The sequence below is a fragment of the Ranitomeya variabilis genome, chromosome 3 (assembly GCF_051348905.1).
Source record: "Ranitomeya variabilis isolate aRanVar5 chromosome 3, aRanVar5.hap1, whole genome shotgun sequence".
Classification (NCBI taxonomy): domain Eukaryota; kingdom Metazoa; phylum Chordata; class Amphibia; order Anura; family Dendrobatidae; genus Ranitomeya; species Ranitomeya variabilis.
In genome coordinates, this window is record NC_135234.1 from 160,774,994 (window position 1) to 161,320,388 (window position 545,395).

Consider the following 545,395-nt stretch of genomic DNA (forward strand, 5'->3'; position numbering starts at 1 on the left):
TAGCTGCTGGTTAAGCTTGCTGCGCATGCGCAAGTTCCATACATAATGCATTGACAGGGATGGTACAAACGTAGCAGAATTTAAGGGGTAGTTACCAGTAAAGTGAACGCATATAAAGCAAAGTAGATACAATTTGCGTATGCAAAGGCAAGGACAATACATGCCGCATAGAAATGCGACGAATAGCTGAATTAACCATAATGCCCTCCAAACGCTGCATTCATTATTAAAAACTGAATAAGGTATAAACGCATGCGTGATGCACAGAAGCGGAGCTATTTATTATAATCAGCAGATAAATCAGAGAGCGCATGCGCCAATACATAAAGGTTTCCATACCACTTATCCAAAGACTTGGCCAAGCCAATATCTATAGGTTTAGTGGAAGTAATAATAGATAGCCAAGTCCCAATACCTGCCTATAATTATTCACTAGTGTGTTGTACACAAAAATATATATATATACACATGAATGAACCCAGGAGAGACAAAGAGTCTTATTCTAAACTTATATATAAATAGGCGCGTACTCTCTATAGCTAATCATATTAAAGCCCCCACAAAAGGCACCGAATTGATGGAGTCCTTCATCTAAAGAACGGTACAGATCATTCCAGGCTACATTTAGATCAAGACAATTATTCAAATTGTGATAAGTTGTTAATGAAAACAGATGTACCAAAAGGCAGCCCCTTACATCATGGATGTAAAAAAAAAATAATATTTTTTTTGTATATATATTTGGGACCCAGGTGAAGTTAAAAAAGCGTAGAGGTACATTAATTAGTTTGAAAAGATCTATCAACATGCATAGACATCAAAGATATTTCAACTGTATGTGTGCGAGCTAGTGCCAATGTAAAACCCAAAGAATGTGAAAACATCACAAACACTTAAAGGCATAGTTCATGTAGACACCCAAAAGGATGTAGACAAAATAAACCAAAGGTATCTGGGCTAAAATGTCCAACACATATGAGGAGTAGTCATCTACAGACTAACAGTAACAGTTAGTCAAAAATAACCACAAAAAATGGGATCGGGCTCATCAAAGTTGTTTATAAAGCCCAGTAAAAAGGATTTCTTCATTGAGGCCCTTCGGAGATGTACTCTGTAAATTGAAGATCAATTTTGTTTCACAACAGAGAAGACAGTTGGTGATATCACCACCCCTAATATTCAAGTGCACACCCTCAAGTCCCATAACCCTGAGTTTGGAAGTTTTGCAGCGATGATAGTCCAGGTAGTGTGCAGCCACAGAAGATAGAGTCTTGTTTTCCTCCCGATCCTTTGATGCCGTTGAAACATTTGAGAGATGCTGTTGCATCCTCCTCCTTAGTTCCTGTGTGGTCTGCCCCACGTAAATCTTTGGACAGTCACAGAAGATTGCGTACACCAGATTCCGGGATCTACAATTGAAGTATTTCTTTGGTCGAATCTGGAAGGGTAGAGTAGAAATAGAATAACCATACTGAGAAATTATGAACTGACAGATGTTGCAACTGCCACAGGGATAGGATCCAAAGGTCCTAGTTCCTCGATTCAATTTCATGGCTGGATGTTGGTAATGGCTATGCAGAGGTCATCCCTGAGATTTTTTGCCCTTCTAGCTACTATACATGGAGAATTAGAGACCAAAGGAGTAATCTTCTTGATGCTTAGCAAGATATCCCAATTTCTACTCAAAAGTTCTCGCACATCTGCCCACTGATTGTTATAAGTGGTAATGATGCGAGGGGTCGGGTAGACTCACGTACCTTTTTCTCAAAAAGATTTTTCCGATCTTGTTGGAGTGCATGCCGAAATGCTCTAGAGATGATTCCTTGTGGATATCCTCTTTTTTTGAAACGATTGGAGAGGTCCCTTGCTTGATGCAAGAATTCGCCATCCGTACTGTAAGCGGTTTATATCTTGTGGGAATAAAAGGACTAGAAATAGGAAAAACCCAATGTGGCTAAACAAAGAAGTAAGACAGGCTATTAACAGTAAAAAGAAAGCATTTGCACTACTAAAGCAGGATGGCACCATTGAAGCTATAAAAAACTATAGGGAGAAAAATACTTTATCTAAAAAACTAATTAAAGCTGCCAAAAAGGAAACAGAGAAGCACATTGCTAAGGAGAGTAAAACTAATCCCAAACTGTTCTTCAACTATATCAATAGTAAAAGAATAAAAACTGAAAATGTAGGCCCCTTAAAAAATAGTGAGGAAAGAATGGTTGTAGATGACGAGGAAAAGGCTAACATATTAAACACCTTCTTCTCCACGGTATTCACAGTGGAAAATGAAATGCTAGGTGAAATCCCAAGAAACAATGAAAACCCTATATTAAGGGTCACCAATCTAACCCAAGAAGAGGTGCGAAACCGGCTAAATAAGATTAAAATAGATAAATCTCCGGGTCCGGATGGCAAACACCCACGAGTACTAAGAGAACTAAGTAATGTAATAGATAAACCATTATTTCTTATTTTTAGGGACTCTATAGCGACGGGGTCTGTTCCACAGGACTGGCGCATAGCAAATGTGGTGCCAATATTCAAAAAGGGCTCTAAAAGTGAACCTGGAAATTATAGGCCAGTAAGTCTAACCTCTACTGTTGGTAAAATTTTTGAAGGGTTTCTGAAGGATGTTATTCTGGATTATCTCAATGAGAATAACTGTTTAACTCCATATCAGCATGGGTTTATGAGAAATCGCTCCTGTCAAACCAATCTAATCAGTTTTTATGAAGAGGTAAGCTATAGGCTGGACCACGGTGAGTCATTGGACGTGGTATATCTCGATTTTTCCAAAGCGTTTGATACCGTTCCACACAAGAGGTTGGTACACAAAATGAGAATGCTTGGTCTGGGGGAAAATGTGTGTAAATGGGTTAGTAACTGGCTTAGTGATAGAAAGCAGAGGGTGGTTATAAATGGTATAGTCTCTATCTGGGTCGCTGTGACCAGTGGGGTACCGCAGGGGTCGGTATTGGGACCTGTTCTCTTCAACATATTCATTAATGATCTGGTAGAAGGTTTACACAGTAAAATATTGATATTTGCAGATGATACAAAACTATGTAAAGCAGTTAATACAAGAGAAGATAGTATTCTGCTACAGATGGATCTGGATAAGTTGGAAACTTGGGCTGAAACGTGGCAGATGAGGTTTAACAATGATAAATGTAAGGTTATACACATGGGAAGAAGGAATCAATATCACCATTACACACTGAACGGGAAACCACTGGGTAAATCTGACAGGGAGAAGGACTTGGGGATCCTAGTTAATGATAAACTTACCTGGAGCAGCCAGTGCCAGGCAGCAGCTGCCAAGGCAAACAGGATCATGGGGTGCATTAAAAGAGGTCTGGATACACATGATGAGAGCATTATACTGCCTCTGTACAAATCCCTAGTTAGACCGCACATGGAGTACTGTGTCCAGTTTTGGGCACCGGTGCTCAGGAAGGATATAATGGAACTAGAGCTATTCTACAGTCGATTACTAAGCTACTCTTCCTTTCTTTTCATGTTCTCATTTTAAATATCTTTTCTTGAGCCCCACCTAATTGGGCTCCCCCCTCTATTTTTTCTTCTTTCTATCTCCCCCCTGGGTGAGCTGTTCACCTTCCACCAGCTTGGTTTGATAGGTCTGTACCATGATTTACCAGTTACTTTTATAATGATACCATCTGCGTGCATGTCTCGCTTTAGGGGACATGGGCGAACTGATTTTAGGTATGCTTTACTTTATTTACGGTAATGAAAGTCCTCGCCTGTTGCGGGGGCAAGGAGTCATTGCTTATATGTTAAAGATACCGTAGTCATTCTTGAGGGTTTACTCCCTCTAATTTTTTTTTTTTTTCTCTCTTTTTTGTAAGATTTATGCAAGGTTTGTGAATGAGTGTTTTTTTGTGTTACTCTTCTTGAATTGTATATTATAAGAAAAAGTACTTTGATCATTGACGTAGTTTTCAACTACTGTTTTTCTTGTAAAATTCTCTTCTCTTTAATAAAAATATATTTAACCATAATGGAACTAGAGAGAGTACAAAGGAGGGCAACAAAATTAATAAAGGGGATGGGAGAACTACAATACCCAGATAGATTAGCGAAATTAGGATTATTTAGTTTAGAAAAAAGACGACTGAGGGGCGATCTAATAACCATGTATAAGTATATAAGGGGACAATACAAATATCTAGCTGAGGATCTGTTTATACCAAGGAAGGTGACGGGCACAAGGGGGCATTCTTTGCGTCTGGAGGAGAGAAGGTTTTTCCACCAACATAGAAGAGGATTCTTTACTGTTAGGGCAGTGAGAATCTGGAATTGCTTGCCTGAGGAGGTGGTGATGGCGAACTCAGTCGAGGGGTTCAAGAGAGGCCTGGATGTCTTCCTGGAGCAGAACAATATTGTATCATACAATTATTAGGTTCTGTAGAAGGACGTAGATCTGGGGATTTATTATGATGGAATATAGGCTGAACTGGATGGACAAATGTCTTTTTTCGGCCTTACTAACTATGTTACTATGTTACTATGTTACTATGTTACTGCAGTTTCTCCTTAAACGAAGGAATTGGCCCTTTGGGATTCCCTTTCTGAGATGGTAAGGATGGAAGCTCGTGAAATGAAGAAGGCTGTTAGTAGCCGTAGTCTTCCGGTACAGCCCACATGTAATTCTTGAATCCATAACAGAGAGTCTCAGATCCAGAAAATCGATAGAAGTTGCTGAAATTACATATGTAAGCTTGATGTTAAGACTATTCACATTAAGATCATTAATGAATTGGTTACAATCCTCCAAAGGACGAGTCTATATCAGCAGAATGTCATCACGTTGCCAAGTGTGTACCATAGAATGATACAATTGATGTTGGTATACTATTGTCTCCTCCCACCACCCAAGAAAAAGGTTGGCATAGGAAGAAAAAATATTTTAGCCCAGAATGGATCTCTCTAGCAGGGAAACGGCATGGAGTAACAGGGCATTGGGTTTGTTTGATAATGATTCTAATACCATCGTTGGTAGTGCTAGCAAGGACGCAGATTTCCATAACCTTTCCTCAAAGATTTTGGGATTACACAAGTCTTTGATGAAAACATGGTGGAACATTAGAAGTTTAGAGGAATACAAGAAAGCAAATCTTGTGCCTCGGGGATTACACATTCAGATTTTCCCGGCTTGGGAAGCTACCCCAGACTTCCAAAAAACCTGGGAGGCAGGTCTAGCAAAATGCTCCACTATTTTAATAGTAATAAGAAAATACACCGCACTCACGGATGGAATATATTGCAAATAAGTCATACAACAATTTATTAGTGTACATACACAAAGACAGCAGTGCAAATTTATGCAATAGAAAGCGTATACACAAATGACGTTTCTCAGGAAATCAGGAAATCTTACGTCAACTTTCCGACCAGGAGACATACATGATCATCCAGAGGGACCTGTTGTGAATTTGGATTCTGGGCTCCCCCGGTGGCTACTGGTGGAATTGAACTGGTGTTTTCATCTTCTCTGTTCACCTGTTCCCATCAAGATGTGGGAGTCGCTATATAACCTTGCTGCTCTGTTAGTTGCTTGCCGGTCAACAATGTTATCAGAAGCCTCTCTGTGCTTGTTCCTGCTCCTAGACAACTACTAGATAAGTTGGACTCTTGTCCATGTTTGTTTTTGCATTTTTGTTCCAGTTCACAGCTGTAGTTTCGTTACTGTGTCTGGAAAGCTCTTGTGAACAGGAATTGCCACTCTGGTGTTATGAGTTAATGCCAGAGTTTTAAAGTAATTTCTGGATGGTGTTTTGATAGGGTTTTCAGCTGACCATGAAAGTGTCCTTTCTGTCTTCTGCTATGTAGTAAGTGGACCTCAAATTTGCTAAACCTATTTTCATACTACGTTTGTTATTTCATCTTAATTCACCGCCAATACATGTGGGGGGCCTCTGTCTCCTTTCGGGGTATTTCTCTAGAGGTGAGCTAGGACTGATATTTTCCTCTGCTAGCATTATTTAGTCCTCCGGCTGGTGCTGGGCATCTAGAATCAACGTAGGCATGCTACCCGGCCACTGCTAGTTGTGCGTTAGGTTTAGTTCATGGTCAGCTCAGTTCCCATCTTCCAAGAGCTAGTTCCTATATATGCTTATGCTATGTTCTCTTGCCATTGAGATCATGACAGTTTGACCGGCCCACTAAAGGGTTAAAATCCTTGGCTGAGAAAGGAGAGAAATAAGTAGTCTGCTGAAATTTTTATTTTTTTTTTTTTTTTTCTCTCTCCTTCTAATCTTTGAATGGCTCTGTGTCCACCTGTTTGTAATGGATCTTCAGAGTGTAACTGCAGGTTTGAATAATCTCGCTACGAAGGTACAAAATTTGCAAGATTTTGTTTGTCATGCACCTGTATCTGAGCCGAGAATTCCTTTGCCGGAATTTTTCTCGGGGAATAGATCTGGGTTTCAGAATTTTCGAAATAATTGCAAATTATTTTTGTCCCTGAAATCTCGCTCTGCCGGAGACCCTGCACAGCAGGTCAGGATTGTGATTTCCTTGCTCCGGGGCGACCCTCAAGACTGGGCTTTTTCATTGACACCAGGGGATCCTGCGTTGCTCAATGTGGATGCATTTTTTCTGGCCTTGGGGTTGCTTTATGACGAACCTCATTTGGAGCTTCAGGCAGAAAAAACTTTGATGTCCCTATCTCAGGGGCAAGATGAAGCGGAAATTTACTGCCAAAGATTCCGTAAATGGTCTGTGCTTACTCAGTGGAATGAGTGCGCCCTGGCGGCGACTTTCAGAGAGGGTCTCTCTGATGCCATTAAGGATGTTATGGTGGGGTTCCCTGTGCCTGCGGGTCTGAATGAGTCCATGACAATGGCTATTCAGATCGATAGGCGTTTGCGGGAGCGCAAACCAGTGCACCATCTGGCGGTGTCCACTGAGAAGTCGCCAGAGAGTATGCAGTGTGATAGAATTCTGTCCCGAAGCGAGCGGCAGAATTTTAGACGGAAAAATGGGTTGTGTTTCTATTGTGGTGATTCTACTCATGTTATATCAGCATGCTCTAAGCGCACTAAAAAGCTTGATAAATCTGTTTCCATTTGCACCTTACCATCTAAGTTTATTCTATCTGTGACCCTGATTTGCTCTTTGTCATCTATTACCACGGACGCCTATGTCGACTCTGGCGCCGCTTTGAGTCTTATGGATTGGTCCTTTGCCAAACGCTGTGGGTATGATTTAGAGCCTTTGGAGACTCTTATTCCTCTGAAGGGGATTGACTCCACCCCATTGGCTAATAATAAACCACAATACTGGACACAAGTAACTATGCGTATTAATCCGGATCACCAGGAGATTATTCGCTTTCTGGTGCTGTATAATCTACATGATGATTTGGTGCTAGGATTGCCTTGGCTGCAATCTCACAACCCAGTCCTCGACTGGAGAGCTATGTCTGTGTTGAGCTGGGGATGTAAGGGGGCTCATGGGGATGTACCTGTGGTTTCCATTTCATCATCTATTCCCTCTGAAATTCCTGAGTTCCTGTCTGACTATCGTGACGTCTTTGAAGAATCCAAGCTTGGTTCATTACCTCCGCACCGAGAGTGCGATTGTGCCATAGATTTAATCCCGGGTAGTAAATACCCAAAGGGTCGTTTATTTAATCTGTCTGTGCCTGAACATGCTGCTATGCGAGAATATATAAAGGAGTCCTTGGAAAAGGGACATATTCGTCCATCGTCATCTCCCTTAGGAGCCGGTTTTTTCTTTGTGTCAAAAAAAGACGGCTCTTTGAGACCATGTATCGATTATCGGCTTTTGAATAAAATCACTGTAAAATATCAATACCCATTGCCGTTGCTGACTGATTTGTTTGCTCGCATAAAGGGGGCCAAGTGGTTCTCTAAGATTGACCTTCGTGGGGCGTATAATTTGGTGCGAATCAGGCAGGGGGATGAGTGGAAAACCGCATTTAATACGCCCGAGGGCCACTTTGAGTATTTAGTGATGTCTTTTGGTCTTTCAAATGCTCCGTCAGTTTTCCAGTCCTTTATGCATGATATTTTTCGCGATTATTTGGATAAATTTATGATTGTGTATCTGGATGATATTCTGATTTTTTCGGATGACTGGGACTCTCATGTCCAGCAAGTCAGGAGGGTTTTCCAGGTTTTGCGGTCTAATTCTTTGTGTGTGAAGGGTTCTAAGTGTGTTTTTGGGGTACAGAGGATTTCCTTTTTGGGATATATTTTTTCTCCCTCTTCCATCGAAATGGATCCTGTCAAGGTTCAAGCTATTTGTGATTGGACGCAGCCCTCTTCTCTTAAGAGTCTTCAGAAATTTTTGGGCTTTGCTAACTTTTATCGTCGATTTATTGCTGGTTTTTCGGATATTGCTAAGCCATTGACCGATTTGACTAAGAAGGGTGCTGATGTTGCTGATTGGTCCCCTGATGCTGTGGAGGCCTTTCGGGAGCTTAAGCGCCGTTTTTCCTCTGCCCCTGTGTTGCGTCAGCCTGATGTTGCTCTACCTTTTCAGGTTGAGGTCGACGCTTCTGAGATCGGAGCTGGGGCAGTGTTGTCGCAGAAAAGTTCTGACTGCTCCGTGATGAGGCCTTGTGCCTTCTTTTCCCGTAAATTTTCGCCCGCTGAGCGGAATTATGATGTTGGGAATCGGGAGCTTTTGGCCATGAAGTGGGCTTTTGAGGAGTGGCGCCATTGGCTTGAGGGGGCCAGACATCAGGTGGTGGTATTGACTGACCACAAAAACTTGATTTATCTTGAGACCGCCAGGCGCCTGAATCCTAGACAGGCGCGCTGGTCATTATTTTTCTCTCGGTTTAATTTTGTGGTGTCATACCTACCGGGTTCTAAGAATGTTAAGGCGGATGCCCTTTCTAGGAGTTTTGAGCCTGACTCGCCTGGTAACTCTGAGCCCACAGGTATCCTTAAGGATGGAGTGGTATTGTCAGCCGTTTCTCCAGACCTGCGGCGGGCCTTGCAGGAGTTTCAGGCAGATAGACCGGATCGTTGCCCACCTGATAAACTGTTTGTTCCTGATGATTGGACCAGTAGAGTCATCTCTGAGGTTCATTCTTCTGCGTTGGCAGGTCATCCTGGCATTTTTGGTACCAGGGATTTGGTGGCAAGGTCCTTCTGGTGGCCTTCCCTGTCACGAGATGTGCGAGGCTTTGTGTAGTCTTGTGACGTTTGTGCTCGGGCCAAGCCTTGTTGCTCTCGGGCTAGTGGATTATTGTTGCCCTTGCCTATTCCTAAGAGGCCTTGGACGCACATCTCGATGGATTTTATTTCAGATCTGCCTGTTTCTCAGAAGATGTCTGTCATCTGGGTGGTGTGTGACCGTTTCTCTAAGATGGTCCATTTGGTTCCTCTGCCCAAGTTGCCTTCTTCTTCCGAGTTGGTTCCTCTGTTTTTTCAAAATGTTGTTCGTTTGCATGGTATTCCTGAGAATATCATTTCTGACGGAGGGACCCAATTCGTGTCTAGATTTTGGCGGGCATTCTGTGCTAGGATGGGCATAGATTTATCTTTTTCGTCCGCTTTCCATCCTCAGACGAATGGCCAGACCGAGCGGACTAATCAGACCCTGGAGACATATCTGAGGTGTTTTGTGTCTGCTGACCAGGATGATTGGGTTGCTTTTTTGCCATTGGCAGAGTTCGCTCTCAATAATCGGGCCAGCTCTGCCACTTTGGTGTCCCCGTTTTTCTGTAATTCGGGGTTTCATCCTCGATTTTCCTCTGGTCAGGTGGAATCTTCGGATTGTCCTGGAGTGGATGCTGTGGTGGAGAGATTGCATCAGATCTGGGGGCAGGTGGTGGACAATTTGAGGTTGTCCCAGGAGAAGACTCAGCTTTTTGCCAACCGCCACCGTCGTGTTGGTCCTCGGCTTTGTGTTGGGGATTTGGTGTGGTTGTCTTCTCTTTTGTCCCTATGAGGGTCTCTTCTCCTAAGTTTAAGCCTCGGTTCATCGGCCCGTATAAGATATTGGAGATTCTTAACCCTGTTTCCTTCCGTTTGGACCTCCCTGCATCCTTTTCTATTCATAACGTTTTTCATCGGTCATTATTGCGCAGGTATGAGGTACCGGTTGTGCCTTCCGTTGAGCCTCCTGCTCCGGTGTTGGTTGAGGGTGAGTTGGAGTACGTTGTGGAGAAAATCTTAGACTCTCGTGTTTCCAGACGGAGACTCCAGTATCTGGTCAAGTGGAAGGGATACGGCCAGGAGGATAATTCTTGGGTGAATGCATCTGATGTTCATGCCTCTGATCTGGTTCGTGCCTTTCATAGGGCCCATCCTGATCGCCCTGGTGGTTCTGGTGAGGGTTCGGTGCCCCCTCCTTGAGGGGGGGGTACTGTTGTGAATTTGGATTCTGGGCTCCCCCGGTGGCTACTGGTGGAATTGAACTGGTGTTTTCATCTTCTCTGTTCACCTGTTCCCATCAAGATGTGGGAGTCGCTATATAACCTTGCTGCTCTGTTAGTTGCTTGCCGGTCAACAATGTTATCAGAAGCCTCTCTGTGCTTGTTCCTGCTCCTAGACAACTACTAGATAAGTTGGACTCTTGTCCATGTTTGTTTTTGCGTTTTTGTTCCAGTTCACAGCTGTAGTTTCGTTACTGTGTCTGGAAAGCTCTTGTGAACAGGAATTGCCACTCTGGTGTTATGAGTTAATGCCAGAGTTTTAAAGTAATTTCTGGATGGTGTTTTGATAGGGTTTTCAGCTGACCATGAAAGTGTCCTTTCTGTCTTCTGCTATGTAGTAAGTGGACCTCAAATTTGCTAAACCTATTTTCATACTACGTTTGTTATTTCATCTTAATTCACCGCCAATACATGTGGGGGGCCTCTGTCTCCTTTCGGGGTATTTCTCTAGAGGTGAGCTAGGACTGATATTTTCCTCTGCTAGCATTATTTAGTCCTCCGGCTGGTGCTGGGCATCTAGAATCAACGTAGGCATGCTACCCGGCCACTGCTAGTTGTGCGTTAGGTTTAGTTCATGGTCAGCTCAGTTCCCATCTTCCAAGAGCTAGTTCCTATATATGCTTATGCTATGTTCTCTTGCCATTGAGATCATGACAGGGACCCAACCACGGGGATCAGAGTCAAAATAGACAAAATAATAGCACATTATCTTGAAAGGAATATTATTGACAAAAAAACTGCCACATTTCTTACAAATCCTCATCCCATAATACCTGTATTTTATGTACTACCTAAAATACATAAATCCCTGGTGAACCCACCTGGTAGATCAATCGTGGCTTCCACTGACTCAATTTTGTCCCCTCTATCTATTTTTCTTGAGAAAATATTAACACCACTCATCAAAACAACAAAGTCGTTCATTTTAGATACGGGTCACTTCATACGGGTTATTAAAGGCTTGAGGAGCATACCCCCCACCAGCTGGTTAGTCACCTTCGACGTTAACAGTCTATATACTTCAATCTCACATACCAGGGGCATGGAAGCCACTAGGTCGCTTCTGAGCTCGTCCAATCTGTCTGAAGGTTCCATACAGCTTTGTATGGATTTGCTTAGACTCGTTCTATACGAAAACTTCTTTCTTTATGAGGATAGCTTTTATATTCAGAAACAGGGGACCGCCATGGGTTCTCACGTAGCGCCCGCGTATGCAAATGCTTACATGAATGAGTTTGAGACTAAACACATCTTTAAAAATACTCTATTCCTACAGCATGCCAAATGTTACCATCGCTATATCGACGATATATTCTGCATTTGGTCTGGGTCCTTGGATTCCCTTAAATCATTTCACGAATACCTCAATTCTATCATACCAGAACTCGGCTTCACCATTCATTACAGCTTGAAAGAAATACCTTTTTTAGATACATTAGTGGTCAAGGACGACACTGGATTTCTTTCCCTCGATCTATATGGAAAACCTACTGACCGTAACAATTTACTCCACTATTCCAGTTGTCATCCCAAAGCCACAAGAAATAGTTTACCGCGGTCCCAATTTACCAGAGTGTCACGGATTGTCACGGACCCGGCGATACGGGATGTTAGACTGGACGCTATGAGCAACAAATTCAGGGAAAGACATTACCCTACCAGATTGCTGGAGAGAGAAAAGACACGGGCCACTACTCCACTTTCCCCTGCCCCGCCATCCCGGAAAATTGACAGGTTGCCATTTGTCCATACGTACCATCCATACATGCCTAAGGTCTATTCCATTATCAGGAAGCACTGGCCCCTCCTCTCCAAAGCGTATCCCAAGATTGAATCATTCAGTATACCTGCGCTAATCTGTACCCGGAGGCCCACCAACATCAAGGACACAGTTGTTAGGGCCGATATAGGTAGCTCACGTCCAAACACTACTCAGAGATTTCTTAGCACGCAGCGTCTAGGCACATTTCCCTGTCTCTGCTGTGCAGCCTGTTCCAATGTCATCAAGGCGGAGAGTATTACTCACCCTAGAACGGGCAAGAGCTACCCCAGTCGCGGTTACTTCACATGTGATTCAAATTTTGTGGTTTATGTGGTGAAGTGCCCCTGTGGTCTCCTATACGTGGGAGAGACCACACAACGTATCCGCAATCGCATAGCAAGCCACAAATCCACGATTAGATGCAATGGAAACTGGCTTCCACTACCAGATCACTTCACTAAATTCAGGCATACCGTAGCACAGTTACGCTTCCAAGTCATTGAACAGGTACGTCGCCCTAGGAGAGGGGGCGATCATGTTAGGCTTTTAAAGCAAAGAGAATCCTACTGGATTTATACACTGGACACCCTAGAACCCAGGGGTCTGAATAGAGAGATAGAATGGCTGCCTTAAAATTCCGGATTTTCTAACAATTTGTTCTTTTTTCCTGATTTTTCTTAGACACGCTGACCTGGATACCCTGCTGGTGAGTCTATTTTGCGACCTAGCTCTGACTCTTGCCATTTTTTATTTTATTTTACTTTATTTTACTATTTCTTTTTTATTTTTTACAATTTTTTTATTTTTTGATTTTCATTCTTATTTTTATTTATATTTATTTTTATTTTTTTCAATTATTCATTGATTCAGCCTTTGAATAAATTGGTCTGCATATTTATATTATTTTTTCAGTTATTCCTTTTTCCACATCACTCTGCATGGGTCCAGGCTGCAATTTTTATCCTTTTCTTTATTTTTATTAGTTTTCATTCTTTTTATTTTTTATTTTATTATTTTTTATTTTTTATTTTTTATTTGTTCAGTTCCATCCTATATTTTATTATTTATTATTCATTTTTTATTTTCCATTTTCTAATTTTATCAATTCACTGCGTCCCATTTTTTATTTTTTATTATTTAATATTTTTTATTTTCATTTTTTCATTTATATTTATCTTTTTTTTTTCCATTTGAATACTACCCTTTTGTCTCCTGAATTATACTACCATTTAGTCCTCTCACTACATTTTGCATTTATTCCTATGCTTCCTTACTCATACTACAGAGTTTGTTGGCCATTTACAGTGGACTTACACATGGGCACATGCAGCCCCTTGATATCGCAGCTCTAGCCGCTACTGCGCAGGCGCCATATGTACAGCTAACACACAGCGCTTCATAGCGTCCTTAGTAACACTCGCACAAGCGCAGTGTATCTGCAAGAATGTGCTACGTCACTTCCGGTTTCCCCTGGACTACTTCCGGTCGGCGCCACTGCTTACAAGTTCCTATATATACTCGATCATTACCTTGCCCTAGTACAGCACAGCAGGGCGCGGGAGCGCCGCTCTTCACCTCTCCTGCTACAGGTAATGCTTCTCTATTGCGCAGCGGTGGTCCCTCTATGTTATCACCTATATTCCGGATCTCTTATGACATATTTATGTCCACAGGCCCCACTATCTAGCGACAGCTAGTCTTCAATTGGATGCTTCCTACATCTGTACTAGGTACCTATTACATACTATTTTGGCCTGCCTCCATTTTCAGCATTTTCCTAATTATCACACTATCCCCCACAGCATATTTGCCCAGTGCAATATTCTATCCTGGCTGAGATACTTACAAATTCTCCTTACTACATATCATTACAAGGTAAATCTGACCTCCCTTTACTCACTCTAATGTTATTTTATGGTGGTTCTGGTGTATTCTGGTGGTTATACAGTACTATTGGCTATATTTCACCCTTCCTCATTGGGACGTGTCTATATCTTTACTGTTTTTTTCCTTGGGGCTACCCCCCCTTTTGGGCTCGGTGCCCTTTTGTGTGCATTTTTTTGTTTTTTATTTTTATTTTTTTGTTTTTGACATGATTTTTTTGTTATGATTTATATGTTTATATTTCCCCATTTTTCCACAGCGTTATATGAGTAAGAACCCGGTTGGGTTCGAAACGTCATTTGTGTATACGCTTTCTATTGCATAAATTTGCACTGCTGTCTTTGTGTATGTACACTAATAAATTGTTGTATGACTTATTTGCAATATATTCCATCCGTGAGTGCGGTGTATTTTCTTATTACTATTACTTGGGACTTTTTGTCCGTTACACCAGCACCTTCTATTGATATAGCATGAGTGCAGACTAATCCCTTCCTGACATAATTATTTCTTAGTCTTTGCACCTGCTTTCCCCATGTCTGTGAATACATTTGCCTACGACACGGCCACTAGTTCCAGTATTCTTGCACAGGTTACTGGTTCAAGTGATTTCCTTAAAACTCCAGCACAGGAGTTGAGGACAAGGGATTATGAACGGGAGAGAAAACGCTTAGTCTCTCACGATTTGCATTGTACCACATTGGCGGAGTATCACCGCCAAAACAAAATATTGAGAGGCCTTAGGAGCAATTTGCGCCCGACCTTATTTGCTGATAATGAGGAATTCTGTGATAAATATAGGAAAATATTAAACAAATGCTCCCTTGACATTATTGTACTTACGGTGGAATATTTGCAAAAGAGTATTGTTGAGACAAAGTCTAAGATTGATGCTATTGAAACACAACTTAGCACAACTCTTTCATCTATTGAATGGACTGCTCTTAAAACCAAAACGGACAAAAGTTTGGCCGAACACGAGAAATTGTTACAGGAACGAAAACGGCAGAAATTTTACAGAGACAACGAGGACTACGCCAACAATAGAGTGTACAGATGGAACGAATCATCCACCTGGCGCCAACCCTCTTCTCAAAGAAGGTTCGGTTCCTTCAGTTCGAGCGGGGATTTCTCAACTGGAGCAGGACGGCCACGTTTTTTACCGAAAAACCGCAGGGGAGGAGCATATCAAGCAGGCCAACGAGAAGATCTAGGAGAACGCATGACAACACGCTCCCAGGTAGGCCGCCAAGCCTGGTGATCAATATATCCAGCCACCTGCTTGCCCCTGCGGAACTTTCTGTATTGGAAAAAGGCTTATCCTTTTGTCCAACCCCTGGCTGGAATGCATTTCAATTGGAGAGAGATTTGCAAATGTTTTATCGCTTACTAAGACTTAAAACCCATTTTGGTCTATCACCCAAAGTAGTAGAACAAAGGGCTCTCCATACTGGTGATTCAGTTCACTCTGAACTCTCTATCTCATCTCTCGATCTCCGCACTCCTAGCCATTTCCAACCACCGCGTACCCATCATGCAATAGAAACATTCATTGATCTGGTGGATCGAGAAGTAAAACAGCTCTCACATGATCACAAATTGGGTTTCTTTCTGACTCACTAATCTATCACAAAGCGAAAGAATAGCACTCAGGTCTCTTCGAGACAATAAACAGATTACCATTAAACCAGCCGACAAAGGCGGAGCAGTGGTAGTGATGGATAGATCATCCTACACTCAGGAAATCTTACATCAACTTTCCGACCAGGAGACATACATGATCATCCAGAGGGACCCAACCACGGGGATCAGAGTCAAAATAGACAAAATAATAGCACATTATCTTGAAAGGAATATTATTGACAAAAAAACTGCCACATTTCTTACAAATCCTCATCCCATAATACCTGTATTTTATGTACTACCTAAAACACATAAATCCCTGGTGAACCCACCTGGTAGACCAATCGTGGCTTCCACTGACTCAATTTTGTCCCCTCTATCTATTTTTCTTGAGAAAATATTAACACCACTCATCAAAACAACAAAGTCGTTCATTTTAGATACGGGTCACTTCATACGGGTTATTAAAGGCTTGAGGAGCATACCCCCCACCAGCTGGTTAGTCACCTTTGACGTTAACAGTCTATATACTTCAATCTCACATACCAGGGGCATGGAAACCACTAGGTCGCTTCTGAGCTCGTCCAATCTGTCTGAAGGTTCCATACAGCTTTGTATGGATTTGCTTAGACTCGTTCTATACGAAAACTTCTTTCTTTATGAGGATAGCTTTTATATTCAGAAACAGGGGACCGCCATGGGTTCTCACGTAGCGCCCGCGTATGCAAATGCTTACATGAATGAGTTTGAGACTAAACACATCTTTAAAAATACTCTATTCCTACAGCATGCCAAATGTTACCATCGCTATATCGACGATATATTCTGCATTTGGTCTGGGTCCTTGGATTCCCTTAAATCATTTCACAAATACCTCAATTCTATCATACCAGAACTCGGCTTCACCATTCAATACAGCTTGAAAGAAATACCTTTTTTAGATACATTAGTGGTCAAGGACGACACTGGATTTCTTTCCCTCGATCTATATGGAAAACGTACTGACCGTAACAATTTACTCCACTATTCCAGTTGTCATCCCAAAGCCACAAGAAATAGTTTACCGCGGTCCCAATTTACCAGAGTGTCACGGATTGTCACGGACCCGGCGATACGGGATGTTAGACTGGACGCTATGAGCAACAAATTCAGGGAAAGACATTACCCTACCAGATTGCTGGAGAGAGAAAAGACACGGGCCACTACTCCACTTTCCCCTGCCCCGCCATCCCGGAAAATTGACAGGTTGCCATATGTCCATACGTACCATCCATACATGCCTAAGGTCTATTCCATTATCAGGAAGCACTGGCCCCTCCTCTCCAAAGCATATCCCAAGATTGAATCATTCAGTATACCTGCGCTAATCTGTACCCGGAGGCCCACCAACATCAAGGACACAGTTGTTAGGGCCGATATAGGTAGCTCACGTCCAAACACTACTCAGAGATTTCTTAGCACGCAGCGTCTAGGCACATTTCCCTGTCTCTGCTGTGCAGCCTGTTCCAATGTCATCAAGGCGGAGAGTATTACTCACCCTAGAACGGGCAAGAGCTACCCCAGTCGCGGTTACTTCACATGTGATTCAAATTTTGTGGTTTATGTGGTGAAGTGCCCCTGTGGTCTCCTATACGTGGGAGAGACCACACAACGTATCCGCGATAGCATAGCAAGCCACAAATCCACGATTAGATGCAATAGAAACTGGCTTCCACTACCAGATCACTTCACTAAATTCAGGCATACCGTAGCACAGTTACGCTTCCAAGTCATTGAACAGGTACGTCGCCCTAGGAGAGGGGGCGATCATGTTAGGCTTTTAAAGCAAAGAGAATCCTACTGGATTTATACACTGGACACCCTAGAACCCAGGGGTCTGAATAGAGAGATAGAATGGCTGCCTTAAAATTCCGGATTTTCTAACAATTTGTTATTTTTTCCTGATTTTTCTTAGACACGCTGACCTGGATACCCTGCTGGTGAGTCTATTTTGCGACCTAGCTCTGACTCTTGCCATTTTTTATTTTATTTTACTTTATTTTACTATTTCTTTTTTATTTTTTACAATTTTTTTATTTTTTGATTTTCATTCTTATTTTTATTTATATTTATTTTTATTTTTTTCAATTATTCATTGATTCAGCCTTTGAATAAATTGGTCTGCATATTTATATTATTTTTTCAGTTATTCCTTTTTCCACATCACTCTGCATGGGTCCAGGCTGCAATTTTTATCCTTTTCTTTATTTTTATTAGTTTTCATTCTTTTTATTTTTTATTTTATTATTTTTTATTTTTTATTTGTTCAGTTCCATCCTATATTTTATTATTTATTATTCATTTTTTATTTTCCATTTTCTAATTTTATCAATTCACTGCGTCCCATTTTTTATTTTTTTTATTTAATATTTTTTATTTTCATTTTTTCATTTATATTTATCTTTATTTTTTCCATTTGAATACTACCCTTTTGTCTCCTGAATTATACTACCATTTAGTCCTCTCACTACATTTTGCATTTATTCCTATGCTTCCTTACTCATACTACAGAGTTTGTTGGCCATTTACAGTGGACTTACACATGGGCACATGCAGCCCCTTGATATCGCAGCTCTAGCCGCTACTGCGCAGGCGCCATATGTACAGCTAACACACAGCGCTTCATAGCGTCCTTAGTAACACTCGCACAAGCGCAGTGTATCTGCAAGAATGCGCTACGTCACTTCCGGTTTCCCCTGGACTACTTCCGGTCGGCGCCACCGCTTACAAGTTCCTATATATACTCGATCATTACCTTGCCCTAGTACAGCACAGCAGGGCGCGGGAGCGCCGCTCTTCACCTCTCTAGCTACAGGTAATGCTTCTCTATTGCGCAGCGGTGGTCCCTCTATGTTATCACCTATATTCCGGATCTCTTATGACATATTTATGTCCACAGGCCCCACTATCTAGCGACAGCTAGTCTTCAATTGGATGCTTCCTACATCTGTACTAGGTACCTATTACATACTATTTTGGCCTGCCTCCATTTTCAGCATTTTCCTAATTATCACACTATCCCCCACAGCATATTTGCCCAGTGCAATATTCTATCCCGGCTGAGATACTTACAAATTCTCCTTACTACATATCATTACAAGGTAAATCTGACCTCCCTTTACTCACTCTAATGTTATTTTATGGTGGTTCTGGTGTATTCTGGTGGTTATGCAGTACTATTGGCTATATTTCACCCCTCCTCATTGGGACGTGTCTATATCTTTACTGGTTTTTTCCTTGGGGCTACCCCCCCTTTTGGGCTCGGTGCCCTTTTGTGTGCATTTTTTTGTTTTTTATTTTTATTTTTTTGTTTTTGACATGATTTTTTTGTTATGATTTATATGTTTATATTTCCCCATTTTTCCACAGCGTTATATGAGTAAGAACCCGGTTGGGTTCGAAACGTCATTTGTGTATACGCTTTCTATTGCATAAATTTGCACTGCTGTCTTTGTGTATGTACACTAATAAATTGTTGTATGACTTATTTGCAATATATTCCATCCGTGAGTGCGGTGTATTTTCTTATTACTATTACTTGGGACTTTTTGTCCGTTACACCAGCACCTTCTATTGATATAGCATGAGTGCAGACTAATCCCTTCCTGACACTATTTTAATAGACATGCTTATAGAACATGACCAGATCCCACTAAATAAGATCAAGAATGAAATAAAAGCTTGTGAAAACAAGCTGGTGGATTTTGATAGAGATACCTTGGTGAACCCCTTCCAATTAAAATTGAAAAATCTGATTGACACTTTTGAGAAGGAGATCATCTCCCGCAAAAGAAATAAATTCCATAGAGATAAATCAGACTACAACAATGGAAGAGCGTATAGATGGGTACATCGGGGCAACAAGAGACCTCTCCTGGATGACTTAAGTAGGACGGTTGAGAGTCAAACCGGCCAAGAAATGTCTTTTAGTGATTTTTTATCTTCAGACCCCAGCTACGCAGAAGGCGCCATCGGAGGGGGCGCAGAAAAACAAGGACACAACAGAAGGAAGGGCAGAGGATACAAGAATTGGTCGCCCACGTACAGGAGGGAAACCAGGTTCAACAAGAGGAGATGAACAGTAGTACACGGGATAGTATTCAATCAGGTAATTTACAGATTGTTAACTTATCCTCATATGTTCTATCGGAATCAGAAACCAGGGTCTTATCAAGAGGACTTTCATTCTCTTCCATGAACTCTCTGAACAAGTTTGTATTGGTTAAAGATCTGTATCTTTTCTGCCGCCAGATTCAATAATTACATGTGGGCTGTACCGGAAGACTACGGCTACTAACAGCCTTCTTCATTTCACGAGCTTCCATCCTTACCATCTCAGAAAGGGAATCCCAAAGGGCCAATTCCTTCATTTAAGGAGGAACTGCAGCAAGGATGGTGAATTCTTGCATCAAGCAAGGGACCTCTCCAATCGTTTAAAAAAAAGAGGATATCCACAAAGAATCATCTCTGGAGCATTTCGGCATGCACTCCAACAAGATCGGAAAAATCTTTTTGAGAAAAAGTATGTGAGTCTACCCGACCCCTCGCACTCATTACCACTTATAACAATCAGTGGGCAGATGTGCGAGAACTTTTGAGTAGAAATTGGGATATCTTGCTAAGCGACAGGAAGATTACTCCTTTGGTCTCTAATTCTCCATGTTTAGTAGCTAGAAGGGCAAAAAATCTCAGGGATGACCTCTGCCATAGCCATTACCAATGTCCAGCCATGAAATTGAATCGAGGGACTAGGACCTTTGGATCTTATCCCTGTGGCAGTTGCAACATCTGTCAGTTCATGATTTCTCAGGATGGTTATCCAGATTCGACCAAAGAAATACTTCAATTGTAGATCCCAGAACCTGGTGTACGCAATCTTCTGTGACTGTCCAAAGATTTATGTGGGGCAGACCACACAGGAACTAAGGAGGAGGATACAACAGCATCTCTCAAATATTTCAACGGCATCAATGGATCGGGAGAAAAACAAGACTCTATCTTCTGTGGCTGCACACTTCCTGGACTATCATCGCTGCAAAACTTCCAACTTCAGGGTTATGGGACTTGAGGGCATGCACTTGAATATTAGGGGTGGTGATATCACCAACTGTCTTCTCCGTTGTGAAACAAAATGGATCTTCAATTTACAGAGTACATCTCCGAAGGGCCTCAATGAAGAAATCCTTTTTACTGGGTTTTATAAACAACTTTGATGAGCCCGATCCCATTTTTTGTGGTTATTTTTGACTAACTGTTACTGTTAGTCTGTAGATAACTACTCCTCATATGTGTCTGACATTTTAGCCCAGATACCTTTGGTTTATTTTGTCTACATCCTTTTGGGTGTCTACATGAACTATGCCTTTAAGTGTTTGTGATGTTTTCACATTCTTTGGGTTTTACATTGGCACTAGCTCGCACACATACAATTGAAATATCTTTGATGTCTATGCATGTTGATAGATCTTTTCATACTAATTAATGTACCTCTACGCTTTTTTAACTTCGTCTGGGTCCCAAATATATATAAAAAAAGTAATTTTTTTTTACATCCATGATGTAAGGGGCTGCCTTTTGGTACATCTGTTTTCATTAACAACTTATCACAATTTGAATAATTGTCTTGATCTAAATGTAGCCTGGAATGATCTGTACCGTTCTTTAGATGAAGGACTCCATCAATTCGGTGCCTTTTGTGGGGACTTTAATATGATTAGCTATAGAGAGTATGGCCTATTTATATATATGTTTAGAATATGACTCTTTGTCTCTCCTGTGTTCATTCATGTGTGTGTGTGTATATATATATATATATATATATATATATATATATATATATATATATATATATATATATATATATATGTATTTTTTTTTTTTTTTTTTTTGTGTACAACACACTAATGAATAATTATAGGCAGGTATTGGGACTTGGTTATCTATTATTACTTCCACTAAACCTAGAGATATTGGCTTGGCCAAGTCTTTGGATAAGTGGTATGGAATCCTTTATGTATTGGCGCATGCGCTCTCTGATTTATCTGCTGATTATAATAAATAGCTCTGCTTCTGTGCACCACGCATGCGTTTATACCTTATTCAGTTCTTAATAATGCATGCGGCGTTTGGAGGGCATTATGGTTAATTCTCCTATTCGTCGCATTTCTATGCGGCATGTCTTGTCATATGCCTTTGCATATGCAAATTGTATATTGGTACATTCCCGGTATCTACTTTGCTTTATATGCGTTCACTTTACTGGTAACTTCCCCTTAAATTCTGCTACGTTTCTACCATCCCTGTCTATGCATTATGTACGGAACTTGCGCAAGCGCACCAAGATTAACCTGCAGCTACCTTAGTATTTCTCTCAGCAATTCCTTCTGGAGATAATATTCCTCATCTGGAGACAGAGGGTAAATTCGGCCTCTAGGGGGGTGTAGATATGGAAATCAAGTCAATAGGGCAGTCATACGGCCTATGGGGCGACAAAGTCTTTGCTTCCTTTTTGTCAAATACATCGGCATAGGACCAATAGGCAGACGGAAAACCGTACAGCGATGCTAGAGAAGACGGGGCCTTAGCCGGACGTACTAGAGCCAGACATTTCTCATGACAGGAATGATCCCAACGGAGCACCTCTCCAGTTCTCCAGTCCAACACAGACAGGTTTGTGCTGTCATAGCCATGGTAGGCCTAAGAGAAAGGTGTGGGAAAGAACATAGAATGGGTTTCCATTTTATTTTGTAAAATTCTGACAACATATCTCTGAATTTCCAAGAAATAAATTTTGTATTTTTTTCTGACAAAGAAAAATGATAAAAACAAAACAAAACAGTGCTTTCAGACCTCAAATAATACAAAGAAAACAAGTTCATAATCATTTAGAAACAACAATACTAATGTTTTAACTCAGGAAGAGTTCAGAAATCTATATTTTGTGGAATAACCATGATTTTTAATCACAGCTTTCATGCGTCTTGGCATGCTTTCCACCAGTCTCTCACACTGCTTCTGGCGCAAAAATGTAAGCAGTTCTTCTTTGTTTCATGGCTTGAGACTATCCATCATCCTCTTGATTACATTCCAGAGGTTTTCAGTGGGGTTCAGGTCTAGAGATTGGGCTGCCCATGACAGGGTTTTGATGTGGTGGTCTCTTAATTTTTGCCAGAGCTGTATATGGATGAGTTTTTTACTTTATGAGAACTTTAGCTACCTTGCAGTTGAAAATAAATCTATAGCTTTAAAGATCAAAAAGTTAGAGGGACATTTCATTGGCACATGCCAACAAGATAACAAAACAAATTCTTTTATGTAAACAATTTTAAAAAAGGTCAAAAAAGACCTTGAAGTCTGATATGTTTTGTGGTGTATGACAACACACTTACTCATAGGACTTAGGGGCAGACACCATGAAAAGTGGCATCAATTGACCCACAGTAGAAATTTGCTAATAGCACAGCAGCAGTCATCCATTGGGCCATGCATGAGGTATCACTGTCTGAGCCAGCATTTACAGCTTTGAAGTTTCAGTGATAACCTAGTGGTTAAAGAGAACCTGTCAGCAGATTTTGCCACCATAAGATGCGGCCACTGCCGTTTCAGTGGCCCTTGAGGAAGCAGCTTTTGTTCTCATGTCTGCAAGTCTTGTTTCTGTCTGCTGAGACGTTTCAGTGGCCCTTGAGGAAGCAACTCTTATTCTCTTGTCTGCAGGTCTTGCTTCTCTCTGCTGAGACGTTTCAGTGGTCCTTGAGGAAGCAGCTTTTTCTCATGTCTGCAAACCTTGCTTCTTTCTGTATGATGTCACAATAGGTTGCCATGGCAAAAATAATGTCATAATAAGTTGACATGGTGACAATGATGCCATAATGGTTGCCATGCTGACAATGATGTCATAATAGGTTGCCATGGCGATAGTGATGTCATAATGGTTGCCATGGCAACAATGATGTCATAATTGTTGCCATGGTTACAATGATATCATAATGGGTTGCCATGGGGACAATGACATCATAATAGGTTGCCATGGCAATGATAATGTTATAATAATTGCCATGGTGACTATGATTGTACAGGATCATCAGTCACTATACAGGGGTGTAGCGGATATATGCAGAGGTTTATATGGCGGGTCACAGTGCAGTCAGTATAATGTAGATATGTGTAGTCTTTCCTTATCATAGGACAGAAAATCAATCTGGGTAGGCATAAATGACCGATTATATTTTTATTCTTTTAAAGCACCACTGCAGCGGGTTTTTTTACTGCACCGCGGGAGTGGTGCTTTTGTGTAATTCTCCTGGCCCCTGTCTCATACTCACCTGTCGCCCCTTCATCCTTTTCCAGTGTTGCTCCTATCAGTCTCCGGTGAATTGTGACCGGCCATCAGCTCCAGTGTTTCATGGAGCGGCGCAGAGGTCACTTTCCAATACCTCTCTATGAGAGCCTCGTTCTAGCTCTCATAGACTTGTTTTAAGCTCTTGTCTTGTAATTTCTGACTTGTGGCCGGTCAGAAGTTACGGGCACAAGATGGCACCAAGTATAAGAACGTGGGCAGGGGGCTTACATTTAAAGCACCACTCCAGCAGTACAAACAAAACAAAACACTGGAGTGGTGCTTTAAGTAGAAAATAAGGTTTGTTTTGTTTACTAGCTACAGCGCCACTTCTGTCAATGGGTCATGTTGGGTGTTACAACTCAGTACCAATCAAGTCAATAAAGCTGCAATACTACAACACATGTAATGCCGGCTGTAGTAGTTACATTTTGGGTTACACATTAGGTTGGTAGTATTACTCTACTATGGATCCTATAGACAGAGCCATGATCTGCATATTCAGGTTTTTTCTTTTTCTGTATGTTTCCAGGAAGAAGAGTAAAGATGGCCATGAGGAAGCGGAAGAGAGAACTGATCGCCCAGTATGAAGAGGAGTGGTAAGTAGATGAGGTTACTTCACTGCAGTCATCACAATCCATACACTTACAGCGGCAAATCCATAGCGACCATTACACATCACCATTACACATATTTATACCATTTACAGCACAAAACTAATGTCAGATCCCCATGAGGAGAACATCCATCAGGATGTAAGTGAATTATGTGTAGCCATAGTACGACCATGTGCATGAGGCCTAATACTATGTTATCTACCTCTTCTACCACAGTTCACTGTCTGCCACCCAGGAAGTGGCCAAGAGGAGGAAGACAGAAGATGACATCCCCCAGCCAGAAGAGCGGGCAGCTTTCGCCGCACTCCTTGGTAAGACTCATTGAACATTACAAGGTTTAAAGATATAAAGTATTAGATTATATGGCATGTATTGTTATATTAATCTATTTTATGTGTATAATGGTAGAGAAACGTGTAGGGAAGTGTTCTCCCTCAGCCTCCTATAATTATACCCATAATGAAACAGAAGACAGGACCGGTCACTATGTGGAGAGCAGTGTCGTGGCTTTGATTTCACCTCAATAGTGATGATGGCATATCTTTAGAACAATTCTTCAGTATCTGATCATTGTGTGTCGGGGGCCAAAATCTCCAGCAATCTGATATTCATGAGCTATTGTGAGGATAATGAAATGCTCTACAACCCTGATAATTTAAGATTAATAGTATTAAAAAGGGTTTCATTACAAAGTTCATAGTGAAATAATTCTATTTTCTCGTTTTTGTAGAAGAAGAATACATCAGATCTTTTCTAGCCAGGGACAGCTGTCTTAAGATTTCGGACAAGGTATTGTAGTGAAGGATAAGAAATCACCCAGATTTGAGAAGATCCATCATAGGGAAATAAAGGGCTTATTCTTATGTAATAGTGGCCATTTATTACCAAACATAGGAATATAGAGATATATACAGTATGTTCTGTATTATATATGCCCTCTAACTCTGCTTCTCATCCCTCTAGTATCTCCTCGCCATGGTCGTCACTTACTTCAGGAGAGCAAGACTGCGATCTTCAGAATATGGAACCTTCTTCTTTCCAGCTCTGTGAGTCTCTTTTATTATTACATATTTATTTCTATAAATAACTTTATTTTATTTTATTTTAAAACCAAAAGATCTTTTCTACCACTCGGGTAAAAACATGATAATTGTATTTGTTGTTATTTGTCTGTATTTTCTTCTGAAGTGGATTCTAATTTAATTGGTTTCATTTCTCTTCCCTCCAGGTTTTTAGCCAACCAGTTTGAAGAAGACGTGCCATATCAAAAGGAGATCTACCGCTGGGCCCTCGGATGGACATGGAGCATGAAGAAGGACCAACTGCTACAAATCCGTAATGATCTTCTCACCAGGATGGGATTTCGGGCTTGGGTGGATCGAGCCACCTGTGATCTGGTTAGCAATATAAACAATAATAATGTAAAGCTGATCTGTAAACAGGTATCACAATACAAACAGTATGCATAAATAATTCCCTTAGACCTGATGGTGCTGTTGTACTTATTTTGAAGAAAAAAAGAAAAAAACATTTCAAAATGGTCATGTAATCCTGATATTTTATGAATGCAGCCGTAGCTGGACTCATGAAATGCTTGTTTTAATATCAAGCAAGAAAACTTCAAAAAGAACCAGTATCATCAGGTCTAAAATATATGCAAATTGGATTATGGTTAATGGTGATATATTCCCTTAAAACTATCACTTATTTCATTCTAGATCATGGCACAAGACCCTGACCACTGGCATGGAAGAGAGACAGGAATATCCATCACAGCTGGACAATCCGTTGGTTCAGGAGGAACAATGCTCTACCCTGCTCTCTCTGCAACATCATTCCATGCAAGAAGGAGGACGGTGTGAATATGTAATGCCTGGAAACACCACTGCTGGACCCACAAGAAGAAGAACATGGCTGGAAGAGGAACATAGCTGCTGGACCTGCAAAAAGAAGAACATCTAGACGACGTGACGGATGAAGAACTTCAGAAAAGAGAGAAGTATTCTTAATAGTCACACACAGAAAATGCACATCCCACTGTACACAGACAGCATACACACAGACAGCGTCGGACTGGAGCACCACTGGCCCACCAGAGAAAATCATTCTTGGAGCCCACTATGTAGCTACATAGAAATAAATACAAGACCACCAATTGTGTGGTAAAACACGCTTATATCAGGGTATAATATAAAGTAGTACATGTCTTAATTATGTAGCAGGGGTTGGGGTAGCCTTCCTCATAGAATATAAAGTAGCCCCCTCATAGGGTACAATGTATCCCCCTCATAGTATATAAAGTAGCCCCCTCATATACTATAATGTAGGCCCCTCACAGAATATAATGCAGCCCTCATATAGAATATAATGTTGCCCCTCATAGCAAATAATGCAGCCCCCCATAAAATATAATGTAGCCCCCCATAGAATATAATGCAACCAGCTTCAGATAATAATGCAGCCCCCCATAGGGTATAATGTAGCCCCCTTAGAGTATAGTGCAACCCCCTCTTAAGGTATAATGCAGCCCCCCCTATAGAATATAAAGTAGCCCCCTCATAGGGTATAATGCAGCCCCCTTCAAATAGTATAATGCAGCCCCCCACAGAGTATAATGTAGCCCCCTCAGATTATAATGCAGCCCCCTAATAAGGTATAATGCAGTCCCCCAGAATATAATGTAGCCCCCTCATAGGGTATTATGCTGTCCCCCCTCATAGGGTATCATGCTGCCCCCCTCATAAGGTATCATGCTGCCCCCCATAGGGTATCATGCTTACTCCCCTCATAGGGTATCATGCTGCCCCATCATAGGGTATCATGCTGCCCCATCATAGAGTATCACGCTGCCCCATCACAGGGTATCATGCTGCCCCCTCTCATAGGGTATCATGCTGCCCCCTCTCATAGTGTATCATGCTGATCCCCTCTCATAAGGTATCATGCAGCTCCCCCTTAGGATATCATGCAGCTCCCCCCATAGGGTATCATGCAGCTCCCCCGTAGGGTATCATGCAGCTCCCCCCATAGGGTATCATGCAGCTCCCCATAAGGTATCATGCATCTCCCCATAGGGTATCATGCAGCTCCCCCCATAAGGTATCATGCAGCTCCCCCATAGGATATCATGCAGCTCACCCCCATAGGGTATTATGCAGCTCACCCCCATAGGGCATCATGCAGCTCCCCCATAGGGCATCATGCAGCTCACCCCCCATAGGTCATCATGCAGCTCACTCCCCCATAGGGTATTATGCAGATCCCCTATAGGGTATCATGCAGCTTCCCCAATGGGGCATCATGCAGCTCACACCCCCATAGGGTATCATGCAGCTCCCCCCATAGGGTATCAGGCAGCTCACCCCCCATAGGTTATCATGCAGCTTCCTCCATACAACCAAGACTCACCGATATGTTAAAAAAACAATACTCACCTCTCCTCCTCGCTCCCACGCTGATTCGGTGGTGGCTCTGCTCCAATGTCAGGAGCTGCGCTGCAGTCGGCCTCGCACACAGGATGTACACAATGAAGTGACATCATAATGCACCCGCTGTGTGTCAGAGGTGAGGGGAATGATGGGAGAGGGAGTGTCATCTGACGCTCTCTCCTCCATTAACGCACACTAGGGGGCGGCGCTGGTGCCGGCACCCCCTGGCTTACGGCCCCATAGCGGCCATCTGGGCTGGGGGCCCTGAGGAAGTGGGGGCCCTGGTCTGCAGGCCCTGATAGCGGGCAGTGTTAGCCACAGCTTGCAGCAAACACTGCCCGCTATTAAAGTGAAATGAAGTCACTCCTCTCCACGCCCATGGGGTGTGGGGAAGCGTGAATATTCATTTCATTTTAGCAGCGGGAACAGGCTTAGACTTCCTGTCACCCATTGCTGCTCTGCTTGCACCGGGGGCCCCATATCAGCTGCGTGGCGTGCTGCTGTTATCAACACCCCACTCTCTGGGGGCCCCTGGATCAGCAGGGGCCCTAGGAAGCTGCTGGCCCTTTATGCCAGCAGGTGCCAGGGCCTGGGCCCACTGGAGAATCCTCCAGTTCTCTGGTGGCCCAGTCCGACCCTGCACACAGACACACAGACACACACAGATACCCCATATGCTGTACACATAGACACACTGTATACTTTACATAGAAGGTTTAAGCATAATAACACGTGGATTCTTTACTGTAAGAGCAGTGAGATTATGGAATTCTCTGCCGTACGATGTTGTAATGAGTGATTCATTACTTGAATTTAAGAGGGGGTTCGATGCCTTTCTTGAAAAGTATAATGTTACAGGTTATATATACTAGATTCCTTGATAGGGCGTTGATCCAGGGAACTAGTCTGATTGCCGTATGTGGAGTCGGGAAGGAATTTTTTTCCCCAATGTGGAGCTTAATCGTTGCCACATGGGGCTTTTTTTGCCTTCCTCTGGATCAACATGTTAGGGCATGTTAGGTTAGGCTATGGGTTGAACTAGATGGACTTAAAGTCTTCCTTCAACCTTAATAACTATGTAACTATGTAAATTTGTAAACCTCCCTTAGTATGCCCGGAGGAAGGGCAGTACAGCAGCCATGGTTTCCCTACAGGTTTCCACCACTGGGGTTTTTTCCTGTCCTGAGTGTTGCTGTACGCTCTTTGTGAGTGATGGGAGGTAACCAGCACATATAAGCATATAATAAACTTCACATTATTTAAACTTTCCATGATGTGTCTGAGTCTTTATTTTATACTTTTATGCGTGGACAGGACCGCCATCCGATCATTACTACCCCTACTGTTGTGAGGGACTCGGTGAGAAGAAGTAAAGAGGGGGTCCTGACTCAGTCTGGACCCCCCTCTTGTGCTTCTGCTGGCTGGGCCCCTGGGTATAATAAAGTAGTGAGTGCCGACACGCCGCCATCGGCGGTGCACATCTTGGCACAGGTAAGCTTCTTGAGCTGCATGAAACAGGTGTGCAGCTCCAAGGGAGTCCCTACGCCTTTTCTGTGACATGCTGATGATGGAGTGTAAGTGATTATGTCATCACGCAAGCACCGACAGTTATGGGCACCCCTCTCCATGACACCAGAAGCGGAGCTGCGCCTGCAGGGGAGCATATGTGAGGTAAGTATGAAAAACTTTTTGTGTGGGGAAACTGACTATTTATAGTTAATAGGGGTGCAGTGGTGGATTACAAATATATTTGGAATGGTGGGTTGCATAATTACTAATTATATATTAATGGGGGTGCACATCTGTATTCAGCTGTATAGTGTAGAAGTTGGGGAATGTAGTCTGGAAGCGGTGCTCTAGGTAATTGTGTGTTATTTTATAAAAAGTCATATACGGCACTCATAAGACAATGAGAGAGGTGTACAAGTAGGGTATCTGGCCCAATCGTACTATCATCAAAACACTTGGCACTCAAATGGAATAGTGCTGAAAATTAAAGTTCCTTTTATCTTGCATACATAATTGGTTGAACGTTTTCAGTCTGCACTCAGACCTTCATCAGAGCTAGAGGGGATGTACAGAAAAGAAAATGTGATTGTAATATAAGCAACTGAATTATAATAAGGTAAAAGAATAATGCAAACAAATCATAATAAACAATACTTTTATTATCGTAAGTATTAAGTCCTGCAGTAATACTTTTGTATACTAATTGCCCCAGTAACCCTGGAGAGTGAATAGCGTAATGTCCTGTGGGAGAACTGGGGAGAGGGTCCATTTGGTTATTCCAACCAGTAATGCCAACAACACGCAGGACATCCCTGTATCCGTTACAGCAAGAGGTAAGGTAAAACGGATACAGGAATGTCCTGCGTGTTGGTGGTAATACTGAGTTTTTCTATACATGTCCTCCTGTCCATACCTTTGACTGCACATCAGATGCTATATTAACCTTATCCCCTCACTCTCCCAGGTATAATGTGACCACCCAGGGTCACCACTATCACATTGGATGTCCACACTTAAGAATTTAGAATCCCTGCACCCTTCTATGCACTACTGGCTGGAATAACCGACAGGACTCTCTCCCCAGTTCTCCCACAGGACATTCCTGTAACCTTTTTACCTTACTTTTTGCTGTAACCACAAGCTCAGCCTTCCTTTATTGCCTTTGTTTTGACTTCCCAGTTAAATGTTTATTATCTTGTATTTTTTTGATTTATCACAGAATTATAATGTATTCTCTTTCCAGTAATACTGCAGGACTTACCGTATATACTTGAGTATAAGCCAACCCGAGTATAAGCCGAGACAGCTACTTTTGCCACGGAAAACTGGGTAGGGTTATTGACTCGAGTATAAGCCGGGTATACATTGTCCCCTCATCCCTGTCCTGATATGCATAGCTCCCTCTTCCCTGTCCTGGTATGAATGCCTCACTCACTGGCTTTCCCTCTCTGGCGGAGAAAATTGCGCGTGATCCCACACCAGTTTTTTCTGTGAAATAACCCTTTAACCCCTTCATGATCGTGGGATTTTTCGTTTTTCCGTGTTCGTTTTTCACTCCCCTCCTTCCCAGAGCCATAACTTTTTTATTTTTCCTTCAATTTGGCCATGTGAGGGCTTATTTTTTGCGGGACGAGTTGTACTTTTGAACAACATCATTAGTTTTACCATGTCGTGTACTAGAAAACGGGAAAAAAATTCCAAGTGCGGTGAAATTGCAAAAAAAGTGCAATCCCACACTTGTTTTTTGCTTGGCTTTTTTGCTAGGTTCACTAAATGCTAAAACTGACATGACATTATGATTCTCCAGGTCATTACGAGTTCATAGACACCTAACATGACTAGGTTATTTTTTACCTAAGTGGTGAAAAAAAATTCCAAACTTTGCTAAAAAAAAAAAAAAAGAATTTCCGATACTCGTAGTGTCTCCATTTTTCATGATCTGGGGTCGGTTGAGGGCTTATTTTTTGCGTGCTGGGCTGGCGTTTTTAATTATTCCAATTCAGTGCAGATACATTCTTTTGATCGCCTGTTATTGCATTTTAATGCAATGTCGCGGCGAACAAAAAAAACGTAATTCTGGCGTTTTGATTTTTTTTCTCGTTAAGCCGTTTAGCGATCAGGTTAATGCTTTTTTTATTGATAGATCGGGCGATCTACACAAATATGTGTAGATTTGATTTTTTTTTATTGATTTATTTTGATTGGGGCGAAAGGGGGGTGATTTTAACTTTTATATATTTTTTATTTTTTTCACATTTTTTTAAACTTTTTTTTACTTTTGCCATGCTTCAATAGCCTCCATGGGAGGCTAGAAGCAGGCACAGCACGATCGCCTCTGCTACATAGCAGCGATCTGCTGTTCGCTGCTATGTAGTAGAAAATCAGGTGTGCTGTGAGCGCCGACCACAGGGTGGCGCTCACAGCTACTGGCGATCAGTGACCATAGAGGTCTCAAGGACCTCTATGGTTACCATTCTGAAGCATCGCCGACCTCCGATCATGTGACGGGGGTCGGCGATGCCGTCATTTCCGGCCGCCCGGCCGGATGCGGTAGTTAAATGCTGCTGTCTGCGTTTGACAGCGGCATTTAACTAGTTAATAGCGGCGGGTGAATCGCGATTTCACCCGCCGCTATTGCGGGCACATGTCAACTGTTCAAAACAGCTGACATCTCCCGGCTTTGATGCGGGCTCACCGCGGAACCCTGCATCAAAGCAGGGGAGCTGACATCGGACGTACTATCCCGTCCGATGTCAGTAAGGGGTTAATTTAACACCTACAGCTTCCAAATTTTACACACAAACACTACTAACATTATTAGTGAGGAATATATAAAAAACTAACGGATATGAAATGGTTTAATGTATGTAAACCATGTCTCATATCCTGACGGGTTCGGTAAAGATTTTGCAAAAGCCAACGATTGAATTATCGGCTTTTCTGCTATCTGGCTCTGTATGATATTACAATATATATATATATATATATATATATATATATATATATATATATATATATATATATATATATATATACACACCTATACTATGTGTAGACATTTATTTTATCTATTCTATTTTAACCTGTCAGCCTGTTAGTGTGATTTTACATTACACCATACTGAATTGCCGGCTTTTCTAAAGGACACCGGTGCGTATATCTCGCAAGTCACACTGATGGTCCATGTGGTGTGCGAGTTTTTCTCGCACCCATAGACTATCATTGGCGATTCTTGGCCGATATACAGTGCAAATTGCAGCATGCTGCGATTTCACTCGCAAGTATAATACCATCGAGAAAAAAACGGATGATGTGAGCTGCCCCATAGATTAACATTGGTCCGAGTGCTATGCGATTTTTTATTGCATAGCACTGGTCCATATTATGCTCTAGTGTGTCTCCAGCCTTAGAGAGGTATTCACACAGGTCAGGGACCCATCTGACTGAGACCACCTTGACGATGGTTGATGGGCACATAATATTTGGCCAAATTTTATGTTAAGCGTCTCATATTTGTTCCTAATCCTCCAAAGCCGTATTGCTATTCAAATTTCACATATTCCAAATTGACAGCTTTAGCATGATAGAGTGCAACCTTTTTTTGTATATTGCTCTGGAGTCTAAGTCCAGAAATCACCCTACTGAGCATGCTCATGATGTGGTGACGTCTCACTGGTGGTCAGTCGTCAGCTGCTCTGGTGATGTGGCAGCTCGGGATTGGTCGACGGGCAAGGTCCTGTCCGACTGGACTTGAGCTTTACGTATAAAAGGCTCTCAGAGGAGCACGCCGGTGCGCTAGTATCAACCAATTTACATGTGTGTATGAGACATTGCTACAGTGTGGTCTATGTCAGCATGTGCTCAGGATCGGCAGTAAGCCGTTAGAATTCTGACACCTCTGGAGAGGAGTTTGAGTGAATTTAGGGCTGGCGTTTAATCATTAGAATTCTGGCACCTCTGGAGAGGAATTGGCTGAGTGTTTTTGCTGGCTGTATGACCACTGTTTGCTATTTACCCCATGTGCGGGTTTCGATCTCCTGTGAGGTTAACAGGGATCGTATCTGGCATCATTTCTATTTCATTACTGTGTGCGAATGACACAGCTCTATAGCACAGCATCTATTCCGTTACTGTGTGCGAGTGACACAGCTCTATTGCAGAGCATCTACTCCATTTGTGTGTGTGAGTGACACAACTTCGTGTGTAGTTCACTGAGTGATGTTCATCTCAGTGCGTGCTAGCAATTGCTCGCTGTGTGTTCCATCATTGTTCATACTAGCTGCAGTTTAACATCTCTGCACGGTGTACCCCGGGTTGCGATTGCACTTCTCTATTACATTTATTTAGTGCAATCCGCCAACCCTAACAGCTTGCAAAGTTGTCCTAGCCTTTTCTTTTGTAAAAGGATAACGTCTGCTAGACATTGGAACATCGTGCTCATGGATTCCATAGTCCTTTTCAGTGATTTCCGCTCGATTCATCATTTGCGATTTATTGAACTCACTTTTGTTTTTTGTCTTGTTACAGTGGGGAAAAAAAGTATTTAGTCAGCCACCAATTGTGCAAGTTCTCCCACTTAAAAAGATGAGAGAGGCCTGTAATTGACATCATAGGTAGACCACAACTATGAGAGTCAAAATTCAGAAAACAAATACAAAAAATCACTTTGTCTGATTTGGCAAGATTTATTTTGCAAATTATGGTGGAAAATAAGTATTTGGTCACCTAAAAACATGCAAGATTTCTGGCTCTCACAGACCTGTAATATCTTCTTTAAGAGCCTCCTCTGTCCTCTACTCATTACCTGTAATAATGGCACCTGTGTCAACTTGTTATCAGTATAAAAGACACCTGTCCACAACCTCAAACAGTCACACTCCAAACTCCACTGTGGTGACGACCAAAGAGCTGTCGAAGGACACCAGAAACAAAATTGTAGCTCTGCACCAGTCTGGGAAGACTGAATCTGCAATAGGCAAGCAGCTTGGTGTGATGAAATCAACTGTGGGAGAAATAATAAGAAAATGGAAGACATACAAGACCACTGATAATCTCCCTCGATCTGGGGCTCCATGCAAGATCTCACCCCATGGGCTCAAAATGATCACAAGAACAGTGAGCAAAAATTCCAGAACCATATGGGGTGACCTAGTGAATGACCTGCATAGAGATGGGACCACCACAACATAGGCTACCATCAGTAACACACTACGCCCCATGTGAGATCTTAGCTGGACCAAAATTCCAATCTTCGGCGGCCCACGGCTTCAAAAACGTGGCTGCCAGGAAAGCAATGCACTCACCGCCAAGACCAGGCCCGCAGCATTGCACCGCTGAGACACCCCCTACTCCCACTCAGGGCACACAGCTTTGCCTCACTTCTGCCGCTGCAGACTTCCTGAGGAAGGGACCTTGTGATCCTGCTTACAAGATAGGAGATCGTTATTACAGGACAGGAGACAGTTATTACAGGACGGGGGATGTTATTACAGAACAGGAGACTTATTACAGGATGAGGGATGTTATTACAGGACAGGAGACTTATTACAGGACGAGGGATGTTATTACTGGATAGGAGGCTGTTGTTAAAGGAAAGGAGATGTTATTACAAGATAGGGGACTTATTACGTGACAGTGGAATTTATTACAGGTCAGGCCTGCAGTCGCTATCTGACCCTCACTGTGATTTATTGCTGCAGACTGAACTTCTGTACAGATGGGTGCAAATTGCCTCTTCAGAGAAAAAGATGACTTAAACTCTATAGCGCCACCTGTTGGAAGTAGCGATCCTACAATTCACAATCAACCCTTTAACGAGTCGTGCAATATGACTTAGGATAAAAGCCAGTATCTCAATTCGCAGACACGGTGTTTTGGGCTGTTGGCCCTCGTCAGTGCGAAGCATGAGAACTAATTTGGCTAGGTGAGAGGCTCTGGACTGAGGTCTAAAGGGTAAGGTTTCTCCTTGTGGAGAGTGACATATCATCTCTGGCTTGTCAAGGTAAGGAGGTTTATTCGGCATGCAATGCTCCTCTGAAAATTTAATACATGTACAGATGGTTGAAAGTTCAGGTTGCTGCAATAAATCAGCCTAAGCCACAGACAGCGAGACTGCAGATAAACATCGTCCTGTTACCTCCTCATTCTTCTGCTTCTTCCTGCTTTTCCTGGGGCTCATGATTATCTCCATTCTGCTCCCTGCTCCTCTCAGGCTAGATAGTGAGATAAGTTTAGCAGACACTGACTGCACACAGTGTGGCCGTGTGTGCAGTGCTGGGATGCGGCTTCCAGCAGTTGTACACATTTTTTAAATGTACAGTGCCGGCACAAGACTTCTTACCCAGCAAACAGACAGCGGCCTGAAACTGCTGTGGGTACCGGTCCAGGGGGCATCTGCCACCCTGCCCCCTGGCCCAGTCTGCCCCTGCATACACCTATCTTGTTGTTCGCATTACTCAGTCTTTCTTCTTCCTGAGACACGTGCATGGCCATCGAACAGCCATTACCCAAAGCCTGCTATGGAATATTTTGTACTTAGAGGCTACTCAGCCTCATACAAATCAAGCCATTATGTGGTATCATGGGCCTCAATGGAAGAGTTGAAAAAAAAGGATTTATCTGGGCATACAATACCTCCAAGGTGCTAAGTTTAGGGTCGGACTGACCTGGCGGGGTATCGGTGATATCCACTGTGCCCCATTCTGTGAGAGACCTCTTCAGCCCCTGACAGCTCCTACATGTCACGCTAGTACACGTGTAAGTCCGGCGGATGACACAGGATATAAACAAGAAGGGATGGGAAAGGAAGACCCTAAAGGTAGGGAGCAAGGGATGGGACACCTCTAGACACTAACCTGTGCCTGCCCCTAAGTTTCCCTAATGCCCTGTGTGGGTCCTTCCCCCGCCTCCGTTACATGCCTGGTCCCTAGCTGTCACCTTTATGTACCCTGGCCAGTGCACTCACCGACAAGGACACTAGTCTCACCACTGCAGATGGTAACACACATGGGAAGAGATGAACAGGGAACAGACAAAAAGAAAACTACTCAGTTTAGGCTCTGCTGCTAAGCTCCACAGGCAGCAGAATAAACATCACCAGGATACCAGAACTCCCACAGCAGCAACACCACCCTCACAGGTCAGCTCCACATATTAAGCTGGTCTGCATAGAATAAAAACTCTATAACCAACGATAAGCTGATGAGTCATGTGACTATTTAAAGGGTGGTAGGAGTGATTACAAACCAACATCAGGTGACTAGCCTAAAAGACAACTTCCAGCAAGACAGTGACATTATCTCTTGCTGGACCAAAAGGACAAAATAACATTTAAATTTCAGCAGACCCAGAGCTGCCATGAATCCCTTAATGATTCGTGAATCGTGACACTAGAGTCAGCTCAGCATCTTTCTCCGGTGTGTGGCATTGGCTGCAGGAAGTGCTGTGAGGGCGGAGCCAGTGCTGCTTCACTCTCCATCTCCTCTTCTCATGCTGTCCCGGATCCATACATTCCTCAACCAACAATCTGCAAAAACCCAATTCCATGCACTCATCATCTCCCGCCTTGACTACTGTAACCTCCTGCTTTGTGGTCTCCCTTCTAACACTCTCCTACCCCTCCAATCTATTCTAAACTCTGCTGCTTGACTAATTCACTTATCCCCCTGCTATTCCCCAGCCTCTCCCCTTTGTTAATCCCTCACTGTCAACCCATTACCTAGAGACTCCAATTCAAAACCCTAACCATGGCATGCAAAGCCATCCACAACTTGTCTCCTCCATACATCTGTGACCTAGTCTCCCGGGTACTTACCTGCATGCAACCTCCGATCCTCACAAGATCTCGTTCTCTACTCCCCTCTTATCTCCTCTTCCCACAATTGCATTCAAGATTTCTCCCACGCATCCCCCTACTCTGGAACTCTTATCTCAATATATCAGACTCTTGCCTACCGTGGAAAGTTTCAATAGGAACCTTAAGACCTACCTCTTCTGACAAGCCTACTGACTACAGTAACCATCGTTCCACCAAACCACTGCGTGACCAGCACTACCATCACCTCTCGGGCAGGATCTGCTCTCTACCTGTATCAGTCGGGACTTTCAGGATGTTCCCTTCAGATGAAGGAAATAACTGCGCCTCCGAAATGCGTGAGGGATAGTACTGCCCTTCCCGGAACCCGTACATGAGCAACACAGTGACGTGACACGCCGACTGCTCTCACACACGGCTTATACCATATTGAGCGAGTCACCGGCTGGGACTCCCTGAAATCAGGTTTGCTGCAGTTAACTCCTGGATTTTTTACCGACTGCTGAAGACTTTTTAATACAGACCAGAACCTGGAATTCGACGTATTTAATATACTAACATCTTGGCTGTATTGATAAGTGGCAACCAAGGACTGGTCCATGCATACCTAACTAAATATTTTGGTATTTACCACCAATAACTATATGAAGACAATTGGTTACTGGTACATATGATTCCTTCTGCCAAATTAGGCAAAACAAACAGATGCAGAAACATCATAGCATTGTCCTTTAATTAGGTTTTTACAAAATCAAAGAAAACATAAAAGACTATATACAGCACTGGGAAAAATTAAGAGACCACCACATCAAAACCCTGTCACGGGCAGCCTAATCTCCAGACCTGAACCCCATTGAAAACCTCTGGAATGTAATCAAGAGGATGATGGATAGTCTCAAGCCATGAAACAAAGAAGAACTGCTTACATTTTTGCGCCAGAAGCAGTGTGAGAGACTGGTGGAAAGCATGCCAAGACGCATGAAAGTTGTGATTAAAAATCATGGCTATTCCACAAAATATTGATTTCTGAAACTGTTCCTGAGTTAAACCATTAGTATTGTTGTTTCTAAATGATTATGAACTTGTTTTCTTTGCATTATGTGAGGTCTGAAAGCCCTGCTTTTTTTTTTTTTTTAATTTGACCATTTTTCTTTTTCAGAAAACAAATTCAAAATTTATTGCTTAGAAATTCAGAGACATGTTGTCAGACGTTTATAGAATAAATGAACATTTTACATTTTACTCAAAAATATACCTATAAAAAGAAAAATCAGACAAACTGAACATTTTGCAGTGGTCTTTTAATTTTTGCCAGAGCTGTATGATGTAGCGCAGAGACAACTTGGTAAAAGGTGTTGATATCTTTAGGCCTAACCCTCCCTCTGTCATTACACAAATACATATCATATCCTTTGTCAAATAAACATTCAAGTTTATACAGCTTGGTGTTGGAAAATATGTATAAAAATTATGACATGGTCAAAATAGTCAATTACTAGTCTTATGTTTGAATCATTTCCATAAATGGTTATTGATAAGGTGTTGAGGAAGTGGAATAACTTTGGATAATGTGCTATGAACATTTGACACAAAAAAGAGAATTTGACAATTAGGAATCTCACAAAATTATTATTAAAAAGGCAGATAAAGGGATTACTAGGGTCATAATTGATAAAGCACAGTATGTAAGTGAAGCATGGTCCCAGTTGTCTGACATACACTCACTGGCCACTTTATTAGGTACACCTGTCCAACTTCTTGTTAACACTTAATTTCTAATCAGCCAATCACATGGCGGCAACTCAGTGCATTTAGGCATGTAGACATGGTCAAGACAATCTCCTGCAGTTCAAACCGAGCATCAGTATGGGGAAGAAAGGTGATTTGAGTGCCTTTGAACGTGGCATGGTTGTTGGTGCCAGAAGGGCTGGTCTGAGTATTTCAGAAACTGCTGATCTACTGGGATTTTCACGCACAACCATCTCTAGGGTTTACAGAGAATGGTCCGAAAAAGAAAAAAAATCCAGTGAGCGGCAGTTCTGTGGGCGGAAATGCCTTTTTGATGCCAGAGGTCAGAGGAGAATGGGCAGACTGGTTCGAGCTGATAGAAAGGCAACAGTGACTCAAATCGCCACCCGTTACAACCAAGGTAGGCCTAAGAGCATCTCTGAACGCACAGTGCGTCGAACTTTGAGGCAGATGGGCTACAGCAGCAGAAGACCACACCGGGTACCACTCCTTTCAGCTAAGAACAGGAAACTGAGGCTACAATTTGTACAAGCTCATCGAAATTGGACAGTAGAAGATTGGAAAAACGTTGCTTGGTCTGATGAGTCTCGATTTCTGCTGCGACATTCGGATGGTAGGGTCAGAATTTGGCGTAAACAACATGAAAGCATGGATCCATCCTGCCTTGTATGGAGCATCTTTGGGATGTGCAGCCGACAAATCTGCGGCAACTGTGTGATGCCATCATGTCAATATGGACCAAAATCTCTGAGGAATGCTTCCAGCACCTTGTTGAATCTATGCCACGAAGAATTGAGGCAGTTCTGAAGGCAAAAGGGGGTCCAACCCGTTACTAGCATGGTGTACCTAATAAAGTGGCCGGTGAGTGTATATAAGAAATTAAGTGGTGATCCTACTGTTAGTTTCAAATTTGAAGTTGACAATTTATTGGAAAAACATTACAGTATACAGGCTATTTAAGGGCTATTTGACCAAGAAGGAGAGTGATGAGGTGCTACGCCAGATGACCTGGCCTCCACAGTCACCAGACCTGAACCCAATTGAGATGGTTTAGGGTGAGCTGGACCGCAGAGTGAATGCAAAAGGGCCAACAAGTCCTAAGCATCTCTGGGAACTCCTTCAAGATTGTTGGAAGACCATTCCCGGTGACTACCTCGTGAAGCAAAGGAGTCATCAAAGCAAAAGGTGGCTACTTTGAAGATCCTAGAATATAAGACATAATTTCAGTTGTTTCACACTTTTTTGTTAAGTATATAATTCCACATGTGTTAATTCATAGTTTTGATGCCTTCAGTGTGAATGTACAATTTTCATAGTCATGAAAAGACAGAAAAATGTTTAAATGATAAGGTGTGTCCAAACTTTTGATCTGTACTGTGTATATATACAGTGTATATATATATATATATATATATATACAGTAGAAGTACACATATTTTGGATAACTACATCCGGAATGTCCCGACCCAACCTATGAAACTGTCCCACTAATTAACCTCTTTAGTGAATATCATAAAAAAAAATAAAAACAAGGCAGAAAACAATGCTTTTTCATCATACTGCCAAACAAAAAGTGGAATAAAGTGTGGTAAAAAAGCAAATATAAACGTCATCTTGTCCCGCAAAAAAACTGTCATACAGCTCCATCAGCAGAAAAATAGAACGTTATAGCTCTCAGAATAAAGGGATGCAAAAATAATAATTGTTTCTATAAAACAGTTTTAATTGTGTAAAAGTGCCAAAACATGAAAACTTTATAAATGTGGTATCACTGTATTCATACTGACCCGAAAATATAACTGCCTTATTAATTTTACCACACTTGCAACGACATAAAAAACAATTCCTGAATCGCTGGCTTTTGTTCATTCTACCACACAAAAATCGGAATAGAAAGCGATCAAAAAAGGCCATGTGTGTGTGTGAAAATAGTACAATAAAAATGTCAACTCATCCCACAAAAAACAAGCACTCACGAGACTCTGTGGGCCGAAATATGGAAAAATTATGTCTCTCAAAATGTGGTGATGCCAAAGCTAGTTTTTGCAATAAAAAGCGTCTTTTAGTGTGTGACAGCAGCAAAACACAAAAACCCAATATAAATCTGGTATCGCTGTAATCGCACCGACCTGAAGAATAAAGTCACCTAATCACTTATACTGCATGAGGAACAGCATAAAAAATAAATAAAGCCAATTCCTCACCTGCTGTTTTGTTCACTCTGCCTTCCAAAGATTGCAGTAAGGCTCGGCGCACATTTATCCTGTTCTCTGCACTGAGCGCTTACACTGGGGTTTCTGTGTTTCAGAAATACGTGATTCATATGGAACACCCATTGGAAAATTCCCAATAATGAGGCAGATGGAAGCACTATTTCTCTTAAGTATCGGTAAACGTGACCGCCGGCAGCAGCAGGAAGGCTGCGGCTGACACTGCCTGCTACTGAAGAGCAATGAATACTCACGGCTCTCTGCAATGAACAGTCCCGGTGAGTATTCTGGCAGCTGTGGTCTGCTTGTGAGCAGTGCATGACGTCCCTGCCATGTGCTGCTTACAAGCTTTAAGCAGCTGCTGGCAACGGAGCTGGACACTGCGAGGGAGCAAAGGAAAGTATGTGTAATGTTTTGTTTTTTTTTAATCTTTCCTGATGGGACCATGCATACCAGGATGGGGATGGGGATGGGGCCAATCATACCAGAATAAGGATGGGTCCATGCATACCAGGACTGTAATGGGGCCAATCATACCAGAATAAGGATGGGACCATGAATACCAGGACCGGGATGGAGCCAATCATACAAGGATAAGGATGGGACCATGCATACCAGGACCGGGATGGGGTGAATCATACCAGGATAAGGATGGGACCATGCATACCAGGACCGGGATGGGGCAAATCATACCAGGATAAGGATGGGACCATGCATACCAGGACCGGGGTGGAGCCTGTCATACCAGGATGAGGATTGGACCATGCATACCAGGATAAGGATGGGACCATGCATACCAGGATCGGGACGGGGACAATCATACCAGAATAAGGATGGGGCCATGCGTACCAGGACTGGGATGGAGCCAATCATACCAGGATAACAATGGGGCCATGCATACCAGGACCGAGATGGGGACCCTGCATACCAGTATAGGGATGACGGCAATCATTCCTGCCAGGATAAGGATGAAGTGGACCATTCCTACCAGGATAGGGATGAGGAGGCCATGCATACCAGGCTCAGGCTAGGGATGAGGAGGCATGCATACCAGGATGGGGATGAGGGCCATGCATATCAGGATAGAGATAAGGGGCCACGTGTATCAGGATGGGGATGAGGGGACCATATTTACCAGGATAGGGGATATTAAGTACAGAATTGACCACATTTTGTGCTTCAGTTTTTATTTTTTCATAATTTCCTCCTCAAACCTAGGTGCGTCTCATGGTCCGATGCGTCTTATAGTCCAAAAAATGCGGTATTCGGTTTTACTCAAATTAGTTGATGCAATAATGAATACACCAGACATAAAAACAACTACATATAGTATTTTGCATGACCTCAATGATTTTTAAAGACAACACCAAGTCTTTTAGCCATGGATTGAACAAGTTGGTGTCGTATTGCAACATCTATCTTTCCCCATTTTTCAAAAACAACCTCTTTTTTTTATAGCCTGGATGCTGGGTGAAGAGTGATTCTCAACTTGTCTCCTCAGAATTCCCTACAGGTGTTCGATTGGGTTCAGATCAGGAGACATACTTAGCCATTGAATACTTTCATCCTGTTCTTCTTCAGAAATGCAACTTTTGCCTTAGATATGTGTTTGGAAACATTATCAAGATGGAAAAGTGAACATCTAGCAATGGCATAGAGTGATGGTAGCATCTTCTCTTTCAATACAGAACAGTACATCTGTGATACCATCAATGAAATGTTGTGAAGTCTTCCATTTTTGAAGCCACCAGTTCAAAAAGAATTTATCTTGGTCTGATCTCTCCAGAGTATTGAGTCCCAGCAGTCTTCATATTTTTCTGCATGAGCCATGATAAATTGTAGGCAAGCTTTCTCATGAATGGACTTTAACCCCTTCCCGACCTTTGACGTATACGCTGCGTCATGAAAGTCTGTGCCAATCCGACCTATGACGCAGCGTATGCGTCATGGAATGATCGCGTCCCTGCAGATCGGGTGAAAGGGTTAACTCCGATTTTACCCGATCTGCAGAGACAGGGGGAGTGGTGCTTCAGCCCAGGGGGGGTGGCTTCACCCCCCCGTGGCTACGATCGCTCTGATTGGCTGTTGAAAGTGAAACTGCCAATCAGAGCGATTTGTAATATTTCACCTAAAAAACTGGTGAAATATTACAATCCAGCCATGGCCGATGCTGCAATATCATCGGCCATGGCTGGAAATACTCAAGTGACCCCCCCCCACACCCACCGATCGCCCCCCCAGTCCTCCGTTATGGGGTCCGGTCCCCTCCGTCCGCCTGCCGGCTCCCCCGTCCTCCTGTCCGCTCCCTCCTTGTTTGTATTCACCCCCCCTGTGCTCCGATTACCCCCCCGTGCTCCGATCCACCCCCCCCCCACCCCTTCATATTTACCGATCCTCCCGGTGTCCGTACGTCTCCTCGCTGGGCGCCGCCATCTTCCAAAATGGCGGGCGCATGCTCAGTGCGCCCGCCGAATCTGCCAGCCGGCAGATTCCTTACAGGTACATTTTGATCGCTGTGGTAGGTTCTATCACAGCGATCAAAATAAAAAAAATAATAAATAACCCCCCCCCTTTATCACCCCCATAGGGACAATAATAAAATAAAGAATTTTTTTTTTTTTTTTCGTTTTCCACTAGGGTTAGGGTTAGAACTAGGGTTAGAACTAGGGGTAGGGTTAGGGTTAGGGGTAGGGTTAGGGTTACGGGTAGGGTTAGGGTTAGGGTTATGGCATGTGCACACAGTGCGGATTTGGCTGCGGATCCGCAGCGGATTGCCGCGGATCCGCAGCGGATTGGCCGCGGATCCGCAGCGGATTGGCCGCGGATCCGCAGCGGATTGGCCACGGATCCGCAGCGGATTAGCCGCTGCGAATTCGCTGCTGCGAATTCGTAGCAGTTTTCCATCAGGTTTACAGTACCATGTACACCTATGGAAAACCAAATCCACTGTGCCCATGGTGCGGAAAATTCCGTGCAGAAACGCTGCGTTGTATTTTCCGCAGCATGTCAATTCTTTGTGCGGATTCCGCAGCGTTTTACACCTGTTCCTCAATAGGAATCCGCAGGTGAAATCCGCACAAAAAAACACTGGAAATCTGCTGGAAATCTGCAGGTAAAACGCAGTGCCTTTTACCTGCAGATTTTTCAAAAATCGTGCGGAAAAATCTCACACGAATCCGCAACGTGGGCACATAGCCTTAGGGTTAGGGTTGGAATTAGAGTTAGGGTTGGAAATAGGGCTAGGGTTGGAAATAGGGTTAAGATTAGGCTTGTGGTTAGGGTTACGGATAGGGTTAGGGGTGTGTTGGGGTTACAGTTGTGGTTGGGGTTGGGATTAGGGTTAGGGTTGGAATTAGGGTTACGGGTGTGTTGCGGTTAGGGTTGTAGTTAGGGGTGTGTTGGGGATAGGGTTGTGATTAGGGTTATGGCTACAGTTGGGATTAGGATTAGGGGTGTGTTGGGGTTAGTGTTGAAGTTAGAATTGAGGGGTTTCCACTGTTTAGGCACATCAGGGGTCTCCAAACGCAACATGGCGCCACCATTGATTCCAGCCAATCTTGCGTTCAAAAAGTCAAATGGTGCTCCCTCCCTTCCAAGCCCCAACGTGCGCCCAAACAGTGGTTTACCCCCACATTTGGGGTACCAGCGTACTCAGGACAAACTGGGCAACAACTGTTGGGGTCCAATTTCTCCTGTTACCCTTGCAAAAATAAAAAATTACTTGCTAAAACATAATTTTTGAGGAAAGAACAATTATTTTTTATTTTCACGGCTCTGCGTTATAAACTTCTGTGAAGCACTTGGGGGTTGAAAGTGCTCACCACACAACTAGATAAGTTCCTTGGGGGGTCTAGTTTCCAAAATGGGGTCACTTGTGGGGTGTTTCTACTGTTTAGGCATATCAGGGGCTCTGCAAATGCAACGTGACGCCCGCAGACCATTCCATCAAAGTCTGCATTTCAAATGCCACTACTTCCCTTCCGAGCCCCGGCATATGCCCAAACAGTGGTCTACCCCCACATATGGGGTATCAGCGTACTCACAACAAACTGGGCAACAAATATTGGGGTCCAATTTCTCCTGTTACCCTTGTGAAAATAAAAAATTGCTTGCTAAAACATCTTTTTTGAGGAAAGAAAAATGATTTTTTTATTTTCACGGCTCTGCGTTGTAAACTTCTGTGAAGCACTTGGGGGTTGAACGTGCTCACCACACATCTAGATAAGTTCCTTGGGGGGTCTAGTTTCCAAAATGGGGTCAATTGTGGGGGGTTTCTACTGTTTAGGCATATCAGGGGCTCTGCACACGTAACATGATGCCCGCAGACCATTCTATCAAAGTCTGCATTCCAAAACGTCACTACTTCCATTCTGAGCCCCGGCATATGCCCAAACAGTGGTTTACCCCCACATATGGGGTATCAGCGTACTCAGGAGAAACTGGACAACTTTTGGGGTCCAATTTCTCCTGTTACTCTTGCAAAAATAAAAAATTCTGGGCTAAAAAATATTTTTGAGGAAAGGAAACACATTTATTATTTTTACGGCTCTGCGTTATAAACTTCTGTGAAGCACTTGGGGGTTCAAAGTGCTCACCACACATCTAGATAAGTTCCCTTGGGGGTCTAGTTTCCAAAGTGGAGTCACTTGTGGGGAGTTCCTACTGTTTAGGCACATCAGGGGCTCTGCAAACGCAACCTGACGCCCGCAGAGCATTCCATCAAAGTCTGCATTTCAAAACGTCACTACTTCCCTTCCGAACCCCGACGTGTGCCAAAACAGTGGTTTACCCCCACATATGGGGTATCAGCATACTCAGGAGAAACTGGACAACAACTTTTGGGGTCCAATTTCTCCTGTTACCCTTGGGAAAATAAAAAATTGTGGGCTAAAAAATCATTTTTGAGAAAAGAAAAATTATTTTTTATTTTCATGGCTCTGCGTTATAAACTTCTGTGAAGCACTTGGGGGTTCAAAGTGCTCACCACACATCTAGATTAGTTCCTTGGGAGGTCTAGTTTCCAAAATGGGGTCACTTGTGGGGGAGCTCCAATGTTTAGGCACACAGGGGCTCTCCAAACGCAACATGGTGTCCGCTAAAGATTGGAGCTAATTTTTCATTCAAAAAGTCAAATGGCGCTCCTTCCCTTCCGAGCCCTGCCGTGCGCCCAAACAGTGGTTTACCCCCACATATGAGGTATCAGCGTACTCAGGACAAATTGTACAACAACGTCCATGGTCCAGTTTCTCCTTTTACCCTTGGGAAAATAAAAAAATTGTTGCTAAAAGATCATTTTTGTGACTAAAAAGTTAAATGTTCATTTTTTACTTCCATGTTGCTTCTGCTGCTGTGAAACACCTGAAGGGTTAATAAACTTCTTGAATGTGGTTTTGAGCACCTTGAGGGGTGCAGTTTTTAGAATGGTGTCACTTTTGGGTATTTTCAGCCATATAGAACCCTCAAACTGACTTCAAATGTGAGGTGGTCCCTAAAAAAAATGGTTTTGTAAATTTTGTTGTAAAAATGAGAAATCACTGGTCAAATTTTAACCCTTATAACTTCATAGCAAAAAAAAAATTTGTTTCCAAAATTGTGCTGATGTAAAGTAGACATGTGGGAAATGTTATTTATTAACTATTTTGTGTCACATAACTCTCTGGTTTAACAGAATAAAAATTCAAAATGTGAAAATTGCGAAATTTTCAAAATTTTCGCCAAATTTCCGTTTTTTTCACAAATAAACTCAGAAATTATCGACCTAAATTTACCACTAACATGAAGCCCAATATGTCACGAAAAAACAATCTCAGAATCGCTAGGATCCGTTGAAGCGTTCCGGAGTTATTACCTCATAAAGGGACACTGGTCAGAATTGCAAAAAACGGCAAGGTCATTAAGGCCAAAATAGGCTGGGTCATGAAGGGGTTAAGACAGGGGCGGACCTACCGCCGGTTCAACCGGTGCAGCCGCACCGGGGCCCGGAGGTGGAGGGGGGCCCTTGCAGACAGGGACATACAGGGGCCCGGCTTTGTGCTGCTGCAGTAGATCGGTGCACGGGTGCAGGCCCCGCACTGTATTAGCAGTGTACAAGTGCCGGCCGGCATCTTCCTATTGCAGACACAGCAGGAGCCTGTGTGTCTGCTGATCTGACGTCACCTGCGCGCCGGAGAGGAGAGATGAAGTTAGTAGAAAGCCATGGGGTCCCGGGCAGGAGGTATGTGACGGGCTTCATCTCACTCCTGCTTTCTTATCTGCTTTCTGTAGAGGATCTCTCTGTACTGTGAGATTTATTGCACCACCTTAAGTTTACATACAGATAAGGTCTCGGCTCCAGCGTCACCCGATCTGCATGTAAGCTGAAGCTGCAGCAATAAGGCTAGGTTCACATTGCGTTAGGGCAATCCGTTAAGCGCATAGCGCTAGCGAATTGCGCTAACGAAATGCTTCTCTAGGGTCCGCGTTCGGCGTCCCCGCTAGCGCAGATCCCCGATCTGCACTAGCGAGGAACGGACCTCGGGCGCGCCGCGGACGCTGCAAGCAGCGTCCGAGGTCCGTCACTCAAATGACGCGACATCGCTAGCGCCCGCCCAATGTGGGCGTGCGCTAGCGATGCGCTCACCATTACAGGCTATGGCGGCGTTAACGGACTACGTTAACACCGCGTTATGCCGCGGTGTAACGTAGTCCGTTAAACGCGGTCACATAACGCAATGTGACCCTAGCCTTAGTCACAGTGATCCTCACCCTGCACTGTGTGACCCTGAGCCCGGCTCCAGGACATCCCACATTATATATCAGATATATATTTGTACTATGTGCACATATATAGTGTTATGTGCACTGAGCACTGACCAGGCTGCAGGAACTCACATTATAATATAGTATATTATAATGGTCAGTGCTCAGTGTATATAACACTATATATGTGCACATAGTACAGTGCACAGTATATACAGTATGGAGCCTCATGTGCAGTCATTATACAGTATGGAGCATCATGTGCGGTCATTATACAGTATGGAGCATCATGTGCGGTCATTATACAGTATGGAGCCTCATGTGCAGTCATTATACAGTATGGAGCATCATGTGCGGTCATTATACAGTATGGAGCATCATGTGCGGTCATTATACAGTATGGAGCATCATGTGCGGTCATTATACAGTATGGAGCATCATGTGCGGTCAATATACAGTATGGAGCATCATGTGCGGTCATTATACAGTATGGAGCATCATGTGCGGTCATTATACAGTATGGCGCATCATGTGCAGTCATTATACAGTATGGAGCCTCATGTGCGGTCAATATACAGTATGGAGCATCATGTGCGGCCATTATACAGTATGCAGCATCATGTGCGGTCATTATACAGTATGGAGCATTATGTGCGGTCATTATACAGTATGGAGCATTATGTGCGGTCATTATACAGTATGGAGCCTCATGTGCGGTCATTATACAGAATGGAGCATCATGTGTGGCCATTATACAGTATGGAGCATCATGTGCGGTCATTATACAGTATGGAGCATTATGTGCGGTCATTATACAGTATGGAGCATCATGTGCGGTCATTATACAGTATGGAGCATCATGTGCGGTCATTATACAGTATGGAGCATCATGTGCGGTCATTATACAGTATGGAGCATCATGAGGGGTCATTATACAGTATGGAGCATCATGTGCGGTCAGTATACAGCATGGAGCATCATGTGCGGTCATTATACAGTATGGAGCATCATGTGCGGTCATTATACAGTATGGAGCATCATGTGCGGTCAATATACAATATGGAGCATCATGTGCGGCCATTATACAGTATGGAGCATCATGTGCGGTCATTATACAGTATGGAGCATCATGTGCGGTCATTATACAGTATGGAGCATCATGTGCGGTCATTATACAGTATGGAGCATCATGTGCGGCCATTATACAGTATGGAGCATCATGTGCGGTCATTATACAGTATGGAGCATTATCTGCGGTCATTATACAGTATTGACCATCATGTGTGGCCATTATACAGTATGGAGCACTGTGTGGCCATATTTTTTTATTTATAATTATTCTTTATGAAAGTGTGATCAGCAGTGCTAAATGGGTGTGGTTGGGACGTGGATATGGGTGTGACTAGTTATGAATGGGTGTGGCCAGAGGCGTGGCCTAAAATTTGCCGCGGCGCACGTTGCGCGCCACAAGCTTGGTCCCTCTTTCCCATCTTCAAAAGTTGGGAGGTATGATGCTGGGCAGGGAGGGGGGCCCAGACACATTTCTTGCACAGGGGCCCAAAGCTGTCAGTGTCCGCCACTGGGTTAAGAGAGGCTTCCTTAGTTCGTAGTCATCACTCATGCATGCTATTCCTCTGCAGTATATGCCCTATTATGCCCAGGGCTGCCATCAGGGCATGACAGCCATTACTGCTGTATGGGGCCCGGTCAGCAGCAGTACACAGAGGGGCCCGCAGATCCGGGGCCCCACTGTTGTGCTTCTACTGATCGGGCCCCATCATGCACTAAAATCCATCATGCACTAAAATACTGTGCACTGCGGCGCACACGTCGGCGCTGGGGCCCGGGAGCCGTCTTGGAGCTGTGCACGGCCGTCTTACCTAATCGGCTGCACAACTCCTGCTCGGCTGTAGCTAGAATGTATGGTCTCCCTGCAGGTCCTGACTGCAGCCCATCCATTCTAGCCAGTAGCGTAGGGGGGGGGGCAGAGGGGGCCATCGCCCCGGGCCCTGTCACATGAAGGGGCCCACGGGGAGCCAGGGCAGGGCCACTTCTGTGAGGAGGCAGATTCAGAACACCGCATAGGAGCAGAGCAGTATAACGTCTGCTCCCGTCTGACAAGCTGCACGCTGGTACTAGTGATGGGTAGCTCCTGAATGAGCCGGCTCAAAGAGCCGGCTCTTTATAGTGAACCATATGAGTCGGCTCCTGGCAAGGAGCCATATAAATTTTAAACGGCTCCTTGCCAGTTCCACAGACAGTCACTGATCCTATTTAGCCACAACCCCAAAGCGGAGACTGACAATGCATCCTCCTGCCCGTTGCGGCCACCTGCTTCATGCATGCAGTACTCACAGCCTAGCCTCCCCCATTGCCCTCAAGCCTGCCTGCCCATTCACATTAAAGTTCACAAAAACAAACTGTACTCTATGTGACAGACTGTTGGAATTAGTGTATGTGTCAATTCTTAAAGTTGCTATCACATCTTGAGACCATCAATTCCGCCCAGTGTGAACATGGCCTAAAATGTGTCACTGTAAGGCTACGTGCAAAGTCGTATTCTGTTGCTGATTTGCAGGTTGATTTTGTGTTTGTTACTTTTTACAGCAAATAATATAAAATCTGGTTATTCTGGAAATTATACTCTTTTATGTCATAAATGGCCATGTGTGAAGATTTTTGCTAAAATGATGGATTAAAACATTCCAGAATTTGGCTGTAAATTAAAATGCAAAGGTAAAAAATGAAGAGCCATTTTGGGAGCCAAAAGAACCGGTTCTTTTTGGTGAGCCGATCCAAAAGAGTCGGCTCACCCAAAAATCGCATTTTACCCATCACTAGCTGGTACTAGCACAGTGACGGCTGCAGAGTCTCCCTCCTGCAGTGAATGGTTTCGCCCGTCTGACCTGATCATGAAGCTTTTCCTGGCTGGCAGTTTTCTTCACTCTGTGCACGCTGGGATTGGCTCAGGCACGCTGGGTCCTAGTGCCCACACCCTGCATTTCACTGACACTTCCTGGTCCTGCAGTGCAAACTTTATCAGTAAGTGCTGGGGATGGGACATTTTAGGTTTATTAAATTCAGGTATGTCACTATGAGACCCTTGGGGTATTGTGGGGGCTGAAAGTGGGTGAGGGGGGACAGGGTACTGGGGGGTGAATGTGAGCCCATGGGGGTATTGTGGGGGAGGGGAGACAGGGCACTGGGGGGTGAATGTGAGACCATGGGGGTGTTGTGGGGGCTGAAGGTGGGTGAGGTGGGACAGGGCACTGAGTGGTGGATGTGAGACGATGGGGGTATTGTGGGGGAGGGGAGACAGGGCACTGGGGGGTGAATGTGAGCCCATGGGGGTATTGTGGGGGAGGGGAGACAGGGCACTGGGGGGTGAATGTGAGACCATGGGGGTGTTGTGGGGGCTGAAGGTGGGTGAGGTGGGACAGGGCACTGAGTGGTGGATGTGAGACGATGGGGGTATTGTGGGGGAGGGAGACAGGTCACTGGGGGCTGAATATTATAATGTTATGTTATGATAGTATATGTACGGGGAGGCTGGAGATGGGGGGTAGGGGGCCTTTGATATGTACCACCTGGGTATTTTATGAGTGTTAGTATAAGGAGCCCGCATACAGTAACCAAGCGCTGCATCACATTTACAGCACCACTTCCAGGTGCTAAAAAATCCTCGTCCCCTGCCCCCTGTCTGATACTCACCTTCTGGCGTCTTCATCTGTTTTAGGCTACGTTCACATTTGCGTTGTGCACCGCAGCGTCGGCGACGCAACGCACAACGCAAATGTGAACGCATGCACAACGCAGCGTATTGTGACGCATGCGTCCACTTTTGCATGGTTTTGAGCGCAGAAAAAACTGTAACTTGCTGCATCCTCTGCGCCCTGACGCATGCACCACAGCAACGCATGCGTCAAAAAACGCAAGTGCAACGCATGTCCATGCGCCCCCATGTTAAATATAGGGGCGCATGACGCATGCGGGGACGCTGCAGCGCCGAACGCCAATGTGAACGTAGCCTAAGTCTCTGCTTGGCTCCGTCTCCTGCAGTTTGTGGCCTGTCCGAGGCTCCAGTGTTTCATGGAGCAGCGCAGAGGTCACTAATCAGTGTAAGTCTGTGGGAGCCTCGTTCTCACTCTCAGGCTATGTGCACACAGTGCGGATTGGCCGCTGCGGATCTGCAGCAGTTTTCCATCTGGTTTACAGTACCATTTAAACCTATGGAAAGTCAAATCCACAGTGCACATGGTGCGGAAACGCTGCATTGTATTTTCCGTAGCATGTCAATTCTATTTGCAGATTCCGCAGCATTTTACACCTGCTCCTGTATAGGATTCCGCAGGTGGTAAAACGCAGGTGAAATCTGCACAAAAAACACAGTAAATCCGCAGTAAATCCGCAACAAAGTGCACATAGCCTCATAGTCTTACATTGAGCGCTTGTGACATAGCTTCTAACTTCTGGCCTGTCAGAAGCTGCGCTCACAAGTTTGAGCAGCGGCACTGCAGCAGTACCCCAAAATACTGAATACGCCGGAGGATGAGTAAATGTCCATCGTACTGTGTATACGGGAGCTGCGGGTCCATCATACTGTGTATAAGGTAGCTGTGCACACATCATACTGTGTAAAAGGGAGCTGTGGGTCCATCATACTGTGTGTACGGGAGCTGTAAGTCCATCATACTGTGTATACGGGAGCTGCAGGCCCATCATACTGTGTATACAGGAGCTGCGGGCCCATCATACTGTGTATACGGGAGCTGTGAATCCATCATACTGTGAATACGGGAGCTGCGGGCCCATCATACTGTGTATAAGGAAGCTGTGGGCACATCATACTGTGTATAAGGGAGCTGGGGGTCCATCATACTGTGTATACGGGAGCTGCGGGCCCATCATACTGTGTATAAGGAAGCTGTGGCCCCATCATACTGTGTATACGGGAGCTGTGAATCCATCATACTGTGAATACGGGAGCTGCGGGCCCATCATACTGTGTATAAGGAAGCTGTGGGCACATCATACTGTGTATAAGGGAGCTGGGGGTCCATCATACTGTGTATACGGGAGCTGCGGGCCCATCATACTCTGTATAAAGGAGCTGGGGGTCCATCATACTGTGTATACGGGAGCTGCGGGCCCATCATACTCTGTATAAAGGAGCTGGGGTCCATCATACTGTGTATACGGGAGCTGCGGGCCCATCATACTGTGTATAAGGGAGCTGTGGGCCCATCTTACTGTGTATATGGGAGCTGCGGGTCCATGATACTGTGTATACGGGAGCTGCGGGTCCATCATACTGTGTATAAGGGAGCTGCGGGCCCATCATACTATGTATACGGGAGCTGCGGGCCCATCATACTGTGTATACGGGAGCTGTGAGTCCATCATACTATGTATAAGGGAGCTATGGGCCCATCACACTGTGTATAAGGGAGCTGCGGGCCCATCATACTGTATATATGGGAGCTGCGGGCCCATCATACTATATATAAGGGAGCTGCGGGCCCATCATACTGTATACGGGAGCTGCGGGCCCATCATACTGTGTATAAGGGAGCTGCGGGCCCATCATACTGTGTATAAGGAAGCTGTGGGCCCATCATACTGTGTATAAGGAAGCTGTGGGCCCATCATACTGTGTGTAAGGGAGCTGCGGGCCAATCATACTGTGTATAAGGGAGCTGCAGGCCCATCATACTGTGTATAAGGAAGCTGTGGGCCCATCATACTGTGTACAGGGGAACTGTGAGGGACATCATACTGTTTGACGGGAGCTGCCGGCCCATCATACTGGGTATAGGAAACTGTGAAGGCATATTGTGCATATGGGAGCTGTTGGCCCATTACACTGTATATAGGGGAGCTCTGGGGGGCATTATACTTTCTATAGTGGAGTTCTGTCAGCATTATACTGTATAGGGGAGCATTGGGCTCATTATCTATAGGGGAGCAGTGGGACATCATACTGTGTAGAGGGGAGCAGTGGGAACATCATACTGTGTAGAGGGGAGCAGTGGGAACATCATATGGTGTATTGGGGAGTTATAGAATTATCATACTGTGTATAGGGGAGCTGTGGGGGCCTTAGACTGTGTATAGGGGAGCTTTGAGCTCACCATACTGTGTATAATGGAGCAGTACATGAGGGAACTTAGGGGACATTATTAAATGTTAAGTGGGCACCTAAGCATCATTGTTATAGGGGCACTCAGAGTATTGTGACCATCAAAGTTGCATATGGTCACAATATGGCGGTAAAGTCAATGTTCGTTTTTGTATATAGATTTATTTTCAATCACAGTATGATCATATTCTGAGGTTCCCCTATATTCACAACTAGAGTGCGCAACCGTAGCTGTAATCAGGGTTAGCTGGTTAGGGGCCCACTCAGATGTTTCGCCCCCCCCCCCCCCTAAGTTGAAACCCTAGCTACACCTCTGATTCTAGCAGCCTCAGTAGTGAATGTGCTAGAATGTATGGGCTCCTGTCAGGTCCTCTCAGCAGCCCATACATTCTAGCTGCTGCTTCACTGCTGGAAACACTAGACGCCCCGGAACGACTGAGGTAAGTATAAAAAACATTTTTATTTTTGTTTTTTTAAATGGGTGAGGTGGGTGAGAGTGAGACTGCAGATGATGAAGTGTGGTTGAGGGGGCACTGCGCATGATGAAATGATAGGGGGCTGCAGATGATGAAGTGTGTTTGAAGGGGTACTGCACATGATGAAATGATAGGGGGCTGCAAATGATAAAGTAAGGGGGACTGCAGATAAAGTGAAGGGGGATAGGGGACTAAAGGATGAAGTAAGGTGGACTGCAAATGATGAAGTGGGGGTGATGGGGACTGCACATCAAGTGAGTGTGAGGGACGGTGGGGAGCAATTGAATTGTAGGTGGGGGTGGGGAGAGCCAATGGTGTATTGAAGGTAGGGAGAGCAAATAATGATTTTTGAGGGTGGGGAAGAGCAGTTGATAATGAATAGAGGGTGGGAGAGAGAGAAGTCATGACAATGAATTGAGGCAGAAGGGGCATGTAACTATAATGAATCGGAGTTAGGGTTAGAGCGAGAGGTGCATAGTGGGATCGTTGAGGATAAAGTGACTGGTAATAAATTGGGGGAAAGAGTACAGGTGCTAATTAATTTATATATTAAATGGGGAAAGTGGCTATGTATAGCTAGAAGGGGCTCAGTGGCGTATTATAATTTATATTTGGAATGGTGGGTTGCATAATAACCAATTACAGTATATATTAATGGTGGGTGAATGTCTGTATTCAGATGTGTAGTGTAGAAGAAAGGAAAAAAGTGGGGAATGTGCTCTGGAAGTGGTGCTCTAGATAACTGTTATTTTATGCAGAGACGAGTCCTGGCTGAAAGAAGTGATGACGGTCTGCGCTGGATTAAAAAGAAACGCAAAGATGAAGGACTTCAGCTAGAGACATCACTGGTGAGTCAGTATGTTACCTGTACACTGACACCATACACTATATACTGTATACAGAGCTCCTGTGTATCATGTCACTAGTGATCCCTGTATTACCTATACACCGTATACTGTATACAGAGCTCCTGTGTATAATGTCACTGGTGATCACTATATTATCTGTACACTAAACACTATATACAGAGCTCCTGTGTATAATGTCACTGGTGATCCCTGTATTACCTGTACACTGACACTATATATAGAGCTCCTGTGTATAATGGCATCGGTGACCACTGTATTACCTGTACACAGACACTGCATACTAAGTACAGATCTCCTATGTATAATAGCACTTATGGTGATAGTATTTTTTTTTTTATTAATGATCAGTATTGTACTATTCAGTCACAATGTGGTGGTAATATGTTGTGCGGCCATGGTGTGGCGGTATTTGTTCCTTGTATGTGCTATTATTTGGTCACTATGTGGTGGTAATATGTGGTCTGGTCATGGTGTGGTGGCATTTGTTCCTTGTACGTGCTATTATTCGGTCACCGTGTGGTGGTAATATGTGGTCTGGTCATGTTGTGTTGGTATTTGTTCCTTGTATGTAGTTGGTCACCATGTGGTGGTAATATGTGGTCTGTACATGCTGCTGTGGTATTTGTCCCTTGTATGCGATATTGTTCGGTCACTGTGGTGGTAATATGTGGTCTGCACATGGTGTGGCAGTATTTATTCCTTGTAGATAGTATTATAGGTCACTATGTGGTGATAATGTGGTGTCTGGTCATGGTGCTGTGTTATTTGTCCCTTGTATGTGGAATTATTGGTCATTTGAAAAATTGAAAAATAAATAAAAATATACCTTAATTGTATTGCATATTTTAACAAATGTTTAATAAGTTACAGTAGAGTAGGGCCCGGCCAAAAGAGTCTACCTTGTCATCGTGGCAGATTAAAAAAACCTTTTGGCCAAAACAAAATCTGCTGGCTATGTGTGTGATCTGGTGATGGGAACTGTTAATGTGTGATTGGTGAGAAGTGTAGTTTTTCCAAGAGTCAGCGGTGGTGCTGTAGACAGTTCGAGGTTTGGAGGCGGGGCTGGGGTGGAGCCTGGGCGGAGTCTTAAGGGGGCCCCGAAAATGTTGCCAGTATGGGGCCCCGAAATTTCTAGTGGCAGCCCTGATTATGCCACAGGAAACACTCACCCAGGTATGGCTTTCTACTTCTTTAGATATCTGCAGTAAACTTTCATTGCTGATTTTCTTCAAACCTTCTCACTAGAAGACCTCCATGGTCAGCCTGGACATCTCTGTGAGATGATTGCTGTTTCATATTTCAAAATTTTCAAAAATTACTGATAAGTAAAGCTTTGATGATCTCATAGTTTTCAACTTTCTTGTGTAAAGACATTATTTTCTTTCTCAGGTCTTGTGACATTTCTCTTCCATGTGGTGTCCTTGCTGACAGAATGAAATGAGAGGGGTTTTCTTTGTTAAGCAACACCTTTTATAGTCAACTGTCTGTTGCACACTTGTTCAAACAACAATTAGACTTTCCTGTGGTTGATTTCTTGCTAATTAGAATTCTGAAGTCTAAACTTTAAGGCTAAGTTCACACGTTGCAGAATTTCCGTGGAAATTTCCGCGGCAATTCAGCGCCTCCTGCCGCAGGTATATCGCATGCAGAATTAGCATGCATATACCCGCAGAAAACTAGCGTTTTGCAAGCATAATTAGCTTGCAGAATGCTAGAGTTTTCCAAGCGATCTGTAGCATCGCTTGGAAAACTGACTGACAGGTTGGTCACACTTGTCAAACATAGTGTTTGACAAGTGTGACCAACTTTTTACTATAGATGCAGCCTATGCAGCATCTATAGTAAAAGGTAGAATGTTTAAAAATAATTAAAAAAATAAAAAACATGGTTATACTCACCCGCAGACCTCAGCGGCGTCCGTTCCTATAGCTGGAGTGCAGTGAAGGGCCTGCGATGACGTCACTGTTTTGTGATTGGTCGCGTGAGTCACATGAGCGGTCATGCGACCAATCACAAGACCGTGACGTCATCACAGGTCCTGAACCACATCATCTATAGGAACGGAAGAGAGATCATGCACCGGAGAGGCGGGAACACTCCGGAGGCCATCAGACGGTGAGTATAGGACTATTTTTTATTTTAATTCTTTATTTTTTACCAATTATATGGTGCCCAGTCCGTGGAGGAGAGTCTCCTCTCCTCCACCCTGGGTACCAACCGCACATGATCTGCTTGCTTCCCGCATGGTGTGCACAGCCCCGTGCGGGAAGTAAGCAGATCAATGCACTCCTATGGGTGCAGAATCGCCGCGATTCCGCAATTTTAATGAACATGCTGCGTTTTTTTCTGGAATGCGATTCCGCTCAGGAAAAAATTGCAGCATCTGCACAAAAAATGCGGAATGCATTCTATTACATAGGATGCTTAATGTAAGCGTTTTTTTCGCGGTTTTATAGCGTTTTTATAGCGAAAAACCGCGAAAAAAACACAAAATATGCTACGTGTGCACACAGCCTAACTTTGCTATTAAGACTTTCTTTGGGGTGTACCCTTTTTTGCAATATTGTCTTGAATGAATTGGTTAGGAAAATGACTTTTTGGGTGTGTGAAGTAAATCTTGTATGCAATCAATAGCCTACATTTGTGGGAGTACGTTGTAATATGGTATCCTATAGAAAATGTTAATTATGAAAGGAAATCTGTTGGGGGTGTACTCATTTTTGCTGAACTCTTTATCATTAGTGCAACCTGTACAGCTGCACAGGGGCCTGATAGATCAGGGAGCTCTTTTCCACTTCCAAAGCAGCTTATAAGCAGGTGCATGATGATAAACTACACAGGTCTGCAAAAAAATTTTTAAGAGCTGTTTTGGTTATTCCACGTAATCTTTATGTATTTAAGTGCGCTGAATCCGAAAATGACCTCCGTTTTGTTATAGGACATCAAGTTTCCTGACAATTTAAGTAACTCTGTTAAATAAGACAATACCTCAAAATAAATGAAAATAGACTCCTAAAATTAATTTTTTATTACAAATGTTTCATGAAAATCATTTTTTAACTGCAATGAGCTCACTAACATACACTAAAATTGATTCTTCTTCCCTGTGAGGCTTCTCTTGGTACATTTACTCTTGTGAGTAGCATCTGGAATGTCTCTGAAGTGTCCAACAGTAGTCTGCCATCATTGTGATGCTCCATCTTCCCTGGTATTTTCTTTCCATCTCTTTAATGTCCTGTGGAATCGTTCACCTTGCTCTTCACTCACAGCTCCCAAATTTTCAGGAAAGTTGTCAAGGTGGGAATGGAGGAAATGCACTTTCAAACTCATCAGGCAACCTAAAGCTTGAAATGCTTTCAGCATTCGTCTGACGATTTTTTTGTAGTCAGGGTCTTTGTTATTGCCTAAAAATTTCTCTACGACCTCTTTAAATGCAAACCACCCTTCTTTTTGAGGGTGCGTCATGGTATTGATAAACTCTTGATCAGCTATAAGGCTTCTAATGTCTGGTCCGACGAACACACCTTCCTTCAATTTTGCCTCCGAGAAGCCTGGAAACTTGGTGACCAAGTATTTGAAGCATTCTCCATCTTTTGGAAGTGATTTTACGAATTGCTTCATCAATCAAAAATTGAGAAAAATATACTAAATTTGAAGAGAATTTTGCATTTTGTGGCAAATCCTGACATCCAGGATTTCTTTCAATATTTTTTTCGTTTTCAGCACACCAAAATACATGGAAATTAGATGAAAATAATCAAACAGCTTTTTAGTCGCAGACCTGTGCTATGGGACTGCAAAGGGCCCTTATACTATTTTTGCACAGAGGCCTTTTTCCGGCTCTGTCTGCTCCTGTCAAAAAGGATGCAGTGGGGCTCTTTAGTAATGTTCATCAGCTGTGGCCTGCTGATGGCGCTGTATAATCCATTCACATCCATTTACAGACAGGTACAAATGCAATTAAGGGAGGCTGGGACCCATGAGCAATATATCATCAGACCCCTGACAGTAAATCAAAATGTTATTTTTTTAATGAACTCATACGTATCGTAAGTCAATATAGTGATAAGGAAGCATCCCAAAATACATCAAACTACAATACTCTGTACTGTAACAGCAATAGGCATGAAAATACTGGAAAATTGTTTTTATTCATTGAAACCATGTTTACAGGTCAATTACATTTTAATTCAAATATTTTATTTAAATCAAACTTGAATTGCAGCCAATGTCAAAATTGTCCTGTTAATAGATCCTGTCTTAGAGGACTAAAATTATCAAAATATAGAATGAATGTACAATTCTCTGCCTGAGATTGATATGGCTGTCTAAGCTGCAACTCAAAGAATTAAAGGAGTACTACTTCAAACATAGACATATTGTGCTACCAAGACGGATACATTGTGCATTGATCTGTAAGAAGCAAATGCATTCTATTAAAATGATGAGATCTTCTAGTTCTATATACAATAAATATACTGTACAGTGAAATTCTTTGACACCTCTTCCTAACAAAATAATATTTTTCATTATGAAATGTCTCTCAATGTTGACTTTAAAGTCATTGGAATCTATCAGTATTCATTTAATTTTTGCAAAGGTGACTATTTATATGAAGGGATTTTACAAAAGAGCCATTTATGATAAAACTGGAAAAAATATTCTCAGTAAAATGTATGAGACAATATAACAAGCTCATCTCTGACAGACGTCTGAGTGGAACAAAATGGTCATGTTGCAACCAAAGAAGTTTTCCACGTTTGAGAATGTAAACTGATCTCTGATTTGTTGATATGAGCATCAATGACTTTTTTTTCTTTATTTCTGATACTTCATGGCTATTATTTGCTGGTGCTTTTAATTTCATCATATTCCCGGTATTGCCAGTGCCAGTAATGTGACCTCGTGTATGCAATTTGCAAATTAGCGGTCACATGCAAACTAGATGCGCTCAGTTTCTTTTCATAGAAGTGAATTGATAGAGGCCAGACATGTCTAGTCGGCATGTGAGTGCAGGTATACAAAACAGCAGACATTTATCCAAAGCGTGGGCAACCCCTCTAAGGAATAGTTGGTATGGTCACAACATTTGATGCATAAGCAGAACTCAAAGTATCCTGTGGCATATAGCAAATATGGTCTTGGTGAAATATGTTCTAAACTGTTATATTTCCAATCATAAATACAAGTCGAAATGGCTGCTATAGATTTGAAACTAAACAGACCTGAACTTGGATATGGCAAAAGTTGGCTATATATATATATATATATATATATATATATATATATATATATATATATATATATATATATATATATATATATATATAATTTATGACATTTCCAGGGCTAAAAGGCTAAAACATATATTTGGATGACACTAACATAAAAAAATATAAAAGTATTAAGGTTACTATCCATTTAAGTATCCTTCCAAGTACAGAATGCTGCATATCACAGTCATGGATCTATAAAATTGGCACTACTTTAGGGTTCATGCAGGGTATTCAGTCTACAAATCATGGTACCTAACTCCCATTTTACCATACTACAGGCATGGGAACCTATTCCTTCTAAATCTGAGGCCAGAATAAAATAAGAACAGAGACCTATTCTTGTGTTACTTCTTGGGGTTCTTGTTGTACTTCTTCTTGTTTTATCTGCTGCTTCTCTGCCAGTCCTATTAAGGTTGAGTTCTGTCTTACCCCACCCAATTTTGTGTACACTTTTCAAAGGGAGAAAGTTGCCAACGGTAGGGTGGGGACACCCAGAGCTCAAGAATATGAAGGACTAAATAGAAGGAGCTCATAATTGATAGGACTAGCAAAGGTGCACCAGATAAAACAATGTTTCATTAAAACTACCACAAGAAGTCGAGTGACTCAGCATTAGAATCAGAGTGCCTTCCCCTACTTTATGCTGTTCTTAGATGGGGCAGCATAAACCTGGTGACAGACTCTATTTAAAAAGCATTACAGTGAAAGCAGGCAAGAGATCCTATCAATTATAGCCTGCTCATAATTTGTGCTTGGATGTCTCATTAGAGCTAAGAGCTCTGGTTGGTATTCTTGAGTCTGGACATGGTGGATCTCAGCATGAGAGTTCCTTCTACTGAGGTTCCAGGATTGTCCATCATCTTTTGCCACAAACACTTTTCTTCACCCTGAGCATCCATCCAGGGAACATCATTTCCATAACTTGTACCTGTGTAATACAAAATATGATAATTTAGTATCTCAGCAATATAAAGGACACCAGCCCAGATGTGCTTTATTTCAGATACATTTAATGCATTCTAGAAAAGATGTGCTCACCTCAGGACATTAGCAGTTTTAGAGAACAAGAAAATTGTGGACCTTTAATGGTCTCAGTACCATTGGGTACTTCTAAAATTGTACGCAATCTACAAATAAAATTGGGTACCATTTGTCAGCATATTTAAAGAGGTTGTCCACTACTTTTTTATTGATGACCTATGCTTAGGATAGGTTATCAATGTCTGATCGGCCAGGGTCCGACACTCAGCACCCCATCGATCATCTGCTATCAGGGTCGGCAGCGATCATTGGCCATAAGTACTCTATTGTGGAGCTGACTGTCTTCTGATAGTGGCTGCCACAGGGTACTACACATCCGCTTCCTATTGACTTGAATAGGAGGTGGATGTGTACTAAGGAGCCTCGGCCACTACCAGAAGACGGCCCGCTCCGCAAGCGAGTACTTCCAGCTGCCTGTCACAGATACCGATAACATCTGAGGTGTTGGGTGTCGGACTCCAGCCAATCAGACATTGATAACCTATCCAATAGATCATCAATCAAAAGGTAGTGGACAACCTCTAAGTGAAAGTTAAGCTGATCTTAGATGATCAGATGTCTCACCAACACTGCCTGCTTTAGAACCAATATTAAATTTTGGATAAGAAAAGATAATGTAAATCAAGTATTTCAAAATCAAAGGCTATATTATTTTACCTTACATAATGCATTAATAAATTAAAGCTATGTGGTCCAGTAGTTGGGAATAACAGATATCTCATCAATGAGAACACTATTTGATTACATACAGAAAGTTCTGAAAGTACAATTGCTTTGACTATTATTATTATTATTATTATTATATGTGCCTAATTGATCATTTCTTCCATTGCAAAAAGTGGAATTTTTTCTGATTTATGCAAACTTACTGACTTATACCACAATAATTTCACAATAAGGGCTCGTGCAGACAACCCTATCGGTCAGAGTGCAATCCGACAAAACACTGGCTCTTCAGCGGACTAATTATTATTATTATTTATATAGCACCATTGATTCCATGGTGCTGTACATGAGAAGGGGTTACATACAAATTACAGATATCACTTACAGTAAACAAACTAACAATCACAGACTGATACAGAGGGGGGAGGACCCTGCCCTTGTGGGCTTACATTCTACAGAATGGTGGGGAAGGAGACAGTAGGTTGGGGGTTGCAGCAGCTCCAGTGTTGGTGAGGCGGTAGCTCCGGTAGTGGTGAGGAGGCAGCAGGATCAGTGCAGGCTGTAAGCTTTCCTGAAGAGGTGGGTTTTCAGGTTCTGTCTGAAGGATCTGAATGTGGTTGATAGTCGGACGTGTTGGGGCAAAGAATTCCAGAGGATGGGGGATATCCGGGAGAAGCCTTGGAGGCGGTTGAGTGAGGAGCGAATAAGTGTGGAGGAGAGAAGGAGGTCTTGGGAGGACTGGAGATTACGTGAAGGAAGATATCTGAAGATTAGTTCAGAGACGTATGGAGGAGACAGGTTATAGATGGCATTGTAGGTCAGTATTATTAATTTGAACTGGATACGCTGAGTGAATGGGAGCCAGTGAAGAGATTTGCAGAGGGGAGAAGTGGAGGAGTAGCGAGGAGAGAGATGAATTAGTCGGGCAGCAGAGATAAGGATGGACTGGAAAGGTGCAAGGGTGTTAGCAGGAAGGCCACAGAAGAGGATGTTGCAGTAATTGAGGTGGGAGATGATGAGGACATGCACAAGCATTTAAGTAGATTGAGGGTTGAGGAAAGGACAGATTCTGGAGATATTTTTGAGCTGAAGGCGCTAGGAGATGGAAAGAGCTTGGATGTGCGGTTTGAAGGACAGGGCAGAATCAAGGGTTACTCCAAGTCAGCTGACTTTGGGTACGGGAAAAGCATGATGTCGTTACTTGTGATAGATAGGTCAGGTAAGGAAGATCTATAAGATGGAGGAAAGATGATGAGTTCAGATTTGTCCACATTGAGGATATGGCTGATAGAGACTTGGGGATTCTGGACAGCAGAGAGGTGACATCTGGGCCAGAGAGGTAGATCTGAGTGTCATCAGTATAAAGGTGGTACTGGAATCCATGGGAATTTATGAGTTGTCCCAGGCCAAGTGTATAGATTTAAAAGAGTAAGATTCCTAGAACAGAGCCTTGGGGGACTCCAACAGACAGCGGGTGGGATGAGGAGGTAGTGTGGAAGTGGGAGAAGCTGAATGTGTAGTTGGAAAGTATGAGGAGATCCAGGATAGGGTGAGGTCGTTGATGCCAAAGGAGAAGAGGATCTGTAGTAGGAGGCAGTGGTCAACTGTCGAAAGCAGAGGACAGGTCTAGGAGGAGGAGTATAGAGTATTGTCCATTAGCTTTGGCTGTTAGTAGGTCATGAGTAATTTAGGTCAGGGCCGTCTCAGTTGAGTGATGGGGGTGGAAACCAGATTGTAGATTGTCAAAGAGCAAGTTAGATGAGAGGTGGGAGGAAAGTTCAGCGCGGATGTGCTGCTCCAGGAGTTTGGAAGTGAATGGGTGCAGCGATATTGGGCGATAGCTGGACATAGCAGTTGGATTAAGGGTTAGCTTTTTAAGGATAGGCATGAGTGTGGCATGTTTGAAAGCAGAAAGGAAGGTACTAGAAGTAAGTGATAGGTTGAAGAGGTGGGTTAGGGATGGGATAAGAGTGGGGGTAAGGTTGTGGAGGAGGTGGGATGGGATGGGGTCGAGCGCACAGGTGGGGAGGTGCGATTTGGAGAGGAAACAATTAAGCTCCCCTTCAGTGATGTTGGATAGGCAGGTTATGGGAATTGGGCATTGTCTGGTATACAAAGGGGTTGTGGTGGTTGAACAATGAAGACTTGCCTTGTTTGGTCGATCTTATTTTTAAAGTGTGTGGCAGTGTCCTCAGCAAAGATGAGGGAGGTTGGAGGGGCAGTGGTGGGCGGAGGAGGGAGTTAAAAGTTTTGAATAACTGTTTGGGGTTGTAGGATAGGGAAGATACGAGGGTTGTGAAGTAGGCCTGTTTAGCAGAGGTCAGGACAGACATGAAAGCAAGTATTGCCTGTTTGAATGCAGTGAAGTCGTCTTGCGAATTTGTTTTCTTCCAACGCCGCTCTGCAAACCTAGACACTTGCCGGAGCTTTTTAGTGGTGTTATTGTGCCAGGGTTGTCTGTTGATATGTCGCACTCTGCCATGAACGAGAGGGGCGACCGCATCAATAGCTGATGCGAGAGTGACATTGTACAAAGAAGTAGCACTGTCTGTATCGTGGAGTGAGGATATAAATGCCAGTGGTAGGATAGAGTCAGTCTAATGTAAGGCTGTGGGGCCGCGCACATGTTCTATTTTTTCCTCAGAGTCTGTCCTTGGAATAAAATCTCTGCACGCCCGAGTTTGATCCGATATTTGCATTGCACTTGGCCATGCAAGTCCAAAAGTCCATGGAAACGATGCTACTGCACTCGGAAGACATGTGAGTGTTGTCTGATTTCCATGGACTGACAGGAGAGGATGGAGAAATTACCTTCCAGCAGGATGACAATTGCAATGAAAGATGGTCCTGCAAAGTAGTGACTCAGGGGGGATAAATACAAATGCATGTCACAATTTTCAGATTTACATTTTTAAAATTATTAGAAAACCTTGTATCATTTCCTTTACGCTTCATAAATACTTTCTACATTGTGTTGGCATACACATAAAATTATTCTATTTCATAAAAACATTTAAGTTTGTGGGTGTAAAGTCAAAAAACATGGAAAAGTTCACGGGGTATGAATACTTTTTCAAGACACTGTAACTGATGAACTTTATGTATCAGTAAACTCCTTTTAATCTATTACAGTAAATGATAGCTACGGCACACATCACTTTAGGTGGAAGTAACAATGAGTTTGTCTTGTTACGCTGTCGTTTGTATTTCTCATTATATTCAGTCAGTGCACAGCACTATATGTTATTGAGCAGTAATTTTATTTTCTGAGATCATCTTTACATTTATAATGATGATGAAAGATAAAGAGCAGAAAAGAGAGCTTTGAGCAGAAAATCTATGTACAAACCTTCCAACACATTAAAAAGTACTGTAATAAACTTTTTAGTTATTTTTAGGCCCTTTAATTGCCTGCAAATCAAATGGGGTCCAGGTCCTGACACACCCACCAGTTGCTCAAAAGACCCCTGAGAAGTGCACAGTTCAGAAGGCCGGAGAATGAGGGTATAGGAATTTTTGTGTTTTTGTGCGTTTTTCGCAATACAAACGCTATAAAAATGCATAAAAAGTGCATACATATGCATCCTATCATTTAGAATGCATTCCACATTTTTTGTGCACATGATGCGTTTTTTTCAGCCAAAAAAACGCATTGCGGGAAAAGAAGCATCATGTTCATTATTTTTGCGGATTTTATGCGGATTTCCCATTATATTATGGCATTTGGAGTGTCCGGAAAAAAACGCTAAAAATCCGCATAAAATCCACAAAAAAAACGTGAAAAATCCGTGCAAAAAATACGCATGCAGAATTCCTGCAGAAAACCTCAGGTTTATCTCAGGAAAATTCTGCATGCATTCCAGACGTGTGCACATACACTGAAAGTTAAAAACGGAGTATGAATTATTTAGAAAGCCTACAACTTTTAATTGAATCTATACTCCTCCCCCATTGATCCTTAGTCAATTAAAGGGCCTAATATACAGTATACATATATATATGTATATATATATATATATATATATATATATATATATATATATATATATATACACTCACCGGCCACTTTATTAGGTACACCATGCTAGTAACGGGTTGGACCCCCTTTTGCCTTCAGAACTGCCTCAATTCTTCGTGGCATAGATTCAACAAGGTGCTGGAAGCATTCCTCAGAGATTTTGGTCCATATTGACATGATGGCATCACACAGTTGCCGCAGATTTGTCGGCTGCACATCCCAAAGATGCTCCATACAAGGCAGGATGGATCCATGCTTTCATGTTGTTTACGCCAAATTCTGACCCTACCATCCGAATGTCGCAGCAGAAATCGAGACTCATCAGACCAAGCAACGTTTTTCCAATCTTCTACTGTCCAATTTCGATGAGCTTGTACAAATTGTAGCCTCAGTTTCCTGTTCTTAGCTGAAAGGAGTGGTACCCGGTGTGGTCTTCTGCTGCTGTAGCCCATCTGCCTCAAAGTTCGACGCACTGTGCGTTCAGAGATGCTCTTAGGCCTACCTTGGTTGTAACGGGTGGCGATTTGAGTCACTGTTGCCTTTCTATCAGCTCGAACCAGTCTGCCCATTCTCCTCTGACCTCTGGCATCAACAAGGCATTTCCGCCCACAGAACTGCCGCTCACTGGATTTTTTTTCTTTTTCGGACCTTTCTCTGTAAACCCTAGAGATGGTTGTGCGTGAAAATCCCAGTAGATCAGCAGTTTCTGAAATACTCAGACCAGCCCTTCTGGCACCAACAACCATGCCACGTTCAAAGGCACTCAAATCACCTTTCTTCCCCATACTGATGCTCGGTTTGAACTGCAGGAGATTGTCTTGACCATGTCTACATGCCTAAATGCACTGAGTTGCCGCCATGTGATTGGCTGATTAGAAATTAAGTGTTAACAAGAAGTTGGACAGGTGTACCTAATAAAGTGGCCGGTGAGTGTATATATATATAATCAGTTAAAAGTTACCCTTTCAATTATTTGACTTCTAACTTTATAAGGAAATAGTTTGTACACATAAATGGCAAGCCATTTTTTGCTCTAAATTCTTATCATGAATAATACTAAAAAAAATCATAGTCACTTAAACCTCTGCCGCTCCAGCGCCATGTTCAGTCTTGTCTTGTTGGCTACAGCAGTTTCATGACTACAGCATGTGATCACTACATCCAATCACTGAGCTCAGTGGTGTCATGTTTCCGTCAAGATCCCAGCCGAGCACAGTAATAAAATTAAAAAAGTTTAAGTTGGAAACCCCCTTTAAGACCTTATCTATATATATAATTGTCTAAGGGTTTTTCCGTCTGTCTGTCTGTCTTTCTGTCTGTCTGTCCTGGAAATCCCGCGTCTCTGATTGGTCGAGGCCGCCAGGCCTCGACCAATCAGTGACGGGCACAGCATGGCGACGATGATGTCATAAAGGTTGCCTCGACCAATCAGCGACGGGCACAGTCTGCCGCGAATTCGCCTCGACCAATCAGCGACGGGCATTGTCCTCCACTGCTGTCAAGTGCTGCCATTGTGTTGTCTAAGGGTCTAATTGTCTGTCTGTCTCGGAAATCCTGCCTTGCTGATTGGTCGAGGCCAGCCGGCCTCGACCAATCAGCGACGGGCACAGTCTGCCGCGAATTCTGGAGTTATCATTGTCCTCCACTGCTGTCAAGTGCCGCCATTGTGTAGGGTGTGTGCCTGCGTCTCCCTGTATGTGCGGCATCTCCCTGTGTTTCTATCTTAGAATGGGTTGTAAACGAAAATACGCCAATGAGGATGACAGAAAAGCAGCAGCAGCAGCAAGAAAACGACAACATCGGGAACAGGAGACACCACAACAAACTGCCGCCAGACAAGCCCAGGATGTGGAATCTCACAGACAACGTCGCCAACAGGAGACACCACAACAAACTGCTGCTAGACAAGCCCAGGATGTGGAATCTCACAGACAACGTCGCCAACAGGAGACACCACAACAAACTGCTGCTAGACAAGCCCAGGATGTGGAATCTCACAGACATCGTCGCCAACCGGAGACACCACAACAAACTGTTGTACGACAGGAACAACATGATCGCCAAATTCATAAAAAACGAATGCTCTACCAACTAAGGCACGACCAGGACAATATTCAACAACTTGCACATTACGTAACAGACAATGAAAGTACAATTCATGAACACTACTGTGGGAATATGAATGCAGTTTGCTCTAAATGCGACTCTCTGAATTTCATTGATGAAAAACCATCTGACAATCAGTTTACTCAATGCTGCCAAAAAGGAAAAGTTATGCTACCGAGACCTCACTACTCAGATCTGTTTGAGCAGTTAATGAAAGGAATGCGTCATCACAAGTCCTGCGCGGAAAGGACCTGCCGTGACGTCACGGTCATGTGACCGCAACATGGTCATGTGACCGCGACGTCATCACAGGTCCTGCGCGACAAGGACCTGCCGTGACGTCACGGTCATGTGACCGCAACGTCGTCACGTGACCGCGACGTCATCACACCCTGGGACCGGAAGCTGCCGCCTGCGACAAAGCTACAACGCGCCTGCGGAAGGTGAGTATATGTTTATTTTTTATTTTTTTAACCTGTGTCATACATGGCTGGGCAATATACTACGTGGCTCTGTGCTGTATACTACGTCACTGGGCAATATACTACGTCACTGGGCAATATACTACGTAACTGGCCAATATACTACGTCACTGGGCAATATACTACGTGGCTGGGCAATATACTACGTGGGCTGTGCAATATACTACGTGGCTCTGTGCTGTATACTACGTCACTGGGCAATATACTACATCACTGGGCAATATACTATGTAACTGGCCAATATACTACGTAACTGGGCAATATACTATGTGGCTCTGTGCTGTATACTACGTGGCTGGGCAATATACTACGTGGCTGGGCAATATACTACGTGGGCTGGGCAATATACTACGTGGACATACATATTCTAGAATACCCGATGCGTTAGAATCGGGCCACCATCTAGTAACAAATAATATTCTATCATCCCTGAACTTTTGCTTCTTAGTTCTTCTTAATAAACAGATTAACATTTGATTACAATAAAAGCTGCTGTTGCTTGGTTAATCTACATGAATCGGCTGTTATGTGGTGACAATGGACACCTCTGTGGAATGACAACACTATCGAAATATAGCATTATACTGGATCTTTACTTGTCTTTAGCTCTTTCCTATAATGTTTCCAGTGTTATTTAAAGTGGTTGTCCAGGTTCTTCATGAATGTCTGCAGTCACTGCATGTGACTGCAGACTTGTGAATCTTCACTTCATGCGCAGCACTCGATGTGAGGATTCTCCGGGGCCGGAGGTGAGACCAAGTGATATATTTACACTTTCGGCCACATTCCAACTAGACGTGTGCAGTCACACTCAGATAAGTGAATTGAGCAAGGCCTCACATGTCTAGTCGGAATATGGCCTTGTAGTATGCGTATCAAATACTTGTGGTCACATGATTGCTCAGTCTCGCCGCTGGCACTGGAGAATCAGACTTTTGTGATAAACTAGGACAAACCCTTTAATAAAAAGATATTATGCAAAAAATTTATTTGACCAAAATAAAAACTATTCAGATTGATTGAGAAATATACTAAGAAAGATAGCTGGAATCTATTAGTTTGGACACTTCTGCTATGCCTTTTCCATAAAAGTAAAACATCTTACACTACAACTACAGTAGTTCAGTGGTGAGACAGATTAGCCGGTAGACTAAAACGTAATTTAAAGCATTAAGTAATCCAATAAAAAGAACTATCTAAGCAGCATAAAGAACTGCAGCTTACCCTCTATTTTCCATCTACCATAGCTTTATTCAGAGGTAGCTGTTTGCTATTCCTATGTGTCACCCTTTGTATCCTACAATTGCTCATTAATTATTCATTTTCCATTCTCTATTGTAGTAAAGAGAGGAGAAATATCTGACAGAGGAGAGCTACCACTGAGAGAGTAGTTAACTTACATTATTGCAACTTATCTATTCTAGTCAAAATCCCTATGGGTTTCTTCATTTGTTGCCATCATTCAACAAACGGTTGAAAGTTTATGATCAAATTATTTACCGGTTTTCATAATGTAACAATGTTTGCACCTCTCTGTGTATTTGCTCCAGCTGCACATTTTGTAGTTCTTGTCTTAGCTTGTTATTTTTATTGGATTTACTTAAAGGGAATCTTTTACCAGCTTTGCCACGCTATATGACAGCAGTATTATGTAGGGCACAGACTTTGTTTGCAGTGATGTATCATTTATTTTACCAGGTGCTGCAGTTCTGATTAAACACTGTTTATCTGTTGTAGATCTAGCAGTGCTCTGAATGCTGAGCTCTGTATAACCCCGCCCACACCACTGATTGGCAGATGTCTTCCTACGTACAGTGAAAGTAGTCAATCAGTGTACAGGGTGGGGTTATGCACATCTCATGAATATGAAGAGTATATGGCAGCAGGTTTACTAGTCCTCTAGTGATAATCTCCTGTTTATAATGTTATCATTACAGCAAGCAGCCCAGTAAGTGACAGAATCAGGGTCTCTGCTTCTACATTATGCTAATCTCAGATTAGGTGAGATATTTTCTTTAATAAAATTTATGTCTTAGTAAATATAATGCAACACAAAGTGAAATATATTTGAGCCAATTAGGGAAATTCAATCCAACTTCATTCATTGAAAATGTGTCAGTTGATAACTCTCATACAACTTCAAAGCTTTGTGGGAAACCACTAGAGAGTGTCCATTGCCTTTTACATGGGACTATTTATACATTTTTAATTAACCAAGATTTTTCATTACTGCGTTATTTAGCTGGATCAATGATTGAATAGAGAGGCATAAAGGAATGCTAAAGGCACTATGATGTATTTCAAGCTCTTTTCCAAAGAAACACCATGTACAGAGAAGATCAGCATAGATGTAACTACTGTAAAGTACTCCAGGGCACGTCACTAGTGGGGGCAAGGCTGCGTCTTGGTGAGTGACAGCAGTCTGAACATACATGCTCAGATCAGACTTCACTCTCCTCTCCGCTTGGATGCTGCTTTGAAGTGTCGTTCTTTCAGCTGACAAGCACTGAGATGTGCTGATTGTTATTAGAAAGTATATTACAGTGCTTGTCAGCTGAAGGCACGGCACTTTAATACATAGGCACCACACATGACTGAGCTCACATCAGGCTTCACTCTCCTCTCCCTGAATGCTGCTTTGAAGTGCCAGGTCTTCAGCTGACAAGCCCTGCAATATGATTTTTCTACTATGCAAAAAAAAATTCTTAGTTTCATCTGTGTTTGGATCAGATTTCCACCAGTTTGGTCAGTGTCTGTCAGTTTTTACCATCAAAGTTTGGTCAGAGTTTCGTCAGTTTTTCTCGAATGACCAAAAAAAAAAACTGATGAAGGGTTCATGAGTTTCTCCTATCAAACAATCAGTGAAAAAAGGACAGCACACGGATGGCATTTGAGTGTTGTCCAATTTTTTCATGGACATTTAGGGTATGTGCACACGTCAGGATTAGGGTTGAGCGAAACGGATCGTTAATTTTCATAAGTCGCCGACTTTTGGCAAAGTCGGCATCTCATGAAACCCGACCCGATCCCTGTGTGGGGTCGGCCATGCGGTACGCGATCTTGGCGCCAAAGTCGCGTTTCGTATGACGCGTTTAGCGCCATTTTTTCAGCCAATGAAGGAGTGTGGGCAGAGTGATGACATAGAGGTTAGGGGCGTGCACGGCTATCATCATTTTATCGCTTGTGCGCAGTAGGGATTTGCAATGTGTAACACGAGATTTTCTGTGCTGGGACAGAGGGGAATAAAGGAGAGAGAGAGAGAGAGAGAGAGAAAAAAAAAAAATCCCCATTGACGTGCATAGGGTTTCGTGTTCCGGCCGATCCTCGACTTTTCGCAGTAATCGGCCGATTTCGCCCGACTCGACTTTTCAAAAAGTCGGGTTTCGCAAAACATGGCTCGACCCTAAAAAGGTCAAGGTCGCTCAACCCTAGTCAGGATTTCTTGCAGAAATTTCCTGAAGAAAACCGGAAATTTTGTACAAGAAATCCGCTTTTTTTTTGCGTTTTTTTCCTGTTTTTTTCGCGGTTTTTTTTAGCATTTTGCAAGCGAAATTAGCTTGCAGAATGCTAAAGTTTTCCAAGCGATCTGTAGCATCGCTTGGAAAACTGAATGACAGGTTGGTCACACTTGTCAAACACAGTGTTTGACAAGTGTGACCAACTTTTTACTATAGATGCTGCTTATGCAGCATCAATAGTAAAAATATATCATGTTAAAAATAATAAAAAAATTAAAAAATGGTTATACTCACCTTCTGCAGACAGCCGATCTCCTCAGCGGCGTCCGTTCCTATAGATGGTGTGTGCAGGACCTTCGATGACGTCGCGGTCACGTGACCGCGACGTCATCGCGGTCATGTGACCTCGACGTCATCGCAGGTCCTTCACACACACCAGCTATAGGAACGGAAGCGGCAGCATGCGCCGCTGAGAGACGGGAAGACTCCGGGGGACATCGACGGTGAGTATATGACTATTTTTTATTTTAATTATTTTTTTTACCAATTATATGGTGCCCAGTCCGTGGAGGAGAGTCTCCTCTCCTCTCCTCCACCCTGGGTACCAACCACACATGATCCGCTTACTTCCCGCATGGTGTGCACAGCCCCGTGCGGGAAGTAAGCAGATCAATGCACTCCTAGGTGTGCGGAATCCCCGCATTTCCGCAAATTTAATGAACATGTTGCTTTTTTTTCCGTGATGCGATTTTTTCGCGGAAAAAAATGCAACATTTGCACAAGAAATGTGGAATACACTTAAAATAATGGGAGGCATATGTAAGCTTTTTTTTCGCGTTTTTATCATGTTTTTATAGTGAAAAAACACGAACAAAATGCGAAAAATACTGAACGTGTGCACATGGCCTTATACTTGCATTGGCGAGTTTGATCCAACACTGAGATCAATATTGTACAAGTCTCCATGCTTTTATGTGGACCACTTGGTCGACGGAAAAAAAATCTGACATGTAAATTACCCTATAGACTATCACAGGTACAAGTTCTATCTGTGAAAAACTAGGATCGCACTCACACGAGAACAACTGACGTCTGAAGGAGCCCATAGAGAGCACTAGAACTAGTGAGTTAGTACTTACCACTGCCACAGCCTAGACAAACTCCACCCAAAAATATGTTGCTTGATAAGGATTCCTTATCCCACACTGAAAGCTCCAGGCAGACATTCTGTAGATCACTGGGCTGAAGGCTGGTGAAGGAGAAGGTATGGTTCCATTGAGGGTTCACAGACTTTTTAATTATGGGAGTTTTGTGCTTAGTGGATTTGTTGTTATCTGGTAGCAGATATCTGAGGAAATAAACTTAGCTCCTTATATTTCTATCACAAAATCAAAATACACATCACAACAAACGGGAAGTAACATATTGAATTCATTTTAACCCATAAGACTCATAGAGATGTGGACATTTAGTGGTATAATATGGTTTTTGGCCAATTTCACACATTTGTGTACCATGATGCACAGAATAGCAGAAGATCTCTTGAACTGAACTCAACAGCCTTGTACATGAATATAAGGCTGTTACGTTTGGATCAGGAGACCCCCGGCCAGTCCATACATCGTGGTCCATACAACGCTTGGATTGTGAAACACACATGTACCGTATAGCTATAATAACAACAAGACACTAGTTATGCTATTCATACACTCTGTGACCTTCCACTGTAGGGAGAGGAAGAGCAGGACTTGATTCAATACATAGCCTCATTCACACTTTAGTATTTATCGCGCATGTGCCATCTGATTTTTAATGGATAGTACAATGGCATATTGCATTATTTGGCTCTGTTCACACAAAATAATAGAAATATAGTCATATCTGTGTTTGGTCTGACTTGTAGACTGAACTCAACCTTTTCAATGATGGTGTCCATAATGTCACCGGATAGCATATGGATGCCATCCATATTGCATGTGTGTGCTGTCCATTTGAAACACAACTGTGTAAATTCAGTCAAAGAAATGCCTGAAATTTTAGAAGGGGGTTGGTAATGTTACAGCAGAGAGTTGTAGGTTTTACCACACTGAAAAACATGTGTAAAATCCATAAGTAAATATATTTATTAATGGGATTTGATGTATCTTTGAAAAGAAAACGGTTTGAGACGACGTACTACATTTGTGGCCATTGTTGGGTGCATACGGTCAGGAGGTATGCACCGAATGTTAGGCACAGTCAAAATGGATTCCGATGTATCCGACCACCATAGGGATCTGTTGCAAAGAAACGCATACCACTTGGTATGTGTTTGTTTGCAATGTCCTCCTGTATAGGGAAGCACATTTTGCTGCACTTTCCTATACAGGTAAAAAACATTATGCAAGCACAAACTGGCCAAATGGAGACTCGAAAGAACACATTTTTGGTCTCCATGTGGGGAATGAGGGCCTACAGTGGGGACTGAGTGTAAACCTCCTTCGATCAGCAAGAGCATTCAAGATGAAACGTGGATGGGTCTTTCAGCATGATAATGATCTCAAGAACACCACCAGGGCAACGAAGGAGTGGCTTTGTAAGAAGCATATGAAGGTCCTGTAGTGGCCTAGCCAGTCTCCAGATCTCAACCCCATAGAAAACCTTTGGAGGGAGTTGAAAGACTGTGTTGCCCAGTGACAGGCCCAAAATATCACTGCTCTAGAGGATATCTGCATGGAGGAATGGGCCAACATACCACCAACAGTGTGTGCCAACCTTGTGAAGACTTACAGAAAATGTTTGACCTCTGTCATTGCCAACAAAGGATATATAACAAAATATTGAGATGAACTTTTGGAAATGACCAAATACTTATTTTCCACCATAATTTGCAAAATAAATCTTGCCAAATCAGACAAGGTGATTTTCTGGATTTGTTTTCTCATTTTGACTCTCATAGTTGTGGTCTACCTATGATGTCAATTACAGGCCTCTCTCATCTTTTTAAGTGGGAGAACTTGCACAATTGGTGGCTGACTAAATACTTTTTTCCCCCACTGTATGTGAATGTTAGAGTATACATTGGGAAAAGATCCTGATGTATACTGTAGCTGTAGTCCACAGACTAAATGTGTAGTGCACCTAGGCTAAGAAGATTTTCCAAAAAACTTTGTTTTTTTTCATATGTGGATTTTACAGCCACAGTTGTCAATATGACTTCATAATAGAATAACAACACTGATAAATAACATTAAACAATAACAATTTGCAAGTAAAAAATAATATGAATACAAGCCATCTAAATCATGTTGATGGGAGTATATTAAAACTACATTATCTGTTATAAGACCGTGACCAAAGGAGTAGAGAAGTGGTGTGCAAGTTGTGACTTTCTAGGTTTTATGATACTAAAACTTTCAGCAAGTTGCTCACAGTAGTCAGAGCCACAGGTTGCATACTTTGGACATATCCATCTGGACAGAAATCTTACCCTTTAACAAATGTGTCTGAAGTTCCCCCTGATTTCACAGCAGTTAAATTTTTGGCCTCCTTAACAAGTACTTCAAGTATTCCCCCTGTCGGCATAGGAACTTTCTTTGACCGTCTGAAACTTTTCTTTCCTGTTAAGTTGGAAAATTATAATTTAGAAAGATATTTAGATTGTAGTTTATGAGCCAAAAATGTAAAGAGCTGATAATTCCTATAAGAAGCTGCCTTTGCATAAATAAGCATGGTTTTGGGTTTCTTGACTGCATATTGTTTAGCAGGATCATTACCAATAGTAGTCCAGTTTAATCATACTGGTCTATTAAATTTGGCTGATTAAAAAAGGAAAATTATGTCATCTCATCCATTAAGGAGTCGGGAGCACAGGAAACCAGCAGTGCTGCATGAAGACCAATCGATAGTAGAAAAGAGAAAATCCAGCTTCGGAAATCCCATATAAAATGGTGAAAATGTATTGAAATAATTTTAAAAAGAATAGAGCAACAGTAAAATAGTCACAGCCAGTCGGGGAAGGTACTGGGCAGGCTCTTTTCAGACATAATGGTCGTAATTCTCTTTTCTACTATCGATTAAATTTGGCTCACACATGTAAAACACAATATTTCAAAACCAGTTTTGTTTATGCAAGAACTGCATCAAAACTGCACTGTGTGGCCTTATACTGAGGGTCAGGCCACCTAGTCAGGTTTTGTTCAGGTAAATTTCAAACCAAAATCAAGTGTCGATCACAAAGAGAAATAAAGCATAAAAAGAGAGTATTGTTCCTGTTTTATTTAAATCCACTTCTGGTTCGATTCTTCGAAAACCGCATAAGAGTATGTGCACACTGCATCTTATAGATGATGGTGTAATGGCATTGTTCTTGAGACTGAAGACGCTTCAGGGATATGCCGACGGTGTTTTTCCTGAATTGTAATCTTTGTCATCTTTTTTGTTGTTTTTGCTACAGCTTTGCTGTTAGCGGATTTTTCTAAATTTTTTCAGTCTTATAATCTCTTGAATTTAATTATTTTTTCAGCATAAGGGGCTTAGACTTGCAAAGAAAATTCCTTTACATGTATCCTATATAATAGTTTTCTAGACTTTACCCGTTGATAGTGGTTCCAATGGAAGAGTCAAGTTCTTTTCGGGAGGAATATAATGTAAGCCAATTATAATTTCTCCTTTATATTGCAGAGTAACTTCTGATGTCGAATCCATCTTAAAAAAAGAAAAAAATATACTTTGCACTTATCATTTACATTTTTAAAATAGAAATAAGATATGTATAAACACAACAATGTTTTCTGTTGTTGAGAACACCAAAAGAAAGCATAATACTGATGTAAGTCAAGCTTAAAATCATAGTATATAACTTTTAAACTAAGAGTTGTTAAAAGTACAATTGGAGCCCAAAAATCCTTTCGACACATGGATGAAGGCCAATCCTTTTAAAGACCCTAGAAAGTTGAATGCCCTGTTTAAGATTCCACATTATGACCCACTAGCTTCAAGTTAGGTCACTGTCTACAGTTGTAAAACAATATATGAAAGATTGCCTCCATGTGCATCCACATCCAATTTGATCATTGACAAGCAATAAGAATTGTCAGTATATTCAATGTATAAATTCATTTATTGATGCTTCTTCGTACTGCATTTTTCAAGATGTAGAGCAATACCACTTCCTAACTACCCTCTCCCAATCAGTAGAGGAGTTGAGTTGATATGTATTTTTTTACTTCTATAAGACTCTAGAGGTAAATTGTAAAGGACTGGTATGTCTTACACCTGAACGCAGTTTTGACATCCTTGCTGATCAGCAATGGGAAAGCCCCAAAACTTTCCAAATGACTTTATGTTATGTTTATAATGGTTTAGGGATAGTGCTCCACATCCATCTCACCAATCAGGCACTTTGGAGCCCCAATGTCTGTTTGTCTCATTAAAAATACAACTCTGGTTTGGAAATTTTAGAGAAGGTTATGCATGTTTAGTAATTCCCTATTATATAAGTCAAGGGACCTACAAAACAGAAGTGCATTCACTTATAGCTCAAAGAAACATTGGCAAACAATACATAAAGAAACATGGTGAAGCAGAAAAATTATTTGCTTTCAGGAGCACCTATAAAACATAGGTATTAACTGCAATATATTTATATAAAGCAAGATGTAAATAGGAGCAAATTATTCCAGCCCATCTGGCAATACCTGTCAGGAGATTTCATATATCTCCTATATTATTTCACATTCAATGCAAATATTCCACAGATTGACTTCTCTATAATTAAACCTAGAGCAGGTGGTGGCATGTCTGCCGCCTTATCTAAAGAGTTCTATTTTTAATATGTAGAAAAATATGAATATGAAGTTAGTTTTGCAACTGGAAGGATCAATCATTAATTGTGAAGAAAAACATTTTGAGCAAAATAAGGACTTGGCAAAAAAAAAACCTTATGTTTTCTGTTATCCATAAAGCCAATTGCCTTATTAAGACGTCCGTCGTGTTTCTTACATATAAAAAAGAACTGAATGCCATCATTTTGCTGCATCATATTTGTAATAGTATTTGGTCAGAGTGTCTTTTTCTCATATGCAAAAACTGAAAAAAACGTGGAGGCTTCTCAATCTTCTCGTAGCAGTCAGTGAAAAACAGAACTAGGATGCAACTATGATGCCATCAGAGTACTGTCCAAATGTTTCTCACACTCATAAATCTGAATGTGTTGATCAAAGACAGACGTCTGGGGATTTGTTTTTTTTTGGGTCGATGTTACAGAAAGACAAGTATGTGAGCAACCCCATTGACTATGATGGGTACATGTCAATGTACATGCATGAAACACACCACTAGACCACGTGAGAAATCTTCTGATTAGTAGGTCCAGCTTTGTGTTGATGTTGTGGCGTGGGGCCAACTCAGCAGAAAAGGAATCCATGATTAAGGCAGGCCGTAGGATCAAAGCTACATACACACTTACACCCACACTAACGGCATAACAGCATAGACTATATACCTATTGTAAAATGAAATACATCAATTGTAAAATGAAATACATCACTCACCTTGGGTTGCAAAGTAAAACATTCATCTTCTTGATTTTCAAAATTCCATGTATCAAGGGGAATATTCACTTCTCCCAAGAAACTGTTACGCCCAAACCGGTCATTATGCCAGACCGACAGTTGTAAAGTTCTGGTTTCTAACTGAGTATGACTGATTACATACTGAAATGGAGAAGAAAAGAAAAAAAATTGTTGTGGGGAGAAGAAATGTGATATGATATTTTCTCATATTTTCACATTTGCCAAACAACTTACATGAAAGAAAAACATAATATTACATCCATGTAAGATAAAATGACTTTAATGCATCAGTGGTAGTCCACCATCCAGAATAAATCAATTTAGATTTTTGCAAAGTTTAGCAATTTTGATACATTAATATTAAAATGAATATCCAAAAATGAGAAACTGAATTGAGTGAAGAGTCTGCTGTCTCTAACACTCCCAAATGGATAAATTAACATTTTGATCACTTATACCATGTTTCACACTGTCCAGGCATTGATACAATTAGGGAAATAAGTATAGTTGGATGCAGAAGTAAAAGTTACATATGGTTCCTGCTATTTCTGGGTCCCTCGGTCACTGGGTCCCTGCTAATTCTGGACCTCCATGTTCCACTGTGTGGAGCATTTATTTTCTACTAGACAATACTTTTAACCCTGCCTTTGTATGAGTGTGGAGAGGGAAGAAACACCCTCCTAAAGACCTAATAGTGCTGATTTATGTTACTGTACAGGGTGGGCCATTTATATGGATACACCTAAATAAAATGGGAATGGTTGGTGATATCAACTTCCTGTTTGTGGCACATTAGTATATAGGAGGGGGAAACTTTTCAAGATGGGTGGTGTCCATGGCGGCCATTTTGAAGTCGGCCATTTTGGATCCAACTTTATTTTTTTCAATGGGAAGAGGGTCATGTGACACATCAAACTTATTGAGAATTTCACAAAAAAAACAGTGGTGTGCTTGGTTGTAACGTAACTTTAATCTTTCATGAGTTATTTACAAGTTTATGACCACTTATAAAATATGTTCAAAGTGCTACCCATTGTGTTGGATTGTCAATGCAACCCTCTTCTCCCACTCTTGACACATTGATAACACCACAGAAGAAATGCTACCACAGGCTTCCAGTATCCATTGTTTCAGATGCTGCACATCTCAAATCTTCACAGAATAGACAATTGCCTTCAGATGACCCCAAAGATAAGTCTAAGGGGGTCAGATCGGGAGACCTTGGTGGCCATTCAACTGGCCCACGATGACCAATCCACTTTCCAGGAAACTGTTCATGTAGGAGTGTCCGGACCTGAGACCCATAATTGATGGTATGGTGTGGTATACGGGGTACAAAGATAGAGGGGCCATTCTTCATCAATGGAAACCTCAATGCCACTGGATATCTGAAATTGCTACATGATGATGTGTTGCCCTCTTTATGCACTGAAGATGGCACGTTCCCTGAGCTTTTCCAGCAAGATGGTGCACCACCACGTTATGGGTGTCAGGTCCGAGCATTCCTATAAGAAATCTTACCCCTTTAAACTAGCATTTCTTCTGCAGTGTTGCTATCAGTGTGTCAAGAGTGGGAGAAGAGGGTTGCATTGACAATCCAACACAATGGGCAGCACTTTGAACACATTTTATGTGATTATAAACTTGTAAATAACTCATGAAAGAATAAAGTTACGTTAAAACCTAGCACACCATTGTTTTCCTTGTGAAATTCTCAATAAGTTTGATGTCACATGACCCTCTTCTCATTGGAAAAAATAAAGTTGGATCCAAAATGACCAACTTCAAAATGGCCACCATGGTCACCACCCATCTTGAAACGTTTCCCCCTCCCATATACTAATGTGTCACAAACAGGAAGATGATATCACCAACCATTCCCATTTTATTTAGGTGTATCCATATAAATGGCCAACCCTGTATATTGCTGCATTTTCCATATCTTGATGTTTGCTGCAGTTGTTTAATGTGTGATTAATTCCTCTCTATGCACTTGTGTTGGGAAAGTGACAGTAACAGTGTAGATGTAGGGCTCAGAAGAGCTAACACTTAGCCATTTCTGCAGATGAGAAGAGTTTTTTATATTAAGGGTGCTGCCACATTGTGTTTATGGGATATCATCAGTGCATACGTCTGAACCCCCGGCAAGACAGGGTTCGCATGTACAGTAAGTTGCAACAGGGCCATAGATTGTAATGATGCCAAATTACTGGAATGGGGTTCTGGATTTATAAAAGAAATGGGCCAGGATAGAGATATTATGACAGGATGGGTCTGGGATGTGGGATATTATAACAGGAAGGGGGACAGGATGGAGAACATTATACCAGGAAGGAGACCAGGATGTTGGATACTATTATTGAAAGGGGCCCAGAATTGGGCACATTCTTCCTGGAAGGGGCACAGAATGTTGGACAACTGCAAGCGGTCCAAAATGGGGGATATTTTTACCGAAAGAGCACAGGATAGAAGACATACAGTCTATAGAGGATGTTTATAATTTACAAACTGACTTGGACAAACTCAATGTTTGAGCATCCACATGGAATTAAGAGAGACACTTGCAGAAAAGGATCTTGGTTTAATTGAAGATTACAGACTAAATAGCAGCTTGCAATGTCAGTCTGTAGCTTCTAAGTAAAAAAGAAAATTGTCATGTATTAAAAAAAAATTAACTCGTGGGACAGGTACGTAATACCAACACATAAACCACTTGTGGGATCCACCTCAGGAGCGGACCTTGTTGTGAATTTGGATTCTGGGCTCCCCCGGTGGCTACTGGTGGAATTGAACTGGTGTCTTCATCTTCTCTGTTCACCTGTTCCCATCAAGATGTGGGAGTCGCTATATAACCTTGCTTCTCTGTTAGTTGCTTGCCGGTCAACAATGTTATCAGAAGCCTCTCTGTGCTTGTTCCTGCTCCTAGACAACTACTAGATAAGTTGGGCTCTTGTCCATGTTTGTTTTTGCATTTTTGTTCCAGTTCACAGCTGTAGTTTCGTTACTGTGTCTGGAAAGCTCTTGTGAACAGGAATTGCCACTCTGGTGTTATGAGTTAAGGCCAGAGTCTTAAAGTAATTTCTGGATGGTGTTTTGATAGGGTTTTCAGCTGACCATGAAAGTGTCCTTTCTGTCTTCTGCTATGTAGTAAGTGGACCTCAAATTTGCTAAACCTATTTTCATACTACGTTTGTTATTTCATCTTAACTCACCGCCAATACATGTGGGGGGCCTCTGTCTCCTTTCGGGGTATTTCTCTAGAGGTGAGCTAGGACTAATATTTTCCTCTGCTAGCATTATTTAGTCCTCCGGCTGGTGCTGGGCATCTAGAATCAACGTAGGCATGCTACCCGGCCACTGCTAGTTGTGCGTTAGGTTTAGTTCATGGTCAGCTCAGTTCCCATCTTCCAAGAGCTAGTTCCTATATATGCTGATGCTATGTTCTCTTGCCATTGAGATCATGACAGTTTGACCGGCCCACTAAAGGGTTAAAATCCTTGGCTGAGAAAGGAGAGAAATAAGAAGTCTGCTGAAATTTTTTTTTTTTTTTTTCTCTCCTAATCTTTGAATGGCTCTGTGTCCACCTGTTTGTAATGGATCTTCAGAGTGTAACTGCAGGTTTGAATAATCTCGCCACGAAGGTACAAAATTTGCAAGACTTTGTTTGTCATGCACCTGTATCTGAGCCGAGAATTCCTTTGCCGGAATTTTTCTCGGGGAATAGATCTGGGTTTCAGAATTTTCGAAATAATTGCAAATTATTTTTGTCCTTGAAATTTCGCTCTGCCGGAGACCCTGCACAGCAGGTCAGGATTGTGATTTCCTTGCTCCGGGGCGACCCTCAAGACTGGGCTTTTTCATTGACACCAGGGGATCCTGCGTTGCTCAATGTGGATGCGTTTTTTCTGGCCTTGGGGTTGCTTTATGACGAACCTCATTTAGAGCTTCAGGCAGAAAAAACTTTGATGTCCCTATCTCAGGGGCAAGATGAAGCGGAAATTTACTGCCAAAGATTCCGTAAATGGTCTGTGCTTACTCAGTGGAATGAGTGCGCCCTGGCGGCGACTTTCAGAGAGGGTCTCTCTGATGCCATTAAGGATGTTATGGTGGGGTTCCCTGTGCCTGCGGGTCTGAATGAGTCCATGACAATGGCTATTCAGATTGATAGGCGTTTGCGGGAGCGCAAACCAGTGCACCATCTGGCGGTGTCCACTGAGAAGTCGCCAGAGAGTATGCAGTGTGATAGAATTCTGTCCCGAAGCGAGCGGCAGAATTTTAGACGGAAAAATGGGTTGTGTTTCTATTGTGGTGATTCTACTCATGTTATATCAGCATGCTCTAAGCGCACTAAAAAGCTTGATAAATCTGTTTCCATTTGCACCTTACCGTCTAAGTTTATTCTATCTGTAACCCTGATTTGCTCTTTGTCATCTATTACCACGGACGCCTATGTCGACTCTGGCGCCGCTTTGAGTCTTATGGATTGGTCCTTTGCCAAACGCTGTGGGTATGATTTAGAGCCTTTGGAGACTTCTATTCCTCTGAAGGGGATTGACTCCACCCCATTGGCTAATAATAAACCACAATACTGGACACAAGTAACTATGTGTATTAATCCGGATCACCAGGAGATTATTCGCTTTCTGGTGCTGTATAATCTACATGATGATTTGGTGCTAGGATTGCCTTGGCTGCAATCTCACAACCCAGTCCTCGACTGGAGAGCTATGTCTGTGTTGAGCTGGGGATGTAAGGGGGCTCATGGGGATGTACCTATGGTTTCCATTTCATCATCTATTCCCTCTGAAATTCCTGAGTTCCTGTCTGACTATCGTGACGTCTTTGAAGAATCCAAGCTTGGTTCGTTACCTCCGCACCGAGAGTGCGATTGTGCCATAGATTTAATCCCGGGTAGTAAATACCCAAAGGGTCGTTTATTTAATCTGTCTGTGCCTGAACATGCTGCTATGCGAGAATATATAAAGGAGTCCTTGGAAAAGGGACATATTCGTCCATCGTCATCTCCCTTAGGAGCCGGTTTTTTCTTTGTGTCAAAAAAAGACGGCTCTTTGAGACCATGTATTGATTATCGGCTTTTGAATAAAATCACTGTTAAATACCAATACCCATTGCCGTTGCTGACTGATTTGTTTGCTCGCATAAAGGGGGCCAAGTGGTTCTCTAAGATTGACCTTCGTGGGGCGTATAATTTGGTGCGAATCAGGCAGGGGGATGAGTGGAAAACCGCATTTAATACGCCCGAGGGCCACTTTGAGTATTTAGTGATGCCTTTTGGTCTTTCAAATGCTCCGTCAGTTTTCCAGTCCTTTATGCATGATATTTTTCGCGATTATTTGGATAAATTTATGATTGTGTATCTGGATGATATTCTGATTTTTTCGAATGACTGGGACTCTCATGTCCAACAAGTCAGGAGGGTTTTTCAGGTTTTGCGGTCTAATTCTTTGTGTGTGAAGGGTTCTAAGTGTGTTTTTGGGGTACAGAGGATTTCCTTTTTGGGATATATTTTTTCTCCCTCTTCCATTGAAATGGATCCTGTCAAGGTTCAAGCTATTTGTGATTGGACGCAGCCCTCTTCTCTTAAGAGTCTTCAGAAATTTTTGGGCTTTGCTAACTTTTATCGTCGATTTATTGCTGGTTTTTCGGATATTGCTAAGCCATTGACCGATTTGACTAAGAAGGGTGCTGATGTTGCTGATTGGTCCCCTGATGCTGTGGAGGCCTTTCGGGAGCTTAAGCGCCGTTTTTCCTCTGCCCCTGTGTTGCGTCAGCCTGATGTTGCTCTACCTTTTCAGGTTGAGGTCGACGCTTCTGAGATCGGAGCTGGGGCAGTGTTGTCGCAGAAAAGTTCTGACTGCTCCGTGATGAGGCCTTGTGCCTTCTTTTCCCGTAAATTTTCGCCCGCTGAGCGGAATTATGATGTTGGGAATCGGGAGCTTTTGGCCATGAAGTGGGCTTTTGAGGAGTGGCGCCATTGGCTGGAGGGGGCCAGACATCAGGTGGTGGTATTGACTGACCACAAAAATTTGATTTATCTGGAGACCGCCAGGCGCCTGAATCCTAGACAGGCGCGCTGGTCATTATTTTTCTCTCGGTTTAATTTTGTGGTGTCATACCTACCGGGTTCTAAGAATGTTAAGGCGGATGCCCTTTCTAGGAGTTTTGAGCCTGACTCGCCTGGTAACTCTGAGCCCACAGGTATCCTTAAGGATGGAGTGGTATTGTCAGCCGTTTCTCCAGACCTGCGGCGGGCCTTGCAGGAGTTTCAGGCGGATAGACCGGATCGTTGCCCACCTGATAAACTGTTTGTTCCTGATGATTGGACCAGTAGAGTCATCTCTGAGGTTCATTCTTCTGCGTTGGCAGGTCATCCTGGCATTTTTGGTACCAGGGATTTGGTGGCAAGGTCCTTCTGGTGGCCTTCCCTGTCACGAGATGTACGAGGCTTTGTGCAGTCTTGTGACGTTTGTGCTCGGGCCAAGCCTTGTTGTTCTCGGGCTAGTGGATTATTGTTGCCCTTGCCTATTCCTAAGAGGCCTTGGACGCACATCTCGATGGATTTTATTTCAGATCTGCCTGTTTCTCAGAAGATGTCTGTCATCTGGGTGGTGTGTGACCGTTTCTCTAAGATGGTCCATTTGGTTCCTCTGCCCAAGTTGCCTTCTTCTTCCGAGTTGGTTCCTCTGTTTTTTCAAAATGTTGTTCGTTTGCATGGTATTCCTGAGAATATCATTTCTGACAGAGGGACCCAATTCGTGTCTAGATTTTGGCGGGCATTCTGTGCTAGGATGGGCATAGATTTATCTTTTTCGTCCGCTTTCCATCCTCAGACGAATGGCCAGACCGAGCGGACTAATCAGACCCTGGAGACATATCTGAGGTGTTTTGTGTCTGCTGACCAGGATGATTGGGTTGTTTTTTTGCCATTGGCGGAGTTCGCTCTCAATAATCGGGCCAGCTCTGCCACTTTGGTGTCCCCGTTTTTCTGTAATTCGGGGTTTCATCCTCGATTTTCCTCTGGTCAGGTGGAATCTTCGGATTGTCCTGGAGTGGATGCTGTGGTGGAGAGATTGCATCAGATCTGGGGGCAGGTGGTGGACAATTTGAGGTTGTCCCAGGAGAAGACTCAGCTTTTTGCCAACCGCCACCGTCGTGTTGGTCCTCGGCTTTGTGTTGGGGATTTGGTGTGGTTGTCTTCTCGTTTTGTCCCTATGAGGGTCTCTTCTCCTAAGTTTAAGCCTCGGTTCATCGGCCCGTATAAGATATTGGAGATCCTTAACCCTGTTTCCTTCCGTTTGGACCTCCCTGCATCCTTTTCTATTCATAACGTTTTTCATCGGTCATTATTGCGCAGGTATGAGGTACCGGTTGTGCCTTCCGTTGAGCCTCCTGCTCCGGTGTTGGTTGAGGGTGAGTTGGAGTACGTTGTGGAGAAAATCTTAGACTCCCGTGTTTCCAGACGGAGACTCCAGTATCTGGTCAAGTGGAAGGGATACGGCCAGGAGGATAATTCTTGGGTGAATGCATCTGATGTTCATGCCTCTGATCTGGTTCGTGCCTTTCATAGGGCCCATCCTGATCGCCCTGGTGGTTCTGGTGAGGGTTCGGTGCCCCCTCCTTGAGGGGGGGGTACTGTTGTGAATTTGGATTCTGGGCTCCCCCGGTGGCTACTGGTGGAATTGAACTGGTGTCTTCATCTTCTCTGTTCACCTGTTCCCATCAAGATGTGGGAGTCGCTATATAACCTTGCTTCTCTGTTAGTTGCTTGCCGGTCAACAATGTTATCAGAAGCCTCTCTGTGCTTGTTCCTGCTCCTAGACAACTACTAGATAAGTTGGGCTCTTGTCCATGTTTGTTTTTGCATTTTTGTTCCAGTTCACAGCTGTAGTTTCGTTACTGTGTCTGGAAAGCTCTTGTGAACAGGAATTGCCACTCTGGTGTTATGAGTTAAGGCCAGAGTCTTAAAGTAATTTCTGGATGGTGTTTTGATAGGGTTTTCAGCTGACCATGAAAGTGTCCTTTCTGTCTTCTGCTATGTAGTAAGTGGAACTCAAATTTGCTAAACCTATTTTCATACTACGTTTGTTATTTCATCTTAACTCACCGCCAATACATGTGGGGGGCCTCTGTCTCCTTTCGGGGTATTTCTCTAGAGGTGAGCTAGGACTAATATTTTCCTCTGCTAGCATTATTTAGTCCTCCGGCTGGTGCTGGGCATCTAGAATCAACGTAGGCATGCTACCCGGCCACTGCTAGTTGTGCGTTAGGTTTAGTTCATGGTCAGCTCAGTTCCCATCTTCCAAGAGCTAGTTCCTATATATGCTGATGCTATGTTCTCTTGCCATTGAGATCATGACAGGACCTACCGCCGGTTCAACCGGTACAGCTGCACCGTGGCCTGGAGGTGGAGGGGGGTCCTTGCAGGCAGGGGCATACTGCCAGGGGCCCGGCTTTCTGCTGCTGCAGTAGATCGGAGCCGGCACAAGTGCCGGCCGCCATCCCCTTATTGCAGACACTGCAGGCTGTATCTGCTGATCTGACGTAATCTGCATGACTGTTTCACTCTGCAGGAGAGGAGAGATGAAGTCAGCAGAGAGCCAGGGGGCCGGGGCAGGAGGTTTGGGAGGACTGGGCTTCATCTGATTCCGGCTGTGTTTGCTTTCTGCTCTATCTGCACTGTGAGATTAATTGCACCATCTTAAACGTACATACAGATAAGTTCACGCTGTCAGTGGGGTAATCGGCTCAAGCATCACCCGATCTGTATGTAAGCTCAAGCTGCAGCAATAACTCAGAGTGATCCTCAACTGCACTGTCTGACCCTGAGCCCGGCTCCAGGACGTCCTGCATTATATATCAGATATACATTATAATGTGAGGTCCTGCAGCCTGGTCAGTGCTCAGTGCATGTAACACTATATATGTGCACATAGTACAGTACAGTGGTAGCGAACCTATGGCAGGCGTGCCAGAAGGGGGAAAAGCAGAGCCCTCCCAGGGGCACGTGCGACATCTCCTCAAAACTAGCGCTGCCACCACTGTCAGCCCATTTGTAATCTCCCAGACCCTCATCACTAGTGCTGGCACCGCGGCCACTCTCCTCTGCTCCTAACTCTCCCATCACACCGCGCACCATTCCATCAGTCTGCGCACTTGCTGAGGATGGGAATGGCGTGCGGGTTGAGGAGAGTTGCGGCGGCACTATTGCCGAGATGGCGCACGTGCCCACAGGTAGGACTGATATATGAAGAGATCAGATCAGTGTTGGAACGGGCAGAGGTAAGTAGCTTTTTTTTTAATGTGAGGCCATTATACAGTATGGAGTAGTATATGGGGCCATTATACTGTATGCATCATCATGTGGTACTATTATACTGTATGCAGCATCACGTGGGACCATTATATTGTATGTAGCATCATATGTGGCCATTATACTGTATGCATCATCATGTTGGGCCATTATATGATATGAAGCATTGTGTGGCCGTTAAACAGTATGGAGCATCATATGTGGCCATTAGGGTTGAGCGACTTTTATTTTTATAGGATCGGGTCGGGTTTCACGAAACCCGACTTTCTCAAAAGTCGGGTCGAGTGAAATCGGCCGATTCTATAAAAAAGTCGGGGTCGGCCGAAACACGAAACCCAATGCAGTGCAATGGGATACTATGGTTCCCAGGGTCTGAAGGAGAGGAAACTCTCCTTCAGGCCCTGGGATCCATATTAATGTGTAAAATAAAGAATCAAAATAAAAAATATTGATATACTCACCCTCGGACGCGCCCTGGTACTAACTGGCAGCCTTCCTTCCTAAGAATGAGCGCGTGAATAACCTGTGGTGACGTCGCGGCTTGTGATTGGTCGCGTGAGCGGTCACATGGGCGGTCGCGACCAATCACAAGCCGCAACGTCATCTAAGGTCCTTCACGAGCTCATTCTTGGGAAGGAAGGCTGCCGGAAAGAAGCAGGGCGCGTCCGAGGGTGAGTATATACCTAATAGGAATATACTCACCCTCGGACGCGCCCTGCTTCTTTCCGGCAGTCTTCCTTCCTAAGAATGAGCTCGTGAAGGACCTTAGATGACGTTGCGGCTTGTGATTGGTCGCGACCGCCCATGTGACCGCTCACGCGACCAATCACAAGCCGCGACGTCACCGCAGGTCATTCACGCGCTCATTCTTAGGAAGGAATGCTGCCGGTTAGTACCAGGGCGTGTCCGAGGGTGAGTATATCAATATTTTTTATTTTGATTCTTTATTTTACACTTAAATATGGATTCCGATAAAGATTCCCGATATCGCAAACATATCGGAACTCGGTATCGGAATTCCGATACCAGATTCAGAAGATCGCCGACCTCATGGCCGACCCCACACAGGGGTCGGGTCAGGTTTCATGAAACCCGACTTTGCCAAAAGTCGGCGACTTCTGAAAATGGCTGACCCGTTTCGCTCAACCCTAGTGGCCATTATATAGTATGCAGCATCATGTGGGGCCATTATACAATATGGAGCACTATGTGTGGCCAGTATACTGTATGGAGCACTATGTGGGGCCAGTATACTGTATGGATCACTATGTGGGGCCATTATACAGAGTATGGAGCATCATATGTTATCATATGGAGCAGAACCGCTGGAAGCAGAGCCGAGAGCAGGAAGGCGAGGAGCCACAGGTTGCAGCAAGCAGAGCAGGGACGTGCAGGGCCGCAGGTTGCAGTGAGCAGAGTAGTAAGGCGCAGAGCCAAAGGTTGCGGCAAGCAGAGCTGAGAGGCGCAGAGCCACAGGCTGTGGCGAGCAGTGCAGAGAAGCGCAGAGCCACAGGTTGTGGTGAGCAGGGCAGGGAGGTGCAGAACCACATGTTGTGGCAAGCAGAGCAGAGAGGCGCAGAGCCACAGAGGTTGAGCAGAGCAGGAAGGAGTGAACACAAAGGTACGCATGGCAGAGTGGTAAAGGCAAACAGGCAAGGAACAACAGGAAGGGACATAGACCAGAGTACAGACAGGGACAGACACGGATACAAGAACTGGACACAGATATAGGCCTGGGTATTGCAGTGCCCAGAAAGGCAGAGACAGGACAGGACCTGGCAAATCAGTAGCAAATGCTAACTGAGGAAAATAGTTTGCTCAGGCATCCTCCAGTGGGTGGGGATGCCTTAAATATCAGAGGCCTCTAGGCATTTGGCCGGGGACACCTTAGGGAGCTGCACACAGTCTCAATAAGAATCTGGAATTGCCAGCACCGCCTCCTATGCACACAGCCAGGAAGCATGCATAGAGCAGACAGAGGAGATGAAGAACACAGCATGGAGCCGGCAGCAGACAGAACTCACAGCATGTCCCGGAGTGAGTAAAGGCCCCGTCTCACATAGCGAGATCGCTAGCGAGATCGCTGCTGAGTCACTAGTTTTGTGACGCAACAGCGACCTCAGTAGCGATCTCGCTATGTGTGACACGTACCAGCGATCAGGCCCCTGCTGTGAGATCGCTGGTCGTGTCGGAATGGCCTGGACCTTTTTTTGGTCGTTGAGGTCCCGCTGACATCGCTGAATCGGTGTGTGTGACACCGATCCAGCGATGTCTTCACTGGTAACCAGGGTAAACATCGGGTTACTAAGCGCAGGGCCGCGCTTAGTAACCCGATGTTTACCCTGGTTACCAAAAAAAACAAACAGCCGTCTGCTTCCTGCTCTGACTGAGATCCGGCCGTACAGTGAGAGCACAGCACAGCAGTGACGTCACCGCTGCGCTCTGCTCTCACTGTACGGCGGCTCAGTCAGAGCAGGAAGCAGACGGCAAGGGACCTGACGGACATCAGATGGTGAGTATGTAGTGTTTGTTTTTTTTGGTAACCAGGGTAAACATCGGGTTACTAACCACGGCCCTGCGCTTAGTAACCCGATGTTTACCCTGGTTACCCGGGTGCTGCAGGGGGACTTCGGCATCGTTGAAGACAGTTTCAACGATGCCAAAGTCGTTCCCCTGATCGTTGGTCACTGGAGAGAGCTGTCTGTGTGACAGCTCCCCAGCGACCACACAACGACTTACCAACGATCACGGCCAGGTCGTATCGCTGGTCGTGATCGTTGGTAAATCGCTATGTGAGACGGGGCCTTAAGTTGATGTATCAGGCAGGTGGGAGATGGGAGGCCATGCAGTGATGCCGGCAGGCTTGCTACAACCCCAAAGTAAGTGCTCAGTGTAGAGTGACGGATAAATGTGATCCCAAGCATTATGTAAAATGTTCCCAATAAAAGCTTCAACTCAATTCACAAAAAAGCAAGTCCACACTCAGGTTCATAATCTGTTAATGGAAATATAGGGGGCTTCCAAGTTACTGGTAGTACAAAGGCTCTGGAAAAGCACTATGGCTCCTCACCCCCCAAAAAGAAATCCAGCAAATTCTGCACTCCCAAATCCAAATGTCCCCTCTCTTCTGAGCTCCATATTCCCCCCCACATTTAACGTCCACGTTTGGCATTTCTGTAGCGATTACTACCTGCTTAATTTACAGGTGCATTCGGATCACCCCCAGGCACAGGGCAATGGGGTACTCGGCACCGGGTCCCTCGGTCTCAGTTCTGGGGATGTCACGGTGGCCCGACCCGGTCCGTGGCCCTGCTAAGGGGCGCCCAATTAGAGGTGATAGTTTGTCTGGTGTTCGTGATGCCACCTGTGGTATTCGGTCAGGGTGACCGACGCTGCTGGGGGTCCGCTGGGGTGATGGAATGGCAGCCAGATGGTATACCTTCCCACTGGTGAAGTATGTCCCCAGGGCTTCCCAAAGTGTGCGGATGGTGATAGTGGACATTGTAAGGCGCGATGAATAACGAGAACTCAAAAGTAGTTCTTGACTACAAGTAGGGTGTTGGTGTACTCAAGAGAAATTGCATAACAAACTGAGAGGTCCATTATTTCCTATTAGCCATTATAAAATTATCAGTTTGGGGCTAAAACAACATTTTAGCAGTAAAAATGTAATTATTCTTTTTTCACCGCTCAATGGTATACATTTCTGTGAGGCACATGTGGTATCAACATGCTCACTGCACCCCTAGATGAATTCATGGCTCTTACCCATATTCCCCAAGTGGGCAATCAGGTAACCGGCCCCAACGCATGTTTTACATGGGCTTCCTCGGTGGGCTATCAGCAATGAATCATCACTTTTCTTTTTGTTTCATGCATCCTTGAGCTTACTCAAAACTTATTTAGGAACAGAATGGATTTCTTCCACTGAGATACTACAACCCTTAGGAGTAGCTCCATTTGAGAGATATGATGCATTTAACAAAATTGTGATACTATGTTAAGGCACTGGCACTTTACTTTTTATGACTTTTCTTGGATAATATCCCTTACCCCTTACACTTAATAGTGGGAAAATAGGTCTTGCATCATCTCAGCTTTTTTACTTGACCTTGCCTATTTATATTTATATATGTGTTTGTATACCTGTCCTTTGATATCTTGAATAAAATGTATGATATTTTTAGTGGACTTTTGCGACATGTTTTTCTGTAATTGAGCTTGATATGACGAGTGTCCATAACACATGTAGCCGGTAACTTTACGGTATAGGGCCTTTATTAACATTCATTTCTGTACCATGAATTCTGTTCAACAGATATTGTTTCTAACAAATTGCATGGTACATTTTCTCCTGTTACCAGAGGCGCATCTAGGGTTTTGGTTCAGGGGGGGGGGCGAAGCTTCTGACTGGGCCCCTAACCAGCTAAACTTGAATACAACTGGGTGATGCACCCTAATAGTGGAGAACCTCAGCAGATGACCGCGCTGTGACTGAAGATAATCTCTATATAAAGACCAACATGGATATTACCGCCATATGGTCAGTGGTAGATACCAGCCCTACAGAACATATAAGAGATCACAGCACAGTTACAGATAGTGACTTACCGCTGACGTCCTTTCTGACGGAATCATTCACTTTTCTCGTCTTTTCCATCTGGCCCAGACCGACATGACAACATCTTCCAGCCACGACTCGGCTGCAGAGAATACAACAAAACACATTTCACTTCTCATATTCCAGCCATCACCATCTATTCCCAACCTGCACAAACTCCTCATCCTGCTGATATCCCAATACTGAGCCGCTGCTGCCATATGTGACCCTATTACTGCCCCTGATACCCCAATACTGAGCCGCTGCTGCCGTATGTGTCCCTATTACTGCCCCTGATACCCCAATACTGAGCCACTGCTGTCGTATGTGTCCCTATTACTGCACCTGATACCCCAATACTGAGCCGCTGCTGCCGTATGTGTCCCTATTACTGCACCTGATACCCCAATACTGAGCCGCTGCTGCCGTATGTGTCCCTATTGCTGCACCTGATACCCCAATACTGAGTTGCTGCTGCTGTATGTGTCCCTACTACTGCACCTGATACCCCAATACTGAGCGGCTGCTGCCGTATGAGTCCCTATTACTGCACCTGATACCCCAATACTGAGCCGCTGCTGCCGTATGTGTCCCTATTACGGCCCCTGATACCCCAATACTGAGCCGCTGCTGCCATATGAGTCCCTATTACTGCACCTGATACCCCAATACTGAGCCGCTGCTGTCGTATGTCCCTATTACTGCACCTGATATCCCAATACTGAGCCGCTGCTGCGGTATGTTCCTATTACTGCACCTGATATCCCAATACTGAGCCTCTGCTGCCGTATGTGACCCTATTACTGCACCTGCTGTGTGGTTCTCTGTGCCTTCTAAATTCTAAAGCACCCCTCTATAATATAGTAATGCCGGGTGCAAGTGCCCTAGAAAACAGTGCCCATATTTTGCCCCCTAGAAAGTAATAATGCCCTGTGTTCCCCTTTGAAAGTCACAGTAACCTGAGTTCCCCTCTAACAATAAGTGCCCACTTTACATTTAATAATGTCCCGAGTCTCCCCCCTGTACAGCTCCCCAATACATAGTATGATGCTCTCATACACAATATAATGCCCCTTCACTGTATAGTACCACACACACAGTATACTGACCCCTTAGTAGACTCCAAACTGTTTGATGGCTCCAACACAGTATGATGGCCCCCTCACTGTAATCCCCACATTGTACGATGGCCCCCTCACTGTAATCTCCACACTGTACGATGGCCCCCTAGATAGCCTCCATATAGTATAGTGAACCAGATAGTTCTAAATGTAGTATAATGCACTCCCCATAAGGCTCCATATAGTATTATGCACTCCCCATAGGCCTACTATATATTGTATAATGCACCCCCATAGGCAAACTCTATACTGTATAATGCATCCCCCATAGGCAGACTCTATAGCACAAGGAAGCACCCATAGGCAGATCCTGTAATATAAGACAGTACTCCCATAGGCATATCCTGTAGTATAATACAGTATCCCTATAGGCAAACCCTGTAATATAAGGCAGCACCCCTATAGGCAGACCCTGTAATATAAGACAGTACACCCATAGGCAGATCCTGTAGTATAAGACAGTATCCCTATAGGCAGACCCTGTAATATAAGGCAGCATCCCTATAGGCAGATCCTGTAGTATAAGGCAGCACCCCTATAGGCAGACCCTGTAATATAAGACAGAACCCCCATAGGCAGATCCTGTAGTATAAGACAGTACCCCTATAGGCAGACCCTGTAATATAAGGCAGCACCCCTATAGGCAGACCCTGTAATATAAGGCAGCATCCCTATAGGCAGACCCTGTAGTATAAGGCAGCACTCCTATAGGCAGATCCTGTAATATAAGGCAGCACCCCTGTAGGCAGACCCTGTAATATAAGACAGTACCCCTATAGGCAGATCCTGCAATATAAGACAGTACCCCTATATGCAGATCCTGTAGTATAAGGCAGTACCCCTATAGGCAGATCCTGTAGTATAAGGCAGCCCTATAGGCAGATCCTGTAGTATAAGGCAGCACACATATAGGCAGATCCTGTAGTATAAGGCGGCCCCCCTATAGGCAAATACTGTAGTATAAGGCAGCCCCCCTATAGGCAGATCCTGTAATATAAGGCAGGCCCCCTATATGCAGATCCTGTAGTATAAGGCAGCCCCCCTATAGGCACATCCTGTAATATAAGTCAGCCTCCCTATAGGCAGATCCTGTAGTATAAGTCAGCCTCCCTATAGGCAGATCCTGTAGTATAAGGCAGCCCCCCTATAGGCAGATCCTGTAGTATAAGGCAGTACCCCTATAGGCAGACCCTGTAATATAAGGCAGCACCTGTAGTATAAGATAGCACCTGTAAAAAATAAATAAATAAATACTCACCTCTCTTCCTCTGCAGCTCTGGGCGCCTGCTCATCTCCTGACAGCGGGAGACGGCTAGTGACATCATCGCGTCCCCTGTCAGTGTCTGCGTCTGTGAGGTCAGACGCTGAGAGTGGGATGATGGGAGAAGAAGTGTAGTGCTCCTCCCATCAATGCGATCAGCTGTATCAGCTAAATGCCGGTACAGCTGATCTTCCGATGACAGCAGGGGGCCCACTGCTGGCACCGGGAGCCCCCCTCCTGCTCAGGGGCTCCATAGCGGCTGGGTGGCCGAGCAGGGAGATCGATTCTCCCTGCTCTGCCGCAGAATGTAACTGTATCTTCGCGCTGCTCTCGCCGATACAGTTACAGTAGCGTAGCTCCGGGTGGGCCCCCTCTGAGCTCCGGGCCCACCGCACCCTCTGCCCCCCCGGTAGCTACGCTACTGCCTGTTACCCTTGTGAAAATGCAAAATTTGTGGCTAAACGAATTTTTGTGGGAAACATTTGACTTTTTATTATCACAGCTCTACCTTATAATCTTCTGTGAAGCACCTGGGGGTTCAAATTGCTCACCACACATCTACATACATTCCTTAAGGGGTCTAGTTTCCAATCTGGTGCCACTTGTGGGGTATTTCCACTGTTTAAGCACATTAGGGGCTCTCAAAGTGTGACATGGCGTCCGCTCTTGATTCCAGCGATTTTTTGCGTTCAAAAAGTGTCAAAGGGGCTCCTTCCCTTCTGATCCCTGTCATGAATCTAAACAGTAGTTTTCCTCCACATATGGGGTATCGGTGTAATCAGGAGAGATTGCACAACTAAATTTGGGGTCCAAGTTCTCCTGTTACCCTTGTGAAAATAAAAAATTGGGGGCTAAAGTAAAATTTTTATGAAAAACAAAATGTTAATTTTTTCCTTCCAATTTCTATGAAGCACCTGAAGGGTTAAGAAACTTCTTGAATGTGGTTTTGAGGACTTTGAGGGGTGCAGTTTTTAGAATGTTGTCACTTTTGAGTATCTTCTTTCATATAGGCCCCCAAAGTCACTTAAATGTGATGTGGTCCGTAAAAAAATGGTTTTATAAATTTTGTTGGAAAAATTAGAAATTGGTGATCAACTTTTAATGTTTCTAACGTCCTAACAAAAAAAATGATGTTTAAAAAATGATACAGATGTAAAGTAGACATGTGGTAAATGATATTTATTACCTATTTTGTGTGACATAACTCTCTGGTTAAAGGGCATAAGAATTAAAAATTATAAACTTTTCTCATATGAAAGATAAATATCTTTGTACCGTGTTAGCCAGTAGATAGAAAAATATTTAGAATTGACTAACGACTAACTGAGAAGATGGTAACAAATTGCAAGCTTTCGAGATTACTTAGGTCTCTTCATCAAGCATCGACTAATACAAAATCTTTTATAATATGGGGCAGGGCAGATATGTGATTTTTTTCCATAGACTGAATTGGTCTGTGGAAAAATAATCTGCAGTATGCTGTGACTTGAGTGACTCCAAAATTCGGATCACATGCACCCACTTAAGTCTATGGTTGCTATGGTATGCTTTACATTGGACTGCACTAAGCTGTCACCTGAGTCCAGTCGAGGAGAATAATTCTCTCACATGACAGAATTATCACCATGGCTGCCATCAGGGCATTACTCCCCTGACTGGCATATGTGGCCCGGCTGAGCTCTGCTCACCGGGCCCCAGTGGCAGGATTGTGCCAGTGCAGTAACTGAAGCTGCTTCCGAGATGCAGATTCAGTTACACTCTTTTGCCGTGTGACATGGTACAGGATGGAGACACATGGTGCAGGATCATGGGGCAGGACGGAGACAGATGGGGCACGATGGAGACACATGGTGCAGGATGAAGACATAAGGCAGGATAGAGACAGATGGTGCAGGATCATGGGATAGGATGGAGACAGATGGGGCAGGAACATGGGGCAGGATGGAGACAGATGGTGCAGGATCATGGGGCAGGATGGAGACAGATGGGGCAGGAGGAAGACAGATGGGGCAGGATCATGGGGCAGGATGGAGACAGATGGGGCAGGATAGACACACGGTGCAGTATCATGGGCAGGATGGAGACACATGGTGCAGGATCATGGGACAGGATGGAGACAGATAGGGAGGGATGGGGCAGGAATATGGGACAGGATGGAGACACATGGAGCAGGATCATGGGCAGGATAGATACGATGGAGACAGATGGGGTAGGATCAATGGACGGATGAGACAGGATCATGGCACAGGTGGGGCAGGATCATGGGACAGATGGGGCAGGAACATGGGGCAGTATAAAGACAGATGGGGCAGGATGGGTAGATCATATGGGGCAGGATGGGAAGATCATATGGGGCTGGATGGGACATCACATGGGGAGAATGGATACTCATGAGGGCAGGATGGGAGAACATATGGATGGAGCCAGGAATGAGACACAAGGGGGCCAGAGTGTGGAGATTACTACCCTAGGGGCTAATTAAGGGATATTAATACTGCAGTCATGTATTTTATTTTTGTAGGATACCTTGTTTCAATGGGGGGGGGGTGCAGAGCGACACTATGCCGCCTTTTTTTCTTCATCTGGTGTAGTGTAGAAATTGGCAAAAAAGTAATGTGCTCTGCAAGCAGTTTTCTAGATAACTGTTATTTCCTGCAGAGATGAGCCCTGACTGGAAGAAGTGATGGCGGTCTGTGCTGGATGAAGATGAAAAGTGAAGATGAAGGACTTCAGCTAGAGATGTCACTGGTGAGTCAGTGTGTTACCAGTACACTGACACTATACACTGTATACTTTATACAGAGGTCATGCGTACAATCTCACCAGTGATCACTATATTACCTTTACACTGACACTGTATACAGAGCTCCTGTGTAGAATATCACTGGTAACCACTGTATTTACTGTACACTGACACAGAGCTCCTGTGTACAATGTCACCAATGATCACTGTATTACTTTTACACTGACACTATATACAGAGCTCCTGTGTACAATGTCACCAGTGATCACTATATTACCTGTACATTGACACTGTATACAGAGCTCCTGTGTATAATGTCACTGATTATTATATTACCTGTACATGGACACTCCATACTAAGTACAGATATATAGTTATATAGTTACATAGTTATTAAGGTTGAAGGAAGACTTTAAGTCCATCTAGTTCAACCCATAGCCTAACCTAACATGCCCTAACATGTTGATCCAGAGGAAGGCAAAAAAAAACACGTGGCAAAGAGTAAGCTCCACCTTGGGGAAAAAAAATCCTTCCCGACTCCACATACGGCAATCAGACTAGTTCCCTGGATCAACACCCTATCAAGGAATCTAGTGTATATACCCTGTAACATTATACTTTTCCAGAAAGGTATCCAGTCCCCTCTTAAATTTAAGTAATGAGTCACTCATTACAATATCATACGGCAGAGAGTTCCATAGTCTCACTGCTCTTACAGTAAAGAATCCGGGTCTGTTATTATGCTTAAACCTTCTTTCCTCCAGACGTAGAGGATGCCCCCTTGTCCCTGTCACCAGTCTATGATTAAAAAGATCATCAGAAAGGTCTTTGTACTGTCCCCTCATATATTTATACATTAACATAAGATCACCCCTTAGCCTTCGTTTTTCCAAACTAAATAGCCCCAAGTGTAATAACCTATCTTGGTATTGCAGACCCCCCCAGTCCTCTAATAACCTTGGTCGCTCTTCTCTGCACCCGCTCCTGTTCAGCTATGTCTTTCTAATACACCGGAGACCAGAACTGTGCACAGTATTCTAAATGTGGTCGAACTAGTGACTTGTATAGAGGTAAAATTATGTTCTCCTCATAAGCATCTATGCCTCTTTTAATGCATCCCATTATTTTATTTGCCTTTGTAGCAGCTGCCTGACACTGGCCACTGAATATGTGTTTGTCATCCACCCATACACCCAGGTCTTTTTCATTGACGGCTTTGCCCAGAGTTTTAGAATTAAGCACATAGTTATACATCTTATTATATCTTATATACTGTGTATATTGGCACTTATGGTGATATTAGAATTGTGTTTTTTTATTAAAGCTCAGTATTGTAGTATTCGGTCACTATGTGGTGGTAATATGTGGTCTGGCCATGGTGTGGCTGTATTTGTTCCTTTTAAGTGGTATTATAGGTCACTATGTGGTGGTAATATGTTGTCTGGTCATGGTGCGGTGGTATTTGTCCCTTGTATGTGATATTATTGGTAATTTGAAACATTGAAAAGTAAATAAAAATATACCTTAATTGTATTGGATATTTTAACAAATGATTAATAAGTTAGAGTAAGGTAGACCTTGGCCAATGGTGGCAGACTAAGCAATGTTTTGGCCAAAACAAAAGCTCCTGGCTGTCTATGTGATCTGGTGATGGGAACTGTTAATGTGTGATTGGTGAGGACGTGGTGCAGAAATTGAGTTTTTCCAAGAGAGGGTGGTGGGACTATAGACAGTTTGAGGGGTGGAGGCGAGGCTGGGGTGGAGCATGGGCAGAGTCTCTAGAGGGCCCCGCAAATTTTGCCAGTATGGGGCCGTGAAATTCCTAGTGGCAGCCCTGGGTGCACATAGATTTTCTTTAATTTTTCTTGAAAGCACAACTCCTGTTTTCACAAGATGATATACCTTCCTTTTCGCTTTGTAAGATGCACTTTATTTTCCCCAAATTTAGGGGGAAATGGGGGTGCGTCTTATAAAGCGGATATACTGCTTACCTTTACAGGCTGGGATGAGGGGGTGTCCGCCGCCGCTGCCATGGTTGTCCGCCGCCGCTGCCGCAGTTGTCCGCTGCTGCTGCCCAGGGTGATGCTGGAGTCTCCGGTGCTGCGGGGGGTCTCTGGTGACATTTTGTGAAAGGCCAGAGCCCCCCGGCAGTTCGTCCATGCTTTCCTGTGCAATGGACTCTGGGAAAATGGTCGCCGGAATCTTGGGAGATGAGATTTCAGCGCTGAAATCTCATCTCTCGAGATCTTGGTCCCAAGATCTCCATCTGCGCATGCCCCGCCTCCCGGCAGCCATTTTCCCTAAGTCCACCGCACAGGAAAGCATCGACGACCTGCCAGGGGGCTCTGGCCTTTTAAAAAATGTCAGCAGAGCCCCCACGGCACCGGAGACACCCCACGCAGCCCTGGAGACACCCCTACAGCACGAGACACACCCTTGCAGCATCGGAGACACCCCTGCAGCACAGGAGCCCCCTGCAGCACAGGAGTTCCCCTGCAGCACAGGACACCTGGACACCCCCTCATCCCAGCCTGTAGCAACACTCCACTCCTGCCTCCTTCAGCAGTGACCCTGATCCACCGCAGCCACAACCCCTGGTAAGCAATAAGACACATGGATTATAAGAAGCTCCACTAATTTATAAAAAAAAAGTTTTTTTCCTATTTTTCTCCTCAAAATTTGGGGTGCGTCTTATAATCTGGAGCATCTTACAAAGTGAAAAATACGGTACTGCAGAGAACAAAGATTTTTAAGCAAGCTAAAAATGATTTTGCCCGACCAGTGAGCATTTTCATTTGGTGATTGGAAACCTGTTTATACAGGTCAGTTAGTTATCGAGAAACATTTCCTCATTTCTGATAAATGGCCAGTGTAAAGGCACACTAATCCACGAAAGTGTGCAACTTGCGAGACAAGGGCTATTGCTGGGTATGCTGTAAGGGAGTGACCTTGAGAAATGACAAACACAGATTGTGCTTAAATATATTGCACAAGACACAGAGATCGTGCCATAGTAAGGGTATGTGCACACATTCAGGTTTTTTTGCGTTTTTTCGCGATAAAACGCTATAAAAACGCATTAAAAACGCATACATTATGCATCCTATCATTTAGAATGCATTCTGCATGTTTTGTGCACATGGTGCGTTTTTCTCCGCAAAAAAAAGCATCGCGGTAAAAAAAGCAGCATGTTCATTAATTTTGCGGATTTTGCGCGTTTTTCCCGCAATTCTATGCATTTGGGAAAAACGCACAAAAAACGCATCAAAAACGCATGAAAAAACGCATGCGGATTTCTGGCAGAAATGTCCGGTTTTTGTCAGGAAAATTTCTGCAAGAAATCCTGACGTGTGCACATAGCCTAAAGGATGTCATGCTGTGATGGTCTTCAGTAAGGAAGAGGGGCCTTAAAATGTCTGGGACCCTAACTATCCCTGTCCCGTGGGTACTCTTAAACAGTGTCGGACTGGGGTGACAAGGGCCTACCAGTAACATTGACTTTGAGGGGCCCATTTTTCACCTGCATGCAAATATTATACTACCTTTGTTCATAAATTTACCTATATCTCTATATAATAAAAAACTGAGTAGTTTGGTTAATGAATGATGAGATGCTGCTTTTTCCTGTACAGAGTGAATCAAGTGAATTATGCCTAGCACTATCGATACAGTGGGGTTGGGGGCCCAGATCTACACAGAGGCCCATCGGGGGATTCTCCGGTTACCCTGTGGGCCAGTCCGAGCCTGCCCTTAAAGGTAGAGAGGCCAGAGTCCCCGACCTTACTATGCTCCTGTAAAAACACTAATCTGTCCCCTCTACCACAACATGAGGTATGGGACAGAAAAGAAAAGTAAACTAGACTCAAAGACAAAACAGGGAGAAAAGAAAACCTCATCATGCAAAAGTACTAACCAACAATAGGGAGGAGTATAGGAACAGAAAGGAATAAACTAAAAATAGAAACTACTTAGCTTTAGCACACAGCACAGAAAGATGAATCTCCAATAACAACAAGGACTCCTATTCCGCACAACGTCTCCTAAGAGCAAGGAAGCAGAGCTTTCACAGGCAAGACAGAGAGGGTCTGGCCAGGTTTTATAGGAAGAGTTAATGACCAGATCAGAAGAAGCTGAAATGGAGCTGCATGTTTCTGACTAGCATACAAAGGGTTGTTAACCTCTTCAGCACCAAAGGAAGCCAAATTCTTTTAATATGGGATCTGACTAGACAGGCTAAATGGAACATCTGCGATTCATAACTCGCAGTGATCTTCTGCCCTCAGATCTCCCAGGTTAGCATGACACACTTGTGACAAAGTTTTAGCTCATTGCGATATACCAAAGTCAACATAAACCCAGTAGTAGAACATGAAGTCCTAGACTCTCTGCCCTATCACGTTTCATCTTGTAGGCTGCAGGCCACTTTAGTCTTACAGGACACCGAGACTGTATATTATGTCAGCGTCCTGCCAAGTGTTGCCTGTCTTTTATGTTTACCATGTATTTTCGAATAAGAGTTTGCTGCTGCACGTGTTGGGGGTTCAGGGTTAGGAGAATATAAGTTGTTTTTTTTCTGGGGAATAAAGATGGCATTTTTAATTATGGCACTCAGGTGGGGTAGCATTATTGGAGGCAGTACTTAACAAAATATATATTGTGATCTATTTCATGTTATCGTTTTTCAAGCTTGATGGCTGAAACATTGCATGCGTGATTAAACAGGTCACATTATTTCTGTTAAAGTGCTGCAATGAATGTGAGAGATCCAAGGGTCAAGTCTCTTGGGGACATGCCCCTTTACTACTTTAATTTTGGCTTTTAGTGCTGCTTGCTGTCTTAATCCAGGTGACATTATTAATGTTTAGGTGGTACTTAGGGAGCCTTACTGTATACATTTAGTAATTCTTGAAGCTCTGATATCAAGAGGCTTCTCTTAAATTTGTGCATGAAAAGTTCAGCATCAATCTTCTATAGATAAGCTGTATTTATTTGGATGACTTGTAAAAATCAATGTTGTCTGTCACACAGTAATGACTTTACTCCTTGGAGAGACATCACTTTAATGAACATGAACTGAGTTTTGGCAGTCATGAAATTGAAGCTGCTTGCCTTATAAAGTAATAAATACCAAGATATGCTGCAGTTGACTAGATCCTTCACAAGTAACCTGAAATTGTAAATGGATTTCAATGTTCCAGTGTTTCTTTCTAGTATCCAGTCTTGGAATCCATGGATGGAGCAACTATTACAAGCAGAATAATTATAGGGAAAAGTGCCTTATCTTCAAAGTCATAAAATAAGTAATAGATTATCTGCATCCTGAAGGTATTTAAAGGAGATTGTCACCCAAAAAGTGACCTCTAGCAATATCACTGAACATATTAGAACTGTAACGACTGAGTCCATGAGTTTAGACCCCTCCTAAAATAATTTCTTTAATTTTAGGGCAATAAAAAGCATTAAGAAATTTCCGTTGCACAAGAAAATCTATTTCAAGTTAATGAAACTATACCTTCAATGTTATGTCCAAAATTTTTAGTAAATACAAATTCTGAGCCATAAATCAATCGCTCTGTAGAGTACCAAATGCCTATTTGTTCTGAAAATGGGAAAAAAATGTTCTGAAAATTGATGGTGGTCAAGGGCTGTACCCAAGATCACCAGCAGGTAATTTTTTACACAATTTACACAACTCTTCAATAGCAGTGAAAACCTGAGTTTTAGAAGCTATCGGCTTGAAAACAATGATGTTCATTAGACTATAAGGAGTGAATACTGAATAAATGAGAATGGGAAATCTCGATATTATAAGTACTTGATTAACATGTTTGTAGGTGTCATTTAGATGTATTGGTTCTGTTAGTATAGTGTGGTGCCCCAGGGTCCTGGTTGTCACAGTGGTATTGCTTTCCTCCAGGGGAGAGTGATGCTACGTTTGGAGCCAAGAAAGGATAACTGCATCCAGGTATCACAAACATGCAACACATTCACACTCCAGGCCACCAGGGGGAGCTTCTGCTCCTATTTATTAGGTCACTCCCAACATATATATAACTGGTAGTCTGTAGGGAAAGTTAGTCAGTTCCAGACAGGAGTTGGTTGCTGGCTGAGCTCAGCTCAGTGAGTTCCAGACATCAGTCTGAGGATGACAGAGGGTCCATGGAGCTGTGCATGCCCTCAGAGCTGCAGCTCCCAGAAAGAGACATTTTGAAGGCAGAATTGTATTGCAGCGAGCGTGAAGGAAGTCGAAGCAAAGGAGACGATACCAGAAGGGGAACAGTCCCGAACAGGCTGGCTCCTTCTGAGACGCAGAACCCCGGTAGCTGGAACACCGAGGGAGTAAGGACCTCTACGCCTTATTTCATAGACCGGCAGGACAGCTAATTGCAAGTTACCTGTCCGCACCTACACCCAGGAGGCACGTGACACCTCATAGAGCCGGGTTATCTAAGAAACCCTATAAACAGGCTCAAGTCACCAGTCATACGGGTTTTGTCCTATCCTATATGGGGGACAGAGAGAGCGAAACATCACCTCTGTGAGACCCTTATGTGAAGCCATAGGCAGTAAGGGACTACACCACTGCAGCGCAAGGGAAGGCTATTGATTTCCACCTGGACAAGGGAACTCTGGACTTGCCTCCAAACCGGCCGGACTCTGTCTACCCTGTGGTCTGGTGCTCTGGACTGTGGATGCTGAAGTCTTTGGTAAAGGTAAAGAGACTGCAACCTTGTGTCCTCGTTCTTCACTGCACCTCTCAACATTCTACCATCTACATACTGGGAAGCCCTGGGGATATACTTCACCTGTGGGAAGGTATACCATCTAGCTGCCATAACACCACCCCAGCGACCCCCTTAAAGCAGCGTCGGTCACCCTCACCGAATACCACAGGTGGCGTCACGAACATAAACTCTATCCCTTTAAAGACCTTTCCCTTTTATACGGACGTCCCAGGGCCACGGACCGGGTCAGCCACCGTGACATTCCCCCTGTGAACCGCAGGACCCGGTACCGAGTACCCCACAGCCCTGACGGGGTGCTCCAAACTTGGCGTCATGAACAGGATGGACTAAACCCCGTAAATCGGGTCATGTGCTCCTAGAGACTGTGCCAGAACTGTGTCTGAACTGTACTTTATTGTGAGACTGACTGTGTATTGCAAAAAGACCGCCCAAACCGCCGCCATTACAGCGCCACGAGGAGCGCTGGAGAAGAAGGGCGTGCCATCGTGGGTGGGAACTTACTAAGAAGTGCAAAAAATAATCGCCGCCCAGTCCAAGTATCTCTGTACCCTGAGGACATGTCTGTCAGCAGCCGAGATCTGCCTTCTGATCCTAAATGGTGAGGGGAGGCCAAGAAGAAGAAACCGCCCACGAAGGAGAGAGCGGAAAAGAGACCTGGACACAGAGAGCCACGTGGAGGACGCCATGGCCAGCAGCCCTGAACCAGAGCGTGGGGTGGAAGCAGAGGACTCCCCTAGCAAACTGGAAGGAAGCCGCGGCAAGCCATCACCAGTCGTCCATGGACTCCTGCAGACTAGAGTAGAGGAGTTAATCAACCAGCTCCTGCGGATGCAGCTGGACAGGGAAACCACGTGCCAGGCGGTGCCAGCAGGGAAACTGCAGGGGCCGTGTCCCGTCCAACAGCCCCCGACATCAGCGGAGGAGCCCGACACCGGAGATGCTGCGGAAGGTAGGAGCGACAACCCTGCCCCGATAGCCGAAGACCTCTTAGTGGGCCCCGTAGCTGCACCACCCTGTTATGGGTCTGCCCGACTCCAGTTCCTAGGGGAATGGGTCCAGGTCACGGGATGGAACACTTTATGAAGGCCCCGATCCAGTCCACCGCCTTGCCAGGTGAAACTTATGCGGAGAAAACTGTGTACCGCTGGGTAAATACTGGACCAGACCTTATGGGGTTCCCCGGGACAACCAAGAAGGAGGGAGAGACTCTGGAAGTCCTAAGCTGGGACGAATACCAGCAGCAACTCGGTCGCAAATGGGAGGCTAAGGAGGAGGAATACCAGGCCCTGCGCAAAGCCTTTGACGAGAGGGAGTTATGTGGCAAGGCCCAGACCCGCAAGGACTTGGACATGGTAAGGACATGGTAAGTCCCTGCGGGTCTGGGCCTTGGCGCATAACTCCCTCTGGTCAAAGGCTTTGCGCAGGGCCTGGTATTCCTCCTCCTTAGCCTCCCATTTGCGACCGAGTTGCTGCTGGTATTCGTCCCAGCTTAGGACTTCCAGAGTCTCTCTCTCCTTCTTGGTTGTCCTGGGGAACCCCATAAGGTCTGGTCCAGTATTTACCCAGCGGAACACGGTTTTCTCCGCATAAGTTTCACCTGACAAGGCGGTGGACTGGCCCCGCTGAAGCAGGGTACCGTGGTAGCTTTCAGGCTGAAAGGAGGCTGGGGTTTTATAAAGGAGCCCTGTCTCTACTCGGAGATATTTGTTAACAGGAGAGATGTGGAGTCTGACCTATGGGAAGGACACCCAGACAGGGATCTTTACCCTGGTGACTGCGTAACTTACACTAGGCACCTAGGTGATAAAGAGTGGTACGCTCTAAATGTGCACAAATGCAGAGACACTGCCCCGAAGCTGGTTAAGCTGAAGACGCTGGCAGCGCCACCTAGCACCAAAATAGCTACCACCACCACCACTCCCACTGTAACCCCTGCGTGCACCACCACCAAAATGACTGTGTGCAACATCACCACCACATAGGCTGCAGTGGCTGCTTCACCAGCTATCACGTGCACCCAGGCCACACAAACTGAACGGGTAACTACGTGTAGTTGCACTCAGACCCGCATAGTGGGAACTGATAAAATCTACATCATCCCTGGAATCAGACTAGAGCCAAATATGCATGAGCATAGCGTCCAGGTGCAACAAAAGGAACCCTAAAGCCTGAAGCACAAAATGACTGTAAATAGTTAGCACTTTAACATTTTGCATTCTTTTTGAAGTTTGTTGAACGCGACCAGGGTTATTTCTTAAAGGGGTCCCCTGTTTAAGGGATCCCATGTTTTGCACAAGTTGCCTTATTTAAAGACACTGGAGTCATGGACAGTGAATGGCTCAAAAACTTTTCATTGTAAATAGTTTGCACCTTCTTAAAGGTGCTTCCTACTGGTTTTACAAAAGAAGCTTTTAAAGACAAGAGACTGCTTCTAACATTGTTATGAGAACTGCTTTGTGTTCCAGAGACCTGAAGAAAATAACCCATCTGGCGCGGCTAGATTCCAGGTCTGGATACACGCCTTGTAGCCCGCCCAAGATCAACGTCGAGGGTTAATGACGGGTCCCTCGTATCGTTGCTGCTGCTCTAAAGAATTGATTGACTTGAATATTAATGTGATTGATACATTTGCACTACCTCAAAAAGACAAGGACTTGAATATTGTTTGAATCCTTAAAGGGAATATTTACTTGTTGCACTTTGCCAGTTAGACTTGTATGTTGCAAGATAGACGGTTAATATATTAAAGAGTTAATATAGTTAATAGTAATGAAAGCTGAGATTTAAATTTAGTCGAATGGTGTATTATATATAGCCGATAGTGTGTAGCTGATATCCTGATGCACTTTTGAATAAAATCGAGAAAATAAAGTAACCCGTGGGGGTTGGATGAATATTTTGCTCTTAACAGATAGTATACCCGTGAGGGTCATGGTATTTCATAATTATTTCATAGATATACTGTTTTATAAAATTTTCCTATTCGAGAAAGTAGGCATACATGTAAATAGTTAATGCAATGTTCAAGTGTCCTCACCTCCGATAAAGGGAAGCACCAGTTTTATATTAACTTGTTTTATAGCATTTTAAAAATTGTTGTATTTTTGCTAACTTGTAATTGCTGTTTTTCTTTTCCCAGTCCGGGAGTACTGGATTTAACGGGGGGGGGGGGGGGGGTGGAGTGTGGCGCCCCAGGGTCTTTGCTGTCACAGTGCTATTGCTTTCCTCCAGGGGAGGGTGATGCTACATTTGGAGGCAAGAAAGGATAACTGCATCCAGGTATCACAAGCATGTAACACATTCACACTCCAGGCCACCAGGGGGAGCTATTTATTAGGTCACTCCCAACATATATATAACTGGTAGTCTGTAGGGAAAGTTAGTCAGTTCCAGACAGGAGTTGGTTGCTGGCTGAGCTCAGCTCAGTGAGTACCAGACATCAGTCTGAGGAGGACAGAGGGTCCACGGAGCTGTGCATGCCCTCAGAGCTGCAGCTCCCAGAAAGAGACATTTTGAAGGCAGAATTATATTGCAGCAAGCGTGAAGGAAGTCGAAGCAAGGGAGACAATACCAGAAGGGGACCAGCCCCGAACAGGCTGCCTCCTTCTAAGACGCAGAACCCCGGTAGCAGGAACACGGAGGGAGTAAGGACCTCTATGCCTTATTTCAGAGACCAGCAGGACAGCTAATTGCAAGTTACCTGTCCGCATCTACACCCAGGAGGCACGGTGACACACCATAGAGCAGGGTTATCTAAGAGACCCTATAAACAGGCTCAAGTCGCCAGTCATACGGGTTTTGTCCTATCCTATATGGGGGACAGAGAGAGCAAAACATCACCTCTGTGAGACCCTTATGTGAAGCCATAGGCAGTAAGGGACTACACCACTGCAGCGCAAGGGAAGGCTATTGATTTCTACCTGGACAAGGGAACTCTGGACTTGCCTCCAAACCGGCCAGGCTCTCTCTACCTTGTGGTCTGGTGCTCTGGACTGTGGATGCTTAAGTCTTCAGTAAAAGTAAAGAGACTGCAACCTTGTGTCCGCGTTCTTCACTGCACTTCTCACCATTCTACTATCTACATACTGGGAAGCCCTGGGGATATACTTCACCTGTGGAAAGGTATACTATTTAGCTGCCATAACACCACCCCAGCGGACCCCCTTAAAGCAGCGTCGGTCACCCTGACCGAATACCACAGGTGGCATCACGAACATAAACTATATCCCTTTAAAGACCTTTCCCTTTTATACTGACGTCCCAGGGCTACGGACCGGGTCAGCCACTGTGACATTTCCCCTGTGAACCGCAGGACCCGGTACCGAGTACCCCACAGCCCTGACGGGGCGCTCCAAACTAGGTGTCACGAACAGGATGGACTAAACCCCGTAAATCGGGTCATGTGCTCCTAGAGACTGTGCCAGAACTGTGTCTGAACTGTACTTTATTGTGAGACTGACTGTGTATTGCAAAAAGACCGCCCAAACCGCCGCCATTACAGCGCCACGAGGAGCGCTGGAGAAGAAGGGCGTGCCATCGTGGGTGGGAACTTACTAAGAAGTGCAAAAAATAATCGCCGCCCAGTCCAAGTATCTCTGTACCCTGAGGACATGTCTGTCAGCAGCCGAGATCTGCCTTCTGATCCTAAATGGTGAGAGGAGGCCAAGAAGAAGAAACCGCCCACGAAGGAGAGAGCGGAAAAGAGACCTGGACACAGAGAGCCACGTGGAGGACGTAATGTACTCCTAGAGACTGTGCCAGAACTGTGTCTAAACCGTACTTTATTGTGAGACTGTGTATTGCAAAAAGACCACCAAAACCGCCGCCATTACAGCGCCACGAGGAGCGCTGGAGAAGAAGGGCGTGCCATTGTGGGTGGGAACTTACATAAACTCTATCCCTTTAAAGTCCTTTCCCTTTTATACGGCCATCCCAGGGCCACGGACCGGGTCAGCCACCGTGACATTCCCCCTGTGAACCGCAGGACCCAGTACCGAGTATCCCACAGCCCTGACGGGGCGCTCCAATAACAAATAAGAATTACATAAGATATGTGGTGAAACGCTACCTGAGTGGGTTGGGGAACACTCGCTTGGCACGGAATTTAAGCGCTCAGGCATGGTTTCTCCACATAAACAGTCTTATTCGGTTTACTAAACATCATAAACCACATGACATACAGTCTATTTCATTACATCCATAAACTTATCATGACCACCAGTCTGTTCATGCAGCAGATAAACTTCTCTGCCATATATTACAATCCCCTTGTCCGGGGTTACCTTTCAGGAGCTCCGGCTCCAGACACTGACTCCTGCCAGTGCTGGTTCACAGGGGAAAGCTGCCTCACTGGGATCACCGTCCTTGTGACCAAGGCACCTCGGATAGTCCAGACCCACAGTAGGAACTGTAGTTTCCCCAACACAGAAACCGTCTCAGGCTCTGTAGATGCAGCCTCTCCATGCGCTTCCAGGAAGTCCAATCACAGGCACTTCCAACACACAGGCCATCAGTCCATGGTCTCACCAGTTGCTTGCAGTACTCCAGTCCATCCCAGGGCAATCCAACACCCTGACCATTCCAGGACTCACACTCTCACCAGGTGCTTGCAGGACTCCAGTCCATCCCAGGACAATCCAACATCCTGAGCAATTAGGTTCACGGTCTCTCAGATGCTTCCAGAAAGTCTCCACTCACAGGAGCTTCCAACACAAACCACCAGGTCCACAGTCTGTCAGGCGCTTCCATGAAGTCTCCACTCACAGGAGCTTCCAACACAGACCACCAGGTCCACGTTCTCTCAGGTGCTTCCTGGAAGACTCCACTCACAGGAGCTTCCAACACCGACGGTCCAGGACCTTGCACATGGACCAAACAGATTCATACACTCTGACCATGTGACCAGACCTCAGTCACATTATATGGTTGTAACCACTCCCCTAGATAGGAGTGTGTGTGGTTAGCCAGACCCACACAGCTCACCAGCTAACCCTATAAGCCTGCCCTTATAGGTAAACACAAACTCTTGTGGAACTATAAGTCCCAGCATAACCATATAATTTTGGGCTTACAGCGCAGAGCACCTCTGCGACACATACCGGCCATTTACAATCCGGCCGGACTTTGTTTCATCACCATAATTATACCTCCAAGCGCATCCTGAAGCACACTCACAGCGCCCCCTGGTTGTAACATGTAACACACAGTGGTTAGAGAATCACTCCAATCTGCACAACATGAGCTTTACTGTACTACAATATATACTTCAGAGCAATATCTAACAATATTACAAAATGTAACAATACTTACATTCCAATCCCCTATCCTTCCGATAAATTCTTATTCATATTAATAGTGTATAAAAATAAAGACAGATGCAATAGATAACGCATATATCTCATATATTCAAAGACCTTCCAACCTGAATAGTTACTCAGCTGGGTTCACCCTAAATCCTCCAATATACAGTACGTAATATTCTTCGTTATTGTAGTGCCACCAGTATCTATGCAGCATTGTGCAGGCAGTGCTTTTTGATTTACAATTAGCATACACTTGCTCAAAAACAAATACATATACTATCCCTCAAGGCCATAATTAGGTGCCACTGACATATCTCCATTATTCCACCAGACATTTCACCGTGATTTACATTAATAATAGTAAATAACACAGTGTTTAGTCTATAACTGTATACTGTGATCCAGAGCTATCACTGATATGCAAGGTACAAAATACTGGGGTTTAGGATGAAGGTGATACAGTGGGGAAAATAAGGATTTGATACACTACTGATTTTGCAAGTTTTTCTACCTACAAAGATTAGAGAGGTTTGTAATTTTTATTGTTGGTACACTTCAACTGTGAGAGACAGAATTTAAAAATAAAAACCAGAAAATCACATTGTATGATTTTTAACCCCTTTGAGACGAAGCCTGTTTTCACCTTAATGACCAGGCCAATTTTTACAATTCTGACCACTGTCACTTTATGAGGTTATAACTCTGGAACGCTTCAACGGATCCCGGTGATTCTGAGACTGGTTTCTGATGACATATTGTTCTTTATGATAGCGGTAAAATTTATTCGATATGACTTGCATTTATTTGTGAAACAAAATGGAAATTTTCAAACTTTTAATTTTTATGCCCTTTACATCAGGACAATTTTGGAAACATATTTTTTTCTGTAAGGAAGTTATAAGGGTTAAAAGTTGACCATCGATTTATTTTTGCAACAAAATTTGCAAAACCATTTTTTTAGGGACCACCTCACACTTGAAGTGACTTTGAGGGGCCTATATGACAGAAAATACCCCGAAATGATACCATTCTCAAAACTGCACCCCTCAAGGTACTCAAAACTACATTCAATGAGTTTATTAACCCTTCAAGTGCTAAACAGGAATTTTTGGAATGTGGAACGAAAAAATAAATATTTAATTTTCTTTCACAAAAATTTTCCTTTCAACCTAATTTTTTTACTTTTGCAAGGGTAACAGGAGAAAATGGACCATACATTTTGTTGTGCAATTTATCCTGAGCATGCCAATACCCCATATGTAGGGGAAATCTACTATTTAGGCACACAGCAGGGCTCGGAATGGAAGGAGTGCTATTTAACTTTTTGAATGTAAAATATGCTGGAATAAATAGCTGATGACATGTCGCGTTTGGAGAGCCCCTGACAGGGCCGTTTCTTCAACAGGGCGGGCAGGGCGGCCACACGGGGCGCCGTGGGGCCGGGGGGCGCAGGAGAGGCCTCGGGCCCCGGTGGTCCCCTGCCCGCTGCTGCTGCTGTTTAAGGGCTGTCAGGGGCGCGGATGCCGCGCTCAGTGCTGAGCGCGGGCGCGCCCTGCCCGAACTCAGCTGCAAATCTGACAGCTGAGCGGTCAGATCATCGCCTCGCGTCGCCGCGCCCCCCCCCCCCGCACCGCACATAATGGTTGCGGCCACCTCGGCGCCGCCACTCACCCATACCTCCCAACCGTCCCGATTTCAGCGGGACAGTCCCGCTTTGGCACCGGGGTCCCGCTGTCCCGCTTCGGGCATTTAAAATCCCGAATTTGCGGCCGCCGGTGAAGCCCCGCCCACTTCCGGGACGTAGAGAGAGCCTGTTTTTTTTTTTTTTATATAAAAGCTGCCTCCTGACCGCCCGCGCAACACCCCCCCCCCTCCCGCCCCCTGTGCGGCGCTGCCACGCTGAAGGAGAGAGCCTGCAGCAATCAAGAAGAAAGGTCAGCGATTCACTACCTCTGGCTGTGTGTGCACGGCCACGGAGCTCCGGCTTCTGCTCTTAGCTGCTATCCCGGCAGAGAAGGAGAGACGGGGGAGGTGCCGGGATAGTGCAGAGCTGTGAGCAGGAGACTGAAGACTTCAGCAGAGAGCTGCACATGGACATCAGCCGCCCCTGCATCACAGAGGAGATTGTGTGTGTGTGATGTGTGTGATGGCTGCGTGTGTGTGTGTGTGATGGCTGGGTGTGTGTGTGTGATGGCTGTGTGTGTGTGATGGCTGCGTGTGTGTGTGTGTGATGGCTGCGTGTGTGTGATGGCTGCGTGTGTGTGTGTGATGGCTGTGTGTGTGTGATGGCTGCGTGTGTGTGTGTGTGATGGCTGCGTGTGTGTGTGTGTGATGGCTGCGTGTGTGTGTGTGTGATGGCTGCGTGTGTGTGTGTGATGGCTGCGTGTGTGTGTGTGATGGCTGCGTGTGTGTGTGTGATGGCTGCGTGTGTGTGTGATGGCTGCATGTGTGATGGCTGCGCGTGTGTGTGTGTGTGTGATGGCTGCGTGTGTGTGTGTGATGGCTGTGTGTGTGATGGCTGCGTGTGTGTGTGATGGCTGCGTGTGTGTGTGTGATGGCTGCGTGTGTGTGATGGCTGCGTGTGTGTGATGGCTGCGTGTGTGTGATGGCTGCGTGTGTGTGATGGCTGCGTGTGTGTGTGATGGCTGTGTGTGTGTGATGGCTGCGTGTGTGTGATGGCTGCGTGTGTGTGATGGCTGCGTGTGTGTGATGGCTGTGTGTGTGTGATGGCTGTGTGTGTGTGATGGCTGTGTGTGTGATGGCTGTGTGTGTGTGATGGCTGCGTGTGTGTGATGGCTGCGTGTGTGTGTGATGGCTGCGTGTGTGTGTGTGTGTGATGGCTGCGTGTGTGATGTCTGCGTGTGTGTGTGATGGCTGCATGTGTGTGATGGCTGCGTGTGTGTGTGTGTGTGATGGCTGCGTGTGTGTGTGTGATGGCTGCGTGTGTGTGTGTGTGATGGCTGCGTGTGTGTGTGTGTGATGGCTGCGTGTGTGTGTGATGGCTGCGTGTGTGATGCATTTGTGTCAAAGCTGCATGTGTTTGTGAGCTGCGTGCGTGTGAGCTGCGTGCCTGTGTGTGAGCTGCGTGCCTGTATGTCATTATACAGTATGGAGCATCATGTGCGGTCATTATACAGTATGGAGCATCATGTGCGGTCATTATACAGTATGGAGCATCATGTGTGGCCATTATACAGTATGGAGCATCATGTGCGGCCATTATACAGTATGGAGCATCATGTGTGGCCATTATACAGTATGGAGCATCATGTGCGGCCATTATACAGTATGGAGCATCATGTGCGGTCATTATACAGTCTGGAGCATCATGTGCGGTCATTATACAGTCTGGAGCATCATGTGCGGTCATTATACAGTCTGGAGCATCATGTGCGGTCATTATACAGTCTGGAGCATCATGTGCGGTCATTATACAGTCTGGAGCATCATGTGCGGTCATTATACAGTATGGAGCATCATTTGCGGTCATACAGTATGGAGCATCATGTGCGGTCATTATACAGTATGGAGCATCATGTGCGGTCATTATACAGTATGGAGCATCATGTGGGGTCATTATACAGTATGGAGCATCATGTGCGGTCATTATACAGTCTGGAGCATCATGTGCGGTCATTATACAGTATGGAGCATCATTTGCGGTCATACAGTATGGAGCATCATGTGTGTTCATTATACAGTATGGAGCATCATGTGCGGCCATTATACAGTATGGAGCATCATGTGGGGTCATTATACAGTATGGAGCATCATGTGCGGTCATTATACAGTATGGAGCATCATGTGCGGTCATACAGTATGGAGCATCATGTGTGTTCATTATACAGTATGGAGCATCATGTGTGGCCATTATACAGTATGGAGCGTCATGTGTGTTCATTATACAGTATGGAGCATCATGTGTGGCCATTATACAGTATGGGGCACTGTGTGGCCATATTTTTTTGTTTATAATTATTGTATATGAAACAGTGTGATCGGCAGTGCTAAATGGGTGTGGTTGGGATGTGGATATGGGTGTGACTAATTATGAATGGGTGTGGTCAGAGGCGTGGCCTAAAATTTGCCGCGGCGCGCAAAGCGCGCCGCAAACTTTGTCCCTCTTTCCCATCTTCAAAAGTTGGGAGGTATGACTCACCTCCGCTCCGCGCTGGATGAACAGCGAGAATGAACAGCCAGGATGAGGCAGCTCGGCCACTCCCACACTGATAGCAGGGGCGCCGCGCTCTCGGCTGAGCACGGGCGCTCCCTGAGACAGTGATCAAAGAGCTAAGCACACACACTATCACTGTCAGACTAGGCTGCCTGGCTGTTGCCAATTTCAATGCTGGACAGGACAGGCTGCAGTCTAGTCTGACAGTGGTAGCAGTATAGCAAAAATGCCCACCCCCTGCCTATGGATTAGTCCTTCCCTTCCCAGCAGCCCCATTTAGCAGTCTGAGCGCGCTCAGACTCAGAGGGCAGAGGGCACTGACACACTGAACAGGTGAGGGGGTCTGAGGGATGGGATGGGTTGGGCTAGCCTTTTTTTTTGGATGGGGACCCCCACACCTGCCCCCCCCCCAACCACCCTTGGGGCATGCTGATTTGGCATGCCCCACAGCATGAAACCCGGGAGGGGGCCCAGCTGACTTACCTCATCTTTGGCAGTCTGGTGGCATCCTCACCCAGGCGAGAAGTGTTGGAAAGAGTTATGGCAGTAACTGTATACCTGGCAACCAATAATTTAGCTTTTCGAGGATCGTCAAATACATTGTTTACACCAAATAATGGACATTTCCTTGGGCTTATAGAGCTTCTTGGAAAATTTGAACCAGTAATGAGAGATCATTTAAAACGAATTACTTCCCAGGAAATCCATACACATTACTGTGGAAATTTAATTCAAAATGAAATTATCTGCTTGATGGCCTCTCAGGTGAAGAAATGTATTCTAGAAAAAGCCAAAAGATCTAAGTATTTTTCAATAATGTTGGACTGCACACAAGATGCAGGTCACACTGAACAGTTGTCATACACCTTAAGATTTGTTGATATAGATGATGATCACGTAGCAATAAAGGAACATTTTATTGGCTATCGTCCTGCTACTGATACATCTGGGGAAAGTCTCGCCAATCTCCTTTTAGAAGAGATTAGTAAATGTGACCTGGAATTAGAAAATGAACTGGCAGAAAAGCTGAATTATTCGGAAGCTATTAATGCTTTTGCAGCGGCTAAATCTAGAAGAGTCAGTTTCTCATAAATCTGCAACCTACAATTTTTAGGATCTGTTTCCAAAATAATTAATAGATATTATTTACCTACAACTTTGTTCTCACCGTTAATAATTAGCATACTTGTCCCTTTTCCCCAAGTTCTATATAAGTTAAAGGCAAATTATAATTTATTAAAAAAAGGGAAGATACAAGCCTGCTCTCTATTTATTACTCAAGCCCACAAAAATAATGTTTATTATTTTCGGTGCCGGGGGGGGGGGGGGGGGGGAGAAATTTCCTACTCTCGCCCTGTGTCATTTTTGGGCTAGAAACTGCCCTGGCCCCTGATGTGCCTAAAAAGTGGAAACCCCCAACAAGCGACACCATTTTGAAAACTAGACCCCTTATGGAACTTATCTAGATTTGTATTGAGCACTTTGAACCCACAGGTACTTGACAAAAGTTTATCGCATAGAGCCGTGGAAATATAAAAAAACACATTTTTTCCCAAATAAATCTTTTGTAGCTCCATATTTTGCATTTTTATAAGGGTAACAAGAGAAATTGCTCCATACAATTTGTTGCGCAATTTCTCCTGAGTACACCGATACCTCATATGTGGGGGAATACTACTATTTGGGTGCACAGCAGGGCTTGGAAGGGAAGAAGCGCCATTTGACTTTTTGAATGCAAAATTTGATGGAATAATTAGCATACGCCATGTTACATTTGAACAGCCCCTGATGTGCCTAAGCAGTGGAAACCCCACACAAGTGACACCATTTTGGAAACTAGACCCCTTTGGGACCTTATCTAGATGTGTATTGAGTAAATAGATCAATGGCTGCACTCAACTGTACTAAAGCAAAAGGAAATGTGCGATACATGAAATGTGAATAGCTTAATGGCTTGTGAAATCTATGAAAAAACACATGAGATGCTTAGCACAAGATTTGGCCAAAAAATGTGAGCCCATCCACCAAACATCAAGGTAATCTCAGATCGGATGGGTACCTGACCTGACTGCCTAGTGTGAACACTTACCTGGTGGATGGGCTCACATTTTTTGGCCAAATCTTGTGCTAAGCATCTCATGTATTTTTTCATAGATTTCACAAGCCATTAAGCTATTCACATTTCATGTATCGCACATTTCCTTGCTTTAGTACAGTTGAGTGCACCCATTGATCTATTTGCTATGTAAGACTTTTTTGGTTATGCACCAGTTCAGACTAGATTGCTGTTCAGTCAGTTTACTTATATTTACTATGTGTATTGAGCACCATGAACTCCCAGGTGCTTCACAGAAGTTTATAAAGTTAAGCTGTGAAAATAAAAAAAAAAATCAAAATTTTCCCACAAATCTTTTTTAGCTACAAATTTTGTATTTCCACAAGGGCAAAAGGAGAAAGTGGACCCCAAAGTTTGTTATGCAATTTTTCCTCAGTTCACCGATATCCCATATGTGGTCAAAAACTACTCTTGAGACACTGCAAAGCTCAGAAGGGAAGTAGCACCATAGTACAGTGCAGATTTTGCTGCACTTGTTTGAGGGTACCATGTCACAATGGCAGATCCCCTGGGTGCCAGAACCACAGAACCCCCCATAAGAGACCTTATTTTGGAAATTATAACCCTTAGGAAATTTATCTACAGATGCAGTGATGATTTTGACTCCATCAATGTTTTCCAGAAAGGAGCAGTGGATGTTGCTGAGTGAAAATTGCAAACTGCTGTTGTAGTGACAAGTACATTATGCCCAGCCTGTGCTTCTGGAGACACGCAGCTCTAAATTAGGTGGGCTCTCATCACTACAGAAATGCCAAACATGTGGGTGCTACATGTTTTTAGGCACACTGGGGCTCAGAAGGGACTGTGGCATTTGAATTTGGGAGCTGAGAATTTGCTGAATTTCTTTTGGCTGGTGAGGAGCCATTTCGCTTTTCCAGATCCTTTGTACTACCAGTAACATGGAAGCCCCCTATAATTCCATTAACAGATGACAGATCTGAGTGGGGACTTGCTTTTTTGTGGATTGAGTTGAAGCTTTTATTGGGAACATTTTACATAACGTTTGGGATCACAGTTATCCGGCGCTCTACACTGACCACTTACTTTAGGGTTTCCATCTAAATCTCTGAGTAACGTGATTCAGATGAAACCCCCAATGGATCCGTTCACTATAGTGAGGCAGCAGAGTTACTCTGGACTCTGTCTGGCCTCTGTTCCACAGTGTTCTTTTTTTTCAAAAGTGCACAAAACTGTAGCTGACAGCACTTTTATGCAGTCCTAAAAAGATGTACACCACCGGATCACCAGGATGGCGTCCACAGTGCCTCCATCTGCCTCATTATAGGGAATCTTCCGCCAGAGGTTCTGTCTGAATCACATATTTCGGAAATTTACACGGACACCCTGGTGTAAGTGCAGAGGGCAGGATAAAAGTGTGCCAAGCCTTACTGTGATCTTTGGGAGGCAGATTGAAAAAATCAACAGCATGTGAAGAATTGGTTTTATTTATTTTTTATGCCGTTCCTCGTGCGGTATTAGTGATTAGGTGACTTTATTCTTCGGGTTGGTGCGATTACAGCGATACCAGATTTATATCGGGTTTTTATGTTTGACAACTGTCACACACTAAAAGACATCGCCATATTTTGAGAACCATACTTTTTTCATATTTCGGCCGACAGAATCATGTGAGTGCTTGTTTTTTGCAGAATTAGCTGACGTTTCTATTGGTACCATTTTCAGGCATTCCGATTTTTGGGAGACAGAATAAACAAAAACCAGCAATTCAGGAATTGTTTTTGTTTTGTTGTTTTTTTATACTGTTCCACATGTGGTAAAATTGGTAAATCAACTTCATTCTTCGAGTCAGTACGATTACAGTGATACCTCATTTATATATTTTTTTATGTTTTGGCGCTTTTACACCATAAAATATATTTTATAAAAAAAATAATTATTTTTGCATCACTTTATTCTGAGAACTGTAACTTTTTTATGCTGATGGAGCTGTATTGCAGCTTGTTTTTTCGTGGGACAAGATGACGTTTTCAGTGGTTCCATTTTTATTTAGATAAGTCTGTTTTATCGCGTTTTGGAACTCTGCAGTTACTAAGTTAGCAGAGTGTTGACTTTTTATGCGCTATGTACTTCAGCACTCTGCAATCCCACTATGTAACTATAAGTGGTCTTCGTATCCGAGTTGGGGTTCCTAAATGCTTTCACTTTTCTAAAATTTTACTCATAGTTGATTGAGGAATATTTAGGAGGGTCTTTTTCCAATGATGGCAACTTAATACAATATCACATTTGAATACAGTAAGCGCTATAGAATGAGCTATTATTTCACAAATGTTAGTAATGGCAGACTGCAAGACGTCATGGTTGATTTTATACACCTTTGACAATAGGACTGAATGAAAATCCTGAATTCCATCATTAAGAATTGCATACCAATAATTTAGTCCTTATGCTGTATTCACACAACTGTGTTTTCCTGTCTGAATATGGATCACAATGCACGGACTTGCTGCAGGTGTCCAGACCTGAACTTCACAGCTTCACATTTGCCATGGATGCTTTATAGTGTATCATCAATGAGAATCCGTATAGCACCAATAATTGCAGCCTTAGTAATCCTTGATATTTTTAAGGTCATGTAATTTGTAGTAAATTGAATGAGATACTTTTTCCTTGGCTGTTTTCCTTCTCATGAAAGTGCTATTTACTTTAATAAGTACAATACATGGACGAGCACCTGAGGAATGAAAACATCTTACAATATGAACTTATTGACCCACTGCAATGAAGATTCTAAAAGCCTTTTATACAGGAGGTATCAAAAGACATATTTTCTTCCTTCATACCAAGTCTACTATATACTGTAATTGTCTAAGGGTCACTTCCGTATTTCTGTCTGTCCTTCTGTCTGTCTGTCTTTCTGTCTGTCACGTATATTCATTAGTCGCGGCCTCTGTCTGTCATTGAAATCCAAGTAGCTGATTGGTCGTGTCCGTTTTGCCACGACCAATCAGCGACGGGCACAGTCTGGCGGCAAAATGGCCGCTCCTTCCTCCCCGCAGTCAGTGCCAGCTCCATAATCCCCTCCAGTCAGCGCTCACACAGGGTTAATGGCAGCGGTAATGGACCGCGTTATGCCGCAGGTAACGCACTCCGTTACCGCTGCTATTAACCCTGTGTGACCAACTTTTTACTATTGATGCTGCCTATGCGGCATCAATAGTTAAAAGATCTAATGTTAAAAAAATAATTTAAAAAAAAATCGTTATATACTCACCGTCCGTCGGCCCCTCGGATCCAGAACCGGCCTTTCCCGCTCCTCGCGACGCTCTGGTGACTGCTCCATGCATTGCGGTCTCTTGAGATGATGACATAGCGGTCTCGCGAGACCGCTATGTCATCATCTCACGAGACCGCAATGCACTCTTGGGACCGGAGCGCGCGAGGAGCGTCGGTAACCGCTTCGCTTGGATCCGGGGGCCAACGGAGGGTGAGTATAGAACTATTTTTTATTTTAATTCTTTTTTTTAACAGGGATATGATGCCCACATTGCTATATACTGCGTGAGCTTTGCAATATAATACGTGGGCTGTGCAATATAATACGTGGGCTGTGCAATATACTGCGTGGGCTGTGCAATATACTGCGTGGGCTGTGCAATATAATACGTGGGCTGTGCAATATACTACGTGGGCTGTGCAATATAATATGTGGGCTGTGCAATATACTACGTGGGCTGTGCAATATACTACGTGGGCTGTGTTATACACTACGTGGCCTGTGTTATACACTACGTGGCCTGTGTTATACCCTACGTGGCCTGTGTTATACACTACGTGGGCTGTGTTATATACTGCGTGTGTGGGCTGTTATATACTACGTGAGCTGTGTTATATGCTACGTGGGCTGTTAGAAACTATGTGGCTGTGTTACAGTATATGCTATGTGGGCTGTTATACACTCCGTGGGCTGTGCTATATACTACATGGCTGTGCTATATACTCTGTGGGCTGTGTTATACACTAAGTGGCTGTGCTATATACTCCGTGGGCTGTGCTATATATTCCGTGGGCTGTGCTATATACTCCATGGGCTGTGCTATATACTCCATGGTCTGTGCTATATACTACGTGGCTGTGCTATATACTACGTGGCTGTGCTATATACTATGTGGCTGTGCAATATACTACGTGCCTGTGCAATATACCATGTGGCTGTGCTATTTACTACGTGGGCTGTTATATACTACATGGCCGGCCGCGAACAATCAGCGACAGGCGAATTGGTGCGGGATTTGAACCACGCTTCGCTAATTGGTCGCGGCCAGCCAAATCCTGTTTATTCAATGTATTATTCTAAAATCTTCATAAATAAACTACATACATATTCTAGAATACCCGATGCGTTAGAATCGGGCTACCATCTAGTATGATATAAATGTATTAAGCACATATAATCAACCGGTCATCCATCTGCTACATTAGGGTACGGACATGACTTTTTTTCTAAACACTTGATATAAAAGCGTCTACTGGCATTTGTTCTGATTTGCAGACAGTTGTGAAAATGACTTGTAGGGATAGTACAATTGGTAGGTGGGATAACTATCTGCCTGGAGAGCCACCGAGGACGAGAGGTGCAGTTAAGATTTGCCTTTGAGCTTCTTTTTGCAATCTATTTAACACTATTTCTGCTGCTCTAGTTGACAGGGTTCAATGATCACTACTCTTTAGTGCAGTGGATTCCAACCTTAGAGCCACCATCAGCTCTGATAGTTGGTTGCCAGCCACTTTCAGAATCCCCTTTGTAGTGACACCCACCTCCTGATTACCACATCCCCCCACAGTGGTGACACCCAGAACCCCCATTTTCAATATAATGACAACTAAAGCTTCCCCATAAATATCACACCAAGGCAGTATATTTACATCTAGGGCTTCCTACATTACCCACGTTTGGTTTTCTCGCATCAAGTACACCCACTACACTATCACATTCAGCTGAAAGCACCTCCTTTGACCAGCAGTATCATCCTATCTCTAGACTACTATACTTAATTTATCACTAACCCCCCCAAACCAGTATATTCTCATCTAGATCTGCTCTTCTGTGCTGGGATACTCACAAAAGTCACAATCTGGAGACCTGTTCTACATAAGTATTTGCTAGACCAGGTGCTAATGTACCAACCTGCAGACAGCCATGAGCCACTCGTCATAGGCCCGCGAGCCTCATGTGCCTCCTTGACACAGGTTAGTGTTAGAGGAATAATGTGTGTGTAATGTGGCGTGGGGTGGAAACCGTGAGCGAGATATTTGTCTCTTATACCCTGGTATGTTACATGAAGGTGAGAGTCCTGGCTAGGTGTGTGTATTTCGTTTAAAGGGGCAATTCGCCCTTGCAGGCCACATGATGCTGGTGACTTTGGCTGGTCAGGAGTCTCAGGACCAGTTATTTTAGCGTTCCATGAGGGAGACCATCAGTCCAAAATAAACAGTCTTTTACTAAACAGCCACTTGGTGGGAACAATGTACAATAGATGGTGGGTGCAGAACTTCACAGCTTCACAAACGTTTCCTGTACAACATGAAGCATTTCTCACACACAGTCTCTTCTTCCAATTTTACTCCGCATCAACTAATGCCATTTCTTTCTCCACACCCCAGCATGCTACAACAGTTCAGTTAGTGAGAGTCCTATGCTCAACCCATGGTTATGCGCCCTCTCTCTCTCTTAAAGGAACTAGTTTGCCACTATGGCCGGTACTTAGCTTCTGATGACTTGGAACCAAGGGCCCAGGAAAGTCTCTTTGTCTCACGCTCCCTGATTCGTCCTGGACCGTCAACTCTCTGACTTATAACCTCGGGCCATACTGCTAGGTGCTCCGTCCAAGGACCCATCTCCGGTTGATCACTCTCTCCTTCTGTCAGTTTTCCTTCCTCTATACTCAGAATCATGACATTCACTGTCTCTGTCTCCTCTCACTTCAGGGTAACCACATCATGCGGCTCTGCCCACTGTCCAGACCTTAGGTCTGCTTTTGCTGCACACTGGGCCCTATCTGGCATCTTGACAGAAAATTGTCTCTGTTCCTTCATGTTAGCCTCTCCCACTCTGGGCTGGTCCCAATCATTAACTCTAACTCTCCCTACTGTTGGGCAGAATACAAAACCAAATATAATAACACACATTATATGCCATAACAGTACTCAAGTGTTCAAGAGGAAATGTGGGCTGCATCTTTCCTTACATGTGTGTCACCAGAAAATTACTGGTTTTCCGACAATTAAAATTCTGGAATGTTATATCTTGAAATTCCTGACTTGAACAGTAGAAGATCTTTTCGCACCCCTAGTTACTTGCCATCAGAATGACATGGAAAAGTGACACCTATAGATTATTTCTGGGAGGTAAAATATATTTTTAAATAGGCAGGGAAATGTTTTACCTCACGAAATGCAGTGCGTGTGATCTCATGCTGTCCTGTCTGTGTACTCTCTTTTGCTTCCTCCCCTGCTGAGGAGCTGTGATCCAAACATGTTCCAGTAAATTAAATGGTCAGCACAGCCCAAAGGTGGAGGTGCATGAAAATAGGTGCCCAGACCTTAAGACGTAGTATAGAGAAATATTCAGCACACTCCAAAGAAGTCTGGTGCAAGGAGGGGTATTTAATGCATACAGTATTCACAGTCACAGTGTGACTGTGTGACTGTGAATACTGTATGTATTAAACACCCCTCCTTGCATCAGACTTCTTTGGAGTGTGCTGAATATTTCTCTATACCAAACATGTTCCAGACACAGCCATTACACAGTACACAGCAGGAGAACATTTATAAGATTTTCTCAGCACAGGAACATTTTATTAAACACATCCAATGGTGGAAATTATTATTATTCTTAGATCTATTCATTAAAATGTTTTTTTTTTTAGGAAAACCCCTTTTATAGTTGATTAAAGTGTTTTTTTTAACTATTACATATTCTACCGACAGTTACTTTTACTCTTGCAATCACCCTATTACCTACAATATAAAGTGTATTTTCCTCCTAGCTGCAGATTTTGTGAACAATAAGAACACTTTTTATGTAGTATATGTAATGCGCATATGAGAAAAATGAGATTTATTTGTACTACACAACACTAAATATCCAATGCTTCTTCTTCTGTACCCTGCTTAAGCTCCGCAGCACGCTTCATTTCTCTAGCTTTTACTCAAATGTATCTGATAGTTGCTAGGTTACATCAAAAGAAGCAAATATATCTGATGCACTCATAAAAAGGAACATAGAAATAAGAAAAAACACATGACCGAAGCTAAAGCAAGAGAAAATAGGATAAAATGATGTTGCCAGAATACTGAAAATGTTTACCTGCTGCACTTTGTTCTTTAATGTTTTATTTTTGAGGTTCAGGCAAGGAGAGCAATCAGAACCCATTATACGTGAGTGACAGGAATAAATATGAAGAGAGACTTTGCTAAAGTAATGCAAGAGCACTTCTGCTTCACGAAACTGATGTTCAGCAAATCAACCTCTAATGACAATGGAGCAAGCAGCAAATGCAAAACCAGAAAGTAAGGAAGGTATACAATCACTTTACAGCGCCCTTTCATAATATTTAATACATACATTAAAACATAAACACTGTTTTCCTTTTTTAAACAGTTTGATGCGCATTGCTGGATCAATTAAGGGACCAAATCTTTGCCCCATCACCTATATATACTCCCTTTATTCACAATTTCTATGGACCTCATTTATGAAAACTAGTATAGAAAAAGCTGAACATAGTCCCTGTGTTTGCATGGGTTTCCTCCGGGTACTCCAGTTTCCTCCCACACTCCAAAAGACATACTGATAGGGATTCTAGATTGTGAGCCTCAATGGGGACAGTGCCTATAATGTATGTAAAGCGCTGTGGAATAAATGGCGCTATATAAAGTAGTAAAATAAATAAATGAATAAATAAATAAAATAGACCACTTATATCATTTTCCACCTTACACAGAAAAAAAGCTGTGATCTGATTGATTGATTGATTGATTGATTGACTTGATAATGGCAAAACCTCTCTATATCTCTTTACAATAATGGTCTATTGTGCGGTTGATGTAGGGTTGATGTAGGCAATGTGTTTTATCTACTCATATCCATTGCAAAGTTGAAATTCCTCCTGGGATCCTTTTAAATCAATGTTATACACGTAAAAATGGGTAGTTTTATTTTCACTGCCACCACCCAGCTTCTAGTCCAGCTCTCTGTGGCAGCCAGCCTTCACTTCGGCACCAGGTGCCCATGATGTCAGGCTGAGGATGATTGGGTGCAGAACCGGGCAGCACAAATTGAACTGAATCATCTCTATATACAAGTACAAACGGAGGATATACATATCCCAAAGTGTAATTATATCATTAAAGAGGTTAGAATTCTTTTGCTAAGGGCCTAAAAACTAACAGGCAGGTAGTTGCTGACTACCTGCTCTACCCAGCACCAGCTCAGAGTGGTCACTGACCGCTACTGCCGGCGATTCAGCTGCTCCACGTCAACAGAGCAGCTCTTCTTCTTCCAGGCTGCTCTGTCGACTGTGCATGACTTCTAACGTCATGCTGATTGATAGCCAGTTTCTCGCAGTTAGGCAGCGGGAAGCCAGCTGTCAATCAACATGACATCGACAGTCACATGCCTTGAACAAAGTAGAGAGAAAGAGAAGACACTTCTCTGTCAATGTGATGTCAGTGAAAGCCACTGAATCGCCAGCAGGAGCGGTCTATGAACGTTCTGTGCTTGCAGAGATTGGTTCCATGCACAACAGGCAGGTAGTAAGCAACTACCAGCATGTTAGTTTATAGGCACATTGCCAAAAAAAGTCCCTAATTATCTCTTTGAGTATCAATCAGGTATAAAAGCTGTGCTTTACAATACCTTCATAGTGTAATAAACAAACATACATGACATAGTAAAAAGTGAGAAATACAAAACAAATGTGGAATAATGCAATATCTAATGTATAAATATCAGTGCACATAAGGAAATACAATTAACAATCTGGAAGGTAGGAGGGAGGCTCAATCCATGCACCATAGGAGATTCAAGACAACATTTACATAAAGATTTGTATTACCGTATATGTAACCTACAAAGTAGGATAAGCTGAAAGAGAGGCACAGCAGTTACATGACCTCTTGATCAGAACATAACCACTGGTGGTCAGCATTATTTACTACAAGAGACCGCCCAAAGTGTGATCCTCACTATATTCCTTATTGTGCATCTTACCTTGAGCACTTCATTGAACTCAGGATTACTTGTGTTGGTTTTTACTTTTGTCTTTCGTTTGCTCTGACGAGATTTGTCAGGAAGAAGATATGCCTTTACATACCTAGAAACGTGAAATTAAATGTACAGTATTAGCTAAGCGATGACATACAAGTAAGGATAAGTACACCTTCTGGACACTGAACTGAGTTTTGTTATTGCTGCGTCTACCGTTAGGACAGTGATCCAAAATATTGGGAATATTTAGGGAAGCCAATAACAACTGAGTTGAAAAAAACAACTTGTACTTGTTCTTAGGGTATTAAGAGCAGCCTGAGCTCCATGTGGAATCTAATTGGAGAATTTACCCCACTTGGGAAATTAACACCAGGTTATATTATTGGGTGACTTTTTTGAAGTTTGATACATTTTTTCCACTAACTTTTAAATTGTTTTTTTATCTTATTCTTTATTCTGCTGCACTAGTGGTCTCCTGATTTATGTCATATTATGTCACTGGGAATAATACTTGAAACCACAGTGCTACATCCTATAGACTAACATTCAACTCATTGTTTTCTGTGCTGAATAATTAACTATGCAGTAGGTAATAGCATTTATAATACTTTTTCAGGGGCACACGGGTCTGTACAAAACACCATTTTTATATTTGAAATAATGCCTGTAATACAGAGATAAAGATATTCTTACGGGTCCGTTTTGTTCTTCTTCTCATCGGCCACTGCTAGGTTTTTACAACTCTTCACCAGAACATTCAAAGCGCCTGTTTTATAGCTGTAATTAAGATTCAGTATTATTTCCCCTGTGACTTTCATATTATCATAGTCCCAAATTTCACTATAGGCACTTGTCATGCTATTGAGACTTGCCTGAAATAAAATACAGAAAAATAAATTATAAAATAGTTATTTACCTGATGCATTGTAGCGTGCAAGAGAAAATATATTACTCCTAGGTATTATGGACATAGTATAAAAGCAAAAACATATTTAAAACTGTTCTTGCATTTACGAGTAAGCCAGTGTCATTGGTTATTCTAGAAAGTTGGCAGTAGGTATAGGGTATACATATTATAGAAGAAGCTGCTCTGGGGCTCATTAGGGGACAGCTTAGTCCAGCGCTATCCCCCTACTCATGTATAACATCCCAATGCCAGCAATGACCAAACCAATGAAAGGAAGGTCCACAAGATGGTAATTTAGCTATTCTGACAAGTAGGGAGAATATTAGCAGCAAAATGTTTGGATACAATGCAATGAACCAGTACTACCAGGTTAACGTACGCCCTGTGTAAATGTCAAGGCTATAGTTTCTACAGTAGGTAGTACCAGGGGCGTAACTACCATGGTCACAGCGGTCACCGCTGCGACCGGGCCTGGCGGGTCAGGGGCCCGGCAGGTCAGAGGCACCCAACACCATGTTGCAGTACAGGAGATTCCTCCCGCATGGCAACATTCAGAGGCGTATCAAGGGGAAGGGGGGCGCAGTCAGGCCACCTAATGTAGCGTTCCGCAGTGTCTCCCCTGGTGGCTGCATTCTGCCACCCAGGACTGGGAGTCGGCTGTTCTCTGCAGCACGAAGAAGCTGCAGTGTGCCGACTCCCAATGTTCAAATGTACTCACATCTTACAGACACGTGTACAATTGAAGCACTGCCTGCCGGGTCAGAGCGCCGCCAGCAGTATGATCATTTCATGTGATCACGCTGCTTACGTCACTCCCCTCAGATCGGTGGTAAGTGCTCCACTTAGTGGAGCTGAAGACACCAAAGATAGGAGGGTGGTATTTACTGCTCGCAGGGGTATTTAATTCCCTGGGGGGTGTTTACTGTTTATATTTATATGTTTTTACTGTGTGTGGGGCTATTTAGTTTGTGTGTGTTGTAGTTACTAGATGTGGGTGGTGTTTACTGGAAGGGGGTGCATTTACTGTGTGTGTGTTGTATTTAGCGTGTGTGTGTATGAGGGGGGTATTTACTGTGTGTTGGAGTATTTACTGTGCGTGCGTGTATTTACTGTGTGTGGGGGGTATTTACTGTGTTTGTGGAGGGTATTTACTGTGTGTGGGGAGGATATTTACTGTGTATGTGGGGAGGGTATTTACTGTGTATGTGGGGAGGGTATATAATGTGTGTGGGGAGGGTATTTACTGTGTGGGGAAGGTATTTAATGTGTGTGTGGGGGTATTTACTGTGTGTGTGGTGGGGGTATTTACAGTGTGTGTATGAGGGGGGTATTTACTGTATGTTAGGGGGTATATACTGTGTGTGTGTGAAGGGGTATTTACTGTGTGTGGATATTTACTGTGTGTGAGGGGGTATTTACTGTAATGAGAAGAAGGATATTTACTGTGATGGGGGTATTTAGTAAAGCGGGGCTGGGTGAGATTTTGTGTAACGGGGTATGATTTGAGGACACAATTTTGGGGAGCAAAGGAAGGGACAGGTGCAGACAAAATATGGGGAGTGGGAGAAATTTGAACACATAATATGAGGAGGAAAGTATGAGATGGGGCATGTATGGGGGGTGGGTGCAGACACAGTATGGTGAGTGGTGGCATGAGTGTGGATACAGTATGAGGAGTGAGGGAAAAATGTATGAGGACACAGTATGGGAAGTGAGGGTGATGGGTTGGGTGCAGAGACAGTATGGGAAGTCAGAGGGATGTGTGAGGAGGCAGTACGGCAAGTGAGAAGGTAAATGTATGAGGAGGGAGCAGGAAACGTGCAAGGAGACAGTATGGTGGGAAAAAGTGAGAGTGGGCACAGAATAGAGACTGAGTAGTGTTGGGGGTGTAGCATTGGGGAACAGTGTAAGGGCATAGCCAGGAGGCAACAATATACCAAGAAGGGGGAGTGAGATAAGGGGGCACAGTACAGAGACTAGGCCCTATAGGGGTGACTCAGTGTGAGAGAACAGCATGAAGTATGGAAAGGAGGGGGCAGTGTGGAGAGCATGTACCATAAGAGGGACAGTGTGTGGCCATATTTTGTGCAGGGAATATAGTGAGGGGCAATTATTTATTCAGGGGCTCAGGATAAGGCAGATATTTTTATTCAGAAGCATTATAATGACATTGCTATCTTGAAGGGTATCGTGTGGGGATATGCTACACAAGACCGGAGAAGATGGAAGTCTGCAGAGACAGCTGTGGATGAGAAAACTCATGGAGTCTGGACAAGATGATGAAGAAATGAAAGGGAATGACTCCAGAGACGACGTTATCTATAAGGTACCTGGATGTAAATGTTTTTGTTATAGTGACTAATTCTCATATTTTTATTTATGTTAGGGATATTAAAGGGGTTGTCCAACTTTGTGATGAGTCTGCAGTCATTCTATGTGACTGCAGATTTCTGAATTCTCACAGTGCACACACTGCACATTCTCTCGTGCTGGTGATTTGCATACATGTGGTCACGTGCTGACAAGACATGGGTGGCCTCACTCAATGAAAATGAATTGAGCGAGGCCGGGCATGTCTAGTGGCCAGAAGTATCCAAGTCACTTACTTGTGCAAAGGAGAATCCTAAATGTGTGCAGTGCCTGCGCTGTGGGAATTCAGAAGCCTGCAGCCACCTATAGTGACTGTAGACTTTCATCTCAAACCTGGACGCACCCTTTAATTATAAAAAGAAGCCCTGCAGCCAATCCTAACAGCCTGAAATATACTCACTGTCAGGATTCAGCTCTGCAGGTTCCAGTGGTCATCACTTGGCTGCTTCACTTATATGTGATTTCCATACTGTTAGGTAACCATGAGCTTCTCTTCCTGCTTCTCTCAGTTTTTTACTGAACATTGAATTAGGGAGAGCAGCTCGTCGGCACGTGACTAAGTGTGCAAATCGCATATGTGCTTGGGGAGGTGGGGGCGCTAAACTGAATTCTTGTCCCGGGTACCAGTAAACCTAGATACACCTCGGCAACAGTTAACAGCTGCCGGCCAATCACAGGCCAGCAGCTGACCTCAGCGAGCATGTCGCCGAAGTATGACGTCACTGTACTGTTATACACTGGAACGACGCTGCACGCCTCAGCCGAATTGTGGGTGAGGACATCGCTGAAGCTCGGCCAGGTAAGGAAAAACTTTTTTTTTGTAAACCCACGGTATGGGGCACATTATACCGGTATGGGGGTGCATTATACTACTATGGGGGGTGAGGGGGAAAGGGGATCCATTATACTGCTATGAGGCTGCTGCATTTTATACTCCTTTGGGGCTGCTGCATTATACTATATATAACTATGGGGTGCATAACACTTTATAGGAGGACTATGAGGTGCATTTTACTACAATGAAGTACTATGGGCTGCATTATACTTTATCGAGGACTATGGGCTGTGCATTATACTTTATGGATGACTATGGAGGTGCACTTGATTATACTACGTGGATGACTATGAACTGTGCAGTATATTATATAGAGGACTATGGGGGTGCATTATATTCTAAAGAGGACTATGGGGGTGCATTATACTTCTTATATGGACCCCATGACTTCTATATAAGCCCCTGATGAGTATAATGGTTTATTTTCTTTTATACATTACAGAATAACTGCAGAATGGGGGACAAATATATACCAAGATGGGGCACCGGATAATTACGCCACTGAGGTCAGACTATACAACATTGCAATAAAGCTATAGTGTGCAAAATGAATAGGGAAAATGTGAATTTGGGTAGAAAATATTTTGGCATGGTGGGGGGCCCCATTTGAAAGTTTGCACCGGGGCCCATAATTTTGTAGTTACGCTACTGGGTAGTACAGTATGTCCCTGGGCTTGTGGGAAGAATTTTGTCTTTTGTTACATCAACTGAACTGACTTAGTATGTTACCTTTTTACTTAATCCACATCCCTTCTATGTTGACAGTATAGTATAACATACAGGATTCTTCCTAAATGCGTTTCATGGTCCAGGGACATGGCGCTTCATCAGCTCATCACCCTTCCCTGCAATGTGATTGTGGGGTGCCGATGGGCTGCCATGGCACGGGTAAGGGGTTCGCTGAAGGCCTCAATAGCTGCCTGTCAGGGAACCAGTGACTAACCTGTCCAGGTCCGGACACGAGTCCCGCACAGCGCAGAATCGGATGGGTAAATAGCTCCTGTAGACACAGAACAGCATGGTCACAGGTCTGCAGGACCTGCTTCACGTGATCGCACGAGGAGGGGTCGGGACGGGGCCAGCCGTCGGAGCTTCCGTGGCGATCAGCAGAGCACCAGGGGTACTACCAGGGGGCTACTGGCTGGAAAGCCGACAAGCTTTTAAACAGAAGAATAACCGGGTACAAGCGGGTGTCAGGAAACCGAGTGGATATAACCGGAGCTGAAGGAAACAACCAAAAGGGAAGTCAGAAACCAAGTCAGGGTCAGAGAACCAGATAATCCACAGACAGAACCTAATTGACAGGCAAGTACAAAGTGGGGGACAGGCCAGGTCAAAACGGGATGCAAACTCATAAGGCAGGCACAAGGCACAAACACACAAGCGTACAGGGGTCACTTAACTCAGCCGAGGGCAGAAGTATAACTGACAAGGATGCAAGCCTCCAATGGCTATAAAAAGACCTCCCCTATCCAAAGGGATGCCACCAGCATTAACCCACGAGGCCCCTGCTCAAATCCTACCATAGGATCATGACAATGTTGATACTACTGTAAGCTCATCCACAGGCTTAAATTCATAGGAAACTATAATTTTAGCTTTATACTGTAGTATAGCAGTGTATAGAACAAGTTTTCACAAAATTCAAGTTCAAGTTCCTTAAAGGGACTAAAAAACAAAGCAAAACAAATGATTTCAAAAACATGAAAATTAGAATCAGCGTCTTTTTCCTCCTTTAAAGAGAAAGAAAAAGCTATACATATTTAATATTGCCATGACTGCAAAAGTCTATGAAAATAGAAAATGAATTAAGCCATATGGTAAAAGGTGTAAATAAAGAAAAAATTAAGTGCCAGAATTGTGATTTTTTTGGTCTTCATAATTCCACCAAAAAATGCAAGAACAAGCAATCAAAAGATTTGATGCACCCCAAAATCGTACCAATAAAAATGTCAGCTTGCTATGCAATAAACTGCCTTTTACACATCTCCATTGTCGAAAAAATGAAAACACTATGGTGACATGGACCAAATTTTTTTCTTATTGACCTGTAGAAACATGTATCTACTTCATTTTTACTGCACAATGCACTACATAAAAACAAAGCTAAAAAAAACAATAGCGCCTATTTTATCATAACAACTAACTTGAGTTACGGCTCTTGGGAGAAGGTGAAGAAAAAAACAAATGCACAAAACAGAAAAATCACCCGGTCATGAAGGGGTTTATAGGATCAGACCAATGACAGTAAGTGATGGCCTCAGGTCACCACCAGCTCCTTTCCGCACAAGACATTGAGCATGTCCAGAAAACTAGTATAGACGTCAATACATTTTCCAGTCTATTGTATTAAAACGTTTATGTGGATACTGTAGAACAAAACTATGAATGTTGTTAAAGCAAAGTAGCTACACAGGCAAGATGTCTGCCTCCATAATAATGTCAAAAAAATCAGAAAAATACATGTCAGTAGCTGCTTTAATCAGTGTAAATATAGGTAATATGTTATTTTTAATTATTGGAACTTTAAAAAAAAAGACATGGAAATCTCATTGTGATAGCAAACTGCATAAAATGTTATTATAGGAATCATTATATCGTGAGGGTTATGGCTCTCCTGTCTTGTCATACCCTTATTGTACGTGTAATCTTACTTGTGTCAGAGAGATTTCCATTTACATTAATGGCCGTGAGAGTGTCATAATCAATAATGATTGAGTGTCGAACTAAAGAAGGTGAGAGTGATGGAAAGAGGTGAGAGTGAAGGAAATGAAGAACGCACAACCTGCTGTGTGATCCTTCCTATTTGTACAGTATAGTAGTAGGGGGGAACTGAAGTTCTGCACTCATGTGAAATCTTGAAACCTATCCATTAAGTCCCAAGTGCCTGACAATGGGCCAGGGGTGACAGTCTCTGAATTATTTTATATTGATTTTACCTTTTTTTCCTTTAACAAAGTCTTCACAGGAGCTGAGCAGCTTAATGAACCGTTTCAAAAGAGATTTAAAAAGAAATGTAAACCTAATCTCAGCTTCTGAGGGAGAGTGCCAGAAAGTCATTAAATACAATGGGATTGTAGAGACCTCTACAGTGAAGTCATGCAATTTTGCACAGGACTTTTTGGCTCATCATTTTATTCAGCACTTTCTTTGTTACAACATAAAAGTAAAGATAAAGTCTTGTAGAACAATTTGGATGTGCCACCCACTCTGCAGTTCCTGCTGCTATGTAACAACTGAAACAAACAAAAAGCACAAATAAAACTTTTTATTTTCAATACAATTATAATTTTTTCGCTCCTTTCATTTGGTGTTGGTGCTGTGTGGCAGCCATTGCTGCTGTGGTGCTGTGCCCTGGAGCCGGGGGGCTTTGCCTTGCAGCATGGGTGCTCCCCCCGCTGGCGTTCCCTCGCTACAGCAGCAGTCCGTGCATGGCACCACACCTTTTAGGTCAGGGATGTACTGAGAGATTCACCGTGATATGGCAGTGGGCTTCTCACAATCTGATCAGAATTTTACACTAAGAACCTCATGTTAATTTTTGTAAATTTGTGCTTAGTCACTCACAATAGATCTGTATATGATTTTCGGATATTCGATCCATGTCTTTTTTTCTAGAGTTAAAACATGTTTTAAATATCTAAAATTTGATTCTGTTATATGCAGATTTCATCCTAAAGGGCTATGGTATATTTAATAGTGTAATATAAAGGCAATCTGTCATCAGGTTTTTGTTATGTAATCTGAGAGCAGCATGATATAGGGACATAGACCCTGATTCCAATTATGTGTCACTTACTGAGCTGCTTTTTTAAAAAAAAAAAAATAAAATAAAATCAGTGTTTTCCCTGCTGCAGATCTAGCAGTTCTCTGAATGCTGAGCACTGTATAACCCAGCCCACATCACCGATTGGCTACTTTCTATGTATTTTTCTTCTATGATGGTGGTTTTATTCTTATAATACAAGCAAACGTTTAATGTACTTGGTTTCATTCCTGAGCTTTGCAGGATCTGCCATACCACACTAGTACTATCCAGGGAACCATAAACAAGACTATATATTAATACTGACTTCCATTATCGAACATGAAAGTGTGTCACAATGGGTTTAGTGCCTGTCAGCCTAATATGCTATTGATTCCAAAGAGTGTCAGTGCCTGAGACAAGAAGTAACACTAGATAACACTTACTAAACCCTAATTGTAGGTGGCTGAAGCCAATAATCTTTTTCAGGAAGCATTACATTCGGCATAAATAATATAAAGTGCATATATTTGTGCTATTCCTGAGACACAGCTAAAGACAGTCACCTAAATATCCAGATGGTTTTTTTAAGTATGGAAACACAGATAACGGGTGATGAGAGTTACAATTTTCAGCTTTCAAAAATAAATATTTACATTAGGAAATCCTCCACAATTGCTGAAACATTTCTGACCAACAGAATCAATTTCCATCAGTTCGGAGATGGTCACTGATTAGCTGGACTTGTGGATGTGGGGATCTGTATATGGACATTTTTAAAGGGGTACTGAGCCACCTCTTTTTAGTATTAAGCCCCTCATATTGTTTGTAACATGTCAACTACATCGAACATCATCGTCAGACATCAGCTCTCTATGCCTGCTGGTGGCACCAACAGAGGGATCACTTGCTGTGATACTGGGCAGCGTTTGTTTAGCCCCACGACACAATTTAGATTGCTGTTGGCAGAACGATGGTTTGGCTTATCAATTGGCCAGGAACTATCTTGTTCAAGTCTCTCTTACAAAGGAGCGCCCAGGTGGCCGATCGCTCCCCTTTTATCTAAGAGAGAACCACTTTCAAGCATTGCTGGCTGTGACTTCTCTTCTCTTGAAGATCTAAATCTTTGGCAGTATGTGTATGGAGGTGGAGCAAGCTAGCGGTCCCTCTTGTGTGTCTGGGCTGGAACTGTCGGGGCTGTCACCATTATTCCGCGGGGGGGGAAAGAGATTTCTGACTGGAGCAGTCCACAGGACACCTGACGGGTGGGGGCAGATCCGACTTAAATAGCGGTGTGTGTGGGAAGACGGGGCTTTTGGCGGGGAACTAAAGGGTTGACTCCCTTTAAACTGACCCACGCCAGCTATCCATGCCTTCATACCTGGTTAGCAAGTCCATCCTGACTGGCGACACACAGCTCAGAGAGACCTCCGCACCGTACAGTGACTGGTACAGAGTCCATAGCATTGTTCCGCTGACCACCGCGGAAGCACCGCCCAGCCATATCCCTGCGGTGCCCACTGAGAACCGGCCTGCTCCTGAGGCTGTGACCGCTGGACTGTGTACCTCTTCTGCGACCTTGTCTACTGAACTGTTTGCTTTGTGCGCTGTGCTGCGAACCTACACCTCCACAACATCTCGTGCCCGTACCAGGAGACCACGTGCCGAAGGACCTGGAGGATTCATCACTGCGAGGAGACAGTGCATCGCCTTTCTGCGGGACCGGATCGGAGACATCTCGTGCCGGCTGCTGGCCACCGAGGGATCTTCAAGTCACCTTCCACCAAGGCCCAGAGAATGATAAGTTAAACTACTGTTACCTTTATTATTGTACCCCCCTGCTTAACCTACTACTGTTTTATATAAAAACACCTGTTAACCCTTGCTCTGCCTCCTGTGTGTCACTGCATCCTACGCACCTGCTAGTTTCCTACATATGAAATCAGACATGCCGGATCCCAGTCTCCCCAGACAGTCATCTGTCCTGGGCCCCATACACATTAGACTAGCAGCCGAACCCATCAACATCATTGGATTTAGTGTAATGTGTATTGCGGCCTTTAATCCTGCCAATGAGAGCGCCCAGCCCCCTATATAAATTCTCACCCTCCAGCCACCTTTGCCAGCTTTGGTATTCTTATACTACCTGTCCCTGGAGGTCTGATATTAGATTAATATTCTGTATTTTAACCCCCTTATGTGTTTGACAATCCCTGTGATTACCCCTAGATACACTTCTGGATTGACCCTTTGACTGCCTGACTTTTCTCTGTGCCTGTTGTTTTTGGACTGTTCTCCTGGAATCTGACACTGAAACATCTTACTTTAATTTTGGTTTCAGGTTTTGTTCTTGTTGGTTTCTCTGTCTCTGGTACTGAACCAGCTGGTTTAGATCTTCCCTGAACTTAAACCAGCCAGTAGCTACTGTACTTCATGAATGCAACCAGGGATTTCTGCAGCGTAGGCCAGATTTTTATATAAGAGTTCAAGGGTAGAAACCTAGATTCGCCTGGATCCTGCCAAGCAACATGGTTTGTGTAACGTTGATAAAATGGATTAAGTTGACTGATCTCTCACAGTTTCCATTCAAATGATGCCAAGTGTCCAATGCGGGAGAAGTTCCCTGTTCAACCACATAAATGAGAGCCCAAAGCAAGGATCACCTCTATGACATCAATATGCCCTAACATTCACTTAGGAAGTGTGCATATTATTATTATTATTATTATTTATTGTTGTTATTATTATTAGTACTATTGTTATAACAGATAACACAAATGCAAACTAAAAATTAGGTAATGCATCCTATGATTTTATATGGCTCCCAGTTCTGGATTTTTAGGAGCTTGCAGGGAAAAAACAAATGGGTGCTTAGACTTTCCGGGCATCTTCTTCAAGAATTTCAAAGTTGTGACTTCTATTGAACAGGATTTTATGCCTACCTCTAGTAGTAAAACTTGGACAACATATAAGAATTAATAGTAAGAAGTCTAACAGACAGTCCTGCTATGCCTGTATATGCAACATGTCTTGTGATTGAAGGCATGGGATATAGAATATTTTAGGGATATTTCCACAATATCATTATTTTTCACAAACCACAGTAAATGCATACTTATTGTTAATAGTATACAGCTTAAACTCAACATAATGTTACTTTCTTGGAACGTTTTCTCTTTTTTCATATCTATCCCTCTGAGCATCCAGATTCACATAGCTGGATGGGTGGTCCCAGTCTTATGCTGATAAAATTACATTTCCCAGCAACACTTGCTTGTCCTCATTACTATAGACCCCCTCACTTTCCTTTTCTCTTTTTAGTCCCATTCTGAGTTATCATCAATGTAATCTAAGTGTAGAATTCATCTTGTGCTCTGTGCACCTCATGCCCCTGTACAGTACCCTGCCTGAACAATTATATCTTCTGTCATCTACATTTGTATAGCTGCCTGTGTGATCTCACATCAGTTTTAGTTGGTTTCTCTGAGACATTAATTCCCCTGCATTCCTCCACAATGGAGCTTGCAATAACTAGGCAGTGTAGGGCAGAGCTGTGTTTGTTACCTGCTACTGACAGACCAGTGATGTGAAACTGCAAATGCTGCTGTGTTGATGCATATGGAAGATTATATTTTGCCATATGCATGAAAAACATTTGCAGCTTCACATCATTGATCTGTCATTAGTAGTGTTGAGCATTCCGATACCGCAAGTATCGGGTATCGGCCGATACTTGCGGGTATCGGAATTCCGATACCGAGATCCGATACTTTTGTGGTATCGGGTATCGGTATCGAAACAACATTAATGTAAAAATGTGTAAAAGAGAGAATTAAAATAAAAAATATTGCTATACTCACCTCTCCGACGCAGCCTGCACCTTACCGAGGGAAGCGGCAGCGTTATTTGTTTAAAATTCGCGCTTTTCTTTCCTTTACGTGAAGTCCCGGCTTGTGATTGGTTGCGTCGCAGTCACATGGGCGACGCAACCAATCACAGCAAGCCGTGACGTAATTTCAGGTCCTTAAGGATTTTAAAATTACGTCCCGGCTTTGTGATTGGTTGCGTCGCAGTCACATGGGCGACGCAACCAATCACAAGCCGTGACGTCACGGGAGGCTAAACACGCGCGCATTTTATTAAAATGCGCGCTTGTCCAGCCTCCCGTGACGTCCCGGCTTGTGATTGGTTGCATCGCGGTCAACCAATCACAAGCCGGGAGGCTGGACACGCGCGTGGAGCGCCCCCACACCGCCGCAGGGCCGAGGGGTACCCGGAGCCGGGCCTCTGGTTCTCAGTCTCGGGGTTGTCACGGTGGCTAGACCCGGTCCGTGGCCCTGTCCGTCAGTGGGGGACGTCCGGTGAAATAGGTGGTAATAATGGTAGCGATGTAACGGTGCGGTTGTGGGGTGTAAGTCGCGGTAAATAACGAGGACACCAGTTTGCAGTCTCTTTACCTCTTTACTGGAGATCTCTGAGTCCTCAGTCCAGAATACGGTTCACCAGGCTGCGCAAGTCCGGCCGGTCCAATGGCACCTCCAGAGCCCTCCTCTCAGGTGGAAATCTGTGCCTTCCTTCTAGCGCTATGTGTTGTAGTCCTTCCCTGCTGTGCTCACGGAAAGTGACCCCACAACGGTTGTGTCTGTTTCTTAAGTTCCCTCACAACTCGATTTGATGTTCCTCTGTAATCCACCCCTTCCCTGTATTCAGGTTGGAATGGCACCCGTTTGTCAGGTAGGCCTGGAGTTCTTCCGGGACCCTAGAGACGCCCCTCTCCCGCAATTGCCCCCCAAGACTTCATAGGTGATATGTGGTAGACAGCCAGCCTGAGACCGACTGCCCTGCCGCTGTTTGGAGTATGGCTTGAAGCTGTATTCTAATCCACTCCCTCGGCGTTCCGGCCACCGGTATTGCGCCTCAGCAAGGTGCTGCCTCTTTCAGCACAACCCCTGCTGGTATTCTCCTTCTGCTTGATCTCGTTTCTCACTCAGCACAATCTGTCTCGCTTCTAGTCCTTTCCTGAGTCCCGCCGCTTCCAGGAGCCTGCGCGGACCCGTTACGTTCTTCCAATGCCAAGCCTCTGCCAGGATCCCACCCCTGGCAGAGACCCTACAGTCTCTCCCTTCACAACACCCCCTGCCACAGGGTGTTGCTCCGTTCAATCCCGTCAGCGTTCTCTCTAACTTTCTGCCTGACCCCCAGTTTACCCACTATGGTGGGGAGTGGCCTAATGAATAGCACCCTTAGCTCCCCCCGGAGGCCCAGCTGTGAAACATATTGGTGTCTGTGATACCTGATTGGAGGAACTCCTTCGGTGCCATCGAACGTACCATGGCTCCCCTTAGCGGCGAAGCCACAGTACTGCAACGACCAGAACTCTGGGGCGCTGCACTCCCCCCTGGTTAAACACAGTACTCCGGGACTGGGAAGAAAAACAACAATACAGATTAGTAAACAGACATACAATTTTGTTGAGTGCAAAACAATAAGTATACTTGAACAGGCTTCCCTTTATGGGAGGTGAGGACACTTTTAACGTTACAAACATAGTCAACATTATGAATTACAGGCTATGCATAACTCCTGTTACCCAACCGGGTATTCTACTTAGTGCAAATTCTGGAACAATAACTTAACATTGCCTTTAGGAAACATACACTCTTAGTTTACCAAAGGCCTTCCTATAATCACATTACAGGGTAAGGTAACTTCACATTCTCCTACTTTGAACCTGCAGGACCGCCTGTCCCTATGGCACCAGACCTACTGCCTCTCCTTTCTTTTACAGGACCGCCCTGTTCATCCAGGGCCTACTGCCTTTCTCTACTATACATGGTATAGACATAACATTCCTTTCGTTTAAAGAACTCTGAGCCAGCTCTACTCGGCTCCTTTAAGGACTCACTCTCTAACCCCTACGGGTTCACTCTCTGTCCTTAGTAACAAAGTAACTTTCAATGGGGACGCGGGGTTTACCTTCTATCCTCACCTTCATTATTACTTTGCTCACTTTCAACTATGCAGACCTCTATCTCTACCCCTACGGGCTCTCTGCATCTTTTCTTTCTGCAAAACATTATTTAGATTTCACATTTCAACAAATTCAACACATATAACTTAGCATGTAAAACAGTCACATTTCTTTTCAAGGCATCATTATGGCATTACTGTTCTGCAACAGTATCTCTCTCAAGTTCAGTTTCTCACATCCCCTTTAAGAGGAGACCAAGTCTTTCTAAGGTAGCTCGTCTTCTCAGCCTACCGGCCCATGCAAAGGTTCCGGTATGGTATCTTCGCAAAGTGTCTTTAACTAGAACCGGTAGGAAAGATATCTTCACAAAGTGTCTTTGACTCAAACAAATAGGGCAAATATCTTCGCAAAGTGTCTTTGGCTAAAACCAGTAGGGAGCACCTTTAAGAAGGTGCAAACTATTTACAAGGGAAGTTCGAATCATGCACAGTCCATGATTTCTGCAGTTTGTATAACTTTGTGCAAAAACTTCAAGAAAAGGAAAACAAACAAAGAGGATCCCGGGTCAACAGAGGGATCCATTAACCCTGGGCGGGTTTAGCAGCAACTTAAAGGAATAAAAGACAAACAGTAACTATTTACATTTTCATGGTATCGAGGTTTATTCTTCTTCTGGTGGCTTGGGTTCCTGAACCCCGACCACTGTAGCACGGACACCAGCGGCAAGCTCCGCAGGGACCACCTGGTCGCCTGCTGTCTGAATTTGAAGCCTAACTCTGTCGGCAAGTTCAGGAGCTGCTACAAAGCGTACAGTAGAAACAGTAACAAGGTCTGGCAGCCCTGGATTGACCACAGTTGGGGCCACAGGTGCCATTCTCTCAGACTCGTATCGCTGAACTTTCCGGGCACGCCATCCTTGTGTGTTCCAGTGACGGGTATACGTCACCTGATCCCCCTCCCGGAGTGGTTCACCTTCTCGATCACAGCAGGGAGTCTCCACATCGTAGCCGGCAACGAAGATGCCAGTAGGTAGACCTGACTCCCAAATGGAACCCCACCCCTTCTTTGGGTGGAATGCCGCCACCGTCCCTCGCCTGACAGCATCCGTCCCATCATAGATCATTTTTTTGCTCTGCAGTTCCCGTCTTTCAACTTCGGTGCGCTGTCCCCAATGCTGGAGCACGCATTGTTTGTATTGGTCCCAGGTAAGTATCGCAATAGTGAGACCTTCCATTGGAATCCCATCCTGCTCGACCCAGGGAACATCCCATCGGAACATCACCCCTCCTGGGTCCATTTCTATGGGCTCTCCCCACCTGGTTGGCAATGGTGGTAACAACTTCCCCAACGCGCCGGGGGTGAGAACCGCCCGGTCGATTGTAAACGCGGGGTTACTGTTGTGGGGAGGATCGGTCGGGAGAGCAGAACCGTCCAGGGGAGTAGGGGCGCCGCCCATACCTGCGCCTGATGTGGTTCCACCGGCGTTGCTCCGGTCCGTTAACGAGGACGCTAGAGTCTGCTGCAGCCCGGACCGGGGCTCCTCCAATGGGATGCTCGGATTCGGCTCCGCTGGCCGTGGTTCCTCCTCCTCTAACTCCGAGGTCGGGATTGGTGGACGCAACTCCGCTGTTGGGTCCGCAGGCTTCCGGTCCATCTCCGTTGAAGAAGGGCAGGCCGGAACTGCTTCTTCCTCGCTCAGGCACTCGCCGTTCATCATCGCTGCCTGATAGTCGGTGGCAGTGCATGCACCTAACTCCGCCATTTCTCTGAGGTTGGGCTTCTCCGTCACCAGCCTCTCGCCGTTGCATATCAAGGGGTGTTTCTCTTCTGCTTTGGGGCAGGTCATTCCTCTGCAGCCAGAAGTGCAGGGGGCGGTAGCCATTTCTCGCGCCACACTGGGAGTCTCCGCCCATAACACGCCCTCCTTCCCCTTGGGTGTAGCAATGGCGGCGCCTTTTGGCGGGAACTTTTGGCGGCTAATGGCGCAGCACAGTCTTACAATAAAGTACAGTCCAAGCACAGTAAATCACAGTCTCTAGGCACACATGACCTGATTCTTCAGGCTTAAGTAGATCCTGTTCGTGACGCCAAGTTGGAGCGCCCCCACACCGCCGCAGGGCCGAGGGGTACCCGGAGCCGGGCCTCTGGTTCTCAGTCTCGGGGTTGTCACGGTGGCTAGACCCGGTCCGTGGCCCTGTCCGTCAGTGGGGGACGTCCGGTGAAATAGGTGGTAATAATGGTAGCGATGTAACGGTGCGGTTGTGGGGTGTAAGTCGCGGTAAATAACGAGGACACCAGTTTGCAGTCTCTTTACCTCTTTACTGGAGATCTCTGAGTCCTCAGTCCAGAATACGGTTCACCAGGCTGCGCAAGTCCGGCCGGTCCAATGGCACCTCCAGAGCCCTCCTCTCAGGTGGAAATCTGTGCCTTCCTTCTAGCGCTATGTGTTGTAGTCCTTCCCTGCTGTGCTCACGGAAAGTGACCCCACAACGGTTGTGTCTGTTTCTTAAGTTCCCTCACAACTCGATTTGATGTTCCTCTGTAATCCACCCCTTCCCTGTATTCAGGTTGGAATGGCACCCGTTTGTCAGGTAGGCCTGGAGTTCTTCCGGGACCCTAGAGACGCCCCTCTCCCGCAATTGCCCCCCAAGACTTCATAGGTGATATGTGGTAGACAGCCAGCCTGAGACCGACTGCCCTGCCGCTGTTTGGAGTATGGCTTGAAGCTGTATTCTAATCCACTCCCTCGGCGTTCCGGCCACCGGTATTGCGCCTCAGCAAGGTGCTGCCTCTTTCAGCACAACCCCTGCTGGTATTCTCCTTCTGCTTGATCTCGTTTCTCACTCAGCACAATCTGTCTCGCTTCTAGTCCTTTCCTGAGTCCCGCCGCTTCCAGGAGCCTGCGCGGACCCGTTACGTTCTTCCAATGCCAAGCCTCTGCCAGGATCCCACCCCTGGCAGAGACCCTACAGTCTCTCCCTTCACAACACCCCCTGCCACAGGGTGTTGCTCCGTTCAATCCCGTCAGCGTTCTCTCTAACTTTCTGCCTGACCCCCAGTTTACCCACTATGGTGGGGAGTGGCCTAATGAATAGCACCCTTAGCTCCCCCCGGAGGCCCAGCTGTGAAACATATTGGTGTCTGTGATACCTGATTGGAGGAACTCCTTCGGTGCCATCGAACGTACCATGGCTCCCCTTAGCGGCGAAGCCACAGTACTGCAACGACCAGAACTCTGGGGCGCTGCACGCGCATTTTAAAATTTTAAAATGCGCGCGTGTCCAGCCTCCCGGCTTGTGATTGGTTGACCGCGACGCAACCAATCACAAGCCGGGACGTCACGGGAGGCTGGACAAGCGCGCATTTTAAAATGTGCGCGTGTCCAGCCTCCCGGCTTGTGATTGGTTGACCGCGATGCAACCAATCACAAGCCGGGACGTCACGGGAGGCTGGACAAGCGCGCATTTTAAAATGCACGCGTGTCCAGCCTCCCGGCTTGTGATTGGTTGACCGCGATGCAACCAATCACAAGCCGGGACGTCACGGGAGGCTGGACAAGCGCGCATTTTAAAATGCGCGCGTGTCCAGCCTCCCGTGACGTCACGGCTTGTGATTGGTTGCGTCGCCCATGTGACTGCGACGCAACCAATCACAAAGCCGGGACGTAATTTTAAAATCCTTAAGGGCCTGAAATTACGTCACGGCTTGCTGTGATTGGTTGCGTCGCCCATGTGACTGCGACGCAACCAATCACAAAGCCGGGACGTAATTTTAAAATCCTTAAGGACCTGAAATTACGTCACGGCTTGCTGTGATTGGTTGCGTCGCCCATGTGACTGCGACGCAACCAATCACAAAGCCGGGACTTCACGTAAGGAAAGAAAAGCGCGAATTTTAAGCAAACAACGCTGCCGGTTCCCTCGGAGAGGTGAGTATAGCAATATTTTTTATTTTAATTCTTTCTTTTACACATTAATATGGTTCCCAGGGCCTGAAGGAGAGTTTCCTCTCCTTCAGACCCTGGGAACCATCAGGAATACCGTCCGATACTTGAGTCCCATTGACTTGTATTGGTATCGGGTATCGGTATCGGATTGGATCCGATACTTTGCCGGTATCGGCCGATACTTTCCGATACCGATACAAGTATCGGACGGTATCGCTCAACACTAGTCATTAGCAGTCAACAAACACAGCTCAACTTCTCTTACCCCTCCATACAGAGCCTCATCCTGCTGGATATCACTCATTTTATTCCCTCTATATACAGTCCCATCCCATAGTATATCACTTCTCTCAGCCTCTTTACACACAGCCCATGTCTTCTTAGTTATCAGCACACACACATACCACTGCTTCCTAGTATGAGCTCTGCACCTTAATAAAGGAAGCTCCACTCCTTCACATGACATCATCCCTCATTGAAACATACATGATCCAGAACAGAGCTGTGCTGACAGGAAGTCAGCTGAGAGATACTGCACTGTGCATGCTGACCAGGAGCACTGACACTGCTTCAGGACAGTACTAATGGCAACTAGGGGATAAATAGGGCATAATTTGGGGGTTGAAATATGTAAAGCTGGATCGGTTTAAAGTGGAATTATATTTTCACAAATTAATAAATATATAATTACATCATTATATTTCTACATGGTCATTGTGGGAATAATGCTTTAATTAGCCTTAATTGTTTAGTGGAAGAATGAATAGAATGAATAAAATGGGGTAAAATAAGGTTATTTTTTAAGAAAATATTCCACTTAGTTGGGTAATAATAGGATGGGTGAACACTTTAAGCCAGGGAGTATATTAGTAGGATTAATAAACTGCAAAAACTTTGAATCAAATATTAATATAAAGTAGGTTTTATGGGTAAGATAAGTTTCTTTTCTTTATAACTTTGTAACAGCAAAATGTAAATATTACAACTGACCAATAATAATCAAGTAGCACTTGGTAGAAATACGAGCTAGTTGTTGTGTTATGAAGTTGTCTATGTAAATGTTAAAATACTCATTGATTTCCTGTTCCAATGCTTCCTAGGTCTTTTGTTGGCCTATATTTCCTGGTCTCTCTCAAAACGCAGGAAATGGCTTCTCAACTCATCACTAGCCACAGCCGTTGCCCACCTCAGTAATTTGCTGTAGTGGTCACATGTCCTTGTGTTCTGACATCATCAATGCAGCAGAAACTAAGTTAGCTTTTAATCAATTATCCAACCTATGTATACCGTACATCTATTTATGACCAACTGAGACAATTTGATTGTGTCATCAATATACTGTATAATTCAATAAAAAAAAGTAGGATTTTATCATGCACATTATCTATTTAAAGGGTCCCATATATACTTTAGACTGTTGTTGACCGAACCCACCAATGATGATGGGTCTTTCCAACAGTCTGATGTGCGTGGGAGTCACAGACAATTAATTTACATGGGAGGTAAAGATCCGGCATGTCTGATTTAGGAATACCACTACTTTCATTGTATCCAAGACAAATCTAGAAGCAGCTCTATCATAGAGAGCAACACAGGATCATTCGACCAACTGAGAAGGCCTGTGTATGGAAGAAATGGCAGAGAAAGCTGGCAACCGTACCATCATTTAGTTCAACAGGTTAGGCACCAATTGTATCAGCTAGTCCTTGTTTGTTTAGACCGACTCATCTTACACACCTCATTTAATTTCTCAGGATCTCTTCAGGGCAGTACCATCATTTAGCCAACAGTATACTTCATTGATTGATAGTTCTGGTAGAGCAACCGTCTTCCTGCAGATGTGAATGTGCCACTGTGACACATTCAGATCCGACATTGTGCTTGTTCTAAAGTCTGTTATCTCTGAGTTTTAAAATAGAGAAAGCAGTGCCTTTAAAGCCCCACTCCAGTGGGGTTTTTTCAGCTGTGGAGTGGCACTTTAAATGTACAGTGGGGAAAATAAGTACTTAATACACTGCTGCTTTTGCAAATTTTCCCACCTAGAAAGAATGGAGAGGGTTGTAATTTTTATCGTAGGTATACTTCAACTGTGAGAGACTGAATATAAAAATAAAAAATAGAAAATCACATTGTATGATTTTTACATAATTAAATTTCATTTTATTGTATGAAATAAGTATTTGATCACATATCAACCAGCAAGAATTCTGGCTCTCACAGACCTGTTAAAGAAAGTCGACAATGACCAAATGGATGATCCAGAGAAGGCATAGGAGAAGGTCATGTGTTCAGATGAGACCAAAATAGAACTTTTTGGTATCAACTCTACTCGCCAGTGAGTACAACCTCAAGAACACTGTACCAACCGTGAAGCATGGTGGCCTGAAACACATAGCCAGGGCAACTAAGGAAGGGCTCCATAAGAAGCATTTCATAGTCCTCGAGTGGCCTATCCAGACTCCAGAACTGAACCCAATAGAAAATCTTTGTAGGGAGCAGAAACTCAAGACTGTCTAGTGACAGCCCCAAAACCTTAAAGATCTGGAGCAGATCTGTATGGATTTGTGGGACAAAAACCCTGCTGCAGTGTGTGCAAACTTGGTTAAGAACTACAGGAAAGGTTTGACCTCTGTAATTGCAAACAGAGGTTACTGTACCAAATAATAAGTTCTATTTTTCTACTGTATCAAATACTTATTTCATGTAAAATGCCAATAAAATGCCAATTGACTATGTAAAAATCATTCAGTGTGATTTTCTGTTTTTTATTTTAGATTTTGTCTCTCACAGTTGAAGTGTACCTATGATAAAAATTACAGACCTCTCCATTCTTTAAACAAAGAAAAACTTGAAAAATCAGCAGTGTATCAACTACTTTTCTAAATTATAAGCCCCCTACCCTTGTTCTTATCCTCATCTTTGGGCGGCTTCACCTTCTACCGATGTCGCTCCGGCACCATCTTCTGCCCGTAACTTCTGACTGTCAAAAAGTCATAAGTTATATCACATGAGTTCAATGAAAGTCTATAAGAGCCAGAATGAGGCTCTCAGAGAGATGTATTGAAAAGTGACCTGCGGCACGCTCCATGAAACACTGAAGCTGCCAGCAGGTCACTTTTTGCCAGAGACCAACTGAAACAACTCTGGAAAAGGATGAAGGCGGCGGCAGCTGAGTATGAGACAGGGGTCATGGGAATTACATTTAAAGCACCACTCCAGCGGTGCAATAAAAATAAAGGCTGGAGTGGTGCTTTAAACAAGTGCAGGGCTCAGCGCTCATAGGTAAAGTGAACAATGATTAGGAGAACTGTTCTGTCAAAGCAGCTAATGGGTGGTGGTTACCACAGGCTTATGGTTTTGCAGGACTAAAAACAGAAGCTCCAGATCAAGAAATGACATGTGTAAGATTGCTCTTACTGAGTGTATTGGGGGACACTCGCTTGGCACGGGATTAATGTAGTCAGGCACGATTTTTTAACACAAAAATAGTCCATGCGGTTTATTAAAGTGTCATAAACCGGGTTATGCACAGTTCATTATGTACATCTCATGAAACACAACAGGCACCAACTGGTGATATTAACTTGCAGCTTTAAACACTTCATTTACGGCTTTGACTCACTGACACTAAACATGCTGGACCTCTCACTTCGCCCAGTTACCATGGGTGTCCGTACGCTGAACAGTTCACCAACGTCCCAAGTCACATACAGCACATATGACTCTGGGTCGCGGTCTCTAATTACGCCGAACCTCACTCCATTCAGTTGCCGTGGAAGACCACACAGTTCATAGAACACCACAAGCACCAACAGTCTGTATAGGTACCTGACGGGAGCTCCTGCTCCACCTGCTGACTCCTTGTCAGTCCACTCCTCCGGGTAAGCTGCCTCACAGGGATCACCAACTTGCCTGGCCAGCACACAATAGTCAGTCCAGACCCACCGAAGGACTGTAGCTTCCCCACACAGTAGCTGTCACTGGCTCTGCAGATCCCGGTCCTCACCTCATGCTGTTCAGGGATCCGGTCCTACTCCCAGGACCTCCCAACACCCAGGTTACACAGGATCACACAGGTGGCCAGTCCGGGTACTATTCAGGACGTCCATCCCCAGCTGAGACCGTCCAATACCCAGGCCACCAGCAGCAAAGTCCCACCGTGTGCTATTCAGGATTCCTACTCCCAGAAAATCCAACACACTGGTATGTGCTCTTCAGGATTCCTACTCCCAGGAAATCCAACACATACTTCCAGGACCTTCAGCACTCAGGTCCAAACACTGGTACCATAGAGGAACATGTGACCCACACCCTGGTCACATTATATACCCTTAACCACTCCCACAGGTGAGAGTGTGGATGTGTGGCTAGTTTGTCCCACCCATCTCACACAACTAGCCTAGTAAGTCTCCCTTGACTATTATACAACACTACACATACTCTTGAGGGACTACAGGTCCCAGAACAACCACATTACATCAGACTTACCACGCAGACTCCCTCTGCGACACATATCGGCCATTCACAACAATGCCAGTCATTGTTTCACCACCATTATTACAACAGATATGCCTCCATGCATATCCCAAGGAGAACACACAGCGCCCCCTAGCTGCCACAGGGGTCACTGCACCACATACCCCCCCTCTGTTCAAACTTGTGGGGTTGAACACCTGTCATACACCTGGGGTCTCTAGACAGATCACACACGTTACCTTGCCCTACCAGTCGAGAGAACCGTCTCAGTTGGTTTTGAGCATCACACATAACCACACCCATGTTGGGTTTACTCCGCCCCCAGCGTTCAACACGTAGGCCTTGAGCTTTGGTCTTTAAGTCACAGTCTGTCTTTGTCACCAAACCTTTAGACACTACACTTTCCAAGTGCGCCCCATTACCCAGCCTTTCTCTCCATGGCCGCCACCCACAGTTGGTGAGTCCCACTTACAGTCGAGGCTAGCAACTGATCTGAGTCTGACCCTCCATCACTATGTCTACTACTGTTCATGTCCCTTAGCTTTGTACATGGAGTAGAACTGCTACTTTCAGATATTCAACCACTTTGTCTCTCTGAACGTCCTTGGCGGTCAGCCATTCCATTATTTGGAGGGTCCCTTTTGTTCCCTTTTCCTTGGGAAGAAGGCGGCCGCCACCTTATGTTCTGCAGCTGTTTATTGACCTGCCGTCTGTACAGTCTTAGCTGCTCTATTTCTTTCAGGTATGCCACGCGATACCCCAGGCGCATCCGGATATTCCCTAGACTCTCTTTGGACCCGACAACAAGGAATGGAACAATCCCATCTTCACCCACCTGGGCCTCGTCATCAGCCGGAATCCTCAGTCTCTTCACACCGGATATACAGTATTCACCATCTCCTGCATCACTTTCCCAAATCTCCCAATGACTTTCGCCACCAGAGCTTTGGGCACTTGGACTGTGTCTTCCACCAAGCCCAGACGACTTTGAGCTTTCCTGGCTTGCTCTAAACGTCGAGTGGCCTCATTATTCCTTAACAGGATCATTTGTTTCGTGCGGAGGCACTGTAGGTGCATATCCCTCAGGACAGCCACCCGATTCACTGTGACTTCCTTAGTCGACAGTATCACCAACTGTTTCGTCTCTAGTGCCCAGTGCACACTACACGCTTCTACTGCCTTTTTAAAGGCCTCATGCACACCTTCACTGGTACATGCATCTTGCGCCTCTTCGGGTAAATCTATCACGCACTTGAAGAGCGGAGTCTCCCTCTCTTCAGGAACAGATGGCTCCTGCTTTGCCATGAACCTTTCCATCAAGGCACCTGTCACAACCGGGTGACTATCTTGTTCCGCTTTTAGCGCCAACTCTTTCTCTGGTAGAGGGCCTCTTAATGCTTCTCTGAGCACTTCCATATCTTCCCTTAGGGTCTTATACACACTTTGCCACATGAACAGGTGATCTCTGAGCTCAGAGACTTCCTTCTCCAGCTCATCCACCCTGTGCTCAGCCACTTGTCTCAGGACTAGGGTTGAGCGACTTTTATTTTTATAGGATCGGGTCGGGTTTCACGAAACCCGACTTTCTCAAAAGTCGGGTCGAGTGAAATCGGCCGATCCTATAAAAAAGTCGGGGTCGGGGTCGGCCGAAACACGAAACCCAATGCAGTGCAATGGGATACTATGGTTCCCAGGGTCTGAAGGAGAGGAAACTCTCCTTCAGGCCCTGGGATCCATATTAATGTGTAAAATAAAGAATTAAAATAAAAAAATATTGATATACTCACCTCTCCGACGCAGCCTGGACCTTACCGCTGGTAACCGGCAGCCTTCTTTGCTTAAAATGAGCGCGCTCAGGGCCTTCCATGACGTCACGGCTTGTGATTGGTCGTGGCCGCCCATGTGACCGCCACGCGACCAATCACAAGCCGTGACGTAATTCTCAGGTCCTAAATTCCTAGAATTAGGAATTTAGGACCTGAGAATTACGTCACGGCTTGTGATTGGTCGCGTGGCGGTCACATGGGCGGCCGCGACCAATCAGAAGCCGTGATGTCATGGAAGGCCCTGAACGCGCTCATTTTAAGCAAAGAAGGCTGCCGGTTACCAGCGGCGATGTCCAGGGGCCTCCGGAGAGGTGAGTATATCAATATTTTTTATTTTAATTCTTTATTATACACTTAAATGTGGATTCCGATACCGATTTCCGATATCGCAAACATATCGGAACTCGGTATCGGAATTCCGATACCAGATTCAGAAGATCGCCGACCTCATGGCCGACCCCACACAGTGGTCGGGTCGGGTTTCATGAAACCCGACTTTGCCAAAAGTCGGCGACTTCTGGAAATGGCCGACCCGTTTCGCTTAACCCTACTCAGGACCCTTTCTCGTTCGACATGTTCTTTCACTGTCTCTTTAATCAGCTCTATTTCGTGATCCTGTTCTTTTTTGGCTAGCACGTGTCACACCATCACTTCTTTAAATATACTTTCAGATGGACACACTTGCTCACCCACACTCTGCTGCATTAGAGTTTTACCTATTTCTTCATTAACAGGTTCAACCCTCTCTTGGGCTTCAGTAGTGACAACCTTAGCCTCGTCCCGATTCACAGGGACTTCAGAGTACTTCACACACTCCAGGTCCTCAGCATCTTCCGTCAAGTCTTCACAAGGTGCAACTGGTTCAGCCCCTTTTCCTTTTTTACGTCTCCGGCGATGGGAGGAAGACTTGCCATTTGTACCTGAGTTAGCCTTACTGCACTCTTTCCCACTGGCGTCATCATCTGAATGGGAGTCACCACCATAGTCTGTCTCACACCTCACAACATGGTGAACCCTCAAGTCACTCTTTAACCGGGTGTCAGCTTTACAGGCTTTATTAACCGTGTCACTTAAAGTCATCTTGGGGTACCCATCAGGTGACATGTCCGTAAGTTGGGCAGACACACCTTCCCCACTGGTCAACCCGTCGTCTGACCCATCAACTTTGGGAGATATAAATGCTTTAAGGTATGCAACCCCACCAGCTGAGAGCCCCCCATTCTCCTGTTGTAAAGAAGCTCCCCTCTCCCATAAGTCTGTGAACAACCTAGAGTCCCGGCCAACTACCACCGGGCAGGGTAAGTTTGAGACTATGGCGACATCATGTATTGCACTATCCCTGGCCATCTTGAGGACCAATCTGGCCACTGGATAGCCGTTAGTATGCCCATGGATGCAGGTGACCCCGACCTTCCTACCGGGCATTTCAAAACCCTCAGGTGCAACTCTCACTAGAGTCACTGGGGCCCCAGAATCGACCAGTCCATGCATTTCCATCTCATGCACCCGCAGGGCACACCCCCATAAACTTTCACCAGGTGGATAGTTCACACAACATACCGGACACACATAACTTACACGCCCTGGGTGCCCATTTGTCTGCGGTACCTCTTTTCGGGCTACCACCCCTTTTTGGGACTCCGCCCCTTTTGGGCAACCATTCCCATTTGGGTGACCACCCCTTTTAGGGACACCACCCCTTCCCTGGGTACACCCCGTGGACTCCCCCAAGGCACTCAGGCCCCAGTTCGCACAGTACACCACTATGTCTCTGGGCTTGTACTGGCCCTTTAAGAGTCTGCACAATCTGAGGAAGAGAAAAAAAAAATTTCTTTTTCTTTTTATATGTCACTTCACCAGCTCCTGCTGGTACCGCCACAGCTCCCGCTGCAGTCACATACAACCGGCACCTCCGGCTGCCAACCACAAGCCACTGCCACTGCAGCTCCACCTGCTGTGGAACCTCTTGCTGCAACTGTAGCTACGCTCCACAAGGCTATGCACGGCTCCACCGCAAACTTCGCGGACCCGCCGATCCACAGCAAGCCGCTTGTCACCTTCGTGGACCCGCCGATCCACAGCAAGACGCTTGTCAGCTTCGTGGCCCCGCCGAGCCACAGCAATTAACTCCACATGTGCGTCCTGGATCGTTGCCCGCATTCTCCACCATATGTAAGATTGCTCTTACTGAGTGTATTGGGGGACACTCGCTTGGCACGGGATTAATGTAGTCAGGCACGATTTTTGAACACAAAAATAGTCCATGCGGTTTATTAAAGTGTCATAAACCGGGTTATGCACAGTTCATTATGTACATCTCATGAAACACAACAGGCACCAACTGGTGATATTAACTTGCAGCTTTAAACACTTCATTTACGGCTTTGACTCACGGACACTAAACATGCTGGACCTCTCACTTCGCCCAGTTACCATGGGTGTCCGTACGCTGAACAGTTCACCAACGTCCCAAGTCACATACAGCACATATGACTCTCGGTCGCGGTCTCTAATCACGCCAAACCTCACTCCGTTCAGTTGCTGTGGGAGACCACACAGTTCATAGAACACCACAAGCACCAACAGTCTGTATAGGTACCTGACGGGAGCTCCTGCTCCACCTGCTGACTCCTTGTCAGTCCACTCCTCCGGGTAAGCTGCCTCACAGGGATCACCAACTTGCCTGGCCGGCACACATTAGTCAGTCCAGACCCACCGAAGGACTGTAGCTTCCCCACACAGTAGCTGTCACTGGCTCTGCAGATCCCGGTCCTCACCTCGTGCGGTTCAGGGATCCGGTCCTACTCCCAGACCTCCCAACACCCAGGTTACACAGGATCACACAGGTGGCCAGTCCGGGTACTATTCAGGACGTCCATCCCCAGCTGAGACCGTCCAATACCCAGGCCACCAGCAGCAAAGTCCCACCGTGTGCTATTCAGGATTCCTACTCCCAGGAAATCCAACACACTGGTATGTGCTCTTCAGGATTCCTACTCCCAGGAAATCCAACACATACTTCCAGGACCTTCACCACTCAGGTCCAAACACTGGTACCATAGAGGAACATGTGACCCACACCCTGGTCACATTATATACCCTTAACCACTCCCACAGGTGGGAGTGTGGATGTGTGGCTAGTTTGTCCCACCCATCTCACACAACTAGCCTAGTAAGTCTCCCTTGACTATTATACAACACTACACATACTCTTGAGAGACTACAGGTCCCAGAACAACCACATTACATCAGACTTACCACGCAGACTCCCTCTGCGACACATATCGGCCATTCACAACAATGCCAGTCATTGTTTCACCACCATTATCACAACAGATATGCCTCTATGCATATCCCAAGGAGCACACACAGCGCCCCCTAGCTGCCACAGGGGTCACTGCACCACACATGGAAGACGAGGTAAGCCAAGGGGGACTAGTGGGCAACAATGTCTAATTTCTCTATAGAATGTAAAATGTTGGGAAGAGGTGGCTGGGATTTCATTAATTAACTCGTCAACCTGGATTGTAACTACTGCTCATACTGGCTGTGGTGGTTGGTCTCCATGGTAATGAGCTGTAAACAATGTAAGACACCCTTATCAAAGCAGAAGAAAGACAATAGAAAAAAATACAGGAACGATTTATATCTTTGTACTGTGTTAGCCAGTAGATAGAATAATATTTGGAATTGAGAGTCCTCAGTGGTTGATACCTCCAAGCCATCAGATACAATCGTATATGTTCCAACCCCATGGATATGGATGAACACCTTGGTAGCCTCAGAAAGACCTTTTTGAATCAGGGCTACCATCCAAAAACAATTGAAAACCAGATCACAAGAGCCACCAGAATATCAAGGAATCACCTGTAATATTACAAAGCTAAAGAAGAAAATAACTGGGTACCTCTAGTAGTCACCTACACTCCAAATCTGAAGGTGCTAAGTGGAGCTGCAAGGAAATTACAACCTTTACTGCAAAAAGATGCCCGATTACAATCCATTTTTCCAGACCCCCACTACTGTGTTTTAGGCAGCCCCCAAATCTAAGAAGTATCATTATCAGAAGTTTCCAGTCCTCTCCAACAGCTGCAGGATCCTTTCCTTGAAACCAGAAAAAATGTAAAACCTTTCCACTTATAATGATCACAGACAAGATAAAGATCCCCAATTCACATCAGGACTACAAGATCCCAGGTACTTTCAGCTGCGTCACTTCTTATGTGGTGTACCTAATTATTTGTACTAAATGTCCACCTGGGGGTCTGTCTGTAGGGGAGACAGGGCAAAAACTGAGAACAAGAATACATTCTCACCGCCACACAATAAGAGAAAAAAGAATGGATCTACCTGTGGCCAAACATTTTTGCATGCCTGATCATAGCACCATGCACCTGAAATTACTTCAAAAACCGCCACAAACAACGATCAAAAAACCCCAAAGACAATTTAATTAATCATAAATGTAACAATATTTTATTATACAGGATCAGGATGGGAGACAAAAGGAAAAAACAGGGCAGATGTTATTCCACACATGTAGGGAAACGCTGGGGTACATGCTGTGGAGCTGGCTCTATATGAATACCTGAAATTACTTGTATTGAAAGGTAATTTCAAATCTCAGAGAGACAGGAGAATCTGGGAGTATAAACTTATGACGACCTTTGATACACTTAGTGCAGGAATAGAGTGTTATAATATCCTTTGATAAGTCATAGCATATTACATAATACGTTTAGTCCAGGTAGAAATCACGATTTCTTATTTTAAATCAGTATGTCATCGTTTTTCCTATCGCTTTATCACAAAGGGTTTTAATCCAGTGCGTACATACCTATAAATCTTATATGAAAACTAATTAATATGGATAGATAGGTAGAGAAATGTAAGGAAAGAAAAAGAGGAAGAGGGAGAAGTGGAGGGAAGCTTCAAATTTAAGAGTGGATAGTGTTATTGGCAGTTATTTTCCTATAATTTCATGAGACAGACGAAGAGAATATTAGCATCCAATTATAGCTTGTTGAGTTTTGGTGTAAGAGACCAGACCATCACTTATTCTATGTTTCAGACTGTTGGCCTATGCTGCTGTCTAATTATATCAATTTTATAACATAAGAATAAAACTAACATGGTCAATCACATATAACCAAGCATATCCAAACGTTGTACAACAAAGTAGAAAAACATGTAAAAGATTAAAGAAAAGCAGAGAGATAAGCATAGAGTTAGAACTCACAGTATCTGCATCAGCATCAGGGATATTTAAATGGGTCCATTTCCTGTCTGAACCTGGCTGGGCATTCTTATAGAAAGAACAAAAGTAGAAAGAGCAGAAATGTTAAAGAATTAGAAACACGCACAAAGAGAAATGCTAAGAAAATAGTGAAATCAATATAAAGTTATACTGAATAAATGATTTAATTAAAAAGAAGTAGAGACTGGTACTGACTGTGGGTGTAATTAGTCAGTAAATTAATGCAGTAATTTCTTATTATTATTAGCCAAATATTTCACCGAATATTAAGTATGATAGCAGTTGGAGAGACTAGCCTAAGAAAGTAAATTCTATTAACAGTTTGTAAATGTTAAAGACAGTCATGTATAGGAAAAGAGCCCAACGATCTGACAAACACTACATTGAAACCTATAATGATCAGATTGATTTTCTATAAGGCCATGTGCACACTATGTGGATTTAGTGCGGATCCGCAGCGGATTTTTCCGCTCAGAAACGCTGTAGATCCGCACTGTGATTTACAGTACAATGTAAATCAATGGGAAAAAAAAAAAGCTGTGCAGATGGTGCCGAAAAATCCGTGCAGAAACACTGCGGATTTAAAAGAAGTGCATGTCACTTCTTTTGTGCGGATCTGCAGCGTTTCTGCACCCTTCCAATATAGAAATCCGCAGTGGTAAAAATCGGAGAAAATTCGCACAAAATCCACATAATTTCCGCATAAAAACCGCACAAAATCAGCATAAAATCCGCTGCAAATCTGCATCTGCGGATTCTGCCAGGAGATTCTGCACCTCATTCTGCAACGTGTGCACACAGCCTAAGGGCTCATACCAAATACAATGAAAAGAAACATTCCGATTTCAGTCCAAAAAGGTGGGACGAGTGTCATGAAAGTGTCATGCGAGTTTCATGTGAGTATAATCCAATTTTTAACACCTAGCTGTAATGATACTGCCTGGTGTCACAGAGAGGCAGCCTAAGGGGGCACTAGAGGGAGCGCAGGCAAAGGGAGAAATGAGGCTCGAAGTGTACACAGGACCTGAACTAGGCAGATCACGTGATCACTGCAGGGACGATGGGGGCAGAGGTACAGCGCGAGAATGGAGGGTCTACCAAAAAACGCAGGACACAGAGTATTAAGACAGAGACGTAGTCAAAGGACAAGCGAGGGTCGGGAGCCAGGTAGGAGTGAGGTACCAAGGGGCAAAACAGCTGATTAGTCAGAGACAAGCCAAGGGGTCAGAAAGCCAAGACAGACAGAGAAGTACCAAGCAGAAAACAGGGGCAGTAGTCAGGGGGCAAGCCGGGTCATACAGAGCAAGGCACACACGCACAGAGGCACAATGATTGCAGACGAATAACCTGGGTCAGCTATCTCAAACTGAGTAGACGGAAGTATAACCGACTCAGAACCCAGGAACTACCAGCATTAAATAGCCGCCCCAGAACAAAAGAGAGGCGGACTAATTTGACACAGACCTGACCAGGAAGGAGCCAGAGCCAGCCCAGGCAGAGTCATGACACTAGCATTTAATTTATACCTGTTTACATGCAAATGCGATCAGATTGCAATGCGAATTTTAACATGAGCTTTTACATAGTGGAATTATCTATGTAATTTACACATAGTTTTCCAAGGAAATAGTCTTCAAGATTATATATATATATATATATATATATATATATATATATATATAAAAAAGATATATATATATATATATATATATATATATATATATATATATATATTAGCTATTGAACCCATTCTACGCCCGGGTGGCAAGCATTTATATTGGTATATGGTCTCCATCCCGGTATGTGCTGCTCCCATCTTGCTCTCCCATCCTGTCATGTGCTGCTCCATCCTGCGCCCCCATCCTGTCATGTGGTGCTCCCATCCTGCGCCCCCATCCTGTCATGTGCTGCTCCATCCTGCGTCCCCATCCTGTAATGTTCTCCCATCCTGCACCCCAATCCTGTCATGTGCTGTTCCATCCTGCGCCCCCATCCTGTCATGTGCTGTTCAATCCTGCGCCCCAATCCTGTCATGTGCTGTTCCATCCTGCGCCTCCATCCTATCATGTGCTGCTCCATCCTGCGTCTCCATCCTGTCATGTGCTCCCATCCTGCGCCCCATCCTGTGATATGCTGCTCCATCCTACACCCCCATCTTGTCATGTGTGTGCGCCCCCATTCTGTCATGTGCTGCTCCCATCCTGTGCCCCCATCCAGTCATATGCTCCCATCCTGCGCCCCATCTAGTCATGTGCTCCCATCCTGCACCCCCATCTTGTCATGTGTGCGCCCCCATTCTGTCATGTGCTGCTGCCATCGTGCGCAATCATTCTGTCATGTGCTGCTCCCATCCTGCGCCCCCATTCTGTCATGTGGTGCTCCCATCCTGCGCCCCCATTCTGTCATGTGCTGCTCCCATCCTGTGCCCCCATTCTGTTGTAATGTGCTGCACCCATTCTGCCTGTTCCTGTTTCCATTCTGCCATATGTTGCTCTCATCTTTCTCTCTCCGGCTCTACTGTCTGAGTACGGCTGTGCTGAGTGTGGGCGGCTGTGCTGAGTGCGGGCGGCTGTGCTGAGTGCGGGCGGCTGTGCTGAGTGTGGGTGGCTGTGCGTGGCTGTGTTGAGTGCGGGCGGCTGTGCGTGGCGGTGCTGAGTGCAGGCGGCTGTGTTGAGTGCGGGCGGCTGTGCGTGGCTGTGCTGAGTGCCGGCGGCTGTGCTGAGTGTTGGCGGCTGTGCTGAGTGCCGGTGGCTGTGCGTGGCTGTGCTGAGTGCCGGCGGCTGTGCTGAGTGCCGGCGGCTGTGCTGAGTGCCGGCGGCTGTGCTGAGTGCGGGCGGCTGTGCGTGGCTGTGCTGAGTGCGGGCGGCTGTGCGTGGCTGTGCTGAGTGCAGGCGGCTGTGTTGAGTGCGGGCGGCTGTGCGTGGCTGTGCTGAGTGCCGGCGGCTGTGCTGAGTGTTGGCGGCTGTGCTGAGTGCCGGTGGCTGTGCGTGGCTGTGCTGAGTCCTGTGCCCCCATCCAGTCATATGCTCCCATCCTGCGCCCCATCCAGTCATGTGCTCCCATCCTGCACCCCCATCTTGTCATGTGTGCGCCCCCATTCTGTCATGTGCTGCTGCCATCGTGCGCAATCATTCTGTCATGTGCTGCTCCCATCCTGCGCCCCCATTCTGTCATGTGGTGCTCCCATCCTGTGCCCCCATTCTGTCATGTGCTGCTCCCATCCTGTGCCCCCATTCTGTTGTAATGTGCTGCACCCATTCTACCTGTTCCTGTTTCCATTCTGCCATATGTTGCTCTCATCTTTCTCTCTCCGGCTCTACTGTCTGAGTACGGCTGTGCTGAGTGCGGGCGGCTGTGCTGAGTGCGGGCGGCTGTGCTGAGTGCGGGCGGCTGTGCTGAGTGTGGGTGGCTGTGCGTGGCTGTGTTGAGTGCGGGCGGCTGTGCGTGGCGGTGCTGAGTGCAGGCGGCTGTGTTGAGTGCGGGCGGCTGTGCGTGGCTGTGCTGAGTGCCGGCGGCTGTGCTGAGTGTTGGCGGCTGTGCTGAGTGCCGGTGGCTGTGCGTGGCTGTGCTGAGTGCCGGCGGCTGTGCTGAGTGCCGGCGGCTGTGCTGAGTGCCGGCGGCTGTGCTGAGTGCGGGCGGCTGTGCGTGGCTGTGCTGAGTGCGGGCGGCTGTGCGTGGCTGTGCTGAGTGCAGGCGGCTGTGTTGAGTGCGGGCGGCTGTGCGTGGCTGTGCTGAGTGCCGGCGGCTGTGCTGAGTGTTGGCGGCTGTGCTGAGTGCCGGCGGCTGTGCGTGGCTGTGCTGAGTGCCGGCGGCTGTGCTGAGTGCGGGCGGCTGTGCGTGGCTGTGCTGAGTGCGGGCGGCTGTGCTGAGTGCGGGCGGCTGTGCTGAGTGCGGGCGGCTGTGCGTGGCGGTGGTGAGTGCGGGCAGCTGTGGGTGGCGGTGCTGAGTGCGGGCGGCTGTTCGTGGCAGTGCTGAGTGCGGGCGGCTGTGCGTGGCGGTGCTGAGTGCGGGCGGCTGTGCGTGGCTGTGCTGAGTGCCGGCGGCTGTGCTGAGTGCCGGCGGCTGTGCTGAGTGCCGGCGGCTGTGCTGAGTGTGGGCGGCTGTGCGTGGCTGTGCTGAGTGCGGGCGGCTGTGCTGAGTGCGGGCGGCTGTGCTGAGTGCGGGCAGCTGTGCGTGGCGGTGGTGAGTGCGGGCAGCTGTGGGTGGCGGTGCTGACTGCGGGCGGCTGTTCGTGGCGGTGCTGACTGCGGGCGGCTGTGCGTGGCGGTGCTGAGTGCGGGCGGCTGTGCGTGGCGGTGCTGAGTGTGGGCGGCTGTGCGTGGCGGTGCTGAGTGCAGGCGGCTGTGCGTGGTGGTGCTGAGTGCGGGCGGCTGTGCTGAGTGCGGGCGGCTGTGCGTGGCGGTGCTGAGTGCGGGCGGCTGTGCGTGGCGGTGCTGAATGCGGGCGGCTGTGCGTGGCGGTGCTGAGTGCGGGCGGCTGTGCGTGGCTGTGCTGAGTGCGGGCGGCTGTGCTGAGTGCGGGCGGCTGTGCTGAGTGCGGGCAGCTGTGCTGAGTGCCGGCGGCTGTGCGTGGCTGTGCTGAGTGCGGGCGGCTGTGCTGAGTGCGGGCGGCTGTGCTGAGTGCGGGTGGCTGTGCTGAGTGCGGGTGGCTGTGCTGAGTGCCGGCGGCTGTGCATGGCTGTGCTGAGTGCGGGTGGCTGTGCTGAGTGCGGGCGGTTGTGCGTGGCGGTGGTGAGTACGGCCGGCTGTGCGTGGCAGTGGTGAGTGCGGGCGGCTGTGCGTGGCGGTGCTGAGTGCGGGCGGCTGTGCTGAGTGCCGGCGGCTGTGCTGAGTGCCGGCGGCTGTGCTGAGTGCGGGCGGCTGTGCGTGGCGGTGCTGAATGCGGGCGGCTGTGCGTGGCGGTGCTGAGTGCGGGCGGCTGTGCGTGGCTGTGCTGAGTGCGGGCGGCTGTGCTGAGTGCGGGCGGCTGTGCTGAGTGCGGGCAGCTGTGCTGAGTGCCGGCGGCTGTGCGTGGCTGTGCTGAGTGCGGGCGGCTGTGCTGAGTGCGGGCGGCTGTGCTGAGTGCGGGTGGCTGTGCTGAGTGCGGGTGGCTGTGCTGAGTGCCGGCGGCTGTGCATGGCTGTGCTGAGTGCGGGTGGCTGTGCTGAGTGCGGGCGGTTGTGCGTGGCGGTGGTGAGTACGGCCGGCTGTGCGTGGCAGTGGTGAGTGCGGGCGGCTGTGCGGGGCGGTGCTGAGTGCGGGCGGCTGTGCTGAGTGCCGGCGGCTGTGCTGAGTGCCGGCAGCTGTGCGTGGCGGTGGTGAGTGCGGGCAGCTGTGCGTGGCGGTGGTGAGTGTGGGCGGCTGTGCGTGGTGGTGGTGAGTGCGGGCGGCTGTTCGTGGCGGTGCTGAGTGCGGGCGGCTGTGCGTGGCGGTGCTGAGTGCGGGCGGCTGTGCGTGGCAGTGCTGAGTGCGGGCGGCTGTGCGTGGCGGTGCTGAGTGCGGGCGGCTATGCGTGGTGGTGCTGAGTGCGGGCGGCTGTGCTGAGTGCGGGCTGCTGTGCTGAGTGCGGGCTGCTGTGCTGAGTGCGGGCTGCTGTGCTGAGTGCGGGCGGCTGTGCTGAGTGCCGGCGGCTGTGCGTGGCTGTGCTGAGTGCGGGCGGCTGTGCTGAGTGCGGGCGGCTATGCGTGGCGGTGCTGAATGCGGGCGGCTGTGCATGGCGGTGCTGAGTGCGGGCGGCTGTGCGTGGCTGTGCTGAGTGCGGGCGGCTGTGCTGAGTGCCGGCGGCTGTGCTGAGTGCCGGCGGCTGTGCGTGGCTGTGCTGAGTGCGGGCGGCTGTGCTGAGTGCGGGCGGCTGTGCTGAGTGCGGGTGGCTGTGCTGAGTGCGGGCGGCTGTGCTGAGTGCGGGCGGTTGTGCGTGGCGGTGGTGAGTACGGCCGGCTGTGCGTGGCAATGGTGAGTGCGGGCGGCTGTGCGTGGCGGTGCTGAGTGCAGGCGGCTGTGCTGAGTGCCGGCGGCTGTGCTGAGTGCCGGCGGCTGTGCGTGGCGGTGGTGAGTGCGGGCGGCTGTGCGTGGCGGTGGTGAGTGCGGGCGGCTGTGCGTGGTGGTGGTGAGTGCGGGCGGCTGTTCGTGGCGGTGCTGAGTGCGGGCGGCTGTGCGTGGCGGTGCTGAGTGCGGGCGGCTGTGCGTGGCGGTGCTGAGTGCGGGCGGCTGTGCATGGCGGTGCTGAGTGCGGGCGGCTATGCGTGGTGGTGCTGAGTGCGGGCGGCCGTGCGTGGCTGTGCTGAGTGCGGGCGGCTGTGCTGAGTGCGGGCTGCTGTGCTGAGTGCGGGCGGCTGTGCTGAGTGCCGGCGGCTGTGCGTGGCTGTGCTGAGTGCGGGCGGCTGTGCTGAGTGCGGGCGGCTATGCGTGGCGGTGCTGAGTGCGGGCGGCTGTGCGTGGCGGTGGTGAGTGCGGGCGGCTGTGCGTGGTGGTGGTGAGTGCGGGCGGCTGTGCGTGGCGGTGGTGAGTGCGGGCGGCTGTGCGGGGTGGTGCTGAGAGTGCAGGCGGCTGTGCTGGGCGCCGAGTGCTGGGGGCTTGAGCAGGCGGGGACACCGGCGCGCTGTGAGGGTCAAGTGCCGGAGTCGCCGCTAGCTCAGGCCTCCGGCACTTGCTATATTTACCTGTCCCCCGTTCCACTGCTGCGCGCCTCTCTGTCTTCCGGGGTCCTCTGCCTGTGACTGTTCAGTCAGAGGGCGGCGCGCATTAAGCGCGTCATCGCGCCATCTGACCTGAACATCGCAGGCAGAGGAGGTGAGGACGGAGTAGCGTGCATCGGTGGAACGGAGGACAGGTAAATATTGCATACTCACCCTCCTGGCTCGTCCCTGCTTCTCCATTGGAGATCGCGGTGTGCGTTCAGTGCTTACGCATACCGCGATCTCCTGGGAGCGTCGCTCTGTGGGGTCCAGACTGCGCCGGCGCTTGTGCTTGCGCGGTCTATAAAGGCTTCGGACAGAGTGACGCTCCCAGTGTTATATTATAGATATATATATCAAGCCTTGGCTTGAGAAAGGATTGTATCCGAAACGTCGCCATGCCATTTGGGCAATAAACATCACTTTTTTTTTCTGGAAGTCTGCTGTGCTGTTTCCCCTTTTTTTTTCTACTATTGCAAGGAGCCATCTGAGATTAATGGCTGGGGATGCATGCACTTTGTTAAGGTACTGTGTTTGGTGCTGTTCCAATTTTTTAACCTATATATATTATATATATATATAGAGAGAGAGAGAGAGAGAGAGAGAGAGAGAGAGAGAGAGAGAGAAAGTGAGAGATTAGACAGACAGATAGATAGATAAAAAAAGATATATATATATATATATATATATATATATATATATATATATATATATATGCAGCGCCCCAGAGTCCTGGTCGTTGCAGTACTGATGCTCCGCCGCTAAGGGGGGCTATGGTACGTCTGATGGCACTGAAGGAGTTCACCTGACCAGGTATCACAGACACCAATACACTTCACAGTCTGGCCTCCAGGGGGAGCTAAGGGTGCTATGTATTAGGCCACTCCTCACAATCTGGTAAAACTGGGGGTTAGAGAGGAAGTTAGACAGAAGCTGACTGGGAATCGAACAGGCAACACCCTGTGGCAGAGGGTGTTGCGGGGAGAGACTCAGGGGGGTCCCTGTCAGGGGTGGGATCCTGACAGGGGCCTAGCGAACAGAGAGAACGTTACGGGACCGCACCTGCACTTGATCGCGGCGGTACCCTAAGAAAGGACAAGAAGCGAGGTATATTGTGCTGAGTTAGAAACGAGATCAACGCAACAAGGAGAAATACCAGTAGGAGTCGTGTTGTAAGACGAGTCAACATCCTACTGAGGCACGTAGCCGGTGGCCGGAACGCCGAGGAAGTACTAGGCTCCAAGCAATACTTCAAACCTATGGCAGGACAGTCAGCTATAGGCGGGCTGTCTCACACAAATCACCTACGAAGACACAGGGGGCAACAACAGGAGAAGGGCGACACTAGGGTCCAGGAAGAGCTCCGAGCCTACCCGTCATACGGGTGCGTCCTAGCCATATCATCTGGGGGACGAAAGAGAACATCATAATCGAGTTGTGAGGGAACTTCAGAAACAGACACAACAGTTGTGGGGACTATCCCGTAAGCACAGCAGGGGAGGACCACAACACACAAGCGCTAGAAGGTAGGCACAGATTTCCACCTGCAAAGGGAGCTCTGGAGGTGCCATCGGACCGGCCGGACTTACGCAGCCCGGTTAGCCGTATTCCGGACTGAGGATCCTGGAACCTTCAGTAAAGAGGTAAAGAGACTGCAACCTGGTGTCCTCGTTATTTACTGTGACCGGCACTGCACCGCACTACCACCACCATCCACACCTATTATTGGGCGCCCCTCAGCAGGGTCACGGACCGGGTCTAGCCACCGTGACAACCCCAGACCAGAGACTCAGAGGCCCGGTACCGGGTACCCCTCGGCCCTGCGGCAGTGGGGGCGCTACATATATATATATATATATATATATATATATATAAATATGTCAGTGAGATATAAAATCAGTCATTTGTGTGTAGTTTACAGTACATAGTTTTTGTTTAGTAAATAAGTTCCTTTAGGGAAAAAAGGTGTGGGATCACCCGACATTTTATTAACCAGCAGAGGGAAACTGGACAGCTGGGGGCAGATTTTTAAGCCTGGGAAGGGGTAATACCCATGGGGCTTCCCAGGCTATTAATATCTCACAGCTGCATACTTAGCCTTTCCTGGTTATCAAAATGGGGGACTCCCCCAAAAAAAATTACATAGGGTCCCCCTATAATTAATATCCAGCAAAGGCTAGGCAGATAGCTACCTACGGGCTGATATTTATAGGGGCCATGGGCCACCCAAGAAAAGGTGCATCAATAAGATGCACCAATTCTGGCACTTAGCCTTGCTCTTCCCACTTGCCCTGGTGCGGTGGCAATTTGGGTGATAGTTGGGGGGTTGATGTCAACTATGTATTGTCAGGTGACATCAAGCCCAAAGGCTAGTAAATATCAAGCACAGTGTGGGAAGACTAAGTGCAACACGAGGGGAAGAGGAGAAGGAAGCCCAAATGCTAGGGAAAGGGGGAGTAGAGACCCCTAGGCAGATCTAATAGCACTCTGCCTCCCCTACTGCCCCTATATTTGTTTCATACCAATTGCCGAGCCGGAACCTAAGCCCTGTATATTCCTAGAGCTAGGTCCTGAATAGGGAAGTGGGAAGGATGAGCACTGCTCAGTCCCCATTGTACATAAAAGAGAAGGAGGAAGACACAAAAGGGGAAGCAACTTAGCTTGAGCAGACACAGAGAGGTAATGCCAAACGTCCTCTAACAGCACCAGAGAGGAAGTAAGCTGACTGGTATAGCTCCAGGCCTTCACAAGGGAAAATGTGAATATCACCGGCGACTCCCTTAAGAAGACTGAGTGTCTATAAACACCCAGGTCCAGGTGTGTCAATTAGAGCCAGAGGAAGGTTGCCACTGGATCCACAAGTCAGAAGGATTAAGAAGGTTTTTGCAATGCCAAACACAGAGACCTTCTGCAGTCAAATGCAGAGCGACCATCTGTAGCATCTGACTCACCCGTGACAGTAAAAGAGAAGCATTTATAAGATGCCCCCATTACTAACCCCATAGTGATATTGTATTAAAAAACACACACCAAGAATAAAGTTATTTAATTAACATAATGACACAGACTACTTTAATTAATCTAAATTAAACTAAACCAGCTATACTCACGTCAAAAACCAAGCAACTGAAGCTAACATCACTTGTAACAGAATTAAAATAATAAACAACCATATTCCTCACCTGTTTGCTGAGAAGATAATAATCCATTTGTCCCTTGACGCGTCTAGCTCTGCTACACCTAGATGGCAGGCTGCATTGTTGCATGATGTGACTATACAGCCTGCCATGTAGCAGAAACTCTGAGCTGCGCGTGCTTGATCAGCTCAATGTCTAACAGTGAACTTTCACCTCACTGATGTAATTGCAAGCTTGAGAAAGTTCGCACGTACGTGGTGCTGTCAAAAAGGTCCTGTGAGTTCACAGCCAATGACCTCAGTTTAATTCACTCACATCAGCGTGAGCGCCGTTAGAATGTTTGCCATGGCTGTATTGTCACCTGACAATACAAAGGTGATATCAATCTCCCCCAAAATAGTCAATTTTTGGACCAAAATTATTGTGTGAACTGTACAAGTCCAAGCGGTTTTTAAAAATTTTAACCCACCATAATTTTACACAAAGCATGTCAAACTGTATGCATGAATCACTGATTCCATAAAAAGTTTTGGAGGCTGTCACGTACCTGCATCTCAGCACATGACTGGAGGTTGCGCCTGCAAGGGTTAATCTATCTCCTCTCAGTCCAGCATTCAGCCTCTGTCCTATACTGCAATGGGAGCATAAATCACACCCCTGAAACAGACCATGCACCCTGCTCATACACGCTGCCACCACTCATTGAACACACGGGCGATGAGTCCCGGAAATACTACTACTATATGCCAATCAGAGGGAGCAAACACTCTAAGGCTATGGATTCTTTAGAGCATACAAGGATCAAGCTTATTAAAGTTTTAAGCTTTAATAGAAAAGGTACAGTGCTTCAATATAAGATATTTAAAATATGGAAACAAAGTGACATACAAATATGCAAAACAGTTATCAAAACAAAATGGAGAAACTTACAGAAATATCTAACTTTGCAGTCTGGTAGTCTGCTCCCTGAGGGGGGGGATGAATATGGAATGGCTCACATCAGCTTGGCTGCCCCTCAATCTGTGAGCAGCTTTCTATGTGTAAAGGCCTAATTTATAGAGTCAACCCAGGGGGTATGTTCCCACAGTCAGGAACCGGCAGCGCTTTGGACGCAGCACGTGTCCGCTCTGTCCAAAGCGATGCCGCCTTTTGAACGCAGGTGATTCCGCATGTGCTCATTGAACCGTGCAGAATCACTGTGCCCAATAGATTGTACGGGGACATTTATCTTGCTGAAACTGATCGTCTCCGCAAGATAAATTGGCATTCTGCGGTCTGGAAAGACGGGCCGAATGTGCGGCTCCGCAGGGAAGCTTCAAATCCCATCCACTATGCTGCAACATCTGGCCGCTGCGGTTTGACGCTGTGGATGTACTCAGCGTCCAACCCGCAGCGTTTACTGACTGTGGGAACATACCCTTAGAAAGACTTTTAGTATGGTGGTTCAGCAACAGTATCACCACTATAGGACACTGATTCCTGAAACTGTACACACAGGTCTGGACAACTACTTGCTCCCTCCAGTCTCTGAGCTGTGCAATGGCATTAGTGTGGCGGCATCAGTCCTTTTATAACCTCTGATGAGGTAATGCAGCCAGCCAATCACAGTAATGCGACTAACAAGATGGCTACAACATTGCAGTGACTGGTAGACAATCTTTGCATGTTTATTGGCTGTGTAACAGACACTAAACATGCGGGGCTAGGATTCGAGCATTAAATCTGAGCATCAGCTAATACTTGGAAAGTGCCGAGCACATCCGAGCACCCAGATACTCGAGTGATATCCAAGTATCACAAAGCATGTTCGGTCATCCCTAATGTTTAGTACCAGGAGTTTACACCCCAATGATCCCATTTTTCTTTTAAGATTCAGTGGTGTTACTCTGTATAGAACAAATGTTCATTTTAGTTTGTGCCACCAACACTTCTACATCCTCTCAGAGCCTTTTTCAAAAGTACTGGGAGTGGACTCTAAGCTGTACAGTATGTTTTTTTTTCTATAATTAAGGTTTTCAATTGGAAAAAAGGAGCAGTTGCCAGAAAAAAGTCTTAATAGTAGGTTTCAATCATTTTACATATTCCAATCCTCAAAGCAAACAATTTTTCCACTTTTTTCAACTCTGCTTGGCTTTTCACTTAGTTAACTCAGCAAGCACACAGGGCAGACACTGTACCAAGAGGATGAAATCTTCTCATTACTAGAACGATAACTTGACAGTAGTGACAGTACCAACTGCAGATCTTACAAGAATATCTGTCCCCTTTGTGGTTTTCGATATCCCCTTTACAAGAGATCTGAACTGTGAGACACACAGAGAATAATGCAGCAGTGCTTCGCTGTCTCATTGAATCCTGCTTGGCTTTTCGTTGCTATGAACTATAATAATATTGTTATCCAGACTGTGAGAAAGATATTATAAATGACTGTGCTACTTCCAAAGCTGTAACTACTTAAAGGGAACATGTAAAAAAAACAACCCTCTATTAACCTGTAGATATGGGGTTAATTGTTAGGTTAATAGCATTATTAACCTGCCCAGCGCCTGAACTTAGCCGCACACTGCTGGGAGAAAATTAACTTTATTCCCCCCAGCAGCATTCTGGTTTCAGTCATGGAGGTGGCCATGGTGCTGGTTGAGTCACTGCTCTGTGTATAGAGAGGGCGGTTGTAACCGTACTGTTAAGTCTTGACATTATTTGGATGATATGTATAAGAGATAAAAAAAATATAAAATCCAATATTTTATATGGAATAACACTAATATTTGCCCCTAATTATCTTACACTTTTATTTTACCATGATTGATTACATATTAGACAAAATGTAAAAAGTAATTAACCTACAGTACAAACTTGAACTACATGAACAAAAATGTGTCATCTGGGGAGCATCCCTATTGGCATTGGCACATGGATCCTGTTTTCTGAGTTTGTCCCCTCTTTCACAAAAGAAGGCACAAGTATTATAAGTGGCAGTAATGAATAGATTGTGAAATGAATGGGATACTTTGTCCACTCCGAAGAAGCCAGACGCAAAACGTGCGTTAGGGGTGTCATTCTTTGATCTTATGGGCAGCATGGTGTCTCAGTGGTTAGCACCGCAGCCTTGAGGCGCTGGAGTCCTGGGTTCAAACCCCACCAAGGACAACAACTGCAAGGAGTTTGTATGTTCTCCCCATGTTTGCGTGGGTTTCCTCCGAGTATTCCGGTTTACTCCCACACTCCAAAGACATACTGATAGGGAATTTAGATTGTGAGCCCCATTGGGAACAGTAATGATAATAATAATAATAATTAATAATAAATAATAAAAATGATAATGTGCGGAAACTGTAAAGTGATGCGAAATATGTTAGCGCTATATAAAAATAAAGATTATTATTATTATCTTCCCTTGGGTAATTATGCCATTTCGGTTTTACTTGGAGTTTGTATCACTTAATTGCCAATAATGATTTCATATAACAAACCACTATGCATGGAACTTTTATTTTACTTTTGATATCTATTGTATTGCTTCATTTATCCTGCTATATATATACAGTATATATATATATATGACTACATGTGATGATCATCTTTATATGCTTTAATGGTGTGTAACAGAGTATTTATTATTATATTACCCCTTCTTGGTACCAATTAATTGCTCATATACCACCACAGTATCAGCTCACTTATTTTCAGCATGTCCATCTTCTGTGGGGGTTTTTGCACATGATGGACTACTATAATTAGACTCTATGGGTGCAGATCAAATCTAACTCAGACTTCTGATAATAATTGAACTTAAAAATCTACCATCTGCACATCATACCCTTGGTTTGATTTAGCTTTGTTTTAACATCTCCATTTTAACATTCATGTTGTGTATATATATCCCCTCTTTTGTTGTACCAATAATAAAAATGTATTTAAATGTATTTTGGCTTTATACTCCTTAGTTCTTCATAAGTTTTTTAAGGTTAATTAGGAGAGCCCTTTATTTTCTTTGGTCTATATATAGGTCTTAAGTATTATAAGTGGCAGTAATTAATTGATCATGAAATTAATGGGATACTTTGTAATGAAACAAATAAGAAAGCTTAGAAAAAGATGAAAGCCATGGATTAAATAGCTTAAAGCACCACTCCACCCTTTTTTTCTTTTTTATTGCAACGCTGGAATGGTGCTACCAATCTAAGTTCCCTGCCCTTAGTCTTATACTTACCAGCCACCATCTTCAACTTTTATCGGCGCCGTGCCGGTCATCTCCAGCAATTTGTGACCTACAGGAGCCATTCAGAAGTCACAAGTCAATTTAAATCTATGAGAACCAGAACGATGTTCTCATAGACTTATATTGAGAGCTTGTGACCTTTACCACTGACTTCCGGTCAGTCAGAAGTTGTGATCATAAGACGGCGACGGGATCAGAGCGGTGCTGGGATGAGCTGAAGACAGCAGCTGGTAAGTATAAGACTAGGATCAGGGAACTTAGATTAGTGACACTACTCAATAGTTAAAATTAAAGAAAATTCTGGAGTGGTGCTTTAAAAATTATAATGTTCCTTGGTTATTGTCATAAAATTGAAAGAATTAGTCATATACTTAATTCTGTTTTATTTCATTATAACCATTTTCTGGTTCTGCAAAGTAATTATGAGGATTTAATGAAATGTATCACAATCACTTGGAAATAATGTGGGCTGGGAACCGAAAGCATAAGAACAGAACAGAATTATTAAGATAGATTTATTACAAAGTTTAGTATTTATACACTTACTAGATGGTGGCCCGATTCGAACGCATCGGGTATTCTAGAATATGTATATAGTTTATTTATGAAGATTTCAGAATAATGCAATGAATACACAGGATTCGGCCAGCCGGGCACGACCATTTAGCAAGGCGTGGTTCAAATCCCGCGCCAATTCGCGGCTGGACTGCGTCTGTCGCTGATTGTTTGCAGCCGGCAGGGCAGTAAAGCCAGGGCAAGCTCCAGGTTTTTGAGGGCCCCGGGTGAAAGAGTCTCACAGCCCACGTAGCATATAACACAGCCCACGTAGTATACAGCACAGCCACGTAGTATATAGCACAGCCACGTAGTATATAGCACAGCTACATAGTATATAAAACAGCCACGTAATATATAGCACAGCCACGTAGTAAATTGCACAGCCATGTAGTATATTGCACAGCCACGTAGTATATAGCACAGCCACGCAGCATATAGCACAACCCACGCAGTATATAACACAACCCACGTAGCATATAGCACAGCCCACGCAGTATATAACACAGCCCATGCAGTATATAACACAGCCCACGTAGTATATAGAACAGCCCATGCAGTATATAACACAGCCCGCATAATATACAGGTCCTTCTAAAAAAATTAGCATATAGTGTTAAATTTCATTATTTACCATAATGTAATGATTACAATTAAACTTTCATATATTATAGATTCATTATCCACCAACTGAAATTTGTCAGGTCTTTTATTGTTTTAATACTGATGATTTTGGCATACAGCTCCTGATAACCCAAAAAACCTGTCTCAATAAATTAGCATATCAAGAAAAGGTTCTCTAAACAACCTATTACCCTAATCTTCTGAATCAACTAATTAACTCTAAACACATGCAAAAGATACCTGAGGCTTTTAAAAACTCCCTGCCTGGTTCATTACTCAAAACCCCCATCATGGGTAAGACTAGCGACCTGACAGATGTCAAGAAGGCCATCATTGACACCCTCAAGCAAGAGGGTAAGACCCAAAAAGAAATTTCTCAACAAATAGGCTGTTCCCAGAGTGCTGTATCAAGGCACCTCAATGGTAAGTCTGTTGGAAGGCAAAAATGTGGCAGAAAACGCTGTACAACGAGAAGAGGTGACCGGACCCTGAGGAAGATTGTGGAGAAGGACCGATTCCAGACCTTGGGGAACCTGAGGAAGCAATGGACTGAGTCTGGTGTGGAAACATCCAGAGCCACCGTGCACAGGCGTGTGCAGGAAATGGGCTACAGGTGCCGCATTCCCCAGGTAAAGCCACTTTTGAACCATAAACAGCGGCAGAAGCGCCTGACCTGGGCTACAGAGAAGCAGCACTGGACTGTTGCTAAGTGGTCCCAAGTACTTTTTTCTGATGAAAGCAAATTTTGCATGTCATTCGGAAATCAAGGTGCCAGAGTCTGGAGGAAGACTGGGGAGAAGGAAATGCCAAAATGCCTGAAGTCCAGTGTCAAGTACCCACAGTCAGTGATGGTGTGGGGTGCCATGTCAGCTGCTGGTGTTGGTCCACTGTGTTTCATCAAGGGCAGGGTCAATGCAGCTAGCTATCAGGAGATTTTGGAGCACTTCATGCTTCCATCGGCTGAAATGCTTTATGGAGATGAAGATTTCATTTTTCAGCACGACCTGGCACCTGCTCACAGTGCCAAAACCACTGGTAAATGGTTTACTGACCATGGTATTACTGTGCTCAATTGGCCTGCCAACTCTCCTGACCTGAACCCCATAGAGAATCTGTGGGATATTGTGAAGAGAAAGTTGAGAGACGCAAGACCCAACACTCTGGATGAGCTTAAGGCCGCTATTGAAGCATCCTGGGCCTCCATAACATCTCAGCAGTGTCACAGGCTGATTGCCTCCATGCCACACCGCATTGAAGCAGTCATTTCTGCCAAAGGATTCCCGACCAAGTATTGAGTGCATAACTGAACATTATTATTTGATGGTTTTTTTGTTTGTTATTAAAAAACACTTTTATTTGATTGGACGGGTGAAATATGCTAATTTATTGAGACAGGTTTTTTGGGTTATCAGGAGTTGTATGCCAAAATCATCAGTATTAAAACAATAAAAGAACTGACAAATTTCAGTTGGTGGATAATGAATCTATAATATATGAAAGTTTAATTGTAATCATTACATTATGGTAAATAATGAAATTTAACACTATATGCTAATTTTTTGAGAAGGACCTGTATAACATAGCCACGTAGTATATAGCACATCCACATAGCATATTGCACAGCCACGTAGTATATAGTACAGCCCACGAAGTATACAGCACAGTGATGTAGTATATCACACAGCCCCCGCAGTATATAACACAGCCCACGCAGTATATAACACAGCCCACATAGTATATAGCAATGTGGGCACCATATCCCTGTAAAAAAAATAATTTAAATAAAAAATAGTTATATACTCACCTTCCGGCTCCCCCTGGATCCAGCCCAGGCCTTTGGCGATGCTCCTCGCGACGCTCCGTTTCCAGTAATGCCTTGCGGCAATAACCCATGATGATGTAGCGGTCTCATTGCCACAATGCATTCTTGGGACCGGAGCATAGCGAGGAGCAGGAAAGGCTGCCGCGGACGCCGGAAGGTGAGAATATAATGTTTGTTTTTTTAATTATTTTTAACATTATATGTTTTTACTATTGATGCTGCATAGGCAGCATCAATAGCAAAAAGTTGGTCACACTTACAGGGTTAATGGCAGTGTTAACGGACTGTGTTACACCGTGTTATGCTGCGGTGTAACGCAGTCCATTTAACGCACTGCTAAAACGCTATGTGAGCGCTGAATGGAGGGGAGTATGGAGGGGGCACTGACTGGAGGGGAGTAGGGAGGGGCCAATCCGCGGCTGGACTGTGCCTGTTGCTGATTGGTCGCGGCCAACTGGGCGTAACCAATCAGCGACACGGGATTTCCGTGACAAACAAACAGACAGATGGAAGTGGACCTTAGACAATTATATATAGATTGGTATTACCCAAAGACACTTATAAATATAAAAGTTTTATATTACAGGTGCTGCTGATTGGCAGGAGTCCAAGTCCTGAAACACAAACCAATCGGTCAAAGCACTGCTCTGTAGTCTGCAGCTCCTGAAAACTGCACACACAGACAGATGTACGGGCTCAACACTAAGTATAGGGGTCTGTACACAGTTCTGTGAGAGTTACTTTACAGACCCATAGACTTACTGTTGAACCCGGAGAGACTGTTCTGGGTGCACAGACTTCACAGCACTGTTTTTGGAGTGCCTTGTGGTCACAGTAGGACGTCTGTGAGTTACAGGGCAAAATAAAAGTAAGCATGGACCTAGTCAAGCTATTTGGCCTAGGAATTGTTTAGGAAAAGCCGGTATGGGCTTTTATTTTTTAAATGGACTGCAGGAAGGAAGGGGTTGGTCCCTTTCCTCCAGGTCGGGTCTTGCCAGAGGCCTATCCCCACAGATTCCAGTTTGAGAGAAAAACCCTGTAGGAATGGTTTTGGGTGTGGTTGTTTTGGTCTTGCATGGTCTTTTGGTCTTGCATGCAGGCAGAGCGGTAGCCTCTGCAGAGCTCAACTGTGTGAGGAGGCACAGAGCCAAATGGCGGCAAAAGGCCTGACACCCTCAGCGTACACAGCGGTACATTAGCCCACAACAACCAGTCAACCAGAGAACATGATTTGGGTCGGTTTTTACCGACCTCTGAGTTGCGATTGCCGGTAATTAACCGTTTACCGGCGGTCGCTAAAAAAAACAGCGATTTGCCATTTAATTTCTCTGTCCTCCGATGTGATCGCACATCTGAGGACAGAGAAATGTCCCCCCCCAATACTCACCCATCTCCCCCGGTGCTCCTCGTGGTTCCCCATGGGCGCCGCCATCTTCTTCCGGCACAAAATGGCGGGCGCAGTGATTGCCGGTAATTAACCGTTTACTGGTGACCGCAAAAAAAAAAAATGCGGTGTGTCATTCTCTGTCCTCTGATGTGATCACACATCAGAGGACAGAGAAATAGGTGGATCGGGGACACTGTTATACTTACCGGTGTCCCTGGGTCCTCCTGCTTCCTCTCCTGGCCGCTGGCTTCTTGCTTTGGTAAGAAAATGGCAGGCGCATGTGCAGGTAGAGGAAGATTCTTCCTCTTGTTTTATTTTGGTCACTGTGAGATCCTATCACAGTGATCAAAATAAAAAAAATTGCAAATAACCCCCCTGTTATCACCCCCTTAGTTAGGAAAAATAATAAAATAAAAAAATGTATGTATTTCTATTTTCCAATTAGGGCTAGGGTTAGGGCTAAGGTTAGGGTTAAAGCTAGGGTTAGGGCTAGGGTTAGGGCTAGGGTTAGGTTTAGGGCTAGGGTTAGGGTTGGGGCTAAAGTTAGGGTTAGGGTTGGGGCTAAAGTTAGGGTTAGGGTTGGGGTTAGGGTTGGGGCTAAAGTTAGGGTTAGAGTTGGCATTAGGGTTAGGGTTGGGATTAGGGTTAGGGTTGGCATTAGGGTTAGGGCTGGCATTAGGGTTACTTTTGGGATTAGGGTTAGGTTTGGGATTAGAGTTATGGTTAGGGTTAGGGTTGGGATGAGTGTCAGGGGTGTATTGGGATTAGGGTTAGGTTTGAGGTTAGGGTTGAGATTAGGATTAGGGGTGTGTTGGGTTTAAGATTTTGATTAGGGTTATGGTTAGGGTTGAGATTAGGGGTGTTTTGGGGTTAGGGTTGTGATTAGGGTTATGGTTAGGGTTGTGATTAGGATTATGGATCTGGTTGGGATTAGGGTTTATGGTGTGTTGGGGTTAGGGTTGGAGATAGAATTGGGGAGTTTCAGCTGTTTATGTACATCAGGGGGTCTCCAAACGAGACAGCCAATTTTGCGCTCAAAAAGTCAAATGGTGCTCCCTCCCTTCTGAGCTCTGCCGTGCGCCAAAACAATGGTTTACCCCCACATATGGGACATCAGTGTACTAAATACTAGTTGGACAACAACTTTTGGGGTCCAGTTTCTCCTGTTACCTTTGCGAAAATAAAAAAATTGGGGGCTAAAAAATCATTTTTGTGGAAAAAAAACATTTTTTATTTTCACGACTCTGCATTATAAACTTCCGTGGAGCACTTCGGTGTTCAAAGTGCTCACCACACATCTAGATAAGTTCCTTGGGGGGTCTAGTTTCCAAAATGGGGTCACTTGTGGGGGGTTTCTACTGTTTAGATACATCAGGGGCTCTGCAAATGCAACATAACGCCCACAGACCATTCTATCAAAGTCTGCATTCCAAAACGGCGTTTCTTCCCCTCCGAGCTCTGCCATGTGCCCAAACAGTGGTCCCCTCCACATATGGGGTATCAGCGTACTCAGAATAAATTGCACAATACATTTTGGGGTCCAATTTCTCCTTACCCTTGGGAAAATTAAAAATTGGGGGCTAAAAAAAATCATTTTTGTGGAAAAAAAATTATTTTTATTTTCACGACTCTACATTATAAACTTCTGTGAAGCACTTGGGCGTTCAAAGTGCTCACCACACATCTAGATAAGTTCCTTGTGGGGTCTAGTTTTCAAAATGGGGTCACTTGTGGGGTTTTTTTACTGTTTAGGTACATCAGGGGCTCTACAAACGCAACATAACGCCCACAGACCATTCTATCAAAGTCTGCATTCCAAAACTGCGCTCCTTCCCTTCCGAGCTCTGCCATGCACCCAAACAGTGGTCTCCCCCACATATGGGTTATCAGCGTACTCAGGATAAATTGCACAATAAATTTTGGGGTCCAATTTCTCCTGTTACTCTGGTGAAAGTAAACATTTTGGGGTAAAAAGATCATTTTTGTGGAAAAAATATGATTTTTTATTTTCATGGCTCTACATTATAAACTCCTGTGAAGCAGTTGGGGGTTCATAGTGCTCACCACACATCTAGATAAGCTCTTTCGGGGGTCTAGTTTCCAAAATGGGGTCACTTGTGGTTTTTTTTTACTGTTTAGGTACATCAGGAGCTCTACAAATGCAACATGGCGCCCGCAGACCATTCCATCAAAGTCTGCATTTTAAAAAGTCACTACTTCCCTTCCGAGCCCCGATGTGTGCCCAAACAGTGGTCCCCCCCACATATGGGGTATCATCGTACTCAGGACAAACTGGACAACAAATTTTGGGGTCCAATTTCTCCTCTTACCCTTGAGAAAATAAAAAATCGAGAGCTAAAAAATTCATTTTTGAGGGAAAAAAATGATTTTTTATTTTCACGGCTCTACGTGAAAATAGGAAATGTTAGTTATTAACTATTTTGTGTGACATATCTCTCTGATTAAAGGGCATAAAAATTCAAAATTTGAAAATTACAAAATTTTAAAAATTTTAGCCATATTTCCATTTTTGTCATAAATAATTGCAAGTAATATCAAAGAAATTTTACCACTAACATGAAGTACAACATGTCATGAAAAAACAGTCTCAGAATCAGCAGGATACGTTATAGCGTTCCAGAGTTATAACCTCATAAAATGACAGTGGTCAGAATTGTAAAAATTGGCTCGGTCATTAAGTACGAAATTGGCTCTGTCACTAAGGGGTTAAAAGAAACTTTACTTTGACCTTTTCCTGGGTCACTGCCTCATCCGTGCACAGTGTGGACATCGCTGCACTACTATATATATATGTATGTATGTATATATATATATATATATATATATATATATATATACACATACATACAGTGGGAACGGAAAGTATTCAGACCCCTTTACATTTTTCACTCTTTGTTTCATTGCAGCCATTTGGTAAATTCAAAAAAGTTCATTTTTTTCTCATTAATGTACACTCTGCACCCCATCTTGACTTAAAAAAACAGAAATGTAGAAATGTTTGCATTTTTATTGAAAAAGAAAAACTGAAATATCACATGGCCATAAGTATTTAGAACCTTTGCTCAGTATTGAATAGAAGCACCCTTTTGGGCTAGTACAGCCATGAGTCTTCTTGGGAATGATGCAACAAGTTTTTTTTCATACCTGGAATTGGGGATCCTCTGCCATTGTTCCTTACAGATCCTCTCCAGTTCCAGCTCCAGTCACATGCTTTCCATTTCCTTGTGATCCTCCTTGAGATGGTTCTACTCCTTCACTGGAGTCCAGCTGTGTTTAATTAAACTGATAGGACTTGATTTGGAAAGGCACACACCTGACTACATAAGACCTCACAGCTCACAGTGCACGTCAGACCAAGTGAAAATCATGAGGTCAAAGGAATTGGCCAAGGAGCTCAGAGACAGAATTGTGGCAAGGCACAGATCTGGCCAAGGTTACAAAAGAATTTCTGCAGTACGCAAGGTTCCTAAGAGCACAGTGGCATCCATAATCCTTAAATGGAAGAAGTTTGGGACCACCTGAAGTCTTTCTAGACCTGGCCGTCCAGCGAAACTGAGCAATCGTGGGAGAAGAGCCTTGGTGAGAGAGGTAAAGAAGAACCACAAGATCGCTATGGCTGAGTTCCAGAGTTGCAGTTCCACAAAGTTATCTATCACTGCATCCCTCCACCAGTTGGGCTTTTATGGCAGAGTGGCCTGACGGAAGCCTCTCCTCAGTGCAAGACATATGAAAGCCCGCATAGAGTTTGCTAAAATACACAAGAAAGACTCCCAGACTATGAGAAACAAGATTCTCTGGTCTGATGAGAGGAAGATAGACCTTTTCGGTGATAATTCTAAGTGGTATGTGTGGAGAAAACCAGGCACTGCTCATCACCTGCCCAATACAATCCCAACAGTGAAAAATGGTGGTGGCAGCATCATGCTATTGGGGTGTTTTTCCGCTGCAGGGACAGGACGACTGGTTGCCATTGAAGGAAACATGAATGCGGCCATGTACAGAGATATCCTGGATGTAAACTTCTTCCAGTGTGCTCTGTACCTCAGACTTGGCCGAAGGTTCACCTTCCAACAAGACAATGACTCTAAGCACACAGCTAAAATAACAAAGGAGTGGCTTCAGAACAACTCTGTGATCATTCTTGACTGGCCCAGCCAGAGCCCTGACCTAAAACCAATTGAGCATCTCTGGAGAGACCTGAAAATGGCTGTCCACCAAAGTTCACCATCCAACCTAACGGAACTGGAGAAGATCTGCAAGGAAGAATGGCAGAGGATCCCCAAATCCAGGTGTGAAAAACTTGTTGCATCATTCCCAAGAAGACTCATGGCTGTACTAGCTCAAAAGAGTGCTTCTACTCAATACTGAGCAAAGGGTCTGAATACTTATGACAATGTGATATTTCAATTTTTCTTTTTTAATAAATTAGCAAAAATTTCTACATTTCTGTTTTTTTTAAGTCAAGATGGAGTGCAGAGTGTACATTAATGAGAAAAAATGAACTTTTTTGAATTTACCAAATGGCTGCAATCAAACAATGAGTGAAAAATGTAAAGGGGTCTGAATACTTTCCGTACCCACTATATATATATATATATATACTAGATGGTGGCCCGATTCTAACGCATCGGGTATTCTAGAATATGTATGTAGTTTATTTAAGAAGATTTCAGAATAATGCAATGAATACATAGGATTCGGCCGGCCGCGACCAATTAGCGAAGCATGGGTCAAATCCCGCGCCAATATGTGGCCGGACTGCGCCTGTCGCTGATTGATCGTGGCCGGCCACGTAGTATATAGCACAGCTACATAGTATATAGCACAGCCACATAGTACATAGATAGCCCAAATAGTATATAGCACAGCTATGTAGTATATAGCACAGCCACATAGTATATAGCACAGCCCACGTAGTATATAGCACAGCCCACGCAGTATATAACACAGCCCACATAGTGTCATGGTTCCCAATGGCAAGGGAACGTAAGAAACATATAAGTAACGAACGAGCTCTCGGGTGATGGAAACTCGAGTTGACCGTGAGCTAAATCTACCACACAACTAACAGTAGCCAGGGAGCATACCTACGGCTTCCTATATGCCACGCGCCAGCCGGAGGACTAACTACGCCTGGTAGAGGAAGAAACAGACCTGGCTTACCTCTAGGGAAATACCCCAAAAGATGATAGCAGCCCCCCACATGTAATAACGGTGAATTAAGAGGAAAAGACATACACAGTATGAAAGTAGATTTAGCAAAGAGAGGTCCACTTACTAGATAGCAGAAGGATACAAAAGAGGACTTCACGGTCAACTGAAAACCCTTTCAAAAAGCATCCTGAAATTACTTTAAGACTCCTGTGTCAACTCATGACACAGGAGTGGCAATTTCAGCCCGCAAGAGCTTCCAGCTACAGAGAATTACAAAAACTGCAAACTGGACAAAAGGTACAAAACAAAAGGACAAAGTCCACTTAGCTGATCAGCAGACTAGTAGCAGGAACATGCAACCGAAGGCTCTGGTTACAATGATGACCGGCAAGGAAATGACTGGAGAGCAAGGCTAAATAGGAAACTCCCAAACACTGATGGAAGCAGGTGAACAGAAGCAGCAAAGTGCAAACAAGTCACCAGTACCACCAGCAACCACCAGGGGAGCCCAAAAAGCGGATACACAACAGTACCCTCCCCTTAAGGAGGGGGCACCGAACCCTCACAAGAACCGCCAGGGCGATCTGGATGAGCCCTATGAAAGGCACGAACCAAATCCGAGGCATGAACATCAGAGGCAGTTACCCAAGAATTATCTTCCTGACCATAGCCTTTCCATTTAACCAGATATTGAAGTCTCCGTCTGGAAATACGGGAGTCCAAGATCTTCTCTACGACGTACTCCAATTCACCCTCCACCAGCACAGGAGCAGGAGGTTCAGTAGAAGGAACCACCGGTACCTCATATCTCCGCAACAAGGACCGATGGAACACATTATGGATAGCGAAAGATGCCGGGAGGTCCAAACGAAAGGAAACAGGGTTAAGAATCTCCAAAATCCTATAAGGACCGATGAACCGAGGCTTAAATTTGGGAGAAGAAACCCTCATAGGGACAAAACGGGAAGACAACCACACCAAGTCCCCAACGCGAAGGTGGGGACCAACACGACGACGACGGTTAGCAAACTGCTGAGTCCTCTCCTGGGACAATTCCAAATTATCCACCACTTGTCCCCAAATCCGATGCAACCGATCCACCACCGCATCCACTCCAGGACAATCCGAAGATTCAACCTGACCAGATGAAAAACGCGGATGAAACCCTGAATTGCAAAAGAAAGGAGAAACCAAAGTGGCAGAACTAGCCCGATTATTAGGAGCAAACTCCGCCAACGGCAGAAAGGCAACCCAATCATCCTGATCCGCAGACACAAAACACCTCAAATAAGTCTCCAAAGTTTGATTAGTTCGCTCCGTCTGGCCATTGGTCTGAGGATGGAATGCAGACGAAAAGGACAAATCAATGCCCAACCTGGCACAGACTGCCCGCCAAAATCTAGACACGAACTGGGTACCCCTGTCAGAAACGATGTTTTCCGGAATACCATGCAAGCGAACCACATTTTGAAAAAACAGAGGGACCAACTCAGATGAGGAAGGCAACTTAGGCAATTGCACCAAATGAACCATTTTAGAAAAACGGTCACACACCACCCAGATGACAGACATCTTCTGAGAAACAGGGAGGTCCGAGATAAAGTCCATAGAGATGTGCGTCCAAGGCCTCTTCGGAATAGGCAAGGGCCACAACAACCCACTAGCCCTAGAACAACAAGGCTTGGCCCGAGCACACACATCGCAAGACTGCACAAAAACACGCACATCTCGAGACAGGGAAGGCCACCAGAAGGATCTAGCCACCAAATCTCTGGTGCCAAAAATTCCCGGATGACCTGCCAGAGTAGAAGAATGAACTTCCGAGATGACTCTAGTGGTCCACTCGTCAGGAACAAACAGTCTACCAGACGGACAACGATCAGGTCTATCCGCCTGAAATTCTTGCAAAGCACGTCGCAAATCTGGAGAGACAGCAGACAAAACCACTCCATCCTTAAGGACACCAGCAGGTTCAGAATTCCCAGGAGAGTCAGGCTCAAAACTCCTAGAAAGAGCATCTGCTTTCACATTCCTAGAACCCGGTAAGTACGAGACCACAAAATTAAACCGGGAAAAGAACAACGACCAACGTGCCTGACTAGGATTCAGGCGCCTGGCAGACTCCAAATAAATTAAATTCTTGTGATCAGTCAAAACTACCACCTGATGTCTGGCACCCTCAAGCCAATGACGCCACTCCTCAAATGCCCACTTCATGGCCAAAAGCTCCCGATTACCAACATCATAGTTTCGCTCGGCGGCCGAAAATTTTCGCGAAAAGAACGCACAAGGTCTCATCACTGAGCAGTCGGAACTTTTCTGCGACAAAACCGCCCCCGCTCCGATCTCGGAAGCATCGACCTCAACCTGAAAGGGAAGAGAAACATCAGGCTGGCGCAACACAGGGGCAGACAAAAAGCGGCGCTTAAGCTCCCGAAAGGCCTCCACGGCAGAAGGGGACCAATTGGCAACATCAGCACCCTTTTTAGTCAAATCCGTCAGAGGTTTAGCAACGCCAGAAAAACCAGCTATAAATCGACGATAAAAATTAGCAAAGCCCAAGAATTTCTGGAGACTCTTCAGAGAAGTAGGCTGTGTCCAGTCGTAAATAGCCCGAACCTTGACAGGGTCCATCTCAATAGAAGAAGGGGAAAAAATATACCCCAAAAATGAAATTTTTTGAACCCCAAAAACACACTTTGAACCCTTTACACACAAAGAATTCTCCCGCAAAACCTGAAAAACCCTCCTGACCTGCTGAACATGAGACTCCCAGTCATCAGAAAAAATCAAAATATCATCCAAGTACACAATCATAAATTTATCCAAATATTCACGGAAAATATCATGCATTAAGGACTGAAAGACAGAAGGTGCATTAGAAAGGCCGAAAGGCATTACCAAATACTCAAAATGGCCCTCAGGCGTATTAAATGCGGTCTTCCACTCATCCCCCTGCTTAATTCGCACCAAATTATACGCCCCACGAAGATCAATCTTAGAGAACCACTTAGCCCCCCTTATGCGAGCAAACAAATCAGTCAGCAAAGGCAACGGATACTGATATTTGACTGTAATTTTATTCAGGAGACGATAATCAATACAAGGCCTCAGAGAGCCATCCTTTTTAGAGACAAAGAAAAAACCGGCTCCTAAAGGTGATGAAGAAGGACGAATATGTCCCTTTTCCAGGGACTCCTTAATATACTCGCGCATAGCAGCATGTTCAGGTACAGATAGGTTAAACAAACGACCCTTTGGAAATTTACTGCCAGGAATCAGATCTATGGCGCAATCACAATCCCTGTGAGGAGGGAGTGAACCAATCTTAGGCTCTTCAAAAATATCACGATAATCAGACAAAAATGCCGGAATCTCAGATGGAATAGATGACGAAATGGACACCATAGGAGTGTCCCCATGAGCCCCCCGACATCCCCAGCTTAACACAGACATAGCCTTCCAGTCAAGGACTGGGTTATGAGACTGTAACCATGGTAATCCAAGCACCAAAACATCATGTAAATTGTACAACACAAGGAAGCGAATCACCTCCTGATGGTCTGGAGTCATACGCATAGTCACTTGCGTCCAGAACTGTGGTTTATTACAAGCCAAAGGTGTAGAATCAATACCCTTCAGAGGTATAGGGACTTCCAGAGGCTCTAAATCAAACCCACAGCGCCTGGCAAAGGACCAGTCCATAAGACTCAGAGCGGCGCCAGAGTCCACATAGGCATCCACGGTAATAACTGATAATGAACAAATCAAGGTTACAGACAAAATAAATTTGGACTGTAAAGTGCCAATTGAAATGGACTTGTCAACCTTCCTAGTACGCTTAGAGCATGCCGATATAACATGAGCAGAATCACCACAATAGAAGCATAACCCATTTTTACGCCTATAATTCTGCCGCTCGCTTCTGGACATAACTGTCACATTGCATTTTCTCTGGCGTCTCTTCAGAAGATACCGCCAAATGGTGCACGGGTTTGCGCTCCCGCAAACGCCGATCAATCTGAATTGCCATTGTCATGGACTCATTCAGACCTGTAGGCGCAGGGAACCCGACCATAACATCTTTAACGGCATCAGAAAGGCCCTCTCTGAAATTTGCCGCTAAGGCGCACTCATTCCACTGAGTAAGCACAGACCACCTACGAAATTTTTGGCAGTATATCTCCGCTTCATCTTGCCCTTGAGATAGGGCTATCAAAGCTTTTTCAGCTTGAATCTCCAAATTAGGTTCCTCATAAAGCAACCCTAAAGCCAGGAAAAACGCATCCACATTGAGCAACGCAGGATCCCCTGGTGCCAATGAAAATGCCCAATTTTGAGGGTCACCTCGCAGCAAAGAGATTACAATCTTAACCTGCTGGACAGGATCTCCTGAGGAGTGAGGTCTGAGAGAAAGGAATAATTTACAATTATATTTGAAATTCAAAAACCGAGATCTATCTCCGGAAAACACCTCTGGTGTAGGGATTTTAGGTTCAGAAATAGGAGCATGTATAACAAAATCTTGTAAATTTTGAACCTTCGTAGCAAGATTATTTAAACCTGCAGCCAAACTCTGAGGATCCATCTTTAAACAGGTGAGCTCAGAGCCATTCAAGGATTATAAGGAGAGAAAGGCAAAGGCTGTAATTAAAGCTGAAATACAACTGATCCAACTATGGAGCAAGCATAGGGGAAAAAGGGAAAAAAAAAAAAAATTTACAGACTTCTTTTTTCTCTCCTTTCTTCTGCCAATAAGTTTAACACAGGCCGGTCATACTGTCATGGTTCCCAATGGCAAGGGAACGTAAGAAACATATAAGTAACGAACGAGCTCTCGGGTGATGGAAACTCGAGTTGACCGTGAGCTAAATCTACCACACAACTAACAGTAGCCAGGGAGCATACCTACGGCTTCCTATATGCCACGCGCCAGCCGGAGGACTAACTACGCCTAGTAGAGGAAGAAACAGACCTGGCTTACCTCTAGGGAAATACCCCAAAAGATGATAGCAGCCCTGTTGTGAAATTGGATTTTGGGCTCCCCCGGTGGCCACTGGTGGAATTGAACTGGTGTGCATCATCCCCTCTGTTCACCTGTTTCCATCAGGATGTGGGAGTCGCTATTTAACCTTGCTCCTCTGTCACTTCCATGCCGGTCAACATTGTAATCAGAAGCCTTTCTGTGCATGTTCCTGCTGCTAGACAACTCCCAGCTAAGTTGGACTTTAGTCCTCGTTTGTTTTTGCATTTTGTTCCAGTTCACAGCTGTAGTTTCGTTTCTGTGTCTGGAAAGCTCTTGTGATCTGAAATTGCCACTCTGATGTTATGAGTTAATACTAGAGTCTTAAAGTAATTTCAGGATGGTATTTTGATAGGGTTTTCAGCTGACCATGAAAGTGCCCTTTCTGTCTTCCTGCTATCTAGTAAGCGGACCTCAATTTTGCTAAACCTATTTTCATACTACGTTTGTCATTTCATCTAAAATCACCGCCAATATATGTGGGGGCCTCTGTCTGCCTATCGGGGAAATTTCTCTAGAGGTGAGCCAGGACTATATTTTCCTCTGCCAGGATTAGTTAGTCCTCCGGCCGGCGCTGGGCGTCTAGGGATAAAAAACGTAGGCAACGCTACCCGGCTACTGTTAGTTGTGCGGCAGGTTTAGTTCATGGTCAGTTTAGTTTCCATCCTTCCAAGAGCTAGTACTTATGTTTGCTGGGCTATGTTCTCTTGCCATTGAGAACCATAACAGTTTGACCGGCCCCAAAGGGTTAAATTAATTGACAGAGAAAGGAGAGAAAAGAGAAGTCTGCTGAAGATTTTTTTTTTTTTTCCCTTCCCTTCAGTTCTGAGTGTGCTTGTAATTGAATCTCTTGCAAGTCTGCCTATATTGCAGCCTTTCTCTCTCTCTCTCTCCTTCTAATCCTTAAATGGGCTGTGCTTACTCAGTGGAATGAGTGCGCCCTGGCGGCGAATTTCAGAGAGGGTCTCTCTGATGCCATTAAGGATGTTATGGTGGGGTTCCCTGTGCCTGCGGGTCTGAATGAGTCCATGACAATGGCTATCCAGATCGATAGGCGTCTGCGGGAGCGCAAACCTGTGCACCATTTGGCGGTGTCTACTGAGAAGACGCCAGAGAATATGCAATGTGATAGAATTCTGCCCAGAAGTGAACGGCAGAATTTAAGACGAAAAAATGGGTTGTGCTTCTATTGCGGTGATTCAACTCATGTTATATCAGCATGCTCTAAGCGTACTAAGAAGCTTGATAAGTCTGTTTCAATTGGCACTTTACAGTCTAAGTTTATTCTATCTGTGACCCTGATTTGTTCTTTATCATCTATTACCGCGGATGCCTATGTCGACTCTGGCGCCGCTTTGAGTCTTATGGATTGGTCCTTTGCCAAACGCTGTGGGTATGATTTGGAGCCTCTTGAAACTCCTATACCCCTGAAGGGGATTGACTCCACCCCATTGGCTAGTAATAAACCACAATACTGGACACAAGTAACTATGCGGATTAATCCGGATCATCAGGAGATTATTCGCTTTCTTGTGCTGTATAACCTACATGATGTGTTGGTGCTTGGATTGCCATGGCTGCAATCTCATAACCCAGTCCTTGACTGGAAAGCTATGTCTGTGTTAAGCTGGGGATGTAAGGGGACGCATGGGGACGTACCTGTGGTTTCCATTTCATCATCTATTCCCTCTGAGATTCCTGAATTCTTGACTGAACATCGTGACGTTTTTGAAGAACCTAAGCTTGGTTCATTACCTCCGCACCGGGAGTGCGATTGTGCCATAGATTTGATTCCGGGTAGTAAATACCCTAAGGGTCGTTTATTTAATCTGTCTGTGCCTGAACATGCTGCTATGCGAGAATATATAAAGGAGTCCTTGGAAAAGGGACATATTCGTCCTTCGTCATCTCCCTTAGGAGCCGGTTTTTTCTTTGTGGCTAAGAAAGATGGCTCTTTGAGGCCGTGTATTGATTATCGGCTTTTGAATAAAATCACGGTTAAATATCAATATCCGTTGCCACTGCTGACTGATTTGTTTGCTCGCATAAAGGGGGCCAAGTGGTTCTCTAAGATAGATCTCCTTGGGGCGTATAATTTGGTGCGAATTAAGCAGGGGGATGAGTGGAAGACCGCATTTAATACGCCCGAGGGCCACTTTGAGTATTTGGTGATGCCTTTTGGTCTTTCAAATGCCCCTTCAGTCTTTCAGTCCTTTATGCATGACATTTTCCGTGATTATTTGGATAAATTTATGATTGTGTATCTGGATGATATTTTGATTTTTTCGGATGACTGGGACTCTCATGTCCAGCAGGTCAGGAGGGTTTTTCAGGTTTTGCGGTCTAATTCCTTGTGTGTGAAGGGTTCTAAGTGCGTTTTTGGGGTTCAAAAGATTTCCTTTTTGGGATTTATTTTTTCCCCCTCTTCCATCGAGATGGATCCTGTCAAGGTTCAGGCTATTTGTGATTGGACGCAACCTTCTTCTCTTAAGAGTCTTCAGAAATTTTTGGGCTTTGCTAACTTTTATCGTCGATTTATTGCTGGTTTTTCTGATGTTGTTAAACCATTGACTGATTTGACTAAGAAGGGTGCTGATGTTGCTGATTGGTCCCCTGCTGCTGTGGAGGCCTTTCGGGAGCTTAAGCGCCGCTTTTCTTCCGCCCCTGTGTTGCGTCAGCCTGATGTTGCTCTTCCTTTTCAGGTTGAGGTCGACGCTTCTGAAATCGGAGCTGGGGCGGTTTTGTCGCAGAGAAGTTCCAATTGTTCCGTGATGAGACCTTGTGCCTTTTTCTCGCGTAAATTTTCGCCCGCCGAGCGGAATTATGATGTTGGGAATCGGGAGCTTTTGGCCATGAAGTGGGCTTTTGAGGAGTGGCGTCATTGGCTTGAGGGGGCTAGACATCAGGTGGTGGTATTGACTGACCACAAAAATCTAATTTATCTTGAGTCCGCCAGACGCCTGAATCCTAGACAGGCGCGCTGGTCGTTGTTTTTCTCTCGGTTTAATTTTGTGGTGTCCTACCTGCCGGGTTCTAAGAATGTTAAGGCGGATGCCCTTTCTAGGAGTTTTGAGCCTGACTCCCCTGGTAACTCTGAACCTACAGGTATCCTTAAGGATGGAGTGATATTGTCTGCCGTTTCTCCAGACCTGCGGCGGGCCTTGCAGGAGTTTCAGGCGGATAGACCTGATCGTTGCCCACCTGGTAGACTGTTTGTTCCTGATGATTGGACCAGTAAAGTCATTTCTGAGGTTCATTCTTCTGCGTTGACAGGTCATCCTGGAATCTTTGGTACCAGGGATTTGGTGGCAAGGTCCTTCTGGTGGCCTTCCCTGTCTCGAGATGTGCGAGGCTTTGTGCAGTCTTGTGACGTTTGTGCTCGGGCCAAGCCTTGTTGTTCTCGGGCTAGTGGATTGTTGTTGCCCTTGCCTATCCCGAAGAGGCCCTGGACGCACATCTCGATGGATTTTATTTCGGATCTTCCTGTTTCTCAGAAGATGTCTGTCATCTGGGTGGTGTGTGACCGTTTCTCTAAGATGGTCCATTTGGTTCCCCTGCCTAAGTTGCCTTCTTCTTCCGAGTTGGTTCCTCTGTTTTTTCAAAATGTGGTCCGTTTGCATGGTATTCCGGAGAATATCGTTTCTGACAGAGGAACCCAATTCGTGTCTAGATTTTGGCGAGCATTCTGTGCTAGGATGGGCATAGATTTGTCTTTCTCGTCTGCTTTCCATCCTCAGACTAATGGCCAGACCGAGCGGACGAATCAGACCTTGGAGACATATTTGAGGTGTTTTGTGTCTGCAGATCAGGATGATTGGGTTGCTTTTTTGCCTTTAGCGGAGTTTGCCCTCAATAATCGGGCCAGCTCTGCCACCTTGGTGTCTCCTTTTTTCTGTAATTCGGGGTTTCATCCTCGATTTTCTTCTGGTCAGGTGGAATCTTCGGATTGTCCTGGAGTGGATGCTGTGGTGGAGAGGTTGCATCAGATTTGGGGGCAGGTAGTGGACAATTTGAAGTTGTCCCAGGAGAAGACTCAGCTTTTTGCCAACCGCCGGCGTCGGGTTGGTCCTCGGCTTTGTGTTGGGGACTTGGTGTGGTTGTCTTCTCGTTTTGTCCCTATGAGGGTTTCTTCTCCTAAGTTTAAGCCTCGGTTCATCGGCCCGTACAAGATATTGGAGATTCTTAACCCTGTGTCCTTCCGTTTGGACCTCCCTGCATCTTTTTCTATTCATAATGTTTTTCATCGGTCATTGTTGCGCAGGTATGAGGTACCGGTTGTGCCTTCCGTTGAGCCTCCTGCTCCGGTGTTGGTTGAGGGCGAGTTGGAGTACGTTGTGGAAAAAATCTTGGACTCCCGGGTTTCCAGACGGAAACTCCAGTATCTGGTCAAATGGAAGGGATACGGTCAGGAGGATAATTCTTGGGTGACTGCCTCTGATGTTCATGCCTCCGATCTGGTCCGTGCCTTTCATAGGGCTCATCCTGATCGCCCTGGTGGTTCTGGTGAGGGTTCGGTGCCCCCTCCTTGAGGGGGGGGGTACTGTTGTGAAATTGGATTTTGGGCTCCCCCGGTGGCCACTGGTGGAATTGAACTGGTGTGCATCATCCCCTCTGTTCACCTGTTTCCATCAGGATGTGGGAGTCGCTATTTAACCTTGCTCCTCTGTCACTTCCATGCCGGTCAACATTGTAATCAGAAGCCTTTCTGTGCATGTTCCTGCTGCTAGACAACTCCCAGCTAAGTTGGACTTTAGTCCTCGTTTGTTTTTGCATTTTGTTCCAGTTCACAGCTGTAGTTTCGTTTCTGTGTCTGGAAAGCTCTTGTGATCTGAAATTGCCACTCTGATGTTATGAGTTAATACTAGAGTCTTAAAGTAATTTCAGGATGGTATTTTGATAGGGTTTTCAGCTGACCATGAAAGTGCCCTTTCTGTCTTCCTGCTATCTAGTAAGCGGACCTCAATTTTGCTAAACCTATTTTCATACTACGTTTGTCATTTCATCTAAAATCACCGCCAATATATGTGGGGGCCTCTGTCTGCCTATCGGGGAAATTTCTCTAGAGGTGAGCCAGGACTATATTTTCCTCTGCCAGGATTAGTTAGTCCTCCGGCCAGCGCTGGGCGTCTAGGGATAAAAAACGTAGGCAACGCTACCCGGCTACTGTTAGTTGTGCGGCAGGTTTAGTTCATGGTCAGTTTAGTTTCCATCCTTCCAAGAGCTAGTACTTATGTTTGCTGGGCTATGTTCTCTTGCCTTTGAGAACCATAACACAGCCCCCCACATGTAATAACGGTGAATTAAGAGGAAAAGACATACACAGTATGAAAGTAGATTTAGCAAAGAGAGGTCCACTTACTAGATAGCAGAAGGATACAAAAGAGGACTTCACGGTCAACTGAAAACCCTTTCAAAAAGCATCCTGAAATTACTTTAAGACTCCTGTGTCAACTCATGACACAGGAGTGGCAATTTCAGCCCGCAAGAGCTTCCAGCTACAGAGAATTACAAAAACTGCAAACTGGACAAAAGGTACAAAACAAAAGGACAAAGTCCACTTAGCTGATCAGCAGACTAGTAGCAGGAACATGCAACCGAAGGCTCTGGTTACAATGATGACCGGCAAGGAAATGACTGGAGAGCAAGGCTAAATAGGAAACTCCCAAACACTGATGGAAGCAGGTGAACAGAAGCAGCAAAGTGCAAACAAGTCACCAGTACCACCAGCAACCACCAGGGGAGCCCAAAAAGCAGATACACAACAACATAGTATATAACACAGCCCACGCAGTATATAGCACAGCCCACGTAGTATATAACACAGCCACGTAGTATAACACAGCCCACGCAGTATATAACACAGCCCACGCAGTATATAACACAGCCCACGTAGTATAAAGCACAGCCTGCATAGTATATAGCACAGCCCACGCAGTATATAACACAGCCCACGTAGTATATAACACAGCCACGTAGTATATAGCACAGCCATGTAATATATTGCACAGCCACGTATTATATAACACAGCCCATGTAGTATGTAACACAGCCCACACAGTATATAACACAGCCCATGTAGTATATAACACAGCACATGCAGTATATAACACAGCCCACGCAGTATATAACACAGTCCACGTAATATATAACAGAGCCCATGTAGTATATAACAGCCCATGTAGTATATAGCACAGCTACATAGTATATAACACAGCCTATGCAGTATATAACACAGCCCATGCAGTATATAACACAGCCCATGCAGTATATAACACAGCCCATGCAGTATATAACACAGCCCCACGTAGTATAGAGCACAGCCCAAGTAGTATATAGCACAGCCTACGCAGTATATAACACAGCCCACGCAGTATATAACACAGCCCATGTAGTATACAACACAGCCACGTATGCAAACAAAAGGACCCAAATACATCATGAATAATGTACGGGGGAGATGCTAAGTAGCAATCCACCGTATATACATTAATTCGAACTCCGTAAATGCTTCAAAATAAGGAGAAAAAGGAGTTTACTCGAATTTAAGAATAGCAAGGTATAAATTTTATTTAAAGACAATTAAAAACATACAAAATCGAACATCAATAATATTCAGGATAGACAACATGGGGTGATGTGCACACATGTAAAAGTACTAGGTAAATAATTATATAGCAGGTGAGCAGTGCTATGAAGTAGTTCAACGCAGTGGGAGTAGCATGTAGGATAAAGCAAATGGCCAGAGTGGCTCTAGTATATGCAGCACAGGCTACACTGCTGCAGTTGCAAACTCACATATAACATATGGTGGAAGTTGAATATAGCAAGGCTTACCGCGGTGTGCACAGCAGACCCGTATGAGACGGTGGATGACCCAACGCGCGTTTCGTGTCCGCAACTGGACACTTCCTCAAGGGGTATATTGTGCGCATATGGGAAAGGACCTTAAAAAGCCATGACAACGTGTCACATGGTGTTTTTAAGCCAATCGCGTAGCGACATTGGTGGCGCATGCGCAGTGCGTACCACAGGACCCGGCATAGCAGTAGAAGCGTCAGGTGTCACAGCGCATGCGCAGGAGTGATCCTGGGCGAGCGAAGGAGACCAGGAGACGCCCGCTGCTAGGCTGAGCTCGGGGACAACACCACGCAGGCGCACAGTCGCGCATGGAATAAACGGATATAGTGTGTATTGATACATGAAATATCAGGTAACAGCCATATTATCAATATAACATATATAAACCATACCTATATAAATATAAAGCAGCAAAAACCATAATACAGTAATAATATATGTATAATATAAACAAAGCATTATATAATTAGGTAGGTAAAAATGACATAGCGCAAAGCGCAGCTGACACGCTACAACAACTCCATATTAAAGCGATGACAATAAGTCCGGCATTATGGTTTTTGCTGCTTTATATTTATATAGGTATGGTTTATATATGTTATATTGATAATATGGCTGTTACCTGATATTTCATGTATCAATACACACTATATCCGTTTATTCCATGCGCGACTGTGCGCCTGCGTGGTGTTGTCCCCGAGCTCAGCCTAGCAGCGGGCGTCTCCTGGTCTCCTTCGCTCGCCCAGGATCACTCCTGCGCATGCGCTGTGACACCTGACGCTTCTACTGCTATGCCGGGTCCTGTGGTACGCACTGCGCATGCGCCACCAATGTCGCTACGCGATTGGCTTAAAAACACCATGTGACACGTTGTCATGGCTTTTTAAGGTCCTTTCCCATATGCGCACAATATACCCCTTGAGGAAGTGTCCAGTTGCGGACACGAAACGCGCGTCGGGTCATCCACCGTCTCATACGGGTCTGCTGTGCACACCGCGGTAAGCCTTGCTATATTCAACTTCCACCATATGTTATATGTGAGTTTGCAACTGCAGCAGTGTAGCCTGTGCTGCATATACTAGAGCCACTCTGGCCATTTGCTTTATCCTACATGCTACTCCCACTGCGTTGAACTACTTCATAGCACTGCTCACCTGCTATATAATTATTTACCTAGTACTTTTACATGTGTGCACATCACCCCATGTTGTCTATCCTGAATATTATTGATGTTCGATTTTGTATGTTTTTAATTGTCTTTAAATAAAATTTATACCTTGCTATTCTTAAATTCGAGTAAACTCCTTTTTCTCCTTATTTTGGAACACAGCCACGTAGTATATAGCACATCCACGTAGTATATTGCACAGCCATGTAGTATATAACACAGCCCACGTAGTGTTATATACTGTGTGGGCTGTTATATACTACGTGGGCTATGTTACATACTGCATGGGCTGTGTTATATACTGCATGGGCTGTGTTATATACTGCGTGGGCTGTGTTATATACTGCATAGGCTGTGTTATATACTATGTAGCTGTGCTATATACTATGTGGGCTGTGCTATGTACTATGTGGCTGTGCTATATACTATGTAGCTGTGCTATATACTGCGTGGCTGGCCGCGAACAATCAGTGACAGGCGCAGTCCGGCCACGAATTGGGGTGGGATTTGGACCACGCTTCGCTAACCGGTCGCGCCAGGCCGAATCCTGTTTATCTGTTTGTCTGTCACGGAAATCCCGCGTTGCTGATTGGTTGCGGCCGGCTGGGCGCGACCAATCAGTGACAGGCACAGTCCGAACGCGAACTGGCCCCTCCCTACTCCCCTTCAGTCAGTGCCCTCTCCATACTCCCTCCACTCAGCGCCCACATAGCGCTTCAGCAGTCCATTAAACGGACTGCGTTACACCGTGGCATAACGCGGTGTAACGCAGTCCTTTAACGCTGCCATTAACCCTATAAGTGTGACCAACATTTTATATTAAAAACATATAATGAAAACATATAATGATAAAAAAACATTATATTCTCACCTTTCGGCGTACGCGGGACTGCTGTAACGCTATGTGGGACCTGAGTGGAGGGAGTATGGAGGAGGCACTGACTGGAGGAGAGTAGGGAGGGGCCAATTCGTGGCCGGACTGTGCCTGTTGCTGATTGTTAGCGCCCAGCCGGCCACCACCAATCAGCAACGCGGGATTTCCGTGACAGACAAACACAAACAGATGGAAGTGGACCTTAGACGATTATATATATAGATATATATATACAGTATATATATATATATATATATACACACACACACACACACACACACACACACACACACACACACACACACACACACACACACACACACACACATATATATATATATATATATATATACACTGCTCAAAAAAAAAGGGAACACTGAAACAACAGAATATAACTCCAAGTAAATCAAACTTTTGTGAAATCAAACTGTCCACTTAGGAAGCAACACTGTGTGACAATCAATTTCACATGCTGTAGTGCAACTGGAATAGACAACAGATGTAAATTATTCACAATTATCAAGACACACTCAATAGAGGAGTGGTTCTGCAGGTGGGGACCACAGACCACATCTCAGTACCAATGCTTTCTGGCTGATGTTTTGGTCACTTTTGAATGTTGGTTGTGCTTTCACACTTGTGGTAGCATGAGACAGAATCTACAACCCACACAAGTGGCTCAGGTAGTGCAGCTCATCCAGGATGGCACATCAATGCGAGCTGTGGCAAGAAGGTTTGCTGTGTCCATCAGCGTAGGAGGTGCTACCAGGAGACAGGCCAGTATACCAAGAGACGTGGAAAGGTCCGTAGGAGGGCAACACCCAGCAGCAGAACCGCTACCTCAGCCTTTGTGCAAAGAAGAACAGGAGGAGCACTGCTAGAGCCCTGCAAAATGACCTCCATCAGGCCACAAATGTGCATGTGTCTTCACAAACAGTTAGAAATCGACTCCATGAGGATGGTCTGAGTGCCCAACGTCCACAGATGGGGGTTGTGCTCACAGCCCAACACCGTGCAGGATGCTTGGCATTTGCCACAGAACACCAGGATTGGCAAATTCGCCACTGGCACCGTGTGCTCTTCACAGATGAAAACAGATTCACACTGAGCACATGTGACAGACGTGACAGAGTCTGGAGACGCCATAGAGAGCGATCTGCTGCCTGCAACATCCTTCAGTATGGCCGGTTTGGCAGTGGGTCAGTAATCGTGTGGGGTGGCATTTCTTTGGAGGGCCGCACAGCCCTCCATGTGCTCGCCATATGTAGCCTGACTGCCATTAGGTACCGAGATGAGATCCTCAGACCCCTTGTGAGACTATATGCTGGTGCGATTTGCCCTGGGTTCCTCCTAATGCAGCACAATGCCAGACCTCATGTGGCTGGAGTGTGTCAGCAGTTCCTGCAAGACGAAGGTATTGAAGCTATGGACTGGCCCGCCCGTTCCCCAGGCCTGAATCCGATTGAACACATCTGGGACATCATGTCTCGCACCATCCACCAACGTCACATTGCACCACAGACTGTCAAGGAGTTGGTGGATGCTTTAGTCCAGGTCTGGGAATAGATCCCTCAGGAGACCATTTGCAGCCTCATCAGGATCATGTCCAGGCATTGTAGGGAGGTCATACAGGCACGTAGAGGCCCCACACACTACTGAGCATAATTTCCTTGTCTTGAGGCATTTCCACTGAAGTTGGATCAGCCTGTAACTTCATTTTACACTTTGATTTTGAGCATCATTCCAACTCCACACCTCCGTGGGATATTAGTTGTGATTTACGCTGATAATTTTTAGGCTTCATTGTTCTCAACACATTCCACTATGTCATGAATAAAGATTTACAACTGCAATATTTCATTCAGTGATATCTAGGATGTGGAATTTTAGTGTTCCCTTTATTTTTTTGAGTTTTTGAGCAGTGTATATATACAGTATATATGTATATATATATATGTATATATATATATATATACACACAAAAACTTTTATAAATTATACACTAGAATTAGTTCATGATCACAATAAAGTGTTAAGGATGTAAACAAAAAATATGTACTGTATATACTTTAGTATAAGCCAAGATTTTCAGCCCATTTTTTTGGGCTGAAAGTCCCCCTCTCAGCTTATACTCGATTCATACCCAGGGGTCGGCAGGGGAGGGGGAGCGGGGGCTGTCTAATTATACTCACCTGCTCCCGGCGCAGTCCCTGCACGTCCCTGGTTTCCCCGCGCCGGCAGCTTCTTCCTGTAGTGAGCGGTCACATGGTACCGCTCATTACAGTAGTGAATATGAGGCTCCACCTCCCATAGAGATGGAGCCGCATATTCATTACTGTAATGAGCTGTAACGGTGACCGCTCAGTACAGGAAGACGCTGCGGGGAAGCAGGGACTGCACAGCGCCAGGAGCAGGTGAGTATAATGGGGAGGGGGAGCGCTGCGCGATATTCACCTGCTCCTTGTTGCGGCGCCGCTCCATCTTCAGCAGTGAGGCTCAGGTCAGAGGGCGCGGTGACGTGGTTAGTGCACGCCCTCTGCCTCAACGTCAGTGCAGGAGACGCTGAAGATGGAGCGGCGTCAGAACGAGGAGCAGGTGAATATTGAAAGTGCCGGGGCCTGAGCGATGGAGAGGTGAGTATGTGATTTTTTAATTTTTTTATCGCAGCAACAGCAAATGGGGCAAGTGTCTGTATGGATCATCATATGGGGCCATAATGTTTGTGCAGCACTATATGGGGGCCATAACGTTTGTGCAGCACTATATGGGGGCTATAACATTTGTGCAGCACTATATGGGGCCTTAACGTTTGTGCAGCACTATGCACTATATGGGGCCATACTGTTTGTGCAGCACTATATGGGGGCCATAACGTTTGTGCAGCACTATATGGGGCCATAACATTTGTGCAGCACTATATGGGGCCATAACATTTGTGCAGCACTATATGGGGGCCATAACGTTTGTGCAGCACTATATGGGGCCATAACGTTTGTGCAGCACTAAATGGGGGCCATAACATTTGTGCAGCACTATATGGGGGCCATAACGTTTGTGCAGCACTATATGGGGCCATAACGTTTGTGCAGCACTATATGGGGCCATACCGTTTGTGCAGCACTATATGGGGGCCATAACATTTGTGCAGCACTATATGGGGGCCATAACGTTTGTGCAGCACTATATGGGGGCTATAACATTTGTGCAGCACTATATGGGGCCATAATGTTTGTGCAGCATTATATGGGGCCATAATGTTTGTGCAGCACTGTATGGGGCAAGTGTCTGTATGGGGCCATAATCAACATTTGTGCAGCACTATATGGGGCATGTGTCTATATGGGGCATCTTATGGGACCATAATGTTTGTGCAGCACTATATGGGGCAAGTGTCTGTATGGGGCCATAATCAACGTTTGTGCAGCACTATATGAGGCAAATATCTTTATGGAGCATCTTATGGGGCCATAATCAACATTTGTGCAGCATTGTATTGGGAAAATGTGTCTATGAAGCATCTTATGGGGCCATTATTAACCTTTATGCAGGATTATATGGGGCATATTTTAATATGGAGCATCTTATGGGGCCATCATGAACTGCATGGAGTATTATATGGGGCTCCTGATTCAATATGGATATTCAAAAACACTTAACCTACTGATGTCTCAATTAATTTTACTTTTATTGGTATCTATTTTTACTTTTGACATTTACTGGTAGCTGCTGCATTTCCCACCCTAGGCTTATACTCGAGTCATTAAGTTTTCCCAGTTTTGGGGGGCAAAATTAGGGGGGCCGGCTTATACTCAGGTCGGCTTATACTCAAGTATATACGGTATATACCTAATTGCCAGAAGTATTTACTATTAACCCTTAAGTACAAAATAAATAAAGTCCATTACGTTCACTTACAACAGAATATCCACTCTGTAAACTGGCGGGTTTTTGTGGCATTGAGTCAGTAAAATCCTCTTCATTTTCATCTAAATATTCCTGAAAAAAGAAATAACTGTCATATATCATTTCATCATGCAGAGTAAAATTGATGTCTTTACTGTAACAGATTATATTAAAGCTTAAATGAATTGAGGCTAAACAGGCTATAGCAGACAAGCAGACATAAGTATTGCACACACTGTTTAGCTTGTGCTTATAGGCTCTGTGGGCAGAGTAGACATCTTTGTTAGGTGCATTTCTCAATGTACTGAAGTAGAACCATAATAGATTGCAAATAAAGCCTGATAGAAACATGTTCATCTTTAGGACGTGCACCCTTTTATCGATAAACTGACACAGTGGTACATTTAGAAACCAGAATATAAGTGTATATTTCTATATAAAATCTAAAATGACAATAAATATAACACTTAAAGGGGTTGCCCCATAAACAAAAATATTTTTTTTTATTAATAGATTTTATAATAATAATAATAAATACGACAATTTGATATGTTAAAAAATGTTCCTGTCCTGAGATAATCTTATAAATGTGCCCAAGTGTAATGGATGTGTCCTACCGTGCAGGAACATGGTCGGATATACCACAACACCAGGGCAGGGGACAAAGCGAAAGAGTATACAGACATTACAGCAGGTGATCGCAGTTGATTTTTTCTGTGTGGTAAAACAAGTTTTTAAACAGCAAGGGAAATGTCTTTCCTTACAGAAACCAACATCTGCGATATTCTGCTGTCCTGTCTGTATAGTCTATTTGCTTCCTTCCTGCTCTCTTTTGCTTCCTCCCCTGCCCAGGAGCTGTGGAATGATCAGACCATGTTCCTGCACGGTCAGACACGGCCATTACACAGTACATAGCAGGGGCACATTTATAAGATTTTCTCAGCACAGAGACATTTTATTTTAACACATCCAATTGTGAAACTTATTTTTATTCTAAGATCTATTGAATAAAGTGTATTTTGTTTTTTAACCCCTTTCCAACATGCGCTGTATATGTATGGCAATAAGTGAGTTGCGTTCCCACAAACTGCCAAATACTGCGCAATGATCGCTCAGGCTCATGCCAAGCGCCATCGCGATCAAATGCTGGTGTCTGCTCAGTGCTAGCACCGATCGCGGGCATTTAGCAGCTCTTATGCCGCTCTTAATAGTCACTGCGACACCAATGGGCATTGCAGAGAGAAGGAGCTCCCTCTCTGTTTCTGTTGGAACTACGCAACTGCGATCGCGTTGTGCCGATGGTCTCCATGGTGACTCCAGACCTAAAGATATTTAAGTAAATAATAAAAAAAACAACGTGGGGTCCTCACAATTTTTGATAACTAGCCAAGCTAAAGCAAACAGCTGGGGGCTGGTATTCTCAAGCTGTCCATGGATATTGGCCCTCCCAACCTAAAAATAGCAGCCCACAGCCACCCAGAAAAGGCGCATCCATTATATGAACCAATTCTGGTGCTTTCAACGGCTCTTCCCACTTGCCGTGGTGCATTAGCAAGCGGGGTAATATTTTGGAGTTGATATCAGCTTTGTAATGTCACCTGACACCGAGCACTGGTGTTAGTAATGAAGAGGCGTCTATCAGACACCTTTGTTACTAACCCTGTAGTGAAAATTTATAAAGACACATACAGAAAAAGTCCTTTAATTGAACAAAACGCTCCACGACCAATCCACTCTTTTTTTCCATTAATTAACATAAAAATAACTGCTGATAATCCATAATGCGGATGTCCCAAACATGTTTGCAGATGGAACTGTTCTTCTTCAATGAATTAAAAATTGGACAAACTCATCCATTTTGAATGCCCCAAAAAAAAACATCCGAATACTATGTCGTTAATTATAATTTTTTATTTTTTATTTTAATTTCAATTTTTTTCCAATATTTTTGGTTGTAATTAGTTAAGAACTATCTATTTATAGTATTATCCAATTTCACAGCACTATATACACTTTTTTGATTACATAATGATCATACTGTATATTCTGGATCAATACGTATACCCTCTCATCAATGAGGATTATACCAACTCTGCATCTTTATTGCACTGATGATCACATTTTCTGTATTAATATGTATGAACTGTGCTGTGAACTGTATTGCTCCTTCCCTGGCGCTGATACTTGTCACATGGACTCATGGACGGCAGACGGATGTAACACTGGTATGCACGGACAGCAAACACAGACCCACGGATGGTACACGGATTGCAAACAGATATCACAGATGCACATAATGACATGGACCATGTATGTCACGAATACTGAATTTTCCTGTACAGGAATCACCAGGACAAGAGAAGAAGGTCTAATGCAGTGAGAGCATATGTTGTCAATATAAAGTACTGGCACGCAACATATTCCTTGAAAAGACCTTCAAAAGGACCAGGGGCGCTCAATACGGGCGATTCCGGGAGCTAAATAGGAAAGGGTTCTTCACAGTTATAGCAGTCAGACTGTGGAATGCCGGCCACAAGAGGTAGTAACGGCAGACACTATAACAGCTTTAAAAAAAAAGCTGGATGATTTCCTCAGCTTAAATGGTATTATGGTATTATGAGATATAGACAATTTAGTGAGAAAGAATTTATAATTGGTGGAGAAAGGTTGAACTTGATGGACCTGAGTCTTTTTTCAACCTATGTAACTATGTTGGGTCCTCTAGAATGAAACAGTTTCTGTTGCCCCAGGTTAAACAGGGGACACGAGCTTTATTAACTCAAGATTTCCTGAAAGAATATACGAATGTGTGTTTTCTAGACCAAACAGCCCCTTTTGGTATACTCCATCGTCTAGAAAGAAATTGATGCTATCTAACAAAGTGGAAAATGAAGAATTATCTGGACTTGATATTGAATAACTTGCCTAATAATGTATTACACAAACAAGTCTACTTTAGGAAATGTACATAAATTTCATCACGTGGATTAGAACTTGGTACTGTATGTTGTATTTCATTATTTCTAGTTCTTATCTACGCAGAACACACGTAGCGCCAACAGAGGAGACAGTATTGGTTTTTCCAGTTCTTGGCTTTTATTTGAGCTAATTTGCTAACAGTGAATATCACAGTTTTCCCAACACTAGCAGACGGTGGAGTTTAATAAGGGAAGCCGCATCCTGCAGCTCTGTTAATGCTAATCAATAGTGTGAACATTTGGCTTCACTTTATCTTGCGTGAACCAGGGCACTGCCTTTTGTAATCAGCTAGGCTTCACCTAATATCAGACCGCAGAGGACTAATAGGAATGACTTTTATCCTTAGTGGAGGAGCAGGCATTATAATGCACACAGAAAAGCTCCTGTTTAATGTGGCATGTCCATTCCTGAAAATATGTTAAATTGATCATAAACGCAGCAAGGAAATTACCAATCTGACCGTAAAAGACAAACATTAATACTTATCATTATATTTATGAAGCAGAACAATTAGTTCCATTAGTTACAACAGGTTTAGTGTTATTGTACATGTTAGTTAGGGCCCATTTAGACTAGTCTACCATTGAAAGAACATCTATTTGCTACACGCAAGTAAAATGACAAATGTTTAATTTTCAGAAAAGAGCTATTGTAGGGCATGCTGTAAACAGATGACTTTGAGAAGTGCTTTGACGAACACTGAGCTTATACTGAACTATTCCATGGAATGCTCGTTCCTGGTTATTGGGTCAATAGTTATACTTTAGGTCTCAATCATATTATGGAAAATTTTGTCAGAAGAAATAATAAGGCTTAGGCTCATATTCAAACACATTTACTGTACATTTACTGTACATTTACTGTACAGTACCTTTGCCTGTGTGGCAAAGCTCATCCACACACATGGGCTTTATATATTCTATAATTATAGGCCTGATACAATAAAAATCAGCGGCTTTAATCAATTCCCATTCGAAAAAAATACACATGTAGCAATGTGTTAAGAGTATACTGGATAATGGGATTTCTCTTTAAAGGCCGGAGCCACATTTAACGTATGAAAAATCGTTCCGAGTCTACATGCCGAGAGTCGCGTGAGTGTCATGGGAGTATAGTCCGCTTTTTCAAACCTAGCATGTGATTTACATTCGAATGCAATGCGAATGCTATCCGATTGCAATGTGATTTTAACATGAGCTTTTACATAAAGCAATTCTCTATGTCATTTACACATCGTTTTCAAAGGAAATATTCGTCAAAACATACACACATACATTATATACAGGTCCTTCTCAAAAAATTAGCATATGGTGTTAAATTTCATTATTTACCATAATGTAATGATTACAATTAAACTTTCATATATTATAGATTCATTATCCACCAACTGAAATTTGTCAGGTCTTTTATTGTTTTAATACTGATGATTTTGGCCTACAACTCCTGATAACCCAAAAAACCTGTCTCAATAAATTAGCATATCAAGAAAAGGTTCTCTAAATGACCTATTACCCTAATCTTCTGAATCAACTAATTAACTCTAAACACATGCAAAAGATACCTGAGGCTTTTAAAAACTCCCTGCCTGGTTCATTACTCAAAACCCCCATCATGGGTAAGACTAGCGACCTGACAGATGTCAAGAAGGCCATCATTGACACCCTCAAGCAAGAGGGTAAGACCCAGAAAGAAATTTCTCAACAAATAGGCTGTTCCCAGAGTGCTGTATCAAGGCACCTCAATGGTAAGTCTGTTGGAAGGAAACAATGTGGCAGACAAAGCTGTACAACGAGAAGAGGTGACCGGACCCTGAGGAAGATTGTGGAGAAGGACCAATTCCAGACCTTGGGGAACCTGAGGAAGCAGTGGACTGAGTCTGGTGTGGAAAGGCGTGTGCAGGAAATGGGCTACAGGTGCCGCATTCCCCAGGTAAAGCCACTTTTGAACCATAAACAGCGGCAGAAGCGCCTGACCTGGGCTACAGAGAAGCAGCACTGGACTGTTGCTAAGTGGTCCCAAGTACTTTTTTCTGATGAAAGCAAATTTTGCATGTCATTCGGAAATCAAGGTGCCAGAGTCTGGAGGAAGACTGGGGAGAAGGAAATGCCAAAATGCCTGAAGTCCAGTGTCAAGTACCCACAGTTAGTGATGGTGTGGGGTGCCATGTCAGCTGCTGGTGTTGGTCCACTGTGTTTCATCAAGGGCAGGGTCAATGCAGCTAGCTATCAGGAGATTTTGGAGCGCTTCATGCTTCCATCGGCTGAAATGCTTTATGGAGATGAAGATTTCATTTTTCAGCACGACCTGGCACCTGCTCACAGTGCCAAAACCACTGGTAAATGGTTTACTGACCATGGTATTACTGTGCTCAATTGGCCAGCCAACTCTCCTGACCTGAACCCCATAGAGAATCTGTGGGATATTGTGAAGAGAAAGTTGAGAGACGCAAGACCCAACACTCTGGATGAGCTTAAGGCCGCTATTGAAGCATCCTGGGCCTCCATAACATCTCAGCAGTGTCACAGGCTGATTGCCTCCATGCCACGCCGCATTGAAGCAGTCATTTCTGCCAAAGGATTCCCGACAAAGTATTGAGTGCATAACTGAACATTATTATTTGATGGTTTTTTTGTTTGTTATTAAAAAACACTTTTATTTGATTGGACGGGTGAAATATGCTAATTTATTGAGACAGGTTTTTTGGGTTATCAGGAGTTGTAGGCCAAAATCATCAGTATTAAAACAATAAAAGACCTGACAAATTTCAGTTGGTGGATAATGAATCTATAATATATGAAAGTTTAATTGTAATCATTACATTATGGTAAATAATGAAATTTAACACTATATGCTAATTTTTTGAGAAGGACCTGTATACAGCTCTGCAAAAAATTAAGAGACCACTGCAAAATGTTCAGTTTGTCTGACTTTTCTCTTTATAGGTATATTTTTGAGTATTTTTGAGTAAAATGTAAATTGTTCTTTTATTTATAAACTTCTGACAACATGTCTCCGAATTTCCAAGCAATAAATTTTGTATTTTTTTTCTGAAAAGGAGAAATGGTCAAAATGAAAGAAAACAGGGCTTTCAGACCTCAAATAATGCAAAGAAAACAAGTTCATAATCATTTAGAAACAACAATACTAATGTTTTACTCAGGAAGAGTTCAGAAATCAATATTTTGTGGAATAATGATTTTTAATCACAGATTTCATGTGTCTTGGCATGCTTTCCACCAATTTTTCACACTGCTTCTGGCACAAAAATGTAAGAAGTTCTTCTTTGTTTGATGGCTTGTGACGATCCATCATCCTCTAGATTACTTACATTCCAGAGGTCTTCAATGGGGTTTAGGTCTGAGATTGGGCTGCCCATAACAGGGTTTTGATGTGGTTGTCTCTTAATTTTCAATATATACAGTTGTGCTCAAAAGCTTACATACCCGGGCAGAATTTTTGTTTTCTTGGCCTTTATTCAGAAAATATGAATGATAACACCAAAACTTTTTCTTCACTCATGGTTAGTGGTTGGGTTAAGCCATTTATTGTGAAACTAGATGGAGGCCCGATGCTATCGCATCGGGAGGGCGGTAATGTCACAATGGGGGCAGGCTTTGCAGCGTTGAGAATCTCTCCCCACATGTACTGACCCATCTATCCACTCTCTTTCCCCATGTGCTAACTTCTCCCATTCTGTGCTCTCTTCTTTGACCTGTCTACCCCATGTGCTATCCCCCTTGTCTGCTGTCTCTCTCCTTCCTGTGCTGTGTTCTCCTCATGTGCAGTCCCATTTGAGCTGTCTCCCCCCTGTGCTCTGTCTCTCTCACCCCTATGCGTTTTCTCTCTCCCCATCTGCTGTCTTCTCCTCTCATGTCATCTCTTCTTTGACCTTTGTACCCCATGTGCTCTCCCCCTTGTGTGCTCTCTCTGTCCACAACTGTGCTGTCTTCTTCCCTCATGTGTTCTCTTGTTTGAGCTGTCTCCTCCCTGACATTAACTGACATTACAGTAGGATATCGCAGAGGATACATTTTGTGAAGTAAAATATTGTTTAAAATATGAAATATTTCACCTTGGGATGAGATCTCATTGCCGAGATCTCAATCTGCTGTGATGTGGTGGCCTCCAGGAAAATGGCTGCTGGGGGCCATTCTGAATCTGAACATTGAAGCAATGGATCTACGGGGGCCTCCGGGCTTTTAGAAAATTCCAGCAAAGCCCCCTGCACCACAGAGCGCCACCACCACACCACAGAGCACCACCGCCGCACCACAGAGCACGACCGCTACACCAGCCAGGAAAGGAAGACTGCATCACCCTGCAGCATCAGACAGGATCACTGCCAAAGTATTTTGTAAGTATATTCTGACTATAAGACGCAACCCCATTTTCCCCCAAAAATGTTTGGGGAAAAATGCGTCTTATAGTCCGAAAAATATGGTATATAGAATAGATGGATAGAATAAAAGCCGTCAATTCATGTGCCGCGGACAGTAATATCACAGCGTGACAGGTTAGAATAGAATAGATAGAATAGATATATACACATAGAATACATAGATATGACACATATATATGTATATATATTACATAGATAGATAGCCTGGGAAGGGGGTAACACCCATAGAGCTTCCCAGGCTATTAATATCAGCTCATAGCTGTATAATTAGCCTTTACTGGCTATTAAAATGGGGACCCCCAAAAAATGACGTGGGGTCCCCTTATAATTAATAACCAGCAAAGACTATGCAGACAGCTGCGGGCTGATATTAATAGCCTAGGAGGAAGGGGCCATGGATACTGCCCCCTAAAAACATCAGGTCTCACCTGGCCCAGAAAAGGCCAGGTTCACATTTGCATCTGTGTGCGCAGTGTATGATCCGCATCGATCCATATGTGTCAAGCGTACATATCTTTAACATGGTGTACGCAGGGACATGCGTTTGCATGTGTTCACTTGCAGATGTGTACACATGCATTGTTTTAAGTTGCGCGGCAGGGTCCGGCGAACGCAACATGTTGCATTTTCTGACGTGACAATTATGCGCAGCCATGCGCATGCGGATGATTGCGGATGGAGTGCGTCAAAACAACACATTACTGTCTATGTGAACGCATTGAAACGCAAGGTCAATTCAATACACATGCGTACTTCTGACTAATTTTGTCTTGGAAATGATCTAACCACCTGAAAATTGACAGCTGTATAAAAGGGGGTCTGGAGACAGGAAGTCCATTACTCTCAAGACTCTTGATGTGGGCACAGGACATTGGATGAAGGCGGAAGACTCTGGATGTAAGTATAGAAACTTTGAAAATATCTGTCTGTCTCTCACTGCATTCTGTACTCTGTACTTTTGTATGTCTTTTTCTGTTGCTTCTAGACTGTTTGTTGCTGCCATCCTAGTGCTGCTGTTCCGGTGCTGCTGTCTTGGTCCCAGTGCTGCTGTGTTGGTCCCGGTGCTGCTGTCTTGGTCCCGGAGCTGCTGTCTTGGTCTTGATGCTGCTGTCTTGGTCCAAGTGCTGCTGTCTTGATCCCGATGCTGCTATCTTGGTCCCAGCGCTGCTGTCTTGGTCCCGGTGCTGCTGTCTTGGACCCAGTACTGCCGTTTATGTAAGTATAGTAGATTTGAAAATGTCTTTCTGTCTTTGCAGTCTGTACTCTGTACAGATTTTTTTCCATTCCTTGTAGATTAGGTGCTGCTGTCCTGGTCCTGGTGCTGCTGTCTTGGTCCCAGTGCTGCTGTCTTGGTCCCAGTGCTGCTGTCTTGGTCCCGGTGCTGCTGTCTTGGTCCCGGTGCTGCTGTCTTGGTCCCGGTGCTGCTGTCTTGGTCCCGGTGCTGCTGTCTTGGTCCCGGTGCTGCTGTCTTGGTCCCAGTGCTGCTGTCTTGGTCCCAGTGCTGCCGTTTATGTAAGTATAGTAGCTTTGAAAATGTCTTTCTGTCTTTGCAGTCTGTACGCTGTACTGATTTTTGTTTTCCATTCCTTGCAGATTAGGTGCTGCTGTCCTGGTTCTGGTGCTGCTGTCTTGGTGCTGTTCTTCAGTCTGTCCTGGTGCTGTGCTGTGGTTCCTGTTGTGTGGTGCCTGACTGCTGTGTGGTTGGACTACTGCCTGTAATGTACCGTATATACTCGAGTATAAGCCGACCCAAGTATAACCCGAGACCCCTAATTTTGCCACAAAAAAGTGGGAAAACTTAATGACTCGAGTATAAGCCTAGGGTAAAAAATGCAGCAGATACCGGTAAATGTCAAAAATAAAAATAGATACCAATAAAAGTAAAATTAATTGAGACATCAGTAGGTTAAGTGTTTTTGAATATCCATATTGAATCAGGAGCCCCATATAATGCTCCATACAGTTCATGATGGGCCCCATAAGATGCTCCATACAAAATACGCCCCATATAATGCTCCATAAAGTTTATGATGGGCCCCATAAGATGCTCCATATTAAAATATGCCCCATATAATGCTGCACATATGCTGATTATGGCCCCATAAGATGCTCCATAGAGACATTTGTCCCATATAATGCTGCACAAATGCTGGTTATGGCCCCATAAGATGCTCCATAGCCACATTTGCCCAGTATAATGCTCCACAAATGGTGATTATGGCCCCATAAGATGCTCCATAGAGATATTTGCCCCATATAATGCTGCACAAATGCTGATTATGGCCCCATAAGATGCTCCATAGACACATTTGCCCCGTATAATGCTCCACAAGGCTGATTATGGCCCCATAAGATGCTCCATAGACTATTATGCCCCATATGCTGTTGCTGCGATACAAAAAAAAAATGACATACTCACCTCTCGTCACTCAGGTCCCCGGCACTTGCTATAGTCACCTTTCTCTGTTCCACTGCTGGGCGCCGCTGTGTCTTCCCCATCCTCTGCACTGATGTTCAGGCAGAGGGCGCGCACTAACCACATCATCGCGCCCTCTGACCTGAGCATCACAGGCAGATGACGCGAAAGACGGCGCCCGGCTGTGGAACGAGGAGAGGTGAATATCTCCATGCTCCCCCTCCCTATTATACTCACCTGCTCCCGTTGCGGTCCCTGGCAGCTTCTCTGATGGACTCTCCGGGCGCGGCAGCTCTTACAGCTTTGAGCGGGCACTGGTACCGCTCATTACAGTAATGAATATGCGGCTCCACCCCTATGCGAGTGGAGTCGCGTCCATATTCATTACTGTAATGAGTGGTACCATGTGACCGCTCAAAGCTGGAAGAGCAACCGTGCCCGGAGACCATCGGAGATGCAGGGACCTCGCCAGGAGCAGGTGAGTATGTCACAGCCACCGCTCCCCCTCCCCCGCCGACCCTCTAGTGACAATGACTTGAGTATAAGCCGAGAGGGGGTTTTCAGCCTAAAAAAATGGGCTGAAAATCTCGGCTTATACTCGAGTATATACGGTAAGTATACGAGTCCCTTTTTTTTGGCCTACATTGTGTGTGTTCTAAAACAAGCTTATTTTTTCTTTTCTCTAGTGTTTCACTTGACTGCTGCCTGCGATTCCAAGATGTCCTCCAGTGATTCTTCACTGACTGGACATGGCACAGATTATGTAATCACGTTTGATATACTGATTGGTATGCATTGAATGGCAATACTATACATGTGTTAAATCATGTATTTTCTTTGCAGGTTCCATCCACTGAGGAAGAGCAGGAGCAGTCAAGTGGAAATGATTCTTCCCAGGGTCATCGGCCTCATGTTGCTGAGGAGGAAAGATGGGGTGTAAATATTCTTTATCAGAGTAGTAATTAAATTTGTTTTCATTTTTACTAACAAATTCTTTTTTTTGTATTTCATCTATAGGTTCCACAACGTGACATAGATAAAGAGTTACTTATTCAAGCTGTGCAAGACCGAGCAGCGTTGTGGGACCCCCGTGATAGGGAATCATTCCGACTCAGTCTTGATCCGACGACTCTGGGAAGAAGTGGCCAGATCGCTGCTGGATGATTGGGACCATGCAACGCTAAAAGTCAGAAAGGATTTTGGTAAGCATTGCAATTTTGGACGCGTCTGTTTTCCTGTAAATTTTGCTGTCTTTTAACAATTTTTTCTCTTCCCCCTTCACAGAGAAGAGAGTAAAAGTTTGTAAGTTTCTTGGCGTTCGGTGAAGGATCACTTCAATAAGGACATGAGAGAGGAGATTCGGATTCGAAGTGTTGCAGATCGAAAAATCAGAAAATACAAGTATAATAACCAGCTTTCTTTTCTGAAGCCAGCAGTTGCTCAGCGAATATGAGTATCTTTTGTGTTGTCTTTTACTATTATTGAATTTTTTTTTTTAATAATATTTTTTATTTCATTTCTACACAGAACCTGGAGCAGCAGTGTAGAACCTGGATCATCCTCTGTTGGAGCGGCCCCTCATCGAACCTACGAATTGTATTGTAAGGTGACATCAAGCCAGGGGGGTAACTACCGCGGTCGCAGCGGTCGCCGCTGCGACCGGGCCCGGCGGGTCAGGGGCCCGGCAGGTCAGAGGCACCCAACACCATGTTGCAGTGCAGGAGATTCCTCCTGCACGGCAACAGTCCAAGGCGTATCTAGGGGGAGGGGGCAGCTGGGGCACGTGAGAGACAGGAAGCAGCTCCAGTCATCACGGTGAGACAGCTTCTCCTGCTCTGCAGCCCCAGGACAGAAGGCGAGAGCAGGGGGGAGGTGCGGGACAGAGCCGCTTTAGTCAGGAGAAGCTGAGGAGCTGCAGGTTTATATCAGCCTCCCCTGTACCAGAGAGGAGAGTGTGAGTTGTGTATATGAGCTGGTATCTGGTGTGTGTGTGTGTGTGTGTGATATCTGTAGTATGTGTGTGTGTGATATCTGTAGTATGTGTGTGTGTGTGTGTGTGTGATATCTGTAGTGTGTGTGTATGTGTGATATCTGTAGTGTGTGTGTGATATCTGTAGTGTGTGTGTGATATCTGTAGTGTGTGTGTGTGTGTGTGTGATATCTGTAGTGTGTGTGTGATATCTGTAGTATGTGTGTGTGTGTGATATCTGTAGTGTGTGTGTGTGATATCTGTAGTATGTGTGTGTGTAAGGCAGGTGCGTAACTACCACGGTCGCAGCGGTCGCCGCTGCAAGCGGCTCTGGCAGGTCAGGGGCTCGTGTGTCCCCTTGAGCCTGTCTCTCTTGTCCCCTTATGCTTGTGACCCTTATCCCCGTGTGCCAGTCTCCCTTGCCCATTAGTCCCTGTATGTCCCCATGTGCCTGTCTCCTTTGTCCCCTTGTGCTTGTGTCAGTCTCCTTTGTCCCCTTGTGCTTGTGTCAGTCTCCCTTGCCCACTAGTCCCTGTGTGTCAGTCTCACTTTCCCACTTGTTCCTGTGTGTCCCCTTGTGCTTGTATCCCTTGTCCCTGTGTGTCCCCTTGTGTCAGTCTCTCTTGCCCACTAGTCCCTGTGTGTCCCTTTGTGCCTGTCTCCCTTGTCCCCTTGTGCTTGTCCCTTGTCCCCGTGTGTCCCCTTGTGTCAGTCTCCATTGCCCACTAGTCCCCTTGTATCAGTCTCCCTTGCCCACTAGTCCCCGTGTGTCCCCTTGTGTCAGTCTCCCTTGCCCAATAGTCCCTGTGTCTCCTTGTGCCAGTCTCCCTTGTCCACTAGTCTCCGTGTGCCCCTTGTGTCAGTCTCCCTTGCCCACTTGTCCCCGTGTGCCCCTTGTGTCAGGCTCCCTTGCCCACTAGTCCCCATGTGTCCCCTTGTGTCAGGCTCCCTTGTCCCCTTGTGCCAGTCTCCCTTGCCCACTAGTCCCCTTGTAACCTTCTCCCCTGCCTCCTAGCCCCCATGTGTCCCCTTGTGCCTGTCTTCCTTGCTCCCTAGCCCCCCTATGTTACACTTGTGCCTGTCTCCCCTAGCCCCCTTGTGCCTTCTCCCCTGCCCCCTCGTCACCATTTGCTTGTGTCTTTCTCACTGCCCCTGTATGGAGGGGCTGCATTATACTATGAGGGGGGCTGCATTATATTCTATGGGGGTTACATTGAATTGTATGGCAGGGCTGCAGTATACTCTGTAGGGTGGCTGCATTATACTCTAGGGTGGCTGCATTATACTATGTGTGGGCTGCATTATACTGAATCGAGGACTATGGGGAATATATTATACTATATGAAGAACTATGGGGTGCATTATACTGTGGGAAGTGAATTGTGCGACATGGATGATGATGGCGGTGCATTATACTATATGGAGCACTATGAGGAGTGTATTATACTATATGGAGAACTGAGCAGTGTATTTTAATATATGGAGGACTATGTGGAGTGTATAATACAAAATGGAGGACTGAGGAGTGTATTATACTGTATGGAGGACTATGAGGGGTGCATTATACTATATGGAGCACTATGAGCAGTGTATTATACTATATGGAGGACTGAGGAGTGTATTATACTATATGGAGGACTGAGCAGTGTATTATACTATATGGAGGACTGAGCAGTGTATTATACTATATGGAGGACTGAGCAGTGTATTATACTATATGGAGCACTATGGTGAGTGTATTATGCTATATGGAGCACTATGAGGAGTGTATTTTAATATATGGAGGACTATGAGGAGTGTATTATACTATATGGAGGACTGAGGAGTGCACAATACTATATGGAGGACTATGGGGAGTGTATCTATAATATAACGCTGGGAGCGTCACTCTGTCCGAAGCCTCTATAGACTGCGCAAGCGCAAGCGCCGGCGCAGTCTGGACCGCACAGAGCGACGCTCCCAGGAGATCGCGGTATGCGTAAGCGCTGAACGCACACCGCGATCTCCACCGGACAAGCAGGGACGAGCCAGGAGGCGGAGGGTGAGTATACTTACCTGACCCGTTCCACCGACGCGCTTCCGGGCCGTGACTGTCCCCCTGCTCCCGGAATCGGCGCCTGCGCAGTCCGCGCTTTCCGGCGCCATTTTCTTGAAGACACATTGCAGTGTCTTCAAGAAAATGGCGCCGGAAAGCGCGGACTGCGCAGGCGCCGACTCCGGGAGCAGGACCAAGAAAATGGCCGCACCCAGCACAGCCGCCGCGCCCAGCACAGCCACGCACAGCCGCCCACAGCAACGCACAGCCGCCGCACCCAGCACAGCCGACCATAGCCGCCCACAGCCACGCACAGGCGCCCACAGCCGCCCACAGCCACGCACAGCCGCCGCACCCAGCACAGCCGACCACAGCCACGCACAGCCGCCGCACCCAGCACAGCCGCCCACAGCCACGCACAGCCGCCGCACCCAGCACAGCCGACCACAGCCGCCGCACCCAGCACAGCCGACCACAGCCACGCACAGGCGCCCACAGCCACGCACAGCCGCCCACAGCCACGCACAGCCACCCATAGCCACGCACAGCCGCCGCACCCAGCACAGCCGACCACAGCCACGCACAGCCGCCCACAGCCACGCACAGCCGCCCACAGCCACGCACAGCCGCCGCACCCAGCACAGCCGACCACAGCCGCCGCACCCAGCACAGCCGACCACAGCCACGCACAGGCGCCCACAGCCACGCACAGCCGCCCACAGCCACGCACAGCCACCCATAGCCACGCACAGCCGCCGCACCCAGCACAGCCGACCACAGCCACGCACAGCCGCCCACAGCCACGCACAGCCGCCCACAGCCACGCACAGCCGCCGCACCCAGCACAGCCGACCACAGCCGCCGCACCCAGCACAGCCGACCACAGCCACGCACAGCCGCCGCACCCAGCACAGCCACGCACAGCCGCCGCACCCAGCACAGCCGACCACAGCCGCCGCACCCAGCACAGCCGCCCACAGCCACGCACAGCCGCCCACAGCCACGCACAGCCGCACCCAGCACAGCCGACCACAGCCACGCACAGCCGCCGCACCCAGCACAGCCGCCCACAGCCACGTACAGCCACCCATAGCCACGCACAGCCGCCGCACCCAGCACAGCCGCCGCACCCAGCACAGCCGCCCACAGCCACGCACAGCCCACAGCCACGCACAGCCGCCGCACCCAGCACAGCCACCCACAGCCGCCGCACCCAGCACAGCCGCCGCACCCAGCACATCCGCCGCACCCAGCACAGCCATGCACAGCCGCCACAGCCACGCACAGCCGCCTACAGCCACGCACAGCCTCCCACAGCCACGCACAGCCACCCACAGCCACGGACAGCCGCCGCACCCAGCACAGCCGCCGCACCCAGCACAGCCGCCCACAGCCACGCACAGCCGCCGCACCCAGCACAGCCGACCACAGCCACGCACAGCCGCCGCACCCAGCACAGCCGCCCACAGCCGCCGCACCCAGCACAGCCGCCCACAGCCACGCACAGCCACGCACAGCCGCCGCACCCAGCACAGCCACCCACAGCCGCCGCACCCAGCACAGCCGCCGCACCCAGCACAGCCGCCACAGCCACGCACAGCCGCCTACAGCCACGCACAGCCGCCTACAGCCACGCACAGCCGCCCACAGCCACGGACAGCCGCCGCACCCAGCACAGCCGCGCACAGCCACCCATAGCCACGCACAGCCGCCGCACCCAGCACAGCCGACCACAGCCACGCACAGCCGCCGCACCCAGCACAGCCGCCCACAGCCACGCACAGCCGCCGCACCCAGCACAGCCGACCACAGCCGCCGCACCCAGCACAGCCGCCCACAGCCACGCACAGCCGCACCCAGCACAGCCGACCACAGCCACGCACAGCCGCCGCACCCAGCACAGCCGCCCACAGCCACGTACAGCCACCCATAGCCACGCACAGCCGCCGCACCCAGCACAGCCGCCGCACCCAGCACAGCCGCCCACAGCCACGCACAGCCCACAGCCACGCACAGCCGCCGCACCCAGCACAGCCACCCACAGCCGCCGCACCCAGCACAGCCGCCGCACCCAGCACATCCGCCGCACCCAGCACAGCCATGCACAGCCGCCACAGCCACGCACAGCCGCCTACAGCCACGCACAGCCTCCCACAGCCGCCCACAGCCACGGACAGCCGCCGCACCCAGCACAGCCGCCGCACCCAGCACAGCCGCCCACAGCCACGCACAGCCGCCCACAGCCACGCACAGCCGCCGCACCCAGCACAGCCACGCACAGCCGCCCACAGCCGCCGCACCCAGCACAGCCGCCCACAGCCACGCACAGCCACGCACAGCCGCCGCACCCAGCACAGCCACCCACAGCCGCCGCACCCAGCACAGCCGCCGCACCCAGCACAGCCGCCACAGCCACGCACAGCCGCCTACAGCCACGCACAGCCGCCTACAGCCACGCACAGCCGCCCACAGCCACGGACAGCCGCCGCACCCAGCACAGCCGCGCACAGCCACCCATAGCCACGCACAGCCGCCGCACCCAGCACAGCCGACCACAGCCACGCACAGCCGCCGCACCCAGCACAGCCGCCCACAGCCACGCACAGCCGCCGCACCCAGCACAGCCGACCACAGCCGCCGCACCCAGCACAGCCGCCCACAGCCACGCACAGCCGCACCCAGCACAGCCGACCACAGCCACGCACAGCCGCCGCACCCAGCACAGCCGCCCACAGCCACGTACAGCCACCCATAGCCACGCACAGCCGCCGCACCCAGCACAGCCGCCGCACCCAGCACAGCCGCCCACAGCCACGCACAGCCCACAGCCACGCACAGCCACCGCACCCAGCACAGCCACCCACAGCCGCCGCACCCAGCACAGCCGCCGCACCCAGCACATCCGCCGCACCCAGCACAGCCATGCACAGCCGCCACAGCCACGCACAGCCGCCTACAGCCACGCACAGCCTCCCACAGCCACGCACAGCCGCCCACAGCCACGGACAGCCGCCGCACCCAGCACAGCCGCCGCACCCAGCACAGCCGCCCACAGCCACGCACAGCCGCCGCACCCAGCACAGCCGACCACAGCCACGCACAGCCGCCGCAGCCAGCACAGCCGCCCACAGCCGCCGCACCCAGCACAGCCGCCCACAGCCACGCACAGCCACGCACAGCCGCCGCACCCAGCACAGCCACCCACAGCCGCCGCACCCAGCACAGCCGCCGCACCCAGCACAGCCGCCACAGCCACGCACAGCCGCCTACAGCCACGCACAGCCGCCTACAGCCACGCACAGCCGCCCACAGCCACGGACAGCCGCCGCACCCAGCACAGCCGCGCACAGCCACCCATAGCCACGCACAGCCGCCGCACCCAGCACAGCCGACCACAGCCACGCACAGCCGCCGCACCCAGCACAGCCGCCCACAGCCACGCACAGCCGCCGCACCCAGCACAGCCGACCACAGCCGCCGCACCCAGCACAGCCGCCCACAGCCACGCACAGCCGCACCCAGCACAGCCGACCACAGCCACGCACAGCCGCCGCACCCAGCACAGCCGCCCACAGCCACGTACAGCCACCCATAGCCACGCACAGCCGCCGCACCCAGCACAGCCGCCGCACCCAGCACAGCCGCCCACAGCCACGCACAGCCCACAGCCACGCACAGCCGCCGCACCCAGCACAGCCACCGACAGCCGCCGCACCCAGCACAGCCGCCGCACCCAGCACATCCGCCGCACCCAGCACAGCCATGCACAGCCGCCACAGCCACGCACAGCCGCCTACAGCCACGCACAGCCTCCCACAGCCGCCCACAGCCACGGACAGCCGCCGCACCCAGCACAGCCGCCCACAGCCACGCACAGCCGCCCACAGCCACGCACAGCCGCCGCACCCAGCACAGCCACGCACAGCCGCCCACAGCCGCCGCACCCAGCACAGCCGCCCACAGCCACGCACAACCGCTGCACCCAGCACAGCCACCCACAGCCGCCGCACCCAGCACAGCCGCCGCACCCAGCACATCTGCCGCACCCAGCACAGCCGCCGCACCCAGCACAGCCACGCACAGCCGCCACAGCCATGCACAGCCTCCGCACCCAGCACAGCCACGCACAGCCGCTGCACCCAGCACAGCCGCCCACAGCCACGCACAACCGCTGCACCCAGCACAGCCACCCACAGCCGCCGCACCCAGCACAGCCGCCGCACCCAGCACATCCGCCGCACCCAGCACAGCCGCCGCACCCAGCACAGCCACGCACAGCCGCCACAGCCATGCACAGCCTCCGCACCCAGCACAGCCACGCACAGCCGCCCACAGCCGCCGCACCCAGCACAGCCGCCCACAGCCACGCACAACCGCTGCACCCAGCACAGCCACCCACAGCCGCCGCACCCAGCACAGCCGCCGCACCCAGCACATCCGCCGCACCCAGCACAGCCGCCGCACCCAGCACAGCCACGCACAGCCGCCACAGCCATGCACAGCCTCCGCACCCAGCACAGCCACGCACAGCCGCCTACAGCCACGGACAGCCGCCGCACCCAGCACAGCCGCCGCACCCAGCACAGCCGCCCACAGCCACGCACAGCCCACAGCCACGCACAGCCGCCGCACCCAGCACAGCCACCCACAGCCGCCGCACCCAGCACAGCCGCCGCACCCAGCACATCCGCCGCACCCAGCACAGCCATGCACAGCCGCCACAGCCACGCACAGCCGCCTACAGCCACGCACAGCCGCCCACAGCCACGGACAGCCGCCGCACCCAGCACAGCCGCCGCACCCAGCACAGCCGCCCACAGCCACGCACAGCCGCCCACAGCCACGCACAGCCGCCGCACCCAGCACAGCCACGCACAGCCGCCCACAGCCGCCGCACCCAGCACAGCCGCCCACAGCCACGCGCAACCGCTGCACCCAGCACAGCCACCCACAGCCGCCGCACCCAGCACAGCCGCCGCACCCAGCACAGCCGCCGCACCCAGCACAGCCACGCACAGCCGCCACAGCCATGCACAGCCTCCGCACCCAGCACAGCCACGCACAGCCGCCTACAGCCACGGACAGCCGCCGCACCCAGCACAGCCACCGCACCCAGCACAGCCGCCGCACCCAGCACAGCCGCCCACAGCCACGCACAGCCGCCGCACCCAGCACAGCCTCCCACAGCCACGCACAGCCGCCTACAGCCACGCACAGCCGCTGCACCCAGCACAGCCGCTGCACCCAGCACAGCCACCGCACCCAGCACAGCCGTCCACAGCTGCCGCACCCAGCACAGCCGCCCGCACCCAGCACAGCCACGTCACATACAGCCGCCCGCACTCAGCACAGCCACATACAGCCGCCCGCACTCAGCACAGCCGCCCGCACTGATGGGGGCGCAGGATGGAGCAGCACGTGATAGGATGGGGGCGCAGGATGGGAGCACATGACAGGATGGGGATGAGGATGGAGCAGCACATGACACGGTGGAGCAGCACATGACAGGATGGGGGCGCAGGATGGAGCAGCACATGACACGGTGGAGCAGCACATGACAGGATGGGGATGCAGGATGGAGCAGCACATGACACGGTGGAGCAGCACATGACAGGATGGGGGCGCAGGATGGAGCAGCATATGACAGGATAGGAGCAGCACATACCAGGATGGAGACCATATTCCAATATAAATGCTCGCCACCCGGGCGTAGAACGGGTTCAATAGCTAGTTATACTATAAGGAGGACTATGGGGTGTGTATTATACTATAAGGAGGACTATGGGGGTGCATTATACTTCTTATATGGATCCCCATGATTTATATGTTAGCCCCTGATGAGTATAATGGTTTATTTTCTTTTATACATTACATAACAATGGTAGTACAGGGGACAAATATATCCCAGGATGGGGCACCGGATAGTTATTCAACTGAGGTCACACTGTACAACTTTGCAATAAAGCTATAGTGTGCGAAATGAATAGGGAAAATGTGAATTTGGGAGGAAAATATTTTGGCGTGGGGGGGCCCCATTTGAAAGTTCGCACCGGGGCCCATAACTTTGTAGTTATGCCACTGCATCAAGCCCCGAGGTTAGTAATGGAGAGGCTTCAATATGACTACCCCATAGTCATATTGTGTAAAAACACAGACACCCAGAATAAAGGTTTTTAAATGAAAGAAAGACACAGACTCCTTTTAATAAATCTTAATTAAACAATACTTAAGACCTCGCCCATTCCCTTGATGCCCTTGCTGTTTTGTCTCACCAAACAAGAATAAGAATATGGTCCTGCCTAAATAAGGAATCACATGAGGAGTGCTGCGAGGAGTGTGGACACAATATCTTTGAAGCACTTTATTCTTTGACACAGGTGGGACTAGATGTTTCCTCTTATTTGTCTGGAATATCGATTCACTTAATGCATCCTATATACCATTCTTGCATCTTCTCTCATTGGTCTGCACAACACTACTTTAGTGTGTGCTTCATATTACTTTGACTCTGGTAGCTATTTTTCATTTTGTTTGACCGTCTTGTACCATTGGTCCTTTATCATGATTAGAGTCAACAATTTTAGGATATAGACAGCTATATTGGGTTGCAATCTTTTTTGCAGACTCACTTCACTTTGATGCGTTACTCTGTGTCCCCCTGATTGTCCTTTCTGCATCAGTGTATCCCTACATTATTTATAAATATTTATTCATTTGTTTGTTACGTCCTGTTCCAGTGTGCACTGCTGACCATATAGATTTCTATTTACATCAATGTATTTCTGATAAGGGTTTTTATTGCACACAAGAGATCTGTTTTTTTCTCTTGATTTACGGCTGTGGCTCTATTCTGAGCATTTTTGTCTACCATTCATGTCATTTTATGACTTTTTAAATGTTTTTATACGTTTTAACTTTTTTGTGTACCACATAAAATATTTAATTATTCTAGGTGATCCCTGAGTAAATGGACTGTGACTTTTTGTCTTTGTTCTTCATACATTAACAATCTAGTAAGCATAAGTTTGTTGAAATAACAGTAGCTATTAACAGTAAGTGCTCACAGTACCTTTTTACTGTGGACCATCGGCAGCAGAAAATCCACAGGGGTAAAAACCTAATTCACATTTTACTGCAGAACTGCACCCTTTGAACTCATCTGAATAAATTGACAACCTGCAGATTTTAATTCTGCAGCACCGTTCAGATATCTTAAGATGCTCTACTATAATACACAGCAGATTATCCATCCCGAAAACAAGAAACAAAATCTGCTGTTTATCTAACTCTTGTACAAAATCTCTCAGTTATTTTTTGAAAGACATTAATGTTCCACTCACCAAGTTAGTGTTCAATCCTCCTGGAACAGATTTGCTCCTTATGCTTGCTGTTTCCCCATTCCCCTCAGTAAATGGTCTGGTAAGGTCTACCTCTGACCGACTGTGATCTGAAAATGATTGCTATACATTATTATCTACCAATAACTACTGCCATATAGGAGAGGTGTACTCAATTTGTGAAAATTAGTACAAATATTTTTTGCATTTAAATGTAGACACTTAAAGAGATTGCCCACTACTTTTACATTGATGACGTATCCTCGGGATAGGCCATCAAATTCTGATCGACCGGGGTCCGACACCCGGCACCCCTGCCCATCAGCTGTTATCCGTTTCGGTGGCGGCGGCCAGAAGTACTCGCTTACATAGCTGCTCCGGTCTCTTGTAGTAGCCAGAGCTTGGTACTGCACATCTGCCTCCAGTTCAAACCAATCGTTGTGTAGTACCCTGCGGCGGCCACTACAAGTAGATGGAGAAGCTCGGTGAGTGAGTACTTCCAGCCGGTGGCCACCTCCACTGACACCAATAACAGCTGATTGTCAGTGGTGTCTGGTGTCTGATCCCGGTCAATTCTAAATTGATGACCTATCCTATGGATAAGTCATAAATGTAAAAGTACTGGACAACCTCTTTAATTGCTAAAATTAAGGTGAGGTATTTTCTTTTTTTTCCCATAATGTATTGCAAACTCGTGGCAAAATATGTGGTTTTGCTCTAATTTCTTTCAAATTGAGGTAAAAACTGCAATTTTACAGCAACAAACTCACTCAAAAATATAATTACTATAATGTTTTGATGCAAGATATCTCTTAATTTCATATAAAATGGAATGTTATTGTAATTTTTCATGCCAGAGCTTACCTGTATAGCTCTGAAAATTCTGAAGATCTAATTAAGTTCAATTCAGAAGGCTATGATACAGCTTTATTTTAGAATGAATTTAAATATAGGAGTGTCATTTCCCTGTAAAGGAAGTGTGTGGTCTTAAGCTACAAGTCTGCAGTCACTCTATGGGACTGCAGACTTGAGAATCCTCACATCGTGTGCACTGCACTGTGAAGATTCTCCATTGTTGGCACTAGGAGCGGGCTGTCATGTGACCACAAGTATGCGATTTGCATACTTCCAGACACATTCCAACTAGACGTGTCCGGCCTCACTCAATACACTTGCGTTGAGAACACACGTCTAGTCAGCACGTGACTGCATGTTTACAAATCGCATACTTGTGGTCAAATACAGTGACTGCAGACTAGCAGCTTAAGACTGGATAATCCGTTTAGTGTGAAAATCATGTGTGTTTACACCATTCATTGAACCCTATTAAACTGAATGGAACAGATTTTTAGCTGCAGATGTTTTGTGCAACAAATCTGCCATTTATGAATTCACTTTTCTGGTTCATATTTCAGATCCAAATTACCGTAGATTTATATGATGATCTAATACGGTCAATTTGTTAAGGAGTCAATGTATTGGGTCTTTTTTATGGGTCTCCTCTCTTCTAGGTACACTAGGTGCTAAGAACATGTAGAACAAGTAAAACTTGGATTGCTCCGAGTCTTGGCACGAAGTAGAAGGAAAATATATGAATTGTTAACATCTAAAGAAAGAGAACAATGTCTGCTTGCCTGATGTCAATGGTTCTGAGATTTTTGAATTGCGCCTGATTATAATCAGAGCATCATTTTAGCAACCTTTTTTTTGCTTGCTCAGACATCCCCAGTTTTGAACTGCTGGCGCTCGCAGCAGAATAGCAGATGTACTGTAGGAGCTGTTCTTGTGGGATTTTGAAATGCTAGAGATTTTCCAGAAGAGGGAAACTATAGACTGAGAGTTACATATTGGAACTAATCAAAAAAATGTTGTCAAATCAAGATCTGCTTTCAATTAAAAAAAACCTAAATATTTATTCTTGGTGAAACTATAAGGCAATGTTCCCACAATGAGTATTTGGTGAGTTTTTGATGTTGCAAAACTTGTGCTGCATTTCTGCACCTATTATCGTAGCTAAAATAAGCTACGTGCTTTTTTCATTGCATTTTTTAGCGCGATTTTTACATGCGTTTTATTGCATTTTGGCAATGCAGTTTTTTTGTTTCTTTTTGGTATGTCATGTTTTAAATAAAGCAGCTTTATAGCAGCTTTAAAGCAGCTTTCAAATACTAACATCCTGGTATTTGACTCTGACAAAACTTTACTGTTATAGTCATTTGTGCATTACTTGCATTTTTAGGGCATCTAATGCAAGTTTATGATGAAAATCCGCACATAAAACTCAGCAGTCCCGCATGAGAAATTGACATGTTGTAGATTTCAAACACGCACCGCAGGTGAGTTTACACAGCATTATAAAAAGCACAGTGAGAATGAGATTTACCGTATATACTCAAGTATAAGCCAGGACACCTAATTTTGCCACGGAAAACTGGGTCAGCTTATTGACTCGAGTATAAGCTGGGTATGCATTGTCCCTCATCCCTGTCCTGTTATGCGTGGTTCCCCCCCGTCGCTGTCCTGCTATGCGTGGCTCCCCCCGTCGCTGTCCTAGTATATGGCTCCCCGGTCCTGTCCTGGTATGTGTGGCACCCCTGTCCTGGTATGTGTGGCTCCCCCCTGTCCTATTCTGGTATGTGTGGCTCCCCCATCCTGTCCTGGTATGTGTGGCTCCCTTTGTTGTATGCATGGCTTCCCCGGTCCCACATGGGCCTATGGGAGTGGAGACGCATGCATATTCATTACCTTAATGAGCCAATATTGCCTTGCGCAGGCGTGTACTCCGGAGGACAGAGAATGAACTTCAATCCAATATTGCGGCCAGCATGCAGCCAGCGGGTAAGGAAAGGGTGAATCAAACACCCGAAAACCCCGCCCATATGACCCAAAACTGGTCCCGCCAAATTCAGGTGACAGGTTCCCTTTAAAACCGTAGCACTTGTGTTAATCATTTCATAAATTTCTATCACATAGATGACATACATACCAGATGCAACTGAAACTCGAGATAAGGCCAAGGATGGAGTGCCGGAACCTCGTCTCCTATGTCTCTTTGCAATATCTTCTGGTATGCTAGAACTTGTTTTTATTCCACTTCCTAATGACTGCTGGGAATAGAAATCTATGTATAAGTTAAAACCCTAAAAACTTTCTCATATGTAAAAGGCTTGTCCAGTGAAAATAAGTTATCATCTATCCACAGGCATAATTTGTTTATCAATGTCTGACCACTGGATCTACATTGATCAGCAGAATGGGTACGTTTTATTTCCATTACAGTGGAGTGGCAGTGCACGTGCCCGACAGCCGCTCCATTAATTTCCCATGGGGCTACAGATCTTTTTCCGGCAGCCCCAGAGGGAATAAATGGAGCTGCAGTCAGGCATCCAAACAACCAGCCATTTTGTAATGGGGATAAAATTTGCCCCTTCGAAAAAAAAATTCCCTGTTCTGCAGATCAGTGCAAGTCCTAGCATGGAGACACCCAGTGATCAACACATTTAAAACTTCCAAGCTCATTGCCTCATGTAAAATACTGCAACCAACAGGCTTGTTGCCTTCCTGTGAGTAAAATGGTTGCATTGTGCCATCCCTCAGTGGGGAGCCAGTCTACCATCAAGAGATGCTACATCCCCAATGTTACAGTGCCTTGCGAAAGTATTCGGCTCCCTGGAACTTTTCAACCTTTTCCCACATATCATGCTTCAAACATAAAGATACCAAATGTAAATTTTTGGTGAAGAATCAACAAGTGGAACACAATTGTGAAGTTGAACGAAATTTATTGGTTATTTTAAATTATCGTGGAAATTCAAAAACTGAAATGTGGGGCATGCAATATTATTCGGCCCCTTTACTTTCAGTGCAGCAAACTCACTCCAGAAGTTCATTGTGGATCTCTGAATGATCCAATGTTGTCCTAAATGCCTAATGATGATAAATATAATCCACCTGTGTGTAATCAAGTCTCCGTATAAATGCACCTGCTCTGTGATAGTCTTAGGGTTCTGTTTGAAGCACAGAGAGTATCATGAAGACCAAGGAACACAACAGGCAGGTCCATGATACTGTTGTGGAGAAGTTTAAAGCCGAATTTGGATACAAAATGATTTCCAAAACTTTAAACATCCCAAGGAGCACTGTGCAAGCGATCATATTGAAATGGAAGGAGTATCATACCACTACAAATCTACCAAAACCCGGCCATCCCTCTAAACTTTCATCTCAAACAAGTAGAAGACTGATCAGAGATGCAGCCAAGAGGCCCTTGATCACTCTGGATGAACTGCAGAGATCTACAGCTGAGGTAGGAGACAGTCTGTCCATAGGACAACAATCAGTCGTACACTGCACAAATCTGGCCTTTACGGAAGAGTGGCAAGAAGAGAGCCATTTGTCAAAGATATCCATAAAAAGTGTCATTTACAGTTTGCAACAAGCCACCTGGGAGACACACCAAACATGTGGAAAAAGGTGCTATGGTCAGATGAAACCAAAATCTAACTTTTTGGCAACAATGCCAAACGATATGTTTGGCATAAAGGCAACACAGCTCATCACCCTGAACACACCATCCTCACTGTCAAACATGGTGGTGGCAGCATCATGGCTTGAGCCTGCTTTTCTTCAGCAGGGACAGGGAAGATGGTTAAAATTGATGGGAAGATGGATGGAGCCAAATACAGGACCATTCTTGAAGAAAACCTGTTGGAGTCTGTGTAAGGAGATTGCTTTCCTTGCTCCTTACCTGGAACCACTTAGTCAGACTGCTGGGTTGTCGGGGGAAAGACTTTCTGCCCTGGACAGAGGAGACGATGTGACTGCTGGGGGCAGAGAGGAAGAGAGGGGGGTGTGGTCATAAAAGAGCGGGAGAGCAGAGCGTGCCAGACAGAGGGGACAGCGTGCCAGACAGAGGGGACAGCACGCCAGACAGAGAGCAGGCTGCAACGCCGCGCTCCCCGAAAGAAAGTGCTCCCCGTGAGGGCACTGAGGCTGAGATACCAGCCGTAGTGGAGGCTGGATGTCAGAGTGTGGACTTGGAAGCCTCCATAATCAGAGAAGACTTATCCCCTGACAGTGACCTGAGCGCTAGCCCTGGTGACCGCAGTGACAAGCCAGGACCCCTGAGTGTGACAAGTAAACTGCTCAGTGTGTGTGTAGCATTGCTACTGCAGAAAGACTGCCAGCCTGATATACAGAGACTTGCAGCAGAGTGGCGGAGTTACTTCCTGCTTTCAGCTTCACTGGAAGAAAAGACTGCAAAAGACTTAACCCCGGAGTCTCCAGTTCTCAGGACACAGAGAAGAGACTTCAGGATCTCAAGTGCTGCTGGTGACTGTACCCACGTTGGAATAAGGACCCTCCAGTGAGGACCTCCCTGGACTTATAAGTTACAAGAACCCTCATTAACCCTTTTGATTCCGCTTAACTGTTTACTGTTTGATTTATCTCTATTAACCCCTGTTTACTCCCTGCGAGGAGAATCTTACTCCTGTTAATAAATTCCCCTCAACAGTTGGTCTGTCTGTTCCGTGGTGACATACTTAACCTTGCACTCTATTACATCTGCAAAAGACCTGAGACTGGGACAGAGATTTGTCTTCCAACAAGACAATGATCCCAAACATAAAGCAAAATCTACAATGGAATGGCTCACAAATAAACATATCCAGGTATTAGAATGGCCAAGTCAAAAGGTACCGTCACACTCAGCAACTTTGCAACGAGAACGACAACAATCCGTGACGTTGCAGCGTCCTGGATAGCGATCTCGTTGTGTTTGACATGCAGCAGCGATCTGGATCCCGCTGTGCCATCGCTGGTCGGAGCTAGAAGTCCAGAACTTTATTTCGGCGCCAGGTCGGCGTGTATCGTCATGTTTGACATCAAAAGCAACGACGCCAGAAATGTTTGACATGGAGCTAACAACCAGCGAGAACGAGAAGTGAGTCGCCGTTACGTCACTGGATCGCTCCTGCATCGTTCTGGAGTTGCTGTGTTTGACGTCTCTACAGCGACCTAAACAGCGATGCTCCAGCGATCTAGTTTAGGTCGGCTCGTTGTCTATATCGCCGCAGCGTTGCTGAGTGTGACGGTACCTAAAATCCAGAGATCAATCCAATCGAGAATCTGTGGAAAGAGCTGAAAACTGCTGTTCACAAACGATCTCTATCAAGCCTCACTGAGCTTGTGCTGTTTGCCAAGGAAGAATGGGCAAGAATTTCAGTCTCTCGATGTACAAAACTGATAGAGACATACCCCAAGCGACTTGCAGCTGTAATCACAGCAAAAGGTGGCGCAACAAAGTATTAAGTAAAAGGGGCCGAATAATATTGCACGCCCCACTTTTCTGTTTTTGAATTTCCACAAAAATTTTAAATAACCAATAAATTTCGTTTAACTTCACAATTGTGTTCCACTTGTTGTTGATTCTTCACCAAACATTTACATTTGGTATCTTTATGTTTGAAGCATGATATGTGTGAAAAGGTTGAAAAGTTCCAGGGAGCCGAATACTTTCGCAAGGCACTGTAGTTAATAGAACATATTGCCACTCATTATGACCCCTAACAGTCATTATGAGTAATCTTAGAATTATATAATGAGGCGCAGAACTCACCGTGTGACTGTAATTAGACGTTAGACTGCGTTTACTTGGGGTGGGAGAACTGCAATGCACTACAGCACTTGTGGTAGTCCAGGAACTGTTGCTTTGACCAGTTGTTTGCGAATTGACACTGCCACTAGGGTCTAAGGAATGTACACTTTCACTGGAATTATAAAATAAATCCTATAAAATATGCCAGTAATTTTTACACAAAAGATCTTTACTATCATCAACAATAAGACAATAAGTTCTTTGTATATAGGCCTTATACAGGGATTATCATCCAGTTTAAGATCTCATACATGGAACCATGTTTGGGATGCCTATGTGATTCTATTGCTTTTTCAATGGACCCATGCTCACTACTGTATGTATGGAAATACAGGGTGGGCCATTTATATGGATACACCTGGGTGGGCCATTTATAAAGTTGGATCTAAAATGGCCAACTACAAAATGGCCACCATGGTCACCACCCTGTTGTGAATTCCGTTCTCGGGCTCCCTCCTGTGGTCATGAATGGTACTTTGGTGAGTTCTGTCCTTGGACACCCTCTGGTGGCTTTGAGTGGAACTGCTGATCTTTGAGGTTGGCTTTCTCAGCTGCCCTCGCTTATTGCTTCTGCTGGCTTTCCTATTTAACTCTGCCCAGGTCGTTAGTTCATGCCAGCTGTCAATGTCTCAGTACTGGTTCAGATCTCTCTTGGATTTCTCAGATGACCTGTCTACTCCAGCAGAAGCTAAGTCGCTGCTAGTTCATTTGCTGTTCATTGGTTTTTGAATATATTTCTCAGTACATGCTATGTTTCTAGTCCAGCTTGCTATTATGATATTTCCTTGCTAGCTGGAAGCTCTGGGGGTGCAGAGCTGCACCTCCACACCGTGAGTCGGTGTGGAGGTCTTTTTGCACACTCTGCGTGGTTTTTGTAGTTTTTAATACTGACCGCACAGTTCCCTTTCCTATCCTCTCTCTATCTAGAGAAGATTCGGCCTCCTTTGCTAAAATCTGTTTCATTCCTGTGTTTGTGACTTCCCTCTTAACTCACAGTCAATATTTGTGGGGGGCTACCTTTACTTTGGGGAATTTCTCTGAGGCAAGGTAGGCTGCTATTTCTATCTTTAGGGGTAGTTAGCTCTTAGGCGAAGGTGAAGAGGCGTCTAGGGAGAGTTAGGCAAGCTCCACGGCTATTTCTAGTGTGTGTGATAGGATTAGGAATTGCAGTCAGTAGAGTTACCACCTCCTCAGAGCTTGTCCCAGGTTTTCTGTTTTAACCATCAGGTCATTTCGGGTGCTCCTAACCACCAGGTCCCTAACAGTACAGCTGGCCACAAAGTGTTAATGCATCTCAAAAGAGGGATAAGAGAAGTTCTGAGTCAATTTTTTTTTCTTTGCAGCTTGTTTTGTCTTTCTTTTCCCCTTAACCTCTGGGTGGTTCAGGACTCAGGTGTAGATATGGATATTCAAGGTTTGTCCTCTTGTGTGGATCAACTCACTGCAAGGGTACAAAGTATTCTAGATTATGTAGTTCAGAATCCGATGTTAGAGCCTAGAATTCCAATTCCTGATTTGTTTTCTGGGGATAGATCTAAATTTTTGAATTTCAAAAATAATTGCAGACTGTTTCTTGCTCTGAAACCCCGCTCCTCTGGTGACCCCATTCAGCAAGTAAAGATTATTATTTCTTTGTTGCGTGGCGACCCGCAAGACTGGGCATTCTCCCTTGAGCCAGGAAATCCTGCATTGCTTAATGTAGATGCATTTTTTCTAGCGCTTGGATTGCTGTATGACGAACCAAATTCTGTGGATCAGGCAGAAAAGATCTTGCTGACTCTATGTCAGGGTCAGGATGAAGCAGAAGTATATTGCCAGAAGTTTAGAAAGTGGTCTGTGCTTACACAATGGAATGAGTGTGCCCTGGCGGCAATTTTCAGAAAGGGTCTTTCTGAAGCCCTTAAAGATGTTATGGTGGGGTTCCCCACGCCTGCTGGTCTGAATGAATCAATGTCTTTGGCCATTCAGATTGATCGGCGTTTGCGCGAGCGCAAAGTTGTGCACCATTTGGAGGTGTCCTCTGAGCGGAGGCCTGAGCCTATGCAATGTGATAGGACTTTGACCAGAGCTGAACGGCAAGAACACAGACGTCAGAATGGGCTGTGTTTTTACTGTGGTGACTCCTCTCATGCTATCTCTGATTGTCCTAAGCGCACTAAGAGGTTCGCTAGGTCTGTCACCATTAGTACTGTGCAGCCTAAATTTCTCTTATCGGTTACTCTGATTTGCTCATTGTCGTCCTACTCTGTTATGGCATTTGTGGATTCGGGCGCTGCCCTGAACTTGATGGACTTGGAGTTTGCCAGGCGCTGTGGTTTTTCCTTGGAGCCTTTGCAGAGTCCTATTCCCTTAAGGGGGATTGATGCTACGCCATTGGCCAAGAATAAACCTCAGTACTGGACTCAGCTGACCATGTACATGGCTCCCGCACATCAGGAAAATATTCGCTTTTTGGTGTTGCATAATTTGCATGATGTTGTCGTGTTGGGTTTGCCATGGTTACAGGTTCATAATCCAGTACTGGATTGGAAATCAATGTCTGTGTCTAGTTGGGGTTGTCAAGGGATACATAGTGATGTTCCTTTGATGTCAATTTCTTCTTCCACTCCTTCTGAAGTCCCTGAGTTTTTGTCGGATTACCAGGATGTATTTGATGAGCCCAAGTCCAGTGCCCTACCTCCTCATAGGGACTGTGATTGCGCTATTAATTTGATTCCTGGTAGTAAGTTCCCTAAGGGCCGACTGTTCAATTTATCTATGCCAGAACATGCCGCTATGCGGAGTTATGTAAAGGAGTCCTTGGAGAAAGGGCATATTCGCCTGTCTTCCTCACCGTTGGGAGCAGGGTTCTTTTTTGTTGCCAAGAAGGATGGCTCTCTGAGACCCTGTATAGATTACCGCCTTCTCAATAAAATCACGGTCAAATTTCAGTACCCTTTGCCTCTGTTGTCTGATTTGTTTGCTCGGATTAAGGGGGCTAGTTGGTTTACCAAGATTGACCTTCGAGGGGCGTATAATCTTGTGCGTATTAAACAGGGCGATGAATGGAAAACAGCATTTAATACGCCCGAGGGCCATTTTGAGTACCTGGTGATGCCATTCGGGCTTTCTAATGCTCCATCTGTGTTTCAGTCCTTTATACACGACATCTTCCGGAAGTATCTGGATAGGTTCATGATTGTATATTTGGATGATATTTTGGTCTTTTCGGATGATTGGGAGTCTCATGTGAGGCAGGTCAGGATGGTGTTCCAGGTCCTTCATGCTAAGTTGTTTGTGAAGGGGTCTAAATGCCTCTTTGGAGTTCAGAAGGTTTCCTTTTTGGGCTTCATTTTTTCCCCTTCTACTATCGAGATGGACCCTGTTAAAGTTCAGGCCATTTATGATTGGACTCAACCTACATCTGTGAAGAGTCTTCAGAAGTTCCTGGGCTTTGCTAATTTTTACCGTCGCTTCATCGCTAATTTTTCTAGTGTGGTTAAGCCTTTGACTGATTTGACAAAGAAAGGCGCTGATGTGGTGAATTGGTCCCCTGCGGCCGTCGAGGCTTTTCAGGAGCTTAAACGTAATTTTACTTCGGCCCCTGTGTTGCGTCAGCCAGATGTTTTGCTCCCTTTTCAGGTTGAGGTTGATGCTCCTGAGATTGGGGCAGGGGCTGTTTTGTCTCAGAGAAGTTCTGATGGCTCTTTGATGAAGCCATGAGCTTTCTTTTCTAGAAAGTTTTCGCCTGCTGAGCGTAATTATGATGTCGGCAATCGGGAGTTGTTGGCTATGAAGTGGGCATTCGAGGAGTGGCGACATTGGCTTGAGGGAGCCAAGCATCGCGTGGTGGTCCTGACTGATCACAAGAATCTGACTTACCTCGAGTCCGCCAAGCGGTTGAATCCTAGACAGGCTCGATGGTCACTGTTTTTCTCCCGTTTCGATTTTGTGGTCTCATACCTTCCGGGATCTAAGAATGTGAAGGCTGATGCCCTTTCTAGGAGTTTTTTGCCTGATTCTCCGGGAGTCCCTGAGCTGGCTGGTATTCTCAAAGAGGGGGTGATTCTGTCTGCCATCTCCCCTGATTTGCGGCGGGTGCTGCAGGAGTTTCAGGCTGATAGACCTGACCGCTGTCCAGTGGAGAAACTGTTTGTCCCTGATAGATGGACTAGTAGGGTTATTTCTGAGGTTCATTGTTCAGTATTGGCTGGTCATCCTGGGATTTTTGGTACTAGAGATTTGGTTGCTAGGTCTTTTTGGTGGCCTTCCTTGTCACGGGATGTGCGTTCTTTTGTGCAGTCCTGTGGGACTTGTGCTCGAGCCAAACCTTGCTGTTCTCATGCCAGTGGGTTGCTTTTGCCTTTGCCTGTCCCGAAGAGGCCCTGGACGCATGTTTCCATGGATTTTATTTCTGATCTTCCTGTCTCTCAAAGGATGTCTGTCATCTGGGTGGTTTGTGATCGGTTTTCTAAGATGGTCCATTTGGTACCCTTGCCTAAGTTGCCTTCCTCTTCTGATTTGGTTCCATTATTTTTTCAGCATGTGGTTCGTTTGCATGGCATTCCGGAGAACATTGTGTCGGACAGAGGTTCCCAGTTTGTATCTAGGTTTTGGCGGTCCTTTTGTGCTAAGATGGGCATTGATTTGTCTTTTTCTTCAGCGTTCCATCCTCAGACAAATGGCCAAACCGAACGAACCAATCAGACCTTGGAAACCTATCTGAGATGCTTTGTTTCTGCTGATCAGGATGATTGGGTGACCTTCTTGCCATTGGCCGAGTTCGCCCTTAATAATCGGGCTAGTTCTGCTACTTTGGTTTCGCCTCTTTTTTGTAATTCTGGTTTTCATCCTCGTTTTTCTTCAGGGCAGGTTGAGCCTTCTGACTGTCCTGGTGTGGATTCTGTGGTGGACAGGTTGCAGCAAATTTGGACTCACGTGGTGGACAATTTGACGTTGTCTCAGGAGAAGGCGCAACGTTTTGCTAACCGCCGTCGCTGTGTTGGTCCCCGACTTCGTGTTGGGGATTTGGTTTGGTTGTCTTCTCGTTATGTTCCTATGAAGGTTTCTTCTCCTAAGTTCAAGCCTCGTTTCATTGGTCCTTATAAGATTTCTGAAATTATCAATCCTGTGTCGTTTCGTTTGGCCCTTCCAGCTTCTTTTGCTATCCATAATGTGTTCCATAGGTCGTTGTATCTGAGATATGTGGCGCCTATGGTTCCTTCCGTTGATCCTCCTGCTCCGGTGTTGGTTGAGGGGGAGTTGGAGTATGTGGTGATGAAGATTTTGGATTCTCGTGTTTCGAGACGGAAGCTTCAGTACCTGGTTAAATGGAAGGGCTATGGTCAGGAGGATAATTCCTGGGTTGTTGCCTCCGATGTCCATGCTGCCGATTTGGTTCGCGCCTTTCATTTGGCTCGTCCTGATCGGCCTGGGGGCTCTGGTGAGGGTTCGGTGACCCCTCCTCAAGGGGGGGGTACTGTTGTGAATTCCGTTCTCGGGCTCCCTCCTGTGGTCATGAATGGTACTTTGGTGAGTTCTGTCCTTGGACACCCTCTGGTGGCTTTGAGTGGAACTGCTGATCTTTGAGGTTGGCTTTCTCAGCTGCCCTCGCTTATTGCTTCTGCTGGCTTCCCTATTTAACTCTGCCCAGGTCGTTAGTTCATGCCAGCTGTCAATGTCTCAGTACTGGTTCAGATCTCTCTTGGATTTCTCAGATGACCTGTCTACTCCAGCAGAAGCTAAGTCCCTGCTAGTTCATTTGCTGTTCATTGGTTTTTGAATATATTTCTCAGTACATGCTATGTTTCTAGTCCAGCTTGCTATTATGATATTTCCTTGCTAGCTGGAAGCTCTGGGGGTGCAGAGCTGCACCTCCACACCGTGAGTCGGTGTGGAGGTCTTTTTGCACACTCTGCGTGGTTTTTGTAGTTTTTAATACTGACCGCACAGTTCCCTTTCCTATCCTCTCTCTATCTAGAGAAGATTCGGCCTCCTTTGCTAAAATCTGTTTCATTCCTGTGTTTGTGACTTCCCTCTTAACTCACAGTCAATATTTGTGGGGGGCTACCTTTACTTTGGGGAATTTCTCTGAGGCAAGGTAGGCTGCTATTTCTATCTTTAGGGGTAGTTAGCTCTTAGGCGAAGGTGAAGAGGCGTCTAGGGAGAGTTAGGCACGCTCCACGGCTATTTCTAGTGTGTGTGATAGGATTAGGAATTGCGGTCAGTAGAGTTACCACCTCCTCAGAGCTTGTCCCAGGTTTTCTGTTTTAGCCATCAGGTCATTTCGGGTGCTCCTAACCACCAGGTCCCTAACACCACCCATCTTGAAAAGTTTTCCTCCTCCCATATGCTAATGTGCCACAAACAGGAAGTTGATATCACCAACCATTCCCATTTTATTTACGTGTATCCATATACATGGCACACCCAGGTGTATCCATATACATGGCCCACCCTGTATTTTCATTAGCGTTTGCATTAAAAAAGAGTCCAGCTTGCTGTATTCGATGCCTTGCATCAGACCAACTCTGTGATATAGAGCCTCGGATAGAACTATGTGGGGAGCAATACAATTCTATGTATATGAGGTCTCAACCTAGGCAAATACAATGTTGCAAGCATAAATCTTTAAAAAGGCCTAAAAATAAAGCTTTAAAAAATTATGATCTGACATGAAAATTAATTAAACTGTTACCGAACAGAAATTGGTGAGCTGCGCTTCGATTCAGAGCGGGAGTCAATTTTGAAGCTTGCTTGACTGATTACATCAACACTTTCCTGTCCATTGTGTAGAAACTCTGCTTGGGAAGCTTCAGGGAGGCTGTGAACATCTGGTCTGGATCTCCTGTAATACAATAGTGCATGTGTCACCATAAAGAAGAATGAAAAATGAAAATACGCAAATACTACTGTAAGGTAAAATAGGGAGATATTTGTAATGTATGCATGGATTTCCATTACAGATGGTGAGACCCAGACAACTACTGAGGAAATGGATTTTTTTTAAAGGGGTTATCCAGCTCTGGACTGCAACTATGCAGTCACCCTATATGGCTGTAGACTAGTGAATCCTCACATCAGGCACACTCCATTGGGCACTGTGAGGATTTTCCGGTGCCGGGAGCACCTAGCCCATGGCCTCGAGTTTGTGATTTGTATGCATGTGGTCATGTGAAAACTAGAGGGGTACAGCCTCGCTCAATGCAGGTGTATTGAGCAAAGCCGGACAAGGCTAGTTGGAATGTGGGCCATTACATGACCAACCACTTTCCGCGTTAACACCGGAAAATCTTCACAGCTTGCAGTGTGCACGATGTGAGGATTTACAAGTCTGTAGTCACATAGAGGGACAGCAAACTTGTATCTATGGCTGGACAACACCTTTTATTCAGTCTGGTAAGGCCCTGTAAAAAAGGTTTAAGATGTCCTGGATTATAATAATCAAAGGCTGTTTAATAGCTGAGGCACTTACGAAATAAGCAGAAATCATCCTCTGGTTTAATCATGAAGTACTAGCCAAAGTGTGGATTTGGCACGATACACACAGTTACAATGGAATTAACCACTGAATCCTTATTTCGCAGATACCTAATCCATATGAAGTAGTGGCGTATTAAGTACTCTGTCATTATGTTTCTGTTTCTTATTGTTTGGAAGATCAGAGAGCTAGGATATACGATACAAGTAGTATTGGCTAACACTGGGGATCAGTAAATTCTTCACCTTTCAGAGCGTGGGATCGATGAGATGCTTCTCAAGCTCTGTGTGTCGAGGTTTGAATGAAAGCTGATTGCATCTTCCCCACTCCGTGTCTGCCTCCCAAGTCTTCTGTCAGGACTACAGATAAAAGAGGAATTTTTATACTGTATTTTTCCTAACAATAGTGAGTGGAATCACCCATTAGTTTTACACTGCATATAAAATAGGCATAAATTATGCATTCTGAGCAACAGTCTAGATACCAGTCAGGCATGACAAGATAACCCTGTGCCCCGTACTGATTATAATGCTATACCAGCTATTTCACCTATCAAAAATGACAGGCGCTCTCTTGTCACCTATGATCAGCATCACTGCCATCCTGCTCTATAATTAAATCATCTTCTCTTTATTCTGTCTCCTTTGTCTGCCTTCCTTAACTCTGTGTTCTTTTCCAACCTTATTTTATTGACATGTAGCCCCCAGATACATTGTCATTCTTAAAATATTGCTGCAAATTGCTGGGTTGTATGCAAAACTACAAAGATAACCATGCTACAATAATATAAGGCACAAAGATGTGATAAAGTACCTGTGATGATAACTATTTTATGACGTTATGATTGTCAGTGGCAATTTATCATATAGATGAATACTAATTTCATACAAAATTATATACAGTTTATCAGTGTGTGATTTATATCACATGAAGGTGCTTCTCAATAAATTAGATTATCATCAAAAAGTTAATTTATTTCAGTTCTTCAATACAAAAAGTGAAACTCATATATTATATTGAGTCATTACAAACAGAGTGATCTATTTTAAGTGTTTATTTCTGTTAATGTTGATGATTATGGCTAGGAGCCAATTATATTCTAATTTTCTGAGTAGCACCTGTATATCACATATACCGTGCATGTGATGTCAGAGACACAATAGGAAAGGAAAAAAACATAGTAAACTACTTTAGAGAACCCGTCAGAACTATTTTGTAATGTAAAGACATGGCTGTAATGGCACTGTAACACTGATTAAATTGATACCTTTAGTGAAGAAATCCACTTTATGTTGTTTTCCTTTAATCACCATTTGAAGCTTTCTGCTAATTAGCTTTTGGTGCGCAGGGGCTGGACTGTGCACGGGGTCTTCTCCTCCCTGTCTGTGATTTCCAGGCCCCTCTACTTGCCTCCGATCTGTGAATTGTCTGCCTACTCTGAAATCTCAGCAGTGATCTGTCATTCAAAGACCAGAGGCAGACGGAGGGGCTGGGAATCATAGACAGGGAGGAGAAGACCCCATGTACAGTTCAGCCCCTGTGCACCAAAATCTAATTAGCAGAAAACTTCAAATGGTGATTAAAGAGAGGCACAAAGCGGATTTCATCATCAAAGGTATCAATTTAGTCTGTATTACTGCATCATTACGGCCATGTCTTTACATTACAAAATCATGCTCACAGATTCTCTTTCAAAAAATTTTTTGGTACTTATAGAACTTAATCATGCCACTACGATAGTAATATAATATGTGTGGGGGTCCAGCCCCACAAGTCGCCCAGAATTTGTAATACTCCAGTGAGTAAAGGTAACTACATTTCAGTACTAGTCACAACCACATATTTACTGGTTTCACTGGTAAAGCATTGAAGCATTGAAGGGGAAACTGCGCCTGCTGTTCAAAGGGTGCAACCATATGAAAAAAAGAACTCTTAAAAAATAACTTTTATTAGTATTTTATTAAAATACCATTAGAACCCTAACTTATGATAAACCAGGGCGGTAGAGGGTTGAGACCAACAACATATTAGATAAACTAAGTATGGCAATTGTATTAAGTAACAGATACGAGAAAATATCTATAATAAAATACTAATAAAAGTTATTTTTAAGGGTTCTTTTTTCTTGTGGTTGTACTGTTGATAGACCTTTGTTTACATCATTCAGGTTTTTACTTGTTCAAAGGGTTTCCAAGAATAGGCCATCAGTCATCTGTAGTCACTTGTCCTCAATCTACACTAGTGGAAGGAATGTTGCACAGCATTGATTATATTAAAAAGGGATTTCCTTTGATTCTTTTACTGAAACATTTTATTCCGCTCCATTTAATTGCAATTTCTATATTTCTTAATATTACGACTATTCTGAATGATATAAAATGCATATAAAAGTCACATTCACATTCATGTCTCACCCATTAGCACGTGGCAGTGATCTTGTACTTCGGATGCTCTGAGTATCATATTTAGACCGTATGCTTTTACCATCCTCGCCTTTTCCTGGATGTTGACTACTAAAGGAAAGAGTGATTTTGTGAGCAAACAAGAGAGAGGGTTTTAGCAGGCTGTCTTATAATGTGAAACTACTGTATGAGAAATAACACAATATATTATTAGTAGCACTGAAACTAGCGACTCAAAAGGATATGCTGCAAAACAAGGTGAATTTATTAACAGTCCATAGATCAACAGCTAGTGGATAATGTTTCGGTCCACCTGGACCTTCATAAGATAAATACTGTGTTGTTGAAGTGGAAGATGAGTAGTCAATGCTCATAGGTAGAGATGAGCGAATATGTTCGGAAAAAGATCACTGAATCTGAATTTGCCACATTTATAACATATTCATGCCGAAATTATGTTTGACGATCATTTCCGACCATATTCGCTCATTTGTACTCTCATTGACTCCAATGGTGTTCGGCAAATATTGCAAATACAGCGATCGCAATCCGAACCAAATATTGAAATATTCCCTCTTCTCTACTCATAGGGGATGACACTTTAAACAGACTGTAGGTGGTAAGAGGTATGTCTGCTCTGGAGTATGGCGGCTGAAAGCCACACTCAGGAAGTGTTTATTATGCTTTAACATAGGCAGATTGCTATGCATGAAGATCAATCATAATATTTCAGATATAATTTCATTTAGGCTCATTCCACACACAGCAATGAGACTGCATTTTAGCGTTTGTATATATCATGGTCTCATTACTTCTACTTCCATTTTTGTTCTGAACCAAACTTGGATAACCTGTTAAGCTTGGCCTAGTAGCTTTGTTAAACCTGTTAAGGTTGGCCTAGTAGAACTGCAAAAAGAAGGATTATGGTGCTCAGGGAAAATACAGCAACAGCTACACTTTGCTACATTCTGGCATTCTTGTGTTCACATATATTTCCAACATATCAAGCTATCAACTATAACAGCCTTAGTAAAAGAAGAGCACATATGCCCATGTCCATGATGCATTCTGCACAATAATAAGATTTTTTTTCTTTGTTTTAAACTATTAACATAATTATTTCATAGATTTTTTGATGAATAAATTTCATCTCAAGAATACAATGAAAGCTCTCTGAAATATCAAGTCTATGAGAAGAATACCCCTTTATCCAGGCTAGTCTTCCTGCAAGAGATCTCAGTTCCACCATATACTACACTCTTCATCTTTTTTAAGACGATGATTCCTCAGGAAGACCATTTTTCAATGGAACTTTGGTGGTCATCCTAACCGCGTCCCAACATGTCATCCCAATCATGTCTCAACATAGAACATATTCATGTTATGTTGGGTACAGGTGTATGAATCAGGCACAGAAGCTAACAGCAGCAATAGAGCCGGCAACTATACAGTGGCATGTAAAAGTTTGGGCACCCCTGGTCAAAATTGCTGTTATTGTGAACAGTTAAGCAAGTTGACCATGCAATAGAGCCGGCAACTATACAGTGGCATGTAAAAGTTTGGGCACCCCTGGTCAAAATTGCTGTTATTGTGAACAGTTAAGCAAGTTGAACCTCTAAAAGTTAGACCTCTAAAAGGTCTAAAGTTAAAGATGACACATTTCCTTTGTATTTTAGGCAAAATATATACAGTACAGAGCAAAAGTTTAGACACACCTTCTCATTTAAAGATTTTTCTGTATTTTCATGACTATGAAAATTGTACATTCACACTGAAGGCATCAAAACTATGAATTAACACATGTGGAATTATATATTTAACAAAAAAGTGTGAAACAACTGAAAATATCTCTTATATTCTAGGTTCTTCAAAGTAGCCACCTTTTGCTTTGATGACTGCTTTGCACACTCTTGGCATTCTCTTGATGAGCTTCAAGAGGTAGTCACCGGGAATGGTTTTCACTTCACAAGTGTGCCCTGTCAGGTTTAATAAGTGGGATTTCCTGCCTTATAAATGGGGTTGCAACCATCAGTTGTGTAGTGCAGAAGTCTGGTGGATACACAGCTGATAGTCCTACTGAATAGACTGTTAGAATTTGTATTATGGCAAGAAAAAAGCAGCTAAGTAAAGAAAATTGAGTGGCCATCATTACTTTAAGAAATGAAGGTCAGTCAGTCTGAAAAATTTGGAAAACTTTGAAAGTGTCCCCAAGTGCAGTGGTAAAAACCATCAAGTGCTACAAAGAAACTGGCTCACATGAGGACTGCCCCATGAAAGGAAGACCAAGAGTCACCTCTGCTTCTGAGGATAAGTTTATCCGAGTCACCAGCCTCAGAAATCGCAGGTTAACAGCAGCTCAGATTAGAGACCAGGTCAATGCCACACAGAGTTCTAGCAGCAGACACATCTCTACAACAACTGTTAAAAGGAGACTTTGTGCAGCAGGCCTTCATGGTAAAATATGTAGCTCCTAGGAAACCACTGCTAAGGACAGGCAACAAGCAGAAGAGACTTGTTTGGGCTAAAAAACACAAGGAATGGACATTAGACCAGTGAAAATCTGTGCTTTGGTCTGATGAGTTCAAATTTGAGATCTTTGGTTCCAACCACCGTGTCTTTGTGCGACGCAGAAAAGGTGAACGAATGGACTCTACATGCCTGGTTCCCACCGTGAATCATGGAGGAAGAGATGTGATGGTATGGGGGTGCTTTGCTGGTGACACTGTTGGGGATTTATTCAAATTGAAGGCATACTGGACCAGCATGGCTACCACAGCATGTTGCAGCGGCATGCTATTCCATCCGGTTTGCGTTTAGTTGGACCATCATTTATTTTTCAACAGGACAATGACCCCAAACACACCTCCAGGCTGCATAAGGGCTATTTGACCAAGAAGGAGAGTGATGTGGTGCTACGCCAGATGACCTGGCCTCCACAGTCACCAGACCTGAACCCAATCGAGATGGTTTAGGGTGAGCTGGACCGCAGAGTGAAGGCAAAAGGGCCAACAAGTGCTAAGCATCTCTGGGAACTCCTTCAAGATTGATGGAAGACCATTCCCAGTGACTACCTCTTGAAGCTCATCAAGAGAATGCCAAGAGTGTGCAAAGCAGTCATCAAAGCAAAAGGTGGCTACTTTGAAGAACCTAGAATATAAGACATATTTTCAGTTGTTTCACACTTGTTTGCTAAGTATATAATTACACATGTGTTAATTCATAGTTTTGATGCCTTCAGTGTGAATGTACAATCTTCATGGTCATGAAAATACAGAAAAATATTTAAATGAGAAGGTGTGTCCAAACTTTTTGTCTGTACTGTATATATTTTCAACTTTTACATTTAAAAAATTACAAAATGGAAAATAAGCAGATGCAAAAGATTGGGCACCCTGCATGGATAGTACCGAGGAGCTCATCTTTTGAAAGTAACACAGCTAGTAAATGCTTTTTGTAGCCAGAGAAGAGCCTTTCAATTCTTGTTTGAGGGATTTTCATCCATTTTTCCTTGGAAAACTCTTCCAATTCTGTGAGATCCATGGGTAGTCTTGCATGCACTGCTATTTTGGAGGTCTAGCCACAGTTTTTCAATGATGTTCAGATCAATGGACTGTGAGAGCCATTGTAAAACCTTCAGCTTGCGCCTTGTGAGGTAGTCTATTGTGGATTTTGACATGTGTTTAGGATCCTTATCGATGTGTAGACGCCATCCTCTTTTCAACTTTTTTACAGATGGTGTTATGTTTGCATCAAGAATTTGTTGAAATTTCATTGAATTCATTCTTCTATCTGCCTATGAAATGTTCTTGTGCCAATTGCTGCAACGCAACCCAAAGCATGATTGATCCACCCCCATTCTTAATGGCTGGTGAGTAGTGATGAGCGAGTGCACTCGTTACTCGGTTTTCCCCAGCATGCTCGGGTGGTCTCCGAGTATTTTGGCATGCTCGGAGATTTAGTTTTCGTTGCCGCAGCTGCATGACTTGCGACTGCTATACAATATACTGTATATCTGAATACATGTGAGTGTTGCCTGTTTGTTAGGGAATTCCCACATGTATTCAGCCTGTCTAGCAGCCACAAATAATGCAGCTGCGGTAACGAAAACTATATCTCCGAGCACGCCAAAATACTCGGAGACCACCCGAGCCTGCTGGGGAAAACCGAGTAACAAGTATACTCCCTCATCACTACTGGTGAGATATTATTTTCCTGAAATTCTGTTCCATTTTTTCTCCACACATACCTTTGATCATTGTGGCCAAAGAGTTCTATTTTAGCCTCATCGATCCACAGGACTTATTAATAAAATGAATCATACTTGTGTAGATGCTTTGCTTACTTCTGACTATGAATTTTATGGTGAGGACGCGGGAGAGGTTTTCTTCTGATGACTCTTCCATGAAGATCATAATTATGCAGGTGTCTCCGAACAGTAGAACTATGTAACACTCCAGAATCTGTTGAACCTTTCTGGCACCTCTAACTTCACCATTTCTTTGATGAATTAGGAACATTTTTTTTCGGGGCCATCTTCTTTTTCATGAAAATTAGCAGTGCATTGTTACAGCCTATTTCCTGAGAACTGAGCATTAATATTTGCATCTATAACTCCTGATCCATAACAACAAGTATTGTGATTATATGCCAATGTAGTGGTCAAACACTTTGCAAACAACGATCACCAGCTCCAGTGGCTTCAACATTTGCAATAATTTTGTAGTCTAATTAGAATCACAAATTATAATACTTCTAATGTATTTGTGGTGAATATAATTCTATTTTTACGATATATTGATGATATATTAATAATGTGGTTAAGGGCAGTGCAGCAGTTGGAAGGTTTAATGAGAAACATTAATGATAATGAAGTGAAAATAAGATTTACCAGTATAATTAGAGGCAATCGGAGAAAGTTCCTTGATGCTATGGTTGAAATTGTTGATGATGTTATTCAAACTTATATACTTCATCGCAAACAAACAGCAACCAATTGCTTGACGTGATACGAGAAATTGGCATGCACTCAGTTGAGTAGTTCAAGGTGCTGGTGAAGTGTGATGTGTAACGCCTGAAATCTTATAGATGGTAATTCACTGCACACGCCTTTACAGACAAAAAGAGGTGCAGGAATATGAGACATAAATCGTTATTTACTGTTTCGACCCTTCTTGGATCTTATTCATAATGTGCTTAATGCAGGAAGTGAACAGGCGCTCCCATATCATCGTCTTCAGAAGCACAGGACGATGGCTCGGGAGAACCTGTTCACTTCCTGCATTAAGGAGTGTGCAGTGAATTACCACCTATAAGATTTCGGGGGTTACACATCGCACTTCACCTGCACTTCGAACAACTCAACTGAGTGCACGTCAATTTCTCTTCCTTACAATTTGGAGGTCTGCAGTCACACATTGACTGTTTTCAGTCCTAAAAACCCTTTTCCAGTTAGCTGAATAATATTTAAATAGTTTAAAATAAAAAAGGATGTATTTTTATCTTTACCCTCAACAAAATATTAGATACTTGTGTTGTGCCAAAACTATCTTTAAAAAAGGACTTAAGAAATGAGGGATATTTTTTCACACTCATACTTGTGGTTACATGCTGACTAGATTCTCCTCTCCTCTCATCTTAGAAAACCCCTTTAAAAGGAGTGGTGTGACATCAGATATTACAGACTGGAAGAAGTGGGGCAGAAGGCTAATCAGCTGTAGCCCCATGTCTTGTCATGTAATATAATAAAGTAAATAGCATTATCAGTGGTGAGTGCCACATTATCTTCATCTGTTTTGAGTGGAGTTTATACAGTGCTCTTGTTATGTCTGAGCACCACTGTGTCTTGCAGTGGCGTCTGAGTGACTAGAAGAACTAGAAAAGGTGTAACAAATAACTTCTCAGCTTTTATACCTCCTTCCAGGAGTATTCTGCAGAGCAATGGATTGATTAGGATGGGCGCAGGGCGTTACAAAAATTTATTTTATAATTTAAAGAGTTTTTCCCCACAAACAAAAGTTCATTTCAATCAATAGATCTTGGAATAATAACTTCCACAATTGGATGTGTTGAAATAAAATGTTCCTGTGCTAAGATAATCTTATAAATGTGCTGCTGCCATGTACTTTTTAACGGCTGTGTTTTACTGTACAGGGACATGGTCTGATCATACCACATCTCCTGGGTGGGAGGAAGCAAAAGAGAGTATACAGACAGGCCAGCATGATTCTTTCTTTGCTTTATTATTATGCTCTACTGTTGTCAATCTCAGCTCATTAATATATATTATGTTTAGAGTTATTGGGAGATCCATGAAGACCAGCATTTGAGCATAAATCTTATCTGCTCTACCATGGGCTTAAAGTGAACCTGTCAGCTGTTTTCGCCGATATAAGATGTGGCCACTGCCTTTCAGGGCTTATTTACAGCATTCTATAATGCTGTAGATAAGCCCCCGGTCCGATCTAAAAGATAAGAAAAATAACTTTTGTTTTACTCACCCGTGGGGGTGGTCTGGTCCGATGGGTGTCGCAGGTCCAGGTCCGGAAGGTCTCATCTTCTTGCGATGCCGCCCTCCTGTTTCTTCATCTCTCCCCGGCATTGCGCTCCTGCGCAGGTGTACCAACTTGCCCTGTTGAGGGGAGAGTAAAGTACTGAAGTGCAAAGTGCACTGGGCTTCTCTGACCTTTCCCGGCGTCTGCGCACTGCAGTACTTTGGTCTGCCCTAAACAGGGCAGATAAGTACACCTGCACAGGAGCGCGATGCCGGAGAGGGATGAAGCAACAGGAGGGCGGCATCGCAAGAAGATGGGAGGTGCCGGACCCGGACCTGCGACACCCATCGGACCAGACCGCCCCCCCTCCCCCGGGTGAGTATAACAAAACTTGTTTTTCTTATCTTGCAGAAATAGATAGAATGCTGTAGATAAGCCCTGAAAGGCAGTGCCATATCTTATATCGGCCAAAATTGCTGACAGGTTTGCTTTAATGACCTGAACTGACTGCATCAGGCTGCTTCATTAAACCTGCAGTTGGGTTGGATCAATTCGAGCGATAAGAGCACAGGCAGACCAAAAAGGGGCCCTGTGCAAGAACAGTATACAGTACAGGGCCTTTATGGTCCAATAGCTCATTATAATGCACAATTACACCTACTTTGGATGTAAAAGTGGGCTCTCTTACCTTTTGGGCCCTGTGTGGTGCAACTGTACAGGTTGCAACAATGATATGCCCACCCCTGGATACGAATGTGAAAATGTGCCCATTAAACACTCTAGTAAAACTATAAATGGATTATGGATTATAATGGATTACAAAAAAAATGAGCAATCTTTTCTCCAGAAGCAGTGGCACATGTCTCCTTGCTTGTCTATGGCACGGTAGCTCATTTAAGTAAATGGAAATGAACTAAAATATCAGACATCACCCATAAAAAAATTCTAAATAAATATTGGACAATTCTTCTTCATGGGGTAGCTTGCTCACATCTAAACCTGCTTATTGCAATGTATCAGAGTAGGAAAAAGCTCTCACTATGTAATTCCAGGTGGAAGACATATATGTTGGGCAGCTCTACTCAGCTCTCAGGGGATTGCCAAGACGTATGTATTGAATCATGCATATCATAATTTGAAAAAAATGTACAGGCCACTTACCGCTTTCCAGAACTTTCACTCTCTTCAGATATAGGCACTATGGTGTTTTCTTTGATATCAGTACTGAATTTTCTAGTGTCTTCCCCTATTGTAGTAGAAACTGTACAATAAAAAAATAAAATAAGTTTTGTGCATGGCCATAGATTGTTTTTTTTCCAGAAAATCCTCTAAGCAGCATGAAACTAAAAGGTCAATGCTTTTGCAAATAATGTACGAACCATGATTACCAAGCATTGAAAGCTGTTACTGCCTCTGGCCTTTTGTTATTAAAACAGTGACTCACTAATCAGATCTTTTTAATCTACGAAGCAGATGCGGCTCCCATGACAGTTTGGGCTGGTCTCTTTGTTGGTCTAATAACAAATATGACGAGAATAATCTTACCAAAAATAATTAGTAATGTATCTAGAATGGTCATATATGACACACTGTATATACAGTATTCTGATATATGGTACCTTATATGAACAAGAGCTTTTATGTCATTACTACATATAGTATGTAATATGCCATACGCTTGTTGATCATCAAGATCCAAAATAATAGTTATTACTTGTAGTGTAGCAGTATCCACACTGTGCAATGATGAGGCAGTAACCCAGCAAAGTTCAAAGCAAAACGTGTTTTTAATGTCCAACTCACATAAATATACAGCACACGATATCCTCCGGATCGTAGCCGAGAAACAAAACAGTCCACCTCCGAGACCTGTTGCTGTGGGCGACTGCACCGCTGTGTACGCTGTGGGTGCCAGGCCTTTTGGCTACGCTTGCCTGTGTTGCATCACCCAGGTAGAGCTCTTCAGAGCCTTCTGCTCTGCACGATTGCAAGACCAAACTGACACACCCAACCCTTCACTTCAGGGGTATTTACAAGGAACCTGTGGCTGTAGGCCACATAGAACACCTGTCAGGGAAGGAAACGGACTGCCCCACTACCATCCTGTAGTCCATTTAAAAAATAAAAGCCCAGAGCAGGTTTTCTTAAATCTGCCTTTGACAAATAGCTTGATCAAGACCAACATTTACTTTTATTTTGCATTGCAATCACAGCTATGTCTGTGACTGCAATGCACTCTCATGGCCTCAATACGCTTCTGTGCGCATCCTGGGGGTGTCACATATGACACCAGTCACTGCCTCACATACTATATAGTTGGTCTTCCTTTCGCTGGAACAGTCTGCTCTCAGCAGAGAACTCATCACTAGATTTTAGAACATGGTTATGTTGATTTGTGACCATTCATCCACAAAAGTATTACGGAGGATGGCAATAATAGTCAATTGGCCAAACAGTAAAATAATACCCAACACTCATCCCATTATAGATAGAAACAACAGTATTACTTGAAAAGACGCTCACGCGTTTTGAGCCTACAAAGGCAAAAATAGGAACTGATTTGTAGTCTGTGATTCCAAATTATCCAAAAGGCATACAAGATTGAGGCAGAGAGTACCATAATCGATTTGGGGCTAGTTAGTATGTATTACAGCTCATGATGCATAATTCTATGCGTTTCCCACTTCAGCTTGTTTCTTTTTGCTCTCATGTGCAAACTGTCGATTCTGTAAGCTTTTGCCCCATTGGGGACAGCGATGATAATGTGTGCAAAACTGTAAAGCGGTGCAGAATATGTTAGCGCTATATAAAAATAAAGATTGTTATTAGGGTTGAGCGACTTTCATTTTTTTTAAGATCAAGTCGGGTTTTGCGAAACCCGACTTTGTCCAAAGTCGAGTCGAGTGAAGTCGGCCGATTATCACGAAAAGTCGGGGATCGACCGAAACATGAAACCCAATGCAAGTCAATGGGGAAGCATAGTCGGCAGTGAGTGGAGGCCAGGAAAACACCTACAGTGCCCATTTTAATGCCAAAAACATCCATTCTTGTTTCTGAAGCTTGTCAATCTTAATTAACTTTATAATAATAGTTGGGCATTGGAAATTGGGGGTCATTTGGCAAAAGTTGTGGGGGGTAGGGCTGGTTCAAGGTTTTAGTGGGCCCAGGAAACGTGGACTACGTCACGGCGGTGGAGCAGTGAGAGGTAAGTATTTCAACTTTGCAAGTGCTGTGATCCTGAGCAAGCAGGGAGGCCCACTCGTTCGCATTGGCACTGGCACAGGGCCCCTCAAAGTATGGTGGTGTGTTTGCACGGCGGGGGAACCTCCCACCGGCAGCGACACTTTTGCGTACTCTGAGGGGCCCTGTGCCTGTGACGTCACCAACGAGTATGCCCCCCTACCTGTTGAAGAAACCTGCACTTTCATCTGCACCTTCCTCTTTGTCCCTGTGTAAGGTGGTATAGTATGCGGGAAGGGGAACCTGACTTTCAGCAGGGTCAGATTGTGGCTGTGTAGTGTGCAAGGGGAATGTAGTGGTCTGGGTCAAAGTACCACAAAACTCATCTAGCACAGGCTGGGCAATGGGCAGGATGAGGCGGAAACACTGATATAGGCCTAAATAATAAAGTGGGTAAAATGCAGGTCAAAATTGGTAACAGGACTAACCAGGTGGCATTGCTTAGTTCAGTGGAGTAGAAAACCCAGGAGCGGCAGACAGACACCATTAGTAGGGCCGAACCACACTAGTAGGCCCTATGCAATTTAATATTACAAATGAAGGCCGAAAGCCTGAAGATTAAAGGTCAGGAAAATAACACAGGACAACACCAAGGTGCGGCACACACCGTTACTAGGCCCAACCAAAGTAGTAGGCCAACTGCAGTTTAATTATTTAAAATGTAAGCCGAAAGCCTGAACATTGAAGGTAGGGACAACAAAACAGGAGAAAACCCAGTAGCGTCAGACACCGTTTTAAGGGCCCAACCACACATTTTAAAAACAACTACTTAACGAGAGCTTTAAGATTGAAGCTCAGCTTTATACAGTGGAGGACAACACCATGGAGCGGCACACACCGTTAGTAGGCAACAACCACCAATTTTTAAAAACAACTACTTAATGAGAGCCTGAAGGTTGAAGCTCAGACAAGGAAACCTGGAGGAGAACACCCAGGAGGAGGAGAACACCCAGGAGGAGGAGAACATCCAGGAGGAGGAGAACACCCAGGAGCGTCAGACACCGTTAGGAGGCCCCAACCACCAATTTTTACCAACAAATACTTAATGAGAGCCAGAAGGTTGAAGCTCAGCTATATACAGTGGAGGACAACACCAGGGAGCGGCACACACCGTTAGTAGGCCCCAACCACCAATTTTTACCAACAAATACTTAATGAGAGCCAGAAGGTTGCAGCTCAGACAAGGAAACCTGGAGGAGAACACCCAGGAGGAGGAGAACACCCAGGAGGAGGAGAACACCCAGGAGCGTCAGACACCGTTAGTAGGCCCCAACCACCAATTTTTACCAACAAATACTTAATGAGAGCCAGAAGGTTGAAGCTCAGCTTTATACAGTGGAGGACAATACCAGGGAGCGGCACACACCGTTAGTAGGCCCCAACCACCAATTTTTACCAACAAATACTTAATGAGAGCCTGAAGGTTGAAGCTCAGACAAGGAAACCTGGAGGAGAACACCAAGGAGGAGGAGAACACCGTTACTAGGCCCCAACCCAAGTAGTATGGCAACTGTAGTGTTACATTTAAAAATACTTAATGAGAGCCTGAAGGTTGAAACTCAGACAAGGAAACCTGGAGGAGAACACCAAGGAGGAGGAGAACACCGTTACTAGGCCCCAACCCAAGTAGTATGGCAACTGTAGTGTTACATTTAAAAATACTTAATGAGAGCCTGAAGGTTGAAACTCAGACAAGGAAACCTGGAGGAGAACACCAAGGAGGAGGAGAACACCGTTACTAGGCCCCAACCCAAGTAGTATGGCAACTGTAGTGTTACATTTAAAAATACTTAATGAGAGCCTGAAGGTTGAAGCTCAGACAAGGAAACCTGGAGGAGAACACCAAGGAGGAGGAGAGCACCGTTACTAGGCCCCAACCCAAGTAGTATGGCAACTGTAGTGTTGCATTTAAAAATACTTAATGAGAGCCTGAAGGTTGAAGCTCAGACAAGGAAACCTGGAGGAGAACACCAAGGAGGAGGAGAACACCGTTACTAGGCCCCAACCCAAGTAGTATGGCAACTGTAGTGTTACATTTAAAAATACTTAATGAGAGCCTGAAGGTTGAAGCTCAGACAAGGAAACCTGGAGGAGAACACCAAGGAGGAGGAGAACACCAAGGAGGAGGAGAACACCCAGGAGCGGCAGACATCACTAGTAGGCCCCAACCAAACTAGTAGCCCAAATGCAGTTTCCTATTTTTTTAAAAAGCCCGAAAACCTGAATTGAGGACAATTTTAATTAGGGACTGCAGACAGACTTAGTAGGCTGTCCCCTGAGGACCATGCATCCACCACATTAACCCATTGCACCGTAATGGACACGTAACCTTCCATGGCCATGCCTACAGGTCCATGCGTCTGTTGTCAGGTGCACCTTTGTATTCACAGATTGCCAGAGTGCATGGACAATGCGGTCTTTTACATGCTGGTGGAGGGTTGGGATGGCTTTTCTCGCAAAAGAAGTGTCGACTGGTTAGCTTGTAGCGTGGTACAGCGTAGTCCATCATGGCTTTATTAATATTAAATAAAATATATAAATAGGCTCTATGAACTTTTAAATAGGTTCCAGGGGTACACGGGCAGCATTGGTGTGGTCAGTGGAGGACTATTGGAAGGAGGGACCGCAGACAGACTTAGTACGCCTACAATTTAAAAAAGTGGCTATATGCACTTTAAAATAGGTTCCAGGGGTACACGGGCAGCATTGGTGTGGTCAGCGGAGGACGATTGCAAGGAGTGTCTGACACAGTACTCCCAAAAAATAAATAGATGTTAATGTCTCGCAAAACAACAAAACAAAAAAACAAAAGTGTGGCATACTTAGGTACAGGGGTGGGCTCCTCTGCTGAGTTTCAGACATAGTAATTTGGCACTAAGTATTTACTGGTGTCAATATAGGACACTGACCCAAACTATTTTAACTAGCATCATAGATGTCAACAAATTGGTCTTGTCAGTGCCAGGCATTGAATGATGTCAGCGCATAGACTAAACATTGGTGGAGCTGTGAGAGATAATTTTGCACGTGGTAGAGCACAGTTTGAGCTGGGGGGGGGGGTGAACTCTCTTGTGGCCGGTGGTACCGTCCCAGGGCCCCTCATGTTACAACGGTGTGTCTGACGTTGGGTGCGCGCCACCACCGGCAGAGACACTTTATTGTACTATGAGGGACCCAGTGGCAGTGCCATCGACCAAAAGCGGGCACACCCACCTCTTCAGACAAACGGCACTCTAACGGGTGCTTGCGCCAAGTGGCGAGACCACGGCCCCGTGGGGGGAGTTTTCCCATTGAGGGAGGTGTAAACATGTCATATGCTGGACAAACAGCTGCTGCAAATTAAGAGATTGGAACACTCAGTAAGACCAGTCCACAAGCAAGACCTTTTTATAGGAAATTAGCATACGTGCAGATAACAGCAACCCGCACTGCCTGCTCGCTCGAGCCGAACACTGAGATGTGAACTCCGAATTAACAAACTCTTGCTGACTGCTGCCTTATCAGCCTTGGATCTTAGGTGCCGTGGCCAGAAAGATGCTTTCACAACGATTCAACAGTAGAAATAAAGGCCGCACTCACCGATCTCTTTGCAGGTGACTTTATTCAACATCCATCTTCACGGCACGGGGGTGTGTATAACAAGATTTGTGAGAGCCGAACGACGGCCGTTTCGCACCGACCAGGTGCTTCTACGGGTTCATTGAATGGGCGGACGTGACGCCCTAAGTAAGGTGCATGTGTCATGCACCTCCCTCTGCGCCACGCCGTCCATTCACGGCACAGAACATAAAAACATTTTAAAATCATGTGTTATAAATTAAAAACAAGGTAGAAAAATATATATACCCTAGTACTTAAGCATGCACCAAAATTTTTATGTATATTTATATATGCATCTATATGTGTTCATTTGTGTATATATACCTAACTGCTCCCCATGATTTAACACTATATTATCCTGTTCTGATTACTATTAACTCAAACTACTACTACCATTAGTTAACAACCTAATTTTCTGTACTTCTCTTAGTCTGCTATTATAAATACGCTTTAAAGCTCCTACGAGGATATAGAGAGTCATGTTATAATGACTAAGCCAAATCTCTCCCCTAATTCTTTTGACTGCCGAACAAATCCTTCGTTGGTATTATTTGTCCTTTTAGTTCTTACCAATTGTCCATACGGAAGACTGCGTTTGGTGTGATATGGGTGATAGCTGTTAAAGTGCAACAGTGCATTTGTGGCCACAGATTTTCGATATACCGACGTGTTAATCACCCCGTCCATTATGTCTATACTGACGTCAAGAAAGTCCAGGCCAGATTACCCAAAGGAGGGGGGGATCGGGGCAATATGTTATTAAGGCGAGAAGCGTCCTGGATTATACGCACAGGAGCAATGGGTCCGGCTGGACTCAACGATAAAGTCGACATGTCCGTCTTTTTATAGATAGTAGATAACCACCATAGAGGTCCGAGAATACGTAATGCGATAGAAGGGGCCTTTTGAGATCGGATTAGGGACACGTTCCAGGTAGTTACACCGAATAGGGATGGAGAATAGGTTCAATTCGATCTATGCCCCTCCCATTTGGCTTAGTCATTATAACATGACTCTCTATATCCTCGTAGGAGCTTTAAAGCGTATTTATAATAGCAGACTAAGAGAAGTACAGAAAATTAGGTTGTTAACTAATGGTAGTAGTAGTTTGAGTTAATAGTAATCAGAACAGGATAATATAGTGTTAAATCATGGGGAGCAGTTAGGTATATATACACAAATGAACACATATAGATGCATATATAAATATACATAAAAATTTTGGTGCATGCTTAAGTACTAGGGTATATATATTTTTCTACCTTGTTTTTAATTTATAACACATGATTTTAAAATGTTTTTATGTTCTGTGCCGTGAATGGACGGCGTGGCGCAGAGGGAGGTGCATGACACATGCACCTTACTTAGGGCGTCACGTCCGCCCATTCAATGAACCCGTAGAAGCACCTGGTCGGTGCGAAACGGCCGTCGTTCGGCTCTCACAAATCTTGTTATACACACCCCCGTGTCGTGAAGATGGATGTTGAATAAAGTCACCTGCAAAGAGATCGGTGAGTGCGGCCTTTATTTCTACTGTTGAATCTTTTTATAGGAAAGCTAGGTGTCAGACGGGAAAGGTGGGGCAAAATAATTTGAAATCCAGGAGTGGTTCATTTTAATGAAGGTTAGATCATCCACATTTTGGGTAGCCAGACGAGTCCTTTTTTCGGTTAATATTGAACCAGCAGCACTGAATACTCTTTCTGATCGCACACTAGCTGCTGGGCAAGCAAGCTCCTGCAATGCATATTCTGCCAATTCAGGCCAGGTGTCTAATTTGGATGCCCAGTAATCAAATGGGAATGACGGTTGAGGGAGAACATCGATAAGGGATGAAAAATAGTTAGTAACCATACTGGACAAATGTTGTCTCCTGTCACTTTGAATAGATGCTGCAGTACCTGTCCTGTCTGCGGTCATTGCGAAATCACTCCACAACCTGGTCAGAAAACCCCTCTGTCCAACGCCACTTCTGATTTGTGCACCTCTAACACCTCTGCCCTGTAACCCCCTGCAGCTCGTGTGAGAACCATCACCGGCGCTGTGTGCTGGGAATGCCTGAATCAAACGGTCTACAAGAGTTGCTTGTTTGGTTGCTAATATTTGTTCGAGGTTCTCATGTGGCATAATATTTTGCAATTTGCCTTTATAGCGAGGGTCAAGGATGCAGGCCAACCAGTAATCGTCATCGGTCATCATTTTAATAATGCGTGGGTCCCTTTTGAGGATACGTAAGGCATAATCCGCCATGTGGGCCAAAGTTCCAGTTGTCAAATCTGCAGTTGTGCTGGTTTGAGGGGCAGTTACAGGCAAATCTACGTCACTTGTCTCCCTTAAAAAACCAGAACCCGGCCTTGCAACGCCACTAATTTCTGTTGGCCCAGGAGAAGCTTCCTCATTAAAAAAGTACTCATCCCCATCATCCTCCTCGTCCTCCTCCTCCTCTTCGCCCACTACCACGTCCTCTACACGGCCCTGACCAGACAATGGCTGACTGTCATCAAGGCTTTCCTCTTCCTCGGCTGCAGACGCCTGCTCCTTTATGTGCGTCAGACTTTGCATCAGCAGATGCATTAGGGGGATGCTCATGCTTATTATGGCGTTGTCTGCACTAACCAGCCGTGTGCATTCCTCAAAACACTGAAGGACTTGACACAGGTCTTGTAGCTTCGACCACTGCACACCTGACAACTCCATGTCTGCCATCCAACTGCCTGCCCATGTATCCTCCCACAAATACATAACAGAACGCCTCTGTTCGCACAGTCTCTGAAGCATGTGCAGTGTGGAGTTCCACCTTGTTGCAACGTTGATGATTAGGCGATGCTGGGGAAGGTTCAAAGACCGCTGATAGTTATGCATACGGCTGGAGTGTACGGGCGAACGGCGGATATGCGAGCAAAGTCTGCGCACTTTGAGGAGCAGGTCGGGTAACCCCGGAAAACTTTTCAGGAAGCACTGCACCACCAGGTTTAAGGTGTTAGCCAGGCAAGGAATGTGTTTCAGTTGGGAAAGGGCTATGGCAGCCATGAAATTCCTTCCGTTATCACTCACTACCTTGCCTGCCTCAAGATGTACAGTGCCCAGCCATGACTGAGTTTCTTTCTGCAAGAACTCGGACAGAACTTCCGCGGTGTGTCTGTTGTCGCCCAAACACTTCATTGCCAATACAGCCTGCTGACGCTTGCCACTAGCTGTCGCATAATGGAACACCTGGTATGCAACAGTGGCAGCTGCGGATGGAGTGGTTGTGCGACTGCGGTCTGTGGATGAGCTCTCGCTTCTGCAGGAGGACGAGGAAAAGGAGGAGGGGGGCGAACGCCTACAGCCAACTGTTTCCTAGACTGTGGGCTAGGCAGAACTGTCCCAATATTGCTGTCCCCTGTGGACCCTGCATCCACCACATTCACCCAGTGTGCCGTGATGGACACGTAACATCCCTGGCCATGCCTACTGGTCCATGCATCTGTTGTCAGGTGCACCTTTGTAGTCACAGAGTGCCTGAGTGCATGGACGATGCAGTCTTTAACATGCTGTTGGAGGGCTGGGATGGCTTTTCTAGAAAAGAAGTGTCGACTGGGTAGCTCGTAGCGTGGTACAGCGTAGTCCATCAGCGCTTTGAAAGCTTCGCTTTCAACTAACCAATAGGGCATCATCTCTAATGAGATTAGTCTAGCAATATGGGCGTTCAAACCCTGTGTACGCGGATGCGAGGATGAGTACTTCCTTTTCCTAACAAGAGTCTCATGTAGGGTGAGCTGGACTGGAGAGCTGGCGATCGTGGAACTAGCGGTGGTGCCGGTGGACATGGCAGACAGAGAGGGTTGGAGATGGTATTCTTGCCGGTGCCCTACATGCAGTGTTTCCTACTACGAACCTGGTGATTCCCTGACTGCTTTGGCCTGGAGACGAAAGCTGCACAGATACTGCAGGTGGTGCGGGAAATGGTGGGCTTACAGTGAGGGAAGGGATGTAGCGTTGCTGACTAGCTTCAATGGCCGAGGGTGCTGCAACCTTTAGGGACGTTTGGTAGTTAGTCCAGGCTTGCAAATGCATGGTGGTTAAATGTCTATGCATGCAACTTGTATTTAGACTTTTAAGATTCTGACCTCTGCTTAAGGTAGTTGAACATTTTTGACAGATGACTTTGCGCTGATCATTTGGATGTTGTTTAAAAAAATGCTAGACTGCACTCTTTCTACTATCGGATACCTTTTCAGGCATTGCAGACTGAGCTTCTTTAACCGGATGGCCATGCTGTCCTCCAACTGGTTTTGGTTTTGCCACGCATTTTTGGCCAGATACGGGCCCGGCAGATGGAACCTGTTGTGATGTTGATGCCTGCTGCGGCTCCTCCTCCTCCGCTTCAGAACTACTGCCGCCTGCACCCTGTTCCCCCAATGGCTGCCAATTGGGGTCAACAACTGGGTCATCTATGACCTCCTCTTCTATCTCGTGTGCAACTTCGTCTGTGTAACCGTGTAAGCCGGTGGTATAGCGTTCGTGACGGGGCACCATAGTCTCAGCTGGGTTTGATTCTGGCTCAGTACACTGCGAGGGCAATGTTCTGGTCTGAGTCAAAGGAACAGCATAGTAATCTGGCTGTGGCTGTGCATCAGTGCACTCCATGTCCGATTCAACTTCTAATGGGCATGGCCTGTTAACTGTTTCACTGTCTAACCTGTCATGGTTCCCAATGGCAAGGGAACGTCAGAGAACTTAAACAACAGACTAGCTCTTGGGTGATGGAATCTCGAGCTGACCGTGAGCTAAACCTACCACACAACTAACAGTGGCCGGGTGGCGTACCTACGTTTTATCCCTAGACGCCTAGCGCCAGCCGGAGGACTAACTAACCCTAATAGAGGAAAAGACAGACCTGGCTTACCTCTAGGGAAATTCCCCCAAAAAGGAGACAGAAGCCCCCCACATATATTGACGGTGAGTTCAGAGGAAAAGACATACGCAGTATGAAGGTAGGTTCAGCAAAGCGAGGTCCGCTTACTAGATAGCAAGAAGATACAATAGGGAACTTCACGGTCAGCTGAAAACCCTATTAAAATACCATCCCGAAATTACTTTAAGACTCATGTGTCAACTCATGACACCGGAGTGGCAATTTCGGCCCACAAGAGCTTCCAGCTACAGAAAAATAACATAACTGTGAACTGGAACAAAAATGCAAAACAAACTCAGGACTAAGAGTCCAACTTAGCTGATAGTAGTCTAGAAGCAGGAACATGCAACAGAAAGGCTCTGGTTACATTGATGGCCGGCACTAGAATAACTGAGCAGCAAGGCTAAATAGGATACACCCATATCCTGATGGAAACAGGTGAACAGAGAAAGTGAAACACACAAGTCCAGTACCACCAGTGACCACTGGGGGAGCCCAAAAACCAAATTCACAACAGTACCCCCCCCTCAAGGAGGGGGCACCGAACCCTCACAAGAACCACCAGGGCGATCAGGATGAGCCCTATGAAAGGCACGGACCAAATCAGAGGCATGAACATCAGAGGCTGTCACCCAAGAATTATCCTCCTGACCGTAGCCCTTCCACTTGACCAGATACTGAAGTTTCCGTCTGGAAACACGGGAGTCCAAGATCTTCTCCACAACGTACTCCAATTCACCCTCAACCAACACCGGAGCGGGAGGCTCAACGGAAGGCACAACCGGTACCTCATACCTGCGCAATAATGACCGATGGAAGACATTATGGATAGAAAAAGATGCTGGGAGGTCCAATCGAAAGGACACGGGGTTAAGAATCTCCAAAATCTTATACGGGCCGATGAACCGAGGCTTAAACTTAGGAGAAGAAACCCTCATAGGGACAAAACGAGAAGACAACCACACCAAGTCCCCAACACGAAGACGAGGACCAACACGACGACAGCGGTTAGCAAAATGCCGAGTCTTCTCCTGGGACAACTCCAAATTGTCCACCACCTGTCCCCAAATCCGATGCAACTTATCCACCACAGTATCCACTCCAGGACAATCCGAAGACTCCACCTGACCGGAAGAAAAACGAGGATGAAACCCCGAATTGCAAAAGAAAGGAGAAACCAAAGTGGCAGAACTAGCCCGATTATTGAGGGCAAACTCCGCCAACGGCAAAAAGGCAACCCAGTCATCCTGATCCGCAGACACAAAACACCTCAAATAAGTCTCCAAGGTCTGATTAGTTCGCTCAGTCTGGCCATTAGTCTGAGGATGGAACGCAGACGAAAAAGACAATTCAATGCCCATCCTAGCACAGAACGCCCGCCAAAATCTAGACACGAACTGGGTCCCCCTGTCAGAAACGATATTCTCCGGAATACCATGCAAGCGAACCACATTTTGAAAAAACAGAGGAACCAACTCGGATGAGGAAGCAACTTAGGCAAGGGCACCAAATGGACCATCTTTGAAAAACGGTCACACACCACCCAGATGACAGACATTTTCTGAGAAACAGGGAGATCAGAAATAAAATCCATAGAGATGTGAGTCCAAGGCCTCTTCGGAATAGGCAAAGATAACAACAATCCGCTGGCCCGAGAACAACAAGGTTTGGCCCGAGCACAAACATCACAAGACTGCACAAAAACTCGTACATCTCGAGACAGGGAAGGCCACCAGAAGGACCTAGCCACCAAATCCCTGGTACCAAAGATCCTGGGATGACCTGCCAACACAGAAGAATGAACCTCCGAGATGACTCTACTGGTCCAATCATCAGGAACAAACAGTCTACCAGGCGGGCAACGATCAGGTCTATCCGCCTGAAACTCCTGCAAAGCCCGTCGCAGGTCTGGGGAAACAGCAGACAATATCACCCCATCCTTAAGGATACCTGTAGGTTCAGAATCACCAGGGGAATCAGGCTCAAAACTCCTAGAAAGGGCATCCGCCTTCACATTTTTAGAACCTGGTAAGTATGAGACCACAAAATTAAACCGAGAGAAAAACAACGACCAGCGCGCCTGTCTAGGATTCAGGCGCCTGGCAGACTCAAGATAAATCAAATTCTTGTGATCGGTCAATACCACCACCTGATGTCTAGCCCCCTCAAGCAAATGACGCCACTCCTCAAAAGCCCACTTCATAGCCAAAAGCTCCCGATTACCAATATCATAATTTCGCTCGGCGGGCGAAAATTTTCGAGAAAAGAACGCACAAGGTCTCATCGCGGAGCAGTCGGAACTTTTCTGCGACAAGACCGCCCCAGCTCCGATCTCGGAAGCATCGACCTCAACCTGAAAAGGAAGAGTAACATCAGGCTGACGCAACACAGGGGCAGAAGAAAAGCGGCGCTTAAGCTCCCGAAAGGCCTCCACAGCAGCAGGGGACCAATCAGCAACATCGGCACCCTTTTTGGTCAAATCAGTCAAAGGTTTAGCAACATCAGAAAAACCAGTTATAAATCGACGATAAAAATTAGCAAAGCCCAAAAATTTCTGAAGGCTCTTAAGAGAAGAAGGTTGCGTCCAATCACAAATAGCCCGAACCTTGACAGGATCCATCTCAATGGAAGAGGGGGAAAAAATGTACCCCAAAAAAGAAATCTTTTGAACCCCAAAAATACACTTAGAACCCTTCACACACAAGGAATTAGCCCGCACAACCTGAAAAACCCTCCTGACCTGTTGGACATGAGAATCCCAGTCATCCGAAAAAATCAAAATATCATCCAGATACACGATCATAAATTTATCCAAATATTCACGGAAAATGTCATGCATAAAGGACTGAAAGACTGAAGGGGCATTTGAAAGACCAAAAGGCATTACTAAATACTCAAAATGGCCCTCGGGCGTATTAAATGCGGTTTTCCACTCATCCCCCTGCTTAATTCGCACCAAATTATACGCCCCACGGAGATCAATCTTAGAGAACCACTTAGCCCCCTTTATTCGAGCAAACAAATCAGTTAGCAGTGGCAGAGGATACTGATATTTGACTGTAATTTTATTCAAGAGTCGATAATCAATACACGGCCTCAAAGAGCCATCTTTTTTAGATACAAAGAAAAAACCGGCTCCTAAGGGAGATGAAGAAGGACGAATATGTCCCTTTTCCAGGGACTCCTTAATATATTCTCGCATAGCAGCATGTTCAGGTACAGATAGATTAAATAAACGACCCTTTGGAAATTTACTGCCCGGAATCAGATCTATGGTACAATCGCAATCTCTGTGAGGAGGTAGTGAACCAAGCTTAGGCTCCTCAAAAACATCACGATAATCAGACAAAAATTCCGGAATCTCAGAGGGAATAGATGACGAAATGGAAACCAAAGGTACGTCCCCATGAGCCCCCTGACATCCCCAGCTTAACACAGACATAGCTTTCCAGTCAAGGACTGGGTTATGAGATTGTAACCATGGTAATCCGAGCACCAAAACGTCATGTAGATTGTACAACACAAGGAAGCGAATCATCTCCTGATGGTCTGGATTCATACGCATAGTCACTTGTGTCCAGTATTGTGGTTTATTACTAGCCAATGGTGTAGAGTCAATACCCTTCAGAGGTATAGGAACTTCCAGAGGCTCTAGATCAAACCCACAGCGCCTGGCAAAGGACCAATCCATTAGACTCAAAGCGGCGCCAGAGTCGACATAGGCATCTGCGGTAATTGACGATAATGAACAAATCAAGGTCACAGACAGAATAAACTTAGACTGTAAAGTGCCAATTGAAATAGACTTATCAACCTTTTTTGTACGTTTAGAGCATGCTGATATAACATGAGTTGAATCACCACAATAGAAGTACAACCCATTTTTTCGCCTAAAATTCTGCCGTTCGCTTCTGGACAGAATTCTATCACATTGCATATTTTCTGGAGCCTTCTCAGAAGACACCGCCAAATGGTGCACAGGTTTGCGCTCCCGCAAACGCCGATCAATCTGAATAGCCATTGTCATGGACTCATTCAGACCTGTAGGTGCAGGGAACCCCACCATAACATCTTTAATGGCATCAGAGAGACCCTCTCTGAAATTCGCCGCCAGGGCGCACTCATTCCACTGAGTAAGCACAGACCATTTACGAAATTTTTGGCAGTATATTTCAGCTTCATCTTGCCCTTGAGATAGGGCCATCAAGGCTTTTTCAGCCTGAATCTCTAAATTAGGTTCCTCATAAAGCAACCCCAAAGCCAGAAAAAACGCATCCACATTGAGCAACGCAGGATCCCCAGGTGCCAATGCAAATGCCCAGTTTTGAGGGTCACCCCGCAGCAAGGAAATTACTATCTTAACCTGCTGTGCGGGATCTCCAGCGGAGCGAGATCTCAGGGAAAGAAATAATTTACAATTATTTTTGAAATTCAGGAAACGAGATCTATCCCCGGAGAAAAATTCTGGTATAGGAATTCTAGGTTCAGATATAGGAGCATGAATAACAAAATCCTGAAAATTTTGAACCTTCGTAGCAAGATTATTCAAACCTGTAGCCAAACTCTGAGGATCCATTTTAATCAGGTGAGATCAGAGCCATTCAAGGATTAGAAGGAGAGAGAGAGACAAAGGCTGCAATTAGAGCAGAAATGCAACTGAGTCAACTAAAAAGCAAGCTCAGAAGAAAAAAAAAAAAAAATCTGCAGACTTCTTTTTCTCTCCTTTCTTCTGCCAACGGTTTTAACCCTTGGCCGGCCATACTGTCATGGTTCCCAATGGCAAGGGAACGTCAGAGAACTTAAACAACAGACTAGCTCTTGGGTGATGGAATCTCGAGCTGACCGTGAGCTAAACCTACCACACAACTAACAGTGGCCGGGTGGCGTACCTACGTTTTATCCCTAGACGCCTAGCGCCAGCCGGAGGACTAACTAACCCTAATAGAGGAAAAGACAGACCTGGCTTACCTCTAGGGAAATTCCCCCAAAAAGGAGACAGAAGCCCCCCACATATATTGACGGTGAGTTCAGAGGAAAAGACATACGCAGTATGAAGGTAGGTTCAGCAAAGCGAGGTCCGCTTACTAGATAGCAAGAAGATACAATAGGGAACTTCACGCTCAGCTGAAAACCCTATTAAAATACCATCCCGAAATTACTTTAAGACTCATGTGTCAACTCATGACACCGGAGTGGCAATTTCGGCCCACAAGAGCTTCCAGCTACAGAAAAATAACATAACTGTGAACTGGAACAAAAATGCAAAACAAACTCAGGACTAAGAGTCCAACTTAGCTGATAGTAGTCTAGAAGCAGGAACATGCAACAGAAAGGCTCTGGTTACATTGATGGCCGGCATTAGAATAACTGAGCAGCAAGGCTAAATAGGATACACCCATATCCTGATGGAAACAGGTGAACAGAGAAAGTGAAACACACAAGTCCAGTACCACCAGTGACCACCGGGGGAGCCCAAAAACCAAATTCACAACACTAACCCAGGAACGGTATGTGTAAAGAGCTCCATGGAGTAACCCGTTGTGTCGCCTGACGCATCCTTCTCTCTTGTTCTGGGTGAAGAAGACAAGGAAGCGACTTGTCCCTGATCGTGAACATCCACTAACGACGTGCTGCTTTTACATTTAGCACTTTCAGAAGAGGAGGCAAAAGAGCTAGAGGCTGAGTCAGCAAGGAAAGCCAAAACTTGTTCTTGCTGCTCCGGCTTTAAAAGCGGTTTTCCTACTCCCAGAAAAGGGAGCGTTCGAGGCCTTGTGTAGCCAGATGACGAACCTGGCTCAACAACTCGAGACTTAGGTGCTGTATTGCTTTTACCACGACCACCTGATGCTTCACCACCACTACCATCATTACCAGCTGACAATGACCGCCCGCGGCCGCGACCTCTTCCACCAGACTTCCTCATTGTTTGCAAAACGTAACCAAATTAACGGTATCTGTTACTGTAAAACAACTTATAAGGTGAACTCAAACTTCTGTAGGATTTAAATATACCTTTATAGGTGGCTGACAATGAAAGGAAAATCAGGCCGCCTGTTGTGAACTCTGTTTCCGGGCTCCCTCCTGTGGTCATGAGTGGTACTGTGTGAGTTCTCTCTTTGGGCTCCTCCTGGTGGCTCTTTTTGTTATTTTGCAGGTTTCTGGCAGGATCAGCTGTCTCGTCATCTGCTAGTTAGGTTTCCTATTTAATCTACCTGGTCCTTCATTCCTTGCCTGTTGCCGTTGTATTTAGTGCTATTCTGATTGCTCCTGTCTACATCCGTTATCAGTCTCTCCAAGAGAAGCTAAGTTCTGTTTGCTTATTTTTGCTCATCTGTGTTCAAGATGTTTCCTAGTATATGATGAGTTTTTGTCCAGCTTGCTAATATGTGATTTCCCTGCTTGCTGGTGCTCTGGGGTGCTGAGTTGCTCCCCCCACATTGTTAGTTGGTGTGGGGGTTCTCGCATTCTCTGCGTGGATATTTTTGCATAGGGTTTTTTACTGACCGCACAGATCCCTTGCTATTTTCTGCTATCTAGCGTTAGCGGGCCTCATTTGCTTAACCTGTTTCATCTCTGCGTTTGTCTTTTCCTCTTAACTCACCGTTATTATTTGTGGGGGGCATCTATATCTCTGGGGGATTTCTCTGAGGCAAGTGAGGTCTTTACTTTCTCTTTAGGGGTAGTCAGTTTCTCAGGCCGTGAAGAGACGTCTAGGATTTCAGGAAACGTTCCACGGCTGCCTATAGTGTGTGCGGTTAGGATCAGGTTTGCGGTTAGTCCAGTTACCACATCCCCAGAGCTCGTCCTATTATTTTCTACTTAGCTGGTTAGATTTGTGATCCTAAGCCACTAGGATCATAACAGTGCAACAGGCCAAAAGTGTTAAATGCATCGCAAAAGTGGGATAAGAGAAATCCTGAGTTCAATTTTTTTTTTCTGCTCTGCAGTCTGTCCTGCTTCTCTCCTCCCCTTAATCTCTGGGTGGCTTTGAGTTCTGCTGCAGACATGGATATTCAGAGGCTGACTTCTAGTGTGGATCATCTTGCTGCAAGGGTGCAAAGCATTCAGGATTTTGTTGTTCACAGTCCTATGTCTGAGCCAAAAGTACCTATTCCTGAGTTTTTTTCTGGAGATAGATCTAGGTTTCTGAATTTTAAGAATAATTGTAAATTATTTCTTTCTTTGAGACCTCCTTCCTCTGGTGATTCCGCTCAGCAAGTTAGAATTGTTATCTCTCTGTTACGCGGCGACCCTCAAGATTGGGCCTTCTCCCTGGCGCCAGGAGATCCTGCATTGCTGAATGTGGATGCGTTTTTTCTGGCGCTTTGATTGCTTTATGAGGAACCTAATCTGGAGAACCAGGCAGAAAAGGCCTTGCTGGCTCTCTCTCAGGGTCATGATGAAGCTGAGGTGTATTGTCAAAAATTTCGGAAATGGTCGGTGCTTACTCAATGGAATGAGTGTGCCCTGGCTGCAAATTTCAGAGAAGGTCTTTCTGAAGCCATTAAGAATGTTATGGTGGGGTTCCCCACGCCTGCGAGTCTGAATGAGTCAATGGCTTTGGCCATTCAGATTGATCGGCGTTTGCGGGAGCGCAAACCTGCGCACCATCTGGCGGTGTTTTCTGAACAGAAACCTGAGTCTATGCAATGTGATAGGATTCTGACCAGAATTGAACGGCAAAATCATAGACGTCAGAATGGGTTGTGCTTTTACTGTGGTGATTCAGCTCATGTTATCTCAGCATGCTCTAAGCGCACAAAAAACTTTGCTAGATCTGTCACCATTGGTACTGTACAGCCTAAATTCATTTTGTCTGTTACTTTGATTTGCTCTCTGTCATCCTACTCAGTTATGGCTTTTGTAGATTCAGGTGCCGCCCTGAATCTGATGGATTTGTCATTTGCCAAGCGCTGTGGTTTTATCCTTGAGCCATTACAGTTCCCTATTCCATTGAAGGGAATTGATGCTACACCATTGGCCAAGAATAAACCTCAATACTGGACTCAAGTGACCATGTGTATGACTCCTGCATATCAGGAGGTGATTCGCTTTCTTGTGTTATATAATTTGCATGACGTTGTCGTGTTGGGTCTGCCATGGTTGCAGGCTCATAATCCAGTCCTGGATTGGAAAGCTATGTCTGTGTTGAGTTGGGGTTGCCAGGGAATTCATGGCGATGCTCCCTTGGTATCAATTGCTTCCTCTACTCCTTCTGAAGTCCCTGAGTTTTTGTCGGACTACCAGGATGTATTTGATGAGCCCAAATCCAGTGCCCTACCTCCTCATAGGGATTGTGATTGTGCTATAAATTTGATTCCTGGTAGTAAGTTCCCTAAGGGACGACTGTTTAATTTGTCTGTACCAGAGCATGCCGCTATGCGGAGCTATGTAAAGGAGTCTTTGTAGAAGGGACATATTCACCCCTCCTCGTCCCCTCTTGGTGCGGGATTCTTTTTTGTGGCCAAGAAGGATGGTTCGTTGAGACCCTGTATAGATTATCGCCTTCTAAATAAAATCACGGTCAAATTCCAGTATCCCTTGCCATTGTTGTCTGATCTGTTTGCTCGGATTAGGGGGTCTAGTTGGTTCACCAAGATAGATCTTCGCGGTGCGTATAATCTTGTGCGTATAAAACAGGGCGATGAATGGAAAACAGCATTTAATACGCCCGAAGGCCATTTTGAGTACTTGGTGATGCCTTTTGGACTTTCTAATGCCCCTTCTGTATTTCAGTCCTTCATGCACGATATCTTCCGAGAATATCTGGATAAATTTATGATTGTGTATCTGGATGATATTTTGGTCTTTTCAGATGATTGGGAATCCCATGTGAAGCAGGTCAGGATGGTATTTCAGGTCCTGCGTGCCAATGCCTTGTTTGTGAAGCGTTCCAAATGTCTCTTCGGAGTCCAGAAAGTTTCCTTTTTGGGCTTTATTTTTTCTCCTTCTTCTATTGAGATGGACCCAGTCAAGGTCCAGGCTATTCATGATTGCACTCAACCTACATCGGTTAAGAGTCTTCAGAAGTTCTTGGGTTTTGCTAATTTTTACCGTCGCTTCATTGCTAATTTTTCTGGTGTGGTTAAACCTTTGACGGATTTGACCAAGAAGGGTTCTGATGTGACTAACTGGTCTCCTGCGGCTGTTAAGGCCTTTCAGGAGCTGAAGCGCCGGTTTTCTTCGGCTCCAGTTTTATGTCAGCCAGATGTCTATCTTCCCTTCCAGGTCGAGGTTGATGCTTCTGAAATTGGAGCAGGGGCTGTTTTGTCACAGAGAAGCTCTGATTGCTCTGTGATGAAGCCATGTGCCTTCTTTTCAAGAAAATTTTCGCCGGCTGAACGAAATTATGATGTTGGTAATCGGGAGTTGTTGGCAATGAAGTGAGCATTTGAGGAGTGGCGACACTGGCTAGAGGGAGCTAAGCATCGTGTGGTGGTCTTGACTGATCATAAAGATTTGATTTATCTTGAGTCGGCCAAGCGGTTGAATCCTAGACAGGCTCGTTGGTCGTTGTTTTTCTCACGTTTCGATTTCGTGGTCTCGTACCTTCCTGGTTCGAAGAACGTGAAGGCTGATGCTCTTTCTGGGAGTTTTGTGCCTGACTCCCCTGGAGTTTCTGAGCCGGTTGGTATCCTCAAAGAGGGGGTAATTTTTCTGTCATTTCCCCAGATTTGCGACGGGTGTTACAGGAATTTCAGGCGGATAGACCTGACCGTTGTCCATCAGAGAGACTGTTTGTCCCAGATAGATGGACCAGCAGAGTTATTTCCGAGGTCCATTCTTCAGTGTTGGCGGGTCATCCTGGGATTTTTGGTACCAGAGATTTGGTGGCTCGATCCTTCTGGTGGCCTTCCTTTTCGCGGGATGTGCGTTCCTTTGTGCAGTCCTGTGGGATTTGTGCTCGGGCTAAGCCTTGCTGTTCTCGTGCCAGTGGTTTGCTTTTGCCTTTGCCGGTTCCTAAGAGGCCTTGGACGCATATTTCCATGGATTTTATTTCGGATCTTCCGGTCTCTCAGAGAATGTCTGTCATCTGGGTGGTTTGTGATCGTTTTTCTAAAATGGTCCATTTGGTGCCCTTGCCTAAGTTGCCTTCTTCCTCCGATTTGGTTCCGTTATTTTTTCAGAATGTGGTTCGTCTGCACGGCATCCCTGAAAACATTGTGTCTGACAGAGGATCCCAGTTTGTGTCCAGATTTTGGCGGTCCTTTTGTGCTAAGATGGGCATTGATTTGTCTTTTTCGTCGGCCTTCCATCCTCAGACGAATGGCCAAATCGAGCGAACTAACCAGACCTTGGAAACTTATTTGAGATGTTTTGTTTCTGCTGACCAGGATGATTGGGTGGCTTTTTTGCCATTGGCCGAGTTTGCCCTTAATAATCGGGCTAGTTCGGCTACTTTGGTTTCGCCTTTTTTTTGTAATTCTGGTTTTCATCCTCGTTTTTCCTCGGGTCAGGTTGAGTCTTCTGACTGTCCTGGGGTGGATTCTGTGGTGGATAGGTTGCAGCAGATTTGGAACCATGTGGTGGACAATTTGATGTTGTCACAAGAGAAGGCTCAGCGCTTTGCTAACCGTCGTCGCTGTGTGGGTCCCCGACTTCGTGTGGGGGATTTGGTGTGGTTGTCTTCTCATTATGTTCCTATGAAGGTTTCTTCTCCTAAGTTTAAACCTCGTTTTATCGGTCCTTATAAAATTTTGGAAATCCTCAACCCTGTGTCATTTCGCTTGGACCTCCCGGCATCGTTTACCATCCATAATGTGTTCCATAGGTCTTTGTTGCGGAGGTATGTGGTGCCTGTGGTTCCTTCTGTTGAGCCTCCTGCTCCGGTGCTGGTTGAGGGAGAATTGGAATACGTGGTGGAGAAGATCTTGGATTCTCGTATTTCAAGACGGAGGCTTCAGTATTTGGTTAAGTGGAAGGGCTATGGTCAGGAGGATAATTCCTGGGTTGTCGCCTCTGATGTTCATGCGGCTGATTTGGTTCGTGCCTTCCATGTGGCTCACCCTGATCGCCCTGGCGGTTCTGGTGAGGGTTCGGTGACCCCTCCTCAAGGGGGGGGTACTGTTGTGAACTCTGTTTCCGGGCTCCCTCCTGTGGTCATGAGTGGTACTGTGTGAGTTCTCTCTTTGGGCTCCTCCTGGTGGCTCTTTTTGTTATTTTGCAGGTTTCTGGCAGGATCAGCTGTCTCGTCATCTGCTAGTTAGGTTTCCTATTTAATCCACCTGGTCCTTCATTCCTTGCCTGTTGCCGTTGTATTTAGTGCTATTCTGATTGCTCCTGTCTACATCCGTTATCAGTCTCTCCAAGAGAAGCTAAGTTCTGTTTGCTTATTTTTGCTCATCTGTGTTCAAGATGTTTCCTAGTATATGATGAGTTTTTGTCCAGCTTGCTAATATGTGATTTCCCTGCTTGCTGGTGCTCTGGGGTGCTGAGTTGCTCCCCCCACATTGTTAGTTGGTGTGGGGGTTCTCGCATTCTCTGCGTGGATATTTTTGCATAGGGTTTTTTACTGACCGCACAGATCCCTTGCTATTTTCTGCTATCTAGCGTTAGCGGGCCTCATTTGCTTAACCTGTTTCATCTCTGCGTTTGTCTTTTCCTCTTAACTCACCGTTATTATTTGTGGGGGGCATCTATATCTCTGGGGGATTTCTCTGAGGCAAGTGAGGTCTTTACTTTCTCTTTAGGGGTAGTCAGTTTCTCAGGCCGTGAAGAGACGTCTAGGATTTCAGGAAACGTTCCACGGCTGCCTATAGTGTGTGCGGTTAGGATCAGGTTTGCGGTTAGTCCAGTTACCACATCCCCAGAGCTCGTCCTATTATTTTCTACTTAGCTGGTTAGATTTGTGATCCTAAGCCACTAAGATCATAACAGCCGCCCAATGTTACACACTAGGTTTTATGTGCCCCAATAATTTGAGACAGATGGCACACACAAGACCGGCACTCAAGCACAAATGCCAATCTTAATCTCCCACTATGTTTTTTGTGTAAGGGTGAATTTAAACAAAAATAAAAAAGGCCCAGTATGACACACTAGGCTTTATGGTCCCCAATAATTTGAGACAGATGGCACACACAGGACCGGCACTCAAGCACAAATGCCAATCTTAATCTCCCACTATGTTTTTTGTGTCAGGGAGAATTTAAACAAAAATAAAAAAAAGTCCCAGTATGACACACTAGGTTTTATGGGCCCCAATAATTTGAGACAGATGGCACACAAGACCGGCACTCAAGCACAAATGCCAATCTTAATCTCCCACTATGTTTTTTTGTCAGGGAGAATTTAAACAAAAATAAAACAATTCCCAGTATGACACACTAGGTTTTATGTGCCCCAATAATTTGAGACAGATGGCACACACAAGACCGGCACTCAAGCACAAATGCCAATCTTAATCTCCCACTATGTTTTTTTTTTTCAGGGAGAATTAAAAAAAAAAAAAAAAAATTCCCAGTATGACACACTAGGTTTTATGTGCCCCAATAATTTGAGACAGATGGCACACACAAGACCGGCACTCAAGCACAAATGCCAATCTTAATCTCCCACTATGGTTTTTTTTTTCAGGGAGAATTAAAAAAATTCCCAGTATGACACACTAGGTTTTATGTGCCCCAATAATTTGAGACAGATGGCACACACAAGACCGGCACTCAAGCACAAATGCCAATCTTAATCTCCCACTATGTTTTTTTTGTCAGGGAGAATTTAAACAAAAATAAAAAAAAGTCCCAGTATGACACACTAGGTTTTATGGGCCCCAATAATTTGAGACAGATCGCACACACAGGACCGGCACTCAAGCACAAATGGCAATCTTAATCTCCCACTATGTTTTTTTTGTCAGGGAGAATTTAAACAAAAATACAAAAATTCCCAGTATGACACACTAGGTTTTATGTGCCCCAATAATTTGAGACAGATGGCACACACAAGACCGGCACTCAAGCACAAATGCCAATCTTAATCTCCCACTGTTTTTTTGTCAGGGAGAATTTAAACAAAAATAAAACAATTCCCAGTATGACACACTAGGTTTTATGTGCCCCAATAATTTGAGACAGATGGCACACACAAGACCGGCACTCAAGCACAAATGGCAATCTTAATCTCCCACTAGGTTTTTTTTGTCAGGGAGAATTTAAACAAAAATAAAAAAATTCCCAGTATGACACACTAGGTTTTATGTGCCCCAATAATTTGAGACAGATGGCACACACAAGACCGGCACTCAAGCACAAATGCCAATCTTAATCTCCCACTATGTTTTTTTGTCAGGGAGAATTTAAACAAAAATAAAACAATTCCCAGTATGACATACTAGGTTTTATGTGCCCCAATAATTTGAGACAGATGGCACACACAAGACCGGCACTCAAGCACAAATGCCAATCTTAATCTCCCACTATGTTTTTTTTGTCAGGGAGAATTAAAAAAAAAAAAAAAAAGGGACTGTCCTACAATTACTATCTCCCTGCAGTAATCTCAGCAAGGTATGGCATGCAGCAATAACAAGGAGTGGACAGCTGCACAAAAAAAACAAAAGTGTGGACAAACAAACAAGATAGCTGTGCAGAAAGGAAGGAACAACAGGATTTGTGCTTTGAAAAAAGCAGTTGGTTTGCACAGCGGCGTACACACACAGCAACGCAGCTATCAGGGTCAGGGAGCCTTCTAGGGCAGCCCAATGAGCTACAGCGCTGAGGAAAAAAAATGTAGCTTCCACTGTCCCTGCAAACAAAAGGTGGTGTTGGACAGTGGAAATCGCTACAGCACAAGCGGTTTGGGGCTTTATGTACCCTGCCTAACGCTATCCCTGCTTCTGAAGAAGCTGCAGCAACCTCTCCCTACGCTCAGATCAGCAGCAGTAAGATGGCGGTCGGCGGGAACGCCCCTTTATAGCCCCTGTGACGCCGCAGAAAGCAAGCCAATCACTGCAATGCCCTTCTCTAAGATGGTGGGGACTGAGATCTATGTCATCACGCTGCCCACACTCATTGGCTGAGAAATGGCGCTTTTAGCGTCATTGAAACGCGACTTTGGCGCGAAAGTCGCGTACCGCATGGCCGACCCCACACAGGGATCGGGTCGGGTTTCATGAGACGCCGACTTTGCCAAAAGTCGGCGACTTATGAAAATGACCGATCCGTTTCGCTCAACCCTAATTGTTATTATTATTATTATTATTTGGAAATGGTAAAATGTAAAAATGTAATTCTTCCGGAAAGGGAACAACCTATAAAAGAGTTTTGTTTTTTTTTAACGGTTGAAGATGACATGGCAGCCTGCTTGATTATATTCTGAGGGCAGAGGAGAAAATTACAGAGGTTGTCTTGGATGCAGTTCTCTAATCTCAAATCACATCATATGTGTAAATACCTGAGAGCCTTCTCATTATAGACTTTCGGACAATCTCAGTCCCTAGGACAGTCGCATTTTTGAAGCGTCTAGATTTTTCTTCAAAAAACCAGTCTCCTGTGGCTATTGTTATCTGCCTATAAAAGAAATAAAAAGACAAATCGGCATATATTACAAGTCAATTGAAATGTGAACAGTAACAAAGTTACCGTACATACTCGTGTATAAGCCAAGATTTTCAGCACATTTTTTAGTGCAGAAAACGCCCCCCTCCACTTATACACGAGTCATTGTCCAGAAAGCCGGTGGGGAAGGGGGAGCGGCAGGAGCTGGAAGCTGTGGCACAGTGCAGCTGCAGCCGCCAGCTTCAGGAAGACATCATACTCACCCTCCTCGTGCCGTCGCTGCATCTCTGTCCCGGCGCCGGAAGCTCTTCCCCTGTGCTGAGCGGTCACGTGGTACCACTCATTAAGGTAATGAATACTCACACATCACCACTCCCATAGGCGTGGAGCGCATATTCATTACCTTAATGAGTGGTACCACGTGACCGCTGAGTACAGGAAGAGCTGCCGGTGCCGGGACAATGGAGATGCAGCGACGGCGCAAGGAGGATGAGTAGGATGGGAGGTTGTGAGCCATGTGGGACCGGGGGAGCTGAGCCAAGTGGGACCGGGGGAAACCCCCGTCCTGTCCTGCTATGCAAGGGACTGGGGAGCCACACATAGCAGGACAGGACAGGGGGAGCTACACATAGGACAGGACGGGGGAGCCACGCATACAGGACAGGATTGAAGGAGCCACGCATAGCAGGCCAAGGATAAGGGGACAATGCATACCAGGCTTATACTCGAGTCAATAAGCCTACCCAGTTTTCCGTGGCAAAATTAGGTGCCTCGGCTTATACTCGAGTATATATGGTATTTGTTTATTAGTTAAGGTATTTACTTTGCCAGTAAAGAGTATTGCAACCAGACCATGATGATAGAGTGGACAACACAAAGTGAACACTTATCTTCAATTTTGATAGATTAAAATATTTTTGTGCGAATTATTGTGTGAGATTTTAAAAAAATGTTTTTCTGTTCCAGAAATTGCATGGAAATAAAAAAGTAGATTATTATTTCATGCAACTACTGATTTTTACCTTTTTTCACTTGGATATTTGCTTTGGTAGCAAAATTATTATATATCATGAGTGCAGCATGTATACAAATGTTGTGCAGGGGAAGTAACTATGAGAAAAAAAAGCTCCAACCACTATACCGATGTTTTGCGAAATTAAAGAGCACAAAAAGTTTTATCTAAAATTACATACTGATAAATGTAAAATTACAAGGATCTTACATTCTGTTGTAGCTTATTCAAAGACAACAGACTCAAATTTATCATGAAAAATTCTGTCTGATAACTATTGGGGTGAGGGGGCAAAGGATGCTAAATTTTCAAGATTTTTCTTAGAAAAAGGTTTTTTTCAGGCAAAAAAAAGTCTGCAGTCACTCTATAAGTATTGCACACTGCCATGATTCTCCTGTATTCCCCATTTGCTTACTTGCTGTTACATGACGACTAGACTGCTCTGGTTTCTCATAATAGAAGAGTATTACGAGAAGTCAGAAGAGTCTAGTTGGCATGTAACAGCAAGTATACAAATCGTATACCGTATATAGGGTCATGTGCTCCACACTCCTGTATAAGTGTGCAGACATAGAGTGACTGTAGACATTTCTTTTTAGTCTGGACAACCACTTTAAAGAACTTAAACTTATTAAGCAGCATTTCTCCATTACATGCCTAATGAATATATTTCCAAGTAGGAGCAATTCAACAATAGGCATGTAATTGGATTTCACATTTTCAAAAGATGGCCTACTAATCATACAGTAGAATGTAAAAAAAATAGAGGATACATTGATGGAACCTGATGGAGGAAGCCAAAAGAAAGTAAGGTGGAGGTGATGTCCTCTGTGTGACATATCTGTCATTGCACTGTAGTTTCTAGGGTAGATGTGACATGCATGTATATTGCCTATGGATAAGCTAACACTAGCAGCTGCTTTCAAAGAAATCCTAAAGGACAGGCATGCTTCTGAAAATTTGGTCTCCACCTGGCCTCCCTGCTGAAATAATAAAGCTGTCTTAACACTATATTTAGATTTTTACTAGTGGTGCTGGCAATCTTTTATTAACGAATGTATACTTAAAATTACTTACGCAATCTTGGCACACACTGTACATTTCCAGACTTTGTCTTTCACCACTACACGACATGCCTTGCACACTCTGAATTGGCATGATTGACAAATATCTCCCCTTTCGAAGATCAATCCCAGAGCCTTCTGACAGCGGACACAGATTTTGGCAGTATTCTGACGTAATCGGTGAATTTTGGCACCTTTCTTTCTGATTTCCAGAAGTTCATTTTTTAATTTTCTATAAAGAAAATAAACAAAATACATAGAATTAAAGCACTGCATGTTAATGCAAATACTCGACCAGTTGGTCATGTGGAAACAAATCACAAGCTTGAAAGAATTCAGCCACAGTCAAGAAATTCACTTATTGTTCAAACTAAATATCAGATTTCGAAAAAACGGTCAGCGTGAATGATTTTGACCATGGTATGATTATTTGTTCCCTGAGGGGTTGTTTGTATTTGTAAAACTCTAAACCAGCTAAGATTTTCACATCTAAAATTCTCTAGAGTTAAAATAACAAGGTGAATCTCAACCATAAATTCTGTGGGTAAAAATGCCTTACTAGTAAGAGATATTAAAGGAGAGTGACCTGACTGGCCCAATGCTGACACAATCAAGACAGTTACTACTAACAACTCATATATACCCATGGGCTACAAATAGAGATGAGCATACTGATAGCCATGGAAGACTAAGTTTGAGTCGAATTTCCTGAAATTTTCATGTGAATTCACAACATTTTGGGAATCGATTTGCGCATCATAAAAAAAGAAAATTGCCCGGTACTATTTATCACACTGTTCAGGCATCAAGCAACAGGATAATGTATTTTAGCATAGCAGGGTTGAACTCCCTATAATGCCATGCAGTTATGACATCTTACAGGTTATCATACTTTGTACAGTGGTGGTCAGTACCTGGGCCAACACAGATCAGCAGTTCCCAGTAGAGCACAATTTATACAGCAGAGTTGTTTTTCATCTCCAGAGTCATTATGTAAGTCTCTTTCCTCTGTAGAGAGTAAGCTGTTATTGTCAGCAAGGTCCTCTATCTCTTATAAAGTGTAAGCTCTTATGGTCTGCAGGGCTCTCTCTTCTGCAGTGTTTAAGCTCTTATGGTCAGCAGTGTCATCTCTCTCTTCTGTAATGTGAAAACTCTTACGGCCAACTGGTCCCTCTCTCTCTTTCTGTTCTGTATAGTGTAAGCTCTTATGATCAGAGGGGTCCTCTCTCTCTCTTTCTCTCTTGCGCTCTCTCACAGAGTGTCAGTTTTTGTGGTCAGAAGTGTCTTCTCTCTCCTTTAGAGTCTAAGCTCTTATGGTCACCAAGGTGCTCTTTCTCTCTCCTATAAATGGTAAGCTCCTATGTCAGCGGGACTCGCTCTTCTGTAGTGTTTAAGCTCATATGATCAGCATCTCATGTCTCTCTTTCCAGAATAGTGTAACCTCTTATGATAATCAGAGTCCTCTCTCTTTTCCTATAGAGTGTAAATGCTCATGATCAGCTGGGCCATCTCTCTCCTGTAGAGTGGAAGTTATTATGATCAGTAGGTTTCTCTCTCTCACAGGGTGTAAACTCTTAAGGGTATGTGCACACGTCAGGATTTCTTGCAGAAATTTCCTGAAGAAAACTGGAAATTTTCTGCAAGAAATCCGCTTTTTTTTTTTTGCGTTTTTTTCCCGTTTTTTTCGGGGTTTTTTAGCATTTTGCAAGCGTAATTAGCTTGCAGAATGCTAAAGTTTTCCAAGCGATCTGTAGCATCGCTTGGAAAACTGACTGACAGGTTGGTCGCACTTGTCAAACATACTGTTTGACAAGTGTGACCAACTTTTTACTATAGATGCTGCTTATGCAGCATCAATAGTAAAAAGATATCATGTTAAAAATAATTAAAAAAATTAAAAAATGGTTATACTCACCCTCTGCAGACAGCCGATCTCCTCAGCGGCGTCCGTTCCTATAGATGGTGTGTGTGTGTAGGACCTTCGATGACGTCGCGGTCACATGAGCGGTCACATGAGCGGTCACATGAGCGGTCATGCGACCAATCACAAGACAGCGATGTCATCGCAGGTCCTTCACACAGAGCATCTATAGGAACGGAAGAGAGAGCATGCAGCGCTGAGAGGCGGGAACACTGCGGGAGCCATCAAAGGTGAGTATATGACTATTTTTTATTTTAATTCTTTTTTTTTGACCAATTATATGGTGCCCAGTCTGTGTAGGAGAGTCTCCTCTCCTCCACCCTGGGTACCAACCACACATAATCTGCTTACTTCCCGCATGGTGGGCACAGCCACATGCGGAAAGTAAGCAGATCAATGCATGCCTAGGTGTGCGGAATCCCCGCAATTCCGCAAATTTAATGAACATGTTGCTTTTTTTTCCGCGGTGCGATTTTTTCGCGGAAAATAATGCAACATTTACACAAAAAATGCGGAATACCCTGAAAATAATGGGAGGCATATGTTAGCGTTTTTTTCGCGTTTTTTTTTTCCGCGTTTTTATCGCGTTTTTTCGCTATAAAAAAACGCAAAAAATACTGAACGTGTGCACATGGCCTTATGGAGATTGAGGTCCTCTCCTGTAAAGTGTAAACTTTCGTGATTAACAGAGTCCTCTCTATCTCCTGTGGAGTCTAAGCTGTTATGATCAGTGGGATCCTCCCTTCCTTTTATGTAGAGTAAAAGCTCTTATGGTCAGCATGGACCTCTCCTGTAGGGTGTAAATACTCATGGTCAGCAGGGTCTCTCTCTCTCGTAGAGTGTAAGCTCTTATGATCAGCAGGGTCCGCTTTCTATTTCTCATAGAATGTAAGCTCTTATGATCAGCAGGATCCTCTCTCTCATAGAGTGTAAGCTCTTACGATCACAGGAGTTTGCTCTCTCATGTAGAGTGTAAGTTCTTACGCTCAGCAAGATTCTCTCTCTCCCCTCTCCCCATGTGTATTTTCCGAGCAATTACAAGCTTTCCAGTATTGAGATTTCCTTTTGTTTATTAGCCACAAATTGAATATTTAAGGAACATTCAGCAAAGTCAGCAAATTCGAATTTCAAAAGATCAGCTTATGACACCAGATAATAGGTTACACACTCAACAAAACTTGTCAGGCAAAATTTTTGTTGCGTTATTCATGTAGTAAGATCATTATAGAGGTATGAGAGTGTGGATGTTCAATATGAACTAAACATCTATGACAAGCGTCTACACATTTCAATGGCTACTACCAGAAGGAGGAGTCCAGTGGCATCAGTCCACTAGAACATTGTTCCTCAACTCCAGTCCTCTAGGCTCACTAAGAGATTATATTTTCAGGTTTTCTATAGAATTGCACAATTGATGGAATTATGACCTTTGTAATGCTGTGAAAATCCTGAAGATATGATCTGTTGATGGGCAATCAGGACTGGAGGTGAAGAACTGCTCTAGAGTACATTAGGGATGTAGAAGACTAGAATTTCAGCATGAATATATATATTCAAAACAGCAGCTTAGTAGTATTTAGGGATGTGCAAATATGAATTCATGTTAACACAAAGTCTTATGATTGAATGATTTCTCTAGTGATTTTGTGATGTGGGAAACCACTTCTATGTGCTAGAGATGTTGGCCAATTTAAATATACCTAGAACTACTTATTAAAACAATGTATACATCTATACTAAATACATGCATACTGTGAATCTCTATGCACTTTGCTATTATTTATATTACTGAAAAATTAAGATTCTGAAGAATTGAGCATATGTGCAGATAAATGGAACATGAGGACTGCCAGACTGAGCATGAATTAATTATAAATTAAACTCGCAACATGCTGAAATGAAGCAAATTATATTATTTCAGCATCTTATCTCACAGCTTCATTCCAGGAAAATGTATTAAATCAAGAACTAGGAAAGTTAAAGGCATTTTGTTCAAAAGCATAATAAGCTGGGTCATTTTGAGCTGGATACATTTTGTGAACACATTTTGAGAACAAATAATTTACATTCAGATAGCATTTATTTCCCTGCAGAAAAATTGCTTAACCTACTTAGTGAAAATTGGCAGCTGTTTCTTTTTTATGCATGAATAAGCAGAATTTCATTTTTTTTTCCACCTGAGGACTATTAACGTGAAGCGTATGAAAAAGATAATTCTTGGTTTAAGATGTGTGTCATTAAAATGCAACATCATTTTATAGATCACATGCTATAAATCACAGATCACTCTAGGTCCAGAATAAATTCTACCACCATGGATCTTTCTGCAGATCTGGGGCAAATCTGCAGTCAATTCTGCATGTGTTACATGTGGATTTTGCGGTAGACAGTATTATACTCCAGATTTACTGTAGATTTCATCCCAGCTTCATTGAAAGTAGTGATGTATGTGGTTAAAAGCAGCAGCATTTTCAAAACAAAATGACCATGTTGTATATTTTATAATGTCCACAGCGAGAGGATGAATCTGCAGTAAATCAGTCACCTATAACTCCACACTAAGAGGTTGACATTTTCTACACAAAGGCCTGATTCATTAAGACTGTTTTTTTCGCACGCCAGTCTAAATGAGGGTTGTGCAGGCATAAGATGCGTCAAATTCATTAAGAGGTGCACTTAATTTGGAGTAGCTTACCATGCGCCTCGCCAGGCAGAAACTAGAGTAGCATTTTTGGCATAATTTTGGCATAGTTTTTCCCAAGGAAAACTAAATCTCCGAGCACTAAAAAATACTCGGAGGACCCCCGAGCATGCTCGAGAAATCTCGTGTTACGAGTATATTCGCTCATCACTAGTGAACACCACACAAAAATTAATAAAAAACAAGGAAAAAAACAATGCTTTATCATCATACCGCCAAACAAGTGGAATAAAACGCGATCAAAAAGACGGATATAAATAAACATGGTACGACTGAAAACGTCATCTTAGGCTATGTGCACACGTAGGAAATGTGGTGCAGAATTTTCTGCACTAAATCTGCATCTGCAGATTCTATGCAGTTTCTGTGCAGTTTCTATGCAGATTCTATGCAGATTCTATGCAGTTTCTGCGCAGATTCTATGCAGTTTCTGTGCAGTTTCTGTGCAGATTCTATGCAGTTTCTATGCAGTTTCTGTGCAGTTTCTGTGCAGTTTCTGTGCAGTACAATGTAAATCAATGGGGAAAAAAAAAGCTGTGCACATGGTGCAGAAAAATCTGCAGCAGAAACGCTGCAGAACTGCACAAGAGAAGCGACGTGCACTTCTTTGAAATCTGCAGCGTTTCTGCGCAGATTTTTCTGCACCATGTGCACAGCTTTTTTTTTTTCCCATTGATTTACATTGTACTGTAAATCACAGTGCAGTTCTGCAGCGTTTCTGCAGCAGAAAAATCTGCTGCAGTTCTGCACCAATTCTGCACTAAATCTGCATCGTGTGCACATACCCTTATAGTTATAGCTCTCTGAATAAAGCGATGCAAAAAATAATTATTTTGTCTATAAAATAGTTTTTACTGTGTAAAAGCACGAAAACATAAAAAAAGATACCCAACACAAAAAGGCATAACCCCCCACCAAAAAAAAAAAATCCTGAATTTCTGTTTTTTGTTCATTCTGCATATCAAAAATCGAAATCATGTGCCCGAAATTGGTATCAATAAAAATGACAACTCGTCTCGCAAAAAACAAGCCATTACATGACTCTGTGAGTCAAAATAAGGAAAAATTATAGCTCTCAAAATACAGTGATGAAAAAAAATTTTTTTTTCAATAAAAGGGTCTTTTAGTGTGTGACAGCAGCCAAACATAAAAACCTGAGTGTATTGCCAAATTTTTAACACTAAGGTTCAGATACGGCTTTAAAGAAGGCTACTGCTTGCGATAGAACGCAATTTTATTTAAAAGTACAAAATTAAAGGAATAGTATGATTGCGTACACTTTTTTATAATTTAACATACAAAGGTTAAGTAGATATAAAGATTAAATACGTATAAAGATTAACTACATATACTCACATCATCACCAAGGAGCTTTTAAACATCATCCGTCTGGAATATCAGAGACGCAACACCAAGACAGAGAACCCCTAGAAAATTCACAACACTGCATGGGCATCCCCACTTACACAGGTATCACAAAACTGTACACATTCAAGTACAGGTACCCAAGTTTCTGCTTCTCTCTTAGTCATGTTTCTCTGGTTTTATATATTGACTAGCTGAAGAGCCCGGCATTGCCTTGGCATAGTAAATATCTGTGGTTAGATATAGCACCTCATTTCTCTTATTTTCCCATCAGGCCTCTCATTTAGCACCTCACTTCTCTCATTTTCCCATCACGCCTCTCATTTTCCCCCTCACATCTCTCATTTTCTCCCTCACACCTCATTTTCCTCCTCACTCCTCTTATTTTCCCACTCACTCCTCTAATTCCCCACTCAAGCCACTCATTCCCCCTAAAACTTGTCATTTCGACCTCACATCTGTCATTTTCCGATCACTCCACTATTTTCCCTCACTCCTCTCATTTTGCACTCACACCTTTAAATTTTCACCTCACACCTCTCATTTTCACCTCACACCTCTCATTTTCACCTCACACCTCTAATTTTCCCTTCAGTATATACATGTTTGTCATCTCCCTTATATATAGTATACACCTGTATGTCATCTCCTGTATATAGTATATACCTGTATGTCATCTCCCCTGTATATAGTATATACCTGTATGTCATCTCCCCTGTAAATAGTATATACCTGCTGTATGTCATCTCCTCCTGTATATTGTATATACCTATGTGTCATCTCCTCCTGTATATAGTATATACCTGTATGTCATCTCTTCTGTATATAGTATATAACTATATGTCATCTCCTCCTATATATAGTATATACCTGTATGTCATCTCCCCTGTATATAGTATATACCCGCTGTATGTCATCTCCTCCTGTATATAGTATATACCCGCTGTATGTCATCTCCTCCTGTATATACTTATGTGTCATCTCCTCTTTTATATAGTATATACCTGTATGTCATCTCCTCCTGTATATAGTATATACCTGTGTCATCTCCTCCTGTATGTAATATATACCTGTATGTCATCTCCTCCTGTATATAGTATATACCTGTATGTCATCTCCTCCTGTATATAGTATATACCTGTAAGTCATCTCCTCCTGTATATAGTATATACCTGTGTGGCATCTGTTCCTGTATATAGTATATACCTGTGAGTCATCTCCCCTGTATATAGTATGTACCTGTATGTCATCTGCTCCTGTATATAGTATATATCTGTGTGTCATCTCCTCCTGTATTAGACCTCGTTCACACGTTATTTGGTCAGTATTTTTACCTCAGTATTTGTAAGCTAAATTGGCAGCCTGATAAATCCCCAGCCAACAGGAAGCCCTCCCCCTGGCAGTATATATTAGCTCACGCATACACATAATAGACAGGTCATGTGACTGACAGCTGCCGTATTTCCTATATGGTACATTTGTTGCTCTTGTAGTTTGTCTGCTTATTAATCAGATTTTTATTTTTGAACGATAATACCAGACTTGTGTGTGTTTTAGGGCGAGTTTCATGTATCAAGTTGTGTGTGTTGAGTTGCGTGTGGCGACATGCATGTAGCGACTTTTGTGAGATGAGTTTTGTGTGGCGACATGCGTGTAGCAACTTTTTGTGTGTCAAGTTGCATGTGACAGGTTAATGTAGTAAGTTATGTGCAGCAAGTGTTGCGCATGGCGAGTTATGCGCATGGTGAGTTTTATGTGTGGTGTGTTTTGAGTATGCGTAAGTTTTGTGTGAGGCAACTTTTGCATGTGGCAATTTTTCCGTGTGTGCAAGTTTTGCCTGTGGCGAGTTTTCCATGAGGTGAGTTTTGCACGTTTGGCGAGTTTTGCGTGAGCCTAGTTTTGCATGTGGCGAGTTTTGAATGTGGTGAATTTTGCGCATGGTGAGCTTTGAGTGGCGACTTTTGTGTTTTGACTTTTATGTGGCGAGGTTGGTGTATGTCTGGTGAAATGTGTGCTGAGGGTGGTATATGTGTTCAAGCACGTGGTAGTGTGTGACGCATTGTGTGTGTGTGTTCATATCCCCGTGTGTGGTGAGTATCCCATGTCGGGGCCCCACCTTAGCAACTGTACGGTATATACTCTGGCACCATCGCTCTCATTCTTTAAGTCCCCCTTCTTCACATCTGGCAGCTGTCAATTCGCCTCCAACACTTTTCCTTTCACTTTTTCCCCATTATGTGGATAGGGGCAAAATTGTTTGGTGAATTGGAACGCGTGGGGTTAAAATTTCGCCTCACAACATAGCCTATGATGCTCTCGAGGTTCAGATGCCAATCTCGGACATACACACATACATACACACACACACACACACATTCAGCTTTATATATTAGATTTACACTATGTAGTAACTCTGGTTTCACCCTGCCCCTCCAGTGGCCAGCTTTCTAGATGAAATAAAACAGACATACCAGGCAAACATCAAATGATGGGCAATAAATCCTGAATATAAAAGCCCACAAGGGTTAGATAAGTCCACCACAGACAGAGGTTAAATTAACCTTCATGTTTTACAAAAACAAACAACAAACATAGAGAAACATAGAACGGTTTGTGAGATAAAGGCTTTCAGACAATAAGTTTTCAAGATTGTGTCACTATGACCATTGTCTGTCTGTAAATGTATGACCAGCAATGCTGCTCTCTCATAATCTGAATGCATTCTATATGTTTCAATATGGAATCAAATTATCCATTTTTATATTCACACTACACAGAAATAAATCTGGTATCGCTGCGATCGCACCGACCCAAAGAATAAAGTCACCTAATCACTTATACCGCTCAAGGAACAGCGTAAAAAATTAAACCAATTCTTCACCTGCTGTTGATTTTTTCATTCTCCCATCCAAAGATCGCAGTAAGGCTCAGCGCACATTTATACTGCGCTCTGAGCTGAGCGCTAACACCTGGGTTTCCATGTAAATCTCTGCAATACGTGACTCAGACAAAACCTCTGGCGGAAGATTCCCTATAATGAGACAGATGGAGGCACTGTGGATGCAATCTGATCTGTGATCCGGTGGTGTCTGTCTTTTTAGGATTGCATAAAAGTGCCGTCGGCCACAGTTTTGTGCACTTCTGAAAAGGATACCGCGGAACAGAGGCCAGACGGAGTCCAGAGTAACTCTGCTGCTTCATTATAGTGAATGGATCCCTAGGGGATTTCATGTGAATCACATCACTCAGAGATTTAGATGGAAACCCCAAAGTAAGTGGTCAGCGTAGAGCGTCGGATAAATGTGATAATACATGCTATGTAAAATATTCCCACTAAAAGCTTCAACTCAATCCACAAATAAGCAAGTCCCACTCAGGTCTGTCATCTGTTAACGGAAATATAGGGGGGCTTCCACGTTACTGGTAGTACAAAGGCTCTGGAAAAGCGAAATGGCTCCTCACCCGCCAAAAGAAATTCAGCAAATTCTACTCTTCAAATCCTCCCTTATTAACCACGCAGTGTAACCTAACCACATATTGTATCCACGTTTGGCATTTCTGAAGCGATAAGAGCTCGCCTAACTTATGAGTGCATGCCTCCAGAGGCACAGGCTGGGAATAATGTACTGGTGACTGCAATGTACTGGTCACTACAGTGTACTGGTCACTATGGCAGTTTGCAATTTTCACTAGGGAACATTCATTGCAGCTTGTTTCTGGAAAATACCCATTGAGTCAAAATTGTCACTACACCTGTAGTAACCAAAGGGGTATAATTTCCAAAATGGGGTCACTTGAGATGGGATTCTGCACTTCTAGCAATTAGGGGCAATGTATATGGAGTCCGCAAACTGTTCTCAGAAAATCTGCCAAAATTGTCATAATAAAAAAAAATGGACCTGAACTCAATTTTTTGTGAAAAGGTGTTAAATATTTTTTTATTTTTTTTAATTCTTGTGAAGCACCCAAATGGCTAATAAACTTCTTGAATGTGGTTTTGAGCACCTTGAGGGGTATAGTTTTTAGAATGGTGTCACTTTTGGGTATCTTCTATGACATAGACCCCTCAAAGTGACTTCAAATGTGATGTGGTCCCTAAAAAAATTGTTTTGTAAATTTTGCTGGAAAAATGAAAAATTTCTGGTCAACTTTTAACCCTTACAACTTCCTAACCAAAAAAGGTTGGCTCCAAAACTGTGCTGATGTAAAGTAGACATGTGAGAAATGTTATTTATTAACTATTTAGTGTGACATATATCTGTGATTTAAGGACATGAAAATTCAAAGTTGGAATATTGCCAAATTTTCAAAATGTTCCCCAAATTTCACTTTTCTCACAAAATACACGCCATTCATACTGAAGAAATTTTACCACTATCATGCAGTACAATATGTCACAAAAAAATCTCAAAATCACCGGGATCCGTGGAAACATTCCAGAGTTATTACCTCATAAAGTGACAGTGGTCAGAATTGTAAAAATTGGCCCTGTTATTAACGTGCAAACCACCCTCGGGGGTAAAGGGGTTAAACAGATCTCTCGCAATATTTTCAGTCACATAAATGAGTTAAAATATCTATTGCATCTTCTATTGTTTATCGATTTCTCCAGTTCCTACAGTTCTTTGCGCTTGATACATTTCCAAGTTACTGCAGATGGATAGGGTTTGAGTACAGGTCTGTTTCGCTGTAGTACATAAGCTCTTATTGTTGCTTAACTGGCTAGTGTTTTTGCAATTTTATTATTATTGTTGTTTGTTCATATAGTGCTATTTTATTCCACAAGGCTGATTCTTCACCTTGATTGTCCTGAGTGTCCATTATTTTGAAGTTTGGACAAAAATGTGGTGAATACATTCATTGAGTGAAGGTGAATTGTAAAAGCCTGCCAACACCTCAGATTCTGAAGAAGATATCCAAGTGGAGAAAGTGTCTGAAGATGAGGACTACATACCGTAAATACTCGTGTACAAACCAAGATTTTCAGCACTTTTTTATGGTGAAAACGCCCCCCCCCCCTCAGCTTATACATGAGTCACGGTCCAGAAGGCCGGCGGGGGAGTGGAGCGGGGAGCCAGCGGCTGTAGTATAGTGACAGCTGCAGCTGCCAGCTTCACACTCCGCCGCTGCATCTCCGTCCCTGCATCTCTGTCCCGATGCCGGCAACTCTTTCCTGTTCCTGTGCTCAGCAGTCAGGTGGTACCACTTATTAAGGTAATGAATATGCACGTGACTCCACTCCCATAGGCGTGGAGCGCATATTCATGACCTAATGAGCGGTACCAGGTGACCGCTCAGCACAAGAAGAAGCTGCTGCGTCGGGACAATGGAGATGCAGGGACGTTCAGTGATGGCACGAGGAAGGTGAGTATGATGGGAGAGGATGGGGGAGGATGCCGAGCCATGCATACAAGGGGGAGAATGGAGCAGCCCAGCCATGCATACAAGATGGGATGGGGAGCCATGCATGCAAGATGGGATGGGGGAGCCATGCATACAAGATGGGACGGGGAGCCATGCATACAAGATGGGATGGGAGAGCCATGCATATAAGATGGGACGGGGGAGCCATGCATACAAGGATGGGACAGGGGGAGCCATGCATAGAAGGATGGGGTGGGGGAGCCGAGCCATGCATACAAGATTAGACGGGGGGAGCAATGTATACAACGAGGGGACTGGGGGAGCCATGCATACAACAGAGGGAGCCACACATACCAGCACAGGATGGGGGAACCACGCATACTGGGATAGGAATGAGGGGACAATACATACCCAGCTTATACTAGAGTCAATAGGCTTACCCAGTTTTCCATGGCAAAATTAGGTGCCTCGGCTTATACTCGGGTCAGCTTTTATTCGAGTATATACGGTAAGTGGCGATGAAAGGGATTAGAAGAATTCTGATTCTGAAGGTGAATCTGATGAGACACAATACCGAGACTGGTCTGATGCAAGCAATTCAGTCTAAAAACAAAAATGTCATTTGGAACTTGCAGCTTTCTGCCCAGGCAGGAAAATTGTCCTCTGCTAACATAATTTTCTAATAACTAGCCGCTATTAGAGAAGTTTGGGATAAATGGATATTCTTCCAAAATTATATAATACTGGTGAAAATGTGGATGAGTAACTTGTGTCATTCCGAGGTAGGTCTCTATTCAAACAATATATACCGTGTAAGCCAGCAAAGTACGGCATCAGGATATGGACACTTTTTGACAGCAGCAGTTCATACACGGTAAACACTCAGGTATATACAGGAAAAAAGCCTGAAGAAAAACCTGAAAAGAATCAGGGTATGCGAGTTATTTCAAATTTGACTTATGGACTAGCAGGACAAAATGAGACATGTGACAACATTTTTACATAGCACCAACCGGGGCAACTGTTGCTAAAACAAAAACTTTCAATGCTGGGCAATGTAAGAAAAAGCAAACCTGAACTGCCACAAGGTATCCTTGATAAAGGAGATGTTCATAGTTCAATGTTTTACTTTACTGAATATATGACAGTGGTTTCTTACATCCCCCCCAAAAAAACAACAGGTCATTCTGATGAGCACGATGCACCATGACAATGCAGTAAGTAGTCGAGAGGAAAAAAGCTGCAGAAGGAGCAACTTCCAACACCAGTCAGTGTTTCAATGACTTCTCTGTTCCTGAATGAGCCTCATCACCTTGAAAATGTCTTCCCACCCTCCAGACACCCCTCCGCCCCTGAGGGTGCCCCAATCCCTCAAATGCTTCTCTGCCTCTAACAATCTTATCAACTTGTCAGGTACCTCGCTAGCCCCAATGGTGCCTGGTTTATTTGCCAAACCAGCCGAAAAGCTATAGATATTCTATATTTAAAAACATTTACAAACCTGAATCCCAGCCCCTCTCCAGAAGAGAATGCTGTGCCATCAGTAATGGTCTTTCCATGCACCTTTGTTGTGTGCCCTAGATCTTTTCCAAAATGCTGTGTTTAACCCCTTACTGACATCGGACGGGATAGTACGTCCGATGTCAGCTCCCCTGCTTTGATGCAGGGCTCCGCGGTGAGCCCGCATCAAAGCCGGGACATGTCAGCTGTTTTGAACAGCTGACATGTGCCCGCAATAGCGGCGGGTGAAATCGCGATTCACCCGCCGCTATTAACTAGTTAAATGCCGCTGTCAAACGCAGACAGCGGCATTTAACTACCGCATCCGGCCGGGCGGACGGATATGAGCGCATCGCCGACCCCCGTCACATGATCGGAGGTCGGCGATGCTTCCTTGAGACCTCTATGGTTACTGATCCACGGTAGCTGTGAGCACCACCCTGTGGTCGGCGCTCACAGCACACCTGATTTTCTGCTACATAGCAGCGAACAGTAGATCGCTGCTATGTAGCAGAGGCGATCGTGCTGTGCCTGCTTCTAGCCTCCCATGGAGGCTATTGAAGCATGGCAAAAGAAAAAAAAAAAAAGTTTAAAAAAATGTGAAAAAAATAAAAAAAATATAAAAGTTTAAATCACCCCCCTTTCGCCCCAATCAAAATAAATCAATAAAAAAAAATCAAATCTACACATATTTGGTATCGCCACGTTCAGAATCGCCCGATCTATCAACAAAAAAAAAGCATTAACCTGATCGCTAAACGGCGTAACGAGAAAAAAAATCAAAATGCCAGAATTAAGTTTTTTTTATCGCCGCGACATTGCATTAAAATGCAATAACGGGCGATCAAAAGAACGTATCTGCACCGAATTGGAATCATTAAAAACACCAGCTCGGCACGCAAAAAATAAGCCCTCAACCGACCCCAGATCATGAAAAATGGAGACGCTACGAGTATCGGAAAATGGCGCAATTTTTTTTTTTTTTTTTAGCAAAGTTTGGAATTTTTTTCACCACTTAGGTAAAAAATAACCTAGTTATGTTAGGTGTCTATGAACTCGTAATGACCTGGAGAATCATGATGGCAGGTCAGTTTTAGCATTTAGTGAACCTAGCAAAAAAGCCAAGCAAAAAACAAGTGTGGGATTGCACTTTTTTTGCAATTTCACCGCACTTGGAATTTTTTTCCCGTTTTCTAGTACACGACATGGTAAAACCAATGATGTCGTTCAAAAGTACAACTCGTCCCGCAGAAAAAATAAGCCCTCACATGGCCAAATTGACGGAAAAATAAAAAAGTTATGGCTCTGGGAAGAAGGGGAGTGAAAAACGAACACGGAAAAACGAAAAATCCCACGGTCATGAAGGGGTTATGGAAGTAACTTTATGGATTGGAGTGTGACCAATATACTGTAAATGGAAGATGTGACTATGTGTTGTTGTTTTTTTTTGCTATCATTCATCTTTTGCTTATACAATATAACAAAACAATGCAATTTCCTTTTAGATTTGTAAAATTGTCATCTTCACGTTCCAAGTCAGTAATTTATTACTACAGTTGTGAACCAGTAAAAGGAGGTGACATTTCTAGCATTAATAAATGATTGTAAGTAAGCACATACAGCATAATTAGATGATGATGAATGACCAACAAACAGCAAAAAGATGTAAAGAAAAATAAGCAAAACAAAAGGAAAATAAGCAGAAAAGATCAATAGACAACAATGGAGAAAATGTAGTGAGTCCTAGTTTGTAACTCTAACAGAATAAAGGCAAAAAAAATTGTGTCCCTATTTCCAAACTATTTCCATATTGAACTTTAGGAACATAGTAAGAAAAATTCAAGAGCTTTCAAATATTTAGACATAGTACAATGCTTAAAGTGGGGGAAATAAATATTTGCTGATTTTGTAAGTTTGCCCACTGGCAAAGACATGAACAGTCTATAATTTTAACCCCTTCATGACCCAGCCTATTTTGACCTTAATGACCTGGCCATTTTCTGACCAGTGTCCCTTTATGAGATAATAACTCAGGAACGCTTCAATGAATCCTAGCGATTCGGAGATTATTTTTTCGTGACATATTGGGCTTCATGTTAGTGGTAAATGTAGGTCGATAATTTTTGCGTTTATTTGTGAAAAAAAACTGAAATTTGGTGAAAATTTTGAAAATTTTGCAATTTTAAAATTTTGAATTTTTATTCTGTTAAACCAGAGAGTTATGTGACACAAAATAGTTAATAAGTAACATTTCCCATATGTCTAATTTACATCAGCACAATTTTGGAAACAAAACTTTTTTTTGCTAGGAAGTTATAAGGGTTAAAATTTGACCAGCGATTTCTCATTTTTACAACAAAATTTACAAAACCATTTTTTTTAGGGACCACCTCACATTTGAAGTCAGTTTGAGGGGTCTATATGGCTGAAAATACAATAAGTGACATAATTCTAAAAACTGCACCCCTCAAGGTGCTCAAAACCACATTCAAGAAGTTTATTAACCCTCAGGTGTTTCACAGCAGCAGAAGCAACATGGAAGGAAAAAATAAACATTTAACTTTTTACTCCCAAAAATGATCTTTTAGCAACAATTTTTACCCAAGGGTAAAAGGAGAAACTGGACCCACAATAATGTTGTCCAATTTCTCCTGAGTACGCCGGTACCCCATATGTTGGGGGGAAGCACTGTTTGGGAGCACGACGGGGCTCGGAAGGGAAGGTGCGCCATTTGACTTTTTGAATGAATAATTGGCTCCAATCTTTAGCGGACACCATGTCACGTTTGGAGAGCCCCTGTGTGCCTAAAGATTGGAGCTCCCCCACAAGTGACCCCATTTTGGAAACTAGACCTCCCAAGGAACTAATCTAGATGTGTGGTGAGCACTTTGAACCCCCAAGTGCTTCACAGAAGTTAATAACGCAGAGCTGTGAAACAAAAAAATATTTTTTTTCCTCAAAAAAATGATATTTAGCCCGCAATTTTGTATTTTCACAAGGGTAACAGGAGAAGTTGGACCCCAAAAGTTGTCCAGTTTGTCCTGAGTACGCTGATACCCCATATGTGGGGGTAAACCACTGTTTGGGCACACATCGGGGCTTGGAAGGGAAGTATTGACGTTTTGAAATGCAGACTTTGATGGAATGGTCTACGGGTGTCACGTTGCGTTTGCAGAGCCCCTGATGTGCCTAAACAGTAGAAACACCCCACAAGTGACCCCATTTTGGAAACTAGACCCCCCCAAGGAACAAATCTAGATGTGTGGTGAGCACTTTGAACCCCCAAGTGCTTCACGAAAGTTTGTAACGCAGAGCCGTGAAAATAAAAAATCATTTTTCTTTCCTCAAAAGTGATTTTTTAGCCCGCAATTTTTTATTTTCTCAAGAGTAACAGGAGAAATTGGACCCCAAAAGTTGTTGTCCAGTTTGTCCTGAGTATGCTGGTACCCCATATGTGGGTGGTAAACCACTGTGTGGGCACACGTCGGGCCTCGGAAGGGAGGGAGCACTATTTGACTATTTGAACGCAAGATTGGCTGGAATCAATGGTGGCGCCATGTCGCGTTTGGAGACCCCCTGATATGCCTAAACAGTGGAAACCCCTCAATTCTAATTCCAACTCTAACCCCAACACACCCCTAACCACAACTCTAACCCCAACTCACCCCTAACCCTAATCCCAACCCTAACCACAACCCTAACCCCAACACGTGCCTAACCCTAATCCTAACCATAACCCTAACCACAAGCCTAACCCTAACCCCAACACTCCCCTAACCCTAATCTTAACCCTAATTCCAACCCTAACCCTAATTCCAACCCTAACCCTAAGGCTATGTGCCCACGTTGCGGATTTGTGTGCGGATTTTTCCACACCGTTTTTGAAAAACCTGCAGGTAAAACACACTAAAATGTGAATTTACCAGGATTTCCAGTGTTTTTTGTGTGGATTTCACCTGCGGATTCCTATACAGGAACAGGTGTAAAACGCTGCACAATCCACACAAAGAATTGACAAGCTGCCGAAAATCCTGAGCAGTATTTTCCACACCATGGGCACAGTGGATTTGGTTTTCCATAGGTTTACATGGTACTGTACACGTGATGGAAAACTGCTACGAATCCGCAGCGGCCAATCCACTGCGGATCCGCAGCCAAATCCGCACCTTGTGCACATACCCTATTTCTAACCCTAATTCTAACCCTGACCCTAATTCCAACCCCAACCCTAATTCTAACCCTAACCCTAACCCTAGTGGAAAAATAAAAATAAATATATTTTCTTTATTTTATTATGTTCCCTACCTATAGGGGTGAAAAAGGGGGATTTATTTTCTATTTTTTTATTTTGGTCACTGTGATAGAACCTATCACAGTGATCAAAATGTACCTTGAATGAATCTGCCAGCTGGCAGATTCGGCGGGCGCACTGCGCATGCGCCTGCCATTTTGGAAGATGGCGGCGCCCATAGGAAAAGACGGAGGGACACCGGAAGGGACACCGGGACTCGGTAAGTATGGGGGGTGGGATCGGACAGCAGGGGGCGGAGGGGAGGATGGGGCAGGAAGGCAGGAGAGGACAGGACGGAGGGGAGGAAAGACTGATGGTGGCGGCAGATCACCACTGTCAGTCGGTGGCGGCGGCAGATCAGGGTCTCCAGCCGTGGTCGATGATATTGCAGCATCGCCCATAGCTGGATTGTAATATTTCACCAAGTTTCATAGGTGAAATATTACACATTGCTCTGATTGGCTGTTTCACTTTCAACAGTGAATCAGAGGCATCGTAGCCACATGGGGGCAAAGCCACCCCCCTGGGCTGAAGTACCACTCTCCCTGTCCCTGCAGGTCGGGTGAAATTTGAGTTAACCCTTTCACCCGAACTGCAGGAACGCGATCATTCTGTGACACAGCATATGCGTCACAGGTCGGATTGGCACCGACTTTCATGACGCATATGCTGTGTCACAGGTCGGGAATGGGTTTAGGGTAGGTTAATTTTAACATTGAGAGATAGAATATCAAAACTAAAATCTAGAAAATCACATTGTATAAATTATATACACTTGCATTTTGCAATGAGAAATAAGTATTTGATCCCCTACCAACCATTAAGAGTTCTGGCTCCTACAGACCAGTTAGATGCTCCTAATTAACTTGTTACCTGCATTAACCCCTTTACCCCCAAGGGTGGTTTGCATGTTAATGACCGGGCCAATTTTTACAATTCTGACCACTGTCCATTTATGAGGTAATAACTCTGGAACGCTTCCATGGATCCCGGTGATTCTGACATCGTTTTCTCATGACATATTGTACTTCATGATAGTGGTAAAATTTCTTTGATATGACATGCATTTATTTGTGAAAAAACAGAAATTTGGCAAAAATTTTGAAACTTTTGCAAATTTTCCACCTTTGAATTATCATGCCCTTAAATCACAGAGATACACTACCGTTCAAAATTTTGAGGTCACCCAGACAATTTTGTGTTTTACATGAAAACTCATACTTTTATTAATCAAATGAGTTGCCAAGTGAATTGAAAATCTAGTCCAGACATTGACAAGGTTCGAAAAAAAAGATTTTTATTTGAAATAATAATTTTCTCCTTCAAACTTTGCTTTCGTCAAATAATGCTCCCTTTGCAGCAATTACAGCATTGCAGACCTTTGGCATTCTAGCAGTTAATTTGATGAGGTAATCTAAAGAAATTTCACCCCATGCTTCCAGAAGCCCCTCCCACAAGTTAGTTTGGCTTGATGGGCACTTTTTGCATACCATACGGTCAAGCTGCTCCCACAACAGCTCAATGAGGTTGAAATCTGGTGACTGCGCTGGTCACTCCATTACAGATAGAATACAAGCTGCCTGCTTCTTCCCTAAATAGTTTCTGCATAATTTGGAGGTGTGCTTTGGGTCATTGTCCTGTTGTAGGATGAAATTGGCTCCAATCAAGCGCTGTCCACAGGGTATGGCACGGCGCTGCAAAATGGAGTAATAGCCTTCCTTATTCAAAATCCCTTTTACCTTGTACAAATCTCCCACTTTACCAGCACCAAAGCAACCCCAGGCCATCACATTTCCTCCACCATGCTTGACAGATGGTGTCAGGCACTCTTCCAGCATCTTTTTAGTTGTTCGGCATCTCACAAATGTTCTTCTGTGTGATCCAAACACCTCAAACTTGGATTCGTCTGTCCATAACACTTTTTTTTCCAATCTTCCTCTGTCCACTGTCTGTGCTCTTTTGCCCATATTAATCTTTTCCTTTTATTAGCCAGTCTCACATATGGCTTTTTCTTTGCCCTGAAGGCCATCATCCCGGAGTCGCCTCTTCACTGTAGACGTTGACACTGGCGTTTTGTGTGTATTTAATGAATCTGCCAGTTGAGGACCTGTGAGGCGTCAATTTCTTAAACTACAGACTCTAATGTACTTGTCTTGTTGCTCAGTTGTGCAGTGGGACCTCCCACTTCTCTTTCTACTCTGGTTAGAGCCTGTTTGTGCTCTCCTCTGAAGGGAGTAGTACACACCGTTGTAGAAAATCTTCAGTTTCTTGGCAATTTCTCACATGGAATTGCCTTCATTTCTAAGAACAAGAATAGACTGTTGAGTTTCACATGAAAGTTCTTCTTTTCTGGCCATTTTGAGAGTTTGATGGAACCAACAAATGTAATGCTCCAGATTCTCAACTAGCTCAAAGGAAGGTCAGGTTTATAGGTTCTCTAATCAGCCAAACTGTTTTCAGCTGTGCTAACATACTTGCACAAGGTTTTCAAGGGTATTCTAACCATCCATTAGCCTTCTTACACAGTTAGCAAACACAAAGTATCATAAGAACACTGGAGTGATGGTTGTTGGAAATTGGGCTCTATACACCATGAAGATATTGCATTACAAACCAGACATTTGCAGATGGAATAGTCATTACCACATTAACAATGTATAGAGTGTGTTTATGAATCATTTAATGTTAGGTTCATTGGAAAAAAACTGTGCTTTTCTTTCAAAAATAAGGAAATTTCTAAGTAACCCTAAACTTTTGAATGGTAGTGTATAACACTGCATGAACCAGTCACCAGCCAGTATGTGTACAGACACAGAGGGCTATTAAGTGCCTGGAGGGTGTGTGAACAGAGGATACAAGGGCCCTGGTTTTGAATACATTTTTCTATGGGTAAAACAGGGATAGTTAGATAAGAATGTTGAGGCGTATGCCTGCCAGTCTGAAGAAATGCGTTTTTAGGGCATGCTTAAAACTGTATCAGGGATTAATCAAAATTTCCTTGTCCTGCAGAGAAAAAGCCTGCATATGGCTATGTGGCCACAAAATAAAAATTAAAAAGTTTTAAGACCGAAGTTAAAAAAAAGAAAAGAACAGAAGTGAAAATTGAGAGAAGTTAAACTATTCATTCTCAGCTAAGAAATCTATGTTGTATTAGTATCTATGTGTAATGACGGTGATGCACTACTCTGCCATAGGTCACACACCACATGGTGTGTGGATGTTACCACCTCACTATGGCAGGAAGAAAAGTAAAAGAAAATGTAAATCCAGACAAACGATGATTCAGCAGAGATTCAATTCCAATGGAGCAAGCACAGTTATTTTCCAGTATAGTATGCAGTAATGCAGATACATAAATGGTGCAGCGAGTCCTGAGTGCTACCTTCTGCTATATGCACAGTCTCTCACATGACTGCCTGCAGCTCCGGCTGTGGTCTCTCATGTACAGGAGCTCGGAGTTTCCCTACCTACTCCTCCAGCTTTCAGATAAAGACACTACATGTGCACACACAAAATATCTCCTTCTCTTTGGGTGCTAAGCTCAGGACCTGGTCATGTGGTCTTACCATGTGACCTCATTGCCATATATGCATATTTTAACTTTTAAAAGTATGTATTATCTGAAATGCTGCAGCGTAAAGCAAAAACATAGATGGCTGCAGTAACTGAACCAATAGTTCGGGCAGAATTAATTAGTGGTGAGGTTCCCTTTAATAAACTCAGTGTCCCAGCTAATGGCTAAAGACAACAGTGATGCCAGTCAGTGTAAGAGCATTATTATAATACACCCATATTGTAAATTGTGATTTCATAGAATTGATGTAAAGACCACAACACTTTCTAAATGCAGTGATGTTACAGTACAGAAATGCTGCAGTACCAGGAATCAACACTAGTGGCCATTGCATGAGCTCTGGGATTAGTGTAGCTGGTGCACATGTCATTTCTGATTTCCAAGTAGCCGGCCTCCTTGTACTCCTAGCCGAGACTGGCTGCGCCTATGGCGGTTGTAACAAATATTATATTCCTGAAAGTTTACCACAAACTACATTCATCATCTATCCGAAAGATGATTACTAGATGTATAATAGACGTGGTTCCCGTATTGATACCAATAACAGGGGTTCCAAACTTTTGTGTGAATGCAGCAGTAAACAGTAAGCGTTACTGCCACTCCCATTCACTTCTATGAGTCCATAGGGGCGGCAGTGTGCTTGTGTGGCCACCAGTACATTAGACAGTGAATCGGTGGGTTTTTATTTTTATTTCTTAATATCCTCCTCCAGTCCTAATCCATTATCTGTTTATTGTTGATATACTATGTTTTTACTAAAATAGCTGTTGTCTAACATTGTATACCTTAACCTTAGCCTGGATAATAATAATAATCTTTATTTTTATATAGCGCTAACATACTCTGCAGCGCTTTACAGTTTTGCACCCATTATCATCGCTGTCCCCATTGGGGCTCACAATCTAAATTCCCTATCAGTACGTCTTTGGAATGTGGGAGGAAACCGGAGTACCCGGAGGAAACCCACGCAAACACAGAGAGAACATACAAACTCTTTGCAGATGTTGTCCTTGGTGGGATTTGTGTTGTGAATTCCGTTCTGGAGCTCCCTCCTGTGGTTGCTAATGGTATTTTTGTGAGTTCTGCCCTTGGGCTCCCTCTGGTGGTTTCGAGTGGAACTGCTGCTCCTTTAGGTAGCTGTAGCAGCTGCCTTCACTGATCGCCTTGCCTGGGTTTGTTATTTAAACCTGCTCTGGGCTTTAGTTCATGCCAGCTGTCAATGTTCTTGGTTGGATTTGGTTCTCTCCTTGGATTTCTCATATGGCCTGTCCTTGTCAGCAAAAGATAAGTTCTTGCTAGTCCTTGTTTGTCCATTTGTTTTGGACTCTATTGCTCTGCAAATATTTCTCTTTTTGTCCAGCTTGTCACTATGTCATATTCAGGCTAGCTGGAAGCTCTGGGAAGCAGATTTGCCCCTCCACACCGTGAGTCGGTGTGGAGTTCATTTTTGTAAACTCTGCGTGGATTTTGTAGTTTTTAATACTGACCGCACAGTATCCTTTTCTCTCTGTCTATCAAGTTTAGTATTGGCCTCCTTTGCTAAAATCTGATTTCATTTCTGTGTACGTCATTTCCCTCTCCACTCACAGTCAATATTTGTGGGGGGCTATCTTTCCTTTTGGGGTTTTCTCTGAGGCAAGATAGCTTTCTATTTCCTTCTTTAGGGGTAGTTAGTTCTTAGGCTGTGAAGAGGTGTCTAGGGAGAGTCAGGAACATCCCACGGCTATTACTAGTGTTGTTGTTAGGATTAGGGACTGCGGTCAGTAGAGATACTACCTTCTCAGAGCTCGTCCCATGTTGCGTTTTAGCCACCAGGTCTTATCAGTGTGGCCTCTTAACCACCAGGTCACAACAGATTTGAACCCAGGACTCCAGCGCTGCAAGGCTGCAGTGCTAACCACTAAGCCACCGTGCTGCCTGGATGATGTAGTGTTGTTATAGATCCATTCAACAGCCTTGTCAATGCTATCAGCCATGGCCAAAAGCTTTGGAAATCATCATTGTATAACACTGGCAGTATTTTTGAACATACATATATGTATAATCACTTACCTGATAATTTACTGCGACCTTTCAAACATCATACCACAATCATTGTAACACACTATATCATTCTTTATAGTTATAAATTGTAATATTATTTCTGAAAATAATCAGTTTAAAAAAATGGACAGTAGAAGGAGCCATAGTCAGTATGCACACACCCACTTCATTTACACTGGAAACACAAGATCCTGTTCTGATGATTAATCTGCAGTCATCCAGATATGCAAGATGACCTTTCATTTAAAGGGAATCTGTCAGCAGGATCTCCTCTCCCCCCAAACTATTTAACTATTAATAATTGCATTTAGCTCTTTCATAGACAAGTTCAGCAATACCTTAACATGGCCAGTCCATTTCTCCATTACTGAGAAATCAACATTCCAATTTTATATGCAAATGAGACTAAAGAAATTGGGTAGATCTGAAGCCTCTGTCACACCAGCTCTATTCCCCACCTAGCACCATCTCTTCCTGCGTGACTCTCGGCCTCTATACTGTGAGATTTCAAGCAAAGGAACTGTTAGCTAAAAGCAGATGGAGGCGGCACAGGGCAGGGAATAGAGCTGTATTGACGGAGGCTTCAGATCTACCTTAGCCCCTCAACCTCATTTGCATATCAATTTAAACTCTGATTTCTCAATAATGGAGGTATGGACTGTCTTTGTAAAGGTATTGCTGGACGTATATTTGAAAGAGCTGTATGTGCATATAAATACTTTGGGGGATGAAATCCGGCAAAGTCTGGATGACCATGGTGATGTACCAAATATAAATTAACTAAAAGTAACAAGAAATAGTAGTCAAGTCAGTAGGTTGGGGACGCTGTAGCAACCATTGTAGAGAGGACTAGAGATGTGTACTATATAATTTACTTGGAATGTAATAGATAGGACATTCTCCTGCTATATGTATTATATAGCAAGTTTGTGTTAAATTAGCCATGTTGAATAACTAAAGACTAAACTAAAGATGCTTGAAGCAATACAGGAGAAACACTGTTCTGCTGATGTTAGGTAGCAAAATCAAATATACATCTAAAGTGGGCAAAATAATCATTCTCAACAAAGTCCAAAGGGAAAAGTAAAGTTCACATGTATCATAGATGCTTCTATCCCTGCCTTACCTTATTCTGTTTTTAATCATGAGTAGAAAGAGTACATCCACACAGGTATTAATTATTTTATGCAGTGCATGCATGGCATTAAGTAAAATCACATCCATTTTCCTGGTACTGTATTACACAGCCACTATTTCTTGTGAGTAAAATCCATGAGAAAAATGTACAGTGTGTGTCCCCTCTTAATATATAGGGCACTCACTGATGGTAGATGTTATAACAAAAAAGGGGTAGGCGTGCTGAATTTCAACACTGTTCTGACTCCTCTGTTCCCGCAGGAGGAAAGCCTCTGCCAGAAGCTTCCTATGAGGGCATATTCTACTTGCTCCAATGAAATAAACAGTCATTCAGTTGACAGCTGAATGTTTTACTAGCTTTAGAGAAATTTTAAAAGTGACGTTTAGGAGATTGTTCAGTTTCTTATTTTCAACACATTGTAAGAGCATATTTCTAGAAGTTATGATGCCATTAGAAATAAATGTAATTAAAACTTAAAATAGATTAGAAAATCCAGTAATCTGGCAGTTTAGCAGTCTGTGTGTTACAGTATAGTGCTTAAATGAATATTCTCAAGTAATTAAATTGCCTTAATTAATTAGAATGAAAATAAGTACAATTTACTTGCTTTTCATACCTGCTGTCATTCTCCTGCAATGAGAGCTTTTATTTTACAGTTTATTACTGGTTTCCATAGAACTTGGCCACCAGCGCCTGGCTGAGTGTGTGCATTTGTTACTTTCCAGGAAAAGAGTTAACTCCTAACACATCAGTTAACTCTCTCCAGACCATTGATTACTGTACAGAAATTATCTTCTCATCTCCTACCCCCTCCCTCTAAGCTGCTGACAAGCTGCTGTTATAAATCTTGCAAAATCTCCAGTCCCCACAATTGGCAACTCCGAGAGCAGTTATAATCATGCTCTCACTGTCCTGAGCTGTGTGTTTGTTCAAATGGCTTGTTACCTGTATATGAAAGTACTTTTCAGAACAAACCACTGATAGATGTTTTTTAAACAGAATATGTGCTGAGCTTTATACTCCTACTAATACTACAGCTCTGCTTTTCCCTAGAACTGTCACTCAAGGAGGAGAGTCCACCCTCCCAGAAACCATACCTCCCAACTTTTGAAGATGGGAAAGAGGGACAAAGTTTGCGGTGCGCTGCAGCAAATTTTAGGCCATGCCTCTGACCACACCCATTCATAACTAGTCACGCCCATATCCACGTCCCAACCACACACATTTAGCACTGCTGATCACACTGTTTCATAAAGAATAATTATAAACAAAAAAATATGGCCACACAGTGCTCCATACTGTATAATGGCCACACATGATGCTCAATACTGTATAATGGCCACACATGATGCTCCATACTGTATAATGGCCCCACAATGCTCCATACTGTATAATGGCCCCACATGATGCTCCATACTGTATAATGACCCCACATGATGCTCCATACTGTATAATGGCCCCACATAATGCCCCATACTGTATAATGGCCCCACATGATGCTCCATACTGTATAATGACCGCACATGGTGCTCCATACTGTATAATGGCCACACATGATGCTCCATACTGTATAATGTCCACACATGATACTCCATACTGCATAATGGCCCCACATGATGCTCCATACTGTATAATGGCCACACATGATGCTCCATACTGTATAATGTCCACACATGATACTCCATACTGCATAATGGCCCCACATGATGCTCCATACTGTATAATGACCGCACATGGTGCTCCATACTGTATAATGGCCACATATGATGCTCCATACTGTATAATGACCACACATGATGCTCCATACTGTATAATGACCGTACATGATGCTCCATACTGTATAATGACCGCACATGATGCTCCATACTGTATAATGACTGCACATGATGCTCCATACTGTATAATGACTGCACATGATGCTCCATACAGTATATTGGCTGCACATGATGCTCCATACTGTATAATGGCCCCACATGATGCTCCATACTGTATAATGACCACACATGATGCTCCATACTGTATAATGGCTCCACATGATGCTCCATACTGAATATTGGCTACACATGATGCTCCATACTGTATAATGACTGCACATGATGCTCCATACTGTATATTGGCTGCACATGATGCTCCATACTGTATAATGACCGCACATGATGCTCCGTACTGTATATTGGCCGCACATGATACTTCGTACCATATAATGGCCACACATAGCTACTCCTACACATGCGGCTGCGCTCCGTACACTTTGCACACACGGCTCCGCTCCGTACACATGGCTCCACTCCATACACCTCATACACACACAGCTCCGCTCCGTACACCTCGTACACATTCAGCTCCGCTCCATACACCTCGTACACATTTAGCTCCGCTCCATACACCTCGTACATACACGGCTCCGCTCCATACACCTCATACACAGACATGGCTCTGCTACATATATACTGTACACCGCCTGACCTCACACAAGGCAGCTTACTTACCTCATCCAGCAGCACCATGGCAAGTTGGCAACCAGCACAGCCGAGTCCTACAATCCACGGAGGTCCCGATCATGTGACCCCTGACTCCTCCCCTCCTGTGACCTCATGACAGGTCCTGTGCGCACAGAGCAGCCAATATGTGGTGTAAGGCTCTGCGGGTGCAGGGATGACTGGCTGATACATTGCACACCTCCCAACCAGTGCGGGACATACTTGTCCCAGCCGTGACAGCAGGGGAGACTGTCAAAGTCGTGACAGTCCCGCTGGATCCGGGACGGTTGGGAGGTATGCAGAAACCAGGAATTATGACTGCTTAGCACTGAGTTGCTTAAGAGACAACTTAAGGATACCTCTTTAACTGTTACATATCTCTCATAGACTTCAATAGAGAATAACCATACACCATTAGCTACAATTTGACCCAAGGAGGCTCTCCTAAATTAAAGTATCTACAAGGTTCCCACACATGCATGGACTCCCACCATTTAGTTATCTAGCAATTAAGCAAACTATTGTTTTAGCCTGGAAAAAAACTGTGTTCTCTTAGGTGAAAAGATGCATCTCTTAGTACATGATTAGCATAAAGCTTACAGATATGAAAGAAAGGTTTGAGCAGATTACATTAGCTACATTCCCTTTGCCTTACCTCCTTTACAACTGGGATCCGAGAAGGCCCAGCTCGCCCACTAAACCCTTTTTTGGACTAACCCCTCTAGTGACTCTCTCATGAATCCCCCCCCCTATACCCAAACTTAGACCGGGGTCACACTTGCGAGTTCAATGGCACTGCTAATTCCTGGCACTGCCGCCGGTGGTTCAGAAAGGAGATAGAAATATGTGCAGCCGCAAACTCCGGTCCCGAGTGTCGGCGGTAGTGCTGGGAATTGATGCGAGAGACTCGGGCAAGTTTATCACATTGAACTCGCAAGTGTTACCCTGGCCTTACTGTTATTCTTCACCATCTTATTTTTGCATGTTCAATAGAGGCATTAAATGGATCTTTCCAATCCTTCGGAGACCCATCAGGGCAACTCAGACAGAAATACATTAGTTCCCAGTGTCGGTTTTACCAATGCCATCCAAGAGCCTATCTGACCCATTACTCTTATGAGCTGATTCCTTTGACTCACATCTGTCATTGGCAACCATAATACAGCCTGCTCAACACTGATTGAATCTGTTAGGTATTGTATATCTTTATCAATCATTTTAGAATATTATGTAATACTATTTAACAACATTAACCTACTGATTATTTTCTACTTCTCTGCATTTAATAAAAATGTACAGTTTTAAAGATAAAAACTTGCTATCTCATTAATGGCAATTGGGGGATAACTTTTCCATGATGAGGACAGACAAGGAAAATGATATCTGCACATTGCCTAAAAAAAGCACATACCGTAGACTTTTTCGATTTCCACGATTAGTGAGCTTACCTTACTCTTTTATCCTCCATTTGCTTGAGATTTTCATCACGCTTTAGCACAGCTAAGATAGCCTCTTTTTCTTGGTCTAGCAAATAGGACAAGTTCAGGATTTTTATGTTCTTAGACATGATTACAAACAATCTGAAGAACAGTGAATGGAATTGTAAACCTCATCAAGAGGTAGAAGGTTGTTAGGAAAAATGTTAATCAGAAATATTCTTTTCTGGTCATATATTGTGCCGAGAAGTTCTCATGTAGACTTTGAATAACTGTAGAGTTGCTGAAGTTAAGTTGTCCTTTATTGTTGCAGATTGATATATAATAAAAAATCTTCATCATTATCCAATCTGAAAAAAAAAAGGAATTCATAAATGTAAATCCTCATAGTTTATATTAACCATGTTTATTGGCAGACTGGGTAAGAGTGGGAAAACCGAATACTCCAGGAGTTAAATATGCTATATTACACTATACTATCACAAAATGCCAGCTCAAATGTGCATCATGTGCAAAAAAAAAACAAAACACAAATTCTCATTCTCTTCAGACAATGATTTGTTGCCAGAAGGGCCGGTGCCAGTAGCGGGCCGCTCGATCCATGCATGCTGTGCCGTTGTCAGCGGCGTCAGCGCCGACTCACCCCCCCGCCAGCGCCGCCACATTCAACTATACCGGCGTCTATAACGCCGATACAGTTGAATGCAATGATGGAGGAGAGAGCATTTGCTGACACTCCCTCTCCCATCATTCCCTGCTCTGCCTGACACTGTGGGCGCGCGATGACATCATATCATCGCATACTGCTGTGTGTCGGGCAGACTGTGGCTGCTGAGACCGGAGCCAGGAGCAGCGCGAGGCACGAGGAGAGGTGAGGATTGTGGGGCTATTGGGGGGGCTCTACATTACATTCTATGGGGGGTCTGCATTACATTCTATGGGGCGCTTCATTACATTCTATGAGGGGCTGTATTACATTCTATGGGGGGCTGTATTACATTCTATGGGGGTTGTATTATATTCTATGGGGGGCAGTATTACATTCTATGGGGGTGCTGTATTACATTTTATGGGGGGCTGTATTACATTCTATGGGGTGCTGTACTATATTCTATGGGGGGCTGTATTATATTCTATGGGGGCTGTATTACATTCTATGAAGTGCTGTATTACATTCTATGGAGGTTGTATTATATTCTATGGGGGGCTGTATTACATTCTATGGGTGGCTGTATTACATTCTATGGGGGGCTGTATTATATTCTATGGGGGCTGTATTACATTCTATGGGGGGCTGTATTACATTCTATGGGGGGATGTATTACATTTTATGGGGGGCTGTATTACATTCTATGGGGTGCTGTATTATATTCTATGGGGGCTGTATTACATTCTATGAAGTGCTGTATTACATTCTATGGGGTGCTGTATTATATTCTATGGGTGGCTGTATTACATTCTATGAGGGGGCTGTATTACATTCTATGGGGTGCTGTATTATATTCTATGGGGGCTGTATTACATTCTATGAAGTGCTGTATTACATTCTATGGGGTGCTGTATTACATTCTATGAAGTGCTGTATTACATTCTATGGGGGGCTGTATTACATTCTATGGGGGGATGTATTACATTCTATGGGGTGCTGTATTATATTCTATGGGGGCTGTATTACATTCTATGAAGTGCTGTATTACATTCTATGGGGTGCTGTATTATATTCTATGGGTGGCTGTATTACATTCTATGAGGGGGCTGTATTACATTCTATGGGGGTTGTATTATATTCTATGGGGGGCTGTATTACTTTCTATGGGTGGCTGTATTACATTCTATGGGGGGCTGTATTATATTCTATGGGGGCTGTATTACATTCTATGGGGGGCTGTATTACATTCTATGGGGGGATGTATTACATTCTATGGGGGCTGTATTACATTCTATGGGGGGTTGTATTATATTATATGGGGGGCTGTATTACATTCTATGAAGGAGGATTGCATCATACTATTTTATGGGGCTACATTATATTCTATGGGGAGGTAGGCTGTATTACATTCTATATTAAATGTATTCTATGTATTAAATGTATTATATTCTATGAGGGGTGATTGCATCATACTCTATGAGGGGGCTACATTATATTCTATGGGGAGCTGCATTATACTATATGAGGAGGGCTGCATTGTATTCTATGGAGGCGCTACATTATATTCTATGGGGGGCTGCATTACGCTCTATGAGGGGGCTACCATATATTATATGTGCAGGGGCTGCATTATACTATATGAGGGTGCTGCATTATATTCTCTGGGGAGGTTACATTATATTCGGGGATACAATATATTCTGTGGAGTGGCTGCATTATACTCTGGGGTGGCATCATTATACTATATGTGGGCTGCATTATACTGTGTCGAGGACTATGGGGAATACATTATACTATATGAAGAACTATGGGGTGCATTATACTATGGGAAGTGAATTGCACTACATGAATGACTATGGCAGTGCATTATACTATGTGTTGCACTATAAGGAGTGTATTATGCTATATGGAGGACTGAGCAGTGTATTTTAATATATGGAGGACTATGAGGAGTGTATTATACTATATGGAGGACTGAGGAGTGTATTATACTATATGGAGGACTGAGGAGTGTATTATACTATATGGAGGACTGAGGTGCACATTATTATATATGGAGGACTATGGGGTGTATTATACTAAACAAGCAAAATGCTGCCTATTCAGCGAGTGATTGGATTGTTTATGTGGGAACAGAAATCTTTGTTATCAGCAGCACATCGCTGGTGAAAACTGTAGTTGTGCTGCTGATAACATGATACTGTATGAGGACAGATTGATGTAATTGTGACTGTTCTGTTCCCTTCATTCTTTCTCAGTTGGTGTAAAGAGGCCGGGAAACAAGCGAATGACTTCAGTATTGTCCATCACACTAGTTTAGTGGCCTGAGATCAGCGCATGTAAATACAACAGAAATGCTTCACAGGGAGACCAGGCAAGGATGATGACAGTTGTAGTTAGCACCCGGCGCCTGAGAATTGCGCTAACTCTACTGCTTTTCCCAGCCGCCAAGGCATTTAATTCTGGTATGTGTAATGATTATTAGGGTTGATGTCAGCTGCGTAATGTCAGCTGCTATCAATCCCTGGTGTAAGTAATGGAGAGGTGTCTATCAGACACCCCCACTACTAGCCCAGACCTGGCGAGACCCAGTGACTCCGAAGAATGGTGACGGCAGTAACAATACCGCTCTTCACAGTCACCAAGCTCTGCACAAGATCCGGAATATCTGAAGAGCGGTGACGTTACGGATGTCACCACTCTTCAGAGTCACCGGGTCTCGTGCTGTGCAGTGGAACCAAAAGTGGATGTAGGCAAAGTTTATGGAGCATCAGAATGAGGTTCCATAGCCTTTGGTCATCTCATCCCTTCATTATCTATGAGATCCAGTTATGTAGGCAAAGTAGGACTGAGCTGTAATGCTGGATACAGCTGTGATTATATGTTATATAGTCGTGTTACACTCCCCTCACTTCTTGTAACCTACAAGTGTACAAAGATATTATACAGTCACCATGTGACAAGTGGGCCTGTGTAACTTCAAATGCCAGGGCTGAATTCTAGTCCCAGTCCGGTCCTGTCTGTTGCCCCAGTGTTTTGGGAGCACAAAACAAAAACTGCAGCATAGTAATAGCATTGAATTGTGTGGCCTTTTATAATTGTCTTCTTACTGATTTAAATCTAAATTAATTTACCGTATTTACACTCTTGCTCTATGTAGTTTCTCTCAGAGATGTTTTCCATTATAGGGAGAAGAGAGAAATAATGCATAGTATGCAATTCTTTTCAGCAAAAAAATTCAGAACCCTGATAGAAAGCTGACAAGACCCCATTATAAGTCATTAGCATTGTTCTAGAAGAATGAAACCGAGATGTTACATCTCCGTGATTAAAAAAAGTCATAACATTAGAGTGAACAGAGCCACATGACTATATAATACATTTCAGGTCACATACTGTAGTTCTCAATGGTTTTTCAAATCATAATATAGGATATTGACACGTCTACAAAAAATATCAGCAAAGAGAATGTTGAAATGAACTCCTTAATTCTGGGCAGTGATAATGGAGAACCAGTTTACAATGTTAAGCAAATTTTACGTATGCTTCCGTGGAATGTGCTTCCTTCTAGAAGGCAGTATGTAAAATCATTCTATAGGCTAGGAAAATGTCAAGTATGTTTAGGAGGTGTGGGTTATTAGAGCAAACAGTCTTTCTAAGAAGAAAAGGTACAAAGCGTGCAATGGATAAGATGTCTACTTGTATTGTCAAACAACAATTACAGAGAGGCTGAGCCAACGATCCTTACACAATTTTCTAGGCACACACAACCGCACACATTATATTATATACAGTGGCTTGTGAAAGTATTCACCCCCTTGGCATTTTTTGTGCTTTGCTACCTCACAACCTGGACTTTCACTGTTTTTTGGAGGGTTTGCATCAGTTCATGAAAAGAACATGCCTACAACTGTGAATATTTGGTTTTCATTTTATTGTGTACAAACAACAAATAGGACAAAATAACTGAAAACTTTATTGTGCATAACTATCCACCTCTCTAAAGTTGGCACTTTGTAGAGCCTCATTTTGTGGCAATTACAGCTGCAAGTTGCTTTTGGATAAGTGTCTATGAGCTTTCCAAATCTTGCTATATATGCTATATGTGGGGGATGGGGACTTGGTTATATATGCTATATGTGGGGGACAGGGACTTGGCTATATACACTATATGTGGAGGAGGGTTAATTAGCTATATATACTATCTGTAGGGGAGGGGTCTTGGCTATATATGCTATATGTGTGGAAGGGTTACTTAGATAGCTATATGTGGGGAGGGGGACTTAATTATATTTGCTATATTTGGAAGGGTGGACTTTACTATATATGCTATACAGTATGTGGGGGAGGGGGACTTGGCTATATATGCTATATGTGGGGAGGGGGACTTGGCTATATACGCTATGTGTGGAGATGGGGAAATTGGCTACATTATGTGTGGGGGAGGGTAACCTGGCTATATGTGCAATATATCTAGGGGAAGGGGACTTGGCGATGTACGCTATATGTGGGAAGGGGACTTGGTTATATATCTTACATATAACGGTGGATGTGTCCTTCTGTCCAAAGCCGGGATGGGCAGCATCTGCGCAGTGTGGTGCCAGAGTCAGTGTGTGCGAATATCACACTGCGCGCCATTTTATTGAAGACACTGTATTTGTGAATTCACAGACACAGTGTCTTCAACAAAATGGCCCCAGATATTGCAGGATGCGCACTCGTTGACATCATCACCATTTTACTGAATTGTACAACAACGTCAACATAGCAGTGCGAATGTGGCAGAAGTCGCTATTTTCCCTATCGACGGCACGTGCACACTGCTATGTTGACTGTGCAATGTGGCGCCGGAGTAAAAAAAAATGGAGCTGGGTATCGCAAGTTGCGCACACGTTGACTCCGGCAATATTTTTATCGAAGAATTCTCCTACAATGTCAACATAGCAGTGCACACGCACTGGCCATCGCCATTATCCCTATGCCCAGGGTGTGCACACTGCTATGTTGACATTGTAGTACATTGCTTCAGTAAAATGGTCCCAGAGTCAGCTCGTGCGCATACCATGATATCCAGTGCTATTTTAATGAAGACACTATATATGCAAATTCACAGACACAGTGTCTTTAAAAAAATGGAGCCCGATAGCATGGTATGTGAACACGGTGACTCTGACGCCATTTTATTGAAGAATTCTACTACAACCACAACATAGCAGTGAGCACGCACCGGCCGTCGCCATTACCCCTATGGCCAGAGCGTGTTTACTGCTATGTTGACGTAGTAATACAGTACTTCAATAAAATGGCACCTGAGTCAGCGCATGCACATACCTTGATTTCCTATGCGATTTTATTGAAGACACTGTATAAATGTATTAATAAAAGGTGAAGAACGGGTTCAATACCTAGTATATTTATATATATAAATTTTATTTAGAAATCAGTTAAAAAAGTAGATAAAACATATACGACACAAGACAGTCATAGCTGATATAGGATATGAGAAATAGACAGCATGATACAGATTTTCAAAGTAAATCAATTAACAAAGTGCAATAGAATAACTACAATACTAAGTACAATAGTGTACTACACGATAAAGTCCTAATATTACTGATGAATACCAAAGGACAGAGAGTGTCATGAAAAAATGTTAATGCAAAAGCATAATAGATTAGATGAAGTATCATGAAATAACAGAGGTGTAAAATCCATAAGTAGGGCAGGTAAAAAGGCTCAGTGGCAAAGAAGTATCTCACCAGTCCATGAAAAAACAGCACTCGATACGCGTTTCGTACCTAGCTTTTCAAGGGGTGATGGTAAACTGTATATCCAGGTTATTTACAGTCATAATGAACAATCAGACACCGTTGGTGATTTATTGCACATGTGCCTGGGAAGGAGGCATCTACTGTTTTTTGGCATGAAAAAAAACAATATCAACATGCTGTGAATGCAATTGGATCACGCGCACCCATACGAATGAGTGTGAAACATCGGACTGCAATTGGATGTCATACGAAGGTAGTCAGATTACTGCGGACATAGAAAATGGAGAAGATGCAGAAAGTAACTTCTCTATCTTCATCACACCTGAGCTTTGATTCTCTAGCATGAGAATTGACAGGCATGTGAGCAAGCCTGTTCTCCGACATCAGCTATGCTATAGACTTGCCAACTCTATGGACTGTCTATTGTAAAAAGTAAGTCACAAAAAAAACAGTTGAAGCATCATTGTTTTGTGTCATAAGTATATGTAACGTCACAAAATGTTCTATCTTTTACATTCAATAGCTAAGAACAACCAAATATCCCTCCAGGTCGTTCTTGATCTAACAACTCATACCCATAATCCTCTGTAACAAGGTTTATACTAAATCCATTAGTTCATTATTTTAGTATCCATTTAGTATCTAGGGTTTTTTTTACTATATCTATAAAGAAAATGAAAGAACCCCATGTTTTCTCCCCTCAAGCTCCTATTTCACATTATTTTAAATGTGATTCAATTAATGACCAAAGAATTCATTATTTTGGTCATACTGTAGAAAGAGCCTCAGGCACCTCAATCATGTCAGGAATATTGATTAAAAAAAAAAACTAATTGAAGGCTTTTCTAACTGCCTGAAATACATACATTCAGAAAACATTGGAATATATGACAATTGCAAAACATTATATGATATTAAAAGTTATTTCATTTTAGATTTCTTAGCCGAAACTGATTAGAATAGATTTGTGAATCAATATGGTTTATGGCAAATGAGAGAGATATCAATCAGAAAGTACCTGAGTCATAACAGGGGAGGCTGATGAAGATTATCAAAAACCAATCATACTGGCTTGATTCCAGTAAGGAGGAAATGAAGTGGAAAAACGGGTTTTGCAATGACTCATCCATTTAAGTCTCGGTCAATTATGTTTCAAAGATTTGCAAAGTAAAAGTAGTAGTGACTGGGGTGAAAAACTAGATTCCTCCAATCATTCTGTGCACTATAGGTAAGAAAGAAAATCAAACCTGTAAATGGTTGTCACTGGCAAATGGCACTCTATCCTCCAATAAAAGGTTTTTTTGCGGGCGAGCTGTACCTTTGAACTACACCATTGGTTTTAACATATCTTGTACTGGAAAACAGGAAAAAAAAATTCAAAGTGCAGTGAAATTGCTAAAAAAAAAAGTGCAATCCCACAGTTGTTTTTTGTTTTGCTTTTTTACTATGTTAACTAATTGCTAAACTGACCTGCCATTATGATTCTCTGGTCATTATGAGTTCATAGACACCAATCACGTCTAGATTCTTTTTTATCCAACTAGTGAAAAAAATTCCAAACTTTGTTAAAAAAAATAAATTAAAAATTACACCATTTTCCAATACCCGTTTGCACGCCGAGATGACGTTTTTAATTATACCATTTTGGTGCTGATGTAATCTTTTGATCGCCCATTATTGCATTTTAATGCAATGTAGCGGAGACCAAAAAAATGAATTCTGGGGTTTTGACTTGTTTTCTTGTTATGCCGTTTTACGATCAGGTTAATCCTTTTTTTTAGATCGGGCGATTCTGAACACGGCAATACCAAATAATATGTGCATGTCTGATTTTTTTTATTGTTTTAGTTTGAATGGGGCGAAAGGAGGTGATTTGAACTTTTATTTTTTTTACTTTTTTTTTTATTTTTAAAAACATTTTTTTTAACTTTTTGAAAGCTTCAGATCGCCTGTATGTAGCAGAATTACTCACTTGCTATGAGAGCCGTGCAACAGGTGGCACTCATTGCAATCCGTCAGTGACAACCATAGAGGTCTGCAGGAGACCTTTGGTTGTCATGCCAACCCATCGGTGACCCGCGATCACATGAAGGGGGTCACCGATGGGCGAATTTCTAGCGTGCTTGCCGGAAGCATGTGTTAAATGCCGCTCTCAGAGCTGACAGCAGCATTTAATGGATTAACAGCTGCTGGAGGATTACAATACCTCCCGCGGCTGTTAGCGCCACATGTCAGCTGTTCAAAACAGCTGACATGTGCCTGAAAAGATGTGGGCTCACTGCCGGAGCTCGTATCAAAGGGAGGGTGGCTGACATCGGCATACTATTACGCCCGAAGTCGGAAAGGGGTTAAACAATTCCTCTCACCTGTCACTGCTCCCACGGTGAGCAGCGTCCTGTTCCTGCTCTATAGCCATGCACCATATGGCAGTACTGCCCACGATGGGCACATCAACGTTGGATGCCAGCCTCTGATTGGCCGGCAGCATGTATAGGCATTGTGATGCAGGGAGCCAGTGGGCAAGGAAGCACATTCAGCTGAAAACGCCTTTGGTGTCGTCAAGCCCCCTGACTCCACAGACCTGTTCGTGGTCGCATAATCTGTTACGTGATCATTACGCTCTTACATGTGATTGCTAATTTTTTGCAAGATGAATTGTAAATTAAGATACACCATTCCCTTTTGCATACAATGTACTGAAAAACAGAAATAAAAAAAATCTATGGTGAATTGGTGAAAAAATGCAATTCCGCCATAGCTTTTTGAGTTTTATTTTTATAGCGTTCAATGTGTAGATAAAAATAGCAACATGATTTTATCATTCAGTACAATTACAGCAATTCAAAACTTGTATACAGTGTCATGTAAAAGTTTGAACACCCCTGGTCTAAATTAATGTTATTGTGAACAGTTGAGCAAGTTGAAGATGGAATGATCTCTAAAAGGCGTACAGTTAAAGATGACACATTTCCTTTGTATTTTAGGAAAAATATACAGTTGTGTGAAAAAGTGTTTCCTGATTTCCTATTCTTTTGCATACTTTTCACACAAATGTTTCAGATCACAAAAAAAATTGAAATATTAGACAAAGATAACACAAGTAGGCACAAAAGGCACTTTCATGCAGGGCCCTGTATGTTTGGATTTCTTTTTCCCTTAATAATGAAGAATTTCATTTAAACAACTGCATTTTGTGTTTACTTTTGTTATCTTTGTTTAATATTTAAATTTGTTTGGTGATCTGAATCATTCAAGTATGAAGAACATGCAAAATAATAGGAAATCGGGGGGGCAAACACTTTTTCACACAACTCTGTGTGTACATACAGGGGTTGGACAAAATAATGGAAACACCTGGAAACATCAGCAAAAGTTAGTTTAATATGTTGTAGGTCCACCTTTTGCGGCGATTACAGACTCAATTCTCCGAGGTATGGATTCATACAAGGTGTGAATTGTTTCCATAGGAATTTTATTCTGCAGCTAAAACACCCTCCAGTTCTTTGAGCGACGATGGTGGCGGAAATTGACGTCTAACTTGAATCTCTAAAATTGACCATAAATGCTCAATAATGTTGAGGTCTGGGGATTGTGGGGGCCAGATGAGATGCTCAACTTCATTAGAATGTTCCTCTTGCCATGCTTTAACGATTCTAGCTGTATGAATTGGTGCATTATCATCCTGAAAGATGGCGTTCCCCTCCGGGAACAGTGTTTGAACCATTGGATGCACTTGGTTGTCCAAAATGCCTAAATAATCTCGTCTGTTAATTCTTCCATGAAGGGATATCATTAGCCCAGCGGATCTCCACAAAATAGCACCCCAGATCATCACAGAACCTCTGCCATGTTTTACGGTTTGGAGAAGGCAGTCTGGATGGAATGCTTCTTTCGGCTGTCTCCAAACGTACACTCGGTCGGAGGTCGGAAATCCGGTACACGATGATTTGTCTGAGAATATCACATGTTTCCACTGCTCGAGGGACCAATCTGGAGGTTTCTACACCACTCTAAATGCTTGGAATCATTTGTCATTGAGAGCAGCGGTTTTCTAATTGCAGCACTTCCATGGAATCCAGATTTGTGCAGCTCCCGACGAACAGTTTTCGTGGAAACTGGGTTCTGTAGGTGTTCATTGAGCTCAGCAGTGATTTTCAGAGCGGTGGTCTTGCGATCCTCTCTCACAATTCGCTTTAGAGTCCGACGGTCTCTCTCAGTCAACTTCGACTTTCGGCCGGACCTGTGCTTTGCTGCGGACGTTTTTCCTTCTCTTTCAAACGCAGTCATTACTTTGGAGACAGTACCTCTTGACACGCCAAGCATTCGGGCACTTTCTGGTACACTAGTGCCTGCCATACAAGCACCAACAATTCGGCCTCTTTGAAAATCCGAGAGGTCTGCCATTGGTATCAGGTTCTCATCAATATTCTTATAATTATGCAAAACAAACAGTTAATTTACTTACACATATCAAATAACACAAATAATCAACTACAAAACATTACCATATGTCACGGTTTGCATGTTTATCACATGTTCGAAGATTATGATGCCAAAACGTTAGGTGTTTCCATTATTTTGTCCAACCCCTATATATATATATATATATATATATATATATATATATATATATATATATATATACATATATATATATATAGTGAAGGAAATAAGTATTTGATCCCGTGCTGATTTTGTAAGTTTGCCTACTTACAAGGACGTGAACAGTCTATAATTTTAAGGGTAGGCTAATTTTAACATTGAGAGATAAAATATCAAAAATAAAATCCAGAAAATCACATTGTATAAATTATATAAATGTATTTGCCTTTTGCAGTAAGAAATAAGTATTTAATCCCTCTGGCAAACAATACTTAATACTTGGCTGATGGCAAAACCCTTGTTGGCAAACACAGCAGTCAGAAGTTTTTTGTAGTTGATGATGAGGTTTGCGCACATGTCACGTAAGATCCATAAATACCTTTTTTATTCCTCCCGTGCTGTATGTTAGTATGGTCGGTCCGGTCCGATGGGCGGGGCTTAGTGTCCATCTCTCCCCCCTCCTCGCTTGCTTCTACGCATTCTTTGTGGTGAATTTCGGCAATTGCATAGTTTTCGCACGTGCACAGTCCAAAGGCATTTTGCGCGTGTGCAGTATGCTTTGCCCAACAGTGGGCAAAGCAGAAAAGCTGTATTGAGCATGCGCCAGCATACGCGATTGCTTTCTATGGCCCGGAACACTGAAATGGCAGTGAAATACTTCCGGTACATAGAAAACAATAGCGTATGCCGGCGCATACTTTTACAAAAAGAAAGTTTGGGCAGCCTGCATTGTTAGTACCTAATAGCTCTCCCCTTTGAAAATATCACAGCTTGTAAACACTTTTTGTAGCCAGTCAAGAATCTTTAAATTCTTGTTTGAGGGATTTTCATCCATTCTTCCTTGAAAAATTCTTCCAGTTCTGTGAGATTCCTGGGTTGTCTTGCATGCACTGCTATTTTGAGGTTTAGCCACAGATTGTGAATGATGTTCAAATCATCAAATTAGGCGAGTGTGAGGGCCATTGTAAAACCTTCAGCTTGCACCTTTTGAGGTAGTCTATTGTGGATTTTGACATGTGTTTAGGATCATTACCCATTTGTAGAAGCCAACCACTTTTCAACTTCAGCTTTTGTTCAGATGGTGTTATTTGTTGAAATTTAATTGAATCCAACCCAAAGCATGACAACCCAAAGCATGATTGATTTCACCCCATGCTTAATGGTTGGCAAGATGTTCTGTTCCTTAAATTCTGTGCCCTTTTTTCTCCACACATACCTTTGATCATTATGGCCTAAGAGTTTTATTTTAACTTAATTGGCCAACAGGATTTGTTTCCAAAATGCATCAGGCTTGCTTAGATGTATTTTTTTGCATTCTTCTGATGCCGACTTTTATGGTGAGGATGCAGAAGAGGTTTTCTTTTGATGACCCATCCATGAAGGCCATATTTGTGCAGATGTCTGTGAACAGTAGAACAATGTTCCACAACTCCAGAGTCTGCTAAATCTTTCTGAAGGTCTTTTGCAGTGAAGAAGGGGTTCTGATTTGCCTCTCTATCAATCCTGCAAGTAGCTTTCACTGAAATTTAGTTGGTCTTCCAGACCTTTTCTTGACCTCTACTGTTTCTGCTAACTGACATTTCTTAATTACATTTCGATCAGAGGAAAGGGCAACTTGTAAATGCTTTGCTATATTCTTATAGCCTTCTCCTGCTTTGTGGGCCTTCACCACTTTCCTTTTTAGAGCGCTCGGCAGCTGCTTAGAAGAACTCATGGCTGTTGTTTTTTGGCACAAGGTTAGAGGAGCCTGGGTTTTTATAAAGCTGGGAAATTTGCATCACCTGGCCTTTCCCAGCGATGATAGTGAACAATCCATAACCCCAACAGGTTAATTAGGTCTGAAACCTTGGTCAATGTTGTGTGAGCGATCAAATCTCCAAGGGTGCCAAAACTTTTCCACTGGCCCATTTTCCTTTTTGTAATTTTTAAAATAAAAAAATGCAACATATTTTTCTTTGCCTAAAATACAAAGGAAATGTCTCACCTTTAACTTTAGGCCTTTTAGAGATCATTTCATCTTCAACTTGCTTAACTGTTAACAAAAACCATGATTTTTATAAGGGGTGCCCAAACTTTTACATGCCACTGTGTATTTATTTTTTTTATATATTTTGGTACTTAAGTCAGAGCTTTGTAAAAGAAACATTTGTATCGATATGTTTTGAAACTCGTAACTTTTTATTCTGTCTTGATGAAGTTGTTTCAGAGCTTGATTTTTACATGGAAAGTGGTTCTATTTATTGATACCATTTTGGAGTACATTATGTTTTAATCATTTTTATTACACTTATTGAGGGAGGCTGAGTGTTCAAAAAATGCAATTTTGGATTTTAATTTCTTTAACGCATTTATTGTATGGGTTGAATCATTTATATTTTTGTGTGTCAAACTTTTGCAAATATGCTGATAACAAATACAGTAGGTTAATTTTAATTTTTATTATCTTTAATTTTTGTGATGGGAAAAGGGGGCAATTCAAATTTGTGTTTTTTTTGTTTTTTTTTTATATGTTTTAAAACTTTTCTATAACCTTATAGTTTTTTTAGTCCTTTAGGTGACTTAATCCTGCAATCATAAAATCCATTGTACAATATATTGCAATACTTCAGCATTGCAGCATGTAGTAAATAAAATAAATTTCCAGTGGGCTGTGCTTCATAGAAATACAAAGATAGCATCAACAGGATCCTTTAGTAGGAAAAGGGGCGATGAACATCGGAAAGGACCGCTGTCCAGGTTACATTAAAGTGGTTAAAAAGTGGGGATCATTTCCTGACCCACTCGATACACATGCACCTGACAACAGCTGTATGCTAAAGCTACAGAAAAACACATGGATCGCACACCAAACACTAACTTAATGCCGCTAGGCAAAAATGGACGAAATGGAACATAAGGTTCTTAGTTTAACATTCTGATCAGACTGTATTGAGCCCACTGCCACATCACGGTGAACCTCTAAATAGCCCCTTACCTTTTTATAGCCTTAAAGGTGCGGCGCCATGCAGCAAGCACTACAGCATCAATAATACCCCAGCAGGGCGGGCGACCTGGTGTCTCACAGCACCCATGCTTGCAAGGTGGAGTCCCCATGATTCCAGGCCACACAACCCCACAGGCACAACAATTCACAACAGTGGGGTCAGATCTCAGACTGTTAGCTGAGAGCAAAAATAGGCAGAACCCCTCTTGCAGTCTGCTACTAATTAAAAATGCCTGCGACAAATGGGAAGAGTGCTTTTGCAAGTGAAAAAAGAGGGGACTGACAATGCAATATGGCAATGCTGTTGAAAAAAACATGGATTGAACCTCCAAAAATCAGACGTTGGTCTAATGCCACTAGGCAAAAATTTACAAAACTGAATATTAGATTCTTAGTTTAATATTCTGATCAGACTGACTGAAGCCCACTGCCACGTCACGGCAAACCTCTCAGTGGGTACAAAACTTTTTATAGCCGTAAAGGTGCGGTGCCATGCACTACCAACTGCAACAGTGACAATGCTCAAGCAAGGTGGTGCATGCTGCAATGCTGAGTCTCCAATGTTCAGTTTTGTAACAGATTTAGATCAATGTATGATGTCTGCATGTGCGGTCCATGTATTTTTCTACAGCATTGGCAACATCAGCTGTACATGTTAGAAGGAGTTAAATATATCTTTAAGGTTTATGTTTAATTTAAAGGGAATCTGTCAGTAGGCTCAACCCTCCTATGCCATCTATTTGGGCATGTAGATCATAGAAAGATGAATAAATTGATACCTTGATATCTGTGATCCGATGATTGTTGACAAATCACAGCAAACATCAACCACTTCCTGCAGCTGCTGAACGATTACGTGTGACCACTACTAAAGAGAGTGAATATTCACTGCTTCCCACGCCCATGGGAGTGGACAGTAGTGAATATTCATTATATTTAATAGCAGGCATACGTGATCGCCCGGTGGCTGCACCTAACATTGTGCCCGCTATTAAAGAAAATGACTATTCACTGCTTGGCACGCCCATAATCCCGGATGTGGAGAGCAGTAAGTATTTCAGCAGCTGAGCTCAGTGTGTGTGGGCTCATGGCAGTGATGTCAGAACAGGATGCCACTGCCAGGGAGAGGAGGGGAAGTAAGTATAATTGCTTATTTGGGGGGCCATGTATACTAGGACTGGGATGAAGGCGATGTATACCAGGATGGTGGATGGGGGCCATGTATACCAGGATGGGGATGGCGGCCATATATAGCAGGATGGGGATGGGGACCATGTATACCTGGATGGTGGGGGGAATGTATGGCAATATATCAGACTGAGGATAGGGGCCATGTATACCAGGACGGGGGAGCCATGAATATTAGGAAGGGGGATGGGGGCCATGTATACCAGGATGGGGGACCATGTATACCAGGTTGGGGGAGATGTACACCTGGATGGGGACATATATACCAGGATGGTGGGGGCATATACAGTTAAAACCAGAAGTTTATATACACTATATAAAAAGACACATATGCATGTTTTTCTCAATATCTCACATGAAATCAGAATAAACCTTCCCGTTTTAGGTCAATTAGGATTACCATAATTTTTAATATTTGCCAAATGCCAGAATAATGAGACAGAGAGAATGTTTTGAAGCATTTTTATTACTTACTGCAAGGTCAAAAGTGTACATACATTTATTTCATTAGTATTTGGTAAACTGAATGACTTGGGTCAAACGTCTGTGATATCCTTCCACAAGCTTCGAACAATAGTTGGTAGAAATTTGTGCCCATTCCTCCTGACAAAACTGGTGTAACTGATCCAGGTTTGTAGGTCGCCTTGCTCGCACCTGCCTTTTCAGCCTTGCCCATAAATTGTCAATAGGGCTTTGCGATGGCTTCTCCAAAACATTGACTTTGTTATCCTTAAGCCACTTTGTTACCATTTTGGCAGTATGCTTCGGATCATTGTCCATTTGAAAGACCCATTTCAACTCAAGCTTTAACTTCCTGGCTGATGTCTTGAGATGTTGCTTCAGTATTGCCACATAATCTTCTTTTCTCATGATGCCATCTATTTTGTGAAGTGCACCAGTCCATCCTGCAGCAAAACAACCCCACAACATGATGCTGCCACCCCCGTGTTTCATCAGACCATAGGACATACGTCCAAAAATTAAGTTCCTGTGTGCATTGGCATACAGTAATCTGGCTTTTTTATGTTACTATTCAATTAATGGCTTCTTCTTGGCAGAGTGGCCTTTCAGCCCATGTTGATACAGTACTCTTTTCAGTGTGGATATTGACACAATCTTACCAGTTCCACCTTCATCTTCACAACGTCTTTGCTTTTGTCCTTGGGTTGATATGCGCATGTCGGACCAAAGCACGTTCATCTTTGGGACACAGAACCCATCTACTTCCTGAGCGGTATGATGGCTGGACATTCCCAGCTTTTTTGTACTTGCGTATAATTGTTTGTACAGATGAATGAGGCATCTCAGGTATCTTGAAATTGTACCCAAGGATGAGCCAGACTTGTGCAAGTCCACAATTCTCTTCCTGATATCTTGGCTGATTTCTTTTGATTTGCCCATGATACTGCACAAAGAAGGGGTGTGTTCCAGGTGTGCATTAAAATACATCCACAGGTGTGTCTCTAATTAACTCAGATGTTTTTTAAAAAAAAAACTATCTGAAGCTTCCAAACACATAACCTCATATGGGCAGTCCAGAATTGTTTAAAGGCATAGTAATCTAAGGGTAAATTCACACCGGGCGTTTTTGCTGCCTTTTTTTATGCTAATTTTCAGCTGCCTTTTTACAGTACCAGCAAAGCCTATGAGATTTCAGAAATCTCATGCACACACATTGGTTTTTGTGTCATCAGGATTTTGTGCTTTGCTGCGTTAATTGGACATAGAGCATGTCACTTCTTTCAGCGTTTTTTCAGTGTTTTTCACCCATTGACTTGAATAGATGGTGAAAAAACACTGCAAAGGCTAGTTATCTAGAATAGAGGGGTCCTCACACTTTTTTTTAATTAAGTAAATAATTTTAAAAAACGGCGTGGGGCCCCCCCATTTTTGACAACCAGCCTTGCTAAAGCTCACAGCTGGAGGCTGGTATTCTCAGGCTGGTAAGAGGCCATTGATATAGGCACCCCAGCCTAAAAATAGCAGCCTGCAGCTGCCCAGAAAAGGCACATCTATTAGATGAGCCAATTCTGGCTCTTTGCCTGGCTCTTCCCACTTGCCCTGTAGCGGTGGCAAGTGGGGTAATATTTGTGGGGTTAATGTCACCAGTGACATTAAGCCCATGGCTTAGTAATGGAGAGGCCTCTATAATACACCTGTCCATTACTAATCCTATAGTTGTTACATGTAAATAAAGACACAGTCAGAATAAAGTCCTTTAATGGAATAAAACACCACACAGTTTTACCATTTTATTATTCAGGTAATCCAAGCAAAGCCATCGATCTCCGGTAATAAAAATAATAAACCAACACAAATACTCCCTCGTCCGACGCAGTCCAATATAACAAGTGTCCCACGCAGTAATCCATATCTGGGGGAGATAAAGTTTACAACCGGGAGCGCTGATAATGCGACAGCTCCTGGCTGTAAACTACTGGGGAATGAATGATACGCAACGGGTGCAGGCTCAGTAACTCACAGCCTGACCTGAGGTAACCTCTGGACCGTGGGACAATGGCAGTGAAGAGGTTACCGCAGGTAATATATCTATCTTTTCTTTCTATTAAATCAATTTATCTATCTATTTTTCTATTATCTATCTATTCATTCTATCTATTCATTCTATGTATCTATTCATTCTATCTATCTAGAGGAAGTTTTTTTTTCCTCTGGGGGCACTCAACTTTATTGGCATGCACAAAGAGACAAAAAAAAAAGCATGAAAAAATGCACCAAAAACGCGATGAAAAAAACACCAAAAAACGCACCTAAACCTGCGTTTTTGACGCAACTTCTTTTCTACCAAGAAGATCAAGTTTTGCTGCAGAAAAAAACCCAGCAAAAACGCCCTGTGTGAATTTATCCTTAGTGTATGTAAACTTTTGACTTTGCAGTACGTAATAAAAATGCCTTAACACATGCTCTCTCTCATTATTCTGGCATCTGGCAAATATTAATAACTATGGTAATCCTAATTGACCTAAAACAGGAAAGGTTTATTCTGATTCTATGTCAGATATTGAGAAAAATATCCATATGTGTCTTTTTATATAGTTTGTGTAAACTTCTGGTTTCAACTGTATATACCAGGTTTGGGTATATTACCCCTATAGCAGTGTCAGCAGCTCCCCCCCTCCATAACAGTGTGTCTTGACCAAATTTTTTGCTTCAATTTTTTTTCTATTTTCCTCCTCTAAAACCTAGTTGTGTCTTGTAGTCAGAAAAATACAGTATATGTAAGAGGCTTGTGAAATCATATAGTATATCTACAGGACATCTCTGTTTTATCTATCAAACTAATATATATCCAATATCTTTCCATCATCTATATATCTATATCTTTATATAAGATTGCTTTATTAGTTTTGTAAACTAGCTTTGAGTTACATAGAGTATTATAGAATGTAAAAGATTATGTTAAAACACATTGCATGCGGACTGCATACGTATGTCATACGGATATCACATTGATGATAGGTGAGAAAAAAAACGCACATTCGCATAGTGCTCCCATGACATTCGGAATGACTTATGCTTGATACTCGCCAACTTTTCTGGCTGAGAATCTGAGCGATTTCATATACACAGCTGTGAGCAAACCCGAAAACTGTATATTTGCTTTGTCATTGTACAAAGTAATCTTACTGCAGTAAGAAAAGCAGATATCATGGATAGCACTGAATGAATAATAACACTAAATAAAAATGAATAATATGATATAACGGACACATCTGCATATTCACAAAATAATAGCAGGGCAATACATTTTTAATTAGATTGTGTACGTCAAACCATGGCCCATATTCATATTCAGCTCCTATTACAAAGGATGGAAAGTAATCTTCTCATTATATTTCTATTCGTCCATCCGACGCTGGACACTGAGCTAGCAATGAAGCAGTAATAATGACTGACTTAACATAGATAACATACACTGCATGTTGTGAAGAAGAAGGTCAGAACCTTTATAATCATCATTTTAATGCAATTAACATACTAAAATCTACAGGCAGACATTGGAATAATGAGCTGATTTATTGAATCACAGACACAGATACATGTGAAATACATAAATCCACAAAGGCTTGTTCGCAAAATACTAGTTGTCTCCTATTGAGGGGATACATTCTCTAGGGTACTAACTGCTTAGGACGTTCAATGATCCTGAGATCGGATTTTTAATACCCCTAAAACAAATCTCTGCAGTACCATACTGAATGGAGGCGGTGGTGCACATTCTCAGACTCTGCTCTGTTCATTGTCTATGGGACTGCCAAACATAGAGCACTAGGCAATTTTTCACTCCATATTTTACTTAGGACATAACTTTTTCTTTTTTTTGTTTAAGGAATGACTGATGCCTTTTATATATTCCACAGTATTCAGGGGTTCTACGCATTAAATATAGTAAAAACTATGGCATGCATAATGAGCCCATTTTGTAAAGTCCTATAACACGTCTGCCTATAGGCCTAATGCACCATTTGAAGCTACTCTGTGTGTTTCCCATTTAGTACAGAAGCATTTGGACATTTTGTTTCTGTCATATTTATAAGAAGCATTGTATCCAGGGAAGAATATATCCACACTTAAAAATGCAAGTGACCCAAACTATCACAGTACATGATAAGGCCTATATGGCACATATAGTGTCTGTACTCATCTGTACTAAGCAACCACTCAGACTCCATGCACATGTCTACAGGTTACATTTACAGGACACTGCCATGCATGAACCCAAACTGTGACCAGGAAATATTTGTTTTTTTTGTTGTTTGGTAGCAGAGGATGATGGGTAACACTGCTTGATATTTTGTCACACTAACCAAGCACTTCAGTATTAAACCAAGTATTTAAGTCTACATGTACAGTAAGTATTTAGTTTATTATTTTAAATTAGATCAGATTAGCCTATGGGGTCCTCACAAGACAATGAGTATGCGATTTGCATACATGCAGCCATGTGATGACTACATTCTCATTAATTTCTCTCATTTTCCCCAAATTTCTATTTTCCCAAGGGTAACAGGAAAAATTAGACCAGCAAAGTTGTTGTGCAATTGTCCTGAGTACGCCTATACCCCGTATGTGGGGGTAAACCACTGTTTGGGTGCACGGTAGAGATTGGAAGGGAATGAGCACCGTTTTACTTTTTCAACGCAGAATTGGCTGGAATTGGGGAGCCCCTGATGAGCCTAAACAGTGGAAACCTCCCCAATTCTAATTCCAACCCTAACTCTAACTCAGACACCCCTAACCCTAATCCCAACCCTAACCGTAACCATAAGCCTAACCACAACCCTAGTATCAACACACCACTAACCCTAATCTCAACTCTATCCATAACCCTAACCACAACCCTAAACCCAACACACCCCTAACCCTAATCCCAACCATAATCATAACCTTAACCACAACCCTAACTCCAACACACCCCTAATCCTAATCCCAACCCTAACAGTATCCCCAACCCTAACCCTAACTTTAGCCCTAACTCGAACCCTAATTTTAGCCTCAACCCTAACACTAACTTTAGCCCCAACTATAACTCTAACTTTAGCCACAACCCTAACCCTAGCTTTAGCCTAACACTAACCCTAACTTTAACCTAACACTAACCCTAACTTTAGCCCCAACTCTAACCCTAACGTTAGCCTAACACTAACCCTAACTTTAGCCTAACACTAACCCTAACTTTAGCCTAACACTAACCATAACTTTAGCCCCAACCCTAACCTTATCCTAGCACTAACCCTAACTTTAGAATAAACCCTAACTTTAGTCTAACACTAACCCTAACTTTAGCCTAACACTAACCCTAACCTGCAGATCGATGACTGGCACAGCTCTTGCCAGCAGCACTTGTAACAATGTTTCTCTTCTAATCTCTCACTGACAGGAGGTCAGAGGAGAAACATTGTTATTATGAGGCAGATCGCACAGGAAAGTTTGTTGCCACAACAAACTTTCCCAGTAATTTGTCTCATTGGCTGGTGTGATGCTGACATCATCTGGACCTAAACCAATCTGGTCTTGTTGAGGTCGGGAGTCACAGGAAGCATTGTGAACCAGAATCCCCTCGTTATAAGGCACGTGGGGGTCCCGGTGAGCACAAAACCGCTGACCGTAGACAAACGTCGGTGCTGCACAAAGCCCAGCTAGCACCGACTTTTATCTACCATCAGCAGTCATGAAGCGGATAAAAAACACATAAAAAGGAAAAACACTGCCTCTATAATATGGTTATGTACAGACTGCAAGTTGACAACACGTACCTACAGTCATCTTCTTTCTATAATTGTACTTACCCAAATATTTCCTAATGTATATTATCAATATAACTGATGAATAACTAGGACGAGCCCTAAGGTTCTGTTTGCATAGAAACATAATTACAGTAAATAGAGCTTAAGTGTTAACTGATATTACAATCAGGAATGTCAGGGAGTATGAGTGGTTGCACAGTTGCTGATGCATGCATTGTAAAGGAAACATCACTGTCATAAACAAGTGTTTTCTGTTTTATGGAAGTTCTGCATCTTTCTACCATAATGTGTATGTACTGTATTTTTCAATTTGACATAGTTTTTAATTCTTACATTTGTTTGCTGTCAGCGCATCATTAACAAAACATTTATTATTTGTAGTTAGAAGCTAATGCTTGCCTGATAATGAGCATCCCACACATGTGCTTTACCTTTACAGGGAACCATGTCACTAGTTTCATGCTTACTGAACCATGTGTAGAATGAGTAAGAGATTGACTGCGCGATTCCAATTCAGAGCGATAGCTCTGACAGGTAACCTCATCGGGATCTCATTGGATCAGGGTCCAATGATGTCAACTTGCTGCTATCTTCTCTAGATAAGGGTGGGGAATAGTGTTGAGCATTCCGATACTGCAAGTATCGGGTATCGGCCGATACTTGCTGTATCGGAATTTCCGATACCGAGATCCGATACTTTTGTGGTATCGGGTATCGGGTATCGCAACAACATTAATGTAATAATGTGTAAAAAAGAGAATTAAAATAAAAAATATCGCTATACTCACCTGTCCGACGCAGCCGGGACCTCAGCGAGGGAACCGGCAGCGTTGTTTGTTTAAATTTCGCGCTTTTACTTGGTTACGTGAAGTCCCGGCTTGTGATTGGTCCGCGTCCCGGCAACATGGCCGCCATTAACCAATCACAAGCCGTGACGTCACGGGAGGCTGGACATGCGCGTATTTTGAAAAGCGCGCGTGTCCAGCCTCCAGTGACGTCCCGGCAACATGACCGCCATTAACCAATCACAAGCCGGGACGTCACGGGAGGCTGGACATGCGCGTATTTTGAAAAGCGCGCGTGTCCAGCCTCCAGTGACGTCCCGGCAACATGGCCGCCATTAACCAATCACAAGCCGGGACGTCACGGGAGGCTGGACATGCGCGTATTTTGAAAAGCGCGCGTGTCCAGCCTCCAGTGACGTCCCGGCAACATGGCCGCCATTAACCAATCACAAGCCGGGACGTCACGGGAGGCTGGACATGCGCGTATTTTGAAAAGCGCGCGTGTCCAGCCTCCAGTGACGTCCCGGCAACATGGCCGCCATTAACCAATCACAAGCCGGGACGTCACGGGAGGCTGGACATGCGCGTATTTTGAAAAGCGCGCGTGTCCAGCCTCCAGTGACGTCCCGGCAACATGGCCGCCATTAACCAATCACAAGCCGGGACGTCACTGGAGGCTGGACACGCGCGCTTTTCAAAATACGCGCATGTCCAGCCTCCCGTGACGTCACGGCTTGTGATTGGTTAATGGCGGCCATGTTGCCGGGACGCGGACCAATCACAGCAAGCCGTGACGTAATTTCGTCACGGCTTGCTGTGATTGGTCCGCGTCCCGGCAACATGGCCGCCCTGACCAATCACAAGCCGGGACTTCACGTAACCAAGTAAAAGCGCGAATTTTAAACAAACAACGCTGCCGGTTCCCTCGCTGAGGTCCCGGCTGCGTCGGACAGGTGAGTATAGCGATATTTTTTATTTTAATTCTTTATTTTACACATTAATATGGTTCCCAGGGCCTGAAGGAGAGTTTCCTCTCCTTCAGACCCTGGGAACCATCAGGAATACCGTCCGATACTTGAGTCCCATTGACTTGTATTGGTATCGGGTATCGGTATCGGATTGGATCCGATACTTTGCCGGTATCGGCCGATACTTTCCGATACCGATACTTTCAAGTATCGGACGGTATCGCTCAACACTAGTGGGGAACAGTTTTTCTGCCGAGGACCATTTGGATATTTATACCATTCTTCGGGATCGTACAAATCACGTGCTAACTCAACCCACAAAGTACATCCTGATGCTGGCACTGGAGTCAGAACATAGTCTTTCATTGCATGTGCCTCAACATTCAGTTGTTACACTGCGTGCACTGCATGTGCTCACGAAGCAAGAAGAAATCAAAGGGCTGGCTGCTTCTGGCCCAACCACTGCACAGGCCCGGATTTAGGGGTGGGCCCAAGGGGGGCCACCCACCAATATAGGGATAAATATCTCAAAACATGTAAAATACACGTTTCTTTGCTGTGAACCATTTCTAATGTTAGCCCCCCCCGCGTAAACCAAGAATGAATACAGCGGGGGTCTCATGGCATCATAAACCCTATTTTAGCTATATGGCTTTCCTTATGAAAGGTCATCTAAAGTTCAGGTCAGTCAGGTAGGGAGTTTGGAAACTGGTTTTATCCAGTTTTTCTAATCTGCCTGGCACCTATTTTAGCTGCTTTTTATTGGATGTTGGGGGTTTTGGCGCCCATATTTTTGATTATATAAACCCGGGTTTCTGGGGTTTTTGTCATTCTGCCGGACTAAGAAGAAAATAAGAAGCCCACCCTCCCTCCCCCTTTATTAAAGCTTGTACATCCCTGTCGTGTAGTGTGGGTGGATTGGTTTACTGGTGAAGTATGGAAATTTGGTTTTAAGTGATGAGTTATTTATTGGTATTTATTTAACTTATGTAACCCTGAATAAACTACACGGCCATTTTTATCCACATTAAAAGTGTTTCATGTCTTCATTGTATGAATGGGTTTTGTGAGGCCATGATAAGGAATATTTAACAAAAGAGAAACTATTGAAAGTGTAGGGACCTGGCTACGGTCCTACATCTCAGTGGCTGGCGCAGAGCAGCAGAGTCATGGCACCTGACCTGCGTCAGCATCCACTGACCTAGCTAGCCTAGCCAGACTTCCTTAGTACCCTCCCTGTACCTAATGCTTAGCTTATGGCATGCAGCAGCCTTCTCCTATCCTAACAGAAGCTTCTAGATGCTACCTATTCAGCTATATGATCGCTCCCTCAGATTAGATCAGATGAGAGTTTGTTCAGCTACCTTTGAGGAAGGAGGTGGAGCCACGATGTCGGCGTGAGAAGAGTATTCTCCACAGCGGAGCGCGGCAGGACTTCACTCTGGATCTTCAGTTACTGAAGATCCAGAGGTGAAGGGGTTCAATCTTCACAGTGTCGCGGTGGGTGAGTATGATGTCTGTCTGTGTGTGTCTCTATGTGTGTCTGTCTGTGTATCTTTCTTGCAGCTCCTGTCCTACACAGTACCATACTGTATATACAAGTCCACACTATATCCTGCATTACAGTATGCCTGTGTATACTGTATGTATATAGTGTGGACCTGTTTACAGCATATTGCTGTGTATACACTTTATACAGCCCCTCAGCCTCTATTCTATATACAGCCAGCACAGCAACAGCCTCTGATATATTCAGCCCGGCAGCAGCCCCTCATATATATACAGCCCAACAGCAGCTTCTAATATATACAGCCCAGCAGCAGCCCCATATATATATATATATATATATATATATATATATATATATATATATATATACAGCTCAGCAGAAGCCCCTCATATATATATACAGCCCAGCAGAAGCTTCTAATACATAGCAGAAGCCTCTAATACACATACAGTCAGCACAGCAACAGCCTCTGATATATACAGGTAAACAGTCTCTGATATATATATGTATATATATATATATATATTATTATTTATTGTTATAGCGCCATTTATTCCATGGCGCTTTACATGTAAGGAGGGGTATACATAATAAAAACAAGTACAATAATCTTGAACAATACAAGTCATAACTGGTACAGTAGGAGAGAGGACCCTGCCCGCGAAGGCTCACAATCTACAAGGGATGGGTGAGAATACAGTAGGTGAGGGTAGAGCTGGTCATGCAGCGGTTTGGTCGATCGGTGGTTACTGCAGGTTGTAGGCTTGTCGGAAGAGGTGAGTCTTCAGATTCTTTTTGAAGGTATATATATATATATACAGCCCAGCAGAAACCCCATATATATATATATATATATATATATATATATATATACACACAGTACAGACCAAAAGTTTGGACACACCTTCTCATTTAAAGATTTTTTTGTATTTTCAGGACTATGAAAATTGTACATTCACACCGACGGCATCAAAGCTATGAATTAACACATGTGGAATTATATACTTAACAAAAAAGTGTGAAACAACTGAAAATATGCCTTATATTCTAGGTTCTTCAAAGTAGCCACCTTTTGCTTTGATGACTGCGTTGCACACCCTTGACATTCTCTTGATGAGCTTCAAGAGGTAGTCACCGGGAATGGTCTTCAAACAATCTTGAAGGAGTTCCCAGAGATGCTTAGCACTTGTTGGCCCTTTTACCTTCACTCTGCGGTCCAGCTCACCCCAAACCATCTCAATTGGGTTCAGGTCTGGCGACTGTGGAGGCCAGGTCATCTGGCGTAGCACCCCATCACTCTCCTTCTTGGTCAAATTGGGGTCATTGTCCTGTTAAAAAAATAAACGATGGTCCAACTAAACGCAAACCGGATGTAATAGCATGCCGCTGCAAGATGCTGTGGTAGCCATGCTGGTTCAGTATGCCTTCAATTTTGAATAAATCCCCAACAGTTTCACCAGCAAATCATCCCCACACCATCACACCTCCTCCTCCATGCTTCTCGGTGGGAAACAGACATGTAGAGTTCATCCGTTCACCTTTTCTGCGTCACACAAAGAGACGGTGGTTGGAACCAAAGATCTCAAATTTGGACTCATCAGACCAAACCACAGATTTCCACTGGTCTAATGTCCATTCCTTGTGTTCTTTAGCCCAAAAAAGTCTCATCTGCTTGTTGCCTGTCCTTAGCAGTGGTTTCCTAGCAGCTATTTTACCATGAAGGCCTGCTGCACAAAGTCTCCTCTTGACAGTTGTTGTAGAGATGTGTCTGCTAGTAGAACTCTGTGAGGCATTGAGCAGGTCTCTAATCTGAGTTGCTGTTACGCTGCGATTTCTGAGGCTGGTGAATTGGATAAACTTATCCTCAGAAGCAGAGGTGACTCTTGATCTTCCTTTCCTGGGGCGGTCCTCATGTGAGCCAGTTTCTTTGTAACGCTTGATGGTTTTTGCAACTGCACTTGGGGACACTTTCAAAGTTTTCCCAATTTTTCAGACTGACTGACCTTCATTTCTTAAAGTAATGATGGCCACTCGTTTTTCTTTACTTAGCTGCTTTTTTCTTGCCATAATACAAATTCCAACAGTCTATTCAGCAGGACTATCAGCTGTGTATCCACCAGACTTCTGCACAACACAACTGATGGTCCCAACCCCATTTATAAGGCAATAAATCCTGCTTATTGAACCTGACAGGGCACCCCTGTGAAGTGAAAACCATTCCCGGTGACTACCTCTTGAAGCTCATCAAGAGAATGCCAAGAGTGTGCAAAGCAGCCATCAAAGCAAAAGGTGGCTACTTTGAAGAACCTAGAATATAAGACATAATTTCAGTTGTTTCCCACTTTTTTGTTAAGTACATAATTCCACATGTGTTAATTCATAGTTTTGATGCCTTCAGTGTGAATGTACAATTTTCATAGTCATGAAAATACAGAAAAATCTTTAAATGAGAAGGTGTGTCCAAGCGTTTGGTCTGTACTGTATATACAGCCCAGCAGAAGCACCTCATATATATATATATATATATTGTGATATATGTGATGGTGTAGTGACCCCTGTGGCAGCTAGGGGGCGCTCTGTGCGCTCTGCGAGATATGCATGGAGGCGTATCTGTTGTGGTGATATTCGTGGTGAACCTGTGATCGGCAGTGTTGTGAATGGCCGATATGTGTCGCAGAGGGAGTCTGCGTAGTAAGTCTGATGTTTTGTGTTTATGCTGGGACCTGTAGTCCCTCAAGAGTTTCTGTAATGTGTATAGTTAAGTTTGGGTGACTTACTAGGCTAGTCATGAGAGACGGGAGGGTCAGACTAGCCACACATCCACACACACATCCAGGGGTGTGGTTTCAGGTATATAATGTGACCAGGATGTGGGTCACATGGGAGGCGTGTCCGGCAGGTCCTGTGTGGTTCCTGTGTGGAACCTGTGTATGGACCTGACCGGTGAAGGTGCTGGATTGGCCTGGGAATGACCAGGGTCCTGCAAGCACCTGGGAACGGTGTGGGATTGTCCTAGGAATGACTAGGGTCCCGGGGACTGTCCTAGGAATGACTAGGGTCCCGTATGGTGCTGGATTGGCCTAGGAATGACTAGGGTCCGGAGAGCACCTAAGACCGTGAGACTTTGCTTCGGGTGGCCTGGGTATTGGACGTGCCCGGCTGCGGAAGGACGTCCTGAAGAATACCCGGACTAGGCCACCGGCGTGATCCTGGTAACCTGAGGTAACGGGTGGAGGACGGGGTCCAGGACCTAAGCTGACAGGTGGAGGACGGGGTCCAGGACCTAAGCTGACAGGTGGAGGACGGGGTCCAGGACCTGTTGTGACAGGTGGAGGACGGGGTCCAGGACCTAAGCTGAAAGGTGGAGGACGGGGTCCAGGACCTAAGCTGACAGGTGGAGGACGGGGTCCAGGACCTGTGGTAACGAGGTGAGGACCAGGATCTGCGGAGCCAGAGACTGTTCCTGTGTGGGGAAGCTGCAGTCCTTCGGTGAGGTCCGGACTGACTACTGTGTGCCGGACAGGCAAGTTGGGGACCCCCGTTAGGCAGCTTAACCAGAAGCGTGTTAACAGAGTGTGGGGAAGCTGGAGTCCTTCGGTGAGATCTGGACTGACTACTGTGTATTGACCAGGCGAGTTGGTGGTCCCCGTTAGGCAGCTTACCCAAAGGCTGTTGGAAGAGTCGGCAAGGTGGAGCAGGAGCTCCCGTCAGGTACCAAAGAGACTGTTGGTGCCTGTTGTATTCTATGTAATGAACTGTGCTTAACCCGGTTTATGTGGCTTAATAAACCGTATGGACTGCTTTCTTTTATAAACCCGTGCTGTGTGCTTAAATATCGCGGTCAAGCGAGTGTCCCCCAACACTCTCAGTAAGGGAAACCTTACTATATATATATATATATATATATATATATATATATATATATATATATATATATATATATATATATATATACAGCTCAGCAGAAGCCCCTCATATATATACTGTGAAGGAACAGATGATTGGCCTTGGGGAGACCAAAACATCCAACACCGCGGAGACACCATCACGTGTTTCTCAACGCAGTGATCCAGAACACTGCCCCCATCCCTTATGGGAAATATGCAAGTGCATGTAGGATAGCTGCGGAGACACCATCACGTGTTTCTCGACGCAAACAGTGAATAGCCAGACCTTTCCCCGGGAAGAAACAACCACGGGAAGGGCAGCATCCAATAAAGGAAAACATCCAATACAGGAAAACCACCTATGCCAAGCATGGTATCCATCCACAGACAGCTGTTTCGGGGTGTTTGCCCCTCATCAGTGTGAAGTAGGAATCTGGCTATTAGGAGCAGTGCCTAGTAAAAGGCTGTGAAGGAACAGATGATTGGCCTCGGGGAGACCAAAACATCCAACACCGCGGAGACACCATCACGTGTTTCTCAACGCAGTGATCCAGAACACTGCCCCCATCCCTTATGGGAAATATGCAAATGCATGTAGGATAGCTGCGGAGACACCATCACATGTTTCTCGACGCAAGCAGTGAATAGCCAGACCTTTCCCCGGGAAGGAACAACCACGGGAAGGGCAGCATCCAATAAAGGAAAACATCCAATACAGGAAAACCACCTATGCTAAGCATGGTATCCATCCACAGACCGCTGTGAGCGTTGAGAAACACGTGATGATGTCTCCGCGGTGTTGGATGTTTTGGTCTCCCCGAGGCCAATCATCTGTTCCTTCACAGCCTTTTACTAGGCACTGCTCCTAATAGCCAGATTCCTACTCCACACTGATGAGGGGCAAACACCCCGAAACAGCTGTCTGTGGATGGATACCATGCTTGGCATAGGTGGTTTTCCTGTATTGGATGTTTTCCTTTATTGGATGCTGCCCTTCCCGTGGTTGTTCCTTCCCGGGGAAAGGTCTGGCTATTCACTGCTTGCGTCGAGAAACACGTGATGGTGTCTCCGCAGCTATCCTACATGCATTTGCATATTTCCCATAAGGGATGGGGGCAGTGTTCTGGATCACTGCGTTGAGAAACACGTGATGGTGTCTCCGCAGTGTTGGATGTTTTGGTCTCCCCGAGGCCAATCATCTGTTCCTTCACAGCCTTTTACTAGGCACTGCTCCTAATAGCCAGATTCCTACTCCACACTGATGAGGGGCAAACACCCCGAAACAGCTGTCTGTGGATGGATACCATGCTTGGCATAGGTGGTTTTCCTGTATTGGATGTTTTCCTTTATTGGATGCTGCCCTTCCCGTGGTTGTTCCTTCCCGGGGAAAGGTCTGGCTATTCACTGCTTGCGTCGAGAAACACGTGATGGTGTCTCCGCAGCTATCCTACATGCACCTCATATATATACAGCCCAGCAGAAGCCTCTCATACATATACAGCCCAGCAGAAGCCTCTCATACATATACAGCCCAGCAGAAGCCTCTCATACATATACAGTCCAGCAGAAGCCCCTCATATATATACAGCCCAGCAGAAGCCTCTCATACATATACAGCCCGTAGAAGCCTCTCATACATACACAGCCCAGCAGAAGCCTCTGACATATAGAGCCCAGCATAAGCCCCTCATATATATACAACCCAGCTGAAGCCTCTCATACATATACAGCCCAGCAGAAGCCTCTCATATATATACAGCCAAGCAGAAGCCTCTCATATATATACAGCCCAGCAGAAGCCTCTCATACATATACAGCCCAGCAGAAGCCCCTCATATATATACAGCCCAGCAGAAGCCTCTCATACACATATACAGCCCAGCAGAAGCCTCTCATGCATATACAGCCCAGCAGGAGCCTCTGACATATAGAGCCCAGCAGAAGCCCCTCATACATATACAGCCCAGCAAAAGCCTCTCATACATATAGAGCCCAGCAGAAGCCCCTCATATATATACAGCCCAGCAGAAGCCTCTCATACATATACAGCTCAGCAGAAGCCTCTCATACATATACAGCCTAGCAGAAGCCTCTCATACATATACAGCCAGCACAGCAACAGCCTCTGATATATACAGGTAAACAGCCTCTGATATATACAGCCCAGCAGAAGCCCCTCATATACAGTATATACAGCCCAGCAGAAGCCTCTCATACATATAGAGCCCAGCAGAAGCCTCTGACATATAGAGCCCAGCAGAAGCCCCTCATACACATACAGCCCAGCAGAAGCCTCTGATATAGAGCCCAGCAGCAGTCTTTGATATAGACAGTCCAAATTTCTACAATATATATACATACATACATACATATGTACATATTTTAATCTTTAACGCCCTTTCAGGACTTCAAGGGTTGACAAGGTCAGATATACTGCGTGAATTTGACTTTAGTGACATCATTAGTGATTTTGCAGCACAAAAATCAAGGAAAGCGCCCGGATTGTAAAAAATGAATGATTTTACTTGAATTACTCTGTGTAAATGATTTTTGTAAATAAACTTGCGTTCGTTTCATTTTGGCACTGCCACTGCAGTCAACAGATTCCCGGAGTCGGATAAAAGGTCATCGAGGGCCGATCATTTAGAAGATAGTGAGAAGAAGAGGTCTGCTGCACTCACCTCACTAGCGCCCCATGATGAGATGTGATCACATCACTGGGGAGCTGAGGGTTGTCATAGCAGCCGGAGGTCACATGATGACCTCCGGGACAGCCAGCTATGGTGGCCTGTTAGACTTAGCCTGCAGCTAGGTCGAACAGACCAAGTGTATTGCAATGCATGAGACCAGTGATGAGAAAAATAAAAATTGAAGTCCCATACAGGGACTAAGTATAAAAGAAAAAAAAAGTTAATTTATCACACAAAAAAGTAAACCAATAAATACGAATATTTATGTAAAAACAAAAAAGTACAAACTATAAAACTGACACACTAGTTAACCCCTTCAGTGCACACCATTAAAAAAAAGAAAGAAAAGAAAAACAAAACAATGCTTTTTCATTGTACCGCTGAACAAAAAGCGGGATAAAACACGATCAAAAAGTCAAATGGAAATAAAAATGGTATCTCTGAAAACATCATCTCATCGTGCAAAACATAAGCCATCATACAGCTCTGTCAGTGGAGAAGTAAAAAAGTTATAGCTCTGAGACTAAAGCAGTGAAAAAACAATTATTTTGCTATAAACTAGCTTTTATTGTGTAAAAGCGGCAAAACATAAAAAAAAATTATATAAACGTGGTACTACTGTATTCATACTGACCCTGAAGAATAAAGCTGTCATCTATTTTACCACAAGGTGAATGGCATTCAAAAAATACTTAAAAAACAAATCCTGAATTGCTGTATTTTGTTCATTCTGTCTCCCAAAAGTCTGAATAGAAAGCGATCAAAAAATATTATGTGACTGAAAATGGTAGCAATAAAATGTCAACCCATCCCGAAAAAATAAGCCCTCACATGACTTTGTGAGTAAAAACATAGAAAAATTGTAGCTCTTAAAATATGACCACGCAAAAACTTGCATTTATAAAAAAAAAAGTCTTTTATAGTGTGACAGCGGCCAAATATAAAAAACGTTATAAATCTGGTATCGCTGTAATGGAATCGACCAGAAGAAGAGTCGTCTAATCACTTATACCGCACGATGAGCGACGTAAAAAATAAATAAAACCAATTCTTCCTTATTCATTCTGCCTCCCAAAGATCGCAGTAAGGCTTGGTTCAAATTTATCCTGCGCTCTATGTTGAGCACTTACACAGGGGTTTCTGTGTAAATCTCTGAAATACGTGATTCAGACAGAACACCCAGCAGAAGACGGAGGCACTGTTGACATCGTCTTGCCTATGATCTGGCTGTATCTGTCTTTTAAAGTATGCATAAAAGTGCACGCTTTTCTGCACCTCTGAAAAGAAGGACCCCTCTGAACAGAGGCCAGATGGAGTCCAGAGTAACTCTGTTGCCTCACTACAGTGAATGGATCTCTCAGGAATTACATCTGAAACATATCATTTGGAGAATTAGATGAAAACCCTGATGTAAGTGCTCAGCGCAGAGTGCTGGATAAATGTGATCCAAAATGTTATGTAAAATGTTCCTAACAAAAGCTTCAATTCATTCCACAAAAAAAGCAAGTCCCCACTCTGTCTGTCCTATGTTAATGGAATTATAGGGGATTTCCACATTACTAGTAGCACAAAGGCTCTAAAAAAAAAGCCAAATCTAAATGCCTCCCCTTCTGAGCCCCATGATGTGCCTAAGCCACATTTAGTGTCCACATGTTTTTGCATTTCTGTAGCAATGAGAGCCCGCCTAATTTACAGGTGCATGTCTCGAGGAGCATGAGCTAGGCACAATGTATGGGCTATATAATGGAAGATTTGCAATTTTCCCTCAGCAACATCCATTGCTGATTTTTTCTGGCATACACCCATGGAGTCGAAATAGTCACTGCACCTGTAGATAAATTCACAGAGGGGTGTAATTTTCAAAATAGGGTCACTTGAGGGGGGATTCTACTCTTCTAGCACTTAGGGGCTGTGTATATGGAGTCTAGTGATGAGCGAATATACTCGTTACTCGAGATTTCCCGAGCACGCTCGGGTGTCCTCCGAGTATTTTTTAGTGCTTGGAAGTTTAGTTTTTATTGCCGCAGCTGAATGATTTACATCTGTTAGCCAGCATAAGTACATGTGGGGTTGCCTGGTAGCTAGGGAATCCCCACATGTACTTATGCTGGCTAACAAATGTAAATCATTCAGCTGCGGCAATAAAAACTAAAACTCCGAGCACTAAAAAATACTCGGAGGACACCCGAGCGTGCTCGGGAAATCTCGAGTAACGTGTATATTCGCTCATCACTAATGGAGTCCGCAAACTATTCTACGATAATTTGTTCTCCAAGAGTCAAATAACGCTCCTTCCCTCCCGAGTCTCGCCGTGTGGCTAAGCAAGTACAGTACAGCTACATATGGGGTATTGCCACATTCAGCAGAAATTGTGTGACACATTTTGGTGCTATTTTCCTCATTTCCTCTAGAGAAAATGTAAAATCTGGGGCTAAAATATATTTTTTGTGATAAAAATTATTTTTTTAGCCACCCTATGGTATAGAATTCTGTGAGACACATGTGGTGTCAACGTGTTCACTGCACCCCAATATGAATTCATTGAGAGGTGTAGTTTGTAAAATAACATCACTAAGTTATGGGGGGTTTCTGCTATTCTGGCATCTCAGGTGCTCTGCCAATGTGACATGGCACCCTCAAACCACTCCACTAAAATATCAACTCCAATATGGTGCTTCTTCACTTCTGAGCCTTGCACTGTGCACTGTATGGTACAATTTCTCTTGTAACCTTTGTAAATTTAAAAAAATTGGGGTGAAAAAAATCATTTTTGAGGGAAAAATAATCACTGCACCCCTCATTGAAGTCATTGAGAGATACAGTTTGTAAAATGGTGTCACCTCTGGGGAGTTTTGTTGTTCCAGGACATCAAGGGCTCTGCCAATGTGACATGGCACCCACAAACCATAACAGCAGAATCTGCACTGTAATATGGTGCTCCTTCCCTTCTGAGCTTTGCACTGTGCCTCAAAAGCAGTTTTCGACCACTTATTGGGTATGTATGTACTCAGGAGAAATTGCGTCACAAATTGTACTGTTCATTTTCTCCTGTTAACCCTTTTGAAAATTACAAATTTGAGGTCAAAGCAACATTTTAGTGGATAAAATAGTAGTATTAAATTTACTCAGCCCAATGTTATGCAAGTTTGTGAATCATGACACAATATCATAAAAACAGAGCACATATTGACATAAACAGCATGTCAAAAAGGTCCTATTTGTTATTATGCAGGACCTAGGACAGTCTCACAAAGACAGTCCTCTACTGAGATGAATACAAAAAAAATGGAGTGGGAGTCCGTGGTAAGTTGCAAAAACATATAACTTTGTTAAATATGAAGGCATATATACGATAAAAACATACCAATACAAGGTCATTATAGGTCATTATAGCGAGAGATGGGTAGAAGGATGGGGATATCTCATGCACAAAATATTAAGGGGTGGGGAGAGCAGTCACTTTATGAATAACAATTATAAAGTGCTAGGGCTTTAAGGTATTATATACAATGTAATACTAAATATGTAGGGATGCAAAATGAGTAGATACCATATATCTACCCACAACTGGGGCCATCATAAGTCAGTGAACAATTTCACTACAAAACCCATTTCAATCCATCCATATGATCAGTAAAAGCTCTTACCCATAGTTTAACCAAGAGAAACACCACATCAACAGCCCCAACACGCGTTTCACATAGGCTTCTTCAAGGGGCCAAGTCTGTGAATCGCCTGAGGGTTAAAAATGCTCACTACTCTACTAGATGAATTCCTTGAGAGGTACAGTTTAAAAAATGGGGTCACTTGTGAGGGTTTCTGCTGTTTTGGCATGTCAAGGGATCTTCAAATGTGACATGGTGTCCACAACCTATTCCAGCCAAAATAGCATCCCTTCCCTTCCGAGCCATGCCGTGCACCCAGACAGTTTTCCACCACATATGGAGTATCCTCGTACTCTGGAGAAATTGCAAACCAATTTTTGGGGTTCTTTTTTTTTGCAACCCTTGCGAAAATAAAAAATTTGGGACTAAAATAACATTTTTCTGTGAAAAATTTGTTTTTGACTTTTCACAGCTTAACATTATAAAATTCTGTGAATCTCCTGAGCGTTCAAAATGCTAACCACACATCTTGATCAATTCCTATAGGGGTCAAGTTTCCAAAATGGGATAACTTGTGGGGGTTTTTACTGTTTAGGCTTATTAGGGGCTCTCCAAACATGACATGGCGCCTGCTATCGATTCCAGCCAATTATTTTGCATTGCAAAACTCAAACGGTGCTTCTTCCCTTGCGAGCCCTGCCATATGCCAAAACAGTAGTTTTCCACCACATATGAGGTGTGAACAGGGTTGGACTGACCAACTGGAGACCTGAAGGATTGTCCGGTGGGCCCAGTCACTGACACCTGCTGGCATACAGGACCGGCAGCTGCCTAGGGCCCCGCTGCTCCAGGGACCCCCAACCAGTGGCGTTGCTAATAGTGGCACACCCAGCAGCTATGGGGCCCATGAGTCATGGGGGCCTGCCCGGTGCTGATGGAGCAGCAGCGGGTGACAGGAGGCAGAAGCCGGCTGTTGCGACTAAAGCCTGTCCCCGCTGCTAAAGAGAAATTAATATTTACTCTTCCCCACGCCCCCATGGGCATGGAGAGAGGTGAATACTCATTTCACTTTAATAGCGGGCAGTCTTAGCCGCAGGCTGTGTCTAACACTGCCCGCTTTCAGGGCCAGCAGACCAGGGCCCCCGCTCCCCCATTGACCCCTGCCCACGCAGCCGCTATGGGGCCCGTAAGACAGGGGGGGCCCGGCGTCAGCGCCGCCCCCCAGCGCATGTCGCATTCATCTGTATCGGCATCTATGATGCCGATACAGTTGAAAGCAATAATGGAGGAGAAAGCATCAGATGACTCTCCCTATCCCATCATTCCCCTCTGCCTCTGACACAGCAGGTGCGATATGACGCCACTCCATTGCATACCTGCTGTGTGTTGGGCAGACTGCAGTGCAGCTGGTGATACCGGAGCAGAGCATCAGCATGGGAACGAGGAGAGGTGAGTATTGTGTTTGTTTTTTAATATATATACTGTATATATCAGTGAGTCCTGGTGACCATAAAACTGTGAGGCTGGATTATATTCTATGGGGGGGAGGCTGCATTATACCCTATGAGGGGGGCTGCATTATACTCTGAGGGGGCTACATTGTAATCTGTGAGGGCTATATTACACTATATGAGGGAGATGCATTATTCCCTATGAGGGGGCTACATTATATTCTAAGGGGCGGCTGCATTATACCTTATGAGAGGGTTGCATTATACTCTGAGGGGGGCTACATTATATTATGTGGGGGGGCTACAGTACACTATGAGGGGGGCTGCATTATACCCTATGAGAGGGCTACATTATATTCTATGGGGGGCTGCATAATACTTTATGAGGGGGTTGCATGATACTCTGAGGGGGCTACATTATATTTTGTGGGGGGCTATATTATACTATATGAGGAGGGCTGCATTATACCCTATGAGTGGGCTACATTATATTGTATGGGGGGCTACATTATATCCTATGGGGGCTGCATTATATTCTATGAGGGGGCTACATTATATTCTGTGAAGGGGGCTACCTTATATTCTATGAGGGGGCTGCATTATAATCTATGAGGGGGGCTAAACCCAACCCCTGCTACATAATTAAGATGTGTACTACCTTATATTTCACCCTGATATTGGCATGTTTTACCGCACAATTGGTGGTCTTGTATTTATTTCTATGTAGCTACATAGTGGGCCCCAAGAATGATTTTTTCTGGTGGGCCCAAGGTGCTCCAGTCTGACGCTGGGTGTGAAGATCCAAGGCTGTGGGTTGTAATAATCACCAAGGTAGGATAATGATACAACTATTTTTTATTCCTTACATCCATGGTTTTACAACAACTCTGGGTAGATGTCCAAAATACACTGCTCCCAGCCCACAAGATTCCATTCCCGAGGCCTTTAGTCCCACTGGCCCCGTACCAGGTGATATTCACTGTCTCCCAACTTTTGGTTGGCCCACACATTTTGTATCTCCTGCCAGTATAGTCTGTAGTCACAGTCCATGCATCTGTAGTCACAGTTCATGCTCCTCCAGAAGGCAGATAACACAACCAAAGCCCAACAGTCCTTAAGAAAGTTTAAACCCAGATGACAGTTCACTCAACAGTAGCAGGGGGAACCAGCCCAGCCGGCAACCAATCTCTAAACTCCATAGGCCATCAATCCATAGGCTCCAGGACTCAGCCAAGATCCTCGTCCCTCGACATCACTCCACCTATCACCTGGGACTGCATGTGAGACCCCTGTGATGACAGCTCCATTGTGCCTACTATCCCCTTCCACACAATGGGACTAGTGCCTGGGAGAACAATGGTAGAGTTCCTTCATTACTAATCTTGGATCTCACCTTATGTATGCATAAGATCCAGCCTGCAGGACTTCCTCTGCTTACTGTCACTGAATGGAAACATTGATTCCTGATCCTGAACTGACAAGCAAGTAAAACACAGCAAGCAAATCTCTAATAAAACACAACAATAAGATTGACGTAACTGGTGCTTCATCCTGGAAAAAGTCTGCATTTCTTAGAGCCGCGGATATCTCTCTACATACATTGGCTCGCTCTTTTAGAACAAGGCCAGCTCCTCACGTGGGGTATTGGCGTACTGGTGCATTTTCTCCTGCTACCCTTGTGGAAAAATACTAATGTCAGTTGGTCTGTTTGCTGCGTGTGGGCCATCTCATACAGTGACAGAAAACATGCTCATTTTAGCTTGAAAAAAAGAGTATGAGTGCCGCCACCTGATAAAGGTTATTGTAATTTTTGCAATATTCAGAATTTGGTTGTAAAAGGGCCTTACATACAGTGGCTTGCGAAAGTATTTGCCCTGTGAGGCAGTGAGGGGAATTATATGCGAGGGACAGTATGTATCCCCCAAGGATGCGCACAGAAGCATATTGAGGCCGCTGAAGTGCATTGCAGCCACAGACATAGCTGTGGTTTCAGTGCAGAATAAAAGTAAGTGTGGACTTGGTCAAGCGATTTGGCCAAGGCAGATTTAAGAAAACCCAGTAAGGGCTTTTATTTTTGTAGGGAACTACAGGATGATAGTGGGGCTGTTCACTCCCTCCAGCCGGGTCTTACAAGTAGCAGATGTCCATAACTATTCACACCCCTAAAGTCAGTACTTTGTAGAGTCTCCTTTTGCAACAATTACAGCTGCAAGTCTCTTTAGGATTTTGCCCATTCCTCAAGGCAAAACTGCTCTAGCTCCTTCAAGTTAGATGTTTCCTCTGGTGAACAGCAATCTTCAAGTCTGACAATGTATAATAAAAAAAACTTGGCACTCAAATGTGTAGCTGAACATTATATACAGTATACATCCTTTAATTGAATAGTCGTAAAAAAAAAGCATGAGTAATACATGTAGACGTTTCGGTCCAATATGACCTTCATCAGTACACTCAGACTGCACAGATCAAGGGAGAGGAGGAAGGAGTGTCCTATTAGATATTTCCAGGTTAGGACAAGAAGAGGTACGTCGTCACTGAACTCGGAGGACACTGTGTTCAGTTATGCCATACCTTTTCTTATCCTAACCTGGAAATATATTGTATAGGACACTGGGTCCTATCTCTCCTTCCTCCTCTTCCTTGATCTGTGCAGTCTGAGTGTACTGATTAAGGTCATATTGGACCAAAATGTCTACGTCTATTACTCTTGCTTTTTTGACTGCTATTCAATTAAAATATATATATATATATATATATATATATATATATATATATATATACTGTATATATATATTGTTTGGCCACACATTTGAGTGCCAATTTTTTTTCTATTTTACATTACCACTATTGGACCCTACTTGAGCACCTATCCCAGGAGTGCCGTGAATTTTTGTATCAAATCACTGATAGACTGAAACAGGTTTTGCTCAAGAATATCTCTGTATTTTGCACCATCCACTTTCCGCTGCTACCACCATGTTTCAATGTGGGGATGGTGTTCTTGAGGTGATGAGATGTGTTGGTTTGGCGCAAGATATAACCATTAGCTTGGTGCCCAAAAAGTTCAATTTTGGTCTCATCTGACCACAACACCTTCCTCCATACATTTGGGGAGTCTCCCACATGTCATTTGGCAAATTCAAAAAGAGCCTTACAATTTTTGTGTGGAAGTAAAGGCTTTTATCTGCACATTCTTCCATAAAGACCACTTCTATGGAGTGTACTGCTTATTGGGTTGTATGGACAGAAACTCCAGTCTCTGCTTAGGAACTCTGCAGCTCCTTCAGGGTTACATTTGGTCTCTATGCTGCCTCTCGGATTAATGCCCTAATTGCCCAGGATGACAGTTTTGGTGGGCGGCCCTCTCTTGGCAGGTTTGCTGTAGTACCATGTTCTTTCCATTTGATGATAATGGATTTGATGGTGCTCCAGGGGATCATCAGAGATTGGGATACTTTTTTATAACCCAAGCCTGACTTGTACTTCTCAACAACTTTGTCGCTGACTTGCTTGGAGATCATTTTGGTCTTCATGGTGTTGTTTCGTTAGTGGTGCCTCTTGCTTAATGGTGTTGCAGCCTCTGTAACCTTTCATAAAAGGTAAAGTATATATACTGACAGACATGTGACACTTAGATTACACACAGGTGGGCTTCCTTTCACTAAGTATGTGACTTATTAAGGTAATGATTCCACCAGAATTTTTAGGGGCTTCATAGTAAAAAAGGTGAATACATATGCAAAAGTCAGTTTTTAGTTATTTGATCACATAAATTTAATTTACGCTTATATTTTTCTCACATCACCAAATTAGACTATTTAGTAGTGATGAGAGAGTGTGCTTGTTAGGTAATCCCTGCATGTATTGCGGATGTCTAATAGCCATGAATCATGCAGCCATGGGGACTAAAGCATATTACTCGAGCCCCCACGATACTCAGATAACACCCGAGCATGCTCGGATAACACTATATCCGAGAACGCTCACTCATCACTACTATTGTGCTATCTGCTCAGTCGAGTACGACTCTCGATCATTCTATCGATAATTGCTCACCATGATATATACATATACAGTATTAGGTAAAAACATACTGAGATGAATAGTTTCAAATAAATAACATAGAATAACAGGAAAGAAGCTGACTTAAGTATATATACATTTTTTAAGAGGATTATACAATGTTGGACTAGGCTATAAGATAATAGGCAGCATGCACTGACCCTAGCAGAAGCATAACATACATCCGATGCTGAAGGACATCTTTAAATTACGAAACCACTGTCCATTTTGATTTGACCTTACATGTTCCACACCATTGCCCAATGACGGCATCCCATATCATTCTCACCAGTTCCCAATGACAGTATCTGATATAATCACATATGACCGTTATGCCAGTGCCTAATGATGGCATCTGATCTCATATTATTGTCATACCATTAGCCATTAAAGGGTAATTAATCATATATAAAAAAAGAATACCTGTAATCACTGTAAGAATATGTGAACAATCTACACTTCATCCATACAGCTAACAAAAGAAAATCCATTACTCTCTTGACGTAATAGTTGTCAATCATCATCCGGATTGTCTTTTATGACCTTTCTAAACAGAAGTGACTTTTTCCTGGTCAGCTAAACTAATACAATGAGCTTATGTGATCCACTTGGGTCGATTTGCTTATGTGTCACAAAAGCAAATTCCTAAAATGACAAACCGACATGATAAACTCATTCATAGAGGAAGATAAATTATTTGCAGGACCAGATCTATAAAAGTTAGGCATCGCCAATTAAAAACCGCTATATAGAGAACTCGAAAAAATGATCTATTACCCTGTGCTGTCATTATCCAACAGGCCCCTAGTTCTACTTAGTCTGTGACCAGAGTATAACAGAAATCAATAGACCATACAGTGTAAGAAAACAGTTTTTCCTGGCAAAATGAGGCTTGTATCATGTATCTAGTAATCCGTACCATGATCAGACGTCTTACCTTATGTAGCGCCAATTTGTAAGTATAAAATGAGACAAAAACTGTTTTGTGCTTCATCAAAGCTCATTATTTCCAGTGTAAAACAACCTCAGCAGTGCACAGATGACTGTACTGGAAACCTGACAAACCAGACTGTCTTGTCCCCGAGACCTGGTGACAATTTACACGCCCAGCGGTACAATGTTTGCGTGCCAGAATGGCAGGTACATACCTTGTAAACGCCCCATACTACATTTTACAGTTTAGTGACATCACAGGCATGCTGGATTGTGAAAGGAAACGTACCTGATTTTTCCTGCAGTTCAGGCATGCACGCAATTTAATGTTTTCAGTGAGCACAGCTGACATAGTTACCATACATACTGGAAATTTGAGGATCACAATACAAGGCCCTTTCATTGTGTTATTTTCTGCCACTTTTCAATGTATTAAAATGTATTTTAAAATTGCAGCTTTATATATGAAGGTTTTTTTATGAAATTTATTTTTTATTTCAGGGATATATTTACAAAATGATACAATAGACAATTATCTCCATATCCCTAATTCCTCCATGCCTAGTCCTTCATCCCATCCTAGAAAAGAAAAAGAGAGAACCTGACAGATGTAGAAAAAATAATCATATTGAATCTTCCCTGTTTAATGTGATTCTGGACTTTAGAATATTCTTTTCTTCAGCTTGCATAGATTGAATCCAGGACCCTCATATCTGGCAGAAGCCCACTAAGTTGTTTTTGTTATTATAAAGAGCATATCCTAGGTCAATAATTCTTCATATCGGTCTATTTCTTCCACCAATGGAGACTCACTTCTCATCAACTTTTTGGTTATCTCAAGTCTTGCATAAAAGAATAATTTTGCTCATAACGCTTTTTGTGGCGTTTTCAGTACCAATTATTATTTTGGTGTTATTTTCCTGCATCAAATTCTTTGGGGGAAAAAAACCCACTAGAAACAAAGCAGGCTTCATTTTGATGCCACTAACACTTGACTGTAAGGCCATGTGCACACGTTCAGTATTTTCTGCGTTTTTTTGCGTTTTTTCGCTATAAAAACGCAATAAAAACGCGAAAAAAACGCTAACATATGCCTCCCATTATTTTCAAGGTATTCCGCATTTTTTGTGCAAATGTTGCATTTTTTTCCGCGAAAAAATCGCATCGCGGAAAAAAATGCAACATGTTCATTAAATTTGCGGAATTGCGGGATTCCGCACACCTAGGAATGCATTGATCTGCTTACTTCCCGCACGGGGCTATGCCCACCATGCGGGAAGTAAGCAGATTATGTGCGGTTGGTACCCAGGGTGGAGGAGAGGAGACTCTCCTCCACGGACTGGGCACCATATAATTGGTAAAAAAAAGGAATTAAAATAAAAAATAGTGATATACTCACCTTCGATGGCCCCCGCAGTCTTCCCGCCTCTCAGGTGCATGCTGCTGCTTCGGTTCCTATAGCTGGTGTGTGGTGAAGGACCTGCGATGACGTTGCGGTCTTGTGATTGGTCGCGAGACCGGTCATGTGACCGCTCACGTGACCGCGACGTCATCGAAGGTCCTGCACACACACATCATCTATAGGAACGGACGCCGCTGAGGAGATCGGCTGCCTGCAGGTGAGTATAACCATTTTTTTTTATTTTTTTTAAACATTCTATCTTTTACTATTGATGCTGCATAGGCTGCATCTATAGTAAAAAGTTGGTCACACTTGTCAAACACTATGTTTGACAAGTGTGACCAACCTGTCAGTCAGTTTTCCAAGCGATGCTACAGATCGCTTGGAAAACTTTAGCATTCTGCAAGCTAATTTCGCTTGCAAAATGCTAAAAAAACCGCGAAAAAAACGGGAAAAAAAACGCAAAAAAAAATGCGGATTTCTTGCAGAAAATTTCCGGTTTTCTTCAGGAATTATTTCATTTGGTCATAACTAGTTTATTCCAAAAAAATATATAATTCTGTCTCAAAATGGTGCCCGCTATGCCTGCGCCACTTTACTAGAGAAGCAAAAAATTTCTCCCCTAAGATGGCACTGGTGGCACCTGCGCCATCTTGCTAGAGGAAAAAAAAAATGTTTACATCAAGATGGCGCTGGCACAGTAGCATCTATCGGATCGCTGATAGATGCTACTGCACAGGCGCGGCGGACGCCATTTTGAGACAGAATTTTTTTCTGAATAAATTTATATCAGCAAATAAAATAATTATATATGCGATCATGCTGCAGCGCTCTATTTGACTTTTTGAACTTAAATTTGTCTGGAATCGAGAGTATCACTTTTCGAGATCTCCTTATGTGCCTAAACATTGGAAACCCCACATAAGTGACCCCATTTTGGAAACCACACCCCTGAAGGATTTGACAAAGAACAGCATGAGACAGGACATCAGACAGGTGAGGGATCTTTTTTTAATTTTTGTTTTATTATGGGAGACGAGGGCTTCAATGTAATGGGCATTAGGTGAGTACAGCAGTGTTTGTTATTTTTAAATAAAAGTAGAAAAGTGTTTTGTTTTTATTTCAAATAAAATACTTTATACTTGCTGTGTGTTTATTTACCATACTACTATAGGAATAGTAATGGATAGGTGTCTAATATATGCCTCTCTATTACTAATCTGTGGGCTTGATGTCACCAGACAATACAAAGATGACATCAACCCCACAAATATTACCCCACCACCACCACCACAGGGCAAGTAGGAAGAGTTGGGCAAAGCGCCAGAAATGGCGCACCTAATAGATGTACCTTTTCTGGGTGACTGTGGGTTGCTATTTTTCGGCTGAGGGGGTCAATATCCATGGTCCCTTACAAGCTTGAGAATACTAGCCCCCAGCTGTGTGCTTTAGCAAAGTTGGTTGTCGAAAATGGGGGGACCCCATGCTGTTTTTTAAAATTATTTATTTAAATAATAAAAAAAAAAGCAGAGAGGGGATCCATCTATTCTTAACCAGCCTTGCTGAAGCTGACAGATAAGTGTTGCAGCCCACAGCTTTCAATTTTGCCTGGCTATCAAAAATACAGAAGAACCCAAGCCATTTATTTATTTATAGTGCACGTGGCAGCTGATGAATACTCCCATCAGCCGCCGCCTGTTCTCATTGTTATTAGCGGCAACAGGTGTGGGCTGATGGGAGTAATAGTCCCATCAGCCGCCACCTGCTCTCGCTGTTATCAGTTGAATATAACTCTCAACATTCTCCCCTGCTTGCGCTGATCATCAGCAGAGCAAGGGAGAATGATGAGAAACGTCTTCAGCACCCGGTACCGGGGAACAGAGCTAACTATACTGCTGCTTTCCAAGCACCAGATTGTGTGGTACTGATGTCCTCCAGCTTGTCCTCCAGATTGCGCAGCTGCAAACCTCAGTCTATCATCCACAGACAGACAGCCTAGTCGAGTGTTTCAATAAGACCTTAAATGCCATGATCAAGAAGGTCATTGAGAAGTATGATTGAGACTGGGAGTTTCTGTCAGAGAAGTTACTAAAGCCTCTACTGGCTTCTCTCCGTTCGAGTCCCTGTATGGTCGACATCGGAGAGGGCTCCTAGACATGGCCAAGGAAACCTGGGAAGCCAAGATCACGCCCTACCCAAGCATCATAGAGCACGTCAACCAGTTGCAGGAGAGAATGGCAAAAATGATGCCTATTGTGGAAAAGGTTTGTCTGGAGGATGCTGCTGGGGTCGATGCAAAAGATTTGCATGTGGGCCACCTAGTGAGGGCATTCTGTCAGTGGCATCAGTGGCTGGGTATTTCTTCAGGTTCAGTGGCACCTCATAGAAGGGGAGTAATGTCATGCCTCAGGATTTGATCCGGCAGTCTTGTGGTTGTCTGCTTACATCCCTATCTGCTGAGCCACTGGAGATCCTGTTGCTGTCTGTGTACTGATTACCCTTGGTCTTTCATCCACTTCTTTCTTACACCAGATGTTTTTGATCTGCCATTTGGCCTATCCTATCACTCTGTAGGGCCTGCTATTTAAATCTCACTGCTTCCTGTCCCCTGCTGGTGATGGCTTACAGCTACTCAGTTTGACGGTGATGGAGTAGTCCTTATTTTGTGGTAGTTAATTGGTGTCAACTCTAAGAGTTTTCTGTGTGGTTGTGTGTGTATTTCCTTATCCCCTGCCATTTGGTTGGTCACTCCGATTGTTCCCTTGTTCTCCACTTTGTTGTTTCATGAGCATTTTTGTGTGATTGCAATTTCCTTTGATTCCCCGGTCTGTCTGGTTTGTGCTATCCATTTCAAGCCTATCCCATACTATTTGGGTGGGGGTAGGGGATAGTTAAGTTACGAGCATACTAAGGTCAGAGACCTTGGCCTCTCTACCTTTAAGAGTACCCCTGGGACAGGAATTGGTAGGGTCCTAGCTACAGGGACAGTGTGAGGCTCCCTTTCCCTTATTTTAGACTGGCATATCGTGACAGGCTCGTTAAAGGGTCTATATTGACTTTTAGGATTGCTACTTCCAATAGGTGGCACTAGAGTTCAAGTCCTCTTCCTCTCTAAAGAGGTAATTTGCATATTTAATATTTGCCAGAGAAGCATTGCATGGCCTATAGACCTCCTTAGATTAGCATGTCAGGTATCTCAATCTCAACGAGGAGAAACCTTACCTCTCAGACTCCATGTATTATTAAAAAATGTTGACAATAAGTCTAAAAACTCTGGGTTTTCCAAGATGAAAATTAAAAGATCTTAAATTTTTATTTTTAATAAAAATACTGATATGGAGAAAAAAACATACCCAACACTTTTTAAAAAATATATTTAACACAAAAAGACAAAAGGATATTTTCTTTAACCCTTTTCTGACATTGGGAGTAATAATACATCCCTGTGCCCTGGTCCTTATTGACCAGAGACAAATTATTATGCCATTGTCACAGGGTGTCAGATGATTCTGACAGCTGACACCCGGCACTAAGTGCAAGGAGCACTCCCGCACTCCTGACACTTTAACCCCCCAAATGCTGTGCTTGGATCGGACACCACGCGGCGTGACCCAATGTCGTCATGATGATATCAGGGTCACCAGCGCTAGGAAAGTTGTGCAGTGCATGATCAGCAACTTTCTCTGTCAGTACAGAGCTGACAGTTTGCAAACCATGGGGATGATAGTCCCATAGTGAGACAAAGTCAAAAAATTTAAAAAAGTTTAAAAAAAAACGATTTTAAAAATTGTAAAAATATATATAAAAAAATACAGAAATAATAATTAAAAAAGCAAAAAATATTCTACCCATAAATAAATATTTGTACATACAAAAAAAAACAAACAATAAAAGTACACATATTTGGTATTGCCGCGTCCGGAACAACCCGACCTATAAAACTGTCCCACTAGTTAACTCCTTTAGTGAACACCATAAAAAAATAAAATAAAAAACAAGACAAAAAACAATGCTTTATCATCATACCACCGAGCAAAAAGTGGAATAAAACCCGATCAAAAAGAAGGATATAAATAAACATGGTATCACTGAAAACGTCATCTTGTCCCACAAAAAAACAAGCCACCATACAGTTTTTATTGTGTAAAAGTGCCAAAACATAAAAAAATATAAATGTGGTATCACTGTAATCGTACTGACCCGAAGAATAAACTTTCTTATAAATTTTACCACACGCGAATCGACATAACCCCCCCGAAAATTTTTTCCTGAATTGCTGGATTTTGTTCATTCTGCCTCTCACAAATTGGAATAGAAAACGAACAAAAAATGTCATGTGTCTTAAAATGGTACCAATAAAAACGTCATCTAGTCCCTAAAAAAAACAAGCCCTCAAATGACTCTGTGGGGTAAAATATTGAAAAATTATAGCTCTCAAAATAAGATGATGCAAAAACTATTTTCTGCAATAAAAAGTGATTTTTAGTGTGTGACAGCAGCCCAACATAAAAACCCGATATAAATCTGGTATCACTGTAATCGCACCAACCCAAAGAATAAAGTAGCCTAATCACTTATACTGCACGAGGAACAGCGTAAAAATAAATATAACCAATTCTTCACCTACTGTTCAATTTTTCATTCTGCCTCCCAAAGATCATAGCAAGGCTCAGCGCACACTTATCCTGTGCTCTGCGCTGAGTGCTTGCATGGGGGTTTCCATGTAAATCTGAAATACATTATTCAGTCGTAAGTAACCTCTGGTGGAAGATTCCCTATAATGAGGCAGATGAGGCACTGTGGACGCCATAAGACCTGTGATCCGGCGGTGTCTGTCTTTTTAGGATTATATAAAAGTGCCGTCGGCCACAGTTTTGTGCATTTCTGAAAAGGACACCACTGAACAGAGGCCAGACGGAGTCCAGAGTACCTCTGCTGCCTCATTATAGTGAATAGATCCCTCTGGGTTTCTTCTGAATCACGTCACTCAGAGATTTAGATGGAAACCCCAAAGTAAGTGCTCAGCGTAGAGCGCTGGATAAATGTGACCCAAACATTTTGTAAAATGTTCGCAATAAAAGCTTCAACTCAATCTACAAAAAAGCAAGTCCTCACTCAGGTCAGTCATCTGTTAACAGAAATACAGGGGGCTTCCACGTTACTGGTAGTACAAAGGCTCTGGAAAAGCTAAATGGCTCCTCACACTCACACAAGAAATTCAGCAAATTCTGCACTCCCAAATCCAAATGTCCCCCCCCCTTCTGAGTCACACCCACATACAGTGTCCACATGTTTGGCATTAACTTACAGGTGCATGTCTCCAAAAGCATGGGCTGGGCATAACATACTGGTGACTGCAACGTACCTGGCGCTACAGCGTACTTGTCACTACAGCATACTGGTCACCGCAATGGCAGTTAGCAATTTTCACTTGGCAACTTTCATTGCTGCTTGTTTCTGGAAAATACCAATGGAGTCAAAATTGTCACTACACCTGTAGATAAATTCCCCAAGAGGTATAATTTCCAAAATGGGGTCACTTGAGGGAGAATTCTGCTCTTCCAGCAATTAAAGGGACTCTGTCACCTGATTTTGGCAGGCCCTGTGTTTTCTCTTGTTTCATTCACCCCTTCCTTTCCCGCTGGCCACACTATTTTCTTGAATGTGAGTTGGTTTCCTCCGTAGTACACGCAATCTTGCAATGCCACCTATGTCCCGGAAGTATTTTGCTGTGTTCCGGGACATAGTGCGGCGGCGCATGCGCACTAATGCTTTTCGGCTTTGTCCGCAGTTGGGCAAAGCATACTGCGCGTGCGCAAGGCAAGATTGCATTGCGCACGCGTGTACTACGGAGGAAACCAACTCACATTCAAGAAAATAGTGCGGCCAGCGGGAAAGGAAGGGGTGAATGAAACAAGAGAAAACACCGCCCATCAGACCGAACGCAGGGCCCGCTAAAATCAGGTGACAGAGTCTCTTTAAGGGGCTCTGTATATGGAGTCCACAAACTGTTCTAGGAAAATCTGCGCTCCAGGAGGCAAATAGCGCTCTGCTCTTCCCGAGTCTCTCCGTATGGCTAAATAGTACTGTACAGCCACATATGAGGTAATGCCACAGTTAGTAGAAATTGTGGTACAAATTATGGTGCTATTTTTACCCACTTCTTGTGTGAAAATGTAAAATCTAGGGCTAAAACAAAATTTTGGTGGCAAAAATGTAGTTATTTTTTCTTCACTGCCCAATGTTATCAAATTCTGTGACACACCTGGGGTGTCATTATGATCACTACACACCTAGATAAATTCATTGAGAGGTGTAGTTTGTAAAATGGGGGCTTATGTCACTTATGGGGGCTTCTGCTGTTCTGGCACTTCATGGGCTCTCCCAGTGGGTCATGGCACCTGCAAACAATAACAGTAAAATCTGGCGTTCTTTTCCTTCTGAGCTTTGCACTGAAAAATATTTCCCAATGACATGTAGGGTATTGGTGCATTCAGGAAAAAATGGACCTCAGTTTGTGGTAAAAAAAAAATTCTATTAGCCTATTAAAAAAAAAATTGGGGCTAAAACAACATTTTAATGGTAAAAATGTAATTTATTCATTCTTCACCGCTCAGTGGTATTAAACTCTGTGAGTCACATGTGGTTTCAATATGATCACTGCACCCCTAGATTATTTCATTGGGGAATATAGTTTGTAAAATGAGTTCACATATATTGGGTTTCTGTCATGCACAGTGAAGGGAGACTATGTGCAAAATGAAGGGTTAAGGGAAAGGGAACCAAACACTAGGAGAGGGGGGGAGTGCAGACCCCTAGACAGATCCTGTCTGCCCTATCGTCCCTATATAGGTTCTGCACCTATCACAGTGAAGGATACCTAATCCCTGCCTGACCCTGGCGATAAGCCCTGCCCCGGGAAGGACAGGATGAGAGCTAGTCAATCCCCATTACCGCTAAAGACAGATGGGATACACAAAAAGGGGGAACATTTAGCTTGAGTACACTCAGAGAGAATCTCAGACATCCCCCAGCAACACCAAGAAGGAAGATAGCCGACTGAAATAGCTCCAAGTCGCAACAGGGAACTGGAAACAAAAATATCAACCGCAACTCCTAGCAGCTTCTGGGGGGTTATAAACATCCCGGTCCAGGTGTGTCAACTAGAGCTGGGGGATGTTGCCACTGGATCCTAAAGTCAGAAAAACTAGGAATGAGTCTACAAACCTAACTGCTGAAACCTTCTGGAGCTAGATGCACTGTGACTATCTGCAGCCTCTGACACACCCGTGACAGTTTTTGTTGTTCTGGCACCTCAGGGGCTCTGCCAATGTGACTTTGCGCACCCAAACCATTCCAGCAAAATGTGAACTCCAATATGGCGCCTCTTCCCTTCTGAGCTTTGCACTGTGCATCAAAAGTAGTATTCTCCCACTACAGCACTCAGGAGAAGTTGCACAACAAATTGTATCTTGCAATTTCTCCTGTTACTCATCTGAAAATGCAAAATTTGGGGCTAAGATAACATTTTTGTGGGGAAAAAATGATTTTTTTTATTTTCACGGCTCAATGTTATAAACGTCTGTGAAGCACCTGGGGGTTCAAGGTGCTCACCATGCATCTAAATACATTCAATGAGGGGTCTAGTTTCCAAAATGGGGTCATTTGTGGGGGGGTTTCCACTGTTTAGGCACATCAGGGGCGGGGCATGACGTCCGCTAATGATTCCAGGAAATTTTGCATTCAAAAAGTCAAATGATGCTCCTTCCCTTCCGAGCCAAAAACAAACAAAATTAATAAATAGGTGCTCACAAGATCGAATTCTGTTTATTCATTTTGTTTGTTTTTTTCCCAATAAATTCTTTTTAGTCTTCTCACATTTTCAGCTAGAAATGCTGGTCCAAGCCCTGTACTTTACATCAGCACTGCACAATTATACTATTTGTAATCTGGGTCAATTGATGCCACTTTTCCTGGAGTCTGCCCCTAATTTGCGCTGTTTGGGAAGCTTTTTGGCCCTTTTAAGGTGTTGTCTATGTGTTCGGTTTTACCTCCCATTGAATTCAATGGGGTTCGGGTACCGTTTGCAAACATGTTCGGCGAACATTGGGATGTTGGCCGGCCAGCTTTAGCACAGTGCTAACAAGCTAGACAGAAGCAGTGGTTGGTTTCTTAGGAAACAAGCTGTAAAAATAGAAAAGTAGTTAGATTTAATTCCTCAAGAATGGGTGCGAATTTTAGTAAGCAGTAACTGGAAAAAGTGTTTTGACAAGCACTATCCAACAACATCCATCTAAAAAGATGGGAATTACCATTTAAGGGTGGTGATGCTCAAAAGTTATAGCTATTGTGGCCATATCATTCACACAGAGGCAACTACTAGAGAAAGAAGGTTTCTCTATAAGCAACCAGTATGTAAGATTTTCGTTTACAGTAAGGGTACCCTGCTCCGCCCAAAGCGCCGCCCCCTGTTGTATGCGTGGTGATTCCGGATGTGTTCATTGAACACATGTGCAATCACCGCATCGTATTCATAGACCGAGTTATTTATCTTGCGGAGACGGAGTGTCTCCGCAAGATGAATAGACTTGCTGCCATCTGGAAAGACGCGCCGCATGTCCAGTTATGCAGGGCCGCCGGATGCGGCCCTTCACACATAGTGGAGACAGGATTTCATAAAATCCCCTCCACTATGCTGAAACATCTGGACGCTGCGGATTGGATGCTGTGGCTGTACGCAGCGTCCAATCCGCAGCAAATCCTGAAGGTTTCCTGAATGTGGAAACATACACTAAAAGTAGTTAGACTGTGAAACTCTCATCAAGAAAAAAAAGTTATTTCTTTATATGACAGGTTCCTACACATTGTAATATATTGTATTATTATAGCTCTGATATAGGAAAGTAATACAGAGGTTTATTCTACTATATTTGGAGTCTGGAAATGTATTTTCCCTAAATTTAAGAAAATTGGTAACTGTTAAGACCTCTCCTAAATTACACTGTAGCAGGTTGAACTAGATGGATGCAATGTTTTCTTTAATTTCTAATCGTATTACCATGGGTGCCATGAACAGTATAAGGCTAGGGTCACACGACAGTTTTCTCCACATCCGAAAAAAAATCACACACTGATCAGACTTTTCAAAATTTGAGTTGGATAAAAGTGTAATCTGATTTATTTGCATGTGGAGACCTAAAAAGAAAAAGTCTCTCCATCTTCTTCATTCAGTCTGACCGTGAAGATGTAATCCGAGTGGGGTTAATGTTTTCCATGGACCCATAGACATGAATGGGCAAGTACCATCAGTCCGAGAGAAAATCAGACATGTGCACAGCCCTATAGAATAACATAGAGAAGGGTGTTATCCATCAAAATGATGTATATGACTCGTCTGAGTAATATGGTCATCTGCACGAGCCCTAGGAATCCTCCTAAACTCAGATTCTGAATGCGGTATAGTAGCAGCTGTTTGCAACCCCTACTTCAACCCATCCTGGGCATCTCGTCTACATATTAAAAAAGGAAAAAGGACTATCCAAATTGTAGAGGACCAAAAAAGTATTGTGAACATATATACCCTCTAAAAACAATGTGTAGAAATAAATGATAATCCAATGAGGACCACCGCATTCAACATATCCCCCTAAATTCTTTCTGATAATACCAACTATAGACTTATTAATGCCTGCTCTTTGTCTGAGCTGATACTGCCTAACGCAGAGGTTAGAATGCTAGTGCAGGAGCATTGGCCCCTCTGCTCCTCGGCGGTTCTCCCTCACTTTCCCTTTTATACCTTAGTACAGCAAGCTAAAGAAAGAAAATAAGCGACGGCCTATTCTAATACATCAATATCTCTCACGTATAAAAAAATACATACAGGGGTTGGACAAAATAATGGAAACACCTGGAAACATCAACAAAAGTTAGTTTAATATGGTGTAAGTACACCTTTTGCAGCGATTACAGCCTCAATTCTCTGAGGTATGGATTCATAGAAGGTGTGAATTGTTTCCAAAGGAATTTTAGCCCATTCTGCAGTTAAAACACCCTCCAGCTCTTTGAGCGACGATGGCGGCGTAAATCGACGTCTAACTTGAATCTCTAAAATCAACCATAAATGCTCAAAAATATTGAGGTCTGGGGATTGTGGGGGCCAGATGAGATGCTCAACTTCATTAGAATGTTCCTCGTGCCATGTTTTAACTATTCTAGCTGTATGAATTGGTGCATTATCATCCTGAAAGATGGCGTTCCCCTACGGGAACAGTGCTTGAACCATTGGATGCACTTGGTCACCCAAAATGCCTAAATAATCTCGGCTGTTAATTCTTCCATGAAGGGATATCATTGCCCGGCGGATCTCCACGAAATAGCTCCCCAGATCATCACAGAACCTCCGCCATGTTTTACAGTTGGGAGAAGGCAGTCTGGATGGAATGCTTCTTTCGGCTGTCTCCAAAAGTACACTCGGCCGGAGGTCAGAAATAGGGCAAACAATGATTCGTCTGAGAATATCACATGTTTCCACTGCTCGAGGGATCAATTCTGGAGGTTTCTACACCACTCTAAACGCTTGGAAACATTTGTCATTGAGAGCAGCGGTTTTCTAATTGCAGCTCTTCTGTGGAATCCAGATTTGTGCAGCTCCCGAAGAACAGTTTTCGTGGAAACTGGGTTCTGTAGGTATTCATTGAGCTCAGCAGTGATTTTCGGAGCCGTGGTCTTGCGATCCTCTCTTACAATTTGCTTTAGAATCCGACGCTCTCTCAGTCAACTTTGACTTTCGGCCGGACCTGTGCTTTGCTGTGGATGTTTTTCCTTCTCTTTCAAACGCAGTCATTACTTTGGAGACAGTACCTCTTGACATGCCAAGCATTCGGGCACTTTCTGTTACACTAGCGCCTGCCATACAAGCACCAACAATTTGGCCTCTTTGAAAATCTGAGAGGTCTGCCATTGGTATCAGGTTCTCATCAATGTTCTTACAATTATGCCAAACAAACAGTTAGTTTACATACACATATCACAAAAAATCAACTGCAAAAGATTACCATATGTCACGGTTTTCATGTTTATCACATGTTCGAAGATTATGATGCCAAAACGTTAGGTGTTTCCATTATTTTGTCCAACCCCTGTATATGAATAGATTGGTAAACTTAGCATTAGTTGTAGAAACTGCCTTGATGCGTTAGCCATCTATTCTGTTCATCAGGAGGCTCAGTTGATGGATTGTGATGGCTGCAAATTCATGATGAAAAAATCCCAGGTTGAGATGGCCTGCCTGGTGGCGCCATGTCTGAGCTTAAAACGTGCCTCTGGATCAACTTGTTGGCTTGTTCCCCATGCCCACATAGTATATAGTCCATTAGAATGAATTAGCCTCCTACAACTAGCGATAAGGTTATCCATCAGGGATTAATAAGTCTATTGGCATCATCAGAAAGAATTTTGGGGGTGTTTGATTAATAAGGTGGTCCTCATTGGATTATCATTTATTTCTACACCACATGGATAATGGTGTTTATTAGTCAGGTACTGTATATTACAGTACATTGTTTTTAGAGGGTATATATGTTCACAATACATCTTGTCTACATATGCCTGTGTGGAAACTTCGTCTGTCTCAGCAATGACACTTTAAGATAACAATACAGTGCATTATACTAACTGTTCTTCCAGCCGTCATTCACTGTCAAGGGAAAGGGGTGATGAGCTTAACTTGCATTGTTTGATTATGTAATCAATTTGCAGAGTTTTTCTTCCTCTGTTTTGCAAGTCAACAAGCCACAGGACCCACCCAAAATGGTCGCTCAACATTAGTGATGAGCGAGTGTGCCCGTTACTCGAGATTTCTGAGCATGCTCCAGTGTTCTCCGAATATCTTGGGCGTGCTCATAGATTATGTTTGTGTCGCTACAGCTGCATGTGGGGATTCCCTAACAAACAGGCAATTCCTGCATGCGTTCAGGTTGTCTAACAGCGCAAACCATGCAGATGCGGCGATACAAATAAAATCTATGAGCACGCCCAAGATACTCTGAGAACATCCGAGCATGCTCAGAAATCTCGAGTAATGAGCACACTCCGCTCATCACTACTTAACATACTACACAACATATTAAGCAAACATTCAATGACCCTGCATCACTGTCTTGCAAAGATAGCTGACAATAAGCTGTAGGAGCTGATAAAAGAGGTAAATAATAACTGTTCATCAAATTACAAATCTCAATTAAACCTACAAGAAGAGTCAACATAAAGATAACGGTCTATACCTCCTGGCTGAATGAAAATAGACATCTGGATAATTATGATTAAATGCTGTGTCGTCACAACGCTGATAACCCATATGTGGGGGAAACTACTATTTGGGCACATGGCAGGGCTCGGAAGGGAGGGAGAATCTTTGACTATTTGGACTCAAAAGTGTCTGGAATCGAGAGCAGATGCCATGTCGCTTTTAGAGAACACCTGATGTGCCTAAACAATACAATCGCCCCTACAAGCGACCCTATTTTGGAAACTAGACCCCTCAAGAAATGTATCTAGATGTGTGGTGAGCACCTTGAACCCCAAGGTACTTCACAGAACTTTAATAACATAGAGGCATGAAAGTTAAAAAATCTAATTTTTACCACAAAAATGTTGGTATTGCCACAAACGGTAACGGAGCAAAATGGACCATACCGCTTCCTGTGCAATTTTTTCTGCATACACCAAATACCCCATGTGTGGTTGAAAACTACTTTCGAGTCACAGTAAGGAACCCTAATCGTGGAAATAAAAAAATAAAGAGAAAAAATTATTATGTATCTCAATAAAATTATAATAAACAGAGCCAAAGCATAATGAAATGTAAAATGCCTTTATTGAATTTTATTTGGCAAAAAGATGGCACTATTGAAGTGTGCCTGTACTTGGAGATCAATAAAAAAAATATACTTAAAAAATACACGTATAAAAAAATAAGAATATATATATATAATAGCAAAAGTGGGACAGACACAAAAAGGAAAAAGGGTTCATAAAGGAAATCATCAGCAAAAATGATCAATTAATCGAACCATGGCGCGAACAACAGTGCATTCAAGAGCATATGTTAGAATATATATTGTGATGCAGTGACCCCTGTTACAGCTAGGGGGCGCTGCATGTGCTCCTCAGGATATGCATGGAGGCATATCTGTGGTTATAATGGTTGAACTAGCCACCTCCCACCTTTGGGAGTGGCTACAAGTATATAATGTGACCATGTGGGTCACATGGGGAAAAATGGATGGACCTGAGTGGTCTGTGTGCCAGGTCCTGGAGGGCCTCTGTGTTGCGAGGTCCTGGGAGTAGGACTAGATCCCTGAAGAGCACATTGGGGAGGCCTTGGACCTCGGGGGCCAGTGTGTTGGACGGTCCCAGATGGGAAATGGATGTCCTGAATAGCGCACAGAGAGGATGTGTGTGCAGAGTCCTTGATGGCACTGCGTTTGGGGAAGCTACAGCCCATCTGAGGATCTGGACTGTCAGGTGACCTGGTGAGCAAGGCATTGCCCAGGATGGTGATCCCAGTTCGGCAGCTTCCCTGAGAGAGAGTACTGACAGGAGTCAGCGTATGGAGCAGGAGCTCCTGGAAGGTAACCCAGTGTATGGGGAACCGTGCAGTCACCCATGGTAACTGGACGGAGTAAGTTCCAGCATGATTAGAGACAGCAACCATAATGTCATATGTTGGTGCCTGTTGTGCTCCATGGACATTAATGAACTGTATGGCATGTGGTCACCCATGATGAGGTTCGGCGTGTTTAGTGACCGCTTTTCAAAGCCATATACTATGATGTGAAGATTGATGAAAAGACTATTTGCTTATTGGTCATATTTCTGTGGCTTATGACTCCATAATAAACCACATGGACTGTTAAAGTGAAAACCCGTGCCTGACTACGTTAATCTGCTGCCAAATGAGTGTCCCCCAATACACTCAGTAAGTGCAATCTTACAATATGTATGGACATGTGCAAAAGGGCAAGCAAGTAACAATATATGTGCAAAAGGGCAAAAAAAGTGCACAAGTGTAAGGAAAATATATACTAAATCTAGTATAAGGTGAGAAATAGAAAAACAATGGTCCAATTGGGAAGCACACAAATATAAGTGACTAGCTGAAGAGCCCGGCGTTGCCTGGGCATAGTAAATATCTGTGGTTAGTTATAGCACCTCACTTCTCTTATTTTCCCATCACGCCTCTCATTTTCCCCCTCACATCTCTCATTTTCTCCCTTACACCTCTCGTTTTCCCCCTCACTCCTCTTATTTTCCCCCTCACTCCTCTCATTCCCCCCTAACACTTGTCATTTTGACCTCACATCTGTCATTTTCCGATCAATCCACTATTTTCCCTCACTCCTCTCATTTTGCACTCACACCTTTTCATTTTCACCTCACACCCCTCATTTTCACCTCACAAATAATTTTCCCTCAGTATATACATGTTTGTCATCTCCCTTATATGTAGTATACACCTGTATGTCATCTCCTGTATATAGTATATAACTGTATGTCATCTCCCCTGTAAATAGTATATACCTGCTGTATGTCATCTCCTTCTGTATATTGTATATACCTATGTGTCATCTCCTCCTTTATATAGTATATACCTGTATGTCATCTCTTCTGTATATACTATACACCTGTATGTCATCTCCTCCTATATATAGTATATACCTGTATGTCATCTCCCCTGTATATAGTATATACCTGCTGTATGTCATCTCCTCCTATATATAGTATATACCTGTATGTCATCTCCTGTATATAGTATATACCTGTATGTCATCTCCCCTGTATATAGTATATACCTGCTGTATGTCATCTCCTCCTCTATATACCTATGTGTCATCTCCTCTTTTATATAGTATAAACCTGTATGTCATCTCCTCCTGTATATAAAATATACGTGTGTCATCTCCTCCTGTATATAGTATATACCTGTAAGTCATCTCCTCCTGTATATAGTATATACCTGTGTGTCATCTGCTTCTGTATATAGTATATACCTGTGTCTTCTCCTCCTGTATATAGTATGTACCTGTATGTCATCTCCTCCTGTATATAGTATATACCTGTGTGTCATCTGCTCCTGTATATAGTATATATCTGTGTGTCATCTCCTCCTGTATATAGTATATACGTGTCATCTCCCCTGTATATATTATATACCTGTATGTCATCTCCTCCTGTATATAGTATATACCTGTGTGTCATCTCCTCCTGTATATAGTATGTACCTGTATGTCATCTCCTCCTGTATATAGTATGTACCTGTATGTCATCTTATCCTGTACATACCAGTGTGTCATCTCCTCCTGTATATAGTATATACCTGTGTGTCATCTCCCCTGTATATAGTATATATGTGTGTCCTCTCCTCCTGTATATAGTATATACCTGTATGTCATCTCCTCCTGTATATAGTATATACCTGTGTGTCATCTCCCCTGTATATAGTATATATGTGTGTCATCTCCTCCTGTATATAGTATATACCAGTGTGTCATCTCCTCCTGTATATAGTATATACCTGTAAGTCATCTCCTCCTGTATATAGTATATACCTGTGTGTCATCTGCTTCTGTATATAGTATATACCTGTGTCTTCTCCTCCTGTATATAGTATGTACCTGTATGTCATCTCCTCCTGTACATAGTATGTACCTGTATGTCATCTCCTCCTGTACATACCAGTGTGTCATCTCCTCCTGTATATAGTATATACCTGTGTGTCATCTCCCCTGTATATAGTATATATGTGTGTCATCTCCTCCTGTATATAGTATATACCTGTATGTCATCTCCTCCTGTATATAGTATATACCTGTGTGTCATCTCCCCTGTATATAGTATATATGTGTGTCATCTCCTCCTGTATATAGTATATACCAGTGTGTCATCTCCTCCTGTATATAGTATATACCTGTGTGTCATCTCCCCTGTATATAGTATATATGTGTCATCTCCCCTGTATATAGTATATACCTGCTGTATGTCATCTCCTCCTCTATATACCTATGTGTTATCTCCTCTTTTATATAGTATATACCTGTATGTCATCTCCTCCTGTATACAAAATATACGTGTGTCATCTCCTCCTGTATATAGTATATACCTGTGTCTTCTCCTCCTGTATATAGTATGTACCTGTATGTCATCTCCTCCTGTGTATAGTATATACCTGTGTGTCATCTCCTCCTGTATATATTATATACCTGTGTGTCATCTCCTCCTGTATATAGTATATACCTGTGTGTTATCTCCTCCTGTATATAGTATATATCTGTGTGTCATCTCCCCTGTATATAGTATGTACCTGTATGTCATCTCCTCCTGTATATAGTATGTACCTGTATGTCATCTCCTCCTGCACATACCTGTGTGTCATCTCCCCTGTATATAGTATATACCTGTGTGTCATCTCCCCTGTATATAGTATGTACCTGTATGTCATCTCCCCTGTATATAGTATATATGTGTGTGTCATATCCTCCTGTATATAGTATATACCTGTATGTCATCTCCTCCTGTATATAGTATATACCTATGTGTCATCTCCCCTGTATATAGTATATCTGTGTGTCATCTCTCCTGTATATAGTATATATCTGTGTGTCATCTCCTCCTGTATTAGACTGTGTTCACACGTTATTTGGTCAATATTTTTACCTCAGTATTTGTAAGCTAAATTGGCAGCCTGATAAATCCCCAGCCTACAGGAAGCCCTCCCCCCTGGCAGTATATATTAGCTCACACATACACATATTAGACAGGTCATGTGACTCACAGCTGCCGTATTTCCTATATGGTACATTTGTTGCTGTTGTAGTTTGTCTGCTTATTAATCAGATTTTTATTTTTGAAGGATAATACTAGACTTGTGTGTGTTTTAGGGCGAGTTTCATGTGTCAAGTTGTGTGTGTTGAGTTGCATGTTGCTACATGCATGTAGCGTCTTTTGTGAGATGAGTTTTGTGTGGCGACATGCGTGTAGCAACTTTTTGTGTGTCAAGTTGCATGTGACAGGTTAGTGTAGCAAGTTGTGTGCAGCAAGTTTTGCGCATGGCGAGTTTTGCGCGTGGCAAGTTTTGTGTGGTGCGTTTTGAGTATGTGCAAGTTTTGTGTGAGGCAACTTTTGCATGTGTTGCAACTTTGTGCATGTGGCAATTTTTTCGTGTGTGCAAGTTTTGAGTGTGGCGAGTTTTGCGTGAGCCTAGTTTTGCATGTGGCGAGTTTTGAGCGTGGCGAGTTTTGAGCGGCGACTTTTGTGTTTCGACTTTTATGTGGCCACTCGAGGTTGGTTTATGTGTGGTGAAATGTGTGCTGAGGGTGATATATGTGTTAAAGCACATGGTAGTGTGTGGCGCATTTTGTATGTGTGTTCATATCCTCGTGTGTGGTGAGTATCCGATGTTGGGGCCCCACCTTAGCAACTGTACGGTATATACTGTTTGGCACCATCGTTCTCACTCTTTTAGTCCCCCTTGTTCACATCTAGCAGCCGTCAATTTGCCTCCAACACTTTTCCTTTCACTTTTTCCCCCATTATGTAGATAGGGGCAAAATTGTTTGGTGAATTGGAACGCGCGCGGTTAAAATTTCGCCTCACAACATAGCCTATGACGCTCTCGGGGTCCAGACGTGTGACTGTGCAAAATTTTGTGGCTGTAGCTGCGACGGTGCAGATGCCAATCCCGGACATACACACACACACATACATACACACATTCAGCTTTATATATTAGATATGGTATATGTGCATATGTCCCCAAAACACATATAGTGAGCACCAAAGGTTCAATATAGAACGATAGTGTATAATATATACCTTCAAGGGTCCTTTCCTCCAAGTACAGCGCACCCCGACACACGTTTCGGATAAATCCTTCGTCAGGGGGTCTATCACAGTGATCAAAAGGAACCAATAGGAAAAATACCTGCTGTGTCGGTGGACAGATCTTGACAAGTGCACTGGGCATTTTTTTTTTCAGTAAAAGGAGGCGGAGGGCATGGGGGATGGTGGAGGTATCGGGTGGGGCTTGGGGACATCATTTCTCTTTCCTCTAACATGTATATCATATCAGAAGAGAGAGAAATGATTTTAATTGCGGACACCCTTTTTTTATGTGATCGCCGTTATTCATCATGTATTGCTGATGGCTGTGGTGTTTTTATTCATATATTTATGTGTTGGCTTTGGTTTTGGTAATGTTTAAATATACTGATGATGATTCTAGTGCTCTATTCATGTATTCTTGGTGGTTCTCATACTGTAAAAATGTAGAAGTAGTAATCATTAATTTGTTAGATGATGTCCTACATGCTATGCTAATCTGGCAGTGTTAGGAGCACTAAAGTTTTGTATTTTGGGAGGAGGGGTGGAAAATGGGAGTGCTACCACAGTGTCAGGTGAAATCTGTGTAGATCCTGTATTCTCATGAGATCTTTATATAGCATCTACGACATTATCAGTACTCACAGAGAAACTGTCACCAATTACTCAAAAAGCAATTCTGCATTGTGCAGTTCAGTGCACGCTACCTTTTAAAATAAGTACACTAACCTTGCAAAATAACATGCATTCACGGGCGCCGTTGCAGCAATGTTAGAGCTGGATCTTCCCCTTAGGTCACTCGTCAGCCGCTATTGGGCTTCTGTACACTCACTACCATTGTATGAACTTTGTAAAAGTAGTGAAAGTGCAGCAACTGATTGGCTGCAGGGTTCACATGGCTTAGCAATTTTGTATTTTATAAAAAGGAGTATTTAAAAAAAAAAAGTAGTCCAGGTGCTGGACAACCCCTTTAAGGGCTCTTTCACACTTCAGTGTTTCCGGTACGTGTGGGGACACTTTTCACACGTACCGGAGACACATAGATCCATTCATATGAATGGGTCTGTGGACATGTTAGTGTGTTTCCAGGGACCATGTGTCAGTGTGACCATAGACATGTCCGTTTTTTTAACAGCAGCACAGGCCGCAAAACGTACTGCACACAGTGCGATTGCTCCAGGCGGGCTAGGACTACCCCGGTGAGTCTGTGGTGAGACATCGTGTGGTAGGCTTCAGTCGGTAAGACACAAGATAGAGGCACTAAGGTGATCGTAGGGTCAAAATCCATTGGATCTCCATGTGAACATAGTCACTACATTAGATAAAGAAAAATAATCTAATAGAACAATGCGACTTGATGAGGTAAGTTATTCAAACTCACCTAATACGACACTTAGTCTGGTGGTATTTTTGGATTACTTAGATATAAAATTCATTATTTAAATAATAATCACATAGATACTTTTCCTATCATTAGTCTAATTCGGGTGCCCAACACTGACATTTAATAAGAATCCCTTAGGTGATTCTCAAGAGTGAGAGCATCAGTGAATGGATACCCTATGGGAGTAAACCACACCTACAGTACAAGTAATGAGGATAGGTATAAATACTTTTTATGTGATACACTTTCTCATACACCTGATGAAGGCCTATATGGCAGAAACGCATTGTACTATGGTCCATTTTCTTTTTTAATTCTATTTTTTATTTCACTTTCTTCTATGAAATGTTTTTAAAAAATTATACATGGTAGAGCCAAAAGTAATTGCATTTGCAACTATATCAAATAAATATTGAATTAATTTATATCTGTGATTATTTTTGGAGATTGTCCTCATATCGACGAAAAGTTCCACCATGTCTTCTGTTGTAATTAAATTCATTAATCGAATAGATTCACTGGATTTCCCATTCACAAACGGAAGCACCATCATTTTTTTCATCCTTTAGATGACAGCGCAAGAAACACCCAATGTTCGGGGAGCCAAAGCCGAACAGTAACACGGGCTTTCTGGTGAAGCCTGTGTTCGGGGTCCATGCCCAAACAGTAGGTGTTCAGTATGGACCCTGAACTTTACTGTTCGGATTCGCCCATCTCTAGTTAGAGGCCACTTTAGGGCTACTTTAAACCAGGACCAAAGCCTAATTGTCAGACGAAGTTAATTGGAAACTTAACCCCTTCGGAGCTTTTTTCGTTTTTGTTTTTCGCTCCCCTCCTTCCCAGAGCCATAACTTTTTTATTTTTCCATCAATATGGCCATGTGAGGGCTTATTTTTTGCGGGACGAGATTTACTTTTGAACGATACCATTGGTTTTACCATGCCGTGTAACAGAAAACGGGAAAAAAATTCCAAGTGCGATGAAATTGCAAAAAAAGTGCCATCTCACACTTGTTTTTTGTTTGGCTTTTTTGCTAGGTTCACCAAATGCTAAAACTGATGTGCCATTATGATTCTCCAGGTCATTACAAGTAATACACCAAACATGTCTAGGTTCTCTTTTATCTAAGTGGTAAAAAAAAATTCCAAAGTTTGCTAAAAAAAATAAAAAAATTGCACCATATTCCGATACCCGTAGCGCCTCCAATTTTCGTGATCTGTGGTAGATTGAGGGCTTATTTCTTGCGTGCCGAGCTGATGTTTTTAATGATACCATTTTGGTGCAGATACGTTCTTTTGATCGCCCGTTATTGCATTTTAATGCAATGTTGCGGCGACCAAAAGAAACATAATTTTGGCGTTTTGATTTTTTTCTCGCTACGCCATTTAGCGATCAGGTTAATCCTTTGTTTTTATTGATAGATCGGGCTATTCTGAACGCGGCGATACCAAATTTGTGTAGGTTTGATTTTTTTTTTTTATTGTTTTATTTTGATTGGGGCGAAAGGGGGGTGATTTAAACTTTTATAAATTTTTTATTTTTTTTATATTTTTAAACCCTTTTTTTAAAAAATTTGGCATGCTTCAATAGCCTCCATAGGAGGCTAGAAGCATGCACTGCACGATCGCCTCTGCTACATAGAGGTGAAGCACAGATCACCTCTATGTAGCAGAAATGCAGGGTTGCTTTGAACGCCAAACACAGGGTGGTGCTCAAAGCAATCGGCCATCAACAACCATAGAGGTCTCAAGGAGACCTCTGGTTGTTATGGCAATGCACCGATGACCCCCGATCATGTGACGGGGGTCAGCGGTGCGAGCAGCCCCGGCCGCGCGGCCGGGAGCGCTAGTTAAATGCCGCTGTCAGCGTTTGACAGCGGCATTTAACTAGTTAATGGGCGCGGGCGGATCGCGATTCCGCTCGCGCTCATTGTGCGCACATGTCAGCTGTGCAAAACAGCTGACATGTCGCGGCTTTGAGGTGGGCTCACCGCCGGAGCCCACCTCAAAGCAGGGGATCTGCCAGCTGACGTACTATTCCATCAGCTGGCAGAAAGGGGTTAAAATGACATGGTGGACACAATTATTTAAATAAATGTAAAGTTTTGTTATTCTTTAACCCCTTCACCATTTTGTACTTTTCCTTATTTGCTCCCCTTCTTCCAAGAGCCATAACTTTTTCATTTTTCTGTCAATATAGCGGTATTAAAGCTTATTTTTTGTGGGGCGAGTTGTACTTTTGAACAACACCATTGATGTTACTATATAGTGTAGCAGAAAACTGGAAAAAAATTCCAAGTGCGGTGAAATTACAAAAAAAAGTGTAATTCCACAATAGTTTTTATGTTTTTTATTTACCATGGTCACTATATGCTAAAGCTCACCTGGCATTATGATTGTCCAGGTCAGTACGAGTACACAGGTATCAAACATGTCTATAGGTTCTTTTTTATTAACTAGTAAAAAAATCCAAAATTTATAACAAAGAAAAATTGCTTTTGTCGCCATTTTCTGAGACACGCAGCATCTTCATTTTTTGTGATCTGGTTGCTGGCTTATTTTTTTGCGCCCTGAGCTGATGCTTTTATTGATATCATTTTGGGGTAGGTACAGTGTGTGATCGTCGTATATTGCAATGTTGCAGAGGCCGAAAAGACATTGATTTTTTATCTTTTTTCTCGTTGCGCCATTTATCGATTGGATTGCTTTACTTTATCTGACATTTCTGAATGCAGCTATAACAAATGTGTATTTTTTATTGCTTTATTTTGAATGGGTCAAAAAGGAGTGATTTGAACTTTTGTTGATTTTTAATTTTTTTTATATTTTTAAACTTTTTTTTTTAACTGGCTTCAATAGTCACCTTAGGAGACTTAAACTTTGATCATCTGATTGCCTGTACTACCCATAGCAAGGTTTGGGCCATGCTATGTGTAGCATAAATCATGATCTCCTATGAACGCCAGTCAGAAGTTGGCGTTCATAGGAGATTTACAGTGACAGGCACAGAGGTCTTCTGCAGACTCCCAGCTCTCATGACAACTCACCAACACACTGCGATCTCCTGACAGGGGCGTCAATGTGGGGTCTTGTGCTGTGCTTCCGGCCAGAACATGTTAAATGCCGCTGTCAGAGATTGACAGCGATATTTAACATGTTAGCGGCAATTCACCAGCAGCTGTTAGAGGCACATGATATCTGATCACATCAGCTCTCATGTGCAGGGAAAGATGCAGGCTCAGCGCCGGAGCCTGCATCAAAGGCAGGGACACAACCAATGACATACCTATAAGTCATCAGTCGTGAAGGGGTTCAAAGGTATCTTGAAAACTGATTCAGTAACGTTTGGTTAACATTCAACATTTATCAGGTAGTAATAAAGATCTTGGAGAACTGAGAGTCTGTTAAATAAGTTTTTGCTTGTCTTTTTAAAATTGTATTTTTAAATTCATTTGATATTGTTCACAACTTTGTTTATAATGAACTGACCTACATTTGTTAATTGTCCAAACAAAAAAAGTTGTTAAACCGCACCCTTAAATGTCCAAGTTTTTAAAGACCAAGAGGCACACGTTAAAACCAGGGAGTCCATCCTAGAGCATGTTCCATATCCAGATAAATAAAAAAACAGCGCCTCAAAATGTAGTGAAGATTAAATCTTACATTTTATTCTGCCTCCTGTGGCGACGTTTCGGTCCAGAGACCTTTTTCAAGCACATTTTGCTAATGTCTAAAACTTTACTGATCTTCAGGTATCAGCAGTGGCGTAACTTGAAGCCTGTGGGACCAAGCAAAATCTCCATTGGGGCTCCCAACTGACACAGGTCTTTAATAGTAATAGTCTTTTCACATAGGCAAAGGGACCTTTGGGGGTCTACCCAGTCTCCAGGGCCCTGGTGCGATTGCAACCCCTGAACCTATTAGGCTATGTGCACATGTTGCGGAAAATTCCCCACTGATTCTTAGCGTTTTATTTTCCACAGCATGTCAATTCTTTTTGCGGATCTGCAGCGTTTCTGCACCCATTGACTTACATTGAGTTAGTCAAACCCACAGCCAAACTGCAGGTGTAAAAAGGTCTGCGGATTAGCTGCGGATTTGCGTGCCAAAAACGCTGCAGAAAGGAAGGTGGGCAGAGAATATGTGTGAGCAGAGAATATGTGTGGGTCTGTCTGTGGGTGTCGTGTATATCTGTGTCTGTGTGTGGGTACCTATGTATGTGTGTGGGTGTGTGGGAGTCTGTCTGTGTCTGCCTGCGGGTGTCTGTGTGTGTGCGGGTGTCTGTGTGTGTAGCCAGGCATCGTCTGATGGGACTACCACTCCCATCCGGCTATGTCTGGTGTCACATATAACAACATGAGCCGATGATGAGACAGTAGTAGTCCCATCATCCGGAGACTGCAAAACAAAAAAAACACATTCATACTCACCAAACACCTAATTCCCTGACCCCCTCGATCTCCTGCAATAAAAATAAAATAATAAACCAACATATACTTACCGTTCTGCCGTAGTCCATTTAATAACGAGTGTCCCATGAAGATCTCACGTGTAGAACATTCACATCGGGAGATGTGACCGCTCTACCTGACTCCTGGTGATACAGTGACAGGAGGTATCCTCCCGCACTGTAGCACTACGCTGCCGTGAGAAAGGTCACCAGAGTTTGTGCTGTCACTTGCAGCACCGCTGAGTGAGAAAATTCTCACACAGTGGTAAGTGCCATAAGTGAGAGCATGAACTCCGGTGAACTCTCAGTGTATCATCGGAGGCCCCTGTAGAGCAGTCACATCTCCGATGTGACTGTTCTACACATGATATCGTCATGGGAACTCTGTAAATGGACTACATTGGACAGGGAGTATTTGTGTTGGTTTATTATTTTATTTTTGTTCGAGGGCGTCGGGGAATTAGTAGTTTGGTGAGTAATATATCTTTATTTAGCTTGCAAATCCACAAACAAATCCGAAGAGAAAACCGCATAAAAATCCGCATCAAAACCGTGCGGATTTTCAACTGCATTTTCTGCCAAGAGAGGCAGAATTTGCGCCGATTTTTACAAATGAAAATCCTCAATGTGCGCACATACCCTTATAGTTACGCCCCTGGCCTTAGTCTCCAGTTCTACTTGCTTTTATCTAGCACAGAGTTGGAAGTGAACCTGATGAACCCAGGAACAAGGCTGAGAGATAAAGAATGGGGCACTTTTAAAAATAACAGTGTATTGGTAAATTATTTATAAATATATTATTAACAGGAATGAAAGCATATTTTTGGAAGCAGAGAGCCTTTGTGAGCCAACTGCTACCATTAATATTATTCACTAATGTTATTCTGGGTGCTTACAGAAGCACTAATAAAATAGTTACTTTAACAAACACTAAACATCATTTTTAAATAGGACTGAAAAATAGAAAAATAAAGAGTTTACAAAGAAGGTCATGTCAAATAACAAATAACAGATGTTAAGATTTGTAATTAAGCTGGTTTTCTGTCTTTTATATTTCTGTCCTACTATATTTTTAATTTGTCTGTTTGACAAAAACAAGTCTTTACTATTACTCAAAATTATACTCATTAATAAGAGGAAGCTCAGAAATGTCTTTTATGTTTTAATAATTACATTTTTAATTGACTTTCTCAAGTCATCAGAAATGAAATTTTGATGAAAACAGAATAAGTAGAAATATTTTCATACAATCTTTAGGACATGCTTAATAGAGTCCATTGGGGCGGGAAAAATAAGAGTAGTTGATGATTTTAATGAGCATTCCACTATTTTCTGTGATATACAGCCTTGACAAAAATTAAGAGACCACCACATCAAAACCCTGTCATGGGCAGCCCAATCTCCAGACCTGAACCCCATTGAAAACCTCTGGAATGTAATCAAGAGAATGATGGATAGTCGCAAGCCATCAAACAAAGAAGAACTGCTTAAATTTTTGTGCCAGTGGGATAAGGTCACCCAAAAGCAGTGTGAAAAGACTGGTGGAAACCGTGCCAAGACGCATGAAAGTTGTGATTAAAAATCATGGTTATTCCACAAAATATTGATTTCTGAACCCTTCCTGAGTTAAAACATTGGTATTGTTGATTCTAAATGATTATAAACGTGTTTTCTTTGCATTATTTGAGGTCTGAGGCACTGTTTTTTTTAAATTTTGAACATTTCTCCTTTTCAGAAAAAAAAATGCAAAATATATTGCTTGGAAATTCGGAGACATGTTGTTAGAAGTTTATAGAATAAAATGACAATTTACATTTTACTCAAAAATATACCTATAAAGAGAAAAATCAGACAAACTGAACATTTTGCAGTGGTCTCTTAATTTTTGCCAGTGCTGTATATTATGTTATGCAGTAAAAGGTCAGGTGACCTAATGATGGTTTCTTAGTTTCTTACAAGAACACTACCAAGGTGTGTAGACTACTACACAGTGTGGTAAACTAGGGTCGGACATACTACATTAGCATCTGATTAAGCTGCAAAGGGGCCCATGGGAAAAGAAGCCCAGACACACAAATCTAAATCAAGATGTTGTGCTAATCCCACAGTTTTCACCCCCTGATTAAGATGCTGGGGGAAGGGCCCCTGGCAACTCTAAGCTCAGCAGTTACCTTCATACCTAATTCATTTTTCTTGAACCTCTAGCATGGCAGGCACAAAGCCTAGCAGGTATTTTCAGCCTACACTGCCAAGTTTGGGAGGATTTTCGCTGCCTAAATATCTAAAAGGCTTTTCTTTTTTACTTAATTCTTGTTGTAAAAGAAATAACATAGGCATATTTAGTATCCTTGTAATCATAACAACCCATACAATTCAGTGAATGGATTTTTAGGGTGATCACTAAATTTAAAGATTTTATTTTCTCCATTACACCCATGGCTGGACACACCGCATGTGCAGCCAGTGTGGCTGCACTGGGGCCCAGAGGCTCCAGGGGGCCCCTGCAGGTCGGCTAATAATGAGGGCAATCTGGCCTGTTTATCCGGCCCCAAGGCTCCGGGGGGCCCTGGCCAGATTTCCCTCATGTGCGGCGGGTAGGAAGAGATCACTGCAGCTCCGCTGCCTACAGAAGAAAATGGCAGTAGAGCTGCAGTGATCTGTCCTGCGTCCTGCTTCTTGGCCACAGTTCCTGTCTCTCACAGCAGTCAGCGGCATGGCTGGATTATGTCATCATTCAGCACCGTGGCTGATGGCTGTGCCAGAGATAGGAAGCTGCCGGTGATGCTGCAGGAGAGCGTGTGGAGAGGTGAGAGGGGTGTGTGTGTGTAGGAGAGGGGAATGATGGGGATGATTGCAGAGAAGACAATGATGGGGGTGGTGGGGGAGAAGGCAATGATGGAGGTGGTCGAAAGGGCAATAATGGGGTGGTGGGGAGGAGGAAATGATGGAGGTGGTGGAATGGCAATTTTTAGGTGGTGAGGAAGAAAGCAATGATGGAGGTGGTGGAATGGGCAATGATGGTGGTGGTGGGGAAAAGGTCATGATGATGGTAGTGGAAAGGACAATGATGGTTGTGGTGGAAAGGAAAATAATAGGGGTGGTGGGGGAGGAAATGATGGGGTGGTGGAATGGGCAATGATGGGGGTGGTGTGGGAGAAGGCAATGGTAGTTGTAGGCGAAAGGACAATGATGGTGGAAAGGGCAATGATGGGGTGATAGGGGAGGAGGAAATGATGGAGGTGGTGGAATGGGCAATGATGGTGGTGGTGGGGGAGAAGGCAATGATGGGGTGGGGAGATGACAAAGAGGGGTGTGGGGGATTGGGAAGGGAGGAAGGGAGATTTATAAATGGAAATAGGAAAGGGGGAGGTGGAGGAAGACATTATCATCGTTTATAATGTTTAAAGGGAAACTGTCACCTGTTTTGGCCACCATAAGATAGGGCCACTGCCTTTCAGGGCTTATCTACAGCTTTCTATAATGCTGTAGATAAGCCCCAATCCAGCCTGCAAGTGAAGAAAAATAAGTTTTATTATATTCATCCGGGGGGCGGTCCTGTCCGATGGGTGTCGCAGGTCCGGGTCCAGCGCCTCTCATCTTATTGAGATGCAGCCTTCCTGCTTGGTTTGTGGCTCCCTGCATCATGCTCCTGCACAGGTGTACGTATCTGCCCTGTTGAGGGCAGAGCAAAGTAATGCAGTGCACAGGTGCTGGGCCTCTCTGACCTTTCCCAGCATCTGCGCACTGCAGTACTTTGCTCTGCCTTCAACAGGGCAGATAAGTACACCTGTGCAGGAGCGCGATGCCAGGTAGCCATGAAGCAAGTAGGAGTGCAGCATCGCAAGCAGATGGGAGGTGCCGGACCCAGACCTGCGACACCCATCGGACCATGCCGCCCCCCAGGTGAGTCTAATAAAACTTATTTTTCTTATCTTTCTGGTCGGATCGGGGGCTTATCATAGAATGCTGTAGATAAGCCCTGAAAGTCAGTGGCCACATCTTATAGCAGCCAAAACAGGTGACAGGTTCCCTTTAACACAGTCCCTTAGTATATAGTGTACTCACTTATTATACATAGCACAGCCCATTAGTATATAGTGTACTCACTTATTATGTATAGCGCCATCCCTCAGTATAGTGTACTCACTTTTTATGTATAGCACAGTCCCTTAGTATATAGTGTACTCACTTATTATGTATAACACCATCCTTAGTTACATAGTTTCCTCTTTTGTTATGTATAACACCATTTCTTATTGCATACCATCCTCTCTAGTTATATATGGTGTTGTCCCTTATTAGCTTCCTCTGCTGTTACGTACAGTGCTGTCTCTTACATAGTGTATTCTTGTTATTTAGTTATTCACAGCGCTCTCTTTTATTACATAGTCTGCTCTCTTGCTAGATATACAATGACTGCTGATGGAGGAGTCGGTGACCAGACTACCAGTCCATTATCTCCTCCATTAGAAAAGAAGCTTTCCCATGCTCCATCAGCCATCATTGCATTATATACCATGCAAGAGAGAACGGTATGTAATAAAAAACAGGGCTCTATATAATCCAATATGTAAGGGATGGTGCTGTACATAGCAAGAAAGGGCACTGTATAAGGGATGACAATATACATAATAAAAGAGACTGTGTAATATATATACAGTGGGGCAAAAAAGTATTTAGTCAGTCAGCAATAGTGCAAGTTCCACCACTTAAAAAGATGAGAGGCGTCTGTAATTTACATCATAGGTAGACCTCAACTATGGGAGACAAACTGAGAAAAAAAAAATCCAGAAAATCACATTGTCTGTTTTTTTATCATTTTATTTGCATATTATGGTGGAAAATAAGTATTTGGTCAGAAACAAACAATCAAGATTTCTGGCTCTCACAGACCTGTAACTTCTTCTTTAAGAGTCTCCTCTTTCCTCCACTCATTACCTGTAGTAATGGCACCTGTTTAAACTTGTTATCAGTATAAAAAGACACCTGTGCACACCCTCAAACAGTCTGACTCCAAACTCCACTATGGTGAAGACCAAAGAGCTGTCAAAGGACACCAGAAACAAAATTGTAGCCCTGCACCAGGCTGGGAAGACTGAATCTGCAATAGCCAACCAGCTGTAACCAGCCAACCATACCTACTGTAAAGCATGGTGGTGGAAACATCATGCTTTGGGGCTGTTTCTCTGCAAAGGGGCCAGGACGACTGATCCGGGTACATGAAAGAATGAATGGGGCCATGTATCGTGAGATTTTGAGTGCAAACCTCCTTCCATCAGCAAGGGCATTGAAGATGAAACGTGGCTGGGTCTTTCAACATGACAATGATCCAAAGCACACCACCAGGGCAACGAAGGAGTGGCTTCGTAAGAAGCATTTCAAGGTCCTGGAGTGGCCTAGCCAGTCTCCAGATCTCAACTCTATAGAAAACCTTTGGAGGAAGTTGAAAGTCCGTGTTGCCAAGCGAAAAGCCAAAAACATCACTGCTCTAGAGGAGATCTGCATGGAGGAATGGGCCAACATACCAACAACAGTGTGTGGCAACCTTGTGAAGACTTACAGAAAACGTTTGACCTCTGTCATTGCCAACAAAGGATATATTACAAAGTATTGAGATGAAATTTTGTTTCTGACCAAATACTTATTTGCCACCATAATATGCAAAGAAAATGATAAAAAAACAGACAATGTGATTTTCTGGATTTTTTTTTCTCAGTTTGTCTCCCATAGTTGAGGTCTACCTATGATGTAAATTACAGACACCTCTCATCTTTTTAAGTGGTGGAACTTGCACTATTGCTGACTGACTAAATACTTTTTTGCCCCACTGTACATGTATGTGTGTGTGGATATATATATATATATATATATATATATATATATATATATATATATATATATAGCTTTGTCACCATAAAAGGAGGGGGGCCCAGACACATTTCTTGCACAGGGACCCCAAGCTGTCAGTGCCGCCCCTGATTACACCCATAAAACAGTGAAAACAAATATGCCTCCCATTTTCAAAATGACACTTAGAAAAGATACATCTCTTCTCACAAAAAAAAAAGTTTACATAGTGGCGCTAGCTTAAAAAAGTTATTGTTGTTACAACAATAAATTAACAAACAAAATTCTTCTGGCTTTGTGAACAAGTGCATAACCAAAAACAATCTCATTTTATATTTGCATATGTTATGTGTGAGTATTTTAACATATGCAAGTCTGCATGTTTGTAATATGTATTTGCATACATAATGTTTTGAACAGCTTCTTGATGAATTAGCATGTGCAGATTTGTCAAATTGTGAATACGCATATAAATGTACATGGATATGGCAGGCTAGTGAGGGGGCAACAGCTACAACACCTTCACTGGGGCCCTTCCCTGTCCATGCATGAAGAAAATTATGAAACTTTTCTGGACGTGGAAAAAATTTACTAAGCTTTGGTATAAAATAACTCATCAATTAATCATTGTTGTTGTGCTTTGTATTATTTTAGCCTTGTTTACTCACATTTTACATATGGTACCTTAGTGAGCCCCATAATCAAGGTGATGGAATAATTGTATAGAAATACCACAGATTTAATAGATCAAAGCAAGTTCTTTTATACGGACTAGCACATTAGAAAAACCCAACAGAGACCAAGTGTATAGATGCAATAGGTAAGCTGGTGATTTGACATAGTGCTGTGCGTAATTCTTTAAAACTTTAGTTTCCTAGCGAAGCAGTATAATTGCAGCAGGTATTTTGTGTTATATTGATACAAAGTAGATATGAATGAGACTAAAGCACTGATTTTGTAGTCATATACTTTCTGAGACAAAGGAATATGTGAGTACCACATGTTTCTTGTCTTAATTTCTACCTAGAAAATCACTAGGAGTGAGAGATTTAGTGGAAGCATTAGACTACAGCAGTGAGGTTCATGCTGTAGCAAGCTACCTTCTAACAAAACAACCTTTTGTTAAATTTTCACCCTTTAACAAAAGTATTTTTTCAGGTGAAAGTGGGAAAAATTGAAAGCCTTGAGAGTCGAGAAAATATAAGACTTTTGTGACTTTGTAAAATTAAGACTTCAGCCAGATTTTTGTTGTCCCCACAATAAATACAAGTCTTTATTTAATAAAAAAAAATAATCATTAAATATTAAAATCTAATTTTAATTTGTGATTAAAGAAAAAACTTTTTACTGCGTTGATAAACGTAATGAATTCTAAGTAATGCAACACTAAATATTACATTTTCTTAGTAATGTGTGCATTCCGGCCAAAGCGATCAAGGAAATATTACAGCACAAATTTAATCCTTTGTGACAGATATAAGCTGTACTGTTGATTTAGAATCATCCAGCAATTACAGTGGTTAAAATGGTTATAGCAATCAGGGAGTGGTTAATAACCTAAAGTTGAGATATTATCCAAATGATGTAAAAAACATTTTAGCTTTTTTTCTTTTAAGCAGGCTGTTAGCAACTTGAAGCACCAGGTATCCGGTATACAGCTCTGGCAAAAATAAAGAGACCACCACATCAAAACCTTGTCACGGGCAGCCCAATCTCCAGACCTGAACCCCATTGAAAACCTCTGGAATGTAATCAAGAGGAAGATCACAAAGGATAGTCACAAGCCATCAAACAAAGAAAAACTGCTTAAATTTTTGTGCCAAGAGCAGTGTGAAAGACTGATGGAAAGCATGCCAAGACGCATGAAAGCTGTGATTAAAAATCAAGGTTATTCCACAAAATATTGATTTCTGAATGCTTCCTGAGCATTAGTATTGTTGTTTCTAAATGATTATGAACTTGCTTTCTTTGCATTATTTGAGGTCTGAAAGCACTGTTTTTTTGTAATTTTGACGATTTCTCCTTTTCAGAAAAAGAATACAAAATTTATTGCTTGGAAATTCGGACACATGTTGTCAGTAGTTTATAGAATAAATGAAAAATTTACATTTAACTCAAAGATATACCTATAAATAGAAAAATCAGACAAACTGAACATTTTGCAGTGGTCTCTTTATAATATACACTGCTCAAAAAAATAAAGGGAACACTAAAATACCACATCCTAGATATCACTGAATGAAATATTTCAGTTGCAAATCTTTATATAGTGGAATGTGTTCAGAACAATCTTATATATAAAGCTGAATGTGTGTATGTATGTGTGTATGTCCGGAATTGGCATCTGCACCGTCGCAGCTACAGCCACAAAATTTTGCACAGTCACACGTCTGGACCCCGAAAACGTCATAGGCTATGTTGTGAGGCAAAATTTTAACCCCGCGCTTTCCAATTCACCAAACAATTTTGCCCCTATCTACATAATGGGGAAAAAGTGAAAGGAAAAGTGTGGGAGGCAAATTGACAGCTGCCAGATGTGAACAAGGGGGACTTAAAGAGTGAGAACGATGGCGCCAAAGAGTATATACCGTACAGTTGCACACACGGGGATATGAACACACACACAAAATGCGCCACACACTACCACGTGCTTGAACACATATACCACCCTCAGCACACATTTTACCACACATACACCAACCTCGCCACATAAAAGTCGAAACACAAAATCGCCGCTCAAAACTCGCCACCTGCAAAACTCGCCACATGCACAACTAGGCACACGCAAAACTCGCCACACATGCAAAACTCACCTCATGGAAAACTCGCCACATGCAAAACTTGCCACGCGCAGAACTCGCCACATGCAAAACTAGGCTCACGCAAAACTTGCCACACGTGCAAAACTCACCTAATGGAAAACTCGCCACACGCAAAACTTGCACACGCGGAAAAATTGCCACATGCACAAAAGTTGCAACACACGCAAAAGTTGCCTCACACAAAAGTAGCACATAGTCAAAACGCACCACACATAAAACTCGCCACACGCAAAACTTGCTGCACACAACTTGCTACACAGAACTTGCTACACTAACCTGTCACATGAAACTCGACACACAAAAAGTTGCTACACGCATGTCGCCACACAAAACTCACAGAAGTCTCTACATGCATGTCACCACACACAACGTGACACATGAAACTCGCCCTAAAACACACAAGTCTGGTATTATCCTTCAAAAATAAAAATCTGATTAATAAGCAGACAAACTACAAGAGCAACAAATGTACCATATTGGAAATACGTCAGATGTCAGTCACATGACCTGTCTATTATGTGTATGTGTGAGCTAATATATACTGCCAGGGGGAAGGGCTTCCTGTAGGCTGGGGATTTATCAGGCTGCCAATTTAGCTTACAAATACTGAGGTAAAAATACTGACCAAATAATGTGTGAACGAGGTCTAATACAGGAGGAGATGACATACAGGTACATACTATATACAGGGGAGATGACACACAGGTATATACTATATACAGGAGCAGATGACTCACAGGTACATACTGTATACAGGAGGAGATGACTTACAGGTATATACTAAATACAGGAGGAGATGACATACAGGTATATACTATATATAGGAGGAGATGACATACAGGTATATACTATATACAGGAGGAGATGACTCACGTATATACTATACACAGAAGGAGATGACTTACAGCAGGTATATACTATATAAAAGAGGAGATGACTCATAGGTAAATAGAGGAGATGACATACAGCAGGTATATACTATATACAGGGGAGATGACATACAGGTATATACTATATACAGGAGGTGACATACAGGAATATACTATATATAGGAGGAGATGACATACAGGTATATACTATATACAGAAGAGATGACATACAGGTATATACTATATACAGGAGGAGATGACACATAGGTATATACAATATACAGGAGATGACATACAGCAGGTATATACTATTTACAGGGGAGATGACATGCAGGTATATACTATATACAGGGGAGATGACATACAGGTATATACTATATACCAGGAGATGACATACAGGTGTATACTATATATAAGGGAGTTGACAAACATGTATATACTGAGGGGAAAATGAGAGGTGCGAGGTGAAAATGAGAGGTGTGAGGTGAAAATGAAAAGGTGTGAGGGAAAATAGTGGAGTGATCGGAAAATGACAGATGTGAGGTCGAAATGACAAGTGTTAGTGGGGAATGAGAGGAGTGAGGGGGAATGAGAGGAGTGAGGGGGAAAATTAGAGTGAAGGGGAAAATGAGAGGTGTGAGGGAGAAAATGAGAGATGTGAGGGGAAAAGGAAAGATGTGAGGGGGAAAATGAGAGGCGTGATGGGAAAATGAGAGGCGTGATGGGAAAATAAGAGAAGTGAGGTGCTTTAACTAACCACAGATATTTACTATGCCCAGGCAACGCCAGGCTGTTCAGCTAGTAAAACATAAAAATTATCAATGTAAATCGAAATGAATATCCCACGGAGGTCTGGAGTTGGAATGATGCTCAAAATCAAAGTGGAAAATTAAGTTACAGGCTGATCCAACTTCAGTGGAAATGCCTCAAGACAAGGAAATGATGTTCAGTTGTGTGTGTTGCCTCCATGTGCCTGTATGACCTCCCTACAATGCCTGGGCATGCTCCTGATGAGGCAACAGATGGTCTCCTGAGGGATCTCCTTCCAGACCTGGACTAAAGCATCCACCAACTCCTGGATAGTCTGTTGTGCAACGTGACGTTGGTGGACATGATGTCCCAGATGTGTTCAATCGAATTCAGGTCTGGGGAACGGGCAGGCCAGTCCATAGCTTCAATGCCTTCATCTTGCAGGAACTGCTGACACACTCCGGCCATATGAGGTCTGACATTGTCCTGCATTAGGAGGAACCCGGGGCAAACTGTACCAGGATATGGTCTCACAAGGGGTCTGAAGTGTTGTGAATTCCGTTCTCGAACTCCCTCCTGTGGTTATGAATGGTACTTCGGCGAGTTCTATCCGTGGACTCCCTCTGGTGGCTGTGAGTGGAACTGCTGGTTCTGAGGTTGCTTCCTCAGCTGCCCTCGTTTGCGGCTAGGCTGGCTTCTCTATTTAACTCCACTCAGATCGTTACTCCATGACAGCTGTCAATGTATCAGTACTGGTTCAGATCTCTCTCGGATCTTTCTGATGACCTGTCTACTCCAGCATAAGCTAAGTCCCCGCTGGTTCATTTGTTGTTTATTGTGTACTGAATATGTTTCTTAGTGTTTGCTAAGTTCTAGTCCAGCTTGCTAACATGATATTGCCTTGCTAGCTGGAAGCTCTGGGTTGCAGAGTGGCACCTCCGCACCGTGAGTCGGTGCGGGGGTCTTTTTGCACACTCTGCGTGGCTTTTTGTAGTTTTTTGTGCTGACCGCATAGATCCCTTTCCTATCCTCAGTCTATCTAGTAAGTCTGGCCTCCTTTGCTGAAACCTGTTTCATCCCTGTGTTTGTGACTTTCCTCTTAACTCACAGTTAATATATGTGGGGGGCTGCCTTTACCTTTGGGGAATTTCTCTGAGGCAAGGTAAGGCTTATTTTCCTATCTTTAGGAATAGTTAGCTCTTAGGCTGTGAAGAGGCGTCTAGGGAGAGTTAGGTACGCTCCACAGCTATTTCTAGTGTGTGTTAGGATTAGGATTTGCGGTCAGCAGAGTTCCCACTTCCCAGAGCTTGTCCTGTCATTTAGTTTAACCATCAGGTCATTCCCGGTGCACCTAACCACCAGGCCCATAACAGTACAGCTGGACTGCAAAGTGTTAATGCATCTCAATAGAGGGATAAGAGAAGTTCTGAGACCATTTTTTTTTCTCTGCAGTGTGTTTTGTCTTTCTTTTCCCCTTAACCTCTGGGTGGTTCAGGACTCAGGTGTAGATATGGACATTCAAGGTCTGTCCTCTTGTGTTGATCACCTCACTGCGAGAGTACAAAGCATTCAAGATTATGTAGTTCAGAATCCTATGTTAGAGCCTAGAATTCCAATTCCTGATTTGTTTTTTGGAGATAGATCTAAATTTCTGAATTTCAAAAATAATTGTAAATTGTTTTTTGCTTTGAAACCCCGCTCCTCTGGTGACCCCATTCAGCAAGTAAAAATCATTATTTCTTTGTTACGTGGCAACCCACAAGACTGGGCATTCTCCCTTGCGCCAGGAGATCCTGCATTGCTTAATGTAGATGTGTTTTTTCTGGCGCTTGGATTGCTTTATGACGAACCTAACTCTGTGGATCAGGCAGAGAAAATCCTGCTGGCTTTGTGTCAAGGTCAGGATGAAGCGGAGGTATATTGCAAGAAGTTCAGAAAGTGGTCTGTGCTTACTCAATGGAATGAGTGTGCCCTTGCAGCAATTTTCAGAAAGGGTCTTTCTGAAGCCCTTAAGGATGTTATGGTGGGGTTTCCCACGCCTGCTGGTCTGAATGAATCAATGTCCTTGGCTATTCAGATCGATCGGCGCTTGCGTGAACGCAAGGTTGTGCGCCATTTGGCGGTGTCCTCTGAGCAGAGGCCTTAGCCTATGCAATGTTATAGGACTTTGACCAGAGCTGAACGGCAAGAACACAGACGTCAGAATGGGCTGTGTTTTTACTGTGGTGACTCCACTCATGCTATCTCTGATTGTCCTAAGCGCTCTAAGCGGTTCGCTAGGTCTGTCACCATTGGTACTGTACAGCCTAAATTTCTTTTGTCCATTACTCTGATTTGCTCTTTGTCGTCCTACTCTGTTATGGCATTTGTGGACTCAGGCGCTGCCCTGAATTTGATGGACTTGGAGTTTGCCAGGCGCTGTGGTTTTTTCTTGGAGCCCTTGCAGTATCCTATTCCATTAAGGGGAATTGATGCTACGCCTTTGGCCAAGAATAAACCTCAGTACTGGACTCAGTTGACCATGTGCATGGCTCCTGCACATCAGGAAGATGTTCGCTTTTTGGTGTTGCATAATCTGCATGATGTGGTCGTGTTGGGTTTGCCATGGCTACAGGTCCATAATCCAGTATTGGATTGGAAATCAATGTCTGTGTCCAGTTGGGGTTGTCAAGGGGTACATGGTGACATTCCGTTGTTGTCAATTTCTCCTTCTACTCCTTCTGAAGTCCCTGAGTTTTTGTCGGATTACCGAGATGTATTTGATTAGCCCAAATCCAGTGCCCTACCTCCTCATAGGGATTGTGATTGTGCTATTAATTTGATTCCTGGTAGTGAATTTCCTAAGGGACGGCTTTTCAATTTATCTGTGCCTGAACACGCCGCTATGCGGAGTTATATAAAGCAGTCCTTGTAGAAAGGGCATATTCGTCCGTCGTCACCGTTGGGAGCAGGGTTCTTTTTTGTGGCCAAGAAGGATGGTTCTCTGAGACCTTGTATAGATTACCGCCTTCTCAATAAGATCACGGTCAAATTTCAGAACCCTTTGCCTCTACTGTCTGATTTGTTTGCTCGGATTAAGGGGGCTAGTTGGTTCACCAAGATAGATCTTCGAGGGGCGTATAATCTTGTGCGTATTAAACAAGGCGATGAATGGAAAACAGCATTTAATACGCCCGAGGGCCATTTTGAGTACCTGGTGATGCCATTTGGGCTTTCTAATGCTCCATCTGTGTTTCAGTCCTTTATGCATGACATCTTCCGAAAGTATTTGGATAGATTCATTATTGTATATTTGGATGATATTTTGGTCTTTTCGGATGATTGGGAGTCTCATATGAAGCAGGTCAGAATGGTGTTCCAGGTTCTTCGTGCTAATTCTTTGTTTGTGAAGCGGTCTAAATGTCTCTTCGGAGTTCAGAGGGTTTCCTTTTTGGGCTTCGTTTTTTCCCCTTCTACTATCGAGATAGATCCTGTTAAAGTTCAGGCCATTTATGATTGGACAGCCTACATCTGTGAAGAGCCTTCAGAAATTCCTGGGCTTTGCTAATTTTTACCGTCGCTTCATCGCTAATTTTTCTAGCATTGTTAAACCATTGACTGATTTGACCAAGAAAGGTGCTGATGTGGTGAATTGGTCCTCTGCGGCCGTTGAGGCATTTCGGGAGTTGAAACGTCGTTTCTCTTCGGCCCCTGTGTTGTGTCAGCCAGATGTTTCGCTCCCTTTTCAGGTCGAGGTTGATGCTTCTGAGATTGGAGCAGGGGCTGTTTTGTCTCAAAGATCTTCTGATGGCTCTGTGATGAAGCCATGTGCTTTCTTTTCTAGAAAGTTTTCGCCTGCTGAGCGTAATTATGATGTTGGCAATCGGGAGTTGTTGGCTATGAAGTGGGCGTTCGAGGAGTGGCGACATTGGCTTGAGGGAGCCAAGCATCGCGTAGTAGTCTTGACGGATCACAAGAATCTGACTTATCTCGAGTCTGCTAAGCGGTTGAATCCTAGACAGGCTCGATGGTCGCTGTTTTTCTCCCGTTTCAATTTTGTGGTTTCATACCTTCCGGGTTCTAAGTATGTGAAGGCCGATGCCCTTTCAAGGAGTTTTGTGCCTGATTCCCCGGGAGTTCCTGAGCCGGCTGGTATTCTCAAAGAGGGGGTAATTCTGTCTGCCATCTCACCTGATTTGCGGCAGGCGCTGCAGGAGTTTCAGGCTGATAGACCGTTGTCCAGCAGAGAAACTGTTTGTCCCTGATAGATGGACTAGTAGAGTTATCTCTGAGGTTCATTGTTCGGTGTTGGCTGGTCATCCTGGGATTTTTGGTACCAGAGATTTGGTGGCTAGGTCCTTTTGGTGGCCTTCCTTGTCGCGGGATGTGCGTTCTTTTGTGCAGTCTTGTGGGACTTGTGCTCGGGCCAAGCCCTGCTGTTCTCGTGCCAGTGGGTTACTTTTGCCCTTGCCAGTCCTGAAAAGGCCTTGGACGCATGTTTCCATGGATTTTATTTCAGATCTCCCTGTCTCTCAAAGGATGTCGGTCATCTGGGTGGTTTGTGATCGCTTCTCTAAGATGGTCCATTTGGTACCCTTGCCTAAATTACCTTCCTCCTCTGATTTGGTTCCACTATTTTTCCAACATGTGGTTCGTTTGCATGGCATTCCGGAGAACATCGTGTCGGACAGAGGTTCCCAGTTTGTTTCAAGGTTTTGGCGGTCCTTTTGTGCCAAGATGGGCATTGATTTGTCTTTCTCTTCGGCTTTCCATCCTCAGACAAATAGCCAAACCGAGCGAACTAATCAGACTTTGGAGACCTATCTGAGATGCTTTGTTTCTGCTGATCAGGATGATTGGGTGACCTTCTTGCCATTGGCTGAGTTCGCCCTTAATAATCAGGCCAGTTCGGCTACTTTGGTTTCGCCTTTTTTTTGTAATTCTGGTTTTCATCCTCGTTTTTCTTCAGGGCAGGTTGAGCCTTCGGACTGTCCTGGTGTGGATTCTGTGGTGGACAGGTTGCAGCAAATTTGGACTCATGTGGTGGACAATTTGACATTGTCCCAGGAGAAGGCTCAACGTTTCGCCAACCGCCGTCGCTGTGTTGGTCCCCGACTTCGTGTTGGGGATTTGGTTTGGTTGTCATCTCGTCATGTCCCTATGAAGGTTTCTTCTCCTAAGTTTAAGCCTCGTTTCATTGGTCCTTATAAGATTTCTGAAATTCTCAATCCTGTGTCGTTTCGTTTGGCCCTTCCAGCTTCTTTTGCCATCCATAATGTGTTCCATAGGTCGTTGTTGCGGAGATATGTGGCGCCTATGGTTCCCTCCGTTGACCCTCCTGCTTCGGTGTTGGTCGAGGGGGAGTTGGAGTATGTGGTGGAGAAGATTTTGGATTCTCGTATTTCGAGACGGAAACTTCAGTACCTTGTCAAGTGGAAGGGCTATGGTCAGGAGGATAATTTCTGGGTTTTTGCCTCCAATGTCCATGCGGCCGAGTTGGTTCGTGCCTTTCATTTGGCTCGTCCTGATCGGCCTGGGGGCTCTGGTGAGGGTTCGGTGACCCCTCCTCAAGGGGGGGGTACTGTTGTGAATTCCGTTCTCGAACTCCCTCCTGTGGTCATGAATGGTACTTCGGCGAGTTCTGTCCGTGGACTCCCTCTGGTGGCTGTGAGTGGAACTGCTGGTTCTGAGGTTGCTTCCTCAGCTGCCCTCGTTTGCGGCTAGGCTGGCTTCTCTATTTAACTCCACTCAGATCGTTACTCCATGCCAGCTGTCAATGTATCAGTACTGGTTCAGATCGCTCTCGGATCTTTCTGATGACCTGTCTACTCCAGCATAAGCTAAGTCCCCGCTGGTTCATTTGTTGTTTATTGTGTACTGAATATGTTTCTTAGTGTTTGCTAAGTTCTAGTCCAGCTTGCTAACATGATATTGCCTTGCTAGCTGGAAGCTCTGGGTTGCAGAGTGGCACCTCCGCACCGTGAGTCGGGGGTCTTTTTGCACACTCTGCGTGGCTTTTTGTAGTTTTTTGTGCTGACCGCATAGATCCCTTTCCTATCCTCAGTCTATCTAGTAAGTCTGGCCTCCTTTGCTGAAACCTGTTTCATCCCTGTATTTGTGACTTTCCTCTTAACTCACAGTTAATATATGTGGGGGGCTGCTTTTACCTTTGGGGAATTTCTCTGAGGCAAGGTAAGGCTTATTTTCCTATCTTTAGGGGTAGTTAGCTCTTAGGCTGTGAAGAGGCATCTAGGGAGAGTTAGGTACGCTCCACAGCTATTTCTAGTGTGTGTGTTAGGATTAGGATTTGCGGTCAGCAGAGTTCCCACTTCCCAGAGATTGTCCTGTCATTTAGTTTAACCATCAGGTCATTCCTGGTGCACCTAACCACCAGGTCCATAACACTGAAGATCTCATCTCAGTAGCTAATGGCAGTCAGGCTACCTCTGATGAGCACATGGAGGGATGCGGCCATCCAAAGAAATGCCACCCCACACCATTACTGACTCATTACCAAACCGGTCATGTTGAAGGATGTTGCAGGCAGCAGATCACTCTCCAAGGCATCTCCAGACTCTGTCACGTCTGTCACATGTGCTCAGTGTGAACCTGCTTTCATCTGTGAAGACCACAGGGCGCCAGTGGCGAATTTGTTAATCCTGGTGTTTTGTGGCAAATGCAAAGCGTCCTGCACGGTGTTGGGCTGTGAGCGCAACCCCCATCTGTGGACGTCTGGCACTCAAACCATCCTCATGAAGTCGGTTTCTAACCGTTTGTGCAGATACATGCACATTTGTGGCCTGCTGAAGGTCATTTTGCAGGGCTATGGCAGTGCTTCTGTCATGTCGGACGCTGTTCAGACCAGGTCGTTCGATAGACAGCGGTAATTCCGCTTTTGACCACTATTTGCTCACTGGCGTCGGCTAGGTTTTGTCCAGCTGTTCCAGGGTTAATTTACCTGATCCTCGGATTGGAAGCTGGGCCATGCCCATGGCCTTTAAATAGTTCTCCGGATCATTGGACGTCGCCGATTATAGCTTCTGTCGTGCGTTGTTATCTCGGTCTGGAGTGGAGAGCTGGTTGTTGGAGAATCATTGCTGGTGGTGTATTTTCCTTTGTCTTATTTACTCCTTCCTATATTTGTGTTTATTTTGCCCTGCACATTTAGAGTGTATTCCTGAGTGACTGCGGCGTGTTGTATATTTTCCTTTATCCTTGTCTGTGCTAACTGTGGGTAATGGTGTATTACATTCACTGGGTGGAGGGCGGAGGTTTTCAGCTTAGGGTTGTAACAGGAGGCAGAGTGAGGTTCGAGGCCTGGACATGCACACCATCAGTGTAAACTTCAGGTAGAGGGTCAGTCAGCATTTCCCTAGTCTGAGGGAAATTGCAGGGGCCCGGGTTATTAGCTCTCACCCACCTAGTCTCCCTGTGACATTATAATCGGCCCAACAACAACAAAAAAAAAAAGGGGTTTCTTTTTTTGTGTGTGTGTTTTGTCATGGATCCCATGACTTCCATAACCCGCCAGTTGGAGGCGCTGTCCCTACAGGTCACGGAGTTGAGGGGGGCAGTACAGCAACAGGGACTAGCAGTATCTAATGTGCAAGCTAGAGCGACAGAAAGAGTTGCTGAGCCTAAATTTCCTTTGCCTGAAAAATTTGCTGGGGAACGCAGTAAATTTGTTTCTTTTCGTGAAGCTTGCAAACTATATTTCCGTATGCGCCCGATCTCCTCGGGTAATGAGGCTCAGCGTGTGGGCCTGGTGTTGTCTTTGTTAAGCGGGGATCCCCAAGCATGGGCGTTTTCTTTGCCATCTGATTCTGCTGCATTTGACTCTGTGGAAGGTTTTTTTTCTTCTCTTGGGAAAATCTATGATGAACCTGACAGAATGGCTCTGGCAGAATCTAAGATACACTCCATTCGCCAGGGGGAGCGAGTAGTAGAGGATTACTGTTCTGAATTCCGCCGCTGGGCGATCGATACCCAATGGAATGATCCAGCATTGCGGAGTCAGTTTATTCATGGGGTTTCTGGAAGGGTTAAAAAAGCCCTTCTGATGTACGAGACTCCTGCTTCTCTAGATTCCGCTATGAGTCTGGTTGTCCGCATTGATCGCCGTCTGCGTCAGGGGGAGCATGAGACACCACCTGTGGGTGAAGGTTTAGGTTCACGTGAGGTTGCTGCAGGTGAGCCCACGGAGCCTATGCAAATCGCAGGGGTGTCACATGTAAAGCGTCGAGCCCCAGAGATCAGGAAGCAGGGAGCCTGTTTTTACTGTGGTAAAATTGGTCATTTTATTAACATCTGTCCTCTGCTGTCTAAGAAAAATGCAACGGCGGAAAACTTCTAAGCTCCGATGGTGTGGAGGAGACCAATCTGAGCTTATGTATATCCTCTATGGTGGTTTCTCAATGCATGCTCCCTGCTAAGGTTTTTATCGCTGGCAGTGAGCTGCCAATTACTGTTTTTGTGGATAGTGGTTCAGCCACAAATCTCATTGATGAGGAGTTTGCGTGCACAGCAGGTTTTAGGATTGAAAAACTGTCTCATCCTATCCTGTGGTCACCATCAATGCTGCTCCTCTCTCTCAGGGGGAGATTACTGAATTTGTGGCTGAGGTGAAACTCCACATTGGGGTTCTACATTCCGAGTGGGTTACATGTAAGGTGCTCAGGAATCTTCCTGCTCAGGTGGTTTTGGGTTTTCCTTGGTTGTCCATGCACAACCCGGTAATTGACTGGAAAACTCAGGACATAATTCAGTGGAGCGAGTTCTGCCAGGAGAATTGCCTGGCTACATGTGTGGCTGCAGGGACTTCAAGCGTTCCGGAGTCACTTCTGGATTTTGTGGATGTGTTCTCTGAAAAGGGTTGCTCAGAGTTGCCGCCACATCATCCCTATGACTGTTCTATCAGGTTTAAACCAGGGGCCAAGTTGCCTAAAGCAAGGATGTTTAACATCTCCGGTCCGGAGAGACAAGCGTTAAAAGATTATATTGCTGAAAGCTTGAGCAAAGGGCACATCAGGCCGTCATCCTCGCCGGTGGCAGCAGGGTTCTTCTTCGTGAAGAAGAAAGATGGCGGATTATGCCCGTGTTTGGATTTCAGGGAGTTGAACCAGATTACGGTTCGTGATCCATACCCAATGCCACTGATACCAGATTTGTTCAACCAGGTGGCGGGTGCTAAGTGGTTTACCAAGCTTGACCTCAGGGGGGCGTACAACCTCATAAGAGTCCGTCAAGGTGATGAGTGGAAGACGGCTTTTAATACCCCTGAGGGTTATTTTGAAAATTTGGTGATGCCTTTTGGGTTGACTAACGCACCTGCAGTGTTCCAACATTTCATCAATGATGTGTTCTCGCATGTTTTGGGGAAATTCGTTATCGTGTACCTAGATGACATCCTCATATATTCTTGCGACCGTGATGCTCATTTAGATCATGTCAGGCAGGTGTTACAGCTTCTCAGAGAGAATAAGCTGTATGCTAAACTTGAGAAATGTGTATTTTCTGTTCAAGAGTTGCCTTTCTTGGGTTATATTGTGTCTGCTTCCGGTTTTAAAATGGATGCCGCTAAGGTGCAGGCGGTGCTGCATTGGGAACGTCCTGATAACCTGAAAGCACTTCAGTGGTTCCTTGGGTTTTCTAACTACTATAGGAAATTTATCAAGGATTTTTCCATCATTGCTAAACCGCTAACTGACATGACTAAAAAGGGTACCAATTTCTCCGTTTGGCCTGAGGCTGCTGTGCGCGCATTTGAATTTCTTAAGAACAGTTTTGTTTCAGCCCCCATTCTTGTGCAGCCAGACGTATCAAAACTCTTTGTTGTGGAAGTCGATGCGTCCGAGGTTGGTGTGGGGGTGGTACTATCTCAAGGCTCATCTTTGAGTGGTTTGCGTCCATGCGCCTATTTCTCCAAGAAACTGTTGTCCGCCGAACGTAACTACTAGGGTTGAGCGAAACGGGTCATTCATTTTCAAAAGTCGCCGACTTTTGGCAAAGTCGGGTTTCATGAAACCCGATCCGACCCCTGTGCGGGGTCGGCCATGCGGTACGCGACTTTCGCGCCAAAGTCGCGTTTCAATGGCGCGAAAAGCGCCATTTCTCAGCCAATGAAGGTGAACGCAGAGTGTGGGCAGCGTGATGACATAGGTCCTGGTCCCCACCATCTTAGAGAAGGGCATTGCAGTGATTGGCTTGCTTTCTGCAGCGTCACAGGGGCTATAAAGGGGCGTTCCCGCCGACCGCCATCTTACTGCTGCTGATCTGAGCGTAGGGAGAGGTTGCTGCCGCTTCTTCAGAAGCAGGGATAGTGATAGGCAAGGTACATAAAGCTGCAAACCGCTTGTGCTGTAGCGATTTCCACTGTCCAACACCACCTTTTGTTTGCAGGGACAGTGGAAGCTACATTTTTTTTTCCTCAGCGCTGTCGCTCATTGGGCTGCCCTAGAAGGCTCCCTGACCCTGATAGCTGCGTTGCTGTGCCTGTGTGTGTACGACGCTGTGCAAACCAACTGCTTTTTTCAAAGCAAAAATCCTCTTGTTCCTTCCTTTCTGCACAGCTATCCTTTTTGTTTGTCCACACTTTTTATTTAATTTGTGCATCAGTCCACTCCTTATTGCTGCCTGCCATACCTGGCTGAGATTACTGCAGGGAGATAGTAATTGTAGGACAGTCCCTGTTTTTTTTTTTTTTTTTGTGGGAGATTAAGATTGGCATTTCTGCTAGAGTGCCATCCCTGTGTGTGCCATCTCTCACTCAGTGGGCCATAGAAAGCCTATTAATTTTTTTGCTTGATTTAGGTTCTAAAATCTACCTGAAATAAAATCACTACATCAATCAGTGGGAGAAAAATATTGGCCTCAGGGCTTGTGTGCCACTCCTGACTCCTGTGTGTGCCATCTCTCACTCAGTGGGCCATAGAAAGCCTTTTTTTTTTATTATTTGGTTTCTAAAGTCTCCCTGAAAAAAAAAAAAAAATTCAAACAGTGGGAGATTAATATTGCCCTTTCTGCTTGTGTGCCAGTCTTGACTCCTGGGTGTGCCATCTCTCTCTCTCAAATTGTGGGCCATAGAAAGCCTATTAATTTTTTTGCTTGATTTGGGTTCTAAAATCTACCTGAAAAAAAATCACCTCATCAACCAGTGGGAGAAAAATATTGGCCTCAGGGCTTGTGTGCCACTCCTGACTCCTGTGTGTGCCATCTCTCACTCAGTGGGCCATAGAAAGCCTATTAATTTTTTTGCTTGATTTGGGTTCTAAAATCTACCTGAAAAAAAATCACTACATCAATCAGTGGGAGAAAAATATTGGCCTCAGGGCTTGTGTGCCACTCCTGACCCCTGTGTGTGCCATCTCTCACTCAGTGGGCCATAGAAAGCCTATTAATTTTTTTGCTTGATTTGGGTTCTAAAATCTACCTGAAAAAAAAATCACTACATCAATCAGTGGGAGAAAAATATTGGCCTCAGGGCTTGTGTGCCACTCCTGACTCCTGTGTGTGCCATCTCTCACTCAGTGGGCCATAGAAAGCCTTTTTTTTATTATTATTATTTGGTTTCTAAAGTCTCCCTGAAAAAAAAAAAAAATTCAAACAGTGGGAGATTAATATTGCCCTTTCTGCTTGTGTGCCTGTCTTGACTCCTGGGTGTTCCATCTCTCTCTCTTAAATTGTGGGCCATAGAAAGCCTATTAATTTTTTTGCTTGATTTGGGTTCTAAAATCTACCTGAAAAAAAATCACTACATCAATCAGTGGGAGAAAAATATTGGCCTCAGGGCTTGTGTGCCACTCCTGACTCCTGTGTGTGCCATCTCTCACTCACTGGGCCATAGAAAGCCTATTAATTTTTTTGCTTGATTTGGGTTCTAAAATCTACCTCAAAAAAAAATCACTACATCAATCAGTGGGAGAAAAATATTGGCCTCAGGGCTTGTGTGCCACTCCTGACTCCTGTGTGTGCCATCTCTCACTCACTGGGCCATAGAAAGCCTATTAATTTTTTTGCTTGATTTGGGTTCTAAAATCTACCTGAAAAAAAATCACTACATCAATCAGTGGGAGAAAAATATTGGCCTCAGGGCTTGTGTGCCACTCCTGACTCCTGTGTGTGCCATCTCTCACTCAGTGGGCCATAGAAAGCCTATTAATTTTTTTGCTTGATTTGGGTTCTAAAATCTACCTGAAAAAAAATCACTACATCAATCAGTGGGAGAAAAATATTGGCCTCAGGGCTTGTGTGCCACTCCTGACTCCTGTGTGTGCCATCTCTCACTCAGTGGGCCATAGAAAGCCTATTAATTTTTTTGCTTGATTTGGGTTCTAAAATCTACCTGAAAAAAAATCACTACATCAATCAGTGGGAGAAAAATATTGGCCTCAGGGCTTGTGTGCCACTCCTGTCATGGTTCTCAATGGCAAGAGACCGTAGTAAAGCATACAAAAGGACTAGCTCTTGGAAGATGGGAACTCGAGCTGACTGTGAGCTAAACCTACCGCACAACTAACAGTGGCCGGGTAGCGTGCCTACGTTTTATCCCTAGACGCCCAGCGCCAGACGGAGGACTGACTGACCCTAGCAGAGGAAAATACAGACCTGGCTTACCTCTAGAGAAATTTTCCCCAAAAGGCAGACAGTAGCCCCCACATATATTGTCGGTGATTTTAGAGGAAAATGACACACGAAGTATGAAGATAGGTTTAGCAAATTGAGGTCCGCTTACTAGATAGTAGGAAGACAGAAAAGGGAACTTCACAGTCAGCTGAAAACCCTTTCAAAACACCATCCCGAAATTACTTTAAAACTCTAATATCAACTCATGACACCAGAGTGGCAATTTCAGCTCACAAGAGCTTCCAGCCTCAGAAATATTCAAAAACAGAGAACTGGAACAAAAATGCAAAACAATCTTAGGACTACAAGTCCAACTTAGCTGATAGTAGTCTAGGAGCAGGAACATGCAACAGAAAGGCTTCTGGTAACATTGTTGGCCGGCATAGAAATGACTGAGGAGCAAGGCTAAATAGAAACTCCCACATCCTGATGGAAACAGGTGAACAGAGGAGATGAAGCACACAAGTTCAGTACCACCAGTAACCACCGGGGGAGCCCAGAAACCAAATTCACAACAGTACCCCCCCCTCAAGGAGGGGGCACCGAACCCTCACCAGAACCACCAGGGCGATCAGGATGAGCCCTATGAAAGGCACGGACCAAATCGGAGGCATGAACATCAGAGGCTGTCACCCAATAATTATCCTCCTGACCGTAGCCCTTCCACTTGACCAAATACTGAAGTCTCCGTCTGGAAACACGGGAGTCCAAGATCTTCTCGACAACGTACTCCAACTCACCCTCAACCAACACCGGAGCAGGAGGCTCAACGGAAGGCACAACCGGTACCTCATACCTGCGCAACAATGACCGATGGAAGACATTATGAATAGAAAAAGATGCAGGGAGGTCCAAACGAAAGGACACAGGGTTAAGAATCTCCAATATCTTGTACGGGCCGATGAACCGAGGCTTAAACTTAGGAGAAGAAACCTTCATAGGGACAAAACGAGAAGACAACCACACCAAGTCCCCAACACAAAGACGAGGACCAGCACGACGACGGCGGTTGGCAAACTGCTGAGTCTTCTCCTGGGACAACTTCAAATTGTCCACCACATGCCCCCAAATCTGATGCAACCTCTCCACCACAGCATCCACTCCAGGACAATCCGAAGACTCCACCTGACCGGATGAGAAACGAGGATGAAACCCCGAATTACAGAAGAAAGGAGAAACCAAGGTGGCAGAACTAGCCCGGTTATTGAGGGCAAACTCCGCCAAGGGCAAAAAGGCAACCCAATCATCCTGATCCGCAGACACAAAACACCTCAAATAAGTCTCCAAGGTCTGATTAGTTCGCTCGGTCTGGCCATTAGTCTGAGGATGGAAAGCAGACGAAAAAGACAAATCAATGCCCATCCTAACACAGAACGCTCGCCAAAATCTAGACACGAATTGGGTTCCCCTGTCAGAAACGATATTCTCCGGAATACCATGCAAGCGAACCACATTTTGAAAAAACAGAGGAACCAGCTCGGATGAGGAAGGCAATTTAGGCAAGGGGACCAAATGGACCATCTTAGAGAAACGGTCACACACCACCCAGATGACAGACATCTTCTGAGAAACAGGGAGATCAGAAATAAAATCCATGGAGATGTGAGTCCAAGGCCTCTTCGGAATAGGCAAAGATAACAACAATCCACTAGCCCGAGAACAACAAGGCTTGGCCCGAGCACAAACATCACAAGACTGCACAAAACCTCGCACATCTCGCGACAGGGAAGGCCACCAGAAGGACCTAGCCACCAAATCCCTGGTACCAAAGATTCCAGGATGACCAGCTAACGCAGAAGAATGGACCTCCGAGATGACTCTACTGGTCCAATCATCCGGAACAAACAGTCTACCAGGCGGGCAACGATCAGGTCTATCCGCCTGAAACTCCTGCAAGACCCGTCGCAAGTCTGGGGAAACAGCAGATAATATCACTCCATCCTTAAGGATACCTGTAGGTTCAGAATTACCAGGGGAATCAGGCTCAAAACTCCTAGAAAGGGCATCCGCCCTCACATTCTTAGAACCCGGTAGGTGAGAAACCACAAAATTAAACCGAGAGAAAAATAACGACCAGCGCGCCTGTCTAGGATTCAGGCGCCTGGCAGACTCAAGATAAATCAAATTCTTGTGGTCGGTCAATACCACCACCTGATGTCTAGCCCCCTCAAGCCAATGACGCCACTCCTCAAAAGCCCACTTCATAGCCAAGAGCTCCCGATTACCAATATCATAATTTCGCTCAGCGGGCGAAAATTTACGAGAAAAGAACGCGCAAGGTCTCATCACGGAGCAGTCGGAACTTTTCTGCGACAAAACCGCCCCAGCTCCGATTTCTGAAGCGTCGACCTCAACCTGAAAAGGAAGAGTAACATCAGGCTGACGCAATACAGGGGCGGAAGAAAAGCGGCGCTTAAGCTCCCGAAAGGCCTCCACAGCAGCAGGGGACCAATCAGCAACATCAGCACCCTTCTTAGTCAAATCAGTCAACGGCTTAGCAACATCAGAAAAACCAGTTATAAATCGACGATAAAAATTAGCAAAGCCCAAAAACTTCTGAAGGCTCTTAAGAGAAGAGGGTTGCGTCCAATCACAAATAGCCTGAACCTTGACAGGGTCCATCTCAATGGAAGAGGGGGAAAAAATGTACCCCAAAAACGAAATCTTTTGCACCCCAAAAACACACTTAGCACCCTTTACACACAAGGAATTAGAGCGCAAAACCTGAAAAACCCTCCTGACCTGTTGGACATGAGAGTCCCAGTCATCCGAAAAAATCAAAATATCATCCAGATACACAATCATAAATTTATCCAAATATTCACGGAAAATGTCATGCATAAAAGACTGAAAGACTGAAGGGGCATTTGAAAGACCAAAAGGCATTACTAAATACTCAAAATGGCCCTCAGGCGTATTAAATGCGGTTTTCCACTCATCCCCCTGCTTAATTCGCACTAAATTATATGCCCCACGAAGATCAATCTTAGAGAACCACTTGGCCCCCTTTATTCGAGCAAACAAATCAGTAAGCAGTGGCAAAGGATACTGATATTTAACCGTGATTTTATTCAAAAGCCGATAATCAATACACGGCCTCAAAGAGCCATCTTTTTTAGATACAAAGAAAAAACCGGCTCCTAAGGGAGATGACGAAGGACGAATATGTCCCTTTTCCAAGGACTCCTTAATATATTCCCGCATAGCAGCATGTTCAGGCACAGATAGATTAAATAAACGACCCTTTGGAAACTTACTGCCCGGAATCAGATCTATAGTACAATCGCAATCTCTGTGCGGAGGTAGTGAACCAAGTTTAGGCTCCTCAAAAACGTCACGATAATCAGATAAAAATTCCGGAATCTCAGAGGGAATAGATGACGAAATGGAAACCAAAGGTACGTCCCCATGAGTCCCCTGACATCCCCAGCTTAACACAGACATTGCTTTCCAGTCGAGGACTGGGTTATGAGATTGCAGCCATGGCAATCCAAGCACCAACACATCATGTAGATTATACAACACAAGGAAGCGAATAATCTCCTGGTGATCCGGATTAATACGCATAGTTACTTGTGTCCAGTATTGTGGTTTATTACTAGCCAATGGCGTGGAGTCAATACCCTTCAGAGGTATAGGAACTTCCAGAGGCTCTAAATTAAACCCACAGCGTTTGGCAAAGGACCAATCCATAAGACTCAAAGCGGCGCCAGAGTCGACATAGGCGTCCGCGGTAATAGACGATAAAGAGCAAATCAGGGTCACAGATAGAATAAACTTAGACTGTAAAGTGCCAATTGAAACAGACTTATCAACCTTCTTAGTACGTTTAGAGCATGCTGATATAACATGAGTTGAATCACCACAATAGAAGCATAACCCATTTTTTCGCCTAAAATTCTGTCGTTCGCTTCTGGACAGAATTCTATCACATTGCATAATCTCTGGCGCCTTCTCAGTAGACACCGCCAAATGGTGCACAGGTTTGCGCTCCCGCAAACGCCGATCAATCTGAATAGCCATTGTCATGGACTCATTCAGACCTGTAGGCACAGGGAACCCCACCATAACATCTTTAATGGCATCAGAGAGACCCTCTCTGAAATTCGCCGCCAGGGCGCACTCATTCCACTGAGTAAGCACAGACCACTTACGAAATTTTTGGCAGTATATTTCAACCTCATCTTGCCCTTGAGACAGGGCCATCAAGGCTTTTTCAGCCTGAATCTCTAAATGAGGTTCCTCATAAAGCAACCCCAAAGCCAGGAAAAACGCATCCACATTGAGCAACGCAGGATCCCCTGGTGCCAAAGCAAATGCCCAATCCTGAGGGTCGCCCCGGAGCAAGGAAATTACAATCCTGACCTGCTGTGCAGGATCTCCAGCGGAGCGAGATCTCAGAGACAAAAATAATTTACAATTATGTTTGAAATTCTGGAAGCGAGATCTATCCCCGGAGAAAAATTCAGGTAAAGGAATTCTAGGTTCAGATATAGGAGCATGAATTACAAAATCCTGTAAACTTTGAACCTTCATAGCGAGATTATCCAAACCAATAGCTAAACTCTGAGGATCCATTTTAATCAGGTGAAATCAGAACCATTCAAGGATTAGAAGGAGAGAGAGACGAAGGCTGCAGTAAGCAGAGATGCAAGTGAATCAACTAATGAGCAAACTCAGAAAAAAAAAAAAAAAATTCTCTGCAGACTTCTTTTCTCTCCTTTCTTCTGCCAATTATTTTAACTCTTGGGCCGGCCAAACTGTCATGGTTCTCAATGGCAAGAGACCGTAGTAAAGCATACAAAAGGACTAGCTCTTGGAAGATGGGAACTCGAGCTGACTGTGAGCTAAACCTACCGCACAACTAACAGTGGCCGGGTAGCGTGCCTACGCTTTATCCCTAGACGCCCAGCGCCAGCCGGAGGACTGACTGACCCTAGCAGAGGAAAATACAGACCTGGCTTACCTCTAGAGAAATTTTCCCCAAAAGGCAGACAGTAGCCCCCACATATATTGTCGGTGATTTTAGAGGAAAATGACACACGAAGTATGAAGATAGGTTTAGCAAATTGAGGTCCGCTTACTAGATAGTAGGAAACACCAAATTATAAACTTCACACAGGGCTAATAATAAACTCAATTTTAATAAATCACAAAAAACACATACAAATAATGACAATGAGGGTATACTCCTAGAACACAGGAACAAAGGGGGCTAGTCAAGCAGAAACTTCCAACATGATAGTATCATAAGCCAGACAGTAATGTAATCGTATAGGTAATCATTGTGCCAGTGATCACACGTTAGTACAAGAGTAACATAGTCCAAAAAATACATATACAAGGTATAACGGTATAGTTACCAAAGGAAGCGCTGCTGGATGCCCACCAACTCCCGACGCGCGTTTCGCATTTCGGACTTTTCACATTGCTTTTGTTACTGAGAAAGCTGCTTATCTTGGTCAGGCAGTACAATAAACATGTTGTGTCACTAAAGGTGTATTTACACTGTGTTTGCAGTCTGTGTTTGCACATATGCCATACAGAGGAGACAGACAGAAGATTGGTAATCTGCAGGACATTACAGAAAAGGGTTAGAACAAAAATGGTTGCTTTCCTACAAAAGACACACCTGTCTTGTGCTTGTATTGCAGCTAGGTCGCTGTCACTTTTATAATACTCAATATCAGTCACATCCCATAGATATGTGTAGCGCTGTTTTTAAAAATACAGCTGGCATTTTGTACAGACAGTGCAGCACAGCAGCTATGTCATTTATATGTTTGTGTGATACTTAGCATCAGCCCTACAGAACAGATACAACTAAGCAGAAAACTGGACTATGATTGTACAGCGACCTCAAATACTCATTAGCCCGCTAATGTAAAATGTATGATTAACTTCTGAGGATTAAAAACACTAAGGAATAACTTATTATTAGTAGTTAAATTGCCAGATTCACAATTCCACTATACTATCTGTACAAAAGGGTGACTCACTCTCTACTTTACCCCGAAAAATTGCTATAACTTCTAAAAGAAATGATCCATCATATGGAAATTTGGACTGTACACACTTTGGTTCATGAGAAACTGATGTTTTGAAGTAGGTATTGAAAATGTCCACCATTCGCAACCAAACACGCCTGCACGCGCTGTTCCATATTGAGGAATGTATTCCACAGAACATCTGGGGTCATAGCCTGAATTTCTCGCTGTATGTTTTCTCAGAGTGCCTGTAACATTCGTGGCTTGTTAGTGTACACCCAACCTTACAAACGACCCCAAAATCCGGTGGTGTTAAATCAGTACAGTGACTTTAGCCGCTCGTTGACATATGAAATACAACATGCCTGTCTCTGGAGAAAGCCTATGCAAGATTTATGTGTGGGAGCCCAAAGTCACTGTTTCACATCTTGAATTGCATCCTCAGACATTTCTGGACGTCCTCCATCATGCCTATCCAGTAATGTTCCTGTAAGTTCCAGCTTATTTACCAATGACAGAATACACGGTTTGGATGGTGGATTACGACCTTCAAACATGTTTAGAAACTCACTTTGGCACCTCTTTAGGAACTCCGATTTCCAATAATTATTCACAATGAAGACACACTCCTCCAAACTGTATCTGTACATTGTTAAATGAAGGAATTTGGCAGGAGTGAAAAGCAAGCACCACACATAAACTACCGACACGCAGAAAGGCGAGCAGCCAGTTTATCTCATAGCAGAGATGACTGGCGGAGTGACAAGTCAGGTAGACCACTTGGCGCGAGGATATTTCTCAATGCTTTGTTCATTGCACTCTCACTTCTCATGAACCAAAGTATGTACAGTCCAAAATTCAGTCGACCATCACTTTTAAAATTTACAGCAATTTTCCCAGGTAAAGTAGTGAGTGAATAACCCTGTATCTGCAATTCTATCCAGCAATCCAATACTATAGTATAAACTAATAGAATAGCGTAACTAGAAATTGTCTGCATTTATCAGTTAGGTTGCGGTGTTGGAACGGTCAAATGAATAGAGCAAGTAGCAGAAAAGGGTTGATAGTTATCAATCCTCTTTCTACATTCCTAACCAACCCAGTGAAATTATGTTCCCTAATTAATACTATTGATGATACTTGCTAGTTTTGAATGGTGGATACTGATTTTTGATTATCAATTTATATATTTTATATAAATATTTTTGTATATAAACATATATATATGTATGTTTATATATGTGTTTCACCTACCCATTTAACAGTGGGTGCATGAGGAATCTTTTTACATTGCTTTGCACCAGACTGTGTGATGCGCCACAGCCAAATATCACAGACTGTGGCACCCAGAAATATGAAAAGTATCTTGATGTGGGAAATGTCAAATAAAACGGAGAAACACTTCAAGACTATAAATTGATAATCAAATATCAGTTTCAAGGACATCTGCACTATGAAGGACCAGGCATCTGAGAAGTGTTCTGGTTACACACGGCTTTAACCAGGACCCAACTTCTCAGATGCTCAGCTTTAAATAGTACAGATGTCTTTGAAAAAGACTATTTGATGCTTGAAACATTGGTCAGTATTGGTTCTCTCCCAGGCTCGGACTGGCCCATAGGGGAACAGGGGAATACCCGGTGGGCCCCTGTGCAGTGCTGTGCTCCCAACCCCACTGTATGGGCAGTACTTGGCATAATTCACTTGATTCACTCTGTACAGAAAAAGCATCATCTCATCATTCATTAACCAAATTACCTAGTTAATTATTATATAGAGATATAGGTAAATTTGTGAATGTGGGCAGTGTAATATTTGTATGCAGGTGAAAAGTGGGCCCCCAAAAATCAATGTTACTTGCGGTCCCTTGGCACCCCAGACCGACACTGTCCTCACCTTGTTTCTGGATCTAAATAAGCATATAATTTGAAGCAAAAAATTCTAGTCAGAATGATACATACTAAGCAGAAAACTGGGCTGTTTAAAAAGTCACATATATTGGGTATAGTGCCTGATTTACTCACATCATTACCCCAAAAGAGCTGCTGGACAGTTCTCTTTATCAAGTCTTTACAGCTTACATTCTTAGTACAGCTGGTGTTTGGTAGATAACAGTCCAATAAATGGCACAACGGAAAAATGGAATATTAGTTTTAGTGTTGTATCAAACAGCATACTGTAGAATCTGAAAGTCTCCTCCAGATTGCGTATGTTTTGTGTTTCTATAACCTTTGGTTCTTTGATAAAAGAGAATAGAAGAACAGTTCAGCACAGATGGAATCAGATTCCTGCATTTTAACTTCCAATGACTGTGTACAGAATTCTTATCTGTTACAATCCAGCACTTGCTCTCTAGGAATAACAATCTCAATGAGAAATTATGGGAACATGTTGTCTCATTATTTCTTTCCTGCAGAAATTGCTGGTTGCTCAAATATATTCTGATAAACATAAGAGGACAATAAAAACAATTACTTGATAAAGACCTATGGTATATCAGGTCGACACACTGTATTTATTGATGGCGGAATAAAACCTTATTACATGATTGAACACCCTGGACTGGACACAGTGTACTTTTATGCTTAATAAAAAGAATTTTCATCTCTCCTGATTTCTGTTTTTCTTTTTCTGGGCCCTTTTTAACCAGTTTCCGAAATGGACATAACTGGGCATGGAGTTTAGCTAGGCCTTACTGCAAATTAGTGCAAAGTTATATCAATGAAATGCAGTGGCGTAATTTGAAACTCATGGGCCCTGATGAGAAAGCTCCAACGGGGCCCCCAAATATTTTAAATCTTTAATAGCAATAGTCTTTTTCTGTAAGCCAAAGGGACTTTTAGGGCCCCCTAGGCTCCAGGGCCCGGGTGCGATTGCAACCCCTGCACCTGTTGTAGTTACACCCCTGGTGAAATGACACAGATACATGTCCTGTGCCTGCGTGATTCACAGTGGGTGCGGGCGGTAAAACACAGCCAGCAACTTGATGCAATGGCATTAGTAAGAGTTGCCAATCCCAGTTGTTTGGACCCAATGCTAGACGATCTAGAAGGCCAGTGGGGAAGCTCCAACTAGGAGGAATAAAAGAGGAACAACACAATGCAGGGTCCTAAGAAAAATATTCTCCACAATTGTTATTTCAAAGGGAATAGAATTATTAGTCAGAAAAGATGGCAGGCCCTCATAAGGGAACAAATGGCTAATGCAATATCTTCTGTTCTCTTTTTTTCTTTCTTCTTTTCATGCTACGTCTTCCAAGCTTGCAGTATATATCTTTTATAATTGGTAGTTTTATGATCCCTGCTCAGCGCTGCACATAGGTGATATGAAACCACAATAAACAACTATTTTGTAGTTGAAAAGGTGTTTTTTTTGTTTTACAACTAAATAGTCCAAAAGGGTGATCTGCTTGAAAGTAACAAAATCACTTACCTACCGCAGCTTTGGCATCATCTTCCTGTTGCTCCTCACCAGTCTTTGACGTGGCTACAACAGTGATTGACTAATCAAATCATTTGGCTAAAAGGTGATGCCTGGGTCACTGGGTAAATGACATAAGACCACAGAACTTGGGCATTATGCTGAAATTTGATTTGTGCACAGCCATTGCTTTACAGCAGACGACTCTGAACAGACTTGCCAAGAAAACCTACCACCGATGCTCAACATGTCAATAGTGGATAATATCTAATTTAATAATGGCATCTCATAGAGAAAGCAGTCAAAATGTAAGTCATATACATGGCACCCCAACAGTACAAATAGCAATATACTGTCAAAAATAGCATAGCCGGATTGGGAGAAACTACAAACTTTCCTGAGGAAGAGCTAAAGATTCATACACACAAGACCACCCATCGCATATTCTGCAGTTCTGTCATCATCAAAAATGCATTTATGTGCGGCTGCTCTAGAACAAGAAATGAAAAGCTACAAGTACAACAGTGAGTGAGGCTGGTAAATTCCCATGAATAATATGAACCAGCTGCAAGATAAAATAAATAAACTAAATAATAATTTTGCAATACTATCCGAAGTAAAAGAATACATGTCTGATACTGATAATCACCTAGTAAGTAGACATTTTTGGTAATTCGCTTCTGCATCATCACATGTAAGTACCATCCATAAAAGGGAACCTGCCATGTAAAATAACAGATATCGGCTTAATCTGCAGGTTAATAGCGTAAATTAGTGAAGGGGCTTATTAGAAACCTAAACTGCCCTATGATTTTTATTTTGTTTTTTCCAATATTCTTCATTATTATTAATAATTATTTTGATCATACATATGAGTGGTGATTTGTTTTCATTTGTGATGATTGCCAAAGAGGTTTATAAGCAATAAACAGCACTGGAACACCTTCATGTAGGGGACTGAACTCAACAACTTCCTACATGTGATTTTCAGATGACACTCCTGCTGTAGCACAATGCTGCCATAGATGTTCTTTCTTAGGCCGGGGTCACACTTGCAAGTTCAATGCGAGAAACTCGCGCGAGTCTCTCGCTTCAATTCCCGACACAGCCACCAGATCTCGGGTACGGAGCGTTCAGCTGCATAAAAATGCATGCAGCTGCACACTCCGGTCCCAAGTGCTGGCGACAGTGCTGGGACTTGAGGCGCGGGTTTCTCGCATTGAACTCGCAAGTGTGACCCCGGCCTTAGGCCTCATTCAGACATCTGTTTCTGTTTCATATACATGTTTTCACAGATAGAACACATACGTCCATTATAATCTATGATACTGTTCACTAACCTGTGGGTTTTTTTGCAAACCATGAATTCTTGCAAAAATCACGGAAACATGACTGTTTTTTATCAGCACCACGGATGAAAAGTAAGAATACAAATATAGGGAATAACAGATGGATGAGGTCAGTGTGCAGGTTTTGACTAACATTGTAAAGAATAGGGGAAGCTTTGATACTTTTTAATTTGTCCACACGTAAAAAATCATCGATGAAACTCAGACGGTAACTGACACACATCGCAAACACTGATGAAACTCGGATCCAAAACACTTACGACAACCGGACCGTTTTTTTTCAAATATGAGGACTCACGGACGTCTGAATGAGGCCGTAACTGGGTCAATGGAGAGGATAAAAGGTATTTGGGTGCTCTACAGTTTTCCAATCCACAGACTTCTGCTCTAACAGATTCCACTAATATGATCTTCTCACATATCCCTATAACACAACAGAAGATCTCTCTTGGGTGGAATTTCCCTTTAAAAATGTTTCCATATGTTATGTGGCATCTGTGATGTCACTTTGAAATATTTAATTATTTTCCTTAAGGATAGGTATATGTAACTGTTCTGTACTACCTATGACAGTTTAAAGGTTTGCAAAACCCCTGCGGTATACTGCATGCCTGCACCACCCACAGAACTCTGACTTCAGAAACAGTAATTACGGGACTCAAGACATTCACATGCAGAAAGGATCTCTGAATAGGTATTAATTGCAATGTTCTTCTTACGTTCTGTTACTAATGGTTAACTGGTGCCTTTTTACAATGGTTCCCTTTATCTCATTCACTGTGTAATGGAAAAGAAAATGACTCCCGAGAAACCAGCAGAAAGTTCTTGATCCTGAATGTCACAATGATTATCTTCTACCAGTAAAATGTCACTATCTAGAAGACCCTTCCAGTTATTTCTACCACTTGTTTGCAACAGAAGCCACAATGTATAAATACCGTAATTATTTTGAGAAATTCACAATTTAGCAACAGCATATCTGAAATCCAAGACAGGGCTCGTTCAGACGTCCGTTTCTAACACGAATTCTATCCATGTTTTTCACTGATGGAACCCATTATAGTCTAAGGGCTATTCACATGTCCATGGGAGGGGGGTTTATTGTCCAAGTCATGGATAAAACTCACCTGTTTCAGTGTATGGGCCCAAGAAAAACTTGGACAGCACACTGCGGGCAGCAAAATGAAAAAAATACAAAAAGTGGAAATATGCCTCACCGTGTAATACATGAAAGGTTGCTCTTCACTAGTGCAGCTGGGATCCAAATCCAGAACATTCAGAAAAAAAAAAAGATTAAAAAGGATCCATCGGCTTAATTCTGATAAAAATTTGTTTTTTATTTCACATGATTAAACAAAACAAACAAAAAACACACGTTGTCTAGACAGATTAAAAAGAGGTGCCTATTCTGACGCGTTTCTGGCCGTAGCCCTTAGTCATAGAATGGGCATCCTAGTTGCATCCCATTGATGCCTGTTTTTCATATTTGGTTATTAGGAGAAGAATGAGAGACTTTCATTAGCTTTATTTTGCATACAAGAAAAACTGATGAAACATGGACCAAACACTGGTGAAAATCTGATCCAGCACAATTATGAAAACTGGTCCAATAATGGTGTATGAGCAAAATCACTGCTGTCTGAGTGAGACCTTATAAAGATCATGGACTGAAAGCCTTAATAAACTAGAATAGAAAGGATAATGTCAGCACAGGTTTGTCTACTATTTCCTTTTTTTCCTAACATTACAGTCCTGGAAGAGAAGGAAAGCCCTGCGTAGGATATCACATGGAAAGGAAAAGAACTGGGGTCCTATCTGTAATGGCTCCATGGGGGTAATATAGCTTGCAACTGTTAACCCATGCATAGCTAGAAACCTACTTTAACTGTGCCACACTGATTACACAGCAGATAAAAAAAAGCAGCTACTTAAAGTCAAACCCTTTTAGCCTCGTCCAAAGATCACTCAAAGGTAATCCAAGGTGTGTTCGCCAGTTTACAAAGTCACAGTCACGGCCGCTTGTTTACATCAATTCGGTCATACATAATCCTATGATTTATGACTTCCTGGTTTTATAAGCTTTTACAAGCCTTTTATACACTTTTAATGTGTAAATAGCAAATAGATGCCATAGCAAATATAGCATGGTCACATTCTAGTACCTGACAGAGAGACATCTACAACTTGCTGACCATAAAAACATGATATATATTATTTATGTCCTATATTGGCGCCCAGAAGAACATGCTCTCGGTAGCGCATCTGCAATAATGTTCTTAGGATTTTGCCTCAAGCATTTCTCTTCACTAGGTTAGACATTTACATTGGCAGATGTATACAATTACCCCACTCTGATGGTGACTCACTCAGGAAACAATTTCCAATATAGAAATAAAGCTCTTCATTTTTTAACTGGTTTTATGATCATTATCAGTGAAGTGAGCCATACAAAGAGCCTGCTGAGGTTCTGTGATGGGCTTATAGAAATGAACCATGCCGATATCACATATACAGTAGCTACCGATTTACATACGTGCAGCCAATCAGGACAAGGAAAGATTGAAAATATCCAACACCTAAACCACCACGCGCGCAGTTAACTTAATGCTTGCTGTATAAAGTCCTTTACTAATGGGTATTTAATATTAAACCAAATATGAATCTGTCATATTAAGTTATTGATAGCTCATCTGAAAGCAGCATAATGTAGGGGCAGATAGCATGATTCCAGCGATGTATCATTTACTGTTTGATGTAGACTTACTGTTTGCTGTTATTTTCATAAGTTCACTGTTTTCTCTGCCGCAGATCTGACTGTTGAATGCTGTATAACCCTGTCTGCCCACATCACTGATTGGCATCTTTCTCTGTACACTGTACATGGCCAGAAAGCTGTCAATCAGTGGTAGGGGTGGTGTTATAAAGAGCCAATGAAGATTCTTACCTACCTGGCAGCAGATTTACTAGTCCTCTAGTGACAATCTTCTGCTGCTAAAACAATGATTTTATCAATACTACGCTAAGCAGCCCAGTAAGTGACACATCACTGGAATCAAGGTCTCTGCCTCTACATTTCTACAGTGCTCAGATTATGTAGCAAAAGCCTGGTGACAGATTTGTCTTAAAGAGGAAAAGTAGGTGTACATAGGGCTACTTTTAGACAAAGAGGGGACATGGACAAAAGTAAAAAGTGGGGCCTCAAATGAAGAATATCCCTGTATTTCACACCATCCATCTTCTCCCGACTCAGACCATTTTCCTTGCCCCTGCTGCCGAAAAACATGCTCACAGCATGATGCTGCCACCACCATGTTTCACTGTGTGGATGGTGTTCTTGGGGTGATAAGTTTTGTTGGTTTGGCACCAGACATAGCATTTACCTTGGTTTCCAAAAAGTTCCATTTTGGTATCATCTGACCACAGCACCATACTGCATACATTTGGTGATCTGAAACATTTAAGTATGACAAACATGGAAAAGAATAGGAGATCAGGAAGGGTGAAAACACTTTTTCACACAACTGTAGTGCTGATGCATCACACACAAATTGGATTACAAAAAGATTTAAACACAGACTGTAATATAACAAAATAGGTAAAAAGTCAAGGGGTGAACACTTTTGCAAGCCACTGTACACAAATGCACGTACAGAACACATACACATATGTATACACAGAACACATACATACACATGTATACACAGAACACATTCATACACATACCACATATATACCCATATGTGTATGCAGCGCCCCAGAGTCCTGGTCGTTGCAGTATCATGGCTCAGCCACTAAGGGGGGCCATGGTGCGTTCGATGGCACTGAAGGAGTTCTCTGAGCAGGTATCACAGTCACCAATACATTTCACAGCTGGGCCTCCGGGGGGAGCTAAGGGTGCTATTCATTAGGCCACTCCCCACCATAGTGGGTAAACTGGGGGTCAGGCAGGAAGTTAGAGAGAACGCTGACGGGATTGAACGGAGCAACACCCTGTGGCAGGGGGTGTTGTGAAGGGAGAGACTGTAGGGTCTCTGCCAGGGGTGGGATCCTGGCAGAGGCTTGGCATTGAGAGAACGTAACGGGTCCGCGCAGGCTCCTGGAAGCGGCGGGACTCAAGAAAGGACTAGAAGCGAGATAGATTGTGCTGAGTGAGAAACGAAATCAAGCGAAAGGAGATACCAGTGAGGGTTGTGCTGAAAGAGGCAGCACCTTACTGAGGCGCACTACCGGTGGCCGGAACGCCGAGGAGGTAAAGAGTTTCAAGCCATACCTCAGACCTACGGCAGGGCAGTTAGCTTTAGGCGGACTGTCTCACGCATCACCCAGGAAGGCAAAGGGGGGTACCAACAGGAGAGGGGCGCAGATAGAGTCCCGGAAGATCTCCGAGCCTCCCCGTCATACGGGTGCGTTCCTACCATAGTAGCTGGAGGGACGAGGAAGATCATTGCGAATTAAGTTGTTGTGAGGGAACACGAGAAACAGACACAACAGTTGTGGGGTACTTTCCGTAAGCACAGCAGGGAAGGACTGCAACACATAGCGCTAGAAGGAAGGCACCGATTTCCACCTGCAAGGAGAGCTCTGGAAGTGCCATTGGACCGGCCGGACTTGCGCAGCCTGGTGAGCCGTATTCTGGACTGAGGACCCAGAGAGCTTCAGTAAAGAGGTAAAGAGACTGCAACCTGGTGTCCTTGTTATTTACCGCGACCTGCACCCCACAACTGCACCGCTACACCGTTACTACACCACTTATTGCACCGGACGTCCCCCACTGACAGGCAGGGCCACGGACCGGGTCTAGCCACCGTGACAACCCCAGGACTGAGACCTAGAGGCCCGGCTCCGGGTACCCCTCGGCCCTGCGGCGGTGTGGGGGCGCTCCATCTTGGCGTCACGAACAGGATCTACTTAAGCCTGAGGAATCAGGTCATGTGTGCCTAGAGACTGTGATTTACTGTGCTTGGACTGTACTTTATTGCAAGACTGTGTGCTGTGCCATTTGCCGCCAAAATCCGCCGCCATTGCAGCACTGAGGAGAGCGCAGGAAGAGAAGAGGGGCGTGGAGTGGGCGTAGCCGAGCTGGAGAGCGCGAACAACAATGGCCGCCCAGTCTAAGTATTTCTGTGTCCTGAGGACGTGCCCGTCAACAGCCGAGGTACGCCTCCTGATCCTGGTTGGAGGGTGGAGACCATGGGGACGGGGCCGCCCACGAAAGAGACCGCGGGAAGAAAACGCGGAAGAGGAGAAAAAGATGGCGACATCCAGAGTGCCACGCGGAGCTGACCCGGCTCGGCCTGAGGATACGCAGCCTGAGGTAGCCTCAGGGACGCCCACACTGCGGGGTTCGGCCTTGGCAGGGCCACCGATGGGACGACCCCCTCCGCCGATGTCCGCGGAGTGTGCGGCTGCAGCCGAGACCCGACAGCTGGCACGCCGCCTAAAGGTTGACACCCGTGTGCTAGCTCGGATGGGGCAGCCAACAGAAATCCGCCTGTCCCCAGTGTCCCTCGCTTCTTCCCACCTGGCCGCATCCGAAGATACACCACCGACGCCGGACTTGAAAATAATCCCGGATGCGGAACATTACCGGCGTCCGATGGCAGCCTGGCGGAGCCGGCCCCAGCCCGCTGAGCAGATTGACCTGGTAAGCCCCCCAGAGATCCCACCGTCGCACTGGGGTGTAGTGGTGGCCTTCAATCCCCAGTCTGGACGGGGGATAATCCAGGAGATCGGGGAGCCACGACAGGTCCGTGTGGATCGGATAGAGGTGGAACCAAGCAGCGGGAGGTTTGATTGCAACTTAGAGCCAGGTGATGCTGTCACCTACACGCGGTGGAGGAGGGCCGCGGGTGAGACGGGCTGGATAGCCCGAGGCGTGCAGCGATGCGTTGCCCTCCAGGCTGCTGCAGGAGCACCGGAAGACGATACTCCGGCGAGGAAAGCTGCAGAGCCCGGTCCCGCGGAACCATCAGAAGCTCGACCTCACCGTGCCCCGGGGGAACGTGTACGGTTACCGACCAGGAGGATCTCCCAGCGGGGGATTCTGGCACTGCTGGGACCGGAACGATGCCCTGGCTCACCAGAACGATCTGTTGGTTTGGTGAGGCCGGAGAGAAGACCCCCCGCCACATCTCAATGGTAAAGTAATACCACTGAAAAATGTACATAGTTACTGTTCTTCCAAGTTGCTGCTAAACCCGTTTAGGGTTAAAGGTGACCCCTTGTTGACCCGGGGCCACTATTGTTGTTCTCAAAGTTTTGCACAAGTTTAAAGAACTGCAGGAATCATGGACTGTGCATGATTCGAACTTCCCTTGTAAATAGTTTGCACCTTCTTAAAGGTGCTCCCTACTGGTTTTAGCCAAAGACACTTTGCGAAGATATTTGCCCTATTGGTTTGAGCCAAAAGACACTTTGCGAAGATTCCTTCTCTACTGGGTTTAGTTAAAGACACTTTGCGAAGAAACCTTTCCTACTAGTCCTAGTTAAAGACACTTTGTGAAGATCCCGGGCTGGAACTTTGCATAAGACTGGTAGGCTGAGAAGACGAGCTACCTCAGAAAGACTTGGTCCCCTCTTAAAGGGGATGTGACGAAGTAAATTTGAAAGAGATACTGTTACCGAACAGTAATGTGATAATGATGCCTTGAAAAAGAAAATGTAACTGTTTTACATGCCGAGTTATATGTGTTGAAGTTGTTGAAATGTGAAATCTGAATAATGTTTTGTAGAAAGGAAAGATGCAGAGAGCCCGTAGGGGTAGATGTAGAAGCCTGCATAGTTGAAAGTAAAAGAAGTAATAATGAAGGTGAGGATAGAAGGTAAACCCCGCGTCCCCATTGAAAAGTTACTTTGTTACTAAGGACAGAGAGTGAACCCGTAGGGGTTAGAGAGTGAGTCCTTAAAGGAGCCGAGTAGAGCGGGCTCAGAGTTCTTTAAATGAAAGGAATGTTATGTCTATACTGTGTATAGTAGCGAAAGGCAGTAGGCCCTGGCTGAACAGGGCGGTCCTGTAGAAGAAAGGAGAGGCAGTAGGCCTGGTGCCGTAGGGACAGGCGGTCCTGCAGGTTCACAAGAAGGAGAATGTAAAGTTGAAATGCCTTATAATGTGATTATAGGAAGGCCTTTGATAGACTAAGAGTGTGAGTTTCTTAAAGGCAATGTTAAGTTATTGTTCCAAAAATTGCACTAAGTAGAATACCCGGTTGGGTAACAGAAGTTATTTATGCTCTGTAATTTATAATGTTGATTATGTTTGTAACGTTAAAAGTGTCCTCACCTCCCATAAAGGGAAGCTTACTTAAGTATACTTACTGTTATTTGCACTCAACAAAATTGTATGTCTTTTTGCTAACCTGTATTGTTGTTTTTCTTCCCAGTCCCGGAGTACTGTGTTTAACCAGGGGGGAGTGCAGCGCCCCAGAGTCCTGGTCGTTGCAGTATCATGGCTCAGCCACTAAGGGGGGCCATGGTGCGTTCGATGGCACTGAAGGAGTTCTCTGAGCAGGTATCACAGTCACCAATACATTTCACAGCTGGGCCTCCGGGGGGAGCTAAGGGTGCTATTCATTAGGCCACTCCCCACCATAGTGGGTAAACTGGGGGTCAGGCAGGAAGTTAGAGAGAACGCTGACGGGATTGAACGGAGCAACACCCTGTGGCAGGGGGTGTTGTGAAGGGAGAGACTGTAGGGTCTCTGCCAGGGGTGGGATCCTGGCAGAGGCTTGGCATTGAGAGAACGTAACGGGTCCGCGCAGGCTCCTGGAAGCGGCGGGACTCAAGAAAGGACTAGAAGCGAGATAGATTGTGCTGAGTGAGAAACGAAATCAAGCGAAAGGAGATACCAGTGAGGGTTGTGCTGAAAGAGGCAGCACCTTACTGAGGCGCACTACCGGTGGCCGGAACGCCGAGGAGGTAAAGAGTTTCAAGCCATACCTCAGACCTACGGCAGGGCAGTTAGCTTTAGGCGGACTGTCTCACGCATCACCCAGGAAGGCAAAGGGGGGTACCAACAGGAGAGGGGCGCAGATAGAGTCCCGGAAGATCTCCGAGCCTCCCCGTCATACGGGTGCGTTCCTACCATAGTAGCTGGAGGGACGAGGAAGATCATTGCGAATTAAGTTGTTGTGAGGGAACACGAGAAACAGACACAACAGTTGTGGGGTACTTTCCGTAAGCACAGCAGGGAAGGACTGCAACACATAGCGCTAGAAGGAAGGCACCGATTTCCACCTGCAAGGAGAGCTCTGGAAGTGCCATTGGACCGGCCGGACTTGCGCAGCCTGGTGAGCCGTATTCTGGACTGAGGACCCAGAGAGCTTCAGTAAAGAGGTAAAGAGACTGCAACCTGGTGTCCTTGTTATTTACCGCGACCTGCACCCCACAACTGCACCGCTACACCGTTACTACACCACTTATTGCACCGGACGTCCCCCACTGACAGGCAGGGCCACGGACCGGGTCTAGCCACCGTGACAACCCCAGGACTGAGACCTAGAGGCCCGGCTCCGGGTACCCCTCGGCCCTGCGGCGGTGTGGGGGCGCTCCATGTACATAGAGTACATACATACACACTTGTATACACAGAGTATACACACATGTATACAGATCACATATACACACAACCATGATTCATGTCAGCTTTTCAGCACACTGTGAAATCTAGCATCTCCTAAATCTCCCATTCACTTTAATATGACAGAATGCGCATTAGGCCGGGGTCAGACCTAACGTATAAAAATATGGTCCGTTTTTTAGGGCCAAGATGCGCAGAAAAGTTCCTGAACAGTGATCCGTATTCAATGAGAGGATGAGATTTTTTTCTCCAAAAAGTATCCATGTGGCATCCGTATGGCATCCGTATGGCATCTGTACGCGGCTTGCAATAAGGACATATAATGGATCCATGGGCTCAAATATTCGTGAAAACATATATACAGTCTATATATATATATATATATATATATATATATATATATATATATATATATATAATAACAGCAGGAGGGCAAAAAGAGCAAACTGATTATATCTAAAAGATATCATATCATTTTATTATATCATAGAAAAGGTAAAATGTCACAACAATACATAGAACACCAAAAAACAATGCAGACTGTTATGAACCCCACCCAAGGTCCAAAGACCGTAACTCAGGGAAAAGATAGTGCGTCCAAACATGGGCATCAGGGACCCTCCATTGACCCCCCTCCTTGTTTCCACTCATCTGTTGGTAAGCGCTGCATTTCTTGCCATGCACTATTGCACCTTAGATGTTAGATAGACGGGTGTAACTTTATTCCCGATCATGATGTCATAAAGGTTGCCTCGACCAATCAGCGACGGGCACAGTCTGCCGCGAATTCGCCTCGACCAATCAGCGACGGGCACAGTATCGACGTAGATGTTATAATGGTTGCCATGGCGACGATGATGTCATAAAGGTTGCCTCGACCAATCAGCGATGGGCACAGTCCGCCGCGAATTCTGGAATCATCATTGTCCATATACTACAGGGACATGCATATTCTAGGATACCCGATGCGTTAGAATCGGGCCACCATCTAGTACTATATAATTGTCTAAGGGGTACTTCCGTCTTTCTGTCTGTCTTTCTGTCTGTCACAGATATTCATTGGTCGCGGCCTCTGTCTGTCACGGAAATCCAACTCGCTGATTGGTCGCGGCAAAACAGCCACGACCAATCAGCGACGGGCAAATCCGGCGCCAAAATGGCCGCTCCTTCCTCCCCAAAGTCAGTGCCTGCTCCATTATACCCTCCAGTCAGCGCTCACACAGGGTTAATGGCAGCGCTAATGCAGCGCCCCAGAGTCCTGGTCGTTGCAGTACTGTGGATCCGCCACTATGGGGAGCCATGGTGCGTTCGATGGCACTGAAGGAGTTCATCTGACCAGGTATCACAGACACCAATATGTTTCACAGCAGGGCCTCCGGGGGGAGCTAAGGGTTCTATTCATTAGGCCACTCCCCACCATAGTGGGTAAACTGGGGGTCAGGCAGGAAGTTAGAGGAGAAAGCTGACTGGATTGAACGAAGCAACACCTTGTGGCAGAGGGTGTTGTGGAGGAAGAGACAGTAGGGTCTCTGTCAGGGGTGGGATCCTGACAGAGGCTTGGCATTAGAAAGAACGTAACGGGACCGTGCCTGCTCAGCATAGCGGCGGTGCCCAAGAAAGGACTAGAAGCGAGATAGATTGTGCTGAGTGAGAAACGAGATCAAGCAAAAAGGAGAATACCAGTAGGGGTCATGCTGTAGGACCGGAGCAACATCCTACTGAGGCGCATTACCGGTGGCCGGAATGCCGAGGGAGTGGAATAGCATACAGCTTCAAGCCATACTCCAAACAGCGGCAGGGCAGTCAGTTTAAGGCGGGCTGTCTACCACATATCACCTATGAAGTCTTGGGGGGCAATTGCGGGAGAGGGGCGTCTCTAGGGTCCCGGAAGAACTCCAGGCCTACCTGACAAACGGGTGCCGTTCCAACCTGAATAACAGGGAGGGATGGAATACGAGAAGAACATCAGTGAATCGAGTTGTGAGGGAACTTAAGAAACAGACACAACAGTTGTGGGGTACGTTCCGTGAGCACAGCAGGGAAGGACTACAACACATAGCGCTAAGAAGGAGGGCACTGATTTCCACCTGTGAGGAGAACTCTGGAAGTGCCATCGGACCGACCGGACTTGCGCAGCCTGGTGAACCGTATTCTGGACTGCGGACTGAGAGATCTCCAGTAAAGAGGTAAAGAGACTGCAACCTGGTGTCCTCGTTATTTACCGCGACCTGCACCCCACAACTGCACCGCTACACCACCGTTACTGCACCATCATCATCACTTATTCTACCGGACGTCCCCCACTGACAGACAGGGCCACGGACCGGGTCTAGCCACCGTGACAACCCCAGGACTGAGACCCAGAGGCCCGGCTCCGGGTACCCCTAGGCCCTGCGGCGGTGTGGGGGCGCTCCAACTTGGCGTCACGAACAGGATCTACTTAAGCCTGAGGAATCAGGTCATGTGTGCCTTGGAACTGTGATTTATTGTGCTTGGACTGTACTTTATTGCAAAGACTGTGCTGTGTCACTTGCCGCCAAAAGTTCGCGCCAAAACCGCCGCCATTACAGCGCTAAGGAGAGCGCAGGAGAAGAAGAAGGGCGTGGAAGTGGGCGTGAACAAGCTGAAGAGCGCGAAAGACAATGGCCGCCCAGTCTAAATATCTCGGCCCCTTGAGGACGTGTCCGTCAGCAGCCGAGATCCGCCTCCTGATCCTCAATGGTGGGCAGAGACAGAGAAAACGAAACCGCCCACGAAGGAGAGAGCGGGAAAAGGACCAGGAAGAAGAAGTGAGCAACATGGAGGACGCCATGGCCAGCCGCCCGGAGCCGGAGCGTGGGGTCGGAGCCGAGGACTCCCCCAGCTACCCGGAGAGGCACAGCAGCCAGACCTCCACAGTTGACGCTGACCTCCTGCAGACCGGAGCGGACGAGCTGATCCACCAACCCCGGTGGATGCAGCTGAGCACTGAGGCCGGGTGGAAGAAGACCATCATCGGGAGCCTCACCGGACATCTGTCGGCAGCCTCATCTGGTCCGGAGCAGGGAAGAAGTCCCAGCGCTCCGAAGCTGGAAAGCAAGGCCCTGCCGGAAAGCGAGGTGCTGCAAGCAGAGATGACAGCGTCGCAGCACAAGGCCCCGCAGCCAGCGTTCCAGACCCCAGCGGAGGCAGAGCAGACCGGCACTGGAGGAACCGCATCTGAAGCAGGTATGAAGGACGATCCTGCCCTGACAACCGACACCACTCCAGTGACTGCTAGTGCCACAGCTGCTGACTCCGTTCCAGTGACTGATCTTGCAGCAGCCGCTACCTCTGCTGCAGCAAATGCCCATACTCAAGCTGCGCAGACCTCCATCGCTGTGCATGACCTAACCGTACATGAAAGACGGATTAATGGCGTTTGTCCAGCACTGGGTGTAACCCTGGACCTCACTTTGCCCAGGCCAAGAGGGGTTAAGTGCCAGGTGCAGCACTGGAAGCCGTTCAACTAAGCCTCGGAAACCTGAAACTGTAAATAGTTAACTGTTTATTTCCTTGCTATTTTGCTGCTAAAACCCGTCCTGGGTTAACTCTTAAAGGGATCCCTTTGTTTACCCGGGATCCCTATTGCTTTTTATTTTTGCTTTCACTTTCATTTTTGCTTTTTTGTTCCACAATGTTATAAGAACTGCCGTAATCATGAACAGTGCATGATACAAACTTCCTGTATATAGTTTGCACCTTCTTAAAGGCGCTTCCTACTGGTCTTACTTGGAAAGAGACTCTTTGCGAAGATACCGTTCTGGAACCTTTGCTGAGCAAAGACTGGTAGGCTGAGAAGACGAGCTACCTCAGAAAGACTTGATCCCCTCTTAAAGGGGATGTTTGACCTGAACTTGAAAAGTGATACTGTTTTAGAACAGTAATATGATGATGCTCTGGAAGAAATGTAACTGTTTTTGCATAAAGAAAAGTTATGTATGTTTAATCTGTTTGAAATGTGAAACCTAGATAATGTTCTTTAAAAAGAAAGATGCAGAGAGCCCGTAGGGGAGGAATTAGAGTCCTGCATAGTTGAAAGAAAGGAAGTAATAACGAAGGTGAGGATAGAAGGTAAACCCTGAGTCCCCATAGAAAGTTAATAATGTGTTACTAAGGACAGAAAGTGAACCCGTAGGGGTTAGTGAGTGAGTCCTTATAGGAGCCAAGTAGAGCCGGCTCAGTGTTCTCAAACTGAAAGAAAAGTTATGTTCTATACTGTGTATAGTAGTTGAAAAGGCAGTAGGCCCTGGCTGAACGGGGCGGTCCTGTAATAGAAAGGAGAGGCAGTAGGTCTGGTGCCGTTAGGACAGGCGGTCCTGCAGATTCCAAAGAAGGCGAATGCAAAGTTAAAATACCTTATAATGTGATTATAGGAAGGTCTTTAGCGGATTAAGAGTGTATATCCTTAAAGGCAAAGTTAAATTATTGGTCAATAATGTTTGTACCTAGTAGAATACCCGGTTGGGTAATGAGAGCTAATTGTAGCCTGTTGCTATGATATTTAATTATGTTTGTAACGTTAAAGTGTCCTCACCTCCCATAAAGGGAAGCCTGTTCAAGTATACTTATTGTTTTGCACTCAACGAAAATTGTATGTCTTTTTGCTAACCTGTATTGTTGTTTTCTTCCCAGTCCCGGAGTACTGTGTTTAACCAGGGGGGAGTGCAGCGCCCCAGAGTCCTGGTCGTTGCAGTACTGTGGATCCGCCACTATGGGGAGCCATGGTGCATTCGATGGCACTGAAGGAGTTCATCTGACCAGGTATCACAGACACCAATATGTTTCACAGCAGGGCCTCCGGGGGGAGCTAAGGGTTCTATTCATTAGGCCACTCCCCACCATAGTGGGTAAACTGGGGGTCAGGCAGGAAGTTAGAGGAGAAAGCTGACTGGATTGAACGAAGCAACACCTTGTGGCAGAGGGTGTTGTGGAGGAAGAGACAGTAGGGTCTCTGTCAGGGGTGGGATCCTGACAGAGGCTTGGCATTAGAAAGAATGTAACGGGACCGTGCCTGCTCAGCATAGCGGCGGTGCCCAAGAAAGGACTAGAAGCGAGATAGATTGTGCTGAGTGAGAAACGAGATCAAGCAAAAAGGAGAATACCAGTAGGGGTCATGCTGTAGGACCGGAGCAACATCCTACTGAGGCGCATTACCGGTGGCCGGAACGCCGAGGGAGTGGAATAGCATACAGCTTCAAGCCATACTCCAAACAGCGGCAGGGCAGTCAGTTTAAGGCGGGCTGTCTACCACATATCACCTATGAAGTCTTGGGGGGCAATTGCGGGAGAGGGGCGTCTCTAGGGTCCCGGAAGAACTCCAGGCCTACCTGACAAACGGGTGCCGTTCCAACCTGAATAACAGGGAGGGATGGAATACGAGAAGAACATCAGTGAATCGAGTTGTGAGGGAACTTAAGAAACAGACACAACAGTTGTGGGGTACTTTCCGTGAGCACAGCAGGGAAGGACTACAACACATAGCGCTAAGAAGGAGGGCACTGATTTCCACCTATGAGGAGAACTCTGGAAGTGCCATCGGACCGACCGGACTTGCGCAGCCTGGTGAACCGTATTCTGGACTGCGGACTGAGAGATCTCCAGTAAAGAGGTAAAGAGACTGCAACCTGGTGTCCTCGTTATTTACCGCGACCTGCACCCCACAACTGCACCGCTACACCACCGTTACTGCACCATCATCATCACTTATTCTACCGGACGTCCCCCACTGACAGACAGGGCCACGGACCGGGTCTAGCCACCGTGACAACCCCAGGACTGAGACCCAGAGGCCCGGCTCCAGGTACCCCTAGGCCCTGCGGCGGTGTGGGGGCGCTCCACTAACGGACCGCGTTATGCCGCGGTGTAACGTACTCCATTAACGCTGCTATTAACCCTGTGTGACCAAATTTTTACTATTGATGCTGCCTATGCAGCATCAATAGTAAAAAGATCTAATGTTAAAAATAATTTTAAAAAAAATCATTATGTACTCACCTTCCGCCACCTTTCCCGCTCCTCGCGACGCTCCGGTGACCGCTCCATGCAAGCGGCAGGTTCCGGTGCCAAGGATGGTATGCGAGAAGGACCTGCCATGATGTCACGGTCATGTGACTGTGACGTCATCACAGGTCCTGCGCTCATACCAACCCTGGGACCGGAAGCTGCCGCGTGCACCGCACACAGGGCCAGGACTTCAACGGGCCTTCGGAAGGTGAGTATATGTTTATTTTTTATTTTAAGTCTTTATACTGCGTGGCTCTGTGCTGTATATTCCGTCGCTGTGCAATATACTACGTGGCTGGGCAATATACTACGTGGCTGGGCAATATACTATGTGGCTGGGCAATATACTATGTGACTGGGCCATATACTACATGGCTGGCCAATATACTACGTGGCTGGGCACTATACTACGTGGCTGGGCAATATACTACGTGGCTGGCCAATATACTATGTGGCTGGGCAATATACTACGTGGACATGCATATTTTAGAATACCCGATGCGTTAGAATCGGGCCACCATCTAGTATATATATATATATATATATATATATATATATATATGTCAGTGAGACACATATAACTATATTAATATTTAATACAGAGCTAGATAGCATAACAGCCGGTAATTCAATTGCCGGCTTTTGCTAACTCCTTACCAAACCTGACAGGATATGAGACATGGTTTACATACAGTAAACCATTTCATATTCATTATATTTTTACATATTCCTCACTAATAGTGATGAGCAAGTATACTCGTTGCTTGGGTGATCTCCGAATATTTATTATTGCTCGGAGATCTAGTTTTCATCGCCTCAGTTGCATGATTTACAGCTTCCAAATACGCTGAATACATATGGGAATTCCATAACAAACAGGCATTCCTCACATTCCTTGCAGTGCCGTCACCAAAGCTGCGCCCCCTGGTGGCATAAACTCATTTGAACTGTAGCGTGAGAAAATATTCAGAAAAATTTCCATGAAATTCTAAAGTCTGGTGGTCTTTCCCCATGGCATTGCCCCTATACTCCCCCCCGCTTTACTCCTAGCCGCGTTTTATTTTAGCTCAGGAGCACCGTGAGTCCGAGGGGAGAGGTTGCCTCTACTCTGTTAACGTGAACCCGACGTTCCATCTCCAGGTATCACCCCAAAAACTCATGACTATGTGACCCCGACATACCATTGCCGGGTGCCACCCATTTTCGTGTTAGTGTGACCCCGACATTCCGTCGCCGGGTATCACCCCATTATCACCAGACCACCATCACATAACCAACCAATGATGGGGGTTCGTGCCCTTTTCAAGAATCACCACTTCAAATTTTTACCAACTTCGAGGACCCACCAACGCCTCAAAATATTGACGAATTCATTGTAGCAAGACCCGTCGACTCACAAGGAGTCATCCGCCAGCACTCAGGAGAGGAAAACAAACCCCCTGTGGGGGAAAAACCTCCGGGGAACCATGGCCGATGGATTGCCCTTGCCCTGGACCTAGAAGGATGCCAGATTAACATTACACTATTGTATTATTGCCATGTTGCTGCTGCCGATAATCGCCACTGTGACCCGGAATTCCTCCTTCTCCTCGGGAGGGTGGATCTTGTTGTCCAGCTGTCTGTCAGTGGTCAAAGAGAACTCCTCAGTCCAGTCCAGTCCTTTTTAACCCTTCACTGAGACCCCACCTCCTATTGTCCAATGTAATTTCCTCCCTGCCCTTTAGCCATGCCCCCCCAGCTCCTCACCGACCCAAACCCCCATCCCTGCTTTTTTCTACCACTCACTCTCTTCCAGTGTCATGATCGCTTTCCCATACCCTTGCGTGCGCGTCCAGCGGATACTTGACCCTGGACAGATTGATTATCCGTGACCCCCCCTTAAGCCTCACTCCCACGAACAAAGGACAGACACATTTCTTTGTATATTAAATGGCCACAGCAGCCAATTTATTAATAATTAAAAAGACTCTTGGTAGGGTCCTCGAAGCTATAAAATTCTAAAGTCTGGTGGTCTTTCCCCATGGCATTGCCCCTTCCCCCCGCTTTACTCCTAGCCGAGTTTTATTTTAGTTCAGGAGCACCGTGAGTCTGAGGGAAGAGGTTGCCTCCACTCTGTTAACGTGAACCTGACTTTCCATTGCCAGGTATCACCCCAAAAACTCACGACCATGTGACCCTGACATACCATCGCCAGGTGCCACCCATTTTCGTGTTAGTGTGACCCCGACATTCAGTCGCCGGGTATCACCCCATTATCACCAGACCACCACCACATAACCAACCAATGATGGGGGTTCATGTCCTTTTCAAGAATCCCCACTTCAAATTTTTACCAACTTTGAGGACCCACCAACGCCACACCGAGAGCACCTCGCCTCAGGTGCTCGAGACCCCACCAACTAGCAATGCTGTGGCCCTCATTACCCCTTCTTGTAGCCCCGCAATCCACAAATCCATCCCGGCTGCATTCAAATTCACCGCGTCAGCCCACCAAAATCCCTTATTCCCCAGCTCCAGGCTCGCATGGCGTACAGCCACTCCCCTCTCTGCACTACAAATTTGGATATTGCTTTATTAACCTTCATGCGTGCTTTGTTAACTCTCGGCACTGACCGCGCTCCTCGCCAGAGTCGTCTAGGTACAATGTCAGACCACACTACTTTTATCCCCGGGAAGGCTGACCATAGCCATCTCAGATCTTTGATGTCGTCAACTAATCCCTTCCCAGAGTGAGCTGCCAGATCGTTCCCCCCTACATGCAGCACTAGAATATCTGGGGCTCTATGGAGGTGAACTTCTCACTGACCTTCATGAAGAACCCGCCTCCAAACCAACCCCCTAACACCCAGCCACCTAATTAGCGCCATGTTCTTTGTGTAACTCAACTGTCTGCCGTCAGTCCATCTGTCCGCTCGCAGCGCTCCCCAGTAAATGTAAGGGTACCGTCACACAGTGGCATTTTTATCGCTACGACGGCACGATTCGTGACGTTCTAGCGATATTGTTACGATCTCGCAGTGTCTGACACGCTACTGCGATCAGGCACCCAGCTGAGAATCGTACGTCGTAGCACATCGTTTGAAACTTTCTTTCGTCGCTGGATCTCCCGCTGTCATCGCTGGATCGTTGTGTGTGACAGCGATCCAGCGATGCGTTCGCTGGTAACCAGGGTAAACATCGGGTAACTAAGCGCAGGGCCGCGCTTAGTAACCCGATGTTTACCGTGGTTACCAGCGTAAAAGTAAAAAAAAAAAAACCGTACATGCTCACCATCTGATGTCCGTCAGGTCCCTTGCCGTCTGCTTTCCGCTCTGACTGTCTGCCGGCCGGAAAGTGAGAGCAGATCACAGCGGTGACGTCGCCGCTGCGCTCTGCTCTCACTGTACGGCCGGATCTCAGTCAGAGCAGGAAGCAGACTGCGAGGGACCTGACGGACATCAGATGGTGAGTATGTACTGTTTGTTTTTTTTTACTTTTACGCTGGTAACCTTGGTAAACATCGGATTACTAAGCGCGGCCCTGCGCTTAGTAACCCGATGTTTACCCTGGTTACCCGGGGACTTCGGCATCGCTCCAGCGCCGTGATTGCAACGTGTGACCGCAGTCTACGACGCTGGAGCGATAATCGTACGACGCTGCGACGTCACGAATCGTGCCGTCGTAGCGATGTAAATGGTACTGTGTGACGGTACCCTAAGAGTGGCCTAAGATCCAGATTAACAGTGGATCCTTCACCCTGCCCAACAGAACCCTTTGTCCTTTTCCTAACTGATCTGTCTTTGACTTCCTGATCCAGAATTCCACTCCCCATTTGGTAGTCATTATATGCTCGACTACAATGCCCCCAACCTTGGTCCTACTTGGCGCTACTAATTCCCCCAATCTCATTGCACCGAAGAAAGCCAGCGCAAAAGCCAGCCTAAATAACTTTATCTCGAAGGATGACCTGCAAACCGCTTTTAGTCGTAGGCCCTTCTTCCCTAGTAATCCAAATTACACTGGCCACCTATTATCCATTTAGCTTTTTCCCCTACGAAAACCTCTAAGTGCCTGTTTGGCTATAAACTTTTTTGTCAAATCCGTCCTATTACTAAGCTTAAAGCCGAAAGCTAACCCGGAAATTAACTGATTAACCCTCGCTGCAGACCACTTATTATCCGCTGCCTGCCTGATTCCCATCAGCAACACCCCTACTTGCTCCTCATCTGTTAGGTGTTCCCCCCCTGACCTAGCCAATGCTCCCACGTTTCCCATGACCGTTGATAGGCTGCCCAGGTGCTGCTCTCCAATGATGACCTGATTAATGGTGCGGCCGCCCTGATACCACATTCCAGAGTCCGGAAGGGCAGGGTAGGCCCTCTTCTTCTGTTTCCGGGGCTAGGGCCCAGAACCTCTCCCACTGGAAACAAGAAAGTACGCTAGCTATTGAGAAATTCCCCCGGTACATGCGATGCGGTAAAATGAGCATTGATAGATTGGCATTCCAACACCAGCTGCCGCAACACACTAATTGCTGGAGGGGAAGAAGCGGTTATGTTGTTTATGGCCAACACCACGCCCATGTTGTCACATTTGAAATGAACCTTCCTGTTCGCCAGCCGCCCCTTCCACAATGTGACTGCTACCAAGATGGGGAAAATCTCCAGTAACGCTATGTTCTTAACAAGACCCGCACGGACCTATTCAACTGGCCACTTGGCCGCACACCATTGCCCTTGAAAATAAGCTCCAAAACCGCAACTCCCCGCTGCATCCGTGTGTAAATCAATGTCGGAATTGCAACACACCCCATCCATCATCAATGATCGTCCGTTGTAATTTTCTAAGAATGTGCTCCAGACTGCCAGATCCGCCTTGTTGTCAAACGATAATCGCACGTAATGATGAGGCAACTTCACACCAGCCATAGCTCCTGCCAACCTTCTTGAAAAGACCCTTCCCATAGGCATCACCCGACATGCGAAGTTTAAACTGCCTATTAAGGACTGCACCTCCCGTAGCCTCAATTTTTTAAGTTTTAACACCTTGCGTATTTCTACTTTAAGGGATGACACCTTATCCTCCAGAAGCCGACATTCCCATTGGACTGTATCGATCATGATACCCAGGAAGGAAATACATGACGTTGGACGGACCGTTTTTTCAGGGGCCAATGGTACACCGAATTTTTTTGCCACCCACTCCATGCTCCTCAAAATCACCTCGCACACATCCGACTCTGGGAGGCCTACGCACCAAAAATCATCCAAGTAACGTATCAATGAGTTCAAACCAGAAATGTCCCTAACTACCCACTCCAGAAAACTGCTAAAGGCCTCAAACAAAGAACACAACAGAGAGCAGCCCATGGGTAGGCACCTGTCCACAAAGTACTCTCCCTCCCAATAGCAACCGAGCAGACGCTGACTAACTGGGTGTACTGGCAATAATCGAAAGGCAGATTCCACGTCAGTCTTCGCCATTAGCGCCCCTTTACCACACTTCCTCACCAACTGCACCGCCTCATCAAACGAGGCGTAAACAAACAAACATAATTCAGGATCAATGCCATCATTAACTTGCCACATGTGTACGACAGGTGGTGCATCATTCAGAACTTATTTGGTTCCTTCTTGGGCACAATGCCCAAAGGGGAAACCACCAAGTCCGTAAAGGGGGAAACTTGAATGGACCAGCCATTCAGCCTAGCAACACCTCTTTTCTTAACTTTTCTTTCACAACTTCAGAGTGCTAATAGGCCGAATTAAGATTTTTCAATTTTCTTTGTAATTGGAATGCTGGGGCAGGAATTATGAAACCGTCTCTGAAGCCTCTAATTAGCAGGTCTGCCTTGAGTTTATTGGGGTACCTATCTAGAAAGGGGAGCATCGCATGTAGTTTGATTGGGGTTTGGCCCTTGACCATGGTTGTTTCCCCCAGCGCTAGCGCTGTTCCTTCTGACACATCTACTGGCTCCGTGTGAGAGCGCGTTGCACCCTGAACATTGGTGCCTAAATTTGCAACTGGGGCCGAACTTACATTGGCTCTCGTTAAACTGCCAAGATATGCCGTGTTTCTGTGTCCCACCCCGGGCTTGAAATCCTCCTGTGGTTTGGCCTCCTGATCCGTAACCCACTTGGCCAGTCTACCCAGCCCACTCTTGAAAGGGGTTTCCAAATCTATTGCTAGGAGCCATAATCTTTAACCAAAGCCCAATATCTTTTTGGTCCCATCTATTGGAAGGACGAGTGGCCTTCCGCTGCCGAAACTGCTCGTCATACCGCAACCATGCGTGTCCTCCATAAGTTCTGTAAGCTTCCCCTATGGAGTCCATGTAGCAGAACAATTGCGAACAGTTCTCTGGCGCTCTCTCCCCTATAATGCTAGCTAGAATCTCAAAGGCCTGCAACCACTTTGGGAACGTCTGAGGTACCATCTGACTCCGTTGCCTTTCTTCTTTGTCCTTTTTATTTCCCTCTTTCCCAAACCTCTCAACAATCAACTTATCCATTGGCAGTAATGAAAATATGTCGACGCACTCATCCCTCCAAATTTTTTCCCTGACTTCTTTTTTGAGATGGGCACCTAGAGGGCCTGCGAAACAAATGTACACCTCCCCTCGGGCCCTATCATCTAAGGGACAATTTTCTCACTCCCCTACTGCCGTCATGTCTGACACTATGATGATACCGTCATTCACACTCGTGCTCCCTCTCTGAGGGGTGTAGGGGCTCGTCCAGGCCGATAGGTGAGCTGGCCCCGGTTCTTCTAAGCAATCTAACCTCTTCTCTAGCCTCACTACCAACACTTTTAGCTCGCTGCTGAGTGGCTCAGAGGGTGACTTATTGACAATTAAGCTCTTTCCTTGGGGCCCCCGACTATCCCGGCTTCCTTTTGATGGGCCAGCGATGGGAGACAGACACAACATAGATTCATAATTACCAGGCTCCCAGGGAGCCGTTGTCCCTCCGGCCGCCGTCGCTCCGTAATCCTCAAGGTCATCCTCCTCTCCGGACTGGGCCTGGGTCATGTCCACGGGGGGCTGGGCCGGCAACCTTCTCTCCCTGGTTGGCATGGTGTGGAAGGCCGACCCTCCATCCTCATTATCGGAGCTCTCCTCCCGCCATGAAAATGACCCCTGGTGCAGGCTTGGTTCCCTCTCCCCATGGGGCCTGCTTCTCCTTGCCTGACATGGGCCCGTCCTGTCCCTGGAGGGGCTCCTGCAGCACCGGCATGCCCAAGATGAGCCTTTCTGGGGGCCTAGTTCAGCAGGCAGGCCTTATGGGCCTTCCGTTCCCTGCAGGCATGTCCACAACCTGCCCCATATTTCTAGTTGATTCAACAGGCGCCATACTAGACAGCCTGTTCTCCGGGGTCCTTCACAAAGGACGGAAGCAAGATGGTGCCTCCCGTCCATCGTGCTCATGATGCTTATCTTGCTGCCCCGTGCCCCTCGCCCGCCCGCCGGTACGGGCTTCCCTACATGCAGGCTGGATTGTGCGATCACCGCCGCGGGACGATCGGCGGTGCCATCGCTACTCACACATCCGCCTGCCTGCCCACCGGAGCGTGCGGTAAATGCCACGAGCTGCACAGCGGGGGGGTCCCCGCTCTCTCCCCTGCTTGAGTGGCCAACAGAGCCCGAGGAGACTGCCGTGTGCTGCCTGATGTGGGGATCCCTGCCCTGTCCTCTCCCTGTGCGCCCGGCAGAGCGTGAGGCTCCTGTCCTGGGCGTGCTAGCATATGGACCTCCCTGTGCCCCGGACCTTCATCTAGCTGGGATACCCCCAACCTGTCTCCCACGGGCCCCTGCTCTCGACCTCTGTGTAGCTGCTACCCTAGCTGGGCTACCCCCACTACTACCTCCCAGGATCCCACTAATTGTCGCCTTGAGCCAGTCCGGGGAGTGAATGGTTGCTGCAGCCTCCAATTTACCTATGTGGTCCTCCATACTGGTAAGTGAGTGGTCTTGTTGTCCAGCTGTCCCTCCGTGGTCAAAGAGAACTCCTCAGTCCTGTCCAGTCCTTTTTAACCCTTCACTGAGACCCCACCTACTATTGTCCCATGTCATTTCCTCCCTGCCCTTTAGCCATGCCCCCCAGGTCCCTACCCACCCAAGCCCCCCATCCCTGCTTTTTTCTACCACTCACTCTCTTCCAGTGTCATGTCCACTTTCCCCTACCCCTGCGTGCGCGTCCAGTGGATACTTTATTTATAGATGATATTTTTTATGTGTTCATGTCATAACTATGACAAATAGAAAGCTGTGTCAGCTCACCAAACAGGAAGTGCAGGCTCCAGAGCAGTGGGATGCTTTGCTTGGATCAGGCAGGAGCTGCAGCAACTTCAATGAAGGACAAGCGGAGATCCTACTGGACACCTTTTTATACTTGCTATACTGTGGAAACGTCAGTCATTTTTTGCGTCTAAATAATAAAAGTTACGTTTTATTTATACTCACCTGGGATGGCACAATCCAAGCTGGATCCTCTCCGCATGTCCTTCATGACATAACAAATACTGTTTGAAGGTAAAGAAAGCGTCACACAGCTATGGCCACTGACATTTAAAGAGGTTGCCATCGAGGCTTGGGACAAACCTCTGCAGTCACTCTATGCGAATGGTGACTGACAACAAATCATGACGACATGGTATTCCCGGTGTGAATGGGTGGTCAGATGATCACATATGTGCAACCTGCATACTTACATTGATACGTTGCATCGAGCTTTGGCTTCTGTCAATAGAAATTATTAGAGAGATGACAAACTCGTCTAGTCAACATGTGACCATGTAAGAATCGCAGGTAACATTGGATGAAGTGACGGGCAGGAGGCAGAGCAAGGGTTAGCAGGTTTATTTTACAGGGGAATACGCCACGCAGGGAGGTAAAGGGTGAAACAGGGGATTAACAGTATAAATGGCAAAAGGATATGGTGAGTAGAAGAACAATGGTACAGATCACGGCGATTCCGATGAAAGTCACTGGTTTCTCAGTCCATAAAGTGAATAGCGCCAACGACGGCTGGTGCGGTGTCTTTTCCAATGGTGTCCGGTAAACAACAATACCCCGACTTTGCTCCTGTCTCTCCCTGCCCTCCTCGGTCTGCAGGAAGGTCCGCCTCTCTAGGGCTTCCCCCAGGCAATAAGGGAAGATCTGGCTCACTCAGGCTTCCCTCCGGGAACAGGGGATGCAGGCTCAACAGTTTTGGACCCAGCATGCAGGTCCCGCGGTCCGGTTGTCCCCCTTACAACCGCAAGCAGACAAATTGCAAACATGCAGTCACGCAACCGCCCACTTGCATTGGGAAAACCAAAGGAATAACGAAGAGACGTAACAGCATATGTACAACCCTCTACCACAATTTGCAGTCTGCAGTCACCAAGAGTGATTTCAGACTTGTCTCAAGCCTAGACAACCCTTTTAAATTCGAGAACCAAATTTTTTTAAATTCGAGAACCAAATTTTTAATGCTATATTAAGACTCCGACACCCAATGGTAGTGCAGATTTGTTTAGTACAGATTCATAATGCAGCTCTCATAATAAGTTATTGGACTTTATGGCCCTATGTCTGTTTTCAAGCTGGAAAACCGCTTTACGGACAACCACTTTATGTTTCAAGCACAAAATATTTGTCATATTTTATTGTAGCATTAAAGAGTTTTTAACATGGTTGGTGGTTGAACTTGGGAACTAGATTTGTATTTTGGTGGTGACAGTGACAGCTAATATATTGCTGGTAATATACAGAGGGATGCAGTAATCATAAGTAATAGCTTCTCATATCAGCCATAAAATTACCATTTTTATTGCTAGTGTTTATTTCTTCATGAAAAATTGTTAAACACAGCATGTAGCCATTGGCTCATCATATAGAGGAAAGTATAAGCTTAACTGATATGACTGTGATTATGGTAGATCATACTGGGAGGTGTACTACATTTTGTCTCTGACTCATGACGTGACAGTGACATTTACAACAACCAATGAACCAGAGGTTGCATTTTAGAGCTTCAAGCAATGAGAAATAAATCATAATGATAAAAATACAGTAAACAGGACATTTTTCATGTTCACATGTGTGCTAATTGCTTCTTGTAACTGTCATTTTTAACAAAAACTGCAACTACAAAATGCTGCAGGGCCAGAAATTACACAATACCCCTATTCCAAAAGGGCACTTTACAAGTCAGAAACTGCACTGATAATGTCAGTGTGATTTTTATTTCAATATTTTAATAAGTGTTTTTATTCATACAGGAAGTTAGCGAAAATTCGACACTTGTTTTCCAAAGTCTCATCCATTTTTTCCCAACCACGAGTTTTCATCAGAACACTTTCCATGGATCCAACCAAACATTTTAGAGGTGAGCTGAAAATACACATTTTTTGTAGTGTGTGTAACATGCAATGTGAGTGTATGTAAGGTGCAGTGTAGATAGTATGGAGAGTGTGTTACTGTGTGTAACATACAGTGCGTGTGTGTGTGTGTGTGTGTGTGTGTGTGTGTGTGTGTGTGTGTGTGTAACATACAGTGTGTGTGTGTGTGTGTGTGTGTGTGTGTGTGTGTGTGTGTGTGTGTGTAAAATACAGTGTGTGTGTGTGTGTGTGTGTGTGTGTGTGTGTGTGTGTGTGTGTGTGTGTATAGGAGTTACATTTAAAAATATCAGCATTTTTGTTCAGAGGTGTAACCCTTCCTCTGATGATTGGATCAGGGCTGCCACCAAGAATTTCAGGGCCCCATACTGGCCACATTTTCTGGCCCCCTTGAGACCCTGCCCAGGCTCCATGCTAGCCCCACCTCCACCCCTCGAACCTTCCACAGTCCCACTGCCCACTCCTGGAAAAACTCCACTTCTGCACCACATCCTAACCAATAACACATTAACAATTCCTGTTGAACACCATATCACATACATAGCCATCAGCTTTGTCCGGTTTTGTCCAGTTTTTTTCAATATCTAATCTGTGTCTCCTCCCATTCAGTTTCATCCCATTGCTTTGTCTTTACTTGTGCTAATGAGAATAAAGATGATCCTTCTACAATGTGACAGCCCTTGAGATATTTGTAGACAGCTGTTAAGTCTCCTCTCATAAACAAATAGTTATGTCACACAAAATAGTTAATAAATAACATTTCCTACATATTCTTCTTTACATTAGCACAATTTTTGAAATATATTTTTTTGTTGTTAGGAAGTTAGAAGGGTTAAAAGTTGACCAGTGATTTCTCATTTTTCCAACAAAATTTAAAAAACCATTGTTTCTAGAGACCACATCACATTTGAAGTGGCTTTGAGCCTATATGACAGGATATACCCAAAATTGACACCATTCTAAAAAACTTCACCTCTCAAGGTGCTCAAAACCACATTTATGAAGTTTATTAACCCTTCAGGGGGTGCTTCACAGGAATTTTTGTAATGTGGAAGGAAAAAATTAACATTTAACTTTGTTTCACAGAAATTTTACTTTAGACCTACATTTCTTAATTTTCACAAGGGTAACAGCAAAAAATGAACCCCAAAATTTGTTGTGCGATTTCTCCTGAGAATGCTGATACCGCATATGTGGGGTAAAAGTACTGTTTGGGTGCATGGCAGGGCTCAGAAGGGAAGGAGCACCATTTGGATTTTTTAACTCAAAATTTGGTGGAATCAAGAGCAGACGTCATGCCGTGTTTGGAGAGACCCTAACTTGCCTAAACAGTGGAAACCCCCCACAAGTGACCCCATTTTGAAAACTAGACCCCTCAAGAAACTTATCTAGATGTGTGGTGAGCACCTTGAACCCCAAGGTGCTTTACAGAAATTTATAATGTTGAGCCGTGAAAACAAAAAATCACATTTTTCCACAAAAATGTTATTTTAGCCCCAATTTTTTTATTTTCACAATGGAAACAGGAGAAAATGGAACCCAAAATTTGTTGTGAAATTTTTCTTGAGTATGCAGATACCCCATATGTGGGGGGGAAACTACCATTTGAGCGCATGGCAGGGCTCAGAAAGGAAGAAGTGATGAATTGGAATGCAGACGTTGATGGAATGGTCTGCGGGTGTCATGTCATGTTGGGAGAGCCCCTGATGTGCTTAAACAGTGGAACTCCCCCACAAGAGACTCAATGTTTGAAACTAGACCACTCAAGAAGTTTATCACAACGTGTGGTGAGCACCTTGAACCCCCAGATGTTTCACAGAATTTTACAACGTTGATCTGTGAAATTAAAAAAAATTTTTTTCACAAGGATAGCAGGAGAAAATGGACCCCAAAATTTGTTGTGCAATTTCGGCTGAGTACACCGATACCCCGTATGTGGTCAAAAACTACTTTTGAGTCACAGTGCAAGGCTCAGAAGGACAAAAGCACCATATTGGAGTTCAGATTTTACTGGAATGGCTTGAGGGTGCCATGTCACATTGGCAGATCTCCTGAGGTGCCAGAACAGCAGAAACACCCTATATGAGACCTAATTTTACAAACTACATCCACAATGAATTCATCTAGGGGTGCAGTGAGTATGTTGACTCCACATGTGACTCACAGGGTTTTATATAATTGTATGGTAAAGAAAGAATAATTACATTTTTACCACTAAAATGTTGTTTCAACCCCAAATTTGTAAGTTTTCTAAGGACTAACAGGAAAAAATGGACTCAGTTTGTTGTAAAAATTTCTTCTGAGTGCAAGGTTCAGAAGGGAAAAAGCGCCATATTAAAGTGCAGATTTTACTGTTATGGTTTTTGGGTGCCTTGAACCACTGGGGTGCCAGAACAGCAGAATCCCTCATAAGTGACCCCGTTTTACAAACTATGCCTCTCAATGAATTCATCTATGAGTGCAGTGATCATATTGCTCGTACCATTGGGCAGTGAAGAAAAAATAATTACATGTTTACCACCAAGATTTTGTTTTAGCAACAGATTTTAAATTTTCACAGCGGGAAAATAGTACCAAAATGTGTCCCACAATTTCTGCTAAACGTAGAATTACCCCATACAATGAAGAGCAAAAGGGTAACAATGTTTTGAACTTTTGACTGTCAGGCTCCATATCTCATTATTCACTTCTGCTTTCAACTTGAGACTGCAGCAGCATCATGTTATAGACAACAATCTTGGCCATTTAATTCATACATTTGACTATTAACCATTTAGTATATGATTAGTTATGCAGATTCATGTCCTGTCACTGCATTCTTACTGTTTTGCTCCTAAAGATCTAAATTTAAAATTTTATGATTTTGTTAGAATTTTGTAAATTCACTTTTAGCTTTCAGCACTGCCTGAATCATTCTGGGTATGCTCTCGGTCAGACTCAAACATGTGTCAACCGAAATTTGATCTCAGGTTTCTTGTACACTTTCCCAAAGTTCGTGTAAAGTCGACTCACTTGGGAATGTATACAGTTTTTTCTTCAATTCTACCCACTAGTATTTGTTTAGGTAGAGGTCTGGGGACTGTGTGGGTTATTCCAGCACTTCTACTTCATTGTCATTGAACCATTTCTTTGCCAATCTCAACATATGCTTTGTGTTGTCCTGTTGGAGCACTATGTTGTCCTTTTCATACCCATAGTACTCGAGTGTATAGTACTCGAGTACCGTATTTTTCGGACTATAAGATGCACCGGACCATAAGACGCACCCCAAATGTTCAGAAGGAAAATAGGGAAAAAAATTAATGTGTCAAATGGGGGTCAGTCTTATACAGTCCGAATTCAGCTTACCGGGGGGATCTGCAGCGCTGGTGGAACATGGTCACAGATGGTGTTCGGTGGTCCGGCGATATGACTCAATCCCAGACTGGTGCGGCAGGTTCGGTGGTGCTAGTGGTGCGGGGGCTCCGCCTACATTTTTTGAAAGCCTGGAGCTCCGCATATCCATTGCTGTAATGCAGCAGGTTTGGCAGTGCTCTGTGGTCAGCCAGAATTTTGTGAAAGCCCGGAGGCCCCCGCATATCCATTGCTGCGATGCGGAGGCCAGTGGCAAAATGGCTGCCGGGGGTGGCGCATGCTCATCCTGAGATCTCATCCTGAGATCTCGGGATGATATCTCACTGCCGAGATCTCAATCTGAGCATGCACTGCCCCGGCGACCATTTTCCCAGAGGCCACCGCATCACAGCAGATTGAGAGCTCGGCAATGAGATCTCGGGAGATGAGATCTCGGGACAAGATTTCATTGCTGAGATCTCAATCTGAGCATGCGCCGCCCCAGCGGCTATTTTCCCGAAGGCCACTGCATCGCAATAATGGATGTGCGGAGGCCTTTGGGCTTTCACAAAATGCTGGTGGAGCTCCCCGCACCACAGAGCACTGCTGTGGCTGCCACACCAGCCTGGGAGGGGAGTGAGATCATCGCTCTGCAGCATTGGACCGGGAGCATAGCAGAATCACCCAACTCCTGCTGCGCAACACTGCTTTTAAGTATATTCTATGTATACCATAATACGCACTCCCATTTTCCCAAAAACTTTTTTGGGAAAAAGTGCATCTTATAGTCCGAAAAATACTGCTAGTTGCTAGGTCAGCTGATGTGGGAGGTGACCTGTTACGGATCTGCAACACAGAACTAGGATAGAAGGGGGAAAATTGACCCTGCACTGAGACTAGGCTGATACCCTATGATGGAGTGGGCGACCCATTCCTTGCGGATAGTCCCATCGACGATCCTAGGTTAATCTCAGCGAAGACCTATAGATAGGGGGAAGGAGGTCCCTGAAAGATCTAAGGACTGGGTATAAAACAGGTCACCTCCTAATAGAAACACAGAAACGGCTGCAGAAACCAACTGAAAACAGAAACTAAAGAAAGCAGAACCAGAGATCCCAGAACTGCACAATATCAAACACAGAAAGCTATCAAAGCACCTAGCCAGAACTCAAGCGGATTAACACTGTTGTCCAGCAAGGAATGGGAGGCAGGTGCTGGGTAATAAAGGGTGATACACTCACCTGACCTAAGACAACCCAGCACCAGGGGAAAAAGATCAGCAGCCAGAAACCCACAACAAGATGGCGGATGGTCAAAAAACAAAACAGGTTCTAACATGACCACTCCCACCATCCTTTAAATAGTCACCTGATGCATCAGCTGACTGTTGGAGTGTCTCTGGAGACCAGCCGATGAGTGAGGAGCTCTCTGGTGTCAGCGTGTGTCAGCTGTTTGAGGTCCTGGTTCCGTATCTTCTGCTGAGTAGAGTTTGCAGGAGCAGCTTGGAAGCTAAATCTCCTTATTCCCTGCTTTTGTCTGTCTCATACTTGTCACTAACCCTGTGTTTTCACCATCTGCAGTGGTGAGGCTAGCATCCTTGCTGGCCAGTGCACTAGCCAAGGTATAATGAGGTGACAGCTAGGGACGAGCTTTATGACGGCAGCAGGGGGAAGGACCCGCATAGGGCATTAGTGGAGCTTAGGGATAGGCACAGGCTGAGTTAAAAAAAGAAAAAAACATCTCACCTGCAGCGGCATATGGTGTGAGGAAGCACGGAACTCCTGCAGTTGCACGTGTAGCAGATCAAGAAAAAAGGTGAACCAGCTTCGAAAATATTTTTCTCCAAGATTTATTGGTTCACAGATAAAACAGGATTAGGCAGGACATGGTTCACATAACCAGAAGTAGCAGCAATGCGTTTCAAACACGCCAGATGTTCTTGCTCAAAGCTACATTCTCCCATAGATGGCATGGTTTTAAATAAATTACAACCAATGGAAGACATCTGAATGGTCATGTGACAAATTAGTTAAAATCACAAACCACAGTATCATGAAAAAAACACATAGTACAACATACAATTTACAATAACAAACAGTATAATAAAATTTGAATAGATGTAGAAATTTACATTTGCACTAAGGCTGCCGTCACACTAGCAGTATTTGGTCAGTATTTTACATCAGTATTTGTAAGCCAAAACCAGGAGTGGGACAAATAGAGGAAAAGTAGAACAGAAACATATGCACCACTTCTGCATTTATCACCCACTCCTGGTTTTGGCTTACAAATACTGATGTAAAATACTGACCAAATACTGCTAGTGTGATGGCAGCCTAATAGTAAAACATAATTTCTCTGCGGGCATTAAGACCTGTAGGACAACAGGTCCCAAGATAGAAAATCCAAAATCCAAAAATCCAAACGTCATGGAAGATCCCACCCAAGTCTGCCTCACCTACACATCCATTTATCACTACCTAAAGACATCTGTGGAGTAGCCATCCTCTATAAACACAGAAACATCACAGTTACAGCTGTAGTTCGCCAGGTGTCTAAAGTTGAAATGAATTGAGAACACACAAATCCATCGTAGGCCTCAATACACATCACTTATCTATTCTGCAGATAAGTTAGAAGTTGTAATTGGAGGACAACCCTTTTATTTTACTTTTTGTCCAGCTAAAATTCTATTAATACAAACCAAATATCATCAACTGGTCTTTCAAACTTCTACTAAGGATCAAAATAAGAGAAATGCATTTCTTGCTTTTCATATTTGTCATAATTAAAGAGAAATGTTTGGCATATTAAATTCTTCTACTAATAAGTGGCTCCAGTAATTGCTACTACCCAAACCACAACATATACATAGTAACAGAGTAAACACCATAATGAGTTATTTTAGTCTGATATAGGCTGCATTTGCAGCATTTTGTTTCCTCAATAACTGGACTAAAGCCATTCAACAGAATGTGTGAGGGTGTCTGTGGGCAACTTAGTAGTACACTGTGCTCTAATAAATATGTCACATTATTGTGTTATGATATCAAATTGTGGATGCTTGATATATTATTTGTTCAGTGCAATGTGGTGATTGCAAACAGCAGTGGTCTGAAAACAATTTTTGACCCTAGTATTTAGGCATCCTTCCCAAAGTTTAAGGAGTGGGAGAAGCTATTAGCAGGTCAGATGAACCAAATGCCCCCATACACATTAGACTACTATCAGCTGAACCCACGGATATCGACAGGTTTGGACAAATGTTTAACCCCTTTCCGACATCGGGCGTAATAATACGCCGATGTCGGACACCCTCCCTTTGATCTGGGCTCCAGCGGTGAGCACAAGTCAAAGTCAAAACGCCAGAATTACCTTTTTCTTGTTGCCGCAACATTGCATTAAAATGCAATAATGGGAAATAAAAAGCATGTATTTGCATCAAAATGGTATCTTTAAAAACGTAAACTCAATGTTCAAAAAATAAGCCCTCATCCAACCCAAGTTCAGGAAAAATGGAGACATTACGGGTATCGGAAAACTGCGCAATTATTTTTTTTAAACAAACTTGGATAAAAAAGAACTTATACATGCTTGGTGTCTATGAACTCGTAATGACCTGGAGAATCATAATGGCAGGTCAGTTTTAGCATTTATTGAACATAGTAAAAAAGCAACACAAAAAACAATAGTGGAATTGCACTTTTTTGGCAATTTCACCACACTTTGAATTTTTATTCCGTTTTCCAGTACAAGATATGTTAAAACCAATGGTGTTGGTCTCCTTGGGATTCCTTTTGGTCCATGTTAAATATATAACCTCTATGAGATGGATATAACTAGGTCACAACATTCCATATAATTTCCCCCCCTTTACTTTTGTCTGAGTCTGTGTGTTTGTAAAATGTTACTCTTTGTCTAATTGAAAATGTTTAACTATTACTATAGTATAAGATTGGTTGTTAACCTAATAATGACAGTGAAAAATTTAAAATGCCTAATTATTTTTTCTTTTCCTGTAAAATTTGTTTCTTACTCAGATAATTTAGCTAAATAGTGTCCTGTGTGGGTATGAAATTGACTTTCCAGTAATTTTTTTTTGCCATTACCGAGGTCCACAGACAAAGCCAGCAGGGCACATGTTATACAAGTGTGTTGTGCACTGCTTCCATTGTGCTCCATGCACGGGTATAGCATTCTAAATCTTATTTTTTTCACTAGCCAAATTTGAATGCCATATCACACTTTGTCATTTAGTGCTGTGGTGACATAGTTCTGTGATTTGAGCTGCTGCGCATGAACAAATATTTTTTAGGGGCAGTTGCTAGTTTGATTCACCATGCCATATCTCATCTTGTTATTTAGTGGCGGTGAAATTTCACAGTGTGCATAGCTCATGCACATTTTAAAAACTCTATAAATATTTTCTGTTGCTAAATGTGATACAGCTTGCCGTTTTCCATGTTGTAATTTTGTGGTGGAGATATGAAACTGTCTGCAGACCTAGCGCACAATAAAAAAAAAAAAAATTATTTTGCAAAACGTGATACAGCCCGCCGTATCACACATTGTCATTTTGATGGGTTGAAATTAAGCTGTCTGCAGACCTCATGCACATTACAAAAACATTTTTTTAAAATTTTCTGTTGCTAAATATGATACAGGCCGCCGTATCCCACATTGTAATTTTGAGGCGATTAAATTGTTGTGTGTGCAGAGCTGTTGCACATAGTAAAAAACAACATCTTTTGGGTTTTACAAATGTGATACAGCAGGCTAAATTCGAATTTGAAATTGTTTGGAGCATATATTCTAGTTTATACAGGCATCACCCACACTAAAAAAAAAATATTCTTCGGTTACTAACATTGTACAGTAGAGGACATCTCACTTTGAAATTGTTTGTAGCATCTAGTCTGTTATAGAGGCCTAATCCACAGGCACCATAAAAATTATTCTGTTAATAACCTCATACAGTAGGGGACATCTAACTTTCAAATAGTTTGAACCATCTGGTCTGTTATAGAGGCCTAATCCACAGGCACCATAAAAATTATTCTGTTAATAACCTCATACAGTAGGGGACATCTAACTTTCAAATTGTTTGAACCATCTGGTCTGTTATAGAGGCCTAATCCACAGGCACCATAAAAATTATTCTGTTAATAACCTCATACAGTAGGGGACATCTAACTTTCAAATTGTTTGAACCATCTGGTCTGTTATAGAGGCCTAATCCACAGGCACCAAAAAAAAATTTCTGTTACTAATGTCATACAGTAGGGGACATCTCACTTTCAAATTGAAGCAATTATTGGATTTTTTTTTACACAAAAATAACTCTCTTCCTCTGCATTATTTGCTAGCTGTATTTTTTAATTGCATGTAATTGATTTGAAAGACAGCAACGGTTTCTCATATTTCATGCTCTGATTATACGAAATACTTGCAAATACAGGCTGTTTAATCTTCAGTGGGCGCTGAACAGATGCAAAAGGAAACATATATAGAAAGTATCCATCCTTCTCTGCTGATGTCATATGACAAATACAATGTATTTTAAACACAGTTTTGGAACATTGCTGAAAAAAATGCCATACAATCATATATGTCAAGATACCCTAAAAAGGATTTTAAACGCTGACGGTTAATCCCAAAGGATAAGAAATTAATGTTCCAGAAAACATCTTTAACTACTGTACTAGCTTTTTGTGACAGTTTTGGTGATTATCAAGGCTTGCTTGGTTATATTAAAATATGCAAAGTTGGCAGAGGTGAAAGTACAGTGGCTAAAACTGGAGATGAAAGCCACTTTGGCTGGCAATATGTACGCTACAGACACTGTGGTTAGTTCTTTTGGAGCTATTAATTGACACTGTGGAGGGCCATTTCTGAACTGGCCTTCATGAGGGCACTAGCAAACACTCTCTGGGGCATTGGAGGCAGATATGGTTATAGTGAAACATTGTGGCTGGTACTGTAATAAACACCTCAACTTTTGCAAAACCACATTTTGTAAAGGAAAATTCTTACCGTAAATCTTATTCAACCTCCAACTCAGATGAAGTAATCACTTACATTTTAAAAATAAGTTTTGCAGCAGCTAAGGTGTATAATATAGCCATTGTCCGTATCGTCATGAGAAAAACAAAGTACAACCACTATTATTTGCATATTATGTCATTATTTATTTATAAAAAATGAGGCCAAAATGCAGAAGCAGTATGTGAAAAATTAAATACACCCTATGAATAAAATCCTGTAGAACCACTTTGGTTTTCTGTATCTGAATTTATCGATCTCACACATCATTCTGGAGGAATTTTGTCCCATTCTTCTTTGCAACCTTGTTTTTGTTCATTGACTTTTGTGGGCATTTGTTTATACACAGCTGTCTTAACCCCTTAGTGACCGAGCCAATTTTGACCTTAATGACCAAGCCACTTCTTACAATTCTGACCACTTTCATTTTATGTGGTAATAACTCTGGAACGCTTCAATGGATCCCACTGATTCTGAGTTGTTTTTATTTAAATATTGTACATCACGATAGTAGTAAAATTTCTTCAATATTTGCAATTTTCAACATTTTAATTTTTGGGCCCTTAAATCAGAGAGTTATGTCACGCAAAATAGTTCATAAATAAAATTTCCCACATGTCCACATGTCCAATTTTGGAAACTTTTTTTTTTGCTAGGTCGCTATAAGGGTTAAAAGTTGACCAGTGATTTCTCAACAAAACCATCACATGTGAAGTTTCTTTGAGGTGCCTGTATGACAGACATTACCCCAAAGTGACACCATTCTAAAAACTGCACCCCTCAAGGTGCTTAAAACCACATTCAAGAAGTTTATTAACCCTTCAGGTGCCTCACAAGAACTGAAGCAATGTGGAAGGAAAAAATGAACATTTAACTTTTTTCACAAAAATAATTACTTTAGACCTAAACCTTTTTATTTTCACAAAGGTAACAGAAGAAAATGGACAACAAAATTTGTTGTGCAATTTCTCTTGAGTATGCTAATACCCCATATGTGGGGGACATCCACTGTTTGGGCGCATGGCAGGGCTCAGAAGGGAAGGAGCACCATTTGACATTTTGAGCACAAGATTGGCTGGAATCGATGGCGGGCACCATGTCGCATTTGGAGAGCCCCTGATGTGCCTAAACAGGGCAACCTCCCCACAAGTGACCCCATTTTGGAAACCACACCCTTCAAGGATTTTATCCAGGGGTATAGTGAGCATTTTGAACCCACAGGTTTGGCACAGAATTTGATAACATTAGGTCGTCATACTGAATATGTCATCATTAGTGTTGAGTGCAAAAGAGAGAGAAATTGTAAAGTGGGGAGATTACTGTCATGGTAACTGTCTAAACATTTCCCCTTCTGCTGTGTCTACAGGAACCTTACCGGCATTTTTGTCTGGCTTTGAGGACCCTGCCCCAATTTTGCAGAAGGGGGTAGGCATCTCGGCCTTGTACCCTGACCTGGAGAGTAAGGTGTTGGGGGCTCAGGGTTGATGCCCATGCCTCCTGCCCTTTGGGGAGGTTATTTGTGCCATCTAATTTGCACCACAAAGTTACTAGAGAATTCCATAACTCTGTACTTGCTGGTTATATGGATGGTAAGGCAACTGCGGACCTTTTTCATTGTTTTTGGTGGCCTGGGTTGCATCGGGATGTGGTTGAACAGGTGCTTCCTTCCAGTGTTGCTTCCTTGCAGTGTTTGCGCACATTCTAAAGTACAGCATACCCGTCCATCTCGTCCTGTTTTGCCACTACCTATTTCTAACAAGGTCAGGGGGGACAGTTGCCAGGTCCGGACCTGAATGTGAATGATTTTGTGTGGTTATATACCAGGAATTTCAGGTTGAGAGTTCCTTCCTGGAAGTTGGGATATCTAAATTCATTAGTCCCAATAGGATAACCACCGTCATTGGTCCAGCAGCTTTTCACTTTGAGCTACCTCAGACTCTTAAGATTTACAATGTTTTTCACAGGTCTTGGCTTAAGAGATATATGGATCATCTTGATCCCTCACCCCTACCACCGCCCCAATAATGGTTGATGGAAACCTAGAGTTTCATATTTTGGGGATTGTAGATTCTCATCTCCAACGCTGTTCCCTACAATACTTGGTGCATTGGAGGGGTTATGGTCCAGAGGAAAGGATTTGAGTTTCTGCATCAGAGTTGAATGCCCCCAGGCTGGCTCACTCATTCCATACCTTTCATCCTGAGAAACCTGGTCCTGAGTGTCCGGAGGCCACTCGTAGAAGGGAAGGTACTGCCACAGGTGTGTTAGAGGCTGCAGTCCGTCGCTCTGCATCTGACTGCAGAAGGTCTCAGCAGCTTTCTTTGCAGATTTCTTCCTGGTCCTTCTGACTCTAGGACCCAGTGGCAGCCTTCCCCGGGTCTAGTTGACATACCTGGACAGGGGTGTTTATAACTCCCAGCTTGCTGCTGGGAGTTGTGGGTGATATTTCAATTTCCATTTCCCTGTTGAGGCTTGAAGCTATAACAGTCAGCTATCTTCCTCTTTGGTGTTTGGAGGACATTTGTGTTTCTCTCTGAGTCTACTCAAACTAAGTGTTCCCCTTGTTTGTGTATCCCATCTGTCTTTAGTGATAGTGGGGGTAGTGACTAGTGCACATTCTGTCCATCCCTATGGTGGGATTATCGCCACGGTCAGGCAGGGATTAGGTATCCTGCGATAGGTGCAGAACCTATATAGGAACGCTTAGGGCAGACAGGGTGAAGTTACAGTGGGGGAAATAAGTATTTGATCCCTTGCTAATTTTGTAAGTTTGCCCAGTGACAAAGAGATGAATAGTCTATAATTTTAAGGGTAGATTAATTTTAACTTCGAGAGATAGAATGTAAAAAATAAACTCCAGAAAATCACATTGTATAAATTATATAAATGTATTTGCATTTGGCAGTGAGAAATAAGTATTTGATCCACTACCAACCATTAAGAGTTCTGGCTCCTACAGACAAGGTAGATGCTCCTAATTAACTTGTTACCTGCATTAACGACAGCTGTCTTACAGAGTCACCTTTACAGCATGGGCAAGACCAAAGAGCTTTATAAGGATGTCAGGGACAAGATCATAGACCTGCACAAAGCTGGAATGGGCTAGAAAACCATAAGTAAGACCCTGGGTGAGAAGGAGACAACTGTTGGTGCAATATTAAAAATAGAAGAAATACAAAATGACTGTCAATCGACATCGATCTGGGGCACCAAGCAAAATTTCACCTCGCGGGGCATTCTTGATCATGAGGAAGGTGAGAGATCAGCCTAAAACTACACGGGGGGAACTTGTTAATGATCTCAAGGCAGCTGGGACCACAGTCACCAAGAAAACCATTGGTAACACATTACGCCGAAAAGGTTTAAAATCCTGCAGTGCCCACAAGGTACCTCTGCTCAAGAAGGCACATGGCCATCTGAAGATTGCCAATGAACACCTGGGTGATTCTGTGAGTGATTGGGAGAAGACGCTGTGGTCACATGAGACAAAATTTGAGGTCTTTGGCATTAACTCAACTCGCCGTGTTTGGAGGTTGAGAAAAGCTGCCTATGACCCAAAGAATGCCATCCCTACTGTCAAGCATGGAGGTGGAAACATTATGTTTTGGAGGTGTTTATCTGTTTCTCTGCTAAGGACACAATACTACTTCACAGCTTCAATGGGAGAATGGATGGAGTCATGTACCGTAAAATTCTGAGTGACAACCTCCTTCCATCTGCCAGGATATTATAAATGGGTCGTGACTGGGTCTTCCAACAAGACAATGACCCAAAACATACAGCCGAGGCAACAAAGGAGTGGCTCAAAAAGCAGCACATTAAGGTCATGGAGTGGCCTAGCCAGTCTCCAGACCTTAATCCCATAGAAAACTTATGGAGGGAGTTGAAGCTCCAAGATGCCAAGCAGCAGCCCTCAAAATCTAATGATTTAGAGAAAATATGCAAAGAGGAGTGGACCAAAATTCCTCCTGACATGTGTGGAAATGTCATCAACTACAAAAAACATCTGACTGCTGTGCATGCCAACAAGGGTTTTGCCACCAAGTATTAAGTCTTGTTTGCCAGAAGGATCAAATACTTATTTCTCACTGCAAAATGCAAATAAATGTATATTATTTATACAATGTAATTTTCTGGATTTTATTTTTGATATTCTATCTCTCAATGTTAAAATTAACCTACCCTTAAAATTATAGAATGTTCATGACTTTGTCAGTGGGCAAACTTACAAAATTAGCAAGGAATCAAATACTTACCTTATTTTCCGGCGTATAAGACGACCCCCCAACTTTTCCAGTTAAAATATAAAATCTTCTTAAAAGTCGGGGGTCTTCTTATATGCCATGTGTCATCTTATAGGGCCGGTAACTAATGTGCCTTTTGGGGGGGAGTGGTCCCGATGACGAAGAGAGGGTGCATTTCACAGGAAAGTGTGAGTGGAGTATCCCCCTATTACGTCATTGTGGCAGCGTGGGGTCTCTGTGCTGGGAAGTGGCGGCGGCTCCTCTTTGTGCCGCGTGGCTGCTCTGTGCTGTGGGGTGGCGGCATATCTTCATGCCGGCAGTCGGGGCTCTGTGCTGTGGGGTGGCGGATGCGTATCTTCATGCAGCGTCGGGGCTCCTCCGGCATTTCCTCAAAGCCGGCATTGCTGCGATGCGGTGGCCTCCGGGAAAATGGCCGCTGGGGGCGGCACATGCTCAGATTCAGATCTAGTCTCCCGAGATGTCGGGATGAGATCTGAATCTGAGCATGCACCGCCCCCAGTGGTCATTTTCCCAGAGGCCACCGCATCACAGCAATGGAGCTGCCAGTGCCTCCGGGCTTTGAGGAAATGCCAGAGGAGCCCCGACGCTGCATGAAGATACGCCACCGCCGCCCCACAGCACAGAGCACCCATGCGGCACAAAGAGGAGCTGCTGCCACCGCTCACCAGCACAGAAACCCCACGCTGCCACAATGAGGTAATAGGGGGATACTCCACTCACACTTTCCTGTGAGACGCCCCCTCTCTTCGTCATCGGGACCACCCCCCCACCCACCATATGCACATTGGTCTGCACCCGGCATATAAGACGACCCCCGACTTTTAAGAAGATTTTCAGGGGTTAAAAAGTCGTCTTATACACCAGAAAATACGGTACTTCCCCCACTGTAGATCTACCTCCACTCCATCCTTCCCTAGTGTTGGGTTCCCTTCCCCTTATCCCTTTCGTGTTGCACTTAGTCTTTCCTACACTGTGCGTGACACCTGAGCATAATAAGGGACATTCAACTTGCAGAGAATAACTTTTCTGTGAATTGAACATCCAGGAAAAATCTGTGCAAACAGGCAAAATCGAATTTTGTCTAATCTGTTCATCTCTCATCTAAAGCAATGTTACTACAGTAAGAAGAGTCTATGCTAAATTTGTCTAAATGAATGAGAATGACACCAAGAGAGGGAGTCAGCATATGCGCAAGTTTTTTTTAATATTTTATATACAATACTTTTTTCTCCAGTTAAAAAAATACTTTAAACAAAAACCTTGAAATATTTCTGCTGGTCATGTAACACTATGATATTCCATATTGCACAAAATACAAAGTACTGAGCACATTAAACAATACTTTGGCAACAAAATGTATGGTAAGTAAGGTGTCAAATCTGACCTACTCTTATACGCATATCTCTTAAACCTGCATCTTTGCTTGAAAATTATAATTATATTATTTACAAGAATAATCTGTTATTTGTATGCAAATTAAGCTTGCCCCGTTTTCCGAGTGTAGACATCTGTTCATTCTGCTTTTCGGCTATAATTTCTAAACAGTGATTCCCATCTGCTACTAAAACAATCCAAGTTGATTCAATATGGGGGCTAGAACATGTTGCAAGGGATGCCCAGTTTATTATGACTAACCTAATTGAAAAGGCAACGTATGCAAATGAGCTCAACTCCAGTAAGGGAAAAACTAGATCTAGTATCAACTGTAGGAAAAGCTTCATCAAGGGCATCTCTCCAAGCCAAGCAGCATTTTGATCTGTACTGTGCAAGGATTTCAAAGTAACTGTCTACTGATTGATGTTTCTAGAGGACAGTGCTATAGGTAGCACTAGAGATCCAGGACTGTGCCTCTTGATAGATTGAATACTTTTTCCCAGGGAGCCTTGCTAATATCCAAGAGAATAAAGTAATATGCCGAATTTATACTTCCATACTAGCTTTGTATAACCAAGCTCAAAGGGAAACACCGCCTAGATTTATAATTACATATAATTTTGGTATGGCAAAAGATAAAATTGGTGAACATCCAAAATGCTTTTTTTACGCTTGCCATATGCATGAGATTATTGTTGTCCGACAGCTATCTTTCCCAGCTAACTCACACACATAAGTGCTCAGCATGGCAACTGCTCATGTGATTTCAATGGGGAGAGAAACACCTCTGGCAGTGACTAATTATCCCTTAAAACAAAAGGATTGTCCATTGAAATCCCAATGGTTTGAACAACTTCATCTGTTGGAAGAGAGTTGGGAGGCCCCAAGCAGAATCGGCGGCTTTAGACAAATTTTCAGTTATTTCTATCAGTTTTTAGACCCCCAAGCCTTTTTTAGCTCTATATTAAAGATTTAGACATCAGTTATTTCACTTAAGATATCAAAAAGTGCTTGCAAAAGAGTCCCACTGATTTAACTAGCAATATCAGTCACTGTATCTATGATGAAGCACTTTACCTGGAATTCCCATATGCAATGGTTACAATAGAGTACAACTTGTTTTTAAAGAACACCATTGTCTACTGTTTAAGACTTAAAATAGTTAACCACTTTGTAATAAGTATGTTTATAGTAATTCAAGCCACAAATATTGATTATGGTTTGTGTTATAGGTGTCGGTAAACAGCTCACATGACTCCCTAGTGATGTTTCGTACTATGGGCATGTGATACTTTTCTGAAGCTCAAAGCACCACAAATACGAAATGCCACTGTCCACACAATGTTTCTTCAATATAACAAGTCCCCTGAACTAAATGGTGCATGTCATGTGACATTTCTTGGTCTGTGATAACTGCACACTGAAGAAGGGAAATTTGCATAGCAGATGGGGGTGAACATGAATCATAGGAGGGAAAGTTTAGAGTCCAAAAAAGAGTGCTCACAAAGACCCATGGGAACTACATTTTTTAGGCAGAAATTAGTGCAGTTTATAGCCCTTTAAAGTATGTAGTCCAAGCAAAAGCATGGAGTAGGCCATGAACATGCTAAATATTACTGAATATTACATTCTAGGGTTTTCCGAGTATTTCATGCAACATAAGTAGTGTATCAGAGCTACCACTCGTCAAACTCAATCTGACCGGTGCCCCGCCCCTATCAAGATGTATCAAAAGGGTGTAACCCCTCCCCGCGCTGTTTGAATTGTTAATTGGATCCTGGGATTATTATCCCAGTATTGTTTTTATATTAGATTTTGATATTGTTAATTTGATACAGCGATTGCATTCTGTAATCAGGGGGCATTGTGTTTTATTACCCCCATGGTATGTCGTGTTTCTTTTATAACAACAGCCTCATTATATGGAGCTGCGAGATTAACACAAACAGTTGTTTGTGGCTTCTGTAATCGCTGACCGCTACATATTTAGAAAGAAAGCACCGGCAGCATAATTTTTGGGCACATTATGTATGTGGCCATATTACAACACCCGCAAGTAAGAAGCGGTGTGTTTTATACGATTATAAAAAAACAAAGACACGATATTGTAAACATTTAAAAAGATTTTATTGTTGTAAAATAAATACATCTCAAAGACATTTCAATACTATAAAAATTATTACAGAGTATAAAAGCAAAAACATTAAATAGTACAATGATCATACATCAATACACTTCTTACAAAATAAATAAATAGTATCACAAGTACAATGAACATACATCATTACACTTCTTGCTGAAATAAATAATATAGTGTATTAAGCCAAGTACAGCATTTATCCAGTACATTCTTTACATCGTGAGCCACATGGTTTGCAGCATCGGTAGAGACCTTTTTTTAGGCATAAGGCCGGCGTCACACTCGGCGTAAGACAATACGGTCCGTTTTTTACGTCCGTACTACGGCCGTAATACGGATAAATGTTCCCAAAATAGTGATCCGTAGTCAGGGTGTGTCAGCGTATTTTGCGCATGGCATCCTCGGTATGTAATCCGTATGGCATCCGTACTGCGAGATTTTCGCGCAGGCTTGCAAAACCGACATCTAATGGATTTATGTGCTCAAATGTTCGGGACAACATGTATACAGTATATATATATATATATATGTCATTGAGACACATATATATATATTCTGTATTTAGATTTCATTCAGCGCGATATCTGTGAACAGCCGGTAATTCAATTACCGGCTTTTCATTTCTCCTGCACAAACCCGACAGGATATGAGACATGGTTTTCATACAGTAAACCATCTCATATCCCCTTTTTTTTGCATATTCCACACTACTAATTTTAGTAGTGTGTATGTGCAAAATTTCAGCGCTGTAGCTGCTGAAGTAAAGGGTTAAATGGCGGAAAAAATTGGCGTGGGCTCCCGCGCAATTTTCTCCGCCAGAATGGTAAAGCCAGTGACTGAGGGCAGATATTAATAGCCAGGAGAGGGTCCATGGTTATTGGCCCCCCCATGGCTAAAAACATCTGCCCCCAGCCACCCCAGAAAAGGCACATCTGGAAGATGCGCCTATTCTGGCACTTGGCCACTCTCTTCCCACTCCCTGTAGCGGTGGGATATGGGGTAATGAAGGGTTAATGCCACCTTGCTATTGGAAGGTGACATTAAGCCAGATTAATAATGGAGAGGCGTCAATTATGACACCTATCCATTATTAATCCAATTGTTGGAAAGGGTTAAAAAATACACACACACATGATTTAAAAGTATTTTAATAAAATAAACACAGCGGTTGTTGTAATAATTTATTGTTCTCTCAATCCATCAGGAACACCCTCGCTTGGAAAAATAATAAACGCACAAGATACATACCTTCTGGTGAACCGTCTCGTCCCACGAAGTAATCCATCTGAAGGGGTTAACTAATATTACAGGCAGGAGCCCTGCTAAATGCAGCTGTGCTTCGTGCCTGTAATCCCCGGGTGCTGAAAGGAAAGCAGTGATCTGTACTTACATTGAGTCGCGGTGATGCGCCCCTGCTGGATGTTCTCATGAACTGCAGCCTGGGAACTTTTTCCCACGCTCCAGGTCATATGAGGACATCCACCAGGGGGCGCATCACCGCGACTGAAGGAAATGTAGGTCAATGACCTACATTTCATTCATTCGCCGGGGATTACAGGCACGGAGCACCGCTGCATTTAGCAGGGCTCCTGCCTGTAATATTAGTTAACCCCTTCAGATGGATTACATCGTGGGACGAGACGGTTCACCAGAAGGTATGTATCTTGTGCGTTTATTATTTTTCCAAGCGAGGGTGTTCCTGATGGATTGAGAGAACAATAAATTATTACAACAACCGCTGTGTTTATTTCATTAAAATACTTTTAAATCGTGTGTGTGTGTGTTTTTTAACCCTTTCCAACAATTGGATTAATAATGGATAGGTGTCATAATTGACGCCTCTCCATTATTAATCTGGCTTAATGTCACCTTCCAATAGCAAGGTGGCATTAACCCTTCATTACCCCATATCCCACCGCTACAGGGAGTGGGAAGAGAGTGGCCAAGTGCCAGAATAGGCGCATCTTCCAGATGTGCCTTTTCTGGGGTGGCTGGGGGCAGATGTTTTTAGCCACGGGGGGGCCAATAACCATGGACCCTCTCCTGGCTATTAATATCTGCCCTCAGTCACTGGCTTTACCATTCTGGCGGAGAAAATTGCGCGGGAGCCCACGCCAATTTTTTCCGCCATTTAACCCTTTATTTCAGCAGCTACAGCGCTGAAATTTTGCACATACACACTACTAACATTAGTAGTGTGGAATATGCAAAAAAAAAGGGGATATGAGATACTGTATGTAAACCATGTCTCATATCCTGTCGGGTTTGTGCAGGAGAAATGAAAAGCCGGCAATTGAATTACCGACTTTTCACTAACACCGCTGCGTATTTCTCGCAAGTCACACTGCTGGTCCGTGTGGAATCCGTATTTTTCTCGCCCCCATAGACTTTCATTAGCGATTTTTTTTGCGCAATACGCTGACAAACGCAGCATGCTGCGATTTTGTACGGCCGTAGAAAGCCGTATAATACTGAACCGTAATATACGGCTAATAGGAGCAGCCCCATTGAGAATAATTGTGCCGTATGTAATGCGAGTTTTACGGACGTAGTTTCTGCGCTCTTACGTCCGTAAAACTTGCCAGTGTGACGCCGGCCTTAGAGTTTCGCGTGTGGTGCCTAATGACGGGGAATGTAAAGATTGAATTGTACGTGGCATCGGGGTTAACTTCTGTGGTGTAGATACAGTGTGTGTCTCGCTGCTGGAAATTTTTAATTCATCTAAAAGCTTCCTAGTAGTGGGATTACCCACAACTGTAGACGGTATATTTAGCTCGGCCATAGCATGCATAAATGAATCCCAACCCGGAGGTAATTTCCGGCCGGTCAGAGCATGACTCTGCGTTGTACTACGTACCAAATCCAGTAAGTTAGACCCTGGTATTACGGATCCTTTGAAAATAAATTCGGTTTATTATTCCAGGCTGTAACATTTTTATTCTGGAGTAACCTGTTTAGTAAAAATTCAGCATTCTTTTTATATCTTTGGTTTATATGACTGACAATTTCAGCGACCTCTTGATTTTTATCAGAGTCGGTATTTGGCAATTGTTGCTGACCAGGATCAGGAGTGCTAACAAGATTTAAAGCCGTCACTTCTTTTGAGCTGTGCCGCGTATGTACCAAATAGCGTTGTAGCACGGTGCTATACATTTTAATTTTCACATCATCGGGAATGTCACGACGTTGTAAAATGGCGCTAATTTCACCATCAAGGCGCCAAATAACACTGTCGCGTATGTTATCTGTAGTACTGGGCCTTCGTTTGTCTAGCTCCTGTTTGGGCACTAGATACATTTTCTCTGTATGCTCCATTATTTTCCTGCGAGCAGGCTTGTTATTATTGGAATTGCAAAAGCTAAAAGAGGGCCGATAAACCCGCCGGCCTGCTTTAGTAGCCGCTTCTTTTTCTTTATGGGCTGAGATCTGTCGCTCAGGGTTCTTATAGCTTTACGCCACTTCTTTAATATGCCTTTTTGACGCTCTTTCAGAGGAATCCTGCCTTTTAAGATGTTTAAAGCAATCTCGCCTATGGCTGTAATTAAATCATTGCTTGCATTGCGCAAAATAGACTTTCGGACAGCGGGGGTTGCTTTCACCAGATCTACCCGCCGAGAGATTTGTTTTTTCCAGTTCTACCGGTAAAACTCAACAAAAAATTAATGTTTCCCCTTTGCTACACTTGCGCTGTAAATTCCCAGGCAGGTGTTTGCGCTCATAGTGATGAAGAACGTGCCCTGACAGGCACCTGGTGCACTATAGAGCTCGAGATGGCGATAGATAAAGGGTATCGGATTGCACACATCTATGAAATATGGCATTTTCCTAAAACCACTGATGAACTGTTTGCTCCCTACATTAAATTACATCTTAGGGATAAGCAGGATGCCTCTGGTTACCCTAGCTGGTGTACTGATGACGACAAGAAAAGGCAGTACATTGACTCTTTTCTTGAAAAAGAAGGTGTCCAATTACGGCCTGAAAATATAGCAGTCAATCCTGCTAAGAGACAGATCTCCAAGCTTTTCTTACATTCTCTATGGGGAAAGTTTGCTCAGAGATCTAATCTATCATGTACCAGCATTGTTAGGGATCCAGATGAGCTTTTTAAGTATTTGTTCCTGCCTTACTATGACATTTCGATGTTATATTTCCTTGATGATGACACCGCAACCATTAACTGGAAATACGCAAAAGGCCACCACACACTCAACAAAAACACAAACATTTTTATAGCGTGTTTTACAACAGCGTATGCCCGGCTAGAGCTCTATTCGCTGCTGGACCGGCTGCAGGAGAGGTGCCTTTATCACGACACAGATTCAGTTATTTTTGTACAGAGAGATGGTGAGTGGCAGCCGCCTTTAGGCGATTACCTGGGGGAGCTGACCAGTGAAATACCCGATGGTACACACATCACAGAATTTGTATCCGCGGGGCCCAAAACTTACGGATACAAACTCAACACCGGTAAAACTGTCTTAAAAGTTAAGGGGATAACACTAAATGTTGGTAACTCTCAATCTATTAATTTCAACAGTCTAAAAGATCTAGTTCTGGACTACCCGCGCAATTCTGCCACAGAAACTCAGAAACGTATTGTCGTACAGCAGCAGGCCATTGTGAGAAATAAAAAGTGTTGGGAGATTGAAACGAGGCCATTACGCAAAACACAAAAGTGCGTTTACACAAAGCGGCGCCTAATTGACGATTTTACCACCCTGCCTTTTGGCTATTAGTCGCGTACTGTGGTGATGGATACACGCCTGCAACACCCATTCTCATGCATTCTTGCAGGCCCATCTAATTCTGGAAAGAGCTATTTTGTAAAACAACTGCTATATAATATTGAAACTAATTTTTCTCAGAAACCTGATAATATTGTTTCGTTTTATTCGTGTTGGCAGAAACTATATGATGAAATCTCTCTCTCTTTTCCCAACGCCAGATTTGTGGAGGGTCTGCCGAATACATTCGTAGATGACGAATTATTCCCGCCGGAGAAGGTGAATTTGGCTATTGCTGATGATCTCATGGAGAGTGCTAGTGAAAATTGTGAGATAGAAAAAGCCTTTACCAAGTATGTGCACCACAGAAATCTCAGCATTTTCTACCTGGTACAAAACATATTTTGTCCGGGTAAGAAAAGCCGCACGATAAATTTAAACACAAAGTACATGGTGCTTTTTAATAACCCCCGAGATAAATTACAAATTTTAACTCTAGCTCGTCAGATGTATCCCGGAAAAACACGTTTTTTCCTAGAAGCTTTTGAGGATGCCACGCGGGAGCCTTATGGGTATTTGCTTGTAGATTTGAGAGCTAATACCCCTGAGGATCTGCGCTTAAGGACCGGATTGTTTCCACCAGCATTGCCTGCTGTCTATGTTCAAAAGAAAAACACTTCTAAAAAGTGAATTTTACCCGGTATCAGACATTCTACGCTGTGTGCGTTGTGCTGTAAAGATGTCTGAGAGACTCCGGCGTAACTGGGCTCTCTTAAAAACTCTGGTGAAATCAACCCCCGCTGTCCGAAAGTCTATTTTGCGCAATGCAAGCAATGATTTAATTACAGCCATAGGCGAGATTGCTTTAAACATCTTAAAGACAGGATTCCTCTGAAAGAGCGTCAAAAAGGCATATTAAAGAAGTGGCGTAAAGCTATAAGAACCCTGAGCGACAGATCTCAGCCCATAAAGAAAAAGAAGCAGCTACTAAAGCAGGCCGGCGGGTTTATCGGCCCTCTTTTAGCTTTTGCAATTCCAATAATAACAAGCCTGCTCGCAGGAAAATAATGGAGCATACAGAGAAAATGTATCTAGTGCCCAAACAGGAGCTAGACAAACTAAGGCCCAGTACTACAGATAACATACGCGACAGTGTTATTTGGCGCCTTGATGGTGAAATTAGCACCATTTTATAGCACCGTGCTACAACGCTATTTGGTACATACGCGGCACAGCTCAAAAGAAGTGACGGCTTTAAATCTCGTTAGCACTCCTGATCCTGGTTAGCAACAATTGCCAAATACCGACTCTGATAAAAATCAAGAGGTCGCTGAAATTGTCAGTCATATAAACCAAAGATATAAAAAGAATGCTGAATTTTTACTAAACAGGTTACTCCAGAATAAAAATGTTACAGCCTGGAATAATAAAGCCGAATTTATTTTCAAAGGATCCGTAATACCAGGGTCTAACTTACTGGATTTGGTACGTAGTACAACGCAGAGTCATACTCTGACCGGCCGGAATTTACCTCCGGGTTGGGATTCATTTATGCATGCTATGGCCAAGCTAAATATACTGTCTACAGTTGTGGGTAATCCCACTACTAGGAAGCTTTTAGATGAATTAAAAATTTCCAGCAGCGAGACACACACTGTATCTACACCACAGAAGTTAACCCCGATGCCACGTACAATTCAATCTTTACATTCCCCGTCATTAGGCACCACACGCGGAACTCTAATGCCTAAAAAAAGGTCTCTACCGATGCTGCAAACCATGTGGCTCACGATGTAAAGAATGTACTGGATAAATGCTGTACTTGGCTTGTTACACTATATTATTTATTTCAGCAAGAAGTGTAATGATGTATGTTCATTGTACTTGTGATACTATTTATTTATTTTGTAAGAAGTGTGTTGATGTATGATCATTGTACTATTTAATGTTTTTGCTTTTATACTCTAGTAATTTTTATAGTATTGAAATGTCTTTGAGATGTATTTATTTTACAACAATAAAATCTTTTTACATTTTTACAATATCGTGTCTTTGGTTTTTTATAATCGTATAAAACACACCGCTTCTTACTTGCGGGTGTTGTAATATGGCCACATACATAATGTGCCCAAAAATTATGCTGCCGGTGCTTTCTTTCTAAATATGTAGCGGTCAGCGATTACAGAAGCCACAAACAACTGTTTGTGGTAATCTCGCAGCTCCATATAATGAGGCTGTTGTTATAAAAGAAACACGACATACCATGGGGGTAATGAAACACACTGCCCCCTGATTACAGAATGCAATCGCTGTATCAAATTAACAATATCAAAATCTAATATAAAAACAATACTGGGATAATAATCCCAGGATCCAATTAACAATTCAAACTGTATCAAAAGCTGACAGCCAGACAAGGAGGGACAGCTGGCTGACAGGGCGGGGAGGGGTTACACCCTTTTGATACATCTTGATAGGGGCGGGGCACCGGTCAGATTGAGTTTGACGAGTGGTAGTTCTGATACACTACTAGTATGATGTCCCCCGTAGTGTACGCACACATGTACACACACATAGCTCTGCTATTTAGATACGTATACACACACAGCTCTGCTTTTTGTATTTGCATACACACAGCTCTGATACATACACACAAAACCATACTTGGTGTCCTGCTCCTTTTCCCTCTTCACTGCTGTCAATCATGTGACCTTCCACTGTCATGTGACGTAAATGTCCATGATCCTCAGTCTCTACACAGACTTAATGTCATGGGGTTAGCGCAACGGAGCGGAGCCAGAAGACTGCAACATCTGGTCGCTCCTACTACATTGAGAAGAAGCACAGTGTATTAAACGTATTTATTTCTTCCAACAGAACAGGGGTTAGTCGGCCATATTGGAAAACTTCTACATTCAGCTGTGCTTGGTTAGCCACTCCTTTTCCCTATAAAATCTGGGCTCGATTACCTAGTCATCGTCAGAGTTAGCAATTTGTTTTACTTTCTTCCTTCTCCCTACACACCCTGGTGAATACCTCTGTTATATGTGAGTGTATATTTTCTGTGTGTGGAGTTTTCGGTTAACCCTTAACTTCGTCTCCCTGTCTCTCGGGTTGGTGTACTGCGGTACACAATAGCGTCTCTCTTCCCCGGGTGGGGGAAGGGGACAGACGTAGGGCTATTGTAGGAGATAAGGCAAGGGCAGAGGTCCCGGCATCTTCGCATCTGAAGTATCTGGGGAACAGGGGAAGCTAGGGTGCCCCCAAGTGTTAGGGCCAGGAAAGGTGCCCCCTGGTCCCAGGTCACTCGTCAGTCGAATCATGACAGTTAATGGTGGAAACAGACTTGTCAGCTCCTTGTTCCACTATTAGGACACAGATACAGCTGAAATTGTGACATACCCCCAACCTCCCGGGACAGCTCCTCTAATTTAGGACAGTCTTGCTGCATATGAGATGGTTATGCTTAAATTGACCTAACCATGAGTGTTTGCCATACAAAAATTGTAAGCATTACTTATGCAGGAATAATTATGAATCAAGTATAATTTTGCTTAAAGGAATTTTTGCACAAAAAACAATTATCACCAATATAAGGGAAAGGTGATAACTGTCTAATCACTGGGGTTTCTCTGAAGTTCTAGCTCAAGCCATAAATTAACTCACTTTATTGTCTATAGGACTGATAGAGATAGTCCAGCTCTCAGACATCTCCATAAGACTCAGGCAGTGGTGCAGTTGTGCGCCTGTGCAACTATGGCATTTAATTTAATTGTGGACACAGCTTCCATTCTGGTACAAGCAGGAACTCCCATAGATTAGAAGGTTATCACTAATCTAAGGGCTGCCACAGGTGAGAAGTAGCATTCATGGATAAAAATTCCTACAAGTTGTATTTTAGTAGCCACTATTGCTACCACAGATTCTTGAAGACCCTATTTATGGAATATGCCATTTCACTTACAGAAAGAGATTTATCTCCACTCCCTGGCACTACAATTTAGTAGAAACCTTGCAATACTGTTACCATTTTGTGGAGATATGGAAAAGATGATCTGTCCAGAATATATAAAAATCAATACACATTTCTTCTTTGATTGATGACACTATATGTTGTTTCTACACTAACATACAGTAGAATGCAGTAAATGGAGGTCTTGATAATGAGTACTTGGGGTAATCACAAGGAACACTCTCTGGCAATATCTAATTCAAATGTCTACCATTTTGCTGAAGATACTGCTACAAGGAGGTTCATTTGCAAGAAATGATCTCAAGCTAGAAAAAACAGGGTCTTAAATAGGCGACTGTAGATATAGTTCTGTTTCTTGACATAAAATATACGAAATATGGGGCGTGGCCTGCATGCAGACTAGAGAAGCAGCATAACTCACAGGCTCCTGCTACTCCGGACTTAAATCGGCTAATATCAGCACTTTTTATTATCTCTTCTCCTCTCTGTGCACTGTAACGGCTCCTGGAAGATCTTGGGCACATGATGACCCGAGGGAGATCGCAGAAACGCAGTTCCCCACCGAGGCTCCCAGATTTCTTCCCCAGAAGACAGTCTGCACATGCGGCAGGTAAAATGGCAGCAGCTTCCCCCTCGGCTTCCTCCCACTCATCTGGTGGCTCTGGAGGGAGGGAGACATCTGAGACTCTTAGCAACTTGTCTCCTATTACTAAAGGAGACATGAAGGAATTTTTAGCCTCCATCCGTGCTTCTCTAAAGGAAGACATGCAGTCTATGTTGCAAGAGATTAGGGGGGAAGTCTCATCCTTGGGGGAGAGGACTGCACATGTTGAGAGCAAGATGGCCGAACATGCCACAGCTATAAATGCTTTAGTGGATGAAAACAAAGCTTTGAGGGAGGATATGGATATGGTACAAGATAAGATGCATGACTTGGAAGATAGATCACGGAGAAATAATGTACGTGTCAGGGGTATACCAGAGGACATTCCAGACAAAGATCTAGCTGACTTTTTAATTAAGTTCATGCAATCTGTGCTCCCTTCCTTGCTCCCCAGGGATTTCCTAATTGATAGGATACATAGACTCCCTAAGCCACGGCATGTGAACCCAGCCTTGCCCAGAGACACTTTGGCGCGCGTACATTTCTATTCTACCAAAGACGCCTTCATGCAGAAGATGAGGAAAACCCCTGAGCTCCCTGCTGAATACCATGGCTTACAAGTGTTCTCTGACTTATCAGCGCCCACACTGGCAAGGAGGCGAGAATTTGCTCATGTCTGTAAAGCACTACGTGATGTTCATATCCGATACAAATGGGGATTCAACCCTGTCAAGCTGATAATTTCCTATGAAGGTCGTGGTGTAGTCTGCCAATCTCCCAAGCAGGCTGAGATCATGCTAACTGAATGGAAGATTTCCTTCACTCCCCGTCAGAATCCGACAGGAAAGAAAATTGCTCAGGACTGGTTTCAAACTTGAAGAGGAGAATGAGTTGCTGTCCGGATGCAGGACTATGCTGTGAGGGTGCTGCGGATCCTATATTCTGTTTCTCTATTTTTTTTTTATTTTTTTTTCTCTCCACCTTTTTTTCTCTGCTCCAGCACCCCGTCCAAGATAACTCCTGGTTATTTTTACCTGTTTGGGAGTGACTCTTGGAATTGCCCTGAGCTGGCATCCACCTACGGTCTAGGACTGACCTTTTAGGTGTTTATCGCCTGACCAGCCTGGCCTTTGGCCTAGTGGCTACATGACTTTGTGTTTAGAAGTTCTTCTAGTTTTCTTTGTGTTTTGTTTCCCTTGTCTTTCTTTTTTTAGGTACACCTCCGAGATGGGTCTTTTTAATGTGGTTCCTGTGATCTTTTATGTGGCTAACACAGGTACACTGATGCAAGTGATGTGGGTTCATGAAGATGTATGTGTGATAGCAAGGTTTAGAATGTTCAATTATGAGTGTTACCATTTTGTCTCTGAATGTTAGGGGATTGAACTCCCCCTGTAAGAGGTCCATCCTATGGAAAGAAGTGAAAAAATCAGGTGCGGAGATCATCTGCCTGCAGGAGACACATCTGATAGAAGCTGATAATTTTAGGCTTTGTCACCCACAATTCTCTAATATCTACTTCGCTAATAATAACACTAAAAAAGCTGGGGTGTGCATCATCTTTAAAAATACTTTAGCCTTTAAATATATTCGGAGGGTGGCGGATCCTGCGTGCAGATTTCTGATCCTCATATGCACATTGAATGGCGAGTTGCACACCATCACAGTCCTATATGCCCCAAATAATTCGCAACAGTCATTTATCCGCAAGGTATTACAAAGAGTGGATGGTTTGGCACAGGGTGAAAAGTTATATTGCGGAGACTTTAATCTCCCCATGGATAGAGATTTAGACTGCTCACGAGGTGGCGTTCGGCCTAGGGGAGAGTTGAAAGGCTTAACCAAAGAATATCATCTACATGATTTCTGGAGGTACTCCCATGCGAGTGAAAAAGATTATACCTTCTATTCTTTCCGACACCGTACATACTCTCGGATAGACCATATTTTGGTAGATACTACGGTTCTTTCAAGATGCATCTCCTCCAACATAGGACTAATTACCTGGTCTGACCATGCTCCCATTGTGTTACAGTTAGCATTAAAACATCATGTGAATCCTGCCTTTAGATGGCGCCTGAACCCTTCTCTCTTACTAAATGAGAGGGTGACGTGTGGTATTTCTAATGAGCTGACCCACTATTTCCACATTAACAATAATGGGGAAGTTTCAGATGAAACGCTATGGGCTGCACATAAAGTGGTTATTCGGGGATATCTCATACAACAAGCCTCCATACTGAAGCGCAATAGAGGGTTACGGGATGACCTCTTAATTAGACTTGATCAATTGGAATCACTGAATAAAACCTCACCCTCTCAGGCGGTATCGGATGAGATATACGGGGTTCGCTTTAAATTGCGGGAGAATTTGCTTTCTACCTATGCCCATAATTTACGTAAATTTAAAACTCACTTTTATGCCACTGGAGATAGGGCAGGAGCTATACTGGCCCGTAGGGTACGCAAGCGAGAGGCTAAATCCAGATTAGATGGTTTGCTAGGGCAGAATGGGTGTTTGGTTAGGAATCCGATTGAAATCGCAGAGACATTTGCAAAGTATTACTCCCATTTATATAACTTACATTCTGACCAGCAGACCCGTCAACCCACCCAGGTATCAATCGACTCATATCTACAGTCAGTTAATTTACCATGCGTATCCCAAGAACAATTACTCTTGTTAAATGCCCCATTTACAGAGGAGGAGATTAAAAAAACCATTAAAAGTAGTAAGCTGCACACCGCACCTGGTCCGGATGGACTATCAAATGAATATTATCGCACTTTTCAGGATCTTCTGGCCCCATATCTATTGAGGTTGTTTTCTAGTTGGAGGGAATCAGGCAAAGTTGCTGCCTCCAATTTGGAAGCTACTATTGCCACTCTCCCTAAGCCAGGTAAGACCCCTGATAGTCCTGGAAATTTTAGGCCCATTGCTTTATTGAATTGTGATTTAAAGATATATACCAAATTGTTAGCCTCCCGCCTTCATTTGATAATCCCCTCTCTTGTCTCTCCTGACCAGGTCGGTTTTGTGGCTGGCCGGGAAACTAAGGATGGTACCCGCCGAATGTTGAATCTCATCAGGGTGGCGGAACTGTCGGGCCTTCCCAGTGCCTTTCTGTCTTTGGATGCTGAGAAGGCTTTTGATAGGGTACATTGGGGATATTTGGGAAGTGTTCTTCGGAAGTTCGGTTTGGAGGGCCCCATCCTATCGGCGATCTCGGCCATATATTCCACTCCATCTGCCAGAGTTCTCGCCTCTGGAGTAGTATCTGCCCCCTTTCTGATCACCAATGGGACGCGGCAGGGATGTCCATTATCCCCCATTATATTTGCATTATGCATGGAGCCATTGGCGGAGAAAATCCGTTTTAACTCGGATATTTCAGGCCTGATGGTGGGCCCGGCTGCTCATAAGATTGGTCTATACGCGGATGACGTTATCATAACTTGTGTGGATCTGGAGCGGTCGTTCTCGGCAGTCATGGCTGAACTAGAGGATTTTGCGTCAGTATCCTATTACAAACTGAACGCATCCAAATCTTTGGTATTCCCTGTCGCGGTCCCTTTGGTCGTCAGAACTGAATTAGAGAATAAGTTTCCCTTTCGTTGGACTGATCAGGGTATCCCTTTCCTTGGTATAAAGCTTACATGTTCTCAACATATTATAGAGGTGAATTATTCTGCTCTATTCAGAGAGATTAAGTCTGAGTTAGACACCTTGCATATGTTTATGACATCCTGGGTGGCCAGAATCAACATTTTCAAAATGAAAATTCTCCCCAAGATATTATATTATTTTAGATGTCTCCCTTTGAGGGTTCCAAGCAAAATTATAACAAACTTTCAACGCTTAACAAATAGATACATATGGGCCCACAAAACTCCTAGAGTGGCTAAATCCCTTATGTACTACCCTTATGAGTTGGGGGGAATGGGATTACCAAATTTGATGGCGTACTATAAGGCCTCGGTGGTGGCAGGGTTGCGGGACTGGTGGCAGCTTGATAAGGATCATAGATGGTTGCAAATTGAAAATTTCTATGCAACTAGAGGCTCCACCCGATTCATGCTGGAGGTTGAAGCTTTGGGTCCGCGGACAGGTAGTCTCCCCCTACCGACCATGTCTACTGCACTGCATTTTTGGAGACAGACGGTCCCGTCTCTTATTAAAATTCCGTTAACTGAAGTGTCACTGAAGGCGCTAGAATTACATATTCCATATATAGATTTACAGCCATGGGTACTAGCTGGTGTAAAATCACTTCATCAGCTGCTTGATGACACAATGATTAAACCGTTTGATCGCCTAGTTGCGAAACACCCTGATATTCGGCATAGATTTTATCAGTTTTTACAATTAAGACATCTTATGCACACTACTCAACTGACGCCCTTTTTTAATACCAACCTAGTTCGTACAGTAAATGGTCTTTTCTTGGTGCCTGGGCCTAGTACTCGCAATGTATCTATTTTGTATAGAGCCCTGAATGATCCTGACCCAGAGGTTAAGTTGCAATTCATGAGCCAGTGGGAGGATGACTTGCAGGTCACCCTAGCGCCTGATGGGTGGCGGGAAGCGGTGTTAGAGGTTCGGAGAGTATCCTCATGTGTAAACCACCTGGAACAATTAAAAAAAGTCCACTTACGCTGGTACTATTACCCAGTTAAAGTTGCCCATTTTGGCCCTCAATGCTCCCCATTGTGCTGGAGAGGCTGCGGTATGTTGGGGACGCTTAGCCATATGTGGTGGTCATGTCCGAAATTACAAAATCTTTGGGTTAGTTTAGAGGACGTGATAGCGGAGGTGACTGGGATTCGGGTGGCCCTGCGACCTAGTATGGTTTTATTGCATATTGGTTTGGATGAGATCCCACATGGGCTGAGAGGTGTGTTCTCACATTTGTTTATAGCCGCTAGACTGGCAGTGGCTTCCAAATGGAGAGTGACTAGCGCACCGACCATACAATCTGTGATTGATAGGATGAACCTTCATTGCCAATACGAACGGGCACTGGTGTTATCTGCGTCATCAAAAACAAAAAAGTCTCAGATCTGGGAGCCGTGGCTTGATAGCCGGTTTTCCTTTATCCCAGCGTGAAGACGCTTGTCCTACTGTGATCCGGGATCTGATACTCCCGGCATGTGAAAATCTTGCACTGTGCCTAGCTGTCTAGTTTATATGTCGCTTTGACTTTCAGGAACCTGTATTTCAGTAGGTTAGTTTATGTTTAGACCTTTGATCTAAATAATCTACAGTTGTATACCTATGTGTACCTACTCCCTTTCCCCCCCTCCCTTGCATTGGTATGTCTGTTTTCTTATTGTATTAATAATCTACTCTGCTCTGTTTGCGGAATTGTTGTGTTTATCTGTGTAACCTGAAAATTTTTTAATAAACATGATTCAGTAAAAAAAAAAAATATACGAAATATACCAAAAAGGCACAAAACTACTGATCTCCATTTTTTCAGTTTTAAGGAGCCATACAAAGGTTGTTGTGACTATTATACTGTTGGATATTAATTGAAGCTCCACAACCCTCCTCACTGGATTAGACACTCTGTTGCTAAGCATTCTAAAACTTTGCTCACAAATATGAAATTGTCAGATACTTAAGATTGTATTAAGATGCTTTTAGCTTTTAGTGCAGAATATATTAACAAGAACAATTTTTTTATTGTGTTATATACTGTGATAATCTGCTTTTAGAGGGTTCCGTGGACAATTTTTGATGAGAAATAGGATGAATTAGGCAAAAAAGAGGTAAACTATGCTAGAGAAAATCTGCTAAAATTTTGAGAAGAAAGATCCTATTTTAGCTACAGTAAAAAGAGATTTTATACAAATACAAATTGTTGGTACATGGAGCGGTAAACTGGCTGTGAAGTAATTACCAGGTGTGCAAAGGCTAATTTCACCCTTGCGTCGGTACGGGTAGGTTGCTAAGCGTCGGGCCGACATACTGACACACGTTGTGAAACTGTTGCACGACGTGGGCAGCGGATGCAGTTTTTCAACGCATCCGCTGCCCATTCTAAAGTCCGGGGAGGAGGGGGCGGAGTTCCGGCCGCGCATGTGCGGTTGAAAATGGCGGACGCGACAGACGAAAAAAAGTTCCCTTGAACGTTTTTTCGTGCCGACAGTCCGCCAAATACCGACGCATCCAGAGCACGACGGACGCGACATGTGGCCATACGTCGCGATACAAGTCTATGGGAAAAAAACGCATCCTGCGGGACCATTTGCAGGATCCGTTTTTTTCCCCAAAACGACGGATTGCGACGTACGTCACACAACACTAGTGTGAAAGTAGCCTAAGTCTGGTGTGTCAGCTAGAATGGGAAAGAAGTACAGAATTAGAAAAATTTGCCTACTTTCTTCCAGAAAGAGCATCTCTCATGTCTGGGTTATGTGTGCAATGGCAGCGCTGATCCATTAAAGTGAATAGAGTTGATCAGTTCCATTAAAGTGACAGCAATTGCAGTACCACACTCCAAAAGTAGATAAGTGTGTCACAATTTTCTGAAAAAGGCAGCCGCGTTTTCAAATTCTGTATAACCTTTTTAAATTCAGGACTTATGAATGTGTTTACCAACTAAACTTAAAGGAAATCTGTTAGCAGGATTCCACACTTCAAACTATTTACAGTATATGTTCATGTAGATCTTTCAAAAATAAGTCCAACAATATGTTTACATGGCCAGTCCATCCCTCTATTACTAAGAAATCGGCATTTGAATTGATAAGGCTGAAGAAATATCTGTAGCCTCTGTCACTCCAGCTCTATTCCTCGACCTAGAGCCGTATCCTCTTGCTTGAGTGACAGCTTCTATGCTGTGTGACTTCAGGCAAAATAGTCATCAGTCAAGCAGGAGGAGTCGGAGAATTCAGCTGGAGTAGCAGGGACTTCAGCTCTACCATATTTCTTCAGCCTCATCTGCATATCAATTCAAATGCTGATTTCTCAGGAATGGACTGGCATTGTAAAGGTATTGCTGGACTTGTCTTTGAAAGAGCTACTTTGAAATATAAATAGTTTGGAATGTGAAATCTTCCAGATTCCCTTTAACCTCTGTTTGTAAATAACGTCCTATGAGCAACACCCACTTGGTAAAGACCACAAAAATTAGCTCAAAATAAAAAGGCCCATATCTCTGGAACTATATGGTGGATTTAAAGAAAAAAAGGGACCCAGAAAATTCAGGTGAACAGTATGAATAATAGCACTTTTAACCTAATGGCAGGCATTTTTATTGAAGACTGTTACTAGGCAGAATACAGGTTACCATAAAGCATAAGTGACATGTTATTTTGGCACAGTGGGTAGAGAAGACTACTGGATAACCAATTTCCAAAAAGCTGGGCATCAGGAAATAAACCATAAAGTAGTGACAAAGACCCTGATTCAAGCAATATATTACTTTTATTCTTTTGTATAGTTTCATAAGATACTTGGTTACATATTTCATATTAACTGCCTCATAACTCCTGCCATCTATCTCTATTTGTATGATCTAAGTAGATGGAGAAATACAGTAATTCACCTGTAAGTTCAGGTGTGCATGATCCGGAAGAGGCAGCGCTTTGGATGCAGCATATGTTCGCAGGTGAATCCGCATGTGTTGATTTGAACCTTGCCGATTCACTGAGTCCAATACATTCTACTGGTAAAATTGGAGAGACGCGCTGCATGTCCGTCTCTGGACGCATAGTGGGCATGGGATTTTTTGAAATCCCATCCACTATGCTGTAACATCTGGACGCTGCGGGTTAGATGCTGCACAAGTACCCTACATCAAACCCGCAGCGTTTACTGATCTTGTGCACTTATCCTTATAAACACCAAGCTTCCATTCTATGGTACTCTTTGTGTACAGAGCGAAATATACAGGCAGAAAAATATTTTTTAGTCAATGGTTACCAGTAAATTGAGTAATGTAAAGGATAACCTGGGTCAGTGGCGAGTACAGACAGAAGCCCCTGTGCAAGAACAGTATATTCTCCATTTGCAGTCCAGTAACTCATCATAATGCACATTTCTACCTGCTTTGCAGGTTAAAGTGTGCCCCCTTGTCCCCCTATGGGGCTGCACAAGTTGCACCAATGATATGCCTGCCCCTGATCTGAGTATTTTCTGTAATGGCAAGCAACATTAAATTCAGCTCCAGATCCTTGTGAAAATCCCTATGCACATTGATCTTATATTATCCAATAAACAATATTCCCAAAGATTACTTAATCTTATGATTGTAATCAGAGAAGTGAAAAAGATATCAATACCTTGGCTAAAAATGTTAACTATGAGTTAGTGTCCATCAATAGACCACTCTTGATACTCGAGACATATGCCCCCAATATTGTAACTGTAAAGGCAAAAAGCGTAAAACTACAAATTTGAGAAAGGGGTCTTCATGATTAAGGTTGCAGGTTTCAAATGTGTCTAATTTTTTTTAATACATTGCTTTGCCAATTGCTTTACGTAATCGCCCATGATCTGCAAACATAAAGTAATGTGCAGAAGTTTTAGGCAGGTGTAAAAAAAAAATTCTCCAAAGTAAGAATACTTTAAAAAAAAATATATGTTTTAATTGTTTATTTTTATTAAAATAGAACTCTAACTCAAATCAGTACTTGGTGTAACCCTTTTTGTCTTCAGAACAGCATCAATTCTTCTAGCTACACTTGCACAAAGTCTGGGATTTTTTAGGATTATAGTTAAGTGTATGAATAACCAGTTATACCAAACAGGTGACAGTGGTCATCATTTTCATCTAAAAGTTGAAAGACAGACATTAACTGAAACTGTGTAGAAGGCTTAAACAGAAGATGAGGAATAGCAAAATTTAGATACAAAGGTGTGCGTGTGAAAAAAGCTTCATATCACAGGTCATACACCATGGCAAGACTAAGCACAGCAACAAGATACTAGGAAGTTATACTGCATCAGCAGGGTCTCTCACAGGTAAGGAATTCAAAGCAGACTTGGGTGTCAAGATGTGCTGTTCAAGCTCAGAAGAAGGACCAAAAAATGGGTAACGTTGAGAATCTCAGATGTAGTGATCAATTTAGTACAGTAGATAAATGAGACATCATGCTTATCCCCCTTCGAAATCAGAAGATGTCCAGCAGTGCCATCAGCTCAGAACTGGCAGTAATTCGTGGGATCCAGCTACACTCATCTATTGTTTAGAGCAGTCTGGCCAGAAGTGGTCTTCATGGAAGAATTATGGCTAAAAAACATACCTTCTACATTGAAACTAGGTCAAGCAACTTGATTATGAATGTAAACATAAGAAAAATAGCAGCAGGTGCTCTGATGAGTTAAAATCTGAACTATTTGGCTGTAACAGAAGACAGTCTGCTCACTGAAGGGCAGGAGAGCGGTACAATAATTAACGTCTAAAAACAACAGTGAAGTATGGTGCAGGCTCCTTGCATATCAACAAATGGAATGGGGATTTGGTCAGGATGAATGGTGTCCTCAATGCTGATAAATACAGACATATACTTATCCATCATGCCATCAGGGAGGAGTCTGATTGGCTCCAAATTTATTCTCAAGCAGAACAATGATCCCAAACATAAAACCAATGTAATTAAAAACTATCTTCAGCGTAATGAAGAACAATGAGTCCTTGAAGTGATTATATAGCCCCCAAAGAACCCTGATCTCAACATCATTGGGTCTGGGATTACAAAATATGTAGCTAGTTTTCCAAGATATATGGAACAAACCCCCTGCCAAGTCCCTTCAAACTGCGTGCAAGTATCTAGAAGAATTGATGCTGTTTTAAAGGCAAAGGGTGGTCTCACCAAGCATTGATGTAATTTAGCATTCTTTATTGCTCATTCACTTTGCATTTTCATAATTGTTAAAAATAGAATGTTAACATATCTGTTTTTTTAAAACATTCTTACTTTGCAGAAGTACAGTGCCTAAAACTTTTGCACTGTAATGAACATTTGAATGAAGATACACACAAAAACTGAAATTTGACAGAAATGTAAAAAAAATTGCAATTTTCATACTTTGAATGATTATCCCTTTAATCCAGATAGTTGTACCATAGCAAAACATTAATAAATAACATTTCCCACATGTATGCTTTACATCAGCACCAGTTGTAAAATGCTTGTTTATTTTGGTAGCATTTTAGGAGGTTAAAAATGTAGCAGTAAGATTTGAAGTGACTTTGGGGGACCTACAGTGGGTACGGAAAGTATTCAGACCCCTTTACATTTTTCACTCTTTGTTTCATTACAGCCATTTGGTAAATTCAAAAAAGTTCATTTTTTCTCCTTAATGTACACTCCGCATCCCATCTTCACTGAAAAAAAACATAAATGTAGAAATGTTTGCATATTTATTAAAAGAAAAACTGAAATATCACATGCTCAGACACTCATATTTAAGTCACATGCTGTCCATTTCCTTGTGATCCTCCTTGAGATGGTTCTACTCCTTCATTGGAGTCCAGGTGTGTTTAATTAAATTGATAGGACTTGATTTGGAAAGGCACACACCTGTCTATATAAGACCTCACAGCTCACAGTGCATGTCAAACCAAATGAGAATCATGAGGTCAAAGGAAGTGGCTAAGGAGCTCATAGACAGAATTGTGGCAAGGCACAGATCTGGCCAAGGATGCAAAATAATTTCTGCAGTAGTCAAGGTTCCTAAGAGCACAGTGGCCTCCATAATCCTTAAATGGAAGAAGTTTGGGACCACCAGAAGTCTTCCTAGACCTGGCCATCCAGCCAAACTGAGCAATCGTGGGAGAAGAGCCTTGGTGAGAGAGGTAAAGAAGAACCCCAAGATCACTATGGCTGAGCTCCACAGATGCAGTAGGGAGATGGAAGAAAGTTCCACAAAGTCAACTATCACTGCAGCCCTCCACCAGTCGGGCCTTTATGGCTGAGTGGCCTGACGGAAGCCTCTTCTCAGTGCAAGACATATGAAAACCCGCTTAGAGTTTGCGAAAAAACACATGAAGGACTCCCAGACTATGAGAAATAAGATTCTCTGGTCTGATGAGACGAAGATACACCTTTTTGGTGATAATTCTAAGTGGCATGTGTGGAGAAAACCAGGCAACAGTAAAACATGGTTGTGGCAGCATCATGCTATGGGGGTGTTTTTCAGCTGCAGGGACAGTATTACTGGTTGCCATTGAAGGAAACATGAATGCGGCCAAGTACAGAGATAGCCTGGATGAAAACCTCTTCCAGAGTGCTATGGACCTCAGACTTGCCTGAAGGTTCACCTTACAACTAGACAATGACCCTAAGCACACAGCTAAAATAACAAAGGAGTGGCTTCAGAGCAATTCTCTGACCATTCTTGACTGGCCCAGCCAGAGCCCTGACCTAAACCCAATTGAGCATCTCTGGAGAGACCTGAAAATGGCTGTCCACCAACATTCACCATCCACCAACATTCACCATCCAACGTGACGGAACTGGACAGGATCTGCAAGGAAGAATGGCACAGATCCCAAAATCCAGGTGTGAAAAATGTATTGCATTATTTCCAAGAAGTCTCATGGCTGTATTAGCTCAAAAGGGTGCTTCTACTCAATACTAAGCAAAGGGTCTGAATACTTATGACCATGTGATATTTCAGTTTTTCTTTTTTAGTAAATTTGCAAAAATTTCTACATTTCTGTTTTTTTTCAGTCAAGATGGGGTGCAGAGTGTACATTAATGAGAAAAAAATAACTTTTTTTGAATTTACCAAATGATTGCAATGAAACAAAGAGTGAAAAATTTAAAGGGGTCTGAATACTTTCCGTATCCACTGTATATATTGAAAAAACCTGGACATATTGAAAACTGCTGTTAGGTAGTTTATTAACCCTTCAGGTGTTTTTCAGGATTTAATGCAAAGTGGCATGACAGAAATGAAAAAGTTTATTTTTACCACCTAAATGTCGCTAACTTCTGAACAAGCCACTATATCCGGCAGAATCTAAAAAAATTATTTGGCCGTGAACTACCATGGCAAATATCAGGACCACACAATCATGATCTCAGGTTGCAGATGAGGATAAGAAGCCCTCACACTGTTACAGCTGCTTCGTCGGATTCGTAAAAAAAATAAATGGATCCAGTGCATCAGTTTTTTTACAATCTGCACAGGATCTGTCTTTTTAACACTTTCACGGATTGTGACTGATTCTAAAAAACTGATGTGTGAAAGAGGCCTTAACCATTTATATGATGCAATCACTATTGACGGCAGCATCTAAGGGGTTAAATAGATATGGACGGTGCCAACACTGATTGTGGCTAATGCAGCAAGTTGTAAGCTATAGTGTGCAGTTGACAGCTGCTGGATTGTCATCTGTAGGCCGGGGACACACACAACGTATTAAAAAACGGTCCGTTTTTCACGGACGAGAATCGCACAAATGTTTCCAAAACAGTGATCCGTGCGCAGTGCGAGGATGCGATTTCCTCGCATCAAATGATCCTTTTGACATCCGTGTGACATCCGTATGGCATCCGTATGCCGAGGCTTGCAAAACCGACAACTAATGGATTTATGTGCTCAAATGTTCGTTAAAACATATATACAGTATATATATATATATATTTATTTATATATATATATATATATATATATATATATAATATATATGTCATTGAGACACATATATATACCGTATATACTCGAGTATAAGCCGACCCGAGTATAAGCCGACCCCCCTAATTTTGCCACAAAAAACTGGGAAAACTTATTGACTCGAGTATAAGCCTAGGGTGGAAAATGCAGCAGGTACCGGTGAATTTCAAAATTAAAAATAGATACTCCATACCGTTCATTATGGCCCCATAGATGCTCCACATAAAGCTGTGCCATATATACAATGCTCTGCACCATTGCCCCATAGATACTCCACATAAAGCTGTGCCATATATACAATGCTCTGCACCGTTGCCCCATAGCTGTGCCATATATATAATGCTCTGCACCATTGCCCCATAGCTGTGCCATATAGTGCTCTGCACCGTTGCCCCATAGCTGTGCCATATAATGCTCTGCACCGTTGCACCATAACTGTGCCATATAGTGCTCTGCACCGTTGCCCCATAGCTGTGCCATATAGTGCTCTGCACCGTTGCCCCATAGCTGTGCCATCTGCACCGTTGCCCCATAGCTGTGCCATATAGTGCTCTGCACCGTTTCCCCATAGCTGTGCCATATAGTGCTCTGCACCGTTGCCCCATAGCTGTGCCATATAGTGCTCTGCACCGTTGCCCCATAGCTGTGCCATATAGTGCTCTGCACCGTTGCCCCATAGCTGTGCCATATAGTGCTCTGCACCGTTGCCCCATAGCTGTGCCATATAGTGCTCTGCACCGTTGCCCCATAGCTGTGCCATATAGTGCTCTGCACCATTGCCCCATAGCTGTGCCATATAGTGCTCTGCACCATTGCCCCATAGCTGTGCCATATAGTGCTCTGCACCATTGCCCCATAGCTGTGCCATATAGTGCTCTGCACCGTCCATTATTGCCCCATAGCTGTGCCATATAGTGCTCTGCACCGTTCATTATTGCCCCATAGCTGTGCCATATAGTGCTCTGCACCGTCCATTATTGCCCCATAGCTGTGCCATATAGTGCTCTGCACCGTTCATTATTGCCCCATAGCTGTGCCATATAGTGCTCTGCACCATTGCCCCATAGCTGTGTCATATAGTGTTCTGCACCGTCCATTATTGCCCCATAGCTGCTGCTGCTGCTGCAATAAAAATAATAAACACATACTCACCTCTCTTTCCGCAGCTCCTCGGCGCCATCTTCCCGGCGTCTCTCTGCACTGACTGATCAGGCAGAGGGCGGCGCGCACACTATATGCGTCATCGCGCCCTCTGCCTGAACAGTCAGAGCGGAGAGATGCCGGGAAGATGGCGCGGCGCCCGACGTGTGGAACGAGGACAGGTGAATATGCGATACTTACCTGCTCCCGGCGTCCCGCTCCTTCCCCCGGACAGCTGTTCTTCGGTGCCGCAGCCTCTTCCTCTGTCAGCGGTCACCGGCACCGCTGATTAGAGAAATGAATAGGCGGCTCCGCCCCTATGGGAGGTGGAGCCGCCTATTCATTTCTCTAATGAGCGGTCCCACGTGACCGCTCAGGGGAAGAGGCTGCGGCACCGAAGACAGTGTGACAGGCAGGGGGAGCGTCAGGATCGCCGGGACTAGGTAAGTATATGACAGTGCTCACCCGCCGACCCCACCACCGATCATGACTCGAGTATAAGCCGAGAGGGGCACTTTCAGCCCAAAAATTTGGGCTGAAAATCTCGGCTTATACTCGAGTATATACGGTATATTCTGTATTTATATTTAATTCAGCGCGATATATGTAATAAGCTGGTAATTTAATTGCCGGCTTTTAATTTCTCCTTCCCAAACCCGACATGATATGAGAAATGGTTTACATACAGTAAACCATCTCATATCCCCCTTTTTTTTGCATATTCCACACTACTAATGTTAGTAGTGTGTATGTGCAAAATTTCGGCGCTGTAGCTATTAAATTTAAGGGTTAAATCACGGAATAAATTGGTGTGGGCTCCCGCGCAATTTTCTCCGCCAGAGCGGTAAAGCCAGTGACTGATGGCAGATATTAATAGCCAGGAGAGGGTCCATGGTTATTGGCCCCCCCCGTGGCTAAAAACATCTGCCCCCAGCCACCCCAGAAAAGGCACATCTGGAAGATGCGCCTATTCTGGCACTTGGCCACTCTCTTCCCACTCCCGTGTAGCGGTGGGATATGGGGTAATGAAGGGTTAATGCCACCTTGCTATTGTAAGCTATTGTAATCCAATTGTATGAAAGGGTTAAAAACACACACACACATGATTAAAAAGTATTTTAATGAAATAAACACACAGGTTGTTTTAGTATTTTATTGCTCTCTCAATCCATCCGGAAGACCCTCGCTTGGCAAAATAATAAACCCACAATATACATACCCTCTCTGATGAACTGTCACGTCCCATGAGGTAATCCATCTGAAGGGGTTAAAATATTTTACAGGCAGGAGCCCTGCTAATGCAGCTGTGCTCGTGTCTGTAAGCCCCGGCGAATTAAGGAAATGTAGGTCAATGACCTATAATTACCTTCAGTCGCGGTGATGCGCCCTCTGCTGGATGTCCTCATGAACTGCAGCCTGGGAACTTTTTCCCACGCTCCAGGTCATATGAGGACATCCACCAGGGGGCGCATCTTCCGGATGGATTGAGATAGCAATAAAATACTAAAACAACCTGTGTGTTTATTTCATTAAAATACTTTTTAATCATGTGTGTGTTTGTTTTTTTAACCCTTTCATACAATTGGATTCATAATGGATAGGTGTCATAATTGACGCCTCTCCAATATTAATCTGGCTTAATGTCACCTTACAATAGCAAGGGAGTGGGAAGAGAGTGGCCAAGTGCCAGAATAGGCTCATCTTTCAGATGTGCCTTTTCTGGGGTGGCTGGGGGCAGATGTTTTTAGCCACGGGGGGGGCCAATAACCATGGACCCTCTCCTGGCTAATAATATCTGCCCTCAGTCACTGGCTTTACCGCTCTGGCGGAGAAAATTGCGCGGGAGCCCACGCCAATTTTTTCCGCGATTTAACCCTTAAATGTAATAGCTACAGCGCCGAAATTTTGCACATACACACTACTAACATTAGTAGTGTGGAATATGCAAAAAAAAGGGGGATATGAGATGGTTTACTGTATGTAAACCATGTCTCATAACATGTCGGGTTTAGGCAGGAGAAATGAAAAGCCGGCAATTTAATTACCGGCTTTTCTCTAACACCGCTGCGTATTTCTCGCAATGCACACGCATGATCCGTGTGTAATCTGATTTTTTCTCGCACCCATAGACTTGCATTGGCGAGTCTCAGCCGAGATACGCTGACAATCGCAGCATGCTGCGATTTCACTCGGATCCTGAATACGGTGGAGAAAATATCGGATGATGGGAGCTGCACCATAGATTAACATTGGGCCGAGTGCTATGCGATTTTTTATCGCATAGAACTCTTCCGTATTTTGGTCTAGTGTGACCCCGGCCATATAGGGATACTAGTCTCTTATATCTCAAGTCAGTAAAAAGATGTATTGGCGGTCATTAAGTGATTAACCCCCCCCCCCCCAAAAGAAAAAAAAAAAAAAAAATCTTCATACTCTAGAAATGCAAACACAAATGTCTATCTCACAAAGTGTGCATGTTGTTAAAAAATATTTTCCTGCATACTTCCTTGGTTGCCACTGGTTACCATCCGGTTTCTATCAGCTAGAAAGGTTAAGGTCAGTTAGACATTAATAAAGTTGTGTTTGCATTAAAGTGCTCAAAACAGGTCCAATGCACTCCTGGGAGAACTCAGAGTGTTATACACATATTTTCTGACTTTTTTTTGTATTACAAATTCATTCACTACAAATCAATTTTTTTGTGAAAATTCAGTAAAGAAAGCGATATAGCCTACACTAAATATGAAAAGTAGGCAGAAAGTGATGGACCCTGTGCTACACATGGGGTGCAGGTAGAGTGTGACAGACCCCATACTATACTGGAGGGCGTGTAGACGGTGACAGACCTCACAATACACATGGAGGGCAGGTAGAATATGACAGACCCAACACTAAACATGGAGGACAGGTAGAGAGTGTTGGATCTCACAATACACATGGAGGACAGGTAGAGAGTGTCGGATCTCACATTACACATGGAGGACAGGTAGAATATGACAGACCCAACACTAAACATGGAGGACAGGTAGAGAGTGTTGGATCTCACAATACACATGGAGGACAGGTAGAGAGTGTCGGATCTCACATTACACATGGAGGACAGGTAGAGAGTGTTGGATCTCACAATACACATGGAGGACAGGTAGAGAGTGTCGGATCTCACAATACACATGGAGGACAGGTAGAGAGTGTTGGATCTCACAATACACATGGAGGACAGGTAGAGAGTGTCGGATCTCACAATACACATGGAGGACAGGTAGAGAGTGTCGGATCTCACAATACACATGGAGGACAGGTAGAGAGTGTCGGATCTCACATTACACATGGAGGACAGGTAGAGAGTGTCGGATCTCACATTACACATGGAGGACAGGTAGAGAGTATCGGACCTCACATTACACATGGAGGACAGGTAGAGAGTGTCGGATCTCACAATACACATGGAGGAGAGGTAGAGAGTGTCGGATCTCACAATACACATGGAGGACAGGTAGAGAGTGTTGGATCTCACAATACACATGGAGGACAGGTAGAGAGTATCGGACCTCACATTACACATGGATGACTGATAGATGGTGGTAGACTCCACACTGCACATAAAGTGGAGATAGAGAGTGACAAACCCCACACTACAAATGGAAGGCAAGTAGAGAGTGACAAACCTGGCCCTACACATGGAGGACAAGAGTGACAGACCTCACACTACACAAGAAGTGCAGGTAGAGAGTGATAATTAGAAAGCATGAATTCAAAAATGTGTTTATCTCTACTTTTAATATGATGCTAAGGAGGAAGCAATAGTAACTTTTCAGCCACGTTCACACATTCAATATTTGGTCAGTATTTTACCTCGGTATTTGTAAGCCCAAACCAGGAGTGGGTGAGAAATGCAGACGTGGTGATGTGTTTCTATTATACTTTTCCTCTAATTGTTCTTACAAATACTGAGATAAAATACTGACCAAATACTGCATGTGTGCACATGGCCTAACATTTCATGTGGCAAATCCCTGTAGAGGTGAATCCATAAGATAAATGTGAAGTGATGCCTGACATGCTCCATAGTGTGCACTAACTAGCAGTGAGTACGGTAAATGTCTAGTGTCCATGTTTGTACATGACCAGGGCGGTCCATTTGCTGACAAATAAGACTATAGAAAGCACTGAGAAAACTGCGGGGGTCACTTGTCCCTACATAAAAGAAAACTTTACGACGGGAGAACTGACAGCATCATCATGTGAGACATCAAAGGCAAACACACAGGAGCGACGGTAATGACCGGTCGGCAGATTACATTACGGAGAGATAACGTTGCCTGCCGGTCATAGTCACTTTGCCCCCGTACATGACATATACAAGTATTCCTTTTGGTGTCATTGCTGTTGTTTTTTCTTTGCATTTTTATCACTTATCTTAGGCTAAACCCTTAAGATAAGAATTCTGTACATTAAGAGTATCGCGTTATTAGGGGAGCACACAGCTAAAAACATGTCCAAGGGTATAAACTATAGTATATCATACTCACTGTGGAGAGAGCGGGTTACTCAGGCAGAAGATAGGTCCCTGTTACTTTGTCTCCATGCGCATCCCTCATCCTCCAGCTGATTTTGCTACTGCTGCAGGCAGCTGAGGGGAACTAGCCCACGTGATGTACCAGAGCCGAAGACGTCATGGTGATTAGCATCCTCAGCAATGGCGCACTCCGCTGTGCATTACCGCCATCTAGTGGGGAACTTTAGGTTGCAGGGCATGTCCATACAGACACAAAATTTTCCTTTCAACTTTTAGGCCATGTGCACACGATGCTGATTTGCTGCGGATCTGCAGTGGATTTTTCCGCGCAGAAACGCTGCAGATCTGCACTGTGATGTACAGTACAATGTTATTCAATGGGAAAAAAAAAAAAGCTGCGGAAAAATCAGTGCGGAATTGCTGCGGATTTCAAAGAAGTGCATGTCACTTCTTTTGTGCGGATCTGCAGCGTTTCTGCACCCCTCCATGATAAAAATCCGCAGTGGCAAAAACCGCAGAAAATCCGCACAAAATCAGCATCAATTCCGCATAAAAACCACACAAAATCCGCGGCAAATCCGCGGCTGCGGATTTTGCCAGGAGATGCGGATTTTGTGCAGAAAATTCTGCACCTCTTTTCCTACGTGTGCACATAGCCTTATGCTGCTTCGTCTCAAAGCTACAATGATGGGTGTTGTAGTTTCACCACAGCTGGAGAATCCACTGGTCTAGTCCAATGAGCTACAATGTGAGACAGTGGCTACGTTACCACAATGAGTTTTTGGTGAGTTTTTTACGCTGCATATTTTCGAATAAATGCAAGTAACCTACTTTACTTGCTGGGTGCAGATCCAGAAATGGTGCCGAAAATCTGCAACATCTAAAGCGCACCTAAAGCTGAACGTGCAAACGTATCCTAAGGCTTCATTCCCCCAATGAGTATTTGATGTTGCAGATTTTCGGCAGCACTTCTGCACCTATTAGGTAAAGCAGGTTACTTGCATATTTTTCAGGGCCATTTTTTGCTCGTTTGTATCACCTTTTGATTCTGCATTTTTTTCCCTTGTTAGTGTGTTATGTTTTAAATAAAGCTGCTTTGTTTTTGATACTTCCTGGTATTTGTATTTTAGAAACCATTATTGATACAGTCATGTGCGGATTACATGGATTTTTGATGCGTTTCCGCAGCTGAAACATGCTAAAAACGCATATGCATTTTTTATTTGCAGATTTTCCACATCTAATGCAATTCTATGGAGAAAATCCCCACAATAAGGCTGTGTGTCCACGTTCAGGAAACCCAGCGCTTTGGACACAGCGGATACCCCACTCCGCCCAAAGCACCGCCCCTTGTTGTACGCGCGGTGATTCCGGATGTGTTCATTGAGCACATGCATAATCACCGCATCGTATTCATAGACTGTAGTATTTATCTTGTGCAGACATACCGTCTCCGCAAGATAAATAGTCATGCTGTGGTCTATAAAGATGTGCCGCATGTCCGGTTACGCAGGGCTGCCAGATGCTTCCCTACATGCATAGTGGATATGGAATTTCATAAAATCCCCTCCACTATGCTGTAACATCTGGACGCTGCGGATTGGACGCTGCGGATGTACGCATCGTCCAATACGCAGGATATCCTGATGCACGTGGAAACATACCCTGACACTCAATATACCGACAAAAGTATTTGAGATGTTGCGGATTTCAAAGACATACCGCAGGGCAGTTTACATTGTGTAAAACAACAGCACATTAGGCAGGAAATTTCTATCAATCCCATTGACTTTGCTGCAACTTTAAGGCGCTGCAGTTTTTGCATGTTGAAAATACGCAGCTTGGAAATCTCCTTGTGGGAACTATTTGGCATCTCTTACTTTCTTTGAATAAATGCTGTAAATCCACCTTCGTCAGGAGTATCAATCCGCAATATGTATTTGGCCTCCCTGTCCACCTCCTCATCTCCAGAAGACTAAATTTGCTCCTTTATTTTCCTTTTTGCCTTTGGGTATATGTCAATATTATTTACAGCTTTTCATTACTCTACTTTTCCACCATGCATGTGCAGCGCCCCCACTGCCGCAGGGCCGAGGGGTACCCGGTACCGGGCCTCTGAGTCTCTGCTCTGGGGTTGTCACGGTGGCTAGGCCCGGTCCGTGACCCTGCTGAGGGGCGCCCCAAATAATAGGTGTGGATGGTGGTAGTGGTGGTAGTGGTGCGGTGCAGTAAATAACGAGGACACCAGGTTGCAGTCTCTTTACCTCTTTACTGAAGGCTTCTGGGTCCTCAGTCCGGAATACAGTTAACCGGGCTGCGCAAGTCCGGCCGGTCCGATGGCACCTTCAGAGTTCCCGTTGCAGGTGGAAATCTGTGCCTACCTTCTAGCGCTTGTGTGTTGTGGTCCTCCCCTGCTTTGCTTACGGGATAGTCCCCACAACTGTTGTGTCTGTTCCTCGTGTTCCCTCACAACAACTCGATTCTGATGTTCTTCTTATTCTTGTCCCCCAGATCTTATGGTAGGACGCACCCGTATGACGGGAAGGCTCGGAGCTCTTCCGGGACCCTAGAGTCTCCCCTCTCCAAAGGTTGCCCCCTATGTCTGCGTAGGTGATGTAGGTGAGACAGCCAGCCTATAGCTCTCTGTCCTGCCGTTGGTTTGAAGTAATGCTTAGAGCTCTGTACTTCCTCGGCGTTCTGGCCACCGGTTATTTACGCCTCAGTAGGATGTTGCCTCGGTCTAACAGCACGACTCCTACTGGTATTTCTCCCTGTTGCGTTGATCTCGTTTCTCACTCAGCACAATAAATCTCGCTTCTTGTCCTTTCTTAGGGCACCGCCGCTATGAAGTGCAGGCGCAGTCCCGTAGCTTTCTCTCTGATTGCCAGGCCTCTGTCAGGATCCCACCCCTGACAGGGACCCTACCAAATCTTCCCCTACAACACCCTCTGCCACAAGGTGTTGCCTGGTTCCAACCCAGTCAGCTTTCTTTCTAACTTCCTGCCTAACCCCCAGTTTTACCAGACTGTGAGGAGTGGCCTAATGAATAGTACCCTTAGCTCCCCCTGGAGGCCAGACTGTGAAATGTATTGGTGTCTGTGATACCTGGTCAGATGAACTCCTTCAGTGCCATCAGACGTACCATAGCCCCCCTTAGCGGCGGAGCCACAGTACTGCAACGACCAGGACTCAGGGGCGCTGCACATGGATTTTCTTATTCTCTCTTCATCCCTTGTAAGCTTTGAAACATCAGATTTATTACACACCCACTATTCAAATATTTTGTGAGTTGTATTACATTATCGTTGTTGGAAGTATTGTTTTTTGATATTTTTGAGTTCCAACTACATATTTGTACCCAGTATTTCAGTTTGAGGACGTGGTTTATTCTTTCTCAATATCTTGGGCTGAGATATACTATCATACAGTATGTACCGTTGGTGTTTTAATTGTTTCACTATGTCATATTTGTTTCATAATAAAGTTTCATTTTTTGCCAAGTGCAGTCTTCCTTTTGCATATACTCTCTGTTTTTTGCATTGGTCACTTTTATATGCTTCACTGACACTCCATACATATATATGTTGTGTCCACTCCAATTTCTCTCTTACACATAATGCAATATCATTTACATTTTAGATGCATGACTGTGATACACGGGATCTCATACTTGATAGTACAGCTGTAACACTGAGTCACAACTCATGGGCAAGCTGTAGGACACAGCAGTCGGGAGTAGTGTTGAGCGATACTTTCCGATATCGGAAAGTATCGGTATCGGAAAGTATCGGCCGATACCGTCCAAATATCGGATCCAATCCGATACCGATACCCGATCCCAATGCAAGTCAATGGGACGAAAATATCGGAATTAAAATAAACCCTTTATAAACTTGTAGGTTCATTCTACATGAAGGAAAACAACTAAGAATAATGTAGGATGTATTGGGGGACGTGGTGGAGACATTAAAGGCACAGAGGTTTAGCCCAATGTAATAGAATAGCAGGATTTTGGGGTTTTTTTATGACGTTCGGCGGTAGAAAGATTTTGACTATGTTAATTTTTTTTTTTATTTTGTCAGATATTGATGTTTCACTACTTCCACGCCCTTCACCTTCTTTTTTACTTCTCCCACACTTTCTTCTTCATTATCCTCATCATCAGCTTCTTTGACATCAACTTCTTCACCTTATTCATCTTCTTCTTCATCTTCTACCTATTATTTTTTTGGTTACATTGTTCATATTCTTTTTATTTTACTATTATCTTCATCATATTCTACTTCTTCATCATATTCTTATTTGTGACAGGCAATCCCGTAGTTGTTATCTATAAAAGTTTGAAGATTACACCTTCCGTTCTGCCTGTCACAAAACAGTTACATTTGTCCGCGTTCAGTTTGGCCTGCAGCATCAGGCTTTATCCAGGGGCACCACGAGGAGGAACGGACTCACCCCCATACACTGCTTAGTCTTCTTCTGCTTATAATTTAGATAATATTTTTTGCTCTGATATTTAGTGTTATGCTTAATGTTCTTCTGCTCTTTGTTCTGCAGCCTCTTGTTCTTCTGCTTCTCGGTCTTCCAGGTCGTCGTCGTCTCCAGGGTCGTCGTCTCCGGGGTCGTCGTCATCGGGGTGGTCTTCAGGGTCGTCGTCTCCGGGGTCGTCGTCATCGGGGTGGTCTTCGGGGTCATCGTCTCCAGGGTCGTCGTCATCACGGTGGTTGTCGTCTCTGGTGTCGTCGTCATCTTAGGGGTGGTCTTCCGGGTCATCGTGTTTAGTCTCTTGAACTTGGAAATGTAGCAGAAGGTACAAGAAGGCTGAGAAAATGCCGAGAACCAGCTGATGGAACTGGAACTCGGATGGCTACCCGAAGGTCCAAGAGCCAATGGAACTACCGAGGACCAGCTGACGTTACTGGAACCCGGTTACTAAGCAGGAGGTACCCGTGCCTGAAAGCACTACCAAGGACCACCTGACGTTGGTGGAACTCGGATACCCAGAGGGAGGCACCTAAGCCAAAGGCTCTGCCCGGAACCAGCTGACGGTACTGGAACCAGGATGGGGAGCAGAAGGTACAAGAGCAAGTGTCTGCGTGGCTTTTGCAGGACACGATGCCGGCTGCACAGCAGGGGAACAGCTGGCGGTGCTGAACCCCACTGACACATTGGCTGGTGTTTTTCTCTGTGCAGCTAGCAGTACCGGGCCCCAACTGGCGGTGTTGGAGCCCGGGGTCAGCAGGAGGAGGAGATGGAGCAGAGTGTAGGCCGAAGCCTGCACTGGCGGCAGCTTTTGGGTCTGTTGTGCCTGCGTGGCAGTTGCAGGACACGTTGCCGGCTGCACAGCAGGGGAACAGCTGGCGGTGCTGAACCCCACTGACACATTGGCTGGTGTTTTTCTCTGTGCAGCTAGCAGTACCGGGCCCCAACTGGCGGTGTTGGAGCCCAGGGCTCTGCAGGGGGAGCAGAGTGTAGGCCGAAGCCTAATTGAACCAATTTAAAAGGTAACCTTTAACCCCCCCTCAGGGGTTACAAAGTAGAAGAGCCACAGCTTATGCAGCAGTAGTGCTGCACAAGTCAAAGGTTGCTCTTTTAATTTCGCTCCTTGCACACGCTGAATGAAACACGTATAACATTTAGCCCTTTAAACAGTCAAACTGTGTTGGAGGCGCGAGTTCCCTTTGTAATGAGACGCAGCACAGATGTCAAGAATCCCACCTTGGTGCTGGGTGCAGCCTCCTGAGCGTTGTTATTTGCTGTACAGGAGTCTGCGCTGTCGTGTGATCCCCTGGCCTAGCGCTGTTAGCGCTGCCCATGTTCTGGCATCATTTAATGTCGGCCGGTGCGGTTCGCGATGACCATGAATCCCAGCCCCGCAGTGTCTTAACATTGTTAAAACACTGCGGGGCTGGGATTCAGGGCCTGGCGCAGCACATATGTTCGCCTCTCACACTCGGGTCCTTACACCCGCTTCAGACTGTGCGGCGTCATCTGATCCCTTATCGCATGCCACGGCCATGAAGCCGCACAGTCCGCAGAAGGCGGAAGGAGATGAGGGACAGGCGAACTGATGCACTGATCATGCCCGTCAATCACACCCTCGCAGTCCCAATAAATAAGACAACGAGGGGCGTTGTGTGGGTCAGGGCGGCCGCAGAGGCGCAGCCAGCCAAACAATGATGCCAGAAGACGGGCAGCGCTACCAAGGGGGTTGCAGCGTGTCATTACAAAGGAAAGTCACACCACCGGGACGGTTAAATGGTCACACAGAGGACACATTTTAGACGTGTTTTCAGTTCCACATGTGCGAGGAGAATACGTTTATGAGCCACCTTGCACACATGCAGCATTACCGCTGTACAAGGTGGCCTTTAAAACGTACAAACGCCTGGGGGAGGGGGGACAGGTTCCCTTCAATTTCAGTTCTTGTGTCTGCGTGGCTTTTGCAGGACACGATGCCGGCTGCACAGCAGGGGAACAGCTGGCGGTGCTGAACCCCACTGACACATTGGCTGGTGTTTTTCTCTGTGCAGCTAGCAGTACCGGGCCCCAACTGGCGGTGTTGGAGCCCGGGGTCAGCAGGAGGAGGAGATGGAGCAGAGTGTAGGCCGAAGCCTGCACTGGCGGCAGCTTTTGGGTCTGTTGTGCCTGCGTGGCAGTTGCAGGACACGTTGCCGGCTGCACAGCAGGGGAACAGCTGGCGGTGCTGAACCCTACTGACACATTGGCTGGTGTTTTTCTCTGTGCAGCTAGCAGTACCGGGCCCCAACTGGCGGTGTTGGAGCCCAGGGCTCTGCAGGGGGAGCAGAGTGTAGGCCGAAGCCTAATTGAACCAATTTCAAAGGTAACCTTTAACCCCCCCTCAGGGGTTACAAAGTAGAAGAGCCACAGCTTATGCAGCAGTAGTGCTGCACAAGTCAAAGGTTGCTCTTTTAATTTCGCTCCTTGCACACGCTGAATGAAACACGTATAACATTTAGCCCTTTAAACAGTCAAACTGTGTTGGAGGCGCGAGTTCCCTTTGTAATGAGACGCAGCACAGATGTCAAGAATCCCACCTTGGTGCTGGGTGCAGCCTCCTGAGCGTTGTTATTTGCTGTACAGGAGTCTGCGCTGTCGTGTGATCCCCTGGCCTAGCGCTGTTAGCGCTGCCCATGTTCTGGCATCATTTAATGTCGGCCGGTGCGGTTCGCGATGACCATGAATCCCAGCCCCGCAGTGTCTTAACATTGTTAAAACACTGCGGGGCTGGGATTCAGGGCCTGGCACAGCACATATGTTCGCCTCTCACACTCGGGTCCTTACACCCGCTTCAGACTGTGCGGCGTCATCTGATCCCTTATCGCATGCCACGGCCATGAAGCCGCACAGTCTGCAGAAGGCGGAAGGAGATGAGGGACAGGCGAACTGATGCACTGATCATGCCCGTCAATCACACCCTCGCAGTCCCAATAAATAAGACAACGAGGGGCGTTGTGTGGGTCAGGGCGGCCGCAGAGGCGCAGCCAGCCAAACAATGATGCCAGAAGACGGGCAGCGCTACCAAGGGGGTTGCAGCGTGTCATTACAAAGGAAAGTCACACCACCGGGACGGTTAAATGGTCACACAGAGGACACATTTTAGACGTGTTTTCAGTTCCACATGTGCGAGGAGAATACGTTTATGAGCCACCTTGCACACATGCAGCATTACCGCTGTACAAGGTGGCCTTTAAAACGTACAAACGCCTGGGGGAGGGGGGACAGGTTCCCTTCAATTTCAGTTCTTGTGTCTGCGTGGCTTTTGCAGGACACGATGCCGGCTGCACAGCAGGGGAACAGCTGGCGGTGCTGAACCCCACTGACACATTGGCTGGTGTTTTTCTCTGTGCAGCTAGCAGTACCGGGCCCCAACTGGCGGTGTTGGAGCCCGGGGTCAGCAGGAGGAGGAGATGGAGCAGAGTGTAGGCCGAAGCCTGCACTGGCGGCAGCTTTTGGGTCTGTTGTGCCTGCGTGGCAGTTGCAGGACACGTTGCCGGCTGCACAGCAGGGGAACAGCTGGCGGTGCTGAACCCCACTGACACATTGGCTGGTGTTTTTCTCTGTGCAGCTAGCAGTACCGGGCCCCAACTGGCGGTGTTGGAGCCCAGGGCTCTGCAGGGGGAGCAGAGTGTAGGCCGAAGCCTAATTGAACCAATTTCAAAGGTAACCTTTAACCCCCCCTCAGGGGTTACAAAGTAGAAGAGCCACAGCTTATGCAGCAGTAGTGCTGCACAAGTCAAAGGTTGCTCTTTTAATTTCGCTCCTTGCACACGCTGAATGAAACACGTATAACATTTAGCCCTTTAAACAGTCAAACTGTGTTGGAGGCGCGAGTTCCCTTTGTAATGAGACGCAGCACAGATGTCAAGAATCCCACCTTGGTGCTGGGTGCAGCCTCCTGAGCGTTGTTATTTGCTGTACAGGAGTCTGCGCTGTCGTGTGATCCCCTGGCCTAGCGCTGTTAGCGCTGCCCATGTTCTGGCATCATTTAATGTCGGCCGGTGCGGTTCGCGATGACCATGAATCCCAGCCCCGCAGTGTCTTAACATTGTTAAAACACTGCGGGGCTGGGATTCAGGGCCTGGCGCAGCACATATGTTCGCCTCTCACACTCGGGTCTTTACACCCGCTTCAGACTGTGCGGCGTCATCTGATCCCTTATCGCATGCCACGGCCATGAAGCCGCACAGTCCGCAGAAGGCGGAAGGAGATGAGGGACAGGCGAACTGATGCACTGATCATGCCCGTCAATCACACCCTCGCAGTCCCAATAAATAAGACAACGAGGGGCGTTGTGTGGGTCAGGGCGGCCGCAGAGGCGCAGCCAGCCAAACAATGATGCCAGAAGACGGGCAGCGCTACCAAGGGGGTTGCAGCGTGTCATTACAAAGGAAAGTCACACCACCGGGACGGTTAAATGGTCACACAGAGGACACATTTTAGACGTGTTTTCAGTTCCACATGTGCGAGGAGAATACGTTTATGAGCCACCTTGCACACATGCAGCATTACCGCTGTACAAGGTGGCCTTTAAAACGTACAAACGCCTGGGGGAGGGGGGACAGGTTCCCTTCAATTTCAGTTCTTGTGTCTGCGTGGCTTTTGCAGGACACGATGCCGGCTGCACAGCAGGGGAACAGCTGGCGGTGCTGAACCCCACTGACACATTGGCTGGTGTTTTTCTCTGTGCAGCTAGCACATCTGGGCCCCAACTGGCGGTGTTAGAGCCCAGGGTCAGCAGGAGGAGCAGGGGGAGCGGAGTGTAGGCCGAAGCCTGCACTGGAGCAAGTTGAAAGGAAACCTTTAACCCCCCCCCCCCAGGCGTTTGTAGCTGGAAGAGCCATCGTGTACACCACTAATGCTGGAAAAGGTAAACTTAGCTCTTTTAATTATGGTCCTTGCAGATGCTGAACCTAACACTTATGAAATGTGTCCCCTCACAGCGTTCAACCGTCCGGTAGGTGGAACTTTCCTTTGTCATGTGACGCAGCACAGCCGTCATTTTTACCCCCTTGGCGCCGTGCGCCGCCTCCTCAGCGTTGTTTGAATCTGTCCCGGAGCCTGCGCTGTTAGGTTACCCCTTGGCCATGCACACATTTCGCGCTGCCCGTCTTCTGACATCATTTGCTGTCAGGCTGGCTGCGCCTGTGTGTGTGCGCTGTCCGAGATTCAGCCTCGCGGTGTCGTGTAATGTAATCCCACCGCGGGCCTGGGATCCGTGGCCATGCGCAGTGCATATCCTCACCTCTCACTCCCCTCCCTACGGCTTCTTCAGACTGTGCGGTGTCACGGCCGTGGCATGCTATTAGGGATCAGCTGACACCGAACAGTCTTTAGAAGCCGTAGGGAGGGGAGTGAGAGGCGAGGATATGCACTGCGCATGGCCACGGATCCCAGGCCCGCGGTGGGATTACATTACACGACACTGCGAGGCTCAATCTCGGACAGCGCACACACACAGGCGCAGCCAGCCTGACAGCAAATGATGTCAGAAGACAGGCAGCGCGAAATGTGTGCATGGCCAAGGGGTAACCTAACAGCGCAGGCTCCGGGACAGATTCAAACAACGCTGAGGAGGCGGCGCACGGCGCCAAGGGGGTAAAAATGACGGCTGTGCTGCGTCACATGACAAAGGAAAGTTCCACCTACCGGACGGTTGAACGCTGTGAGGGGACACATTTCATAAGTGTTAGGTTCAGCATCTGCAAGGAGCACCACGAAAAGAGGCACTTTTTCCCTTTGCATCATTACTGCTGCACAAGGTGGCTCCTTCAGTAACAAACGCCTGGGGGGGGGGGGACAGGTTCCCTTAAATTTAACTTGTTGTGCCTGCGTGGCGGTCGCAGTACACGTTGCCGTATACACAGCAGGGGAACAGCTGGCAGTGCTGAACCCCACTAACACATTTGCGAGGTGTTTGGCTCTGTGCGTACAGCACTTCTGGACGGCAACTGGCGGTGTTGGAGCCCAGGGACAGGTGGAGGAGGAGGAGGAGGTTGGAGGAGGTAGGAGGGATTGCCACACACACAGCAGGGGAACAGCTGACGTTACTGAACCCCAATAACAGAGGAGGGACTGTTGACTGTGCGTACAGCACTTCTGGATGGCAACTGGCGGTGTTGGAGCCCAGGGACAGGTGGAGGAGGAGGAGGAGGTTGGAGGAGGTTGGAGGAGGTAGGAGGGATTGCCACACACACAGCAGGGGAACAGCTGACGTTACTGAACCCCAATAACAGAGGAGGGACTGTTGACTGTGCGTACAGCACTTCTGGACGGCAACTGGCGGTGTTGGAGCCCAGGGACAGGTGGAGGAGGAGGAGGAGGTTGGAGGAGGTTGGAGGAGGTAGGAGGGATTGCCACACACACAGCAGGGGAAGAGCTGACGTTACTGAACCCCAATAACAGAGGAGGGACTGTTGACTGTGCGTACAGCACTTCTGGACGGCAACTGGCGGTGTTGGAGCCCAGGGACAGGTGGAGGAGGAGGAGGAGGTTGGAGGAGGTAGGAGGGATTGCCACACACACAGCAGGGGAACAGCTGACGTTACTGAACCCCAATAACAGAGGAGGGACTGTTGACTGTGCGTACAGCACTTCTGGACGGCAACTGGCGGTGTTGGAGCCCAGGGACAGGTGGAGGAGGAGGAGGAGGTTGGAGGAGGTAGGAGGGATTGCCACACACACAGCAGGGGAACAGCTGACGTTACTGAACCCCAATAACAGAGGAGGGACTGTTGACTGTGCGTACAGCACTTCTGGACGGCAACTGGCGGTGTTGGAGCCCAGGGACAGGTGGAGGAGGAGGAGGAGGTTGGAGGAGGTTGGAGGAGGTAGGAGGGATTGCCACACACACAGCAGGGGAACAGCTGACGTTACTGAACCCCAATAACAGAGGAGGGACTGTTGACTGTGCGTACAGCACTTCTGGACGGCAACTGGCGGTGTTGGAGCCCAGGGACAGGTGGAGGAGGAGGAGGAGGTTGGAGGAGGTAGGAGGGATTGCCACACACACAGCAGGGGAACAGCTGACGTTACTGAACCCCAATAACAGAGGAGGGACTGTTGACTGTGCGTACAGCACTTCTGGACGGCAACTGGCGGTGTTGGAGCCCAGGGACAGGTGGAGGAGGAGGAGGAGGTTGGAGGAGGTTGGAGGAGGTAGGAGGGATTGCCACACACACAGCAGGGGAACAGCTGACGTTACTGAACCCCAATAACAGAGGAGGGACTGTTGACTGTGCGTACAGCACTTCTGGACGGCAACTGGCGGTGTTGGAGCCCAGGGACAGGTGGAGGAGGAGGAGGAGGTTGGAGGAGGTTGGAGGAGGTAGGAGGGATTGCCACACACACAGCAGGGGAACAGCTGACGTTACTGAACCCCAATAACAGAGGAGGGACTGTTGACTGTGCGTACAGCACTTCTGGACGGCAACTGGCGGTGTTGGAGCCCAGGGACAGGTGGAGGAGGAGGAAGAGGTTGGAGGAGGTAGGAGGGATTGCCACACACACAGCAGGGGAACAGCTGACGTTACTGAACCCCAATAACAGAGGAGGGACTGTTGACTGTGCGTACAGCACTTCTGGACGGCAACTGGCGGTGTTGGAGCCTAGGGACAGGTGGAGGAGGAGGAGGAGGTTGGAGGAGGTAGGAGGGATTGCCACACACACAGCAGGGGAACAGCTGACGTTACTGAACCCCAATAACAGAGGAGGGACTGTTGACTGTGCGTACAGCACTTCTGGACGGCAACTGGCGGTGTTGGAGCCCAGGGACAGGTGGAGGAGGAGGAGGAGGTTGGAGGAGGTAGGAGGGATTGCCACACACACAGCAGGGGAACAGCTGACGTTACTGAACCCCAATAACAGAGGAGGGACTGTTGACTGTGCGTACAGCACTTCTGGACGGCAACTGGCGGTGTTGGAGCCCAGGGACAGGTGGAAAAGCAGAGGAACACAATGTAGGCCGAAGCCTGAGAAAGTCGAAAGGGAACCTTTAACCCCCCCCCAAGGCGTTTGTAGCTGAAAGAGCCAGCTTGTGCAGCACAAAAGATGCAAAAGGAAAAGGTGGCTCTTTTCATCATGCTCCTTGCAAACACAGAACTAAACACTTATAAAATGTGTCCCCTGCAACCGTAAAACCGTCCTGGAGGTGGGACTTTCCTTCGTAATGTGACGCAGCACAGCCGTCATTCCTACCCCCCCCGGCGACGCGCACTGGCTCCTCAGCGTTGTTTGATTCCGTCCCGGAGCCTGCGCTGTTATGTTATCCCGTGGCCAGGCACACTTAGCGCTGCCCGTCTTCTGGCATCATTTGGTGTCAGGATGGCTGCGCCTGTGCGGCCGCGCTGGCCGAGAGCCCGCCTCGCAGTGTCTTCTGATTTAATCCCACTGGGGGCCTGGGATCCATGGACATGCGCAGTGCATATCCTCGCCTCTCACTCCCCTCCCTACGGCTTCTTAAGACTGTGCGGTGTCACGGCCGTGGCATGCTATTAGGGACCAGCTGACACCGAACAGTCTGAAGAAGCCATAGGGAGATGAGTGAGAGGTGGAGGTTCAGATATGCACTACGCATGTCCATGGATCCCAGGCCCCCAGTGGGATTAAATCAGAAGACACTGCGAGGCGGGCTCTCTGCCAGCGCGGCCGCACAGGCGCAGCCATCCTGACACCAAATGATGCCAGAAGACGGGCAGCGCTAAGTGTGCCTGGCCACGGGATAACATAACAGCGCAGGCTCCGGGACGGAATCAAACAACGCTGAGGAGCGGGTGCGCGGCGCCGGGGGGTAGGAATGACGGCTGTGCTGCGTCACATTACGAAGGAAAGTCCCACCTCCGGGACGGTGTTACGGTATCAGTGGACACATTTTATAAGTGTTAAGTTCTGCGTGTGCAAGGTGCTAAACAAAAATAGCTACCTTTTCCTTGTGCAGCATTACTGCTGCACAAGGTGGCTCTTTCAGTAACAAACACCTTGGGGGGGGGGACAGATTCCCTTACATTTCAGTTGTTGTGTCAGCGTGGCGGTCGCATGACACATTGCCGGCTACACAGCTGGGGATCAGCTGACGTTACTGAAACCCAATAACACTGGGTCGTATGTTTTGACTGTGCAGACGGCACTTCTGAGCCTCAACTGGCGGTGTTGGAGCCCAGGAATTTAAGTTCAGGTGGTAGAAAGATGAACACAACAGGAGACCTGGATAACGTATACAGTGACCTAATTATTTAATCAGGAGGAGGAGTGGCAAATTCCTGCGAGATCCAGGCCTTGTTCATTTTCAGGAAAGTAAGCCGGTCAACGTTATCGGAGGATAGTCGCATGCGACGGTCAGTTAGTACACCACCTGCAGCACTAAAGACACGTTCCGATAATACACTGGCCGCAGGGCAAGACAGCACCTCCAATGCATACTGGCTTAGCTCTGGCCATGTATCCAGCTTTGAGACCCAAAACTTGAAAGGGGAAGAGCCGTCTGGGAGTACAGCAAGAGGGCAAGACATGTAGTCTGTCACCATCTGACGGAACCGTTGCCTCCTGCTGACTGGAGCCGTCTGTGATGGTGTAGACTTTTGTGGGGGGCACAGAAAACTGTGCCACAGTTGGGCCATACTGGTCTTGCCTTGGGCAGAGGCACTGCTTCTGCTCCCTCTTTGTGCAGAGCCTCCACCACTGCCTGGACGCACTGAGCTGCTTTGGAATGCACTAGCAGAACTTCTCTCAGTTGGAATGGAGAAGATGATGGAATTGACCAGTGTGTCTTGGTACTCCCGCATTTTTCGCTCCCGGTTCAACGGTGTGATGAGGCTTTCTACGTTGTCCCGGTAGCGAGGATCGAGGAGGGTGAACACCCAATAATCAGACATGTTGAGAATGTGGGCGATGCGGCGGTCGTTTCTCAGGCACTGCAGCATGTAATCCACCATGTGCTGCAGACTGCCAACTGCCCAAGAAACGCTGTCCCCTGCTGGAGGCGTGATCTCTGCCCGCTCGTCATCACCCCACCCTCGCTGTACACACTGAGTACTGGACAATTCGGTAACTCCCTCCTCTGGACGGACGTCTTCCTCCTCCATTGACTCCTCCTCATCCTCCTCACAAACTGTCCCCTGCCTACGCGTTTGTGAGGAACCACGTGGCGCTGACTGTCCAGAAGATGATGGAAATGGTGAATCCTCATCCTCCACCTCTTCCACAACATCATCCCTTAGCGCTTGCAGTGATTTTTCAAGCAGGCAGATAAGGGGGACAGTCATGCTGACTAGTGCATCATCTGCACTCGCCATCCGCGTGGAATAATCAAAGGGACGCAAAACCTGGCAGACGTCATTCATAGTGGCCCACTCTGTGGTTGTGAAGTCTGTACGGCGCTGACTGCGACTTTTTTGCGCCTGAAGCAGCTGGTACTCCATTACAGCTTGCTGCTGCTCACACAACCGCTCCAACATATGTAACGTGGAATTCCACCTGGTAGGTAGGTCACATATGATGCGATGTTCCGGCAGGCGGTGTCGGCGCTGCAGAGCCGCAATGCGCGCTTTTGCCGTGCTGGAACGCCGCAAGTGAGCACACTCTAGGCGGACCTTGTGCAGCAGTGCATCAAGATCCGGATAGTCCCTCAAAAAGCTCTGCACGACCAAATTGAGCACATGTGCCAGACATGGGATGTGAGTGAGGTTGCCGAGGCCCAGAGCTGCCACCAGATTTCGGCCATTATCACACACTACCATGCCTGGCTGGAGATTCGCTGGCACAAACCACACATCGCTCTCCTGCTTGATGGCATTCCAGAGCTCCTGCGCTGTGTGGCTACGATTCCCCCCAAAAAATAATTTCAACACGGCCTGTTGACGTTTGGCCACGGCTGTGCTCATGTCGGTCGTAACAGGTACACGTTCATCACGGGTCCATGTGGAGGTGGACTGTGACGGCTCCTGCAGCGATGATTCTGAGGAACTGGTGTAAGAGGAGGAGTCAATGCGTACAGAATGGATTCCTGCAATCCTTGGAGTGGGCAGGACACGTCCTGCGCCACTCGCACGGTCTGTACCCGGCTCAACGACATTAACCCAATGGGCAGTGAGGGAAAGGTATCGCCCCTGTCCATGTTGACTGGTCCACGCATCGGTGGTGAGGTGGACCTTGCTACTGACGGCGTTCAGTAGCGCGTGTTTTATGTGTCCCTCCACATGCTTGTGCAGGGCAGGGACGGCTTGCCTGCTGAAGTAAAAGCGGCTGGGCACATTGTACTGTGGGACTGCCAATGACATCAAGTCACGGAAGCTGTCAGTCTCCACCAGCCTGAATGACAGCATTTCCAGTGACAGAAGTTTGGCAATGCCTGCAGTCAGAGCCTGTGCTCGTGGGTGGTTTGACGAGAAAGGCCGCCTTTTCTCCCATGCCTGTACTACCGATGGCTGTAGACTGGGCTGGGAGTGTGTGGATGACTGGGAAAGTGGTGCTGCGGGTGGAATTACAGCGGGTCTCTGGACAACAGGGCCAGAGGTTCTTCCACGGCGATCCTGGGAGGAAGCCGAACCAGCTGCGTGTGAGCTAGAGGAAGAGGCAACACGAGCTGAAGAGGTGGTAGCTGCCGCTGTTGGTTGGCCTACCTCTTCAGTGTGTTTTTCTATCTCCGCCGGGTGCCTGTTGCGCACATGTTTCCACATGTTGGAGGTATTGAGGTTGCTGACATTTTTCCCTCTTTTGACTTTTTGATGACACACCTTGCATCTGACATAGCAAATGTCATCTGCAACTGTGTCAAAAAAGGACCAGGCACTGCAAGTCTTGGGAGCGCCCTTTTTGGCTTTTGGAAGAGACATGCTCCTAACGGGTGCCAAAGCGGAGGCTGCAGGATCCGCAGTCTTCCCCCTCCCTCTCCCTCTTTGGGCCGTACGGGGAATCTCTTCCTGAGAGCTGCTCCCACCACCTTCCTGTCCCTCACGCCAAGATGGGTCGAGGACCTCATCATCTACACTACCCTCTGCCCCCAACTGCTCCTCCTGGGTAGTCTCAGCAGCAGAGCACGCACCAGTAAGTGGCACCTGAGTGTCATCATCAGCTGATGCGGCCTGCGATGTGGTGACCGGAGCCACTGGCCCACCCGCCTCTTCAGAGGAAGACAGAAAAAGCTGTTGGGCATCACTGCACCCTGCCTCTTCTTCCATTTCTCCAATGCTGCTTGGCTGGCCCCCTGTTTCCAAGCCAAGAGATTCAGAGAACAGAAGTAGAGACGGCTCCTGTCCTGGGCTCTCTGTCTGCCTGGGCAATTTGGCAGGTGGTGAAGAGACAGATGGCTGCTCTCCAGTGCTCTGTGTCTGAGAGGATGTGGCACTAATGAAAGTTGATGCATTAGCTGCCATCCATCCGACAACAGCTTCAATTTGTTCTTGACGCAGCAGCGGTGTACGGCGCTCTGACACAAAGCTGCGCATGAACGACTGTTGCCTGGTGAAAGTGGGTGCTGATGAGTCACCGGTGCCCGCAGCAGGCACAGAATCCCCACGTCCCCTCCCTGCTCCGCGCCCACGCCCACGCCCACGTGCCTTACTCACTGCCTTCTTCATCTTGGTTGACTGATAAAGATAAGCAGAAAAGTACTAACGGATTTGTGTGCTTATTCCTGAGCAACTCCTCCTAACAGGTATAAGAAACACTAATTTTCTAAAGTGTGGACTAGACTTTAATATGAGCTAATGTGGCCTACACAAATGTAAAGTGGTGTAACTGGTGTGTTTGGTGAACTTTATTATTTATTTATTTTTTGGGGGCTGAACTGACAACAGATAGAGCTGCAGTCACACGGAGACCGTGCAGACAGACGTAAACGGCGCTGCAAGGCCCAAAAACCCTCCTCTACGTTATCCTATGTAGTGTTTTTCCACAAGTTAGCTGGAGACGGGTGGAAAGACACTAATAGGATTTTTTTAAATAAATTAGCAGCAACCTACACTACTTGAAAAAAAAGAAAATTGATTTGGCGGTATGACGCAGTGAACAACCCTGAGCTGGAGACAACCAGGCTATGGCTGCTCACAGACTACAGGGCGAGCTGCAATCACACGGAGACCGTGCAGACAGCCGTAAACGGCGCTGCAAGGCCCAAAAACCCTCCTCTACTTTATCCTATGTAGTGTTTTTCCACAAATTAGCTGGAGACGGGTGGAAAGACACTAATAGGATTTTTTTAAATAAATTAGCAGCAGACTACACTACTTGAAAAAAAATTAAAATTGATTTGGCGGTATGACGCAGTGAACAACCCTGAGCTGGAGACAACCAGGCTATGGCTGCTCACAGACTACAGGGCGAGCTGCAATCACACGGAGACCGTGCAGACAGCCGTAAACGGCGCTGCAAGGCCCAAAAACCCTCCTCTACTTTATCCTATGTAGTGTTTTTCCACAAATTAGCTGGAGACGGGTGGAAAGACACTAATAGGATTTTTTTAAATAAATTAGCAGCAGACTACACTACTTGAAAAAAAATTAAAATTGATTTGGCGGTATGACGCAGTGAACAACCCTGAGCTGGAGACAACCAGGCTATGGCTGCTCACAGACTACAGGGCGAGCTGCAATCACACGGAGACCGTGCAGACAGCCGTAAACGGCGCTGCAAGGCCCAAAAACCCTCCTCTACTTTATCCTATGTAGTGTTTTTCCACAAATTAGCTGGAGACGGGTGGAAAGACACTAATAGGATTTTTTTGAATAAATTAGCAGCAGACTACACTACTTGAAAAAAAAAAAAAAAAAAAAGAACAGTATGAGGCAATGAACCACCCTCCCTGAACTGAATACAACCAGCTATGGATGGCCTATGTGGCTGCACTCAGACTAGAGAGTGGGCTGCACTCACACACACACACACACACAGACCTTGCAGATCGCTGTGAAAACAGCGCTACAAGGCAAAAGCAAGGTGAATAGTAGGTGAACACAGCGGTTGCTAAATTAGCCTTTGGAAAGCACAAAGAAGCAAATCGCTATCTCTAAACTGTCCCTCAGTCAGCAAACAGCGTCCTGTCACTAACTGAATTCACAGCAGAGTGATCGCAAAATGGCGCCAGCGACTTTTAAACTGCAGCATGACATCATTTCAGCAGCCAATCACAGCCTTGCCAGTAGTTTCATGCCCTCCATGCTAAACAGGATGTGCCCACACTTGGAATCATTCTCATTGGCTGAATTTCTGCATTTTGAATCTTGGAACTTCCGATTCCGGTATCCGATACGCGGCAAGTATCGGAATCCCGGTATCGGAATTCCGATACCGCAAGTATCGGCCGATACCCGATACTTGCGGTATCGGAATGCTCAACACTAGTCGGGAGGTCTAAGGTCAGGTACCAGGAGAGCACATAGTACGGAGGGGTAAGACTAAGGCGTGGTAAGGTAACAGTCCAGGGTCAAATGTCAGGAGGGTATGACTAGACAAGGGAGTAAGACAAAGGAATAATCAGAGGCCAAGTCCTGGTTCAGGTACCAAGTCAGAAAGCATCAAGAGCAGAAGGAATAATCCACACAAATAGTCATAACGTGTTTCGAAGTATAATACACTTCTTCCTCAGGTTTTCATCGACAGCACATGGATGGCATCACTGTACGATCCATGTTCTGTCCGTGATTAACATTGAAATATATATAGGAGGAGCTCTGTAATTTATAGATATCCATGCAAGAAAATCACTGATGAAACACTGATGGTACGAACTGACAAATGGACCAAACACTAATGAAACTCAGATCCAAAAAACTGATGACACTCATACCATTTTATTGTGTACGTGAACAAACACGGACGTCTGAATGAGCACTTAGGTCATCTGCTACACGATTTTATTTCCTGTTGTGCTTGGTAGCACCTTCATGGGCATCATTCTAGTCAATCCTAAATTAAGCACAATCAATCAATAAACATACCTGTGTATCAAAAACATCTTTCATAGCTTATTATTTGTGTTCAAAATCATGTGGTAACAATCTGTACGTAACTGTGCACACATAGTGTAGAGATCAAGGATAGAGAAACAGGCTTGAATATGTCATGAGATCTAATATCCATGGAAATAAGAGATTAATCATTAACCCTCAGGTGTAACTAATGGGTTCGTCCAGTACAATGATGGTTGCCATGTTTGCAGCAGTCTCCTATACATACATGATTACATAAGAAGGCTCATAGCGCCGAAACGCGCGTTGGGGAGGGTGGCACCGCAGAATCTCGGCACCCCTTCAGGTAATATAACTTCAATACTTATGACCTATTGGTTTCTGTTTGCTCCTTGGTTTTGGGATGGTTTACAGCTCTCCCTATATACCTTCACTGTCTGTAACTTTTGCATGATTATTTGGGAATCTCAGAGCATACTGTTAGTATTATGTGGTAAGCTTGTTTGGGTCCTGTGGTTCTGTGGTGCCATCCACTCATGGTTATCCCTGTCAAAACCCTATTTTTATCTCTTGTATTTGTCTATTTGGTACTGTGTCCAATAAACTTTTGTTATATTATTTTTCTATGGTGTTTTGTTCTTGTATGATTTCTTGTTAATTTCTGGCACCTAATGTGATTATTTTCTGCACCGCCCTTGGATATTCTGGGGTGCAGGTCGTGTATTTTCTGATTCTCTATACATGATTACATAGTAAACTAGTGTTGAGGCTTAGACAGTTATACATCCTCACTATTTGTGAATATGCACTACTATTTGGAGCCTGTGAGTGTTTTTTCTTTCACTATAATCTATGTCTGACTGGGTTCTGGTTTCTGTGGTGCCATCTACTAATGGTTCACTCTGTCATATCCCTATTTTACTTTTTTGTTGTTGGTATATTGTTTTCAATAAACTTTTTGCTACTTTTATTACTTGTTGTGGTGTTTAGCTTTTATATGATTGTCTATTAAATTCTGGCACCTGCAGTGACTTTCTCTGCACCATCCTTTGATCTTCTTGGGGTGCAGGCCTTGTGTGTTTGATTGATACTAATACTGTGTATTTTTCACAGATTCTATTTAGGTTTCATGGACTACAAATCTAGGGATACAGCCTGGCAATCACAAGTTGCGCAGGTGTTTGACAATGGTCCCATTAGTACAACTTCAGGTGAACAAGGGAACATTACAGCTTTACAAATCCAAATTAAAAAACTTCTACACAAACGGACAAAAATCTGGTGGAATAGGGCATTTTTAGAGAACTATATTAGGAAGGGGTTAATACCACGTGGTCTGCGTATCCAGGTGTTCCCCTCCTTCCCAGTGACTGATGACTCATTTACTTCCAAGTGGGAGGATGTTTGTTCCAAAGCTTCGGTGCAATTCATGGAACTATTGGTTGAGTTTAATAAAAAATCTATTTCACTATTGGAAACGGAGATAGATGGCCTCTTTGTGGATTTTAAAAAATTGGCTACACAAGAGTGTATTACGGCTTTCAATGTTAGTCTGGAGAAAAATTCTGTGGATTGGGAAACCCAGATTAGGACTACACAAGCAAAAAAACTTCTCCGTGATAGCACTGACTTTCAGCGCCAAACAGTGTACAGGTGGAGAAAAACAGTACCTTATGGCAGGGGTGAAAGATCAGCCTCTGTGTCATCTGTCTCTTCCTCTGGGGAGGCATCGGACTCGTCTCAAAGGTCAATGCAGACCCGATTTGGGAATTCGGGTAAACGCAAATGGGAACAGAAACCTAACAGCAACAAACGTGGTCCTGAGCGCCCAAACGGGCAGAAGGACACACTAAAGGTAATTAACCTATCTGAACATGTCTTCAGTTCAGATGAGATTGGTCTACTTACTAAAGGTTTTACTTTTTCCCCTAGCATGCGGTTTGATCCCTTCATAGCCCTCAAAGACCTGCATGTTTGCCAGGTCTCTTATTTTTAAAAAATGGCATCACAGTGAGGAGATTCAGCAGGCCTTTCCACTACCAGAGGAACAAGTGGCTCTGAGGGTTTTGGAGGAACTTGCACAGGAACATGTTGGTCCTAATTTGGGTAGGTTGCCGCCATCTCTTCGTCCTAGGTCCACAAGGTTCCCGCCCTTGTCACTCTGTCCAAATGTCGATATTTTTGTCAGGCTTGTATCTTATGAGTTTGATAGGATACCTTCCTCCATTTATTGTAATAACCTGACGAGGACAGAGAAATTGGGTCTAGATCGGCTCAAAAAGCTTGGTGATGTAGTTTTTAAACCGGCTGACAAGGGCGGGAATGTTGTGGTGTGGCCTAAAAAGATGTACCTTGCAGAGGCATTTCGTATGTTGAGGGATGCCTCATGCTATAAGAAACTAACATTCAACCCTCTTATTTCCTATAAGGGGGAATTATTCAAAATTCTGCAGAGGGCCATTGATGTTGGCACCATTACTACTCAAGTACGGGATGTTCTATTGGTTAAGGACCCACGCGTCTCTACCTTGTACCTTCTACCAAAGGTGCACAAAAATGCCCGCAATCCTCCAGGTAGGCCAATCATTTCTGGGGTGGGTGGGCTTACGGAGGGCATCGGCAGATACATTGACTCGTTTCTCAAGCCCCTGGTGGAGACTATCCCTTCTTATTTGAAGGATACTTCTGAGTTTTTAAAGAAAATAGACTCCGTACACATTGATGATGACATGCTTCTTGTCACATGTGACGTTGAGTCATTATACACAAGCATTCGCCACCAGGATGGCTTGAGGGCGGTCAGGTATTTTTTATCAATGACTAACTTTTCCTCTGGTGACAATGATTTTTTGTTGGAGTTGTTACAGTTTCTCTTAACCAAAAATTTTTTTCTTTTCAACGGGTCCTTCTACCTGCAGCTCCAGGGCACTGCGATGGGCGCGGCCTGTGCGCCGGCTTATGCAAATCTGTTCCTGGGGCTGTGGGAGAGGGACCTGTTCTCGTCGGATCGTGGTTCATCAATGGAGCGGGTCATTTTTTGGAACCGCTACATTGATGACATTTTCATGATCTGGCGGGGTACCCCACTTGAATTACAGAATTTTTTCTCAGGTTTAAATTCCAATACATTGAATATCCATTTGACTTACAAATTTGACTCTTTTTCTATCGATTTTTTAGATGTCACAGTTAAAAGAGGTACTGATGGTGTCTTACTTGCCGATGCCTTCCGTAAGGACACTGTGGTTAATTCTGTATTGCATGCCACGTCTTCCCACCCTCCCCATGTGATTAATTCTTTTCCTGTAGGCCAGTTCCTCCGGATTAAGAGGATTTGTACAAGTAAAGAGGACTTTGAGGTGCGGGCTGGTGAAATGATGGACCGCTTTCGGGAAAGGGGTTACAGTAAGAGGTGCCTTAAGAGAGCGTACAATAGAGCTCGGAACACTGATAGACACCAACTTCTTTATTCCTCTGGCACTAAGAAAGAAGATACACAGGTGAGATTGGTCACACAATACCACTCCCAGTGGAAGAATATGTTTAATGCAATTTCTAAATATTGGCCGATCCTCCTGGTGGACCCTATCCTCAAGCAGTACCTTCCTTCTAAACCTTCCATCACGGCACGTAGATCTCAGAATTTGGGCGATCACCTTGTAAGGAGTTACTTGGTGCCCCCCCCTCCACCTCCTATTTTTCCGGGTTTTCCTCCCCGGATTAACACTTGGGGGTGTAAACCGTGTGGTAGGTGTGTGGCGTGCCCCAACATTCTGACAGCCCAAGATTTCTCTTCCTCAGATGGCCGTATCTTCACCATTACTCAGGAAATTACATGCACAACTACAATGGTGATATACCATGCTTCTTGCCCGTGTGGCAAAATATATGTGGGCCTTACCACACGGGCCCTTAAAATTAGAACAAGAGAGCATGTTCGTGATATTCAGGCTGCTGCTGAGGAAGATAATATTGAAATATTAAAAACTATCCCACGCCACTTTAAGAAATTCCATTCATGTGATCCTTCTGGCCTCCGGGTAAAGGGTATTGACCGTATAGTCCTTGGTCTACGTGGGGGTAACTTTGGTCGTCTGTTGTCACAGAAAAAATCATTTTGGATTTGGAAGCTTCGTACTCTCCAACCACATGGTTTGAACGAAGTTCTAAGCTTTGCTCCTTATTTGAAAACTCTCTGATTCCCTGTTGTATTACTGTTTTTATGGCATCTTTATCTAATTGTTTTTTAACAGTTTTTCTTTTCCTTTTACCCTTTCATATGTTTTTTAGTCTTTTGTGACTGCTTGCCCATATTCAGCCTTGGAGGTGAAAATATTCCATCGATTTACCATCTTACTATGGACTCTTGCTGGATCTTTAATTCTATGCACTCTTCATAATTTTTGTACACAGCTTTTGCACATGTTGCGGTTTCATAATCTTGATTATTTTTGATTATATATATCTATTGTCGCTTAGTTATTTATATTTATACACACTTTATTCCATATATTTATTAAATGTTTCTTTGTATATGTATATAACCATTATTAATTTTGCACTGCACTTTATTATATTAGTCTGGCCAGTGTTCTTTTTTTCACTATTGTGCGCCAGCACGCTTATCTTAATATACTAATCTAAGTATTTTGTATATGTATGTAATTATTTATTACTGCACAGCACTTTACCATATTGTTCCGGTCAGTGTCCCATTCCTTTCACCGTTGTGCGCATGTACGCCTGCCCCTGGTGGTTGGACGCTTGTGACGGCGTCTTCACTCGGGTTTTCCTTCCTGCTCGCTGGGCTCCGCTCACGTCACAGTGGGCGGGGCTTCGCGGGCGGGCGGGACATCCTGGTGACGTCCTCGCTGGCGCCCACTTCCGGCTGCGTCGGCGGTTACATGCGCCGCTGTATACGGTGATTAGCAGCGCTGTTTTAAATCCTATTGGGCAGATCCCCCTTTATAAGGATCTTGGTAGTTTCTGGATGCCATCCCCCGGAAGAAGGCATATAGCGCCGAAACGCGCGTTGGGGATGGTGGCATCACAGAACTCCAGCACCCACTCAGGTATTATACTTATATCTACTCATGACCTCAATGGTTCCAGTCTGCTTTCAACTTTAGGGGTGGTTTACAGCCTCCCTTATACATCCTCACTATTTGTGAATATGCACTACTATTTGGAGCCTGTGAGTGTTTTTTCTTTCACTATAATCTATGTCTGACTGGGTTCTGGTTTCTGTGGTGCCATCTACTAATGGTTCACTCTGTCATATCCCTATTTTACTTTTTTGTTGTTGGTATATTGTTTTCAATAAACTTTTTGCTACTTTTATTACTTGTTGTGGTGTTTAGCTTTTATATGATTGTATACATGATTACATAGTAAACTAGTGTTGAGGCTTAGACAGGTTTCTGTGCTTGCACAGTGATGTTACCTACAGACCTGGGCTCTGAGTCATGACACAGAGGAACAAGGCTGGTAAGTGAGATGATCCAGATACCAAACAGTAACGGGGCATCATGCAAGATATTGTTACTTATTTGCATGCAGTTAAGTTACACCTTAAGGTTAATGATTTACTTGTCAAGTTGATGGATAACTATTCATACAACATATGTGGAGTGCCCCCACGTTAAGGGCAATGGGGTACTCGGCACCGGGTCTATCTCTTCTCGGTTCTGGGGATGTCACGGTGGCCCGACCCGGTTCGTGGCCCTTCTGAGGGGCGTCCAATTAAAGGTGAAGTTTGTCTGGTGTTCGTGACGCCACCTGTGGTATTCGGTCAGGGTGACCGACGCTGCTTAGGGGTCCGCTGGGGTGATGGAATGGCAGCTAGATGGTATACCTTCCCACAGGTGAAGTATGTCCCCAGGGCTTCCCTGATGTGTAGGTGGTGGTGGTGAACGTTGTAAGGCGCGATGAATAACGAGGACACAAAGGTTGCAGTCTCTTAACCTTTTACTGAAGACTTCAGCGTCCACAGTCCAGAGTACCGTTCACAGGGCAGGCAGAGTCCGGCCGGTCCGAAGGCATATCCAGAGTTCTCTTAACCAAGTGGAAATCAGTAGCCTTCCTACTAGCGCCTGTGTGTTGTAGTACCTCCCTGCTGAGCACCACGGGATAGTCCTCACAACTTTCATAGATGTTTCTGATGTTCTCTCTCTCTGTGTCCCCCAGATGGTATGGATAGGACAACCCGTATGACTGGGATAGCCTGGGGCTTGTTTGTAGGGACCCTAGAGACGCCCCGACCCCCACAATTTGCCACCGTGTCTTTTTAGGTATTAAGGTCGGTCAGCCAACTTGGAATTGACTGTCCTGCCGGTCTCTGAAGTAATGCGTAGAGTCAATTACTCCCTCGGTGTTCCGGCCACCGGCTATGCGCCTCAGAAGGAGGCTGCCGATCTTGGGGCAGAACTCCTCCCGGTATTATCTCCTTGTGCTGTGACTTCGTTTCTCACTCTCCACAATACACTTCGCTTCGTGTCCTTTCTTAGGATGCTGCCGCACGTGGGGCAGGCGCAGCTCCGTAGCTATCTATCTCGTGCTAGGCCTCTGTCAGGATCCCACCCCTGACAGGGACCCTCTGTCTGCAGCTCAGATGTTCTTCCTTCTCCCCCTGTCTGCCTGACAGGTCCTCTCTGGGTCAAACCCAGGTAGCTTCTGACTAACTTCCTATCCAACCCACCAGTTTTACCCGTGTGTGAGGAGTGCCCTAATAGATAGAAGCAAGGCTCCCCCTGGTGGACTGGAGTGTGAAGTGTGGTGTGTGACTTGTGATACCTGGCAAGGTGAACTCCTTTAGTACCATCAGACGTAATATCACTCCCCCTGGTGGAAGAGCGACATTACTGCAACGACCAGGACTCTGGGGCGCTGCATATGCAAGTCTGATTCACTAGTTATTGACGTCTACATGGAGGCACATTTATGTACAGATTGTTACTTGTGTTCAAAATCAAATGGTAGCAAACCATGAAAGATGTTTGGGGTACACAGAAATTAATTGATTCTAGACTTTTGTCTTTAAGAGTCGCTTCGAAATACTGCTGAGATGCTCGAAAAAGGTTGTCGCAGCCAAAACTCTGTTTTGAGTAAATAAAAGGTTATTGCTGAGTGTAGAGTACTTTTTTTATTTATTATGCTTGCTGATATTTTTACTGTCCCAAATGGGGCTCACAATCTAGATTCCCTATTAGTATGTCTTTGGAGTGTGGGAGGAAACCGGAGAGCATACAAACTACTTTCAGATGTTGTCCTTGGTGGGATTTGAACCCAAGACCCCAGAGCTGCTGCAAAGTTGCAATGCTAACTAATGAGCCACCGTGCTGCCCTGGTGCTATTTTTCATGCTGCCTTAAGTACTATTCACTATGTAAACGCGTTTTGGGAAGCCTCACAGAAGTATGAAAGAAGGGGTAAATAGAGGGTTTCTGTAAAATTTGGTTTCTGCTGGTTAGTTTGGTAAAAGTGAATAATTATATGCTTCCAGAAGTGATACAGTAAGATGGTTGAGTCGCCCGCCAGGGCCTGGGGTACTCGGTACCGGGTCCGGTCACACTTAAAGGGGATGTCACTGTGGCTGCGACCCGGTCTGTGGCCCTGGGCACTCAATTAAAGGGGAAAGGTTTTTAAGGGGTATTTTGGAATAAAGTCTATTCATGAGGCCACCTGTGGTTCTTGGTCAGAGAGGACCGATGCTGCTTAAAGGGGTCCTCTGGGGTGATGTTGTTGCAGCAAGATGGTGGTGCTTCCCACAGGTGAAGCGGGGTCCCCAGGGCTCCTAAGGTGTATGGCAAGGATGGTGGGTTACCGGTAAATAACGGAGGACACAGGGTTGCAGTCTTTACCTGGTTTACTGAAGTACTAGTCAGCCTCAGTCCAGGGTACCAGCAACAGGTGCAGAAGGAGTCCAGGCAGCCTGAAAACAAGTAGAAATCCCCTTGGCAGGTCAGGATGGGAGCCTTCCACTATGCACTGGTTTTCTGGTCCCTTGCTACCTGTACCTTTCTGGCAATGTACCCCTTTCTCTCTCCTGTCCTGGGACAGTACCTGCACGGTAGGCAACTTGAGCTGTTCTCTTGGGGTCTCTGACACGGTGACTCCAAGCTCTAACTGCTGCTGTGCCTCAGGTCTAGTATGGGCAATTTACATATAGTCCTATGCCCTCTGGTTCTACTGTGGACCTTGCAGTTATCCACAATCTCGGGCTCCCGGTGCCCGGCTTCTGCACTCTGGCTCACAGGAGGCCCAATCACCACCTCCATGAGCTCCTAATCACTCCTCTGAGCTCCTTTCCTGTCTCATGTCTCACACAGACTGAACTCACTCCTCCTCCAGACCAGGATCTTTATTGAGGGAAGTTCGCCTAAAACAGGATTTTGAGTTCCCCCTTCTGGCCTGGAGTTAGAATGTGTTGTATGTACAGCTTACCTGCCAAAGGGATCCCACTTGTCTCCAGGCATGCCACTACCCTCCCTGAGAGGAAGGCAGCACCACTGTGGTACCTGAACTCCTGGGGTGCCACATAATCAAGTCAATAAGTTTTGTAAAATGGAAAGTTAAGGATGATCCTCACTGCAGACCTCATATTAAAATTAGTCACAATCATTCCATGTCTAAAAGATTCCGTCATTAAAGGTCCCATAGAACATCTATTGCTCACTCATCTCAAATTGTCTTTAGATCTTCTGAAACACCATTTTTAATCAAGTGGAGAAACAAACATAACTCTCAAACAATTCAGTTATTGGGGTGTATCCTGGATTCACAGAAATGTATGTGAGACTATTGGCTGTCCGGGTTCAGAAGACCATTTGCCTAGTTTCATCCCTCCTTCACCACCATCACACAACAGTGAGGTCAGCCTCAGTCTTAGGCTCCCTTTTCTGTTATGTATATGTGGTTCCTTGAGCTCATGTTCACAGCACAGTCTCCAGAGCAGCATTCTTCTTTCATGAAACAAGTCTCTCAGTTCCTTGGACAGTAATTTTCTCAAATGAGCAGACAGGACCTGAAATGGTGTTACAGGAAGCACATCTATCCTGTGGCCAATCTCTGAATCCCCTATGGATGTCTCAGCCTTCAGCCTATCAGGCTTAACATTTATCTGCCAGTTCCTTCATCAGATTTTTCTCTTGTATTAGGAGTTCTGTCAAACTCCCTGTTTGAGCCTCTATCGGAAACTAGCCTAAAATTTCTAACCTGGAAAACCTTGTTTTTAATGGCCATCGCCTCAGCAAAAAGCATCACTGAGATTCAAGCCTTGTACTGTAGAAAGCCTTATCTCCTAACCTTAGCGACAGTCTGGTTCTTTTCACTATGTCTGGTTTTCTCCTGAAAGTTTCCTTGACATTGTGAATCAAGAGATTGTTCTTCCATCGTTTTCCTATAAAGAGTTACAGAACACCTCTCCCAGCCTACATCTTATTCCTCAGAAAATAGAAAGGATGAACTTCAATTCCATGGAAAAAATAAAGGTCAAAAAACGTAAAGCTTTTCTCTACAGATGGTTGAAGAATTTTATAATCTACAATCAAGAGGGTCTTCAACCTCCAATTGTGAAAGCAAGTTCTAGACAGTCCACAGCAGCTTCATGGGCAGAATCCAACTATATCTCTCTGAACCAAATATGTAAGGCCGTGAAGTGCTCAACATCATCTACCTTTATTTACCCCTTAACGACCGCCGATACGCCTTTTAACGGCGGCAGTTAAGGGTACTTAAACTAAGCTGGAAAAAGTGTGGAGCGTCCCCCAGAGTCAGAATTTCTCTGGGGTCTCGGTTGCTGGGGGTAGCCGAGACCCCAGAGAACATGATTCGGGTCGGGTTTTACTGACCCCCGGGATGCGATCGCCGGTAAATAATTGTTTACCGGCGGCCACAAAAAAACAAAACGCGATTTCCCATTTAATTTCTCTGTCCTCCGATGTGATCGCACATCAGAGGACAGATAAATGGGGTCCCCAATAGCCCCATGATGCTCACCCGTCTCCCCCGATGCTCCTCGTGGCTCCCGATGGGTGCCGCCATCTTTTTCCGGAAAAAAAATGGCGGGCGCATGCGCAGTGCGCCCGCCGGCCGGCACCCGGAAGATCTTTGGGGTCTCTGCTGCCGGGAACATGATCGGGGTCGGTTTTACTGACCCCTGTTTTGTGATCGCCAGTAAATAACTGTTTACCACAAAAAGAAAAAAAACAAAACAAAACAGCGTGTCATTCTCTGTCAGAGAAATAGGGGGATTCGGGGACCCTATCATACTTACCAGTGTCCCTGGGTCCTCCTCTGTCCCCTCCTGGCCGACGGCTTCTTCCTCCGGGAAGAAAATGGCGGGCGCATGCGCAGTGTGCCCGTCGTAATGTGCCGGACGGCAGAGGAAGATTCTTCCTCTTGTTTTATTTTGGTCACTGTGAGATCCTATCACAGTGATCAAAATAAAAAAAAAATGTAAACCCCCCTTTATCACCCCCTTAGTTAGGAAAAAATGATAAAATAAAAATAATGTATGTATTTTTATTTTCCAATTAGGGTTAGGGCTAGGGTTAGGGTTAGGGCTAGGGATAGGGTTAGGGTTGGGGCTAAAGTTAGGGCTAGGGCTAAAGTTAGGGTTTGGACTAGGGTTAGGGTTGGTGCTAAAGTTAGGGTTGGGGCTAAAGTGAGGGTTAGCGTTGGGGCTAAAGTTAGGGTTAGGGTTGGGATTAGGGTTAGGGTTGGGATTAGGGTTTGGATTAGGGTTAGGGTTGGCATTAGGCTTACGTTTGGGATTAGGGTTAGGTTTGGGATTTGGGTTAAGGTTAGGGTTGGGGTTAGGCTTGAGGTTAGGGTTGAGATTATGATTAGGGGTGTGTTGGGCTTAGGGATTTGATTAGGGTTAGGGTTAGGGTTGGGATTAGCTTTAGGCGTGTGTTTCCACTGTTTAGGTACATCAGGGGGTCTCCAAACGCGACAGCCAATTTTGCGTTCAAAAAGTCAATTGGGGCTCCCTCCCTTCTGAGCTCTGCCGTGCGCCCAAACAGTGGTTTACCCCCACATATGGGGTATCAGCATACTCAGGACTGATTGGACAACAACTTTTGGGGTCCAGTTTCTCCTGTTACCCTTGCTAAAATTAAAAACAATTGGGGGCTAAAAAAATCATTTTTGTGGGAAAAAAATATATATATTTTTACGACTCTGCATTATAAACTTCTGTGAAGCACTTGGGCATTCAAAGTGCTCACCACACATCTAGATAAGTTCCTTGGGGGTCTAGTTTTCAAAATGGGGTCACTTGTGGGGGGTTTCTACTGTTTAGGTACATCAGCGGCTCTGCAAACGCAACATAATGCCCGCAGACCATTCTATCAAAGTCTGGATTCCAAAACGGCGCGCCTTCCCTTCTGAGCTCTGCTATGCGCCCAAACAGTGGTCCCCCCCACATATGGGGTATCAGCGTACTTAGCATAAATTGCACAATAAATTTTGGGGTACAATTACTCCTGTTACCCTTGTGAAAGTAAAAATCTGGGGGTGAAAAGATCATTTTTGTGAAAAAAATATGATTTTTTTATTTTCATGGCTCTACATTATAAACTTCTGTGAAGCCGTTGGGGGTTCATAGTGCTCACCAGACATCTAGATAAGCTCTTTGGGGAGTCTAGTTTCCAAAATGGGGTCACTTGTGGGGGGTTTCTACTGTTTACGTACATCAGGAGCTCTGCAAATGCAACATGACGCCTGCAGACCATTCCATCAAAGTCAGCATTTTATATCGTCACTACTTCCCTTCCGAGCCCCGATGTGTGCCCAAACAGTGGTCCCCCCCACTTATGGGGTATCAGCGTACTCAGGACAAACTGGACAACAAATTTTGGGGTCCAATTTCTCCTGTTACCCTTGAGAAAATTACAAATTGTGAGCTAAAAAATCATTTTTGAGGGAAAAAAAGGATTTTTTATTTTCACGGCTTTGCATTATAAAGTTCTGTGAAGCACTTGTGCGTTCAAAGTGCTCACCACACATCTAGATAAGTTCCTTGGGGGGTCTAGTTTCCAAAATGGGGTCACTTGTGGGGGGTTTCCACTGTTTAGGCACATCAGGGGCTCTCCAAACGCAACATGGCGTCCGATCTCAATTCCAGCCAATTCTGCATTGAAAAAGTCAAACAGAACTCCTCTTCCAAGCTCTGCTGTGCGCCCAAACTATGGTTTACCACCGCATATGGGGTGTTGGCGTACTCAGGACAAATTGCACAACAACTTTTGGGGTCTAATTTCTCCTGTTACCTTTGTGAAAATAAAAATTTTGGGGCGAAAAGATAATTTTTGTAGCAAAAATGTGATTTTTTATTTTCACGGCTCTACGTTATAAACTTCTGTGAAGCACCTGGGGGTTTAAAGTGCTCACCACACATCTAGACAAGTTCCATAAAGGGTCTAGTTTCCAAAATGGTGTTACTTGTGCGGGGGTTTTACTGTTTAGGCACATCAGAGGCTCTCCAAACGCGACATGGCGTCCGATCTCAATTCCAGCCAATTTTGCATTGAAAAAGTCAAATGGCGCTCCTTCTCTTCCAAGCCCTGCCGTGCGCCCAAACAGTGGTTTACCCCCACATATGGGGTATCGGCGTATTCAGGAGAAATTGCACAACTAATTTTGTGTTTGATTTTCTCTTTTTACACTTGTGAAAATAAAAAAAATTGGTTCTGAAGTAAAATGTTTGCAAAAAAAGTTAAATGTTCATTTTTTCTTTCCACATTGTTTCAGTTGCTGTGAAGCACGTCAAGGGTTAATAAACTTCTTGAATGTGTTTTTGAGCACCCTGAGGGGTGTAGTTTTTAGAATGGTGTCAAGTTTGTCTATTTTTTGTCATGTACACCCCTCAAAGTGACTTTAAATGTGAGATGGTCCCTAAAAAAAATGGTTTTGTAAATTTTGTTGTAAAAATGAGAAATTGCTGGTCAACTTTTAACCCTTATAACTTCCTAACAAAAAAAATTAAATTATTAATATTATATTAACTATTTTGTGTGACATATCTCTCTGATTTAAGGGCATAAAAATTCAAAATTTAAAAATTGCAAAATTTAAATTCTTTTTGCCATATTTCCGTTTTTTTCATAAATAATCGCAAGTAATATTGAAGAAATGTTACCACTATCATGAAGTACAATATGTCACGAAAAAACATTCTCAGAATCAGCGGGATCTGATAAAGCGTTCCAGAGTTATAACCTCATAAAGTGACAGTGGTCAGAATTGTAAAAATTGGCTCGGTCATTAAGTACCAAAGGTGAGCTCTCCGACCACCCCCACTTTTTGTTTTATTGAGCTCTCTGACTATCCCTTTTTTCTGTATTGCTTATTAATTCCAATACTGTGCTGCAGTAGAATGTCCAGGAAAGAATGACCTGAATTTTTTATTTTCTGGAGTTAATAAGTAGCACATGATTTTTCTACAATTAATTTATTACTGCATACTAACTTATGTCTGGTTTATTTGTGTGGCCTTATGTAATGTTAATCATTATTATTGCTAATTATTGCAATTTAACTGTCTCTTCTGTTGTAACCATTTAAGTAACCTTAACCCCATATTGGAATTATTAATAATAATAATAATAATAATAATAATAATAATAATACATTGTGCTGCCTATGGACTGCAGGAAATAAAAACTTCAGGTAAGAAATTTTATTCTACATAGGAATTGCTGATGTAAGTCAGATGTTGCTTTCCATTTTGATTAACCATTCTTATTATGCAAATTGTTTTCTCAGCGTGCTCACTGGAACTGAAAGGTACTTTAGCTACACTTACTATTTCACTGTAATAAACCATGAGTAAAGGTGCTGATGCACCAGAAATGCGTTGGTGGTTACACAGACACCATGTGGCTGGTGATTACATGAACATCCTTTGGATTTGATATCTCATCATATGTTTTTAACAGACTAAAATAAACATTGAAGATATTATCTACGTTGAGGAGGATATTTTTTTTAGATGATAAGATGCAAACCTACCATCATTAGAAAACATGGATAGAGTTATTTTGCCCATCACTCTGGAATAATTCAGATTAAGGGTAAGTTCACACTAGGCGTTTTTCAGCTTTTGTTTCTGCATCAAAACCTGATCTCTTGACAGGAAAGAAGATGAAGGATAAAAAGCATGTTTTGCTTACGTTTTTTGTGCAATTTTTGCTGCAGTTTTGGGAAGATAGATTTGTCTCTTGTGCATGCTGATGAAGTTTAGTGCTGAAAAAAAGTCCTATTCTATAGAATCAGGTTTTGGCACAAAAAAGTGCAGCAAAACCTGATACCTGGGTTTCTGCTGCGGATTTTCAGCGTTTTTTACACCACCCATTCATGTCAATGGGTGAAAAATGCTGAAAACATGCTGAAAGAAGTGACATGCTCTATTGTCCAAAAAACCATGCAAAGCACAAAATACTGATAACAAAAAAACAACGTTGTGCATGAGATTTCTGATATCTCATAGGCTTTGCTGGTACTGAAAAACACAGCTGGAAAGTTGCTTAAAAAAAACTGAAAACGCTGAAAAATGCCTAGTATGAAATAACCCTAAGGCCGGCGTCACACTGGCGTTTTAAACAGCCGAGTGCAATGCGATAAAAAATCGCATTGCACTCGGACCAATGTTAACATATGGGGCAGCTCCCAGCAGGCAACTTTTTGTAGGCCGTTTTCTTCGGTCCGAGACAATCGCAGCATGCTGCGATTGTCTCGGACCGAGGAAAACTCTCGGCTCACTCGCACCCATATAAGCCTATGGGTGCGAGTGAGACACCGCACACCACTCGGATATCATCCGAGTGACGTGCGTTATAAGCGGACTCCGGCAATGGAGGAGATGGAGAAATTCATTTCTCCGCCTCCTCCGCAGCTGTGCTCCGATCCTCCCTGTGCGAGAGAATCGGAGCACAGACGCATGACACTCGGCTCCTGCTCTGCTGCGAGCAGGAGCCAAGGGTCATTAGCATATAGCATCCGATGATCGCGCATCGGATGCAATATGCCAGTGTGACGCCGGCCTAAGTGTACAATTACCAGGAAGAATTGTCAACCTTGATCTTTTTTGTTCTTTCCCTTTCCAATTCAGTTTTTCTTAATTGTTTTATTAGTATCCATGGTACAGTTGGGAAGCTGTTGTGAATTCTGCTTTTGGGTTCCCTCCGGTGGTAGTAGGTGGTAATGCAGTTGTCCCTGGGTTGCAGTCCTGGTCAGGTGTGTCTGCTGATTGCAGTTCTGACTGGGGTATTTAGGTGTGCAGGATTCATTAGTCTCTGCCAGGTGTCAATTGTTGTTGGGAGGTGTGGACCTCTGCCTGGTTCCTCCTGTCTTTCTGCCAAATCAGCAAAGATAAGTGTCTGTTTTTTTTTCCTGTGGCACACATGCTGTGTGCTTCACAATTCAGTGCTATTCTTTGTGTTTTCTTGTCCAGCTTAGATTGTGTCAGTATTTTCTCAGTCTTGCTGGATTCTCTGGAGTGGCAGATATACATTCCATGTCTTTAGTTAGATTGTGGAACTTTTTGTATTATCTGTTGTGGATATTTTTGGAAGGGTTTTAATACTGACCGCCTAGTAATCTGTCCTATCCTTTCCTATTTAGCTAGAGTGGCCTCTTTTGCTAAATCCTGTTTTCTACCTGCGTGTGTCTATTCTTCTCCTACTCACAGTCATTATTCGTGGGGGGCTGCCTATCCTTTGGGGGTCTGCTCTGAGGCAAGATAGCATTCCTATTTCCATCTATAGGGGTATTTAGTCCTCCGGCTGTGTCGAAGTGTCTAGGGTTTGTTAGGCACACCCCACGGCTACTTCTAGTTGCAGTGTTAGTTCAGGATTTGCGGTCAGTACAGGTTCCACCGACTCCAGAGAAAGTTTTCATGCGGCTCCAAGGTCACCAGATCATAACAGTACAACTGGCCCATCAGGAAGATTGTCGATTTCTGGTGTTGCATAATTTGCATGATGTTATCGTGCTGGGTTTCCCGTGGTTGCAGGTACATAATCCTGTGTTGGATTGGAAATCTATGTCTGTGACTAGTTGGGGTTGTCAGGGGGTTCATAATGATGTTCCTTTGATGTCAATCTCCTCTTCTTCCTCTTCTGAAATTCCAGGGTTTTTGTCTGATTTTCAGGATGTATTCGATGAGCCCAAGTCCAGTTCCCTTCCACCGCACAGGGACTGTGATTGTGCGATTGACTTGATTCCAGGCAGTAAGTTTCCTAAGGGCCGACTTTTCAACCTGTCCGTGCCTGAACATACCGCCATGCGGAGTTATGTTAAGGAGTCTTTGGAGAAAGGGCATATTCGGCCATCTTCTTCACCGTTGGGAGCAGGTTTTTTTTTTGTTGCTAAGAAGGATGGCTCCTTGAGACCTTGTATTGATTATCGCCTCTTGAATAAGATCACGGTCAAGTTTCAATACCCTTTACCTTTGCTTTCCGATTTGTTTGCTAGGATTAAGGGGGCTAGTTGGTTTACGAAGATTGACCTTCGGGGGTCATATAATCTTGTTCGTATTAAGCAGGGTGATGAATGGAAAACTGCGTTTAATACGCCCGAAGGCCATTTTGAATACCTTGTGATGCCATTCGGGCTCACTAACGCTCCATCTGTTTTTCAATCCTTCATGCATGATATCTTCCGGACTTATATTGATAAATTCTTGATTGTATATTTGGACGATATTTTGTTTTTTTCCGATGATTGGAAGTCTCATGTGGAACAGGTCAGGATGGTATTTCAGATCCTTCGTGACAATGCTTTGTTTGTGAAGGGGTCTAAGTGTCTCTTTGGGGTGCAGAAGGTTTCTTTTTTGGGCTTTATTTTTTCTCCCTCATCTATGGAGATGGATCCGGTTAAGGTTCAGGCCATTCATGATTGGATTCAACCCACATCCGTGAAGAGCCTTCAGAAATTTTTGGGTTTTGCAAATTTTTATCGCCGGTTCATTGCTAACTTCTCCAGCGTGGTTAAACCCTTGACTGATTTGATGAAAAAAGGCGCTGATGTGGCAAATTGGTCCTCTGCGGCTGTCTCGGCCTTTCAGGAGCATAAACGCCGATTTACTTCTGCTCCGGTGTTGCACCAAACAGATGTTTCTCTTCCGTTTCAGGTTGAGATTGATGCTTCTGAGATTGGGGCAGGGGCCGTTTTGTCTCAGAGGGATTCTGTTGGTTCTTTGATGAAACCGTGTGCCTTCTTCTCCCGCAAGTTTTCGCCTGCTGAACGCAATTATGATGTCGGCAATCGGGAGTTGTTGGCTATGAAGTGGGCTGTTATGACCCCAATGGCAGAGGGTCTCTGCAATAAATACCAAGTCTGCAAACACAAAAAACCAGCTCATAGGGCAGTGGTAACTGGGCTGACCGTATAGCTAATCCTAGCACCACAAATAGCAGCAGCCGGGGAACGTGCCTACGTTGGTTCTAGACGTCTCGCGCCAGCCGGAGAACTAACTAACCCTAGAAGGGAAAAGATAGACCTTTCTTGCCTCCAGAGAAAAGACCCCAAAAGTTGGATACAAGCCCCCAACAAATAATAACGGTGAGGTAAGAAGAAAAGACAAACGTAAGAATGAACTAGGTATTTAGCAAAGAGAGGCCCACTGACTAATAGCAGAATATAGTAAGATGACTTATACGGTCAGCAAAAACCCTATCAAAAATATCCACGCTGGATATTCAAGAACCCCCGAACCATCTAACGGCCCGGGGGGAGAATACCAGCCCCCTAGAGCTTCCAGCAAAATCAGGAATCACATTTAGTACAAGCTGGACAAAAAATAAGAGCAATACAAATAACCAAAAAACAAGGAAGCAGGACTTAGCTTAATTTTGCATGAACCAGGACCAGCAGACAGGAGCAAACAGAAAGGACTGATTACAACGATGCCAGGCACCAGACTAAGAATTCAGGAAGTTCATATAGCAACAACCCTGGACTAACGACCCAGGTGGGTGCCAAACTAGGGAAAGACAAACTCAGAGTCATACCACTAGTGACCACAAGAGGGAGCCAAAAAAGTCTAATTCACAACAGTACCCCCCCTTTAAGGAGGGGTCACCGAACCCTCACCAAGACCACCAGGGCGATCAGGATGAGCAGCGTGAAAGGCATGAACTAAATCGGCCGCATGCACATCAGAGGCAACCACCCAGGAATTATCCTCCTGACCATAGCCCTTCCACTTGACCAGATACTGAAGCCTCCGTCTGGAGAGACGAGAATCCAAGATTTTCTCCACCACGTACTCCAACTCGCCCTCAACCAACACCGGAGCAGGAGGCTCAACAGAAGGAACCACAGGTACAACGTACCGCCGCAACAAAGACCTATGGAACACGTTGTGAATGGCAAACGACACCGGAAGATCCAAGCGAAAGGACACAGGATTAAGGATTTCCAATATCTTGTAAGGACCGATGAAGTGAGGCTTGAATTTAGGAGAGGAGACCTTCATAGGAACAAATCGAGAAGACAGCCATACCAAATCCCCAACACGAAGTCGGGGACCCACACCGCGGCGGCGGTTGGCAAAACGCTGAGCCTTCTCCTGTGACAACTTTAAGTTGTCCACCACATGATTCCAAATCTGCTGCAACCTATCCACCACAGAATCTACCCCAGGACAGTCAGAAGGCTCCACATGTCCCGAGGAAAAACGAGGATGGAAACCAGAGTTGCAGAAAAATGGCGAGACCAAAGTAGCGGAACTAGCCCAATTATTAAGGGCAAACTCAGCCAACGGCAAGAAGGTCACCCAATCATCCTGATCCGCAGAAACAAAACACCTCAAATAAGCCTCCAGAGTCTGATTAGTTCGCTCCGTTTGTCCATTAGTCTGAGGATGAAAGGCAGACGAAAACGACAAATCAATGCCCATCTTAGCACAAAAGGATCGCCAGAACCTGGAAACAAACTGGGATCCTCTGTCAGACACGATATTCTCAGGAATGCCGTGTAAACGAACCACATTCTGAAAGAACAAAGGAACCAGATCGGAAGAGGAAGGCAGCTTAGGCAAAGATACCAAATGGACCATCTTGGAAAAGCGATCACATACCACCCAGATGACAGACATGCCCTGAGACACCGGAAGATCTGAAATGAAATCCATGGAAATGTGTGTCCAAGGTCTCTTCGGGACAGGCAAGGGCAAGAGCAACCCGCTGGCACGAGAACAGCAAGGCTTAGCTCGAGCACAAGTCCCACAGGACTGCACAAATGACCGCACATCCCGCGACAAGGAAGGCCACCAAAAGGACCTAGCCACCAAATCTCTGGTGCCAAAAATTCCCGGATGCCCTGCCAACACCGAGGAATGAACCTCGGAAATGACTCTGCTGGTCCATTTAACAGGAACAAACAGTCTGTCAGGTGGACAAGAGTCAGGTCTACCAGCCTGAAATCTCTGCAACACACGTCGCAAATCCGGAGAAATGGCTGACAAGATTACTCCCTCTTTAAGAATACCAACTGGTTCTGCGACTCCAGGAGAGTCAGGCACAAAGCTCCTTGAAAGAGCATCAGCCTTCACATTCTTTGAACCTGGTAAATACGAGACCACAAAGTCAAAACGGGAGAAAAACAATGACCAACGGGCCTGTCTAGGATTCAGGCATTTAGCAGACTCGAGATACATCAGATTTTTGTGATCAATCAAGACCACCACACGATGCTTAGCACCCTCGAGCCAATGACGCCACTCCTCAAATGCCCACTTCATGGCCAGCAACTCCCGATTGCCAACATCATAATTCCGCTCAGCAGGCGAAAACTTCCTAGAGAAAAAAGCACATGGTCTCATTACAGAGCAACCAGGGCCTCTCTGCGACAAAACGGCCCCTGCCCCAATCTCAGAAGCATCCACTTCAACCTGAAAGGGAAGTGAGACATCAGGCTGCACAAAACAGGCGCTGAAGTAAACCGGCGCTTCAACTCTTGGAAAGCCTCCATGGCTGCAGGAGCCCAGTTAGCAACATCAGAACCTTTCTTGGTCATATCCGTCAAAGGTTTAACAACGCTAGAAAAATTAGCGATAAAACGACGGTAGAAGTTAGCAAAGCCCAAGAACTTCTGAAGACTCTTAACTGACGTGGGTTGAGTCCAATCATGAATAGCTCGGACCTTGACTGGGTCCATCTCCACCGCAGAAGGGGAGAAAATAAAACCCAAAAAGGGAACCTTCTGTACTCCAAAGAGACACTTTGAGCCCTTAACAAACAAAGCATTCTCACGCAAAACCTGAAACACCATCCTGACCTGCTCTACATGCGAGTCCCAATCATCAGAAAAAAACAGAATATCATCCAGATAAACAATCATAAATTTATCCAGATACTTCCGGAAAATATCATGCATAAAGGACTGAAACACTTGAGGAGCATTAGAGAGCCCAAAAGGCATCACCAAGTACTCAAAATGACCTTCGGGCGTATTAAATGCAGTTTTCCATTCATCTCCTTGCTTAATGCGCACAAGGTTGTACGCACCACGAAGATCTATCTTGGTGAACTGTCATGTTCTCAATGGCAAGAGAACATAGCATAAGCATATATAGGAACTAGCTCTTGGAAGATGGGAACTGAGCTGACCATGAACTAAACCTAACACACAACTAGCAGTGGCCGGGTAGCATGCCTACGTTGATTCTAGATGCCCAGCACCAGCCGGAGGACTAAATAATGCTAGCAGAGGGAAATATTAGTCCTAGCTCACCTCTAGAGAAATACCCCGAAAGGAGACAGAGGCCCCCCACATATATTGGCGGTGAATCAAGATGAAATAACAAACGTAGTATGAAAATAGGTTTAGCAAATTTGAGGTCCACTTACTACATAGCAGAAGACAGAAAAGGCACTTTCATGGTCAGCTGAAAACCCTATCAAAACACCATCCAGAAATTACTTTAAAACTCTGGCATTAACTCATAACACCAGAGTGGCAATTCCTGTTCACAAGAGCTTTCCAGACACAGTAACGAAACTACAGCTGTGAACTGGAACAAAAATGCAAAAACAAACATGGACAAGAGTCCAACTTATCTAGTAGTTGTCTAGGAGCAGGAACAAGCACAGAGAGGCTTCTGATAACATTGTTGACCGGCAAGCAACTAACAGAGCAGCAAGGTTATATAGCGACTCCCACATCTTGATGGGAACAGGTGAACAGAGAAGATGACAACACCAGTTCAATTCCACCAGTAGCCACCGGGGGAGCCCAGAATCCAAATTCACAACAGTACCCCCCCCTCAAGGAGGGGGCACCGAACCCTCACCAGAACCACCAGGACGATCAGGATGGGCCCTATGAAAGGCACGAACCAGATCAGAGGCATGAACATCAGATGCATTCACCCAAGAATTATCCTCCTGGCCGTATCCCTTCCACTTGACCAGATACTGGAGTCTCCGTCTGGAAACACGAGAGTCCAAGATTTTCTCCACAACGTACTCCAACTCACCCTCAACCAACACCGGAGCAGGAGGCTCAACGGAAGGCACAACCGGTACCTCATACCTGCGCAATAACGACCGATGAAAAACGTTATGAATAGAAAAGGATGCAGGGAGGTCCAAACGGAAGGAAACAGGGTTAAGAATCTCCAATATCTTATACGGGCCGATGAACCGAGGCTTAAACTTAGGAGAAGAGACCCTCATAGGGACAAAACGAGAAGACAACCACACCAAATCCCCAACACAAAGCCGAGGACCAACACGACGGTGGCGGTTGGCAAAAAGCTGAGTCTTCTCCTGGGACAACCTCAAATTGTCCACCACCTGCCCCCAGATCTGATGCAATCTCTCCACCACAGCATCCACTCCAGGACAATCCGAAGTTTCCACCTGACCAGAGGAAAATCGAGGATGAAACCCCGAATTACAGAAAAACGGGGACACCAAAGTGGCAGAGCTGGCCCGATTATTGAGAGCGAACTCCGCCAATGGCAAAAAAGCAACCCAATCATCCTGGTCAGCAGACACAAAACACCTCAGATATGTCTCCAGGGTCTGATTAGTCCGCTCGGTCTGGCCATTCGTCTGAGGATGGAAAGCGGACGAAAAAGATAAATCTATGCCCATCCTAGCACAGAATGCCCGCCAAAATCTAGACACGAATTGGGTCCCTCTGTCAGAAATGACATTCTCAGGAATACCATGCAAACGAACAACATTTTGAAAAAACAGAGGAACCAACTCGGAAGAAGAAGGCAACTTGGGCAGAGGAACCAAATGGACCATCTTAGAGAAACGGTCACACACCACCCAGATGACAGACATCTTCTGAGAAACAGGCAGATCTGAAATAAAATCCATCGAGATGTGCGTCCAAGGCCTCTTAGGAATAGGCAAGGGCAACAACAATCCACTAGCCCGAGAGCAACAAGGCTTGGCCCGAGCACAAACGTCACAAGACTGCACAAAGCCTCGCACATCTCGTGACAGGGAAGGCCACCAGAAGGACCTTGCCACCAAATCCCTGGTACCAAAAATGCCAGGATGACCTGCCAACGCAGAAGAATGAACCTCAGAGATGACTCTACTGGTCCAATCATCAGGAACAAACAGTTTATCAGGTGGGCAACGATCCGGTCTATCCGCCTGAAACTCCTGCAAGGCCCGCCGCAGGTCCGGAGAAACGGCTGACAATACCACTCCATCCTTAAGGATACCTGTGGGCTCAGAGTTACCAGGCGAGTCAGGCTCAAAACTCCTAGAAAGGGCATCCGCCTTAACATTCTTAGAACCCGGTAGGTATGACACCACAAAATTAAACCGAGAGAAAAATAATGACCAGCGCGCCTGTCTAGGATTCAGGCGCCTGGCGGTCTCAAGATAAATCAAGTTTTTGTGGTCAGTCAATACCACCACCTGATGTCTGGCCCCCTCAAGCCAATGGCGCCACTCCTCAAAAGCCCACTTCAAGGCCAAAAGCTCCCGATTCCCAACATCATAATTCCGCTCAGCGGGCGAAAATTTACGGGAAAAGAAGGCACAAGGCCTCATCACGGAGCAGTCAGAACTTTTCTGCGACAACACTGCCCCAGCTCCAATCTCAGAAGCGTCGACCTCAACCTGAAAAGGTAGAGCTACATCAGGCTGACGCAACACAGGGGCAGAGGAAAAACGGCGCTTAAGCTCCCGAAAGGCCTCCACAGCGTCAGGGGACCAATCAGCAACATCAGCACCCTTCTTAGTCAAATCGGTCAACGGCTTAGCAATATCCGAAAAACCAGCAATAAATCGACGATAAAAGTTAGCAAAGCCCAAAAATTTCTGAAGACTCTTAAGAGAAGAGGGCTGCGTCCAATCACAAATAGCTTGAACCTTGACAGGATCCATTTCAATGGAAGAGGGAGAAAAAATATATCCCAAAAAGGAAATCCTCTGTACCCCAAAAACACACTTAGAACCCTTCACACACAAAGAATTAGACCGCAAAACCTGGAAAACCCTCCTGACTTGCTGGACATGAGAGTCCCAGTCCTCCGAAAAAATCAGAATATCATCCAGATACACAATCATAAATTTATCCAAATAATCGCGAAAAATATCATGCATAAAGGACTGGAAAACTGACGGAGCATTTGAAAGACCAAAAGGCATCACTAAATACTCAAAGTGGCCCTCGGGCGTATTAAATGCGGTTTTCCACTCATCCCCCTGCCTGATTCGCACCAAATTATACGCCCCACGAAGGTCAATCTTAGAGAACCACTTGGCCCCCTTTATGCGAGCAAACAAATCAGTCAGCAACGGCAATGGGTATTGATATTTTACAGTGATTTTATTCAAAAGCCGATAATCGATACATGGTCTCAAAGAGCCGTCTTTTTTTGACACAAAGAAAAAACCGGCTCCTAAGGGAGATGACGATGGACGAATATGTCCCTTTTCCAAGGACTCCTTTATATATTCTCGCATAGCAGCATGTTCAGGCACAGACAGATTAAATAAACGACCCTTTGGGTATTTACTACCCGGGATTAAATCTATGGCACAATCGCACTCTCGGTGCGGAGGTAATGAACCAAGCTTGGATTCTTCAAAGACGTCACGATAGTCAGACAGGAACTCAGGAATTTCAGAGGGAATAGATGATGAAATGGAAACCACAGGTACATCCCCATGAGCCCCCTTACATCCCCAGCTCAACACAGACATAGCTTTCCAGTCGAGGACTGGGTTGTGAGATTGCAGCCAAGGCAATCCTAGCACCAAATCATCATGTAGATTATGCAGCACCAGAAAGCGAATAATCTCCTGGTGATCCGGATTAATACGCATAGTTACTTGTGTCCAGTATTGTGGTTTATTATTAGCCAATGGGGTGGAGTCAATCCCCTTCAGAGGAATAAGAGTCTCCAAAGGCTCTAAATCATACCCACAGCGTTTGGCAAAGGACCAATCCATAAGACTCAAAACGGCGCCAGAGTCGACATAGGCGTCCGTGGTAATAGATGACAAAGAGCAAATCAGGGTCACAGATAGAATAAACTTAGACGGTAAGGTGCAAATGGAAACAGATTTATCAAGCTTTTTAGTGCGCTTAGAGCATGCTGATATAACATGAGTAGAATCACCACAATAGAAACACAACCCATTTTTCCATCTAAAATTCTGCCGCTCGCTTCGGGACAGAATTCTATCACACTGCATACTCTCTGGCGACTTCTCAGTGGACACCGCCAGATGGTGCACTGGTTTGCGCTCCCGCAAACGCCTATCGATCTGAATAGCCATTGTCATGGACTCATTCAGACCCGCAGGCACAGGGAACCCCACCATAACATCCCCAATGGCATCAGAGAGACCCTCTCTGAAAGTCGCCGCCAGGGCGCACTCATTCCACTGAGTAAGCACAGACCATTTACGGAATCTTTGACAGTAAATTTCCGCTTCATCTTGCCCCTGAGATAGGGACATCAAAGTTTTTTCTGCCTGAAGCTCCAAATGAGGTTCGTCATAAAGCAACCCCAAGGCCAGAAAAAACGCATCCACATTGAGCAACGCAGGATCCCCTGGTGTCAATGAAAAAGCCCAGTCTTGAGGGTCGCCCCGGAGCAAGGAAATCACAATCCTGACCTGCTGTGCAGGGTCTCCGGCAGAGCGAAATTTCAGGGACAAAAATAATTTGCAATTATTTCGAAAATTCTGAAACCCAGATCTATTCCCCGAGAAAAATTCCGGCAAAGGAATTCTCGGCTCAGATACAGGTGCATGACAAACAAAGTCTTGCAAATTTTGTACCTTCGTGGCGAGATTATTCAAACCTGCAGTTACACTCTGAAGATCCATTACAAACAGGTGGACACAGAGCCATTCAAAGATTAGAAGGAGAAAAAAAAAAAAAAAAAATTCTCAGCAGACTTCTTATTTCTCTCCTTTCTCAGCCAAGGATTTTAACCCTTTAGTGGGCCGGTCAAACTGTCATGTTCTCAATGGCAAGAGAACATAGCATAAGCATATATAGGAACTAGCTCTTGGAAGATGGGAACTGAGCTGACCATGAACTAAACCTAACACACAACTAGCAGTGGCCGGGTAGCATGCCTACGTTGATTCTAGATGCCCAGCACCAGCCGGAGGACTAAATAATGCTAGCAGAGGGAAATATTAGTCCTAGCTCACCTCTAGAGAAATACCCCGAAAGGAGACAGAGGCCCCCCACATATATTGGCGGTGAATCAAGATGAAATAACAAACGTAGTATGAAAATAGGTTTAGCAAATTTGAGGTCCACTTACTACATAGCAGAAGACAGAAAAGGCACTTTCATGGTCAGCTGAAAACCCTATCAAAACACCATCCAGAAATTACTTTAAAACTCTGGCATTAACTCATAACACCAGAGTGGCAATTCCTGTTCACAAGAGCTTTCCAGACACAGTAACGAAACTACAGCTGTGAACTGGAACAAAAATGCAAAAACAAACATGGACAAGAGTCCAACTTATCTAGTAGTTGTCTAGGAGCAGGAACAAGCACAGAGAGGCTTCTGATAACATTGTTGACCGGCAAGCAACTAACAGAGCAGCAAGGTTATATAGCGACTCCCACATCTTGATGGGAACAGGTGAACAGAGAAGATGACAACACCAGTTCAATTCCACCAGTAGCCACCGGGGGAGCCCAGAATCCAAATTCACAACAGTGAACCACTTGGCACCTTTAATCCGGGCAAACAAGTCCGACAACAGAGGCAAAGGATACTGAAATTTTACAGTGATTTTATTCAGAAGCCGAAAGTCAATACAAAGTCTCAAAGATCCGTCCTTCTTGGCCACAAAAAAGAATCCCGCACCAAGAGGGGAAGAGGATGGACGGATATGCCCCTTCTCCAGAGATTCCTTGATATACGAACGCATTGCGGTATGCTCAGGTACAGACAGATTAAATAATCTTCCCTTAGGAAATTTACTACCCGGAATCAAATCTATAGCGCAGTCACAGTCCCTATGAGGAGGAAGAGCACTGGACCTGGACTCGCTGAATACATCCTGATAATCAGACAAATACTCAGGAACTTCCGAAGGAGTAGAGGAAGCAATAGACACCGGTGGGGAATCATCATGAATTCCCTGACAGCCCCAACTTGACACAGACATTGCCTTCCAATCCAAGACTGGATTATGGGTCTGTAACCATGGCAGACCCAAAACGACCAAATCATGCATTTTATGCAGAACAAGAAAACGAATCACCTCCCGATGTTCAGGAGTCATGCACATGGTTACCTGTGTCCAAAACTGCGGTTTATTTTCCGCCAATGGCGTAGCATCAATACCTCTAAGAGGGATAGGATTTACCAATGGCTCAAGAACAAAACCACAGCGCTTGGCAAACGACAGATCCATAAGACTCAGGGCAGCACCTGAATCCACAAACGCCATAACAGGGTAGGAAGACAATGAGCAAATTAAAGTCACAGACAAAATAAATTTAGGTTGCAAATTACCAATGGCGACAGGGCTAACAACCCTTGTAAGGCGTTTAGAGCATGCTGATATAACATGTGTAGAATCACCACAGTAAAAACACAACCCATTCTGCCGTCTATAATTTTTCCGTTCATTTCTAGTCTGAATTCTATCACATTGCATTAAATCAGGTGTTTGTTCAGATAACACCACCAGAGGATTAGCAGTTTTGCGCTCCCGCAAACGCCGGTCAATTTGAATAGCCAGCGCCATGGAATCATTCAGACTTGTAGGAATGGAGAAACCCACCATCACATTCTTAATGGCTTCAGAAAGGCCATTTCTGAAATTTGCGGCCAGAGCACACTCATTCCACTGAGTAAGCACGGACCATTTCCGAAATTTTTGGCAATACACTTCAGCTTCATCCTGGCCCTGAGAAATAGCCAGCAAGGCTTTTTCTGCCTGAATTTCAAGATTGGGTTCCTCGTAAAGCAATCCGAGCGCCAGAAAAAACGCATCAATATTCGCCAATGCCGGATCTCCTGGCGCTAGCGAGAAAGCCCAATCCTGAGGGTCGCCCCGCAAGAAAGAGATAACAATTTTAACTTGCTGAGCTGAGTCTCCAGACGAACGGGGTCTCAGAGAAAGAAACAATTTACAATTATTCCTGAAATTCCTAAACTTAAAACGATCTCCAGAGAACAGTTCAGGAATAGGTATTTTAGGTTCAGACATAGGACTACTGGTAACAAAATCTTGTATGCCCTGCACACGAGCAGCAAGCTGATCCACACTTGTAATCAGAGTCTGGACATTCATGTCTGCAGCAAGCTTAAGCCACTCAGAGGTAAAGGGGAGGAAGAAAGAGAGGAAAAAAAAAAAAAACTCAGAATTTCCTTTCTTATTATCCCACTTCTGCAATGCATTAAACATTCAACTTTGGCCTGGCATACTGTTATGACACCAATGGCAGAGGGTCTCTGCAATAAATACCAAGTCTGCAAACACAAAAAACCAGCTCATAGGGCAGTGGTAACTGGGCTGACCGTATAGCTAATCCTAGCACCACAAATAGCAGCAGCCGGGGAACGTGCCTACGTTGGTTCTAGACATCTCGCGCCAGCCGGAGAACTAACTAACCCTAGAAGGGAAAAGATAGACCTTTCTTGCCTCCAGAGAAAAGACCCCAAAAGTTGGATACAAGCCCCCAACAAATAATAACGGTGAGGTAAGAAGAAAAGACAAACGTAAGAATGAACTAGGTATTTAGCAAAGAGAGGCCCACTGACTAATAGCAGAATATAGTAAGATGACTTATACGGTCAGCAAAAACCCTATCAAAAATATCCACGCTGGATATTCAAGAACCCCCGAACCGTCTAACGGCCCGGGGGGAGAATACCAGCCCCCTAGAGCTTCCAGCAAAATCAGGAATCACATTTAGTACAAGCTGGACAAAAAATAAGAGCAATACAAATAACCAAAAAACAAGGAAGCAGGACTTAGCTTAATTTTGCATGAACCAGGACCAGCAGACAGGAGCAAACAGAAAGGACTGATTACAACGATGCCAGGCACCAGACTAAGAATTCAGGAAGTTCATATAGCAACACCCCTGGACTAACGACCCAGGTGGGTGCCAAACTAGGGAAAGACAAACTCAGAGTCATACCACTAGTGACCACAAGAGGGAGCCAAAAAAGTCTAATTCACAACAGTGGGCGTTCGAGGAGTGGCGACATTGGCTTGAGGGAGCTAAGCACCGTATTGTGGTCCTGACCGATCATAAGAATTTGATTTACCTCGAGTCTGCCAAACGGCTGAGTCCTAGACAGGCTCGATGGTCCTTGTTTTTTTCCCGTTTTGATTTCGTGGTTTCGTATCTTCCGGGTTCTAAGAATATTAAGGCTGATGCCCTTTCTATGAGTTTTTTGCCTGATTCTCCTGAGGTCCTTGAACCGGTCGGCATTCTGAAAGAAGGAGTGGTCCTTTCTGCCATTTCCCCTGATTTACGGCGGGTTCTTCAGGAATTTCAGGCTGATAGACCTGACCGCTGTCCTGTGGGGAAATTGTTTGTTCCTGACAGATGGACTAGTAGAATGATTTCTGAGGTTCACTGTTCTGTGTTGGCTGGTCATCCTGGTATTTTTGGTACCAGAGATTTGGTTGGTAGGTCCTTTTGGTGGTCTTCGTTGTCACGTGATGTGCGTTCTTTTGTGCAGTCCTGTGGGACTTGTGCGCGGGCCAAGCCTTGTTGTTCCCGTGCTAGTGGGTTACTTTTGCCATTGCCGGTCCCTGAGAGGCCCTGGACGCATATTTCTATGGATTTTATTTCTGATCTTCCGGTTTCCCAGAGGATGTTGCTTATCTGGGTTGTTTGTGACCGGTTTTCTAAGATGGTTCATTTGGTGCCTTTGCCTAAATTGCCTTCCTCTTCAGAGTTGGTTCCGTTGTTTTTTCAGCATGTGGTTCATTTGCATGGTATTCCGGAGAATATTGTGTCTGACAGAGGTTCCCAGTTTGTTTCTAGGTTTTGGTGGGCCTTTTGTGCTAGGCTGGGCATTGATTTGTCTTTTTCTTCTGCATTTCATCCTCAGACAAATGGCCAGACCTAGCGAACTAATCAGACTTTGGAGACTTATTTGAGATGCTTTGTGTCTGCCGATCAGGATGATTGGGTGGCCTTTTTGCCATTGGCCGAGTTTGCCCTTAACAATCGGGCTAGTTCGGCTACTTTGGTTTCGCCTTTTTTTTGTAATTTTGGTTTTCATCCTCGTTTTTCTTCTGGGCAGGTTGAGCCTTCTGACTGTCCTGGTGTGGATTCGGTGGTTGACAGGTTGCAGCAGATTTGGGCTCATGTGGTGGACAATTTGGTGTTGTCTCAGGAGGAGGCTCAACGTTTTGCTAACCGTCGTCGGTGTGTTGGTTCCCGGCTTCGGGTTGGGGATTTGGTTTGGTTGTCTTCCCGTCATGTTCCTATGAAGGTCTCTTCTCCTAAGTTTAAGCCTCGGTTTATTGGTCCTTATAGGATTTCTGAGATTATTAATCCGGTGTCTTTTCGTTTGGCGCTTCCAGCCTCTTTTGCTATCCATAATGTCTTCCATAGATCTTTATTGCGGAAATATGTGGTGCCCGTTGTTCCCTCTGTTGATCCTCCGGCCCCTGTTTTGGTTGATGGGGAGTTGGAGTATGTGGTTGAGAAGATTTTGGATTCTCGTTTTTCGAGGCGGAGGCTTCAGTACCTTGTCAAATGGAAGGGTTATGGCCAGGAGGATAATTCTTGGGTTTTTGCTTCTGATGTCCATGCTGCTGATCTGGTCCGTGCCTTTCATCTGGCTCGTCCTGATCGGCCTGGGAGCACTGGTGAGGGTTCGGTGACCCCTCCTCAAGGGGAGGGTACTGTTGTGAATTCTGCTTTTGGGTTCCCTCCGGTGGTAGTAGGTGGTAATGTAGTTGTCCCTGGGTTGCAGTCAGGTAAGTCTGCTGATTGCAGTTCTGACTGGGGTATTTAGGTGTGCAGGATTCATTAGTCCTTGCCAGTTGTCAATTGTTGTTGGGAGGTGTGGACCTCTGCCTGGTTCCTCCTGTCTTTCTGCCAAATCAGCAAAGATAAGTGTCTGTTTTTTTTTCCTGTGGCACACATGCTGTGTGCTTCACAATTCAGTGCTATTCTTTGTGTTTTCTTGTCCAGCTTAGATTGTGTCAGTATTTTCTCAGTCTTGCTGGATTCTCTGGAGTGGCAGATATACATTCCATGTCTTTAGTTAGATTGTGGAACTTTTTGTATTATCTGTTGTGGATATTTTTGGAAGGGTTTTAATACTGACCGCCTAGTAATCTGTCCTATCCTTTCCTATTTAGCTAGAGTGGCCTCTTTTGCTAAATCCTGTTTTCTACCTGCGTGTGTCTATTCTTCTCCTACTCACAGTCATTATTCGTGGGGGGCTGCCTATCCTTTGGGGGTCTGCTCTGAGGCAAGATAGCATTCCTATTTCCATCTATAGGGGTATTTAGTCCTCCGGCTGTGTCGAGGTGTCTAGGGTTTGTTAGGCACACCCCACGGCTACTTCTAGTTGCGGTGTTAGTTCAGGATTTGCGGTCAGTACAGGTTCCACCGACTCCAGAGAAAGTTTTCTTGCGGCTCCAAGGTCACCGGATAATAACAGGAAGCTAAGAAGATAAGAGATGAAAAAGAGTGAAAATAGCAATTTATTGAGGTATAAGAATTTAGCTCCTCCTCAACACTGGACATTCTAGTGCATTTATCAAGAGACTGTCAGCACAGAATGACTGTCCAAACCAAGCCAAACCAAGTAGAGGTGTTCAATACACCATGACATGGCCAAACATTTAACTGCATCATCCCACCTGCTTGTTTTCCATCTGTGCTGAAAGTCTCTGAAAGTGGATGTACTGGTAGGGGAGCAGTGCAGGGTCACCGCAGGAGCTCAGCTTATATTACACTCAAGCTCTTGTAGCAAAAGTCAGGGTCAGTGCCAGCACCGAGCCTGCCCGTTTAACCCTCTAGATGCCTCTTTTAATAATGACTGCGAGATTTAGATGGTTATGATGGTTGCTGTCTCATCCCAGCAGCCCCACAATCTCAAGATGCTTATGGTTGTAATGGTAACTGGAGGTCTATCACCTGGCTGCAAGACATGTGTCCTGATCTATTAACGCCATGGGTAAGCACGGACAAGAGCATGGGACCCTGGGTTGCAATGGCATAGTGCGCACAAAATTTTGGCAATTGGTATACATTGATTTTTACTCCCCAAACGCTGGGTGATTTCCCTGCGGCACTTGAGCACTTTACCCATTGGCAGTAACAATATTGTCAGTCAGGATACTATTGTCCTTGTTTTGATTACCTGATCCTAGTCTGTTATTTATGTGTTATTTGTTACTTTAATAAATGTATATTTTGTCTATTTTTGGACTGTGCTCCAATTTTTCTGATGCTGGATATCACATCCAGAATTTGCCTACGTGACCGGCCTGAGTTTTAATACGGCTGTCTGAAGCCGGCCTAAATGTGTGTAAGTATTGTTTTTATTTTTATTGTATCGCTGTTAAAGCACAAAATAAAGAATTAAAAATAAATCACAGAAAAATATTTTACCAATAAAAATGTATTTTTCATGTAAAAGAAAAAAGTAAACAGTTGGAAAAGTTGGTATTGCCGCACCGTAAAAAAAAAAACATAGTAAGGGTATGTGCACACGTGAAAAAAAACGCCAAAGCAAGTACAAAACGGAATCCTAGACCAAAAAAAAACCAAAAACACAAGGATCCCTAAAATATAACTTTTAATAAACAAAGCTAAAAACTCTTTGTTCCAAATTCGAATGCATTAATACAAATATAAATTACCACAGGAATACATAAGATGTGGACTATCTGACCCTGACAGGTGCCCTAATAGTGATCGCTACCTGCCTGCGGAGGTTGGCTGTTATGACCCCAATGGCAGAGGGTCTCAAAAGTACATACCAAGTCTGCAAACATAAAAAACCAGCTCATAGGGCAGTGGTAACTGGGCTAACCGTATATCTAATCCTAGCACCACAAATAGCAGCAGCCGGGGAACGTGCCTACGTTGGTTCCAGACGTCTCGCGCCAGCCGGAGAACTAACTAACCCTAGAAGGGAAAAGATAGACCTTTCTTGCCTCCAGAGAAAAGACCCCAAAAGTTGGATACAAGCCCCCCACAAATAATAACGGTGAGGTAAGGAGAAAAGACAAACGTAAGAATGAACTAGATATTTAGCAAAGAGAGGCCCACTGACTAATAGCAGAATATAGTAAGATGACTTATACGGTCAGCAAAAACCCTATCAAAATTTCCACGCTGGATATTCAAGAACCCCCGAACCGTCTAACGGCCCGGGGGGAGAATACCAGCCCCCTAGAGCTTCCAGCAAAATCAGGAATCACATTTAGTACAAGCTGGACAGAAAATAAGAGCAATACAGATAACCAAAAAACAAGGAAGCAGGACTTAGCTTAATTTTGCAAGAACCCGGACCAGCAGACAGGAGCAAACAGAAAGGATCTGATTACAACGATGCCAGGCACTGGACTGAGGATCCAGGAAGTTTATATAGCAACACCCCTGGACTAACGACCCAGGTGGGTGCCAAACTGAGGAAAGACAATCCCAGAGTCATATCACTAGTGACCACAAGAGGGAGCCAAAAAAGTCTAATTCACAACAGTTGGCACCCTAAGTTTCTGCGGTTGGCGCCCCCGCTCCACGACGACTGGCCCTGGTAGCCCTATATATTCCCTGTGATCCCTAACAAGTCGTGTCCCAATATATTGGTTACCCAAAAAAATGAAAACAATATAAAAAACCGCAGCAAAACCAGATACTTGTGTTTTTTTGCTTAGTTTTTGCAACATCTTTACACTACCCATTACTTTGAATGGGGTCACTTGAGAGGGGATTCTGCTCTTCTGCAGTTTAGAGGCTCTGTATATGTGGTCCGCAAAGCATCCTATGATAATTTATTCTCCGAAATTCACATAGCGCCCTTTCCCTCCTGAGTCTTGCCATGCGGCTGGGGTATTGCCATGTTCAGCAGAAATTGTGTGAGAAATTGTGGAGTAATTTTTACCCATTTCTCTTTGTGAAAATGTAAAATCTGGGGCTAAAACAAAATTTTTGTGAAAAAAATATAATTATTTTTTCTTCATTGCCCAGTGGTATAAAATTCCATGACACACCTGTGGTGACAATATGATCACTGCACCCCTAGATGAATTCATAGAGAGATGTAGTTTGTAAAATGGGGTCAATAATTTTTGATCACATATGAGATATTGGTATACTCAGGAAAACTTGCATAACAAATTGGAAAACTTGCATAACAAATTGTACGGTCCATTTCCTCCTATAATCCCTTTTGAAAATTGAAAATTTGAGGCCAAAGAAACATTTTAGTGGAAAAAACGGTAATTTCCCAATGACTCAGACCAATGTTTTACAATTCTGTGAATAGCCTAAGGGTTAAAAATGCTCACTACACTCCTCCATGAATTCCTTAGAAAGTGTAATTTCCAAAATAGGATCACTTGTTGAGGTTTCTGCTGTTTGGGCTTGTCAGGGGCTTTTCAAATGTGATATGGCATCCACAATTTATTCAAACCATAATTGCGCTCTAGAATTCAATTGGCGCTCCTTCCATTCCAAGCTCTGCCGTTTGCCCAAACATACTCACAAGAAATTTCACAACAGATTTTGGGGTCCATTTTCTCCTGTTACCTTTGTGAAAAGGAAAACTTTGGGACTAAAGCAACATTTTTGCTAAAAATATTTTTTCATTTTCACAGCTCAACCTTATAAAATTCTGTGTAGCACCTGAAAGTTTAAGGTGCTCACCACACCTCCAGGTAGATACCTTGAGGGGTGTAGTTTCCAAAATGGGGTCATTATGGGGGGGTTTCACTGTTTAGGCACATCAGGGGCTCTGCAAATGCGACATGCGTAATTGATTCCACCCAATTTTGCACTGCAAAAATCAATTGCCGCTCATTCTTTTCCAAGCCTTGCTATGTGTCCAAACAGTAGTTTTCCCCCATATATGGGGTATCGTTGAACTCAGGAGAAGTTGCACAACAAATATTGTGGTCCATTTTCTCCTTTTACCCTTGTGAAATTAAAAGTTTGGGGCTAAAGCAACGTGTTTATGGGAAAAATTAACTTCATTTTCACGGCCCACCGTTATACAGTTCTGTGAGGCACCTGTGGGTTCAAGGTGCACACTACACCTTTAGACAAGTTCCTTGAGGGGTGTAGTTTCCAAAATGGCCTGTCAGGGTCTCCCCAAACACGAAATGGCGAACGCTATCGATTCCAGCTAATTTTGCGCCCCAAAAGATATATGTTGCACCTTCCGTTTTGAACCATGCCATGCACCCAAACAGTAGTTTAGCAGAACATATGGAGTATCGATGTACTGAGGAGAAGCTACACAACGAATTATACTGTCCATTTTCTCCCGTTACCCTTTTGAAAGCGCAAAATTTAGGGCTAAAGCAATATTTTTTGTGTAAAAAGTAAAGTTTTCATTTTTTCTTTACACGTTGTTTTAATTCCAGTGAAACCCCCACAAAGGTTAATAAACTTCTCGAATGTGGTTTTTAGCACTTTGAAGGGTGACGTTTTTAAAATGGTTTCACTTTTGGGTATTTTCTGTCATATAGGGCCCTCAAAGTTACTTCAAATAGGATGTGGTCCTTAAAAAATTGGATTTGTAAATACTGTTGGAAAAATTTGAAATTGCTGATAGATGTTTAAGCCTTCTAGCTTACTAGCAAAAAAAATGCTGTTAATTTGTTTGCCCTTAAACCAGAGAGTTATGTCACACAAAACAGTTAATTAATAACATTTCCCCATGTGTTCTTTACATCAGCACAATTTTTAAATATAATTTTTTTTGTTTATAAGTTCTAAGGCTTAAAAATTGGCCAGCGATTTCTCATTTTTCCAACAAAATATACAAAACCTTTTTTTAGGGATCATATTTTAAGTTACTTAGTGACTACATCACATTTCAAGTGACTTAGCGTGGTCTGTATGACAGAAAAGTGAGAACACTCTAAAAACTGCACCCTTCAAAGTCCTCAAAACTACATTTAAGAAGTTTATTAACCATTCAGGTGCTTCACAGCAATTAATGGAATGTGGAAGTAAAAAATGAACATTTAACTTTTTTTCACAAAAATTTTACTTTAGACCCACATATTTTTTTATTTCACAAGGGTAACAGAAGAAAATGAACAAAATCTATTGTTCAATTTCTCCTCAACATGCTGATACCCCATATGTGGGGTAAAACTACTGTTTGGGAGCACGGCAGGGCTTGACAGGGATGGAGAATCGCTTGACTTTTAGAACACAAAATTGACTGGAACTGAGAGCGGATGCCATGTCGCTTTTGGAGCGCCCCTGATGTGCCTAAAGAATAGAAACCCTCCACAAGTGACCCTGTTTTGGAAACTAGACTATTCAAGGAACTTATCTAGATGTGTGGTGAGTACCTTGAACCCCCAGGTGCTCCACAGAAATTTATAATGTTGAGCCGTAAAAATAAAAAAAATCAAATTTTTTCCACAAAAATGTTCTTTTAGCCCTACATTTTTTTATTTTCACAAGGGTAACAGGAGAAATTGGACACCAAAAATTGTTGTGCATTTTTTCCTGAGTAGATTTGATACCCCTTATGTGGGGGGAAAAATACTGTTTGGACTCACAGCAGGACTTGGAAGTGAAGGAGCGTTATTTGGCTTTTTTAACTCAAAATGGAATAATTAGTAAATGCCATGCCATGTTTAGAGAGCCCCTGATATGTTTAAGCAGTGGATATCCACCACTAGAAACCGTATTTTGGAAACTAGACCCCCCAAAGGAATGTATCTAGATGGGTGGTAAGCACCTAGAACCCCCAGGTGCTTCACAGCAAATTTATAACATTGAGCTGTGAAAATTAAAAATCAATTTTTTCCCCACAAAAATGTTCTTTTAGCCCAATTTTTTTATTTTCACAAAGGTAACAGGAGAATTTGCACATTACAATGTACAGCTTCTTCTGAGTACACAGATACACCATATGTGAACAAAACTACTTTTGAAGCACAGTGCAAGGCTCAAAAGAGAAGCAGCGCCCAAGGCTCAAAAGAGAAGCAGCGCCATATTGGAGTTGAGATTTTGCTGGAATGCTTTGAGGCTGCCTTGTCACATTGGAAGAGCTCCTGAGGTGCCAAAACAGCAAAAAAACACACATAAGTAATGTCATTTTACAAACTACACCTCTCAATTAATTAATCTAGGTCTGCAGTGAACATGTTGACACCACGACTCACAGAAATTTATACCATTGGGCGGTGAAGAAAGAATAGTTACATTTTTACAGCTGAAATGTTGTGTTAGCCCCAGATTTTATATTTTCACAAGGAGAAATGGGTAAAAATGGGACTAAAATTTGTCATACAATTTCTGCTAAACGTGGAAATATGTGGCTGTATAATACTGCTTAGCTAAGCGGCGAGATTCGGGAGGGAAGGATCACTATTTGCCTCATGGAACGCAGATTTTCCCAGAATACGGGGGGCATTAATTAAAGATTTCCCCTGACCCACTTCTATTTATCAGAAGATGCTGAAACTGAACATGTGTAATGTCTCTATAGGTTACGTGCAAATTTGCAACTCAGAACTGATAGCGGTCTTGATTTTACAGGTGCTGAAGTGGTGTGAGGTTTGAGTGGACTACAGAGCAGTCATCAAGTTTCTTTACTTGAAAGGCCGCACACCAAAGGAGACGTTCGATGAGATGAAAGAGGTTTGTGATAATGATTCCCCATCATATGTAGTCTAGAACAGGCATCATCAATTCAAATGTGGTCAGACTTCAGTGCAAACAGCTCCAATTCCAGGGTGACCTCACTCTGCTATTGATGAACACACCATCCAGCAAGTGGAGGTCGCCATTTTGTAATATCGACGAGTAACTATTCGCCACCTAGCCCAAAATGTCAAGATAAGTGTGGGGTCCATGGAAAAAATCATCCAAGACCATCTTCACATGCATAAGGTATCCGCTTGCTGGGTTCCCTGGCTGCTCACACCTTTCCAGAAGCAGGAGCGAGTCGAATGCTCTCAGGCTCTTTTGAAAATGTGCCATGGAAACCAGGAGGACTTTTTCAACAGACTGATCACACAGGATGAAAGCTGGGTCCATCACTATGATCCTGAGACTAAAGTCCAGTTGATGCAATGGAAGCATCATGATTCATTGCCTCCAAAGAAGGCACATGCCCAACCCTCTGCAGGCAAGGTCATACGCACAGTATTTTGGGACCAGCACGGAGTAGTATTGATGGATTTCCTTTCAAAGGGTACCATGATCACTGGGGCATACTATGCTTCACTGCTGTGGAAATTGCAGGTCATCAAAACCGAGAGGTGGCATGCTCACCAAAGGTGTCCGCCTTCTGCAAGACAATGCACCAGTTCACAACTCACATGTTGCCCAAATGGAAGCATGCTCCTGTGGCTTTGAAATTCTACCGCATCCCCATTATTCACCCGACCGCGAAACAATGGACTTCCACCTCTTTCCAACAATGAAATTATTTTTGAAGGGAAAGCATTTTCCAGATGAGACTCTGATTTCCGGAGTCACAACATGGCTTTTGGAGAAACCTGTCAACTTCTACAGTTGCTTAAAAAGATGGGAGAAGTGTGTGTCCCTAGGTGGCACCTATGTAGAGCAAGACTAATAATAACTGTGCCAAGTTTCATTGCTCTCAGTCCACAGGAAGTGGTCAGGGGAAATCTTTAATGAACGCCCCTCATAATTTGCAGACTCCATATGCAGTGCCCCTAAGGGCTAGAAGAGCAAAATGCCTCCCTCAAGTGACTCCATTTTGGAAATTATACCACTTCGCAAATTTATCTACAGTGATGATCTTGACTCCATGGGTGTTTTCCAGACACAAGCAGCAGTGGATGTTGCTGAGTGAAAATTGCAAATCTGCTATCATACTGCCCAGTACATAATGCCCAGCTCGTGCTTCTTCAGACATGGACCGGCAAATTAGGCAGGCTCTCATCGCTACAGAAATGCCAAACATGTGGATGCTAAATGTGGTTTAAGCACACTGTTAGGCTCAGAAGGGAGGGGGGCATTTGGATTTGGGAGCACAGAATTTGCTGGATTTTGTTTGAGGGTGTGAGGAGCCATAGCGCTTTTTCAGAGCCTCTGTGCTACCAGTAAAGTGGAACCCACCTACATTTCCATTAACAGATGACGGACATGAGTGGGGACTTGTTTTTTTGTGGATTGAGTAGAAGCTTTTATTGGAAACATTTTACATAACGTTTGGGATCACATTTATCCAGCGCTCTATGCTGAGCACTTACATCGGGATTTCCTTCTAAATATCAGAATGATGTGATTCAGATAAAACTCCCAAGGGATTCTGACTGAATAATGTATTTCAGAGATTTACACGGAAACACCGTGGTAAGCACCAAGCCATACTGGGAGGCAGAATGAACAAATCAACAGAAGATGAAGAATTGGTTTTATTTTTTACGCCGTGCCATGTGTGGTATAAGTGATTAGATTATTTTTTGGGGTCGGTGTGATTACAGCGATACCAGATTTATATTTTTTTTTATGTTTGACCGCTGTCACACACTAAGAGACGATTTATGAAAAAACAAAAAACTTGGATCGGCGTGTAACTTCATTTTCCACTTTAATTTTTAGCATCATTCCAACTACATACCTCCGTGGGAAATTAGTTGTGATTTACGTTGATAATTTTTAGGTTTTATTGTTCTCAACACATTCCACTATGTAAAGAATAAAGATTTACAACTGGAATATTTCATTCAGTGATATCTAGCATGTGGGATTTTAGTGTTCCCTTTATTTTTTTGAGCAGTGTATATTCAGTAAATGCACTCAATACTTGGTCAGGGCTCCTTTTGCATTAATTACTGCATCAATGAGTGGCATGGAGGCGATCAGTCTGTGGCACTGCTGAGGTGTTATGGAAGCCCCAGTTGCTTTGATAGCAGCCTTCTGTCTGCATTGTTGGGTCTGGTGTCTTTCATCTACTTCTTGACAATACCCCATAGATTCTCTATGGGTTTAAGGTCAGACGAGTTTTCTGGCCCATGAAGCACAGTGATACTGTTGTTTTTCAAACCAGGTATTGGTACTTTTGGCAGTGTGGACAGGTGCCAAGTCCTGCTTTAGAATTAAACTTCCATCTCCAAAATGCTTGTCGACAGAGGGAATCATGAAGTGCTCTAAAACTTCCTGGTAGACGGCTGCACTGACTTTGGTCCTGATAAAACACAGTGGACCTACACCAGCAGATGACATGGCTCCCGAAACCTAATTGATTGCAGATACTTCACACTAGACCTCAAGCGGGACATTATGGATCAAGCGGCATGGATTGTCTTGAAGAGCAGACATCACCATTCCATTAGCAGCAGCACATTGGCTGATAAGCTTCACCTGACTACTATAGTCAAGCACAGGCTGCAACAGTCCGGCAGCTGGTGGAATGGTGACATCCCTGCTTCCAAGTCCCTGCACAGACGACACAGTGGCCTACATCGGATCCAGGTGTGTGCCAATAGGGTAGTATGGCTGAGTTTGCCCAGTAGACAGGATATGTAGAAAACGATAAAAAGTTTTATTTTGATCAACAAATCCCTTATTATTTTGTGCAGAAGGACTTGGTTTAAGGACTCTCTCACACTGGCGTATAACACAGCCGAGTGCTATGCGATGTTTTATCGGATAGCTCTCAGCCCAACGTTATACTACTGGACAGTGTAAACCTGAATTTATTTTCTCATGCCAATTCGGGATGAGAAAACAATTGCAGCATGCTGGGAGTGCATTGGACTCATACAAGTCTATAGGTGCGTGTGAAACATCAAACTGCACTCTGATCTTGTCCGAGTGTAGTCCGATATACTGCCAGAGTTGATGGAAAAATTAAGTTCTCCATCTTCTCTACACAGGTGCTGTGATTCACATATTTAGAGAATCGGATCACTCTAACGCTATGTTCACAAAAGGAAAAACATGCTCTCTTGGCAGTAAGAAACTACATGTTTTGCTTAATTTTTGTTGCGTTTTTGTCAGGGGACATTTGTCACTTTTGCATCCTGATGCAATTTAGTGTAGAACAAAATCTTATTCTACTTCTTCAGGTTTTTTCACCAAAAACACAGCAAAAGCAGATACCTGCATTTTTGCAGAACCCCTGGCTGCCAATGGGTGAAAAACGCTGAAAGAAGTGACATGCTCTATTCTGCAAAAACCAAGGTATTGCACAAGATGCTGAGGACAAAAACAAGGTGTGTGCATGAGATTTCTGAAATCTCAGACTTTGCTGGTACTGTAAAATGCAGTTGAAATTTTACATTAAAAACCCCTGAAAAAAACACGTGTGAGGTAGAAATCCCAGATGTCAATATTAAAACTTTAACAGGCCTTGACACGACTTAAGATAGGAAGGCGGACAAGAAACTCCATTTGCAAAATGGGTTTCCTCAGGGAAGAGAATAACAACTGGCTTGGCTGGGTGTCAGGCCACAGACAAGGGTCTAAAGCAGGGGTGGGCAATTAATTTTGCCATGAGGCCGCATGAGAAATTGGGATGGTTTTAGAGGGCCGGACTAATATAATTACCGTATTTTTCGGACTATAAGACGCACCGGACCATAAGGCGCACCCCAAATTTGGGGTGAAAATTGCAGAAACACAGATTTTTTATAAGATGGGGGTCCGTCTTATTGTCCGAATTTACAGTATCTTAGGCTACTTTCACATTAGCGTCGTGCACTGCACGTCGCAATGCGACATTGCGGCGCACCGACGCATACTGTGGAAGTGCCACACAATGGGGGCAGCGGATGCTGTTTTTCAACGCATCCGCTGCCCCATTGTGAGGTGCTGGGAGGAGGGGGCGGAGTTCCGGCCACGCATGCGCGGTCGGAAATGCTGGACACGACGCACCAAAAAACGTTACATGCAACGCTTTTTGGTGGCGACAGTCAGACACAACCGTCATACGACGGTTGCGACGTGTGGCAATGCGTCGCTAATGCAAGTCCATGGAGAAAAAACACATCCTGCAAGCACTTTTGCAGGATGCGGTTTTTCTACAAAACGACGCATAGCGACGTGCAGTGTACGACGCTAGTGTGAAAGTAGCCTTACTTGAAGGCTGGCGGTGGCAGAGCAGGGTCACAGGAGGCATGGTGTCGGCAGAGGTGGGGTGATGCGGTGTGGCATGCACCCGAGCAGGGTCCCTTCCAGCTTAGGTGGGCGACGCCACAGCCTGGTGTCCATGGGGGGGTTGCAGCAGTGGTGTGGCGACGGCAGAGGTGCGGCATGGCGTGCGCAGGGTCCCTTCCACCGGTGAGGTGACGCAGTGGCCCGGAATGCAATGTGAGCAGCAGAGGTGGGTTGAATATCAATGGCGGCGGCCATCTTCCCGAGGCCGCGCGTGTGCAGATTGAGTGCTCTGCTTCACTGAGCTTCGGGAAAATGGCCGTGGGAGGCCGCGCGTGCGCAGATGGAGATCGTGGTGGCCATTTTTCTGAAGCCGAGATCTAAATCTGCAAACTCGGCTTCAGGAAAATAGCCGCCGCGATCTCCATCTGCGCACGTGCGGCCTCCCGCGGCTATTTTCCTGAAGGCCCGTGAAGCAGAGCACTCCATCTGCACACGCGCGGCCTTGGGAAGATGGCCGCCGCCACCGATATTCAACCCGGCTCTGCTGCTCACATTGTACAGGGCCGATGCGTATCAGCTCAGGGCCTTCACTCCAGCCGCCAGCGGTCCTCCTCAGCAGCGTGCGGGCCGCATCTTGCCCAGGTCTGGTCTAAAAGATAAACATATCCCGTTGTGGAGAGAGCCAAGTTTGCATACAGAGATTTATAGGCCATGCATTGGGAATATAGAAAAACATTCCAAAGTTATTACCACATGAAGTGATCCATGGCAGATTTGGTCTGGCTAGATAGATGCTAGCACCGATCGCGGACATTTAACCCCTCTAATGCCTCTGTCAATAGTGACAGCGATATCAGATATCGGGGAGCATTGCACAGGGAATGGGCTCCCTCTCTGCTTCCATCAGCAAAAGCGATGCGAACGCGTTGTGTCGATGGTCTCCATGGTGACCCCAGGTTGCAAGATGGCCGCAGGGTACTGCAGGGACGGTGGCCTGTGAGCGCCTGCTAAGAGCATACACGGACACGCCACCCCCTGCCCGTCAGACACTGCTCTGATGCCCTGAAGTGCAGAGGCACTGCAGAGTATCAGATAAGCTGTCAGTGTAAGGATGATAGAGGTAGTAAGAAGCTTTTGCACTCAATTCAATGAGTGTAGGTGCCCTGAAGGAAAAACAATATACAGTAGTAGAAAACACCTCCGGCACTCAAAAAAAGGGTAATTCTTGAGAATATTCTGTGCAACAAGAGAACCCTTATATACAGCCAATATATGACAAGAGAATATTTCCAACGTTTCGGCTCTCAGGCCTTTATCAAGGATGTCCGTCACAAGATGAATCGGCATGCATGGCGTGCTTGCAGCCAGGACACTTTTTACTCTGCTCCTGGCTGCAAACACGCCATGCACACAGAATATTCTCAAGAATTATCCCTTTTTTTGAGTGCTGGAGGTGTTTTCTACTAGTGTGACAATGATTTAAAAAAAAGTAAAAAAAAAAATACATAAATATAAGTTATTAAAAAGTGTAAATATAAAAAAAATCCCAAAATAAACAAAAAAGAAATTAATCAAATAAATATAGTTTTTTTTACATAAATAAATGTAACAAAAAAAGTTCACATATTTGGCATCGCTGAGTCCATAATGACGCGAACTATACAACTGTCCCACTAGTTAACCCTTTCAGTGAACAGTTACAAAAAAAGGGCAAAAAAACTATGCTTTATCATCACACCGCAGAACAAAATGGGCAATAAAAAGCAATCAAAAAACAAATGTAAATAAAAAAGGTACTACTGAAATCATCATCTTGTCCCGCAAAAAACAAGCCATCAGCAGAAAAAGGAGATTTTTGTGTACTCACCGTAAAATCTCTTTCTCTTAGCCTCTAATTGGGGGACACAGGACCATGGGTGTTATGCTGCTGTCCACTAGGAGGCGACACTATGCATAATCTGAAAAAGATTAACCGTGGCTCCTCCTCTGCAGTATACACCCCTGGACGGCATCAGCCTTCTCCAGTTTTGTGCAAAAGCAGTAGGAGGAACGTAACATGAATAACATAATTATGCCTGTAAGTAGGCAACTATGTAACATGAATAACATAATTATGCCTGTAAGAAGGCAACTATGTACGAGCTCAAGAAAACAATATGAGAACTCAACAGTTACAACGGCCCGGAAAGGGCAACAGGGTGGGAGCTGTGTCCCCCAATTAGAGGCTAAGAGAAAGAGATTTTACAGTGAGTACACAAAAATCTCCTTTACTGTCGCCTCATTGGGGGACACAGGACCATCGGACGTCCCAAAGCAGTCCCTGGGTGGGAAGCAATGGACGAATATTGTGCAGACAGGCCCATATACTTAGGGCACCGCCGCCTGCAGGACACATCTACCCAGGCTCGCGTCCGCTGAGGACTGGGTGTGTACCCTGTAGTGTTTAGTAAACATGTGTAAGCTAGTCCAAGTGGCCGCCTTACACACTTGTTGTGCCGAATGGCCCAGGAGGCCCCTACCACCCGTGTAGAGTGTGCCGTAATACCGGCTGGAAGAGAATTCTTAAGGCGGTAGGCCTCTTGTATGGTGGATTTGATCCACCTGGCAAGGGTAGCTTTGGAAGCTGGCAGACCCTTGTGGCCGCCTTCCGGAAGGAGGAAAAGAGAATCAGACCTCCGGAAGGACGCAGTCCTAGACACGTATATACGCAATGCCCTGACAAGGTCAAGCGTATGCAGAGCCTTTTCCACTCTATGAACCGGACAAAGGGATGGTAGTGAAATTTCCTCATTGAGGTGGAAGTTGGACACAACCTTCGGAAGGATGGTACCGTACGAAGAACTACCTTGTCCTGGTGAAAAGCCAGGAAGGGCCGTCTGCAGGAGAGTGCTGTCAGTTCAGACACCCTGCGTAGGGAGGTGATTGCCACCAGGAAAAACCACCTTCTGGGAAAGAAGGCAGAGCGGTACCTCTTTAAGGGGTTCGAAGGGTGGTTCCTGCAATGCTGTCAAGACCAGGTTGAGGTCCCACGTTTCTAGTGGTCGTCTGTAGGGGGGAACCAATTGGGAGACCCCCTGAAGGAAAGTCCTTACTTGCGGCTTGGTAGCAATGCGCCTTTGAAAAAGCACTGAGAGGGCTGACACCTGGCTCTTAAGCGAGCCCAATGACAGCCTGGCCTCCAGACCCGATTGGAGAAAACCAAGTACTTTGGGTAGGGAATAAGGGAGTGGGATCTGGCCACGAGATTCGCACCAGGTAAAGAAAGCTTTCCAGGTACGGTAATAAATCTTGGCAGAGGCTGGCTTCCGTGCCCTGATCATGGTTCCAATGACGTCCGTCGAGAGCCCTGCCTGGGTTAGAACCCAGGTCTCAAGGGCCACGCCGTCAAATTGAGAGTCCCTGAGTTCTGGTGGTAGAACAGGCCTTGTGAAAGAAGATAGTGGCGGTCGGGGAGACGCCAGGGGGCGTCTGCTGTGAGTTGTACGATGTCGGCGTACCATGTGCGTCTGGGCCAGTCCGGTGCAATTAGGATGGTTGGAACTCCCTCTTGTTTGATCTTCCTCACCACTCTGGATATCAGGGGGAGAGGTGGAAAAATATACAGAAGCTGGAACTGGGTCCAGTCCTGAACCAGAGCGTCTGCTCCGAGCGACCGCAGATCGTGTGTTCTGGCCATGAAGTTGAAGACCTTGGCATTGAAGTGGGATGCCATTAGGTCCACATTCGGGGTCCCCCAGCGGAGACAGATCTGGTGAAAAATTTTGGGATGGAGAGACCACTCTCCCGAGTCTATTCCTTGTCGGCTGAGGAAGTCTGCTTCCCAGTTGTCCACACCCAAAATGTGGACCGCCGAAAGAACTGACCCTGTGTCCTCCGCCCAGCGGAGGATGTGTGACACTTCTCGCATCATCTGGGTACTGCGGGTCCCCCCTTGGTGATTCACATATGCCACAGCCGTGGCATTGTCCAACTGTATTCTGATGTGAGAGGCTGCCAGTAAGCGATGGAAGGCCCTCAATGCCAGGAGAATGGCACGAATTTCCAGGATGTTGATGGGCATGGTCGCTTCCACTGGGGACCACTTGCCCTGTGGTGTAGGTGCACCGCACCCCAACCCGTCAGGCTCGCGTCGGTGGTCAGAACCTTCCATTGACCTGTGAGAAAGGATTTCCCCTTTGCTAGCGAGGTTGGCTTGAGCCACCAGTGCAGGGACCTCCTGGTTGACGACGTTAGCTGGAACTCCCTGTCGAGAGAAAAGGGATTCCTGTCCCAGGACTTGAGAATGGCTAGTTGGAGAGGTCTGAGGTGAAACTGGGCAAATGGGACAGCTTCTATTGCTGCTGCCGCCATCTTGCCGAGGACTCTCATGGCAAACCGGAGAGATCGAGGGGGTTTGCGGAGGAGGGTGCGAACTGCTAGTCGGAGAGCCAGTGCCATGTCCTTGGGAAGGAGCACTAGACCCCTGGAGGTGTTGAATAACATTCCCAGGAAGGTCAGGGACTGACTCGGGGTTGGTGATGACTTTTGTAGGTTGACTAACCAACCCATGCGACTCAGTGTCGATTGTGATTGAGACGCTGAGCTCGCAGTCCTTGAAGGTGGGAGCCTTGATGAGTAGATCGTCCAGGTATGGAACGACTACTATGCCTCTGGAGTGCAGGACATCCATGGTGGCTGCCATGACTTTGGTGAACACTCTGGGAGCCGTGGCGAGTCCGAAAGGGAGAGCCACAAATTGGTAGTGGTCCTGGCCTATTGCGAACCTGAGAAACCTCTGATGGGCAGGTGCAATGGGTATATGCAGGTATGCACCAAAAATGAAAAAAAACACTTCCGCACTGCTGTTATAAGTTAGACCCTTGAGTCTCCCTATGTTATTGCCAATTGCCGCTTTAGCCTGAAAAATGGAACAAATTTACCGGGGTGCTGCTATATAATAGTCCATAAATGATATCCAAAAAAGAAAAAAGATGAAGCGCACTCACCGGTAGTGAATCCAAGTCTTTATTCCAAGTCTTTATTCGGAGATAACTTAATGTGCTGCAGGGAGGGTGGTGAACACCCTCTCTGCAGCACATTAAGTTATGTCCGAATAAAGACTTGGAATAAAGACTTGGATTCACTACCGGTGAGTGCGCTTCATCTTTTTTCTTTTTTGGATATCACATATGCAGGTATGCGTCTTGCATGTCTATGGAGGCGAGATATTCTCCCTTCTCCATGGACGCAATGATGGACCGAAGGGACTCCATGCGGAAATGATGGACCCGTACATATTTGTTGAGCTGTTTTAGGTCTAGTATGGGCCGTACGCTGCCTCCTTTCTTGGGAACTACGAACAGATTGGAGTAGAACCCTTGGAAGCGGTCGGTCGTGGGTACCGGTACTATGACTCCTGCTTGAAAAAGCGAGGAGACCGCTTGTGGTAGGCACGAGCCTTGGCTGGCGATTTTGGGGGGACAGAGCGGAAGAATCGGTCCGGTGGGTTGGAGGTGAAGTCTATTTTGTATCCGGAAGACACTAGTTCACTGACCCACCTGTCTTCTGTAATAGGCAGCCAGAATTGATGAAAGAGCAAAAGTCGGCCGCCTACTGGTGTGGTGTTGTTGTGAATTAGACTTTTTGGCTCCCTCTTGTGGTCACTAGTGGTATGACTCTGGGATTGTCTTTTTTCTGTTTGGCACTCACCTGGGTCGTCAGTCCAGGGGTGTCGCTATATTAACTTCCTGGATCCTTAGTCCAGTGCCTGGCATCGTTGTAATCAGATCCTTCTGTTGCTCCTGTCTGCTGGTCCTGGCTCTTGCAAAATTAAGCTAAGTCTTGCTTCTTTGTTTTTTGAGTTACTTGCTTTGCTATTATTTTTGTCCAGCTTGTACTAAATGTGATTTCTGACCTTGCTGGAAGCTCTAGGGGGCTGGTGTTCTCCCCCCGGCCGTTAGACGGTTCGGGGGTTCTTGAATATCCAGCGTGGATATTTTTGATAGGGTTTTTGCTGACCATATAAGTCATCTTACTATATTCTGCTATTAGCTAGTGGGCCTCTCTTTGCTAAATACCTAGCTCATTCTTATGTTTGTCTTTTCCTCTTACCTCACCGTTATTATTTGTTGGGGGCTTGTATCCAACTTTTGGGGTCTTTTCTCTGGAGGCAAGAAAGGTCTTTCTTTTCCCTTCTAGGGTTAGTTAGTTCTCCGGCTGGCGCGAGACGTCTAGAACCAACGTAGGCACGTTCCCCGGCTACTTCTATTTGTGGTGCTAGGATTAGATATATGGTCAGCCCAGTTACCACTGCCCTATGAGCTGGTTTTTTGTGTTTGCAGACTTGGTATTGATTCCTGAGACCCTCTGCCATTGGGGTCATAACAGGTGTCTTCCGGAGTCCGTGAGTCATGATGAGGAGAAAGTCTGAGATTTTCCTCCTCTGGGCTTAGGCTGGCCTGCTTTTGACTGCCAGGTGTTGTCCGACCTTTGCGTCGATCGTGAGTTGTCCCTGCGTGGGGAACGGTTACGATCTTGTGCTGGACGCGAGATGGACCAGCCGGAGGAATTCCAAAAGGATCGGAATCGAGTTTGGTTACGCTTCTTGTAAGTGCGTTTAGGTTTCAGTTGGGGAAGAGAAGTACTCTTACCCCCGGTGGCGTTGGATATCATAGTGTCCAACTGTTCACCGAAAAGCCTCCCACTGAGGTAGGGAAGGTGCGTGAGGGACTTCTTTGAGGCTGCGTCCACTTTCCATTCCCGCAGCCAGAGGATATCGTGATGGTGTTTGATGCTATCCCCGCTACTCCCCTTGCTGAATCCAGAGCTGCATGGAGCATGTAGTCTGCTACAACTGCTATTTGAACCGCTTGGTCCGACAGCTCAGGAGCGGATGCTTGGAGAGCTTGTAAATTCTTTGCCCAGGCCAGAATGGCCTTGGCAGCCCAAACTGAGGCGAACGCGGGAGCCAGGGATGACCCTGCTGCCTCGAAAATTGAACGAGCCATGCGTTCTACCTGCCGGTCTGCTGCATCCCTGAGGGTTGAGGTATCTGGCAGTGAAAGGAGGGTCTGTGCTGCTAGCCTAGAGACTGGGGGGTCCACTTCAGGTGGATCTGTCCATTCCTTGGTGTCCTTCTGTGGGAAGGGGTACCTCGCCTCCAGATATTTGCGATTAGCGAATTTTTTCTCAGGCTGTGAGAGCTGCTTTTTAAGGATCGCCTTAAACTCTGGGTGGTTAGAGAAAAACTTAGGCGGCTTCAGAGGTCCTTCACAGGAAATCTCATGTTCTGGGGCCTCTGGTGGCGGATCAGAAATGTCCAGCACCCGATGGATGGAAGAAATTATGTCCTCAACTAGCGCTGTATTGCTAGGAGGGATTGGGATCAGGGACCCCTCCGTTTCTCTGTCTGAGTCAGAGTCGCTGCCTTCCGAATCCTGTGCATCACTGAGGCGTCCCCTGCTGAGTGGGCCAGGGAGGAGGCCTTCTCTGGTCGGGGATTGCGGAGATCTGCATTGTCTGTCCCTGGAATGGGACGGTCTAGATGACCTGGAGCTACGGTGTCTCTCCCTAGAGGGGGGTGACCGTGTGCTATGGGATGACGCAGATAGACTTGATCTATGGGTCCGCTTGCGTCCTGACCTAGACGTGGATGTGTCAGGGTCATCTTGTTCCTGAGTCAAGCTCTCCCTGTGCTGGGTAACGGTCATAGCCGGGGCATGGCCCTGCAGAGCCTGAAGCAATGTGGAGGTTAGGTTATCTATAGACTGCGTCATAGATTGCGATATCTGAGTAGCCCATTCTGGCGTGGCATTAGACACCGAGGCATTGGCAGGGGCTTCTTGGGGCTCTGACACATTAGTTTGTATACAGTTCTGACAGTGCGGGTACGTGCTGCTACTGGGGAGAGCGGTCCCGCAGGCTGTGCAGAATGCATAATAGCAGTTCTGCCTGGTTCTCTTGGACCTTGAGCCCGGCATAGTGCCCAGATGCCGGCAGAGGACCTTACAGGGGTAGAGAAACCTATAGGGGAGCCTTATAGGTAATATGGATTCACAGCTGAGTAAAAAACCCAGCTGTGATCTTACCCCACCAGTGTGCCCCTAGGTCCAGCGCCGAAGATCCACAGTCCTGTGCCCCCCGAAGACCGGCTGCCTGGTCCTGCAGACCGGGAGATGCAGGGTTAATCTGCAGCCGAAAATGGCTGCTGAGACAGAGAGGAAAGGAGGAGAAGGGGGCGGAAAGCTGGAAAAGGCGGCAAGGCTGCGTAAAAACACGCCCTTTCTGTCTCGATCCACCCACTTTATGACACTGTAGAGTGTCATATTTGTCATCCGGGGGGAGGAGAGGAGGCGGCAGCTTCAGCTAGGCCGAAGCTGGGGCCTAAATTAGATGCCTGAGGCCCAGAAGGGCTCCATGCCGGCGCGAAAGTCCGGGAGGGGGTCGGATCTGAGCCGGACCCCTCCGGATTTAAAGGCAGGATGGCGGTGGGGCTATAAGCGGAAGGGGGAGCCCGGTTAGGGTCTCCCTGAGGCAGTATAGAGCTGGTGCTGCCGCAGAGACAGGGGCGCAGGGAGCCCTGTGTCTGTATGTGCCATGCCTGCCTGCACTCCCCCCAGCCCCAACAGGAGCCCGCAGCTGGGCTGGGGTCCCTGGATGCAGGTGCAGTGTGCTGGCCCATTGCTGGGAGCTTCAGAGTGCTGCCTGTACAGGCCCTACCTGAGGCGTCTCAACCTAATACCCCCAGAGGGGGATAGGGAGGGTGCTGTTGTCACCTTCAGGGGCCTTTATCCTCGCCTCGACCTCAACCCAGAAACCAAAAGGAATTGGGGAAGGAGGGGGGGTCTCGACTTAGAACCAGCACCCGAGGGACTGGGGAAGGAGCAACATGGGGAATAGCCATCTCTACTTCAACTGGGCACCCCATAATAGGGGGCCGAGGAAGGAGCCATGCCGGGAGTCTCACAGGAGACCCTCTTTTCTTCATTTGTAATCCCGTTGGAAAAAACATCTTTTAGGTGTGCCTCCTATGCGACACAAGCAAAAACTGGAGAAGGCTGATGCTGTCCAGGGGTTTATACTGCAGAGGAGGAGCCACAGTTAATCTTTTTCAGATTATGCATAGTGTCGCCTCCTAGTGGACAGCAGCATAACACCCATGGTCCTGTGTCCCCCAATGAGGCGACAGAGTAAAAAGTTATAACTCTCAGAATAAAGCAATGCAAAAATAATTTTTTCTATAAAATAGTTTGTGTAAAAGCGCCAAAACATAAAAAACTTATATAAATGTGGTATCGCTGTAATCGTACTGACCCAAAGAAGAAAGCTGCTTTGTCAATTTTACCACATAGAGAATGGTATTAAAAAAAAAAAAAAACAATTCCTGAATTGCTGGTTTTTGTTTATTCTACCTCCCAAAAATTTGAATAGAAAGCAATCAACAAATGTCATGTGCCTGAAAATGGTACCAATAAAAATATTCAACTCGGCCCACAAAAAAGAAGCCATAACATGACCCTGTTGGTCCTGTATGGAGAAGTTACAGCTGTCTAAATATGGCGGCGCAAAGATTTTGCAATAAAAAGCATCTTTTAGTGTGTGACAGCAGCCATACATAAAAGACAGATATAAATCTGGTATCGCTGTAATCGCACCGACCCAAAGAATAAAGTCATCTAATCACTTATACCGCACGAGGAACGGCGTAAAAAATAAATAAAACCAGTTCTTCACCTGCTGTTCATTTTTTCATTCTGCCTCCCAAAGCTCGCAGTAAGCCTCGGCTCACAATAATACTGCGCTCTGGAATACGGGATTCAGATGGAACCCCCAAAAGAAGATTCGCTATAATGAGGCAGATGGAGGCACTGTGGACGCAGTCTGACCTGTGGTGGTGTCCGTCTTTTTAGGATTGCATAAAAGCGCTGTCAACCAAACTTTTGTGCATTTCTGATAAGAAAGTCATTGCTGAAATGGCGCTATAAAAATGAATAATAATAATAATAATAAATAATAAACAGAGGCCAGACAGAGTCCAGAGTAACTCGGCTGCCTCATTATAGTGAATGGATTCTTCGGGGGTTTCACCTCGGAGATTTAGATAAAAACCCCAAAGTAAGAGCTCAGCATAGAGCGCAGGATAAATGTGATCCACAATGTTATGTAAAATGTTCCCAATAAAAGCTTCAACTCAGTCAACAAAAAAAAGCAAGTCCCCACTCAGGTCCATCATCTGTCAATAGAAATATAGGGTGCTTCCACTTACTGGTAGTACAAAGGCTCTATAAGAGCGTAATTGCTCCCCACCCAAAAGAAATTCAACAAATAGTGCGCACCAGTGTCTCTAAACCACATTTAGCACCCACGTTTATCATTTCTTTAGCGATGACAGCCCGCAGTAATTTATGGGTGCATGTCTCCAGAAACATGAGCTGGGAACAACGTACTAGTCACGTCAACAAACTGATCACCACATTGGCACTTTGCAATCTTTACTCAGCAACTTCCACTAATGCTTGCTTCTGGAAAACACAAATCGAGCCAAAATCGTCACTACATCAGTAGATAAATTCCCAAAGTGGTATAATTTCCAAAATGGGGTCACTTGAGGGGAGATTCTGGTTTTCTAGAACTGAGGGACTCTGTATATGCAGTCTGCAAACTATTCTAGGAATATCTGCGCTCCAAGAAGCAAATAGCATTCTGTCCTCCCCGAGTCTTGCCATGTGGCTAAGCAGTACTGTACATCCACATATGGAGTATTTCTACATTCAGTAGCAATTGTGGGTCAAAATTTCATGCCATTTTTACCCATTTCCCAGTATGAAAATGTGAAATCTGGGGCTAACACACAATCTTGGAGGTAAAAATGTAAATAACGTTTTCTTCACTGCCCAATATAAAATTCTGTGAACCACCTGTGGTGTCAATATGATCACTGCAACCCTAGATGAATTCATTGTGTAGTTTGTAAAATGGAGTCACTTATAGGGATTTCTTCTCTTCTGGCACCTCTGGGGTTCTGCTAATGTGACATGGCACACTGTAATATGGCAATCCTTCCCTTCTGAACTATGCACTGTGCCTCCAAAGCAGTTTTCGACCACATATAGGGTATCTGTGTACTCAGGAGAAATTTAACAAATTTTGGGGTCCATTTTCTCCTGTCACCATTGTGAAAATGCAAAATTCGGAATTAAAAAACATTTGTGGGAAAAAAAAAAAATTATTTTCACAGCTCAATGTTATAAACTTCTGTGAAGCACACTGTGGTTCAAGGTGCTCAATAGTATACACATCTAGATAAATTCCCTGAGGGGTCTAGTTTCCAAATCAAATTGCGCTCCTTCCCTTCCAAGGCCTGCCGTGCGCCCAAACAGTAGTCTTTCTCCATATATGGGGTATCGGCGGACTCAGGAGAAATTGCACAACAAATTGTATGGAGAAAAAGCCGAGCCGCACAGCCTGCTCACCTCCTCTCTTCCTGCACTATCCCGAGCCGTGAAGATGCCGGTGTTGTATCGCACTTTTCAATAAAGAAATCAGATCGTACAAGGATGGTGAGTGTTGCCGCTTCTTTCTACATGTTTCCTACAACAAATTGTATGATGCAATTTCTCGTGATACGCTTATGAATATAGAAATTTGCGGCAAAATTTGTTGTTTTTATTATTTTAATGGCTCAAAGGTATAAATTCTGTGAAGCACCTGGGGGTTCAAAGTGCTCACCACACATCTAGGTAAGTTAATCGATGGGTCTAATTTCCAAAATGGTGTCAGTTGTGGGTGGTTTCCACAGATTAGACACATCAGGGGCTCTGCAAACACGACATGGCGTCACCTAATTATGCCAGCAAATTTTAAATTGAAAAAGCCAAATGGCGCTCCAAGCCCTGCGATGCGCCTAAACAGTGGTTTTCAACCACATATGGTTGAAATTGTATGTTCCATTTTCTCCTGTTACCTTTGTAAAAGTAAAAAAAAAGTGTCTAAAGGAATTTTTTTGTGAAAATAAGTTTATTTTTTCACTCCACATTCCATTAATTCCTGTGAAGCACCTGAAGGGTTAATACACTTGAATGTGGTTTTGAGCACATTGAGGGGTGCAGTTTTTGGAATGGTGTCACTTTTGGGTAATTTCTGTTATATAATTTCTGTTTCAAAAATTGTGCTGATGTAAAGTAGACATGTGGGAAATGTTGTTTATTAACTATTTTGTGTGACATATCTCTGATTTAAGGGCATAAGAATTAAAGGTTTGAAATTGCAAAAATGTTCGCCAAATTTCCGATTTTTTTCACAAAATAAGAATAAGTCATATGAGAGAAATGTTACCACTATCATGAAGTACAATATGTCACGAAAAAGCAGTCTCAGAATCAGTGGATTCATTGAGGCGTTCCAGAGTTATTACCTCATAAAGTGACAGTGGTCAGAATTGAAAAAATTGGCCTGGTCAGGAAGGTGAAAACAGGCTTCAGGGGAAGGTGCAACCTGCATATATGTTGTTGATCTGCAGAAAAGTAGCTTTCAGATACCGTGCCACACCTGGGAGCCCAGCTGCAGCGAGGAAATTAACTTTAGGCTCGATCTTTTAGTCACAGGGGGGTGGCACTGACACGGCTTCAGTCACCACTCTGTGTATAGAAAGCAACGGGTGTAATTACGCCCCGGCACCGACTGACAGCTCTAACGATGAGCGAGCTATCAGTCACTGCCGAGATATGCGGTTACAGCCGCCACACTCTATACACAGAGCGGTGACTGAGACCGCACTGGCGTCACACCTGTGACAGGAAGCCGAACACTGCCGGAAGGAATAAAGTTCAATTCCCCTCTAAGAGCAAGCGCCGAGAAGGCTCAGAACGCTATTAACCTGCAGATTAACCCCATATCTGCAGGTTAATAATAGTTTTTTTTTTTCATAGGACAAGTTCTGTTTAATGCATGACCTATTTTTTTTTTTACCCCCCACTGGAACACACTGAAACCAGAGCATGAGTCATGGTCGCAATAGTATTTGGTTTTCCCATGGGTCACAACATGTTCAAACTTTTTGCTTTGCCCTAGTTTATTAAATATTGCTATTTTTGAGGGCATGTTCTTAACACGCCCAGATGCTTTTCTATTACGATTTTAAGCAGTCATATTAAAATACAGTTTCATTATAAAGTCTGTCACAGTTTTACAGTATCCAAAATGACAATTGTTCTTAAAAAAAAAAAAAAATTCTCACACCAAAGAATACACATTTACAGAAGAAAGAAAAGTTTGGCATTTTCATATTTCATTCAGTATAAAACAGAATATTAAACATGTTCCTGGGAGGTGAATATTAAGTTTTCATCATCACTTGAAATGAGCTATAGTAAAACACACTATACAACAACAATATACAAAAAAAACAAAACAAAAACGTTTTGATCAATTATATATAATTTCTGGTGAAGTGCATCTTTGAAAAATATCTGCCAGTTTTTGCGTCATTTTTCATACAAACAAAAATATCAAATAGGAAGCTGTCCCTTGTCCAATCCATATTTTCATGTCAACGAAAAAAAATATATATATTACAAAAAAATAATATTAATCCATGCGACTTTTGAATAGTGTTCAAGGTCGTCCACCCGGTGGCAGTGTAAGATTCGCCATAAGATCACGTACTGCAGCAAATATCGTGCATTCCCCTGCGGACAAAGAAGGGCAAAGTGTTACCAGATTATGTGACAAGTATATTGTCGAGTTAGTAGGATAGGAGCCCTGGCTGCTTGTGGGATCACAGGACAGATCCATCACATAGACGGCAGATAAAATAAGTCTCACTCACATTCACACAGCTGATTTCTGGTGCGAATCCGGAATGTCAGAGGATTTGATTAGGAGTTTGTTGTGGCCTCCACGCCTAAATATTCAGCAAATCCTGGACCCGTGAAAAGGGCCAAAAAACTCCTCAGAGCAGAGACTCACCGAATTTTTGGATTTAGAGGGTAACAGTCCCTCTTCAAGTAGTAGGGAGACCCAAGATTAACAAATATGGCACTGTATAATGTTGGGACTGGATTCTACTTAGAGGATCACAAAATGAAAAGCCCTGTTTATTTTATTTATCGGAAAAAAAAATTACCCATTTTTGTAAACCTGTCAGGAATTGCAGCCACCTCTGTTGCCAGTTTTAAAATGGAATCTCGGAAACTCATAGCAATCTGGCTACTTTGCTATTAATATAACACATTGACAAAATGACAAGGGATTTTACAATGCTACCACCATGGCTGCCCTGCCTGTAGGCAGTTCCTCACCCATGAAATCCCTTTCTTGGTAAGTTCATTGAAGGATGTAAAACTGTGGTCTAGGAGGCAGACAATGAACTAAATGCATCATCTTCTGCACTGCCTACTCCCTTTCTGCAGACACTAAACAGACCAGCTTGTACACCAGCATTAGGAGCAACCAGACGTTGCAAATAAAGAGAGAAAAAAAAACCACCATCTCTATAAACAGAAAAAAGCATAATTAATTATGTTCTGTTTTCACTGTGTTAGCAGAGCAAGTTCATGCCGGGAGATTGTGGTGCAATAGTGTGTAATAGGAATGCTTTTTAAATTAAAGCAGCAGAATAAGCTATTCCATATAGTGGCATGCAGAGATAGATAGATAGATAGATAGATAGATAGATAGATAGATAGATAGATAGATAGATAGATAGATAGATAGATAGAATAGGATAAGATAAAACTGAATAGCAGCTGGCTAACCTGGACGTGGTTGATTCATCTCCGCAAACCTCTTGAGAATGTTGCTGACCATCAGAGGAGCGGCCACGGAGGAGTTCTGCTGACGAGGGATGTCTGCTTGTTGAGTTGTTCCCGACGCCATGTCGTAGATGATTGGAACAATAATACTAACTGGCTCTGGGGGCACAGACGTCTTTTGGGTTAACTGGAGCTGTAAACAACAAAAAACAACACACAATTACAATCTGTGCCGTTATCAAACTCATAATCAGAAAATAGTCACAAGTCTGTATAAGGTATGCAGTAACTTCCATCCTGAACCAGTCCTTTTCCTGACCAGGCACATATCACGTATGTCCATAAATGTGATTTAAAGGGAATCTGTCAGCAGGTTTTTACTACCTAGCAGAGTAATGTAGGCAAAGACGCCCTTCTGCATACACAGCCGGAACCTGCTTCTAGCAACAGCAACTGGACCTTGCTCCAATCACTGCTGTTTAACCACATAACTTCCACTGTTAATGTCTGCTATACTTAGGTCGCGCAAACTCAGTGACGTGTCAGTTTTGGTGCCCACTGAGCATTTCACCAGAATCCAGCAAAAAAAAAAAAAATATATATATATTTTCTGACTATGAAAATAAAGAAATAAACACACATTTTCAGTATCAGTGTCCATAAAAGAGCAATCTACCCAAATATATAATTTCTTAACTTGTACAGTAAACTGTGCAAAGGGAAAAAAAAAATCATATAGTAAAAAAAAAGTTGCATATACCCCAAAATGTACCAATACACACTACAGCTCATCATTCAAAAATAAGTAGGTCCACACAGCTTGATCGACAGGAATAAAAAAAAAACGACAGGTCTCAAAAAAATCAGAACTTTACAAAGTTCTGAATTTCATTAATCATTAAAATTCTTAAAAAAAAAAAAAATATATATATATATAAGCAAGTTTTTCTGAAAGTGTATTACCCTCAAGAATCATGTTGCCAGATCATTTTTACGACACTGAACGCCAGAAAAATTTAACCTCCCAAAAAACAAATGGTGGACTTTCATTTTTATTCCACCCCACCCCCCCTTTGAATTTTTTTTCTCCAATTTTTAGCACATTATATGGTAGAATAAATTATATAATTCAAAACTAAAAACAAAACATAGACTGTGGATCTATAAAATAACCTGGACCTCCTTAGAGATACCTCATTACTTTAGAAAAATTGTAACATGTTTAGGATTTTTAAACCACTGCAGAGACAGAAGTAACATTTGTTTTCAGGAAATACACTCACCGGCCACTCTATTAGGTACACCTGTCCAACTTCTTGTTAACACTTAATTTCTAATCAGCCAATCACATGGCGGCAACTCAGTGCATTTAGGCATGTAGACATGGTCAAGACAATCTCCTGCAGTTCAAACCGAGCATCAGTATGGGGAAGAAAGGTGATTTGAGTGCCTTTGAACGTGGCATGGTTGTTGGTGCCAGAAGGGCTGGTCTGAGTATTTCAGAAGCTGCTGATCTACTGGGATTTTCACGCACAACCATCTCTAGGGTTTACAGAGAATGGTCCGAAAAAGAAAAAAAATCCAGTGAGCGGCAGTTCTGTGGGCGGAAATGCCTTGTTGATGCCAGAGGTCAGAGGAGAATGGGCAGACTGGTTCGAGCTGATAGAAAGGCAACAGTGACTCAAATCGCCACCCGTTACAACCAAGGTAGGCCTAAGAGCATCTCTGAACGCACAGTGCGTCGAACTTTGAGGCAGATGGGCTACAGCAGCAGAAGACCACACCGGGTACCACTCCTTTCAGCTAAGAACAGGAAACTGAGGCTACAATTTGTACAAGCTCATCGAAAT

At 44.4% G+C, this 545,395-nt stretch overlaps 3 protein-coding genes across 10 annotated transcripts in view; 1 reads left to right on the forward strand and 2 right to left on the reverse strand.

The window, feature by feature from the left end:
• Positions 1-24,627: 24,627 nt before the first annotated feature.
• On the forward strand, positions 24,628-29,374 carry LOC143817637 (speedy protein 1-A-like). The gene is made up of 6 exons (XM_077299129.1): positions 24,628-24,680; positions 24,915-25,009; positions 25,429-25,487; positions 25,662-25,744; positions 25,927-26,095; positions 26,417-29,374. The coding sequence occupies exons 1-6, from the start codon at positions 24,628-24,630 to the stop codon at positions 26,558-26,560; spliced, it is 603 nt and encodes a 200-aa protein (XP_077155244.1). The 3' UTR covers positions 26,561-29,374.
• Positions 29,375-59,761: 30,387 nt separating this feature from the next.
• Positions 59,762-467,804, reverse strand: SYTL5 (synaptotagmin like 5). Of its 7 annotated transcripts, XM_077294780.1 has the most exons (21): positions 467,684-467,786; positions 345,976-346,067; positions 297,868-298,205; positions 270,056-270,274; positions 267,863-267,978; positions 242,899-242,998; positions 235,259-235,357; positions 233,090-233,203; positions 232,062-232,211; positions 225,347-225,497; positions 221,714-221,834; positions 218,731-218,837; positions 197,605-197,685; positions 156,175-156,240; positions 127,553-127,731; positions 126,863-126,965; positions 79,210-79,371; positions 77,251-77,362; positions 76,146-76,275; positions 73,816-74,024; positions 59,762-61,833 (listed from the first exon to the last, which is right to left on the reverse strand). In XM_077294780.1, the coding sequence occupies exons 3-21, from the start codon at positions 297,984-297,986 to the stop codon at positions 61,676-61,678; spliced, it is 2,496 nt and encodes an 831-aa protein (XP_077150895.1). In that variant the 5' UTR covers positions 297,987-298,205; positions 345,976-346,067; positions 467,684-467,786; the 3' UTR covers positions 59,762-61,675. The 7 variants fall into 7 exon arrangements, with proteins under 7 accessions (XP_077150895.1, XP_077150900.1, XP_077150899.1 ...); XM_077294785.1 differs by lacking the exon at positions 345,976-346,067 and having other exon boundaries at positions 235,259-235,354; positions 467,684-467,804; XM_077294784.1 differs by lacking the exon at positions 345,976-346,067 and having other exon boundaries at positions 221,714-221,831; positions 467,684-467,804.
• Positions 467,805-542,211: 74,407 nt separating this feature from the next.
• The window catches only part of MED14 (mediator complex subunit 14), a 79,591-nt gene continuing 76,407 nt past the window's right edge, over positions 542,212-545,395 (reverse strand). For both annotated transcript variants that reach the window (XM_077294788.1, XM_077294787.1), the window contains 2 exons: positions 543,549-543,738; positions 542,212-542,480 (listed from right to left, as the gene is read on the reverse strand). In XM_077294788.1, the coding sequence (XP_077150903.1) occupies positions 542,407-542,480; positions 543,549-543,738 (264 nt within the window). In that variant the 3' untranslated portion in view covers positions 542,212-542,406. The remainder of the gene's footprint in view (positions 542,481-543,548; positions 543,739-545,395) is intronic.

Coding starts and splice junctions, on each gene's coding strand:
- LOC143817637 (XM_077299129.1), top strand. CDS start 24,628: ATGGCCATGAGGAAGCGGAAGAGAGAACTGATCGCCCAGTATGAAGAG. Junction 25,010..25,428: donor AGCTTTCGCCGCACTCCTTG/GTAAGACTCATT, acceptor TCGTTTTTGTAG/AAGAAGAATACATCAGATCT. Junction 26,096..26,416: donor ATCGAGCCACCTGTGATCTG/GTTAGCAATATA, acceptor ATTTCATTCTAG/ATCATGGCACAAGACCCTGA.
- SYTL5 (XM_077294778.1), bottom strand. CDS start 297,986: ATGTCTAAGAACATAAAAATCCTGAACTTGTCCTATTTGCTAGACCAA. Junction 242,999..267,862: donor TATAATGAGAAGGCTCTCAG/GTATTTACACAT, acceptor TTTATTGTACAG/TTTCTACTACAATAGGGGAA. Junction 61,834..73,815: donor TTGTCTAGGCTGTGGCAGTG/GTAAGTACTAAC, acceptor TGTATTACACAG/GTACAAGTTATGGAAATGAT.